This window comes from Anas acuta, chromosome 9 (genome assembly GCF_963932015.1).
Source record: "Anas acuta chromosome 9, bAnaAcu1.1, whole genome shotgun sequence".
NCBI classification, from domain to species: domain Eukaryota; kingdom Metazoa; phylum Chordata; class Aves; order Anseriformes; family Anatidae; genus Anas; species Anas acuta.
Genome location: NC_088987.1, coordinates 22,624,744 through 23,201,459, shown reverse-complemented (window position 1 = coordinate 23,201,459; position 576,716 = coordinate 22,624,744). Strand labels below are relative to the sequence as shown.

General features: G+C 39.7%; 12 protein-coding genes and 2 long non-coding RNA genes across 51 annotated transcripts in view; 5 read left to right on the top strand and 9 right to left on the bottom strand.

The window, feature by feature from the left end:
• LOC137860988 (uncharacterized) overlaps nucleotides 1-149,588 on the bottom strand; it is a 196,984-nt gene extending 47,396 nt beyond the window's left edge. The window contains exons 1-2 of one of the 2 annotated variants that reach the window (XR_011099299.1): nucleotides 149,040-149,588; nucleotides 15,982-16,051 (exon numbers count right to left, since the gene is read on the bottom strand). This is a non-coding gene — a long non-coding RNA (uncharacterized lncRNA). Of the gene's footprint in view, nucleotides 1-15,981; nucleotides 16,052-17,688; nucleotides 17,810-149,039 lie in introns of those variants that run through there. The other variant, XR_011099300.1, reaches the window with a different exon arrangement.
• On the top strand, nucleotides 47,506-145,571 carry SPHKAP (SPHK1 interactor, AKAP domain containing). Of its 10 annotated transcripts, XM_068691859.1 has the most exons (14): nucleotides 47,506-47,759; nucleotides 70,805-71,066; nucleotides 77,116-77,184; nucleotides 90,852-90,954; nucleotides 98,211-98,321; nucleotides 121,281-121,340; nucleotides 124,424-124,558; nucleotides 129,003-129,258; nucleotides 129,545-133,280; nucleotides 137,531-137,710; nucleotides 139,636-139,722; nucleotides 141,777-141,829; nucleotides 141,914-142,098; nucleotides 143,370-145,571. In XM_068691859.1, the coding sequence occupies exons 3-14, from the start codon at nucleotides 77,156-77,158 to the stop codon at nucleotides 143,511-143,513; spliced, it is 5,079 nt and encodes a 1,692-aa protein (XP_068547960.1). In that variant the 5' UTR covers nucleotides 47,506-47,759; nucleotides 70,805-71,066; nucleotides 77,116-77,155; the 3' UTR covers nucleotides 143,514-145,571. The 10 variants fall into 10 exon arrangements, with proteins under 10 accessions (XP_068547960.1, XP_068547964.1, XP_068547961.1 ...); XM_068691863.1 differs by lacking the exon at nucleotides 77,116-77,184; XM_068691857.1 differs by lacking the exons at nucleotides 47,506-47,759; nucleotides 70,805-71,066 and adding an exon at nucleotides 73,780-73,948 and having other exon boundaries at nucleotides 129,548-133,280.
• A 1-nt stretch (nucleotide 149,589) lies between the features above and the next one.
• On the bottom strand, nucleotides 149,590-170,498 carry DAW1 (dynein assembly factor with WD repeats 1). 2 transcript variants are annotated; one of them, XM_068691878.1, is made up of 13 exons: nucleotides 170,362-170,498; nucleotides 169,181-169,253; nucleotides 168,035-168,179; nucleotides 164,343-164,401; nucleotides 163,572-163,694; nucleotides 161,610-161,709; nucleotides 158,966-159,073; nucleotides 158,084-158,190; nucleotides 155,013-155,115; nucleotides 153,366-153,480; nucleotides 152,626-152,702; nucleotides 150,951-151,113; nucleotides 149,590-150,276 (listed from the first exon to the last, which is right to left on the bottom strand). In XM_068691878.1, exons 1-13 carry the CDS (start codon nucleotides 170,399-170,401, stop codon nucleotides 150,242-150,244), a joined length of 1,248 nt encoding a protein of 415 aa, XP_068547979.1. In that variant the 5' UTR covers nucleotides 170,402-170,498; the 3' UTR covers nucleotides 149,590-150,241. The 2 variants fall into 2 exon arrangements, with proteins under 2 accessions (XP_068547979.1, XP_068547980.1); XM_068691879.1 differs by lacking the exon at nucleotides 163,572-163,694.
• Nucleotides 170,499-172,037: 1,539 nt separating this feature from the next.
• Nucleotides 172,038-180,462, bottom strand: LOC137860990 (uncharacterized). Its single transcript, XR_011099301.1, has 4 exons — nucleotides 180,283-180,462; nucleotides 179,680-179,713; nucleotides 174,165-174,369; nucleotides 172,038-172,189 (listed from the first exon to the last, which is right to left on the bottom strand). It is a non-coding gene; the product is annotated as an uncharacterized lncRNA (long non-coding RNA).
• Nucleotides 180,463-180,657: 195 nt separating this feature from the next.
• On the bottom strand, nucleotides 180,658-182,955 carry CCL20 (C-C motif chemokine ligand 20). Its single transcript, XM_068692404.1, has 4 exons — nucleotides 182,696-182,955; nucleotides 182,333-182,447; nucleotides 181,464-181,541; nucleotides 180,658-181,176 (listed from the first exon to the last, which is right to left on the bottom strand). The coding sequence occupies exons 1-4, from the start codon at nucleotides 182,769-182,771 to the stop codon at nucleotides 181,149-181,151; spliced, it is 297 nt and encodes a 98-aa protein (XP_068548505.1). The 5' UTR covers nucleotides 182,772-182,955; the 3' UTR covers nucleotides 180,658-181,148.
• A 10,744-nt stretch (nucleotides 182,956-193,699) lies between these two features.
• Nucleotides 193,700-204,290, top strand: LOC137860982 (thiamine transporter 2-like). Its single transcript, XM_068691875.1, has 6 exons — nucleotides 193,700-194,697; nucleotides 197,324-197,486; nucleotides 197,834-198,653; nucleotides 200,090-200,282; nucleotides 202,010-202,151; nucleotides 203,039-204,290. The coding sequence occupies exons 1-6, from the start codon at nucleotides 194,663-194,665 to the stop codon at nucleotides 203,216-203,218; spliced, it is 1,533 nt and encodes a 510-aa protein (XP_068547976.1). The 5' UTR covers nucleotides 193,700-194,662; the 3' UTR covers nucleotides 203,219-204,290.
• Nucleotides 204,291-204,506: 216 nt separating this feature from the next.
• LOC137860983 (thiamine transporter 2-like) lies at nucleotides 204,507-214,884 on the top strand. Of its 2 annotated transcripts, none has more exons than XM_068691877.1 (6): nucleotides 204,507-206,704; nucleotides 207,620-207,911; nucleotides 210,057-210,768; nucleotides 212,390-212,582; nucleotides 213,100-213,241; nucleotides 214,031-214,884. In XM_068691877.1, the coding sequence occupies exons 2-6, from the start codon at nucleotides 207,762-207,764 to the stop codon at nucleotides 214,151-214,153; spliced, it is 1,320 nt and encodes a 439-aa protein (XP_068547978.1). In that variant the 5' UTR covers nucleotides 204,507-206,704; nucleotides 207,620-207,761; the 3' UTR covers nucleotides 214,154-214,884. The 2 variants fall into 2 exon arrangements, with proteins under 2 accessions (XP_068547978.1, XP_068547977.1); XM_068691876.1 differs by having other exon boundaries at nucleotides 204,510-206,704; nucleotides 209,949-210,768.
• Nucleotides 214,885-217,337: 2,453 nt separating this feature from the next.
• On the bottom strand, nucleotides 217,338-253,824 carry AGFG1 (ArfGAP with FG repeats 1). Of its 9 annotated transcripts, none has more exons than XM_068691866.1 (15): nucleotides 253,104-253,822; nucleotides 244,716-244,809; nucleotides 234,399-234,514; nucleotides 233,706-233,868; nucleotides 233,071-233,227; nucleotides 228,188-228,307; nucleotides 227,491-227,562; nucleotides 226,350-226,559; nucleotides 224,805-224,988; nucleotides 224,054-224,133; nucleotides 223,665-223,757; nucleotides 221,534-221,581; nucleotides 219,981-220,139; nucleotides 218,472-218,563; nucleotides 217,338-218,116 (listed from the first exon to the last, which is right to left on the bottom strand). In XM_068691866.1, exons 1-15 carry the CDS (start codon nucleotides 253,676-253,678, stop codon nucleotides 218,057-218,059), a joined length of 2,223 nt encoding a protein of 740 aa, XP_068547967.1. In that variant the 5' UTR covers nucleotides 253,679-253,822; the 3' UTR covers nucleotides 217,338-218,056. The 9 variants fall into 9 exon arrangements, with proteins under 9 accessions (XP_068547967.1, XP_068547968.1, XP_068547973.1 ...); XM_068691867.1 differs by having other exon boundaries at nucleotides 219,981-220,136; XM_068691872.1 differs by lacking the exon at nucleotides 228,188-228,307 and having other exon boundaries at nucleotides 253,104-253,824.
• Nucleotides 253,825-270,551: 16,727 nt separating this feature from the next.
• MRPL44 (mitochondrial ribosomal protein L44) lies at nucleotides 270,552-274,439 on the bottom strand. The gene is made up of 4 exons (XM_068691880.1): nucleotides 274,232-274,439; nucleotides 273,623-274,091; nucleotides 272,345-272,523; nucleotides 270,552-271,232 (listed from the first exon to the last, which is right to left on the bottom strand). Exons 1-4 carry the CDS (start codon nucleotides 274,402-274,404, stop codon nucleotides 271,061-271,063), a joined length of 993 nt encoding a protein of 330 aa, XP_068547981.1. The 5' UTR covers nucleotides 274,405-274,439; the 3' UTR covers nucleotides 270,552-271,060.
• Nucleotides 274,440-274,639: 200 nt separating this feature from the next.
• MFF (mitochondrial fission factor) lies at nucleotides 274,640-298,889 on the bottom strand. 8 transcript variants are annotated; one of them, XM_068691881.1, is made up of 9 exons: nucleotides 298,480-298,889; nucleotides 295,008-295,225; nucleotides 293,972-294,144; nucleotides 293,036-293,124; nucleotides 288,989-289,063; nucleotides 285,912-286,070; nucleotides 280,006-280,068; nucleotides 277,303-277,387; nucleotides 274,640-276,932 (listed from the first exon to the last, which is right to left on the bottom strand). In XM_068691881.1, exons 2-9 carry the CDS (start codon nucleotides 295,222-295,224, stop codon nucleotides 276,801-276,803), a joined length of 993 nt encoding a protein of 330 aa, XP_068547982.1. In that variant the 5' UTR covers nucleotide 295,225; nucleotides 298,480-298,889; the 3' UTR covers nucleotides 274,640-276,800. The 8 variants fall into 8 exon arrangements, with proteins under 8 accessions (XP_068547982.1, XP_068547983.1, XP_068547984.1 ...); XM_068691882.1 differs by lacking the exon at nucleotides 280,006-280,068 and having other exon boundaries at nucleotides 298,480-298,888; XM_068691883.1 differs by lacking the exon at nucleotides 288,989-289,063 and having other exon boundaries at nucleotides 298,480-298,882.
• Nucleotides 298,890-301,688: 2,799 nt separating this feature from the next.
• On the bottom strand, nucleotides 301,689-363,660 carry COL4A3 (collagen type IV alpha 3 chain). 2 transcript variants are annotated; one of them, XR_011099228.1, is made up of 53 exons: nucleotides 363,526-363,660; nucleotides 350,452-350,508; nucleotides 347,497-347,586; nucleotides 345,656-345,700; nucleotides 345,094-345,138; nucleotides 344,736-344,798; nucleotides 343,974-344,027; nucleotides 343,091-343,117; nucleotides 342,442-342,519; nucleotides 341,480-341,542; nucleotides 340,976-341,011; nucleotides 340,845-340,886; nucleotides 339,472-339,549; nucleotides 338,549-338,611; nucleotides 338,216-338,272; nucleotides 336,250-336,294; nucleotides 334,747-334,800; nucleotides 334,305-334,346; nucleotides 332,891-332,978; nucleotides 331,258-331,293; nucleotides 330,700-330,864; nucleotides 329,481-329,573; nucleotides 328,274-328,369; nucleotides 327,836-327,906; nucleotides 326,543-326,731; nucleotides 325,416-325,584; nucleotides 324,174-324,266; nucleotides 323,726-323,830; nucleotides 323,152-323,249; nucleotides 321,758-321,908; nucleotides 321,505-321,618; nucleotides 320,868-321,035; nucleotides 319,723-319,812; nucleotides 319,015-319,149; nucleotides 317,781-317,879; nucleotides 316,768-316,857; nucleotides 316,038-316,177; nucleotides 314,934-315,060; nucleotides 314,563-314,643; nucleotides 313,393-313,491; nucleotides 312,393-312,443; nucleotides 311,197-311,382; nucleotides 310,500-310,630; nucleotides 310,047-310,119; nucleotides 309,017-309,088; nucleotides 308,769-308,888; nucleotides 308,367-308,465; nucleotides 307,571-307,783; nucleotides 306,727-306,904; nucleotides 305,632-305,746; nucleotides 303,942-304,114; nucleotides 303,459-303,681; nucleotides 301,689-302,092 (listed from the first exon to the last, which is right to left on the bottom strand). XR_011099228.1 is itself a non-coding variant. In XM_068691581.1 (52 exons), exons 1-52 carry the CDS (start codon nucleotides 363,640-363,642, stop codon nucleotides 303,597-303,599), a joined length of 5,049 nt encoding a protein of 1,682 aa, XP_068547682.1. In that variant the 5' UTR covers nucleotides 363,643-363,660; the 3' UTR covers nucleotides 301,689-303,596. The 2 variants fall into 2 exon arrangements, 1 of the variants encoding a protein (XP_068547682.1); XM_068691581.1 differs by having other exon boundaries at nucleotides 301,689-303,681.
• On the top strand, nucleotides 363,592-433,209 carry COL4A4 (collagen type IV alpha 4 chain). 5 transcript variants are annotated; one of them, XM_068691582.1, is made up of 47 exons: nucleotides 363,592-363,895; nucleotides 367,423-367,604; nucleotides 369,887-369,926; nucleotides 371,887-371,964; nucleotides 380,305-380,439; nucleotides 381,346-381,390; nucleotides 383,027-383,143; nucleotides 385,916-385,984; nucleotides 386,224-386,259; nucleotides 387,060-387,122; nucleotides 387,589-387,624; nucleotides 387,834-387,875; nucleotides 388,562-388,642; nucleotides 389,752-389,805; nucleotides 391,014-391,073; nucleotides 391,736-391,780; nucleotides 392,808-392,861; nucleotides 394,970-395,039; nucleotides 397,260-397,364; nucleotides 397,964-398,128; nucleotides 398,711-398,803; nucleotides 399,144-399,307; nucleotides 401,377-401,449; nucleotides 402,721-402,827; nucleotides 403,264-403,447; nucleotides 404,233-404,301; nucleotides 405,334-405,438; nucleotides 405,937-406,155; nucleotides 406,874-407,035; nucleotides 407,672-407,842; nucleotides 408,824-408,967; nucleotides 409,651-409,758; nucleotides 410,010-410,188; nucleotides 411,195-411,258; nucleotides 412,593-412,667; nucleotides 413,080-413,187; nucleotides 413,521-413,628; nucleotides 417,727-417,798; nucleotides 418,589-418,717; nucleotides 420,141-420,248; nucleotides 421,089-421,244; nucleotides 421,926-422,024; nucleotides 423,239-423,370; nucleotides 424,780-424,896; nucleotides 428,953-429,141; nucleotides 430,810-431,096; nucleotides 431,682-433,209. In XM_068691582.1, the coding sequence occupies exons 2-47, from the start codon at nucleotides 367,549-367,551 to the stop codon at nucleotides 431,943-431,945; spliced, it is 5,037 nt and encodes a 1,678-aa protein (XP_068547683.1). In that variant the 5' UTR covers nucleotides 363,592-363,895; nucleotides 367,423-367,548; the 3' UTR covers nucleotides 431,946-433,209. The 5 variants fall into 5 exon arrangements, with proteins under 5 accessions (XP_068547683.1, XP_068547687.1, XP_068547685.1 ...); XM_068691584.1 differs by having other exon boundaries at nucleotides 363,717-363,895; nucleotides 367,401-367,604; nucleotides 380,305-380,395; XM_068691583.1 differs by having other exon boundaries at nucleotides 363,717-363,895; nucleotides 367,401-367,604.
• A 7,830-nt stretch (nucleotides 433,210-441,039) lies between these two features.
• On the bottom strand, nucleotides 441,040-476,954 carry RHBDD1 (rhomboid domain containing 1). 4 transcript variants are annotated; one of them, XM_068691590.1, is made up of 7 exons: nucleotides 476,854-476,954; nucleotides 470,460-470,974; nucleotides 468,066-468,198; nucleotides 460,902-460,990; nucleotides 459,455-459,514; nucleotides 456,087-456,209; nucleotides 441,040-443,584 (listed from the first exon to the last, which is right to left on the bottom strand). In XM_068691590.1, the coding sequence occupies exons 2-7, from the start codon at nucleotides 470,890-470,892 to the stop codon at nucleotides 443,466-443,468; spliced, it is 957 nt and encodes a 318-aa protein (XP_068547691.1). In that variant the 5' UTR covers nucleotides 470,893-470,974; nucleotides 476,854-476,954; the 3' UTR covers nucleotides 441,040-443,465. The 4 variants fall into 4 exon arrangements, with proteins under 4 accessions (XP_068547691.1, XP_068547689.1, XP_068547688.1 ...); XM_068691588.1 differs by lacking the exon at nucleotides 476,854-476,954 and adding an exon at nucleotides 472,705-473,092; XM_068691587.1 differs by lacking the exon at nucleotides 476,854-476,954 and adding an exon at nucleotides 472,245-472,696.
• Nucleotides 476,955-500,117: 23,163 nt separating this feature from the next.
• IRS1 (insulin receptor substrate 1) lies at nucleotides 500,118-550,896 on the top strand. Of its 3 annotated transcripts, XR_011099237.1 has the most exons (3): nucleotides 500,118-504,680; nucleotides 521,275-522,178; nucleotides 549,822-550,896. XR_011099237.1 is itself a non-coding variant. In XM_068691654.1 (2 exons), exon 1 carries the CDS (start codon nucleotides 501,172-501,174, stop codon nucleotides 504,655-504,657), a length of 3,486 nt encoding a protein of 1,161 aa, XP_068547755.1. In that variant the 5' UTR covers nucleotides 500,119-501,171; the 3' UTR covers nucleotides 504,658-504,680; nucleotides 549,822-550,896. The 3 variants fall into 3 exon arrangements, 1 of the variants encoding a protein (XP_068547755.1); XR_011099238.1 differs by lacking the exon at nucleotides 521,275-522,178 and having other exon boundaries at nucleotides 500,118-504,731; XM_068691654.1 differs by lacking the exon at nucleotides 521,275-522,178 and having other exon boundaries at nucleotides 500,119-504,680.
• The last annotated feature ends 25,820 nt before the right edge of the window (nucleotides 550,897-576,716 follow it).

Genomic DNA, 576,716 nt, shown 5'->3' with positions numbered 1-576,716 from the left:
TGTTTTCTCTTAATTTACATGACTTGAGATTTCTCATCTAACCTCATAAAACCTAGCTTGTTGGACAAGTTACGTGATACTTTTGTTCTCAGACTAGAGGACATACAACTATTTCTAAATTCTAAGTTTAAAAAACAAACAAACAAACAAAACCCACTAATATTTCATTTCACCACACTGAACTTTTCTGAAACTCTTCCGAATTACTCACCTGACACTACACATTATTTTTTTCATTAGAAGCTTTAAAATATCATAACAGATAGGACTACAAGAGAAAAGCTATCAAAAGAAGCAATACAGAGCATTCTGCAGAACCAGGTGAAATCAGACTGCAACTCACGATGCAGGTAGCAGCAATAATTGAACACAAATGCAGTTTCTGTAGACTTGCGTACATGTATATCTGACTCAATTTTTAACAGTTCTGCTACTTGTGTACATGTATATTTGACTCAATTTTCAACAGTTTTGCTATTTTATTGTTCTAAGCCAAAATTATTGTTAATTTTTTTTCAGAACAACCTTTTTTCCTTAAGATTGTTCTAACCCCCTAGAACTTTACATTTACCTAATGCTTTGCAGAGCCTATAGATAATTAATTCAATGTTATTAATAAGAAAACCATTAGAGTCTCAGACATTACTTTCCAGAGCAACTTGATACAGAACACTGTAATTATTAGGGCCTGAGGTGAAGCCTTCTTTCTAAAAATAGTATTGTTTTTGCATACCTGAGTAATTATTTAATTTGTTTAGTGACATTTGCATGTCACTATGCCTTGCAGTATTATAGCATAATTTGGAACATTATGAACTTTGTAGTTAATTGTTTCCAGCTCAATAGATGATGTATTCTGGACCATTGACTGTTGCACTGATACAAAAAATTATATCCCCTTCATGGCTACCAGTGGTAGTCATTGTCAGTTTGGGTTTTTTGTTTGCCTTTTATTTTTTTAATGCCAAAGATCATCTGTGAGGTTTACAAGATAACCATTTCTTGAGTAAGCATGTTTAGAAATTGTGCTTATTAGAAATTAGAAAAGTGCTTATTCTTTAAAGCGCTTTTTCAATTTTCACCATATAGTGTTTGGATTTTTTTTTTTTATTCTCATTTTTTGTAAAAAATTCCCTTATCATAAGTTGATAAGCTTATAAATCCTTATATATTAATTACTGTTATTCACAGAAAAATTTCAAGTGACTGACATAGAACGTCCTTACAGAATTTCTGGAGTGAAATACTGGTTCTCTTACCAATCTGATTCATGACTAGAAAGAATGATGTGATATTAAATCAGTGATAATCTTTACTTACAGCTTATTTTTAGAACACAAGAGTGGCTAAGTATTTACTGTGAACAGACATGAAAAACTACTGTGAAGTCAGGTAGATGGCAAAAGCTCAGGAATGTCTGTTTAGGTGACACAGAGATTTATCCCTTTTCAAATACATTTTATTCTTATTTTTCCACTAAATTAAGGTTTACCACATTGCTTTGTTTTACTAAGCCAATTTAAAGACAGTTGACAGGATTCTGTTTTGTCATCAATTAAAAGCATTAAAAAAAAAGAAGCCATTATCACATGTACATTCAAATTTCATATAAAAACTAACATAAACAACACTACTTTTCCAGTGATATCATTCATCAAACATAAGCAGGGAGAATATCAGTATATACACTGTGCTTTTTATAAAGAAGAAAAGCATGTCCTACCATGAAAAACTAAAAATAAGAATGCCTTCAAAGTACAGTAGACCCTTTGTCAGCACATCAGTAAGCATGAACAGCAACAGTTCTGCACTAGATCTGGCAAGAAAGTGGAATCACTTGCTGTGTTGAAAAGTTGCGGCGGTCTCTTTTGAGGCCTATTATTACAAAGCCTTAACCCTCAATAAGGCCAAAAAAGAACACTGCAGCGCAGCTAGCAGGTGTTATGCTTCTGAATTATTCCTACAATCAAAATGCTTGCAAAGCTACTGAAGAATGACAGCACAACATTTTGATCTATTTTCCCTTGTAGTCACTCTGTGAGGTAGCAAAAGACAATTATTTCTATTGCCAAGCAACAAGAAATAGAATGGGCAACCAAGTGAGCAAGGGCCTGACTTGGAGAGATGTAGAGGTGTATAAATGCTATGTAACCGGCTAAGCAGTTCAGGTATCTTGCAACCATCACAATTATAGGTGTATAGTATAGGTCCTTAGTAGTTTTATACTTAAGGGTTTTATTTGGTTGTTGTTGTCATTTTCTTTTTAATGTAAATAGTTCTGCATCTGCAACTGAAGGCAACTGTGTACATGGGAGGAAGAAGTGCCTTGTATAATATAAACCATATTTATTTTATATGACTGGTAGGGAAGACTTCCTAAGCCTCTGGTGCTGAGGCTTGTCTGCCTGGATGATCCAATGTATTCATTTATTACCAAGGAAATGACATTCTGTGACAGTCCTGAACCCTTCCTGATGTTAGCCAGGCTGCAGACAGACTGCAGCCTTGCTGTTAAAATGGATGGGACATTCTGAGTGACGTTCTCTGTGAACACAGGAGCTCTTTGCATATGGTTGCAAGGTTTATCTGCATACTAAGCCATGTCTTTCTTAATCAGATTCCTAGGTTTTGTAATGGATGCAGCAACATGAATTCCAGTGGACCTGTCCCATGAATGTATGGTAACCATACCTGTGTGTCTTCTCAACCCTCCTCACCTATGTAGCGCACAAAATAGACTGTGGGCATAAACATTAATAAAATGAGACTTCTAAATATCAAAAGACAGAGCTTTCTAAAAGGAAAGAAAAAAAGGCTATTTTACAGAAGCATATCATTATTCTCCTGGCTAAATCTGCACTAGTCAGATAAGGGAGTTATACTTCACTGTGCATAAACAGAGTTGAGGATTTCCATAGCATAAGGCAGGTCAGTGCTAATAACTCAACACAACTGAGCATCTGTTATCAGAAAAAAAAACCAGCCCATTTATTTACCCAAGGTTCTGGTTACAAATTACCTGCAAAATGACACTACACCAGAACTGTACAAAAATGTCAGTACGTACTGAGGAGGGGTATTAATGACATTAACACATATAGTACCACAGAATTTAAGATAACATATATCCATATCACTTAGGGATCCAAACAATTTCCATGGGAAGTCATAATCTCATTTTCTTTTTACATATGTGTATATTCAAAAATTTTGTACTAAAAGGCTGTCAGAAAAGATTTGTTTCTACATCTTCCCAACAATCTTTCTTAAAGGATTTTAATCAAAAAGAGAATTCCTTGGTTGCAAGTTGCTACCCAGAGATTAACACCTGACTTACTAATCAGAATAATGTCCCAAACCAACAAAAAGTTTAAATACAGCCAACCTGAGTCAGAATTTCTAAATTCTATCCCTGGTTCTGTCACTCTCTTAATGTTCAGTCATTATTAAGCCACTAAATTTCCCCACTCTACTGTATCTATATTTGTTCAGCACTCTCATCAAAGTCTGCAAATACCTTCCAGAAACACAATAAATGTTTGATTACCAACTGCAACACACACTTCCTCTCCTTGCTCTAATTTCAGCCTACAGTAATAAAACAGGAATACTAATCCCTTGTTAACAGTTTCAGGGTTATGGAGTTTAATTTATTAATGCCCATGAGGTTGCCTCAGATAGTCAAATAGAGAGAATGGAGAAATGCAAATATATTAGATCAGCAGGGTTACTTAAATAAACTACAGTCCCAATACCTAACTCAATAAATCTAATCAAAAAACTACTTAGTGGGAAAATGGTACAGCAGCCAAAGAACATTTATAAAAGCTTTTATTTTCACATGTCATTTTAGAAAAAGAATTGCACTGGCATTTACCTGTGCATATACAATGACAGTTATTTTCTTAATAATACTGCATACCCATGTTGCTGAATGCTTTGTGCATTTTCAAACTTACTCTCTCTTATCTAAATCAATTTGAAATACCTGTGATGATTATCTTTATCTTTCAGTACTCAGCACAAATGTTATTGCATTTTACAAAGTCATTAAGAGATGTTGCTAACTTAGATCAGCCAACTCTGTTTTTGAGGGTATTGGCAGGACTGCTCATAAATATAGAAAGGTTATTGTAACATCTGTCTGTATTTACCTATAAGAAAAAGATGGAGAAGATTGCAACATCCCAGAGTCATTGAAATTAATGATTGCTATGTAGCTAGTTAAATTACAATTACCTCAAAAACATGGCAGAAGAAAAGTTACGAAATAATAAGAGTGCTTTCTAAACTGATGCTTCTTCCTTAAAGCACACAGACACACACACGCCACAGAAACAGTAGAAAGACAGTTACAGGTACAGAAACTATACAGTGAGATATCCACATTCTTAATAAATAAATAAATAAATAAAATTTATCTCGAGAAGCATATGTGATAGAAAATATGAATCCTTTGTTAGTACAAGTGCTGTATACAAAATCAGCTGTGTGGTGGACAACGAATTCCCACCCTTCTCTCCACATGTAATTGTAGTGACGTTTGACTTGTTTAAGTAGCAACAGTAATTAAGGCTCAGCCTACCCTTCCACACACACAGCTGAGTTTTGGGTATACCACCAGATACACTGGGATGTACTTTAACTGACGAACACCTCCAGGAGCAACAGGGAACTCCCTCATGGCCAGGTCCTGACCGTGGCCTCGGACACCTCCTCCAGCCCCCAGCCGCTGCTGCTGCTCTGGGCTGCAGCCCCACACAGGTGAGGCCTGCAGCAAGGCTCCACTCCATGTTAGGGACGCTCTTCCTCGCTCCTCTTTGTGTTTGGAAAATATCCCATCAGTCATCTCTTTAAAAAGCGTTTACAGAACTAATTAAGTGGAAGCCACTACCAACCTTTGAATCCTAATTATTTGTGACAGCGTTCTAGAAACTTTTAACCAAGAAGACTGGAAAAGGGGGCTGTTAACAGAAACAGCCATGGTGCACTCCAGTGTTGCTTGCACCATTGGCTGCCTCTCCTGCCCACAGCAGACCCAGGAGTCTCTGTGCGGTGAAGATTCACCATGGTGCTTTCTCCTGCCACCTCCTCATAGCTCAGCCCAGGAAACAAGTTCAGGGGCCCTCTGCCCTGCTGACAGCCCTGCTGCAAGTAATGCTCCAACTGGGTTGTGCCTCATGCCAAGGACGGGCTGATCTTGCAACACAGGCACCAAAGAGCTAGATTTCCTCTCTGCTGTGGAAAACAAGATATTCCAGCAGCATCCCTGTTCTACCAAGCTCAGCATCCAGCCTGCTGTACAGCTGCATCAGGGAAATGAGCTCTAAAGCTGAGCAACCCAACAAAGAAGTGAAACCTCATTTTTGTAATTATGTACAGCAATTACACAGGAACCAAAATTTCTTTATGTCAGTGGACTGAGTAAAAGCCAGAAGGCTCCTTTATTCATTACTGCTTTCCAGTCGTTTCATACTTTGGTGAACAACTTGAAAGCTTTGAGAGAACAAACAACTGCAATTTCACTTTGAAAGGCTAAGCCCAAAGGGAACTGATGGCTGAGGCAAGAACTTTATTTTCTGAAAAATATACATTCCGTGAACTGTAATTAGAGCTGTGGGAATAATTGATTTGTCGGCCCACTAGCCAGAAGAAAAAAAGGGAAAAGAAATCATTTTTTGGTCATCGTTTCCTTTCTGTAACAGCATGTCAGCACAGAAATGACCAGAGTCAGGGACAACAGTTCCATTTGCACGGGGGGGCATTGCGAGACCTGCAGTGCCAGCTCACAGAAATGTTCTACTTGTGCCAAGCAAGGTGCAGAGAGGTGGCTTAGTTCTTATTGTTGACAGGCATTTGCAACTGAATTGAAGCCAAATCCGCCTCATGCTCAGTTACTAATAGTTTCTCAAGCGGTGTTAATGCATGGAGAACTGCATGTCCCAAATCTTCTCCTGCCCTTATTCCCCATGCTTCCCCCTGCACTGCCTGACTGCAGCTAGGATATTGCATGCTGCAGTCGATCAGAAGACAGTGGGCACCTCTACAAATCAAACTGTACCTCCCTCAGAAGAGAGGCAAAAAAGCCTATAAAATGAAAATACCAGATGTCATAGAAAAAGACAAAATGCAAGTGGCCATGACTTCTGTATGTGTCAATATCATCCCCAAATGTTCTCACTCTGCTCTCAATGCAACCAATTTCTTTCCAATGTTTAAATGTCAAACACAGCCAAAAGATGTGACAGACAATTTTCCTCAGTGTGAAGGAGGAGACTTTCAGGATAGTAACTAAATAAATACAAAGATCTCGGTCCTTGTCTCATTGCTTTTGTTATCAATATAACATGTAAACAGCAGACTATATAATCTTATAGATACTCTATACTAAACAATATTGATAATATAGACTACTGAAGCATATACTACTAATTGCAGTTAAATATCATAATAACAAAACACTCTGTGCTGAATTACATTAGAAGCAGGAGTTCTGGCACCCCTTCAGCCTTCCATAAAATTCTCTGTTCATCTTTTGACACCACCAGACACAGAAAGTCTTCTGGCTTAGCTTACATATAGCTTTAACTGTGCTTTACAGAAATGCAGAGGGAAAGAATCTTCAACTAAGTTCATATACTGTACAAGAAATAAAAGCATCGTTCTTAAATGCATTAGTACAATACAATACAATAGTACAAAAAAAAAAAAAAAAAAAAAAAAAAAAAAAAGCAAGCTCTGCAGAGGGCCAAACAAAAAGATTGTACAAAATGTCTTAGCACAACATTCAGTTATATCCTCTATCTTCAACATGGATTAAAAGCAGATAATGGACTTTTTTTGAGGTTGGAATAATTATTGCCAGGGTCACTTAAAACAAGGTAGGTAATTTATCCTAATCTTACAGAAGCCTGATGTTCAAAGTAATTTGAATTAGACATGGAAAATTTAAGTTTACTACCTAAATGTATTTTTCTAGTAGTTCTAGTCATCAAAGCATATAGATTATTGAAGATTATGGGTGTAGTTTTGTGGTCATATTAAAGGAAAGGATATCCAGGTATTTTGCAGAAATAATACAAAATCCTATTGCTTTTTGTTTGCTTGCTTTCTAATAAGGAGCTGGGGATTCACCCAGACCTGTAACAGAGGAATACAGGTAATAAGTTATAAAATGGCAAAACACTAGAAATAACACAGTGGGAAATTCCTAGAGCAAATGTAAGGGTTTGCCCAAAATATAGGAATTTTATCATAGCCTTTTCTGATCTCATTATATGCTTCATTGATTTTTCTTTATCTTGTGGAGGGAAGAGACTTTACAGGCAGCATCAAATCTAGAAAATATTTAGTAAAGATTTCTAGCATACACTCACTGGCAAAAAGGCAGCTTGTTCTAATCATGTCAGATATGAAGGTACTTATTCATTAAGCATGAGGTAAAAACAAAGTTTAAAAAAATCCATTTATTGGGTTCTTTATGCAAACATGTTCCCTTTTAAGTCATTTTATATTTTTAATTATATATAGCCCATGAATATAAAGAAATTCAATACTATTGTGAGTCTCTTACACCCAAAAATAACTCACCATATTGCCTAAATAAGTTTTTACTGAGTAAAATGTTAATAGGATATACTAACATATGCAAAAGTGCTGATACACATACTGCATCTGAACACAGTCCATGTCCATTTAATCCTACAGTTCACAAACAGAATCTGTTGAGATTTACCCAGCTCCACCTGGGGAAGGGTGATGGACAAGTGAAGAGCTTGTGGGTGAGAATTAAGGGGTGGGCTAGTATGGGGGACTGTTGTGAGGGTATACTACAGGTCACCAAATCAGGAGGAGGAGGTCAATGAGGCCTTCTACAAGCAGCTGGTAGTAGCCTCAGGATCATGGGCACTGGTTCTCACGGGGGACTTCAATTTTCCAGACATCTGTTGGGTAAGCAACTTGGCCAGGCACGCCCAGTCCAAAGGGTTCCTACAATGCATTGAAGACTAAGTTGACGAGGAGGGGGGTGCTCCTGGACCTTGTCCTTACCAACAGGGATGGGCTTTTTAGGGGTGTGAAGGTTGGGGGCAGCTTGGGATGCAGCAACCTTGAGATGGTGGAGTTCAAGATGGAACTTGGTGGAAGAAGTAAGGCTAAAAGCAGGATTGCAACCCTGGACTTTCAGACAGCCAACTTTGACCTCTTCTGGGACCTGCTTGGGAGTATATCTCATGGGCTAGGTTGATAGAAGGCAAGGGTGCATGTGAGAGCTGGGCTACATTTAAACAGCACTTCTTCCAAGCTCAGGATCGGTGCATCCCTAAGAGTAGGAAATTGGGAAAGGGGGACAGGAAACCTGTGTGGATGAGCAAGGAGCTCATCAATAAGATCAAAAGGAAGAAGAAGGTTTATGAAATGTGGAAAAAGGGCCTGTCCTCTTGGGAGGAGTATAGAAGTGTTGTCAGGGCCTGCAGGGATGCGACAAGGAAGGCTAAAGCCCACCTAGAGATGAGGCTTGCAAAAGAGATAAAAGATAATAAGTTGTTTTTTTTTTGTTTTTTTTTTTTTTGTTTTTTTGTTAAGTATATAAACAGTAAAAGGAAGACTAGGGATAATGTGGGTCCCTTGCTGAACGAGGGGGGTGTCCTGGTAATGGGAGACGCTGAGAAGGCAGATATACTGAATGCTTTCTTTGCTTCAGTCTTTGCTTCAAGGACTCCCTCCTGGGACTCCTCAACCCTGCAGGGAGGAGAAAGAGTCTGGGAAGTGGAGATCTCCCCCCTTGTTGACAAGGAAGTGGTTCGGGAACGTCTGAGTGGGCTCAACACACACAAATCCATGGGTCCCGATGGGATGCATCCACATGTGCTAAGGGAGTTGGCAAAGGTGATTGCTGAACTGCTCTCTATCATCTTTGAAAGGTCCTGGAGAAGAGGAGAGGTGTCTGAAGATTGGAGGATAGCCAATGTCCCTCCAGTCTTCAAGAAGGGCAAGAAGGAGGATCTGGGAAACTACGGGACAGTCAGTCTCACCTCTGTCACTGGAAAGGTGTTGGAACAGCTTTATCTGGATGCCATCTCCAAGCAATTAGAAGAGAAGGAGGTTATGAGGAGTAGTTAGCATGGATTCACCAAGGGGAAGATGTGCTCGACCAACCTCATTGCCTTCTATGATGGCATCACCAGCTGGATAGATGAGGAGAGAGCAGTGGATCTACTTTGACTTTAGCAAGGCTTCAATACTGTCTCCCATGACATCTTGATAGCAAAGCTGAGAAAGTGTGGGATAGAGGAGTGGACAGTAAGGTGGGTTGAGAACTGGCTGACTGGCCGAGCTCAGAGGGTGGTGATCGGAGGTGCAGAGTCTGGCTGGAGACCTATAACTAGCGGTGTTCCCCAGGCATCGGTGCTGGGTTCAGTCTTGTTCAACATCTTCATCAATGACCTTGATGAGGGAATAGTGTCTGCCCTCAGCAAGTACGCTGATGACACTAAGCTGGGAGGAGTGGCTGACACACCAGAAGGCTGTGCTGCCATTCAGTGAGACCTGGACAGGCTAGAGAGATGGGTAGAAAGAAACCAAATGAGGTTTAACAAGAGCAAGTGTAGAGTCCTGCACCTGGGAAGGAAAAACCACATGTATCTGTACAGGCTGGGGGATGACCTGCGGGAGAGGAGCTCTGAGGAGAAGGACCTGGGGATCCTGGTGGTCGTCAGGTTGACCATGAGCGAGCAGTGTGCCCTGGTGGCCAAGAGGGCCAATGGGATCCTGGCGTGCATTAAAAGGAGCATGGCCAGCAGGTCAAGGGAGGTGATCCTCCTCCTCTACTCTGCCCTGGTCAGGCCTCACCTGGAGTAATGTGTCCAGTTCTGGGCTCCCCAGTACAAAAAAGACAAGGACCTCCTGGAAAGAGTCCAGTGGAGGGCCACAAAGATGATACAGCGCCTGGAACATCTTCCTTATGAGGAAAGGCTGAGAGACCTGGGTCTGTTCAGTCTGGAGAAAAGAATACTGAGAGGGGATCTCATCAATGTGTATAAATACCTGAGGTGTGGGAGACAGAGGGATTTGGCCAACCTCTTTTCAGTGGTTTGTGGGGACAGGACAAGGGGCAATGGCCAAAAAACATATCACAGGAAGCTCTGCACCAACATGCAAAAGAACTTCTTCACGGTGAAGGTGATGGAACACTGGGACAGGCTGCCCAGGGAGGTTGTGGAGTCTCCTTCTCTGGAGATATTTAAGGCCCGTCTGGATGCCTGCCTGGGCAGCCTGCTGTAATGCAGCGGGGTTGGACCCCATGATCTTTCGAGGTCTCTTCCAACCCCTTAAATTCTGTGATTCTGTGAGATTAAAAAATGAATGGCATCTAAAATTTTGCATGAACTCTTCTTGCAGTACAGAGGTAATATTTCCACTGATTGGTCTGGTAGGACCCCATTAATCTCACATAACCATTTAATGGCACAGGAGGCTGCAGGGAATTTGGCCCAAACAATGATGAATTGCTCTGATCCAGGGGGACTAAGCTCCCTGCCCACAACACAGTAAAACAGATCTCACTATTACATTGGCCCTTGGGTTTTAATAGTATTTGTGCTGATCCCCCATACTTTGTGGGAAGGAGCACGCCTCCTCATCCAAGGACTATTTACTCTATTTTTGAGCACAGGGACTCTGGAGACTGCCCACAGAGCTACAGATTGGGTAATTCTTACATGGAACAGGAAATAATGTCAGTCTTCAGTCAGATGCTGTGTTAAACCATCACATGCACTAGATTTCCACCTAGCAGTATTAAAAAAAAATAAAAAAGAAAAAAAGTGACTGAATCTATCTGCAGACCCTAGATAATAGTAGGTGGCTAGGAAACGCTATAAATATAGGAAAGATCTCCTAAATTATGAATTAAAGACATTGTTTTCAGGTGTGACAAGTTAAGACAGGAAAGTATCAAGAAGTGTCCTAGAAAAAATAGTCTGTATTTGATGCCATTCAAAGGACGGAAAGTGTTACAGAAGGGGTGACTTGTTGAAGAAGATGTCTCTTACTGCTTTGTCTATCATGGGCCACCACTAGCTGAGGATGAAGAGGAAAGAGAAGACTGTGGGAGGGTTAAACAATGAAGAATTGCACTAACCTGGTAGAGTTCAGTGTTTCCCAAGCTTTTCTCATGCTAATGTATGTTGCAGACAAAAGTCTAAGCAGTATTCTAACGTGTTCCGACTGTCTCCCTAGAGCTCAAGCTCTTACCGAGCTACTCCCACTGTGCAACGTCTTCTCCTTGAGGTAAGACTGGTGCAACATCATCTTTGCTCTATGTGTTCAAACTGCCGATACTGACCTTCATACTACATTTACTTTGACAATACTGACTGCATACATACGCTGGGTCTGCCACCTCTTGTGACATGAAGCGTAAGTTGCTTGTTTACACTTACACCGCAAGACTAACCTGCATCCAACTCCATTTATGTCTGAAGGACTGACTCCTCTTCTGTGATGCCATCCCCATTCCCACTTTTTTTTTTTCCAAGGAAAGATAAAAACAAAGCTTGTAAATATGCTGATTTATTCACAGAAATATATGCTGTCTTACACAGTGAACCTGTCCTATATGGCACCATAACTTCAGATGAGTGTCTGAACATATTGCCATACCTGTGAATGACATTGATTCATGCAAGTCCATAATCACATGGTGACTGAGAGTAAAAATGCAATGTGTTTTGAACTACAAAGATCTTTTATTACTTCTACCTCACAATATCCATCTATTAGCATGGAAGTGTACAGGGAATTCAAGATGTTTTAAGTCTCTGACACTAGTATAAAAATAGATAAAATCAATCAGACCTGTCTCAGATAACTTTTCATTTCTAACTTCAGTGACTTGAAAGTGTCACAGAAAGGCAACAGCATTTAAAGACTGGAATAAAGACTGGCTAAAAAATATTTAAGCTGCTTCTTAGGTGAAACAATGGCAATTGTATGGAAAACTCAATAGAGTTGAAAATGGCCCAGTAAAATACTACATTTTATAATTTAGCAAAGAAGACTTTCTGAGATCTAGTTTTTGTCAGTTGATCCATCATTTTCTGCTGTTCAGAAAACACACAGGTTCTTGAGAACCATGTCTAAAAATAATTTAAAAATGCATACAATTTTTTTTCACTTTCGTTTGCTGTCTTCTGATTTCTCCAACTTTTCTTCTTAAAACAGCAACTGCTCCCCAGTCAACTGCTTGGGTTTCATGCAGCTTACCTTCTAATTAATATACATTGCAGCTTGAAAGCTGGTATGAGATGCACACTCTTCTGTGTGTTGAACATACACTAAGAGACATTGATAGAAAAAGCACTTGGGCCAATAACTTCCACAGTGTTTAAAAATATAAAATGGCCATTATGATTAAATGATTTTATTTCACTTCAAGTTTTTTTCTTTTGCTTTTGTCTTGCTGCTGATCCAGCAAGTTTATCTCATTTTATTATTTTTAACAGATCAGTCTCAAAACTTTCCTGAGTGTTAATGTCCATACCATTAAACAGAAATCTGCTTTTTCCCAGGTATTCAGCTCTACTGTTTAAATGACAATATAATTCAAAGCCTGTAACAGGGTGGAAAGTGTGCACAAGAAAATTTACAAGAATAGTGTCTATACATGAGTATTGTCCAAAACTGTGGACTCTTTTTCACCTACCTGTTTCTTCACTTAATCCAAACAGTTGTTACTGGAAAAGTCCCTGAAACCCTGTCTTTAAATACCGCAGTAGGTCTTCTAAAATATTTGAAGTTTTGTCTTGCTCGTGACATACATTTTCTGTTTCCTTCTCTCCACTAGGGCATAATACAGGTGCCATTCATTCTTTACACTTGCTTTTCTATTGTGAGGAAATGCTCTACTGAAAAGATTTATCCTGATCAGTATTTGAGCAGAATGAGAGAGAAAAACATTGAAGAGTCATGTAACTCATGGTAGGAACACCGTACCTAAGCTAAGAACCAGGTTTGCTTACCTACAGAAAAAGCAGTAGAAGTTTGATCATACTACAGGTATGAAACAATTTCATACAGACATCTGAAATTTGAAACTCATTACATTTTTGTTCCCTTTCAAGTTCAAGTTCTGACTTGTTTTAATGCTGTTTTCTTTTTTTTTTTTTTAATTTTCTTTTATTTATTTATTTTTAACCCAAAGTTTGTAGAGCCAAGTGTCATTTCTATACACTGCAATATCCTCTCAGACAGCAGTAGTTCTTTAGCCTCCAGCACTCTGAGGGTGGATGACCTCCTCCATAATATAAAGATAGCTTCTGCAAGCCATTACTTTTTAGTAGAGAATAAAGTTACTTGGTGGTTGAGAAAGAATTACTGTCTGCCATGGAGATGGCTGCTGGGTGGTTAAAGTTCTTTGACACTAAAGAACATACGTTTTAAATAGAATTCACTATGCAGTAAGTAATTTGTGGATATTTGATCAGGCTTTTACAGAAAATACTGTATAAAATATTTCTATTCTTGTGATATAGACTGACTGTTGTACACCTTTCAATCAATTTTGCATAATGCTAATCTTAAGGGTAGCTCAGTATGAACTAAGCATGGCAATTTTACTCCAAACCCCTGATCTCTATTATTCTAAGAAGCTGAAAAATCAAAATGACCAAGAAGAATTTGCCTTGTGTGTCTATTTATGCACTGACAACATTTGCTTACTGAGATAAGAAAACATTGCTGATCTCCAACAGCTTTCCATTTGTTCACAGGTTAAAGATTAAACAGGATATGCATTTGAACAAATGTGTCATATGGTTTCCTTAAACACGCATCCATGAGTAGAAAGCTCTTGCACCATTTACTTCAATTATAGCAATCTCTTGAATGTACTTCTAGAGCAAAATCAAGGGGGATATAGGGACAACAATCAAACATTTAGTTGTTGCTACATACAGATCATTAAGCTTTAAAGGTTTATTTATATATGTTTATAAATTTATGTATATATGTATATATATGAGTGATTGCTTCAGGAATTTTAGCAGGCCTTACTTTCTTTGCAACTGATGCATTTTTATGACATATTTTGTTATAAATAAAGTTTCAGTATGAGGTACACTAACTTGTTTGTATTTTAAATTTTTGTTCCAAAGTAGCTCAAATAATCTTGGATAGCAAGATGGATACCCCTGGCAGCAGGCTCCTGTAGCTTGGACAAATTGCAGAATACTGCAGTCAAGTCCAGGAATTATTTACACCAATATTCCTGATACATGGTATATTCCTTGTCTATCCAAGTTAAGCCATTAATTCTGGTAGGCATTCTGAGGAACAAACTCAATTGCAGCATCTCATCTGATCTGAGGGGTTGTATTCTCTTCAGAAAAACTGCTACAGATCAGTGCTATGTGTAAATCAGAACTCCGTACAGGAATATATCACAACACGAGGCAGCTATTCCCTGTGGGGGAGATCTTTAAAAGTTCTAAATTTATCTAAGCAGCAAAAGATGACAAAAAAGATAATAGGTGTGAGTTGGCAAGGACAAGATCAAAAGTCAAACACAGCAATAAAGTTTATCTATGGTATGGAGACATATTAAAGCAGCATGCGATGAATCCTGTATGGTCTCTTGCTGTGATTCAGTAATGACTGTATAAACTACTACTAACAGATTATTTTAATTTAAAAGATAATTAAGCAAGCAAAGAGTTTCAAAAGAAAGAAAGAAAAAAGAAATATGTTTTGAGGAGAAAAGTACTTTGATGTTACACGTTCTCCTAGCACATCTCACAAAACCTCTAAAACCTTAAATTAAATAAGAAAAATATACTTATTTCAACAAGGAATAAAAATGTCTTTTCTCCAGCATCATTAAAAAAAAAAAAAATCCCCTCCATTTCAATCAGACAACTTTTTCACCTCTGTGACAAAGACCACTATAGCTTGTGCTGTCCTTTAATATAGCTGAAATAGAAACAAAATTTTGTCCCAGATGAAACTTTATCAAATTTAAGAACTGTGATTTTGGTTTAAACCTAGACTCTAATACATGCTTACAAGCAATTACCCTGATATGAAGAGGAAAACAGCAAGTATCCCAAAGTGATGGGATTTCCTTCCTTAATCTTTGAGAGTAGTGAGGCAAGAAAAATTCTATCCTGCAGTGCCTCCAGGTATAACAATCCCCCTGCTAAATCTTCTAAACCTGTCACAGCCAGAACTAATCTCACATCTTCCTGCCAATAATTTCCTATGATTTCAATCTAGTAGACATTTTAACACTTTCAGTTAAAGGAATGAAAAGTTAGGAGAGTTTAAAAAATGTGGAAGGTGATGAAAACAAATTAAAGACTAACAATTCATAAAAACTTTGCTTATTTATCATTTGCCTGAATTAAGTTTTTATTTTTATTTATTTTTATTTTTTTTAGTTATTTTACTTGATCCACTTACTTCACCTTTGACACAAACAGAACACTTCTTGCCACCTGAAAATACACTAGGAATAGCTGATGGAAAGAGCCCTGTCATCCCAGACAGTCATTCTGCTACTGAGAAAAGTACTGCAGGCCACAAGTATGGAACAAAATCTTCTGAGATGTCATGTATCTTATGAACAGTTTTAATTCACTTTAACATGACAATAAACACAGTTGAAATATGTGCATATGTAAATATTCTTACTAACAAGGCCTTAACTTTGCATTTTTACCTCAGGTTCTGCCTGATAAACTCTGAAAGCTGATTTGCATAAACTCACTGTTGGAATGCTTGAACATCCTTTTTTCATTTTTTATTCATATTTGCTGACAACCCCTCTTATTTTAAGGACAAAAAAATTATGTAAAAGATAACCTCAAACAAGGTAAACGTAATTAATGAAGCACTTGGTTATTTGGGAGTTGGTTTTGTAATCATAAGGTTCAACATTAAAGTAGATCTATAACGTTGCATGTGATCAAAACAGCGATAGCTTACCTTGTTTGGGCTTGAGTTTCACTTCTGCTCTGCCTTGGCTGAAGCACAGTGCACATAGCCTCATGGGTATCTGCAATATCCATTTAACAGATTCGGTTAGCGGAACAGAGAATGAACGTGCCCCCTTATTTTTTAAATATTTTGATGAAATGTGAATTGATTATCACATTTGCAGAAGTTCAAAGTCACATCCATAAGTTACGGAGTAAAATTCTGCTTTTACCATATGTGCCCAACTGAACAGCCCTTCTTACTCTTGGGTGTGAGGACAGGCAATAGTGTGCTAGCAGCTTACATAAATACCAAAATCACATGCAGAATTTCCTAGGCGGTGGAAGTTAGCCACTTCCCAGGAAGAACGGCTGTGCTGGTACACATTGCTGTCTCCAGCACTGAAAAGAAAGTGCAGAGACAAGAGGAGACAAACTTTCATTTCTTTGCTGCATCAGGAGCAGGCAGCAAACAGCTCTCTCCACGTATAAACTGAGACCTATGAGTTGGGGCAGCAGCAGGTTGCTTAAGCCTAAGCCTGCTCAGCATTTTGTTACTTGGCAGCACAACTGACCTGTCCTGCCTCAAGGATGCTCTGCAGAACAGGCTGTGATGGGGAGCAGTGGGAAGCCTGGAGAGACCAGCAGTACCCCAGGAAATAAATAACACTGCTAGGAAATAGAACAGCAGTGGAGTACTGCAGGGGTAGAAGGGGTGTCTTGCTTTCTTTCTTTCACTTTCCCTTCCAAGGGCTGACCTCTCTACATCTGCCATTTTTGTCCCCCTTTAAAAGAACCAGGGCATCCCCTGCAACATCCAACTCCTGCAAAAAAACTCATCCTCATTCCTTCCCTCCTATCTTCTGTCCCTCTTTACACCTACAATTTCTCCTATGCCTCTGTCTTTCTGATCATATAAACTAGAAACAGATCAGGATCTTGGGACCCTGCAGTGAAATTCATGCCATGTACCTTTCTTCTGCTATTCCTACCCTTCTGAGTTACATTTAAGCTGAAGGCTATTTAGTACTGTCATTTCCTTTTTCATGCATCTACGGTCGAACAGTATAGTGGTAAACACTAGGAAGCTTAAATTTCATACATACCTCCCTCTAGCTGCTATTTAAAAAAGTACTTCCTGAATCTAACAGGAGCTTAATTTTTAAAGTAGTACAATGAGAAAACTCTTTGCTTGTCTTCAACATTTTAATGGCAAAATTCATCAACAGACACATATTGCATGCCCTGGGAGTCACAGACAGTATGCTACAAGAGATGAACGTAACAATCCTTCCCACTTCTAGATATATTAATAACAATTTAAACCAAGATCAAAACATTTACAAGCCAGCCTCTCCATCGACATACTTGAGTACAGAAATATTTCTAAAAGTTGTACAAGTTTGTCTGTGAGATGCCATAGCTTGGTCTTCAGAGAGAACACCAGGCCATGTACCTTCTCTGTAGCTACCGTTGTTTGAAGACTATCTCAAGTCCTAATCATTCCCTCCCATACTGCCTGTTGTTTTTTGTTGTTGTTGTTTTTTTTTCTTTTGATTCTTTTTTTTTTTCTTTACTTGTTTGTTTTGGTATTTGTTTGTTTGTTTTGTCATCTGCCTTTCTCTTATCCTACTGTAACTGGTTAGACTTTTTTATTTATTTGTTTGATTAAAAAAAAAAAAAGAAGAAGAAGAAGAAGTGAACCCAAGTTGTATACCATATCCCTGCCTTCAGCTCTGGGACAGCTTTGGATGGTGATGATAGGAGGGGCTTTTCTTGTATGCTCATACAAGAGCATATAGCCGATAGCTGCAGGTGTTGTTATTCAGCTACTTAATTTTAGGTTGCCCTGGATCCTGCAAATGCCCTGTGAATTGGAGGTTTAGACAGCTGAGTTACCCAAATTTACCCTGCAATTAACAAATGAGAAAGTGGAGGTCTAATTAACGCTAGGATAGTCAGTTGGTCTTATGCATGTTCATTAGCAAACTCTCTCTGTTCAGGACCTCACGTAGCATGTTGTAAAACCTGCAGCACTGTATTCCAACAGGAAAGAAAGCAAAGGAAAACAAAACACAAGAAAATCCACCCATGCAGGCATTTTTGTTTTTCCCATCAAGCTACACAGTGGTAACTAAAAGCATTGATGTGTGTGCATGACTAACATTGCAGAGAAGCAAAATGGTGATTGAAAGAACTGGCACCAGTTAATGCCACTTGGTTAGCCTCTCAGAGCAGGTGTGATACTGCACAAACATCAGACCTGCTTGCTGTAGCTTTGGAGGAAGAATAACACCAGAAGAGGCTGCTGCTTAGTTCACATACACAGACAGAATCCCTGTGACCTGCCTTAACTTTACAAATGCAGTTTAACTTTTCACTACCATTTTACGTGCTATAGAAGCTAACAAAAATATAGATATGCTGGCTTCAGACACCCAAAACCCCTTTTCCTAGAAAAGATCACTTGAACTACTGCCCGTTGCAGCACTACCACCAGTATGCCAAACGCACCCTGGATCTTCTTAGAGAAGCCCCAGTCCAGCAGGCAGCATCTCAGTTGTTCTGACCTGATTTATCTGATCAGGTGCCAAAAAGGTGAATATCAGACCTAGGCTTCTTCCCCAGCCAACTAGGATGACAGCATTGCTCATTCCTCTAGCCAAAACACTGAGGCATCACTGGGGAAACACACATTCAGAGCATGCGAGTCCCAGAGCATGGGAAGGATGTCTTCATAGCTGGAAATGACCAAGTCCTAATGAGGAGCAGAACAATTCCCAGGGAATACATCTATTGGCAGGATCAGAAAGCCAAATTAATGTTGCAGGATGTAAGGATAGCTGTAGCGATCCCTTAGTCCCTGGGTGATTTATCAGTCAGAATATGACAAAGTCCTGTGCTAGGATTCTGCCACATTCCCATGGAATCACAGGCTGTATTTCAATGAAGGGCTGAAAATAAAACAAGTGAATTTATGGCACATATGACTTGAGTATCTTAATTGTCTGTTATTTTTTGATTACACAAAACTAAAAGGGAAAACATCAGTGCCCTCATGTGTCTCTGTTCTGGAGTTCTATCACAGCCCCCCTCCTGGGCTATTACCACACTTTCAGGAATTGCCTGGTTTACAGGAATAGAGAGCACTCCTTTAGTACTGGAAGTGCAAAGAGTTGGGAGGTAATTGTAATACCTAGTCATCTATTGCTTCTACTTTGAATGTTCTTTAATGCAACAATTGGGAGAAACTAGACAAACATGTGGTTGTTTAGTTTTTTTTAATACACATCTCTCTGAAACTAAAGGAATCTTTTAGTGACAGAGGGTAAGAGAAGGTGAACATCTTCCTGAGCACTGCCAATCATCGGAAGTAAAGAAACAGGGAGAAAAACTGAGCAATCGAGAGGTGTCACAAGTAAAGGCAATGAAAGAGCCAAGCTCTTCACCAGCACAGCCCCTTCAGATGACTGCTGCTCTAAGATCAGCAGCCAGCAATGGGAGTATTGAATAGCAAGGGGGGTAGGAGAAATGAAGTATCAGTGTCTGAAGCAAGGAAGGACCTTTGATGAAACAGGTATATTCTACATAAAGTCTGAAAATATTTTAAATGATCAAGACTGCCAAAAATCAGTGGCCTTAACCAGGGTTAAAAAAATCCCAGGAAAGCTAAGTGAATATAGAAAGGCTTTGTCCTCCTGTTCACCTACATAATACAGCTACATTGTAATGAATAGTTAAAAAAGATTAAAAAGGCATCTGTCTTCTCCAAAGACTAAGATAGCTGAAAGGCGATGTTGAAGCTTGCCTCTCTACATGTCAGCTTTCCACACAACATATGCAAACCATCCCTGTAGCAACAGGACTCATGAAAGCTGAATGTCAGCCTCCCAGCTAAAAACAAACCTTGCTGGGAAATTAGCTACAAGGGACACCACAGTTGCTACCACTGTCTTTATCATGTGCCACTCTATTAATTCATTAGAGGAGAGCTGCCATACTGAAGCAGAGTAATGTTAGAAGTACATGTTTATATATATCTGCAATGAAAACAAACACATATGTTAAAATCTTTTGTTTTAATAGACCCAGACAACTGATAGCTTGGAAGATGCCATCCGACAGCACTTTTTCTTTAGAGCTGACCCTTTCAAATCCTAGTGAAATATCATCTTGCATGTACAGGGCAGGGACAGCACAGGCAGCAATACTTCAGCCTTCCAAATACCAGCCGATGTTAAGATATAAAGAAATTACCTAAAATATTTCTCAGAAATCTCTCTTCTTAACCTCCCCAACAGAAAAAGACAGAACATCTCGTGAGCTGAAATGCCTGCTGTGCAAGTTAAGCCATCGAAGCTGGACATATTTACATCCTATTTGACAGCAAATCTGGAGCCTTGTGGAGATGCTGTGGACTGCACCGACACAGTACCAGTCTCTAGGTGTTATGGTGAGAGCTTAGTGACAGCACAAATCAGAGTGAAACAATAACCCATCCTTCTGATCTTTGGAAAAGATCATTTTTCATTTTTGAAAAAATAACAATTTTAATTTTTGCATTCCTATTTAGAATTACAAAGAAAATAATAGCAAGCTATTCAGACATGCTGTGCTGAATTTTAGCTTTCCACCTGAGGAACAAACCAAACATTCTCCTGCATCCCTTTATTTCTGTAAGCTTATAAACCATCCAATTCTCAGCTGGGGGATTCCCAGCAAACACGCAAATTGTTCCATAAGGACTCCGCTATTTTCCTTGATGGCAACTAAAAATTTATCAGGAGTATATGATGCATTACAAACATGCTAACTGTAAGCAGCCTTCTGGATTCTTAACAGAGTTTACTAAAAAAAAAAAAAAAGTAAAAAAAAATAATAACAACAAAAAGAAACTACTCTCAGATCTGTAAGCCGGCCAAGAGTGACTGTGCAGCATGCTGCTAACAGAACGATAATGTCACTTGACGCCAGGCATTCTTGTCTATTCTAGTGCTACTCCATTTCATGCTTTTTGAGCTTGGTACACAATGTTCCTTTTGGTAAAATTAATTGCACTGTTCCTCTAAACGTTAAAAATATGGTGAACGCTACTGTGCAATTTATTGTGAAATACAATAAAATAAAATTGTCTACAATTTTTATATTTAAATGGCATGTAACATTGAATTTAACCATTCACTTGTTAAACAAACAATTTTAAGAATTGCCTTTATATTATAAGTTTGGGCTTTTACATTTGTTCTAAATTTAGCTATTGCTAGGTATAAGAATATGCCAGAAATCTGGACTTTTTCCTTTGTTAAGTTAGATCAGATGATTGAAAAATTTGTTTTCTTTTGAATGAAATTGAAGGGCTATTTTCACTTTCTCACATGAGAGGAAGATCCTCTTTTTTTTTTTTTTTTTTAATCATACACCAATTTCATGTTGGTTAAAGCCAAATAAATCCTACAAATTTGAATTAAAATATCACCAGGCTTCAGGCTTCACCACCTTTTCCTTCTTATAAGAATAATATTCATTCTTAACAGCTAGACTTAACCCGATTTATTCTTTTGCTTACAGTTGTGGGTTAGCTTATGCAGTTTGTATCTAATGTGAAATATTTAAGCATACATGTAACAAACTTAAAATACTATATACTCCTAAGATACAGCATCACAACTAAGAACATAAATACGCATAACCATTTAGTACATCTGTATTTACTATCTAAGCTAAAGACATATGACTTGCAGTGTTGCTGTGATGTTATCATGTTCAAACACATGCCTACACATCGCAAATGACCCTGTCTTTCTGCCAGTGTTTTTTTTTTCAGTTCTCAGGAATTCAGCCAGTTGGTCTGGATAAGTTGCTTTCTAGTCCATTCTTAAAATATGGATATCCAATTAAACAATAGGGAGTTAAAAAAAAAAATCAGCATCAAGGAATTAAAAAACAAACAAACAAAAACATTAAAGATAAAGGATAAATTGGATGTAGCTAGTTAGTGAGTTTGAAGCAAGTCAGCTTTTTTAAAAGTGAACATGATGTCCTTGCAAAAGATGTAAAAAATGCAAGGAGGCAGAAGGGGAAAGAAATGGCCTCCTATTAGCCAATGAACAGTAGAAATAAATGCAATTGCAACTCTGCTGTTACAGATGGTGGAAGGATTTTCTCAGTGTTACATCCTCCACTTTGTGTAAAAGTCAGAAATAAATATTTCAAGGACCCTACACAGCATTCACATTTCTTGTTTAGCCCACTCACTTTTCATCCTGGCCTCTGTTTTAGGGAAAAATTATGCATGCACAAAAACTGCAATCAACTGTAGGGTCTATGTTGCCTTCATTTCATCAATCAAACAAACAAACAAAAATCACACTTATCAGAGCTGTGTAAAATATTTATCTCCAACCTAATGACTTATAAACTGACCCTTTTAAAAGTTACTGTTGACCCCCCCCTTTTTTTTTTCCTCCACAGAAAATAAATAAATAAATAAATAGATGCGAGAGGCATTCTGTAACTAATAACAGATCAGCAGATTTCCACCCTGTTCATGGGGTTTGGGATGGGGGTGGTTTGGGGGCTGGGATGAATTTGCAGGAGCCAAGGTACCAGGCTGAGGAAAGGCAATGGGAGCTGTGGAATGCTCTTTCCATAGGACACCTCTGCATGGCAGAGAAAAAATACAGGGCTCTTTCCTATTTTCCATATTGTTTCCATTCCTGCCTTTTACTGGTACAAGTGACAGCATACACAGGATCACTCTGTGTTGGACTTTTCATAAATATCCAAGATATATCCAAGATATTGAAGAAGCTTTTCTTTCGATGTACTATATCATGGCACATGGACCATAATCACAGTCATCAGAGAAAGATGTGAGCTTTCTCCAGAGCTGCATCCAGCAAGGCGCTCTTTGGGAAAAGAAGCGCTTGCACTGCCATGTAAGCCCTCTCCCAGTGTAACCCACCACTCAATCTCAGTTTAATTAAAAAAAAATAAACAGTCCTGCCTCTTCTAGCAAATATAAACGTCTGTTTAGAGGAAGTGGCTTCCATGCATAATGTCAGGAAGCATCAAAAGGAATAAAGGGACCAGAGCAGACCAAACATCTAGCTCTGTCTTGCTGAGAGTTATATATACTTCAGAGAGGGGTATGACTTAACAGGGCCAGTCAGGGGAGCAACAGAAGGCAACACAGGGTAGGTCAGGACACAGGTTAGGCTTTCCAGCATGTGGCCTAAAGACTTCTCTGAGCATCTCTGGCAGCCTCTAGAAAGCAGTTCCTACTAACCCTGTTCAATAGGCAAAATAATAAAACTGAGTAAATGAAACAATTATGGGAGTTTTAATTCTTTATCCTGACCTTGTGTAAGGTGTAAGTTGGGAGTTACAGCTTCCACCTTGCACAGTGCTCTCTCTTCCCTCCCCACACCATTTTTAAAGTACAGATGCTCTCCCAGCAGTATGTTGTTCTGCTGCCAGCCCGTTTGTCTTTCTTGCACTGTCACCAACTGTAATCTTATGGGGGTAGCTTTTCCTGCTGCTAACAAGATGTGTTTCACAAATCCACAATAAAAACACTGTAACAAGTCAGCTGGCATGCATGGGAAAAATTTTGTTTGCTAGAGTATAAGCAGAAAGGTGGAAGATAGACTTAATTTAGGTTAGCCTCACTTTGGAAACACACTATTCCAATTTCAGGAAGAAACAGTCATTTTCACAATTTTGTTTTACAGGAAACACTAAAAGTGTCTTGAAAAGATTTTGGTCTTGTCTCCTTTTCTGGATTTTTCTAGTGAAATATTTTGAAAATATCTGCCTTCTGACACTCATTAAAAAATACCTTCAGCCAGTGACGAACTCCAAGAAAAGGCTCATGCATTCTTGTCTCTATTTCGTCCCTTTGGCACCCCTTTTCTTTCTTTGGCAGCAATGGGCAGTAAAGGCCAGGCTAGCCAAGTGTTCAGCTTTGCAGACAATGAGGGTCTGCAGTGGGCAGGGCATAAATGCTGCTTCACGTCACTGTGCAACCAGATGGATCTCTAAGCTGGCTGTGGCCAGCTTTATCACAATAATTTGGAACACTTAGAAGTCACCTACAAAGCCCCAGATCAGCATAGGAAATAGGTGACATTGCAAAAGGTTCATATTTTCAGATAATTTTATCTTTCAGAAAATTTAACATCTGCTCCTAGTAAGAGAGATGGCCTCATTTCACTTATATTGCCCTCTTCTACAAATAAATGGTCACAAGTTTAAAACACCCCAGACTCCTGTTAAATGGGAATTACTGTTCTAAGCATTCAAGCTACTCTTGAAAATGAGAAGATTGACATATTCCCACCTAAGGCGTTAACACCAGATTAACCTCCAGCTAGAGTATTTTTAAATTACTCGGTTTATTGAATGTAAATCTAAAAGAACCACAGTGTTCATATTTATTCAATGCAAATAATATTTTGAAGCATGTATGTTGGGATTATGTTAACTATTCAAACCATATTGTGACAGTTTCCTTATTAGCATATTTAAGTGAAGCATTATTACCTTTCATCAGAAGATCCTTCCCCATGACACCATTTCCAATATGATATAAAGTTTGTCATTCATAAATATTCATACACCTAGAAAAACACTGCAAGACCAAAGCCAAAAGAAAACAAAACTGAAAAAAATAAATTCATTAAAATTCCTCTTAGTAAGAGAACAAGAGGATAAACAGAAGTAGTTCTACAACAATATTAGTTTAAGCACGTGATAATTAACAATACAATGCCTGTGATTTCATGTTCTACAATCATTTATTCTTGTTAGAGAAGTAATTGAAGGAGCTTTGTTAATATTATTGCAGACAGACATGCAGTGCTATAGATGAACATTTGTTTACTGCCTGAGATAAGTCAACCTATAAGGTAACACTCAGGGTTGCTGAAAGCTGTCTGGGACCCAGCCATGAAGCAAAAACAACTTACACATATATATATGCAAACATTTTTTTAGCACCTTTACCATTACCAGATCCCCTAACTGGCTCCATTACTCTTGATGGCACTTAATGTCCTTGAATATAACTTTCTGCAGATAATATCAGTTCCTTTCAGGTTCCCTAATACAGACTTCTCTCAATATTAAGAACTTGAGCTAGTAGACACACTCCTTGCACTTTCTACTGCTATGTTCTGACTATCATCAGTAGTGATGAAGCACCCAGAAATACCTGTATACAGTTATTTTATCTAAAACATGGGACCCAGGCATCTCTTCACAGTCTTTTGGAAACACCACCTTTCTGAACAAATTCTGACAGCCCCTGATACTGATAGTCCCCATTTCAGTCTTTGGGAGAAGCAGAGGTGTTGTTCCCGGTTTTGAGTATGAGTTAGATTGTTCTATTAGGTTGCTGATACTCTTGTGACAGTTGTGACAAGATAGGACATTTCCCCTCATTTTTAATCCTCAGCTTGCTGCACGCAACACACTGGCACTGTTGTTTTCATACAGGCAGGATGGCCTTTGTAGGTGAGGTTCCATAAATTACACTATTCAAATAACTTCATCTTTACAATATACACTGACAAATTTAACTAGTCTTAAGATTGAACAGCACTGTCTGTCTCCCAGTTTGCCTTATTATCTCTTTCTACTTCATTTCTACATGTGCATGTGACTCTGTATTTTAATTGTCTTATAATATAAATATCAGGAGGGAAGAGGTCTGTTGCATATATCGGTTAAATGAGATCCATGAGACAAGTCCAGTGACAGCACATTTAATTAAACACAGAACTTCTTCGTAAGACTTAGATTTCTCAGTTTCATCCCTTTTGGAAAAAATCACTTACTGTCTCCGTATCTGGTGTGTGCATTTTTTCCAGCTATATTTTGAGTTTTCTTGATGACTGTGCAACAGACACCAGTGGTACTACACAGATTTATTTAAAGCCTAACTGAATGATAGGAGCAAAGAGTATTCCCTAAAATTAGAGTGGCTGTTTCCATGGAGACATGAGAGTGCAAACAGAATTGTAGTATCTTTACCTCATAAAAAGTCAAAAGAAAGGACATTTTTGTATATTTTGTAGACCAAGGGACAGGGTCTAGCAGTTTTCTATTTATGGAATTTCACCTTTGGGCTTGTCTCTGAACCTTATTTTGTTCAGACAGATATAAGATGCTGGTTTGAGGACAGAGGGAAGGCAAAACAAATGTATATTTGTTAATATACAAAGTAGAGGGTACCACTATTGATGCATAGGTTGTTTTTCCAAATAATACAAATCAGAGTTAGAGTATAGAAACATGGTTTGAAGATGGTTAGGCTAATGTTCAAACAGAATTTAATGTTCAACTACAGGAAAAACACCGACCCACCCACTGGTCCTTAGTTCAAGATTGCTAGTGATGAAAGATCAATCTCAACCCACACATTGTTCCAGTTATACATTATCTTCTCTATTAAAGGACAAAAGAAAATAAAAGGAAAAAAAAAAAAGAAATAAAAGAAATAATAAAAAAAAAAAGACTGTTAGGAAAAAGTTTACATGTGATTTGCTAAACTAAATACTCAATTTCCTGAAACCACCCTTAAGACCTATTTTTTAATCCTCATTAAAGGAACGCTCCCTATTAAGATTCTCCTGAAATTATTGCCCCAGGATTTGACATGGTGCAAGGATACCACTGCTAACCATGAGGGCCAACCTTTGCTGGAAATGCCCTCAGTTTCTACAACTAATGACCTTATTAGTCCTTCTCATCATTGCAGCCTACTAAGAACTTTTCAGTCCTTAAAATATGACTTCACATTGTCTGATTTCTCACTTGCCTGTTGCATGTAAGCTTTAACAGCTATTTTCTGTTAACCCCTTCAAAATAACACCTATGACAAATATCGCTGACTGAAAGAACCAACAAGGTACCTCCCTGAAAGTCACTGTTACTTGACGGACATCTGAAAATCACTTCATTACGTACCAGGTGGATTTTATATCATTCTAATATCATAGTTAAAATTCTGACCAGTATCAGGTCAGATTTTCTATAAAAATATCAACAGTATTGCCTTCATTGGCCAAACTTGTAACTTTACTAAAAAAGACAGATCCTTTCAACTAACTAGTTTCTAGTTGTTTAGTAATATAAATTGTTTCTTCTTTTACTGTGATCTTCTTTTAATACTTTATTATTGAATCTTGTACCAGATATTCAAAAACTGTGTCAGGAAATGATGACTGTTCCTCTCTCCCTTTAACCACCACACAAAAAGCATAGCTTTAGCTTTCCTCACTTTTAGGCAATTCTTTCAGTGTTCCAAAATGAGCTAAACTAATCAAGACTCAGAAGGCTTCATAGTTCCTCAGGCAGCCCTCAAAAACTTTTTGATGCAAGTTTTTTACTGAACTCTAACTCATTATACAATGTCAATTCTTGTACTTTTAGGATCTATATTGATAGAATACCTTTTATGTTTGTTTGTTTAGCCCCAGACAAGGAAAAAAAAATCAACACACCTTCCTTTACAACAAGCTGAAAGCACAGCTAGAATTATTTTTGTTCCCATATTCTTACATTCCCTATCATCTACTGTTTGGCCATGTGTTTCTTCTTATGTCTTTTGGCATATCTAATCAATCATCTACATTTCTGAGATTCTAATTTTAGTTTTGATTGCTTGCTTTCTTCTTTCCGTTTATCTTATATTCTTATATATTTTTATAGCTGCCTTTACTCTTTCCTTAAGTGAAATTGCACAGTTGCAAGCTAGTGGCTTATGGAGCATCTAATAAAATATTCTGATTTCTCAATTTGATTTCACATCTGGTTAATTTTTTTTTCAGAAAATTCACTTCTATCTCTCTGAAAATATTATTGTTGTGTATCCTTCTGTGATGTGTATATATGCACTGTAACTCATGGGAACTACTGGTTTTGGAATTCTGTGCACAGAAAGAATAAATTCATAATTATCTGTCCTTTTCAAAGATAAGGCATAAATATCATTTTTCCTACATTTGAGGCAATCCATGGCATGTATTGCAAGGATACCATAATTTCAGCACATAAGAATTCTATCACTCTTCTCTCATTTGACATACCCTAGATAACAGCTTTTTATTCTTCAGCACATATTACAAAGGCACTTGATAAGCCTGTTATTCGAACTTCACATGTGATTTGATAACCTGTAACAGTATCAAAGTTCACGTTGGTCAATTTGGATATCAAGTCACAGGCATTCAAGGTTCGATGACTTGGATAAAGTAGATTTAACATTTATTCAAGCACCATTCCCTCCACCCCATTCCCCAGCACCTACATCCTCTAAGGCTATAACCACTTAATATTTCATTCATACTATCTCCATCAGGTATCAGTAATAAGAAAAGTAAAACTCTTGCTGATACATACTGCTGGTTTTTCTCAGCATCACTATACATGCAAAAGAATGGTTTTCTCTTGGGGGAGTTTCTCAACCTTAATTAGGAGAAGAAAAAAAAAAAGAAAGAAAAAAAGGGGGGGGGAAGGAAAGGAAAGGAAAGGAAAGGAAAGGAAAGGAAAGGAAAGGAAAGGAAAGGAAAGGAAAGGAAAGGAAAGGAAAGGAAAGGAAAGGAAAGGAAAGGAAAGGAAAGGAAAGGAAAGGAAAGGAAAGGAAAGGAAAGGAAAGGAAAGGAAAGGAAAGGAAAGGAAAGGAAAGGAAAGGAAAGGAAAGGAAAGGAAAGGAAAGGAAAGGAAAGGAAAGGAAAGGAAAGGAAAGGAAAGGAAAGGAAAGGAAAGGAAAGGAAAGGAAAGGAAAGGAAAGGAAAGGAAAGGAAAGGAAAGGAAAGGAAAGGAAAGGAAAGGAAAGGAAAGGAAAGGAAACTTCTTTTGAACACTTAAAAATGAAATCATACGCAGGTCTTGGAAGGGTAAAATTGACCTATTGACAGAATACAGACTGCAATTCCCAGCCCAGAAAGAATAGCCGCTATTACCTTCACTCGTTAACGAAAAGAAATGTGGCCTGGACAATAGCAATTTTCCTACTTCAACTAAGGCTGTCCCGAGTAAAGGGGCTCTGAATAATGCCTATTTGGATTCATCTCCCTTATCTCTAGGATCCAACATCAGCACAGATACAGACTAGAGGGGAGCACCAACATCAGAAATTCCTGATAGCTTTGCTTTCACTGTATCTGGATTTTCCACAGGGAAGAACACTCCTGATTGGGCAGCTACTGAATATTTTACTTTCAAATTCTAGAGAAGTCTGAAATGAAAGACACTAGCTTTATTTTAGTACAGAAAAGTGGCATTAACTTGATTGTAGCATAGGAAGGATACTAACAAAAGATAAAAAGAAAAAAGCAAAATCCCTGAAAATACTCTCAGCTCATTTCCCATAGAGTATGACTGTAAATTTATGCATGATTTCTTACCAACTCATAAAATACATAATGGAAATTTTTTTTCTGTATAACATTCTTATTTTTTCAGTATCCACATTACATAGTTCATTCTCTGCTACAGCTACTCATCTGTCAACACTACACAAGACTGTCTGGACTGTGCGGAGTCCATCTATCTTTTGTTAGTTTTAGAAGTTCAACTTATTACACCAGAGTATATCCAGAGAAGTATAGAAAGCTGAGCAACAAATTGATTCTGTTGCTGAATCTCAAAAGCACTTCATCTCAAATTGCCTAAGAATGTTTGTCATGCTTTGAAAATTGTCTGCAATGACAAAGCACTGGAGTAATGAAGAACAAGAGTTTAGGTTAAAAAAAAAAGAAAAGATGGAAAGACAAAGACCAACTAAATAACCAGAGTAAGATACCATACAGCTGTAATACTCAATAGTCTATTGCACTTCACATCTTCACTAAAGGTTACCAACATAAATTTTCACAGTACTCCTGCCTGATAGTAATGCAGTTGTGGTAATTTATAGAAAGAACTAGGAAGCAGAGGAATCACGTGATTTTTGAAGATCGTACAAAAATAGAGCAGCAGAGCCAGTATTAGGACAGGCATATACTTACCACACTGGTGTAATAGCAGTGATTTTCAATTCTCCTACATGGAAGAAAGCCAGCTGGTAGCTAACATTTGCTAGCTAACTACAGGGGACAGGGAGGTTGGAAACCAGCACCTTGGAACCTTCAGTAGACAGCAACATTAGAAACAAGTTACTCTAAAATCCCCTTGTGCCTTCTTTCACGATCTATTCTCATTTCCAATTTGGCAAAGTGCAACTGGCCCATGGCCCACATTTTTGTCTGTTTTCAGCAGGTCTGATAATGCTGCTAACACAAGCTCCAGCCTGTCACTGTCATGGCTGCTTCTGTGATGGGACATGCTCTGGACCTGGGCTCCTCTCCCTTGCATGTCAAAGAGGTTTTTAGAGGCATCTGGTGGTCTGTGGTACACACACAGTCCAGAATTAGCAGTACAAAACGTGTTCTCTGTGCATAAAGCACAGCACATATATAAGAGATGAAGTAGCCATAGGTCACCAGCAATGAGTGGTAAACTGGAATGGAGCAGTCAATACAGGGTAGTGGTTTTGGTGGACACGAATGCTTCCAGCAATCCCCAGCTAATTTCAGCCTTCCTTTTTCAGAACAACTCTGAAAGCTACTATACGAATTTTGAGGGAAGACATCTGAACTCATAAAACCAGCAACGTTCAGGAACAGAATGCATTATTGAAATAATTGTTCTGAATGTTTAAGTTACAAGCAAGCTGTCAAACACCTGTTATTTTGGATGTACATGCATGCATACACACATACACAAGTTCTACTCCCACCTTTTTCTCTCTCACAGAACTTATAAATTCTTTCTCTGAACTAAAAGGGAAGCACACCATCTTGTCACTGGCTTCCCACTACATTCTGTTCAAGCCTTTTCCACCTCAACTGAAACCTGCTTCCAACAATGCATTTCTGTGTTACATGGAATATATTTATTCCAGGGTGCATTTGGAATCAAGATGGTTTTATAACAAATGGCATATACTGTAAGATAAAAAGCAGCCAGGTTTTTAAGAGTCCCTACATTGCATCAGCTAGGTTTTCTGTTTTTCAAAGCATAAATACTCAATGTTCCATCACTCTAAGAGTGGCCTGATCGATGCACTGGACTTTCTCACAGAAGAATTCTTCAAATATATAATGCTTGAATACTGAATGCTGACAGAAAGCACAGCATAGGGAAAAGCAATGTCAGAGAGACCATATGAATAAGGGGGGTTGTACTGGTGAACAGATGTAACAATTCATAATGAAGTACTTCTAGCCGTGCAAAAAAATATTGGGGTTGCAAGGCTTCTACCGGGATTTCCATGTGTATGAGCTTGTGGTACTTTATATGCCTTCCAGATAAATCAGCTTGTTCCTCCAGGCGTCAGTATCCTTCATGCAGAGAGGTCAATTGCACTGAATTCTGGGCTGATAGACTGGCGTAAATTTGTTGAAGTCACCTGAAACACTGCAGTTATTTAAGGTTGCCATAGAGTTATTTCAACCCGATTAAGTTACATACAGTTTTATTTACTTTGAAAAGCAAAATTCTTAGTCTGCTTTATTATTTGTTTATTCTTAACTGGGGAGATAAATTCTTCTGTAAATTAATTCATAAATATATTGGCAGCTAGTGGTACTAATACAAGAATTTGTACAGTAGCTTCTCCCTATAAAACCCCATCTGCTGTGACATTTCCATTTTAAGTCTGTCATTAAACTTTACAGCTGTATAAACAAAACCTGTACGTTTAATTCCTTTCCATACTTCCCTGTAGAGTATCCAAATAGACCAATAAATTAACACCTTTTGAATGAGCACTTTAAGGCCTACTTTCTGTTAGGATTGATTTTTCTCTTTCCCATTATCACTGTCTTAGTACTTCATGGGTTTTCAATGTTATTTTCACTGGCAAAGATTATACTCTGTGCAAAGATGAGGAAAGGAACCAAAAAGAAAAAAATAACTGTGAAACTAAAGCTGTGAAAAGAAGAATTTAACATAGATCTACTAATATCAGAGTGAGAATACTGAAATGCAAAGCAGGTGCCCATTGCTCTTCCATGCAATGTGCAACAGCGAGGAATGTAAGAGTTGGAGACGTTTAACTGAGGCAGTCTTCAGAGAAAGCCACAATTCAGGATACAAGATTACAGGACACAAGATTAGAGATCTTTCACAAGACACGGGATGGGGCCTTGGACATAGTTTACTTGTGTGTATCTAAGAATCTAATGTCACAGCAAAATTGCAATACTACCTGTAATGGGGCTTTAAATACCTTCCTCTCAATATCTGGTATTTATAATTTCGCTTAGCAATACACAGCATTTTTGTATGTGGTCAAACACACTTCTGTGACCATCCTGCATGCTCACACAGCACAAGTAGGATAAGAAATGTGACCTGAGCAAATATTCAATGCTTGAATTTAGAGAGAGAGAGAGATTTCTAATGACTCCATAAAGGTTTGCACATCTGTTAATACATAAATACAACTAAAAGATGAAGATTACTGTTATCTGTAACAAATGATTAATAGACTTTAAATTACAGGTTTAGGCCATGAAGTCTTACAATTCCCTAGCTTTTTGTCACTAGTAAGCTTGCTGGCACAGGCTATTAAGTCAAGAAGCATGGTACAGAGCCTGAAAACATCCCTCCTACTTCAGGGCTCCAAGATAATGGGATCAGGCAGCGCTGGAATTAGAAATGACGCAGGGATGCTCTTTTACAAATGTAGATGTGAATTTGCCATTCCGTTTTGTGGTCTGCAGGGAACCAGGGGAACCGAATGTGACAGAGCACTGCAGAAGGGTAATTTTACTTCACAGTATTTTAAAGGAAGAGAAGCAGATAATGCTGAGGCTTTACAAATGTAGACACATTTTTCCACAAATAAGCTCTATGTAATAAGTAGTCAAATGTACTTAGACTTCATTTCAGGATGGGAGAAGCAGAATGAAGCATGTAGTACAGAAATACACTCCTACCCATTCTTCTTCAACAGAAAGAAATACCTTTGCACATGTCTTAGTCTTCAACATTGACCTTACCATTAATATACCTAATTATATACCTAATACAGCAGATTTCTCCTAGCAGTTCAGGTTTGCCACATCTTGCAGAACACCAGCCCTTCCACCTACACATTCTGACATTTTGAGAAAATGAAATGACTGTCTTACATTAGTAGGAAGGTTAGTAGGCAGCTGTCTATATTAAAATTGGCTGTAAAACCAGACCTCCACTTGGCACATTTGTGACATTTGTATTTCATTTGCATCAAAAAAAAACTACTCTTCCACATTTCTTTCCCCCAAAGATCAGAGAAAACACAGATCTCAGAATAATTAAAGGATTCCAGCACTTTTCAGGGATATGGAAAATGGTTTTGAATTCAAAATGCAAAGTGAAAACTGCAAATTTTAGAGCAATATAGAGACTATTCAGGGATCAGGAAGAGGGAGGAATGGGTAGGAGTTCCACATTAAAAGATACTTTTGATAAAAGCTTAGCCAAAACAGACCAATTGCCACACAAAGATTTGTTTATTTGAATTTGTCTGTATGTGAATGGAGGGGAAAAATGCTGAAAACTCACAAAGCCACTGCCCACCTTACAGCAGTAATCCTGAAAGGATCATGGATTTTCTTTTACTAGCATTGTATACTGTGGGAAAAGAGAATTAAAGGTAAAGCATAAACTCAGATGCCAATAATTTTGAATTTATTACAACTTGGCTATTAAATGCAAGATCCTGTGATTTTTTGTACAGGGACAGTTTCCTGGGGATAAGCCGCTTCAAAAAGAAAGGCATATTTTATGTTCTCCCTGAGGGAGCTTCCTTGGGTTTGGGTTGTTTGTTTGTTGTTTTTTAATATAGAAGTAATACCAACTGGAAGCCTAATCTTCCTTGTGTATTAAAACCAGGGATTTGAGAGGCTATTATCAGACAGAGATATTATCAGTCTAACTTGAAAGAGAAAGTTACAGTGATAAGACGGAATAAAGTAGAAAACAAAAACTTTTCTCTCAGGATGTTTTGCAGACATAAATGCCTGTCACCTATAACAGTTTCTGAGGTGAATTTAGCATAACCTCATTAGCAATGAGATTTAAATTTGCTGTCTTATGTCTGTGGTTTCCAGGAGGCAAAAGTAAGGAGTTAAATTTCAGGAAGATGGAAGTAGAAACTGCTATATTCCATCACGTAAATATTCACAAACAGCCAGGAATATGCCACACAAGGTTAGAATAATTATGCTCCAATATTTCTGACCCACAGAAACCCTTTAACAACATCTATGTACACTGCAGAAGCAGCAACTAAATCATGCCAGGAAGATGGCTCTCTACCTTCCTTATGTGCAAGAGAAAAACTGCATAATTCACCAGCTAGTTGTTCTGCTGTTTACAATTCAAGCAATGCAATATGACAAGCAAATTAATTAAGCTGGCACTATATATGCTCATTCCCAGTGTTCATTTGCTGTGCACATTTCCCTTTACACTTCGTGAGGTGCATGTCAGCCTTGCCCAGACAAAGTGAAAAATGGATTGGCAGGAAAATCCCATCCCACAGCCTTGCTGCAGGTAAGAAAGCAGATCAATCACCCAGAACCAATTTTCTTCCCTCCACCTCCTTGCTTGATTTTCTCCCACACCTGTAAACCTCAGCTATCATTCCCTGGAAAAATGCCTCAGTGTCCTCAAATCTGACTACATACAGTGAGGATAAAGCAGTCACGATACCACAGCCAGGGGCCCTCAGGCTCTCATTCTGCTGTGCTGTCCTCCATCCCAAAACACTTTTTGTGTCTGGTCCAGCTTGCAGCACTGCTGTGACCTCACACAGAAAAGCCCCTAGGTCCCTAGCATGGCTTGTGACAAAAAGCTGTTGACCAGTCTCTGCAATTCAGTTAATCCCATCCCTGGCCTAAGAAGTCCCAATGAGCTTGGGAATGCAGAAGAGTAAAGATGTCAGCACAGCATTTCTCCATGTTTAGTTTTAAGCTACCCTGAGGGCCTCAAGAAAACTATTCACGTGTTGAAGTGAAAAGGAGATTTAAATGTTTTCTTCAGCTAGAGCACAGCTCCCCAGTACATTACAACCAGCATTAAGAACCAGGCAGATTAGCATAGTCCAAATCCTCTAGAGCCGCGAGTTCCTGAAAGCATTGTGCATTGTGTTGTTTTATCATTTTTAAAGCAAGGACAGAAGCCCTTAAGTGCCAGTTTACTCATCCCAGAGCTGGAATTGCTTCATTTACTCTTTTACTGAATTATTTTGGAGCACTTTGTGACATTGATATTGTGATGCACAGGCTCACATCACCAAGCCTGGGTACCACTGTTAATTGGCAGGACTCAAATACTTCAAAGCAATCAAAATGATGCCAGCAGAAGACCAAGCCAGAATTTCTGTACTGACCTCCTTGCATTTGCCAGAACTTGCCCCAGAAAGGGCTGGGTTGGTATGTGCAAACAGGGCAGGACCCTCTGGGATTCATGTATTTGTTTGTGTGTGATGTTTACAAACAATATTAATTTCAGATCTTGTTGGAGGTACAAGCTAAAAATAAATTCTTAAATTAGTGTTATTAATTTGCACCATGCTTTCTGTTTCTCATTTTGGGCAGTGTTGCCACACATTTTGGTCAGTGGACCAATCTGGCACTTGATCCACAAGACAGATGAAGAAGTTGTGGAAGATGCAGGGAGAGGAGAACAAAATGCTGGCATAGGCTCCCTTCTTTCTCTGTCAAAGCCCCTCCTCCCACAGCAGACTTCTCTTTACTACCAGAGGACTCCCTCTGTAGCAGAATTACAAATGAGAAAAGTTGGATGATGGAAAAAACAAGCCGCATCTTACAAACAATTTTTGCATTATTTTCCTCATGCATTTCCATCCCTCATACACCTGCTAACAAACTGTGTTAGTTGTGCCTTCACTAATAACCACGTTGTACAGCATCTTGCCTCATGAAGATCTGTGTGGAATTCATTACTGCTCTATAAAAGTAGCGGAGTTTAGTGAGCAAATATGCATTTTGAAGTTTGAAATATGCATTTCAAAATACTTTCAAGTTTTATCCAGCTGTTACTACATAAACCTTAATTTTAAACTGTTACGATAAATGTTTTGTTTTGGGGGTATTTTTTATTACACTTATTTTATATAAGTCTGACAAGTCAAATGTATCTTTTTTTCCACTTGTCAAATATTATTTTTTTTCACAAGCCAATGCTTTCACTGTTGGTTCTCTATCAAAAATATTTTTAATGAGAGAATTTTCAGTCTAATAATTTCACATCTAACACCTTACCAAAAGGCAGAAGAAAATGGCAGTTAAACAATAACTCATGCACACAAAAGGCCTATGATATTTTATTTCCTGATAATTTGCAATCAGCCACAGATAAAGGATATGCCCAGCTTGCTCACAGATTGTTCACCAACATAAAAAACATCCTGCAAACTCAGCTTCCATCAGAAATCTAGGGAAGAAAAGAGTCTAAATTTTCCAAATGGAAAAGCATCACATCACCAGAGGGGCAAGAAGTTATAATTTCAAGCTTCTGAAAGGATACAGCAGAGAAGCAATTTTCTGGAATTCGCAGCTTGCAAAAGCTTCAATTACTTGTTGAGTCAATAGCATTTGTTTTAATTATCCCCCTTTGAGGTCCTGTTCCTAGTCCTACTGTGGTCAGTAACAGCACCACTAATGACCTCGGTGAGTACGGGTTCAGAGCTGAACTGCAGTTATAGTCAGAAAATAGTGCTTAATGCAGAACCACGTTAAGTTACTTTATCAAGCTTATGTTTATTGCCTCTTGATGAATTTCATATCACACTTGCTGTATTTACAACTCAAGTATTCTTCTCACAGCTAGCTACAGGAGAAATAAAAGGCAGGAGTTCAAGAATGATGCTGCTCTTGAAAATAGAAGCATCCAAATTTAATAAGGAGACTGCAGTCAGCCCTTGCAGACAGTCATGGCTGTCAAAGCAATCCAGCAGCACAGCAGCGTGTGCTCAGGAGGATTCCCAACAAGGAATGCAGCAGCGTCTGCCTGCACTGGCTTCACCCACAGGACCAAGGGAACCCAGTGCTCAGTGGCAGAGCAGGCACAAAAGGAGGTCACTTTGCATAGCTCCCACTTTGCTTTAATCAAAATCTAACACCACTGAAGTTAGTGTCGTGTTTAAAGCACAGCTTCCCACAGTTGCATTTAATTTTTGTTTAAAAGCTGGACTATCCACAAGTATCACACTGTGGTGCACCGAGGCAAATCTTTGCCAGAAGGCGCTCGCAGCCACAACACATTGCTCCTTCCAGACCCGTCTGGGAGCAAGCGTGTGCTGTAGACACGGTTTGCTAGAAAAAACAATTAACTACTTTGCATTAATAGTAGTATTATTTTAAGATTTAGATAGACCAATAGATAACTAAATTGATGTTACAAGTTCTTCCCCCCTTTGCCTGCAAGGTAACAACACATGTAGGAACTGAAAAACCACAAGGGCTTAAAGCTAGCATAGAAAGTCTCTCTCATAACAGAGAGAGGCTTTCATCTCCTCTATTCAATGAGTAGATGCCGGTGTGCTGCATCCATTGTGTGCTACATCCATTGAAAAATATAAAGCTTTTCTGCTGAAATCTATGTTTCCTATACAGATAAGCCCACAGTTTGGTGGGGAGCAAAGTGCCTACCCAGAAAACTGCAGTCAAGATGAGACCTCTGACATTTTTAATGAGAGAAAGTTAGTGGCAGCACTCCATTCTCAGGTCACAAAATCATTTTAGAAATGTCTTATTTGGCTTGTAGCTAAAAAAAAAAAAAAAAAAAATCAAATTAAAATATGCCAAAGTTGTATGCACTGTTTTCTCAGTTTTCTCAGTCTTCGCCATTAGTGTTGAGCCCGAATTCTCCAGAATTTGGTTATATTTAACATCAAAGTTGTTTTAGTAAATACTTGAGTCTGTGTTTGGACTACTTATTTTTACTTCATTATTCACATCATAGGATTGTTTCTTTGAAAACAATATTTATTTGTTCCCTTTTGCCAAAAGAATAAGGCAGTATTTCTATATTTCTATAGAATATTGTTTTTTTTTGTTGTTTTAATATATAACAACTGTAAGACCCCTTAATTCTCTTGGCCATTGTAGCAAATTGTGGTTTTGTTTGTTTGTTTGTTTGTTTGTCTTTGTTTGTTTGTTTAAATAAAAAATTAAGGGATAAAAGGACACTGAGTACCAAATACAGACAATGAGAGATATCCAAGTGTCTGGGGAATATTGGCAACAGTCCTGTGAGGTGATGAGCATATTCAAATCCTTTCCATTGAGAGCTCTAAATGACTTAAAAGTGAATAGATTTACATAAATTACATTTTTTTTCCTCCTTTCCAGGCTTAAATTAACACAAACACACAATATACTCAACAGTATCATCTTTGAGCACCTACTAGAATACTGTGACAGTGTTCAAGCAATGAAGTTAAGCAACAGAAATCATGACTCTTAATTCTATTGTCAGGGAAGAAGAAAAACAATTTTGTTTAATGTAAAAAGGGCAATCTCTTCCATTTTTAAAAGAGGTGAGCTTACCAGAAAAATATGCTAGCTTTCTGGTATTGCAAAACCACAAACCCAATACAAAATATCCTCTTATAAATAAAATAATAAATAAATAAATAAATAAATAAAAATGCAAACTTCATAAAAAGACTTTAAAGGCTTAAATACAAATACTTTTTGGGTTGTACTCTTCAGCATTTCATTTCCTAGCACTTTAGGCTGTAATAAAAGTGTTTCTAATGTTTCACCTCTTTTCTCATTTTGCAGCGAAACAATTCCCAGTCTAATGTTTGTGTATGATAGCAGTAAGCATGGGAAATTAGAATTCATTCAACGTGATGTCTGAAAAAATCTGTTTCCCTCATAAAAGCAAGCATACATTTCTGTGCTGGTCTTCCTCTCGGGGTAGGTGTTCTGGAAAGCTGTGTGGTAAACTTTTCTTTAATGTTTCAAAGGAATCGATAGAAGGCCCCAGGCTGCTGCTCCTTCTGTCCCATCCTCCACAAGCGCTGTGCTGGGAAGGGAGCCCCCAGGCAGCGCCCACCTGGGGGTGAGGGCCAGGAGCACGGTGGCACAGGCAGCCGCAGACCAAACTGCATGAAGAGGAGTCAAGCGAAGACACAGCACAGGTTCAGCAAGTTGGTGTTATTTGAACAGCTTCTGTTTAACTTCCTGAGTCCTCCTTGACAGAGCGAGGGCTAAAAATCTATCTCCCCATGCTGCATTCCTGCCTAGTCCAGATGGGCTGTGGAGCTCTGAGGGGGAGCTGAACGGAATAAAATCCTAATTGTCACAGCTATCCTGGTGCAATGCAGGGAAGCAAAGTTAACAGGAAAATAGTAACAAATAGTTTTTCTTCTCCTCATACTGGGGAAAACTGAACTGTTCCTTCAAAGTCCTTACTGAACCCAAGTCAACCAAATGAAAAAGTTGTGCTCTTTCAGACCAGCTGATACTGCTGTGGGCTGACCAGATTCACTTCTGCCACACACCCTCCTACCGCATGAGCAGGAGAGGGGAATGAAAGGATGTGCAGCCCATTTTTGCCCCCCTCTCTGGCTGTGCAGGAGCACCAGGGTCTGGCTGCTCCTGCCTGGAACCACACTTAGCAAATGAAGCCCATCTGCAGACTCATTAAAGTCAAAACCAAATGTATAGAATGTCAAGACATGCATATACCAGACAGAAAAAGGCAGAATTTCCTATGACAATTTTTTTAGGGCACAAAATACGAAAGTGCATTTTTAACATCATGTTTAGAACTACTTTGCAGAAGACTATTTTTTCCTCCCAGACTTCTGATGTGGATTAACCTATCTCATGAACTCCTCTTCATTAGCACAATAAATAACAATAGAAAATCTTAAGAAAATGTGAGAAATAAAAAAAAAAAAAAAAGGATTTTTTTAACTGTTGATAAACATATACACGGGTTTGCTGTGATTTCAGACATTTTACATCTAGCCACTGTGATAAAACAAGAAAAAATAACAAAGTGTATTTCCAGGTTTCACCAGGAAGACTCACTCTGTGTACTTATTTGCACAAGTGCCCACAAGTGCTTCATCCTTCATCATTAGAAACCAAACCCAAACAATCTGGCCTGACCTGTCTGGCAATCAGGTATTTGCAATCAATCTCTCCATGGGGCAGATGGGTGGGCACACCCACAGGCACTTCAGAAGTGCTTAGCCTGGCAATCAAACACTGTAGTTACACACTAGCATGGACTAATGGGCACAGGGGACATGCTGGTTTTGCTGCTGCTGCTACTGCTAGCCAAATCTTATTAGCAAAGGAAATCTAAAGGCTGCTTTTCTTCCATTTCAGTAACTTGTGATAATGGTGGCATTAGGATCCCGGTTCTGAGCACATTATTTTTAAGCTGCGTGTGCATACACTTTCATGAGCACAAACAGGCTTGTCCAATCTACTACTCTAAGCATTCTGTCTCTGATGAATTACTTATGCAGCCAATATTAAGTAAATTATGCTTTACACATAAATGTTTCATATCAACTTAATAAAAAGTTCTCAGTCGCTCGCTACCAGCCTAAGTAACTTACCTAATTTCTGTCTTCAGAGGTTTCTGTTGTGATTAATCTAACTACAGCAAACCTGTTCTAAATGAGCAGTTTATTGAAGTGATACATGATTTCTTCCCCCTGCCAACTGCATTTTGGTGACTGAATTGTGAATCTTCATTGTAGGCTGGATGAAATGAGCCTCTTGTTGAGCAAGACAAATAGAGTAACTGCACCTGAAAGGTGAGTTAATAGAGTGTGGAAATAAAAGAACTGTGCCAAAGCTTCCACATGAAATGGGAACACTTCTATGCTACTAAGTGATGTGAGGTCCCAGCCCATGTGGAGCAGCGGTGTATGTTGTCAAGGAATGGACTTGGATGAGTTAAGGTTTGTCAATAAAGTGTGGATGGGTGGATGACCTTTTTAATATGTTCCAAACCTGGGAAGGTGGGGGAAGGTGGTTGTTTTTTATTCCAGCGGTGAAGAAATGAACTTGCATGGTGAAAACACATTGCATTTACCAGTTTAAGATGGCATTTTAGATAAATTCAACACTATTATTCTGTTCAGATGATACATTACTACTGTTAAATCTGTTTTGGGGGTAATTGTTCAAGGGCACAATAATACTACTGTCCCAAACTTCTATTTAGAAGAATAAAATGACAGTGGAATTAATTGTCAAATGCTATGAAAAGGATCCCAGTTATATGCCTGTGCCCATGTGAGGTATTTGGTAGTGATGAAAGTTAGTGCTGAGACAAGAAATAGTTAGCTATTCCTATATGCAATATTTACTGATATGTAAAAAAAAAAAAAAAGTTTCAAATTTAGTAATAGAATAGAGATAAGTGTGTGTCACCTCTGGTCTTTTTGTTTGTTTGTTTTGTTTTGTTTTTGTCAGTAAACTGAGTCTGAAATCCATAGCAGTAATTTTAAGACAAGTAAGTATTTATTAATAAGTAATAGCTAAAACACTATTTCACTTTTGTTTTTCCCCAAAACCCTATTAATTATGCTCTCGAAAAATAATGCTCTCAAAAATATATATATATATATGCTCTTGTCTGACTCAAAGAAACTCATAAATAAGTTAATAGCCACTGTACATCTACTTTGAAGCATTACCACTGCTCTCTTCACATATTCTGCCTGATATTTGTTAGTGAAATTTGTGCTTCATCTTGAAATTACTATCTGATTTATTTAGGAGAAAATTAACCCCTAACCTTACTTTAAGTACTGATTGCAGAAAGACTATATAGTGTTTTAATTCCTTTTAGAGTAGCTCATTTATATTGTCTATACTGCCAAAGCCTCAAGATCTGTTATTCATGGATTTGCTTTGAAAATTATAACTACAAGTTTAAAACTACCTGGGAAAATCTTTCATAGTAATTCAGAACAAGAGGATATTTCTTACTATATATTAGAGCTTTTAAAACTACATTTCCTCTACATACAATACAACATAAAGTCCCAATTTCTTTAAAACAACAAACAAACAAACACATACCTCATCCTCCTCACTGGAAGTAATTTGTGTTATTACAGAAGGCAAATAAACAAATTTTGAATGAAGGGTCAGAATGAACAGATGTCAGTCAATGGGCATTTCTAAGGTAGAGAAAATAAACTTACTAGAGGCATTTTAAAATAAATAAATAAATACACCTTGTGCTAAGCTTAAGTGGGACCACAAGCCAAAAACAGTCAAGAAAAATGGATACCTCCTCGCTTCCCACTCTATGGAGAAGGTGGAACCATTTGTTCTCCTTCCAGTGTGAGAAGTAGGGTACATCAAACAAAGCCAGTTGGTATTTCCACATTGGTATTTCCTCTCTACCCACGTGCACACTAATTTTCACATAACTTCTCTTTCACAAAAGCCAGTGCTAAACCTTTCTAGCAGAAGACTTGTGAAACCACTGGCTCCAAAGGACTTACTCACGTTGCCGAGACGTTTACCAGGGCAGAGGCAGCATGACGGGCAGGCACTTTCCTCTTGGGTGCCTTGGTGGGCACACCCTGCCACGCACCTACCAACAGGCTCACAGACAAACTGGACATATGTGTCTAATTTCATCACATAATGACTCTGTGTCTCAGCACAAATTCCTCCCTGTTCCCACTTCCCCAAGATACACAGTAGCAGTTCTCCTGAAGAGTAATAAAAAGTGTATGTTTTCCTTCAGATTTAATTAGGAGCCTAATTTTTGTAAGGATATATTGGGCTTTATAGGGGAGAAATGCAAGTAAACAGTTTCCAGAAGTCCAGACACTTGCTTTAGTTGTATGATATCTTTTAGTGAATCTGAGTACAGCTTTGAAACTTCTCTTCAATTCTTCCTCTTGGTACACATACCGCTTCCAACTTTTACTCCTATGAGAGCACTCTAAGGAAGGACATAGTCCCACATCAGTCTCTCACTACATTCACTGCCCTTTGGAGTGCAGTAGAAAAAATAGTAGTGTCATATCTAGAAACTGAGCTGTTTGATTTATTCATAATTTCTATTTTCTCAGAGTTTTTGGATTTATGTCCTCATCATCTTATACTTGTTCCTACTAATGATGTGCTCTCAAGCTATTTCCCATTACACACTTACTCCCTTTATTGTTTTCAATATTGAACTATAGTGACTTAATTCCCCCCCCACTACACAATATCTCCAAGGCCCCATCTTTGTTATGACCAGTATATACTAGCTCCTAGCTCTAGGAAGTTAGTATTTTACAAGCTTAAAAACAAATTAAAGAAGATTTTATAACATTATGCAGGTTCTTTGGAGAAAAGAAAAACAATTCAGGGGCTTGCAACCTACTTAATCTTCCAAGGTATCTCTTTGAAGATAGTGACAGTTCTTGGAAACCAGCCATCTGTATCAAAACATCACAAAGAGATGGCAACATCCTGAGTTCAAATTATGAAAGCTCTTTGTAACAGACATTGCCATGGTCACAAACATATGACCAAACATGACATGGCAGGGACAAGCTGCTAGGAATCTTACTGAGCAACCAGTTTCCTGAGGCACTACCACAACCCTTCCCAGTCTGTCAGGCAGGAAGGCTCTGTCTTGGTATTGAAAAGGCTTCCCAGTGGCAGAGCTGTGCAGGACATGTCCTATCTCCTCCTGCACCGCTTTCCAGCTGAGCAGCAGTGATGCCATATGTACCACCGTGATGTTGGACTGAGTAGTCCTGCTATATAGAGAGCACAGAGGGGAAGCAGAACAAAGAAATGAAATCAAATGAGTTCTGCTAAGCTTGCTTGCACTGCTCAGGATCCAAGTACCAAGAGGTGAATCCTCATCTCTGTGGTATCAGCCTGTCCTATTTCCATTTCCTTGCTAGCCAGATTCTTCACAAATCCTTTCAATATTTCTCTCCACTGACATACTCTGGAGGTATTCCAATGTAAATGAAAATCATATTTTCACATTACTCCTGTATTATTTTTTTCTAATTATTGAAGATCTAGGGAACTGTGAGAGTCACCTCAGAGCAATTACAAAGCTATGTAGAGACCAGAGAAAAGGTTCCTGAAAATAAATATGATAGAAAAGCTATTACACCCGAAACAGCAACACACTGCTTTAAATGACATATGGCTACCATACAGAATGTAATGTAGAACTTTAAAAGGCTAGAAGCTGGGAAATTGACTCTGTGCATTTAACATACAGATTGCTGCAGTTGCTGCATTTATTTAGGTGCTTTTTAAAAAGAGGAATGAACCAAGATTGATGCCACAGTTATACAGAGTTTTATAACTAATACAGGTAAGCCATTTACAAGGAGCGCAGACAGACACTGCATTTTAACTTCAGAAGAAGGCGTGTTTATAAAACCAGAAACATCTAAGTGGGGTCAAGACACTATAGTTTACAGCAAGTGCACAGTCACATAAAATGAATATCAGAACTCTTAACAGCAGTTTTTCTTCTGGATTTAATGCAAACTAATAACTTGACTGTGGCTCAGTTTTCTTCATTCGCTTTGGCTTTTATCTAAATGACAAGACTTGTCCACGTGCCATGGTTAAGTATAGGATGGTGTCAGGGAAATGACAGAAGCATTCTACATTCTGCCAGACAGATCTCAGTAGATGGGACATTATTTTTTTGGTTATTTGACAGTGCCATCTGCCAATTTTCATGAGTTTCTAAGGGCAACTGCTTTCCATTTGTTGAAAAGAAAAGAAGGGTGTGAAAGAGCTAACCATCAGGAAGTTAACAGTTGGGGCATCCATTTTTGTGCAACTTTTAGAGTACTCCTACCTGCAACATGGAAGAGAAAAAATGCCAAACATAATATGCATGAGGGAGTCAACAGACTGAGAAATACAAATGCAAACTCAGAAAAAGATTTGTTCTCATTTTTTTGCATTAACCATGACCTACTTTGTTCTTGACAGCTAGAATGGGTGCTAGATTGGAACATGAGCACAGGAAAAAAAAGGTTCATGTGGCTGGATGTACAATATGATCTAGACCAGAAACAGACTTTTATGTTAGATATGACTGAAGACATTTACTCTTTTTGGAAAAATTATACTTCAAGTTTTGGAAAAATTTCACTCCAAGTTCCTCCATGCCATCTGCCTGATATTGAGGAACAAGGCTACTGCAGTCAAGTAAACTGGAGAAACTTAGGAAGGAAATAGGTGTGTGTGTTCATCTTCATACTGTTCACTGGAATGGTTAGAGACTACCTGAGGAATTCGAGGTCCTTGGATGTTTCAGAAAAAGGGGAGAACAGAGGGAATCTTCTGTAGCAATAACACTGTCTACATATAAAAGATTGTCTTCTCTACTAATGGAGAGGAGAGGAGAGGAGAGGAGAGGAGAGGAGAGGAGAGGAGAGGAGAGGAGAGGAGAGGAGAGGAGAGGAGAGGAGAGGAGAGGAGAGGAGAGGAGAGGAGAGGAGAGGAGAGGGGCTTGCAGCCCTCAGAATTGCAAAACACATTAATAAGGTTTATGTTGTATGTGCGAGATCATTGTTGAAGGTTCTGAAGCATTAAACCATTCCAGACATAAGCAGCCACATGCAGCATTTCTACCTGACTTTTCCTGTGATGCTGACTAAATCAGAGCAGCCTTTGTTCACAGGTCTCTCCCACAGTTGAGTTTAGATTACTACATGCCAATATCTTCTGCAACTTCTCTACCTCTCCCCACTCAAATAGGGTATTAGATGCGAAAATAAATTTGCAATGGTTCAGAACAGCAATACATTTTTTGTCTCAATGGTGGTGGGACATGGCACCATATCCCACCAAATCCATCAGTGTTTCTGTGAGACTGGCTCTACAGCTAGCTTTCTGCATGAATTTGAGTACATTTTTTCAAACTGGATGCTTAAAATCAGTTGGGCATGTATCTAGAGCCAGTATTACTTGCAAATGTTTAAAAATTCTAAGAGAAACAGTGGACTTACGTACCTAAAAACTGTTTAGTACCAGATTACAAGGACATCCGCAGAAGGCTGAATAGCTTCTAAAAATAAAACTGAAGAACTGCAGTCTAAATTTGAGGTTGTGATTAGGTTTAAACGTGCATGTGGAACAACTTAGCCTTATTCATTTTCTTTTTTTTTTTTCTTTTTTTTTTTTCCTTGGCAAAAAGGGATAAAAAACAGCATAAGTCTTTGTCTCTTTATCATGCAAGGTCTTGTAGATGGTATCACTTTGGTTTATCTCTTTCTCCCCTGCAGAAAGATTCAGCATTTAGGTTTATGTGGCAAGACTTCAGTAGCTGGCAGGGACTGCAGTGGTATCACTCTGCTGCAGAAAATTCGTTACAAAAAGTTAGACATCTACATGGAAGAAGTGGAAGAGGTGGGCTTTCTTAAGAATCTTGTGTATTAAAAATTGAACTTAAAGGAAAAGAGGTTTCTAAGAATTTCACTCAAAATGCCAGAATATATTTCTAGATGTCTGTACAGAGCATGTCATATTCCTGTCTTTGAGCTGGGAATAATATATAAAATACTGCAGGAAATCTAACCTGTTCCTTTCTGTCCTAATGCCAAAGATGGAATCACCCCTGTCAGAAATGTAATTGTGTCATACAAGAAAATTTGATAATATTAAAATACCAGAGCAGCAATTTGATATTAAAGACATTCTTCATGATATTACTTCCTTCATATTGACAAAATCTGGAAGCCCTGTGGGCTTGCTCCTTTAAAATGATACAACCAATTCTGACACAAAGAAATTTAAAGAAATTATATCAGACTAATTTCCAGGTAATAGCAGAAACACAAATCACACTTAAAAACAAAAATCCAAGTCCTGCAATACTCATAGCCTGCGAGGATTATATCGAACATGCTGATAAATGAAGTGTGAGTAGGTGAAATTCCCTGTATGAAGAAATAAATGCAGTGATTACAGAAGTCACAGCAAATTTTGCCCAGGCAACTCTCTGGTGCATTAATATTTTCATTTAAACCAACTTGTAACATCTTGTTTCTTTGAAGCTGTAACAAGAACTGTATAAATTCTCCTGAACCATTATGCACAGAGAGATACTAAGATGCACCTGTAAGTTCAGCTGAACCAGAAGTTAACATGTAAATTATGTCAAACAAATTAGGAAAAAAAAAAAAAAAAAAAAAACCTTAGCATGGAGAAGAAAGTGATTCTTGATGATGACTAAACAGCAGCCATGAGCTAAACATACTTTCTTTCTGATGCAGTTCTTCAAAAACTGGGATAGCGTAGCAAGCTGGAAGAAGCTTAGCAGGTCACCTCCCTCTGCACAGCAATCTTAGAGTGCAAAATTAGAATAGAAATAGAAAGACTGAGAGAAGCATCATAAAACATAGGTTGTCCTCCTCCTCATGTCACAAACCAGCTTCCATATCAGGAACCTTCTACAGAAGTACTAAGCATTTTCTCTTGGTCTCCTTTCATCACACTACTGCTTTGAAGAGAAGAGGTACATGTTTGAATTAATCCTCTCTAAGCCTGCTTGTCAGATTCTTTAAACCACTGTCTCCATTTCATGTCAGAGGTCTTAGCAACCTTCCTGACAAAGGACCAAATTGATCACATCTGGTCAAAGTAAGAAAAATACAGGATGCCTGACTGCCATGAAGAGTTCAGAATCCATATTCCTTCCCATCTTGCCAGGATGACCCAAGACCATGGCTTCAGCCTGTTGGTAAGAGATTTTTCCCCAGTCTTCCTTTTCTGCTCTTCTATTAGAACTTCTTGAATATATGAAAATCGTTTTTGTACCACTAAAGCATGAAAAATTGGGCTAATGTTTTTGACTTAAGTTTCTTTTTGGTATTGCTAATCCCATTTCTCTAGTGCATGCATAATCTGACTCTCATTTAATGAAGCAACAAGATATGTATTAATCTTACCATCATGCACTGCATAAAGCAAATGAGTTTTGTATTAGGTTTATTCCTCCCATTATGTTAGAAATCACTCATCCCCATCACTGTACCCATTTCCCAAATCAATAGCTGTCCAACCTCTGATAAAAAATGTGTTCTTTTTTTTTTTTTTTTATTTTCTGCAAGAACCTTGCATTAGTGACATATTACTGTATTTTAATCCATTGTTATGGACTCTGATAAAGCACTACCTTGCTAAAGAACATGAGAAATCTTCAGCCTATCTGATGTCCCCTTCATTTCCTTATAGAAGATCATCCTGTGCACCTAGCAGAACTGTGATGAGAACTCAATACAAAAGTGACAAACATTGTTGGAGATACTGTCCCAAAATAAGTACTAAATCTGGAAGAAATACTTTTAGATTATTGCAGAATATAATTAGCTTTTTCCATGAAAAGTGTGAGTGACATCAAAAATAAAGAACTAGGGTTTTTATCTAGATGAGTTTGAAGGGCAGAGATTCTTAGAGCAGCTGACTGGGAACATTCCAGCTAGGACGTATGAACACAGAGACAGGTCTATCATTTACAGTAATGAAAAGTCATAAATGTCTTTATTAAAGAGTAATTTCCTGCATAAAGAGGAACAGGGTACTGAGGGGTTTCTTAGCTGAAAGCAGACATAGTAGGTAAGCTACTTTTTTCATAAAATAATTCCAGACAAAATTGAACAAGATGTCAGGTATCAAATCCCTAACCATTGGTCATACTTTCCACCCCTCCCCAATCACTATTAAAAAGACTATGGTGGAATAACATGGCACCTAGGTTAAGAATGACAATTTAATCCTTCACTTTTATTTCAGAAGAAACCTTTTTTTCCTTTTTTTTTTTTTTTTTCTTCATTAGTATGACAACATTGATCCAGATGCCAGGTTGAGGCCATGCATTGGATAAATATAGTACTGCACTTTGTATTGAACACAACAAATTCAACTACCACAGCAACAGCAAAACTGAATTTAAAAAAAAAAAAAAAAAAAAAAAAAAAAAAATTAAAGGCAGCCCGCTGAGCTCTTCTGAGGCTGTAAAATCATGCAACTTTGTGCCAATACCTCCCATTAAAAAAAAAAAAAAAAGCCAAATTATTTTGTCTTTAAGATTATTTCCTCTGATAAGACTCCAGTGCACTTAACAAACAGCATCCTCGGGGAAGACAGTATTTTATAGATCTAAAAGATCATCATAGCACAGCAGCACTGCTGTAAGCACTGAAGCCAATGGCTGATGGGCCTGAAGGCCATTTTAGAGTATGACCCATAAAGTCATTTCTGCCTCCACATGTAAAACTTCCAGTAAACATATTCACTGATGAGGGGACTTGTATGAAATATAAATTCACAGAAGCATAAAATCTCCCTTAACCTTTAAGGAAGGAGAGTGCACCATGGATTTCAGATCATGTTCAGACTTCTCAGAGTTAGCATTAAAGTCATAAGCTCAGTATTGCCACCTGCTAGGTGGGTCTCTGGGATCTTCTGTAGTAGAAAAGCAGAACTTTTAGCTCACAGCAAACACCCAATCTGCATTCCAGGCCCTAGAAATTATCTGAGAGAAGTTTTGCACAAGCTTCTGCCTTTGGTGGCTGTTCTTTACTCTGGGATGTAGTTTGTGAATCAAAGTCATTCAGCTGCGTGCCATGTCACCTGCTCATTGATTGCAGTCGCACCGACTGCTGAGTAACTTGTCACGGCTGCTGCCTTGCCAGTACATAGCTGCCCACTGTTTGTGAGTTTTATACAAAAATGGAGAAAAGCAAAATTTAATATTTCCTTAATGAAAGGCATTTTAGTGCCCTTTCTGTCACTATGTTTAGGCATATGCCTTTAAATAATTAGCTACATTAAAATCTCACAGATTTTAAGCCTTTTCCAATAATGTTATGTTACACATTTGTGCTTTTGGTTGTTTACAAAAGAAACACACATGGCTTTTCCCCTCATAACTAAAAGAGGGAATCATTTATTTACCTAAATAATGCCATTCGCCCACACACCAAACTTGCTTGTGACTCAGGGAAAGCACATTTCCTTCCAAGTTTCCAGTGGAACTGTAATGGCAACTTTAGTTTGTGAGCGAGCTTTTTTTTTTTTTTTTTTAGAAAAAAAAAAAGATTTTTTTTTTTTAAAAAGTTAAAAAAAAAAAAGATTTTTGAAAGAAAACAACAGCAACAAAAAAAAGCAAGGACTCGCTCCTAGGTAAGATAAAGCCATTGCTAGAATATCCAAGTCTTTCTAAGTACGATTTATGAGGCACAGGTACGATTTATGAGGCCCGTTTGCCAGTACAAACGGGCAGTGGGGGAGCCGGTAGGCAGAGAGGTTCCGTCTCCCTTCCAGAAGGCTCCATTCCCCACTGCCATTTCTCTCCTCTCTCAAGATGAGGGCACAACCAGGTGGATTTGAGGCTCTAATGCTCGATTATCACATGGTGCTCTACTCACAACCCATTTTCTGCTGCCACAGGTCAACAGACACTGAATGGGAATTCTTCTGTAGCATCCATTTTTGCCCACCACGTTTTGATTATCAGGCAAGTGTGAATATCAGGTCTCAAAACACCAGGAATATAGGATCCCTTTTCAGGTCCCTGAAGCAAAGCCATGGGACACACAGGGAATATGCAAGTTGTAGCCTCACCACTGAGAAGGAGACAAGGACTTTGTAAATTAGTAAATTGTCATCTGTTAACTACACATACATACATTTCTTTAATAAAGGCTGCATTTCTGAGCCTTTATTAAAGGCAGTAGGAACTTTTGGGAAGAGGGTTTGTGGGCATGGAAGGAAAGGGCATGCAAATATTTTTAAATTCTGTTTTCTGACCCTGCTATCATGAAAATGTGTTATTAAGTCTTCTGTTCACTTAGATAAGAACTGGATCAGATGTATTTTATATAGTCATTCGTATTAGAAATTGCTGAGAAACTGAGATATAGATAATGTTTTTATTTTTATTCACTTGTTTGTTTTTAATGCTGAATAGGGCCATTTGTGTTTCTCCTGTTAGAGAGTACACTGTATTTTATATTAATTTATTTTAGAATGTATTTAACATAACGTAGGTTAGACCAATCACTGACTGCAGACCATGGGTTTCCTCCACTGGATGTGAAAGCTCTTCCAGTAGTTAGTTCATCTTTAGCACTATAGAGCTCCAGCAAGCAGGAGGCTCTAAAACAAATCATATTAATTATATCTCTTTTTATAGCTCGTCCATGCCAGGAAAATGCTTCACAGTAGGGTGGTCATCAGACTACAGTGCAAGCATGATGAATACCCCAAGCATGTTTCAGACATCTTAATGTTTCAGACATCTTAATGTTGGGGTGGGGGGAAGTAGTATTTTTGTTTACCAAAGTTAGCCTTAATTTCTACAAGAAGACCATTTCTGAGCATCTTCCACACCCTAGAACTCAGAACAAGGTCACAGAAAAAAAAAAAAAAAATCTAAATATCTAGAAGTACCAAGTTAATTTATGACCAAGCACTGAGACCAGACAATGGCTATTGAGGTTCAAGTAACATATGAAGTCTATTTCAACATTTCCTTTGGAAATGTTCCATAAAGCTGAAGGAGACTGGAGCTCAGCCTGACAGGATTTGTGTCTTTGTAAAACCAAACTGAATAGCAAAATAAATATGGACTGTGAGAGCCATATGAGGAGGAGGCTGGATCTTTAGAGATAAAGCTTTGAATTCTGCACCGACACAAGCAAGCCTTGACTGAGGAGAACAAAAAAAAAAAAAAAAAAAAAAAAAAAAAGAACCTTTGTTTGCTAAAGAGATCTTTCACATCTCATCTGGCAAATTCATAACTTCCTGAATTCATAATTCAGGAAATTTAATGCAAGATTGTTCTGTTTCAGTAACAGGTAAATAACATGTACAGCTGAACTGCTAAGAAACTGCAATCTTGAACATTGGAATTCAGGAGTGTAGAGCAAGGCTGGAAGCATGATATTGATGGAGTTGTTTAATAAACACTCCTGTGCAATGTCATGACAGTATTCCTCATTCTCTGTTCTGCTTCAAGTTTTGTGCTATTTGGTTTGTTTCTGAAAGACTTGGCTTCTGACATGAAGCATTAACTGAGAACCTTAGCTTTCATTAGAAACAAATAACAATATAATTATCATGAAAGAGAAAAAGTAAATACCAAAGACCAAAAAAATCCAGTGGTGAATACAGGAAGAAAAACACTTTTTTTTTTTTTTTTTTTTTAAGCTCCTGGTTGATGAAACAGTCTGGTGGATTTGTTTGTTTTCCCAAGACCTTAGAGTAGCTCATACTGAAATTTATACTTGGCAATTTTATTACAGATCTTTTTCAACAGAACTGGTATGAATATAATTCAATTCACTTGTTAGTGTGGATGACCATATCACAAAAATTAGTCTTGAAGAGTTTTGTTATTTTGCACTGCTCTTCACATTGCAAATACATTAGACTCCAACAGCTATCCAAAGAAAGGTTCATAGAGTAGTTTAAGTCATCAAAAACAACAGCTTTCCTCTAAAATCAAACAAAACAACATTTTACATGTAGTTTATAGTAGTCACATATCGGTTATTTTTATATTTTTGGTCATGAGAATGTTAGCATTCAAACCTTACTTTCCTTCAGCATGTTTGATATACAGTTGTAGTTACATAGAAATCTCTGTCCTTAAATCACCCCCCCCCCCAAAAAAAAAAAGACGAAAGATGACTGTGTTCACTTTCTGATGCCAAAATTCATTATTACAAGCAAATCAGTAAACAGCAGTAAGCAAACAGTTCATAATAAGCATATATTTAATTTATTCTAAGGTCTTATTTGTGGTACTGTACTACACAGTGTTTTTAAGCAATGCACAAGCAAACTGCAAAATATAGATTTCCATCAGTAAGAATTTAATGAGGAAAAAAACAGGGCAGCATAGGAATATGTGAAACCAGAGCTATTCATGCAGCTGAAAAAAAATCTTTGGGAAAGCCCATGAGCTAAATCATACGGAGGAATGCAAATGAAAATAGTGATCAGAGCAAGCAATGCTGCCTACAAATAACATTATATCAAGCACTATAATGTACAACTATTATAATGAAGTATCAGTCAATTTTATAACTTATTTCAGAAAACAGAGATGAAGTTTTCTAACATTATCTTCTAATCTCAACCATTCTGTGATATGCACAATGGCAAATTTTATTTTTAAATATATAATCTATATTTTAAATGCTAAATCAGAAGTAATTCAGTCATTTATAAATATTGACATTATTAAAAACTTCTCTTTTGCCCCATTAACAATATTCACTACACAACTATTTTCTTCAGTAGCTCACTTTGTATAGGTGCTTCTTTGTCATCAGCCACTTATGTTTCAACCATTTCTGCAAAAAATACTCCTTAGCAGTTACCCTCCAGCTCATGAACATGCAGTCTCCTGGCACCAAGCAGATACAGCCTAGGCAGTTGAGGCAACAGGCACAGAACTGCAAGCAGAAATGTGCAGCAGCCTCCTGGTTGTCAATGCTTCTGCTCCTATCACTTAGACAAGCTAGCAGGTGGGATGTGAGCCAGGATGAGAGGGTGGAAGGAAGCACAGAATGAAACCAGGAAGCTGCAGGTGGAAGTTTAAAAGCACAATGCAACTTTTTTTTTTTTCCTACCTTCTTTTGCTATCCTCCTACGGAGCTTTTATGTTACGAAGGCAAATGCTTTACCAGTTTTCTGTTCTTGGTCTATATTAATCTGTGCATTGTCTAACCTAAAGACCAAGACAACCATTTAAATAATCATGCCTTCATCTGCCAATGTGAACATGCAAAAAACTCCACATAAGGAGGAATTCATATCTGCAGTGTTCTAGTAAAAGATCAGGTCCAAGTCTATACTCAATTTCTCAGTACAGAGTAATATATTAAGCCATTATATTTTCAAGAGTAGAACTAGATACCTCTATAAGCTCTTCCCTTTAGTTGTAAATATCTTTTATGTGAGAGCTGTGCTATTAACAGATGTGCAATAGCTTCTCATTGAAATGGTACTTCTGCATGAAAATTCTTTTAAGACCTTTGCATCAATAACCCATTGGAAATGCACATGAACCCTAGATACCTGTTTGACTAATGTGACTGACGTTCATGATATTGAAGCAGGAGATTGTTAACCCCTGTTATAACTAGATTTAGCCTGTAATAGAAACCAATTTTTCCCTTTGAACGCAGGACTAGATTTAAAGTGGTGTATACCAACATGGATAACTATGAGCACATCATGTAAAATTGGTTTTGGCATAGCTCAGCTCATTTCTCTGAATGCTGCAGAGCCACTCTTCACTACCCTTCACTCACTGTAACTTTGTTTTGGGTCCAACAGTCATCCTAACAACGAGTCTCAGATTGATTTTTTATATCAACATCATGCATTTGGGAGGAAAATGCAGTTATATAAATGACTAACAGCACTATCTCATCGTCCCATACCCTCACCCCCTAAAATATGAAAATCCAAAAGCATTCCCTGCAATGTTTTTCTTGGTAAGGATTAGCTATCTATCTCTTCATTTATCCTTCCCTCTGTGATCGTTTTTAATAATAATGGCCTAGAAAAAAGCATATTAGCTTGAATATGAAATCTAGTAACTTCTTGCTGTTAGACAAATGATATTCCAACACATTTTCTATATATTCAAATTTTGTTTCCAACATCTCTATACAAGCAGATACTCTTGCTATCTGAGCCATATCATCATCCCATGCCCCAGGCCATCCTTAAGCACCTGGGATCTGCTGCTAGGGACTCACCTGGTACTGCTGCAGCTCACCCAGAGCTTCTAGGAAGCAGCTCTCTTTGTGAACCCTTAGCACTCGCATTTTCAAAGTCCTGGTTCGTTTACAAGTTTTTACTTCTGTTTCTGCAGCTTGTAGAGCCATGATGACCTACTAAGTGACTGCTCAAATTCAGAATCTGTAGTCTGGGGATTCAATGGAGTAAAGTCAGGGGAGAAACCTGTAGTTACTTTATCACTTTGGTCCCAGTTATGCACAGACGTGTGCAGTCCACACAGCAGTTGTACCAGCTTCAGTGAGGTTGGCATTTTGACACAGCTACTTAGCACCAAAACATGCCCAATCAGGGCCTCTGCTACATCACCAGTGAAGTTCTTATTGACAGAACAATTAAAATGTTTGTAGTCAGCTTATGCTATAACTAGTCATGTGAACACAATAGCCTCTGCATGCTTTGCATGGTGATTATGTTACAATTAGGACAGCAGCTACACATCTGTCAAGAATTTGACATTTTTTACATAGGCTCTCTGCAGAAAGATCACCAGATACAATCCTTTGGGAGATGCCTGTTCATTTTAATCACAGAAGCAAATAAGAACTGATTAACTGCACCATGAAGTCACTGCGCTCACCTCATGCCCATCACGGAGAGAAGTGAACAGTGCTTTGCCTGCCTGAAGCAACACCAACCATGCTGCTGCAAGAGCAGCCTCCGCAGCCTTGTCCTGGCAGCCCTGTGGGCACTGCAGGCAGCTGATCATTCCAGCACACCTTTCCTGAATGAAACATTACTATACTTAAAAAGCTAATTGAACTGACCCATCTTTTTGTCAGCTCTTCAGTCTGGCTTCAAAAAATCCCATAATGGGATTTACCCTTCTGCAGCAGTTTGCATAGGAGCCCTGTAAATTCAGCCCAGAGGGCTTTTGCTAAGAGAAAGTAAGCTGCTATATCATTTCTCTGCAGTACATTTCAAATACTGCAAAAGCACGAAAGTATCCAGGTTCAGCACTGATTTGCATGAGGTCATATGAACATTATTATTGCTATAAAACGCACTTTGTTTCAGCAAATTCAAACTGCATTGCAGGAACACGCTAGAAGAGGAAGAGCACAGGAACCCTCTCAATGGCTTCCTCACCCAGTGAACAAAAAAGATCAACCAAGCAGTTAGAAAAAGTAAGCAGGAGGCCTATATTTGGCAGCTCATCTCTACATGCAGCTCCTTTTCAGCACAGCAAATAAAGTGCCTCTGGTAGCACGTTTCAATCCACAACCTTCATTCAGCTTCGCTCACACACGCATTTGCTGGATTTAGCACATGGCTGAAATTTTCCATTTTCTATTTCAACCACTCTTGACAATTTTCCTAAGATGAAACACATGTAATAACTATTAAAAAGCAAATAATAAAAAAAAAAAAAAAAACACCACGACCATATGCACACACACACACTCAAGACAATGCCGACAACCTGTCTTTGTCACTCTTCAGTGCTTCCAGGCTCCAGACCAGGAACCTGAGATTTGGAAGAATAGCATGCTTGTGAATGTGCTTTTTGTTGTTCCAAGTTTGCACAAATGTTAAACCTCTGAAAAATGTCATGTAAATAAAGCCTGAAACCTGCCGGGAAAGGTAAAGAGAGGAAGGGGATAAAGAAAAGGTATTGCATGCAGTTCTGGTCACCTCCTCTCAAAATGCAGAGCTAATCAAAATTTACAGAGGGAAAGCAAGATCGCTTAAAAGTTTGGGAATACCATTTGTAAGTGACTAAGACTTTGAAATCTTTAAAAGCAAATGACAGACATATGAGATAGGTCTTCAAAATTATGAATAGCAAGGAGAACAAGATGGCCCATTCACCTTCTTTTAGTACAAGAACCACAACGTTAGCAATAGTCAGACTCAAAACAAACAAAAGTTTGTTGTAGGCTTTGTTTGTTTTTTCATAGAAAAGTGGTACAGCTGTGGATCTCTTTGTCTCCTTGATGAAAGTATATACAGATTAAAGAGAAATGGAACAAAATTATGGAAGAGTTACCCACTGGCAATTCCTATCAATGCAGACACCATATCACCTCAGGATGTCTCTGTCTGAAAAATAGAGAGGATGAGAGGATGCAAGTCATGTTTGTCTTGTTCTCATGTCTATTCTAGACACCCGTTTTTGAATTCTGTTGGAGGCAAGATCTTGGGCTACAATGTTTTATTATTAAAAATCAAAATAAAAAATAATAACAAAAAAAAAAAAAAACACACCTCTTTTCAAATATTTCTATGCTGCTACCTTCAGTGATTGCAAGCTGTAAAGAAGAGGCAATGGGTGTGTTGCTGAAGTTCTACAGATTGAGAGGTGGCCTGAAGTAGATCGGTCCCAGAGGACTTTGAATGGAGTCCTGATCTATATTACCTTCTATCTATATTTTTCCCCAAAGGCTGGTCTGTTCAGACCCTACTCCTTGAATGCATACCCTAGTACCAAGGACAATAAGGAGGAAAAGAGAAAAGTGACCTGAAGTTTGTCAGCATCCAGAGGGACCCCATTATACCAAATGGAAAAGTCACACTGCCTCATCTTCAAGCGCTACATAAAGGAAGTAACTTGCCTAACAAGACAGGGGAAAAAAGGCTTCAGCAGGCTCTCCAGGCAGTGGTTCAAGGCACCAAAGTTCAACACCTACTCAAAAGTCTTTTGAAGGTGCTTCCATCTCTCCTAGGCAGTCTAAGAGAAAGCCAGTAAACACAGAAATCCAAGTAAATTTGAAAAAATTCAGCAGCTAAATACCCCTTCTTGTGAAGACTGGAAATAAAGACTGAGCTTAAAAAAAAAAAAAAAAAAAACTATCAAATAAATTGCTAGTGATTGCTCTTAGACAGCCCAGGAATTAAAGTATTTCATCATATCATCGCATCTAATAAACAGAAAATGCAAGAGTTACTCAGTGGGCAGTTTGACTTTTCATTTCTCTTTGATGCTTATAATCCTGTCTAATGTTAACAGCAGAGAGGGCTGGGCTGTGACAGCACAATAAATGATCTTGCAGTGCATATTTTTGCCCACAATGTCATGAAAGTACACAAACAAGACCTAAAGATGAGACTTTCACATGGAGGTTTTTACAGCATTACTGGCATTATTAGGCTTCCAGTCTGTAGAAATCAGATGGCGTTTTTTAGAATAATGGAGCAACCTTTCTTCAGCAAAATGCTGGCAGTAGCTAGAACTACCTTGGCACTCTGGAAAGCTTAGAGGGTTTAATATACTTAGGGGTTAGTGGGCTGAATTCTGCACTGCTATTGCCAAAATCCAAGCCCATATGCAGAATTTTTCTATTTTTAACATCACGAGTCAGCCTTTGCCTTCAGTCCTTCTCAATAAATATGAATTGCATGAATTACTGGATTAGCTGTTTTCACAGCCATATGAACTACTTCAGCTAACAGTTACGTAACTTTCACAAGCATAACAGTACTGGCAAAACCGTCCAGGCAAACACCTTGCACAATTCCACTCAATTCCTCTGCTAGAAGTCCTTGGATTAATGTTATGTTTGTAAATGTATGTTTTCTAATCACTCTTCTTGTCATCATTTTTTCCATTATATCTTGGTAAGGCTCTGTTTAAATGTTTCCAGCTGAAACATCCTAAAAGATAAATACTCTACTTTGACAACAGACAGTTCAAAGCACAGTATAAATATAGCAGAATTTACCTGTTCGGGAGCACAGAAGTAAGAATACCTTGAACTTGCTAGTTAGATAAATTAACCTATATGCCTATTTGTCCCCTGCTGTTTTAATTCCATGAGTACTCTGCGCTTCTGAATTGTGGTACAAAGGCATCTTAACTGCTATAATGCTAAAGTACATTGCCTATCCAATGCTCTAAAGCACAAAAATAGATTACTTGCAGCAGTTACGGAAATATCTGGCAATGAGAGTTTTTAAGAATATGTTGGAGAAACTGCTTCTGAGAGTTGCTTAAGTAGAGCCGACGTTACCTTCAGACAAGGGCATTATCTTTCATGGTTTTTCCCAGACCTGTTTTAAAGAATTTCACAGCACTGAAACATTTAAACTACATTATACATTTATAAAACTGCAGCTGTTTAGATACTCTGGGATTTTGCGTGACTATAAGAACTTCTGAAGTCCAATCCAGCCTGAATTATCCTGTGATTCTCTGTATAGCTATATAGATTGCTATATATCAAACTGCTCCCATCTGTACATCGCTGCGATTTTAAAGGGCAAAGCAAATTTGGAGAGCTATAGAGGAGACTGGTAACAGGCATGCCTATATATAAACATAGGTCTTCTCCTGAACTTTCATACCCTTGATCTCAGTGTGTATAGCCCCAATCTGTTTCTTTCTCTAGTGCTGTCTGCTTGTACTCCCCGTTTCTCTCAAATGTTCTCTTTTCCTCTGGAAAACAATGACAGAATTTCAGTGGCTTCCCTGATGCATTTAGAATTCGTGCACAAACATGTTATCATTCTGAAAGATCTCCACATCTAACCAAACCATACTTACAGATGAACATTCAGAACAAAGAAAAAAATACTTGTCTGTGTTTTAATTTGCAGTTACAGTAACAACTTGGCTGCTAGAACAATAAAGCTTTTAATAAATAAGTAGCTTTTTGAGGCAGTAAATATTTTTCCCTATTTATGATCGATTATGTGGACTTGATATATTGTGTTGGCTCTGAGATCTCAATGCAGAAAATAAGAAAATGCGAAGAAGTGATTAGTTTAGAAAAAATGCCACATTCTAGAGTTCAGCCCTCAGCATAACTAGCTTTATAATCTGCCTAGTATAAATGAGCTTTTGATAAATGCTGTAATTTACATGTACTTACAGCATGTTATAAACCCACACAATTTTTATTTTTTTCTCTAGAATGTGCTTCTTACCAAGTGTTTTCTGACAAGAAAAACAGGCTTCATGACTCCATGAAAAATAGAACATTTACAGATTGTTTCTGATGATAGACGTGATTTAGCTATGCCCAAAGCATCGTTAAAACTGTAATGATAGCCCATTTTTTTTTCCTAAAACTTAAAGAACTTCACAGCTGATATCCCAAGACAAAAAGTTGTGGGTGGTTGTGTTTGTTTGTTTTTGTTGTTGTTTCTTTTTTTTTTTTTTTGGGGGGGGGGGGGGAGTGAGGTGCTGAGAACTGAATTGTGGTGTGAAAACCACGCAAAACACCATACTGCATACAAAACAGAACTCAGTCAAATTTAAGAAGTGTTTCATGTGAACCTGTCTGTGTTTGTAACAGGGCAGGGAGCAGAGCAGGAGCTCCCTCTGAACCATGCGGCCTTTGTATTCCAGCTACAAGTCAACCACCTCTGAACAGCACACACCTTAGTACAAACTTGGGATTATTTCCTGCTGTTCTCCCTTAAATCAACCATAAATTAAGAATGAAGTCACATCTTTCCTCTATATTTGTAAAAACTAACAAGCCAACATTCCAGTATGGCACAGAGCAGAGCTCTCTCCTGACCCCCATGCCAGGAACGATGCATCTGTACATCGAGTCCACTTAGTCACTCAGGGAAAACAGGCTGTAGGTACCTGTGCAATTGTGTGAAATTACATGTATCTAAGTTATTCAGAACTGAAAACATAGTTACTGAATGAAAGAATTTTAATGCAAAAGCTCTATTGTCATTTTTCTGTATAATGTGGTTTTAAAGAAATATGTCTGAACAATTATTTTCTGAGTTGTCCTACAAGATTGAATAAGAACCAATTGATAAAGAATAACTATTTTCAGTGCAGGTGTCTTGACAATAAATAATAAATTAAATACCTTTAATGTGAGTGTCTTGACAAGCTTTAAATGATTTTATTAAAGCTGAATAGCACAGCTTGTCAGAGTTCATAAAAAGAAATTATTTCTGTTTAAACTCACAGCCATATTTGAAAGGAAAAAATAGCCGAATTTTTAGGTGAAAGCAGCAAAAAGAATTGTTAAGAACCAATTGAATTAGAAGCACAAACCATGAAACAGCCATTTCCACTGCTTCAATAACTGACTTAGAGGTTTACATCCATTCCTGGATAATTCCACCCAGCAAGCTATTCTAATCCTTCAGAAAACCTTTACTGACATCAGATAACCATATTGAGTAGGCTTGCAGAGCATCATTCCCAACCGCTAGTCAATCCAACCCAACAGGACTCAATTATGACCGTATCACTTGAGTCTATAACATTTGTATAGAATGTTGCAAGAATAAAAATTAGGGTTGTGCCTAGAGAAACTAAAATTAAGAATAGATGTTCATTTTGTGCCATGAGGAGCATAATTTAAAAACTGTGTTATAGTACGATGATTCCTGATGAAACTCCAATTAAAGGCAAATTTAGAGCCCGGTGAGAGGTTTGCCCTGCTCTGTGGACATGCAGGTTGCCTGGATTGCACCCAGAAGTACACTGAGCTGCTAACATGGCAGATGTTAGAGCTGTACAAGTGCAATCTTGGGTGCATTTGACTGGAAAATTTAAGTTTAAAATTAGCTCTAAATTTTAGGAATCTGAAAGCAGGTGGTATACTGATCTGAACAGAAACTCATGAAACTGCCATTGACTTTAGTGAGGAGAGAAGGCCATCAGTCAGAGATCAGACACCAGTATAGGTCCAGCCTTCCAGCCTGCGTTCAGATCAGTACTCATTCTGCATTTATCAGACTGCTGCCCAGGCTTCTTGCCTTTTGCTCTCTTACCAGTAATCAATAGTGAATTGAGAACTGCATCCCTGGAAAGGTGCAGTGAAGTAGCCCCCTTATTTCTGAAGTATAAAAGCTTTGGCAAGCCAAAAGTGAAACAGAAGCTCTGTACTATTTTATATGCAGCTCTCTAGCAGGAGCTGTGAACAGCACTAAAAATTCAAAGAAAGAAGCAAGCATTGTAGAGGTGCCCTGTCCTGACAGCCAACCCCAGCAAGAAATGCATTTGGAAAGACAGTACAGAAGCCTCTGAGACTTGCAGGTTGAGATGCTAGTGCAAAATTTCAGACAATCCCATCACAATTTAAAGCTCGTTAAAGTTATGCATGATATTACTGCCAGGAACTATACACGTGACTGAATATTATTTGCCAAAAAATACCAAGCAGGTGGCATGGACACTGAGCACCATAAGTCCAAAATTAGTGTTAGCATGCATATGCACACATGCTCAAACCCAGAACATAGATGCCATGCCATATGGATGGGTTTAAAGTGCAATGAGAAATCAATGCAAAAGGAGTCTCATTGCCATTTACTCTTTTTTGGGGGGACATCTCAAGAGCACTTAGGGAGAAAGATGCAGACTGTTGGTATTATTATGTTGGTAACATCTGCATACTCCCCAAAAGCCTCTTTCCTAGGGCAAATCCATAGTGCAAAAGGATTTACTGGCATCAAAGTGTGGCAGAATGCATAGGGAACAAATTCAAAAGTTGCAAAGAATGAATATTTTTCATGCATGCGTTGTACTTTTGTGCAGATACAGAGCAAGCATATGTACAACCAGCAGTTGTGTGGTGCAATAAATGCACTTAAGAGGGACAAGATGTGTCCTTTATGAATTAAAAAAAAAAAAATTGTTTCAGTCCCCTGCAAGAATATCAGCCTGCTCTGCCTTTGAAACCACTTACATAGAACAAAGCATTTGCAGATTCCAGACCAACTGGTAAGTCCAACTCCAAAGGTTATAATGCAAGTCCAACCTCACTCTGCAAAAGAGAGTGGAACTGGCATTGTATTTTTCATGCCTGAGATAATAAGGAGTGCAAATATGACAGAATGACAAAGAGAAGAAAATCCATTGAGAAAGTGAAAGATGAGACACTTTAAGATTACTGAATTATCAATTCCAGCTGACAGCTGAAGGCAACTTTTTGGAAACTTCACTAAGCAGCAATACTGCAACACTGAGTTTAAACTAATTCTTAAAGACTAAGAAAACTTTTGCTGATTTTAATAGAGTTAAAATTAGATGTGCATGACAGATATTTTTGCAAATTTACTCTATTAACATTTGCAGTTTTGATTTCTATCAATTCTGAAAAAAGTGTTCTCTTCCTATTCTGATATAAAACAAGTAACTTGCCATTACTTATCTACTTGAAAATAAATACAGTTCAGCTTTGGAAAATTGAAAGCTTACTGGCAGGTGCCATGAAATGTAGTCCTCAGATGAAATCTCTCTCTGTATAATAAAACATTTCATTTTGTCAGGCCCTTTGCCATATCAAGTACTTTCACCATTTGAATATCAACATGCAAGGATAAGCTTCTTTATAATAATCTTTGTATTATCTGCACTTTCTCAAACAGAGACAGTCTCCATTTTTGCAGACTGAAAACTTCTTACCTTAACACACATCTTTGTTGTCACTGAATTTCTGTGGCCTGATTAAAGATTAACGACAGGACTACTCTGGTGATGAGTCTCTAGAGACTGTCAGATCTGCCAACAGAAATGAAAACCCACCATGCTTTTCACATTTGTGTGAGAGAGAAAAAACAGCTTTATTAGCATTACTGTAGCCTTAAAACACTAGAAAAGAAATCGAATTCCTCAATATGCATGTAAATTAAAGTAATCAAAACAAGTAGTTTATAAACACAAGTCAAGCCTTTGAAATTCATTTTCTATTGGAGGTTTTTGATATTAAAAATATGTGAATCTACAAAGAATTATTCTTTTTTTGTAGTAAAAATGAAAACTTACTCTGGACAGCACCCAAAAAGCATTAGCTCTTGAAAAACAAAGTTTCATACAAAGCAAATTTTCTTGTTGCAGAACAACAGTCCTTTTTCCAGCTCTATAATATTTTCTTCATGGTTAGGGCCAGAGACACTATTTCTTGGCCACAGCACTTTAGAAATGCATTGGTACAATGGTGAGCACAATCCAATCAAAAATATTAATACAGATTTAAAGCCGCTTCCCAGATGCAATAATCACCTTGCATGGACAACCAATACACAGCTAATAGTAGTCTGCAAATAATTGGTAACAATACCTTCAGCAATTAGAAAGACACTGCCCGTAAGCCAGAGGATATATTCTGCTACTTTTAACATCGCCACTCCTCTTCAAGAACAAAAACAATGCTAAATATAAGCCTTAAGATCCTGCAATTGCCATTTCTCAAGCAGGAGGACCTGCATAGGTATGTGCTCAGAGCACGCAATTCTCTCTTAGTAGCCTGCTGGAACCGAAAGCCAGCTGGATGAGGCATGCCCTGATTTGAACTCAGATTTCTCAGTGCAGGCAGGGTAAATGCAAGGCTTCCAGCAGGAACCTGACACACTGTGCACGTGCCGTGCATGTTGTCCAGGCACACAATAATTATGACATTTTCACACATTAACATGCTCTGCATGTGGAGATCAACTGTGCAGCACATTTCTGATAAACTGTTTCCACACACTGTGCAGTTTCTCAGCATGTGCACCACAGGAATACGTGGGATTTCCAGCAGACAGCAGCCCAGGGGAAGCTCAGCACAGCAGTTCCCATCGGACTGCCAAGCACGCAGTAATACTAGACAAACAGTGAATCGACCTAGACAAACAGCAGCCCGAGGAGAGTCCAAGGAAAGATCAATGTGCATACAGTTGGAAAGCACTGACAATTCTCTGAAGGAACTACCTATTAGACTAGTTTTGTGTTCACCTCATTTATGCACTTTTTATGCTTCTCTGACAAAGGACTCGGGAGCAGCTGCTTGCTTGGCTACATACCTAGCGGATGAAGTTCCTCAAAAGACAGCGTGTTCCTTAAATATATTCCAGCCTACTAATTAGGCATTGTGATCCAAAAATGAAAGCTCTGGATCTAATTTCCAGAGCATCAAAAGGTTCATAGCCATATAAGCAGCTTGTCAGGGGGATGCTCTAATCACCCCCAAACAGCCGAAGGTAGCACAAACCAACTTTCCTGAAATTCCATCATTATATAGAAAAGATTTTGAGATTCAGTGGGGTAAACAAATACCAGGAAGGGAGTAGAATTCACTGGGAAGGTGGATTCCATTCCATGCTTCCAAGCTAATTACGTATTTTGTTCAAAGAACATCTTCCTTAATATGTTGTCTTTCTGAGCCTACAGTCACAAGCCCGAGGCCAAGTAATGAAGCAATACTTCCTAATTTTGAAGATAGTTGAAAATAGTTGAGTGCTACAAAAAATTACATACAAAAACACCCCAAAGCCAAAACAACCTGTAGATGTTTTAGAGCTTTGCAGAATAGTTTTCTCTCAAAAGTCATCTACTTTCTAGATTACATTTTACTACACCACAAAAAAAGTCAAGATGTAGAATACATCAGAAAATGCTACCTGTAACTGCATTTCTTCATTTTCACATCAGAATATCATAATCTTGATTTTAAAAGTCTCTGCATTATAATTGCATAACTTAATAGTTTAGTTCCACAGATCCTTTTGCCAGAATGAAAATTAAAAGCACTATTCAGCTGGACCAATTTTTAATACAACACCTACACGTTAAGGGTCTGATCCTTACCACATGCTAGTGTGCTGTGCATTAACTCACTTTATGTCAGATGCATAACTCAGTATTCATAGCAGCATGAGAGGAAAATCACACAAGAAAGGTTATTCAAATGAATTCGTGATTCCTTCTCTTATTATGTTTACATGGACTTTTAAAAATTATTTTACAATCTATTACACATTTTCCAAAGAAAATAGGACTGGAAAGAAACTAAAGCCATCCACTACGGAGTGGATATGAGTGTAACATCAGTGTAACACCTATCTTATTCTTACTGATGGCTTCCCCCCACTTCAAAGAATATCCTGTAATGCTAAAGTCACAGATCCTACAATAATTTACTCCATTGATTGACCATGCTTAGGCTCTTAGGCTGAGAACCCCCAAATACAGTTACCTGCCAGAACAGCAGATCTTGACGATGCCTCAATGTAACATCTGTAAACTCAGGAGAAAACTAAAGAAAACAAAACAGAAAGGAGGAAAGAAAGGAGGAAAGAAAGGAGGAAAAAGAAAAAACAAGGCCTTTCAAAATTTCACATAGAAGTTCCTGAAATAAAACCTTTTTTATTTTTGTTAAAAATATATAAATAAATAAATGAAAAAGTATTCCACTCATTCCTCTCCCAGTCACTAACAATTCATCCAATTCAAGTGAAGTTGCACTGAGCTTCCGCATGAATCACTCTCTGAAATATACCATTCCCTAGGTAGGTCTTCAATTATATTTTTAATGGGATACCTCTGGTTCCAGCTATTTGCATATTCAGCAATTAGAAGTCAGACACATATCAAAAGCACATGTGCGTCACTTCATTTTTATTATTGCTTCCTATGTCAAAATGTAAGTAACCAAAACATTGAAATATAAGCTTACTGATAGAACTCAAAAATCATGTCCAAAAGCAGAGATTTCTGAAGTGAAATGCCCACCTGCACATATAGTTATGAGATCCTAACTCAAATTTTTCCTCATAAACCAGAAAATTATTTCAGGATCTCAGGCCCCAAACACTTCCCTCTCTCCCCTAAACCTAAATAAACTGTGTCCTTTCAGAGCTATAAATTTACTCTCTTTGCCTTCTTAAAACTTTCCCCAAGTGTGTTTTATTATTAAATTTATGCACCTGTCTTAGATTGCCCTACAGACAAGTAGAAATGCATGATATTACATGATATTATACATTCAGAAGTGTTTAGGCTCTTGCAAGTTTAGGCAACTTTTTCAGCCCTGATGCAGTCCATGTCTACAAGCGTCCTGAGAAGACATGGAGGATTGCTGGTGAGGGACTGCACTGCTTGAATTTCCTTAGAAATCAGAGTAGGACTGAAGTACGTTAAAGATGCTGTGCAGAGAGGCTTTTATACCAATGCCAAAGCTGTACCTGTTACAGTGGAAATGCACATTTCAGTTTAACAGTTGGTATTTATCACTGAAAATGCCATTAGCTACTATGGTGATACAAATTGATTTCATAGTCATTCAAACAAATCTTTAACTCCATAGGATTTTGTACATGACTGTAGGCATCCATTTACAATCTCCCCTCCTGCAGCTATTTAAACAACTGTACATGGTAATTTAACAGCAAAAAGTACCAAAACCATGAAAGGTCAGTGTTTTTATGTTTATTTAAGTCCTTCAGGCTTGCAATTAAGGTTGTTAGCTTTTAGTTGTTCTTGAGAGTTCAGCCAGAGATGTCCAAAATGAGATTGAAGGACAGTGTACAATCAATGATTTTTTTTTTTAGTTGTAATAGCTTCTCTGCTCTTTCCATACACCTGCATTTTATTGTCAGCATGTGTCATTTATCCAACTAGATTGCATGAGCAGTTTTTTACATTTCATCTCATGAGTATATAATGCATCCAGGAAATAAACACTCAGCAGTTGGTGTATGCTTACATGAAAAATCTATCAAAAAAAAAGTAAGCCATTTCCCTCACGTTTTAATTGTATGGTCTTACAACCTATGCAATTTTAATTCTTCAATGGCCACCTTTGAAAGCACAGAATACAATAGCTACTGAGAAACCTTTCAAACCAGACTTCCTGCATCATCATTTACATTAGTTTTTGAATTTCCTTTTCCTGATTTTTTTTTCCCCTTCTTGCCTGTCTACATAAGGAAAAGTAGATACTACTTCTTCATATTTGCCATGAGGTCTTTTTGACTTGACCTCCCCTTCTGGGGAAATACAAATTAATTCCTGTTTAAAAAACTAACTGCTTCTAGCATTCAAAAATTTCACCCAAGAGAATGGCCAAAAATATGAAGCCTGAGGAAAGCAGAATTTTGGAGGATTGTAGCTAGACTTAGACAGTCTAGAGATGAAAAATATAATCCAGTGATTCTCATAAAAACTCGGAATTCCAGACCCAATTCCAGACCAATAGTTTTCAATAATTACTCAGAAGAATTTAAAAATTCTATATGAATTCTCAAAATTTAGCTGGGTCAAGTAGTCACAGTCTTTTGAGTAAGTAGCAGCATTTTAACTCTGGAGTCATAGGAAGGAGCAGTAAGCACACAGCAGTTGTGCAGTATATTCTCACAGCTCATACAACTAGGTTTGGAGGTGGAGAGAACAAGGTGAAGCCAAAAATGTTTTTTGAAAACTCAGGACAGCACAGATGGAGCCAAAGAGTATATTTGTGAATATCTGTCCTGCCTACTCTATATGCATTACCACCTTTATATTCCTAAATACTTCCCTGAATGCTACAGATGATGGCTCATTGCCTACCAGCTGATTACTGTTGTCAGCTTCTAGTCCAATTCTGAATCACAGAATTTCTAGGTTGGAAGAGACCTGAGTGTATTATGTTTGACCTAACAGGAACTAAGTAGCCCAGTCTGAGTTTGTTGCAAACATCAGCTTCTTTACCTGTGGAATAAAACAGCTCAGATCAGCTGAAATACTCAATACTCTCTAGTTTACTGAAATGAACCTGACAAACAATTTTCAGCAGCGTATCTTCAAAAATCAGGGAAAAACTTTATTCTGTAAGATAAATTAAGAATATTTAGATTTAACTCTATCTTCCCTTCTTTTCCCCCCATCTTTTCTGGGAATGCACGTAGGCTGAAAATACCACATGAGTATGGAAATATGAGAGATTGAATGAGAAGGTTTAATATTTATATTTGTAGATTAACTCAAAGATTTTGAGGTTATTTTAGCCAAAAATTCTCTTTGTAGTTACAGATACATATATAGATGAAAAATCAATACAGGTACCACTCACTTTCTATGGTAATGATCTGCACTTATTAAATGGGGAGGCATGTCATCCAGTCTGGAGCCAAGTGGCCAACTGTACTGATTATTCTCTTTTCACAATGTCAACCAGCTACTTTTGTTAGACCATCTTCCTCTAAAGTTTCTAGCCATTGCCAGTGAGAAGCTTATGAGCTAGATCTAATACAAATTAAAGTCATTCATGGTACTTATTTGTTGCAACCCATTATGACACCTCTTCAACACTGGCTTGTTAACAAAGAGTGCTTTAACCATGGCCCCAATACCTGTCTTGACAAAGGTATAAAGGACTTTGATCTAACAAGATTGTATAGTTAAATGACCAAAATTGTATAAATAAATAAATAAATAAATAAATAAATAAATAAATAAATAAATAAAATTGTTATTGTAAAAAATGCCTTAATCCAAAACATTTCCATATAAAAGCTAACTACCCAACCTTCAATGCTAACAGTTTAACTTATAGGAGTAACTACACATCCACCAAAATAGTAAACTGTGTACACACCACCTGCACAGCAAACATGGACAAAGAGAGATATAGAGGTGCACCAAAAATATAAATTAATTAATATAGAGCCAAAAGGCCGTTATTAGGATCTTGTGGTAACTGGATGAATTTTATTTTTTTCTTTGTTATGCAAGAAAGATGGTCCATCTGTTGGGGATCAGACAGTGTCAAATTTATTCTGGAATGATTATTCCTCTGTCCCGAAAATGCTAAGATGTTGCAAGCTTTTTCAATACTGATTTTCTAAGCACGTACCACATGCTAAACTTCCAACATCCCTACTTTTAATTAGGACAATTCAGTAAAAAGCAGCTCATAGGACAAGCAAAGGGAAGTGGAAAACAGAAATCTAATTTCCCCAGTCCCCTACAAAACTGATGTATTCCTGAAAATATCATCGAGTTACATCATCAGTTTAGACTGGATAGGTTTCCTGGGAAAAACCAAGTCATGCATAAGCAGAGTTTTCAAGGACGGCTTTTTACTGAAAGTGAAAAAAACTTCAAACCCACCTCAGTGCCTTAGTGTAAGGTTGGCTCCCTCTGCCTTTTCAGGAATGATTGACATATTTTCTCATGTGATAGTCAGCTCTGTTTGGTACCATTGTTTCTGTTAGTGCAAACTGACAACTCTGCAGCAGTTAATTCTGCCTGTCTTCCCAACAGAAAGGATAATTAATTATTTTTAAATAGCTGCTTGGAATTTTTATTAAAGTCTAAACCAGCAAAAACTGAAGGCAAACAGCTGGCACAGTCTGTATCCTGCGAAGGCACTTCTATTCTCTGGCCATGACTTTCTGTTACCCAGTGTGGGAACGCTGTCCTGGGCTGACACAGAAAGACAGGCAGAGCTAACTGAACTGCCACAGTAGTCTCTTCCTGTTGCCAACACATATCTAAAAGCTGAGGAGAAGATACACTTCCACTGACGGCTCTGAAATAAGTCAATGTGTGACAGTAATCAGTTCTGTTCTGTCAAGGCAGGTTGCAGGCAAGAGAACAGTTTTTTTAGGCAATGTACCCACACTGCCAAGCAATAAGAACAACTGCACAAAGCCAGACAGGGCCAGTTCCTCAGAAACAAAGGCTATGGGCTTTCACAGGAGGGGAGAGCAAGTACCTGAAATGAGGGCATTTCTGGTGGATTGCGAGGAAATTCAGAAGATAACTACTGGCTCCAAGAGGGGCTATAAAGTGGGTAGAATTAATAGCAGAATCCATGTCCTCTGTACAAGATGGGTTTGTGGGTTTTGCAGGATGATCAAGCCAGACAACAAAGAGCAACCAAGGGAAAAATAAAAATAAATAAATAAGTAAATAAATAAAGACAGAGAAGGGATCAGTCTTTCTTACCAAACTAAGAACCAGTATGTGCGTTAACTCAGTGCTATCTGCAGGAGTAAAGGACAGATGAGCAGCAGTGTTTATGATGAAAAATAATGGTTCAGAGCCATATCACATCAGGGAACAAATACAAAACATACGGGAAAGCATGAGCAACAAATATCCATGCTTCTAATTAGGGACAAACTTTTCTCTGGCACAGAGCTCTTCCCCTGACCATACACAAGGGCAAGCAATCAGAAAGAAGTAGAGACTGGAAAAGCTTTTAAGAACTTCTGGAGTGCAAACATCAGTGAGAGAAAATTGGTATTTCCTTTCTCGAAACTGTCCCTTGCTGAAGATCTGTCTGTCCTTTTCTTTCACAGCAGGAGCACAGAATCCAGCAGTACTGAAGAAGCTGTTCTGAAACCCAAATGCAGGAATGTGAAAACTGTAGCCTAGAAAGTTAAAGGACTTACAGCAGAATTGTTGGGAATGAAAAAGCAAAGAGAGTAAAAGTAGAAGAAGCAAGAGAGAGAACAGCAAAGACACAGAGAGAAAGGAATTGCATGCTGCTAGGGAAAAGGAGAGTAACTGAAGAGCTAAAGATGGGAAATGGCATGAGACAGTCAAATAGAACATCTGTAGGTAAGTAATGTCTGAGCTTCTCCAGAATTCATGAAGAATTCAGATAAGTACAAGATCAGGGGATGAGCTAACATTAAAGGCCTTACCCTTGGCAGTGACAAGAAGGTTCAAATAACTACTGTACATAAATCCAAGAATCAAGGCTACCGGAACAAAGAGAGGCTGAAATGCTCCGGATGTGTCCAAGACCTCAGAGAGGTTAGACAACAAAATACTGACCATATCGATGGCTGAAATAGATGACCATGTTCCACGACTGGTAACATCAGCTATGTCTATGTGTCAACAGAGCAGGCACAGCCCCACGATTGGTTATACTCTCTAATTGTTAGTGTTTTTCAAATAGAGGAAAAAAAAATGGCAGTACAGAAAAATAATAAAAAAAAACTACACACACACACACCACCACCACCTGTCTGTATGAGGTCAAACTGTCAAACTGCTTTGCAAACAAAGGGAGTTAGACACAAGCCATGCTCTGCTCTGTGCCCATGGGGCAGAGAACAGGCCTTTCTCTAAAGCCTAGCTTTAATTACTAGCCTAAACACAGCCTAAAGAGACACCTAGGTAGAGTCACGTCTGGTCTGGACTCAATCTGAAGTAATAGTAGACATCTGTGATAGAAGAAATGTTTAAACACAGATAGATAAAGGGTAAGATAATGACAGTGAAGAAGGAGCAGACAAGCTACTAAATGAAGAAGTGTGGGAGATTAGAAGGCAGGTGGCAACAGGATTGAATGTATCCAAATGGGAGTGCCGTGACAAGGAAGAGAAAATAGGACACTTAAATCCAAAACTGGAGATTTGATGCAAAGTCATGTACAAATTGTTTAGAGAGGATTGGTGAAATTAAAGTAACCAATCAAGTGAAAGCTGATAGAAAATGTTCGGCACTGCTTGGGTTGGGCAATGATGTCTATTATAGAAGAGCTGAAGGGAGACAGAGCCAACAGGGTCGAGGGACACAACAGACCTGGGAATCTGAATGACCCCAAAAGATGAGGTGTGTATGGGGAGAACTGAGGAGGAGGAAAGGGCATTTAAGCCTCTTTCCAGGAAGGAGGGATGCAAGAGCAATTGGAGAGTGAGAAAGGCAGGACACAGTGCCACGGGGGCTGTGTCAAAGGAGGATGTAAGCAGTGCGAGTAAATTGGCATATTCACAGGTAACATTTCATTCAGTTTCAGGAGCGAGCAGGGCTCGTATTTCCACTCACTCAGAGTCAGTCAGAGCCTGGAAAGATTCCTTAGGTCTCTGTGCTGTCAGATGGGCTGGCATTAGGCCAGCATGCTTCAAGTGCTCCCCTAAGAGGCTGTGTTGTCTTAGATTTCTCAGCTTCTCCACTTTCCATTTGAAACCCAGCACTTTCAGCTGCTTTGATTCCCATTTACCCATAGCCACCACAATGTAGCTATCAGTCCTGCCACCCTCGTTTGTCACTTCACAAGTTGACAGATCGACTGCTACAACAGCAAGGATAATCCATACCCTAAGTGCAAAGTCTTAAGAGGTGTTTTAAAATTAACTTGAAACTTTTTCCTCTGGTTTAAGCAAAGTCACCAAGAGCAAACCCTTCAGGTAGCCTTTCTTACACTTCCAGAGTAGTCAAATGATACCACGGCTCCAAAGTTGGTTTACAAAATGTCTGCACTGTAAATTGGAACAGAGAACAAAACCTGACATCATATATAAAATTATTCCCTCGACATGTCTCAGACCCTTCCAGACTTTGCTAAGCTTCATGACTTCATAATAGCAAGGTGTAGACAGGACACAGGAACAACGCATTTAAAGGACAAAAACACCAAGTCTCTGCTGCACAAAGAAAAGATTGCTGTCAAAGCAGGGCTTTAGCTGCCCTGGCCACCTGCCCTCCCTCTAAGTCTTTGAATTCGTTCAGTAAATCTCTGAACACAGCAATGACTAAAGAGCAGGGCTCACTGTACATCAGCTGCATTTCCAGCAGTGTTCGGGGATATTTACAAGTCCTTGCCACGGCCTTACTGCTGAACTCTGCTGAACACAGAGTTTCCCACATAACTAACAGAAGCAAAGTTCCTGTGTCACCCCAGTGGACAGAGCAGAGCAGGGGCTGTGACCTAGAGCATAAACGTACTGAAAACTAATCTCAGGAAAAGGTGGATGGTGGCCGTGGCTGGCGGTGATGCCGGTAACCTCCAGCCCTGAGAGCCTCACAGCTGAGCCGGAGGTCTCCTCCCGACCACAGCTCAGCACAGCGCTCCCCATCACGCTGCCTGCACCACGCCTCACCTTGCAAGGATGCCTTTAACTTCACCTCTTTGTAAATTTATGGTCAGAAACCGATTCTAATCGTTCCCACAGTGCAGGTTCAGCCCAGGCACAAGATGTTTAGTACTGTCTTGGGGGGTAGGGAGGGTAAGACTGCTGCAAGTAGCAAGCCGCTAAATAAAATATCCTGAAAGCGGTCAAAACAAGACCGAGGCGTTTCGCCAGAGCCCTTTCCCTCTTCTAAATTCTCCAGGCTCGCATCTGAGGCAGACGGGCTGACAGACACACGGACAGACACAACCCTCGGGGCACTTAAGCCGCCCGGGTGCTGGGGCCGGGTCCCGCTCCCCACTGGGCGAGCCCTGCGGCCCCCCGGCACGGCTCCGCGGGCACCGCTTGGGGAAAGCCCCGGGGCCGGGAGGGAGCCGTGAGGGCGGGCGGGGAGGAGGCGGGCCGGGGAGGAGTGAGGCGGGGCGGGCGGGGCTGCCAGGAGCCGCAGCGGCACCGGCAGCAGCGCCGGGGCCGCGCTCCCGCTGCCCCGCCGCCGCCGGAGGAGCGGAGCGGAGCGGAGCGGAGGTGCCGCCGCCACCGGAGTCCCGTCACGGCCATGGCCGGCCGCCCCCCGCCCAGGTAGGGCCCGCACCGCGCCCCTCCCCGGGGGAGGAACGGCCCCGCCGGGCGCCCCCTTACCCCGACACGGGGGGCGACAGCGGGCCCCGCTCCGTACCGGGGCTCCCCGCCCTACCGCGGGGCTCGGAGGGGGAGCGGCGCCCGGCCCGGGGCTGCCGGGGGGTCCCGCTGCCGCACCGAGGGAACCCGAGGGTGTTTGCGAGGGGACCGGCGGTGTAGTCCTTGGGTTTTCCTCTAACTGCTGTTTTTTCCCCTGCTCTAGCGTCCTAAGAGAGCCGGTGAGTTAATCTTAACGAAGCGCCGGTAGGGTGCCGCGCTTAAGCCGGTTCCGTGCGCGGGCAGCAGCCGCCGGGCAGGGGCCGGGGCTCGGGCAGGGGCCGGCACCGCGCTCCTGGCATCGAGCCGCCGCTTACGGGGAGCAGATTAGAGCAAAACTTCCTGCGAGAGGGAAATTGAAGCACAGACAGGAGCAGCGTGCTGGAGATGCGAGATGCAGTTAAGCGTCATCTTCAGCGATCGCAAGGAAATCGCATTTTGATGACAGCGGGCAGGCAGGAGCATAGAAATTGTGCCCGTTAGGTGCATCACGGGCTGGCAGAGATGCAGAGCGTGTGCTGCAGGTGATTACGATTGGTTTTGTTTGGGTCATGCAGCGTCCCAAAGAGAAAGCTGAAATATTAGAAATTTAGGCTGTGTTCTCTCAAAAGGAAGGCAGTGAAACGATACAGAGCTACCTGAACAGTCAGCAGCGGTGGGAGGGGGGCACGCATTCAACGAGCGATAATCACTTGCATGAAAAATTGCTTTTATTTGTTTAAAAGAAAAAACTTAAAACACCCTTTAGAAGAGAATAGGCTTTCAAATCAATAATTATTTTCTGACAAAATCTTAATAATGCTTTTGCACTTTGTTCTGAATTGCCTAACCAAGGAGGAATAGCCCTTTCCCTTGGCATTTAAGGGTGAAGTTAAGAGGATTTAGCTTTTTTTTTTTTTTAAGTTAAAAAAATAATCACCATTAGTATTTCCTGTATAAAGCTTCCCTACACACACACCAAGGTGATTTTATAAACTAGTGTTTTATGGGAAACTGCAGTCTGGGGGTAGAAAGGACTCAGAATTTAAGGACAAAGACTGCCAGCTTGTCTGATCTGACATCCCGTATTTCACTCACTAGAAGGAAAAAATGGGTAAAACACAATCTTGAACCCAGTAGCCCAGGTCAGGATAAAACAGACATTCCACAGAGATAGACTTAAAGCTACCAAGCTGGCGTGCTGTTTTCCTTGCTTATGGTCTTGCTTTCACTGTTAAATGCTTGCTTCCTCGTAGGGATACAACTGTCTTCCAACCCCACACAATTGTTGCTAAGCTTTTCATCATCATAGAGAATATCTCTTGAAAAACCAGTCCTGCTCTAGAGCTCTGCTAGCTGGTCAGCTCTTCACCCTAGCTAGGCCTATATTACCTGGAAATACTGTCTATTTCTGTAGCAAGGCCAAGACTTAGCTCACTCCTGTGAGCAATGTACCTTTTTCTTCATACTGAAGGATGATTTCCTTTCTTCAGCCTAAGCAAGTCAGCCTTCCTTGCTCCTAGAACTGCAGTTCTCTTTTCCACCCCTTTTATCTCCTGTAGCTAGCATGTTGACAGCTGCTTGTTATTTTTTAATCAAGGTAACCCTCTCTTTGCTGAGCTACATAAACTTCATATTTTCTGTCTGCAAATAAGGGTCAGAGGATCCCAGAAAAGCTGATAATTAGAACTGCCTAGTCCTGTTTTCACCAGCAAACTTTGGGGAAAAAAAGCACATTGGGACAAATAGCTACTCTTCATACACCTTCAGCTCATCATACCCACCCACCAGCCCTTAGAATATTTGGGGGATTTTATCTGGAAGCTACTTACAGCAGCTGCCCAGAAGCACAAACAATTAATGTTAGCATTTGGGAGTTAGCTTTATAGACCTTACCAAAGAAGGAAGTTTTACTGCCAAAATGTTAAAGAACAAACAGATTTTTGCATCTTCCCTGCAGAATCACTTTAGACATGGGCATGTTTCTGTGGCTGGTCTTAGTCACATACACCCAGCTTGCTACACCAGGGCCAAAGCTCTGCCTTCCTTGCTGACTCCGCCATCACACGCTGTGATCACTACGTAAATTTGGGCTGCATGTTGATTCCTGCTCAGTACCCTTGCTTTGGCTTCCATAGCTGAACGTAAAAGCAAAAGGCTGTATCTGGATGCCTTCAGCAACCATGGAGCACAGCAGAGCAGAGCCTTTGGGCATCTACTGATAAATTAATTCTCCAGCAGTAGCTCTGGGAGTGAATGCTTACCCTGGGGATCACATGAGCAGTTGCAGAGAACTGCACAGAACTGATAGCTGTCACTTCTTCTTCAAGCAGCTAAAAGACATTTTTGGTAGACGTCACAGTTAGGAACCTGCAACTGTGGTCCATAATGATTTTTAATTTATGGTGAATGAACAAAACTGCATTAAGTCCTTAAACCCACCAGCTTGCATTTTGCTTTTTCAGGAGAAAGGCAGGAAGAAAAACATGTGCATTATTTACATAGAAGCCAGGAACTGCTCTGCTTCTGTCCCCTGTATAAGCTATTGACTACCTGGAATGCTGTTGCACAGTTACCGTTTTTGGTAAAATTGCAGCTTTTCTGCTTAAGCTTATGAAACAAAACCTATAGACATACACAATTTTTTGGCCAAGCCTGTTTATCTGAAAGTCATCTTAGCTGACATAGAAATAAGAGTCTTCAGACGCTCGTCTTTTGGACTGGCACATGTTTTCAACTCATTTTTTGCATGAAAACTGGAAAGAAAAGGAGGAATAATGTGTTCTTCAACTGAGAATTAGAAGCATCACTGAGGCTTAGAAGCAACATTAGACTGAATTCAAAAGAATAAAAATGCATTCCCATGAAACACAGATGAGAAATACCAGCTTTTATATTTTAAACAAGAAAAGAGAAGCCCAAAGGATGTTTGCTATCTTTTATAAACTCACTCTTCATGTACTACAAAAAGTTTTGTATCACCTATATGAAATAAAATATCTTTGCTACATCCCAGTAATACTTGGTATTGCAGAAGACTTAAGCCCGCAGAGCACAGATAAAAGCTAAGAAAAGCCTTTCTGATTTTATAGGTCCCTGTTGGAAACCAAGCACTTTTCATATTTGATCAATATGCTAGGCCTGATCAAAGATGCAGAGAGGTAAGTTAAGATATTCAAAACTAAGAACAGATGCAAAAGCTGTGTTTTTATGAGACGTTTCTTACAGACAGTAGGCATGTTGCCCTTGCTCATTTCAGACAGTAGCACTAATGTCCCAGACTTCAGCTGGCAGCTGCTCCTGCAGTCCTGCAAAGCTGCCCAGATTTTGTATAGGAGAGAGAACAGATCTGGTGGCTTTGTGCTAAAATGGGAAAAGATGCTTTTAAGAATGAGTGAAATAAAACTTTGATCCTGTAAGGAGACAAAATTGCAGGCAATGACCCAAATTATGAAGTACTACAATCAAGGAACTAAGCTAGATCTAACCGTTTCTTTGAAGGAATCGGTAACAAATTGAAAGCAACAAAAACAGAACACCAGGAAGCAGTACTCTGAATTAATTTGGAGCCATTGTCAGTGATGAGTGGAATGATGGTTCCACTCATGGTTCATCATGTATGACCCATGTATGAAGTAGGCAAAGACTGAGCTACTCGAGGTAGTGACGGGTAGTGTTCGGTGAGACTGCCTAGGTTGCAGATCCATTCTCTGTATTTGTCCACCTTTGTGAACAAAAAGAGAAACAAATATATTACAAATCCTACTGAAATGAAAGAGAATAACTGAAGAAATCTCCTGAACTGTGTATTGCCAAAACTTTAATTATCAGGATAACTGCATGCGTTAGAGCAGTAGATGGTGTCACAAGTTTAATACTCTATGGATATGCTTTTCATTTGCAAATTAGCATGTGAATTAACCAAATGTTTTCATTGGAGTGGCCAGAAAATATATCTAACGTGATCATTTGTGAGATTCACCACCTTCTTAAAATGTCAGCTTGTATTGTCAATTTGATTGTCAGTGGTGGGAATTCTTGAAATGACACTCTCTGTTATATTTTCAAGGGGAAATACTTTGAACAGTTCATTAACCTGGCTAACCTATGTTGTCAAACAGGCAATAATTCTCAGAGGGATGTTTTTCTTCGGTGAGGTCAAGGGAGAAAAATTCCTCTAAAAGCAGAAGCAACTTAGTATCAATGTTTGTAAGTCTGTGGATGAGAAATCTGCTGCCTCCAGCAGTGGGGTTGCGGGTGACAGGAGGAGGGAGGCTTGCAGAAGCAGTAAAGAACTGAACAGCATAAATTCTGTGTTTTGTTTCGCTAACCCAATATGCACTCTAGTGACAAAACCCTAGTGCTTAGCTTCCAGACTTGCATCTACACTTTCTGCTTTATTTTACCAATCTTACCTAATTTGAATTATTTAATCCAGGCTAGCCTAGCCTCCCGCATGAACTTCATACTTGCATCCATTACTCTCCTCTTTTAGTTTCCAGTCTGCTGCTGTGCATCACCTCTCCCCTTCTTACTGCACTGCCTGTAATGGTACCAGTCATAGCATTTGCAGTGCTGCCTATGCTTACCAGTCTTTCTTCTGTATCACCCAGTCCTCTCCTCCTTCAAAACATCTCTCCCCCAGGATAGGCTTCAGAAAACTTCCATGGTAATTTGATTGGTGTCATACTTTGTTCCTGTGCTGTGCATTTTATATATGTTTTAGGCTATGAGTTCTTTCCAATAATGATTGTAAGCACACTTATTAAGTTAGCAGGGTTTTGCCATTTCCTTCCTCAGCCTTAGGTTAATTACTTTATTATTTCTCATCAAATGTAATTTGTTAAGCTATAGTCTGAGCAGGAGTGAGGCAGAGTTAGGCTGATGGGAGCCTTCATCCGCACATGGATAAGGAACCGCAGCACTAAAACTGCCTTCAAGTCACTCCCTGATGCAGCTGTCATTCATCAGCCACTTCGGGCTATGAACATCATAAACTGGAGCATGCACGGAAGCTGTATTTTAAGGCATGGTTGGCACGTGCACAGCCAGAAGTCAGGACAGCAAGTCCCATGTTCAGACAGCAGAGTGCTCTGTGTGCCTGAGGTGCTGCAGGGCCAGGGGCAGGCTGCCAGGAGAGGCTGAGAGAGCTCAGCCAGGTGAGGATAGCGGTCCAGGATTGCATAATTCATATGGAGTATTGCTGTTTTTCTCTTAAAAACTAGTACAAATTTAGTCTATGCTGATTAGCATTATGATTGCTGGCACTTATTTGGTGCTCAGTATAAATTTTAAATCTTCTTTTTTAGGATTTGCTTAGTCCTGTCAACCTTGGATTATTTTCATTAATCTCTTTAGTTTCCCTCATTAATTTTCTTCACTTCAACACTTGAGTGATTATTATTAAATATCTGGCTGCTGCCAATGTCCGTGACACATAGTAGATAGTCAGCATTTTTTATCAAAGCTGTTTTCTGCTGGTTGTGGCATCACAATTTATTGTGTACCTAATAAATTCTGCTTGACTGCTACCTAAGAAAAATTCTGTTCTAGATCTCAATGAAGTTTTATCTACAGCTGAAATAAAAGACTTATAAAGAAATCTAACACAGAACCTGATGCAGTGCATGTTTCCTAGTTAGTGAAATGTGGTCATCGAGTCTTGCATAACCCTAGCAGGTCCATTTTAAGACCGGGTCCTACCCTCTACACTCTGTTTCTGAGCTAGCTCCATGCACTGGCTGTAACCAGCTTCCAAGAATTACGGGAGTCATTTCTTTTCTGGAAGAGCTTTGGTTTATTACATGAATTGCTGAAAAACTGGAATTCATTGAACTAAGGAGTTTTGTGTTACAGTTAAAACATCTTAAAAAGAAAGATGCACAGAATTTAGGATGCCCAGACTTGGATAATGGTTTACTGCCTTCGCAAAAATACCCTGGGCACCCATGTGGTGGAATGTTACATAGAATTAGTGACTTTGTAGCATTAACTAATCAGTTAGATGATGTGTAGGCTGCTTTTTTTTTTTTTTTTTTTTTTTTTTTTTTTTTTTTTCCTCTGCACAGAGGCTAATTTTCTTACTGGAGTGGCAGCACAGGATGTATGGGATAGGTAAATTCAGGAAGCTTGAGTGCAACCGTTCAGCCAAATGCCAGAACAGTTGTACAAGGAAATGCATTCAGCAGCCCTAAGGGGGCAGCAGTGCTGCCTTGTGTGCTGACCTTAAGTTACTTGGGTTCTTTCAGCAAGAAAAACTTAAGGGGTCCTCGAGTAGCCTCCAGGACACTGCATACTTCTAAATATGCCTCAGAATTTTGTATACCAGCTACAGTGCATCTCTGCCAGCAGTGGAGCTGTTCATTACATGCAGTGGCTTTTAAGGGGATTAAAAAATAAATAAATAAATAAATAAAAGATGTATCTTAGTTTGCAGAACTGTATTTAAATTAGGTCCTTATCCTGTTCCCCCAAGATTCATTTATAGCTGTCTATGCTATTTCAGTCTGAAAAGGGAAGAGATCAAATCAGCAGGATAACAGTCCAACAACATGCTTATAGATCGCTATTCTATGTTGTCAAGGCAATTTCTTCCCTCTCAGACGAAGATGTGTATTACCATTGTAGATATCCAATAAAAATGAACAGTTCATTTATTTTTAAAAGGAAGAAAATTGCATGCTGTGATAGTGAAATGAAAAACCCATTGTCCTCCCACAAGTCTGGAATGAAACTCTCCCCTCAACTAGAAAAAAATACTTTTTTTTTTCTGGAATATGTAAAAATATAGAAGTAATAGCATGGCTGTTGAGGGGTGTATTAAATGGTCATGTAATTTTGGCTTCATATTGTACCTGTCAATAAATTGTGTACAATATATGCCATAAATCCACTGAAATCCAATGGCCACATGATTGGAATGTCTCAGTGGTTTGCATGCTATAATTTAAATGTTAGTGTAGTTTCCTAACGCAAAGCCTTGATGCTGCTTAAAGTGCAGCCATATTTCTAAGGTTATGGAAATCAATACTGTACATTGTGCAATGGGCATCTGAGCGTAACACGGATATGTCATGTACAGAAAAATGATTGAATAACTACTGAAAAAAAAACAGAGATGCACCATAAACAAATAACACAAGTGTAAATAATAATCCAAGTCCATCTAAAAAAAAAATAATAAAAAAAAAAAAAAGAAAAGATGATCTCTTGCCTTTTTTTTTTTTTTTTTTAAGAGCAAGAGATCATAGGACCATGTTTATTTTGGAATGGACTTCTTTTGGGTGCACAGAACATGACCTGTATATTATACTGTATCTTTCTCTAGCTGAACTCGCTACAGTGATCTCCCACTAGTAAAACAACAGTAATTTTGCAAAACCTGGATTTATGTGTGTACCGTTTTCTTTGTTCCTTTGAATTAGAGGATTAAGACTTTGCAGTGGTGAGCAGAGTAAAATCTAAATGCTCCCAAAGACCCAAGTCAAGAATCCACCTCTGCGCCCAGTGAAGGTCAGAGGAAGAGCACGGCTGCTGCTGGGCTCTGCTCAAGTAGTTTAATGCCTCTGCCCCAGAAACAATGAACACCTTCGGTTTACTTTGTACTGTTTGTTGTGGTCATTTGACACTTTAGGGTTCATTACAGAATACAAAATTGTCACAGTACCATGTTATTTTTATTTTTTAAAAAAGCCTGGACAAGCTAACAGTTGTGATATAGGAAGTGGGTTTAGTTCATCATGTATGACCCAACTAATTGGTCAGTTTCACTGCATTTACTGTAGGATCATTCCTAGACTAAGGTGTAAGTGAATGTGTCTGCATCCGAACTAAAATCGTTCTAACAGAAACACTTATCCTCCTGTCTTCAAGGACCAAACATAAAAAAAGAGCAAGTGGCATCAAAGAGCAATTTCTTCTTTCTCACATTCTCTGCAACCAAATCTTCTCTTGGTTTCTGAGTTGATAACTGAAAAGCCCTGTCTACACATAGTCTGGTTTATATTCTTGTGTTAGGTGTAAATACAAGAATACTCAATTAGCAAATACACACTCAATCACACTGCACATAATGGCAAGGTTATCTGTGAGCTTATCCTGAGCTCAGTCAACAGTGTGTAGTCCTGCCGGATCCTGGGCATCCCAGGAAAAAGTCAGCAAGTATTTCAGGCCCAGTTATCACAATTTCGTAGTTATTCTGAAGTTGATTGCAGAGCAGTGGCTGAAGAAGCTCTGGAGTTGCCACCAAGGAAAAAAAAAATGATTAATTAAAATAAATAGCTCAGCGATCTGTTTCATCTCTAGACTCTCAGAGATAAGTTCCTTATACAGTTAGAAAGGCAGAAGATTTTAGGGGACAGAAAGGAGGAGTATTGATCTTGCCAAAAAAAAGAAAAAAAAAAAAAACAGGAAGGCAGCTTCATTTTTGTCACTTCTCTGGTAATGTTATTGTGTTGTTAAAAAAAAAACAAACCAAAACAAAACAAAACAAAAAAAAACAAACAAGAAAAAAACTCACACTTTTCAAACAGTGGTATTGAGCTCTTGTTGTCTCTATGTTAACACAAATTGCTGTTTATTGACATATTAACTTAGCATCAAAATTGATAAAATTTGTGTTTCTTTGGGATATTAATAGGAATTCAGAACAGAATTGTTCAGGAATGTTTCAGACATGTAAATTATGTAAAAATAAGTGTTTTGGATGAGCAATGACAGAATGTATTCTTTGGCATTAAAATAACTTCAGAATGTACCCTGACATTTTAACTAGATAGTTTATGAATATAACTGCAGGTGGTCATAGAAACAATACTGGGTTGAAGAGAATAGGACATTTCTGAGATTAATTTAGATGAAGACACTTATTTTTAGAGTACTGTATTATATTTCTGGAGTCATTAGTTAAGGTAAAATCACTGGTTTGTGAACACTACTATAATCCTAAACAATGTTATGAAAGATTCAGCTCAAATCTGCACAGTTTGACTTTATTTCAAATAAAAAGGACTGGAAACAAGAACGTTTTCAATAGAAAATTTCCAAGCTTCTCCTTTAAATATTGGGGGGCAAATCAGCCCCTTCATACTGTCATGTTTCCAAAGCCAGATTTATTATTCCTGAGTAGAAGTGAGTAGGTACAAAGAATTTCCAAAAGTCTTCCTACCATTAGAAACACCCCATTCAGAACATGAAGCGGTGTTCCCCTTCCTATCACACACATAATCCTGAGTACCTACCACATTGCACTCATGCTTTTACAGTCTATTTGTTTTGCAATCAATCTAAAAAGGAAAACACTGAAACATCTAGCAAGTTTTGATTAGCTACCTGCATTTTCTATTCAAATAAAATCATGACATACTCATTAGCTTTTAAGTTACAAACCTTGTCACCCCTCTCTTCCTTTCAAAAATATTTAATATCTGTCTTGATTTTAATTAATGAAAGGCTTCTATAGAGTACAACTAAGATCTTTAAAAGGTAACTTTCAAGAGAGATGTCAGGTAGTGAAATACTTGATAGCACATTTTGCACTCTGACACCCGTTTTGTCAATATTTGATTTGTGCTGCTCTAATGCTCCTAATCAGAAACATACTGCATGGCTCTATGGCAAAAGCTAGTTTAGAATCTTGACAGTGAATTTCAGCTATATGATATAAACAAGATGCCAAAAATATTTAACAAGCTAGTTAAGCAAAGATTAACATCCTGCACATGAAATCACCAGGTTCTTCCTGTCTTATGCTCCTCTGGTTCTCCTGAAATGCCCACCTGACAGTGTGTGCATAACAAGATGAGCAGACAGAGAAATCAAATTGTTTATTAAATGCAAGAAACATTTAAACCAGGCTTCTAAAAATTACCCAGTGTTTTTTGGCTTGAAAGCCTAATTTGCAGCATCTTGGACTTCATCTTGAAAAATGCTAAGAATTTCCAATTCTAGTTGAAATCTGCGGGAGCTGCACACACATTTGCTGTGTGTTTAATTTGGACTAAGTTTCACCAGATTCCAGCTGTGTCACCATGTTTTTTCCATTATTTTAAAAGAAGTAAGGTCAGATAACATCACATCCTCAGAATATTACACTGTGCTACACTAACAACGTAATCCGTATTCATTTCTCAAAGAATAGGCATTGCCTTCAAAAGTGCAGTAGTAAGGTAAGTTGCTTAATAAATACACAGTTGTTAATATTCTTGAGAGGAAACCCAAGTGTTTTTTCTTTGTCCTTTCTACAGCACAAGAACATGTGCTATTGTACAGTGTACCTACAAAAGCTAAGTAAATAAGGAATTTTTGTTGGGAATGTTTCTGATTTTATATTGCTGCTCACTGGCTTAGTAGTAGCAAACCTATTACTTTGCTGTAGAGGAAATGAAACTGACTTATTCTGTTCTTTTTGTAGTATCTGGATACAGCGGGTTCAGTCTGTATCTCTCTAAAATCATCTTCTTGGTCAGTGCTGCCCACTTAGGTACACATAAACAATTCAGTTTTTAGAATCCTTCCTTTAACAAGATTTATCTTTCCTGCAGTCAAACTCTCAGCTGTGCATTAAGTTTCCCACTTAGCTGGCATGCCAGTGCTCTGTATGATCTCCTCACTTGTAGGGTAGTAAAGGAGTCTCAGCTGATCTGTCAGTCCATGTGAATTTAAGCCTCGGTTCCTTAGTCTTTCCCTACATCAGTCAGCCTTTTTCCTCATCAGACTTTGTCAGGTCCTTACTTGTTGATCCAGGACTTCTTTTTATATCTTCTTGTAATTTTTCCTTAAAGGATTCAGTCACTAAATAAAGGAAGGGAGGAATATTTCGCAGTAGATCACACAAAATTTTGTTAATTCATTTTACAGTTATTCTTCCATTAAACTTGTCTCTTCTTTTGTAATATTTTTAAAATGTGTTTTGAAAGGAGTCCGAGCATTGCTAATGCTTGCAAAAGCTTCTAGATTTTTATTTTTTGAATTGAAACACAATAAAGGGCACTCAGGGCTCTGGAAACATGGAAGGTAAAGGCATCGTATAATTATGGGTTGTATAACCCATACAATACTATGTGTTGTCTTTGTTCTTGTTTTTCGTTACTACACAGCAAAAGACCTGGCATTTTTGCAGCTATATCACTGATAAAAAATGAAATGTAAATCAAGATTACCCAATAAGCATGGTGAAATGAGCAATCTCAATATAAAGGCTTAAACTTCTACTCTTTTGAGTGAGCTAGTTTTACTAGCAACCTGATCCTGTACCTGTTAGACTGCATAGACACTCAGGTCTGATAACGAGGGGAGCTATTCAGTATTTTCCATTCCCAGTGAAGTCAGTAGCAGCCAAGGGAGACTGAAACAAGTCTATGAATACCTTAGAAGATCAGCCCCTGGTATTGCCACTGATTACATTCTGCACATGGGTTCCAAATCCATAACAAAATCAGAAAGACATTTGTTTGAGGTATTTATAGAGCATCTGTTTGACTAACCATCTGTGCTCTGATTGAAGTATACACATGGTCCAGACTGAATCAAAACCAATTTTGTGGATTAAAATAGTAACTTTGACAGTGTTACATCTAAAGATTTTACTGCTAGTGACTTTATTGACCTGTTTACATAAAAAGGTAAATTTTAAAACTGCAAAATATGAAAGGTAGCATGAGGAGCAATGTGACTAGTATGTCCACTTCAAAAAGGCTTTGGACTTTGAAGTTAAGGGATTCTGCTTGAACACTGCATGCCTTTCAAAAAACCTGTTTGCTTAGGGTCTGGATTAGGCTAGCTGCCTTCCTCAATTTCTGAGTAGCTTTTTGGTTTATTTCTGAGTACAAAGTGAAGAATATGCTGAAGAATTGTGCCGTGCTTTCACTTGTCTCATATTTCTATTTCAAAATAAGATTCATACAGTTTTTGGTGGCAGTAACATTCAGTACAGATATTACCAGAACATAAGAAATGTGGCCAACTGTAGCTTGGAGTTAATTGCACTGAGAAACCTCACTTTGTAAAATTTGGTTCACTTACTTCATCAAGATTATCTTTTCCATGGATCAGTATGTTTTGTATGTTCCAAATGCTGAGATGAGGGATCATAATGAAAAGATGAAAAGTACTAGGCTATAATAGGATTAGTTCAAAAAAAATTGTAGTGGTCACTTATTATTTATTGAACTTGTTCCTTAGGACCAATTACTAAACAGCAAGGTTTTCTGAAGCAGGTTATGATTGTTCAAGATGGTAGGAAATTGAAGTTTCTGATATTGTTTCACAAGATTAATTTTCTTTAGTGATAACCTGGGGAATTCTATAAATTACCTCTTCGTAGTTGATGTAGCACCATCTGCCACATCTGCAAAGAAGGTAATTATTTTTAGGAGCAGCTGTGGTTTTTTGATTAAGTCTTGAGTCATCAAGGTCAGTATTTCTGAATTATTCAATGTAGGAAAATAGAAGCAATTGCTTTGCATTTTGTTCAATAGCAAAGGATGGGTTTCTATTACAGTTAATGCCATAAACCTCATAGCTCTTTGCTGCAGTCCTCCCATTTCCAAGAATCTGTTTGCATTCTTAGTGAGACAATTTAGCTTTGTAGGAAAGAAGTATCAATCATAATTCATGTATCAGTAAAACAGCATCTGGTGGCAAATAAATGACTCTGGTAACTCTTCTATTAATGGATGTATTAAACTGAAAATAGCATGCTTCTTAGCATCGGGCCACTGGTTCGGGTTACCAGCTTCAGTTTCAAAAGGCGAATTGTAAATTTGGATCTCTGACACCAAAGGAAAAGTCATTCTCTCACAAGATCCAGAACATTTTTGGTAGCTATTACAGAAGATGTGCACCCTCTGCTGAGCACTGTACTGACTGAAGCCCTACAATAAGCCTTCCTCCTACAAAGATTCCTCACAGAATCACAGAATCACACAGAATCACAGAATTTCTAGGTTGGAAGAGACCTCAAGATCATCGAGTCCAACCTCTGACCTAACGCTAACAGTCCCCACTAAACCATATCCCTAAGCTCTACATCTAAACGTCTTTTAAAGACTTCCAGGGATGGTGACTCCACCACCTCCCTGGGCAGCCTATTCCTCATTAAGCCTTCCATGATAGCTCTAAATCCGATGAGCAAGTCCAAGTCAGATCAGCATTCTTCATCAGGTGCTAAACAAGGGGAGCCTAGGAAAGGTGAGAATTAGGACCTGAAGCCTTCAACAGCTTGCTTTATCTTGCAGTGAAAAGGCGTTGATCTGTGCCTGATGCCTCGAAGGACTAGTGCTTTGTGTAGACTCCTGATGTGCTTCAGTACTGAGCATAGGACATGAATGCAGACTTACCATTTGATGATGACACGACCACATCTCTGCAGCAGTTTCTTTCAGCTTTCTGCTGTTGAGAAACTAATGAGAGCAGGCAACTTCTCAGAAAGACAGAATAGTTTTTCTCTAGGGAGTTGATGAAAAGTTGGCCTATCTGACTGGCTTTGCTACAGAGCAAAAGGTGGCACAGCAGAATGGCCTGAGGAGGCTCTCTTAAGAAATCACATAACATGTTGAAAATTGAAGCTTAGAGAGGAGTCTATTAAGAAAGGAAACTGATCTAACGGAAAGAAGAGGTAATTGTAAAAGAGGTGTTGAAAAGACAAACCTGTGTTCTGTGTTGAATGAAAGACCCATGAAAGTAGCTAGACGGAACCTGATACTGTGCATCTGCTTGTGTTGTGAAAGATTTCATTTTGTGATATTGGATGGCCATCCTGAAGAAACTCAGCTGGGTGCTCGTTTTCCCATCAATTAGTATGTGCTGCTGCGTATCTGCTTTGCATGATACCTATGGTGTTCACGTAACTGACTAGCAGTGGTGGCAAAGATGTGGGTGTATGTGTTTCTCTGTACTTCATTTAGAAAGTGTACATCCATAAACTCTCTGAAAAACAGCTGAGGAGTCTAGGACTGTTCCCAAATGTAACTCTTATAATTTTGCATTTATGCATGAAAATTTTTCCCCTTTTCAGTGTCTGTGAACCCTGACAGGGTGAACTGCTTTGCAAACAGTGAAAAGCTAGAGTTTGTTCTACTAGCACAGCTCCAGACCTGAACTGCAATGCAGCACAAGGATAAAGGTTTAGCTCTACAGCTACAGCACAGGAAACATGAACCTTTAGACAAAAAAAAAGAGCTCCAAAGTTTTATAGATCCTCCTGAATGTGTTGCCCCTTGTTCTGGGAAGCAGTTACTGGTTTTACCTATGCACAGAGTAATCAGATAGACGTGAAATACATCTCTGACTACTGGGATAGCTGGCATGAGAATTTAGGTTTATGAAATTTCAGTAATTTCAAAGGCAGTTGCTTTTGCCTTTCTGAACTTCAGTCTGAGACGAAGCTGTTTCTCATTCAAAACATATAATAACATTCTACATTTATTTCACTCATCACATAACTTTAACAAAATTTTCTATATTTACAAATGAAAAGTCATTTATTTTGGAAAGTAAGCAGATTTTAAAGAATCAAGAAGACGCTATAGATCTTTTTGCTTTCCACATGACTGGGAAGACTGCTTTACTGCTGTATGGAAGTTGCAATGCGTTACCCCTAACTGGAGTACCATCCAGAAATAGCACAGATTTGCCGGTAATCCAGAGCATGACTCCTTAACTTTATTTTCTAGCTATACTTTAATATATTACTCCATTTGTACTGTTTAATTGAGGTCCAAAAAGGCCAGCAGTTAGCAGCTACACCATCATCTTTGTTCTTTTAGACTCGTTGACACTCTGCCATGTGAGTTCAGTTACCTGCACCCAGTACAATTGAGAGCAACACTCATTTTCAACATACCAGCTCCCTGCAGGGCAAAGCCATTCAGTCTTTCTGTAAGGGAAGAGCATGAGAAAACAGTGGCCATTGTTCTTCAAGATGCAGGTCAGGCTTGATTATAACTTACTATTAGATTGCACAAGTGATGCATCTTATAAAAGGAGGCCATGCACAGCCTGTGCTGGGAAGTCCTGAGCTGTACAGAGTACAGAGGAAGCCGCTAGTCTAAATGTGGAGCTGTCAAGGAGGGCACTTCACTTATACGGTATTTGACCTTTGAATATGATGTTCTTATTTTTAATGAAGATATAAACCTGGGTGACTTCATATGTTTAATGTCCTTCATTCTGCTAAAGAACAGCATATAAGGCTTACAAAGTGCTATTTTGTTCTTTCAAACCCCAGAGAAATATTTTTATCTATACAATCTCAGCAACAGAGTGGTATTTTGTAAACACCCAAAACTCTTCCTTCTAAATACAAATGGTACTGGTATTTTAGAGAGCACTGGGAGTACTGGGGGTATTGCACCTTTCAAGTAAAGTCAGGTAACATACAGGTCTCCTTTATGTTTGTGTGTGTTCAGTCCTCCCTTCATGAATCTTCCCCTTAGTTAGCAATTAATAAGTGCTAAATTAGTTTTATATTTTTCATTCAATGTTCTAATTCCAGTGTATAAATTTTGTGTTCTGTGTTTGTTTGTTTTTTTCCAAAATGTATGGAATAGTACCTCACATATCAACAAAGTTACCTATCCGTGGAAGTGGGAATATCCATATCTGGTCCTAAACAGATTATCAAGGATTATTAAATAAAATATCTGTACATGAACCTTTGAGAGAAATGTAGCCTTACTGATGTTTGACTGTGGATTTGGGCAAAAAGCTGAAAGTAGCTTCCTCGTAACACATTAACTTAAGCTCTAGTGAAGGTGACTTAATGAATATTCATTTTAGTTTTCAGTTGAGAAAACTAGGAGATTTCATGTGGTCTGTTATCCTGTCAGAACTGATGACAGATTATTAAACCATGGAAACCTGTTTGCTTACTATGGTCTATCACCATGTGTTCCATATCTTCTCATAGGTAAATTGCAGTGAATTAAAAGCACCCTACAGACCCAATTTGGAAGGCAGAACATGATGCTGTTGGATACTCTAGGAAATTTCTGGAGAAAGAGGCCTTTAGCTCTGTGTGGCTTCTAATAGCTGTCACACTATGTCCAGAGAGAAAAGTTTCACTAAGCTTGTGACAAGTCAGTTATGATGTAGAGGAAGATCTTACCAGGCTGGCCTGAATGATTCCAAACGTACTGTTCGAGGGGTGATACCAGCTCTGCATGGAAATAATTTGTTGAACTTACTTATCTTTATGGCTGTGTCTTTCACATCAACATCATCCCAAAGCGAGTGTGGCTTTGCAGTATACAACTGGCTCACAAAACAGACTGTGCATGGCTTACCTTTGCTCTAAACCAGCAGTATAGCAAGCTGTTCTGCCTGGGTTACAGAATTCAACCACTCTTGTTGTGTGGGTGTTTGTTTGTTTGTTTGTTTACATTTTAGTCACTACACCTTAACTTTTTCAGCAAATGTTTCTTTTTATAATGTCCACCCGGGTGAATTAATCCAGGAAGTATTTCATTTGCTGTTCCAAGCTGTTTACTTATAAAAATGAGCTAGTTCCATGTTTTACAGTATGATTCAGGAGAGATGGATGTGATTACAGGCAACTATGTGTTATTCTCTAGTCTTCAAAAAGCAATGGTCTGCTATTTCATATTCATGTAACATTGCTCCAGAGAGTTGTCCAAGAAAGGAAAATTAAGCTAATAGATAGGACAGTAATGTCAGCAAGGAGACTATAGACAGCTTCTTGTAATCGAGGTTTAAGTTACATCTCTTTAATCCATTGTAGTTTTGGCATCATTTGAGTTATCTACGTAACTGAGTCACTGGAAAGGTTTTTGGGGGTTTCTTTTGTGTGTTTTTTTCTTTTGTTCTTCAGCAACTTTGAATCTCCACTGATGCAAGAAGTCCCAGAGCACCAAGGCAACAGCACAGACAGTTCGGGAAGCAGTTTGGGAAGCTCTGTCACAGCATGTAAAAAGGTAACTTCTAAGTTTATGTTATTTTCAAAGGCATATATATCCTGGCTTATAGCTCTTCTTTTTAGCTTTTACTTTTATTGAGGAATACAAAATTTAACTGATGCCTAAAGAAGAAAAGGACTGATACAGAAAAATAAATTCTGGACGCTGTTATGGTATCTTGCAATTTTGCATACATAATCTATACTTGTCTTGCTGCAAAATATATTATATACATGTGGGAGGTAAGTTTACTAAGTATTTCTTGTTTTCCTTGATATCTGGCAATGTGAAATAAAAGTCATAAAGAACATGGATAATTTCAGAACTGCTCTGTGATAGGTTGCAAGTTTCTGGGTCCCAGCCTGAGGATCCAGAGCTTTGCTTCTCTCAGGTCAAAATGATGCAGGGTCTTTCATGGAAAGGAACTGTTCTGCCTTCCCTAGTATCTTGCTAGAAGAGTTTCAGCAACTGAGAAAGCAGTATAGATATGACCATTGCTGCTTTTGTTGTCTCAAAATGGCTTTATATGTATTTATGTAATTTGGAGGATAGGGAAAAACGAAAGCAGTGCCTTTATGTGTGTCATTAGGAAGAATCATGTATGACTGGCAGTGGTTCATGCATGTAAGTGATTTCAGTACAACTCAGAATACCTGGATGCAGACCTTGGATGCTTCCATCCACTCCTGCTCCCCAGGGTCAGGCTGTGGCCATGCAGCCCAAGGGAAGACAACTACCAAAGACCTGTTGTGGATGGCAAGCCCTCTTTTGTCTCTCACTTTGCAATAACCCTCTGAGCTCTATTATTTCCCACGTAATAGATTAATTCTACTTCTATTCATATTCTATTCATAATAGATTAATTCACATAATTCTAGAGCTAATAAGGAAGCATCTGTTTTACCAAAAAAATATTATAAAACTTCACAGTTCAATCCATTTCCCCATATTTCTTAATAAGTTTTTCTTTCCTTCACACTGTAATAATTATGCTTTTTCTTTTACTTTTTTTTTTTTTAAAATAAATGACAACAATTTATATGCATAAACAGAGATGGAAAGGCAAAACATGTAGAAGATAAACATTTATTTCCCTTATACTTCTGAAAATTCCACTGTGTTGTGTGGATGTGAGGGTTGAGTATTGGCTGTCTACTAAGATTTCAATAACTGTAAAATCACTGAAATAAAAAAGAAACTCACTAGACTAATAATCTGTACGATGGGATTGGGCATCTCCAGCTCATCCCAGCCTGACTAAAAGACAAAGTGTCAGTATTCCATTTGTTCAAAAAGCTTGCTTATTTGCAAAAGAATACCTGAGTTTTTTGTTTGTTTGTTTGTTTGTTTGTATATACATGCTGCTGACTGTAACTAGAATCTGTAGAAATAAGCAGAAAATCCTTAATATGGCTGAACATCTTAGATTTTTGTCTAATCTCAGAGCTGGTCATTTTAAGTAAGGCTGAAGGACAGTGGCACAGCACAGAAAAGTGCTTATAAATGTGTTTATAAATGTTCCCAGCATGGTCACCTCCAGAAGCATGACTTACAGACTTGCCTTTACCTCCCAATTTAGAGCTGCTTCACCTGTCTGATCCCTTATATTTGAACTTTTCACTGTAATTCGAGTCAATTTTATGATTGTAGGCACGCTAAGAAAAGTGATTCACTTCTGACAAACAGCAGGATATTTTGGGCTTCTTTAGAGCATTGTCACAGAATGTGTTAGCATTCCTTATTTGGGGAAAAAGGATACAGAATTATCAAAGTAGGACATTACTTTCTTTTTTATCCTAGATTAGTTTCGGTGATTTATTTTTTTTTAAAGTTAGATGTGTAATTGGTGCTGGAGTGAAACCCTATGGGTTGCTGCTGCAAGGGAAGAGTTTAAACAGTTCACTTGTGGGTTCAAGCATTTGGCATGAATGGCTCCTGTTAGGAACCATATGAGATGTGGCCTTTTACCACACAGACCAATCTGAATAAATGCAGAAAATGTGCCCCTTGAAAACTCATTCTGTATGTTCCACTCTAATATCTTTTTTGATGAGTAGTAATTAACCAAAGCAATTAAGATGATCTGCCATGAAGACGCAGATGTTTCATTTGTGGAGCAGGGCCATTTTAATGTTGTCTCAGTTATAGATATTTACTGTATTTTAATGCCTTGCGATCTAAATCAGGGAGCAGGAAGCTGTTACACTAAACTGGTATGCAGTATTTTCCTCTGGGAAAGAGTGACTTTTCTAATCCTCACTCTGCTAGAGGCTGATTTAGTTCATTGATTCACAGCACACTGAGTAATGCTGACGGCTGAGTCTCCAGATGAGAGTGGAAAACTTTTTTTTTAGAACCATGAATTACTGCTGATTTCACATTTTGTGCATGATGCAAATTCATCCTGAATTATTTTCTGAGTGTGATGATCCTGCTCTGAACCAGATATACAGCAGTATAGTGTGTGCAGCTGTTACACATAAGTATGGTCAATGAATAAAGTTCTGTTTTCAGTTGTACCATTGCAGATCAGAAGCAACCTCACTGAATTCAGAAAAACTGCTAACAATATATGCCAGTGGGATTGGCCCAGAACTCGTCTCAATTAGATAAGAATATAGAAAACTACAAGATAGGAGCAGGAAATTTTCTCAATTTCTACATTAAAATTGTAGGCTATGAAAAAGAAGGATGCTGACTGACAGCTGAAGTAGTACAAGTTTAGGTTTCTTACCTTTGGGACAGAGCCGCTCAGTATATTTTTGAAAAGATCACTAAAAGCAAAAATGGCAATCAGAACATAGAGTTACATCTCTGAGTAATAATTCTGCTGGCATTTCTTTTCATTCGTTAGCCCTGACAGTTTAGGCCAACTCCTTCATGCTTACATACTTTTGACCATTGCAGTCATACATTACTGTAGTAGAAGGACTTCAGTATATTCCTTAAAAGCACAACTATCCTGGCACGTTTGAATACATATGCAAATTCCCACTTATATAAATACAGTAGTAGAATTGTCCTACAATAGTTAGATCCTAGGAGTATTAAGCTTACTCCTATACACGCATGTCTTTGACCATGATAACATTGCTGTCTGCTACCACAGAAATATGCTCAAAAGTTCACATGGATACTTGAATTTTTTCATAGCAGGAGCATGTAAACCAACAGTGATCAAGATTGTGGAGTGGTCCAAATTATCCTTCCTGCATACAAGTATTAGTGGGAGGGTTCTTAACAATAACGTCTGTAACAGTCATAATGCAGAAACCTGCATTTCAGAAGGTAGAATTTAAACATCCAAAGTTTACTTCTCCTTCCTGCCACTGCTTATTCAAAAGTCACCTTCTGTCTCCTGAACACCATTCAGATGTTAAAACCAGAGGAAGAAGGCTTCTCCCACACGTTCCTGCATGCCTCCCTTTCCCACAGTGGTCTTTTTTGAGTAATTTCCAGAGGCTTTCCAGATAACTTCAGGCCTTCTTGTATTCCTTAAATTTCTGACCTGCTGCATGGGCTCAAGTATATCTTATTTTGCTTTTCTCACCTATCTTCTTCAAATCTTAATTGCTGGAAAATATTTTCTCAGACCTCCAATGGTAAAAAAATGGCATGCCTGTTGCACTCTTCTTCAAATTTCTGGCTGCATGCTCAATGCATGTGCAGCATTCTTTGTGCACACGTGAGAGCAGAATATGGGCCAGGGAGAACACCACTCTACTAATGCCATTCATCTCCTCAGGGTTACTGAAAATCACATACTGTCCAAATCTTCCATGTAATAATCTCTACTCTTGACTTCAAAGTCTATAATGAAAAGCTGCATACAAAAATGACATCCATTGTAAAGCCCTGAAACATATAAATCATCCTGGAGTGATCCCCAGGCTTGACAACGGTGACCTGACCTGACTAAAATAATTTTTCGGGAGAGTTATTTCTTCTGCTAATATGTTACCTGTATTTGCTTCCTGATTAGAACATCCCCTGAAAGCAAGATAGAGATACCAAGAATGATTTAATATCTCATAGGAAGAAAACTAGCTGAAGTTTGGAATGCCCATCTCATTTTGTGGGTTAGTCATCTACAGTGTACATCTGCTGTGATCTAGCTGTTCTGAAGAGAAAGGATGTGTGCACACCAAGTCCTTAGGAGAAAAAGAAGAGTACCACCAAGGTTTTTGGAAGCTTGTTTCTGCATGATAATTTCTGCCTGTTCTGATTTCTCTGAAACTGTCAGATTTGGGAAAGATCTGAAGCCATTAAAGCAGAAGACAATTTCACTATGATTTTTAAGGAAATGATACAAGACCTCATGCTGCTGAAAAAGCTATTTGAACTAAAGAGGATTGTTTCCTACCTATGGAAATCATGTCTAAAAAGTAATTAGAACTTCAATGCTTGAGCATGATAATATCTCGAACCAGATGAAATCTGAAACCATGTATATATGTGAAAATGTGTATGTGTGTCCGTGTATGTATATGTTGAATTCTTTATCTTCATAAAAGCCACAGAAGATAGACTTTTGTTTTGTTGGATTTTTTTTTTTTTGAAAATACGCTAGATTCTAGATTTTACCAACCAGCGTATAATGTTTCAGTATTTCACCATTTGAAAACACTTCTTAAAAAATAAGAATAAAAAGGCTAAATTTATGACAGTAACAGGAAATTGTTTCTTTGGGATATGAAATATATTATTTTTCCCATCTAGTCCCAGAGTTAGTTATGGTGGCAGGAATCCATTCACCCTGGGACAAGAAGCTATAAAATCTATTGAGTGCAGAGTCATTGAGCTGGTACATGAGATTAGCTAGCAGTCCCCAAGAAGAAACTGGTGGTGATGTGAAGCATTCACAAGTTTTTGTCATTCTCAGAAGAGTCTTTGGGCACGCTGTTTTTTTCGGAGTATTTTGAGAGCCCCACATTTGTATTCAGAAGAAATCCCATAGCAGGGCTAGAGTACTGAGAGTCTTTGCATAAAAACTTATCTTCTTTTGGCATGATGAAGAAAGAAGCACAAAGGTGCATAACCTTTTAGAGGGCACTGAAGGAGGGCACCAAAGCAAGCCCCAGTTTATGGGCTGTGGTGTTCCCTATTGCTTCCTCGTCCATCCTCCACTGACTTTGATTCAGTGATCAATAGAGAATATTACAGTGAGAACAGTAATAACTATCTGACTTTCTTCCAGAAAGGTAAAAATTAGAGTGGCTGTTAGTCTGTATGTGTTAATAAGCTTACTTCTGGATTGCCCACGAGTGTTAGAAAATTGTGTCAGCTGGCCATATGAGCTTTCCACAGTCATTCATCTTCCCTGAGAAGTGAAGAGGCCTCACTAGTTCTCACTTCTTAAGGAATGGGACTAGGCTCAAAAGCAAGTGTTCCTGAAGTAGGACAAACATGTCAATGTAAAATATGCAGTAAGGTAACAGAAGATACTGTGGATAGATTTTTTTCCGGGACAGGAGGACAAATGCGTATTTTAAAATATCATTATTAAAGTAAAAGGCTAAAAGATAGAGTACAGCCTATTTTCATGTAACTGTCCCCCCAAAAAGTGCAAATAAAACATACATCTATTTCCCAAACATGCTTCTTAATATTACTGCCAGGGGATGATAGGCCATATAAAATATTCTGTAAGTATCATCGCTGTTGTTGCTATTCTTTTTCTCCTGTTACTTAGTTGTTTCAAAAATACTTAGCATCCCTCTTTTTCATGCAAGAATGTTGCAGGGTGTAAAAAACATGACAAATCGTTAACCTGTAGATCATTTTCTCCAGACGGAGTTTTTATCCTTTGCTTCCCTACTTGTAGACTATCACAGTACCTGGAATACATGCCTTAAACTGAATTAAGAGCTGAGTCAGCTAGGCTGACAGGCTTTTTGTACAGCCAGAGAGCACACTTCGTCTAGGAAGGGGGTCAGTGTACCTCTTCGTTGGCTAGTAAAATTCCTCAAGTTGTGCATATGAGTACCTCCTCTTTCATGCTTCCCCATTCTCAATTATTTGTCCTTTGTACCATATTAGAGAATAAACTCAGCTAGAAACAACCTTTTTTGTTTTTAATACAGTCTTGACACCATAGGAATTCAACCCCTGGTACCTCTCAGCTCCACTTCCATCCCTACTGGAAGTTAGGATAAACTGATCCAGGCTTCATGCTCTCAATAAAAAGGCAAACATGAACTAATGATTCCTAATGTTGTCAGCTGTCTCCCCAGCTTGCTATGGATGTTGCAGTGGCCATGTAAATTTAATAACTCACAAGCCTGCCTGTTTTCAGATGTGATTCTTTAGCCCCCTTAAATTGTGCAGAGACTGGCTGTGTAGTCACTGCAGTACTGTTCTGGTTGTGGCTGGGCACCACCAGCCCAGGGCCATGACTCATTTCCAGACTTGATGGCATTTCAAAGAAATCTCATGCCGTGCTCAAAAAGACAGTCCTTTCTGAGCATAATTTTCTACAGATACGTTGCAGGAACATATTGGAGGTCTATTTATTTAAAGGGCAATTTGACCCCCCTGAACACTGTGCATATTAGTACAGGGGTACCAAATAAGGAATTCACTTCAATCTGAAGCATCAGACTTGCAAAACTAGCTTTGGTTCTTTATAGCCTACAGATTAGCTGTAGTCCCACTTTGTTTTTGTTAGATTAAAGCTTGAGGCATATGTTGTAGGACTGAGTCAACACAGAGAGATTAAACTCAAAGTTTTGGTCTCAGTGTGCTGACTAAGCTCAGTATTCATTATGACAGGTCTTAAGTACTTTAGCTTCTCAAAAAGCAGAAAAATATATTTAAGAAGAAAGGATCTGTAGCTTAGGCAGTCCCTGAAATCATAAAAGCTGCAAGTTTATACACACTGGTAGAATTAAATAATTAGTTTTTCTAACATCTCTGTTGCCACTTTAACATAGAACAGAACTCCCTAGCAATATTTTCACATACTATATATAATATATATATATATATATATATATATATATATATATATTATATATACATATATAAGGCATTTCCTTCAAGGACTTTCAGTTCATAGAGAAAATTGGCTAGTACTTTAGAGGATATGTGTTACTTGAATCTTAGGTACAAGGACAGGTCCAGATGAAATGGAAACAGGGGTCCCAGTCTTACCTTCCAAAAATATTTGTAGGCAATATTTTCTTTGAGCTCAAACAATAGAGTTCAAACCCCAAAGCAGAGTAGGACTAATTTTTTTTTTTAATTATTTTAACTATTTTTAACTATTTTAACAGATTCTCTGCAGTAACAGTCTGCTAGAATCAACAGACTACTGGCTGCAGAATCAGAGGACACCATGCCAAATTGGCTTTCTGGAAGACAAGTCAGAAAGCAACTGTGCCTCAGTAAGTACTCACTATGATCTCCTCTGGGGAAAAGTCCATTGAGAGCTATTTGGGTAAGGTGCGGGGGCAATCACAGTACATGTTAGATTAAAAAAAGACAGTGACTAACTGACTCCAAAATTATAGCAATCTATCTATAGTTTCTGTAGTTTCCATCTTTCTGTTAAAAGCAAACATCCAAAGCAAAAATTTGCATACAGATTTCTATACAGAATACGTTAATAAAGATTGCTTCAGAGGTTTCCCCACATTTGGCTTCAGACTTTGGTCCTCCTCTTTCAAGTATGCTTGTAGCCTGCAACTAACAACAGATAAAAATAAACCAAGAAGAAAATTATTCTAAACTGTAACTTGTTAAGGGGCAGGTAGGAATGAGCAAATGTTTAAAAAGCTGCTCCATGTTCTGGAGGGCATAGAGGTCCAATTAGAGAGAAAACTCCATCTTAGATGAGGAGAAGCTACTAAAGAACTCAAATGGAATTTTTCTACATTTGAAATGAAATTTAAGTTTCCCCAAGTATTGTTATAATGCAATTAAATTAAGAACAGCTTTTGGCTGAGCTTGTATTTGAAAGAATAGAAGCTTTTAACATATATGTACCATCTACATAAATGTGGATGGCAGTACATCTCTATAGTTGTAATTGTTTTTCATTTGAGAAAGGACTTGAAGAGCAGATCCTTACCAAGGAATCCTGTTTGCTTGCTCCTCTCTGACTCCAGGAGTAGTTACTGACTACTACTACTGCTATTAGCAAAACTACTAGTAGTGAAAGTTTTCTCAGGTGAAAGGTTTCCAGCACTGCTCATGCTGCACGATCTAATGACCAGATGAGGACTCTTGCAGATTGTGCTGGGATTGCCTCAAGGACATGCATGTGTCAGCTCTGGCTGACAAAAACCAGATGCCTTCTGTCAAGGAACTGAATTTCCATCCCATGGTGGTGATGACTGGAGGCATTGTGTCTTGCCAGGGGGTAAAATAGGAGGCTAAGAACAGTAGTGATACTACACTGTAACTTCAGCCCTCACCTCCCCACTGACATTGGCAGAACAGGGAGCAGAGAAGTCATGTCTCCTTCTGAAAAAAAAAAAAAATCTCAACAAACCAAGGACCAAAACCAAACAAGGAACCAGAATTACTTAGAAAACATGCTTTTAGAGCATGTAAAAGTTGGGAACAGGGTCAAAGGTTTTAGGACTCAATGTCATGCTGTCCATTCAACTATCAGCTCCAAAAAGACAGGGTGATCAAAACGCATAACCTAATTAGTGCGTGCTAGTAAGCAACCACATAGGTATAAGGTGAGAAACAGACTTCTGCATCGCTACTTTGGATGATTCTGGGTGAAACAAGGAAGGGGGTATTAAAGAGGAATGGTTAGTTGGATGGAATGGTACTAATTTCCAAGACTCCCAAAACTAAACAGAGCTCAGTTTCCTCTTTATCATTCTCCCAAGCAGAAAAGTCACAGTATTAGAAAGTACACAACATTGTTCAACTACAGCTGAAATGAGCAGTATGTTGATTGAGCAGTATCCTTGAATATATTCTTAACCAGAACAGGGTAATCAGGCAGGTAATCAGTGGTATCCTTGTTTCTTGATACAGAAAAGGATTGCTTTTAACACAAGAGACATTTACCACAGTTACTTGGTTTTACTGTTCAGTATTTCACATCCTTAAAAAAAAAAAAAAGGCTTATTTTTTCAGAGGAAATGAATACCCCTAATAATATAAAAATGAAATGTGCCTTGCTTTTTGGTATGTTAAGCTTTGACGCTACTGAGAAATATAGATCATTAAAGCAAGACTATTCTCAGACGTGGTTGGAAAATAACCAGTACAGCTTCTCGATACACACAACCCCCCACATTACTGCCACTAAACCTTTTCCCCTCGAAAGCACAAATCAGGTTTTATCTAGCCTTGGTCAGTCCCCCTGTAGGGAAAATAAGCATTACTCTTACCATTTTACAGATGTGATAGAAGAGTCAGAAGTACTGAAATGACTTTCATTATAATATCAAAAGGAGTTTCATAGATAAGGTGTTTCAATAAGTCTCAGACCCAAATCTCGCACGTGCTAAAGGTCCACAGCTTTCCCTGACAAAGTCATGCGGGGTGATAACTTTCTTTTAATCCCCTTTGTCAAAGAGAAGGTAAAAAAGACAAAACTCTTTCCTAATAAAACAGCTTTTGTTACGACAGTATGATGGTATAGTTCTGCATGGAGGCAGTGGGGTGGACAGAGATGTACCATGAGGCTTCTGCCTGACAGTTCCTAATTCCACCCGAAACTACAAGCTCTTGGCGGACCCCTTTCTTACATAAAAGGATAACTAGAATCTGCTTTCAGACAAGGTCTGCTAAGTTGTCTTCCCCCATTGCCTGCTCACTTGCATAGCGTGCTCAGAAGACAGCCAAATTTCCCTATGCAGCTTTCTGCACACAATGCCAGCTCTATGCACACACATACACACAAATGTTCTGTAATTTTCAAAGAGAAAGTTTAGTACCTAGTTGATTTTGGAATTTACAATTATAACTATGGAAGAGATTGTGCTGAAATAGAGATATTGAAATACATGATATTGTATTCACCGGATAGAAATAGAATTCACAATAATATATTAATTGAAATTAAAATATATAGAAAGAGCATTCATTTAGAAACTAAGTTGTTAAATGTTCTTTTGGAACATCACTGTTCATATCAAGATGGAAGGTGTTTAGTGGTGTGGAAACAGTTTTTGATCTGTCCCTGAAAAGTTATTCTTTTGAATTAAATAGTCACTCAAACTGTTATTAGCAGAACGGAAGCTTTGTTCATGCTCCTGATTGATTTAATCTCAGAGGTAGTGCAGGACAGAATTTTAACTCGAGTACCTAAAATATTACAGAACTAATGTAAGTGCAAGCAGTAGACTAGGAAACTTTGATGTTAATCATCAAACCCGACATGGAGACCAGAGTGTAAACACGCTACTTTTTACTGTTGTCCCCCCCCCAAATTGCTCTCCCCACCTTAGGTACATGTATATCCGGCTGTGCACAGAACATGAGCAAACTCAGGAACAGGGAGCACTTAACCACTGTTCGAGCATGAAGTTCAGCATCATATGCAGAACCTGCAAAGCATTTCGTTCTGAGTTCTTTCCAGTGTCTGACTCTAAACAAGTGATGACAGCAGCAATGAGGAGGAATATGACCATGGAGTAGTTTCCCCAGCTACTCAGTTAGACAGCAAACCAGACTGCCCTTTGTGGAAAATATGCTTTAATTTCTCTTTTATGGAGACTTTATAAGCTGCTGTTGCCAATAGTGCCAGAGATGTTTTAATCAAAGTTGTCATTAGGTTTGCAGAAGGAAAAAATAAATCTAAAATGTACTAGATCATTAATGGTTGCTTTTCTCAAAGATAGTTTTTAATACATTTAGCTATAATGTTCAGTTTTCACTTGGAAGAGTTCACGTTTAGTTATAAGAGGCCTAATCTTACTGTAACTATAAATGCAACAAGACCATATGAACATAAATTTCAGAAATGTTGTATTCATTATCTCCCATTACAGATTAGCACATTTAGTACAAGTAAAAATAGAGTGATGGCTGTCCTACATATGCTCACCAAGTATACTAAAATCAGTTTATTAAAACACTAAACATGTAACTCAGTTATAACAGATTTCTTTTCCAAAGAGAATTTTTTAACAGAATGGGCATTTTGGTACATGTAATAGTCCATTAAACTCCAAACTGGTTAATGAAAAGATAGACATTTTGATATAAAAATAATAAATTGTGTTAGAGGAATGGTACTGCATATTTGTCTAAGTTGGAGATATTTTCCTGGGCTCTGAAAATAGAACAGTGTTTGTGGAATATATTTTTTTCATTACTTCAAGTTCTGGTAACCCATCATAATAGAAGAAATACTAGCGTGTCCATATTTAATCCAAGGACTGTGGTCATCTGCAAGGATGAACAATAGAAACCACAGGGAGAAATAATAACTAGATGTGATACCTGTTCTCTGTTTTTATGCCAACTTTGTGGTATGTTGGTCAGCTGTCTATCAAAAGTGTTATATGTATTATGAGTATGATGTAAACAGAGTTTGAAAGGTTGTCTTGTCCTGTCTTCTTCTAATTTCTGTAGAAGACTAAGAACTATTTTTTGTCCAATTCTCTGTGTTTACACTTAGGAAATTAGATGAGGTACCCTGGAATTTAGCCCAGGTGGACAGGGCTAAATATTAGTTATTAGGGCTTTCTATGAAGACTTCTTGCAGAGGCTACCAGGAAGGGGCTGCTGAAAGAGATTTATGTGAACAAGAAGTGACATTTTGATGGGAGAGCGTGAAGGTCCTAGGCCGTAGTGCTGTTTTCTTCCATTTCTGTGTTGAAATGAAACTTCTTAACAGATCTCTTTAAAATGTCCCTGCACTGAAGTGTGCTACCCTCCCTGTTTCAGATGACCCCTTTCAGATTTTGCCATGCTGTCTGCTTAAAAATGTTAAACTCCTGCAAAGAACTTCTACACTGGTCTTATGAGTATATGTGGTAGAATGCTCTAGCACCTGACTTTTTTCCTCCTAAAAGAATGAGTAATTGCTAAACATTAAATTAAATGATGATTAAAAATAATACTGTTTTGCAACAGTTTACTGCTGCAAAATTAAATACATAGTTTTGTGATATTATAATTAGAGAGTATAAATTATAAGTGTAGTTTAATTACACAAGTCTTGCTTTGTTTACACTGGATGAGAACAGTCAAAATCCACCTAATAGAATAAAATATTCATAAAACACGATGTTGTACAGAATGACTTATAAACATGGTTAAAATATCTATGATGCGACATTCTTATAACCCCTGCAGAGATGCCATCAAATGTATGTGGCTTCACATTATATATATCTTTGTCCACTACATTGTCACCAACTATTTTTCATTGGACCTACATCAAATGTTCGCTGCTTTGGACGTGGTTTTAAGCAAACCTTATTTAAAAAGAAAAACCTGGTAGGTACTTTGTCCCTGCTTTCCCTCCATAGAGCTAGAGTATTTAATTACAAGTGCTAATCGTGTATGGTTGGCCTATGTTAGTATGGGTTAAGAAACTGAAATTCTTCCTTAGATGATTTGCAGTTTTGTCTTTTAGCCAGAAACTCACCTAAAGCACAAAGTCTTAATAATGCATACAAAAAAGTCATTTATGATTCCACAGATCTTAAGATTTGATGTTTTTCTTTTCACTGCCTGTGCAGTAAGCATCAGTATGATTAAGGTGGCATTGCCATGATACTGAAGCTGAATCTTAATTGTCTTTTAGGAATTCTTCATGGAAAGATTTATTTAGAAAATAAGCACAGCAAAACAAAACAAAATGATAGAATTATAGTCCTGCAAGACACTTGCCATTCATTTAACTTGAGATGTGTAACTCACAGCAGTAAGTTTTCCAGAAGTCCCCTGGACTTTTATGTTCCAGTCCAGTAAAAAATAGAAAAGCCTTTAGAACTGACATTTGCACTGAAAAAAAATATCTATATCTATATCTATATATAGATATATTCTTTCAAAATGGCCCTAGGCTCCAGTAATATCCCCATAAAATGCAGCATCATGCCCTCACTTCACGCAATCATCTTGTCCCCCCATGGAGGCTGGGAAGCAGGCCTTCCTACACCATGCCAGCCTGCAAAGAATTGATCTTGAAAACCAATAAAATACACCCTTCCCTTCCCAAACAGTGCACTTCCGTGTCAGGGGTAATGGGATTTCCAGAATTTGGCAGAAATGCTGTCTATGATATAAATACTGCAATTTTTAATGCAAGGTATCTTGGAGTAATAAAAACACAAACTTAACACTATTAGGTAGCAGTGATGGATATAGATGACCGAAAATCCCTGCTCTTCACTTGGAACAAAAGAAACCAATAAAAAGCAGTGCTCATTTCTTACCTTGGCATAACAAGATACCAGTTTTTAAAGTATCAGGATTTGTCAAGATTACTAAAGGTCATTTTTAAATCTTTTTATGGCTCCTTATAACTGAAAAAAAGTCTGGCTTTGCAGGCAGATGGGTGAGAGAAGTTTCAATAAAGAGCTTAAAGATTTGAAACATTCTTGAAATAGTCCAGCAACTTTCCCTCTTGCAAGCACTCCTACTCTGTAACAATACTTCCAAATGCTCACACCAGAGTACTCCATACAAGTACATGTACAGTACAGGGTATATGCATAGACACAGAGTTGTATACTGGTTAGCTCCAGCCCAAGGGAGCAGCAGGAGCTCATGGACAGAGTGGAGGGAGAGGAAAAGGACGTATTCAGCCCCAATTTAGGCCAAATTCAGTGCTGCTATAGTGCCCTCTTAACTAGATTTTTGTTGCTTCTGCCTGACCCCCTGCCCATGTGCAGTGGTCCTACAAGTGGCCTGATGAATGCTGGGAGCATAGTGGAGAGGGGAAGATGACATGACTAGGGAAGCAGGGATGGTAGGCTGTAACCAGCAACTGGATGGGATTATGCTGCATGGAAGAACCCTAATCCATCATCAGCACAGGGGGAGGAAGAATTGCAGCATGGGGTTGTTAGCTGGTCAGTCAAGTGTAGAATATACTTGGTCTAGAATACAGACATCAGCATATCAAGGAAAGGGAGTAATAGTTATTTTAATCAAAGGTGGCAAGACTGTTGGTTGGTGAGAAAGGAAGCAGACTGTTAAGAAAACAAACAGGTGATGTATTATAGATCATGTTTTCTGTGATCTCTATTTACTGAGACAATGAAGAATGTCATTTTGCCATCGTAACAGCTGGACTTTCAGAACTGATCGCTCACCTTGATACTGCATAGCATGGCTACCCTAAGTGGATGCTTAGGTGTTGTCAATTTTGTGGCAGTTTAGCCATCAAGTTTTTAAAGAGATTCAGGGGGAGGTTAAGGCCATTACACACTAATTTGAGCTGGTTGAATAGGAGCTTCTGTGGTCTCATCTCCCCCATCCCCTTCTTTGACTTTTTTACTGCCCCTGCATATGAACATGCAGTAAGTCAAACCACATAGAAAAGCAATTGTGAAATGAAGAAATTAGTTTTTCTGGCCAATTCTGTGAGTCATCTCTCAGTATTGTCAGACAAATGCCAGTACTTACTCAAGTGATAGAACAGAAACATCCAGGAAACAGCTCTCACAAATTAATTCAAACTGAATGATAACATATGCAGAAAGGGAGAATCCTTGGCAAGGTGTACTTCGAGGAAAAGAGCATGTGTGCTTTTTAGTCAAATTAAAGTATATTATGAGTGGTTTTCATCTGTTTCTTCACCGAAGGGTTTTTGAAGATTTGACACTATGTCTTTAGAAGTTTAGGTACAGATATACCTATTTATGTTTTACATCAACCTCTTTCATATGAGAATAACTTCCAAGTAACTTCTTAGTGCAGTTACCAAGTGGTCAGGGTGTGAAAATCTGTGCACTGGGGCATTTTGTTATCTTTTAATCAAGGCCCATATGTTCTCCAAAGATTCCAGAGGAGGGGAGCATGCCCTTACTGAAGGGTAGAAATAAATCTTAAAAGGTTCAAAAAAGAGGATGTTTCTTCCCAGGTTTGATTCAGCAGGGCTTTTACACAGCCAAGTATGGAAGTGCACTCGAATTCCAAAGAAGGTTTTCTGTTTGTTTTAAATCAAAAACACATTCAGAAAAATTCTTAAATACAGCTTCCTGAATAGTGACCATACGTGGCTGAAACAACTTCATATTTTATCGTGTTTGAATGAACGTTTCCTAGTAAGCATAGTGAAGGCCTATTTCTCCACAGAAAATAGATAAACCTACACATGAAGATGCATATCCTCCCTACATACACACACTCATCAATCTGTTACATGGACAGAGACTTACAAGAGTGTTTATTTTGCCTTTCAGTCAGTAGTTACTCAGGCTTCTTCCAGAACAGCATTGTCTCTTTCAGAAATCAAAATCCAGCCATTGCTTTCCAGATCTAAGCCATAATTACTAGAGGTATTTTTAGTTTTAAGTCCCATCTTCCTATTCAGCCCGACGATACCTTAATTATATCCTGACAAGGAGCAGGAGTCAGCAGCTGCAGGCTAGATTGTGGCATTGAGTCTTAGCCCTTTCTCAGGCTTGTGTGGGTGTTGTGCTCTGGTAAGGATTAGCACCTTTCAGAGAACCACTCTCTAGCTCACACAGAGGAACAAGAAACACTCCTCTTGTTGTTCTCTGCCTTATAGAGCCCAGAGCAGGCAGACTGATTACCTTTTCGGAAAACCACTGACCTCTGTGTTGAAAGGATTATTTGTAGTCTGTAAAATATATTTCTCTTTTTACTCTTGTACATATTTGTCTGAGAAAAAGCTATATATATATGAGCTAATGTTCAGGCAGAAATTAAATATTCCTATAAAAAGTTGCATTTCCACATTTTCAGTGTCACACACGTTTTATACAGCAAACAAGTTTCCTTACATGTTGGAGGGGGGAGGACTGACAACAGCCTTTCCTCTCTTTCCTCCGTAACTTTAGACTTGAATGCTCATTAATCTTCTGCCTGGATCTGCCATCTTCTCTTCTGTCCCTCTGTGATATTCTTATACAGCAGTGGTTTCCTACCTTTGTTTAAGAGCATTGGATGCTTAGCCTCACTCTGATAAAGCTGTAAGTAGGGTTGCCCAAAACTGGGAGGATCAAGTGCCATAGTGTAGTGTACTAGCACTGTATCCCCATCAGCATGTCAAAAAATGTCCTATTCTTAGTGCCTCCATGGTCTGATGTCTCAAGAAATGGGATTCTTGTGCTGTCTCCAGAGTGGACTTCTATAACTGCCTGCTGCTATCATAACCACAGTCTCCCTCTAACATAAACTGCAGCATGAGGCATACAGAAATCTGTTAAACGTCGAGTGTACAGGGCACTAGAGAAAACAGATGGGGCATGTGGCATAAATATTTATTGGCATATTTTCTTTAAGTCATAAGTGACAATTAATTACATCAAACCCAAAGGAATGACTCTTAATGGGAAGAAAATATTCACAGCTGGTTTTGAGGCAATAAATTACGAGGAGATGGCTGTGGATGATTCATTACAGCAGTCCAGCCGTTAAAACAGGGATAGTCTCTAAAATATCAAGACTCATAAATCCACCAAGTCGCTTGAGATATGCACCTTGTAAAGAGTAATTGGGACTAAATTTCAGGTCCCGTCAGGTCACATCAGGACCTAATTCATGTGAATTTAAGTGACTCACAAAAGACAGTATATACTGGGTTGTCTCCTTTTGGAAAGAATATTAGGGCTTGCAGGAAGAGAAGTTTGAAACCCTATCTGCACATCAGATAGCAGTTGTGCAGCTCATGGGGCAGATTTTTACATAAGTGAGCCTCTTGAACCCTATGTACAAGGTAGTGAAGGATGTAGGGGATTAAAGCAAATCAAGAGAAGATGTGTTCAGGCACTTTCATTTCCGCAGTGCTGTTTCCCAATCCCATTTTCCTCCTCCCCTTACAGAAAAGGCAGAGATTTTTAAAAGGCTTATCTTACCTTTTTGCCATGTTCTCAAAGACTTCCGCTATTTTGTTTCCGCCTTTGAGCTGCTGCTTGATGCTAGACACAATACAGTAGGCATGGAATAACCCCACTTAACTGACACTAAATTACTTAAGTTGTTTAGCCTTTCAAGTCAACACAGTCTTTCTGTACCCAAATCCGTGTCTGCACACACTCTCTGTCTCAGTTATAGGGGTTCTGACCCATTAAACTCCACAGAAGTGTCCATGGAGGGATGCCATCACTAGGAACATTTTAAGGAGCAAAAGTAGAAATGAGCACACATAGTTTACAGGTGTCCTGCATCTCTACAGGAGTTACAAGATCTCTGACAGAAGACAAATTGACAAACTGAACTAATCATGTAATACTTACCTGGCTTTAACAGGTATGCAGTTCAGTCTGTTATTTTTATTTTAGCTAAAAAGGCCACTCACATCTCTTCCTTCATGCACATCCTAGAAGTCTATCTCAAATTCACAGCAATTCAGTTTTCTAAGTATGACAGAGAAATAAGATGGCTGTTTCTGTAGTATATATACATTGGCCAGAGAGAGGCCCTCGGATTTTAGAATATGAAGAGAGTAATGTGATGTTTTGGCTATCCTAATGAAGATAGAAAGGAAGAAGGGAGAAAAATACTTTTTCCACTGGCAGCTGAAGTGGGAAACTGTCATCCTCTATTCATGTAAAGGACTGTATGATAAAAGGAACTTCTGGACAAACTATGAGCAGAGAGTGCCATTGTCCTATTTTTTGCTGGTTTGCAGCAGTCTGATCTCACTTCTGTGAGGTCAGGAAGGTACCGCTGTGTAGCTGAGGGATCCTCATCATAAAGCCTTTTGAGTTATTGAGGTTATGGTGCAGAAGGTGTACCTGAGCTTCTTTGTATTCTGGGGTTACCACTTGTAATTCCTCCCACATGTATTATACCACTGCCTCTGCTTCCAACTGTGTGGCGTATCTAGTACTTCCAAACCAATATTTTTTTAATTTCTACATTTTACAGCTGGTTCCTCTGCCAGAACCATTTTGGCAAGCATGGAAATTAACGTGAGACAAGCATTGCATCCAAATGTTAATGGATAATTAGCTCTGTCTTCCAGAGGGTGTTGGTTTTTTTTTTTCCCTGAATCACTATCGTATTATTCCAAACATCTCATATAAGACATTCAACTCAAGATCCTCTTTAACCATTTAAGTATTGTAGATCAAATTCTACTGTGTGTGGAGGAGAACTACATCCCTTATACCATTTCCAGTCTCCTATCTACCAAGAGGTTGAGCTGTACTCATTAGTTATAACCATTAGTGACTCCAAAAAGAAGAAATGAAAGCCAATGGAGAGAAACCAATATTTAATGAGGGGAAAAATGTAATCTTAAAGCAAATACTCGCAAAAAAAAAAAAAAAAAAAAAAAGCAACCACTGGTAATTTTTAGTTTCTTGATGATTTGCAAAATATCTCAGATCCCTACAGAAAGGACATGTGAACCCTTGTAACACATCCTTCTTCAGTAGGTATTTCTCACTTTGCTCAGGAAAAGGAAACACTTGGGTATTAACTAATTGCCTTCTTCCCTCCCAAGACAACACACCAATTCAATAGCAAGGTGGGAAACAAAAAACACCCTCCTTCCCAAAGCTACTCAGAGGTGGCGTGATAGGAGGCAAAATAACAGTGATGACAGAAAAAAAAAAAAAAAAAAAAAAAAGTGGGGGAACACTACAGAATATTAGCTGACACTTAGCAAATTTCAGTTGGCAGTTTGTTAACAGTTGGGATCTCCTTCTCCCAGAAACTATAGGACAATGCCTTTTCCTGTACATGCATTATAATGTGGGTGTCACAAATCTGACTGCTCTGCTTAGAGATATTTTAAAGAAGCACAATATAGAAGCTGAATGAAGATCACATGCTAAACATTATGAAATTGTATGCACAAGAAAGCCACGAACACACTCCTACTTAAAATAATTCTCATTTCCTCTTCATTAGGGAGCATGTGACTGCACAGTTATGTCTTAAAACAGCTGAGAAATTAGTGAGCAGGCCTGGGTGAATGCAAGCCCATCTGCCCCCAGGCAGCTATGCTAACTGTTTCCTTGCCAGCTCAGTCTGCTGCTGGCTGCAGCAAACTCCCTTAAAGTAAAATGAGCAGTTCTTTATAACAGATAATCACACATACCCAAGGACAGAGCAAGAGGGAACATGAGAACATACTAGGGTTGGAATTCCTTCCCAATGGCTTTGTGCCCCTTGTTGTATTGGTCCCCAGCTCTCAGCATACAGAATTTAAAGCTTATCTTCAATGGAAGTTACACCTAGTTGCCATGACTGTTTTCTTCTGCAGAATTCAGAACCTTGTCCATACAAAGTGCATATTCACATGTCCTTTGAACTGAGTGATCAACTACATCCATACAGCATCCATTATATCATCATAGTATCAGCACATGACTTTTTTTCCTACAATAATTAAGAACAACTTACCACCAGCTATGAGAAGCAGAGATGGGGGTTCTGTTTTGTAGAGAGATTTCCTTTCCTGAAGTATCAGCATAAGTCAGAAAACAATCAGGAACCACACCACACAGTGCTTCTGAAATTACCTAAATTTCTGTTCCTGGCAGTGTTGCAGCAAACTAGCTCAGGCTGAGAGGTTTTCTTGCTCCTTTTCCAGAAAGATCCAGTCAAATCCTTAACTAGATGTCAGGATTTCTCATCTCTTTGCTCTTCTACAGATACACTGGGAGCTACAAAAGCCCTGACTTTAATCATCACTGTAGGATCTTGCAGACCTCTGTCACACTGCAACGGGAGCCCAAATTAGGGGATGAGCCGGAATTAGGTGACTAGCCACAGAAAGTATGGCAGGGAGCCTCACAGTCCTGTTCACATAGGAGCTAGAGGTTTAAGAAGCTTACACGGAAGGAAGTAGTTTTTCTGGTAGAAGCTTGTTTAGCACTAGAAGAAAGCTTAGACCAGAAACATCCTTTTAATTTTCAGCCTTGTCATTTCAGATATGATAAATTGGAAGCTACAAAACTCTTGTTTTGTTTAAGGAGCTTGTTCTAAAATACCCCAGTCTTTTCAGACATTTTTTTCTCCTGACAGTTATATAAATGCAATTCTTATATATATGTAGAATGAACATCTCAGGTTTTCTGAGCTTCAGAGCTTAAAAATGGGAATGGTAAAGCTAAGAATCTAACTGACTCACAAGCAGAAAGATCTTTATTTCTGTTTCCTTCTGTTTAACTTAGTAGAAGAACATCCACAATTTCAGCAGATGTGTGGTCTAGCTTGGAAAATACTTGCAAATAGGTGAGCGCAGAACAGCTACTTGGCCTGACACACAGGGGCTGGGGATGGTATCGACAGTTCTGATGTGGTAGCCCTCTCCTCCAGATTCCAGCAGAATATGTTTAGCTGAGACCTTTTATGTTCTCTTCAACTGATGCTATACAAACGTGGGTAGAATCATGCTTTTCTAAGTAATTTTTCCAAGCGTTTAGAAAGAATCAATGTCAAATTCACCAAAATAAGGCTTTCCAGTTAAAATCACTTTATGCACTATAAATAGTTAAGAGAATTTCCCATCTTGCTTCTTAAACAGTGCATTTGGGAAAGATAACTTCTTCCAGATCCCCTTTCCCACATCCCTCCTTTTTTTCCCCCCTCTCCTGAAAGATGTTTAAAGAACTCCGTGAGAGGAAATGATTTATCTTTGCTATTTAATACTAGATTCTGGAAATCAATAAATCATACTTCAACTGGGTCAAGACCTATATCTCTCAAAAACTACATGTAATTAGGCAAAACATTGTCCCAAATTAGCTGTAGATTTGTGTGCATAAAAATATTTTGACAAAGTAGTCAAATTAGAGTTAATTTAGTTAAAATATTGTTTTTAAGAATAAAGAGAATACCTAGGATTACAGCGACAGTAAAGAAGCCTAATTGCAGTTTCTGTTTGCCTGTTTACCAATACTAATAATTTCAGGCTCAACTGAGAACAATGAAAGAGCAAATCCAAGCTGAGGGGGGAGCAAATGAATAAAGGAGAAGGGGGAAAAAAAGGAAATCTCAAAGTTCAGTCAAGCCTTTCTTTCTAATTATGCAGTGGCATTTAGGGTTTTGAGAGCATGTATTTAAGATGTCAAATTAACTGACTTGATGGATCTTTTTAATGTGACTGAACAACACATTCTCCAAGCATGGTAGGCATGGTGATTCATGATTTCATTTAAAAAAAAAAAAAAATTAAAATGTGGGATCAGAGATGGTGATATCTTAGATAATTTTTATGGATGCTTACACAAAACAGTCCTCTAAAAATAGGCAGAGAGCAAGAGAGGGCAGCACCAAAGTGAACCTGCACTTATGCAGAAGCAGACAGACCTGCGGGCCCACTCCTTTCAGGGACACATTTGGCAACAGAGCCTCCCCTGATGTCTCTGAGAGCCCCAAATAGAAAAACAGAGGGGACCAATGTCTTCACAGAGCCATGTCAAACAATCTCCTACAGAAACAGACACCAACAACAGAAATTAAGCATTGGGCTTCAGCTTTTTCCAAGTCAAACTTAAAGCCCTGATGGTATGTGGGAGGTGGGTGAGAAGAAGGAAGAAGGCAAGAGGGTGAGTAGCCTTGATCAGGAGACAGACTGTGTCACCACCAGTGCTGACAGTGGGAGGAACTGGTGCTTCTGCCCCACCAGCGTTGTTCTTGCGACTCCTCCACGGTTTGTAGGATCCAGTATGCTATGCAGAGCTACCATTCTGCGTGCTGGAGATTAGATCTTAATTTCCAGTCATGACATAGCTTGTGAGGACACGCAGTCTAGGTGAGCCCAGGTGACAACCTGCAGTAGCTTTTGAAGTTGTTGGATAACATCTGTTTAAGTACATAATAGAGTTCAGGGGTCCCAGAGACAGAAGTTTGTACTGGCCTCATGAGTGCAGGTGGCACTGGGAGACTGTAAGCACACTGGCTGTGTGTGAAGCCTGCGCCTTCCTGCACAGCACAGAATCCAGACAAGGCCGCACCTTCACAAATGTTCTTCTGAGGGGAAAGTGCCCATCAGAGCTTACATCTCAAGATGCTAAAAAAGTTAACCTTGAAACATTACTACATGGGTGAGAGAGCCTTTTGAATTCCAGCACTCATGTATCCCATCAGAAATTCAGCTTGTTTCTGCACCATTTCACAAGCACAACAACATGTAATACTACTACTTTTTCTAACAATCTTGCTGCTTCAGAGCTCAGTTTATAACCTGTCTAACTGCTGGGGCAGAGCTGCCCTGGAATTTATAAAGTGTGTGTGAGCAGACAGATGCTGTGCAAGTCTCCTTCAGTGGAAACAGAGGTCAGGCCGTCCAGACCTACATGTAGTTTGACATGACAGAAGCTGTTGGCAAACCATACGCTATCTTTATTATAGAACTTCAGTCAGAAATGCTGAAAATAGAGACTGGTGAGCCACAGCAGGAGCAAAGGCCATAGCAAAAGACTGAGCTAGAGAAGCTGGGGAATTGGCCCTTGGTTTGAAACACACTGTTAAGAGAGGACCCACAAAGCAGAGGGCATTTTGTGTAACTGAACTCCTGTAAGTTAGTAGATTTAAGGCTCTATTTAGAGATTGTGAATTGATGAATTTAGAGACCATGTCATGTGTTGTCAACTCAGTGCTGAGAACAGGACATGTTATCTTCTGAATTGCAGTGGAAACCACTAGCTGTGTTGATAAGAGTTTGTTTTCTGTGAGAAAGTCTCTAAAACAATCAATTGGTTCATTTACAGAATAAGAGATTTATTTATTTTTATTTGTACTTCAACTTCACCTAGAGATACCTAGAGTGACTATGTTAGTTCCACACACCTTATTGGTAACATCTAAGAACACTTTCACCAAACTGTTTCCATTATAAAACTAATTTCTGCTTGTTGTAACACTGGTCATCTGTAGCTGGTCTTTTGTAGGCTGAATGCCAGTGCTGTTAAGGATAAGATGAAGTACTCATTGTCGCAGGAGAGAAAAATATGAGTATTGGCTAAAAAAATTAATCATGATCCAGGAAGCAAGAAAAGCACTGGAGGAGGACTTGAGGAGGAGAGGAAAGAGTTTAGGGCATTGGCCTAATCATATGTTATAAACTTGATTTTTATTCCTAATATGTATATTGATGTATATTTATCATATAGTTGAGTTCAGTAAAAGTCCACCAGCAAATGTCCATGTTTCCTTCCTTAATTAGTTCACACTTCATCTTCTCAAAAGCAGGGAAAAGTTACAGTATGCTGTGCCTGTGCTACAGAAGGATCACACTAAGTAGCAAAGTGGATTGTTTTTCATCTAGAGACAATTTCTGATCCACAGGACCCAGTCCTGAAATCCTTTCTGCAGAAGGCTTTGAGCTAATATTTATCAGGAGACTTGTTTCAGAAACTGTGACAACCTTGGTGCTGCTGAATTTGACTGCAGCCCTGCAAAGTACCACTCCTCTAGCCCTTCCCCTCTGCTGCAGCCCAGAGGAGAGGCACCTATGCTCAGGGGACACTAGTCTGTAGCACAACTTCCCCACAGTGCAAATGACAGCACAAATATGAAAAATACAGGCTAAACCATTATGCACATTAACATTGTACTACAAAAGGGAAAAAAATATCATACTAGGTACCATCATGACATGATAAACATTTCTGAATGTAAGAGCTATCTCACTCAGTTAAATATATATTTTCCAGATATTTCTATCTTAACTTCTGATCTAACAGCTTACATCTAGATTTTAACACAATTCACTCCTTCCATCCAGCTGATGGATATACTTATGCTTTGGTACTACCTGCTGATCATACACCCCAGAGACTTGGAACAGCTGGAACTTGCAGCTAATCATTCCCCTATAGACACTCCTATAGAATGTTTTCGCTTGATATCTCTGTTTAGCAAAAACATTTGCATTTTTATATTAGGCTTCACAGCATTTACTTCACTGTCTCTCACAAGCACTGAAAATGCCTGCTCTTTTGTGCACAATAGAACCGACATGGACAGATAAGGAGAATGGATTTATGCACTTATTCTTTTTACTTACCTTTCTTGATTCTTGAAAAACAAATGACTTTCATAGTACTTTAGAGCAACATTTTACCAAATGAGACTATCTAGATGTGTTAAGAAATAGTAGACAAATATTCAACTGTCCCAGAAATATGAACATTCATTTGATGCACCATCAGTGTTTTCCATATATCCAAGATTGTGTTAATTCCTCACTTCAGTTACCTATAAGATTAAAGAATGCATCTGTTTGACTTTGTAGACTATGGGCAGTTATATTTCTTGGCGTACCAAGACTGGCCTAAGCAGAGACTGCCAAAGAATTGGAAATTCAAGGCTGCAGGGAGTCTCTTTCATTTTGCTTTCATTGTTAAAGAGATCATTTTTCCAAACCATTAAATAATTTATATCCTTTAGTGCATTTATTTAACAGAGCCTGCCCTTTAGTTAGCTGCAACAGTTAAAACTTCATGGCATTTTGACAACTGAAAGTTTCAACAATTTCCATGCAATCTTTTCCCTTAAAGTGTCTAAAATTTGGTAGTACTGTTTTATGAAGTTTAGTCTTTGGCTTCCTGAAGCGGTCCTGTAACTGACATACTGTTCGAGGCTGCACTGAGATTTAGTTAAGTCACTGGCCTGCCCTACTGAGCAGGAGATCAAAGGAAGCAGGAGGAGGAGAAGAAGCAGGACTTGCTTCTGTGCCACCCACAAACTGATCTCAGATCTATACTCATTATTTTGCTCAGGAAAAAATCCTAATTGAAAATAACATCCCCTGCCATGGTCTAATGGAACCATAATTTTTCCGTGTCAACAATCTTAACACATAGGAAATGGAGAAAGACAAGATTAACTACAATGAAGCTAAATTATGGTATAAATTAGGGCTTATTGGTTTAGATGTATCACTGTTTTATTCAAGCTAGCCTTAAAATCGGAGTTCTCAGCTTTGTTAACTGTCACGCTTACATTATCTAGTTCTCTAAGACTGTACATGACATTTAAATGCATATAGAAAGAAAGAAAATAAGCAAGCATAAGGCCTAGCAAAAATGTAATTCAAGAAGACTAACGTGAATGTAGGGTTTTATGGAAATATACATTAACTTGGTGGTCTTACATGAGCCATAATAGTTTTTATTCCTTCTGCAGCAAGGACTATTTTTGACCCCAATCTGCAAATTAAAATGGTGATGTAGAAACACAAAACTTAATGTTCATGGGAGACAAGCAAAGAATAGAAATATTGGGTAGGATGTTGCTTTTGGCCTTGATGGATGCAGGGTCATTCCTGTGAAGTTCTGCACCCAACACACGCATATTTGCTGGGGAGGTCACTGTGTCATCAGTAACAAGACTCCCATTAAACTCGGAGTTGCTCCAAGACCTCTGATTTCTGAAGCTGCAGTGTAGGAAGACTTCTACTCTCTCAAGTCTCACTGAGTCACAGTGCAACCCTTATAGAAGCTTTTCATTATCCAAACACATCTCAAGCATCAGTTAGTTTTTTCTTTAAATGATTGTTTTGAAATGACCAAAGACACATACTTCCCAAAAACTTGTGCAAGCAGACTTCTTTCGAGTAAAAAAGACTTATTTGTACAAAGCCAAGATGTGAAAAAACTCATAGGATCCCCAAAATTATAAGATTAATTATTAATGAAAGGGTAATCTTGTGACATTTTAGAACATTTATTAAGAAATCATCGTTTTGCAGATATTTGGTTTGACCTTGTAAGAAAAAATATTAAATGGCAGTTGAAATTCTATTGGAATTATAAGATTCAAAAAGCTGCAAGTTCAAAGAAGAACAGTCAGATCAATAATTAGGGGCCCTTACAGATCAGAAGAGGTCCCAGTGTTTTTATTTAAACTTTACATTGGCATAAATAATTCAAGTGAAAATAAAGTGCAAGCTCTTTTAGGGAGTCTTGCAGACCAGCATTTTGATAACCATCAGAACCAGTGATCTTAAAAAGAAAAAAAAAATTAAGCTATAATTGCATTGCCAGAACTAATATAAGCCATCCTAATATAAGTCAAAAATGTGTAAATGTTGCTGGTCACTTTCAAAGAGAAAAAGATTACTGAACATTTCTGGACAAAACATGGCACACTGCCACTTCTCTTTCCTGTGGGTTACAGTTTACTTTGATTCAGATGCATGAAGTAAAACAATATTTTTATCTTGAGCTTTTGCTGACTTCAGCTCCTAAGGGAGCCCAACATGCAGCTGTATGTTGTACAAAACAGACACCATTCTGGTGAGCGAGGACTTGGAGTCACTATATTTGGTTACTGTGCTATGGGGAAATTATGGTGGTTTAAACTATCTTTCTAGAAACCAGGAGACTCTGACTTGGCTCTAATAGTTTAGAGCATATTGTTTGTATTTGTTATAAGTTTGGAGCAACTGTATTGTTTTCCTACTTTTGTACCAATGAAATTAAGATGAGAAGAGAGCTCAGTATTGCAAAACTGCCATCACACTGCAGAGCTACTGCTGAGAGCAGAAATGAGTGAGGTCAGACACTCCATTAAATCCTTAAAGACAACTGTCAAAGCAATCATAGTTGCTGTAAAATTTCACAACCCTCTTCGCAAACAGTACCTTCATAACTGCAAATTAAAACTAAAAAAAAATGATAATAATTAAAAAAAAAAAAAAAAAGATAAAGCGTTCCAGTAGGATGTTAGCATATAAAAAACAATCCACATCCTGAGAACAGACAACACCAGCCCATCACAGAGATGGGAAACAAGGTGGTCATAAACTCCAGGTCTTCAGTTTCTCAAAGGATAATGTTTTAAAAAAAATCAGAAAAACATCACAGCATTAATGTGAGATGAATGTTTCTCACATAGGGCAGAAGGAGCAAGGGCACTAGCAGAGTCAGGTTAATACTAATTTAAAAGCTGTATTGTGAGAGCATCTTACCCATGTTACGCAGACAGGGACAGGAGGAGAGGCGGCTGACTGCCCTGCCATACAGCCCTTTTCCTCCTCCCACCATTGGACTCTTAAGTTGCTAATTTGTAAAGAGAATTAAATCACTACTGAATGTCACTGGGGAGAGCTTAAGGTGCAAGGAACACAATTTGAACTTGCCTTCTTTGCTATGGAGGTACAGTCACTGCTCAAACTCTTTGCCCTTGAGGACTGCATTCTCTCAGGCTGGTTTTGTATACAGAACTGCTACCAGCCTCCATCTCAGCAGTTACTCAGCCTTCCTAGGACATGCTTTTTTATCCCACATGTCCTCAGGCTTTGGCATTTAAACCATATTTTACTTTGCACCCAGGAACTGCCTGCTCAGATTTTTTTTCTCCCATAATCTCTCCTGGGGCTAATGATCTTTTTCACTTCTGTTAGTAGGAAGCTAAATGTGAGTCTTACAATCTTATAGGCACACTGAAGTGCAGTCCCAAACTGGTTATCTCCTCTAACTCTCTCCTGGGCTGTCTGAATTGGAACCTTGCACATCTAAATAGACTTGGTCCTATGAGAGAAGACAGGAGAGAGGATGGAAGAAGCAGAGCAGCACAGACCTGGGACAAGAAGTCCCTGTAAGCTTAGTTTCTGGACAGCATTTACATGGATATAGCAACCAGCACAGCAGTGAGTTCTGCACAGTTCCACCACAAATCCGTGCACATATGTAGAAGTTGAGCCTATGCTGGGGTGTATGGCACCAAATCCAGCCTGCTAGTGACCCTGGATGAGCTACCCCAAAGCTGATGGCAATCAGCTGTTATATATACAGCATCAGAGTGGCCTGAATGAAGTGGTTTGTGCCACCTGAATTTTCTCATCGCCACTTCAGCATTTTGATACTGTCTTTACATGGTCATACTCCACCTACTGACAGAGATTCTTCAGACTGGTGGTGTTCTCTTCAAGCACCCCCAATGAAGCATCTCCAAGAACTAATATCCTCACAATGAATTTTCTAGACTGTAGCAGCAGTGCAGAGCCTGCTAGGATGGAGCTGAAGAGTTCTTTTATGATGAGGCGGTTATCTAGTCCCACTACCTACTCAAAGCAGAGTTAATCTCAAAGCAAACAGCAAAAGGATAGGAAAAAGTAAACCAGTTCTTCAGTGCCTTTCACTGGTCTGAAACTATTTTTGTGTGAAAATTGCCTACAATTAAAACTGTAAAATGCACAGAACCGGAAAGCGCTAAGAGACTACAGTGACAAGACAGTGTAATAAATCAATGTCAATGGAATTGATGAGTGTATTTGGAAACTGCATTCAGTACTGCTGCACGAGTTACATAATCAGTTCATTGAGGTCTGAAAATAAAATGTAGATGAAAGAAACAGGATATGACTTTAACAGATAGTCCTGCATATACTGTTATTTCTTCTCCCAGGGCATTAGTGAGTTACATGCAATCCACAGCACATGAAACAGATGATGATTTATCTGGCTGCTTGGAACAGGCATGTTTTTAGGATGGCAGTCAGTGTCCCTGTTGGAAGTGCCAGTGTATATATAGCACACCATCCTACCAATGGCTAGGTAGCAAATGCCTATGCACAGACAAAACTGCTCCAACATAGCTTTTTCATAAAGCCTTTACACCTAATCCAGTGCAAAATTAGACCTTACATTTCTGAGGGCTTGAAAACAAAGGTCCTAAGCAAGAGCCCTGACTTCGGTACAGTAGTAAGCCTGCTTGAGAGGACCAGAAACCAGCCATATGCCTTCCAGTATTCCTACTCCAGCTGCCAAATGAACGTGTCTTTGAGCACACACACTGCCGTGCACCTGTGGACTCAGGTATCACTTTTGTGAACACCAAAGTGTGTGTGGAACAGCGTAGTTTCCTAATGCTTTGTAATAAGCACCTATTGCCAGTGTGCGAAATGACTGCATGTAAAATCCCAGTGAAAAGTTAAGAGAGATTTTTGTCTATGTGATAAACTGTCATGTGTTCAGGACATTATGCAACTACCAAGCTGTATTGCTATAGGGTATTTTTAATATTCCATAATTTCAACATTTTAATAACTATCTTAAAACTCTGCCAGCCATGAAACACAGATGACTGTTGCACATCCTGATTGTTGACATTGTCAGGCAGAGAAATATATTTTCTTTAAATTGGAGAAGCGTTGGAAAATATGTTTTTAAGTTCATATAAAGATGCATTAAGCCATTAAAACATTCTAAAGGGCTAAAGCTTTCTTACTGAGGTTGGGGTTTTTTTGGTTCATAATGGGAGGTCTGGCTGGATCTTTCCATCTGCTGTGCTGGCTGTTGCTGCAGATGGTCATAATCTGTACATATGGTATGTGCATATATAAGCTGAAATCAATGTTGTCTTGGGTTAAAAGCAGGCACACAAGATAAGCTTGGATGCCTAACACAAGAATATTGGTAAAGGACATAATTCAGAGCATTTTACTTTTCGAGGGGAATTTTACATGGAGTTAGGGAAAGAAATATTTACAGCTTACTGAAAAAAAAATAAAAAATCTCAACTCAGAGAATGTAAAGTCTGGATCTGCAATTTGTTTGGAATACATTTTTGGCATTAGCTCAACCCTGAATCTGTGCCAGACTTTGGTTTAAACTGTAACAGACCTGAAGATGCTGTTTAAGCCAGTCTCACTGCCACTAAAAGGTTGCTGAAACTGATGGTGACTAGAGAAGGGGTAAAAGACCTCATAGTTAAAAATAGTATCTAACAATGAATCACACATAAACCTAGCAAATATTAAGCTGTTCTCTGCTACCTACTGTAGTACCTGGTTAGCACTGAAAACTTCTGCTTGCAAATTGGCTTATGAACTTCTTGTTTGGAAAAAACACTACAGTATTTCTTTGACATGGAGAAAACTCTAGAAGAAACTCACAATTTGTACAGATACCCATACTTGCACTTAGAAAAGATTTAGTAGCAAGTGGCTGAAAAGAGGAATTCATTGGAAAAGCAAGACATGAATAATTTCTGACACGTGATCAAATGCATTTTTAATATTTCCTGTATCTTTTCCTCTAACCTCTGTATTACAATTTATCAGCAACATTTGCCCATTCATGAGATGAAATAATTGTCAGAGCAGGTGAAGCCATGAATCTTCTTCTGTCCCTTTTTTGTACTTTTTATTTTATTTTATTTTTAAGAGTTTTGCTGTTCTCCTTGCTAACTTTTCTTGCACTGGGAAAACACTGCACATATTCAGCTACAAGAGTAGAAAAGGAACATAAATTGGCTTAAAAAGAGTTGCTACCATTCTAGCGTGACTTTGTAAGCTACTGTTTTCTTTCTTATTTCAGGTTTGCTTTGTGAATTTAGATGCAAATAGAGATGATTGCAGCGATGAGCAAGTGCAACAGGTAACAATTTCTGTCCTAATAACATGTACAATGAATGTAGATACACCAGGACTTTCCAAAACAAACCCAGATCAAAATTCTATGGACAATTCAAAGACAGAATTTAGCTCTTACAGAACGGAATGCACCATGAAATGAATGCATTTCAACGCCTGTCCCTATTTTGTAGCTTTTCTTATTCCCATCCCCGAAATGCCTACTTTATTACTGCAACCTGTGAATTAACAGCATTTATCCTGTCAGTGGACTTCTTGCTCAGCCATGGTTTTGTCAGAGACTTGGATGTGTCATACATCCAGGTATTTAATTTGACACGATAATACATCAAAATCATTTCTGAAGTCACTCTTTGCTATTGTCAAAAAGCCTTTGAAACTTTAGTCATTTGACCCATCTCACTCAAACTGCAGGTGGTTTGAATGTGTGGTCTTGAGGAAAAGATTAGATAAAACAGAACTAGATGTGTGTTTGACCTGCTTAACTGAAAGTTTAGAGGGGTAGGAAAAAAGGGGGGATTTAAATATATATAGAAAAAAAAAAGAAAAAAATCTTGGTTACTTTACAAAAAACTAAGACAAACTATGTCATGATATTCTATTTAAAATATGTATGCTCATTCCAAAACATTCTCAAATCTGAGGAACTCACATTTTAAAGGTATGGCCCAATAACCAATTTTGAGCTTACATCTTCCTTTACCGGTTCACTTCCATCATCCTGGCTTGGTGCCTATGCCTGACACGTAACTGCTCGCAGCAGTATGTGGTAAGTGCTCAAAGGCAGGGTCTCCTGGCCATTCAGGGGGTTCCTCAGTAAAGCATTTAGGTTAGTTTGCTGGAACCATTTTAGCTCATGGGAGGACAACCGATGTAGGGAACTAGTTGCCTTCTGCAAGTTGTAAATTAGCTGTTTCTCTATGCCGTTTTCTACGTCTTGGATCTGTGAAAATTCAGGTGACAAAAATAAATACAGTTTCTTGCAGAAAAATTATTTTTCTGTTGAATCAGCAGGTTAACTGTGCAGAACAGATTGAGAGGTTTAACTTCACTGATCCCACAAAAGTACCAGTTGTTTTCTAATAAACAATCATTTTGCTAGCTAATCCTTAAACTGGTTTAATGCAGCCACTGTTTACAATAGCTGGAGGTGAGTTTATTCTTTCACAAGCACAAATCACCTCTGAAAGCAGCAGAAGCATGATTTTTACCTCAGCCCTACAGCAGCAGTGCACACAGCACTGGCACGCTTCATGTGGCCACCAGTAGCTTTGTTCCCAGCAGAGTCAGCAGCCCCCAAGCACTGCCCCCCGGGGCGCCCACCCCTGCCACCTCCCGTGACTCGTGACTTGTACCAGCACAACCACACTTTTTGGGCTCGTTTTACAAATGCACTTTCTGGTGCAGAGTCAACACATTCATTAGGTGTGACTAGGGCTGATATTTTAATTTTCAGTGTAGATAATAAAACACTCGATGCTAGCACAGGCATTGTGTATTCTTCCTATAGTACTGCATTTAATGTAAATTGGCTTTGAGTGAGGTGGGGTTTTAATACCCACTAATGCAGTGAAAGTGTGTAACATAAGAAAATATGTTAGCATAGCTGTCATTCATATGAAATATATAATTATTTACTAATAGATACTGTTGGGGTTTTGCATTATCCTCTGGACCTTGAAACAGGTTACACTGTTGGAGGGCTTTTTATTGTTTTTTTTAAAGGCGTAATCATCTTTCCATTATTTTTTATTCTGAACAAAAAGCAAATTCAAAAGTCATAATTTTGTACCTAAAAAATCTGATAGAATGTGGCAATTTAAGCAGTAAAAGATAGAGATATGTAAAGAAATGTGTGTGATAACAGAAAGGTTATAATTTAAAAAAAAAAAAAAAAGATGAGAACTTTTTTGAGCTATACTGAAATGTCAAACTGAAGTGCTGAATTTAGTTATGTCAAATATAAATACTTAGCCCCATCTGAAGATCAGTCTACTGAAAAGTAAATTGTTCCCCAAAACCGAATTAGATTTGCTAAGCCAGAAAGTTTTATTATATCTAATTTAATTCACTCTGAGGAAAAATAACAGTACTGCAAGATTATCATTCTAAAGATGAAAAGGAAAAAGTAAAGTGTCATTGAATTGCATAGTAACTAAAGCATGGGGCTGGGTACAGGAGATCTGCATTCCCTTAATGGCTTTGCCATTTGATGAGTTCTGTTCGTGTATAAAATGGAAGTGGTATTTACTTCCTCTGGAACGGGTTGTCCTTGATTTCCTGTTCATAACGCACACTGAGATCCTCGGCAAGAAAGGACTGCAAGCACTCTTAGAGCAGGTATTGTCCTCCTTGTCTGGCCTTCGTGCACAAATGAGCCCAGATACTTACTGGCACACCACTGGGACTGTAGCAGTATTGCAGTACAAATTTCCTGTGTTACTAAGCATGATTGATGTTATTGTTATTGCCATCTTTGGCTCTAGCAAATACATGACAGCCAGAAAGCGACTGCATCATTACAAATGAAAGGTCATGAAAGTGTCCAGTGGAGCAGCAAAGAAGCGTATATTCCATCTGTGTATTAATACTTTTGTTATGCCAGACTTAGAAATGCATTAATTTGATCAGCAATTTAAAGCTAACTTTCCCTTTGGGTCCTTGCCTATCATATGCCTGAAAGCTTTGCCCTATTCTCATTACCATACTTATTGTCTAAACCAGAAAAGATTCAGCAACAAACACAGTGTTCTCAGTCTCTTAGGAACTCTCTTGTAATAGGAAAGCCAAGCATTTAGATGTGCAAAGGCAGTCAAGCTCTTTAGCACATACCAGTGTAAGGGATGACAGATTGTCCTACTGCAGTGCTGTGCAGGAGCTCACACTGTCACCATAGTCATGGCCTGGGGGCTCAAAAGGAAGAACATGCATTTTAATGCTGCCAGTTCCACTTTTGATGAACTCGAAATAGTAAGTTTAAGCTTTCTAAAGGAATGCCTACGTTGTATTTCATTTTGTTATTTATGAATATAACTGCACAACTCAGACTTCATTACCTGAGAGCAAAATCTGTCTTTCAAACTACAGAAACTGATCAGCGTCTCTCCAAATCTCCCCAAACTCATCAGTTCTATGAATGTACAACCACCGAAGGAAAACGAAATAGTCCTGCTGAGTGGATTAACGTCAGGAAACCTTCAAGCTGATTATGAAGTTCCCCAGGTAGGAATCATAAACTCTTCTTTAGAACCACATCACAGCTGTGAAGGAATTTGGAAACTGGAAAAAGGAAGGTGAAAACAGGGACCGTATACCAGTTTAAGAACTGAGTAGCAGTTTGCAAACATAAAAATATATAGAGAGACTTTTTTTTGAGAGGTTAAGTGTAAGAGAGGGGAGGACAAAGACAGAGGAGAGATGCCTCTATTCCCATAGATCCTGCAGATATCTGGGTTACAGATGATCATAGAATCATAGAATATCCTGAGTTGGAAGGGACCCTTAAGGATCATCAAGTCCAACTCTTGACACCGCACAGGTCTACCCAAAAGTTCAGACCATGTGACTAAGTGCACAGTCCAATCTCTTCTTAAATTCAGTCAGGCTCGTTGCAGTGACCACTTCCCTGGGGAGCCTGTTCCAGTGTGCAACCACTCTCTCTGTGAAGAACCCCCTCCTGATGTCAAGCCTAAACTTCCCCTGCCTCAGCTTAACCCCGTTCCCGCGGGTCCTGTCGCTGGTGTTAATGGAGAAAAGGTCTCCTGCCTCTCGACACCCCCTTACGAGGAAGTTGTAGACTGCAATGAGGTCTCCCCTCAGCCTCCTCTTCTCCAGGCTGAACAGGCCCAGTGCCCTCAGCCGTTCCTCATACGTCTTCCCCTCCAGGCCTTTCACCATCTTCGTAGCCCTCCTCTGGACACTCTCCAACAGTTTCATGTCCTTTTTATACTGTGGTGCCCAGAACTGCACACAGTACTCGAGGTGAGGCCGCACCAGCGCAGAGTAGAGCGGGACAATCACCTCCCTTGACCTACTAGCGATGCCGTGCTTGATGCACCCCAGGACACGGTTGGCCCTCCTGGCTGCCAGGGCACACTGCCGGCTCATATTCAACTTGCTGTCTACCACGACCCCCAGATCCCTCTCTTCTAGGCTGCTCTCCAGCGTCTCATCGCCCAGTCTGTACGTGCAGCCAGGGTTTCCCCGTCCCAGGTGCAGGACCCGGCACTTGCTCTTATTGAACTTCATGCGGTTGGCGATCGCCCAGCTCTCCAACCTATCCAGATCCCTCTGCAAGGCCTTTCCACCCTCAACACAGTCCACAACTCCTCCAAGTTTGGTGTCATCAGCAAACTTGCTCAAAATACCTTCTATTCCTACATCCAGATCGTTTATAAAAATATTGAAAAGTACCGGCCCTAAAATGGAGCCTTGAGGGACCCCACTGGTGACCGCCCGCCAGCCTGACGCAGCCCCATTCACCATAACCCTTTGGGCCCTGCCCGTTAGCCAATTGCTCACCCATCGTATGATGTTTTTATTTAGCTATATGCTGGACATTTTGTCCAGTAGGATCCTATGGGAAACCGTGTCAAAAGCCTTGCTGAAGTCCAAAAAAATCACATCAGCTGGTTTCCCTTGGTCCACCATACGGGTGATCTTATCATAAAAGGAAATCAGGTTAGTTAGGCAGGACCTACCCTTCACAAACCCATGCTGGCTGGGACCAAGGACTGCTTTGTCCCCCAGGTGCGCCTCAATACGTTCGAGAACCATCTTCTCCATGATTTTACCAGGCACTGATGTGAGACTGACAGGCCTGTAATTGCTAGGGTCTTCTTTCTGACCCTTCTTGAAAATCGGCACAACATTTGCCAGCTTCCAGTCTACCAGGACCTCTCCAGACTCCCAGGATTGTTGAAAAATAATTGAGAGAGGTTGATAATGCTGTAAGCCACATTAACAGTTGATACTCCAGGAAAGGCAGGCAGTGGTGGCAGAGATGATTCACAATCCCAGATTTCAAGAGTAGAGTAGCAGGAGTCAGAAGGACAGCACAGAGGGGGAAAAGGAACGAAATAACATTTTCTGTACACACAGCTACAACAGGGCACAACTCCTACAGACTCCCTTCCAAGTGAAGTCTTTCTTACTACTGAAGTCTACTTCCTACTTTTGTTCCCAGTCCATCTGGTCCCACACATCCACCTCAGAAAAAAGCTGACAATAGGGCTTGAAAATCCTAGAGGCTACCCTAAGCCTGAATATGACAACTGAAAATACCAGGACACATTAACCATATCAGAGCTGATACTTCATTTAGCTTCTGTCAATGTAAAAAGTAATTAACGCATAAATTAAAACTTAGCATTTAAAAGAGCTAAAGGCAAAGTTCTCACACAAACTCCTTCATTCCTGTTATTGCCAATGAAATGTGCCATAATCAGAAACTGCAGGCCAAAAATTCCTCCTACTGGCACCACATTGAGAAAGGAAACAAATGATAACATTTGCTTAAAGGCATTTCAACACACAAGTTCCAGGAACTTAACTCCTTATTATAATAAAAAGGTGGCTTGCGGGGAGTGGGGGTGTTTTGTTTTGTTTGTTTTTTTTCAAAAAAAAAAAAAAATATTACTCCTTTCCACTTTTATCTTGTTATTTCTTTCTCTTCATGTCTGTGCAAAGAAAAATAACAAAAAATACTTTGGTATTTCCGGTCCGATTATGATCTCATTTGCCTAAGCATGAATTGGAAACCACTTCATTAAAACTGCAGATGTGTCCTGCAGTACAAAACTGTCCAACTGGCTCTAAAATGAACAGGTAACTGCAGGAAGGAAAAAAAAAAAAAAAAAAAAGAAAACTTTCTTCCACTGATACTGCTGATTTGTGTACATAAATCTTCATGAAGCAGGCACTAGCTATTTTATTTTATACCAATGAGATGCTCATTAAAGAGAGAAATTACCTGATTATAGAGCTTCCTTGCCACTTGTGACTAGTGGCTGAATTGAGAAAGATTTAGAAAGAAAAGCATACAAGCCTTGGGTGGGGGTGCCAAGCCAGGCATCCCTGGGGGGAAGCCTCTGTGGTACACACAGCGATAACACTGCTTCCCAAATAAAGAGTCAGCCCAGTGCTAAAAGAACACGGCCATTGGGACTAGCAGCTTTTACAGACGGTAGGTAACAGAGAAATAAAAACTAACCTACATTTCTGTAAGATGAGTAGAGCTTTTGCATTGAGATAGAGAGATTTATTGAATAGATAAGCAAATGCTATGTTGGCCCTTATATTTGCTAGGCTTTCCAGAGAACTTTATTTGTAAGGAGATTTGCATCATCCTTACACCCTTTCACAAGCATGGCCCTGCAAACCAAGGACTGGAGAAACAGCATGGGAATGTTTGCTCTAAGACTGCATCTGTTATTAATAACAGTTCTCACAACACAGCATATGCTTAGGTCTGATTCAGTAACAATTCCTGAGGGGCTATTATCAAAAAAAAAAAAAAAAAATTAAATCTTTCTTTCTTTTGTATTTTACTTTTAACAGGCTAACATATCTGGTTTTCTGTTCAGACACATTTTTCAGTTGTAAAGGAATAGTAGGCTAATAAAACAGGCAGTTCCAACAAAATAATCATCCCACTGTTATTACTGAGTTTCTACTTTGCTTTCACACCCATTCCTAGGATGGGGTTGCGTTATGTTAGGTATTCTGCAAATGCACAGGGAGTCCAGGGTGTCTTTTACATAGCTGAAAATCTTGATCCAGAGTTGGTTACACTTAGGCTGTCTCCTTCCTGGGGGTCTCGAGTTAAAGCTCACAAGCTGCAAAAATTTGGCTTTGCTTCAGAGTATATCTGTACCACAAACACAGTCCCATGCAGAGATATCAACTTAGCTTTGAGGGAGTATAAACATCCAACAGGTTTAATATCAATCAAGTGAGGATAACAAGAGTTCTTTTTTCTCAGTTTCTGCCCAACTTCCTGCTTAACTATACAGCCTCTCTGGCTAAGACATCTTTTATGTAAAGGTTCACCACATTGCACGTTTGCAATTGGAGGTTATGCTGGTCTGAAATAACAGGGCTTTGGGCAAATAAGGAGTGAGAGAGATAACAAAGAAAATAAAACTATCTTAAAATAGTTTGCAAGAACATCTAAAGGTGACCTGCTCTTCATCTCACCAGCCAGTATGTACAGGGCTGCCTTCAAAACAAGCGTTTCAGCAGAAATTATCCTGAAACGGAATTCATGCCCACAAACAATTCCCTCCAGAGACAGGTAATACTGGGTGGCGTGAGGGCTGTAATAACGGTGTGTCAGGTGGCTAACTCTGACATAGTTTAAAGCCAGTAACACTGTCATTAAGACAAGAAATTGATTGGAAAAAAAATAATGGTTATTTCAACAAAATAAAGACACCCCTGTGATGCAACTGGGTTCTCTATTAAAATGCTTCTTTAACAGATGTTGATCCAAGCGGTCTTATTTTGGCATATATCTGACTGCACACTGTGTTACAAATTTCTAAATGACAAACTGTATCTTCACAACAGAACATTCCTGAGATTTTGATGGAGGGATGCTTAAAACAAGCTTGTTTGTTTGTTTGCTTTTAATTAAATAACTCTTTGAGATTCTTTTCCCCTCTAGTGTCCTTGGCTAGCAGATGTCTGCTTGGTTCAGTGTGCAAGGGGGAACAGGAAGAACAGTGCAAGCTGCATCATCTTTGAAATAAACAAGTTTCTGATTGGGCTTGAGCTTGTTCAGGAGAGACAGCTGCAGATAGAAGCTCATGTCTCAAAGCCTGAGGATGACACAAACTGCTCAGTGTCCTCAATAGAAGAAGATTTCCTCACAGCATCTGAGCACCTCGAGGAGGAAAACGAGGCTGATGAGTATAAAACTGGTAAAAGCAATGAGACTGAGCATAATTCTGCTATTGCATAATTCTGTATTACAGAACAGCCATAGCAGTGCTTACAGAAATTGTACTCAGTGTTAATCTATGCATATATTTGTTTGTAATTTAGAAAACGGATGGCTATTCATACTTTAAATTTTTCTTCAAAGACAAGGATACGTGGTTGTACAGCAGTTTTACAGAGCAGTAATGCATTAGACAGTTATACAACCATTTTCTTTTTAAAGTTCCAGAGTATTCTGCAAAGATTAATACCTTACTTTTCTTTTAGTAGGCCATGAAAAAATAAGTGTTTCAGAATCATCTTCAGATATCAAAAAAAATAAAGGAAAAGGATTTGAAAATCTCCACTACAGGAAAGCCAGGTTGCCATTCATTTTGGAAGGAAATTCCATTAATAAAGAAAATACAGCTACTAGAGTCTCTGAAGCTGTGAATGCTGCGGCTGAAGATGGCATCTCACAACCTGAAGATAAACCAGACCAGGAAATCCCATGGCAGAAGGAATTAGTGGAAACAGCTACACCATCTGTCAGTACCAGTAATTTGACTAGTGGGGTTGAACACTCCTGCTCAGTTAATGTATTAGAAGATGTATCTTTAACCAAAATGGCTAAAGAGGAGCTGGGGCCTCTTCATGACCCCATAGCAAAACACATCAGTAAGGTAGACATAGAGGAATGTGCAGGTGGTAGGAAAAGTGATCCCCCCTGGCAACATGAGCAAGCATCTACAGGTCAGTATGCCACAAATTTAGCAGAATCTGTTCTGCAAGATGCATTCATCAGACTGTCACAGTCTCAACCCACTTTTAATGAGGAGGCTGCGGTCAGCATCTCTGTGGGGAGCTCCTGCAAGTCAGAAGATGTGTCTGCTGCCCGATCATGGAATGAACTTCCAAAGATCGTCATAGTGCAAAGTCCAGACAGCTGTGAGAATGTGTCTGACTGGCCAGGGTCTGCCTTCCCAAATGTGTGCCACTGGACTGAATCAGAAAGCTCTGCTGAAGTTTCAGATTACTTCGAGGAAGAACATGCAAATGGGCAAAGCCAGAGTGCACTGGAGATGGCCTTGGCGTGTGCAGCGACTGTCATTGGAACCATCTCAAGTCCGCAGGCTGCAGAAAAGTTCAGACAGGACCAAGAAACCACAGACTCCAAAAATGGAGCAGTAGATAATGAAGAGACACAGACGGCATCTTCACAGCTACTTGAGGATTGTGCTGGTACAGAATATTCATTTCCATCTGCGCTGTGTGGCATGACTCAGGTAGCAAGTGCTGTAGCAGTCTGTGGACTGGGGGAAGCAAAGGAAGAGAAGTACCCTGCAACTTCGGGTGGTCTGCTGCCTGCAGCTCAGACTTCTGCAGCCATCACTCTTCATTGCAGCATAGCTATAGGAAGCAGCATGGAGAAGCTGAATGATAGCATTGCAGAGGCACTTCTCAAAGAGGCATCAACAATTTTGACAAAACCCAATACATACAAAAATGTAGGGCATTTTATGGAATCCATGAATGGAAGAATTATTGAAACAGCAGCAAGGCCACAGATTCCACACTCTGATGGAGTAATCAGGGATGAACTTGCACAAAACTTATCTAATATTATTCTACGTCATTCTATCGAAGAGGTTAGGAAGAAGAGACAGCTACAGCCCCCTTCAGAAAACAGCTCGAGTACACAAGACATTTTCATGGAGACTGCAAATGAGTTGCTTTTTAATGTGATATATTTCACTTGCAAGAAGATGAATGACATAAGACAAGTTGAAGAGTGTTCTCCTCTGTTTTCTGACAGCCCAAAAGCCAAGAAAGTAACAAGAGTGGAAGGATGGCCTACACAGGCAACCACACATGAAACATCACACAGACCCCTTGATCATTCTGCTGTTAAGTCATTTGGTACATGTTACAGTGCTACCAAAGAACTTGGAAATGGTACAGGCACTAGGAAAACTAACATGAGAGATATAAATAGCAAGGAAAGTGCCACACTGAATTCAGAACTAAGCAGAGCCACTGGGCATAATGGGCTTGTTGCAAAAACATCTCCCAAGAAAAGATACCTGAAAAGAACCACACGAGACTGTTACAAATCCCCAAATCAGGGTAGCAATCAGAAGAAGAAAGACTACAGATCATTTTCAGACAGAGAAAACATCTTTGCAAACAATGAATGCAGGCATGGTGTTCAAGAACAACAGTCTTCCAATGCCGCTGTGAATGCAGATAACCAGCTGAAGCATAAGTGTGATGCTGTGCTAAAAGATGAAGTCCAAGTTAGCTTATCTTTGTTAGGAAGTCATGTCTTGCTTCCTTCTCAGCCTGTGCTCCAGGTGAAACATTCAAGGGATAAATATTGCATAACAGATTTTGCAGAAGAATTGGCAGAAACAGTGGTCTCTATGGCAACAGAAATAGCTGCCATTTGTCTTGAAAACTCAAATGGAAAGCAACCCTGGTTCTGTGCATGGAAGAGAGGCAACGAGTATCTGGTGACCCAGAGTTTGTCATGCAGAACCATGAAGAGGAAAAAGGAAACCCATGCTAATAGCTCAGTTGTTCGGAAGCACAGGGCACCTAGGCTCAGCGAGATCAAAAGGAAGACAGATGAGCATCCTGAGCTAAAGGAAAAGTTGATGAATCGGGTAGTAGATGAATCTATAAACCTTGAGGATGCACCAGATTCTGTCAATATCTTTGCAAATGAAGTGGCTGCAAAGATCATGAACCTCACTGAACTCTCCATGGTTGATAGCATCTGGCAAGGTCCAAACCATCCCAGGAACAGGCTGCACTGTGACAGATGGAGCCGAGCCAAGGCCTCAAGCTGTGAGAGCATCCCAGAGGAGGATGCAGATTCCAAAGCCTCTGTCAATACCTTAGGCCTAATGAACACCTTTGGTCAATCGGTGAGCCAGACAAGTTCTGTCTCAAAGCAATCTAGCTGCGAAAGCATTACAGATGAATTTTCAAGATTTATGGTGAACCAGATGGAAAATGAAGGAAGAGGCTTTGATTTATTACTGGATTACTATGCAGGAAAAAATGCAAACAACATCTTAACTTCTGCTTTGCAACAAGTAGCCAAGAAAAATGGTCACCTTAACGTAAGACCAAGTTGCCCATCCAAACAGTCCAGTACAGAAAGCATAACAGAAGAATTTTATAGGTATATGCTAAGAGAAATAGAGAAGGAAAACAAAGATAACTTATCTTCCCCTCGAAATTCAAAGGACTGGTGTGGCAGTTTGCTACCACCCTCTCTACGATCACCTTTTTGCTTCAGACAATCCTCTATGCCTGACACCAGGTCATCCAGCTCTAGACTAACAGTTAACATCCCAGTCAAGGCAAATTCATTAGATGGATTTGCCCAGCATCACCGGGATTCCCTAAGCGTACAGCCAGTCAGTACTGTGGCTTCTTCAGGTCTTTGCAAGTCTGATTCCTGCCTGTACCAAAGATGCAAGACTGACCAGATCACTGATATGTTGATTCACGAGACGTGGGCGAGTTCTATTGAATCTCTAATGCGCAAGAACAAAATCATAGCAGATGAGGCAGAGGTTGCAGAGGCAGATCGCTTTCACAGTGATTCCCCACCACATGTGGAACAATATGCAAACAGACTGGCTGCAAATATTGTTGAAAGTGGTAAAAGTTTAATAGTTGTCCAGCAGGATTCCTTTGATTCTATGAGCCAAGATCATATGTTGGAAAGCAAATATCCCCAAAGCACAACTCAGATTCAAACAAAACCCAAAAGAGATGAAATAAATTTGGATGAGAAAAAAGAGAAGATGAAGAGCCCTGGATGCCTCCCTGCAGGTCAGCACAGGGAAGTGCCTTTAATTCAGATAGAAACTGATCAACGAGATGAGCCAGATAAAGACTCTGAGTCCTTAACTTCACATGACTCTTCTGGAAAGGAGCATCAAAGCAATGAAAAACCTCCAGAAGCTTATGCTGGGAAGCACACAGTTTCTGGTTCCTTACTGAATAGGTAGGTGATAAACAGAAAATCAGCTTATTGCTTCGCTGTTCAATTTCCCAGTAAACATTGTGATGAAGGGAGAAGATGAAGAGGATTTTTTTTGGAGAAATAGACAGGATAGATTATCACTGCAGGTTTCTAACTACATAAAACTACCAAATTATACATCACGGTGCTGGTATGTGGAACAAACTTTTGTTAAATATTACAGTATTATGGTTCTAAGTTTCAAATCCAATACCACACAGACAAGTAAAATTTTCCTTTCACACTAGGTCTTCCATAGTCAAGAAAGGAGAGATGGACGAAGTCTGATTTTTCATTTAACACTGGCTGAGATCTCAATCCAAAACTAAAAATCAGAATTAGTATAAAACAGAAGATAGAATTTGAGCTGTAGTTCTCTCCTGTGCTTGCTTATGTACCCAACGTTTTGCGTACCTGGAAACAAGACCAGGCTTCCAAAAGCTTGAGGTTCAGCTTTGTGTTTACAGTCTGGAAGAATAAGTAATAAAAGTTTTTTACTGGAAGGGGAGAATAAATTAAAAGCACCCCTCAACTACTTGAGTTCAACCTCTCGGTAGAATTCAGATAGAGAAGAGAATAAAATTTCATTTGGTGGAGTTTGTAGCACAGCCCAACACCCTCTCCTTGCATCTATACTCCTTTTGTTGAGGAATCTAAACTTTGATTAAGGCAAAGGGTAAGCCCTGTTGTGTGAGAGTGTCATGCAAGCACAAAGGATTACTGTGGATGTTAGGAGGTTAAGAGCAAAGCTGTCTCTCAAGGTATTGCCTATTTTTAACTATACTTCTTAATCATATTTGTTATTTTAACGGTGTCTAAGCTGCCAATCACTCAGAGGATCGCAGCACTCTGTTATCTCAGAGTGCTAGAAAGAGTGCAGAAACTAGTGTTCAAAACCATTTTGTAGCTCATTTTATGCTAGGCAGTGCTGTGTTTTGGCTTTTGACAAAGCTCTGCTGGAAGTGAGAAAGCATGCACTTCCCTGTGTATGGTAGCAATTAGGTGGGTAATTACTATAGTCTCTCTATTTTGTGCTGACTCTCCCCCACTAACCTTCATCTTCCTTGGAACACAACCTGCTTTTAATAAGATACATTTAGAAATCTGCCTATTTGGAATCTTGACTGTTTGGAAATAAAGTTATTTTCTGCACAGTTTATGAGCCCTTTAATAACAGCTTTTCCTCTATGTTTGATGCAGAGTTCTCAAAGTGCCTATTGAAAGTTTAAAGTCATAGGACTGGTAGAGCAGAATTAGTACCCAGAGGCTACACCTATATTAGCACTTTTCTTTGGCAATGCCTTGCAGTTCTGAACCAACTCATTCCCATTTCTATGCATCAGCTCTGTGTGCAGCATGCAAAGCAGATTCCCTTGGGAGGAATGTCAATGAGAAGCTGTGCTGCAAGTGGGAACCAGGTGTGCTCGTCCCCCAACTAGCAAGGGGAAGCTTCTGGTGATTCTTCACATGGATTTGAACCACTTGTGGCAGGGCCATCTGGACCAAGCAGAGGCTGAAGTAAAAACCCTGAAACATGTAACAGATAAACAGGCGTCAGAACCACTTGCTTTGATCCACTGAACTACTCCTATTGCGTGCAATTACTTGGAAGAATAGGTACAGGCACACAGGACTCCAGGCAAAATACCAAGCAGACATATAGTTGTTATCAAAAAGCATCACTGGTCTGTCACATAAGTGCATAATTAATCAAACGAACCCAAAGTGCTCCCATAAGGTTGCTACCCCCCAAAAAAATCTCATATTTTGGGCTTTATATTGGATGCTACCTGCCTTGTATTAAAATACCCTCTGGACAGAACCACTACCCTGCTACCCTGCTCAGGATGATGAGTTTTGTACCCAAGAGGTCAGAGATGACAGTTTGGGATATTTGACAGATGTTGACTGCCTTGTAGTTCAAAGGCCCTCGGGCAAATACATCGCCTTTCTCTCTGTATAGGAGGCTGCCTCTCTCTCTAACATTCAGCATTAGCACAGCAACTTCTCAGTTGTCTCCAGAGTGAGAGCACAGCACATGGAGATATCCATAGTGATTTTATCTTAGTATATTCTTAATTGAGTTAATTACTTGGGGACAATAGAATTTTGGGGTTGATCTCTTGCTCTAACCAAATTCAGGACGCCTTAGACATACCTACAGATAAAAGCCTGGAGAAATTCTCACTTTCAGAGGGGTCCTCCAGCGAGTTGCAAGTACGACTTTTTTTTTTTTTTTTAAATCACAGAGTTGCAAAAACAGACCATCCAGTAAATATTAACAAAACTAGTTTTGCTTTAACTGTTACACTGTTGCAGCAGCAATTAATTCTTTCTGATCACCCAGAAAGAGGTGGCATTTTTTATTATATACTTTTCTGCCTGCATAGCAAAAATCCTTTGGTAAATCTCACAATGCACAGTTTGCCTGTGAAAAATTACCTTAACTATAGCTTTTATTCTTCATTTGTGTATATATACAACAAATATATACACATGCATGCATGCATGGCATACATCAAGTATGAAGATTTATAAACCATTTTTTCCTAACCCTGTATTCTTCAAAATCAATCTGGTTTCTACCTATTGCAAACTTACCAAGAGAAAAAATTATTTTATCCATCCACAACCAAAGCAACAAAGCTCCTAAGAAATACAGCAGGCAAAAAGTCATTAGCGATTCACAACCCACAATGCTTTCCTACTTTCAGACCTTTCTTGAATCTACACTGTTCACAGGGTAGAAGAGCTGGAGGCTTGCTTGTATGATAGGGTGATCCGTGCAAGGGTATGTGAATGTGGATATCTGTAGGAGTCAGTTCTGCTAAGAAAAAAAAAAGCGTGAAATGTCATAGACTTGCTACAGAATGCACAGCTATACTTGTAGGAAAAGCTCTAAGTATATCACCTCACAAAAATTTTCTTCCTGCAACATGCAGTTAAGGAAGTGGGTATGGTTTAAGTGTGTCTGTGTAGCCAGTGGAGCACGTTGTGGTCTCATGTGATGGAAGGTGTTGTTTGTTTGTTTATTTTTTTACTTGCTAACTTGCTATAAATGATATATCTGAATGTTGTAGATCTTTTCTGTGTTGCTTTAAAATAGGTGGCTTTATTTGAAATGCATTCAGTAAAACTTTTCTGAAAATTTCCGCTGCATTTAAATAAAGCAAAGTGTGTTTCAAGCAAATCAGAAAAACGTACACAAAACAGAAATGAGAGACCTTTAGAAAGTAGCATTGTCAGTGAAGATGCCGTGCAATGTGTTGGTATTTTTCATGTCAGGTTGAGTCAGGTTTACAACAAAAAATACCATAGTAGAGAATGCACTCATTCTCCAATCTGGGATCCTGCACAGCTCAGACAGGAACTAGATATATCTGATTTCATCTTATTATTTCACTTCTAGATAGGATAATACTGTCTTCTGTTCTTATACTCTATTATAACAATTTTGACCTTCTTATATATATATATATATATATATATACACACCATGCATTTCTACTTCTTGATTAACATATTTTGTGAAGTTTAACACTACTGTCATACACCAGAAACTGGAGAAATCTGAACATACAGATAAAAATCTGAACAGAACTCAACATGCTCCATCTCTTCACTGTTAAGAATTACCACTGGCATTAGAAGAGCAGGCAAGGATAATTTTTGATCCAGATTTTATTCTCGATTACCTCCCCTAGCTAGAAAACGTTCACATACACATGTAACATACTTAACTATAATCAATGGTCCAATAAAAATAAAAGATCACATCAAGCAGGCAGAAAACCTTGTCAAGAAACTTTTTCACCCACCATCAGGACAGAAATTTAGTGCCTATATGTAGTTCGAGCTACGCTGTCATCCTGCACTAATATTTATCCCATATTTCCACCACTCATTGACCAAAGTACATTAAGCAATAAATTTATTCAGCAAGCGGCTCTTTTTGTACAAGTTAAGCCTTTTCTGTGCATATATCCACATATGGCTTATTTTGCTTTGTATTTGTTTATAGCACCGACAAGAAGACCATTTTTAAAGAGCATCCCAGACCATATGTTGAACTAGTCTCCTCATATGAATTTATAAGTTTGTCCAGTCTCTTGCATCTGTACAGTTTGTGCAGCTCAGTTAACTTTAATGAGTAGCATTGCCTGAAGATTTGCAGTAGTAGTTTGTTTGCCTATATTACAATTATCAATATGCCTTCCTTATCATCCTACCAGCAAGAACGCTCAGAGCAGACTGGATGCTGAAGTACCAGGAGAGACAAAAACAGCTGAAGAATTTCCAAACCATCTCAGCAGCAGTGAAGAAAGCACTGGTAGCTGGTCCCAGCTGGCCAACGATGAGGACAATCCAGATGACACAAGTAGCTACTTACAACTCAGTGAACGATCCCTGAGGTACCGTTATTATCTGTTCTCAGTATACATAATGGTTTGGTCAACTAAGCATATGATTTGATAACCATATGTTGGAAATGAGGGGCAATAACTCAATATTGAGAACATTGTAAAGAAAGCCTAGTGACAGTTCATCTCATTTAAAAATAAAAAATAAAAAAAAATAAGAGCCACATCCTCATTTTCTGCCAGATCTTTGTTTGGTGAGCAGTTACATTCAGACCATGAAAGCACTTCCTTGCCCCATGCAAGTGCACCATCCTACAGTGAAAGGGCTGTCAAGGCAAGCTAATTGCTATGATCTTTGCTTTATTTGCTACTGTTTCCAAAACAATGACATCTTTTTAGCCAAAACTGATAAGACTGCTATTCCCACCAGGTATCCGTATAATGAGAGCACAGATAGCACCCTGATCTGCTTAGACTAGCACAGGGAACTGGATCAAAAAAGGATAGCTGAGTTTGCCCCTAGTATGCATAAGTTCCAGTGTTCCCACTGCACTGTGCCACTTTGTTTTCCTACTCTAGCCAGGACATGTTTAAAGGTGTTACCTAGCCCTTAGAGTATGCACAAACAAATGTTAGTTTGACTTCAGCCCTTTCACAACATCAAATTGAGCAAGGTTTTTTCTTACCTTTTTCCAAGTTTTTTTTTTTCCTCCTTAAATCTGATCTTAAATCAGATTTTAAAAAATATTGTCAAGTAATTACTTCTTTCTCTTGGGTATTAAGACAGGAAGGGAAGACTACGGTAACAAAGCAGGTAGAAGAGTCTGTCAGAGAGCACTGTTGGCTCATTGAAAAAAATGGGTGAACATTCATCTCATTGTAGTATCAACCCTTGAAGTCTTTGGTATAAGAGAGCTAATGCATTGTGCCATTTGGTTCTGCATTGAAACTGAAATTGTCTCTGAAGTCTGAATGCATGGCAGACTGACCTTGATTCAGGAAAAAAAAAAATGATGGAGAAAAGAACTGTCTAGACAATACCTCAGATGTAAGGAATAATACTATTATCTGCATTTCTAGTGTAAATTAATTGGTTCAAGTTTACTTAACGCACAGCATTCATTGATGCTAACTGACTAGCAGCCAGCAAATTCACAACCTGTTCATCAGACTATTACAGCTGTGTAAACGTTCACTGTCAAACATGTAGTACCTGTTCACTTTATAACATTGCTATTTTTTCCAAGTATTCTTAGGTTTTATACTTCATCCTTTTGAAGCAGCCAAAGAATACTTCAAGGTATTAATGGTCCCAACGAGCATTGGCTTTTTAATTGAAGTCTCAGTCTTTCAGAGTAGCCAGAAGCATCAGGGACCATCACTCTACCTGAGGCAGCCTCAGATCCCTGACAGTACATAGGGTAGGATGTAATATGCTGAAACTGCTGCTGGTTACAGGCATGGAGTCAGCCAACAGGTAAGTAGTATAATAGGCAACCTCAGTGTGTGTGTATATATACATACATCTACACGTACCTATATCTATATACACATACACACAAACAAACCTTGGTTTAACTCAACACATTCTGAATCTGTATCTGAGTCTCTGCAAGTTTTTCCAGGACATCTCTATGCTTGGTAATCTTTCTTTTCAAGGACACACGCAGACTGTTTTTCTGTTTGAAACTGAATGTTCATTGCATAAGCTATTCACAAGAAGACAGTCTATGATTTTTTTCAGTTCACAGCATCACTTGATACACGATCTGCCTAGAATTATTTTAATAAAAAATTCATTATTTTGAGCAGATTAGTGTGCTGCATTCTGGGAAACACTTGCTGAGCACAGTTGATTTTGTGGAACTCTGTATAACAGGGGACTGCCTCCTCACTTTACTTGTACAGAAAAAAAAAATGTATAGAGATGTGTTCAGTGCAGCTTGGCACTAATATTTAAACTTTTGCTTTGTCAGCAATGGCAACAGCAGTACAACTAGCAGTCTTGGCATTATGGACCTGGAAATTTATCAGGAGAACATGTCACCTTCTCCTATAATTAAGTAAGTAGTCACTGAAGTGAGATTTGATGTTTAGTCTAATTTTAACTGCAAATCATTTACACCATCTAAAATGCGCCAAGCCCTGCTTTGCACCTGCTGCTTAGCCTGCCCTTAGTTTCAGAAAAGCTCACAAGTAGGTATCTGTGCAGTGTGGAAGCATTAGACAGTGAAAAGTTACAGGAAAGCCCACCCAGGTGAACCTCTTGAGAATATGGATCCAACTGTTTTGCCTAGAAGACAGCCTTCTGAGCATCCATTTCACACTGTGTGAACTTTCTTCTCTGAGAAATTTCAAATATTACCAACACTTTAATGTAAGAGCAAGTAAGATCAAGCAAATAAAGATCAATTAAAGTAATATATATATATATGGCATTATTATTGTAATTTGGCTTAAGTTATGTCTTAAGTATTGTTTCAGGGTGTTTTTCTATCGAGCATACGAAGTAATTGTCAAGAGATGTGTAAGAATTTGCCTGAAGATGCTGGTACCCTGAAACATGATATGTACCAGTCAGCTGGTGAATGCCACGATGAAGACAGGGCATGGCCACTGCAGAAGAGTACATACAGACTGTAGATCACATATTGAACACAGAAACTTTGTGAAGTCAGTTATATCAGAAGACCTTTATAGCTCATTACCAGGCTATTCTACAACAAACCATCCTGCTTTTGAGAAGCTTTTTTTTTTTTTTTTTTTGTCAGAAACCCAGACATTTGTATTTCTGTAGAGTTGCATGCATGCTCTCTGGATCAGGACACTAACCTCGTTAAAACATTTCCATCTTAACAGTAGGCAGCGATACCTCCTACACACATTCCTTAAGGTCACCCCTCTCCCTGACATTTCCAAAGATTAAAGTGATACACTTCCAACTCCTCATTAGCTTTCAGTGGCTGTTCACAGGTGTTAGCCAACAGGCACGAGATCCTGGCAGGACAGATGTTGGGGAACACAGCACCACCACTCAGGGCAGTTCGTCCTTCCACAAATCAAAGTCAAGGCCCAGAATACATCTGCTGATCAAACAGAACACTGGTAAAATAAAATCTGATGGAAGGGACATTATTAGGCACCTATGATTCTGTCGTGACAAACCATAGACTGCATACTGCCATTTTATTCTTCCACATCTTGCAGTAACCACTACACGAGTGTGTGTATATGCTTGGTCCTTTGAAGCCTTGGGGGAGATTCTGAAAGCCTGTGAAAGAGCGTGGTAAGGGTAGCATCCTCCCATGTGGGAAACGATGTCTTGCTGTCCTTCGCTGAGGACAGAACAGGACAGTCCAGGAACACCTAAGTGCTAACTCTGCAGTACTGACGAAGTGACTGCCAGAACTAACATCAGACATGAATTTACAGGTTCCTGCCACATGTACAGGAGCGTGGACATTATGTTCAGAAATGGAAGCTGAAGCAGTGAAAATGTAGCCAGGGTTTGTAGTTTAACAGGAAAAATGGAACATAAGAAGAGAAGTCTTGAAATTTTTGCAATGTGTAAGCAGAATTTGTTTATCCAAACAGCTAATATATTTGAGAAGAGCAGTAGTTGAAGACATTGATAGCTATGTTTGTGTTTAGCTATGAAAAATAGTTAAACTGTTAAAAAATAATAGTTAATATAAATTAATAAAACTAGTAAGCAAAACTGAAAACAATTCACCCAACAACTATAGCACTGCAAAACGCAGACACTGGAAATTCAGTATTTCCCCCTAGGTTACAAGACCTGCTGCATCTTACCATAATGCCATTCTCTTTGTCATTACATAAACCGCAAAGATACGCAGATAAAATGTAACACGTAGTGCAACTGGTATAAGTACTTCATCATATCACAGGAATAACACTGCAATTCCCATGGCTTTTCCTGATTTACAGATTAAATTACTGTAATATATTCAGCCTTTTATTATTTTATCCTGTTTAGCATTTTTCTTGCAGTTTTCTAGGTCTTACATTGGGGGAGAAGTTTGTCCATCATGACGCAGTGTTGTAGACTGTTCCTAAATATCACTAACAAGCTTTGTTGTTGTTTGTTTCTAAGTGAATTAGTAGAAGAAAAGGTTTTCCTTAAAGAACAGACAGAAAATACAGAGGGTAAGTTGAACCTTATCAATCACAGCATACAATTTGAAGTTAATACATACAATTCCACAATAACTGTTGGAATTATTTTTCCAGAAAGTACTTCAGGGCTCTCAGTGGGAACAGCCAATTGTCAGAAGGACCTCTTGGTGATAAATTTTGATCTGGAACCAGAATGCCCTGACGCAGAGCTTCGAGCCACCCTGCAGTGGATAGCTGCTTCTGAACTTGGAATCCCAACCATCTATTTTAAAAAATCTCAGGAAAACAGAATTGAAAAGGTAGTGTTCACAGAATTGGGCACAATATTAATTCACTTTAATCGCAGTAACAGTTATGATGTATTGAAGTTACTGAGCCTAAAAGCAATTTTACTGAGCCTAAAAGCAATTTTATTCCAGTTCACAATCTGCTGGAGACACCACTAAATGCTATCTACAACATTTCAGAAATAACCAGAATGACCTTTTCCAAGGTCAGAAAGATTGGTTCAAGCCTTAAAGCTAATGAGATGTGTCACAGTATTCAAATCAATTAATGAAAAAAAGTATTACAAATCAGTATTTTCATCTGTTAAAATAATGTCTATGGGAAGATCATTTTGAGTAGCAGGGATATTGTTTGATTTTCTTGAGTACACGCATTTGGGAATCACAAACATAATTTAAAATGCATTCAGCATCAACAGTCCAAATTGCATCTAATTAAAGAAACAGCTGTCAGCTTCACCCATGTGCTTTGGCAAACAGTTAATTCAATTGCAAAAATACACTAGAGAATAATGAAGCACATCCTGCCTACAACAGTGCTCTTGGAAATCGTGCGCCTATTAAGTATCGTTAAAATACATATTAAAAGTTTAGGCTTCAGTATGTAAATAGCAAACAGCTACACGAACTAGAGACACAATATTTTCTTGTGTCGTTTAAAACTGGAAATGTAGAAGGAGCAAGCTAATTAGATATTGATTGTGAAATTCAAGGAAATGAAAAGCTTTGATTTTCATTTATATGCTGCTGAAAAAAAGTGGGACCAGATGCGTGACACTGTGAAGCCCATTATTAAGTACAAAGTGGACAAAATTCAGGATTTTTTACAGCTGTTTAAGAATGTATATTTAACCCTTGATTTATACGGAGACTAAACAAAACAGGCAAATATAGACCCTAATCGTGATTCAACCACAACTGTGGCAAAAGTCTTCGTGTGACAGTTTACCCAGAAACACTCACCAGTACTGTTTGAATATTTGAAACACTGGGTGGAAATACAGAAACATAAATGTAAGTTAAAATATAACTGATGGTAACGAAGGAGGATATATTTCTGTGAAATGGATAGCCACATTTTCATTATTTTAAGAGTGAGTTGTTGATAGGTTTTGATTCTGTAGCAAGCTCACTTTCACTGTTCTCGCTTTCGCTGATAGAGCACTGTACATAAGGATGGTCTCACAGCTGTTTGCATGTAATTCATTTAACAAAACCTTAGCAAAGTGCTAATCAAATCCTAAGTGCTATCGCTTTTTTTTGTTTGTTTTCCTCTAATTTAGTTTTTAGATGTTGTGCAATTAGTGCAACGGAAGTCCTGGAAGGTTGGCGATATCTTTCACGCTGTGGTGCAGTACTGCAAGCTCAGTGAGGAAGGCAGAGAGATGACACCAAGCCTGTTTGATTGGCTCCTTGAATTGGGTTAAGAAAGTTCACCTGTTGGCATTTTTGTTTTAATCCAGTTTAAATAAGCAGTGATTTGTGTAACGCTCTGACTTTCAAACATCACTGAGTACAACGAGCAAAGACAGACAAACTCTACAGAAACAGCACACGTCTGTTCCACAGCTGAGCACTGAGCAAAGTGAAACCAAGGCGTATTGTATCTTTCTGTATCCTGAGGGACTCTTGACATATTGTGCTATAGGATGTACTGTACTAGGATGGGATGGATTTTTAGCCTTCTGAATTAATGGACTACACAGTAAAGACTTAAATCTCCAATCAGATCCATTTTCATCAATTTGATTAAATCAAGCAGCTGAAATGGGATAGTATGCTAACATTCAGTTCTAAAACAACACCGATGTTTGTACAGTTTACCTATTAGAACCTGAGTGTGTTCCAGGATGCACAGAGAAACCCATGTCCCTAGATAAATAAAGCCAAACCAAACCTCCAAGGTCTTCTAAGGGGTAAAAACTTTTGAACACACCAGATCTTTACAGCTAGATGGCACAATAAAAGCCTACTGAAAACACATTTCAGTTTCTTTCCATGCAGTTATTTCTCTCCCATAGCTGTTTGCCATCCCTGTATTCTTCTCAAGGAAATGAGATCTAGAATCTCAGTTAGTACCCTTAAAAGAAATTTCTTTTCCCTCAGAGGCAGTGCAGTTTGGGATCTCTATGCCTGGTATGTCCCCGAGCACAGCTCTGGGAGTCATGGGAGTCACGGCAGCGGGTTTCTGAAGCCCTGTCCCACCGCAGGCCTGCCAGGTGACCTCAGGCGAGTCATTTCACCTCTGTGCCTCAGTGTCCCTACCTGGTTAAAGGGAGTGATGATAGTAAATGTGTTACACAAAGTGCTTTTATTTAAAGCACCATGTAACATGCTACACGTGAGTTAAAAGTAGTGAAAAAAAATACTATTTTAGTTCTAGCTTAATCAAGTAAATTGTTAATAAAGTAAAAAAAAAAAAACACATCTGAAAAGAGTGCTGCCTCGACAGAAAGTTATGAAAATTAAGATTTTTAAGAAATCAAAATGATTGTTAAAATCTCAGCACACGTGCTTGTTCATTTTGGATGCAAGTGTTTGGACTATGTATGATAGTTCACATTGCTATAACATTTATATAACTTTGATAAGATATACTACAGCATCTTCTTGCTGAGATGATCTGTTAGTATCATGCGCTCAGTGATACTCTCGACTCTGCCAAAGAGATTGGTTTTGAATTTAAAGGTAAATATAACCTATCACATCAAAGCTCTTCTGAGATTTATTTCTTTGAAAATCTTTATCTTTTGCCTCTCCCTTCCCAAATAGCATAATAGAAAACCAGCCTTTCCCAATAAAATATTTAAGAGATTTTATTTTCCATATAACAATATATGCTTCTGTACTATTACTTGGGAGGGGGGGAAGAGAAAACTATCCTTTTGCACTAACTATTTTTGAAGATTTTGAAGTAGTTTTAAATAATTTATGAAAAAGAGCCATATTATTCTCAATTTTATCTTTAAAACCATTCATGAAGTTGAATGATTTTCACTCATTTGTTGAGAGAAACAAATTGTCAGTGAAACCTAATACAGAACATTAAATAACATGAGAAATTCTACATCTCTGCAACATATACAGAACAGTGGGGGTCTCTTTACTGTTGAGATAAAGGTCAGTTTGTTGCACACACTAAACTTAATTGTGCAGTCACTGGGCTTATTCCTACAAACTGCTGAACATCCACAACTCACACCAACACGCGTGGTAACACTGAATGCTCAGCATTTCCGAGGCTGAAAGTCAGTAAAAAGCACCAAGTATTATATAAAAGTGCTTTGAGTTAATAAATGGGAAAGTGTATTTATTTTAAGCCAAATACAGTTAGTTGTCAGTATATCAATTTTTTGCTGTGATAGAATTAATGTTTACTTATCCTACAAAGCACAAATATCATGACTAAGTTGTAAGCGTGATGCAGTTTCTCTGTATAGTTCTTAATGTTGCAGTTTGTTCAGAAATAAATTTATGTTATAACATGTCGTCTTTGTCTTCCTAAAAATAATGTTTGACCAATTAAATAATATTTGCATGTCATCCCTGTAGCATCCATTATTTGCTTCTCAAAGCAATGCTTCTGAATGAAACATCTGACCCACAGCCCTAACTAAAGCAGCACTGGGTTTTACCTCATTCCCAGAGCAGTGACTTTCCTCACATTCCACAATTCATTCAGGTGACATAAGGCTAATCAGAACATTCTTGCTATCACAGAAAATAAATTACACATTCATTGCAAAGAATTAACCCCAGAATAATGCCGACATAACAAAACCCTGTTAGTGCTTACTAATATGTTTACAGTTTATATGCTTACAGACATTAAGGAGTTTCTTCTGTCAAAGTCTGCACAAATATTTACTTCCCTACTGCCTAGATGGAAAGGTATTTCTACTGCTGAACAAAAAAAGGAAAACAACATTTAACATAGCTGTGTAAATTAGAACAGGAGTTGTTGTTCACTATTAAAAAAATATATCCTGAAAAAAAAATTCAAGTCGACTTTAAATACATAAGAACTTCATACTATGTACGGATTTCAGTAAAAGCCTTAGAGTAAATTATGTGTGGTTTAGCCTGTTTACCTGAGTGGGATGCACGTTGTTAATACCATGAGGATGCAGTGAGTGACTGCTCACTGTCTCTTGCAACATAAAAGCTAGAACCCATCAAATTAAACCCATAAAATAAACAAAAAGAGGTGACTCTTAATCAGATGAAAGGATGCAAAACTTGGGCATAGGTTCAAGTGGAGCCTGATTAAGTACTTGAAAGTAATGCACCATGATTTTGTAAAGAGAGAAGCTCTTATACTCAGGGAATCCCTGGCTATCTAAAGCAGCCCATCAGATTTGCTTCTGCAGCAGGTGCAGTGCAGGTCCCAGTAGCGGCTGTACAACCCAGCTAACAAAGTGCAGAATGTGGCCTGTAAATACCTGAATTACACAGGAGAACTACCTATTGAAAAAACAAGCATTTAAAAAAGATTTTGCATTTAGTTTGGTTTAGCTTAGGGTGCTTTCGATAGTGGAATTATTGGAATCTGAAAAACAATCTTCCTCCATTTTGTGAGAAATCTTCAGTGTCATGGCTTCAGTGTTACAGTCTTCAGTAGCTTACTCATTGTATTGCGGTCAATAATGAAAACTGTTGCCTATTTACATTTAGCCTATTAAATTCCACAAATAACTTTCTGGAGAGGCTGATTTAACTTTCTCTTGTCTGGTTTCACACAGAGATGCATAACATCAGTATAGGGATGTCACAATGAATCCTACACTCTGATGTTCAAAATGCCTTTAAAAAACAGCAAAAACCACCCCACTGAAATCAAGAGCCCACATAAGTCACTTAATAAAATATAAAAAATAAAAGTCCAACTGAGAAGGAAATTTTAATTCAAGCCAGAGCCATTCCTAAGTAACATTTAAGCAAACTCACAATGCCACTGCATTAACGTTTAAAATCCACTCTAAGGCCGTTGCCATCACTAGGAATAGGCCCTCAGAAAATACCTTGTAGTTGCCAAGCATTTAGCAGGATAGACCGTTAAATTAGACAGCTGGATTGTCAAACTAATTAAAACAACTTGTAGGACAGGTCTGGCTGAGGGGTACTGTGCCCTCCTCCAACCTTCAGCTGAAAATCCCACAGTACAGCACAGCAAACTGGAACATCCAACCACGCAGGGCATGTCCCATATCCTTTCACTGACTACCCAGGAAATACAAGTGACCACACAGGAGGAGCACAAAAACAAGTTCTTGCAAAATGCCATTTTTAAAACCTGAGTGGGTATGAGTATTAACATTATCCTCACATATTCAGAAAAGGATCTGAATCTCAAGAGACACAAAAAGCATATGTCAAGACTAGGTACACCTCATACATTTACATGGAAATCTTTGTCCTTGTCTTGCAAAATGTATGTACTGTCCTGGGAAAACAACATGACACAAGCTAAGGGCTTCTTTCTCCATAAAAAGAAACTTGTATATTTACAGAGGTAAATGCTAGAAGGATTCAGAGATCTAAAGGACAGAAACAGAAACAATAAAGCAAATCTGATTTCCACTGTGACAGTCCTTACTGCAGCAAACTCCAGGAGCCTCCTGCAGTAATGCTTGTCAATAATATGGCAGGGGGTGAAGCTGACAGAGTTTCAATAAGATGCTGAAAACCTCACTCCACTCCATCTGCCCTGTGATTACAAGTGGGAATCACTCAAGTGGTAGCTTGGAGAGCACAAGGTACGTAGAAGCCAAATGTTTTGGTAAGACTAAAAATGTACCAGACAACAGAGTTAGAGCACACACATAAGAAATTTTGGTTGTGGAGGCTGAAGTGGTCTCAAGCTGGTTTCATTCATAGACAGAATGGTTTTAGAATGATAAATCTATAGAATGCATTCCTGATAAGTCTCTGTATAATGTATTAAATCTACGGGTGGGTAAATCAAGGTGTAGAGAGCCTACCATCGAAGCATACACGAGTATACACCTAGCATATACACAAGCATATACCTGGTGTACCATTTAAGTTTTTTGAAGTACCAAGTCAGTACATTTTTCCACAGTGCTGTGAATCGGAGCAGATATATTAAACATTTGAGCAAGAAACCTGGATAACATAACCTGAAAAGTAATTCTATTCCCTCAGGAAACCTAAAGAGAAACAGAAATAAAGTCCATGTGGCCTCCCAGTCCAATGCTTTGTCTGTGAAACCTCAACTCAGTCAGAATTTTGTCATTAAAAATAGGACAAGGCCCAAAAGCTAGAAGATACTAGAGGTGTTTGATTCATTGAACTGCTAGCATAGTACAGGAGAAAATTTATAATGGAATAGAAAATAGAAAAGAACACAAAGATTAAGCAAAAATCTATTTCCTTTTCACAGTCCAAAGATTTTTTTGTGTGATCATTTTACAGCAGGTCAAATTTCAGTTTTTAACTATCGAGCAGTATTTGCACACGTTTCATTATACTCCCTTTCCTCCACTTTTGTTAACCAGAATTCACCATTTCACATCTCCTATTAAAGTTGCAAATTGATTTAGGGGTTTTGGTCAGTTCTAAAATAAAACAGAAATGTATTGTCCTTCCTGACCCTTTTAATTCTAGATTAGGGAGACACTCTGATACCACAAGTCTTTGCACAAGACAGAAGGAAACACCACAAGCATTACTGCAACATTAATACTAGCCACCTTGTCTCCTGCTACAGGTTTAACTCTAAATGAGACACAGCACATTGCTTAGTTCTCCCACTGATGACATTTCTTCAAACAACCAGGGTGTTTTCCAGGGCACTTTTGTTTCTTCATTTATGCTTAAAGATACTGGCAAGCATTCAGCAAGAGCCAGACCGTACCAGCACTACTACTTCGTGTTACACTTAACATTTTTAAGTCTACAACCACCCTTAGATACACAATATAAACACATACCTTCAAGTGCATTCTCTGCTACGTGCTTCCTTTCTTCCTTGTCTCTCTTACTCAATACCTCATCACTTATTTTCTTCTATCCTACCCTCTTTGCTTCTTCATCCCTTCTTCCAAGCCTGACAGAGGTCACCACTCAGCTCTGCTACTTTGCTACTCACCTGAAAAGAGCAGCTGCAGCTTCAGGTGCTCTGGTAGGAGGTGGGAGAGCTGAGCACAGGTGAAGCGTGTTGGCAATTGGTGGAGAGAGCTCATTGTATGATGGCAAATAACTTGCAGGAGTTCATTATCCACTTCGCAGCTCATGCTATGATCCTTAGCTACAAATCTTAGATGGGCAGTGTTTCACGTTGCTACTAAAATTATTATTATTTTTTTTTTTTTTACCTTAGGTAAGAATGGAAGAACTAGGGATGACCAAATTGGAATGGAAAGGTGTGGGCAAATATGGAAGGGTATGAGTAGAAGTTTAACTGCAGTATGCATGCAAAAGTTAGTAGCAATACAGTTCATAAATGATTTTTAATGTTTTTCACTGGAAATATCAAGTGAGGTATTAACTCAATACTTTATTATTACACAAAAAAATACAAAATTACTCAAAGCAGGTGCATAACAACACACCTTTCACTCTTGAGAGTATACTAATGCTGTATTTTTTGTTTTTATTTATTTATTTTTATTAGGAGAGCTACAAGAAAACAAAGACACAAAGAAATGGGGGTGTCCCAGGTTCATTCATGCTAATCATGATTTCTCTCAGGTAACAGAGATGACAGAGCCAGACTCTTTTCAGTAGTATTTAGTGAGGAGGCAACAAGCACAAATTGAAATACAAAAAAGCATTCCACTTCAGCATGACGGTGATCAAACACTGGAGCAGACTGCCTAGAAAAACTGTGGAGTCTCCATCCTTGCAGATATTCATAACCCACTTGACTGGGCCCTGGGCAGCCTGCTGAGCTGACATGCTCTGAGCAGGGATATTGTACTAGACAATCTCCAGAGGTCACTTCTGCTACTCTGTGATTCTCCATCTACTAGACATCAGTAAGTCTAACCTTTCAAAATCTAGGTAACTTGGTTACTTCAGCAAAGCTGAAACAACAAACGGGTTAATAGAAAAATGATCTGAAGACTGAGTTTATTGACTACAAAACTCATGATGCAGGCACATACTATACTGGATCTTTCCTTGTCTTCAGTCAGTGCCATATTCTGCAGGTGTTATCCTTGCTCCCTAGTAATAAACACACATTGTGAGGGAAAGTTTAGGACAACATACTCATTTTTGTTAACTATATCAACAGACTGCTTTGAAAGTAGAGAAGACAGAAAGATAACATTTTTTCTTTCCACAACCAGCAAAAGACAGCAGGACCTGCAGCAGTATCTTTCACTGAGATCATCCTGCACCCCCATATTTTGGTAGTTCAATACAAAGGTCAAAGCAATCACAAATACTCTTTACATGTTTTCCCACTCCCAGGACTTTTTGGCTGAAATGAAAGAAACCTGAACAGAGTGCTGCATCAAGTACCCAATAGGTATGCTCCCATTCAAAAAGCTTTGCATTTTTCTCACCCAGAACTTCCTCACTGCAATGCATTACAAGAGCATGGCTTCCTCGCTGGCCTGGGGCCAGTACATGCCCATAGGACAGACAGTAAGGTATGTTCATGTCTCTACACAAATTTCTTCATGGCCATAGTTATATATTAAATATTTACATACTTAATATATATTAAAAATATTTAAAGGTTATAGCTTTTCTGTATTTTAAGTCACTGCTAAGTTATTTTTGGCGTGTCACCACAGGACTCTTCAGACTCCTTAATTTTTTAGCATAACAAGATTTAAAATGTATTACAAAAACAGAGAAAAAAAAAAGATAATTTGGAATAAGTTAGTTACCTGTAATGATTATATCGCCTTTGTAATTGAAAGCACAGGAGAATATCTCATCACTGTGACCCTCTAATATCTGAAGGCAGTGTCCAGTAGCAGCATCCCAGAGTCGAGCTGTTTTATCGGAGCTGGCTGTTAGTATACGATTGCCTTTAGGGTTGAAACATATCTTTTAAAAAGATAGAAAAGAATTATATTACTTAACATATTACTTTGTCTAGAAAAGGAAGCATATCTAGAAATTAAAAGATGAAAACAGAGGCCAGCAACTCCTGCATTCTTTTTTTTATTTTTTTCCTGCTAAAATTAAGGAAAGTATTGCGCTAGCATCATCCTGGCAAACTTCTGTGGCTGGAAATTTTGTGCATGTACCAAGGTCCATAGACAATGACCACACTGGGATCAAGACTTTAGAATATTATCTGCCAAGATCACAATTGCTCTACAATGGTAACAACTTTATTTAAACATTATAATTATTCCAATGTAGCAGATACACATATTTTATAGAGTTCTACTTTAAATACCATATGTCTGTATAATATCCAAACTCCCACTGAATGTAACTTATTATGCAGTATGTTTTCATATTTTGTTAAACATTCATTCCCTAAATTGCATGCATTTCCAGATAATCAGATTTTTTTAAGCACTAACCAGACACTACCTGGTTTATCATGTAATGCAATTTTATTTAATTTCTGAGGGCAAAATGCCCATTCTCCAGAAATCAGATTCTAAGTAATAACCTTCCCAATTGATCACAGCTACACAGAACATCTGCAGAAATAGATTGACTTCTCAGAATGCTCCCAGATCAGCAGATTCTCACTTCCAGCAGAGAAATCATGCCAGAACTGTGGACCCTGATGAGTAGTGTCCCTAACCCTCCCACATCAGCAAGTATTCAGACTACGTTCCTCAGTGCACCTACACTGTGTGTCAAATATTGTACTGCGTATATTAAGTGAGGAAGGACTAGCACTGCTGAACTTAATATTCTCAGTAGAGTGATTATACTAGCCAAATCAACACAATTTTGTTCATAGAGAACCATCCTAGTTTCAAAATATGAACAATTCAATTACAAAATGCATCCAAAAAAAGCAACACAAGTATATCACACTAGCATGGAAGCTAATGAAAATTACCTATTTGAAAATGAAATTTGAAAACTTGCAAGCGTTAAATAACAAAGTTTTTAAAATATGCAAAATTTTGGAAGTAACTAAATGCATTTGACATTGAACTTTGGCATTCAAAATTGAGTTTGAGAAGATTTTCAGTGAAGCACATGAGTAAACTTCTCAAAACCAAGTGATTTTTAAAATGGGCTTTGAGCTTCCAGGTACTTTAAGCACTTTTGAAAATTAGACCTTTTATGTATTTTCCCACAGAAATGTTCTTTCTCTTCCATTTCATAAATCAGGTGTGCATAGAAATGAAAAAGAGTGAAGAGCAGGAGGTCCAACAGAAGCAAGGAGTACGGGTGATGGCAGAAGTCTCAGAAGGCAGTGTTCTTAACATTTCACCAAAATACTAAAAAACATGTGCTTATTCTTTAACAGTATTCCTGTGTCACAGAATAATTATGGCGGATAATAATTATATATAATAATTATGGCAGATTGAATGTCATGCATAATTAAATAAGAAAAGGTGCAAATCACATACAACTTACTTTCGAAATCTCACATCCATGCCCTTCTAGTTTTGCAATGCACTTTCTTGTTTCTGCATTATAGACTCTTCCTGATCCTGTTAATAGATTAGGAGCCATTTGCAATTCTTCTGTTTAAGTATGCTTTTCAATAAGAGCATCTTAATAAGGCCGGAAGGGCCTCATCCTCAAGTTTGATTTCTAATGATATAGATTTTAACTCATTTTCCCCCCAAGGATAAAGTACATTTAAAGGAGCTATGATCTGGCTGGGAAAGGTTGTCTTCTTAATGGTTTCTGCTGGTGAATACAGAAAACTATTTATTGTGATTCTTAAAAAATAATAATAAGCATGCAAAATTGCTGCATACCAATAACAAACAAATTTGCTTATTTCACCAACTCTTCATTGTGTATTATCCTGCTGTGCTTAAATCTGTGCTACCCAAAGCAAAATTCACTCAAAAGCCACTTATCTAAATATTTAAAATACATTTCCAGCCACAAACAAGTTATATTCTAACAGGCTTGATGTTAAAGGTGAATAAAATATGAAAAATACAAAAATTTTCACTGGGGAAAAGATCCAAAGTTTAATGCAAAACTTTCTATAATGCAACAAATATAGCTCAATCTATAGTTTCAACTAATAATACTCCATTTTGATCAAGCTGAGTTCAGAACAGAAACAAAGGAAATGGACGAAGATGCTTTTATGCAAATATTGGAATCTTTACAGTAGTCCAAGTCACTTCACTTACCATCAGCGGAGGCTGTTGCGATACGCTGGCCAGCATAATCAAAGCAGACATCCAGTATCTCATCACTGTGACCTGTTAAAGTTGCTATATGTGCCCCAGTCATAGCATTCCACAGCTGCATAGGTAAACAAAGGTATTTTTTGGCTTATTTTGGCGAATTTACTTGAAAGGTAACTAGCTGATCAATGAAGTGACATGTATAGGTCTTTTCTGATGCCTGAATGAATGTGTTAAAGTGAAAACTGGATATCAATCAATAGAATCACTGCATTTTCAGCCTAGTAAGTACTACATATTTTGTATTTCAGCATCTTGATTAAATGAAACTTACAATATACATCATTATTTAACTGAACTTCATTGAAATGAACAAGCTCATATAAGAAGCTCATGGGCTTTGCATTTACTTACAAATTTGTTAATGAATAATGTGTATTAGTTTAAATTAATGCTCTCACGTTTACAAAAGACATAGTTTTACATATCAAGGAGCTGACAAGAAGGCTTCCGTAAGAGCTAAACAGAACAGAATTCCAAAAATACAGTAAACAAGATACAAGAGAGAGAGAATTCAGGAAACGAACCAGTATCTGTCTAAATTGTTACAATCTGCTTATGCTGCCTAAAATTAAGGAAGAGCGGGGTTTGGTTTGCTGGTGTGTTTTTTTTTTGTTTGTTTGTTTGTTTTGTTTTGTTTGTTTTGTTTTTTAAATATAGGCATTTTGAATTCCCAAGGTGGGGAGGTGTCTGCAACACACAAAAATATTCATAAGAGCTTATCTTCTGAAATATCTTTCGAGGTATTCAGCTATTACACACGGCATGGTGGGCTTGGACCTTCAGAGTCAGACACTTAATTCCTCCATTCTGTGATTCTGCTTTGATTCTGATAAGCAAAACTCCACCTTTCTGGTAAAAACCTTTTGTATGATAAACTGTGAAGAGGTGGATTTGGGAAATAAAAAGCTGTAAAGCTTTGTCTGTTCCGTAGCGAGCAAAACAAGAATGCTATGAATGTGACTGCTTTTGTTTGTTTTGTTTGGTTGGTTTTGTTTTGTTGTTGTTGTTTTTTGTTTTTTGTTTTTTTTTTTAAGTGTTGGCATACCAAAGTTGCCAAACTGCTGAGCACCTCAGTCTCAATTTTATTTCAGTTGTGTGTGCAGTATCAGTGCAGATGAAATAAGGACAATTTCTCACCACTGAAATGTAATCCTTTTGCAGTTTAACACTAACAATCACAGGCATTCATCAGAAGCAATCCAACTGAAAATCTATCTCCTAGTGACCTGCCAAAAGTACATGTGATGCTTGTGACACAAGTATTAAGGGGGAAAAAAGAAGAAAGAAAAAAAAGAATTAGACTCCAGGACATGTAAAAATAGTCCTTTATTTTCCATACTAACAATATTAATTACTTTTAACAGCCCAGGTCTGCCTTTTAGTTCAGCTGTACTGGGTGACATTTTAAACCACACAGTTAACTAACTTATAGAAAAGTTTTTAAAATAGTCTACAGTGCTTTTCTGAATGAAAACAGGAATTCACGATATTCTATATAAAATCTGACAATTAATTGCTTGCTACATTATAACGAATATCAAGAGAGCTTATGTACAGGAGCGTCCAGTGCATATTCAAGTTCCTTACCATGCACGTTTTGTCCATTGATCCAGTGACAATGAGAGAACAGTCCCAGTTGAACTGTGCACTGCTAATCTCTCCTCGGTGCCCTATTAAAGTATGTAACATCCTACAAAAAAAAAAAAAAAAAGAGAGAGAGAGAGAATTTAGATTTTTAGTGTGTATATAACAATATAAATTAAAAGCAGCCTTATAAAACGGTATATTATATATATATAAAAAGGTGTCAAATCTTCACTACTTTATCCATCAAAGCAATTAAACAGTGAGGTACAGCTCATTTAGCATTCCAGCACTACATCAATTCCATTGTTTCTCTTTGAGACAAAGAGGCAGTGAAGAATAAAATGAAAGAGTCCTCCCTTCTGTTTCAAAAATATGTTAATGACTGTATTTCCAGTGAAATGTGATGACTTCAGTGTGAGACCGATTTCTTCTTTTCATCTAGATATAAATCATATGCAGCAAGTTTTCCCACATTACTCTCCCATTATCCTACTTCAATGAGCTGTAAACAGTGTATTTTTAAAACTCCATATCACCAGAGTATTTAATCTAAATCTTTTCTAAAATCCACTGAATATCAAATGGAACTTAATCAGGTACTTAAAGTAAGCATGTACCCAAGTAACAAGCAAATGACAGCCAAATTGGAATATGATTTCTAATCCTCATTAATCCTAAACTTGCTGCACAAGGACTGACAAATACTAGTTCCATTAAAATCTTCAATCAGCTTTAGCTGAATAAAGACGGGTACAATTAGCCATTATTGCTTACTATGAATTAATGGCCTATAAAGCAATGAACCCTAAAAAAGATTAATTGATATACATATTAAAGGATAAGTAAATTAGGATATTATCACAATGCTAATATAATAGAATCATTAATAGAAAACAGCTTTAACTAATGGATAAACTAATGACTAGAAAAACAACTAAATGAGTTTAAGTAACTGAAATGTTTTTATTTGTCACATAAGATTTGGAATGGTAAATAAATTAATATATATGCTAAATGAACACATCACAAAGCAAGTCTCCTGAGCAATTGAATTCTTTGTTTATGATAATAAAAACTTGATGCTACTCATGTTGTTTTATAGAATGACTACTTTTCCTTTCTAACAATGTGAGGCCTGCATTGTTGCAATGGAGCAGAGCTTCTTACAGTAAATACAAAAATTAACAAACAGAAAAGTTATCTTTGTTATTTTTTGAATGTATTATTTGGCCATCAAGAATGTTATTATTCTAATAACTAATACCCAAAAAATCTAATCATGAAAGAGGTTGATAAAGCTTTGATTCCCATATTTTGAAAAGACAGCCCAGGCTTCAGACCTCAGTGTAAATCTCTGGTAATTAAGCAGAATAAATATGAACGTGTGGAACACATCTCACAGAAACCATGAGCTAATCAGGAAGAACCAAGAAAACAGGCTGGTGAAATGCCATATAAAATTTTCAATTTAAATGAAAAACTTGAGTCTTCTTGAGGTTTCTTTCTTGTCTACTATGTCTGCTTCCCTCAAGACATTTCTGGGTATCTACCCTGAAAAGAACTGAGGAATGCAGGTACTCTATCAGAGTCAGCCAACATACTCAAAAACTAAATTAATATATTCCATATAATCCATATTTCAAAAAAACTTCAACTACACCCACATTTGGAAAGCAGTGTTTCTCTGTGATTTCATGTGGTGAAGGAAGGGCACACCACCTCACATACAAGCTTTTTGCAAATCTACCTGACATTGTGTGCAGACAAGCATGATTTGCTCACAAGTCTTTCTAACCATACCTCCTCTTTATTACTAAAGGCATCCATGCCCCACTGACATTTAGAAGGCTGAATGCTGGCCCTGGCACAATTGTATTGCCCACTTGCTAATTACCAGAATTACCAGTGTTTAAAGAATTTCTTCCTTCATATTCCACTTCCTGCTATTGCCACTGATGTGAAGCCCACACTCATTTTGTAGAAAAAAGAATGCAACAATAAATCCCAAGACTTTGACTTCAGTGCAGCCTTAGACAAGAAGCTGGAAGAAGCTGTTTTCAAACAAAAATATTTGCAAGAACACCAGGCTGAATTAAGTTGAAACCAAACATCCTATTTGCTGAATGAGTGACTCCAAGGTGCTACCAAACATTAAACTGCTAAAGTTGAGTAAGCTCAAAGCTTACAGAATCAAGCCTTAAATGTACACACTAATGTGTGTATGTTACTTTTTAAAATCATGATAACTCTTATTTTGAAGCTATACAACATTGTTTTTTTATTCCAAAATATTATTATGCTCCCATTCTCATTTTATTTATTAATTTCAGTGGTATTTTTCTTGCTCTTGCAAAAAAAAAAAAAAAAAAAAAATCACCTCTGAAGACACAGTATCTTTATCTTCATAAATTACTTTGTCAGTAATCAGAGCAATCATTTTATTATCCTACTTGTACTGAGTTTCCAGTTGAAAAAAAAAACAAGAGGATTTTTCAGGATAATACAAGATCATACTTAGCTATTACGTTATTATTTGGTGGCATAATAAAGACATTTTGTTCTCTACAGTCAGAGGGACCAAATTTTCTCCTCTTCATAAATATACATTAACATAAAGTAGTGTGAGGAGGAAAATGGACACTGTGTTTTTTTTAAAGTCAATGTGACCAGACTAATTTTCTATGAAATAACAGTCTTTATTTTACTTGAACAGTCGGTTCCATCTAGAAATTCTAGACACTTTCAAAACCACAAGTTTCCATGCTAATAAAATATTTTCCTGTTTGGAGCATTCTCCAGTAACAAGTGTAGGATATAACCATTCTGTCTATCTCCTCCAATCCCGTGAATAAATGGGAATTTAGAACAAAAACCTAAACCCGTTGTATACAAAAGCATTTGGTGAGTGGCACTTCTTTTTAGAAGAATAAAACTAGATAAGAGATGAATAGATGAAAGAATACAGAATCTAAAAGAAAGAAAAAAAAGTCTGTAATTTGTAGCTCAACATTGTCTCTTTCGTTTGTCATTAAATATGTAATGCAAAATGATATTAATTAGTACTTTAGTACCTGCCAGTGACAACTTCCCACACTGCTACTGTATTGTCAAAGGAGCCAGTGATAATCCTATCTCCGGTGGTGTTAAAAGACAATGTAATAATTTCTGCGGAATGCCCCTGAGAAAATTTTAAGAAAGGACTGTGAGAATGCAAATAGGACTTTTCCATTACCTTAGTTCAATATGTAGCTTTTTCAGCAGCATAATCTGTCTACAACAATTTAGTATCTTATTTACTGCCTTGTCCAATATATCACAAGTTTAACAAAAAGACCTACTGGACTGTAGAACAGTCGATATCCCAACAACTGCAAAAAATCAGGCACATCACTTAAGCAGTGAGTACACTGAGCCAGTGATAGATAATGAATCAGATACATGACTGGTATTTTTCCATATTTGATTTTAGCAGAATCACATTTGTTCATCAATGCATACCAAAATCAGATGATTCATTTATCCCAGCAAACCATGTAGAGCAAAACAAAATCACAATCTAGAGGTAACTGGATGGCTTTCCTCCGCCAGTATTTACAGGAAGAAGATCCATGTAGATGACACTGATTTCTCAGAGTTACTTTAGGCAGATGAGGTGATAAATTACAGTATTAACAACATGATTTGTCCAATGCAATGGAAGACATTCTAACCTGTAACAGTAACATCACTAAAATGAGAAAATCTGCCTTTTTATAAACAGGACTCCTTATAAAACATCATAATCTTATCATTCTCTTCACGCTTTCTTAATGTTTTGTAATTGCAGCTTCTGTGGGACCATCTAGTAACAGAAATTCTGTGCAAGTTTTAAAACTGTAGTATTAGTTATACTGTTAGTCAGAAAACTAGGAAAGGAAGGAACACCTTTAAAAACATAAAGAAAGAAAACATACACTTAAAGTAACTACTTCTTCTCCTTTCTCTATATCCCATAACTTGGCAGTGGTATCCATGCTTCCAGTTGCCACCAATGTGCTTTGAAGATTAAATGATAAACATACCTGTAGCAAGAAACATTGGAGAGAAAAATGTGGGAAAGATTAGTTGCATACCCTTTCTCAAAACAAAGAAAGAGGCTCACAATATTTCTAAACAAGACAACAGTCTGATTTAATAGTTTATGACTTACAGAAAAATTATAAGGCTGACAGTTCATTAGGAGAGCAACAAATCCTTGTCCCATGGCTCCTGATGACTACTCAAATCTAGAAGACTAATTGGCTGCTTTACAATGACATTGTGTTAAAAAGACTTACTGGAACTTTCCCTGTATTGTTTTCTGAGCCTGGATTATAATTCACTATTTAGGTGCTTCATTTTGCATCACAGGGAGAAATCTAGTTCACAAAGTTTTAAACAGAATTGAAGCAGTTTATTAATGCATTGACAGTGCATACATATCTGGCAGAGAGCTATATATTCAGCATCAATATATGTAAATAAACCACAGCATCAGAATCTTAGGAAATCTTAACAGCAACAAATTTCTAAACACTCTTCTACAGCTCCAAGAAGTTTCAGTCACACCCAAACTGCCACACTCCTGCATGCTCACGTCGCCTCTCCCAGGATGTGTGGGTTACAAACACACCACCTTCTACGAGTATGTGTTCCCCTACTTGCACGCACCTTCCACAGGAGACACAAGTGCTCTAGCTGTAGGTAAATCTATGTCACTTCATGTAATCTGCTGATCCCCATGCCATTGAGCAGGCATCCAAATTCACATACTCACACCTTATGGGGCGGGAAGGAAGCCTGCTTGTCAGCCATGCTGACAATCCACCAGCCAGACTCCACCTGGTCTCTCCAAAAATAAGGCTACACTGTCTGATCTATCTACTCTGAGATCATGATGGTCAAGGTGACTTCTGACCATGTCAGAGCAGCTTTTCCCAACTGCTGCTTCCAGTCTAATGTTTCCCCAACCTTGTTACAAATCATCTTGTTTCTCATATACTTCATTTCAGGGTCTTCCACTTCTTTATTTCAAAACTATCTTTGAAATTCCCCTGCTACTGTACAAGTTGGCTGAGAGTGCTCCCATTTAGCACTTGGGGGCTGATGGTAGCCTTCCTCTTTAACAAGATCAGTCTGGGGCAAAAGCATTCCAGTTTTGAATACACACACACTCTGTAAACTCACACTTTTAACAGGTGTCACTATCTAGGCCATTTGCCATAGGTGCCCCCACAACATCATATTTACTTATGAAAGAGCAAGAACAAAAGTTCAACAACTTCCATAATTCATTTTTTCACATAAAAAAAAAAAAAAGCATTCTCTGTAATTATTCAATATGACTGTTCTGCTAACAAGGAGCTGGAGGTGCCATATAAAAAAGAAAACAGTAGCTAAAGCCACTCATGCACTTCCATTCTGTCCATTTGTCTTTTTCTTTTTTAATACTGAATAGCCAAGGACATGCCCCTGCCAGGGGCATCCACAACAACAGCCTTCTTTTAGAAACAAGTCTCATTCAGAGAAACAGAATTTTCTGCTGGCTATAATCTTCTACTAATTATTTGCGAGCACACCTCATAACACTTTGGGTAGTAAACTCATTACACATCAGACTAAACCCCTACAGAAGTCAGAAATCGAAAGGGCCTTTAGCTAACTGATTTGTAGAAGCAAAATCATTACAAACTATCTCAATGAGCAATCATGTTCTTCATGGTAAGGGAGACCTGTCTCAGAAGTATACAGAGAATTAAAAACCTACTGAAACCAACACTGCCTTCCCCCATTGTAAAGCAGCATTTTCTCACACTAGTTATGGGTCTTGCAACTGACGATATACATGCAGACTGTTTCCAGAAACAGTTTCCAGAAATGCTTATTGAATAATGATTCTATAGTTAATTTTATTCAGAAATATATTCTGCACTGAAACAGAGCGTTTTAGTGGGTTTGCCCTGATCTTTTAAATTGAAGTGCTGTGCATCAAGACATTTGCTGTTGCTAATAGAGGAACCAGAACGGAAATCAAAGATCTTTAAGCTTAAACTGTTTCGTTGTCATAAATCATTAACATTTCATCATCCCACATACTCTCAGTTAACATACTAAAATGCTATTTTATTTTAGAAATTGATTCTTCTGTGGCTCCAGTTGGTCCTGGGCATGAAGCAAGCAATGATGTTCTTGTGTATTTAGCTCTGCAAATGAGAGGCAATACAACATATGTAGAAACATAACAGGACAATACATTAAAAAATCAAGGAATAATATGTGCAATAAATTGAAAATTCAGATTGTTGTGTTTTTCAAAAACATTTAAACATTTAGCAAAGAAAAATGTAGAAAAAAATAAAATAACTACTTCAACTGTATATAGTTTGTTCTATTTCATAAGAACTTTCAGAGTATCTTTTCTTTGTGCAGAGCAGGAAAACTCTCAGGATCTGAATGTGTGAACAGATGTTATGAAACGTCTGCCCCTTCCAATGTCAGCTCCCAGAGACACGGAACCCAAAGCTATTTATTATGTTGCACGGAAACAGAAAGGAGTAAGAAACATTCATCAGCACTCACAATTTCTGCAGTATGTCCTCTGAAAGTATAGTAACATTTTCCTGTTTCTGTACTCCACAGTTTGCAGGTATTGTCAAATGATCCAGTGGCAATCTTGTCACTAAATGGAAAAACACTGTCATTTTTATTTGGAAGAAAAATCTTTGACTTCAAAGACAGTAGAACTCACAGAAACAATACCCAGTCTTCAAAGCATAAGAGCAGCATATTTCTTCAGATTCCCGCTTGCATGACATTTTAGTTTAGCAATAAATTCTATTAATTAAGTACTGACTGCTCCTGTGCAGATTTGCAAAGAGAGTGGCAGCTGTGACCTTCTCTACCTCTGCTCCCGTGCACAGAATGAAGGGCACCAGCCATCACTTCAGCCAGCAGTCACTCCCTCTGCACAAGCTTGACACAAGACAGAGGTCAATGTATCTGGAGTTCCCTGCAGAAAGCTGCATGAAGGGGTTTCAGCTTTTGCATGCATTTTGGTGCATTCTGCTACACTACAAGATCCTAGAGCAGGATTTTACAAGCAGAAGTTACATTAATGGGAAAAATTAGCAGATAACTGATGAGGAACTTACATTAAGAATGAGGTTATCTGCTGTACTTCCAGAAGTATTTAATAGCTATGTCATTTCATCTGAGAGGGCTTGTTTGTTTATAAACTGTTCCAGTCTGGTTTTTGTAAGCAGTTTCCGCAAATTTCAGTGAGTGAACTCTCTTCCCACTTAAGTCAATGGAAGAGTTGTGACTAACTGCAGTTAGAGCAAGATTGAAGTGAGGTACCCAGAAAATATAGCAAGGGAATGGATATTGGAGCCTAAAAATTTGCGGAAAAATGGTCTTTTTAAATTGAAGTTTTGAATTAAAATAGCACAAGGTTTCCATCAGGTTTTCACTCTCTATATATTGCTTCTCCACTCCTATATTACAGTCTAGTTATTGACCTCTGCACAGTTTTTTGTTATATATTAGTTCACTTGAACTATATAAAACAATTTCATGAATTATTATTTTAAAGTAAAAAATAATATCAGAATATAAGACGTTGACATAGCGGGCTCTAGGCTGGAAAAAGTCTTTTCATTCAGAAGGAAATGATGATGCTCCAAGTAGTATAAGAACAAGTCTTTAACATTTAATTCCTGATGTTAACTGTGTATTGCTTAACTGGTAAATAGGGCATCTGACAGTGAAAGCAGTAATGTAATTCAATATAAACACAGGAATTATTTTCTATCTTATTTTGCAGAGAAGCAAAACGACTTACTTATACAAAAGCTTCCTCAGGAAGCAAACAACAATGAAAAGTCAGTGCCTAACATAATTTTCTTCATCTAACAGGTGGCAATTCTGACCTAGGGCAAACAGTTATTGCAGAAAACAAAAGATGCACAGATGCATATTTGACATTCATACAGCGGCACCCTGTGGATTTTATAAAAATTACTCAACATCTCTGACATTTTTATATCATGTCTTAAATAGTAATGACTATGTAATACACATGTAACAAAAAGTGGAGAAATCCATTTTTGTTATGACAGAAATATTTCTCTTTAACTGCAGCAACAGAAACTGTATTAAATACATATCTCACATACAATTACATGGAGGCAGTAAGGAATGATTATAATCTGATGATGTAGATATTATCAGAAATAAATCTGTGTTACAATACATTAAACTGGCATGTACATAGATTTATCAAGACACTGCATACCTAATGAAATTTAAGGTTTGAATTTCTAAATATCGTTTAAAAAATCAAAGCAGAAAATATGCTTATATGTATGGCTTATACAAACAATACACGGTGTCATCCTGGTGATTAGCTACAGTAGAACTTTTCCAATTCAGAATTTGAACTCTTTGAGATAGTGTATTTTACTTCAAAACTCTAGTACCAGTGTTGTATTTGCAAAAGAATGCAATTAGCAATTGTTATTTATTCAGCAAAAATATAATTACCCGTAAGGGTTATTGAAAGCTATTGCAAAAACAACATTTCTGTGTCCCTCCAGTGTACGTAGCTCTTCTCCTGATGCAGTATCCCATACTTTGCAGGTTCTATCATAGCTTCCAGTGATAAAGCTAAAACAAAGAAAATAATTTCTGAATACTGTGAATATGTTACTGCTCCTGGTACATCAGAAAATAAGTGACTTCCACAAATTTCAGTTAGCATTGTCTCAGACCCTAAATCTCTTCTTTCTAAAATATTAATGACCATGGAAGATCCCTTTTTATTATTTATTTAGAGATATAAAACACTTGTTTCTAATCTTTAGTGTATTTCAATTAAAATGCAAGCTGCTGCTTTCAAGACGTTAAAGAAAAACGATTTGGTATAGGTCCATAGTGAAATCAATCAACACAAAATTCCACAAGCGCGAAAAGTCCCAAATTAATTTATGTCAAAGACTCTTTCAGCTTTCAGTGGTGCTTGCTGTATTGCCATAAAGGCGCTTCTTTGTGAAATACGGTAATTGTCAACAAACTATCATCTTGCAAGAAGAAAATGACATTCACTGAATCTCACTCACTACTTCTTTGCATATCCCGTTGGTTCTCCTACAGAAGCCTAAAGTCTAATCCCTAGTCATGGCTAACATTGTTTATAAATAGCATGGCTGACTTTTTTTTCAGAAAGATAAGAGCAGTGAATTTGATTTGCAATGTAAATTACAAATACAAGATTTCAATTAGGGATTACGTTTCTAGAATTTAAAAACAACTTACCGAGAACCAGATTTATTGAATGCTACGTTAGTCAGTGGTAACATATGTGCCCTAAGGACCTGAAATAGAAGGGGGAAGAAAGGAGAAAACAGTTGACACGTGAAAAAAAAAAATAACATATATATATATATATATATACACACATGTATATACATATATTCAAAATATTCAATAGGTTAATATTTTTCCTATGTGACATGATCTAGGTGTCCCTGCTCCAGCACTAGATGATCTTTCAAGGTCCCTTCTGATCCCTAACATCTTGTGATTGTGCAATCTTCTCCTGTCAGATTAGCAGTTACAGCCGTAATATATCAATCTCTAACTTAAAAAACAAACGACCAAAAAAGTCATGCCTCAGCAAGTTATTGCTGCAGACATTACAAAGCATTGATTTAAAATTCTTATTTCACTTGAATGAACTGTGTTTTCCCGTTTGCTTTTCCTCCAATTTCTCTGAGACCAGTGAGGTAACCTAGGCCTTAGCTGACAGGGCAAAAACAAATGAGTGAAGGCGACATGCCTAGTGAGCTCCCTGATGAAGAAAATCCTAACCACTATTAAGCCTTAAATAGTGAAACATCAGATCCAGATGAATCAAGTATTCTGAATGTCTTATGTCATATGTGGGATGCTTTCAGCTAGTATATGATTTTGCTTTTAAAAACAGGAAGAACAAAAATAAGCCGCAGCTATATCCTATGAGGTCATGACAAAAAAGCATACAGAACAGTAACAAAGATATTTATCAAAACAAAATTCAATGAGGCGACTTCAGATTGGATTTCTGCCTGTGTTGTTTAGATTGTGGAGGATACTGTTTTTCTAATGTTTCATAGGCCCTTTAACCAGACAGTACATATGCTTAATGTAAACTACCTCATACCAATAATAACATATACTAAAGCCTATTAAACATATATAAAAATAGTTTCAGACACATAGGTAACCATAGTTTCAGATACTGGCCAATAAAAGTCAGTGTGCCAATATATAATCTGGCTACTGTATAATATGGTTTGCATTTGAACAACTTCCATCTACCACAAGCTGGACTCTCCTCTAAAGAATAACAATATAATGACCCGGGAAATCACAGCAACTGCGGAGAGTGAAGGGATGATAAAAATACAGCAGTGGTCCGCTGCTCTGTAGCATCACGAATGGAGAAGGAATGACTTACGAACAATGCCATTTAATCAGTGACATATTACCACGGCTTCAACTTTTTGTTCTCATCTCTAGCTTTCTCAGCTGCCTGTCTCAGAAAGGAAAATAATGGAAGCTCAGAGATCTTCAACTCAGAAGAGTATGAACTCATGGAAATGGAAGAGAAATAACAATGGTCAGGTAAGGGACAGAGAGAGAGAGAAATTTCTGTTCTCTAAAGAAAGTGAAACAAGTTGTCCTTTCAGCTGCAAGAATAGGAATGGGTAATCAAGATATGGAAATGACAAAAATACTTTGGTTCTGGTTTGTTGTTGTTTTTTGAAACACCCACTGTGTACAAATGTCTGCATATAAGTATGAAAAATTATGGAAATTAATGGAAATTTGATCCGTGACATCTTTAGGGCTCCATGCAGGCAAATCCGAACAACAAATATATTTAACAGTTATGAACAAAAAGGGAGGAAAATTAGATAGGTTTATGCTCAATTTCAGACCACAAGACTAACGCTATTCTTTCAATGCCTACTGCTGCAGTTGCTTCATCCACAGAACTCCAAGCCTGCAAGAATTTCTTGTGCAAATGATATAATAACCAAATTGTAGGGCAATATTAAAAAACATACCTCCATTCTGCGAGATCTGTTACAGAAGTCCCTAGGATAATATCTGCAAATCAGTGCAGAGTGCCTTTGCAATGCAGTAATTTAAAACCTGAGAACTCATTACAATGGCTCACTTCCCTGCGGGGTGCCTAACACTGCACTGTCACCACAATTACTGGAAATAACCAAAGGATGGATTTATCTCGCTGCCTATCTACTCACTTAAGATCATGCTCTTGAGCAATAGGAAAAAAATATTCATTTCCAAACAATGCAAGTACTGAACATTGTTTAAAAAAAATCATGCTCACACTCATATTTTATATTTTATTAGTATCTCAGAAAGTCAGATACCCGTTTCGTTTACATGCATTAAATGGAACTGAAAATTAAACCAAGTTTTTTTCCCCACACTTCTAACTACTCTTTTGTGAAAGAACTAAGCCAGCATCAATTGGATTTGCCCTCCTCAAGTATTTCTGAACTGATCAAACACGGCACTATACCCAACAAATGACAGTTAGGTTATTTACACTGAAATCTGGACATAAATTTTAGTATTTGTCAGTCTTGGTGAGGAACAAACAATTTTAGAAGATTGTGAAAAGCAAGTTATTATAACAGCTGAGAGCATACCTTAAATTTAAAAAGTCTTTGTTGTGTTTTAAGAAACTGTATTATAGAAAGCTCTGTTTTCAAGGTTAAACGTACAGATCTTTTGTATTATTCACTCAGATGTGCACTGTTGGTCAGAAGAATCCAAATTATATCTAACAACATTGCAAATTCTGTTTTTAACCAAACCAACCAACACAAAACTTCTCCCTTCTCTCTCTATGCTGAGGACAACGACCAATACCGTACTACTGACCAGCAATTTTTAACAGCTACACATCGCCATCTGCTGACACAATGAAGAAAGAACACTTAGTTGTTTCAGACTGCAACATGCCATCTCTAGAAGCAATTTCGTTTTTCTTTGCCTAATTAAATACAGTTAGGTCTGTTGTCTTCTGATAGACTGAATCCTGGATTTGAAGTCCCAAAAGGTCTCTCTAGTCGTTGCTCTTAAAAAGCTGTATTATTTCAAATACATTTACAAAATGCTGTCTGTAAACTGAAGATCAAACCATCCATATTTGCATATTGATGTGAATATTTACGTATTAATATTTACAACTTAAAAGAAGACAAATTAATTTAGAAAAAAAAAAAACACAGTATAAACACAGAAACTATGACTCCGTTACTCAAAGAAAAGAAGTGTGGGTACATGCCCATACACTACATTTTCATCAGCTTTCCAAGGAAAAAAGAATGAAGAATCTTTTTATTATCATTATTCCATTTATTATTCCAGTCCTATTGACAAAATTCACTATGGAAGGCTTATATGAACCCTAACCTTGAAAACTGCTCTTTATCCAGTTTAATGGCTTATGTCCTGGCTGGCAGAATATCTAAATCAAACTTAAGTTCCACAAAACAAAGAACAAGAAGACAATGGTATAAAAATACTCAGGGCCTTTCCCAGCAGCTAATTATTTAGGTTCTATTTGTAGTTTTTGTTTAAACTTAACTATGGGTGTTGCTTGTCCACAGAGTTACTTGAATAATAAGGTAGTTATTTGTTTCCATCCAAAACACACCCTTGTACATATGCCTGTGTAAATAGAATTTAGGAACAGTTATACCTCTGGCCTTTTGGGGGAATTCCTGACAGGCACAACCAGGCCATATTCAGTCTCTATAACAATGTGATCAAAAAGACACAAGACATGATCAAAAAGACACAAGAAATTAGTAATGAAGTCCAAATGTTGCTCTCAGGTACCAATACACAGCTCTAAAAACATAATCACAACATTCCAATGAAACCCCCCAAATCTCCAATATTATTTTAAAGATGACTCTGACCTTAAAAAGATAGAACTTGTGATCTTCTTGTTCCCCTAGCTTCTCCTGCAATCTTCGTACTAAATTTATGACATATTCCTTGCATGAAGCTGTGATGAGAGGTTCTCCTTTTTGAATTTCTTCTACTAAGGCTATGACATCTGTGCTAATTATGAGGAAAAAAAACAGATTTCATCCTCTGGCAATAGTTATGATTATAAATGCAAGCATATTATTTACTTGCAGAGAAATGAAAGCAAGAAGTTAAATGATATTCATTTATCTCATCCTGTAATGGCTTAAAAGAAATATGAATCAATCTTTCTTGGATTCTTCTTTCCCTCTTTAGTAAAGCAGTTCAGTCAGATTTAACTTTTTAGAATTTTAGCTTAGCAAGAGCTTTATGTTCTCAATGGGTTTCCACAGAGGGTCAGACATGGGAGATTTGCATCCAAACTTGGTTTTGGCATAAACATTTAAATTACAGTGGAGCTTCGTGAATTGCCCATGAAGTAGCAACAACAAAAATTAGATGTGGAAAGCATTAAAATGATCTCTGTGTGTGTCTTCACAGATATATGTATCTCATATATCTGTAACTCATAATTATGATAGGAATTACTAGAACATGGTCCACAGTCCACTGGTACTCATAAAGACCCCAGGAAGTAGTTCACAGCTAACCTGTAGAATCAGATCTTCATTTTCTACAATCAGATAAACTGCTGAATCCTACCCATCCATGAGATAAACTGAGGACTGACAATACGCAGCACTGAAAGTGCAAACATACACTTATAACTGATCCTACTGAGAAAGCCTAGCCTTCCTGCTAGCATGGAAATCATTGCAGTCTAAAAGGGATTTTCTATTTCAGTCGTCCAAACAGGAGCTACTAATATACCATAAATTAGTATCCTCTCAATGGTTATACTCCTGTTAAGTAATGCAAGACAACTTTCATCTTTCACACAGTGACTTGTTATACCAAGAATACTGAGCTGGACAGTTTCAGGTAGGCAAAAATAAATAGTTTTTATATTTGGATCTTTCAGTGTGCATTTTAGTGAAAGAAACATCATTCACCTCAATTATGTTTAAAATAATCAGAATTGTATATAAGCACGCTATAAAACAGCAGATACTGTTGTTGCCTGAAATACTTACTCAGGACTAAGATCAAGTAGATCTATAGGTCTGGTCTTCGGCTCACCACCTTGTACATATTCCAGAATAATTCCTTTAAAAATATATGATAAACAGGTTACAATTCGATGTTAGGGATTTTATAATGCATACTGTTAATGCTTCTGCTTGTGTTGCCCTACTGACTTAGCAGACCTACTTCCAGCTACTGAGACAAGGAGGAGGTTAGGAATTCTCAGTTAGCAGAACAACTCCGCTATGTTTATATGATAACAAATACTAAATCTTATTACTTAAATATTTATGATCCATTTTCAATTCTGGAAAATAACAAGTTGTTGGTGTTTGCTTTTCCCCAACCACTTTTCACATGATTTCATCAGCTCTGTTTTCAAATAAACTGTACTGAAGATACTTGCTGCAGTTTGTATTTCCAAGAAGCCCAGAAAATTTGTTTTACAAAAACTGTTACATTTATTTCACTGTTTGCAAGGGCCTATGTGCAGTGACACACAGAAAACCAGAGCACACTTCCTATTTCCAGGTGTGCTCCGTCACCTCCACAAGATGTACTTTGGGCTAACGCATTAAAATGTTTAACCTCACTGCTTAGTATTCCGCCGCTCCTTGCTTTTCTGTGGGAAAGGATAATTTGGATTAATTTTCACGTCACTGTATGTAAGGAAAACATTTAACTGGACAGAAAGATCTGTCATCACATCACACTCCCTGGGCTTGCCCTCTCCACCTCCTTCCAGTCCGTGAAAGCGGTCGCTCTCCTGAAGGAGCTGACGACGAGGCCAGCTCGCTGCCAATACCTCATCAAAGCACGGAGCTGCTCCGAGAAGCCACACAACAACCACACGAAAAATAAACAACGCGGCAACTTTCCACTAAACAGGCCGTTACACCACACGTACGCTTTTTGGGGCTAATTGCCGCGATTTTGGAATTTTAAACGCCCCGCGCCTCAGCAGGACGAGGTGATGCGCAAACACCTGCCTCGCCTACACGAGGTGCCAGCACCAGCACCATCCCCAGCACCCCCTCCGCAGCACGCCGCGGGCGGACAGGAGCCCTACAGCAGCTGCCCTGTGCCCCACAGCGCCCCACACGAGCAAGGTGCACACGCGAGGAAGGCCGTGGTTACCGACAGCCCCCACCCAGCCACCCAGCCGGCCCCAGGCCGCCAAGCCCCGCACCCGGCGGGTAGTAGCGCAGCAGCAGCCGCTTCAGCCCCATCGTGCGCCGCCAGCCCCGAGCCCCGAGCCCCGAGCCCCGAGCCCCGAGCCCCGAGCCCCGAGCCCCGAGCCCCGAGCCCCGAGCCCCGAGCCCCGTCCCGCTGCCACGGCAACGGCCAAACAGAGCCTGCGCGCGTGCGCCGCCACCCGCCGTGGCGGCCGCCATCTCCCGGCCCCGCCGCCTGCGGGGCAGGCAAATGGTGGTGGTGGTGGTGCCCTGCCCGGGGTCCCTCACAGCGAGGGCTGTGCCGTGTCTGCAACAGGCGGGCAGCAGGTTTCTTCCTTCCTCTGTTCTCCATCATCCAGGCTTTCCACCTGCATTTCAGCAGAACTAGCTGCTGTAACAGCAAGGTGTCACCTGGGAGCTCGTCAATATACAAAGTTAGGCTTGCTTTTTCCCAGGTGGACTGATTTGTACCTCTCCCTATTAATTTTACCTGTAACGATGTGTTGTGCATGGGCTCGGTATTTGAAGGCTTTTCTGCCATTCTTGCAGTCACCTCATGGTGCCCCCCTGAGCACCACCAGCTGGAAGGGCTGGCCCAAGGCTTTACCTGTGCACCACGGAAATCAAGGTGTCAGCCTGAAAGCCTGAGCTGGAGCGTGCTACAAGTGTAACCAACATGGAACCATTAGAAGATAATGTACCAAAGAGTCGATCTTTATGCAGAAATGGCTGTAGATCATCGACAGGGGGAAGCAGCCAACATCCTTTCATTTCATCAGTCTCACAGCCTGTATCATTGGTGAGGGGTCACTAGAACAAGGTTCCGGTCACTGTCTAACAGTACGTGACTTCTGTGAAACACTCACAGGGCTCCCTACAGCTTCACTTTGAAGACAGACCTTTGGTTCTGCAAAGCTAGGAAGTAAAATACAATGGCCAGTTCCAGGTTGTCTGTGAGACATGACTGGGGTTTGGTTTGATCTTTTGTCTCGTTCATATGTGGAAGGTTGGTTATCTTGAGGCAGATAGGAAATATTTTCATTGAAAACAATCTAAACAGCTTTACAACAGAACTGACTTATTTGGAATGACACTGTTCAAAAACAACTTTTTGAACAACCCCTAGTCTTGGCGTCTTCTAGTGTCTTAACAGTTTTTTATATTTGTTTAGCGTAACATGTAACCACCTCAATTATTCTTTCTAGGCATAAATATTTTTCTGTTCTTTTAGCTTAAATGATGCTAACAATGAACATGCCATGGGCACTGCTTCTATATTAACTCCTTCCTCTCTGTTCTTTGCAAACATTCATGCAGCCTCTCTGGTGTCTTCAGTATTAGTTAACACCATCTAGAAGTGTTATGTGTGATTTGTAAGTTAAATTTGAAGGCTTGGTACTTCTATACAGCATAAATGAGGAGTATCTGCTATTTTAATATATTTTCTACAATAAGCCTCCCTTCAGTCCTGTACTTCAGGATGGTATTTGCGTCATTGGATCAATTACTGTGGTATTCTTGAGAAATATTTTTTTTTCAAGGTTTTGCATACCATATACCAACAAGCTTGTTTTGTTTGTTTTTCATGAGGCATGGAAAGGACAAACTCAGCCCAGTCTGAACAGGGAAGAGGGAAGTGGAGCAGCCACAGAGCTCTGTAACAACAGCTCCTTCCATGTTCTTGCCTTACTTTCTCCCTGTAAATCTCCATTCAAACACTCATCTCACAGCTTGTCATCATCAGGAGTAAGAGGTAATGATGCTGATGACATTATCAGTCAAATCAGGCCTCGACTCTCATCCGCTTTCCTTGCTGGCATGATGGCATTGTTTACTCTATTCCTACATAAAAAATAGAAAAAATAAAATGCTGACTATCTGAGAAGGTGGCGAAGAGCTATGCTATTCTGGGATGAACTTTTTCCCAAAGTGCCACTGTGGATAGGCTTGCATGCAAAATAAATAGATAGTAACTAATGGTATGTGACAAAACAGAACTACAGCTCTGGTGCAGGTAGGATTATCCATGGAGACTTTTGGCAGCATAGGTAACAACTGTAGGGAAAGGAAGGACTTCAACACAGCTAATTGCTTAAGGGCTAGGCAAGCAATGATGCACAAAAGTAGGGTGCCTGAGCTGAAGTCCATACCACTAACCCTGCACTATTAAGCATAAATGCTAAGCTTTTTAGAGTTCATGAAAACAGGCAACAAGTGCATAATTTTAGAAAGATTTTTTTTTCAGCTGCTGGGGTAAAATTGTTTCCTGAGGATTTTCAGCATCCAAAAGGTACACGCAGCCTCTGAACAATGGAAGGCCAGCTTTGAAGACTCTATGCACACTGTAGAGAGTTCAAAAATATCTGCACTGCAAAGAAAAGACATGCTGAGACATCCACTCAGGATCTGCAGCAATGTAATCAGCTTTTATGTACAGAGATCAAAATTATTGATGTTATCAGCTTGGAGAGATAACATACATCAGTTGTGACCTGTGCATTTTTGCTTATGTCAGCAGTCTGCAGGAGTGGCTGAAAGTTAAGATACTATAAACCTCACTATCAGTCAGTATTCAAAAGCCTTTGAAAGGCTGCAGTATACATTTATGTAGAGTGCTGGAGACAACTGTGTTGAATAGTGTGAAGTAAAATTAATATGGTTACAACGAAGAGCTTCCTTTTGAGAACTGTGGGTTCTTTCTGCCAACACAGATTCTCCAAATCTCTTTTCTTGACCCAAAGTACCATCCTAAGAAGAGTAAGAAAGTGTTTCTGACTCAAACACACTCTTGCTTGCAGAGAAGAGCGGGTTTTAGGCTTCCTGATTTGAAGTTGTATCATGACCCACTTGTTCCGAAGTAGGTCAGTCTGTGGTAAGCTGAACTAAATCAGAAAGGCCAGCCCAAGAGTTTGAGTTAAGGGAAAGATGTAGAAAGCCACTTCCTATGTCTGTTATGTCAGTAATGGGTGCAGTGAATTTTTACTAAGGGGAGTTTTTTATTCTGTCCTTTCTCATAATTGTAAGGTCTGGCAGATGCAGAAAGACTGTACTGTGATATTTCCTTGTTTCTGCTTGGTGAATTAAATGGGTTTGGCTATTTTTTTTTTCAAGGTTGCTCTATTCTGGCATAGGGATCCTGCTTCCTCTTAGTGAAACACACACCTCTATACTCATACACTTCCTTCTGCAATGTTAGCACTCCTTCTCACTTCTGCTCTGTTATTTCCAATGCTAACCATGGCACCAGAGCCATGAAAATGTTAAAACTGTCATATTTGTATGTGGAAGATGATTTTCTAGGAGTTTTCAGTTTGCCAGGTAAGAGCCATTCTGGGAGAATGAAAGCATGTTATGCTGTAAACAGAACACTCTCTTTCCCAAAGATTCTGTTTTTCATCTTTGCCTGGCTGGTTTCATCAATTTAATATTATACCCAATAAAGAGAGAGAGTTGCTATTTGCCTAGGAAATATGTTGCAAGTTTCTGTTCACACGAATAGATACATATGTGGTTTACCTACAATGAGATAATAGCAAGCACTAGAAAGGAACATCAGTTCCGTTCTGTGCTCTTTTGTCCATCTACTTGTTCTCACACTGCTTACAATGTCACGTGCAGTCAGGCTCATTCCATATATTCTTACATCCTTCAGTCAAATTTTCACTTAGCTAAAATATAATTTCCTTTCCTTTCCTTCCCTTCCCTTCCCAAGGGAGAGCTTTCTTTCCTTTTAATCTTAACACACTGATAGGTAGACCTGGCAACAAAAAAAATCAAAGGAAAAAACCACACACACAGTAAAATGTGTTTGTCTTACCCCCCTCTGAGAAGAACTCAGAAATGCCTTTAATCTTTCTTTCCACAGTCCAGACTGTGGGGTGCTGAAGACCTTTGCAGTGGAGAAGAGTCCTGTACCAGTCAGTCAAGGCAGCAAAGCTGACAGCATCAGGTAATTACACAACTATTCTGTGGTCAGATTGTCTGAGCTGCAAGATGAAAGCCAGCGAGGTATCCGGATGCACCTAGTAAGGAAAACAGAGGAGTACTTCTACAGTTACCTAACACACAGTCGAGTCAAACTACTTTCAGTCAGGAGGAAGCAAAAACCTTCCTCAGGTTTTCTACCAAGTCTACAATAGAATTGATGAATATAAGTCAGGAAAGACACTTTGCTTTAGAAAACACAGCTTCATTAAAGTCAAACTGTGTTTATTTCACCACTGCTTTTAATTAAAAAAAAAAAAAAAAAAAAAGTCAAAATATCACATTTGGGCTTTTATATTTAATTTTTATGATTCCAAAATGCATTAAGCATTTCACATAAACTCTCATGTTTTCCACATTTCTGTAGTACTATTGCATTGTCTCTGTGTTTCTTGTTTTGTATGTTTTTTACCATCATTTTGATGTAATTCATATATAAGCATATATATGTGCGTATCATGTATTCGTTGATTGTAATTGGCATTAATACAGTACTACCCACTTTAAAATTAACCAAATATTTTTGCCTACTCCTGTAACAATTTGGAGCAATGCTATGGAGTGAGCATCTCTGAGATTTGTGTTATTTCAGACATCTTTGATATGCATTGTCACTGAAAGATATTTTAACCATTTATTCCTAGTCATAACAATCTGAAACACTCAAATGCCCACTGGAACACAATCATATTTTTCAAGCAGCTCTAGTAAATGTTCACTGAAAAAAGCAATCACTATAGTTGGCCAGTCTGCCAAAATACCATTATTTTTCACATTTGCATAACATTTTACATTAAGATTTGTTTTGTATTCCTTACATTCAGCTATATAACAAAGCTTATTCGTGTGTGAAATCCTATGACATTTGAGTGAATAGTTCTTACCAAACTGACCACTCTGCAGCTCTGATTTTAGCTGCCACATTGAATCTATCATTCTCAAATTCCCATTTGCCTACTTTTCTAGTTTATAGTTTTCTCACTAGCTTTCATACCTGATTAATGATGCTGCAAAGATATTAAACTGCTAGTTTAATCTTGACACTGTAATTGACGATTTCACTGTAAATTGAGCCAATTACTTGAACCCATCTCCACTGACACAATTCTAGTTAGACTGACCGTTTAGTGCATAATACCTTGCTATTTCCCTGAGTTATGAGTATAGAGCTATTTACAAATTTCTGATGTTCCTCTCTCCTTGATACCTAATGATGTTATCTACTGTCATTTCAGTGTTTGCTATATGAATTCTTGGTACAGAGTTCACCCCCTTGCAAGCAGTGTTCCTTCAAGAACAATCTAGGTTTTGATTACTGTTTATCATCTAGAAAACACAGGGGGAGGATGTAAAATTGAAAATTAAATTGTTCTAGTCTGTCCTACACATAAAATTGTTTTGCCTTGGCTCATGGCCACAGAAGACAACTTGCATCGCTAACATACCTAAATGTTGAATCAGAAATAAGAAATACTTTGTGCTCTGTTTCATACATTTCAGTACACACTTTCACTAAACATAGTACCCCCAACTCTTTGTCTAAGTGAAATATGAGTAAATTTATATGTGTAGAAATTAATGATCTATTTCGTGAATCCTAGTGATTACATCTCATACATTCCTTTGAAAGCTTTCTGATATTAACAATTGGGAAGGAATCAGTCTTAGCAGAACACAAGTAAGAGTCTACACAATAGGAAGCCACACAAGTTCAGCTCCCGTTTCCTTCAGTGACCTCTCCTGAGAGGAAGGTAGTGCTTTCTATTTGGATTTTCACATCCCTTTGATGGCACTATTAGTCTAGGGAAATCTGCCATGTGCAATGCCTCTCTTCCTCACTGCTGTGTGGCTGTGACAATAGGTAAAAATCCCTCCAATATAGGCCATACACTGTATACACATACATACAAGTATACCCAGCATAATTCCTTGTATGGCCACTCTATACAGCATCCCTGTTTCTTCAAGTGATCTCAATCCAGACTATCAATTTTCTCCTTGCAACAAAAAGAATATTAAAAATAATTTTTAAAAAGTTTTTAATTTAAAGTTACGAGTAGCAATATTTCTGGAATATGGAAATGTAGACATGAATGCTTACAAACAAAATTGTTATTTTATTTTGGGGAGTTAAACTGAATTCATATAAACAAAATTATGGATATGCTACTGTAAATTTGTTAACAGCAATTAATAATAGTGTTTTAGATACTACATTTCCTGTGATATATTTCCTTTTTAAGCATACAGTATTCTAAATTTCACCTGTAATTACATTAATTGCGTATTTAGGATCACATAATCTTTGAATAATGCTGTAAGAAGAACCTCTTTTTGACAAAAGATTATTAAGTGCCTGGCTTGACTTACAGTAGCTACATGATCTAATATGTATTAGCAGCCATAGTCTAATTAGCACCATGCCTAATACGTAATAGCAGCCACAGCATATCTGTTGTATACCATACTTTAATCTAATGCCAGCAACTCTTGGTTAACTTTGACTGGAAGTTATCTGCATTAATAACACACAAGAAACAAACAGCAGTTTAAAAACCTTTAGCAGAGTTAGGACTGATGCACTACCGAAACAGTGTAACCACAAAATCTTAGGGACAGAACTTAGTTTTGCATTTATGTAAATTTGTACGACTACAATTGATCAGTAAACTTGCCATACACGGTGACTGCTTTTAGTCCAAAGGCTAAAAAATGCTTTTATGAATTATATTTTGGGAAAGGATGTTGCTTATAGCACAGTATTTGGGATAACTCTGCCAGAGCCATAACATAGCTGTGATCAGCAAATGATCATCTGTTTTATTTTGGAGTTCATCCAGCTGGGTTAATGCCATTAAAATCAAGTGACAGTTTCATAAGTCTAAAGCCTTTCTAGGTTCACAGGTTCCCTGACTCACTTCCCAATAACATTACAGCTGAACAATGCATTCCTGTTTAGAAGTCAAGTTCAGTTAGCACACAGGCTCACTGGCATTGGTAACTGAAAATAACTGACCAATTATCAACAGTCCTACAAAAGAGCTAAAAGCATCACTGTCACTAAGCACACGCAGTAATGGTCAATTTTCAGTGAGACAATGTACTCGAAAGCATGCATAGCTCAGGCTGAGAAGGACTTCACCTATTTCTCTTGGACTTTTAAGTGCTTTTTGACCTGCACTTTGTGTAGAGGGTGGAGGAAAAAAAAAAAGAAAAAAAAAAAAAAGATGAGAAACAACAAAGTGTCTTCAACTGATGGTTAAAGGCTACAATCAATAGAATAGTAATTCAACAAGTAACTTCAAGTAACTTGTTAGTACTTGCCCAACACATGAGATATGACAGGTTTTATGTTTTAATGGCAAGATGAAGTCAGCATAGTGCTTACAACTCCTTAGAAAATCACTGTCCGTGCAATACTAAATTGTTTTTGTCATCAGCAGCTTTGCTACCTTTCACTAACACCCACTGTTTGTTTAAATGCGTAATGTGCAGTAGAAGATAAAAATGCATACTAAGAGCAATTCCTTGTTGCACACCATTTTTTATGTGTATTTTTTCCCTGAGATAAATTCACAGGACCATATGCAGATGTGACAGTATAATATTTAACTAAATTCCCACTAACCAAAAACAGATCCAAGTGCAGAACTGAAAGAGATCCCGTCAGTCACACATCAGACTATACTAACCAATAGTGGTAACTATTAGTGGTAATACTGCTAACTTCCTTTAAACTGATAATTTACACTATAGTAATTACAATTTCACAGTTATTCTGACAACTGCTCTGAGTAACAGGAGCCCTAGGAGGCATTTTCTTCTGTGTGTAAGGGCAGCAGTCACAGTTGGTTTGTGCTGGAGTAGGAGAAGAAATATTAGGAAATTAATAAATATGATTCCATACATGAAGAGAATGTTTTCTGACAAAGATCCCAAACTAACAAAATACCATTATGTACTGACTTGGAATGGCATGAGAGAAAAGGAAAAAAAGAGAATTAAGGAAAAACCACAGAATGTAAACACATGCACAGAGTCAATAATAATACACCAGCAGGTACAGGAATCACTGAAACATGGTCTCAACACAGCAAAAGCAGTTAAGTTTGGAACTGCAGTATGAAGTTGTGCTGAGGCTTTTATGGGAAAGCTCTCACACTTTTTCTCCAAATTATTTCCAAGCTCTAATAAAACTCTTTTTTTTAGCATTTTGCAAGAGAAAGTTTGTTTGTTTGTTTTTAATAAAGTGGAGGGAAAAATCTACGAATGACTGTCTAATGATGCACCTCAGATTGTTCGGCAGTGCAAACAAGCTGGGAGGCTGAAGATATAAAGCAAAAATAAACAGCTACACAAATGCAACAACCCTACCAAAGAAGCCTGTCTCAAGGTCTTCCTAGAAATGGTCACTATTTGCAAAGCTGTCAGAACTTTTACTGGTGATTTAAGGCTACTTACAAAAACATGCTTCCGACCTAATCATTTTGAAGATGCTTGCTTATAAAGCCTGCTCGCGTCCCCAGAAATTCATGACAGGACATGCTGTTTTTGCATAGAACTTCCTACCAGTTGCCTAACAACCTAATCAGTCAGTGTTATTGAACATATGAACCAATTTCCAGGTGATTTTTTTTATTCCTTCAATGAGATTGGTTATGCAACTATACATGTACAACTACAAAGAAAGGAACTTACAAAAAATCCCACTCGAAACAGATCTGTGGATAAAGCACCTGGGTTTTTGTGGAGAGAGAGCCATGGCTGACTCGATGGAAGGGGAGTAACAGAAGCAATACGAAACTCACGGCCCCAATTTGTGACTACAAAGAGCCACCCACAGAATTTCACATCAAACTTCACTTTATTTTGCTCTTCTGCTTTGAATTCCCCAGCGTGGACTCCAAGCTTTTCTGAACAAAATTCATACATAGCACTGGTTCTTAATATCTCCACAGCTCTCTGCAGCTTGTCTTTCACCACTGTGCTGCCCATTGCCATCTTCCTATCAATCCCACTCCACATCCCCTCTCCTTCACAGATCAACCTCAGCACCCATATTAGTGACAGACACAGCATTTACCTTTCTGTTAGCAGCTACCAAATAGTCTTTTTTCCTCTTATCCCACCACTCTTTCAAAACACCCTACACACCCATACCCAAGGTGGTCTTGAATATGAATCCATTCATTGTGTCCATACTGTTTTGCTGGTGCATGATTTAGCCCACGTGCTCCTTGAGCCCACCCAAGAGCTTTGGGGTTTACCCCAGTCCTGTCGAGAAGTTCTGGGAATTCCGAGGAAACGTGCTGATTAATTACTTCTCTGGGAGGGTGATAGGTTCTTACCTCATATCCTTAATGTAAGGGACATGGAATCCACCTGTTGGAAACTTAAGCAAATTAATCTCACACTTTCAGACCTTCACCACAGAGAATCGCTGGTTCCCAGATTTGCAGGACCAGAAGCAGATTGCATAAGTTCTGGCAAGTTTTAAAAGCAGAATCAACAGCCTTATCTCTCAGCTCCTCTCTCAAGGATGCTAAAAATAATTTTGAAATTAAATTTTAATTAATTTTTCTATCTCCATGACTAAAAGGTACCTAAAACCAAGGCATAGATTTATCTGCCAAATTCTGGTGCTGACACTGAGTACACCTACACAGCCTACTTGCTCACATCCCTGAAGTCTCCGAGCCATGTAATAGCAGCTACAGAGCCGAGTAGTCTTTCCTGATTCACCAGCACTCACATCCTACCTACTCCATGAAGACCTACTACTTTTATCATGCATCATTTGTACTGCATTAGTGGCTGCAGACCTCCACCAAGAGATCCTGCACCAGGAAAACCTCATTATGCTAAAAGCCACCCTGAGGAAACACATAAAGGGAAGGAAAGAACTGCAAATTCCTCCTCCAGAGATGAGTAAGTTGAGGGCAGACACTTACCATAATCATAAGCCTTGTCAGCAGATGAGCTAGAACCTTGCCCTGTGACAATGTGTTTAACACTTCTCCTGCACAAACAGAGAAACCAGTAAGAGAAATTCCCTCAAGTCTCATTAAATGAGATTGAGCTAAAAAACAGGTCTTCATGTTAAGCAAAAGCTTTGTATATAGCTGCCATCTGGGTAAGCGGAAGGAATTATATCCTATGGAGTTCACAGCTACCCACCTGGCAAACACAACCAGGTGGACACCGGCTTTATCAGGGGTTAATACACTTGAGTAGTCATTTCAGCTGGGGCTCATGAGCAAAGGAATTTATTTTGAGGGAAAGTCACCTTTTTCAATTACAAAAACAAACATACCACACAGAATGCAGTTTTTAACATTTATTTTCAACTCCAGTTTCCATTTTTTCCACAAGCAGACATGAACAGTTGTTCAAAAAGTATTATAATGCTAACTACAGTTAAAAGGAACCTTTTGGGACAAGAAAGTGCTAGAGAAGTAACAAAATAAAGAGAATAAATATCCTTTACAAAGGTTTACACATGCTGAGCAACACAAAAATACTGTGCAATAAACCTACTACAATTCATATTCTGTACAACAGCTTAAGGTACTCTTTACTAAATAGTACTCATGTCATATTAGGAATACATTAGTAAACATAGAAACTTTAACAAAATGCTTAATTCAAGCAAAACAGCGATGCAATATGAATCAACGAGAAGTTCAACGGTTCCAAAGAAGCCAGAGATGGTGGCGAGTAAGCACACAACAGTGTACAAGACGATGATCTCAACCAAGAGGTTGAACCTAGTGGTTCTTCAGCCACGACTGCGTTTAGTTCCCTGCTGGAAACCGTATCACATTGACATCTTCTTTAGCTTGTGGCTGTTGAAAAGAACAAGAGAACACAAATAATCACCTCAGACATAGATCAAATACATGTTACTCTTTCCAAGATATAGCACCTGCTGAGAGAATAGGTCAGGTAGAAAAAGGGACATGTGACATGACTGTCCCTGAGAGGACTCTTAAAAAGGAATAGGCACATCTGACAGGAGATGGAAAGAAAAATCAGTTCAGAATTGCCATCAGAAGCTGCCTTCAGGAGATGTAAGTGAAGAACTTTCATACATGCTCCATTTTCATCAACTTAGTAGTTTGTAGATTCTTACCTCAGGAAAAGAAGGTGCTTCTTCACCCAAACATCCTTAGGGTTTACGCAGGCTTTCAATCCACTGAAAGTGTGGAAACTGGAAAATAAACAATGATAAAGAGATCAATAAATAATCATTAGAAATCCCTGCCAGTAAGTACTGTGAAGCTGCATTTAATCAAAAGCATGCACCATAGTTACTCTACATAATGAAGAGCAAGAGCTTTTGTAAATGCCAGTTCAATATGGGATGCTACACAACCCCTTCAATACTATATGAAAATAATAATAATAACAACCACCACCACCACCCACTGAAGCTTAAATGTAATAGCTTCAGTCTCAGGAGCCATTTCTTGCACCATGAAATGTTAAATTTGTTCTAACTATTGAGACAAATAACTTTTCTAGGTGCAAGAAATAACATATAAGACTAAAGAAAACAGTTGCTGTTATGCTAAGGTGAGAGATCACTTGGGGGGGAAAAATTATGATCTCTGAATTCAGAAAAGTCTCATTTGCACGTTATGTGGTTCATGTGTGTCTGTTAACAAGTTTTGGCAAGGAAACACCCTGTATTGAGTAGGTACCCTCAGCTGTAGATTAAGCACATCCTTGTCTGCACAGGAGATTCCTAAACAAATCTAGATTGTACAGCTGTCCTATGAGTTAGTAGTCTCTATCAACTACTGGTTGGATATTTTCTATACTATCACTATATGCAATTTAATTAGTTAAATTGACTTTTGGGAAGAAAAAAAAAAGAGAGAGAGAAAGAACAAGAAAAATCACACTTCTAGCATTCAAATAATTGATCCTGCCCCAATAGGCATCCTAAGGTTAATACATGACAGTCAGAAAAACAGGATCATCTGAAAAGTAACCTACATGATCGCATCAATATCGCAGACTTCGCTGGAGAGCTGTTCAGTATAACCCTTAATGGCCCACCGAGGCAGACGGGCTTTGGTGTAAGACAGACAGCAGTCCTGGTTGCTTTGTGCTGGAATCAAGGGAAAAAAAAAAGTTAATAAAATCTATTTAGATCATATTTCCATGCTGTCTAGCACCCACCCACCCCCCAGCTATTCAGCTCCCCTTCAACAGAGAAGGAGGATTAGGCAGTATACTTTGCTGAATTAATGCCCTTCTCCATCATCCTGAAGCCAGTACGCACACCCTGGTGTGGCTGGCATAGTGCAAAGTAGCCCAAGAGCTGCATCCTAGGGCGGCGTGCCCAAGCGCACTCACCTTGGGAGGTACTGCACAGCAGCAGGAGCCCAAGCAGAGAAGCCAGGACCAAGCTCTTTGTGCTGAAGGCAGACATTTTCACTCTAAGCAGCAGCTGTGCTCCAGTGAGTGCTCTTTCACCACCTGCCTGTCCTGCCAAGCTTGCCTCTCCTCCACCTGCTTATAAAGCCGCAGCAGGAGCCACGGGAATTCACACGCGGGCGGGTTCCACTATCATCACTGGGTTTCCCCACGGCAAATTCCATCATGCCCAATACAACCTCAGCACTCCTTCCTGGTGCTATAACCGGAGATAGCGTACAGGGGAAATTTTTTTGTTGTTTTTTAAAGTAGGTTAGAAGATTCAGCCAAAAAGAAAAGGAAATAAAAGGCTGTGAGGTAATGGTTCTGTGGGTGAAACATGTATTTTTAGGGGTAAGAGTGTGGGTTGTGAAATGAGGAAAGTTAAATGTAGGTAACTGAATGTTACCTACCAAAACTGTGTCTTTGCTGTGTTCTATTTTAATAAGCACATTGTGGCGGTAGAGGGAGGTGGGCCTAGCCCAGACAGATTCATTTCACTATGGTATCGCCTCAGAAACTGGGTAACTATCTTTAATTATGCCAAAAGACTATATTAATATTTACAGGTTGGCCAACACAGTAACATCAGACTTTCCAGATGACTGCTTTGTGCGCTGTAGATTGTAATACTGGCAGGGCCCACATGGGCCAAGTATTCATGGAAATTAGTTTTGTTTAGTTTCTTCTCACTGTCATCACTTTTTGCCTGTTCATTACAAATCTGAACCATTTCATTAGAAACGGACTCTATACTGTTCCAAATGCATTGATGCTACCTCATAAGCCATGGTTGCATCTTGTTTGCTCCCCGTGCCATACGGCACCCAAATACTTTTAATTCTGAACATTCAGCTAAAACACGCACAGTCCTAACAGGGCCTCTCATGGCTCAGAAGAAACCCATGCAGAGAGATTATGTCATTGCACTAAGTGCACTGTTTGAGCTGCTGCTGAAAGCTGCTATTTCCAGTACCATTCAGTGACCCCCGTATAACGAATGTGACGGCTGCAGGCCACGTCCTGCTCTGCTGCTGCACAAAGGAGCTGTTACCAGCTCCAGGTGGTTATAGAGTAACCTGAGCTTTAAGTAGCTTCTCTTAAGTTAGAGCTCAAGGACGTGGTCAGAAACTGTTCAGAATGACATACCCTCTATTCTTTGTGTATTGCTGATAACTTTTTGCTTTCCACAAATGTAGCTTATTTATGGATCACTTATTTCTAGACTGACGGGTATTAAGCAATGGTTAGCAATGATCAATTCTCCATTTACCCCACTGTCACCATTTTTTCTTTTTCTTTTTTCGATTTTTACTGTTGTTCAGTGACAGCCTGGGATTTCTTTTTATTTATTTATTTTTAAGGGAGAAAGGCATGCCACCCAGTTTCTGCCAAGCAATAAGATATGAAACTTAGGCATTGGGTTATCAACCCTCATTCCTCCGCTTCCACCCTCCCATTTCACTCCAGCATTGATACTAGTAAGGTGTCCATCTACTTTGGAAAGAGAATTTTCTAAGATTGTTGAGACAGTAACCATACATTCTTATCCATAGACTAGCATCACAATCATCAAAAGCACTAGGGAAACAATGGTTTAAAAAATTGCTAGCAAAGCCTTCTAAAAAGGAAATCAGTTTGTCTCCTTTATTGATAACATACTTGTTATTCCTTAAGTCCAACTCTTCTCCTGTTAGATTGGATATTCAAGACATAATTGATCAGGACTATAACGTTTCTTTTTTAAGATGTCCTGCCTAATCAATAAAACTGACATTTTGTCTAATAAAACATTGCTATTAGACAATATTACTACACAATACTACATAATTGTATCACTAAGTAGTATTGAGTTGCAATTATATTATTTGTTAATGGTATTAATATATTAGCATTAATACATAATTCTTATTTTATTATTATAAAAAAGAATAACTAGTAAGTACTATTAAATTGCAGTTCTGCTGCCCTTCCTCCTGCACTGAGTGTTAAAGTATAAACCTATCCTTCTTTACAAGTTTCCAAGCAAGTCTTACAAGTTTTCTTCTTACTCCAGCCTGCCATGCCACCTTTCAGACAGTCCTGGTGGATTGTCCAGTGGGTTGTCCACAGGATCTGCCCCCAGTTTCTCTGGAGGCTTAGGGACCACAGGACAGCGTCACCACTGCCTTGAAGCAGCTGTACTCCTCCTGGCATAAGACCATCCCCGTTCCTTCTTCTATACCTCATTTCCTACCTTATTCACTGTTTGTTTTTTTGTTTGTTTGTTTTCTTTTAAATCTTTTCTTGAACCCACCTTTTCATCACTCCTACATCTCCTTCCTCTGCCTAAACTATTCCTAAGTAAACAAATCACCCCAAATTCCTTTTTTCTCATTTGTGCCAAATCTGTTCTCCCACCACCCCACCCAAATTCAGTGCTTCTGACACCATTATCTAGGCCGTTTCAGCTTAACATATTATTACTGAAACCATCACCTAGATGGAAGTAGCCTTGCACCTCAAGCCCCCCTTCTGACTCTATAGTTGTATTTCCTTTCTAAACAGTGCTTTTTGGACACAGTCTTTTCACCAGATCCTTGACACCCCTACCTAATCCTGATTAAGCACAAGCAGTTTGGACACCAGAGCAATGACATAACCCAGCTAACATTCTCCCCATGCTTCTTCCCTCAGGCAGTTTCCATCACACCTCTGGTTCCTGTCTGAGCCCTTCACGACTGTTGTGCCTGGTGTCACAGGCAACTGCTGCTCCTTCCAAGACAAAGTTTATTTGATTTAGGAAAATTCAATTAAGATTTAAAACAAATGCCATCGTAAGGGCCTCAGCTTCAGGAGAAAATTTCACTTTGCTTGTACTTAGTGTGTACAAAGTACCCTCAGTATATTTGCACATAGTTAAAAATCAGCAAAAGCCATAACGCAAATGGCTGGAGAAAGTTGCCTGGTAAGTCCTGACTTGGCTCTCAAGCATATCTTATCTGTTTTTACAACTTGATAATGCAAACAAAAAGGGGAGAAAAGGGGTGGGGAGGGTGCTTACATGTTCAAAGAAAGTGATGATTCCCAATGGATGAGGGGAGGGTGACTGCTGCCCACCCTGACCAAACAAGGCTTTCGGTCTCCCTCAGCACCTGCGTGACCAGAAGGGGCTATAGGAACCTGACAGGTGTCTGCAGAATGGCTGAAAACACAGGCCCTCAGGCTCCAAGGCAGCAATCAGTGGGCTAAAGGTCTGCTGGAGGCCTGGCTGCAGGTGGCTAGTGCTGGAACAAAACATTGTTTAACGTCCCAGTACTGGGATAGCTGGGGAGCTGCACAGGAGGCCCTACAGCAAAGGCTGTGTACTGAGTGCGGGCCAGCAGTGCTCCCTGAGCTCACTGCCCTCCTGGCTGCCCCAGCAAGGGTGGCTGTTCCCCCCCCAAGGCTGTGTGGGGAGGCCTTTACCCAAAGTCTCCTCAGCGAGGCACGGAAAAAAGCACAAGAAGCAACAGCCACAAGCTGCGAGAAGGAAAATTTGCATCAGACACTGAAAAATTCTCTTCATGGTGGTGAAGCACTGGGACAGGGCCCAGAGGGGATGTGAAAGCCCAGTTTGAATAGCCTTGGAGATGTTCCAACTTACTGGACACAATACTGCCCTGATCGTGATCTTTAAAAATTTTGGCTCTTCCCCAAGCCACAGTCAAGCCCATATTGTTATTATTAGTTTTCCCACTTGACATTTCTGTCATGACTAACTCTCTATTTCTTCTTTTAGTTTGTCTCTTCCTGACACTTCTTTGTTACAAGTTGAAAAGCTTCCCATCCTCTTCTTGCTCCCTTATTAGCCCCTATCACATCCCAGCTCTCCCTCCCTGTTGATATGCTTGTAGTAAGACAAAATACCAAAGCATGGATCCACAAAGTTTTCAGCCTCTCTTAAAACTCCCCTGCTTTTGTTCCAGAGGTCAAAGCTGGAGAACAGGCCTCACCCCTACTGAAAGTATTTTAAGAGATGAAGTAACACAGACTAGGTACTAATGCTGTACAGCAGTTCAGTTAGAGCCGTAAAAGAGGAGGACACATCCGGAGAAACTGCATATGAGAAGCTGTATACACACAACGAATTCAGAACTGTTCGTGATTTCGAAAACTGCTTGAAATTTTTTGAAAATGGGGGCCCACAATGGTGATATACTTCACTGTGTGGTTCAATGAGTACCCAGAAGAGCCATATAGATGCAAGGCTTAAAACATACTGCTAACTTCTGAAGAGAGACACAGAGGAGGGACTCTATAATCACTGATTGATAGACTGCAGTTTATAGTGACTTCTTTATGGGTTTAGGTCTAATAGTAAACAATTATTTAAATCTCTTGCCTACCTTGATGTTAGACACTGCCTATAGTATCTTTACCTATTGCCTACAGTAAGAATCACATTGCCAATTTTTGTTTAAATTGAAAATTACTTTTTTTTTTTATTGTTTTAAGCTGTCTTCACAAAGAGATGTTTTATTAATATTATTGCTCTTGGCCAGACTGCTGAAAATAAAGAATTATAGCAACACAGCTGATCTACTAGGGAAAAAGAGTACTAAAGGGAAATCCCCTTCTGTAATTTCCAATTGTTTAGGGCAGAGCAAAGGGCAGGAGAAGGCACCAGTTCAAAGGAACAGGGCCAAACCAGGGGATTTAGTCGTTGCATAATCCCCAGTGATGAGATGTACAATAAATCCCAAGCATAAAAGTTCCACACATAACTTGCTCAATATCTCTGGCATTACAGTGATGCAATACTGTGATTTCATTCACTTCAGCACTTGCATGACTGATTAACAAAAATCCCTCTCTGAAGGAGGAAATTAATTTTCACTAATTATATGTTGCACCTTGTGAGGAACAGATATAGAAATACTATTGAAAGACATTTGTTAGATGCAATTACTGATAAATTATATGCCTGGTGGGAGAAATGAACCTCTGACCTGAATCCACAGCCTGAACATCAAGTTGTTTCCGATATTAACAAATAAGTGATTGCACTTAAAAATATTTAACTCATAAAGTAGAAAAGCATATTATGCCTTGGCAATTATGAAAGAGAGAGAGAGACATTTTCCAGATTTTCGCAATCTGTAGAGAGGAATAGAGACAGACAAAAGAAAAGAAAATCATACCATGTAATTAGAAGTGAAGTTTTAGCTGGGCTGAAGGTTTCATAAATTCCAGTGAAACATGACAATAGTTTTGTCTAAAAATTAGAAAATATTTTAGAAAATGTGAAGCGTCTTTTCCTCAACTGTTCTGTGTTTTCTTCCTCAAGTTGACATTAGTAAAAAAAAAAAAAAAAAAAAAAAAGGAAAAAAAGACTAAAAATAAGAAGAACCAAGTAACATGAAGTGGTAAAGTTTGAGGCTGACCTAGAACTCAATGACTGATGGTTTTACTAAACCAGACTTGACATTTAGAGTGCTTGATCACTCTGGGCTACTTAGTACATGTTTGACAACTGGGATTTTGTCATGTATTACTGGAAGACTAGCTTAAAACTATCCAGTAACACCTGCTTGCTTTGGATTGCTAAACAGGGGAAATAAAAAAAAAAAGACAATCATGTTTGTGTTTAATAGATATTAGTTAACATATTGATTGTAATATGAGCATTGGCAGAGTAGCCACGAACACTGGCCTTCTCAAGTGCTGCAGTCACTGTAGCTTTACAGCAGTGCAGAGTTAAATTATGGAGGACTTTCCGGGGGTGTGTGTGTGTGGGGGGAGGGGTGTTAAACCGTAGTTGCCAAAAACAGCTGGTTTGGACTCATATCTGTCCAAGAGTCCTGCTCTTTCTTCAAGGAAACAACAGCTCTAGGCGCTTCCACCTTGACTCTTACAGATTATTTTGCATAACACAACTGCCTTGCTTATCCTCATATACCCTTAAAACTCCTTTTCTGAACCTTAGCTATTCACAGAGAAAATCTTGGACCACGTTAAAAAAAAAAATCACTTTTCAAAGGGACAAAAAATTAACATTTTGCTGGGAAAAAAATGCCTCCCTAATATGTTTCATTGCAAGTGTTTGGTGATTCTGTTATCCAAACCCTTCTGAACTGGCATGGAGTCAAATTTTTATAAGAATCCAGGACACTTGGAGTGAAAGAACTCTTACTTTCAATCAAACGCTAGCAGCCTGATGCATATGTGGTTTATGTTAAGTATCTCTCAAATATCATTAGGCATACAACATTAAACGAAGCATCCAGCTAGTTATGTGCACTTGTCTAGACATAACAAATGTTCTTCCTGCAGGACTTTACAACTCTTGGGCAGTTGCAACAGTTCAAACTCTCCCAGTGTCTGTAATGAGATTTACCTTGAGGGGAGGGGGAAGGAATAGATAGATTGGAGGTGAAATTTCTTACCCAAGTTGTGAAAATGCAAATTTTTACTCTGAAAAAAGATGTCCGTCCATGATGACAGGGCAAAACTGTCACTAGTAGGAGGTTCATAGGATAACCATGCCAAGTGTACAAAGGAACACTCCCCAAAGCAATATTTCAACATGGAAAGTTACTTAGAAATCCTCTCAGGTTTTTCCTCCCGTCTCTTTTTGGCAATCCACAGCAAGACACTATTAGTCACTAAAAGTATTAACCAACTTAATTGAGATTTGTTTGACCTATATATCATTTCCTTTTTGTTACTTAACTGGAAATGAAGAAAGCAAGCAAAGACTACAAGTTAAAAGTGCACTGAACTAAACTGTACAACAAAAATAGTGATGGCAAAGTTATGAGGTCCAGCCATCAAGCAGAGATCCACATGGGATTTTTTTTTGTTTTGTTTTGGTGTTTTTTCATTTGTTTGTTTAGTGCTGGGATTTGTATATTGGATACGTTCATGAGTGACTGAAGAGTCCTCCAAATTCTAAAAAGTGAAGCTTAATAAATACTATTATTCTCTCCCTGAACTCCTAAAAGTCTGATTTCCTCTTTATTACAACACTGAACAATTATTGAACTATTATCAAACTGAAGTAAAAATGAGGTTTTGCATTTCTGTCAAAATGAGTGAGAGTTAGCACAAGCCTCTATAGCCACAGACTACGTGCTTAATCAGCTTTTTTGGACCCAAATCATGCCATGGACCTTGGCTAGCTCATTGGTCATGTGGAGCTCACAGCTTCACAAGAGTGATCTGTGGTTGGCACTGTTAGGAAAAATAGGCCATAGCTATTAAAGCATCTAGTATTTTATGAAAATGATCTTCTCATTTTTAAGTGTAACATGTAGTTCATATCAAAGAAGTACTGAGCAAAATTCTCTTATTAGCCACAGAAAGATGTTTCTCTCAACCACATTTTTTTTTTTTTTTTGCAGAAGCAAAGAGCTCAAAGCCAACTTGTGAACCACACTGACAATCTTAACGTGATGGTGAAAGATAGCTTTGCAGTGACAACAAAAATTCAACTATCTTTTCTCACCAGGAGCATTTATCCTGTCTCATCCATGAATACCATTAAACCACTGTTTTTCCTTGAAACACTAATGGCTTCCAGCCATTGGAAGAGCTGAGACATACTGTGTGTGGGGCAGAGGAAAAAGAGCACAGTACACCCACCAACAGCCACCAAAGGTCAGCTTCAGACATACAGTAACCGCTATGTAAAATAAAGCCCCAGAGAATCCCACTGACAAAGTAGTTCTTGTCCTTCACTGATCTGGAAAGAAAGCATAAGGAAAACAAAACAAAAAAAAAACAAAACAAAAAAAAAAAAAAAAAAAAAAAACTCTTTGAGCCATAACTCACACTTCTGTAAGCCTTTCTACCCTACTGTAACATTCATTGAAGACAAGAGGTAGTCTTTCTCCAGATTCCAGTAGGCTTTAGATCACACTAGTTTTGGATTTGGGTTTTCTGTTCTAAGTGTTTCAAGATAGTATTTTGTTATTGGTATAACTGCAACAGAAATTAATGTTCTGTTGGGGCTATTAGTGCCTTATAGAAAGGTAGTTAACATACATGTAAGGGTTGTTTGTTTTTTTTTCTCAAGCCTGGAAGTTTTATCATCTATTAAACTTGCTTTTATTGTTCAAAAGTAGTTTTGAACCATAAAAATCAAGGCTGAAAGTATTAAAAATGAACTTTCCAACATTTTCAAGCCTATAAATCAGAAGAGGAAGATACCTCAAAGTTCACATAGAGCATCAATCTGAACAATTGGTTTTGCAGCAGAACAGTCTCAGCAGATATCTTCACAAGCTAGAACATTTTTCAGCTCTGTTCTGTGGCTCCTCTGGACTGGACTGCTTTTCACCCCTCAGCTGAGAGCTGCAGCAGACCAGAACATTTTGTGCCAGAGAACAAGCTGCTGTGCTGAGGAAACAAGAAAGTAAAAGGGGGATATTGACCAACTAACAAACCCAGTCCTCAGACAACATGAGATGCTGTTACCAGGAAACCTCAAGGTCTGACAGGCTTTCTCAAGAGATGGGGAGCAAACCCGAGAGCCACAGTGCAGGTCACCGCAATGTAAACAAGCATGCCATACACCTGTAAGGTCTCAGCAATGATCCCACGATGATACCCACTGTTATTTGGGTGCTACTTTCCCAGCCTCTCATATATAGGGATCAGACACCTGCATTTAATTCAACAATGAAAACGCAACAACAACAACAAAAAAAGGAAAAACAAAAAGAAAATATAACCAGTGACTTATTTTCCAGAAAACTGAAGATATTAAAGTTAACTTTCACTGGCCAATAACAATAAATTAATAGGATAGAGCCTCCTGACCCAGCACACCCATAAAAGGGAACTAAAGCATGGCTCTGTAAGCAAAGGTCAACCAACTCATCACAAAAGCTCTACATGCTCCAGGCTACATTGGTAGCACATTCTAGCAAGAGCTTCAGGCCTTCGTTACGCAAACATCTCGGTGTGCAACCACTAAAATGGTGCCTGTGAGAAGGAAAATGAACCTCCCAATGACCCAGAACAACAATGCTCTCCGTTCCAAGTACTGCACCGCTACCACCAGCCACTACCGCGTGGTGTAAACAGACGTGCACTGCGGTGACATGCACTGCGGTGACATGTGAATACGAAGCGTGACTACTCTGGTGCCATCTTTAACAGATAAAAAAGGAAGGGCATTGGCCTCTTAAGTAGCAGTGCAGTGAAAAATAATGTCACATCATTCCTTTTAGTAAGGAATTGCTCTACATTTGGACCACAAGTACCTGGAATGTTGGCTTGATTGAACGTATTTTCTGACTTACTCCTTGGGGCAAGTACTTTCTAGCTAAATAAAAGTGTCACTCAGTACTTTCTAGCTGAATATTCTAAACTGGACTTTGCATAAGCATTTAAATGTCTCAGATGAAAAGCATTTCAAGACCAGCATGAGACCACCTTCCCCATAGCAAGATGCTTCAACAGCTCAGCTGAGAGGTGAATCATGGAAACCCTCACCTGTGCACAGTGGGGCTCATACCCAGACTGAACAGCAGCCCCAAACAGGTACTGAGCATACAAGAACAGATGATCTGTGCGTTAATAAATCAAAAAGTGAACTTGCCCTGTAAATACTCCTGGGTCTGAGGAAACCAACAAAGAGGCAGTTTAATCTTCATAACTGACACCGTGGCCTTTCTGTGCATGGATGCTATTTGACCACCATGGATGCTATTTTCTTTTTTGAGAAAAAATTCTAGTATTGGCCACACTAAACTTTCTTTGCTATTACTCTTTAAAGGCAGCTCAATACACGTTTTCCAAAGGTATAAGCCTTCAGTTTGATTTGATTCAGTATGTCCTTCTGTGCTAGGCATGTGTCAAGAAACAGATGTGATTTGGGAGCTGGAAGTTTGTGCCTAAGCCAGCATTCAACCAGGTCTGAGAGACAGACCTGGCAGCCCCACCTTGAGAGATGTACCTCTCTCAGCTGAGGTGGGGCTCTCAATGCAACCCTGTGAAGCATCAGAGATAGCAGTGCCAAGATCAAGCCCATAGAGCAGGAGGAAGCCCTGGAGAGAGTTTTGCAGCCTTGTTCACTTACTGCCTTCTCTTCCCCTTCCCAGCATTTTCCCATCTCCTTGATACATTACAGCTCACATTACATAAACTCTAAGATATGCTGCTGCTACAAAACTCACTTTTTCTCTAGGCCTTCACGCCTTCCCTTTCCCAAGGAAAGGTAATTTGGATGCCAGCTATAAGCATATCCCCCAGCCTACCTGCCTAAGCAGAACACTTGCTTCCAACCAGACTGTGTTCAAACTCAGCATGAAGAGCACGGTCCCCTTCAAACCCAGTGATCAAGCTCTGCAGCAGGCAGCTTATAACACAGGGCATAAACTGATCAAATACTTACACAAGGCCATTGTATTTTAGCTATCTTCCATTTGGCATTCAGATATGAATCACTGAAGAAGGGTGACTTTTAGGTACAACAGACATGGACTATGGAGTGCTTAAAAAAAAAAAAAACTAATAGAGGATGAAAGAATCTGAAAGCAGAAAAAAAATAACTGGAAGGCACTGAAATCATTCTCTCATGATTACATTACAGGAAAAACAACTTTTTTGTTTGTTTCAAGAAATTTGAGTAAGATTCTTACCTCAGTTAAGTCAATACAAACCCTGAGAAACACTATGCACTTCAACAGTTTCTCTTCATTTTAGTGAGAGTCCCTGAGAACAAAATCAAATGCAGGTATACAGTCTCAAATGAGCTGTCATTTCCTATTGCTATAGATTCAATTAACCATGCAGAGAATTAGAGCAAGATAGCTCTAGAATAAGTGCCAGAGAGCGTCTGATGGCTGGGAAAGTGCCAAAAGGAATTATCGCACCCTTTTCACACATTAGTTTCACATATGATCGCTAAAGCTCATCCACAGCACACAGCAGTGTCCCAAGAGGAATTAGATGGATTTATGGTTCATGAATTTATGGTTGATAAAGGCAGTGCGCAGGGATCACTTTGTTAACATCACTAATCCCAAAACTTTGAGTGTTGAGAAGGCAAATATGTTGCAAAAACGTGGCCAGGCTGAAACCACAGCTAAAGGCATACTACTGACTTATAGGAAAATTCTTGCATTTTTCTTATTCATGCATATGTCTCCCATTCTGAAGTGATCAAGGTAGCTTAGCAGTAACTTTCCTATTGTACTGGGCACGTTCCTAAGAAATTATCATATCCCTTATTCCAGACTTACATGTTGGAAGCAGCAGGGTGGGGATGAGATCTGAGATCCCAGGTACATACTTTCCATGTGTATCTGTGCCTTCCAAATTGCACTCCTCACTGTTTCGTACCCCCACAGGAACTTCCACGGATGACTATAGGATCATCTCCATCATCAGTAGGGCTGTGAGACCTTTCCCTAAGCAAAAGATTTGAGAAGTCTGCTAATAACCAAGAGCAAAACAGAGGCAGAGCATTTTACTTTTTAAAGCTGACAGAATGTCACAAAACAAGGTATTTAGTGAGAAAACATTTAAGCCTTACAACACTGGCATTTGCTCTCCCTTATTTATGCCATTACTCAGGCATAGGGTACTGCTCCATCCTTAATATGGAGCAGTTTCCCAAGCCACACACCCTGCCAAATAGATCCAAAGATATTTGGAACAGGATTAGCCCTATTGCTTTTGTGCCAGTCAAGCATCAAATCACGGTATCAGTCTTGATTTACTGCTGCCTTTGGGCAAGAAGAGGCCAGGATCGTCTGGCTGTTCCTTTAAGGGTGCTGAAAGTGAGCCAGCTGGAAATGCTTTCAAAAGGTGTCATTAGAACAAGTCGGAATACCAGAAGAACAGGAAAAGCACAAAAAATAAATACAGTCCAGTAGCTGCCACACAGAGAGGACAGCCAGAAGAGACTGGAGATACTAAAAGAGGACATTATCCATGGAAGCGGGAAAGGAGGAGCTCAAGCAGACAAGGTATGGTTACATTCGAGCTTCAGAAATCCTGCAGCAACAGGGGAAAGAGGGAGGAGAGAAGAGAACAGTCCAGTGGGGAACTGGGGGCTAAATGATGCTTGTGGGAGAAGAGTGGGTGGCTCTGGCACTAAGTAAGAATTGATGGAGCATGCAGTGAAAACAAGAAACAGATTTTTCCACAGAGGGACAACAAGGCATCCCACCATCTCACCAAAGGAGAAGAAAAACCTAGTTATAAAAGAAAAAAATGATCCTAAGGGGTGAATGAAGGGGAAAAATTTGGCTGCTTTCCACTTCAGCACCGAGGTACAGATTTCACTGTTTGTGGTTGTAAATGCAGAAAGTGACAATGACAGCAGTGGCCAGCAGAGCTGAGCTAGGGCTGCAGCAGAGCCCTTTGATACCGCAGTGCTGGGGCGCAAGGTGGGCACGTACCCCGCTGTGGTTAGGTTATTGCCCACCTCCTGGCTCCCCAAAGGCAGAGCAGGCTGCCCCTGCACAACCTCACACCCTCAGCCCACTGCACCTCTTGGCTCAGCTGCTCAAATCAGGTGGGAAACTTCTCATCTAAAATATCTGCCAGTCTAGCACAGGTGCCTCCACTAGTAAATCTCCAGAACAGAGCTGTGTGTCTAACCCCAAGTAGCGCATGTGTTGGGAATTGAGGGATGCACTTACCAGGGTGCACCTGAAGTTTTTTTGTACGCAGTTTGAAGCAGATCACTGCAGCTGATGGCACAGCCCTGCCACCAAGGGCCAGTGCCGGGGTGTAGCACCCAGTGCTTTCCGAGTCCCTGGGCATGCAGTAGCCTCCAGCCTCCCTAGAAGTCTGTCCATGTCCCGCTTGCATCCCAAGACATGGGATATTTTGAAAGGGTCCCTGAAACCTGCCACTTTCACTCCACAGAGCCTGCCCGCTGTAGACTGAGCACAGCAAGACCTAAAAAGGTCAGGAGCAGATGTAAGCTGAGAATCTAATCTGGCAAGGGGCAAATGCAACCTGGTTAAATCACAGAGCCAGTATGGACCTCTGATGGATATTAAAGTGCTAGAGATGCACTTCACCCACCCTCTTCTTAGCGCCTGTCTCAGAGCCTTTCAGTATCACCTTAAGAGTTCATACGGCATTAGGGTGCTATAAGGCATTAATGATTATCCTATGAAAGGATAGCGAGAGGATGGTTTGGTGACTAAGCAAGAAGGATCCTAGGCAGGGCCAAAACTAGTCCTTGTCAACTCCTTATGTGCAGCAGAAACTATTGCAACAACAGGGAATGAAGGAGGGGCAGAAATGCCTTTCCTTGAGTGCTCTGAATGTGTCCCAGTCACATTTTTCCTTTGCTGAGGTCATCTTGCCCTCTAGTGGTTCAAGCCGCAGAGCTGACATACAGCTAGATTAATTTCTGCTGTAAATCCTGTAATGGCAGTAGTTTGAGGAGTTATAGCATAAAATGAAATAATTCAAGTTCCTTTTGATCTGAACCTTTTCTTTGAGTATCATTAGCAAAATGCATTCATGGTATGAACTTCTAAAAGGTACAGAAAAACTGCTACCTTATACTTCATATATCACATCCCAGGTAACCTTGCACCCTAACAAGAGGAGCCTCCACCCAACCTACAGGGAGCGATGCAGTCAACAGCTACATGAACGTTTATTTTGGGGGTAGATCTTAACTCATCTTTTAAAAAGTTGAGGAAAAATACTGCCTCCCAAAATACTACTTTAAAATTAGAACAATATTTTGCCTGAAAAGAGTTCCCAGAAATTAGGTGGACATCTGCAGAGTAACAGCAACACCAGCTGGCAACAGGAACAGTCCAGAGGGCTCCAGAAGATAAACCCTGCAAGTTTAGATTCCTGATATTGCCTACACCTACATGACTATGGAGTATAGCCTACACTGTTTCCTCTGCACGCCCCCGTCATACCCATTTTGATGTCTCTTGGGCTCTCTCCAGAAGAATTACACCAAGATTTAATTTATTTCATAAGTCTCAGCTAGAGAAAAGAGCCCAAATATCTGCTTCATTTCATTTTAATGTGAACTATTACTTTTAGTAACCACAAATGTGTTTTTTATAGACTGAATATAGAAGGCCTACATCCAAACTGGACTTCTGATGAATCTGAAGCAATAAATTCCAGCTGAGAATCTGGCTTGACATCCTTTCTGTTTTTATTAGTGAACCACATTTGCTAGGCTCTAGCTCTCTGTAACAGAAAAGCCACACACATCTAGGAGGCCATGGAGAAAAACAGTGATTGTGAACTAGATGCTTGTTAATCACCATGGTGCTTGGGGGGGGCATCTCAGTGCTCTGCAATCTCCAGGGAAAAAAAGCCTTCCTAGATGAAGGAAGGCTTCCCCAGTGTCTAGCTTGGCCAGCACAGAATGAATGATGGTGTAATTTGTCTCCCACTCAAAGATCTTTCAAGTCATTCTTTATATCCTGTCTACAAGGAGATGTATGTACAGAAAGCTTTCCACTTAAAGTGGAGAAAAATGCTTTCCAGTTGCCAACCTCTAAAGAACACTCCTTAGCATTAGAAACCACAAAACAGAACTTACAAAATATCTTTGTGTTTGCATGGGTAGTGTCATCTAACAGACTTCCTCCCCAGCTTTGCTGCACGAATCATGGGCTGCTGGAAGCAAGAAGGAAACACTTGGACTTTCCCCACCCTGGTCCTCTGCCTCTATGGATTCTTCAACATGATGAAGCCATCAGAACCTTTTCTAACCCCTTATCTAACAGGACCAGATAAAAATCTGACAATAGATGAGGTATGGTTTTATTCAACATTTTCTTTTAAACGGAGCACCAAAAATCAAAAGTAAAATTGTAAACAAAGCCTTTAAAGAAAAACAAAAGGTGGGGAAAAAAAAAAAAAAAAAAGCAAAACTTAACCAGCTTGGGAAGGTTACAATTTGCTGTAGGTAGCATAAGTAAAAGACTCAAAATATATAACAGGGTTTCTAAAATTTAAAATTCAGTAGCATGTTCAACACACTCATGGTGCTTCAGACCAGCATGGTTGTGGATGTTATGAACTCTTCCCTTCTGTAAAGCCATTTAAAATAAATCAGCTTATTTCCCCAAAGAGGAATTACATACATTTCTTCTCTTGTAGGTTACCAACCAGATTTTCCCCGTTTGGACATACTCCTACCTCGCACTCCTGCTCCCGGTCTTCCTGATCACAGACTACGTGCGCTACAAGCCCGTCCTCCTCCTCCAGGGCATCAGCTACATCGTCACCTGGCTCTTGCTGCTCTTCGCTCACGGCGTGGTGGCCATGCAGGTGATGGAATTCTTCTACGGGATGGTGACAGCCACCGAGGTCGCCTATTACGCCTACATCTACAGCGTCGTCAGCGCCGATCGCTATCAGCGAGTGACGAGCTATTGCAGGAGCATCACCCTTGTTGCGGCCACAGTTGCCGCAGTGCTGGGACAGCTGCTGGTTTCCTTGGCAGACGTGTCCTACTTCCATCTCAACGCCATTACTCTCGCTTCCGTCTCCCTGGCGTTCCTGTGCTCCTTTCTCCTGCCGATGCCCCAGAAGAGCATGTTCTTCCATAAAAAAGGGGTCTCGGAAACCCTCCCGCAACCACAGAAAGCTGTGGCTACGCTCGCTTCCAACGGGCCATCGAGCTGCCAGCAACAGGACGAGGACTGCAGAGCTGCTGACACGGGGCCAGCACCACAGCAGCAGGCTGAACAGCCCAAGCCCCAAAACCACATGCTCAGAGTACTGGTGCAGCTCAGCAGGGACTTGAGGGATTGCTACAGCTCTCGGAAGCTGCTTTACTGGTCCCTGTGGTGGGCTTTGGCTACGGCAGGCTTCAATCAGGTTGTGAATTACATCCAAGTGCTGTGGGATTTCAGAGCCCCCTCCCACAGCTCTGCAGTGTACAATGGAGCTGTTGAAGCAATAGCAACTTTCCTGAGTAAGTTCATGTCTAAGCATCAATCACAAAGGTAGTCTCCAAAGTTTTACTTTAGCACAGTTTTGCAGTTCCTTTCCATTGTAGATACCCCAAGGAAACAGTATGTGCGTTGTGCATTCAAGATACATTTTTTTGATGTACAAAACAGTTCAAACATGAGCTATGCTATATTTCTGTATGACTGGGGCACCAACCTTTATCCTGCCAGCACACAGAAGCGTACACATCACACAGACCTTCCATCCAGCTGCTTGATCCATTTGGAGGCACTCATGTTTCTTTTGCAAGGTTTTGCTTTTTTTTTTTTTTTTTTAATCTTGCCTCCCATCCCACCAGCAAGCATCACAACAGTTCCCATAGCAATAGTAGCAGCTTACAAAGATGAGCTTTTCCATAAATATTTTATACAAGAACTTAAACCTCTCATTACGATCTTTCTCTATTAAAATGCTCTTGCACAGCAGGAAGCAAATAATTTCAGCAATTCCAAGATACGGGGATTTGCAAGAAAAAATGCTTACTGAATTCACGATGTTACTGATGTTAACCATATTCTTTTGCAGTGGGAGCAGATGCCTGCTTCATATAAGCAAAGATATCCAAAGGCAAAACACTGCCTTACTTGGCAGTGTTCCACACTCTCATTGTGCTGCTGTGGAGGACTTGCACAAGACATTGGGGCGTGATCCACCAGGGAAAATAAGTATGTCTATGTTGCATCTGGCCATTCAAGTTACCATTCCCGTCATTAAGGAGAAACAGATACTTCTAAGTATTTGTTAAAAGTTACTCTGGTCTGGAGGTAGACAGCTAACACAGACCAAGTGACTCGTGCATTAGAAGGAACTCCTATAGTGCCTATTCCTCTTTCTCCTGGAATCACCTAGTTCTCACTGTAGAGGCTTTAAAATTGTACAAGACACATAAATGGATACTCTGACGGCTTACTTTCAAAGCAGATGTCTTTATAGCAGACCCACCAAAAGAAAATACTGCTTATCCTTTCATTTTCTTGAGTACATTCACAGAAGTTATCTCCCCACCCCCCCTTTTTTTTTGGCAGCTTAGTCCCTTTATGAGCTGCACAGAGCTAATCTATCAACCAAAAAGGTAACTGGCTTACTATACAACCAAGCTAGTAAGCAATAAAAGCTGGAAAGATTTGGAAGAATTGTTCCTTTTGAGCTTGCTGGGTACTACACAGATAACAATGAATCTTTCCACAAGACGGTTTATCCAAAAAGTGGAGTAAAATACTATGAAAGGAAATGCAGATAATTTATGCTGTTGTCTAAAAATGACCAGTCGTCTGCACAGTTTCTGAACTAGTCTTCTTCATTATTCAGTGTTGCCTTTTGGTATGTGAGGGTGGCACTTGGTGATGCAGGCTACAAAACAGATGCAACATTTACTTTTTTTTTTTCCTCCCTCTCTAGGCTCGGTAACGTCTTTCATGGTGGCATACGTGAAAGTGAACTGGGACCTTTTCGGAGAACTGGCATTAGGGATATTCTCCACAATAGATGCTGGTTCTCTCTTCCTCATGCACTTTACTACCAACATCTGGTCATGTTATGCTGGCTACCTCATTTTCAAGGCAAGCTATATGCTCCTTATAACAATAGCAACGTAAGTATAAACCCTCACAGTGCTACCATTATGTGTGTAATATTAACCCTACTTTACGCATACGTTGGGCATTCCTCTTTTTACTCAAGAGATAGCTGATCTAAAAGTAGACATAACTGTTTAGGTAAAGATAAGGACACTTAAATGCCCACTTATGTTGTTTTCTTCCTTCTAAACAGCCGTAAGTTATCAAAAGAACACTGAACAATTGCCTATGCAGAAGCTAAACATATAAAGTATCATTATTATTACAGGCAATGGTAACAGCAAAACATAAGTTACTTTCCTTGTGCAAAAACACTGGCATAGGAGATGTGGGGACAACACAACCATCTTTAAAAAGCAGATCAAGAACCATCTTTTAATATCCCCTTATGTCTTGACCACCTTGCTGATAGTTTTCAAGCTATGAGCTATGTGAAAGCAGGAAAAGATTTGCCATGAGCATTCCCCAGCACAACTTTATACATGCATCTTTAATGACATTATGGTGTAAACAAAATATAATAGCATAGCACATTTAAATGCAGATGACCTCAAATGAGATCAAGCTATTTTGTTGTCAGATATAGAAAAAATATAAACAATACATTTTCCCACTTATTGCATTGGTCAGAATGCCTTCAGACGAGCTCAAAGTTTTACTATACTATTTCATTAACAAAAATACTAGATGCATTTTTGTGTCAAAAACAAGATTACTCAGATAATTTAAAAACTGCTATAACTGCAGTTCATGACAAGATGAATCTTGAATGAAGTCAGTTGAATCCATCTTGAATGAAGTCAGTTGAATCCAGTTTATATTTTGGTGGATTTTCAGTGCATTATAATGGATAACACCTGAACTACTTCAATATATTCAATAGAAAAAGAATAAAAGTTTGCACAAATGAGCCCTGCTGAAAGTCAGTGCAAAGCATACTGAAGGAAGAGCAGATAGATTTGTTCAAATAGAAACTTGGGAGGTAAATATCGCTAAGATAGATGTTCCAATTACTGTCAAAAAAAGATATTGCAAGGACAAAAAATTGTGTGCTCTTGACAAGAAGAAACTGCATTCTACCTCCACTCTTAAGCCACAAGGCAGAAAGTGATTCACTTCATAAAAATTTTGATTAGAACGTACCCATGGTGACCACTGAAGTCCAACCTCCCAGCCAGGGCAGAGCTCCTGCCAATGCCAGATCAGGTGATGGTTTTGTCCATCCAAACCTTCAAAGCCTATAGCCATGGGAACTTCACAACCCGTCTGGAAAACTTAACCCAGCGCTCTATTTCCCTGTGAGGTATTCCCTCCCCTCTACCCCTTATGTCCAACTTGAACTCTTCAAGACAGTTATGGCACTGCTATAGTCTGGCACAAGACCACCAAGTGAAGAAGTGTTCGAGCACTCAGAAAAAGCCCTATTGATATTGCTAAGCTTTCTGAGGCCCAAAAGGGGAACCACAGGCCATCTGCCTGGGATCAGCACAGTCTGAAGGTAGAAAAGGAAGATCTGATCTTCTGATCACCTGATGTGGTTTGGAAAAGCAACACAGACAAGTACAAAGTCACTGAAATGCACTCCAGTAGTCAGGACCCTGCTGGGAGCAATCAAACAGATGAAGCACTGTTTAGCCCACCCTTTGGGTATCACCTCTATGATGTGTTTTTTTAATCAACCACATGGAGATCAACAGCTTCCCACCCAGTGTGAAGTACCTGACAGCCAGTCTCACCTTAGGTTCCAGATCGCCGTAAACCTGAGCATGGAGCGCTACGCTTTGATGTTTGGATTGAACAACTTCATCGCACTGGTGATTCAGACAATCCTTACAGTAGTCATAGTGGATTCAAGAGGCCTGGGACTGAACATAGTGACTCAGGTATGTACTGTTAATTTGCTTCCATTTCACTGACTAGCTGATTCATTTTCAAACGTTTACCAAGAAAAATCACTTCTAATTGCAGCCCAGGAACAAACCTGGTCTGTATCTCAAGGTGAGTAATAAAATTTTTCCACCCATGGTTTGGTCATATAAGGTAGCGAGGGATATCCTATCTCACATCAGTGCCAATAGCTTCAGTCAAGGCAATTCCACTCACATTGAAGTCAATTGAAATTTACTGACTTCTGCAATTTCTCAGACGGTGTCTGAGAAGCTGGGACAACTTCCTATGGATGTGAAAAAAACTAAACCTATTCAGATATTCTGCATGGAGACAACAAAAGATATTTTGAAAGATTTAACCTTTAATCTTTCAGATTAAGAACATAAACATGTACAGACATCATAAATAGGCTTGCCACTGTTGTCAGAAAGACTGATACAAATTCATGTTGTATTTACTGAAGCCAGTGTGGTGACACCAGTGAAATATGCAAGTAAGAGCAAAAAAAAAAATGAGGACTAACTCAATCTTCGCTTGCATTATTCATGACTATGTGAGTAATGGGCATGCTGGTAGTGAAACTACTTCTACATTTTGCAATAGAAAAAAATCCTGTTCCCATCCCTTCCCCCTCTGATGGTTATTAGGAAGCACAGGGAGTAGAAACAACATGGCAGTTCTTCGTACCTCAGAGACCTGCTGGTTGCTGGGAAAGCTAAGATTTTGCTTAAACACAAAGCAAGAACTTGAACAGTGAAATTGTGCTAGGATATAAGTAAACAAAGTAGTGTCTGTCTCCAGGAGAAACAGTGTTTCCCTACCATGTGTTTTTCATCACTTTTTTTTTTTTTTTTGCCTTTTTCTCCCACCTCATCTCCAGTTTTTAATTTATGGCAGCTACTTCGCAGTCATAGCTGGGATTTTCTTGATCAGAAGCATTTGCATGCTTCTTTCAAGCAAGTGCAGAAGGAAAATAGCAAGATCATGGAAAGAGCCGCTGAACCTTGCCGAACATGAACCAAAAGAGCAGACTGTGACTGGCTATACGACCCGGCTGTAGGAGTCAAGCAAAGGCTCACGTGGCCTGGCTCTCATGGGAGAAGAGCTCCTACTGCAGCATACAGAGAACAGCAATGCAAGAGGAACGTACAACACAGCCCTGAAAAGCTATGCTGAATCATCACAGCACTTCCTTACAACATATGCCAGCAAAGAATGATCATCAGAATGGCACCGAGCCAAGAATAAAGGATAAGTTGCTTTAGATTTTTCCTTATTTGCCTTTAAACAGCTTAACAGCAATACTTTATAATCAAAAAAGCACAGCAACCACCTTGGCATCCCACTGCGCACAAAAAAGATCCAAGTTCATTGCCTTGCTTGGTCTGGCTCTTGCAACCAGTGTCGCCAAGCTGCTTCCACACACACTTGCTCATACACGCGGGCCACAGGGCTACTGCCCACCTTGTGCGAACCTTGCTCTGAACACAGGAAGAAGGTATTGCATTTGCGTTGTGATGTTCCTTCCTGCCTAAATACAGGTGATTCAGAGGGTGAAAGCCCACCTCAGAAGCACACCTTTTGCACACAACAGTGCAAAGGCAGGGCTTGCACAACCTGTCTGAGAAGAAGGTTCAGCCACTGCTAGGCCACAGTTGCTGTTTGGCCCATGTTTGAAAACTGCAACCTAAACACTGCACTGAACCCATAGCAATGTCAGCCCAAAAGGGTACACATTTAAGAGTCAAAACAAAAATGAACCTTCCCCACTCATTTCTTTGTGCTTCCAGTAAAATTAATATTTTAAGACTGTCTTCCTGTTTCAACAGGAAGAGGAGAAAAAAACAAAAAGAGGTTGAGTAGTACGGACTAAATCCAGAAAAAGTATGTTGTTGAGGAATTTGAGCGACTCTGCATAGGAATCCAGATTAACAGGAAGATCTAAAATTGAAATGAGGAGAAAAAAAAAACAACTAGCGCCATGCAATTTTGCTCAGCAGATGAGGAGTTTCACTGATCTTGGCCAAGGATTTGTCAGGGTCAGCATCTCAGAATTTAGCAAGAGACTTTATGCTAAACTAAATTAGTTGTAAGACTTAAAGGACAGTCAGTCCAGGAAGAGAAAAAATTATAGAAAAGCTTGCATAGTGAATGCATAGTTCAATATAAAAACATACCCATATGTTAAAGTTATTTCTGTACTGCAGCTTGCTTCAAGCTTGCAATACCTACATATCACTAATAAAAATAGAAAATACTTTGCATTTGCAGAATAAATATGTTTCCTGTGGAGAAAAGTTATCTGTACAAACATTTGTGCTTTTCATACAATTGTCATATACTGGAAGTAGGCAAACTATCTAGAGGCAAGACTAAGCAGGAGAGAATTTGCTTTAAGTCACAAGAATCAGTAGGATTTGCCCAAATGAACCCAGCTCGTTTTCTAGTCATTTTATCTAGTATTGCGCACTGCATCAACATTCTCAGTTGTAAACTGTCTTTAAGCACAACAGTTTAATCAATGCAGATGTAAAAGCAGATGTACTTAGCCTCCACTAAGCACTACCTTGTATTACTACAGAACTACCTACATAACATTCCTGCCTGGGGGACAGAAGTCCAATAGAGCATGGACTACTTTGTATTACCTCATGAATAGAAAACCTCTTTTGAGGCTTTTACTTACAAACACAGATGCAAGTTCTGGACTGGCAGCTAACTAGAATTTGTGCTTAAATGAAAAAAAAAAAAACTTAGTATTTAAAATTGATAGAAAAAACAGTAAAAGTTCTGAACTGATCAAATCTCACTGTCTTCTCTGTATTGCCACTGAAGAGCAGAAGAACCAAGCAGACAATATATTCAGTTTTCAGCTATAGAGAACCCTGTCTTCAGAAAAGTCTCTAAACATGTATACGGTTTATATTTGGATACCTGTTCTCCCTCTACAAAAGATTATGGGGTTGGGATTTTGGAGGAGCATTCGGGAGCGGAGGAGGGATAGGGAAGCTCTGAGGAGTGTCAGGAAGGACGTGACGCAATGAAATTACAAACTACAGCAAAGGAAAGGTAAAGCCTCATGTTACCTTGAGTTTTCAGCTGCAAATCAATGTTAACCCAGTAATCAGATTTCATCCAAAATAGCAAGATGCACATCCACCTGTGCGTTCACACACAATGCACACATTTTGGAGAGGCCATAGTTTGGGTCTGGCAGGCTATTTGATCTGCAGAAGGATACTGAAGAAATCCACCTCCTCTTGCATGCAGTTGTGTTTAGTATTAAGAGCTCATCTTTCCTCCCAGGGTGACCAAAAATTCCACAGAACTACAAAAACCTGAAGTGGAACACATTGCTCCCCGTAGCTACAGCCCCATCTCAGTGCATCACTAACTACCTTTGAAACACCAGTGGTTTTGGAGACATGTCTTCACCATGATACCATCCAGCAAGCTGGGAAGGCCAGTTTTGGCCATGCCAGCAAGAAAACTGCATATTTCTATTCAAAGTCAGTAGACATCAACCAAGCACTGTGTGGGTTACCAGAGAAATGCCAGTCAGCAGCCACCTTGCAGTAGGCCAGTTGACTTACCCAGCAGCATTGTCTCCATGTTTTCATTTCTCAAAAACCATTTGTAAAGAGCGAGCATGAAACATGGAGACAGAACATGCCTCGGTTCCCTGAACACTTCTAGCACTACAGGCTAGAAGCAGAGTGAGAGGTTTCCGTAACTGTAAAACAAAACCTCACAAAACTCCAAATAGTGTGTGGGGCCACTCCTGCCAGGGCCATGGGGTTGGTCAATACCCATCCCACAGCCCACGTGTGGACTTCAGGGCCAGCTCCCTCTTCTGATGAGCCATGGGAGAAGTAGGAAGCCCAGTCAAAAATTGCTGAAGGAAAGCAAAACTACTTCTGAGGCTTTCTGCAGCTATGTTTTTTTTGTTTTGTTTTTTAGATACATTAGAAACTTTTTGTCATTAAGAAAAGTGACAGACTGGTCCTTTGATGTAATTTCTGGCCAAGTAACATTAGGAAGTTTTCTGTGTCCTACCTCCCCACACACCCACATTGAAGGCAGTCAGAAAACTGAGCCCAGAGGTCTCGGTGCTATGCCCAGGAAAAACCTATGTCAGCCCAAGCTTTAAAACATGTGCTGTTATATTCTTATCCACAAACTGAAGGATACACCTTTAAGAGGTACTCATTAACATAAAAAGGTAATCAAGTAATTGCTTTCTTGCCCTGTCATTTTCAATTAATCATTATTAAGAACTGTGAGTCTTAATCCTTTATCTTAGAGTCACTTGCTGACAAAACCTATAAAGTAGGTTTCCCCTGCACTCTTTATGAGGAAGTTCTGCAAGCAAGAAAAGTTGAGATGAATTATTATTTAGTTCTGTTAGCTTTTTATCAAGTTCATTTCCTAAGAGTCCTTACTAATACGACACAAGTCTTCTTATCTTCTACAGTACAGGAACCTATCCTAGGAGGAAACTGCACATGCATCCACAAACAACAGACCACAACCCCAGCTTTGACAGGTAATTTATGGCCCTAGAGGTTAGTTGGAAGAGTGCAAAAGCTACTCAACTCAGCACATTTGGAAGGGATGTAAGATTTATGCTGATGTCATTCATTAGGCTGAGTTTTAGTATATTTTTATTTGTAATTAACTTATCAAGAATTCAAATACAAATTTAAGGAGTTAAGGATAACACAGGCTACTTTGGTACAAATCATTGTATCTAAGTACAAAGTACAATGATTTACACAAGGAGGATAATCGGAGGTAGTCGTTTAAAATCAAGTTTTGATGTTAGGGTTGTTTTTTGTAACCTTCCTCTAAGGTCACAGCAATGCTGCCTTAACATCCTATTTATAGTACCTATGGTACCTTAGTGTTAAGTAAGTAAAATAAGCTTAAAAGACAAGTTTCTTTATTTTTGCTGCCAACTACAAAGAGGAAGTCTTTTTTTTTTTCCTATTAATCACCACTTTTAAAAGTGAAGCCAGGAGCCCTCTTTAAGACTGAGGAGGTAGATTCAAGAGGCTGCAAGTTTCTACATCTATGTACTCACTCAAACAACCAGAGTGTAAGAAAGATGAGTATTAAAGTGTTTTGAAGAAGCCAAGCTCACAACGGGTTGCAATCTGGCTGTTTTTTTTTTTTATTTTTTTATTTTTTTTACTGTCTGCAAAACGTCTTGCACTTCTGTTGTTCCACTTGGCTCCCAGATAGGAAATCATTAGAAAAATGCCTCCCTGAGCATTCTGAGAATGAGCTCTAATCTGACAGTTTGCCCTCTCATCTATTCAGAAATGAGACTGTAATGGATCTTTTTTCTTCCACTACATCTACTTAATTTTAAGTGAGTCAGTAAGAACAACCTTTGATAGACAAGACAGAGATCAGAGTTTGCCACCAATGTCCCTTGATCCGAGTTGTTCATTTACAGGCTCTCTGTGATTAGCAGCAAGTGTGGTGAAAGCAGCATTAGCTGAAGCAGCGTTGATTAAAAAGTAAACCTACAAATGAATTTTTAGCAACTGTGAACAGTATTTTTTAAACTTCTGGTGCACTACGTTTCTACATGGACTATGGATTGCTGGAAAGGAGCCATAGGCAGCAACTGGATTTATCCCACAGTCATCATTTGTGCGAATGGATTTTTTTCCACAATGAGGCCATCAGAATCTTTTCTCACTCCTTACTTAAGTGGACCAGATAAAAACCTAACAATTGAACAGGTAAGCAGCTGTTCTCTTACATAATAATTAGAAACCTTAAAGCAGTAAGCCTCACAGTAATAACTGAACGGGAGAAAAAGCATTCAGTAAGATAGGTGTATTTTATCGAGATACCCCTATGTAAGATTGTCCTGGAAAAGGACAAGGATTCTCCTCTTTTGCAAGTTTATGTTCTGAAATCCCCACATTCCTGGACTTTGAAATCATTTTGGTTGTTGTTTAAGAAATTGATACTTTCAACAAGATCAGGTCAGACAGTTCCTTCCCCCCAAGAAAAAAAGAAAGAGCAACAATGAGATTGATACTTATTGGGGAACTATACTAACAATAAATATGAAATAGTGATCAGACATAAGGCAACCAAGCACACTTCCGCTGATGACCTATTAAGATTATTACCTACGTTACTAAGGTGTTCTGTGCATCCATCAGTCTAGTCTGTGCAGGTCAGATTCACATAAAAGTTGTTTTTTAATTTTTAATTATTTTTTAAAAAGCATGTACTGTGATAGTCTGTGTTCTGCTCCTCTGTTCAGCACTGGTTGCTTCAGGTGCACGCTTCATAATAAAAAGAGGACACAAAAGAGAATCATGAATCTAATGGCATAATTAGACAACACAATCTATGTACACCCATATAACTGCGAGCATGAAATCACTCCTGATTTGCACTAGTAAAAGTTGAGGCAGAATCTGCCAGCATAGCGTGAACCCAGTTTTTCCTCTGAAAAAGGTGTATTTCGTTTTGTTTTTTGAAATCAGAAGTGAAAGCTTTCTTACGTTAAGTATGTAAGTAAGATGATGAAATATCTTAATTCTCTTCAGCAACAACCAGCTCAAAAATAAGAACAGTACAGATACTGGCTCTTTCAGCTACACTCTCCTGTCATGAGCTAAATCCCCAAGTTTCAGTCACTTAATTTAAAGTGCAGATAAACAAAAGCAACCCCCAGAAAGATGCAGCGATCCTGCTGCTCACCAATCATACTAGTTCATAAAACAATAAACAGCTATCGTTGTTCTCTCAGCACGTGAAACAATTCAAGTCTAACTGCTTAAGCCGAGAACAAGAAATCGTGACCTAATATCCAAGCAGGTCCAGCACTTACTAGGTAAGACCTCCCCAAAACAGACATCTTGCGGTCAGAGTTCACTTGGTGATGTGTATCCAGAAGAAACACACACCCCTGCTGCAGCTGTAGCCAAAGCTACCTGGGCAAACGCTGAGCTTTAGTGTAGAGCTCAGCACCTGCCAGCTTGGATGGAGATCAGTTTTAGAAAAATATAGGTGCTAGAACAAGTCCAGAGGAGGGCCACAATGATCAAGGGGCTAGAGCACCTCTGCGATGGTGACAGGCTGAGGGAGTTGGGGCTGTTCAGCCTGGAGAAGGCTCCGGGGAGCCCTTACAGCGGCCTGCCAGTGCCTAAAGGGGACCAACAGGAGAGCTGGGGAAGGACTCTGTCAGGGAGTGCAGTGACACCACAAGGGGGAAGGGCTTTAAACTAAAGGAGGGTAGGTTTAGGTGAGATACAAGGAGATTTTTTTTATTTTTTTTTCCTGTGGAGGTGGTGAGGCCATGGGTCAGAAGCTGTGGATGCCACATCCCTAGAAGCACTCAGGACCAGGCTGGATGGGGCAGGGTAGGGCTTTGGTATTAGATCACCTTTAAGGTCCCTTCCAACCCAAACCATTCTGATTCTAGGGAAAACAATTAATTTCTGGAGCATCTATGCAATTGAAGGCCAACTGAAACTTATTCAAATACTGTTTCATTAAGAACTTACTTTTCACTCAATATTTAAAGATAACACGTGAAGACAACATAGTAATAACTAGATACCAAGTCCAACTCCAGTTCCCCCACCATAAGAGCATCTTTTTTTTTTTCTAATCCAGCAGTGAGGAGAGGTAAACAGCAGTATGCAATGACTCATATGGAAAGTCAAACTAAACAGGCATTAATTTTCAGATACCACAGGGAATAGTATTTGATGCAAGATAATGCTTGTGTCAGAGCAAAGTCAATTTCCTTCTAGGTTACCAACCAGATTTTCCCTGTTTGGACATACTCCTACCTCGCACTCCTGCTCCCGGTCTTCCTGATCACAGACTACGTGCGCTACAAGCCCGTCCTCCTCCTCCAGGGCATCAGCTACATCGTCACCTGGCTCTTGTTGCTCTTCGCTCACGGCGTGGTGGCCATGCAGGTGATGGAATTCTTCTACGGGATGGTGACAGCCACCGAGGTCGCCTATTACGCCTACATCTACAGCGTCGTCAGCGCCGATCGCTATCAGCGAGTGACGAGCTATTGCAGGAGCATCACCCTTGTTGCGGCCACAGTTGCCGCAGTGCTGGGACAGCTGCTGGTTTCCTTGGCAGACGTGTCCTACTTCCATCTCAACGCCATTACCCTCGCTTCTGTCTCCCTGGCATTCCTGTGCTCCTTTCTCCTGCCGATGCCCCAGAAGAGCATGTTCTTCCATAAAAAAGGGGTCTCGGAAACCCTCCCGCAACCACAGAAAGCTGTGGCTACGCTCGCTTCCAACGGGCCGTCGAGCTGCCAACAACAGGACCAGGACTGTGCAGCTGCTGACACGGGACCAGCACCACAGCAGCAGGCTGAGCAGCCCAAGCCCCAAAACCACATGCTCAGAGTACTGGTGCAGCTCAGCAGGGACTTGAGGGATTGCTACAGCTCTCGGAAGCTGCTTTACTGGTCCCTGTGGTGGGCTTTGGCTACGGCAGGCTTCAATCAGGTTGTGAATTACATCCAAGTGCTGTGGGATTTCAGAGCCCCCTCCCACAGCTCTGCAGTGTACAATGGAGCTGTTGAAGCAATAGCAACTTTTTTAGGTACGTAAAAAACCACTAGCAGCTACTTCTAATCAGTCTTGGCTGATGGCATCCTTTCACAATGTCTTCAGCAACTATTTCTTGTAACGATTAAGGTCAATAGTAACAGCTTCCAACACATAACCCCCACATAAATAGCATGCAAAGCATCTCTTTACTATACGGCTTTATCCCTGGGGTCTTTAAAATACTCATATATACACACACACACAAAATATGTAGTTTTTTTCTTCTTGGGGCACTTTGTTTCACCAAGAAGTTTTAGAAGTTTTCATTCACAGCTCTGTTTAGTTCATACATTCAATGCAGAGTAAGCAGTTCAAAAAACTTGTGCAGTTCCACCTTGCCTACTCGTCTCCAAAATACATATAAATGAGTTGATACAAAAAGTAAAAAAAAATAAACTTAACTAGATATCTGCTCTAGACAGTCTGTTCTGACAGTGGATGAGTAGTCGTTTCAGGCTAAGTGATCCTGGATAAGCATGTTGTGACCCAACAAGATAATGATCCATTGACCCAATGATATCCCTCTTTACCTGTGTGCCACTTCAAAGTGCAACTTTGTTTAAAAAGCTATGCAGTACCAGCGCAGCCTCATTTCCAAGCTTCCACGTACCTCCTTCATACCAGCAGTCATCTCACAAGTAATACAGGGAATTGTCTGCCTACTCTCCCTCCCTGCACACAGCATGAAGTGCATTTTACTGAAATTACCCCAAAGCTTCAAGTCTACTGGTTTGAGCAGCATTCCCAAGAGCTTTCATGCTTTTGCACTGTCTGGAACTTGATACTATTCTGGAATGCAGAAAGCACTCACATTACCAGGAAGCTCTGCCTATTGTAGTTACAGACCAAGGAAGGAGGCCTACTGACTTCTGAATTCTGATGAGGAACACATGCAGCCAGCAAGTCCTGACCACTAGTGTACTACCCTGCCGAAAAGCTCAGGGGTACCCGGTACTCACTGCTGTATAACCTGCCTGGACCAGACTTCTTTTGCATTTGAGCTACTACCCTCAGCATAGTGTTTCAAAAAGCTTTCATAAACACACAGGAGGCCTCAGTGCTAGAGGAGCACAAAAACCATAGCTGGATAGCATTCTTACAAGTAGAAGGTATTTTTGCTATATGTCATTATCAATAAGGAGTATGACATTTTTCACCAGAAAAATTTTCACTGAAGCTATACTTTCATTAGGTGTAAAAAAAAAAAAAAAAGTATGAAGGAGTGCAACAGACTGTCATTTCATGAAGAGCTTTACATGAAAGAATTAAACTCCCCCAGGCATGAAGTGCTTGGTGGGGTTGTTCTCTTACTCATGGTTGTCAAAAATGGCACAACAACAATACGCCAGGCACTGCTGCCTCCAACCTTAGGCATTAGGCACTTTCTCAGAGTGCTTCATCCTGACAAAGCTCTGTAAGCAAGAAAAAAGCAAAAAACAGAAGACTCCCACAGCACTAATAGAAAATAGAAGCCACACTGTTATCAAAGTCTACTGTGGCCTTTAAAAAAAAAAAAAATGTACCAAGAGCTCCTGTAATGATCCATTTACAGAGTAATGCCACGTCTCTAGAAGGATAGTAATGTTTGAATTTAAATTATTTTTCATTTTTAGGTTCAGCAACATCCATGGCAGTTGGATACATCAAAGTAGACTGGGATCTTTCTGGAGAACTGGCTTTGGGAATGTTCTCTGCCATGGATGCTGGTTCTCTGTTTCTCATGTACTTTACAGACAACATCTGGGCATGTTATGCTGGTTACCTTGTATTTAAGGCATGCTACATGTTCCTTATAACAATAGCAACGTAAGTATAATGCACAACTCTTCCAGTTAAATTGATTTGAATCAGCAGAAATATCACTTTCACACTCACGAATTTTTACTAGAAATTTCCACAGAAATAAGATTTTTGAATAGGTCACTGTAGCAAAATATTATTTCTAGCCTATATAAAACTACACTTAAATGCATGACCTAACCATAAAAATAGCTTATTTCAAGTCAGTCATTACCTTATTCTACATTTAACTGTCCAATTATTTACGTATGAGACTTTTCTAAATAATCACATGAACATACACAGGTCCTTGTTTAGCAAAAATATCTGAAGTAAGAGAAGATACACAATAACAGGGCAAAAGTGAAATAACAAAAAATAGATCTCTGCCAAAATGAAGATATTAAAACTAACAAAAATAAAGAAGCTTTATCCTGTGAAGACTCCACTGTGAGAACGAAATCATTCCCAAACTTCCTCCCTTAAGTTGCAAGCACTCAAGTTCTCCAGAGCTCAGTTAACCTGGCTGTATATTCATTTTCAGGTTCCAGATTGCTGTCAATCTAAGTATGGAGCGTTATGCTTTGATGTTTGGCTTCAACAACTTTGTTGCACTGCTGATCCAGACAATTTTGACTGTTATTGTGGTAGATACAAGAGGTCTAGGACTGGATATCAGTACCCAGGTAAGCTACATTACTCATATCACTCTCATGTTCCCTGCTCTCCTCCAGAAGAGGGTTCTCTTCAAAGTTTAGCCTCTGGGGAGATATTAGGGGATGGATTAGCTTAGGGCACTTACTTGAAAACAGGTTCATTTGAAGTGAACTGATAGTAGTTACTAGAGCCCACTTGTCCTCTAATCCTGTCCATGTTGCATTTCTGTAGTAATCTTAAGAACATATTTCACAGAGCAGAAGGGAGAACCATCACCTGTTACCCAGTTTCTTCTTATTTAAAGGCTTACTATTGACAAGGTTATTGTAAAAACACACTAAACAGAAGCAAGAAGCAAGCTGAAAGGTAATCTGTAGGTCTTTATTACTACAGAAATTCAAAGTTATGTAGTTTCATTGGATGCACTTTGAAGTTACTTTAATTCTGAAAATTACCTAATCTCATGCTCCCAGACAGCTTTAGCGTGTAAGCACACATACTGAATACCACCCAAGTCTCTAGCTGTCATCTTTTCAGATAAGAGCCAGGAAGTGCTAGGCAGCTGTCCTCCTCCCTTACTGAGGTAGGGAGGGCACGCAAGTAACGGGATATTCTCTCCACCCCCCTTTTATGACTGCATTCTTTCTACTGGATGAAGTCAAGCAGCCCGACTTCGAGCCATTTCAAGAGGGGATTGTTCTGGGAACGTGGGTGGCAGGGAAGGGAAGAAGTCAGTGTAGGGACACCCCATATGTTATTTAACAGCAAATACAGTTCTTGATTCTTCCTCCCCTCTTCTCCCCACCCCCATCTCCCAGTTTCTCATTTATGGCAGCTACTTTGCATTCATAGCTGGAATTTTCCTGACCAGAAGCGTATACACCATTATCTCCATCAAATGCAGAAATGCCAGTGTGGCTGGTGAACCTATTGATCATTAAGGGAAAAGAGATGAAAAGAATGGTTGCAAGCAACAATGCAGAAGGCTGTATCACCCAAACAATTAATTAGCGGAAACAATGCTCAAACAAACAAGACTGGTCAATGATGGAAAAGGCTGTTTATGAAACTTCAGCACAAAATGCTTTGTAAACAGCATGATGCATTTTTTCCCCAGTTCTCTTCACCAACAATTCTAATCCCAGATAATCCTCAAAAAATCTTCTATTTCAACTCAAATTTAGTTATGCAGTCTTTACACCAAAACTTGCATTAATGCTCAACGAGCACAAGAGGAGGCAATTTCATACCGATGCCCGAACCTCACAACAGAAGAGCTTACAGAATAATACAACCTTTGAACTTTCACTTCTACTGAGTATTTTAATTAAAGGCAATTTGCCATTAAACATAAGACTTTCAAACATGCCTGTAGAACCAAAAGTAATTGCCCCATAGCAGCAAGATGATCTGTAGGAAAGGTTGCCACCAAAACTTTTTGGTGACTTGCACTTTTTCAACTGGAAGTTCACATGTATCTTTAAAGCAAGTTTATGCAAGTAGCATCTAACCACCCCCCTGTCCACAGAATGTTACCTCAGTAGGTTCAGAGGGATTACTACATTCTCATAAATGACCAAATGCAGTAACTTATCTGTGGAGGCAAAGTTTTTTTAAGCCAGCCACAGGGAGAATTCAATTTCTATACAAGGCAGTCATACTTAAATAAGAACACTTGAAATTCTAGATATAACTAAAGCTAATCAGACTTTCAACTGTGTTCAGTAATGGCCACTTTGGAGTCATTTATATCAGCAGCAATTTTCATTATGTTTCTCTACCACAAGGTACAGCTTAGTCAAGAGAGAATTGCTATTTTCCACTTTTCAGCTCACAAGAAAATAAAAGTCATGAATTCCTTTAAAAACATACTTTTTAAAACTTCTTAAGCTTACCTTTACGCCCCAGTAATTTCTCCCTCCAGCAGAGAAGAACATTTGCATCGTATTTATGGCTCTCTTTCAGGATTCAAACTGAATTTGGTCCTTTTCAAACTACGCTGTTTCAATATTTGTTTCAGTGCAGCACTTGGGAAGTATGCAACCATTAAATAAAGTAACTAAGCTGCAGTACCTGGGCATCCATCTGCAGAGTTCATGATGTACCTCTTCCAGCATCATCTTAAAACATATGAGAACTAATATATCAGGATTAAAAGTATTACTCTAGAAGCTCACCAAATTAATTTCTGTAAAACAGGGATAAAGTTATCAAGTAAAATGCTTTGACATTAAAGCAAAAGGAGATATCTAGAGGTTAATGGGAGTATAGCTTTTTGGCAACTATGACAGTCGTGTGAGCAACTGCATGAACAACTGTAGAAAATTTTAAGACAAGACACAATTTCTAATCATGGGAGAAATATTTATTCATTTTGTACTTATAGCTTTTATTAAAAAAAGTCAAGGCAGCTATGGTGTCAGTTTCTGTTCAATATGAAGGAGATTCAAGACAATACAAGATCTTCAGCCACTTGTCTGGAGTTTGATGAAGTTAGCAAGTGTACACTAAACTGGTGTGGTGATGTATAAAGTAAGAATTGGCAGCCTTTTACGCGTTCAAGCTAGTAATGGAAAAATAAGACATTTCTGCAGCATAATTTTAAATATGCAGCCTTGCATATTTAAATGAATTCCAGTATCTTTTAGCAGCAAACAGCTTCACTTAGGTCAGAATAATTTGTCCAAAGCCTAGTTTACATCAATTTAGAAATTCAGGGAGCACAGGATTGTTCCCCTTCCACAGCACGGTCTTCATCTCATTGATGAGACATTCAGCTCTCTGCAATAAGTATATTTAAGTGTTCCACAATTCCTTCTAAACCCTTGAAGATTCCCATTCTTTACTGCATTCCTGTTTCATTATTCCAAAACAGATGTCAGAGAAATACAGCTATTTATATTATACTGGTGAGGGCATCACTAACACTCTGAAAAAAAGTGTAGTTGCTGGGGGGTTTGCCTATGAATTCCCCAAAGGGTCTCAGGAATTAAAACACACACACTACTCCACATCCAGCCAGCTGTAGTTGGAAGAACAAGCAAGACTCCAAGTCTCTTTAACTTGAAATACATCAACAGGACAGAACAGACCTTTAAGTTTGGAATACTACTAGAAGCAATCTGTTATGTCTGCCTGTCCTTTGGGATCTCCAAAGCTTCAGAAGAAGTTAACATGGAAACCACCATTTTCCACAGGCAGACAAAATCAGTCTGCAGCCCTGGTATAAGAGTATTAAACAAGCAACGATCAAGCCTTTCAGTTCCCCTGGAAATAAGCATATCTAGCATTCAGGCAGGCAGTTACAAATAAAGTTTCTTACCTTCAGGAATTCTCCCACTTGTCTCAAACTGGCTTCCACACCATTTTCTCAAATATCTGTAATAAACTGATCCCATTTATTCCTGTTATTTTGAAAACTGTTAGATCTTTATTCTTCAACTGGCCAGAAGCTTGAAGTCCTTGTATTCACAATGTTCACATTAATTGCTTAGCTGTGGTATTACACTTGAACTTAAGCCAAATTAAGTGTTTAAAACCCACCACTGACTACTTTGATAAACGTACACTTGTTGCAACTTCCCTATTAAGGATTAGGCAAGCCACACATTCACTCCTCTACAGATGCTACTCTAGTATGACAGGAAATATTCCAGTAAATAAAAAAAAACGAACAATAAATTAACATTCCACAGGATATCTTACTAACATATGTGCATTTTTAATAAAATGAGCACTAGTCCATTTGTTGTACCTTGGCCTGCTATTACACATACCATTCTGCTCACAACTAAGTCATGTTCAAAGACTCCATCATTAGCTACCCACAATTGTATCTTTTAGTAGTTAACCTTTTTTCAAGTCACTATCAGTGACTTTGTGTCCTTCATTACACAGGTATCCTGTCAGAGTAACTCAAGTTTCCTGTTAGATAAGTCACTTCACTAGAGTTAGAACAGCAGGCTTAATCACAAGGTCAAAATGTAGCTAAAACTGAGGGATGTGAAAATTAAGCTTAAATCACCTTTGAGCATATCACTTTTGGTAACTCATTTGTGTATGAGATTCACAGTATGAACATTCTAACCCAATAAAATGTTATTGCACAGAAATAAAGCTACACAATCTTTTTCCTAATATTTATTTTTTTCACCTGCAAACTGTAGCAAAACATGATCAGCTTTATTATGCAGACAGGTATCCCTCTAACATTAGAGATTTAGGCATGTATAAATAGAAGAGCTCTTAGGAAAGGAAACAAACCTTCAATTTAACTTCATGACTTCCAATACCAATGGTTAAAATGATGTAGCTCATTCATTCCAAGAGATACAACAGCACCTTAAAGTGGCTGATCTATTTCCCAGTAACATTTTCCACATAACAATGTGTTAAAGTTACAAATACTGATATGCACAAATAGCTATTTTCTAAGAAAAATATGTACAGTACTGCAGCATAATGAACGTGGTATCTGCAATAACTTATTAGCCAATTTTAATATACATGATACCGCTACTTTTTACCTGCCAGTTCACAGGTTCAAGGATGTTACCACAGCCCTCTGTTTTGCACATTATTACCTGGGGAGAGGTGTGTGTGTGTGTGGAGGGGAGGGGGTGTTGATTTTCTTTGTTTGGGGGGGCTTGGTTTTTTGTGTTTGTTTTTTCGTGTTTGTGTGTGTTTTCCCCCCCCAAAGGTACACAAAGCAGGCTTTTATTTTAACTTCTTAAAGACTTCTTTTTTGTTTAAAGCTAATATCAGTGAAACAAGACAACAGTGCAAGAGGCGCAGAGATGTTATGTGACCACATAAGAGTTCTTTTGGGTAAAGTGTCTATAAGGCTATAAGAAAGGGTTGGTTGATGAGCTTCCTGTTGGGAATTGTCCTGTTGGTGCACCAGCCTGGGAGAAAATGAAAAAAGACATATTTAAGACTTTTTTTTCTGTATCACAATTATAAATACAGTGTACATAAAATGGTAAACAACTTCTTAGGATATTTATTTTACATCGGAGTTTTTTGTGTGTTTTTCTTTGAAGTGATACTGTTGTAAGAGCATGGTATATAAATACCTCCGTTTAAATTTGAGAAGCCTTACAAATGCCATGTCATCATTATATTGAATTGCATTTAGGAGATTCACATGCTGCCTTCCCTTATTTGAAGCAAAAAAATATCATGCAGCTCTATAATTGTTACAGATTATGTGTCTTCAGACATACAGAAGTTATTAATATCATGCAACAACTCACTCACCATAAAAGGGTTACTAGATACTCCAACAGCTGCAACTTGTCCAAAAGGAGTTACTACAGGCTTTGCCTGTCCAAATGCAGCAAAACCTGCTCCTTCAAGAGATAACAGTGGAAAACATTAACACTAGTAACCAGTCTACATAGAGATCTTTGCTGCAGCTCCAAAACAAAAGCAAGTGGAAGCTTGGACTGCACCAATCAGCAGGACTCACAATACTACATTGTTTATGCAGGATAAGAGCTTTTAAGCACAAAGCTTTCACTTAACAGCTCAATCTATTTATACTAGGACTTCTTGCAGACACATATAGTCTCAGTTCAAGAAACATTATATGTATTAGCAAGATCAGTTCCCAATTCAATGCAGTCTGTCTCTCTCCTCCCCCTCCCAGCAAAGTAGCCTGAATGCAGAAAAAATCTGTAGACTAAAAGTCTGAAGTTCAGGAAGAACTTTGAATGTTCCAGATGAAAAGCAATGAAAACAATAAGAAAACCAGAACCAACTTTGGCTCAGAGCTTGCCTCTGTTCACAAATTTGGAAAACCAAGCTCTTAAAATCATTCTCATCTAGAAGCTACTGCCTCACACTTCAGCTGTACAACCACACAAACACTTTAATCTGCCTCAGTGCGCAGTCAAACAGACAGAATGAAGCAGATACATCACTTTATCTTCAGAGCTCTAAAAAGTTTAGTTAAATAACAGCCATGTAAGTTATACGTGTCTGCAACAAAGTTTACACTCGCCTAGGTAACAAGCCTAAAGTATAGCTGCCTATGTCTTCTCTACAACACTGCTTCAATAGATGACTGCTTTTCTGTTAATGTCATCATTAACAGTGCACTCTTAAGATGATACTTGACAACATGGCTACTTCAGATATATTAGTTATTGCATCTTAGAGCTAAAGTCCAGGAGCACTGTGCTGCAGAGCTCTGGAGAACTGATTATAAAAGCTTAACATGACACACATGAATATCAAAAAGCTAAGTTTCTTAATAGTAGAAAACTTGTAAAAATGTACAGTAAGAAACCATCACGTATGTAAGTGTAAAAACAACGTAGCTGATCTTTTTATTTTCAGCTGTTCATAACTACTCAATTCTCAACTTCTACATGTGCTTTTTTTCAATGTTTATTTTATCATATAAATTTTGGGAGAAAGTACATTCTGGTTTTCTTGTGTCTGCTTTCTGAAAGTTAGCGAAAGCATTATCTGATGCAGACACTCCCAAATGAAGACAAAACAATTCTTGCGACTAAACCTTTTAGGCCTTTGAACACTTATAGTTTTAGTATCAAACTATGGTGAAGTTTGTTACATCACTGCACACAATCAAGCCTGAAAGCTCAACTACAGAGCCAAAACTGTTGTGTGAGGGGAACCTCTCACCAATATAATTAGAAAGTTCATACAGAAATAAATATGCACCCCTTGTTGCTGACAGAGTCAAATCATTTTCTCCATGTTTCTGATTTAAACAAGATTATCTAAAGGATGTAGACCTACCATTTGGCTGCTGACCAAAAGCAGTCTGTTGGGGGAAAGCTGCCTGGGTCGGGAATGTGGGCTGCTGGAAGTTGCCACTAAAACTAGTAGGAAGACTGTAGGAGGCAGGAGTTCCAAATCCTGCAGGCATGCTCATGGATGCAGTACCAAATGTTGCTGCTGGTAGGCAAAAAACAGCATTAAGTTATTTATAGGAGATAACTTCTTTTCATAAGACATTACAATAAAGCCATGTTCAGGGTCTCTTAATGCCTCAGTGACCACACAAAAGTTATGTTTAAATCCTACAGCCACTGAACTGATTTGTTACCTTGGATCACCAGAAATGAGGTGCTTAACTTACTTCTGCACTTTAAAAAATAAAGAGTAATTTAAAACGTGCTTGATCCAGCACATTCAGATATACTTTCTGGAAAGACCTCTTCCATATTCTTGACATCAAATATTTCGCCTGAGGTTTTTCTGGTAAAAAAAGTCTGCACACATCAGAAGCAAGCACTTTCAGGCAGCGTAAGCCCCTCTTTTTCTCTACCGAGAAAAGCATGGCAATATCTTCCTACATTACAAGCTGCATTACAGGAAGTTACAAGTAAAAAGAAAATCTTAAGGGATACATGCATCCCTCTCACAATCCCATCCTATGTGTCACTTTAAAGGAAACGCTCATCATGCACATTAATTTGCACATAAAGTTCCTAGTGCAAACTCTCTTACTGTTGAAGTAAGACTTAAAAACAAACAAACCAAACAAAATCTTGTCATCTGATTCTCTGCTGAAACATTTCAAGTAAAAGAACATACAGCACATATGCAATTCTACATGCCTCCAGCAAAAACAGGAGCACATCGAGTGGTATGTATACTCTCAATGTACACAGGATGTAGTAACAAAACCATTATTCAGTGTTTTGGGAGTTATTGTTGTAGGGAGAAGACTATAGAAGGCTTTTTGGTACAAATACAAACACCAAGCATTTTCTTCTAGTCCAACTTAGACAGAACTGTTCTTTTGAACTGCCAGATGTTAGATTTTACGCAAACCCAACAATACAAAATCCTTGTTTTTAATGAATATAGTTTAAATCATCAGTTGAAAAGTTTACCCCCAAAGTACTCAAGGGCAAGACATTATACACACAAACCGCTGACAAAGTACACACAAAACTAATGTACTAACATTGTTTTAAGTTAAAATTAGCAAAGCAGCTACTCATCAGGAAGACTTGCTAGAACAAACAAAAGCACAACAAATTGAGTAACAACTTGGGATATCCCAAAAGGCAAACTACTAACACAAGCTACAGGAGTCACTCAACTTGTTAGCATTCTATTGTGTCCATGGAGGATGCCAATAATGGTTTTGTTTTAGTTGCTTAATACATTTGTAAGCTCCTCTCTCCCTTTGCCCAGTTGCCAGATACCCATACCCACTCCATTTTTAAAACATGGAAAGTCTGAAATTCTACGTGCAGAGAACCAGATAGCTGCCAATAAGCTTTTACAAGCAAGTACAATTAGCCACAAGAAACTTGATACCAAATGTGGCCACCTACCAAAGTGAGCGTGAGGAAATATGTGAGAGTGCATTGCTCCCGAGAGGCCTTATGGAAGCCACAAAGAGACCAGACAATGTCAAATCATTTATACGCATTTGAACAGTAATTTCTTAGATAACTTTATAAATATACTCACACACACAGCAAACCATTCAGCCATAGCACAACCAGTGATATATTACATTAAGAAAGCCATTAGAAATAAATGCTACGAACCAGACCTCCCTAGTAATAAATAGAGTCCATGCAGAAAGAAAGTTTAGCATAAAAGGACAAGCTACAAGTTTGTAACTTACATTGAAATCAGTTGGGTATTATCATTACCTACAGCCACATTCTCTTATCTAGTACAGAACGCTATAGCTGAAAGCGTTAGAAACTCTGCGAGCCAAAAAAAAGCAGCATAGAAGATGGAAGGACGGAGTTGCCACATTCAAATAAATTTATCTGAAGAGCATTAATCCAGTTATCTTTTGTATGTTGCCATTGGGAGGAGGGACATATTGAAGTAACTTCCTCCATAGTCCGAGAATGCTGCTTCTAAAGGCTACAAGTTCTTAAAGATGATCCAAGATAGCACAGTTAGCAATAAGTGATAAAGTGAGGTAAACTATTATGTAGCTTAACTTATTTCCCTCATTAAATAGCTGAATATCTCAAAAGGGACTTAAAACCAAATTCATTTTAGCAGAGGATGTGAATCAGATCAATTCAATTTTAACTCAGTTTCATTCAGCCTACCTAGAGCTCTGAACAAAGCACAACTCTGTTAAAATGCATACATAAGCAGATTTAAGCCTGTGGAAGCCCAATTAGCAGATAAAAGCGGCCAAGTTTAGCAGTGTATTCTACTAGTTTTCCCGTTTAAAGACAGGATTAATTAAAATCCAAAGACCAATGCTTTAAAGAGTTTTTTTTAAATAAGGAAGTGATTGAGTTTTGTGAATGAATTATAATTCCATAGAATCCTGCCCCAGAAAATTAATATAAGTCATGAGCGTAAAGATTGTATTTAAATGTACATTTTCTTATTTATGCAAGGGAATAATATAAAGGACATCAATTCACCTGCTGTTTCAACCTATGCATTCATTTCAATCCATTACCGATTCTGTCAACGTGACCATTTTCATATTAGCCTGAATGAAGTGTCTTCCTGTGCTTCTTGAAACCAAGTTTTATTTCTAATACAGTTTAGCCTCAGCATATAGGCTTTGTATGGCTTACATAAATTTCAGGTAAAGTGGAGTTAGATCTTCCAGTTTGTTGCAAAGTTCAAGTTTAAAGTCTGTTTAAAACAGACTTTAATGAAGTATACTCCAGGATGTTTTTTTTTCCCAAACCCACCCCAAAAATTTCTATAAAATATGCAACATTAACTTGACATTCTTTCATGTATTAATTTTAACCGGATCCTAAATAATTCTAAATTAAAGATTGTAATCTAAAGCTTCATTTTTTTTCTGCTCTACTGTATAGTTATTTGTCCCAATCTAGGCACATTTTGAAACATTCCACTGTCCCTTCCATGTTAATCAGCTTCATGTTCTTTAGATAAGGCACTGAATAAGAGACCTTGCAAAAAGCTAACAGTCCAGAACTTCACCTTTCCTGGTTTTAACTCCAGCTCTGACAACCTCAGTTTTGAGGGCTTTCAGGATTTGGAACAAAAGAAAGAAAAAAATCAAGTGTATCAGCTTGGCAGCAAGGCTTTCAAGATCCCTGACTTCAGGGCAACCTACTGTGAAGCATGCTTCAAAGCTAAAAAGTAATAATCTTGCACATTACTAAGCTATTCAATAGCCTATGTATTACCAGATAGGTAGTATTAAAACATCTTAACGGATCATTTTGACTTTTTTCATGGCCACACAGTCTGTAATTCTAGGACTGGACCAGAAACAGAAAACTAGTGTCCTCAACCCAACAAAAATATCATATAACACCACACAAAGAAAGCAAAGGTAAGCTATTCATAAATATCATACTCTACATTGAACACACACACACCTCTAAAGACAGGTAACACAAAAAGCCTTTAAGAAAAATTACACAGCCATGAACAAAGAATCAGTGCAAGCCCTGAAGAGTTTCACAAGCACAGGGTTGCTTTTTCTTTTTTCCTAACCTGTTGTTCCTCGGCTATTGGTCTGGAATGGATTTGTTGAAGGTGCCACTGGGGCAACAGGGGCAGCTACAAATGGATTTGTGGACGGTGTTGCTGAAAGATTAAAAACATTGTATTTAATAAAGCCTTTTAAAAATAGCCAGTCTTACTCATATTAGGTTTATAATACCTTTAGATAAAGATATGTAAGTATCTATACAATTTCTTGGAAACTTAGTAATCAATAATGAAATACTTAATTTGAAATGCAACACATGCACAGACAACAGTACTTTTTGGTGTCCCTTGGTAACTTCATTATCCATAGTGTCACAGTACAGCACTATCAATTAAAAACTAATAAGCTGCTTGCTTAGAGTCCATGAAAGGTGTTAGTAACACTTACATACCTCCAAATGGAGCAGGCACGCTTGAAGATACAGGTTGTGTCTGTGCAGTAGCAGCCACAGGTACTGTTCCAAAAGCATTGCTGAAAATAATTCATACATTCAGGACAGTCAGAATTGCTTGTTTAACAATTAAATACAACTTACATTTATTGTCAGCATATAAAAAAAGAAAAAGGAATGCTTACACACAGTTTGCAATGTGCATTATAATTCAATGACGCCAGCATCAGAGATAACTACTGCTGAGCAATGAAAAATCCTCTCCACCAACAGCAAGAGAAAGAATATTGAACAGAGGTCATAAGTATAAGGTTGCAAATCAAAATCTTTAGGGGGGCACTTGCAATACCAGGAAGTGTTATAAGAGACATTTAGTGTTTAGTACCCTAATGATCTAGAAAGAAGCCACTGCTAATCTTTACATCAAAAATATTAGATTAACATTTTGCTAGGGATGATGCTATGATTTTTGGTATGTATGCAAATAATCTGTACATAAGTGTTACCATCTAACAGGTTCAGCATATAACAACTAGAAAGGTGCACAGAGCATTCTGCTGACTGCTTTATATCATCATACAGTATTGGTATTTAAAACACAGGATGCAGTTTCAATAGTGCTTCTAAACATCTAACATTTCCTCAGTTTTTGATAAAATTGGAAACAAGTTTAAGAAACAACTTTGAGCTACTTTTCCGCATATTGTTTAAGTCTATGAAGAAAGTCACAATTATGTCTAACAAAAAGTACCTGCTGACATTACTGGTGGAAGTATATGCATTACTAGAGGTTGCTGTGGAGCTGAACACGCTGTCTAATTCTGCTAGAGCTGCATACTTGTCTGAAGATGCACTTGATTGATTTGGGGCCGACAAAGCAGGACCTCCTGATGCTGACACTACTGTACTGAAGCCACTTCCTTGCTCACTACCACCTAGAAAGAGAGAATACAGATTAAAAGAGATTAAGGTTTCACTTTCTGCCCTACTGATGTTGAGTACTAACATACAGATTTCATTTTCAGACTTATACTCAATACAAACTATGGCATGCAGAAGTGACACGCTTCTCTAGATACTCTGCAGTTCCAAAGAGTGTCCAGTTTCCCTGAGAAGACTCAATACTACTGTCATTTTCAATCAGAAGATAAAACAGATTTGAAGGTGTGTTTTTTTGTTACAGAACAAAGCTCTACATTATACACCAACACAAGTTCTCAGATACCACTTGCAAAGATAAGTTAGAATTTCTTCTCATGATTAATACAACTTCACATCTCCTGAATATACATTTCCAAACACTGAAAGAGATGCTGATGCTACTTCACTTTCTACAGAGAAAATGGACTCAAAGGACTATTCTTACAGCACCAAGTGATTCCACAAGATCTCACAAAGCCAGTGGAGCTTTCTACTAGAAGAGGTGACCTTTATTTGATCCCTACACCTTATCTGTAGTCCTTCAAAAAGATTGCTAAACCATGGAGGCAGTGTCTTGACTGAATGCAGTCTTGGGTAGGCTAGCACTGAATTGAGAGTGAAGTTTAATTTTGTGTCTGTGCTGAAAATAACTTAAACTCTAGTTTTGTCAGAACTGGTGTTCACTGCCAATGAACTTTGATCAAAACCAAGCAGAAACCTTGAGGTGCCTATACATTTGTGAACAAGACCAACAAAGCCACATATCGTATTAGGCCACACTGTTTGGCAGCTGATGCAACTTTACTGTTCCAGCAACATACAGAGTAAAACTGATCTGAACACTAGTGAAATTCAAGCTAGTTTTTAGACAGCACTTCTTTAGCGCACACATACAAAAAAAAAATTTATTGTAAGAATATCAATGCTCCTAGCTTATAAAATAGTAAAGCAAAACCTTTTTGTGGCAGAGAGGTACGACAGTTACTCTGGCAATTCTTTGCAACAACTGCAGCTCTCCACTTGAGAGCCTTCACCATAGCTTTTTATATAAATATATTTGAGCTAAGTTTTTTTTATATTTATAGGTATTTGAATGTGTATATATGTGCGTTGCTGTATGACTCATTTAGACAGTTATTCATCTTGATATCAATTAGATTCCTAACAAGCAGCCTTCTGATGACATCCTTTTGGAGTAAGGCCTTAAAAAAAATCTCAAGCTTTAATTTCTTACACATTAAGGATATATTGAAGTGAAATTCAACTCATAATTTAAAGAAAGGACATTTTTAAGTAGTTACTAACTTGACAGGCACAGCCATCCTCGTGGTAAGTACACACACATTATAAGCATGTCAAAAATAAAATTAGTTACCTTGCCCTGCACTGAAGATATTATCTAAATTAGCCAGAGCTGCATATTTGTCTGCTGACTGAAGATTTGGTTTATTCACTGCAGCTTTACTGGCTCCAGTTGCTGTTGCGTTGCTCTGAGAAGCATTGAAGGCTCCAAAGTCAGCACTGGAGGATTTGGGGAAGTTATCAAAGTGAGCAAAGTTAGCATTCACTGATCCAGCACTTCCACCTGTAACAGAAGTTAGATGTGATCGATACTTTATTTAGCTCTGAAGCATCTCCAACATTAACTGCTGGTACAATAATCCCACCTCTCTGCAGTTACCTGAGGCAACAAGTTCCCCCTGCCCCATCCCACAGGTATAAGACCCTTTCCCTTATACTTCAAATTTAAGTTTGGCCAACAGGAAAAAAAAAATGTCTTTTTCAGTCTGCAGATCAGGGACAAAAGCTTCACCAGATTAAATCACTCATAATTTGATCTTCCATGTCTTTCAGATCTACGTGTTACCCATCAGCTGTTAAAGCAATTTTAGGAATATTTCGTTAGACTAACAAATATTTGTCTGAACCTTTAATATTCAGAATATCGGAGCTTTGTTTTCTGTTATGTATCTAATGAACTACTTGAATTTACTTAATGGTATGATATGCTTGACCATTTCAGATATCAGTCATCATTCCAGCCTAGAAGTCCAGAAGTAGAATGATTCTACATTAAAGTTTAGAGAGTTTTGTTCTCTTTTCTCAGATTCTTAGACTAAATCCAATCAGAAAAAGGGTTGAGATAGAGAATATGCAAAACAGCTGTTTTTATACTGGGTTTCTACTTACATCAGATATACGTAAATCAACTGGAAAAATCCACATTAACTAAACTTATGTTTAAATACAAAACCATGAGCTTCCATCTCTCCACCATCCAAAAATTTTATTGATACAGACAGGTCACGTACTTAAATTTAAATGAATTACTCCATTACATGTATCACACTCTACAACAACTGGTTGAAGACTCCACTCATACTCATACTCTAAAACCGAAACATTTTAATAGCTTAATCAATGAAGTTAAAACATACGCAACAGTAGAAATGACGATGCTATACTACAATGGCATAAAATGAAGCAAGCTGAGTTTTCCACTGTGTGGAACTTACTGTGTACAGCCTGAAGAGGAAAAGCTGAAGTAAATTCACCAAAACTGCAGCTAGATGAAAGCGTTCTGAACGCTGGACAGCCAGAAATTGTGTGAGGGTTAAAGTTAACATAAGAGGGGAGAAAGAAAATTTGAAAAAAAGTTTAAAACGACACCACACTCAAAAGAAAAAAAAAGGAAAAGAAAGTCAGTCAGCCAAAGATCTAGACAAACAGCAAGTGTAAACTCAAGCAAAAGTTTTAAAGCATGATCAAATTAAAGGAAAGCAAAAATAAATCTTAGCAATAGGCTCTACACATGAAGTCACAAGAACATACACAAAGTATGTACACCTATTACACATTTGCACAGATGCCCTTGTTTTGGTACTGTGATGTGATTTTGGGTCTACCAAAACCCCTCACTTACAAGAGTGACAAGTGATTCAGTATTTACCAAAAGCAGTACTTTTTTTATTATTTATTTCAGGTGTAGAGCTAATAAACACATGGCGCCATAAAAAGACTTCTTAGTAGCATTAGGAAAAAAAGGAAATTAACAACAAACAAAGAATTCATTTTGAGTTTCCCCAGAGCTTCAGATGGCTTGATTGCATTAAAGCAGGCAGATGCAAGAAACAACCTCAGCTTAAGTACCTTCCAACATAAAGGTAAGAAGTATTTCAATTAAGTATTAATCAAAAGTGCTAGGAGTTCTACCTGTATTTTGGGGCTGAAAAGAAGACTGACTTGCTGTGGGGAAACCTCCAAAACTACTCGAGCCACTAGACTGTCCAAATGCATCAAAGTTTGCAAAACCTGCATTTGCAGAGTTCTGCGCTGTAAATTGCAAAGGAACAAAACATGTTAATGGATATGGGAAACAAACAGAAACAGATGTATTAACTGAATTAATGGTCATGACAGCCACCAAGGGTTGTGTCCTACCTTGCAATTGCTTTTTACATGAAAGCTATATATGATATTCTACAAATAAAAGCTGTCTTTGGAACAAGCTTTCATGACTCATCTTCACAGACCTATATCAGTTAATGCTGTTTCCTCCTCACACACGCTACTACTCACAACTGCATGACTTGATTCAATACAGTTCACCTTAACCCTAAAAGGTCTGAAGAGGTGCTTGGTCAGGGAGAAACAACCCAAAACGTACAGAATACCAGATGTTTACCTGCAGAACCCAAACTAGTTTTTAAATGCTACTTTTCAAAACAGTTTTTAGATTAACTGAATTTTTTTTTTTTTTAGGAATAAAGTTACAAGGTAATTCCTGTAACATACTGACAATTTGAATTCCTAATATACAAAGTGCCACTTAGAAAAAAATAGTTTGGTACCACCTGAATAGTTTTGACTAGGTTTATAAGTTCATATTACTGGAAAATTCAGTTTAAAACAAAAAAGTAAAGTCAGAGTACAGAAATCAATACCAATGTCAAGAAGATTGCATTCATAGACTGTATCCACAAAATAAAATCCAAGGAAAGTTCAAATAGCATTTCAGTTTGTGCCTTCCTTTTGTGCCATACTACAGAAGGAAATAAAAGTTAAAAACCATCTAACTTCAAACAGCTGGATATCCAAGCATCAACAGATTCAACAAGAATTAAAAGCCAAACTCGTAAGCTCCACAGAAAGTCTTAACCACTTACAAGCAAGGAATAAGCAGAAAAATGTTCTTAATCAAATGCAAACCAAAACCTCGTATATATGTGTGTGTACGTATGTATATATGTGTATATATATATGTATATATATACACACATGCATATCTATAGAGAGAGAGATAGATTGAGTTGCTTTTTAAAGCTCACAAAATGCCTTCTAGCATAATAGATTGCAATATATTATTAGGTCACAATTTGTTTATTCTAGAGGGACTCTGTAGATTAAATATACACAAAAACAGTAAGTTAAGCCAATTAAGTACTTTTACTTAACAGCCAGGTAATGCTGACTACTAATATGTTACATTATTTCACTTCATTTCTATTTTAAAAGCATCTGTACCTCAGGTTTATAAACTAAAAGAACATTCATACACAAACACAATGCTGCTAAAAAATGAAAGTGCAATTTTTTCCTTCATAAAGGATACTGGGAGAGAGGGTAAGGTACTTAACATTACTTTTCATTGGAAGCAAGCACAAGAGTCAACAAGCAAGAAAACTAATGAGAAAGCAAGGCCTTGAGAAAGTTCTGTCCTAAAGCTTTCGCCTTTGAGGTATGCAAGGACAAAACACTGACACAAACAGGGGGAAAAAAAACTTTAGTTGTACTGTCTGTATTGGTTCAAACAGTATCTCTTCAAACTTTATCTCCAAATTCCACAGCTTTAAGCCAGTAGCTTTTTAAGAAGAATAAATGAAGAATTCAATTGTAAGTTGCTTATGAAAGTGGTGCTTTAAATACTGATACATCCTTTGGATAGAGGCTCCTCAGACTCCAGTTTAAATGACCAAACAGGATTAAACACAAACGTCACTCCTAGAATTGTCACAGGTTTTTGTTTTTTTAAAACCACTCAGACTTATGTCAAGCATCTGATATCAAATACCTATGAGTCTAGATCAAAGAATTAGAATGTATTATGTTATGGTCCACTTAATTTTATTGCATCAGCTGACACAAAATTATGATTTGCAAGTGGATCCATGTTAAAGCATTAGTGCTCTAAAAGCTTCTGCAGAGTATTCAGATGTTAATCTTGCTTTATTTCATGTGGTAAAGTTTAAATCTGTATAGAAGTGGCACAAAGGTAAAGACCAGGTAAGACTTGTATTTTCCTGTCCCTGAATGATTTGTATATCATGTTTTTAAGTTCTGGCATTGACAGTCCACCTTGAGTTTTCCTCCCAGAAACCCAAGAACAACATTAATTTAGGCAACCTGTGGGGAGTGCAAATTGACACAGATTTGCAACTGTTGTTGTGACTGCAGATGAATGAGGTAGTATAAAAGCTGGCTGGCTAAACCTAGCTTGAGTTTGACAGCACCAGTCACAGAAATGAAAGCTGTGCCCAGTCTTCACTCAGTTTCATCTGTGAGATTTGCTCTACTCAGCGTGCAATAAAATGTATGAAACGTTAAAAAAATCAAGAGAAAACGTTCAACTACAAAATCGAAAATAATTCTCTAGAAGACAATGCCTGTGTCATACTACTTTACTTTTTCCAAGTAAATTCTCTTCTCCATCACTACATGTGACAGCTGTCCTGCGTCACCACACTTCTTTAAAATCTTTTTGTACACATTCTCTTAGTTTATAGGAAGTCCACAGGCCAAAAAAGGTTTTTTTAATCCTTTTTGTCACTATTACCAGTATGTGAGCTACAAGGAACAGCCACCTATAGTCATCTTCAAAATCTAGTTTTGCAGAAGCTATGGAACTTTAAATACAGAAAGTAAATGTAAAATCAGTAAGGTTTTTCCTCAACATGCAGCAGTGTCCCGAGCAAACACAGTACATAAGAAATAAACTTGGAGAAAAAAAGGAGCATATCAAAAGCTGTTCTTCATGTAAGATTTTCAAGGTTTACATCTAGACTTTATAGATCGCAGCACAAGTTTTATTATTTTCCTAAGAGCTGCTGCACTCACTTGTTCCTTAATTGCAGAGACAGTAACTTATACTAGAAGACCTTAAATTTACTGATGCTCTTCAGTGGTTTCTTTAGTTAGCCACAGTGTGCATGAAGGGAAAGAGACAAGTCCATCCCCTGCACGCATAGCAAAAGAGCTCTAAAACAAGAACACCAGACCATAAACTTTGATTAAATAGTGCCTGATCACATACAAGTTCTTCCATCCTCCACTGTAGGTATGTGACAGAAATGACAAATATGCCACTCAGTTTTGTGCCAAAGGTGGTGGGTGGGCTGACCAACCTTCTTTCTTGTGTTCCAAAGGGACAATGCTGTAACACTGCATTATTAGTTGTAGTTAACACTACCCCGTGGTTACTGCACACAGTAGAAGCCTTACAAATATTTTATCCTAGCAAATAAGAAAACTTCTGCTAAAACAGTTTAGCACACATATTCAGCTATTACATGCTCAGAACTTTTGTTTTCTAGAAATGAATTTACCTGAAACTGTTTTGGCTTCTAAAGGTTTTCCCTAAGAGCCATGGATATGATCACTATGTATAACTATTGAAGTAGAAAACTAGTCACTACATCTGGGCATTACTCATGCTTTGGATTTTCAGCACTTAAGAGATGCTGTTAATTTTTGGTTGAAATATTTTATTTATGCTGGAGCATTTATACTCTTTTTACCATTTTAAAAAGTAACCAGAAGAGATATGTAAGAATTTTTACCTAGTTTTGGAACACAGTATTGAAATATAGGTGTAACAGGACTTTCACCTTTTGAAATCAACAAATAGTAAGTATACTATTTAGACTCATTCAGCACAAATTTGACAAGTTACTGGAAAGAGTTAAACACCTGCAGTCTCTCCAGTAACAATTACACTATTGGCTAGTCACTACAAGTTCTCCCACTTAAATATACCTCCAAAACCAGGATTAACATGAAATCTTCCATTAAGGATTTTACAGGATACACTGCAATGTTATTCCATTTCACTGAGTTTAGCTAATTATTCAGCAACACTTTTTGAAAGTTAACTTTAAGCAAGCTTTGACACTTTGCTTAATTCTTCAGGTATACGATGGGAGTCCTCTCAATCACACTTCCTCTCAGCCATTAACAACTTCAGGATTTCTAAGAAACATCTCTTGTTGGCTTAGCAGCACTGCAGTTTCTCTCAGAAAAAAATAGATGAAAAGCTCATTCAGACTAGGCAGGCAAAGGTACTTTCCCACAATTGCAATGCAAGTTAACAACAACATACTTCAGTGACCACAGAATCAACCTCTTATTTAGAATGACTTCTATGGTTCAAGATCTTTGGCTGAAAATAAACCCCGAGGGCTCAATGTATTTTACTGAAGATGTTCTTAAAGAACTCAAGGCCTACCCCTATCCTTAGTCAAGACATATGTCTGAGGCTTGTTTGTTCTTCTCAAAACTAGAAAATACCACCCACTACAGGCTTCATTCAGTTTTCAAAGACACGCACACAAGGGGCAGGGTGGAACAGGTCATTCTTTAAACTAAGGATGCCTTTGTTTTTCCTCTAAAAACCTGATAGTCATTGTCAATGCATTTGAACTCAAAGTCTTTATATCTGCTTTCTTTTCCTGAATGCTCTTCCTAATAATTTTCAGAAAGAAAACGGAAAGTCTAATATCAGCTTCTCCCTATATTCGGTTACTCATCCTCTCACTCTCTCCCACAAAATTTAAAGTTCTAGTAGTGGGCAGAAAACATTCTATGCACACATATCATAGAAAATAGCTATAGCAACTCCCACTCCAAAAAAAAAAATCATGATTACCAGCATTTGTGTTCCACCTCTCTCTATAAAAAGAGGAAAGGAAATCTTGACTGATAAAGCATTCTAAAGGCACAGAAATCAGATATACCTTATGAATAAGTGTAGCCTAGTGACATAAAAAAACTAAATCTACTTTTTACACATATAAAGAGGATACATTGCTCTGAATACTCACCTGTATGACTGTTGAAGTGTGCAAAATTAGCAAAATTTGCTGTTGCAGTTGACTGAGGAGCAGGAGCAGCAAAGATATCTGAGCCAAGGTCACTGAGGAGGTCAAATTGTTTCTTTTCTTGTTGCTGCTGTCCTTGAGATCGAACTACAACAGGAGACTACAAACAACATTTCAATTAGATAAGACAAAAAAGACCCTGATATTTTTGCCAAAGTGGCTTTTGCAAAATGCTAAGCATATTTAACTGGTCATTTATTCCTCAAGTTTAAGATACTGTATGTGACACAGACCCCCCTCTAACAGTAGGAGGAAGATATTCTATTTTATGATATTGTGACAGCATTTAAGAAAATGCCACTGCAGCCTTTTGGATTAAAATGACCTAGAAGAATAAAGCAGCAGCACATAAACAAGCAAGTTCAAAATTATGCATGTAAAACTGCAAATATTGTACTAACACAAGCAAAAAAAGCTATTTTACAAGGTGGATAATAGTTATTCACTGCATTCTGAAGTCTTTAAAATTCAGTACAGGGAAAATAAGGAGTTTAATAAGAAGGCTGCAAGATGCAGATTTCTACTGTGAAAGGTCCACTTCAGAGCTGACAGCTCTTCAGCTGTCATTAGGTACTCACTTGGCTAGGTGTGCCCTTGTTTAAGTGCAGTGCAGGTGCAGCTTCTCCCAGGAGAGATTTGAGGGGCTTCACCTCAGGTGTGCTGCTTGTACTACTAGCAGAAGACCCCGATATGGACGCGTGGACTGACGCCACCACCTTTGCTTGCTCTGGAGGAACATACCTACATTCAAAAAAGCAATTTTTTTTGTTTTGTTTTTGTGTTTGTTTTTTGTTTTTTATAGGTTTAGCATGAAAAGCTCTGCCCAACACATACAAGACTCAAGTATGGATACTGGTAGATCTCAGCTTTGCTATTTTAACCACTAGGCCTGCAATAAATTATCAGTACTTCAGTTTGTAAAAATACCTAGGGTATAAATGACAGATTTTTAAATAGACTACAACGCCTTTTTTTTTTTTTTTTGATAAATACAAACCACCCATTGTCTTCTACATCCTAATAAAACCTGCAGGACTCATACTTCACATTGCTACTGAAACAGAAATTGCTTAAGGTGATGTCATCACTATGTCTTCTCTGCTTCCTGCAGGAAATATGAATGAAGTCCAAAAATCATTTTTACCTTAGAGAGCCATGCAATCAATCCAAAGAGCATACAAAAAGGAAAGCACACTCCAGAACAAGGATAAAGTCAGTCACTCTTTCCTTCTGGTCAGAAGCAAACTTTATGAATTGTAAAGCTGTCTTACCATCTTTTCTTCTCATATTTTTCCTGTAGAAATTCCTTTACTTTCTGTGGATCTCTGAAGTCTGGAATTGCTGATGATCTATCATCAAATAGGCCTAGCCAAATCTGTTTGCATACCTTGTACAAAAAAAGGACTGATTAATCACAGAAAATATCTTAATTCAAAAGATATTTAAGTTTACGATTGCTAATATATCAAAGGATTAAGAAGTGCATGAGTGCATATATTTTCTTCCAGGCTTAGCTTTCTGTAACAACTGACTGGTGCAGCATGTACTGGGTCTAAATACTTGAAGTTGAGAGACCATCTGTCACTGCAGTGAAAGTGAATCCTAACATCCATTCACTGGAAAACACTGCTTTTCAAAAAAATACTTGCAATATGCATTCATGAAGCGCCAAAGCACCTAATTGTTACTTGTGCTGATTTTCAGGACACTTCTTCACCTAATGTACACAAACTGTTAACCGCACTTCATGGTTTAAACTGCATTGACAGAGTCCATATGCCACATCATTAAGTACCAGATGCAAGCCTTAAACTATTTTAATATTTACAATAACTATTTGGATATAGAAACTTTTTTTAAACAGTCTTTCTTACTATGCTGCTGTCTCTGAACTTTAGCTATCATTTTGGTATCATATACTTTTAATTTTAGCGAGGGTGAGAGAAGAGGGAAAAGAACTACTCTCGCTCTGCTTTCATTTTCTCAACGCAGTTGTGAGTCAGCAAAAGTTGAATCAATTGCAAAACCCTTCATATCTTCAGTTTCAACTCCCAGCCAAAATGAGAGGAAAGGTGACAGTTCTGAAAATCAAACAAGACGCAAGAGTTCCAACACTGTTAAAATGAGGCTTTCCTTAAGCACTTCCGAGCACTCCATGCCTAACCTGCATATACATCCAGACAATGCACCAAACATTAGCTATCCTCTAAAAACAGATTCTGCCATTTTAGAACAGGTTTGCTCCAGAGAATCAGAGTCAAAAAGGTTCTGGTTTTATGATGCATGTGCTTTCTTCCCACAACCTTTCTGAAATAGTCCTGACCATCCCGCTCATCAGCCTCCTACAAGTGTTCTCCTCTACAGTATCAGGTTTTCAGCATTGTCTCCCATGACCTTCAAAGGAAGTACATGCTCTAACAGGCCTATGCATAAACTGAGTGCCCTGAAAGTTGGCAAATTGTGGTAGCAGCTGTGATACTTACACCTTCCCAAGACAGGCACTAACTCCGGGAGTGGACAATGCTGGGGGGGAACAAATAAATCTACCTGTAGGTTGCTACAAATTAGCTGGCTATCTTCAAACACAGTAGTCAAATTGCATAGATCTTAGCTGTCATTTCAAAGATTTCTTAGGATTATACAGATTGGACAGTGTAAGTATTTTTTTTATCCTTGGCATCTTGGTTTTATTTAGCCTGCTTGTATGTATCTCACACTCCGTAGTCTCATTGTTTACAGGACAGAGGCAAACAACGGAAAACATCTAACAATCAAAGGACAGCTCTAAATTATTTAAATACTCATCTAAAAAAAGTAACATTAGTAATTGAGGAGTTTAATTGAAGTACAAACTATGCAGCATTTGTTCAGCAGCTATGCTCCACAAAAGGGTTAACTTTCATACACCGAGTGGAGTTTGCAAAGTTAAACAGCCATAATTTGTTGTCTGTTAGTGGGTGGAATGAAATTGAAAGTAATTGTTTCATACTTCTTAGTGTGAAGAAGTTGCAAGCTACAGGCAGTCAAAAAGTCACACGCCTGTCCTAAACCACTCTAAATGAACAATACCAATCCTTCACTCTGTCCACCATAAGCCCTACCTTACCGACAAGGTGTTTAAGTCGCAATATCCACGGGATGCTCTGATGCGGGCTAGCAGTAGTATTTCTGTGTACAGCTTTGTAGGTGTAACTGTACCAACTATGTAACTGTACCAACTAGCATTCAGGTGATTGCTAGGAGCAGAAAAGCCTTGTTTATGGCTAAATTCAGAATATCTGTTAACAGGAGTTGGTATTTGAACTTACACAGCTGTGCCCTCCCCCCCACTGTAACATTGTGAGGAACATCAGGAAACACTGATGGAAAGGAAGAGCTGTACCTAATTTTGGACAAGCCCCAGCTTCATCCTGCACCCAGCAGAAAAACACCCAGGGCTGAACAGTGATGATCAGTTTACATCCAGCCTAAAATAAGCTAGCGTGTGAGAGAGGAGGTCCCATTCCCTACCCATTTCAGGTCATTAAATTCCTCCCCCCTTCTTGTACCACACAAGTCAGATCAAATAAACTTACCACAACTACCATGCCATTGGTAGCACTGAAACCCACCCTGAGACCAACTCGATCAAACCACAACCCACTTCTTCACCTTTCTCCCTGTCTTCTGCTTCACCTTCACCCTGAAGTGCCTAAACATTGAGAGGGTGGGCAAGAGAAGAAAAAAAACAAACTCCACCTCAGGTAAGGCTCAAGCCCTTCTGGCAATTCCTAGGAGAAACCAGAAAGTGAGATGTTGTGTGACTTGAGGTCACTACCAGCTGTAGAGCTAGAGCAGCATCAGCTCTGTGAGTGTGCAAACAGGCCATAAGGAAGATGTAAGGAGGACGTACTGCCCAAATCCATCGTTTTACAGCAGTACTTGATGCGAGTGTCTTAAGCGTGTGGGTTCTTGCATATTTAACCTTCAGAAAGGAAGCTTCCAAAAACATTTCCTGGAGCAACTCATTTCTTCTAAATAGCTGAACACAAAAGCACTAACTGAAATGTGTCTTAAGTCACTGTAATAGCTTATTTAAACCTGACAGGCATTCTTTATTGGTTCTCTTACTGGAAGCAGAGAGCAAAGCATTACTAATGAGTAAGGGCGAAACTGCAAGATGCAGCCACCAGGCAGCAGAACCCACACTTAGCCTCACTCTCTTCAGCAAGCAGCGCTCACTTTAATGAGCAGCTTGACAGCAGTAGCCATACAAATACTGTCTAAAACATTTGCTTTTGCACACCAGAGATGCAAGTTACATTTTATACAAGTTCCTTTACATAAAGCATTCGTAGAAGAGTAAATGTAATTTCTTAGAAGTCTTATAAAGAAAACGTTCTTTAGAAAGCCAAGTTTTAGCAAGCTTTATTATCACACGAGGAACTAATAAAAGGCACAGTTTTGTCTATTTCTGTATGAAGTACCACCCAATGCTTTGAACATCAGCAGCCGTTCCAAGCAAGCATTCAGAACACAATAAAGGCCTCTTGTCTTTACTTGCTTGTTGGTGACCTGTACGCTCTTTCTGGCTATACTTTTGTTACTATCATCTGACTTGACAGGGATCCACAATACTGCATTGATTATGCTTCAAGCGAGCCCTAATACACAATATCCATCTATCTTCAAAAAAGGCAAATGGCAGTATGCTGTACAGTATTATAGGATGAAATCAAAATTGGAAGTTAAAATACAAGGAAATATTGTGGTCAGCATACTCATTCCATAGGTGTATTTTGAAATAGTGACACTAAGATTACAGAAAGACAGCTAACAGTACTAGGTAGATAGCTAACATACTAGGTAGATAACTAGATAATAGATAGCTAACTAGATGCTTACAGGTGGTACAAAGTAAGAAATGTGCATATTTTTACCTACCAGATCATGACGCTATTTCAAAGATATTTAAAAGACAGTCTTACAAGAAAGATCAAGGAACTGCCTTTTTTTTTTTTTAAATGCCATACAACTTACTGTTAAATTATGGTAGGGAATGATCATTCACCATCTACATCTTTGGTACCCTAGTTACTTACCACTAATCACAGCTTTTAAATCCACTACCTGAACATGATGATACCTGAGATAACACAAGATTAAATGTAAAAAAAAAAAAAAAAAAAAAGAAAAAAATCCAGTGGAAAAACAGAAAATCAGATCAGCAACTTCAGCTGACATTACTTCTGTGTGAGCTTCAGTTTCTTGCTCTATCTGGCCTGATAGCTGCATGGTCAAGGCACCTGAACAGATCAGCACACAGCCATTCCCAGCAGGTGCTGACTCATGCCCAGGCATTACCTCCAAGACATGGAACAAAGGTACAAAGAGCTGGTAAACGGCACATAAATCTGCACAAAGACAAACTTTAGGTGACCAGTTGCTCTATTAGTCACAAAGTTTCCTTAGCTTTTAAATATAAACTTAGTACAAGAGAAAAAACAAAGTAATTATAAACAAAAATTACATGCTTTGAAAAATTTGCATTTGATATTCCAAAAAGCGTGTATTTTAGAATACCTACTTCATACATTAACCAGACTCGTAGGGCTGATTAACAAAATGCTCCTGCCCAGCTTTCATGATGGAACTTACATTCCATGATAACAGAATTACTTACTCCTTTGCTTTTCTGGGTAGTACATAAAGAAACACCTGAACTCATCACAAAGTTGCAGAACGTTACTATAAAGGTAGCAGACCTAAAAATTCTACAGGTCTCTGAAATCCTTCTCCTCTACCCCATCTCCTTGGGCACACTAGTTCAGCCATTTAGTATTAGTATTCTTCTTCTCACAGCACCACAAGTAAGCCTCTGCTCAAAAGCTCTGTTCATTCACCGAACACCTGACTATACTTCTCCTTTTGATAACCAAAGCTCTATTAAACAAAATGCTCTGCTTAGAGGAGAAGAGCCTGGCCAGATGGAGCCAAGAGTAAACATTCACATTACATGGGAGCTCCTAGGAACAGTGGAACATATCCAACAATCCATAATCATTGCCCACTGTCCCTGAAAAGTATAATTAATTCGTGTCCTACTGGTTCACCAATGCAGCGAGAAGAAAAAAGACAGCATTGAAGTCACAATGATCAAGCGTATGCAGTATTTGAACATCTACTTCTGTTGAAGGGTTGACAGAAGCGAGACTGAAGTTTTGCTTGCCTCCACTATATCTCAGTGAATATCATGGGAGCTGCAAAATAAGATACAGCAAAGACAAACAGATATTGTCCCGTGACAATAAGAAGCAGAAATCAAGATGTAGAATAGCTGTCCTCATGCAATCTAAGAGTTCAGGAGGACTCTTTTACAACTGGTTTGGGAAGAACAACATCTGTTCTCTGCCAACAAGCTTCAAGCCTGCATGGAATGTCATTAGACATTTGGCAACTAGATACTGGGAAGTTCAGAATTAAATCAGTAAGTACAGCATGCAGCAACAAGGGAAGCAGAAGCACAACCAGCTTCAACCTACTCACCCTGACCTAGTTAAAAACCCAGGAGGTATTAAGGAATAGACTGAGTTGCCATAACTTAAATTTATGATAGAAAGGAGAAAGTGGGCCAAGTGCATGCAGTATGTTATGATAAAGTTTTCACCTATATTTCTCTTCATACCATCGGTTACACTGAGCCTATACTTCAGGAAAAACTCTTAAAAGTAACTGTATTTACCTACCATGATTTCCATAAATGTTTAAGTTTGCAGTCCTATGGTCTGAGCAATCACCTATTTTCAGCTTTGGCACAGAGAGCTACAGAACTCATCCTACTCGTTGTGTAGAACTCCGCCTATTCATTTGTTGACCAAACAAAGTTGACCTGAAAAGCTTCTGGTTTAAAAACTATCCTCCTAGCTGGACTCCATACTTACAGGAGTTCCAGAAGGGCTCAAAGGCTAAGAGCAATACAAATTTACCTGTCTGTAGGTTTATTGTTGTATTTGGTGGTAGGGTTGTAGATTTGTGAGGTGGGGAGGGAAAGGCACACTAAAAACTGCTAGTAAAGAAAAATCAGCAGCATCCATCTCATTTTGCAGAAAGCCTGAAAGAATCTGAGAGTTCAGTTACTTCTGTTCTGGTGCCATGTATTTCAACCACCAAACCTTTTACCGTGTCATAACTGCTTCACTGATACCGATCTCCAGTGTGTGGGAAGGCGGATATGGGAGAGACAAAAGGCCTTCTGCTTGCACAACACATCGAGCCACCACACTTCAGAAACTCCTGTTCGCGCGGTTGTGCTAGTCGGGAATAACACAGATTCAGCTGGGACAGCAAAACTGAGCTTTTAGTCATGCAGTACCCTGCTCTTCTATGCCGTGAAGGTAGCATAACAAGGCAACTCTGACAGAGCATCCTCTGCTAGGAGCAGCTGTCCTTCAGCTAGAAAAAGCCCGCTGTCAGACCTACTGCACTGCGAGTTTAGACCCAGACGCAGCACTGCATAGGAAGATTACAAATGTCAGTCTGGTTTAAACAGCTCTAATGAGATATTACCTCTCAGGCGCCCAGTAAGTGTCAAATTAGCTTTCTCCCTCCCCCCAAGAAGATATCCTCAGTTATGCACCAAATGTAATGCTGACAGTGCAAAGAGCTACAGATTACTACACACCAAAACTATGTTCCAAAACACAGCACTCACCACAGGAAGAAAGATTTGGAAACAGTTCCCTTCTGTAAGCAAGTTAGAGCTTTGTTTAGTAGTTCAGCACTTCTGATGTCAATATTATTCATTAATCTCTGTAGGTTTAAGGAATTTTATACTGCCAGGATACTGATTTCAAAGCCGGTTTGGGTCCAGCTGCTTTCATAAGCAGAGTCCAAGCTGGCAAATCCTGCTCACAACGACATCGCTCCACACACAATCAGCTCACATCTCTCTCTAGCGCATTAACAGAACCGGGGATGTACTACAAGGACACCTGACTGCACAGCTCCTGCTGTCAGGACTCATCAGCTCCAGCCTAGTACTATTCTTCCCACTCCCAGGTTTCTAGGCCACTTTCCTTAGCAAAGGAGATTCCAGGAAAGCACTCCAGTAGGGCCAGACACCAGCTCTGAACCAGTCCCACGCTGCTACTAGTTTGGGAGATGTAAATCTTCAGCAAGTTAGGGTGCAGGAACCCGATAAGAAACATTTGCACAGGTGGTGTGGTTTAAGCTGGGAAGCAGGCAGGCAGCACACAGCCATTCCCTCACTGCCCTCCAGGGGCACAGGGGACACACTTTGGGGAAAAAAAAACAACAGTAAAACTTGTAGGTGGAGGTGAAGACAGTTTAATAGGAAAGAAAATGGAATGGGGAAAAAAGAAACATAGAAAATAAGTCACGTACAACAACTGATGCTCAGCCAGTCCCCAGGCAGCAGTAGCTCCCAGCCAGCTCCCCCGGCCTTATTACAGAGCCCGATGTCATATGGCATGCCACCTCCCTTTGGCCCATTTGGGTCAGCTGTCCTGGCTGTGTCCCCTCCCAGCTCCTTGTGCATCCCCAGCCTCCTCGCTGGCAGGGCACTGAGAGGCTGCAAGGCCTTGGCTTTGGATAAGCGCTGCTCTGCAACAATGAACATGTCCGTGTGTTATCAGCACTGTTCTCATCCTAACCCCAAAACACAGCACTGCACAGCAAAGGAACCCTATCCCAGCTGAAACCAGGCCCACAGGTGCTATCAGGAGTCAGGAGGGTTGGCACTAAAACCCATTTAAGCACTGCTAAACTGATCCCAAGCAGCTGAGGTCTCCATTCTTGCTGCAGAAGTGAGCTAACCCCGACACCTGCAAAACCAGAGTCTAGATGTCTATTTACACCTGCAGATGACTAAGCAACACCAAAATACAGACCTTTCCAAACACAGCAAGAAGGTTTAAAACTGAACTTGAATTAAAAATGCACAGAGGTCACCTGTGCTAAGATGACATTCCTTGCAGATATACACACAGGGAAGGAAGTGGCACCTCCCATCTGAAGAAATCTGCTCTGAGCGTCATCTTCCCAAAGTAATCCCTTTGTGGAGGCCTTCTAGTAAGTAAAGGTTTTTAGCCATATGTGCCAGTAAAGCTGGCCATTTGGACAACCGGGGAAAAACTATTTCAGAAATGAAGAAAGTGTTACCATTTAATTTTTAAGGGAACTTCAGCCTCACACAACACATTGACCTTACAAATAACTCCCTGAAGGACAGTGGAAAAACTACTTCCTCCAAGAACCTTACTACCTACCTTATCTCAGGGAAGGTTTGCATAACATGCTTTCTTGCTATTCTCCTTTCTGTTGAGAACAAATTCCCTGCAGTATACCACGAGCTACTAATCCAGAAGCAGGAAAAAACTTACCACATAGGTCCTGGCCACACTGGAGAATGACTAGGTGGACAAAGTGGAAATGAAGTATTTTAACACACCACAGAAAAACAGAAGGTAAAAATACCAAATTGGAAAGAAAAAACAAACTTTTCAAATGGCACAGAACTAAACAACTGAATGTTACAACAGCATTTCATTGCTGTGCTTTGTTTCACATTGATCTCTAAAATGTTGGACAGGTCCGTGTCAGGCTGAACAAATTAATCGCACAAAGTTTTGTTGTTTAGCATATACACAACAGACACCTAGGCTGAAGAGCAAAGTAGACAAAGTTTTTTGTAAGGCAAGATGAACTTCATTTACCCAATACTTTATCTTATCTGCATAGAAGTATTCCAAAGTCCAATACCAACAAAAGAAAGCTACTATTTAACTACAGCAACATACAGCATGGCAAATTGAAATTGTGTTTTACTTAGGTTTTAAACTTCTAATGCTGTTTAAAATAGTATCACTCGAGTATTTCAACACCCATGAAGCCTACCACCTGCAAGTCCAGAAGTACATCTTATTTATGGGGTAGCTTATTTAAATCATTGCCACGCTTTTGTTAATGAGAGAAATAAGCACTACAACAAACACATTCCTGCACTTTTGAAGCATATTATACGATCACAGATGCCCGTTAAGTGGTTTTAGGATGATAATTTTATATAAACTAAATCATTATGATTGAAGGGCGGTCAGGTCTATTATAAGGACAATTACCCTGAGTACTGATCACTTAAGACTTCAGATCAGAGAAAGAAATGGTTACATTCTGTAGCATTTGCAGAGTCCAGAAATAAATCAAAACAGATGCAGGTGCGTGTATACACACACACACCTCTGCATATATATGTATGCATTTTCATGTTTTCCTATACACTTGTGAAATAAAGCAATGTTGGAGTTTACAGCCCAATCTTACAGGAAGGGATTCTTACATAAGGCATCTAAACCCACAAAAGATTCTTTATGGCCCTCCTTATGCAAAGCATCAATAACATACTCTATCATATACAACGTCACACAGCTTTACCATGCCAAAGAAATTTCAATAAACACTAGTCAATATCACTGACAAAAATTTGTAGTGTCTGGAAAAGTTTTGACCTTGTTCCAGCTTTGTCTAGAAGAATTGTCCACTAACAGTCATTTCAACAAATAACACATTTGCTAGGACAGAAAAAGAAACTGCTATTTCTATTTTCATTCTTAAAGCAGGCAGTTACAAACAGGGCTAAGTTTAAGAAAGTTAAGTATCAGTATTTTAACTAAGGATGGGCTTTACCCCCACAAAGCTTCACAACAACTTTTTAACAAGATACTCCATAGCCTACAATCAGTAATTCTACTAACCAAAATACAGATCCAATCAAAAATAAAAAAGAACCTTTTCTATATTTGGATTAGAAGAAAGAGTTGCCTCAAATAATTTTCATATACTGTAACTTCATGTTATAGCATATTAAAATACAAACTTCTTTCTCAAACTGAAGACATGAACAGCCACAACCAGGGTTTACACTCTCCACACATCTCCATAGAGGCAACTCAACATTCACCTCAGATTTAGTTTTCATCTATTACAAAGAAAAAAGAGCAGTACACTGGAACTTCCTCTCTTCAAAGCTGCCCAAGCCACTCTAAACATACAGTTGCCTCTTATCTAATCCTTAGAGGAAAAAGGATTTCTCCCTTTCCTTCCTCTCTTTAAGGACCTTCAAAATATTGATATATTTTCATTACAGAAGGAGGCTGTTGTAACTGCTGGAAGACTGACACCTACTCAATAGAAATACAACTATAGGCAACAAAATTATTTTCGTCACCATTGACTCTTTCAGGAAATACTGCTGCGTTCAGCCTAAAGGTCTAGGCTTCCAGAGGAAAAGCAGAGTCAGATGCATACTGCCTTCCACAAGAGCAAAAGAAAACCCCACTCAGAAGCACTGATCACGTGAACCGAGGTTGTCTGCATTGGGCAATAACACACAGTATTGATCAGCTACCTAAGTGAAATGAGTGTGTTTTTTTTTAAAAAAAAAAAAAAGATATGCAATCCAGTGAACTTGGCTTCAAAAGACTCTTGTCTACCTTTTGCTTAAAAAAAAAAAAAAAAGCTCAAGCTTTAAGTACTTAAAGTTGAATATTTAAAAAGTGTCCATCACTGGGTACTCTGTAATGAATACTTACTTCATTTCCATGTTTCTGCAGAAATTCTATTTCCTGTTGTGTGAAAGTAGTCATTGAAATTGACTTCACTCTGTGGGGAGGATTCAAGCCCCGTCTAAAAGAAGAAGCAAGCAGTATTTCGTCAGTATTCAGGAAGTCTGTCATCACACAATCACTTTTAACATAACAAGTCAGCCTACCCCCAACTAGCATTCAGAAAGCAAAAATCTAATACTGGGATTTCAGAGGAGACCAGTGCTGCACATGCTAACTGCCCCTTTTTATGCAACTTCATGAACACATTAGACTTGAACTCTTTGAAATCTTAACCTGCTTCCCCAAACTCGTTTGCCTTTTCTTCTTTCATCTCTCAACGATCAACGATGATCAACATCATTTTTCTTTCCCTCCAGCTCCCCTCTTGGTTCAACCTACTCCTACCAGTACTTCTACTTAACCACTACATTTCTGCCAACCAAACTCCCCAGCTCAGACTCTTTTCCTCCCACTTTAACCTTTGCTTCCTGTCTCCTCTCAGCATTTTTTTTTCTAGTTTATTTTTTGCTCCTCTGCACAGGTCTGTTGTCTTCCTCCCCCTGAACACTACGCAAGTAGCAGCAGCTGAAGAAAAAAGCTGCCATTTTTACTGTGCTTCAAACAAGAACAAACATTATTAGTGCAGTAGCTCAAAACTCAGTGGCTCTGCCTTAAGCAGAAACTGGCACCAGCCTCCCATCCACAGACTGCTGCAGCAGGACTAGTAGCAAGTCAAGTCAATTTTGTTGCCAAAGCCTAATATTGTCAAACCCACGTCAGTCAACAGCTACAAGCATAGAGAAAAGTCTTGCTGAGCAACTGTGCTAGTATAAGAAAAAGCTTGAGAAGAAAAAAACTTTTTCCTTAAGTACTGCTTTGGCCTGCAGATACTTGCGATTGAAATCACGCTGTGCTTTGCTCAGTGGCACCAAGGACATTACATCCCACATGCACCAAACAGCAGACACTAACATAGGCAGCACAGCTGTCAGCTTAACAGGCGGGTTCAACAAGTCTTGATGCTTGTCACATCACCTTAAAGAAAAGGTAACTATGAGATTTCAAAGAATGTGCTATGTATGTGAGAAGAAAGTTTCCAGAAGCAAAGCTTGGAGAAGCTTTCCAGGAACGTAGTACAGGGCTAACACGTTGCTACCAGATCAGCTGATACGAGCTAGCTTTATTGCTTCTCTCTGCTACTTAGCATTAATAATAAATTTGGTTCAGATTGCCTTTAGGAATAGAAATCACTGACTACTAAGTTAAGATTTAAATTTTCTTTAACTTGATGATTATTCCAGGAACACCGTAATTGTTATTTATCAAAGCAGCGCATTGCAAATCTGATGTTCCAAGTATTAAAAGATCCTAACCTTTGTACTCCAGTTTTAAAAAGAAAATTTTAGCTGAGGTTCTGTTTAAATGTGACAAAAAAAAAAAAAAAAAAGCAACAAACCACTACTGTGATTTTAGCTTGCAATTTCACCTTGATGCATAAATCCACAGTACCTGTAAAAGGACAACTCTGCCCCCATGTTTACAAAACACCTTTGTTTCCACATGTTCAGTTTAATTAAAGCTGGATACTGATAAGAACAATGAGCAGGACATTTCGTTTAAGCTTCATATTAAAAGAAACAAATTTAGGACACCCCATTTGAAATACCTGAATAAAAATGAACAATGAATTGTATCTTGCTAAGACATACAATGAACTTAAAAGTACCTTAAATGCAAAAGTCGTACGTGAATCTACTGATAGTATTCTGTAAAACTAATTCTCATCTCATGCTTAAGCAAATTCTTCAAACCTGACTGTCTAAAATTGGACTCCATGGTTTAGTACCTCAGCAAGAAGGCAGAGGAAGTTTTATTAAACTTTTTGGGAGCCTTCAGGCTGGTTTGTCTATTCGGATCAAGCATCACCAAATAAACTGCTTAAGATGTCTGAACTCCACATTAAATTGAAATCAATTTAACTTATTTACCAGATTTTAAGCCAAATCCACATTTATTTCACAAATAAACACCACATTAAAATACTGTAATGTTACCTAAAATTTAGGAAGTAAATATTCATTTTACGACGATGCTAATTTGAAAAAAATAATCTACAACTTCAACACAATTACACATCACATCACAGCTGCTGCTGGTATAATGATGTTTGCAGGTTTTGTTTGGCTTTTTCTTTAAATACACCTTGTTGCCCCACGCATGCAAGGGAAAAACTACTCACTACATCACACCGCAGAATCACGTTAAATGACAGGATAGAAATAAAGGTGGTATCTGATGTGTGCTTCACAGAAATATGCTCCTCAAATAATATACAACAACCAGTGTCTTGCTTTTACACCAAATAAAGTGGTTCTGTCTGCCTTAGTTTGGTCAATTTACTCTCCTCATTTTAAGGAAGATACCCATAAAAACGTTTAGAACTACTTTACAAGCTGTTCACTAACCAGTCCGCATTACTCAGCACAGGCAGGATATCTGAGCTTCCACACTACCTTCTGCTGGGAATTCACATTTACAACAGATATGGATTAAGTGCTATATTTTACCCATGCTTGCAATTTAAAAGCACTGCACACGTTATTTAACCAGGAAAAACACATGTACCTACATTGATTTATCAGGGCTCTTAACGGCTTTTTACACGAGCAAACACACACTGTCAGCTGTGTTAAGCAGCTGCACAGATGTATTTAAAGCCGTGACTAGCACAGCTTACCCTAACACGAGGCTTCCAGCAGTCCTCTCTTGCCAGTGCAAGATATAGTTTTCAAGTTCGGGTTGTAAAATTCCAGATCTGTATAATCTGTGTTTACAGATTACATCCATGACGTGTGGTTGAGGTGGATTCTCATTTCTTTTCCACTCTCCTGCTAAAGGAGGCAAACAGGCCCTGTCCCAAAAGGTCAGATCCCAGCCCAGCAGCACCAGATGCTCGCATGATGGCAGAGAGCACATCACTGTACCAGTGAGCCACCAAAGTGGGAAATCTTGAACCTTAATGGCCAGCAATGCAAAGCTAACTGGCTGACTATCAAGCTGCATTATTATACGCACAAGTAATTCTTACATATACGTGTAAGATGGCAAGGGGTGGGAGGAAGCCTACAAAAAGCCTCCTCTTACACTAAGCTGTGTATGAAATCAGACTGGAACAAAGGGTTCAATACAAGAGGCTGTATTGCTCAGCATGGAAATACAACCCAAAGCACATGCATAAACTTGCTTAGATAAATCACTTAGAGCCTACAATCAGAACAGCTTAAAAGCAGTTTTAGGATTTTCAACTAGGATGAGCCACTTTCAAGCACCCGACACTCATGAACTGACTAGAGCCTCCCTAACACAGCGCAGTTGTATTTACAAATTAGAGCTTAAAACAGAAAACCTAAGTACTGAAGCCCCTCTTGGTTCACAAATCCTACAAGATTTTACCCTTCCTCACATACAGAAATCATTTGATGACCCAGATGATTCACTAACAACTCATCTACATGCAGAGGAAGCTCACTGGTAGGCAGCCAAGTACAATTATGCTTTATGAAGAATTAAGGACCCCCCCCCCTTCTTATATGAAAAAAACATATCTAACACTTGCTTCACTATTCTGTGCATCTGACAAGTGCTTTGCACGGTTCTAATGCTCAGCAGTATTCCTTGTTTAACAGCAGAAAACATTGATTATAATCCTTTAGCAATGACTAAACTCTAACTGACCCTGAACAAATATTTGTGACCCGCAGGGGCGCAGCGGTACCAGTTACTCCTTGCTGTCACCGGGCTCCTGAGGACGCCAGGCAGCAGCTGCCACCGCACAGCACCCCTGGAGAAGCACTCAGGAAGGTGCCTGAGCCAGACGGCTCCTGTCACCGCTGCAGCATCCCACACCGAGAGCCCACTCACCAGCACAAGCTTCATACTCAAAATGGGGCATTTCTGGGGGACAATGCTTCCAGCTGGGAGAATCTCCTCCACCGATTCCATCTACGCTGCCGGTGACCCAGCCCGCCAGCCGGGAAGTCACAGAGACCACAGGCATGGCTCTTCTTCAGGGGTACTGTTAAAGCATGTGCTTTTACGGAGGAAGCTTCGAGGCTGCTGGCACAAGGTTGTGAGGTCCCACAGTTTAAACATTAAACATTCAAAACACCGTCAGTGAGCGTTTGTTCCTAACAATTCAGTGGCCAGTTATGGCTGAACTTGGGCTTGTTGGTGGAACAGCCTTTTCTGTGTTCATTGCAAACAAACGTTAGCAGAGGTTCAGAGAATACTGGCCAGGGCTGGACACGCACACAGTAAGTGGGCTTTGCTGGGGTAGAGGGTCACTCCCATGGGAGGACAGGGGACAGATGGCTACTCACCACCTTTAGTGTCACCCTGTGTCAGATCCTAACATGACCTCAAGTCTGAGCCAGCAAACTCCGACCCTCTAGGAAGCAGGAAGTTACTGAGAGATAGCAAACACCAAGCCAGCAGACAGCACCTACATCCCCAAGTGCCTGGACAGCAAGTTTTGGAAAGGCAGTGTCACCATTCATTGCTATTTCTGTGTTACGTTATTAGCAAAAAGCAGTAATGGCCTTTCCTGGTACCTGGGGACTTCCCTGCAAACCTTCCATCACCTCACAAGCTCACTTTATATTTTAACAGCCAAAGGCTTACGTACACAGTTAAGATTAATTTAACCCATTTCTTGGAAAATAAATCCTTTCTGGACTGCATAGTATTTACTGTGGCATAGACATTTCCTTAGCTTTCCAGCCATGACACTGAAGAAAAAAAATGAAATATACATACACATACATATAACCCAGAGCTTTTTTCTGAGCACGTCCCCAAGAAAAAAAAAGTCCTGTAAAACAATGCTAACACAGACAGCATCACCTTCACTCTAACACCACTTATTTAGGCAATTTTAACTTCTGCAGAAATTCTTCTGGGGAAAGGGACAGTAAATCACAGCCATTACACCAAGATTTATTGTTGAGTTTGTTCCTGGTATTGGCCAAACACACTAATCTGGCTGATACAGAAGTCCCTTAGCCAGGAAAATGTAAGATTTCAACTAGGAATACTATAGGCAGCCAACAGAAGGCCACATCATCCAGTAATTGTAAGAAGTTACATAAAAAAAGCTTTATCATTCCCCACAGTAACAATATGCTCTGAGTATTCTTGGTTGCTCCTTCCTAACAGAAGCCCAAAGTGCAACCACCTGAATGGGAAAGATCCCGGAGGGCTGGAGGGGAAGGGGTGAGGAGGGGTACTGGGGGGAGGAAGGGGGGCAGGGGAGCCCTGGTTATCACATCAGCAGGCAGTACACACGCCTCCTGCCAGGCAGTGTTACATCAGGTGTTTGTACACTACAAAATTTGGAGAAGTAAGCTCATAATCAAACCAAGGGACCTCTGTCAAATGAGAAGAACCTTTCTGCCAACCCTGACATCACGAGGAGAAGCCTTCTGACCTGGCACTATCATCATCCTTGACCTGATGAGATGGCTCCGGCACAGCACTTCCTCCCACTTGGGGGAAAAAAACATGACGTGCGTATTTCTACACATCCTACATTCTTGTCCAACACCAGAAGGCAGGATTCGGCACAGCTTCCATGACGTAGCATGCTTTCTTTCCACATAAAGAGAGCTTGAACACAGGGCACAAGCAGAGCCGCTATCCACACCACTATGCATGACCATGCATGCTCCATTTTGCACAGCCCGGCCTTTGTTCTGGTAAACCCAATCCGTAGGAAATATCCAAGCCCTACATATTATAGGAAACAAGTTAGTTATTCATAACAGAGGAGGTTGACAAGACTCACTTTCAACATTTAAATCAGAAACAGATCATCTTCAAGTCACTAGTTTTTCATCATTTTCAGCAGCATCTGAACAAGCCAGTCAGACTATTTTGGGAGCAGTGGGGAAAGCGGTGGTTTTCTTAAAGCTCTATCTAGTAATAAGGCATCACTCTCTTTCTATACATAGAATTGTCAGTAGAAATAAATGATGGATCCCAAATGAATATTTGGGGTTTTAACAGATCATCCTTACCAGAACGATGAATAAACACCTCAAAAAACCTGCAAAAAAACCTCGTCAGACATCAGATCTCGAAAGTTTAGAGCTGACTGTACCGATGTCTACCCAAGATCATATGATGTTAGCAGCTGTTTGATATAGCTAACTGAGCACCTTTCTGAAGGAAACTTGTTAATGTATGAGCATTAGTCTGGCACCGCACCTTACGCTTGAAAGACAGGCTACTTGACTCTAAGAATACTTCCTGCACCAGGATAGAAAAAAAAAATAATTGAAAGAGGAAGCAGTGCAAGTCATTCACATAGCATACGAACAGGGCAAAGTAATAATAATATTAAAGCCTTACAGTAAAACAAGTGCTATGAGGTGGAATGCAAACAGCCATTAAGGACTATGGAGGCAGCAGTACTTCCACACATTTACCAACATGTGGTTCCTCCACTGTGGAAATCTACATTAGGCAATTGCAAATAAGTTGTACGAATGGCTATTCTGACAGAAGTGTTACAAATATCAGTTTCTGATAGTAAAGCAGACCTCACCTGTCTCTAAGTCTCATTATTAAGAAAATATCCCATCACCTAGGGTCTGACACTTTAACCACTACGTGAGATCTCACATGCACCATTTATGAAAGCATTACTGAATCAATATGAAAGAATGAGCCCAATTTTACTTCAGAAGAAAGTTTTAAGTCCTCTTCATAGTCATTTACATCAACTTCAAGCATAGATTTTTTTTTATATATACAGAAACACTGTATATTTATAATAAGAGATGCGTTATATTAGAATAACATATTAAGAAATGTCTTTCAGAAAAAAGTCCTGCTTTCTTTAAGCACAGTAGCATCCAAATGGTGGCCAACCCAACAGCAAGTGACAGCTGTTCCTTGCTCACTACCTGTTTCACTGCACGTGCATCCTTTACATTACTGTAAATTGGACTATGGACTTCCGTAGGCCGTACATCCCAGCTAACAGATAAGAGTTTTTTTTTCCTCCTGAACCTGTGTTAAACATCTCAGCAACACACACAATATATTTGTGTATTAAGATTAGGACACCTGCCTGAAAAATAAAGGAGAACACTCTCATATGGCAGTTTTGTCATGCTATTAGTTTAACTAGTAAGAACACGTGCAACCATTAAATAAGCTCTGTGCAGTAGCTTAAAATAGTTTCACATGCCAGCACAAATAACAGTTTGCTAACATAGCAAACAATAGCCAGGGCTGGCTGATTAAGTGCCATGTACATGTCAAAAACGGGAGACTCTTCAGCTCCACAACCTGAATGCAGTTTCTGTATTTGCGTCAAGCCTGTTCAAAAGTCTACACAAAGTAGAAGAAAAAAAAACAAGTCTAATTAGCTGCCTAGCATAAAAGGCGGCTTGTTCCATGTAAATTCAGCACAGAACGAACATGGTTGCTTTGTTTCAAGCCTCATTGTAATTAGCAACTTTGTTCCAAAAGAGCAGGCTATGGCAGACCTGTGTGGGGCAGGGCACACAGTCAGCCCTTCTTAGTAAGGGACAGAAATTAGTTTGGGCTCTCTCGTGGGCGTTTTATGAACTGAAACCTTTACAAACAATCGGGATCCTTTGACACACTGCTTATTACTTGGGCCACTTCTTTGACTGCTCCATTCCACACACACAATGCCACAGAAACACCAACATGCGGCCGGGCTGAGCTGAGCACGCAGTACCGCTGCTCACAGCCGGCTTTTCCTCCGGTCACACACACACACCCGGCATCCCACAGACACACTGAGACCCTGACCCGCCTGGTCCCAGCTGCTCCTGCTCCAGCCCTGCTCCTCAGGGGAGGAAGGGTGGAAAAGGGAGGAGTGGGGGGAGGCCCGTGCAGGAATGAGGAACAGGAAAAATGCGATCTGCTTTATCAGAGCCAACCCCTTTCTAAGGCTCATACGTAAAGTTTGTATGAAGCAAGAGCAAGACTTCAGAAAGAAGTAGTGGATTTTTTTTTTTTTTTTGGATCACGTTAAACTGCTAAACCCGGAGATTATCCTTTGAGCTGGAGCGTGAAGAGCTGCCTCACAAACTTGTGGCGGGCACGATTTGGGACACGGCCGGCCACCCCCGGCACCCAGCACCACCGCCGGCGGGGGCAGCCCCCGGCCCCGGCACTGCCACGCCGCCAGCCGCCGGGCCCCCCGCCCCGCAGCCATCCCCCAGAGACCCCCCGGCGCCCCCCGGCAGGCTGCCCCCGCCGCCCCGTCCCTCCCCCCCCCGGCACGGAGCCGGGCGGCCCCCGGGGGGCGAGGCAGCGCCGCCCGCCGCGACTCACAGGATGCCGGAGCAGGAGGTGCAGACGAAGCTGCCCACCGTCATGTCGGTGTAGGTGGGGCCGCGCTGGTCGCAGTCGAAGCACTTGCGGTTGGGCGGCAGGCTGCTCATCTCCCGCAGCAGCTTCAGGTGCTTCTCCTCCTGCTTCCGCTTGGCGCTGGCGGCCATGGCCCCGCCGGCCCGGGGTCGGCCCGGCACGGCGCCGGGACCCGCTCGCACCCCGACGGCGCCGGCGCTGCGGGGCCCGGCCGGCGGGAGGAGAAGGGGAGCGGGGCGGGCAGCAGGGGGAGAAGGGCGAGGAGGAAGGGGCGGGCAGGGCAGGGCAGGGCAGGCGGCGGGCCGGGCAGGGAGCGGAGCGCGGCCCGGCGGGAGGGCGGGGAGGGGCGGAGGGGGAGGGCAGGGAGCAGCGGCGCGGAGGAGGCCGGCGGCGGCGGCGCCAGGCCCGGGGCGGCTGAATGACGAGCCCGGGCGGAACCTGCGCGACACCTTTATGAGATCAGACAAGGAGATGGCGGCGGCGGCGGAGCCGAGAGGGTTCTCCGGAGGCAGCGCCCTCTGCCGCCCGGGAGGACGCATCCCCTCCCTCCCCCCCTCCCTCCCTCCGCCCGCCCGCCCGCCGAGGAGGCGCTCCCGGAGCCACCGGGGCTGCGAGAGCCGTGCCGGGCAGCGGGCAGGCCGGCTCCGTGGCGAGCCTCGGTGCGGAAAGCTCCGCGAAATGGAGGCTTCGCCCCCCGCACCCGCCGCCCTCCTCCACACGCCCCGCGGCCCCGCGTGGGGAGGCCGGGCGGCGGGTTCCGCCCTGCATGGGGAAAATGTTACCTCGCCACACCGCCCCTGCTGCCCCCTGAGGCGCCCTCGTTTAGCCAAAGTGTGAAATTTCTGCCATGGAGGTGACCATGTGGGAGGCTCAAGGCCTTGGCGTCCGTCCTGGGCTGGAAATGCCCTGGGGGGGTGGCTTCCACTCCTGTGGTGGGACCCCAGGGACTGAGTGCCCTGTAGTGCTTCACAGGGGCTCGGGGAAAATTGGTGTGATTTTCACAAGACAAGTTTGGGAACTTTGATATCTACGTTGGTTTCTTTGTAACTGCCATCAGAGGTCCCCAGGTTCCACTTGTGAATATCACAGAATCACAGAATCATCTAGGCTGGAAGAGACCTCCAAGATCACCCAGTCCAACCTCTGACCTAACACTAACCAGTCCCCACTAAACCATATCACTAAGTTCAACATCTAAATGTCTTTTAAAGACCTCCAGGGATGGTGACTCCACCACTTCCCTGGGCAGCATGTTCCAGTGCCTAACAACCCTTTCAGTAAAGAAGTTCTTCCTAATATCCAACCTAAAACTCCCCTGGCGCAACTTTAGCCTGTTCCCCCTCGTCCTGTCACCAGGCATGTGGGAGAATAGGCCAACCCCCACCTCGCTACAGCCTCCTTTGAGGTACCTGTAGAGAGCAATAAGGTCGCCCCTGAGCCTCCTTTTCTCCAGGCTGAACAAACCCAGCCCCTCAGCCACTCCTCATAAGACTTGTTCTCCAGACCCTTTCCCCTTAAAAGAGAATAAAATGAGTTAAGTCACATATATTTACTGATATCCTTGAGGAATCCTGGGCTCTGGCTTGAGCTCAGACCTACCACTCATCTACAAAATAGTGTTTGTTATCTATAAAGGTGTCTAAAGGAATGCCCTTTCCAACAGAGTACAAAATACTTTCAAAGAAAAATATCCAATCTAATTTATTACACATGTATTATTTGGTGATTCAGTTTGCAGAACCACCTAGCAACACTGTAAGTGATTAAAATCTTGTAAGGTTTAATGATTCCCTGTACTGTTTATTTACGGTCAAATCTTGCACCCTTGACGTCAGTATCTGTTAGCACTGGCTTGTAGAAGCAAGATCTGATCTACTGTATTTTCCTCATAGTTTGTGTTTTCCTCATAGTTTGGTGGGGGTTTAGTTCAAAAACAAAACAAAACAAAACAAAAAACTAGGTTTTCAGCATCAGTAATTTGGCATTTCTCTGATTTCTCTGGACTTGCACATTTACATGAGCTGATCACAGAATCACAGAATGGCCGAGGTGGGACGGGACCTCTGAAGATCATCTGGTCCAACCCCCCTGCCAAGCAGCATCACCTAGAGCACATTGTGCAGGAGGGCTTCCAGGCGGATTTTGAGTATCTCCAGAGAAGGAGACCCCACAACCTCTCTGGGCAGCCTGTCCCAGCGCTCTGTCACCTGACAGTAACAAAGTGCCCCCTCGTATTCATTCGGAACCTCCTGTGCTTCAGTGTGTTCCCATTGCCTCTTGTCCTGTCACTGGGCACAACTGAAAAGAGACCGGCTCCATCCTCTCAACACCCTCCCCTCAGATATTTACACACATTGATGAGGTCTCCCCTCAGTCTTCTCTTTTCTGGGTTAAACAGGCCCAGCTCTCCCAGCCTGTCCTCGTGTGCTGGTGCTCCAGTCCTCTCATCACCAGCAGCTCCATGTCCATTGTCCTGGGGAGCCCAGCTCTGGACACAATGCTCCAGGTGCGGCCCCACCAGGGCTGAGCAGAGGGGCAGGATCACCTCCCTCGACCTGCTGGCAACACTTCCAAACACAGCCCAGGACACCGCTGGCCTGCTTGGCCCCAAGGGCACATTGCTGGCTCCTGGTCAGTCCACCGGGACTCTCAGGTCCCTCTCTGCAGATCTGCTCTCCAGCAGGTCAGCCCCCAGCCCGTACTGGTGCTTGGGGTTATTCCTCCCTAGGTGCAGGACTCTGCACTCGCCCTTGTTGAACTTCATGAGGTTCCTCTTGGCCCAACCCTCCAGCCTGTCCCTCTGAACGGCAGCACAGCCCCCTGGGGCATCAGCCACTCCTCTGATCAAGCAGGCCTAAATCTACAAGCCAGGTTACAATGTACTGATCTGAAATATTTCTAATGCAGATGGCAGGACCCTTTCACAATGAAACATAAGCATCACTAAATCACTAAATAGTCACAAATTCTTAAGAAGTATTTATTAAACACAGAATATTTCCAGTCTTATAAGGACCAAATTCTATCTTTTTTTTTTTGTCTAATTTCTAACTTTTCTCTGAAATGCTAATATTTTTGTTACTCAGAAGTTTAGTTTTTCTTTTTTCTTCTATGAAACATGCTAACATTGGAGGTTTTCCAGTGACCTAAATGACCTAAAGCAGATGAGCTAAATTTAGAAAAAAAAAAAAAAAAGTTTAAAGGTTAAAAGGAAAGTTTTGTTGTTGTCATTGGTTGTTGTTGTTTGTTTTTTTTTTCTTGGAAAATACTTTGTACAGAGAGTACTGGTATTGGGTAAAAGACCTGCTGTAGCAGAGAGTTGCTGCTACAACTTCATTTTGGTTTCAATGAGAGTCAAAGGTGCTTTTACCTCGCCTGAGTAAGATACTGTCCAACTCTGCTTGCTTCTATCATGAATATCACATAGGAACAGGTGTTAATAAAAATGATACCGTCATCATTGAAGTTTTCATCATCATTAAAAGGTAGAACTGAGCTTACAGGGAAAATCCTAGTACTATATAAGTCAATCACAAGGTTCAAGAGGAATTTTATGAATTTTGTATTACAGTGAACTCGAATTTGTTTCATTAAGAAAATGCTAAGATGCTATTCATGGACAGCACCAAGATGGGCCTATAGAATCATTTAGGTTGGAAAAAACATTCAAGATCATCAAGTCCACCCATCAACCTGACCTACTTACCAAGTCCCATCACTAAACAAAGAGTTTTAGGGCCACTTAAGGTCGTAGAATTCATAGAATCATTATGTTAGTAGAAAAATATTTTAAACATTAATTGGCTTTAGAAATCATTTTTTAAAAATATTGAGCCTCTTTGTTCTGTCTTCTAAAGCCGATTTAGACCAAGAAATTATGTAATGAGTTAATGAGACTTTGCAGGTTTGTGAAGATGCACCCTTTTATAAACACCCAAAAGGTCTATGAGTTTTGGATTCTCTTAAAGATTGTAAGTGATGTGCTCCAAATCTTGGGTGCCTACAAGCAAGCATCTAAATCTTGAGGTGTTGATTCTCGTAGGAACTGGTGCTTGAGAAATACAACTACCTATGCATAAATGTATGTGTTACACTGTTGACATATGTAGGGCTGAAAACTGGCTGAATCAGCCTCCAGCCCTGTTCTATCTCCCCACAAGCAGTAAGTAGCTGTGCTGTTCTTCCCTTTCTATTTTTTTCGCAGCTAGCATTACTTTCCTCAAGGCAGATGGCTCATTTTATTTCTTCTCCAAATTACTAAGGGCAAAAATGCAGAAATAATACACACAAATAAAAACTCTACTGTTCAGTGTCATTCTTTGATTTTCTTTTGCACTATGTATTTTTCAGTTTCTCAACCCTAGGACCTGAATTTCCTTTCCTACAGCTTCTCTGTCCAGATTTGTTCTGCGTTCTCTCCTCTAAATGACCATACTTACACTTCTATGAAAATATACTGGACATTTGTTTATTCCGAAAATGTTTAATCCCTACCACACCTGCTACAGCTTTTAGCATTAAAATTAACTTCTTAACAAAGGGCAAAAGAATGGTTTCTCATGTTTGCAACATTTCTCTTTATATAGATACATATACAAATTAAAAGTTCTCCCCAGTCACAGGCAACAATTTCTGAAAGACAGAGCTTCAGTAATCCTTTAAATCTGGGCTAATATGGTATAAATTATAATATACAAGCACATAATCTAGGGGACTTGTTGTCAGGACCAAAAGAAACAAGTGTCTAAGAATGTACATCTGGGAGATGAATAAGACATCCTCTGTTTGTCACTAGGATTGAGGTCAATAATATCCATTTTAAAGCAATTAACCCAGCAGGCTAAGTGATGTGGAAATTATCATGCTGAAAGACTAATGGGCTATTAAATCCATCTTGCTTCACTACTGATGGGCATACAAAATTAATCCTGGGATTAGGTGTATCACATCTGTGGTAAACCGCTTCTGCAAGATTTGTATATGAAGAGTTTTCTGAAAAATGCTAAGAAAGATCGCAGCAAGTTTATCTGACGGGAACGTTCGCTGGTATGCTCTACCAAAGATTTGGTCAACTGAGTACAAATTAACATGTCTTGTCCTGGCCTTAGTTGAGCAGTGTCTTTTTGTTAATGACTAGATACATTTCAGTAAGAGATCAAAACAAAAGTCATAGTAGTGTTCATACAAACCACTTTTTCTTGTTGACAGTTATTTAAATCAAGAAAATTTAACTGTGGGCAATGGTCAAACGAACATGATTGAATTACAGGAATGTTTTTATTTGAAATGCCATTTCCCTTTGACATTTCCCATCTACTGCTATACCATTAACATAGTCAGAAAAGTAAGAGATGGATAGCCCTGCCTTTACACACAACAGCAGTTGTAGGAAGCAGGCCTTACAGTGAAGGGAAAGGCACAATCACATCGGGTTGGTTGCATTTTCATAATGCACATTAGCAGTCTGTCATTTTTTTGGAGCAACATGTTCTGGTAGTGTGACGTACGCCTAAATCCTTTGGAGTAACGTAGGGTAGGAAGGGATTCTCAGACACCACAGGGATGGAAGCCTGAGATTCAGAGTAGAAGCACTGGCGGCTCTCAGGATGACACGGAGGAGCTGGAAGACATTGGCACAAAACCAAGTGCTAGCAGAAGAGCAAGAAGTATCAAAAAGACCAAAAAAATATGGACTGAAAAAGCAATTCTTCTTTAATTTCATCCCTTCATAGTGTATGACTTAGTGCATTATACCTGTATTAACAGAATGGCTTTTACACTTTTCTTGAGACACTGAAGCTGTGTAGGGTCAGGTATCAGGCATTAATGGCAAGACACACTCTTCTTTCTGCAAAGTAAGCTAGAATTTTCCTACTAACCTGAACAAACCAGACTAGTTTTAAGAAGAGGATCATAAAGATGCAGAACACCTTTCTAAAGTTAGCACAAGAGATCAATGCCAGAGGTAAAAAAAAGCCCAAAGTCTCATTGCTCTTATCTTGATGTTCTACTTTGGTGATGATTGCTAAGAATGAAGGCTGCACTGTAAACGATCATTTTGGTGAGCTTCTTGCAGCCATTAATTTCTCCAAATTATTTTTCTAAATTGTTTGAATGAAAATAGAAAAAAAAATAAAATGAACTTTTGCCTGATTTAAATCTGTTACTGTGTAGTTCAGTTGAACCTAATTGAAGCGTTGCAATGGGAAGGCCTGAGATTTCCCAGATGGACTCCCACCTAGCACTGTTATCCTGTATACTTCTCTCTCTTTTTCTCTTCATTGCCTCAAGTTAACTAAGCACGTTACTTCTCTCTCACAGAAATGCTTTCCTTATGCTTTCTTCATCTTCTACTTTTGTTTTCTTTTCATAAAGCTACTAGATTGTATATCCATCAATAAGGTAAAAAAGTAAGTTCTGTTTTAGCTTTTAAGCTATTTTATTTTATTTTTAAACTTTTTAGCTAATGTTACTCAGAAGAGTGACAAGCTTCTGTTTTATTTAATTTTTGTTGGCAGTCAGTAATTAAACTCTGTGCTCTCCTGGCTGGACTGGAGCTACGAGGGGACCTTCTGAGTCTGCCTCACCTAAGAGTCCAACCATTTAACTGCCTTTAGATTTGCAAGTTCCTTTAGGCATCGTGCTCACTGAAGAACAGATTTATTATTCTTTCTTTTTCCAGTAGGGATTTTTTGAGTGCAGGCTTGTCCGACCTCATAGTGCAATCTGGTCTGGTTCAGCAGGAGGTTTTCAAAGCCAGGGAGGCCGTTTCAGCTGACTGACCTGTTCCCTTTTCCATGGATTTTTCCATTTTCTTAATTTTAATGAGAAATGTTGTTAGCTCAGGAGGCCTTACTCTCTTCCTGCTTCCTACCTTGGTCAGTGATGTTGAAAGGTTATCAATATTTCAACCTTGCCCCTTTATTTGACACAGTTCTTGAATTTCCATCATGCCTTGAGAGTACAAGATCACATTCCAGTTTGTAATCACAGACTAGGTAGTGGAAAGAACGTGCCTATATACAGTTGCAGTGAAGGCAAAACATCTGTCACAGGGACATCTCGTATGTGAGGTGGATGTATTTTATTTTTAAATTCATCCTTACAGTAAATGTTCCTTATTTTTAGGGTGTAGTTGATACTTCTGTTGCTGATTCTGATTTGTATTTTTTTATCATTGTTCTGTAAGTTCCTGTAGTTGACCAATGCTTTATGAACTGCACTATAGGTCACAGGACTGCTTGAAAAAGGCTTTTTTTTTTCATGATGTGGCCTTTCAAAGAAAAATCCCAGAGGAGAGTGGAACCCTTTACACTGAAAGGGGAGTATATTCACACGTGACAATAGAAAATTCCTAAATGGCAACAGAAAAGTAATGGTGAGCCATAGCAGGGCTTCCATTTACTGGGGCTGCCCATGGGAATGTGAGCAGTACATGAGCCCGTAGGTAGGAGAGAGGTTGTGAAAATACTAGAAAGAGGCAAATGAATAAACTAGGAAAGAAAGAGCTGAAAGACAGGCCTAGGAGATGGAAAAATATTTGGTTCTAAATTAGAAGAGGAAGAGAGAGATTTATGTTCTGTCTAAACCACCACCAATTTCTTTGTTATTCAGCTACCTAAATTACTAAATCGGGAAACATTCTCCCAGCTCTCTGAACAGGAACAACTTAATTTTCACATTAATCTTTATATAACGTAGCTTATTTCTTGAGTTATGAATGATATTATATTTAAAGCCCAGTGTATTTTCAGACTCAGTTCTTTAGTACCTCCTCTACGTGATGATGGGCATTTCCTGCCTGTTTTCTGTAAAACCCCCACGGGAGTGAAGAGAGGCCTTTGTTCCTCTCCACTAATGAATCTAAATTATTGATTAGTCAGTCTAATTGGTGGAAACTTCTACCAGTTAGTGCCGTCTTAGAACTACCTTAGATTTGGTAAAAAGAATTAGAGGTAGTTTGACAAACATCTTCACAGAAGGACATGCACAGTTAGAACAGAGACAAGTAACATTTTCTACCGTTTTTCTCCCATTTCCCTACGCTTTACAAAATGCACATGTTCTGCTGCAGACTTCCCTAGAATTTCAGTTCTATTAATAAATATCATTTGAAGGTTAATTTGTAGAACAGAATTTACTGTTGTGAGCAGACATCCTTTGGTGCTTGTGTTAATGCTGAAACAGTTTTTACAACTGTAATCTACATGCAGAAAACAGGACAAAATTCTGTAATTCTCAGTCTTGCATTATTGTAGTGATATAGACCTGTGATGTCAAGAGAAAAGAGAGCACTAAGTCAATCTGAATATATAGAGAGAATGAGTCTGAAATTATCAAGTCAAGCCATGAAATACTAATCATGCACTGAGAAACACTAAGGAGGTAAATATGCGACTCCAGTGTAGCAGTGTTTTAATTTTTATAAAAATAGGTGAACAAATGCCGTGAACAAATCAATCAGCATAAATATCAGAAAGACTAAAAGTCCTGGAAATATCATTTTGGATTTGAAGTGAGACAAAAAAGAACAGTATCTTAGCGTAAAGTAATGAAAATGGACATGAAATAGGAAAATTTGGGAAACAGAGCTTTCAGATGCCAGATATTCAAATAGAAGAACAAAAGAAAATAAGCCACAAAACATGAATATGGGAAAGCTCAGTTCTTTGATCACACAGATTCTGAAAAAAAATATACTTAGAAGTGGACAGACAAAGGGAAACCTGATGCTTCAAATTTCGTTTATTTTTTCTCATTACTGTAATTTTTATGTCTGAGATACCATCAAGATTTTTTTTTCCAGGAATCCCTGAGAATCTGCCATGTGCAAACTGCAGTTCTGTTGTTCAAGGAGGACAAGAGAAAAGGGCTTTGTCACTGGCAGTATTAACATGTTAGAAGAGCACTACCAAGATGCACAACAAACAAAGATCCCCTGGAGAACATAGTAAAGGTTAATGCAGTTGGAGTGAATAGATGCGGATAATCCTTGGTAACTGCAAATATCCTCTTAAGGGAGGTTTTCTGGAGGAGAGACCTAATCTCAGCCCATACATGGGAAAAATACTGCTAAGACTAATAATATTTTAGCACTTTCTATGCTATTTAGTTTGGAAGTAAGGGGCAAACCCTCAAATTGTTGTTTAGAATAATTAACTGAACATGAAAAGGAGACACGTGGGTCTCCTGTACAGTCTGCTGTATGGCAAGAGCACCTTCAGTTCCTCTCCTTCAGCTGACTTTTCAACACTGCAAGTCATTGCTGCAGATACAAAGAGATAAAAAAAAAAAAAAGGTTTCTTTCAAGACTGTAGTCTCTGATTACACGGCAATGACAGGTATGCCTACTCACTGAAAAAACATACGTGAATTTCAATTAAGAAGGCCAATTTTGGGGTATTTGTAAGTATTTGACAAATAAGTCAAAAAATAAGTCAAATAAGTCAAAAAAAAAAAAGTATTTGACAAATAAAAAAACTCTTTCCTAACCAAAAGGAAAAAGAGAAATGCTTATCAGTGTATGGCTTAACTAAAAAGACTTCACATGAAAAAGAAGCTGTCTTGATGACATAACACAAGTATTTCAAATGTAATGCTTACCTGCTTAAATAAATTAAAAAACAAAACAAAGCACTTAAAGCATGGTGGGCACCATAGTAAATAGTATTCTTTTCCAATTTGGGACTGGAAAATAATAAGTGTTCAGAACAAAACCTTGGTGTTGTTTTTTTGTTTGTTTGTTTGTTTTTTCAGTTTGGTTTGTGGACAAGGTATTTAACTGAAGAGATTGAACAGATACCGTGAAACAGCACACTGAAAATTTGGGGACAATGTCCATTCGGACCAATAGTTATTAAAGAGCAGTGCCTTACTGACACAGACGCAGAAATTTTAGAAATACAACCACCGTTATACAGGAGATTTTTAAGCAAAAGAAAAAAATTCCTCCATGGATGAAGAAAATAGGCAGCAAGGAGGAACCTGACAGTTAAGAAATCATCACAAATATGGCAACAAAAGCATTTAAGCATTTCAGAAGCTATTAGCCAGTGTAGTATTCCTTACAGCCTAGCTCTTCTAATCAAGTATCTCCTAACTGTTAGAAGTTGTGGCACTGCCTGTACAGCTTCCCCAGAGCGAAGTTCATGTTGACCTTCTTAAGTTATCAAGATCCCCTTTCTGAATACCCAAGTTTTTTGCATCCTGCTCCTCTATGCATAGGGTTGTTTCTGACCTCTGTATTTGCTGCTTAAGTTCCAGCTGGCCACTTTTTCTGATTCAACGTATTCTTGAGCAGTTTATAAACACCACCGTGATAGCACAGCTGCCCTCCAGCTTAAATTTTCCCTCCCTGCATATAGTGGTGTGCAGGCAGATAAAGGCCTAGCTGAAACGTGCACACATGTGGGTGGAAGATAGAGCAGGCGTGTGCCCAGCGGGGCCGATCAGCTGGGGCTCAGCACCCTCAGCACAGGGCCCAGCCCGTCCCTTTCCCGATTCTGTGGGAACTATGAGCATAACCACGCTAGAAAAAAAGGAAAAACAAACAGAAAAAACACCACACCAAAACATTTTAAGCTCACTAATGATTAACAGCGAAAGGTTTCATACGAGTTATTGAAGTTTCAGGTTTTACAGCCCAAAAAATCAATATGAGCTGACCTAGACATTAGCCAGGGTAAAGTCTTGTTTTACACTCCTCTTTCCATCACTGGTGGCTGCACAAACCCACCTGTCACAGGGTCTAATTCTTCCTAGTTCACCCTCATTACAGACCAGCAGCCGATGGATGTTCAGAGCACTGTCCTCAGTCCCAGCCGTGCTGCAGAGCGCCCCGTGTTTTCTGCCTGCAGGGAGAGCCCCTCAGCACTGCAGGCAATGGCCATAACTGCCCTCAGTCGGAGTTTCATCCCCTTGTGCAGTGAAATCAGAGTAACTCCTTGTCAGCATAAACCCTTTGGAATGACATCTTCGTGTTGAAAGGATGTATTGATATGCTTCAGAAAAATCACCGTGCGTTGCAGTGTGAACAGTGTGCTTTGCAGGCTCCATAAGCAGCCTGGTAAGAGTCAGCAGAACGCAGCAGTAGATTCAGTCACTACAACCAAATCCCTTCTGTGATCGGGGGGATTCTTCTTTAAAGGGAAGTTTTGAAGCTTATCCCAAATTTTATCATACTTTAAAAAAATATATTTTTTCCTAGTTCCTGACCTAGTTTTGATTTACTAGAAAGTGATGATTAGAATAACCCAGTCAAGAAAAAAGCTCAAATTTATTTTAAATTGCCTGCTTCTTTCTCACTTGGAGTAAGGAGATCAACCAAATTCAGTCTGGCCCATGACCATCTCCTAATACGTGATCTTAAACCCAGGCCTGCAGCAGGGAGTTGAAATACCCAACCAAGAACCGACAAACTCAGCAAGAATCTTTCAGAGAAACAAACCATCAAACGGTTTGCCTGCCCCTGAAGCCAGGGAACAGCCAATGGTTTTGATACTGGTCCAGGCTTCCATGAAGTGTCTCAGGCTGCCTCTATTCGTGCTGCACGTGGGCTGTTGGGAGCCTTGTCCGCAGCCAGCGGGCAGCGCGTCGCCGTGCTGGCTCCCAGCGGCTGCGAGAACAAAACAGGCAGAGCCGAGGGCCTGAGCGTGAAACTATGGGTGGGAGCATCGCACGCGTGTTCTTCCTAAAGTAATAAAAGCAACAATGGGAGCAACAATGACTTCTCCTGACCTATGTGCAGATCCACTGGCTGTCAGTGGGAGTGTCATCGTCCCCCCAGCTGCTGTCTCCTTGGCCGGGCGATGCAGGGTGCTGAACAGGCCTGCCTGGTTGAAAACGTGCTGAAAAAACATCTCACAGTATCTGGGGGAAGACATGAAACATATAACAAATACTTCCATTGCAAAAGGAACATAAAAGCCAAACTGAACTGTACTCTGCTATAATAAATAGAAAATGATGCTTAAATCACTCCATTTGAGAGCCATCAGCCCCCTGGTGAGGGGAGGCCGAGGAAATGATCCCAGCGGCCGTGCTGAGCTCACTGCCGCAGCTGTGGCTTGAGGCAGGAGGTCTGCGAAATGGCACAAGCAGCCGTCAGCTACACAGATTTAGATTAGGCAACAGTTTTATTTCTGGTGGGACTATAAATAATGATATTTTGTAAACATTCTCAGCTCTCATCTCTTGAAATTAAAGAGAATAATCATCATTAGCATTCAACTAGCATTCAGCAAATGAAGCTATTTTCTCTAGACTTTTCATCCTTAAAAATTTCTGATGTTGGAGTTATTTCTACAAATTTTTCCCGTTACTTTGTCACCCTAAACGTTGATCTTTTTGCCCTCTAGTGGTGGGAATGCTTCTCCTGGTCCACCTTGCCACTAATCCCACACGAATTTTGCAACACCTGTTCAGTTTCATTAGGATTTTCTTAGTTACATAGGTAGTACTGCCTCCACGGGGGAGATGAACCACAAGAAGAGATTGCAGAATTATGTCTTTGAACCCTAAATCTCTGATATTTCACTGGAGGTTTAGGTCTAAGCTAGGACACTAGGGCTCCACTATTGTGCTTCCTTCAGCCTTAAAGGATGCGTAATGATTTTCACATATCTGGATTAATTACTTTTTTGATCTGGCAATATCCCCTGCTTTACTTCATAATCATGGATCTGGACATGTTTCCCCAAAACACCATCTCAGTGTCATGGTGGGGCTGCTGTCAGCTAATGGTACTATGGAAGTGGTGGCACCATTCTCTACAAGTAGGCTAGTGAGCACAACATTTTTTAAAGCTTCCAAACCTGGAATCTTTACACATGCATCTCCCACACTGGTCAAAAGTGCTTCTTTTCTCTACAACATGGAAATTTGCCAATGGCACTCTTTTCCCCTCCACCTAAGTATACCAGCCACAGGCTACAGAGCGAGACAAGTACACCACCAACCAAAGATGGGATTCAATGGGTATGTAAATGTGTGTGGATCATGAAACTACAGAATCTGCTGACAGAGCAAGGAATTATAGCTAACTACCATCTCTCTACTGAACCATCTTGTGTTAAATAGTGTTAAAAGGTTTTTTGAAGTTGGATATCAAAACATTCTTTCAGGATTTTTTTTTTTGGTGACACATGCAAGTTTTTAGGGTTAGAAATGCTACAAAAATTGGCCAAGTTATTTGAATGTCTACTGAGAATACCATTTTTTGAACACACACACACACACACCTACCTATTCATGCAATTAATTTTGGTGGCCTACATAGAGTACCAAAATTAAGTATTTTAAGCAGAAATCATGCCTTCAGGACAAAGAACAATAAACTGGGCATGTGAGGTAATCATTAATCTCAAACATGTTAGTCAAGTTACCATAAAATAAATGTTGTTCTCATTTACATAAGCATCCCAGTCTAATTAGGGGAAGACAGGACTGCAGAGCTACTGGGATGCCATGTAAGAGGAAACCTGCAAGCATGTCCAAAACTGTATGGAACTGTGATCTCACTGGAATTAAATACATATTCTGCCAACACCAATAAAAATCATGATTTCTTCTGATAAAAAACAGTGGTATCAGAACAAGTGAGCACAACTGGCAATGAATACTTACAGAGGTAAGGCCTCATTTTTAATTTCCATATCAGAACAGTCAGGTTCTGTAATTGTTTCCAGCTGAAGCAGTGGGAGCAAAAGACCTAACTACTTTTAATCTGGAGCACCATCTGTTTAGGAAAAGGATCATTAAACTTAGCTATGATGGCAGGAGGTTGTCTCGATGACCCAGGAGGTCCTTTATAATTGTACAACACCTGCGGATACCATACTTGAACATAAAAGTTCAGTGACCAAAAAAAAGGCGTAGTCAAAGCACAACTACAACAGACTGGCAGAAAGCATTATATTTATTACACAAAAGTAGAAAGGATGATCATGTTTTACTTTCTCCCAACAGCTACCTTTTTTCCAGGGAAGTGCAACCCATTTTTAGGTGCACCACAATGAGCTGCGTTGCTGCATCCTCTGGGATTTAGGAACAGCAGCCAGCCTTCAATGCTCGGATTCTGTCACACAGATTAACTTGTTCCCCCAACACAACTGTGCTCTACAACAGTTGGCTATTTACTGACCAACTGGTGACTATTTTATTTTCCTAATTTATCCGCAATTTCTTACACAAGCTGAAATGGTAAACACACAGAACCACTGCCATTGGATCACTGGAATCAATTTGAAAAGATAAAAACAATCTGTCCTTGGATGCTCCCTTCTCTACAGTTAACGCGTCTCTGAACATTAAACTTCAAAGCCCAGAAGTACTTTAGAAGAGCAACTGAATAGTTTTGAGCTTGTTTAAAGTTTACCACAGCACTTGGTGACGTTGAGGACAAGAAAATGTAGGGCTTTTCTAACATTTTTGCACTGCAGCATCCGCCCTCCCCAAAAAAGAAAGAACACATCTTTTGATGTTTTGAATTCTTTATAGCTTTTTATAGCACCAGAGTGCCAGAGCAACTTATCCTCATTTTTGATCTCTCATAAAAAGAGAAAGAGTTTGGTATTAATTTCAATAAAGCTTTAACTTTTCACTGACAATTTCAAACTTTAAGTTTAAATACAATCACTTTATAGGCATCTCTCCCTGTTGATGTCCGGTATTTCAGTCACTGTTAAAATACAAGAATTATTTCTGGATGTTTTTAGAGAAAATTACAGAAAAAACGTCTGGTTATTGTAACCAGCAGAAGCTGCAGCTGTGAACAAGGAGATGCACAGAGCATTCAGTTGTGCTACTGAACAGCTCAAAACAGCAGCAAAAGCACATTTTGAGAACACGAAGTAACTTAATAACAGAACATGAGTGCACATTAAGAAGTGTTTTTTTCTATTTGCTTAGCTGGCACCGATACAGTAGAACTTCTCTTAACTTTCTTTAAAGAAAGTCAGTTTTAAAACTCTTCAAAGAAAAAGACAGAATCTTGATGTTGGAGGGAGAAGAGCTACCTAAGGCCATTCACAAATGTAGTTTGTTCAGTATTTGGGTAAAACCAAGTCTAGACCAAACTCAGCAGCAAAACTGCCATCGCCTTTAATGAATTAACAACTAATGGCCCATTTATTATTTTTATTATTATTATTATTTTTAAGTCTACTTATGTGTAAGCATATTTGCATCCTTATGCTAATTACAAAGATCAAGAGAGAAATTAAAGAAAAATGAAAAAGGGTTAGCATTATAGAACTGTACTTTTGTTAAAACATAGCTGTTAGCACACCCGTGACTTTTATGTTAGCCCAGAAAGGCTGGTATTTGTCTTCCAGTTTACTTGCAGTTAAGAAAAGATCTTCATTAGGATATATGGTTTGAATGGGTTAAAGGATAAACGCAATGACAGTAACAAATACCTGTATCAGATAAAGTTAGTGTAGCACCCAGAAAGGCATAATCAGGGCTGACTCGAGATCACGTTAACCTATTACAAAATTCCGTAAATGCCAGAGAACACAGCCGTTTCTACTGTGAAGTCAGTTTAAGAATATAACCGTAACAATCATTGCTGAAACAAGTTGTTCAAAGGGTTGCAAGAATAAACTAACCTGATTCTTTTTAATCAGTTGATTATTGTCCTGATGCTTGGTTTAGTTTCCCTGAAAGATAAAACGGGATTTGAGGAAGGAAGGATCACTGGGAGATACAAATGCGCTTGGATCAGAACTCACTGCCTGGGTCAGAACTAACGCAAGTAGCTTTAAAAAGTACTCAGACCACAAAACTACCAGGGAATTCCATCAACAAACCTTGTAGCAGAAGAAAAGCTGCCACTTCCACTGTCTACTTTTGAAGATACTTAATTCTGTAAATCTAACCAATCTTTTAACATCAGTGAGTTAGTGATACACACTTAGAAGCCAGAACCTGAAGCACAGATACCGTATCAAATGCTTTTCTGACCTTTAGAAGATTGAAAATGGGACATGTTTTCTTGTATAAACTCCTTATTTTCTACTCACACCTCTATAAAAAAAAGTCAACCTTTCTTTCCATGTCCCCAAACTGTCTTTCTCTTTGAACTCAAAACATTCCATACATGTTACACAATACATCGATTTATCTTACATTAAGCCGTTTCCTTCCAGCAAGGAAGGACTCAGTAATCCACTTGTCCTAGGATTTATTCTCATATTCCAAACTGTGAAGCAACAGTAAGCAGACGCTAAATATTCTTTTAAGGTAAACTGACAGAATACTGTTTTTTCCTCTCTTAAAAGACATAAATTTAAATATTTTAAATTTATTTAAAATAGTAGGTAAATCAAACTTTGGATGAAAAAAAAATGAAACAAAATAACACTACTGTCCTTTTAAAATAGGTAAGGGTAAGGGAAATATCCCATCTGAAAAACTAAAAATAGCCTAAGTAATTTCAGAGTCAGCTATTATTCCCCTGGAATATCATGACCTTACTGGCTATGGTTATGTAAGTGATAATAGATCACCTAGATGTATTTTTTTTTTCACTTAAACACAAGCAATTTTATGCAAAATTTAAGTTAGACTGATCTTTCTGCTCTCCTTTTTACATTTTAACTCTCACCCGTGGAATTTACCACGCCAGAATCTAAACAACAGATTTCACTGTGACCTAGTCACACGAAGTGTTGTACACGTGTTTCAGATGTGTGGCACGACAAATAATAGCGAATGGTAGACAGGTGTTGGTTGGTTTTTGTCCCCCAGTCAAGTAGAAGAGAGCCAGATCTCATTCTCACTGCAGGGAATGCAGCACCTGCAGTGTGCCAGAGCTGCTCAGCAGCCACAACCGCAGCCTGGGACCTTTCACTGCTAGGCAGCCTTCACACAAACACAAAATAAAACGGGATATGGCAGGAAACACTTCTTTAACCACCGTCCTACATTCAACTTTTTTCTTTCCTCCTCTGAGGCCTCAGTTGCAATTTGCAATGTCATCTCACTAAATTTTAAAGGAAACAATTCCAAGAGAGCCACACGGTTCCCATGTATCTGTCTCTCTACATGCTGTTTTCTGGTACATGTACAGAGTTCCTATTTAATAGGAACATTATAAAGGTACCTGAGTTGTTCCTCAGCAGCTTTTCAATCACTTGAGTTACACTGGAACAGCTGCAGATGGTGCAAACAAACCAAACACCAATTTCACTGAATCCAATATACCTTAGTGTCATGACCACTTAAACTTAGATCATCTAGTAGCCTAATATTACACAATGTTCTCCAATTTCTTTGAGCACAAGCCTTCGTGATCCTTATTGTCCTTTTTACAAATTTTAAGATAAAAAATACATCCTCCCAGAGCATACTTGAACAACAGAAGCCAATGTGTATGGCAAATAAATGTTGCAAGCAGTAAGACCTCAAAAGTGCCATTTCCTTTTTTAATTGGACCACCAGTGTTAATACCACTGACATTGCATTTTACATTTTCACAAGGTCAAGGACAAATAAATCCAGATAGAACCCAAAGACCAATGCTGCATATCTAATTCAACTCATCTTATTAACGATACCCTCAATCAAAGCCCCAAGAGAGCTCACATAAAACCTTTCTCTACATAGCGAAGTTCCTCAAGAGCAAGGACTTTGTCACATTATTAAACATCCTTAAGAACAGTCTCCCATGTTGTATGGAAAAGCTTCTCAGACAGAATGCATACATTCAGAAAAAATGTACTTTTGTTGTTCAGGAAAATGACTGAATATTAAGCTTTATGTAAAAGGGAAAAATTACATTTATTTTAAAACCGTATTTAATTTGAAAGTTGCATACACTTAAGATCAGAAAATTGAACCGAATTTTGCTTTCTGAAATGCATCTATGTTTGCATGAAAGCCACTAATTCTTGAGAGAAACTAGAAGCGGCCTGTATTTTCTAGTTACTGCTGATAGCCTTTTCAGCTGTCCACCCTTCGTTGGGTTTTGAGTAATCCCAAGGTCTCCTGTTCTCCGTATACCCATACAGCTTCCGCAGCGCCACGCGGGCAGCTTCTTCCTCTGCCGCGAGCAGTGTTTCACCAGGGCCTTCAGCGATCATCTTCTTATCACTTGAAAAAAAACAAACAAAACGTTTTCACATTTTCATCAAAATCCTGAGCACTACTGTACATCATGAATAAGAGCTGTTAGATATTTTTTTCTCCACTGTCAGTGACTGCTGAAGGTAATTTCTACATACACACACGAGTGTCAACATTTCCGTTGGCCTTTCCTGCAAAGATAAGCGATCAGATATTCAGCAGTAGAAACTCCGATCAGAAAGACATCCTCTTTCTGGAAGAACACTGCTTTGTTCACTTGGACTCCTAACACATTACTGATTGTTCACAGTGTTCAATTTCTGCTAGCCCTGTTAAAAATATGCAAATTTGTTATTCTGGTCAGCTTAAACAAACATTCTTTTCTCCTCCCCTGGTAAGAAAGCATTTTAGGAATTCTTCTGAAGGATTCACAGAGAAGTTCTCTGTGTTAGGAGTTATGTATTCAGCTCTGTTTAATCAACATCTATAGGCACTGAATAGGGGCATTTCGTGGGGGGACACAAGAGATTCCAGGAAAAAAAATGCAAAGTTCTTTTTTTTTTTTTTTTTAAGCAGGGTAATTCAGAACAGGTTAAGGCAATCTTCCCAACTGCTCATCTGTAGCTCATGTAGCAAAGCAACACGGTGGGCTAGGAGGCAGGAGATCCCACCCTGCTCCAGAGGAGCGATGTTTCCACAGGGCAACACACCTGGGCAGACCCTGACCAAGCTCACCAGGGCCACCTGGCACGTACGTTTTGTCTGGGCAGAAACACTCCTCTTGCTTGGTTTCTAATGCCATGATTTGACCCCTATGTAGAAAGCTCTAGAACATAACATTAAAATCTGTTCAGCCCCTCTGCCCTTGGTATCTCTTAATCTTGACAGTTTTCTATCTTGACTCTCAGGTGCATCTTGTTTAGACTTTGAGGCCCTTTAGTCCAAGACTGTTTTGTTTTTTACTACAGCAAGGCACTAACAATGCGTAAGTGGTTGATTTTAGATGGAAGTCACTGCATGGTTTCTTTTCTCTAATAACTTGGCCAAAGAACACAAGTAAAAAAGTAGAAAGACCATCTTCCCTCCTTCCCTCTCCCCGAGCTTAACTCCATTTCACTTTGCGTTAGCATTGTACTAACCAGTACAGCCCAACGAAGTACAGAGGAAGAACTGTGTTGACTCCCAGCTGCCTCGTAATTCTTGGCTCTGGAGAAGAGATGTTCCTCTTGGTCAACTCTTCCACTAGTAAGCCCATGGGATTTACAACTTCCCAGATCTCAAACAGATCTTTTCCAATCAGATGGGGCATTAAAAAATCCTAAACAAAAAAAAAAAGAATTAGAAATTACAATCAGTGGGAAAGGGAACAAAGGCTTTAGCTTCTATGGTCTGCTAATAAAAATGCAATGTGAAGAGGCACTAACACACTCGACAGTGAAGAGCTGAAAGGAATGATCAGCTCCACACCACAGCCAGGCAGAGCCATCCATGTTACTGAGCTCAGCAGCACTGGTTCTGCTTCAGCCTTGCACTGGACTCACGAGGAGGTGCCCATTCACATGTAAGGAAGGAGCAGCATGGGCCTGGGGGAGGCTGACAACACCCCCGTGCAGCTCTGAGCACCAGACACACCATTCAGCATGTTTAGCACGAACAAACCCCAAGCTGTACTTCTGGAGGGCTCTGCAAAGAGGCTGGAGGCACCATACAGCCCCAGAGGATGTGCATTTGATCTGATCACTGCTCCTACACAGCCCCTGGACTCGTTTCAGAAATCAGGTTCTCGCAAACATTCCTCCACTGCAAAAACAGAAGTAAGTGAAAAGGACACCTGAAAGGGCAGCGGCTCCTAAAACTACCTTGTTACACTGCATTTTAGTTGGACTTTCTTGTATGAAAAGATGTTTAGGTGTTTGCAGCAGCAGCTTTATATTGAATATAAATACATACTGAAAGCTATACAATATTCTTTAAAACTGAAGAGGTGTGTGAGCTGAGGTGGAGTAGTTCCGTTATTTGGTAGGGCAGCATTGGTCTTTAAAAGACGTTTAGATGTTGAACTTAGCGATATGGTTTAGTGGAGGACTTGTTAGTGTTAGGTCAGAAGTTGGACTCGGTGATCTTGAGTTCTCTTCCAACCTAGAAATTCTGTGATTTTGTGACAACACTTTCCTCTAGCAAGTGGCAGCAAGTATTGTAACACCACCGCTATAAAGCACCCTAAGTACATCACTTCATGCATCTGACCAGCCTTTTTTTTTTTGAACAAACAATCAACAACCTCTCTGAATCCCTGCCATCACAGGATATGCCAACATACAATTTTTGCCCTTTTTCCTGTAACTTTCGTGGCCCACAGATGCTATGACGCCTTTTATCAGTGGAAAAAAACCAAATCCCCCCAGGCTCCGACTCACCCTGAGGAAGATGCCCGTTCTCTCGGGCCCGCTGCTGCCGAGCAGCGCTCCGACGACGGCGAAGAAGGTCCTGTGCAGCACGGGCGGCGGGACGGGGAACTGCGCGCACAGCGCCAGGTCCTGCAGCGCCAGGCCCCGGGACACCTCGGCGACCAGCTCCGGGCCCGTCAGGAAGGCGACGAGCGCCGCCGTGCCCGGGGCGGGCAGGGCCGGGTGGGCGGCCTGCAGGCAGCGCCCCAGCTGGGAGCGGGCGAAGGGCAGCCCCCGCGCACACAGCTCGCCGTTGTCCCGCAGGGCGAGGGCAGCCGCCCCCGCCTCCAGCCCCAGCTGCCGGCGCCTCGCCTCCTCGCTCTGCACGTAGCAGGGGTTGACGAAGGCGGTTTTGAGGAGGTCCAAGGAAAAATCCTCCTGGAGGCGGCGGCTGAAGGCTTGGATCTCCGCGTGGTAATCCCAGCCGGGCTGCTCGGACCTGCGGGCACCAGAGCACACGGTTAGGAGCCGGGGCGGCCGCCCAAAGGCGAGCCCGGCTCGTTCCCGCGGGCCGCGACCGCCGCTCAACGCCCCCGGGGCTCCCCTTCGCGAGCGGGCCCGGCCCCGGCCGCCCCTCACCGCCGCCGCGGGGGCGCCTCCAGGCGCTGCTGCTCCAGGTAGGCGCGGAGCCACCGCTTCTTGGCGCGGGGCGGAGCGGGGCCGTGCGCGGCACGAACGGCCCCGGGCCCGGCCCCGGCCGCAGCCAGCAGCCGCCGCGACGCCCTGAGGAGAGCCCCGAGCCCGGCCGCCATGGCGGGGCGGAGCAAGGAGGCGGCACGGCGGGGAAAGGCGCCCGGCCCTGCCCGCTGCCGGCCACAAACGGTCCGGGCGCGGCGGGAACGCTGAGGGGCGGCTGACAGGGCTGAGGGGGGAGAGCCGCCCCCCGCCCCCCGCCCCGTTAGGAACTCATTTACCACACAAAGTCTTTTTTTTTTTTTTTTTTTTAATTCTCGTAAAAGAAGCTTTATTTATTTATTTATTTATTCCCCTGCTACCCATACATCTCTTGGAAACACACAGTAGTTCCCATCCTCCTTTACAGCAGGCTTAAGGTAGCGCAGCTCTCGCTTACAGGCGGTGGTATAAAATCAATGAAAGTACCAAGAATGTGCACAGCAGGCCTTTCCTATTGTCTTTCACTAAAAGACAAAGGCATTCATGGTACGAAAAAGCACAGCAAAGCCAACGGAGGCATGTAATGCAAGATGAACAAAGCTAAAAAAAAAATAAATACAGGGAACAGCCAAATTTAGATGATACACAAGGAAGGAGGCATAGCAACCTACACAAAGCCAGTGCAAAAGCCGTGTAATAGCAGATAGCGTGCCCTGCTTTACTTGTGGTAGTACATGAAATGTGCGAGCGCAGCCTTCCTCAGCCAGGCCCTTACAGGCTACACCTGTGTCCAGCTCCTCTCATGCCCAACAACCTGTCCTGGTGGTCATCTCCCAGAGGAAGAAATCTCAGCGGCTTGTGCCATCCAAACATTTGTATCTTGGGCTCCCAGCTCATACACTCTCCCAGATAAATACTGTGCAAAACAGTACCCAGTCATAAGCAAAGTCAGATACTGCACAGCTGCATGAAGGATTTGGATATGCATTTACCGTCTTTGCAGTCTTCCAGGATGACGTCCCATTCACTACAGCAGAGAAGAGCAGGCGGGGGCTCCTCAGTCACTTTATGTCCCAGTGTGCTGCCACCCTAGTTCTGCCAGCTGCCATGTGGAAGGGGAGCGGTGCTGCCACACCAAACTGTACAGCTGGCAGCTGCACAGAGCTGCGGGGCACCTTCCCGGCCTGTGGGGCAGTGCCCCCTGCAGCTGCAGGATGAGCCAAGGCCAGTGCTCAAAGGGGCCCCGTGTCATCCACTTCTGCAGCTGCTGTGCATTGTTATCTCTCACCAGTCTGTATACTTGTAGAGCCCAGAAATGGTCCTGCAGAGTGGTCCCAGCTGTTCCCAGGAAAGGTCCCCTCTGAAGCATCTTTTTGATGTCACTGCACTTTCTGCCATGCAGCGGCGCTGTTAGGAGGCTTCACACACGCCCAGGAAAGGGGCTGTGGCTGCTACAGCATTGCACAGAAGTGGCAGCCATACATTGCCTGGCAACACCAACACACAGGTCCCCTTCAGCAGCACAGCACCACGCACCATCCTCCCTCAGAGTAGCCTGGCAGGTACCAAAATGGTGTGACTCAACCAGGGATGTTTGAACTGACGGGTACATGAGGACATCAGGCTAGCTTCTCATACCTATGTACTCACCACACACACCAAGAACAGGCTCTCAACACGCAGGGCCTGGTAGCACTGCAGCAGGCTGTATGGTGCCCTCCTGCTCCTTTTGAATTGTTCAGACCACCACAGCCACTTACTCCAATGCCTGCTAATTTAGATAACCCCTTAAATAAACTCTTAAAATAACAGTAAACAATGGTTTTTTTTTTTGTTTTATTAAATACACTACATTGGTATCTTGTACTCAATCTTTTGTTCACTCACAGACTGACTTGCTTAAAAATGTATTTTATAGAAAAACATCTGTAAAATTAAAGCTAAAATAAAAAAATACATATTACACACCTCTGGACAGTCTGCATGTTAGCAAAGACCACCTTTTATTATTTGACCTGAACATGTGCTTAAACAAGGAACACACTCATGAAACAGGACACACTCCTTGAATATGGCACACCTCTGAAACTAGGCAGACTAAAGGAAAACTAGTGCAGTGATGTTTAATTGCATCTAACAACAGAACAATAAAAACTACTTTTTATTCTTTTTTCCCCCCCCAAACCCATTCCATTTCTTCTCTTCCCACCACAAGAAAACATCCACTTATTACTCCTGTAGGTCACTGTCCTTACATTGCATGAAGCAAACTTCATCTCAAAATCAGCTGATCCGTATTTACATTGAAGCATGCAAAAGAGGATACTGCAAGTATCTGCAATGCAAATCTATTAAATACAGTATAACTGAACAACAAGGTGTCCCTTTAACACTGCAATTCTACAGCCTTTTTCTGTGGTGGTAGTTTCCAGTGTATGAATTATAAAACAGCATACAATTCAGAAACAGAAACAAAGAATTCTGCAAATTTTGTTTGTATTTTCAACTACTAAGTTTTCTGGGAGAGCTGTGTCTAGCGCCGAAACCAAAGCCAGCTATTGAGTAGCCAGAAAGCTACAGTAATTGAGTACATAATCATTTCCCTTTTAGCACGCTCTTTGTTTTCTTCTTCCAGAAGTTGTAGACGCCGATTAAGTTTGATTATCTAGAAATAAATAAAAGATTTTAATACTTTAAAGTTGCCAGACTTTCTAGAAGCTTCTGAATAAGCATCTTAGTATCATAGTGGGTTGGATTTTAAACAATCGACATTGTGACTTTATCTTCAACTACTAGTGAGCAGACCTTTCTATTCCTGATAAGTAGGGGGGTCAAAAGAATTGGGCTTTCCAGATAGCGAGACCGATACAGATTTCTGAAGGCAGTCCAGCAGGGCTACAGAGAGGATTCCTCACCATACTCGTTACATGGCTGCCCTACCTTTGCAGCCATACCATTATATTACAAAAGACAACCTGCTTCTCCATTTTACCATTACAGATTTTTCTTAATATCAACGCCTATGCTTTACTTACCTGTCTTCTTAAGGAAGCAGCATCTACAACAGTCATGTCATCTGGTGTTCCCTCAAGCGTTGTATCCATGTTGGAAAGACCGTATCTATCAGGTTAAAGAGATTGCTTAGTCCATAATAAGATTAGCAAGTACTGTATTTTATGAACATTCGAGTTGATATACTTTTTGCTGGTGATAGGCAGAAGAACTATAAAACTTTTTAGCTTTTACAGAGTTGTATAACTCAATTGGATCCTAAATGAATAAAGCACAAAGACATATGAAATGGGTACTTGACTGAACCTGAGTGTATCGTTCTCCATATTTAAATATTTTTTGAAGATTCTCCACATCAACAGACTTCATGCTGTCACTTGGTGTCTCAAAATACTACTTCTAGTTATTCAACTGAGTAGTGAATGCTGAAAATTGCCCAAGCTAAAATACTAAAATTGCAATGGATTTGAACCAACCAAATGAAGATTTGGCAAGAACTGGGTGTCTTATGCTCAGTACCTCTTCAAATATCCCACAAGAAAACCTATGGAGGTTAATGATCTCAGTCACAATAACCGTAGCATTTTAGGTGAGACAGAGAACCTTGCAAATGAAGAATTAGGTAGTCGGTGCTTGCTGAACTCAGCATACATCAGAAAGAAGGCTGCTCTCAGAACACCTCTCAATCTCCTTGATGCAGTGATTCAGAGAAAGCATCATTCTAACTTCATGGGCAAGTTATTTCAATACAGCACATTTATTAGTTGGGAGGGGGCAAAAAGTCTACATAAAGTATGTGATTTGATCATCCAAATACTACATCTTACCTAGATTTTTTTTCCAACAACCAACAGATAAACTCCTGATGCCATACCTACCACTGAGTTTCTCTCTTCCTATCTTAAAGTCTCAGTTTCCAACATTAATTCTCCTTGACTTAACCTGCTTTCTCATGAGGACACATGAACACCTGCTGCAAACAGCTGAGGATATCGAACAAAATACATGTCAAAGCTACCAAATTGAAAACACAATACACCTAAAAGAGTGTTTACCATTTCATGACATAGTTATTGGTTAACTTTGACTAACATTTGAATACAAGCAGAGTTCCTTAAGCTCACGGAATGCACTTAAATTCAGATCCTATTTTTGTACCACATGTTCTTCCATCATTTTTAGCAGGTGTCTATAGCATGAATGAGCTAAGGGCATTATCTCTCCCCACACCCCATACACCATTTGTTAAAAGTTTTCCTGCCCCATTGTTCAGTAATATATTGCTTCTAAGAGTTGTTGTTTCTAAATGACAATTGCATTAGTCTGGACTTAGGAAACAATGAGATCATTGAGCAACACTGCATAAAGGAAATTAGTTTTTAATCTGTGGTTTTGGGGGGTTGAAGGTTAAACAGGTAAAAGGAAACACTTCTCTAGGTAAGATCAGGGTAAAAACAGGTTTTAGTAAAGAAATATTTGATTAAGCAACTGTCTGTCAAAGTCAAAACTGTTTCAAAAACATGGTATGAGACAAAGTTTTGGTAACTATGTTAGCCTTAATGAGTTTTTTTTTTCTATTTTTTAATATTCTAAGGACACTAAGCATTCATTTCAATATAGTTTGTGTTTACACTACTTATTGTTCTTTCAGTTTAGGCACTATTAAAAAGATTGAAACTTGTTATTTGCTTAGTTCTGTGAAGCTCATATTGCCATTAACAAGTTATTTTAAAATAAACTTAAGTTCTTGATAAAACAATACAAACATTCCTACTCTTAAAAAAAGGCCTAAAGCTCTGCACAAAAAAATCAAGTTTCATTTTCTACCATGATTTCAAAGCCAAAGAAGTTTCTGAGGATGGTCTTTCGTAGCCTCTTTTTTTTTTAAACAAACAACAACAACAAAAAAAAAACACTTATAGAAGGTAAAAAAAAAAATAAATTAGAAGATCCCACCCACAGCATCTCTTGGGGAAAAAGAGAAGAGGCTCATAATTTCAACGGATAAGCATGTCACAAAAAATATTAAGTCACAGGACATCACTGCTGCTCTACCAATTTCCAAACAATTCCAAATATTAAATCAAGAGCATCACCAACAAGAAATCTCTTGGACCATGACAAAAACTGAATTCTCAAGTTAGAGCTCAAGAACCACCTCCAGTATTTACTGAACTATAAGCATTATCTCCACTTTGATGAAAACAGAAGTATAGTGCAAAACGGACACAACAGATGTGGAAATCCCTTAATCCTGACCACAACATAACACATCAAATTTACATCTAATTCCACTGAAGTGATATCAATCTGAAAGAATGGCTGTAAAAACGTATCTAGCTACAACAATCATAGGCATGTCTGAGAACACCTGAAAAAATAACATGGTTCAAGGCCAAATTTTCCAGCAATAAAATAATGAAACTCAACCACTACTAATTAGGAAATACCCAAAGTATCCTGCTAATGAAATTTAAAAGCCTCCAATTGCACATACATTTGAGTCTGAAATTCAGCAGCATGTTGTATCCACTATGTAAGTGAGGTCTTGCAAATAACTTGGATGGGTAAGGAACAAGGGCCTAAGATACCTCAAGAGATGAGGGGGGAGGATATGAATTAGCATCATTTATAAAACACAGGAACACTCAGAAATAGGGGAATGGAAATCTGAATTTTGAAATCTAAACTAGTGGGTCATGACTAACAAAAAAAACACTCTTTACCTGGTGTTGTCATGATGAGGGTTAGAGGAAGTGGTAGCAGCTGACCCACCACGTAACACTGGCCTACAGCAGGAGTTTGTAGATAGAAAGCACGAGATGGAAACAGGAAACGACAAACAGAGATAAGAGGTAAAACACAGAACAAAAGAACATCAAAATACTTCCACTTATATTGTATATTATTTCAACACAATATAATACCTGTATATTTTATTGTGAATTGCACTTTCATATTTTAATTAACACTATAAGTGTATGCAGCTAGGATCTGTAGGTAAGTTTTTGATGGTACAGCTTCATTTATGGAAGATTGGAACAGAGGTTTGGGAGGAGGTTATCAACCTTGTAAAAGTAACGATGGAAGACATTTTAAAGAGTCTCCCCAAAAACACAAAATCCCAGGAAAAAAAAAAGTTATCTCCACATTTACAGAACAGAATAGCTCAGTTGATTGGGACCTACAGATTTTGAGTTCAACTGCCTGACCACTTCAGGCTGACCAGGAGTTAAGGCATGTTACTGAGGGCACTATCCAAATGCCTCAAACACTGGCAGGCCTGGGGCATCAGCCACCTCGCTAGGAAGCCTGTTCCAGTGTTTGGCCACGCTCAGCAACCGCCTCTAGTGCCCACCTGAATGTCCCCTGATACAGCTTTGTGCATTGACATGTCCTGTCTGTGGTGACAGGGAGCAGAGACCCGCATGTCCCCCTCCTCAGGGGAAGGCAGAGAGCAGCAAGATGGCCTCTTGGCCTCCTTCTCTCAAACCCTGAAGAGCCTCTCCTCATAGCACAAGCCTTCCATGCTTATAAAAGCTTTTTTAGCCATCTTCTCCTCTCTTTAAGAGAAGTTTTTTGTCCTTTCTTTATTCATCTATGCTAAATATAATTCAGAAAACCTGGGCTAGTAGCCTAAGGACCATTTATAAAGGAGTGGCAGATCGCTCCAGGAAAAAGTGACTAAAAGCTTCAAGTAGATGCTATGACTTTCCTGAAAGCACCGCTCTTTCAGATTTCCCTCCCTCCTTTTCTTTTTTTTTTCTCTTCTTCAGCAGAGAATAAAAGGTTAGAGCTTTTTAAGTTGCTACAACTATATAAGCAGCAGCCTGTCAGGAAGCAGCTGCCATGTCCCAGAGCACAGGAACACCAGCAGTACCTTCTGACAAAGACAGCACTGTGCATTTCAGTGCCTCTTGTAAGGAGCCATTACTGTTCCACAGCTATGCTGGGTAACAAGCAGAAAAAAGATTTCAGGCTTTTGAACGATTTCTCCCATTTTCCCAATGCCAACAGCAGGTATTTGAACTGTGCACTGAACCAACGTATGCTCCAGCCCCTAAAATGAAAGAATCTGTGGACGAAGGCTGTTCTGGGTTGGAGGCAGAGGCTTGGTGCTGAGATGGCTGGGAGAACACTGTGGCCTGACCTGAAAACGAGCAAACACTGTGCAAAAATACCACAACCACTTGTTCCACTTAAAGATTCAGGGTCGAGGAACCTTAGCAAACTCTGCTACCCAAGTGCAAGACATACTGGGAGGAGGTCCTGCTCTAAAGAGCAAAGTGCTCCAGTTACAGAAGATGCATATACATCTGTAAAGTTAAAAACAAAGTCCCATTGCATACCATCATGTTTTCCTGTCTAGCACAGAAGCCAGCATGATATATTTCACAAAATCTCAATACACACAATAAATATTCTTACCCAAACAAATGAGGTCTTTCAAAAAAGTTATCAAAATTGGTATTCCTATTTTCTAATCAGAGAAATAACTCAGCTAGTTTGAAGTCCTGTCTGTCAGAGGCTGTAACTTAATACTTGGAGACAACACAAGGAATTCAGCAAAAAGCAGCTATGGAACAGGTCACAGAGTTTCTCAGTGACCATAGCTGCCTGTAACTGGCAGATAAGCCAACAGCAGCTTGTCAGCATTCAGCATGCATTTTCCATGCTATCTAACAAAGGACAGCAACATTTGAACTTTGTGTCATGAGAACAACAGATCTTAAATGTTCTCTCAGCTCTTGGCCTCTGTGGTAAACTTCAGGTTTCAGAGATGTTGTGGAACTAATCGATACTAACCAACCTACGCTGCCTTTACCAAAAAAAAAAAAAAAAAGCCACAGGTCTGGAGGTGGCTGAGTGCTGCAGCAAAGAACAAAACTAGGGTACTGTGGGTTCTGTCCAAATCGGAAACTTGATCTAAACTAAAGACAAGCCTTTAATTACACTTCCCAACACAGCCAGGCTTAGTTAAGCAGCTGCACATGGCTTCCTCCTTTTTTCTGCAGCTCACATTTTTATTTCTTTACAGGAGCACCCAAAAGGTTCATCAGAATATTCTCCTGCCTCACCCACCCTTCCTAGTTGCTCAGTTCCAAATATCAACAAAAAGTTTACTACCTAGATAACAGTGACCTCTTAACTGAGATCACCTTAGCCCAGAATCAGCAGCAAATTTTTAGGTAAATACAGTATGCACAACTATAATATAGTCAAACTATTAAATACATGACCTTCTGAAAAGGAATATATTAAAAACTTTGTTTTCTGGCTACTTCTGTCCACTCCAGCCTCAACATTACACATGATCAGAAGCAGCCTTAACCCATGTATACTAAGCACTTAACTATTTAACTGCAAATATAATTGCAGCCTAAAACATGAAGGGAATGAACAGTAATGCACTTTAATAACAGTGGCAAAACAGGCAATAACATAATGACCAAATTAATCTGGTCTGTCTTCCTCTGCTTAGAGCAGAGTATGTAGTGGAAATACCATGGAAATGATGCAATCGGAATTGGGTTTGGGAGGAAAACAAGAGGTGTGGATGATCTAGGTACCTGTGTCCAGCTTACATCACTTGCGCACCTGAGACTGAGGCCAGCACGTTCTTTGTTCAGTAGGGGCAGCAGCTATGTTGACTGCTCACTGTACTTTTCAACTTCTCTGGAAATCTCAGAATGACTGTAAGAACAGGCCCTAGGACTTTATGGATGTGATCCAGATGTGAACTGGGTAAGAAGCTCAGCTTCTAAAGTACAGAATGGATTTGGGCACAGAGCAATCAGTGCCTAGGTAAAACTGCTCTCCCTGCTTGCCTCAGCACTACAATTACCTATCAAAGCTGTAGGTTTGTGTTTCTCCCGGGCTCCTTCACGTTTGCAGACCATTTCATTTGCTTCTGAAATGCATTACTCTCATCCAAAGTCATGTGTAATAACTTCCATGGTCTTAACTCACATCTTATTTTACTTCTGCCACGAAAAACGTCATTAACACCCTCAATATAAAACATGATCTTGCAACACCTCAGGAAATGATTATGTGGGTGAAGATTAGCACTTAAGGAGGGCTGTGGTTTTTTAGGAAGGACTATCCTGAAGAAAGGGTACGGTGATGAACTTTCATACTTCTTTCTTCTTAATACAAAGTTACTGGTCTAAGAGGTAAAGAGTAGTTTAGATAAAGTACAGATATTAAGACAACTTTATTCTCATATGATAATGTCTTTTTACCTGCATTTAAGACATTACTAAAATCCCTAAATACAGTTTTTATTTATTGCTTAAAGGACTGATCTATGTAAGATCAGTCTTTTAAAGACCAGTGTTTGGCCCTACAGTCATTTCATAGAAATTGAAATGGAAAGAGGGTTAGAACTGGGAAGCAAAACTGACCTATTGTCCTTGTCCAAGCTGAAGGAAATGCAAGAGTAAACAGCATAAACAGCGATCATTAGGTTGTTGCCCATTTGATTAACCTATCATGCCAGCAATGCCAACCAAACCAGGCATAATTCATCTGCAGCAGATGAACCAGCACCTACTGTTAGCAGTTTTAGTAGATTGAGAGCTAATTTTGAGAGTTTTTTGAAAAAAGCAAGCCATGAAACAAGTGAAAACTATGTCTAGTGAATAGCACAAGTCAGATCTTGCTCATTTTAATAAGTGATCTCTTCTAGTCATAAGCATAATATTTAAAATAGATAACATTTTCAGATAGAAAGCACATTATATAGAGCAAAAGAACAGAGTGCAGTTTCAAACAATTTAAAATAAAGAATATTTTGCAACCATGCAAGTGGATCATCCAAATTTCACATTCCTACGCCAGCTGTAGAATAAGTGGGTATCTAAACACCCAACCACAAAGAATACACTTTTACCCTATTGATTAGTTCATTATTTTGGCAACATTCATTCATAGGTGAATAGCACCAGTTTCCTTTTCTTCTAAGAAGTTTAGTAAGTATAAATCAAAAATGACCCCAAACCAGGAAGAGTAATGCAGCTTTTGAAGTATTCAGAACCCTAGACTTTTTCTGGTAACTAAGGTAAGATGAAAAGCTATGTATGAATATGTGTATCCAAGAAAATGTGGGCAAGAACACGCCCAATGGAAGCCAGGAATAAATCCCACCAGCTTCACTGCAGACTGGGAAAAGGGCTAGAATTTCACTTAATTTTAACAAGGACTTTTGGCACAACACACAGTGCTGTTATTCAACAACAGCTGAATTCCTCCTTATCTAGGAGCTTTAATTTTGTAAAAAGAAAAAAAAATATTCCATTTGATCTTTTAATATTGACGACTGAAAAAAACTACAAAATTATCCAACTGTGGACAGTACCACAGTTTGCTCTTTCACAGAAATCAGTGGGGGTTAAGCACCCAACTCAAGTTCAAGGAGAACTAAGCATTTCTTTTTTTTTTTTTTTTTGGTGCTATATAGATATATTATTTTTAATTTCTTCAAGTCCCAGTTAAGGGTATAAAGGCCAGCAAGACTGGAGTTCTACATAACGTCAATATTGAAATTTATATACTGTCACGTCAGTAGGCGTGGTGAGCTACAGGAGGTGCCAGTTTGGAAAGCGACTGCTAAAACTTCTCAATAAGATTGGTTTGATAGTTACACTTTCTTACCAAAAGAACTGGAAAACAAACCCTTTGACTTCACACTAAAAAAATATTAGGAATGCTGCTGGTATGTTAGCAGCCAGAGGCAGACTGGGAATTGGAAAGAACTTCCTACCACAGGTCACACTGAAGGACTGCAGGAAGAATGAGCAGCTCCTTCCAACCCTCCTTCAAGTCCACCTCTCAGCAAGGACTACAGACCATGTGCAATTCTTTCCTGAATCTGTGTTAACATACTACTGAAATGAAAATTGCTTTTCATAAATTAACCTTGTTTTCACTCTTTATAAATGCTTCTTCAGTGATGAAAATGACATTCTCCCAATGCTCACAGCAAGGCTTGTTTTGGCTCATTACCTCTCAAAGTATCAGCTTACTCATTAGAACAAAGACAATTAATTAGAGGAGCAAGTATATATTGCCTTTTTGCTCACAATATTGGGTGAAGTGGTCACCATCAGTCACATATCAACAAGAGGTACTATTCACTAAACTGACAGTCTAACGTCTTGACACGTTATTACAAGCAGCATCTACAATGTCTTGCATAACATTCTACCTAGTTTCTGCACATTTCTTTTAACGATTTATGGCAACATCACCCCAATCTTATTGATTTGCACCATTACTCACCAACAGAAAAGCAGTAGGCAAGGCTAATAAACGTGCAGTTTTAGGATCAAGTCTTAATTGCAGCAAACGCTGACAATCTGGCAACTGCAAAATCTCTTGCACTCACAAATTAGCATTTCCTATTTTGATTTTTATGTGGAAGGAAATCTTAATGTTATATTTGACTGAAACAGAAGCATTTTGAAATGTGAATTTTGGACAATTAAATTGCTTATGAATAGTGAAAGCAAAGGAAAGCAAAAGCAAATAATTTCATCTCATTGTTTTATGAACAGAAACCACACTCCACTAAAAGGAAGGAAAAAAAAAGAAGCAGCAGAAGCTGGCAGAATCAGTGACAACCAATCACCTGCGATTTTCATCCAGCACATCCAAGACCTGCTGGTAAGCCCTACGAGTGGAAGACTGGATAAACGACAAAATGCCACGAGCAGAGTAAAGATTAGTTCCATCTTCAGGTAACATATTGGGAGGACAAACACGAGCCTGTTGCAGTGATGGTGTCACACTGTTCATACAAGCATAGTAAATGAAGAGAGAAATACTACAGTCAGATTTTTAATCAAAAAACTTTTCAGATAGTCCCCATTCCAAAATGTTTATCGCTTGTTTTCGGTTTACCCTTCTCCCGCCATTATAAGCTGACATCCCCAAATCCAGTAGCACAGGGATCATGAGCTATGTTTATATCAGCAGTTTAAAACTGTTATACAGGGTAGTTGTATGAAGTCCTTGCCCAGATAAGTCTGTACCTGTCAGAGTCTGTAGTGAAGTCCTTATTGACATCAATGAGAAAAGTGTTTTTAAAAGCACAGGCATTTTAAAAAAATCCTACCCATAATCTCTTTCAAAACACAACCTTTTTCAATAAGGAGAATCTCACACAGAATTCAACATTTCTTTTTCTTTGTGCTGTGAGTAAAGATAGAATTTTGATTTGCATGTGAACAAAGTTTAAAGGCAACTGCTAGAACTCAATAAAAAAGGGGCACAGAATTCATATCCCAGTGATAACAACTTACATGATCTGAGGTTTTGGCCATGATGCATAACAATACTTAAAAAAAATAAAAATACAAAGGATTGAAATACAAGCATGAGCATTTTGGTTTACAGGATTACACAAACCTAACAGAAAGAAATGAATAAACTGCATTTCATGTGCTCGTTTTACCTGCCATTATCCACACTGTCCTTCACACATCAAGGTTTTTCTTAAATCAGGAGTTTTTGATTTAAAATGAGATACTTTAAGAGGAAGTCATTTGTTAGCTAAATCATTAATATTAATATAAATGCAAGACAAAGTGTGAGTTCACTGTATCCTTTAAATCTTGGAATAGTTTTTATTCCAAGATTAGCATCTTTAATTCAACATAATCCCTTTAGCCTTGCCACTTGTACTTTGCCACAACAGTTTATAGAGTTATAATGCCAATCTTCCCACTCTTGTTGGCATTGTTATGAAATTAAGCATTACCAGCAGAGTACTTGGAAGTGGACTTGATATGTGGATAATTTCTAGATAGGTCATAGCTCTACAGACACTCTGTTTTGAATAGAACTGCTTTGCAACTGGCTGGCACCACAATCTGAACTGAGTAAGAAAGAAAATTCAATGGAAAAGACAGATTCAAAACATGTTACACAGATGTCACTTCAACCACAAAAGAGTTAGAGCTATCTTAAGCTTCAAGAGACATGCAAAGACAGAAGTGGCTGGTGCTTCACTAATATTGGTCGTTATTAATCAGTTGAAACACAAATATCTTTTCTTGTTGCTGTTGAGTAAGCTTGACCAAAAGAAAGGAAAAGGAAAAGAGGAGAGTGAGCAATCAGTAAGTATCTACTTCACTTCTTTATGTATTTTATTTTTCCCTGTAAGAACTGCAGATTATTATTTTTTTTATATTTATAATGACTTATTTTGCCATCAATAGTAGTGGTCACAGCGACAAGTTTTACTCTTCAATTGCATTGGAAATTCCAATATTCCCTAGAAAAATCTCCAGAAGCAGGAAAATTTTGTCACTAAAGAATTAATGAGACTTTCTATTCACGTATGGATTTGCTAGCTTGAGGAAAGAGCTGAAGGGTTGAGTTCATATTATGATTTTGTATTACAGTATTTTTTCTTATTCAGCCTAGTATTTGAGATGATGAACAACATCTTAAAAAATATTGCAAACTAAGATATTGTAGAATTCCTGTTGTCCAGAATGCTATTACTGTGAATAACCACAGCAATGGCATTCATAAAGTTTGTGTAGATATTGAAAAATAAACAAAAAACACCTACTAAACTAGAACTACACAAAATTCTCTACAAGAAAGTTACAGGTGGGAAACATTATTACAATAATCTCATAACTATAAGAATAATTCTATGAAGGGCTCAAACCTCAGGATTAGGGAAGGGGGGGGGAAGGCCAAATTCTTCTTCTAAGTTTCTTTTTCAGGATTCAAAATTGTTCATCTGTAAGCATGTGGTAGTCCCTTGAACTACAGTGGAGACCACGGAGAAGCAATGTTATGAAGCAAATACCCGATATACAAATCAGCCAAGATAACGTAAGAATTCTCTAACACTTAACGTGACTACTTATCATTAGAGATTGTAGCTATCCTCCTCCTCTCTTTCATTGATAGCAAAATGATCTTAGTCTTCAATATAATTTTGTTCAAATGTTCTGAAAAGAATTCTTATTTGCAGCTACAACCAGTTATTGTCTCAACGCTTTCTGGCTGAAGAAAAATAACAGAATTTGGAACTAAAACAAACACCTTAGAGTTATAGAAGTTACTATGGAGGAGCTCAGTAACATTCTACGACATGCAGAGTTTCTAGCTTCACAGGAATCTCCCCAAAGCCTTCTCAAAATATTTGAGGTATATGTAGGGCTTATTTCAGAATTTCTCAAACTATTAAATCCGACTCTCTAGGGAGAAAGAGAGTTTTCCCTTTCTCTAGGGGAACGGCAGGAGAAGAGAAAGAATTACCTGTTCTCCCTTTTTCAATGCAGTCTTGGTGCTTTGTCGACTTCTGATTCAAAGGAGAATCTTTACATCCAACATCAGCTAACAATGACCAACTAAAAGCTTAGTTTCTCCAGCTAATCATAAACAGCCAAAGAGCAAAGAATCAGACTAATATTTTTTTTTTTTTTTAAATAAATCAGTTGTTAATTGAAGCTCTCCCTTTCCTTCTAACGCCATTTACTTTTTCCTGTGTTTCTTAAACAAGGAAATGATTTGGCAAAGTTTGAGGAAGCCTGCAACAAAATTAGAAACCACACATTCAGTGTAGCAAAGCCTGTTTCACATTTTATATTCCAAATTAATCTTAGTCAGAAAATTAGTATTGCAGAGAACTACACAATTAAACACACTCTTCATTTTCTTATACCAGGTAACATGTAGGCTTACGTGCAATCCTTAGTCGAAAGAGGTGACTGGAACCGTGGCATTTTATTTCTTGGGACAGTATCTGATCTGTGACACCTTGAATAATAATTGTAATCTCTTAAGTAAGCATCCTTTATAAATAGAGGGAATAAAATGTAGAGAGACATTATTATTGCTACACACGTAGGTAGTTATTGTGCAAGCAGGTTCCTACTTGTTAGTCTCATTTTTTTTTTTTTTAAAAAAAGCATTTGAGAATTACTATCTCTAATTCCCAACAAATTCTTGGAAGAGTCTCTGCATGCAAATGGATGACAATAGGCAAAAAAAAAAAAACACAACAGAAAAACCTATCTGTACCATGTGGAGAACACAATGATAAGTAGCCCAGCCAACTTCTTGGCTTCAGTCTGACAAGCTAATATAGAACATTTTGTCACTTTTAAGGTCAGACACTGGAATTTCACAGAGTACACATCTGAACATTTTGTCTGAGGACAGCAACGTCCTAGATTAAAACTGGAGTATTATACTCCTATTCAGATAAAGGTTCTAAGTGACAGTACTCCATATGCCTTCTCAATGGGATCCTCACCACAGCATCTTCATAGCCTATCATGTCTATCAGAAATTTGAATCAAGGAGGTAAGAAAAACAAGCAATGTTTTTTTGTTTTTAATAGAAATTAAATATTTGAAGTAATTTGAAATTGGCTGTAAGATGTGGACTGTTCTTCCTATGAAGCTGTGAATCAGACTCAAACACTGGAATAAAGAGATAATCTTTCTCAAATTAGATCACCAAAATATTCGTTATTGTAGAAATAAACTACCTGGACATTACATGAACTTACAAGTCAAGCTGGTTTTGATGATGCAGCATTGTACCGCTAGGACAATTAGAACAAAGCTAATGCTTTCAGCCAACAGCACTCAAAATAAGAACTGCAGGAGCAGCTGGTTCCTTGCACATTTGTAAAACAGTTAAAAAAACATTTCTCAGGGATGTGACAGAAATTTTGAAGTGATATGAATGAGACATAATAGTTACACACTTCAGTTTTCTGCAGTGCAAACAATACATTTGTAGTGTAATTTCTCTATTTCAGTGGTCTGATTTATCAACAAGTGAATTCATCTTAGAATAAATGCATCATATTTACCAGGAACCTCTAGAAGAAATAGCAGTCTACAAACTAAGTGAAAATCAACACCATCTGACATAGCATAATTTGTACCAACCAGGTTGGTTTGCTTGTATTTCTTATTTGAACCACTCAGTAGCACTTCCATGCCAGCAGCTTCTCCAAGCAGCTACTACAGCTAAAACTGAATGCTACATTATTAGTTTTGTTTCTAGAGTCACCACTACTATTTTATTTCCATTAAGCTTGCTTTTTTTTTTTAATCTCAAATTTGCAATATATGCCTTCTGGACCTACATTGTGAAGAACCACTAGTCAAGAAATACCTTTCCCACCAAGTACAAAAGACTTGTATGGCTCACACAAATGCAGGAAAACCAAGTTTCACCTCGAGCGTTGTAGTTTCATAATAAGCATTCACAGAATGTTCTCCTGAGGATTAACCAGGTTCACAGGTATGTTCTCCATCCAGAGATTGACTCAACCCAGGTGAGACAGAAATATCAGACTCAGCATCACTGAGAACACCACAGCATGTTCACAGTGATTTCCTTTTCTGGATCACACTGCGTCAAAAGAAGCAATGATGACAGAAAAAGAAGCAATTGCTAGGAATCAGTGATTTCAGAGCAGATGATCTATGCAGGAGGCACAGCATAACTTCTGTCATAAGAAAACAAGTGCCTGAGAGGATGAGAGACAAATGAAGTTCTACTAATATAAGTTATCTGCAGGCTGGCAAGTGTGGAATTTCTTCACCACAGTGAAGAAATACAGATTCTTCCACATTGTCAGTAGAGAGCAGAGATACGGAAGGCTCAATATTAGTTGTTATTCTTCATACAAACAAATAGAAGAGATTCTGGATCAATCTCAAGTTTATATAATTTTCCTAAAAGAATGGAAATGCTTTCAGGACTTGTACTTGACAGATATTATGCAGGCACAAGTATGAGCATTGAAAGAGGGAAAACTCATCTCCGGATGTGTCAGGATTTCCTAGCTGTTGTATATGATAAACTGAGTCATGCCAAGTAGAAGTTACTTACTTCACTGATCACATCATTTTTATATTTACAGAATTCCAGGTTTGTATTGCCTTGCTAAGCCTCTTTGAAGGACTGCTAATAGATTAAGCAATTGTGACAGCAAATAGCATTTAGACAGTTTGAAACCAGCAATTCCACATACAGCAAAGCACACAGGTGAGCTCTGCAGGTTTAGAGAACTTTTGGATTTGAGAAACCCAGATGTGAGAAATCTCAGAGTGACTGGGTACAGCCATTCAGAGCTGATCCTGCCAGCTTTTCAGATCACAGCCCAGGACCTTCAGAAGAGTAAAAAAAAAAAAACAGAGCAAGAATAAAAGTGATTTCAAGAAACTGCAACAATTCATACACCATCTGTTTTTCCTTCAAGAGCAACACGTCAAAGACTGAAAAAGCAGAGCTGGTAACATCAAAGTGGTAAACCTTTTCACAAACAGCTTCCACCACACGAAGACCTGCCTGCATTGTGTGCAGACTATCACATAGGCATTCCTGCAGAGTAATTACAGGCACATCCAGCCCAACATATTTTAACCGGATGACCAATATCAAAGTGAAATTGGGCACTTAGTAGGCTGCTATAATATCTGCAGACTGAGATGATCAAGTAGCTTATGGATGTGGATTTAATTTTGCCAGTTCAGTGAACGTATATAATTCAGTAGACTTGAGCACCTAGATATGTGCAATAAGCTTGTATCAACTAAAAGCCTGATTAAGTAAGAGAAGAAAGATATGCAACAATATTTCCATGAAGATCTGGAGGAAGAAAAAGAAAGTTATAACCTCTGAAATAGGCATTAGAGTACATTTCACCAGTTTCAGACAAAATAACTCACAGGTAGATAGATATATGTACATTTAGTACTTCCTAGTAACCCTGCTGTAAATAGAAGAAAACAGGCATTTCTAGGACATAATTCACCTGATCTGTTTTACGCTAAAAATAAATAGATCCTAAGTAGGTCTTGCACTTACTTCCCTCAATTTACTGCAAATGAAATTTCAGGTGATTTAATAATACTGTGTTACACAGCCTACATTTGGTCTAGTGTTGATGAATCCCATTGTGTGGTCTCACTTCTCATATCCTTTCAACAAGGGAAAAGGTACTCTTTATGGTAGCTGTATTAGGAATTGTTCTGACCAATACATGAAGTTTAAGTGTTAAGTTGTGAAAACAATTACTGGCAGGTGGAAGAATGCCATCACTCAGAACACAGTGATTAGTCAAATGACTATCATGTCTAATCAGAATATACAGACATGTACGTCTTCAGAAAGCACCATAAGAACTGTTACCACTGATGGTATCAGAAGATGAAGCTTCCAACTTTAAATGCTACTTGCCATTTTGGTCTTAAAAGATTACGATACGAATTCACAGATTCCAATGCATTAAGTATATAGACACCAAAGAAAACTGACTTTTTCTAATACTTATGAGAAATACCGGAGATACCCATATTCCTTTGCCTATGAATTAAAACCATTATGTAATACCAGTGGGAAAAGAGAACACTTTACTGCACAAAGAACTCAATTTCTTTGAGCAGATAACCTGAAAATTCAGGAAAAAAAACCTGTACCACTTCAACTCAAGAAAAAACACCTCCTAAAGTAACAATTCAGAGTAACTGGTGAAACAGTGGTGAGCCCAGAAACACTCTCACCCATGCACTCTAGGAAGACATTTCCCAAATACCTTACTGAATGAAATGCAAAGAAATTAAGAAAAATGCTAGCCTACTACTGTTAAAAGTTAAGTTTGCTACTACATTTAAAATGTTAGGAAAACAAATACACAGAGATAAGGTATAAAAGAAATACGTAACAAAGCTGTAGTGCAGCCCAGCACCCCATTGCTCTACTCACAGGGAATCATTTCGGGCCAGCTGGCCGTTCTGCCGAGTGGCATTTTCGCTCATGGAGCGTTCTCTTTTCAGTCTTCCCACTGAACGAACCTGTGTACGAGCGAAGGAAGATGGAGATAAAAGACAGGGAATTCCAGCAGAGACTTAATAACTTAGCACTGGAAGATTAGCACTGGAGATTTAAGTTAGATCTGTTCTCAGATACAAAGCCATATTTTCACGGGTTCCCAGAGATCAGAAGAAAGACATCAGATGAGAGGATCTGATGCAGGTACATGTAAAACCAACTTCCAAACTTGTTGCCATCCTTTATATATGGATTTGAATTTGTAAGAAAGCAATCTGTTACACTTAATATTACTTCATTTCACCAGAGGCAAACACTTTTCTACTTTGTTTTCCAAGTAGACAGAATATGCAACTTCTTAAATATCTCTCAGTTATTCAGATGCCAATTACATGTCATCCACCTGGATGCCAATACCATACAATTCTTTGAAGTACTTTTTCAGAGTTTTAACAAAACTCACTACTTCTATGTGTTGCAATATCATATATCAATGAATACCAAAGATTAATAATACATGTCAAAACAATCTGTGTGTTTTCTGATAACCTGCAAATTAAACTCACAGCTTTCTCTTTAATCGAAAGGGTTATTTCGTTAAAAGTACTTTGAGCAGTTCTAATTATGACTTCATTTTATAAGTGCCGTGTAAGCTTACTGAGACTGCCAACCCCTAGTCATCTGTCAGTGAAATATGGAACTTAAAAGGCACAGTTTAGAACAACTGCAGTGCTTATAGAAACATTATGTATTTTCCCAGCTTATGTTTGTACCAGATACATCCACACTACTACGGAGAAATCACTGGTTCTTTCACTCTGCTTTAGAAGAAAGTTTCTCAACCAGGGAAAGAGCAAAATAAGTACTAGCCTCTTCATTCTGAGGTGTCTGTTGTGGAGGTTTTTCTAGGTCCAAAAAATCTAGTGGTCGATCACTAAGAGAAATAACACGGGGAGGAGTTTTCAATGCCAGTGGTTTGAATGGAGTAGACTGAAGAAGGTCAAGGTCTGGTGGTCTGGAAAGTGGAATGTCTTCACTGTTACCTGCAAGAACATCAGTTGTCAATAGAAAGATTTCTGTGGCCTAAGGGCTGATTTTCTCAGAATATGCCAAATAATGAGGAATATTTTTTTTAAAGATCCTTGTTTGTTAAATACCACGTTTAAAGCTTTCTTAGCTAGCACATTAACTGACACTTATTTGAGCAGTATGCCTGAGAAATCCTGAGCAACATCAACTGTTATTGAAGTGAGGGCACTTTTAATCTCTAGACATAGACCTATTAAAGCATATTTGTATACAAATACAACTAACTGGTGATTTGAACATTTCCTTCTTTCAAAGCATAAAATACACACTTCACACATTTAGCAAACTGTAAGGCCTTCAGCAGCTTCAGGTCTCTCGCTGTAAAGCCCACAGCCATAAATACTGGAGAACTCTTGAGAGAGTGCACCCCATACAAACAGAACCTTAACATGATGGGCGTTCCAATTATAATAAAAAAAACATTTTGAATAAGAAGTGTCTAATATATAGTACATGCCCCAAACTTCTAACAGGAATTTTTAGCTTATTAATTAAAAAAATCAGGTATAAATCAATAACCATTAAATCTTCTTGCCCATAATCCAGAAATGGATGTAAGATGAAAAGTCAGCAATTCAACTTTCTGTTCCTAATTCCTTCATTAACTATCTCTGCTACATTACACCAAAATTATTCATGAAGCATTTTCAGGGATTGAGATACTCATTGATTTAAGAAGTAACAACTGTCTGAAAACTGGAAAAGCATCACACATCTTTTTCTTTATAAAAATGTATAGAGATACATGACCTGTAAGAAATTTGGGGAATTAATTTAAATGTTTGCTTATTTTTCTTATATTGAGGTGCAGCCATACCTGCCACTACAATCCGCTCTGGAACCTGCATCGTTACACTGGCATTTGGGAATCCTTCTGGGACGTCCTTCTCAAGGTCAGCATTTGGAGGAGCAACTTTGAGTTTTTCTGGGACCCTCATGCGCTGGCTGATTCCCTCAGTGTACTCCATTTCGTACTGAAGGCGATTAATCTCTGCCATCTCGGCAGCTGGCGATGGGAACGCAGCCCCACTCATTCTGACAAAAGAAAACCAGAAGCTCTAACAGCAGTACATGAAACCAACAGAAAGCAACTAAAGGAATCTGTCTGCTGTGATTCCTGGGCATGTGTTAAAAGATCCCAAGTAGACTTCTTTAGAGAAACAAATTACACAAAATAACAACGAGCTGAGAACAAAGCAGTGCTGCATGCAGCACCCAAAGCTGCACAAGGGTCCTCAACTGGAGTTGTACACTGCATGCAGAACTCCTCCTGGGTCACGTTTGTTTGCTTTTCTAAATCGCTATTCCTGCACTAGCTGGCAGAAGGAGAAAAAACATTGGTAAGATCTTCAGGATTGGTAAGAAATGAAAACATCAGTCTGTATTTGCACAGATCCAGCGTACCAGTATTTGAGAAAGTGGATAAAGCCTCACAAAACCACACATTGAAAGAGGGGAAGAAAAGAGACCTAGGCCTCTGCTATCACTCATCCAGATCTCAGCCTTACAAGGACACGTTTTCTTATCAACAACCTGTTGAGTTGGCTTGAAGACCAAGCATGTTCATAAGCTGCTACCAATTACACGCAATCACGTAAACATTTCCCTTCTGAATTTTCTGTAAATGAAAATCTCACAAGGGTTTACCAATACTTTTATTTACGCAAACATTTTCTTAGAAAGCAAAGGGATTTCATAGGAAGCAGCAAAGGAATTTCCTAGAAACTGGGCTGTGATGGTTATTGACAGGGCAATTGCTGGAGAACTGTATTGAAGACACAGACAGAGATAACTTTTCTCTTGTTTCAAAGGTGTGCGGGGTATTCAGCTTAAGACTGGGAGGAAAATAAATCCTAGAGCTACACTTGAGGGGCTGGAAAGGGGCCACTGATGGAAACTAAAGGCTAGAAAGAAGATTCACATGGCTGAGAAAAATTTTTCTTTGAGGCAGTGGTTAGGAGACCTTGTCAATGGCCCATAGCCACTCAGATTATGGTGATGACTTCGGTTAAAACAATGAAAATCTGGAGCTGCAGTTAGAGCGAGGCTGGGAAGTGGCTCCAACAGAAGCTGAGCTGCAAGAAAGACTCAGATGTGAGAAGCTTTTAATCCAGTCAGTGGCAGGGGGGCCCTGTCCATAGCTCAGCCTGAGATAAGTTATTTTTACTGTTAGGGTTAAGAGAATTATGTATTTCTACACGTATAAGCACACATACAAGGCGCAAACACAGTTACCATGGGAAACCCACCCAAAGGAAACAAAACTTGCTGTACCAAGAAATCTTTCGCTGGTACTGCTTCAAGTAGCTCCTTAAATGAAGCAATCGATTCTGGCAAAAGAGCATTTTTTTGCCACTATAATTGCAATTGCATTCTTGTACTATTTTGGGCAGCAAGGCCATGTCTGTTGCTGTGCACACGCTCTAACAAGCCGAGCACACAGAACTTGGCCAACAAAACAGCAGGACCCACCCAAGGAAATTCAGCCCCTGCGACCCTATTTTTTGGTATCAGTGTTAAGGTTGCAATCATGACACACAAGCACAGATTTTGCTTCTTTTTCAACATGGGTAGTGTGCTTCCTACGGAACCAAACCAAGTCAGCTACGCTTAGTCCCATCAACCTTCCTGGGCACAGAACGAACAGAGCATCTCCAATTGTTTATAGTTTCATGGGTGTTTGTTGTGTGTAGTTTTAATTAAGACTAATGCTTGGCCACATCACACAGAAATGGTACCTTCCCTATTTATCAATCAAACCTCAAGTTAATAGTAACCTGCAGACAACAGAAATAAGCACACAGAAGGATATGGTCACTGTCAGACTGTATTAAATGCACAAATTCAATATATTTAAAGCATAATCCCTTTGGCAATCCATCCTGGGACCCTTGGTGCTGTTCTCAAGACTCCCAATCACCACGGATCAAACAAAATAATCTCACTCATCTGAAAGCCTGACTCACACCAGCACGCTAAGAACTGGGGCTCACAGAGGTCTCCATTCCACATAAACTTAAAAAAAACCACACCACCACAAAAACACATAAAGAAAATACCTGAAATTATGCACCGATTTAATCCATCTGTATTAACTCTTACTGTTTGTGTGTACCAAACGACAGGAATTTGAACAACCCTTTTGACTAGCAATAAACAGTTCAAAATACACCTGGCCTTTGTAGTAGCTCAGGAGGTGCACGAGCAGCTCTGTCACTTCACAGCTCTTAGATTTGAGATTTTTTTTTCTTGTTGTTTCTGCCCTTTGGTCTTGCAAGCTATGTTTATCTCTCTTGTGAGCTGTCAGCCCCACCAGCCAGTGACATGAAAAAAGACCACAGCCTTCAGCAATTCTGCTTCCCAAAATATGCTTGCCCTTTCCAACGAGGGTCTGTGATCAATAAAGCACTTCCAGACCAACAGTAGTAAAAAAAAAAAAAAAAAAAAAAAAAAAAAAAAAAAGTATTAAGGATCATAATGTCAGTATCAGTAACGAAGTTCAAGACCTTAAAGTCCCCAGGCTGTGTGCTGGCAGCAGCATACGAGGCAGTTACCGCTCCAGAGACTTGCTAAAGGTCCCTGCCAGCGTGTTTGCTGTGTGACTGCAACTCCCACACAGCCCTAACGCGGGCTCTCAAGCATCACCACAGCTTCCCTTACGTTGGGCATCGCCTCGGTGCGTCAGTCAGCACGGGAACTGCCTTCCAGCTGCAGGATAAAACACACACACACAGCAGCCGAGAATCGTCCCATGAAGGGCTCATGAATAAAATATTGCTGCTCAGGCTCGGCTGCACCCGCTGCTTGCCAAGGGCTGAGTAACAGCAGCCCCGGGGCTCGCTGCTCCTGAAAATCGTTTTCCTTCTGCCACATCGATCTCAGCTCCCAGCCCTCCCGGCAAGGGAAGGGCAAAGCAACGGGCACCGAGACTGCTGCGAGAAGAAGCTGCGGACACCCGAGCGGGGCTGGGTAATGAGAATGTGACTGTTTAAGGGGAGCAGGAGCAGCAGGCAGGCGGCTTGGCGGGACAGCGGCAGTTCCGCGTCCTGAAGGGAGGCTGCGGGGCTGGGCCGGTGCTCCCGGAACGCAGCGGCCCTGAGGGGCGAGCCCAGGGCAGCGCCCGGGGCCGGCACAGCGCGGAGACAGCACGGGAACAGGGGCCGGGGCAGCGCCTCACGGGCACGCAGCGCGCCGGGGGGCCCTGCCCCGCTCCCCCCGCACCCCCCCGCACCCCCGGGGCTGGCAGGAGCCGGGGAGGCCCCGTCGGGGCCGGGCGGGGCCGCACTCACCCACAGGCGGCCGGGCCGGGCCGGGGCCGGTCCCGCGGCGCGGCGTCAGGCGTTGCTCAGCCCGGCGGCACGGAGGACGCGAAGCCCGGCGGGACTGACCCCATCGGGCCGCCGTAAGGGCTGCGGGGCCGGGCACCGCGCGTCACGTGGGTAAAAGAGGGCGGAAGCGTTTCCCGCCCAGGCCTCACGCGCGGGACGGCGCGGCGGCTGCCATTTTGAGTGAGGGCAGCGGAGGCCCCGAGGGGAGCGGGGCCCGCGCGGCGCCTGCGGCGTTGTTAATTACGGCTAATTAATGTGCTGCCGGCATGTGAGGCGCTCTAATTAGCGCCTAGTTAGGTGCTCGGTGCTGGAACGTGTGGCTCAGAGCGCGGTGAGGCTGGAGGAGGCAGCAGGCGCCTCCCAGGCTCCAGCCCCGCAGCGCCGCGCCCGGGTCCCACCCCCACACAGAAAGATGAAGTGAAGAGCGCTGTCGTGCAAAGCAGATTCATTTATTCATTTATTGTTAAAAGGCATTAAAAAAAAAAAAAAAAAAAAAAAGCCTCTGCTTTTCGTTATATTTTGACTAACGGTCACAATTCTAGTGTAGAGGTCACCGCCGTGCCAGAAGGGCTGAAGCGCCCGTTGGTCCATGGCCTTCCACAGAGGCCAGCGACCTGAAATGCGATCTGTTTTTAGATAAAAATAAAAGTGGTGTGACACTGGAAGTTACATATTGTCTCCGGATATGTGGTTTAACACCTATCCTCCTTAAAACACAAATCATTGGCCTGAGCTGGTGTTAACAGAAAATCTACCTTTGTCCTTGCTTTTACCACTTCTCCCGGTCTTCATACGATTTACAGATTATCAATATGGATTTTGTCTTATAAAAAAGGAAATAAAAATAAAAAGCCTTGAAGCACACTTGAAAAGCAGTCCTGCAGCTGTGACCCTGCCTGTTAACCTGCAGGAGGGCTTGGTCAAGGCCCAGGGTCTTGGGCTGGGGTGAGGGCCCTACCAAGGCCTTCATTGTCCTAGCTTTCCCCTGATGTCCTCACAACCCCTTATCCCATACTGTTGTCAACATCAACCTGCTACCCATGTTCTGTGCTTCTTGAGTATGAGTCCATTAGAAAATAAGACTAGAACAGGCTCCCTGGGGACATCGTCATGGCACCAAGCCTGTTGGAGTTTAAGAAGCGATTGGACTGCACTTAGTCACAGGGTCTGAATTTTGGGTAGACCTGTGTGGAGCCAGGAGTTGGACTCGATGATCCTTATGGGCCCCTTCCAACTCAGGATATTCTAGGACTCTATGAACACGAGCAGTAGAAGAACATGGCTCAGATGTTCCAGATCAAAACCACTGTGACCAGCCCATCACCATACCCCTTGCAGAAATATGCCTAAGAGGAAAGGTTGGGCACGCAGCAAGACAGCTGCATATCTACACTAAAATGCTAGACGTCTAATAGCTACACTGAAGTGCTAGACGTCCAGGGTAGTCTACACAGGATAGAGAGAGGTGGTCTTCCTAGGACAAAAGCCATGTCTTTCATTCAGATGACACTAATATACTTAACATTATGCATTGGTATAGGAAAAGATCATTAGCACTGAGAAATTATAAAACAAACAAACAAAAAAACACCAAAACAAGTGAAATAGTTCTTTTGCGTAGTCAAAATATTTTTATTTGGTTGTATTTAGCAGAAGGTTTCTTTTCCTCCTTTTTCTTTTTCTTTTTTTTTCTCAATTGTTTTCTCATTATTTCTGATTTCTTATGCTTCCATTCTTTCAGTACAATATATTAACACTTTGCACCTCTTCAGCACTTTCCAGTTAAGGCTCTCAATTTATTTACAGACACAAGTTAAGTAATTCTCACAACAATCATTAACAATAGAGAAATAAAATGATCTGCACCTGCAGTGAGAAATAAAGATAAACTTTTTTTCAAGTTTTTCTTTGATTTTCTGTGTCCAGCTTGTATTATGCTGGGCTCGATATTTGTCCCTGCAGTTTGGAGTGTTTCATGTTTTGGAACGAAAGCCCAAGTATGAGCAGTCGAAATCTAAAGCTATTTACGGAAGTTTTTCTTTAGTAACTTGTTGAAGGCCACGCGATAAGTGAGCAGCAGAATTCAAAACTGGGAGCAAGATGTAACTGCCCATTATCTGGAGAACTGTGTTCAGTTCTGGGACTCCCACTGTAGGAAAGACATGGACCTGTTCAAGTGGGTCCAGAGGTGGGCCACAAAAATGCAGAGGGCTGGAGCACCATTCCTACAAAGTCATACAGATAGATTTGGGGTTGTTTAGCCCAACTGAAGAGAAGATAAGGCTTCCAGGAGACCTTGCAGTGGCCTTCCAGTACTTAAAGGAGGCCTAAAGGAAAAATGGGGAGGGAGTCTTTATAAAGGAGTGTAGCAAAAAGACAAGGGTTAATGGTTTTAAACTAGAAGAAAGCAACTTTTGATTAGGTATTAGGAAGAAATTAATTACTACAAGGGTGGTGAGGCACTGGAACAGGTTGCCCAGAGAAATTATGGATAACTCATTTCACAGAATTTCACAGAATTTTCTAGGTTGGAAGAGACCTCAAGATCATCGAGTCCAACCTCTGACCTAAAACTAACAGTCCCCACTAAACCATATCCCTAAGCTCTACATCTAAACGTCTTTTGAAGACTTCCAGGGATGGTGACTCCACCACCTCCCTGGGCAGCCCGTTCCAATGCCTCACAACCCTTTCAGTAAAGAAATTCTTCCTAACATCTAACCTAAAACTCCCCTGGCGTAACTTTAGCCCATTCCCCCTCGTCCTGTCACCAGGCACATGGGAGAACAGGCCAACCCCCACCTCGCTACAGCCTCCTTTAATGTACTTATACAGAGCAATAATTCATCTCTGGAAGTGTTCAAGGCCAGGCTGGATGGGGCTCTGAGCAACCTGCTCTCATGGGAGGTGTCCCTACCCATGGCAGGGGGCTTGGAACGAGATGATCTTCAAGGTCACTTCCAACACAAACCAGTCTATGATTCTGTGCTATGAGACATGGCTCTTGGTAACTTACCTTTGACTTTAAGGCCACAATCCATTCCCTTCTCCTCATACATTATCCTCTACTGAACATTTCTAGAAGGCTTCAATGTCAGTTACTTTCTGCATTTTAGTAAGTTTTGCATAAGCATCTCCACAGTCATTAATTGTATACAGTATACAATGCCTTTGTGTGACTGCAGTGAGCTTTAATGAAAAATTAAATCTTAACAAGCAACAGATATAGGTTTTATCTTTGAGTACTTAAATAAACTTCAGAGCTCATGGAAAAATCTATCAAGTGATTGTCTTATAAAAAACACCTCCATCTCCAAATCTTGTTTAAATGGAAGATTGAATATTAACTTGACATTAATACCTTCTTATCAATAGTGCATCTGCATAGAGATTCTTCATAAAAACCTGCAAATTCACAATTATACCTTGCAAACAGAAGTACTGTAATTGTTCAGGCTAACAATACTTTTAAAATATTCATTCAGTTCATGTAGTAAATGGTATCTTCAAGTTACCTCCATCAGAAGATACTGACATGAAACACAGATGAAACCGTTTCATAGTTAGGTTAACACTGAAAATTCAAACAGACAAACATAATGCAAGTATTTTAACAGAAACAATATAAAATATCAGTGACTTAAAAAAGATCTAAATGAGAAATCTTGGTTATTTCAATGAATTGCTAGACCCTACATTTAAAATGATAGATTTACAGAACTCTTCAGATGAATTAGGCTTCTTCTCTAACACTAAATACTGGAATTCTGATAATTTGTGCAAGTATTAAAAATATTAACATCTTAAATGTTAACATTACAATTTTAAATAGCCTTGCAAGTGCAATGTTACAAATATTAAAAACAAATCAGAGCTACAATTTTGCATAAGTTATATGAGTAAGTGAAAGTGCTTTTCAAGTATTTATGTTCATTTACAGTTGGATTCTCATGTTAAGTCAGTGCTCAGTGGTACAATTTAAATATCAGTCTTATTTCCATTTTGGATGCATGAATTTAACTGGATGGAATAGAAGAAATGTGAAGAAATGTTTGTGATACATATTTAAAAATGAAATACCATTTCTGATAAATATGTAAATGGAATTGTAATGGAATATTAAAAAAATGAATTACAGATTACCTCCTGGAGGTTGTGGGATAATCTGATAATGCCACAGGAGCTCTTTAACCATACAGTAATTGTAAATTACATCAATTTCTTAAATTATGATATGTTATATAGTTGCTCTTTAGTAGAGACAAAAACCACGTGATCATAATAAAGGCCAAATACTGTCAATTTCTGAGAACTTTAAAAGATCTCATAATCTGTGTCAAAAGCATGGATTCTAAAGAACATTTTCATATGCTTACAATTAGAGCTTAGCTGATGTCACCCTGGAGAACAGAGCTGGTGCATGTCAGCTCTCTAGTGTCTATCCAGTGCACAGTTTAGCTCCCTTTCTGGATAGTCAAAATCCATTATTATTGCAGTGATACAAAAAAGACTGCATTCCTGCTTCCCAGCCCAAGGAAGGGTGAGCTAAGTGGGGAAATACTTATTTATTAGACAAGAAACCCAAACCAAAACAACCCTAAATTAACCAATACGTAATTAAAAGTGCACTGAAAATATTTCCTATCCCACCCTATCTCTCATAAGTGCCAGACTTTTATCTTAAATTATACCTACTTTGAACACTGAACTGTAAGCTGATATTACAGCATTTTGTTTGTCTTGCGGTTTGAAAAGCACGTGACACAAGGCAGCATTAATGTCTTTCATTAAAGATCTGGCAACGGCACAGATTTTGTTGCGAAGATGCAGCATAGAGATGACACAGTTCTGGAGGAGACCCTGCAGACTGCCATTACACGCTTACTTCAACAAAGTGCTTTGTCATTTGCTAAAGACCAAAAGTCAAACTGTTGTCCTACCTCACCACAGTGCTGCACTGGCAATTTACAGTTTTCTTTCCAGATGCAGTTGGACTTTAATAAATTATAGCTCTTCAAAGTTAGGCAATTCTTTGTAATAAAAGCAGAGTTTCACATTCCACCAAGAGAGGCCCTTGTTTACACTGGTCTCTTCATGCAGACCTGACAACGACTGATGATGTTCTCTAGTTCTCCTGCTTTCAGTGTCTGTGGCAGAGGTTTCCTAAAAGAAACAAACATTACTTTTTTGTTAAAAAACAGGAAGGGGTGATGAAACTTTGGATATGACATTACTGACACTGACATTTAGATTCTTGGCTCACTGAAGGTCTCTTTGTGCTACAGAATGACCACAAACCTGACAAAGGGGGACATTAATCTGACAGGAGTTAGTAGGGGAGCCCCCACAGGTAGGGACTTCTCAGCCACCTGCAGCATGGATGCTGGAAACAGGAGTGGGACAGCTAAGAAAGTACAATTTACCTGAACATTCTTCGTGGATTTAGTGATGCCAGCCAGAAGCTGTAGGAGTTCGTGTAGTAGTTGCATGTGCCCCTGCCATGGCACTCTATGAACGGGATGGCTCGAAATTCTTCCAAGCAAGACCCAGGAGATGCCAGCGCTTGGCCAGAAGCTTCTGAGCCAGCACTCGTATACTGTAACCACCAATACATTTTTTTATGAGAACATATACATCGGTATTTAGCAATCTGCTAGCAAAAAAATAAATCTCTCAAACATACCATATTTTCTGTGCTGTTTCTTGAACAAAACAAAAATCAGCATAGATTGGTTTTGATCAGACTTATAATGAAGCACAGAAGCCTTATGAAAATTCAAGTACAGTTACGCTATTTCTGAGTTCTTGCAAAGGCCTTTTTCTGCTCTATGAGAAGGCATGAAAATGTAACCAGTTCAAAGACTAGAAAGTAGCTGGCTTCTGTCCATTTGAGGGCTACAGTAACTGAATTACAAATAAGCCAAATCCCATATTTTGTGGGTGTGTGCACATGTTTGTATTCATATTTTTTATTGCATTTATTGCTTTTCCAAACACAAACAGCAAAGAATGTATCTTCCATCTCTGATGTTGGTAAATGCTTGTAGAAATAGCTCTAAAATAATTTATGACAGAAGAAATTTCATTAGAAAAACACCATTTTAATTTGCTGATGTTTAAAAAGATAAAGATTTTAGCTCGATGATGAAAAAAAAAAAAAAAAAAAAAAAACCAAAAAACTCCTTTCCAAGATGTTTATTATTACTTAGGGCCAGATCCCAGGAGAGACAACAAATTTCACATTAGACCTAAAAGAACTTTCCATCAAGGAGAAGAAATGCAGACCTACAAGAGAGGTTTTTGGTTCTTTCATCCTCATTTGCTGGCATTCCTATGGCATGCCACAGGCACGGATAACAAAACTGGAGGGCCACATCCCCTTGTATGGACACACCCTTATTCCCATACTCAGTTCTCACTTTACAAGCACATTACGAAGTTTCTTCAGTCATATCGCATTGTGGCATCAGAATTGCTGAGGGAGTCCTCTACAGAGAATGTACTGCATCAGTTTTGATTTTAGCTTTGATTTTAGAGTTTGGTCCTAAAAGCTGATTTATAAAAGAACAGCTGGGTAGAGCAGTGGGTAGCGTATTTTTGCATATCTGTGGTCAGGACTGCTTTAATCACCTAGCTCCCCAAACCTGTGCTTCCTAGAGTTCAGTGTAATGCATAAGAGTATGCAGTTATTTTTGACACACTAAAATCCTGTGGTTTTCCTTTCATCTCCCCTTTTCCTTCTGCCACCTATTTTTGCAGACAGATCTGAATAGTTGTTCCTATTTTTGAACAGGCTGCCCAGGGAAGTAGTTTAGTCACCATCCCCGGAGGCATTCAAGACGTGGAGATGTGCTGTTTAGGGACATGGTTTAGTGGTAGATTGACAGTGTTAGATTAATGGTTGGACTTAATCTTAGAGGTCTTTTCCAATCTAAAATATTCCCTGCTTTTATGCTTTGACATTAAATAAGAGTTAATAGAATTATTGTCTAATTATAGGCAAAGAAAAAATAATTAATAATTGTTAATACACAAATGCACTAAAAGCAGATGAAAATGCCACTGAAAGTGAGAGGAGAGAAAATAAGTATTTCCAAGCTTTTTTACCCTTACCATAACAAAAGAAAAACCCTTCCAGAGAGATATCCAGCCTTCTGGACATGCAGGAACTACAGTTGTTTGGCTGTGAACTGCTATTACCATTGCAGGTCCTTCACAGACAATGCATCTGTAAGAAGTGCACATGCATTCAGTGCAAAGTTGAGGGAAAACATGTAAGCAGACAAAAAAAATAATCTGCTGGGATACTGGTTACCTAATGGCAGGGCTTACTACAGATGTCACCACTTGCATACATTCTGTCTGTTTAATAAGGAGATAAGTACATTGAAGGTAACCTAAACACCTGCTTTGACGTCTCTACTAAACAAAAAGTGGTGAAAGATGGGAATTGATCCCAGAACATTTGACCCTCCTAATACTGCCTTTACCAAAGTAACAAGCTAGATTCTGCCCTCTTCAGGTGTTCATTAATTATGTTGCTATGGTTTAGATCAAAGTTCTGTACTTTTATTTGCTAAAATTATTCTTCATTATTTCCAAAATGAAGAAATGATGAAGCTAGATTACAGTAACTGTGTACAGCAGGCTAGAAGGAAGAGTGCAAAGCTTGCCTTCCCATTTTTGATATTGCTACTCTTGGTCTTTTGTACTTTCAGAGCTTTCCCTCTTAAGAGGCTTTTCATCCTTCTCAGCTAACTTAAAGCAACTAGAAAGGCCCACATTTTCACAAGGGTGTTTCATAGTAGAGAACCTTTAGCCCCAATTTACAATATTCTTCATCAGCTACAGTAAATATATTACGTGTAATTGGAAGCAGAATTTAATTTGTACTATTTATCTAAATATTGAAGCTGTTATGTCATTTTAGCCTGCCTCTTCCATGTATGACAATAGTTTAAAAAAATCTATCGAGCATTGCAATCAGTAATGCGTGCCCTTTTCTATTGTCAGCTGTGCAGATTAAGCCTGTGGTGATACCTTAACATTTCTTAGGGTATCACTGAATATCTGACATATTCGGGTGAGAAAATCAGGCAATTAAAAGCAGTGCTTGTACTTACTGAGATGAACAGGTCTTGGTCTGTTTGCTGTTCAAAACAAATGCATGGTTTCAGGCCAGAAGAACTGAAGTTCTTATACTCTTACCTGCTTATATGGGGCTCTAGTGCTCTGCCAGAAATCGGTGCCATGTCTACTGGCATTGCTGTCACAGTTGACAGCCAGTATGAATAGTCGTTGCGAGAAGCAAAGCTACAAACATCATTGGTGTTACAGAATAAGAATGGCATGGTGGTAAATCTCTGCAAGCAGCTACCAGCTGTTCCTAAAAGACAAAAGAGGAAAACTTGTGACAAACGAGATTATATACAGCACAGTAAACAGAAGAGACTCATGATGTGATTGTCTACTACAGTAAGAATTAAAAAAAAAAGATAACTATAAAGAGAGAAGCATCTACACAGTGAAATTATAGGAAAACAAAATACTTATGGCATATATATATATAAATTTGTATTTAAAATATTAGGGCTAAGAATTAGATTTGTTAAAAGTATTATCTTATTGAGTGATATCAGTCCTTGGCGCAGTGGCAGGGAGTCAGCTACCTAAACACAAGCTTTTAATGCCATTTTTGACTCTCTAAGGCATTCAGTTTGGCCTCTAAAAATAAGATTCTCTCCCAGATACTGTAACATTACTAACAACCCTACATAGGTAGTGTGGACATTTATGTTAGACATCTATCCATAAGTGACTGAATTCCTCCTGAAAAATGTGTAGGGAGACCAAAAGGGAATATAAAAGTGCAGGAAGAAAAGATGTCTTTCAAACCACGATTACTGAATTGTCTCAGAGCAGCAGACTGCTCTGTAGACTGATGGTTGAAACCAACATTCATCTCAGACACAATGCCAGTTTGTTTTCATGGAAATAACTTGGATTATTGCACTCTACTGAAGGTGATACAAATATTTTACTAATACAGTACCAAGGTCTTGTCCATGCGCTCGTTCGTTTCCTTGAACAAAAAGCAGCGAAAAGCCAACATAGATCTGTGATGTCCCTGGCGGACATGAAGGAGTCTTTGTGGTTTGACTATGCCGGGTAAAGATAAAACCTCTTCTTGTTGGACCAGTGATGATAGTACCTGGTGATCCAGGTAACCCCTGTAGACCAGGAAAGCCAATCAGTCCAGGTTGTCCTGTGGAGGGGAAGAAAAACATGACTGCAACTATTGTCATTTTGTTTGAGTTCCTACTTTACTTAAATTAGGGGAACAACCTGAAAGTAAATCAAAAATTTGAAACTTCAAAATGGGTAGTATTTGTTGCTAGATATATCAATTCCTTCAGACCTAGCTCAGGCAGCTTTACTATTGCTCCAAAATGATGCAATGTGAGATATTTCAAAGAATCATAGCCATTTTTATGAAAAGAAGTTATAAAGTAAAATCGTTTTTATGGTGATTCACTTAAAATATTCAGTTCCATATTGATGCCACGTGAAGACACACTGGTACTTAGGGATTTGAATGAATTTTCAAGCAGATATGTAAATGTGATTAATAACAGAGGAGCACAGTCAAGGCACACTTTTGTAAATTATTATTTCAGTTGTGAAAATGCATCTGTTAAAAACTAAGCAACTGCTTGCATGTGTTGATGGCTGTAAAGCTGCTGCAAATGTTACAGAATTTCACTATATACAAAAGGAAGGCTTTTAATTGGGAATACAGCGTATCTATAGATTCAGCGGTAGCAGTCAGTGATGCCTGCTTTCTCTACCTCTTTCTCCTGGAAATCCCCGGTCTCCTTTTGGACCAGGCAGTCCTGGTTGACCTGGACGACCAAAGCTTCCTGGTAGACCTTTTACTCCTTTAGGTCCTAAAATGGAATCAAGAAAAAACAGATTAATATAGCAATATTTATTCTAGATACTAGTAACTGCCAATCAATAAAGTTAAAATCCCTCCATGAATGTAGCTGTGTTAGAATAAAAACACCAGCACAAATTTTGTAAATTTTGAGACTGTCTGTAGTGTTACTGTCTCCATATTTCACATCAAGAAGATGACAAGGAAGTACTGAATGTATTGCAGAAGAATATTATTCTTACAAAGAACATTTATATAAGTGTTCCATCAAGCAAGACACACAAACAACTACAGAAATAAAAATATAAACCACCTTGTAGCCCAGGAATCCCTTGAATTCCTCGATCTCCTGGTGTTCCTGGGACTCCTGGCAGTCCAGGAGGCCCCTTGCTTCCTGGGACAGAGAATATTCTCCCAGAGACTCCAGGTGGACCTAGTAGCAAAAATATAATGAAGAGCCAGATACTTTACATTAAAAAACAAACAAGCAAAATAAAGTAGTAACAAAAAAATCAAGATAAGTTTGTTGTTATTAGAATGAGAAGAGTTATAACAAGTTACCACGTTGTCCTTTTGGTCCCCTTGGCCCTTCTGCACCTTGTGGTCCAGGGGGTCCTTGATTACCCTTTTCTCCTAAAAAGGGAGATTGAAGACGTGTCTTTCTGGTTTGAAATGTTAAAACAATTGTCAGATGTTCAGAACTTTAAGTGTCTTGTGGTCAGCAGATTAATTTGAAATATGGGTGTGCACTTCTACATAGCTTTTGTTACTCTGTAGTTTATAGGCCAAATGCAGTCAGTTTACAAGAATTTGTTTCGATGTTTATCTCCCTATAGAGCAGTTCAACTCCCTTCAAACCCCATCAGTTATGTGGATGACTGTTAGGAAGGTTGTAAAGTTTTTCAAATGTTTGAAATCTGCTACGCAATTCTTTTTACAGTGTAAAATATAGTTATTCTCATCCAGGTTATTCTCTTGAAAGTACTGCTGGAAATAAATAAATAAAAAAAAAAAAAGAATTTTTATTAAGTCAGGAGATTTGACTATGTGAAGAAATGAGGGCTTTTGCTTAAGGAAATAGAATTTCTGTCTGTGCAGTGACTTTTCAGATTAGAACCACAAATTTAAAGTACACAATTTGCATGGAACTCAATGCACTGGGTTAAACCAGTAATGACAGTTTTGTATCACTGCAAATTACGTAACTGAAAATGAACATACTGGAGCAATGCAAACTTATATCAGATTTAAATCACTAAAAGAAAGTTTCAAAAGCATTTTTAGCCAGATAAAACTAAAATCCACTAAATCCAACTAACCCTTAGGAATATGAAATTTATAAAGCTAATACATTTTACAAATTGTCTACTGATAAGCTGGTGAATGAGAACATAATTGAGTCTATTCTTCTGGCAAGCAGATGACCCAGTGCTTTGTCTTTTAAATGCTCTTGAGTTCTATAACTAAGATGTTGCCAAAAATCGCATCTTCTAGTAGTCATGTGGCACTTCTAATTATCACACCATTACAACACAACATGCAAATTACTGTCTTTGGCACATAGAAGTGTACATAGTAAATACATGAATACCTTTTACACCTGGAAATCCAAGAAAACCAGGGTCCCCTCTAGCACCAGGATAACCTTGTCGACCTTCTATTCCCTGCAAATCATATAACATCAATAATAAACAAGAAAATAGGCACTCTATGAAGTATACTTCCTTTTTGTTTGGAATATCTAAAGCACTGTGTCCACAGAAAATGCTGCAACTAAAATTATTTGCTCCATTATGAGCATGTTAGATATAGTCATATTATTGTTAACATTGTTCGGTAATACAAAATGGCCAAGGAAACAACATATCAGAAAGACCCAATAATTTCTTTTTGGTACATTTAAGTCTAACAGAACTATATTTCTGTATCTGTTTTAATATCTTTCCCCTATTATGCATTTATTTGTTTTCCTCTGGGTGTTATTTTCATGGCAAGACTGAAGTTAACAGTTGAGTAAGAAACAAGTAGCATTTCTTTCACTGACTTTTGGACCTGGAGGACCAGTGTCGCCGTTTGGACCTGTTGGCCCTGGTATGCCATCTGCCCCTCTAGCACCTTTGTTTCCTTTCATGCTGGGAGTGGGAAGACCAGGCAACCCTTGAAAACCAGGAGCACCTGTATAGAAACAGAATACCTAAAGATCACTGCCAACAGCATTTCACATACATTACATAAAACACAGTACAACATTCAGCAAATCTGTAATGGTACTTCATGTTTACTGTCTCTGCAATTCTAAAGGACATAGATCAATTATAAATCAGCAACAACAACAACACTAATTTTTCTGTAGACTATTAATTTAGTCTGAGAACAGATCTGAGTTCTTGCAATCCTTAATAGCACTACATTTTTTAATATCTTTCCATTGCAGTTATGCTTGGAATCACACCCGATATTTCACTTCTTTAAGCTGGATTTCAGCTGTCCTACAGATTGCAGCAGAGGGCAGCAAAACTGGGTGAACTGAAAAAAATTAGCATTATTTTAATTTACATCATTCTGTACAGACCATCCTGCTGTTTGCAATGATAAGATTGCATCAGTTGGTAAAGGCACTACTTGCTCAATTATGAAGATGTCTGGGGAAGAACCCCCTTCAATTTTGAGTTTTAGACAGACTGAATTCAGCTTCCAATTATTGGTATACCTTTTCAGATAAAGAAGTTATAACAACACACCTGGTCTTCCATCTGCACCAGCAAGGCCTCTATTTCCTTTTGGGCCAGTAATTGCCATGCCTGTTGCACCTTGAAATCCAGGTAACCCCATTAAGCCAGGAGGTCCAATGGGTCCTTGATCACCCTGACGACCTTTCACACCTGGTGGTCCAGGAAAACCAGGCAGCCCCATGTCCCCTTTGATTCCTGCAGAGTATAAGTAATATATTTGAGGAGAGCTGTCATGATGGTGAGATACTATGATAGCTTTTAGAAACAGGACTACACAGAGTACGTGTGTCTACTCTAACACAAAGGCGGAATGCAGCCTTTGTTTTTAGCATGGCTAAATCCCCAAAGCCACCTTGCTACTCTAAAGCAAAATGGTTGTGAGAAGACGTGACTCACTGCAAGGAAGTGTACACACCACTTCTTTTAAAACTCCAGAGTTTGCTCATACAATGGAAGAAACTTGAAAGAAGGGCATAAAGACCAGAGCTGGGGATATTGTTTGATGCTACAGTCAAGAAATGCGAGTTCGAACATCAGAACTGGCAAATCCTATTAGACTAAATTCCAGATAAAAGCATCAGTATGAGTACAGGAAAATAAGAGACTATTCCAAACGGATTTTTTTAAGGTCAGTCTTAAGAGCACAGGGCCAAAATATGGAGGGAGAATTATTATTAATTTTTCTTTTTTAAGTAAAGCAGATCAATGGATTTGTATCAGTACTGTAAGTACAATGTGAAACCTAAAATACGGGAAGAGTGCCTCCTCTCCCCCCCAAGTCAACCATTCTCCTTGTGACTGCATCAACAAAAAAGAGGAAGTGAAGTAAATTAAAATGAACCATCATAGCTTTCCTACGGACTATGCTTGGTGTTCAGCAACATCATCTGTTTTCATAAAAATATACACTGTTAATCAAATATGTATTAAAGTTTCAAAAGCTCTATAATCTGTATATTGCCTTCGCAAAACCACAGAAGTTAGTTCCTTTATTTTCCCTTTACAATAGTCTTAACTTTGCAAGCACGAATTCTTGATATTTAACATATAATCCAAATAATTGATCATAAGCACAGAATCACTCTTTATTTCCTCTGACACTAAGTGCCAATTTAAATAGCCAAAAGCAGGAGGTGTTTTAAAGATGCAATTAATGATTCTGGTATTTAAAAACAAGGCTTCTGCTTTCTGAAAAGACAACTTACCTCTACGACCAGGAACACCTCGAAGTCCAGGGATACCTCTCCCTGGTGCCCCTACAAAATGTTAGGTCATATTATACTCAGTAGTCCTGAAAAATTGCTAGAAAACATCATAGTTATCTAATATTTCACACATTTCTTCAAAATTCACTAAAATTCTTCAAAATAACAATGGTTATTTTCCATTGGTTCTATCCAGAAATATGAATTATATTTGTAAGTTTTCCTTTAAAGTGGGAGCTCTTATTTACCAGTTGTATCTGAGGTACAACCTATAATAATATTTGCTTTTTTTTTTTTTTCCAGAGGAAAAAAGCAGAATAAAAATCTGTATTTCTGTTACTTAGAAAAATAAGAGAAAAACCATACATACCTATAACTTCAACAATGATTACTCAAAACTTAATATAGAAAGACTTATTAAATACTATAAATGCTTTTCCAGTATATTTTTTGTAAATACTAATATACAAAAACATTCTCACTGTAAAATATAAAAACATTTTGCCAGAATTCAGCAGAGGACTGTATGCACGGATACTGATGACATCATATTTAAGTGAAAGATTTTACAACTCAGAGGCCAGGTCATGTAAACATTCACAGTTCATGTGAGTAAACACTGATTTGTTTCATCCTATTTCCACATAAGAGCTGAGACATCTTTAAAAAGATTTTGGTTCTCTTAATTATTTTGAGATGGAACACAGAAGAACCACACGATATTTATGCTCTCGCAGACATTAATATTTTAAGGGGAAATTAGGACAAATCATATGCATAACAGAGGAGTGACATACATTTGTGTTGTTAACAGCATGTACGATTATGTAGAAAAACAGTGAATTATGTGCAATTTAAAAGCCTTCTACTTATTAACACATCTTTGGATCCACAAAAGCTTCTTATTAATACTTCCCAAAAAATCCTTATCAGTTCAGCTAGGGAAAAAAAAAAAAAAAAGTAATTTTAAAACAGAATGAAAATATTTCACTGTTGTTACCTGGTTCTCCCTTTACTCCTGGGGGACCAGGCATACCATCCCGACCCTGATTGCCTCTTTCACCAGCAAGTCCGTTTTCTCCAGGGTATCCAACAGCACCTGTGAATTATAAAGGACCACGGTATAATTTTCATTTTTTTTCTTATTTTACACAAAGAGAGAAGATATGAATCCCCTTTTTAAAGATTTTATTAGTGCAAGTGCAGCTACTTCAATGATAGAAGCAACTATAATCTTGGTACATAAGCATTTGTAAAGAGCAGAATATAATTATTGAGTCCTCTGACCTTCAAGAAACTTAGCACTCCCACTATTTCACAGGCATTAACTTCCTGCCTTTCAAAGACATCTTAGGACTCTGCCTTTGATTTAATCCATGCTGGTGGGAATCTATACAGGTAGTATGGTTCCTCTCCATAAAAATTCAACTTTCCTATAAACAGGGAGTAGATTCTGATCTTTTCTGACTCTCTCGCTACGTCTGTGTAAGTTCACTAATATGATCCACAGAACCGCAATGTAATTTATACGAGGATCTGCATAAGAGAACATTCAGTATGCTTTTTGAAGATAACGACTGTCACCAACATTAATGTAGTCTCCATATTGTTGCTGCATATTGACACAATCCCCCTTATGTTTTTTTTTTTTTTTTTTTAATGGTTTAGTCTTTTATTTTGTGAAAGAAACAAATGACTGCAATTCTGCCTTTCCCCTCTTTCAACTTTCACAGAATCACAGAATTTCTAGGTTGGAAGAGACCTCAAGATCATTGAGTCCAACCTCTAACTTTAATTTATTCTTCCTCCTTGTATAGCTACATCTTAGGTTATTATACTCTTTTAGGACGTAAAACAAGCCATTCCTATGATATATGTGGATATTTCATCTTGAGAACTCTGAACTGAAAAAAAGAAGAGCTGTAAGTTCTACAATAGTGAAACAAAATTAAAATTTCTTGCCTCAGCTGAATTAGTAACATTGAGAACAGGCTGTTAAAGACTTTAGCTGGAACTGGAGAAGGTAAACAGAGCCTCCTACCAACATAAACAGAGTCTGCAACTATATCAGGTAAATTCTAAAAAGCTCGGAAGAATATCAACTGTCTCATCACAGAGAAAATAATGAGTCAGAGGGTAGTGATTTGGGGGGAGATGCTATATACCATACCAGGAGGGCCTATAATGCCCTGTTGTCCTGGGCGACCCTGCTGTCCTTTAACACCAACATCTCCAGGAAGTCCAGGTTTCCCTGTAAGAAGAAAGAATTTGGGGGAGGAAAGCTGGTATTATCACTTGCAATTCAGTTCAGCACTAGGCCCAGGCACAATCTGAAAACCCTGCTATTGTTTCTACTTCAGCCAGCTGGGACAGATCTCTAGCTAAAATAAGCCAGCCTGGCTGTGCTGACTGAAAAGGAGCTGTTTGCATTTACAACATTTTAATGTAAATGTGCCACCCCACAGGCACCCTGCATAGTATTGAGAAATTCTCTTCTAGAAGCACATCAGCATCTCAACACTCCTCCAAAGCAAAACATACCTGGGATTCCTGCAACTCCTGTTTCCCCTCTGATCCCTTGTGGCCCTGGTATTCCTCTATGTCCTGGCTGACCTTGGGACCCTTTTTCTCCTTTGCTGCCCAGAAGTCCAGGAGCACCTGAATCTCCCTAAGAAACAGCAGTTGCACACGCAGGTAAAGAATCACATTGTATTAAATACATTACATGCATATGAACAATAGAAAAATATATAACTTTAATATTTAAGTTTAATCATGGTTCATTATGATTTTCAGATAAAAATCAAAGACTAATATGAAGTCTTCTCGTAACAGCACTGATCCTTTAGACATATCTAACAAGCAATGTCTATCTTTAATCTGTACAAACCAAGTTCAGTCTTAAAGTATTTTCATAGACTTTTCTCCAATTTTATTCTAATAACTCCTCTTTTGAACCAAAAATACATACCTTACATAATACACAGCTATACAAAATAGCAAAACATATATTTATTTGAATTCCTTCAAATTTGCTCAACAGCAACCCCTTTTTGGATACGCAGCTAATAAAGAAACTAATGGATAATTTGGACAAATTACAGGAGTTACAGTACAGTTTACAGCCAGCAACATATTTTAAATTATCTCATATGTAAAGATTCACAGTTGTTCAACAACCAGGGTATGTGGAGTAAAATTTTCTAACTTACTTTTTATATTATATATTCCTAAGACAAAAATGCTATTAATAGACTTTCAAAAACCAACAGAAAAATTTTAGATCACACCACTTTACTACTAAGATAATTTTTCTGAAATTCTTGATGTACAAATATTTCTACTATCGACTTTTTAGATACAAATCATTGTTCCTAGCAAGTAAGTAACTTTTACAGAAACAATGCTATTTCCAAGCCACTCCATTTTTACAAATAAATTCTTGCATTGCAAGAACAATGAAATGCAATGAACTCAACATGTTCTCCTAAATACTGACGTAACAGGATTTCCATATGTATCATCACTAAGCTATCATCTACCAATCTCCTGAAAACTGCAACTCTTGCTTACATGTTATTCTGTTTCTGTTGTCAAAGGCTCTGCTTATTGCTTAATATGACAATGTTTCCATGGCCTTTATACCTTTGGACCAGGTTCTCCTGGGGGCCCAGGAGATGGGTGCCCAGGGTCTCCTTTTTCACCTGGAAAGCCACCATAGCCTGTTGGACCAGGGTCACCTGATGGTCCTGGAAAGCCTGGAGATCCTTTCTGTCCTTTTGAACCTGGAGAAACACAGATAGCAACAGCATTCTTAAAAGGATCATCGTCAAATATTACATCTCTTACTTTGTTAACTACTGCTTGTATTTTCATATTCACTTTTTCCATCAGAGATAGAATAATTTTTGTGCACTCAGTGATTTTTACTCTAAACACATTCAAACTAGGTTCTTATAAGTATCAGTATATAAATTAATTATATGTAATTTATTACCTGTAATTTCAATAGTCAAAGCTTACAAAAATAAAGACGCATGATCACTGGGCAGACATTTGGTTACAAAGTCAGATAGAGCCACTATATGTCACCACATCCTAACTAATTAACACCCTGAAATTGTTATTTGGAAAGTTACTATAAGCTATATACTGAGATGGCCAGCTGCAATACATTGGTAATGTCATGCTCCAAAACTAGACAGAGGGAGAACTCCATTCTGCAATTCAAGCAAATGGTGGGGTGATGAGAAGTTTACAGGCACAGCAGAGAATAAATCCCAGTCTGAGTTAAGTATTGTGTAGTGTGCTTACAGAAACAGCTCAGACCTGTGTAAAGGCTCTACCAATTTGCAACATAACGAGAGAAAATAACCTGGAATTCCCATGTTCCCTTTGTCTCCTGGTGCACCTGGGAATCCTTGTCCTCCAGGAATACCTGGAAGACCCATAAATCCTTTGGCACCTGCAAGATGAAGAAATGAGCGTCATTTTCACATGTCCAGTTTAGACACTGGCTGGCTGACACAGTTGTGATGAATACAGAATCCTCTCTCTCACACACTGCCATGGTACTTTTTGATTTTATAAATCAACAAACAGTGGAGCATAATTCTTCCTCTTGCTCTAGAAGCACATAGAATTATCATTACTGTTGTCAGGAAATCAAGTTAAAAAACAAGTATCTTCTGTATGTATCAAAATATAGCATACAGAGAAGTAAAGATGTTTTAATTAATCTGAAAAAATAGGTTCATTTTCTCACTCAAGATCAGCATGTATCATTATGTATGTGGGCATAGTGATGGCAGAGCAAAACCTTGTGAAATGGCTTAGGTAGGTCTATAATTACATTGGTTCTTTTTAAGACTACTTTTAACTGAAGACCTGTTAACTTCCAAAATATAAGCCAAATATGAAGGCCTTCAACAGGGAAATAGAATCAATCTTAAATACAAAAAGCTTCTGAAATATTTTGTGCACACCTATGGTAAACTTTGAATTCCTGCTACTTCTCTATGATATTAGGAATCAAACTTCTCTTAAATTTTATAAATACCAAGTTTTATTCATTGGCCTCACCAGCTTTTAGATTTTAAGGTTATTATTATTTTATATTATTTAAAGTTAATATTATTTTCTATGTATCACCTCACATAATCATCCACATTTGGAAGGAAATAAAGAACCATTTAGTTGTAGCTAGTATGACTTTGAAATAGCAGCTTTTGAAATTGCTCCATTTCAGAATTCTCAGAGGAGCTTCAGAGTTAATATAGAAAATAGAGTGCTGCTGCTAGAGCTAAGTTTATGTGCTAGTGTTGAGGTAACTCTATCCTTGCTCTCCATTCTGTGATAACAGTAATTTTCAATATACATACTCCATACCTGGTATACCAGGTACTCCTTCAGATCCAGCAAGACCTGGGGGACCTTGTACACCTGCATATCCTTTTTCTCCTCTTAGACCCATGCTTCCTTGGACTCCTAAAACAATTTCATTAAACAAACACACACACAACAGCATTTTAGAAGATAAGTTTATATAAAGTTTAACATTTTATAACTCTTAAAACTAATGAAGCCAAAGTGGAGCACAGGACTTTTACTTTGCAAGAAACACAAGCAAGACACAAGCTCATGGTTAATGAGTTCTGTATTTCCTATATGGAGATGAAAGGAAATTTCTGAAACCTACCACACAGAATGTCTAAACAAAAAGCCAGATAGCATTAAATATGCGCAACTTGTATACAGAGAGTCTATATTAATATTACACATAAAATAATAATTCTGGCAGTCAAATATTTCTAAGCAGACTTCATTTCTTTGAAATCCAGCATCCAGTTGGTAAGCACAACCATTTCTGTGCTCATGGACTACTAAATCATAGAATCACTTAGGTTGAAAAAGGCCTCTAAATTATCAATTTTAACTTTGCACTGCCAAGTCTACCATTAAACCATGTCCCTAGGCACCACATCCACATGTCTTCTGAATACCTCCATGGATGGTGACTTAACTACTTTGCTGGGCAACCTGTTCTAATGCCTCACAACTTTTTCAGTGAAGAAAATTTTTCGTAATATCCAACCTAAACCTCTCCTAGCACAACTTGAGGCCATTTCCTCTTGTCCTATTTCTTGGTGCCTGGGAGAAGAGATTGATCCCAACCCCACTACAGCCTCCTTTGAGGTAGCTGTAGAAAGTGATAAGGTCTCCCCTGAGCCTCCTTTTCTTTAGGTTGAATAACCCCAGTTCCAATTAGGTACAAAGCTGGCCAGAGCCATGAGGTGCAGTAAGGAAGGTGGGTGAAGTGTGTAGAAACGTGATTATATAAGATGCATATATATAAACTTATTACCTGTGACACTTTATTACTAATTTGACATTACAATGAAAGGATTTTTAAGGAATATGGACTTGTTAAAATGGAAATAAATGTTTGGTGTAACATCCAACCACCCCATAAAAGGCATTTATGGTGTTTGGCAAAAATTATTTCAAAGCCATGTGAATACTTTAAGTAGTTAAGCCAGTTTCTTCCATTTGTTAGAGCCCACTGGAACTGCCACACAGATAACTCGACCTGGTTTTGAATGACAGAAAAATGAATAGGTACCTTTTGGGCCTTGCTCTCCTTTATTTCCAATGCTAACCAAGGTCTCAGAAGGTCCAGGAAAACCTTTATCACCTGGTTCACCTTTTGCTCCAAGAAACCCCTTTCTTCCTTTTAGACCTGGGAAGCCAAAAGAACCTGCAAGAAAATACAATGACATTTTCTGAAGTAGTGTGTCTAGGTGATAGCACGTAAGGGAAGCAATTAAACTCCATCTCTAAGGTCAACAACATATGTAAGTACACATGCCAAATCAACAACTTAAACCAGCTTCTTGATTACTCAAAACATCAATAAACGTTTATGACCATGGGTTATTATGAGAAATAGTTATGGTATCTTGGCATGAATATAAATATAATCTTATAGCTGTTAAACAGATATAATATGTTGAATATGAATGAGACTAAAAAAAAGGGGGGGGGGGGGAAAGCTCTCTTCTTTATTTAGAAAATCTCCAACCATTTTCACACATACCTGTGAAATGGAAAAGGTGGCAACTCAATATTGCTAAAAGAAAATGTAATTCAGCCTGTAGACGGCACAGGTACAGAAGTCAAATATTTACCAAAGCACAAAGAAGTTCTGGTCATTAATTGACCAGCACATACTCAGGAGTGATAACACATCAAGATTGATCACAAGTCTTCTTCAGCATGACAGTTCCTATATTCTTAAGGAATAACAAAACCAGATACTATAGTCACTTACCCCTGACACCTGGGTTGCCTGGACTTCCAATCATGCCTGGGGGTCCAGGAATTCCTAATGGGCCCATTATACCTGGCTCTCCCCTAGGGCCTGTGGAAAGGAAGCAATAGGAACTTATTTAATCAGTGAAACATCAGAAAGGCATGCATGTAGCTGTCAGATAGTTAATCAATTCTTTTAACATTTTCTCCATTTCTATAACATGTCATAGAAGCAAGTTTTCCAGCTTTTAACTACATGAACTGCATTTAAATACAGATTAATGTGGGTAGTCTGAGGGGTTACTAACAGCTGCAACAGCTTCAATCAATGAATGAAACAATTAAGAGTGATTAATGTATCTGAGATAGCCATCCTAGGCTGGGAGACCCATATCCGTCACAAGAAGAATGGGAAAGACATTCCTTTCTGGCTCAGGAGCTGGAGGCCAGCTGGGACATGACAGCTCATCTCAAATGGCATTAGAAGCCTAGGTTTGGCCTACAACTTCATCTTTAGTTTTACAGGTTGTATATATAAAAAGGTATCTAGCATCTCCTTGCAACAGGATAATACAGGATTTGAGAATAATGAAAAATCTTTTTTAGAGATAAGCAGCATTACATACCCAATTTTTTGTGCTCTACAAATCAAGTTTGAACACATTTCTAAAAGAAAAAAAAAACAAACCTATGGGGATTACTTACTTAAGTAAAGTCATCTCTGCTTAACATGACGGAGTCTGATCTGAGTCACAACTCTCATAGACTCAAGGTCTTCTTGTTAGTTTGTTTTTTCTGTTCCAAAAGGGATGCCGAGTAAGAGCTTACCTTACACTTTCATTATGCTGGGAAGCAGCTTTGAACTAGTTAGTGTCCTGTTGCAAGAATGTTGCAGTACAGAAAACAATGGGAAGTAGTTTCCTATTCTAAGTGGAGTGCTGTAGAATATTCAATACTCGGTCATCATAGCTTCACGATATGCTAGTCATTCAGGGAATGACGACTGACTTGTTTTCCATATAGATCATATAAACGTATATATGAAAGCTGCTAATGGAAAAATATTTTTGCATCCTCAATTTACAGTCGATGGCATGTTAGCATGACTTTTTGTAGAGACTGACTAATTTTCTATGTCAAAACAGGTATTTGGGGAATCCTTACCTGGCACACCATCGATTCCTGGTCTTCCAGACTGTCCCTTGAAACCAGGTAATCCTGCGTTTCCCTGAAGACCAACTAAGCCAGGTTCCCCTGGTTTTCCATAGATTCCTGGGATACCCAACCCAGGAGGACCAAGTTTTCCTTTTGAACCTAATGAACCTCTTCCTCCTAAGAAAAATGCATGACAGCATATGTAGGATACTTCTTGCTGGAAACCTTCATCTCTATCTTGCCATCATGAGTATCAAGCTCTTCTTGAGCCTGTTTGAGCGCTATACAGTAAATCTATACAAGACAATATACACATTAAGGAGATCTTGAAGAGATTTAAAAGAAAAAAAAAAGACAGTAGAGACAAAAATAAAACAAAACAAACACCCCACCAACTCCGCATTCATCCTCCAAACACTCTTGAGTATGCATTTTCATTCCCCCACAGGACGAAAAAATCTTAATCCATTTTAATTAGTACATGTGTTTTCCTCCAATCCATTGACAATGCATCTTTTAAATGTGATGTTGCATAGTAACCTATAACCAATATCCATAAACAACTTCACGTCCCGCATGATATTTGAAGGCATAAATATAACCCAGTCACGCAGCCAAATGGCACATTTGAGTTGGAAGGTCCTACCTGGTGGGCCTGTAGCTCCCTGGCCACCTGGCAAACCTGGCCGGCCAGTAAGACACTCAGCAGGTTTCCCTGGAAAACCTGGATCCCCTGGAATTCCAGGTGAGCCAGGATCTCCTAAAAGAAAGGAGATTGGTTTCATAATGATTTAGATAGTAGTTTGAGGCTTTGAGTGAGCATTGTTTGACTTGGTTTTTCTTTCCTTAACACAGGGAGGTAACTTGCTGTGTATCTGGTGCTTGTTTGACCACAGTACCTCTTAGGCCATCATCACCATCACGTCCAGCACGTCCTGGTAGGCCTGGAAGTCCTGGAAATCCTGTATCACCTTTTGGGCCAGGAATGCCACGACCTCCTGGTGAACCAGGTCTGCCTGGCTCTCCATGAATAATCATGCCTGGGTCCCCCTGCAACATAGAGATGTAAACAACACACTTGTACTACGTTTTGCAAGTCTGCCAAAATATTCTTTCCTCCCCACAATCAACTAGCTTCTTTAATTAGGATTATCACCTCCATTCCCTGGGGATTTTTCACATTTGTAATGGCTCTAGTTCAGTAGATCACTGAATGTTCCTTATTGACCACCTGCAGGTTCCACACCAGAAGATTAATTTGTCTATTTGTCAGCTTTTGAACTGTCTCATTGCTCTAAGAAATTGTTCCTGAGCATTACGAGACATCTCTCTCTCTTTGGCTGTTACTACATTATGATGCTTGCTGTAACTATGTATGGTGTTGGACCTGTATGTAAAAGTTTGTGCAAATACGATTTTTCCTTTATTTTACATGGTAGTTATATTTTCCTCATAATATTTATTGAAATAATCAAAGTCAGCACCCAGATATGTCTCAGAATACTTAGTTACTGCATTTTTACCCCTGTCATTTTTCTGAACGTTGTTTTCTATGAAGACTGTTTTTACGATAAATATCTGAAGTCTATTCCCTGAAAGGAAAAGTTGAAATGTTTTTTCTTATTGGCTGACCGAACTGCTTGTTGTTTTGGGTACTAGTTTTGAATATGAGCAAATCAATATGTTCTTAAAACAGGCCAGTAGAGCTGAGATTATACCAGTCATTGATTATATATTTGGACCAGAAAGGTCACTCCAAATCCAGCTGTTCTGGTTTCAAGCACAGAGTAAGTAATAATTAAACAAAACAAAAATTTCCATACTTTATCATATCAGAAAAACACATAAAAGAATGACATATGGGCATAAAAACAAAAAGTAATGGCACCTTTTCAAAACAGTTAAGTGTTATTATTTTGTTCACATTTGGATCCTAATTACGGAGTAGTCAAGAGTCCTACCTTTATATATTTCACCAGTAATTTCTGAATAGCCATCTCTTCAGAAACTGTGGCTTTAATTTTTTGCTGTAAGCAATGCAATAGTTTTCTTATGCTCTGAAAATTGAAGTATCAAAACATCCCAACAACTTGGGTGTTCTGAAATCCTGTATCTCTAGTTAAAATTTGACTTGACAACTTCTTTCATAAAATATTTCATTTTATAGTTTGTGCATCACTGGTTAGCAAATACAGGAACTCTTATTTTCCATGCACTTATTAATTTATTTGCTTAATGTCACAGTTAATGAATGGGACCTATGGAAAAGTCTGTGCTGTATTTCTAGTCAAACCTTTTCTCCTGGTTGTCCCAGATTTCCAGCTCGTCCTGGCTCTCCAATTTTTCCTTCACAACCTGGTGATCCTCTGCCTCCAGTAAGTCCCTTATCTCCTGCAAAAGGAATTATATGTCAGTATAAAAATACCCCTTATTTTAGAAAAGGGTATTTGTATGGCTGTGGTTATGGACTTCTGCCCTGTTGTAGGTTACAAGAGCTGAAAACAAAATCCTGATACATTTGACACATTGCATCTTCCCTCAACACTCACTGTAACACTGCTCAGTTATGTGCTTCAAAAACATACTGCATTAAGTAACTGATTTGGAGTGAACCTATTCTGATGCCAGTTCCTCACTGTTCTCTTCAAAAAACTACATTGTAGTAGTTTTGGTATTCTATTTCTCTCAAACACTTCAAAATATTTCAAAAACAAAATCAGAAAACCCCCTCAAAGGCAGTAAATTACATGAGAGCTAAAAACCATCTGATTAATGCTCATTCTTTTTTTTTTTTTTTTTTTTTTAAAAGATGAATGTTGTCAATCCAGATTAAAAGAATTTAAAGAATATCAAAAAGTGTATTTTACCTTTTGGACCTGGGTTTCCAGGAAACCCAAGCCCTGGAAAGCCTGTGTCACCTGTTGGCCCTGGATGTCCTGGATCACCTGGCTGGCCATTTGTTCCGACCCTTCCTGTTCACAGAAAGTAAGTAAATTGCAGTCTGTTTTACCACACAACACGTGATGACGGGGTGTTTTCCAGCTTATCATTATTAATTAGGACATGAGTGTAGATGGTATCATTAGAACTTAGACACTATTTTTCCTTCACAGTAGTTAAAATGCTAATTGTGATCTCTGTGTTCTCAGTATCAAAGCATGCATGAGTCTGTTAAATCTTTATGCAATCTGCCCTTGATACGAAATCCTTCATAGAGTTTTCCCAAAATAACCCAACAGTTTTATCTGGCCAGAGTTGGTAGACAAATCCCAATCAGGTCATCTCTAACTTTGTCCTTTGAGCAAACATACTCACCAGGCACCCCTGGGGGTCCAGGTAAACCATCTGGTCCTTGAGGTCCTGGCAATGCAGGCAATGGAGTTATCCTACTGGTCTCTCCTTTCAGACCTTCAGCAAATACATTATCAAAGTCTTACAGTTTGGAAATAGTTCAAAAATACATAATTTGTAATTTTAAAATATTAATGAGCAAGCTAGTTAGTTAAAAATCTGGTCTGCTATTGTTTCCATCTTTCTGAGGCTCCAACAGATTTTGAAAATCCTTCAAACCCTGACTTCATAAAGCAAAAGAATTTTATTGACACCCAGACCACCTCAAGCCCTTCTCTCAGCCCTCCTACAGTCTAACAGAAACCTGGAGAGCACAAAATGATTTTAAGTAGGGAATATGAGTTATTGTCAACATCAGGTCGAGGACCCTCAGAACAGATAAAACAAACAAACAAACAAAAAAACTCACAATTAGCAAAGTCTCCAACAGTGATTCATGTGCATTTCCTCATACAATGTGACAACCCCAGACAGAGTGACAAAGACTCAGATTGACACACTCTGAATGTTTCATCCCTTTGGATTATTATCCAAATAAGACTCACATCTTATATCAGTCAATAGCAAAAGCATGGGTATATTGTGCCCAACATATCACTGCAGTTATAAGCACTAATCCCCAGAATCCACTGGATTTAAAATTCAAAAATTCTCTTAAGGAGTGACTTGACTGTATCTCTCCTGCCCAGCTTCAAGTTCTTCCTGATTATACTTGTCTATAAATAAATACACTGGTATGTTTCTGGCACGCCAAAGTGATTAAGTCCTTCATATTTTCTTCTGATGACTTAGCTCACACTAATGATGAGAAATGGATCTATAGTCAAAGAATTTTTTTTCATGATGAGGACAGTCAAGCACTGAAACAGGTTGCCCAGAAATTCTGTGCAGTCTTTGTCCTTGAAGGTTTTCAAGTATTATTCAGTCAAGACTTGAAGTAAGCATTCTCTAATCTCATAGCTAACCCTGCTCTGAGCAGGAGTTTGGACTGAAAACCTCATAAGGTTCCTTCCAATCTCAATGATCTTATGACCCTAAGACTTTTGCTATTATCTCTAGTGAAACCAAAGATGGAACAACGCTTTGGAAATCTCATCCCAAGAAAAAACTTCCTACATTTCATAATTTATGTCTTTGTCTTCAATCTCTCTCTGTAGTTTAAAACTTTAACATGGGTAAAGAAAAGTAAAATAGTAAGTTACAAACCAGCTTCTCCAGGCAATCCAGGAGGACCAGGTACTCCTTTAGATCCTTTGAAACCTCTTATTCCTTGTGGTCCATATCCTGGTGGTCCAGGAAGCCCCATCTCTCCAGGGAGACCAGGATTACCAGGCAGTCCAGGTAGTCCTCTATCTCCTTTTGTACCAGGCAATCCCTATTAACGATATATATGTCTGTACACCAAGCATTACTTGCTCTCCGTGCCAGCTTTCACAACAAAATGCCTGATTCTCTGTATGACTGATCTCATACTATTTTAGCAGCAGAGTAGTTCTGCTGATTGAACAGGATTTTTTCAACCAATTTACTTGTGATGAAACAAATAAGAATTTTAATATCAATGATTGTAAACTGTAGGGCATTCATCCGTTCTTTCTATTAAAATTGAAAAAGTACAAAACCAGCTTGATTTTCAATTACCATGGCATTATGTTGTAGGACTTTTTTATTTTTCAAAACACATTAGGGAAAAAACCTATTTCGGCACTAATTTGCCTTAAGTACTAGGGGGTCAGGTTTAAAAATAGCAATATCTGAATCACTTTTACAGTTTCTCAGCCAACACAGTGCAACAACAATTGCTAGTTTTTTGTTTCTGCTGATCCAAGAGCTCTGCCCTAAGAAAGCTAGTCTTAAAGTAGTTCTCGCAGCTTTTGTGATTTCTCTCAGCCCTGACTGGAGATTAATTCCTGAAGACCAAACTGGTATTATTTGTACTATTATTTCACTTCAAGCATTATGACTAGACAGAAAAACTATTTTTATTTGTTTGGTTTTGGTCCGTGTCTTATTATTCAGAGCACTCAAAGATAACACTCCAATACAAATGTCCAAACTAACAGCACAATAAACTAATAAACTGCTGAGGCTTTGCAGCAGCATGCATCCACACTAGCCTCATTTCTCCCTGGTATTACATAAGAATATTTATTCTAATTCTTTTGTTTCCACTTACGTGTACTGTTTGCTATAGTTGAGCATAGCAGCTCTAAGTCAGGCAGATGATTCTCAGTTAAAATACTGGACTAGGTAGAACAGAGTGTCATACGAGATACAACCACTGACTTAGCTTTTCATGAATTCTATGTTAATTGCAAACAGTGCATACCTACCTCTTCACCTTTAGAACCCTTGTAGCCCTTTGGTCCAGATCTTCCTGGAAATCCACTTGAACCTTTTCTTCCTTTGTCTCCCCTGGACCCTGGATCTCCTTGCTCACCTTTTGGCCCTTCTGGATACACGTATCCTGGCTCACCTTTTGATCCTTTATGTCCTTGATCTCCTTTAAAACCTGGAGGTCCCTGGAACAAAGAAAATTTCAGTGCTAAACATGTCAACCATTTTCACGTTTTCTTTTTTAAATTAAATACCTAAGAACGGTTCTCCTTATTTGTATCTTATTCTCTGTAACTGCCCACTCCAACTACTGGCATAAGCAGAAGGACAAGAAAAAAAAAACACCTTAAAATCTGATTAGAGAGGACATTGTTCTCTACAAGGAAAGATCTCCCTAGGGATACCAGAGCCACCACAGCTGTCCGTCTGTAGCTAACTTCTATGCTTTTTTCTTAACCTCTCAGGGCACAATGTGGAACTGAAAGCACTCAAGCACACTGGGCTCTAGTGGGATCTTGGGCTCACAAATTCTTGGGAGTTTTCTGGAAAAACTTGCTAGCAGGCTCTTTCAATTATGTATCTATATGACAGCCACCACAATATATTCTTGTGGTAGCTCTCAAAACAGTTTTGTTTTGGGCAGTGTTTTCTGTAATCTCCCAAGAATTATTACTACTACAGGCACAAATTAGAACTACCAAGTAGTATGTCTGTGGAAGGTGCTTGCCTTCCCACTCCAGCAAGTTTCCCAAATGCCTCTTGAACACTTACAGACATGGGGAATCAACCACCTCACTGGGAAGACTGTCCCAGCATTTGATCACCCTCACAGTAAAGAGCTTCTTCCTAACATTCAGGCAGAACCCCTTCCCTGGCACAGCTCTGTGCTGTTCCCTTGTTCCCTCGCATCCTATCACTAGTTACCGGGGTGAAGAGATCAGCACCTCTCTCTCCATTTCCCCTACTCAAGAAGTTGTAGAGAGCAATGAGTGTGCTTCTTAGCCTTCTTTCATCCAAACTAGACAAACCAAGTGTCCTCCGTCTCTCCTCATAAGAAATGCCCTCCAGCCTTTTTAATACCAACTTTGTTGTCTTCCTCTGGAAGCTTTCAAGTTTCTTAATATCCTTTCTACATTGTGGAGCCCAAAACTGTACACAATACTCAAGGTGAGGCTGCAACAGAAAACTGTTGATATCACCTAATATGACACTTCATTTAATGTTGGCCATGACATTTCCATGAAATTCTTGTGGGATCTGAAAAATAATTTGGAAAATGCAAGTCTTACTTGAGCTCCTGGAAACCCTGGTGCTCCTGGAGAACCTGGAGCTCCTTTGGGACCTTGTATTCCTTCCCTACCTGCAAAAGAACAAACATATTTTGTAAATAAAATAGAAAATAAGGAAACAGATTTTGACAAGCTCTGATAATCACACACAGCACTGTATGTTACTCCCATTCACACTCACTGCATGAGCATAGACTGACCTGGCTTCAGGCTGCACCTAAGCCCATTACCATTTAGTCTTCAACTCTTTTACGGCTTGTGCTCACATCAGCAGATGGAGCTGCATTATGCTATCACACTCATCACAACCTCAGGGCTACTTCTGGGATCTGGAATATTGCACGATGCAGACATGCTCATACCTGTCCCGATTCTCATGCTAAAAGCAAAAGCAGTGGCATTTCCTACCATCCTGTTAGAAATACTGAGATAATTTACCTGGGATGCCATCCTGGCCGTGTGGCCCAGGCGAACCAGGAAGACCAGGTGTTCCCGGAACATAGCTACAATCAGTACACACGCAAGCTTCATCACCTAGAAGGAATACAATTCATTAGTTGTTCCACACAAAATAAGTCCCAAGCTGAACTAACGTGTTATTTTTTTTTTTTTCTATAGAGGGTGGTCAACACCTCTTGGTCAAAGAGCAGTAGGCATGTGACCTTAATTTTGATGGAAGATCACCTCCAACACAGTACAATATCACTTGTGGTCAGACAGTGAATCAGAACTGATTACATTTAATTGCAAACATAGGGACACACAATTTAAATCTCTCTCTCTCCTTTTTTTTTTTTTTTTTTTCCAAGTCTGGTTTCAGTAAGCTATTTGGATACAAACACTCTATCAATAGGCCAAATTCTCTCAAAAGAAGAAAGGCACACAGGCTTTGAACTAACATGGCTTCAAAGCAGCCTGAGTGACATCAAAGACTAGCAGGTGGCATTTAACCAACAAAAATTAGCAGCTCCTGTGGTTATATTCACAGAATGAACCTTCTTTCAAAGAACAACCATTAGTGCTGACATAACAACACAGAAATACAAAAACCCCACCAACCTGTAATAAGTACTGTCCAGAGAAGAACTACACCCTGGCTGCAGTGCTTTACAACTGGTGCTTGGCACTGGCACAGGCACTGTTCTCAGTCACTGTTTACAGGGAGGACATCTTGCTATCCCTAATGAATTTTTTAAAAATCTCTGAAGTCATCAAATAGCTTGAGAGGTCAATTAATTTCAAAATTTCATGAGGATCTATGAAGATAAATGGATTGTACCATCAACTTCTAAGCGGTAGCTTTCAGAAAGGAAGTAGAAATGGAAAAAATGATTTTTCAGCTCTGCATCTTAGTTGTCAGTTGAAAAGGCCAGTAACTGTCAATAATGATATGTTCCTGAGCTCATTCAGAGAAAACACTCCCACGCAAAAAATGTGGTACATGAAAGCAAAATGTACAGAACCCTGTACCAAGAATGAACATGAACTTTTTCCACTCTCTTTTAATTTCTCATAATTTATACACGCTCTCTTGAATATGGAAGGGCTTACTCCAAAACCGTAAGATTCCCTGACAGTTTTGTTATCCCCTGTTGAGTGAAGACTATGTCAGTCCTTCAAACAGTCTATAAACACAGTAACTGACCTTTCATGCCAACATCTCCTGGAGGTCCTGGAGGTCCTGCATACCCTGGCTCTCCAGGACGTCCTGGTGGGCCTGTTCTAAATATTACTCTACCTGTGAATGAAATGAGCATGGCACCATTACATTTACAGATTATTCAGACATTCTCTATTTGCTAAGGCAGAAAAAAGGTGCAAGGATGATCTGGAGACAGTATTCATTTAAAAGAGAACTACCTGGACAAATCCACAACTCCTTTAACTGGAATTACTTGAGGAAAAATATGGTGATTCTAAAGTAAATCTCAGCAGACTGCTAGATTTATCCATCTAGCTGGGGGGCTGCCTTTAAAAAGCACATTTCCTCCTTTGGGAAGTATTTACATTCTAACAGAAACATAATTCTTTCTTTTCCAGCTTTGGATGGAAAACTTTTATTTGTAAATTATTAATCCTGCTCAAGTATCTTTATCAGAATTATTCTGCTGTATTTACTATTACTCTGGAAAAAAAAAAGATGATATATTGAGCTCTTCCTAAGGCAATCATTTGGAGGACAGATTTTTTATTTTAAGAGAGGAAAGATAGGCATTACATCTGTATTATTTCTGAAAACAACTTGTTTTGGCCATACCACATGTAAAGGAAATACGATGCTATTTGTACTCCTAGTTTAAGAGGTACTCCTGGTTAATACACTTTCTAAAAGCTGTATGAACTGGAACTACTCAGCTGGTTCAAAGCTGCTACTGCTTTGTTTTCATGCTGCCAGTACTTCAAGTCTGCTCTAAGGCCCACTAAGACCTAGGAAGGCATGCAAGTGATTTCTCTAACTTTTAGATTAGCCCTTTCTGAATTTAGTTTTACAGATGAACTGCAATTTTTGGAACAGTTAATCTTAAGAACAGATTTTTTTTTTCTCATTAGTCCTTCCTGTTTTTAAGTAGTATTTCTAAGTAGTATATTTTTAGTCACAGTTAAAAAAAAAAAGCGAGAAATCTTTATATTGGAAAGTCATTGTACCTTCCCCACAGAATATCATTAGAAATGGAGCACAGAGAATTGCTACACATATTTTTTGTGAATATTCTAAAGTGAAATTTCAAAAAAAAAAAAATCTATTTAACCACTTTACTCAGGATATACTCCATAAATCATATATGTATATAATCTCATACATCAGCAATTGAGATAAGCTGGAGTTGTTGCTGTGCATTATATATACAATAATGAAATGTCACCTGGTTCTCCTGGAGGACCTGGTAATCCAACAGAACCAGGTCTGCCAGTAATCCCAGGCAGTCCTGGAGGGCCTACAATGCACAAGCCTGTTTGTCCTTTTTCTCCTTTTTTTCCTTTTGGGCCAGGAAATCCCGGGGGACCTCTCAGACCAGGTCTTGACACACCTAACCAAAGAGGAAAAAATACAAAAATGACGTTAAAGAAAAAAAAATGGAACTTCAAAGCAAAGTAAGCAAGTACTCACCAGAATGAGTGAGAGACAAACCCAGGGTTTCAAAGTTCATACCGTGAATCTGTTTTACATTGTGATATATTAAATAATCACAATGAGAATGTAAAGATATTTTAAAATGTTCTTTAATCTCTCTTGAAATGCTTGGCTCATCAAAACTTGTGGCTGACATTTTTTATTTTTATTTAATCACTATGTACACATGTACACATAGTGATTAAATAAAGTTGGTGTTCACAGACATCCAAAATTAAGATTTCAGAACAGTGATTTGCTATAACTGGCAGGAAGAACAATTTTTGTGCTACTGGAGCATTACACATACCTGGTCTACCAGCACCTCCAGGAGGACCCTGTGGCCCTGCAAAAGCAACATGTTTAGAACTTGAGTTAAACCATTCTCAGCAAAGTCACTACTCAGTAACATTGACTGCAATCTTTGCACTTTTGCATTCTATGCTTATTTTATCTTTTAAGAATTTGTTTTTTCCTCAGTAGTCATATAGCATTTATGCAACTGTTGCACACTGGCAATTCTCACTGAAATCTGGCAAGATATGGGTGTTTACAAGAGGTAGGAATAGGACCCACCACATTTATCCTCAGGTGGGGATGCACCAGTTACTTGAGAGGGGCTTACAGGCCTGCAAACTTCCTTCTTTTTTTGCCACTATTACTTGCTGTAATAGAGATACCACTTCTTAAAAATGCATTATCTTTTCAAGGCTCAACTCTCCTCTTGTCATCCCTTGGAAGCATGTAAGTAGATTTATTAAAACGAAAGATATTCACTGGATGCAACGTGATCACTTGCACACATGAATATTCATAAAAACAGAACACCAGAATACAGTAGGCAAGCATTTGCTGGCGAGTATGAGGTATAGCTCACAACATGCTGCCTTAGAGTTCAGCCCACAAATTATTACTACATTGTGACACAGCTTAAATAATAAATCAAGACATTTTAATTTTACAGCATGGCCAAACTAAACAAAAAACAACAACAAAAATATTATTTGGGGATGATAGGCAATAAAAATGGCATAAGAAACTCTGAAGGCTACAAAAAATAGTATGACCTTTATCAGGAAACTTAAAGCTCTGTCGTTTTGTCTATGGCATACATTAAGTAACACTGATGCAGTAATCCACTAAAGTCATTATATCGGATGTGAGTGAGCTTAGATGCTCAACTAAATTATGTGCACAAAGAAGTATGCCAGCTTCATTATTTTTACACAAATCTTACTACATATCTCAGGATAAATTTGATGGGAGTAATTTGGAAATACTCTCGGAAAGGCAGAAGCAGGTTGCTGTGTGCTCAGAAACCTAGCTTGGAACAACCCCTTTGAAAAAAACAGCCCCCATATCCTGGCTTCTGAGATAATTTTCTTCATAGAGGCTGGTACGTGCTGTGCTTTGGATTTAGGAGAAACTTAATACTGACAACACACCAATGTTTTAGTTGTTGTAGAGCAGTACTTACACAGAGCCAAGGCCTTTTCAGCTTCTCACATCACCCTGCCAGTGAGCAGGCTGGGAGTGCACAAGAAGCTGGGAGGGGACACAACAGGGAGAGCTGACCCAAAAGGGATATTCCATAGCAGCAATAAGAACTGGGGTGGTTGGCTGGGAGAGGGGCCACTGCTCAGGGACTGGCTGGGCATTGGTTGGCGCTTGGTGAGCAATTGCATTGGGCACCACTTTTTTTGTATATATCGTTATTATTATCATTACTCTTTTCCCTTCCTTTCTGTCCTATTAAACTGTCTTTATCTCAATCCACAAATTTTATCTTTTTATTTTTTATTTTTAATTTCATTTTCTCCCCCATCCTACTTGGCAAGGGAGTGAGTGAACGGCTGTTCACTCAGCTTCAGGGGTGCTTAGCTCCTTGTGGGGTTACACCACAATATCATGCTAAAAGATTGTAGTCGTGATATGCTACTCACCAGGCACACCACGTTGACCTTTTGGTCCTGGAGGTCCAGGAGGTCCTTCATCTCCCTTATCACCAACTACATTATCATAATACTCTGTCTTAATAGAAAGATTGTAAGAAAAGAATGAATAGTAAGAATAAAGAAAAAAGCACCGTGCCTCATACTGACCATTTGGTTAGTACAATGTTATGGCCTTATTCATCTTTCCAATGCTGTGACACCATGAGACCTTCCTAATCACATGCTAATTACTCACAAGTAGTCAGAAATTAAATCACAATTGTTACACACAGATAATGCCAAAAGACCTGTACAAATAGAGGGGGCTGGGATTTTCAGCCCAGTTCCTTAATTCCCAAAGAATTCTTCTGCCTGTGGATGCAATTATACAGGCAGATTGGGATTTAGAGACCCAATCAGGAATATTACAGTAGCATAAGATAGAAAATATTCTTGACAGAAACCTCTAGGAATTATAAAGTCTATTCTACTGCTTCAAATCAGATTCAGCTATACAGAAACTACTCTTTTAAGTAATCATACATGAAAACAGACACAAATCAACTAGTTAAATCACAAATGCACACAAAATTAATTCCTATTAAATTAATATTCTCAATTTATTATAGTTTAATATGATGACATTTTGAAATTTATATAAATGACAGGCAGAATCAAAATGCTATTAGCTATAGCTCTACTTTTTTCTAACTACAAATTTTTGCTCTTTTCTGGATTATTCTGAATGGGCACTTTTATCTGAAAATAAGATTATGGTAAGAGTTGTGCCTTGACACATAAACATGACACTAAAATTTAAATGGACTACTAAAACACCAATTTTAAAAGGCATAAAAAACTGTTTCAAATATACGATTTCTATTCTTCTTCTATTGATTTTTTGAAAAGCAGTGTTTTTTAGTACTCTGTCAATATCACAATCCATTCAGCTTATTTAAAGTTATTTCTTTTTGGACAACTTGAGCAGAAAGTTTCCATTAGATGCACACAGGGCCTTTAAGAAGGACACTGGAGAGACAGCATAACGAGACAAAGAAATTGTACTCATAGTATCTGTTAGTCTGATGTTTTTTGATTTTGTTTTTTAATAAAGAACCTTGGGATTTTCAAATTAAAAACACCTGTTTTGGAACTGATTAGTTTGGTTTTAAAAAAATCAGCTCCAGCAATGTTTGTAACTGTTCTGTGACAGTCCAGTCTCCTGCCAAAACTGCTGGAAATGAGTGAAATCTAACCAGGTGTTGATCTCCCAACCAGTTCTACATGAAGGGAGATGCTATGCCTTCGAGATGCCCAGCAATAACAGTACTTTGAGAATGACATTTATTATTGCTACATACAGTCAGTTTGACTTATTTTAATGGTTTACACAAATGACTTGGTGAATATAATTTACACTTACTCGACCACAAGCTCCAGGCGGACCAGTGTTGCCTTTTATCCCCTTCATTAGAGCACAGAAATTGGTTACATTTATTTATTAAAATGAATACATGACATGACATTTGATACCCACTGCCATCTCAGTACATAGCTTATAACATTAAAGGACTTCTACTCCTGAGCAGTCCTTCAGCACCCTGTCCTCTGTTCCTGCCACGACTGCTCAGCCACATGCTCCAAAAACTACAGGAGTACACCAGCAGGCAAAGATGGACACCAGTTCATGCACATCATCTATTTCAGCTGACCAATTCCCCATTCCACAATATCATTACTTGTCATCTCATCTGCATATTGTCTATGTAAAAACATCGTAGTGACAGTGATAAAAAAGAATATAAAATAACCCCCAAACATACCTTATCCTTATCCTCACAAACAACAAAAGCATTAGACAATACCTTGGCTCCTTGTCTGCCAGCCATTCCTGGTTTGCCCTGTTCACCCTTTTGTCCCTGCAGATGACATTATACAATTTTATGAGAAAAAATCTTTTAGCACTGTCATCAGTCAAATTTAATATTGAAAGCTTTAATCTTTCAGGGCAATGGCAACACAAATATGACTTGCTCAGAGGAAGAAATTCCAGGGTAAGACTCAGTACAGGGCAAAGTTCCATGTCTGCAGGCAATACCACAGGTCTCATATCCAAACCTGCCTTTACAATGGCACATTCTACCAATCCCAAGATGAAGCCACTCCAGATAACACAAGTGTAAGAGGCTCTGGTTTGTCCTCCCTCTGTAAACTGCTGTTCCTGAAAGGGGAGAAACTGAACACAATGTGATATTCTCATATTCATCAACTCCATCTTGCAGACCTTGTCCAGCTAGTGTCTACTGAAGGGTGTCAGCAAGACCAGGAGAGAAAGTAGCCTTAGCAGCGGTCTGCACTATCTGCAAGTGGACGTATGTGTCAAAAAGGATTTTGCAGAGCTTTATGGAGCTGAATGCACCCCTAGTTGGTAAAAGGTAGAAATAGGAACAGAACAATGACACGTCTTTATCATGACAGAAGGCTTTTTTTCTGTTAGCTGAGTAATAAGGCAGTAGAGTCTTGCAAACTGTCATTCCAAGTTTTTTTTTTTTTGTCAGACTGGAATGTGTTTAGATTGGGTGCTAAGGTTGTTTTGACACAATGAGGATGGCGTTTTAGTTAGATATTTATGAAATGGGTTATACCAACAATAAGAATTCTGCTAAGATTTTTGTAAGGTCACTGTGACCCTAGTGATATCATTAAAGTGGAAGTGAATTAAATAGAGAAGAACTGGTATTTAACCAACTAAATAAGCACTCCAAGGACAATTCAACAACTTGAGCTTTTGAACCAGTATACAACTAAGATCATTTTGGGTATGAAATGATATATTTTATGAACTATATTTTGGTACTTCCTCCAAAATGATGATTTTAATATCCATCAGTCATCTCATTTCAGGCCAAGATGGTTGTGACACTGACTATAGCTTCTCCTTTTAAAGGATGTCTTTGATTTTAGTGATTAAAATTATTCATTTTGCTTCTTGATTTCTGAAGTGAAGATATAACTCTTTTGCAAATATTTCAACGTGACTAACCAGAATGAAAATCAGTAATTTTGCATAACTAAGTGTTCATTTGACCTCCATCTCAAACTCACTTGATAGTCAGAAGCAAACAACAGGTCTTTTTGTTTTACACAGAAGGAACAAGATCTATGTAGCAAACCTCTCTCTCCTGCACACATCTATGGGTACATGGTATGTCCCTAGGCCAGTTTAATGAAAAGCAACGTTTCACCATGTATGCAAATCAACATCCCCAGACACATTCCACAATGCAAAAAAGCTGTGACAGAAAGATATGACCACCAAATAAAGATGACTGTTACTTAAAAGACCTTTTGAAGGCTTCCTTCATTACCGGTAAGCCAGGTGGACCTGGGGCACCTTCTTTTCCAGGTTTACCCTACAGAGGAAAATAATAATAAAAAAAAAAATCAAAAAGAACTAAAGAGGTTTCATCGCATTCTAAGAGCATAACAACTAAATGTTGTGCTTGTAACTGTACTTTAGGTTCTTACTAATTTTGAAAAGCTTTTAGGGTATTTACTAAATGCTCATTATTTCTAATCAGAATTAATGTTTAGAAAAACAGAGGAAGATATTCCCTGGACATTCATTCTCCCATGGAGAATTAACTAAGGCAGACACTTCAGCAGCACAAAGTGCCAGGGCAGTACACAAAGCTTGGTGCAAAATGACGTCCCTGCAGGAGCAAGACAAGCTATGACCAAACAATACAGTGGCTAATAGCCCTTCTAGTGATGAGCATGGAAAGATACCAAAGGGAAAAAGATATGAAAGACTTACAGGATTTGGGCTTAAGAGATGGCTTGAACAGAAACTATTTAATGAAGAAGAATAGGGACTGCACTTCAAAGGTAAAGGAAGTAGGGCAGCAAATGGAAAAGTGAGAACAGGAGAAGGCAGTGTGCCAGACATATCTGTTGTTTTCCACAGTGTACAGTACATTGTGGCAGCTTTCTGCTGGCATCCTGGCTTCTAGTGTGGCAACTATGCATGAAGTTAAACAACTTAAAAAAAAAAACAAACAAAAAACGAAAATGTTGTTTGTTAAAAGAAATTACAAGGGAAGGCAGAGGAGGGGGAAAAACGGAGAGCAAAACAGAAGTAAATGACAAAATAATTATGGATACCTTAACTTAACACCCTGAAGGCAGAAATCAGGAAAAGTTGGTTTGTTAAAATAGCAGGAAGGTAGTGACAAGTTAAAGGGGGGTGAAAGATTATGAGTTCAGAACAACAGGAAAGAAAGTACATTTCAGAGGTTTATTTTGCACAGAATAAGTCCAAGAAAATTAAAATAATTAAAAAAAAAAAGAAAAAAAAAAAAAAAGATCAGACCATGAATTACGATGTAAGCAACAGAAAAACCAGTAATACTGAAGAGATGGCAGAACTTAACCAAAGGTGATACTCTTTAAGAGAAGAGGGGGAGCTGGAAGTAGCAGTGATCTCACTAGTGACTCAAACTAATTTGCACAAAATGATCCTTTTTTCTAGAACATGAAATTCACACTTATTTGGTATATTGTAGTAATAATTTTTTTTTTAGAATGGCTGGTCAGTCAATGTCTTAACACAGTTTGTTAGAAAAGCAAGAGTGTTCTACTACTTTCTCCAGAAAAGAGGATGTGAAAGGACAGTTAAGACGAGTTCTAGTAAAGTTTTGCATACTGTTAACATAATACAGAATACAGAAGATAGAAAAATGACAATACATCCTGGATAGCAAGAACTTTTGGTACTTTAAATTTTTGTCTGAGTTACTACTTCAATTTTTCATAATGCATAAGAATAATAAAAATAAACATTGGGCTGGTCTACAGCATCATTGTTGTTAAAGCACCACACAAGTGAAGAAAGAGCAATCTATAGATAGTACAAGTCCTCCATTGTTACCCTTTCTTGCATGAAAAAATTTATTATAGCCACATTAAGCCCGGAAAAGTTTAAAAATGTGTTTATGTTAGACATTAAGATAAGTAAGACAGTAAGAGATATTTCTTAATATTGTTTTGAAAAATTGTTTGAAATTGAGGGATTAAAATGTTTTGTTCACAAAACATTATTATTTGCCACAAAACATTATTATTTGAGTATTTTAGGGTTATAAATTTTATATAGAGCTATAATTTTTTGATTATAAATTGGTACACTGTTAGAAATTCATACATGTTTAGTTACCATGAACAGGAACCTTTTGTTGGGAAGTTTTTATGTGAAACTTTGAAAGTCATTTCAATAACAAGTGGTACCTTTCTATTTAATTCTCTAATTTATATATAAGTGCTTTTTCCACATACCTGTGCTCCGGGTTCTCCTCGGTCACCCTTTTCACTTTGAGAATCACCAACTGGCCCCTGTAACAAAAACACAATCAGAATATTTTGATAATTGTGGTCACATTTTCCAAATTAAATACATATTTATCATTTTTTAATCTTTAAAAAAAGTACAAATTTACAAAAATTTAAAAAGTACAAAAATTTAAAAAAAGTACAAATATAATGTCATCAATAGGTATTTATATTTAAATGTCAGAATAAATAGCATAAATATGGGACTCTAAAGAGTAGCATTTAGTAGGTGATGCTGCCTGAATATCTGGGTTTAAGGGATTTATTCTGGTCACTTACTGTAAACCCCATTGGTCCTGGAAGTCCTCTTGATCCTTTTTCCCCTTTCTCTCCTTTCAAGTCCTATTACACAGAAAGTCAAAATCTAGCATGGTCTCTGGGATGTTTCTGTGCTTATGAAAACATTTATGTGTTACAAATAGGAAAGCCAAACCTTACTAACAAGCTTACTTAAGCATAGATAGTTCTACTTAAATGACTAAAAGAAACAGAAACCTTGCATCAGCAAAGTACCTCCCTGATATAATTTTGATGACAAAAATCAGTGGATTAGATGTAGCTTAAATAAGGAAAACATTCAAAACCAGGTTGAAGAGTTGTTTCAGTTAACATGTGAACATATAAAACCACTTATCAAGAACTGCTGTCTAAGTACTAAAAAAGGATAAAATGCAAATCTATTAATGCACAAAACATTATTTACAATGAAAGTTGATTCAGAGTATTTCCTTCCTCAAATACTCATTGTTTTTCCAACACTTTCTATGGTTACTCACATTCCAGTAAAAACATGAGAAAACAAACTTTGAAATGTATATGAACAACTTGTAAGCTTTGGTGAAACTCAGTAGCTCAGAATCCTGATATTTTCAGTGACGAGGCCCAGAGGTCATCACAGTTGTTGCTTTGATGGCCTATCAAAAAACGTGTGTTGATTTGGTGAAGCTATAAGTGATTTACTTTTCATGTACTCAGAGATCCCCAGCAGATGGGTTACTAATGAGCATTTGACATTCCACTGGAATTGTTCAGATGAGTGTGTGAATATACAGGGCCTCAGCTGAGCCGAATACACACGCTCTAAGAAGAGATTTGCATCTACCTAAATAAATCTGAAAAAAGTTGGGATGGATGAAAAGAAATGGATGGATGAAAAACAGTAAGATGGCTTATCTAAATGTCATCTTTGACAATGTTATTACCGTCATGTTGTCTGGACCACTTAATGTCACAATAACGGTTCCTGGTGGTCCAGGGGGTCCAGTTAATCCAGTGTCACCCTTAAAAGAAAGATAAAAATGAAGCAATTATAAGCTGTGTGTTTTTGTCTTTATTTCAAATTACTACTGCTATGCTTTTGACATTGTAAAAAAATTTTCAAGTCTTCTCCTAGGTAAGAAATCTAAAAATGCATATACTGACTTCTTTTAAAGTATCTAGAATTAGCTTAAAGAATGTTTTTAATACAATTTTATCTTTAAATTAATTACAATTTCTCTGATAGTTAAAACAATTATCAGTTTTCTCCCAATTTGATTAGAGTCAGTTAACAAAAATATATGAAGCACCTTCAGTGACATTCTCAGAAATGCAGTCTGTATACTGTAAGTAGATGATTGTCACATGTTGCTGTCAGGTAAAATTAGCTTTCCTGTACTCAGTGCACTTTTTCACTAAGGATCTTTTAGAACAGGGAAAGTCCTAAATATGATCTTTCCTGCAGAGCTTGGCAAAACATTAGCTATAATTTTAAGTGATTTTAAGCCAAGGGAATGTCTCTGCATGCACTTGCAGCATGACAGCAAAGAATGCATCACTCTTTTGTAAGAAAGCAAGATGTTACATGCTCACTTCAGCTAATGCTAATGAATATTAAGTTATGCTTCTAGAGATTTTGCCAGGAAACTTCTAGCATGTCTTTGGTAGTAAACAATTAAAATCAATCCCACTGTCAGACAGTGATATTTCAGCCCACAACTGAATCTGTGCAGGTCAATTAGCTGAACTGAGATGCTCCAAGTTCCTAAAAGGGTGCTATAAGGACACTCAGACTGACTACACTGGCCTTCCAACAGCACCTTGAGGTCCTGAGAGATAATGTATTTATTCATAGTTATTTCTGTGAATGTAAATTATATAGGATAAAAAGTAAAACAATGAAAGATAAGCCATTCAGTTTTTCCTCAAAATCTGGGACGCTTGCTAGCATCATGAGGGCTGACACCAAAGAGATATTGGCCACAGTAAGTCATGAGTCTATATGGCAAGTCATGATGTTATATATTTACCACCGTTTACGTGCTTGGATAACTATTTAGGAGTACACTGAAGATTATATATAAATGAATGTAATGCTATGTATTGGTAAATATTAACTGTTTCTACCCTTCTGTTAGGAAGTTTTTATCTTCAGCTCTTGTGTGAACACAGTTTGTCTTCAGACTGCCATGTTCCGATCTTCCAGTAAAATATTTTCATATATATATATTGAAAACTTTTATTTCACAGTACTTCTCCAGTGTTTCAACATAGTATATCAGAAACAAACAATGTTTTAAGCATTTTATACATGTACCTTTCTTCCTTTGGTTCCTATTACTTTTATTCCCATAAGACCCTGGAAAAAAAATGTTATTTTTATTTTAAATTGTATCCATAAAATGAGATAATAGCAAGCTTTCATTTTTATTACCAATCTGAGTCTACCTTAGGTCCAGGAGGTCCTGGTCTCCCTGGCATTCCCTACAAAAAAAAATAATAAAACCCATACTGTAAAAATTACAATCTTCAGCACCAATATAGGAGTTTCGGTACCCAGTTTTCACCAGAGTTATATTACTTTTTAAAATTTTGTCTTCCACCATTACAACTGCAAGTTATTGTCAGTGGAAGTGATAGCAGAATGTCTATATGGTCTGGTTGCAAACATATACTTTGTTATAGTTATTTACATTAGTATTTAATGTGAATTTATGGTTAATTATTTAAAAATGAAAATGTAGCTTCTGAAAACATGTAAATCATGTTTTCATGATCGTGCATAATAAATATCAAAAGAAAAAGAAAAAAACAGATGGGTGTAGAAAGGTATGGATTTCACATATCCATGTTTCTAAACATCAAGGAAGTCTGGGACAGTCAGGTAATTCTTTTGGTTACTTTGAAAATCAAAAGGTTAAAGTAACAAGTGGGACATAAATTCATACTCACTGAAGTTCCTGGAGGGCCCTGTGGCCCATTTTCCCCAGGATATCCTTGAACACCCTGTGCACCCTGCGTATTAACAAAATGAAAGAAACAAACCACAACAGGAATAAATATCCTGACAAGATGATGAGTAAACCACTATGCTAAGTTCAATGAACTGAATGAGGAGCAGCCCTGTCTCTTGATTTCCTTTTCATGTCTCAGGATAATACAGAAGTACAATTCTTCCCTGCTGCATCATCATTTGGTATATGTTTTGAAACACAACAATACGCACCTGTTCTAAAACTAAACTACTCTAAGGTGTAAGTCCTTTTTAATGCAACCGACATTTTAGTTATCCATTTAGCCCTATTGCTAGCCCTAGTGAGCCTACAATCTTCAGAATATTCTATGCAATAAATTCTATCCTTTAAATCTTCACTTTCAAATAAATGGAAAATGAAAAATGTTGACTATCAGCTTAATTCAACGTCTTCCATTTATTTTAACAGTCAAAATAAACATCTGTTCTGCCTCCTTCTATTAATCTCATTTAAAAAAAATATGGATCATATTGGTTTTTGTTAATGCTTCTCTAGAAGTTGAACCAATCTTACTTCCTGCGGTACTCCATTTCTTCTCCATTTCTGAAATATTTTTGCTCATCTGCAACCTGACTTCCTCATCCCACTTTACTAACTATTGACTATACTGACTATTGGTTCTGATGACAAAGTAATTACTATTGTCTTGGAGTACTTTGTCCTGAAAAGTCAGAAGAAAGACTTTTAATATATTGCATTAGTCATATTATAGATATTTTTCTGGTTTAGAAATGAGTAATTGTAAGAATACTAAGAATATATAATATATAATACATAAAGTTATGCATTGTGTGGATATATGTGTATACGTACACACACACACATATATATATGCATTTATATCTCTAATGAGATATAAATGAATTAATTCAGAATTACCTGAAGCCCAGGCATTCCTGGCAACCCAGGATCACCTTTTGCATCGTATCTTTGGTTATATCCATCTGCAGGGGACCCCTAGACAATTAGATAAAATGGAAGGGATTAGATAAAATAAAAGGGATATAATCAGTATCAAAACGGTATGATGAAGGCAACTGTCTACTACAGATAGCTCTACCTTCAAAAAAAAGATTTTATTAAACAGAATACACCATTTTCAGGCATTTTAGGCAGTTTTCTGTGTTAGAAGTAGTCTTCATTTCAGACCTACGTACTTCTCTTACACAGTCTTGACCTTTTTCAATTTTTCTGCACTTTTTTTCCCCTTTGACCTACTCTCTAGTGCATTTGCAGATTTCCATATGAATTCATAACCTGTTTGAGGAGAGGCTTAATTCTTTGTGTGTTTGAAAGAGTTAATTCTTTACATGCAACAATGGTAGTTAAGGGAAAGGAAATAAACAAATACACTTTTTTGACTTGGGGTGAGTTAACTCGTAGAGACCATGCATCAAAATCAGTTGTTGCTTCTTATGGAAAGTAAATCTTCTGTTTTCCCTGATATCAAGCATTCCTTTCCATCATCAAGTATAAGTACATAATATTACCAATACATACTTCACATAATATGGTGTAAATAACTGACCTTCTCTCCTTTGATGCCAGTGACACCCTAGGAAGAAGAACAATCATATTATTAAAAGAGAAAAGTAAGCAACAATGATGAAAGGACACTTTCTAAATACTTTCTAAGCTCAGTGCTCTTGAAGTGACTTATTTTCATGACCATGGTGTATAGCCAGGCACATGTTTGCTGTGCCAGACTTCAATTGAGGAAGAAAGAACATAATGTCAAAAAGTAGTCCAGTCTCACTGCTGCAATTCTACAAATGAATGTGGAACATTTTTGAGGCCTGATCTTAAAAAAAAATAAAAAATAATAATAATAAGAGAGCTGGTGCAATAAAGATCATGTTTAGAAATTATCAGATCTGAAGCCACAGGAACCTGACAGGTAGCATTCCTTTCCCCATTTGTTGTTTATAAGTTTCTTTTAAAATCACATTCCTACAGAGAAAAAAAAAAAACAACAAATCCTAGGGTTAAAACAATGCAGCCATAATCAGAAGTTCCAGGTTTAATTCCTGGTTCTGTCATTAACTTAACTGGGCCATGTCCTCAATGATATTTACACATGAACTGAAACTGGAATCTGTTTAATACATATTGGACACCTTTAAAGATGGAAGTTAAATGTTGACAAGTATGCTCTGAGACACTGAAGAGCTAACACCAGTCAATGAATGTGTGTGCATTCACACCTTAAGAAGTTGAGGCCTAACACTCAGCAGATTAAGCATCACTTTTAACTTTTTTCTCTTTACTCTACTGTTTTCATGCTAATAAAATGGGAGTATTTATATATTTCACCTGTTGTCAATATCAGCTTATCTGAGACTTTACACTCCTTCACTGAGTGGCTGTACGTGGTAGAAATTCATACAGTCACCAATTTCACAGACACTTACTGGAATGCCTGGAGCACCTCTTCTACCTGGAGGACCTGGAAAACCTTGATCGCCCTGCAAACAGTAAGAGCAACTGTTAATGCATATTATTGATTATTATTCTGAGTCTAGCAAATGCTACTACAAAAGAAGTTTTTTATATTATCATACTAAAATTATGAGTTGCATTACCACTATATTTACTAAAAGAGGCACAGCTTGACCTTAGGGACCTTTACTTCTATCACAAAGACCAGCCTCTATTAGTTATGTCAAACCAGTTTCCTGTTTCACTAGAAATGTATAATTTTCTGTAGTAGGCATTCTTCTAACTCCCTCTTTCAGATTGTTTGAAGCTATGAGCAAAGAAAAATGATTAAACCTGTAACATAATGTTAAACTTTTTCTATTAATTGCCTTCAGGATTTATGAATTGTCAGCTGCAAGCTATGTACTGGTAAAATTAAATTAACTAATTCTCTCAGATGTAACCCATTTCAACAGAGGGATTGGTAAGGAAAAACTTAGGTCTTCCAGATTTTAAATGAAGAAAAAGTTTTTTCAGTCAAACAGAATACATGTTCAACATGTATTTCATTATCAATCTTACACATAAAGGCAGCATTTATCCTTCCTCTGGTGACTGCCAAATTTTTCCTAGTCAATAAAGTCACAAACAAAAACAAATCAAAATGGTTGTTTATTGGGGGAAAAATGAATGCTTTTTCGTCATTCCCACTCACAGCCAAACATAATCCCCGTGATATTCAGCTTGGTTTGTACCTTTGTGCCGTTGCATCCTGGAACACCCGAGCGTCCAGGAGGGCCAGCAGCTCCTGGTTCACCCTAAAAGCAAGTGCAAAATTGACACAAGCTTTGTTTTTGCACATTCATATTACCCTACAGCAACACTGAAACAGTTTATGTTGGAGCAGTTTCCATAAGACTTGACAGATTACAATGTGTTCTGAAATCATTACAATGAGTAAGAATTGCTGATGCTATGATTGTTATCTCTAGGTTAACAGACAGTGACAATGCTGATGTTGACACTAGAGTGAGTACACTGGGTTGAGGGTAATTGTGTACTGAAGACTATATTAAGAGAGAAATCAGATAAATCAGTTTCAATTTTACTTACTGGAAGACCTGGGGGACCTGAAAATCCAGGTATTCCTGGAGCTCCCTAATGATTTAAAAACAGAGGAAGAGTATTGCAAGTATTAAGAAAGAGCTTGTGATGCAGTTTACCTTTTTATCACGTTCACAAGAATAATGAATGCAAGTATAGTTCTGTCAAAAAATCATGGTTTCATTACTTTATCTTCCTTAATCCTTCTGACTGTGCATCAAGTATAATGGTAGCTTATGAACTGTTAAAACAGGCAGGTTTCCCCTGCCAAGAGAAATTCAAAATCAACCCTTTGTGGAATTCAAGTCTGACTTCTTCATCGCGTATCCTAATACTAAATACATACAGCATTAAACTTGTGCAGAAGCTGTAGCAAAAAAGGTAAAATTCTAAAACATAGACAGCGTGTGTACATACTCCATGTCATGATTTTAAAAATATTTTAAAATCATCTGTAATGTTTTATTTTTCACAAATTGCTGATTGAACTATCGAACTACTGATTGAACTATTATTAGCTTTAAACAGAGTATTTAATACATAAAAGCTTCTTTAAAACAAAAACACTTACCCGTATACCTTTGGGTCCAACTAAGCCCGTAAGTCCTGGTGAACCCTGGACCAGAAATAGACAACAGCACATTGCAATATAATTGAGAAAACGCGCATATATATCAACAGGACATGCAATATTTTTAAATATCAGTACCAACATATGCACACAAAACTATATGAATAAATACCAGATTTGTCCATTACAGACACTAAAAGAAACAAGCTTTAAGTCCAACTTGTATAAATCTTGACATCTTGCCCTCCCTTTCAGTGTTTACAGGGGATAAATCTCATCAGAGGCTAAAAAATAACATTCAGGGTACGTTAAGAAAGCAGTTGCTATGGGTCTGTTCAAACTGTGAGACCTGAAAGGGTTTCTCCATGAGGAAATAGCTGGAAGCCTCTCATCAGTATTCTGGAGAGTTTTTCAGCTCTCAAGCATGAGTGATGTCCATGTAGCAATCAGATACATACAGGCACCACTCTACCCTGCATTGTCTTACTTGGAAAGGAAACCCAGGAGCAGGCTGACAGGGAGCTAAGCAGGATGGGAGAGCAGGGCTGAATGGATGGCAGCTGAACACGCCACAGCACTGTCTAGACAGAATCTGCTAGAATTATTTCAAGACACTTAGAGTTTTACTAAGAATAAGAAACAACTTTTGTTTTGCCCAGAAATGAAATGGGGAATGTACAGAAGTGCACAGCTCCTTAAATCCTGGGTGACGGTTGCTAATAATGCATAAGATAACGCATCAGATAATTGCAATAGGGAAAGCTAACTGGAATGTACTGCAACATAAGATATTCAAGCTAACAGTGATGTCCTTGCTAGGTAAATTATTCTTACTTTTCCCCATTCTTGCAGAAGTCACTATCAGTTATAACAGAGGAAATGCTCTACTGAACAGTTTTCAATGAGCTTACATAAACACCTCAACAAACATGTATGAGATCCACCATGAGTATCAGTTTAAAGAAATATTGTAATAATGAGACAGGAGAAAATAGTACAGCAACACCTAAACAAATTAAAACTGCAAAGAAACATTTATTTAAAGGTGTGGATAAAGGCTGGAGTCACATTAGTGCAGGTTCTAGATAATAATGTGACTGTGGCACTACTGTCACTCCTTTTTCCTGATTTATGTTGTAGCTGAGTTTAGACCATACTTACAGACAGTTCATTCATCAAAGAGTCATTTTATTAATGACAACAGGAATGCTGTTCCTCAAGACAAATATAAATGATTTATTTTTTTTTTTTAACGAGCAATACTTTATTTTTTTTCCAGCTCATTCAGGAGTTACTGAAAATTCATATTCTGCCTGAGTTTTAGCCATATGGGAAAGCCCAACTCGCCAAAGTCACTCTCCCCATACTGCAGGTAATTATGACATACAGTATTTCCTAGACAGAGCAAGATTTATCTTAAAAACCATCTCTCCCTTCAACTTTTCTTAAATCTATTTTTAATTATTTGTCTCAGAAGTAGCTTGTTTCCTCTCTTTCTAACAACAGAAGTCAGAGTATACTTAAGAAAAAATTGTGGTTATGTTACTAAAATCTATTTAGAGCCATGTTTCTTGCCTCTGGAAGGTCAGTCCAGGTGCTTTAGAACTCATTCCTTGACAACTGACCGCAAAAGCCCATGTTTGTATTAACTACTTTCACTTTGTCTAAAATGAACATTGCAGCTGTTGACCGCACATCCCTTACCAAACGGAAGACTCCGAAACAGAGTTCTGTTGTTGTTGCTTTTTGTTTTAAACAGAATTCTTTATCCAGTCATACCTCACTTCCACAGTCAAGCACAGATGTAGTGTTGCGACCCCCGTGCCTCCATGGGAACTTACCTTTGGTCCCTGTGGCCCTGGAGGCCCTTCGGGACCGGGAAAGCCTCTATGACCAGGTGGACCTGGGACACCAGGGAAGCCTTTTTCACCCTGTAAACATTAAGAGAAAGAAGTCCTGAGAAAATCCTTGATTCTTTTTTTGATAACTTACTTTTAAGACATTTATTATTTTCAGTACCTCTTAATACTGTGATGGATTATCCTTGCTCATACTGATCTGTTCTCCTGTGTGCTGCCTAGGCCACATGGTACCACTAACGTAACAAGCTAATTATGAAGGTATCAGAAGACATCAGTACACAAGTTTTCACAGAGCACTGAAGTTAACTGGCAGCATGAAAAGTTTAAGAAAGCAGCTGATACATATTTCTTCTTAATATTCTATACCATGCTTAGCCTCTACAAGAAACACAAATCCAAGTCCACTACAGTACTCCTAATTTGCAGCTCGCAAACTTAATAACTGCTGCTGTACAGTAAGGTCAGTTCCAAATCATCAGTACTTCTCTCTCTTCATGCAAGCCATGGAAAGAAACAGTGGGAGCCAAATATAGCAAAACTATTCAGATAGAAGAAAAGTAAGTTTGCTTTAAGTCACAACATTGTAACATTATTCTGAGTCTCAAAGATTAAGCCACCCAATTACTTTTATATATATTTATTTCAAGGTTGAATTCAAATAAGCAAACAATGTAAAGGAGACAGAAAAAATTAAAGTTACACAAATGGAATAAAGGAGACTATGTTACAGTAGGAGGGGCATTTTCTTTTCTTTTTTCTTTTTTTAATTAAATATAATGAACATGCAAGTGTTATCCTGGTTAAAATAAAGTGCTTCAAGCCTAAGAAACTCACGGAAAAGGTGTCTAACTCTTTAGATAGCAGCAGTTTAGCATGCTCAGTGTTACAGCAGTGAAGAGCTGTCCACTTAAGATAGTTTACAGGATGGCTTGAGATAGGAGAGAGAGGATGGGGTTATTGATTCTCTTGGAGTCAATTTTCCTATTTATCAGAGGAAAGTTATAGAAAAAAAGCAATTGAAATTCTGCCGTGCAGAAGTTATCTTGCTGGTATCTTAGTAGTCAATGTACAAGGTAGGATCCAAAAGAAATCTTGAGGAGCTAAAATATTTTGGTTTGTCCCACCGCCAATTCTCACCCCTCAAAATCTCCCAGCCTCACCAGATTTAAAATAATTTCTGAATTAAAAATAAAATAATAAACACAGAAGATAATCCCAGAACATCTGAACACAACTGCAAGATGAGGCATTATGAAGTGTCTATGAGATCTGTATCATAAAATGGCATAGCTTTTTACAACAAATTATTTTTTTCATCCGGAGCCATGCCAAGAAAGGCAAAAAGAATAATGCTGTACCGAGATGTGCCACTGGAGGGGGTGTGGAACTAACTCACCGAAGAACGCCACAAATCCTTGATTCCTACTGAGCTTGCTAACCCTCACTGCAGCAAGTGGGGGGACTCCCTCCCGCCGCAGAGCAGCCCCGCATTCTCCTGACTGCTTTGCTCATCGCCACACAGCACCGGCAGTTTTACCCACAGTGTCTTCTTGACAGGTCAACAAGATCAGATAATTCTCAGGTTGGCAATTTTCTCAGCATCGAACAGTTACGAAAACTTACTGATGAATATAATTGTCCTTACTTTCCACAGCTGCATGAAAAACTAGATCAGTGTAAACAATGCTTAACTATTACCTACACATTTCTCAGTTGATTTTACATGGAACTGAAGATGAAAAGTTTCAGGTTTTCACTCACTAATATTTTTCGTTTAGTGGGCATCTTAAGTTATGTTTTTCTTATTTTTCAGTTGGTGTCAATCTGTATGGGTTAGGACAAAGGTCAAACCGACTAAGAACATGAAAAACAAGCACTGAGATTTTTTTTAAAGACGTAGGTATCCTCCTTTACCACATTCAACTATGTTTTAGTAAAGAACGTTTACTTTGAGATTACTTTTCTACACCACTTTAGCTTTCTAAAGGCAAGACTAGTAGTGTTTACTGTGGTGCAATATGACATACTTTCTTGGCAATAAAAGTCCAGCAGGGAAGTCAAAAGTAATTCTTTACCAACCAGTTGCATCAAGCTGTGGGACTAATCATAACCGTCAGTCCATATAGACACTGTAGTGTGTGCAGATCTGAAATCTGTTGAAAAGGTTTAGTACAGCAATCACCGTGTCCACGGTTAGCCTGAACTACAACCGTGACTTCTCTAATAATGCCCCTTTCATTTGTGAACCGGTTGTTTTTCCAACTACAAGAAAGAGTTTGAAAGAATTTTTGGCATTTGTGTAATTCAGGTTTGTCTAAAAGCCACACTGAGCCTCTGCCAAGCTACTGCTGGCAACAGGCAGAGCTGCAGCTCTGTTGCTTTCGGTAGACTTGACACTGTTCCCCTGCTCCTGGCAAGGTGTTTGTGATTAGGACCCAGAATCTTGTCCTGTGTCTCGATCTGCGGGACATGCATTGTCTGTTGGATACCAGCGCTTTTACCTTTCCTCCAGGAACCAGAAAATGCACAGGGGTCCAGGGGTAGGAGGGAGATGGCAAGGTCCTAACACGGAAAGAGGGAGGCATTGAACATGGCTCTGTTGATGCCACTACGAAGTTTGTAACAGGAGAGCTGCTGATAGTGGTAACTGACAGCAATTGTTAGGAGTTTGTAAAAAGTTTGGTGGTTGTTCTGTTGGTATCCAAACATTATGAAACACTATAAACAAACTACTGCATTAAAAAATATTAGTTAAACAGTGCGTCCAGAGATACTTTAAAAGACTTTTTTGTAAGGTAATGCATTGCTTTTACAATTCTCCATAGACTTTGTTGACAGAATACCATCACACAAAATACTCACTCGCTAGTTCAACTCAATTATTAACAATTTCCCAGTATAAAATAATCTTAGGAAAAATGTATTTGCTCTTACCTTATTACCTTTCGTGCCATCACAGAAGCAAGGACTTTTACCTTTGCATACACAGCTCTGAAAAATAAAAAGACAAATTCTATAATAAAACAATTTTTCCCATCATGTTGCTTGGTGAAGGGCAAACGAAAGCCCAATGGTTTTAGTAAGGTAATTATTTTATAGATAGTACAATTTAAAAAAATTTTTACAAAGTGTGGTAATTCTCAACAGAAGAAAATAGCTCATTATTCCTCAGTGCTGTCTTTTGAGACAAGTAAGGTCATTGCTTCCATTTAAAAGTTGGGGTAAAGGCCAAGAAGCTGTGCTTGACAGCATCAGGGTTATAATTTCAGTATGATGTGTGAAATTTAAGAGTTTGGGATCACAGCAGTAAACACTGATGATTCATTTAAAAACTTAATATAAACTTAAGTTAAAAAAAAAACAACAAACAAAAACACAACAACAAGGATGTTCAGAGTGTAACTGGATAGAAAGCATGACTAAATTATCTAGCTCATGTACTCAACAGTGGTTTTAGCAGTGAGCTCAGAAAGGGCTGCAAATCACATCTGAGATACCCTGGTGAGTATGAGAAATGTTAACCCCCCCATGCCCTGATCCTGCTACAGCTACCATGCACTCCATACCCAAGCCAACCCAGTCGGGCTGGGTTAACTCTGCAAAGGACTTTTTTCTACACTCATGTTAGATACGTCCTATTTCAGTGGAGTGGAGGAGAAAAAGCATCAATATTAACATAAATATTGTACATACAAAAGTATTATTAAGGCTACTGAAGCAATACATTCCATACAGATACGGAGTAATGTGCATTTATTGTTCTCATTTGTGTATTTCATTTTTTTCCATTTATTTTTGAAGCTATTGCTGAATGACTTTTTCAACTGTACCCCTGTAGAAAGAAGGTTGTTCTTCAGTTTAACTTCTCATTTCAGTCTATTTGTTTATCACAATTACTTATATTATGGTACAGCTCCAGACAATAGGAAAGGGACAAATATCCTACATTGGCTATGATGGTATTTTCCAGAGTTTCATAAAACTCAGAGAAGAGGGAGGAACTATATTTCCTACAAGATTAAAGCCTTTAATATGGTATGGCATGAAATTTCTATTTAGATGCTGAAGACAGAATTAATTAACCCCTACAGCTGTTCATAATACAACGGCAGCACTGTTCCAAATTTGTAACTTTTCCAGTGGTGTTCTCAAAAAAGCAGAAAGCAAAAGATAGAGAAAATGTTCTCCGTGGCATTTTAAAAGGATGGTGTCAGATTGTCATTAAATTTGAATCTCTCTGTAGCAGTATGTTCAGGTAAAACATTTTACAGCATTGAAAAGCATCTTTTCTTCCCACAAGCTAGGATCGATTTCATCTATCTTTATCAGCCAAAACCAGGGTATCCGGTATCAGGTATCTGCCTTCCTTTCCTACACAGTTGATGGTGTCCATCTCCTTCCCTTGACTCCACACAGGAACCTGACAACTAGTTTGGAACAACTCATTCCGTCTTTTTAGGTGCCTCTTTTCAGATGAAGGAAGGATGCTGCAGGTATCTGCTGTTTTCTGGGGGCTAGACCATTGCTGGCGGAAGCGGTCTGCCTTTTAGGTGAGAACTCCACCTAGTAGTTTAAAAACAGATGCAGGAAATATTCCTCAAGTGAACAGCTATTTACAAAATAAAGCATAAATCAGAATCCATCAGCCATGAAAAGCAAATCCCCCAAGAAATCTCTGTGGCAATGTGTTCCATGGACAGATTAACAGGCAATTATGTGATGGTTCAGGCGAGGTTTTTAGTGTTGCAAACTTTAATTCTTTAGCAGATTTAAGAAGACTTTCTTCCCTAGATCTGACAGCTAGAGTTTATGTAGCACTGCATCAGAAATTTGGAAATCAATGTTGTCTTGTAAAACAGAAGAGATGTGACTATGCTATCTTTGATATTATTTTAATCAGTATAATTTAATAACCAGAGGCACAAGAATAAACAGGAGCTCAGAATTAACAACAAATATTATCCTGATTTCTTCTTGGTGAGGTCTGCAAGTTTGCCACTGGGTATTCTAAATTCACCAATTGAATTATATGACAGGTATCTTAAGCCTTTAAGTATCAGCATACAAGGATAAAGTGATAGACATCTCAAAATAAATTGGGGATGGATTGTTTCCTATTCAATAACATTACCTTCCATCCCAAATAATTCTCTACAAAATAGTACATTTTACTGACACATTTTTGGTACATGGCTGATAAACAGTATAAAAAGGGTACCTGCTCATGTTGAGGTGTTCATCACACAATATGATAAAAGCAGTCTTCGCCTGCAGACACCACACTGTACTGCTGGTGAGTTACTCAAGCTATCACGTTTTTAAGGCTTGCATATAAAAATTGTAAGTTAACTACAAGAGCTGTGAGACCCAGTTACTTTGCAAACTCAACTGCTAATACAAAGATTTAGCTTACAGATTTAGTAGCCACCTCAGCCCAGGAAAGGTGCCATTTAATAGGAAAAAATACTTGAAGCGGTCCAAATTCTCTGGATTTATTCAGAGTACCTGGGAGCACATCTTGCTGAGCAGAGTGAGCTTTTCTGATAAATACTTACAGGCTTCTACATTGCTAGTATTTGCCATCGTAATTCTACAGACCTTAATGGAGTTGTGCCTTATTTCTAACTACAAAAGAAAAAAGCAGATTCTTTAAAGTGTTTGTACGCAAAGCACAGTTTTCAGGACACGCAGAGAAATCACCAAGGGACATGACTCTTCCCTAGTAAGTATAATCTGCAGAAGCCCTGGTATGTACGGATACAGACAAAAATATTACTTTTAATTAATAATCACAGATTAATCCAACGTGAAGTTAAATGCATGAACATGTAAAAACTTATGATGCTACATAACTACTGAAGGTTACTAAGCCATTTGAAGAAAGAGAGCCTTTGTTCTTCAAGATGTCAGAATGCTTCAAATGTGTTTAATTTGCCATTAGTTAGCTTTCAAATCAATTTAGATCTTTTTGTGAACGCATCTCACTTTAAACTAAACTGAAAAGACCAAAGATGATTCTACATTACACAGACAGTTAGTTGGATAACACTAAATGTTTTGGCATATGATTTTTACATAAGATTAGACTATGCCTTCTGTAAAGGAGCTTTGAACCAAAAAGTCATTGCTCACTTACACTACTGATGCTGCCTGGATGTTTCCACAGCCTTGCAAGATGCCTGCAGCTTCTTTATCAAAGGGTCATAATAAAGCAATAGTTTACTGCCAAGTTGTAAGATAGGGAAATTTAATATTAGCTATTAACAGATTATTCAAAATACTCACAATAACAGCTCTGTAAGTGGCTGCGTGTTTTTCAGCTTTGTGAGTTTTCTAATAATCACCTCGTTTTATTTCAAATAACCAGACAGGGAGATGGAATTAGATTTCTGATCCAAAAATCTAGGCTAATGAACAAAGTCAAGCCCTTGTGTGGATAACAAATGAAATAAATTAACCAATGAAGCAAAATTAAAAACAAAAACCATCAAACAAACAAACAAAAAAACCCACAACACTTTCTTGGAGTAACCTAGAAGAGTTCTTTTCAGAGAAGTTTTGAGTGGCAGTGAAGTAGCATGTGCATTTTAAATAATTCCAGCAGTGTACACTGAAGCACCTATTCTGCAGCAGCACATCTTCTGCAGTTTTATTCACTGGGTGACTCCACTATGGGGCCCCTACGATGGTATGTGTAATGCCGAGGTGCCCTTCCCACACTATGGGATTGGGTTCTGTGAGGCTCTGACCTCTTCCTTCCCCCAATTCAGAGACTAATGTAAGTATCTGTTTAAAAAGTGAGTCCTCTCCCTTTACCGAATCCCTCAAAGAAACAACAATGAAAGAAGGAAGAAAAACCATACTAGGACTGCATTGTCACCTAAGCAAAGCTCGATGTGGGTTCAGGAGGGCACCACGACTCCCAGCACTGCAGTCGTGGTGAAGCATCAGGGAATGTGACCCAGCTCACGGCAATGTGCCCACAGACCTAGCTACACGGAGGATGTCGGGGAATGTATTTAGGGATATTACCAACCCCTAATGCCTCAAAGGAGATCACAAAGCATCAATGCAAGGAAAAAAAAAAAAGCAAACAATAGGCGTTTCTACCAAAAGCACAGGCTTTGAGTTCTGTCACTCACATTTGGAGGGTAGTACAGTTAAGGGCAAGAAGATGAGGAACATACAAAAGGAGCCAGAGAGGAGGATGTGCCAGTATTTCTCCACATGTCAGTCCATAAAGACATCTATGATGACAGAGGAGACAGAGCATTTGCTTATTTTTCTAAATCTGGAGAAGAGTATAGTAGGTCAGCCATAATGGTCAGCTACAATTTGAAAATACATTATTTATATATTAAAAGGCACAAACAAATAAACCTGCACAAGGACAGCAAAGATCAGGTATCGTATTCCTTAAGCAGGTTTCAGATGAAGCCTACATCAAAACCACCCAGGCTGAGTAACAAAGACATTCAGATGAAAGGTGAGCTGAAATTAAATGTGTGCTGTAGGAACAAAGTAACCTGGTTGAGTCGGTGCTTAAATTCACACATTTGGCCTGATTGGTCTTTAATTTCATGGGTGAATGCCACTGATTCCAGGGGTAAGTCCTGGTTAACATAAATGAAAGATGACTGTGCAACATGAGGAATTTTAACATGAATTAAGAGCAGTGCAAGTGATATTCATTAATTACAGCAGACAGTAAAAATAACCCAGGTGTCTTCTCTCAAGTGAGTGCTGAAGCTGTCACTTGCCTGCACTGCTGGTTCTGGACGCTGATCTGGCTCATTATTAAAAATGCAAGTCTGATTTTTCATTTAAAGTTCATTTTTATTGGCATCTCACCCATCCTGTAATTAGGTCTTTATCTTCTAACTTCAAAGATCACTGAAGTAGAACTCCACTAAAACATGAGACAACTTTTGTTAGACAAAATCTACTTTTCTGTGGTAACTCTTCTTTCCCCCCACCTTTCTGCTCAGTAATGGTATCCTGAGCAGCCTAAAATTATGCATGTCATGACAACAGTCCTTTTTAAGTAGCAATAAATTATCAGCTAATTTCCCATTTTCTGTAATTTCTCTTAAATTCCAACACTTATTAAAAATGATGTATCAGTGAGCAAATTCCTTTAAGAACCTTGTCTATGAATTTTCAGGGCTGCTGACACACGGAGATTTCTGAATTCTTCCTGAGCTGTCTCAGTGCAAAGCAATCACTTCACACATTCCAGCTGCATCTACAAACCACAGCTCAGACCAGAATAATATTGCTCAAATAGCTGATGTTCATATACTGTTTGAAACTACAGAAGATCCATTTCTCTAATGTTCTCTGCTACATGTTTTCTATTGCATCTAATAAAAATGGGTTTAAAATATTATAGCACCGTAGAACGTCCTGAGTTGGAAGGGACCCACAAGGACCATTGAGTCCAACCCCTGACTCCACACAGGACCACCCCAAAACCAGGCCACGTGTCTGAGAGCACTGCCCAAACGCTCCCTGAACTCCAGCAGCTCAGTGCTGCGACCACTGCCCTGAGGAGCCAGTTCAGTGCCCGACCACCTCTGGGTGCAGAACCTTTCCCTAACCCCCAGCCTGACCCTCCCCTGTCCCAGCTCCATGCCGTTCCCTCAGGTCCTGTCGCTGTCCCCAGAGAGCAGAGCTCAGCACCTGCCCCCCTGCTCCCCTCATGGGGCAGCTGCAGGCCGCCATGAAAAAAGTTAATCATAGAATATCCCGAGTTGGAAGGGACCCATAAGGATCATTGAGTCCAACTCCTGGCACCACACAGGTCTACTCCAAAATTCAAACTATGTAACTAAGAGCACACTATATACGCTTCTTAAACTCAGACAGGCTTGGTGCTGTGACTACATCCCTGAGGAGCCTGTCCCAGTGTGCAACCACCCTCTTGGTGAAGAACCTCTTCCTGATGTCCAGCCTGAACCTCCCCTGCCGCAGCCTGACACCATTCCCTTGGTCCTATTGCTGGTCACTAAAGAGAATAGATGGGCACCTGCCCCTCCACTCCCCCTCGAGGGAAGCTGTAGACCGTGATGAGGTCTCCACTCAGCCTCCTCCCTGCCAGGCTGAACAGGCCCAGTGCCCTCAGCCGCTCCTCACACATCATTCCCTCTAGGCCCTTTACCATCTTTGTATCCCCTGAAAAAAGTTCCTAGTGTGGAAAAAGTTATATAAAGAAAACCTTTTTTTCTGAGTCCAAGATGCACTTGCATTAGGATACTTAGCTAGACGAGCACTGTTAGTAATTCCACCTAGACTAGTAAATACGTGACCTTGGCAGCATTTTCCTCTTGTTGCACAACTGCAAGCCACCACGTAGCGTACAAGGTACTGGAGAATGAAGCTCCCTCACTCCAAAACATTGCTATCATAACAAAATACCACTCTCACAATCACAATCTGTATACTAAAAGTTTTTCATGCATTCTAAGCATCAAACATGAATTCATTAAAATTATCAAAGACTATGAAGAACTTTGTGTTTTTTTAGTGATTGCTGGACCAGTACAACAAAACCAAATTATTAAGCCTTCAATAAGTATAGACAACATAGAGCAGAAATAGGAGATGATGAGATGAAGGAAAATATGTCAGTTCCCAAACCCTGAAACATTGTGTAGTCACTTGTGAACTGGAAGGCAGCCAGACATTCCTACCTTAGAAGACTCCTGTTAACAGCAACGAATGCTATCAGAATTCACAGCATTTTGCCTATCAGATGCATACCTTGCACCTGACACAAATTATTTCATTTTTACTTTCCATTACCAGAAACACACCTGCAATTTTAACTAATAAATAACTCAGTCAATGTCTTATGCAGGGAGAACTGATCTCGGAGGCTGTGGAAGACAACTGTAATGCTCCAGCCACGGTTGTTGTTGAATAACCTCCATTAAACACGTGTAATGGGAACCTTGCTCAGGGAATAGCTACTGAATCACTACCCCTCCCTGGTAACATGGCCCTTATATTACTGGATATGTGCTGCTTTCAGCATGAGGCATGGAAGTGAAGTCCTAAGCATTTATGATCTTTGGAAAAAATCTTCAGAACCTTTTACAGCAGCAGTATTTTGTGTCTAATACAAATACACAATTTGCAATCAATGTGAACGTACAACATATACCTATCTGTATTTGATAAGAACTTCCTTGCTTTCTGTCCTTAATTTAAAGCCTAGAGTTACTTTGAAGAGGATTGTTTTTAATGTAATAGGAGGATGTATTTATAACTGCACTTGCAAATCAACCAAAAATCAATGGTAAATGACTGATATGGACAAATAGGAGAAGCTGCTGTAGATGAACAGTTACAGCCTTCCACTGTGTCACAGGTACATGAGTACAGAAACTCTTTTCACTTCATAAATTTAAACAGTTTCAAAATCCTGATCAGTTTTTAAATTAAAAAAATATTGCATAAGAACTTCGCTTGATGACAATTTTGTTGTTAGTCAAGTCTCTTCATTAGTAGTATTCACATTTGTTACAAGAAACAAACCAAGAACAAAAACCTGACACAGAACAGTGCAAAACCGAAACAAAATTTTCATAAAACTTTTGGTATCTCTCGCAGCCTCTGTTCAAATGAGTTATATTATGCACTTGAAAAAAAAAAGACTTAAAACACTCTGCAATTCTCCTTCTGTACAACACATAACTAAACAGTGTATCCCCTTTTGCTGTGAACGAACCCAGCTGTGTGCAAGTTCCAAGAAGCTCCCGTAGCATTGCTGTTTATACTGTGGTGATGAAAGCATACCGCTCTGCCATCTTCCTCATAGCTCCACGTCCAACTTCCACAGTGCCAGCCGCATTCTTGTCCAGGCAGATACAGTGCAATTAATTGCACGGTGCTACTCCCTTCTCCTCTCCAACTCACCAATGGTAAAGAATTAGGGAGTGTGAGAACAGTAGGGCTTAGCAATCTTCATTGTGCCTGCATGTTGTCATCCGTATGTTTGGATAAAACAAGTAAAATGTTGTCATTTAGAAGAAAAACACCCCTGAGTTTTCCCCAACTGAAATTTGCAAGCTCAGTGACAACCACCTTGGCCTGTGTTGTAGAAGCTGCCTAAAATTACTGTGTCTATGTAACTAAACCTGGCACGTTGTGGGCAGTTTTGGAAAACAATCAGTTGAAATTAAATTGAATCTGTTATTTTTTAAGATACAGAATTATACCCTCTTTAAGCAGAGGGAATGATGGCTTGCTTTCTTCTGCTGGAACTTGGGAGTTTTTGATGCAGTGACCACTGCCCTACTTTACAAGCTATCTCACTGGGGTGGAAGATGCTGTAACGAGGGCTATCAGAAACTGGACCTAAATGTTCACGATACATTCAAACTGGTTCAATCTCCAAGGGCAGTCCCATAAACACTATCTCTGTGTTTTCTTTTTTCTTTTTTTTTTTTTCTCCTGACCTTGAACAGGACATTGGGACAACACAAATAAATATTCTTCCTATCCACAGGGAAAAAACGATTAGGCAATTCAGGCCACAGAATTTTTTTGTGTAGCAAACTTAAGGGTGTTTAAGCAGCTTATTCATCCGTGCTCTTCCTTCCTAAGAGGAAGGCATCTTAAAAGAGCAACCCAATAGCACAGAACACATACAATTTAACTAGTGAATTTTTGCCATCCTACCATAATATGATTAGCATTAGATCACAGATTTCTTCCCAACTGTTGAGTGTGGGAATGGTATTTATTATAATTGTTGTCTCCTCAGGCCTGTATATTTGTATATTCATAAAATTCCTGGTGTGCATCTTCTGGTAAGTGGTGCAAATAGAAATGAAAGCAACAGTAGCTTGCTCAGAGTAAGCCTACTGGATATGCTTTGGTTTTTGCTTTTTGGAAAGGCTTTGTGATTTTACAGATTTTTAAAAAAGCAAAACAACAACAAAAAGGTTGTTTTTTTCTTGTGGCTTTCTCCACAAATGGGAAAATGCAGCTTCAAGTCCCAATTACAAAGCCTTCACTGAACCAGGCCAAATGGAAAACCTGTAAACCTGTGAGACTTGTATCCTATCAGAAGACTTCTAAGTTAAAAAACAAGACAAAGAATGAAAACAAAACTAGAAATAGACTGTGTGACAAAACAGAACTTCAGTGAGCAAGAGAGATTGAGACTGTAAACAGTTAAGAAAAAAGCCTTTTTGTATTTCACTGTCCTCCTAAGCTTCTGTAACTCATGCCAGAATACTGAGCCTTCTAGTATTACTGTGTTAGGCAGCGGGGTGAGAATGTGACAGTAAAATAGATGACCGGACATCCCATACTAGTTGCACTTAATAGCAAAGTATTTTGTTTCAAAGACATGTTATGATAAACCAGCGCTAGGTACTGCAGAAGAGAGTGCTTGCACAGATCTCAGAATAAAATGGTGTTATTTCTATATGAAATGCAAAGCAATGAAGAAAGAATCAATGTCTGCCAGCCTAGTTTGATCATTTCAATATTATTCAGTCAACAATATAACTTGAATTATATAGTTTTGGCTGAAAATATATTTACTTTGCAGATTTGTTAGAAAAAAACGCAACACATTAAGTGTTACCAGTTCAGCTTTCACAGGCGTTTTATGAAGATCACCCAAGGAGGTTTCAGTTGTGTGCTGCGGCCTGCAGCTCTAAACAGAGCACTTCACATTTCTGGGCAACCAGAGCAAGCTTACACATGGTGTAAGAGAGCTGAATTCCATCAGTTGTGTGATGCACCACCATTAGGGCAATTCCACGAATTCATAGTAACTCTGGTCAAGGCTCAGTGGGAAAAACATCTTTCTGCAGTGCTCTGACATTGGCCTGTTTATGAAAATGATGGCTGCAACTAATTGCAGAGGCAATCAGGATCAGAACAGTCTTGTATAAATTGGGGTCAATTATCAGAGTAACACCCGCACTGACTTCAGACTTGGGATCATATTAACCAAATCAAAGAGAGCACTTCACAAAGAATTCCTTCTATCATGCTCAGTGAACTCTTTTGTATGTTCAGGTGCACGTCGTCCCTTCTCAGTTGCCTCATGGGATGGAGCCTGGTGCTTCCAAAGGCCGGCAGAGAAGGCCTTACATTCTCACTGTACCACTGATTGGTCCCTCCAGCATTTTGATTCCTAGATCCACAAAGCCAGTTAGCCTGCATCCCATTCTTACCAGACCTGGAGGTGCTCATGGCTGAGCCAGAACACTGTGCTGTTCCCTTCCAGAGCCATGTGCTATGATCTATGTGACAGCAATATGGTTTGTATATAATTAGGGAAAAATATCAGTGTTGCATAAAGAAGAGACTAGCTTACAAGTATTTGCCTGTGAATTTTAAAATTCCTGACAAAAAATAAAAATTAATTGTGGAAAGTAAACACTTGCATCTAGTCATAGCCAGTAAACATAAGCAAGAGAGAGGATGGAAAAAAAGATCTCTAGTTTTGCAGTCATTGTTTTTGTACTTTTTGTATTTTAACTCCCCTCCTTTGCCATGATGAAAAAATGCAGAGTAATGATTGATGCAAATACAGGATACAGAGTATTTGACTTTATCCTGTGAGCTAATACAATATTGTAGTTGTATTACAATGAAAATCCAGCACTAGCAGTAATGTGAGGTGATGAACAACTAACTTGCAATTAAGTAATCTCGCTCAAGTAGAAGCCTTTTTAATCCTGAACACATCAACATGATGCTACCATAAAAGTGATCAATGCTACTAAGGAGCAGTTACCGATAAACTGACCCATGTCTTTTTCGTATTATTGCCACTTGATACAACAAACTTCAGGAAGCTTTTTTAGGTTCACATTTAATTTTAAGACATACATCACTGTAAACCAGAAAAGAAAAGCATGAATGATATTAAAGTCATAACACTTTCAGAATTGGCTTGTATGGGCACATCAAGATAGTACCAGCTCCAGATGCTGTTAAAGTGAATGAAAAGGAAAGCAAAATATTTTTTTTTTTCTGAGAGGAAAAAAAAAACAACCACATACATATATATATATATGTGAGGAATGAGAAAGACTTCATTCCCTGCGTGAAAAAAAAAAATATATATATATATATATATATATATATATATATATATATATATATATATATTATTTTGTATTATTCTAAGGTATTTAAATGAACAGTGGAAAAATCCAAAGGATTATAACATCAATATTCGGAGTGAAGGAATACATCAAGCAAGCTGAAAAGCCTTTGACATGGGAAGATGCTACTTCTGCTGAGTTTTCAGAAGATGTGATTAGAGCATGCCAGTGGCCAGGAATGCAGATAATAATACTCCCTAGCATGTGCCAGAAAGTTCAGGCTCCTAAGGACAGGGAAGTCACGACGGTGCAGGGCTGTGAGGACCAAAACTTGCTATATCAAACAGCAGCAGGAAAAAAATAATAGTTTTATTTCTTGTCTTTGGGAATAAACTGCTTATTGAGTGATTAAGAAACAAATAAAAAACTTTTCTATATTGAAACATCTTCTAATTTATTCATACAGCTGGCCAAATATAAATTAATTTTCATATGAAATGTAGCATGATTTTAAAATATAAACAATGACTATTTCCTTGCAATGGACAGTCCAGCTAAGATGCACTGACTTATTCAGTCAGTTATTATAATGAATCACTTCATGCCAGTTAACATTAACCACTAATTAGGATGTCAAATTAAACTTCCGGTTTTAAAGTTCCCATTTCCTCCATCATCTAGAAAACTTCCTTAGAATAGATTTTTTTCTGCAGAATATAGCAGAAGAGCAGAAACCGACACCTGAATCTCAAACTGACCTCAGTTATCTGTTGTAAATCCAGTTTAAAGTAATCTCAGACAACATTTGAAATCTGAATTTTCAGAGAACCACTGAATCGCTACCTTGCATTCAAGCTCTGCTTAAACAGCAAGATTTCAGTAGAAATCTTGTAGAAGTGCAAACACTTCTCACCATCCTACATCCTGTCTTTAAGACCTAAGCATACACAAGGCTCTAGTAATGACAACAATTTAGCAAACCGGTACCTTGGAACTTCGTGATTTACCCTTAGCAAACAGGCTGCTGATGAACTGAGGTACCCGAGTCTGCAGGACTGGCGAGTACTCCAGTATCCTACCGAGCATGCTAGAAAGTGCGTTACTGGGACGTATGTGGTCTCCTGTCAGCACACCTCTTTTTCCCTTCCCTTGTAGTTAAAAAACCAACACAGCACAAGACCAACACAGGCAGGACGGAAGGCTGGAGACAGCGTGTGTGTGCTGGGGGAGGCGCTCCTGGGGCACTGCCCGTGCCCGTGGGCAGCCCCCCAGCAGCGCACGGTGATGCCCGTGCCCTAGGAGCAACGAGGGCGATGAGGGTGCCCGCAGGGGAGGAACGGAATTAAGAACAACCAGGCAGAAGAGGGAGGCAGGACTTAGTGCAGGTTACTCGTCCGGCTTTCTACGCAGAGCCTGAAACAACTGCGCAGACAATTAGTGATTTACCGGAACGGCAGACGGGTCTGGTGCCTCTGCTCGAGTTAAGAACCGGGAGGTGCCGTAACTCCATAAATAAAGCAATTAGAGTTTTGTTACACGACTGGACGTGCCTGCGGGTTAGTCACAGCGCGCCAGGGAAGAACACGATGGGTGAGGTGCTGGGTCTGCTCCTGGACGCGGAACGAGACCATGAGAGAGGCGCGGTGTTTTACAAGACACGTTATTACTAATTAGCAATCGTTGTTTCAGACACCCTGTACGGCAGGAGCAGCGTGTGGCCGGTGCCCTCACTGCTGCCCGGCGCGGTGCTGGAACAGGCTGCGAAGCAACCGCGCGGCCGGAGCGCAGCCGGGGGGGGACGGCGCCCACCCGGCCCCGACGGGGCGGCGGCACCCGAGGGCGCGGCGCGGCTGGGGCAGGCGGGCGAGGCCTGAGGGCGGCCCCGCTCCCTCCTCGCGGCTCCGAGCGCGCTCCCGACCCCTGCACTCACCTCAGCCGCCGCGGCGCGGCCCGGCCGGAGCAGGGCGAGCAGCACCGGCAGCAGCAGCAGCAGCAGCAGCAGGGGCAGAGGCGGCAGCGGCCGGCCGGGACAGCCCCCGGCGGCCATCCCCGCGCTGCCCGCGGAGCTCGGCTCGGGCCGCTTCGACTCTGCCCCCCGGGGCTGCCGCCTCGCACCCTCCACAGCGCTCCCGGCCCCCCGGGGTGGGGACAGGGGACAGGGCTGGCCGGGGCGGGGCCACCCCTCTCCTCCCACACCCCCGCACACCCCGCGGCCCCTGCCCGGGGCAGCGCCGTCTGTCCGGCCGGCCGTCGGGCACGGGGTAGCGAGGAGCCGGGGGCTCTCCCACCTGGGAGCTGAGGTGAGCGGAGGGGCGGCCCCGGGCCGTGCTGGGACCGGGATGGGGACGGGGACGCGGCCCCAGAGGGGTCGGGGGGGCAGCGCTGAGGTGCGGCGGGACCGGGAGCTGGCGGCGGGGCTCGGTAATGAGGCGGCGGGCAGCGGGTGGCTGATTGCACGCTGCTGGCCGCTGGCAGCCCCCGGGCAGGTTTTCTGAATGGCAGCGCGATTTGCGAAGGGTTGGCAGTACGTGAACTTGATCGCATCGGTATTACTGACAGGCGTAACATCTCGCCAGAAAGGCTGCCGGGCAGACTGGGGGGGTACATTGGCCAGGCCAGCCCCACGTCGTTTGTGGTGTTCTGACTACGGGACATCCTGTGGTAGGGGGTTTGGCGAGCGCTACAGGCGATACAGGAGAAGCCTAACTGTACAACAATATAATATATGTATCTGAATTTAGTCTGGATTATTCATGAGATAGAAATCTAAAGTCTATCATGAGCATAAAGCTAACCACAGAGCTTTGTAAAACAGCCGCTCATACAGGCATGGGAGGGGAAGAGCTGGGTCTCCGTTCAGTACAGTGCACTGTCAGCCCCCTCTGAAATCTGCTGTGAAAGCGAGTTAGTAGAGGCTACTTTTCCCCACAGCTAAAACACGTCTCTGGAAGAGCAGAGTATCATGTTCAGTGCCAAAGATCTTGTACATCATGACAGACATGATCATCTTTACTCTAAAATCCCAAATATCGATGAGAGCAAGCTGGCAGGTACAGAAAGAGAAGGAAAAAAAATCCCGGGTTTTCAAACCAGATTGATGGTGACGATGTAGAGAAAATGATACCTCAGGGAGAAAATCACTAAATCCATCCAATTGTGAGATTCCCTAAACCAATTGACTGTATCCGTGCTATGACTGTTATGCAGGAATACTGCAATAAGGACAAAAATGTGGCCTACAGTTTATAAGCCATAGGCATCTGTACATTGTAAGCACCTCCATGTAAATCCATTGCTGAAATTCAACATTAGAAGAACTGCTGTAAGAGAGAAGGTAGCAGAGTGCCACACAAAAGTGAAAACAGGTGTGAGGTTCTCTGGGACAGCAGGGTCAGCGGAAGAGAACGGTCAGAAATGATGAAAGTTCAGACGCAGGATGAATGGTGTAACTCTCACTGAGTAAACAAGAAGATACTTAATTGGGGCTTTTGAATACAAGACCAAAGAAATATTGGATGAAACAGAAGAAGTTAGGAAAAACACTATGAGGGGAAAAGAATATATGCAGAGGACCTAGTGAATGAAATACTGCTATAATACAAAGCTATTAAGTCAGTTTTCAAATGATGAAAACCCATATGACAATTTCCAAAAAATAAATCAACAAGGCTAAAAGCAAAGATGGGAAAATACTGACAAGGGAGCAGTGGTCTTACTTCATCAGAGTCCCTAAGTGTGAAATGGTCTTCCTTCACGATTGTTGTCCAGAGACTAAACACTAGGTTATGTTACAGCATGAGCTTTCTCTGCACTTTAAGTGTTAGGTAAATATTCTATGTCGGTAACTTTTGTGATTATTTCAAAATGTAAAACATGAGATCAGATGGCTATATCTGCCTAAATAACACTTTATAATTCTTATATTCTTCCACTGGCTGCTAAACACTTTGAACTACATGAAGCTTGTTCAGAAAATGATGGGTTTTAGGTGGGCATGATGAAAAAGCAAACAGAGTTAAGTCTTCCACTCATGCTTTAAGTATGATTTCAAATTATGTCAATGGGTTGGATCAAAATGGAATTTAATTTGAAAATTAAAGCTTCTGTGCTAATACAAAGCAAGCATACCTAATTGAATTTCTTCATCGTTTTCAGAAGCTGTCTGGATAATGAAATAATGACATGGATAGCAGGCAACGAGAACAAATTTCTGTGAACTCTAACACTTTATTACTGGCTTGGAATTTCCATTTGAGGCAGTCCCTCCCTGTTGGATTTTAATGCCTCACAGTCTTGCTTATATTACTAATCTAAAAAAATCAGTGAGGTATCAAAGCATTTGTGCATCCTTCCTTTCTTGCTTGCTTCTTTCCATACAGATGAAAAACTGGGGCACAGAAATAGACTAAGAACTTGGCAGATGAAGGGAGTACTGCACAGTATATGTAGAGTGTGATCTTGCAGCATGGACTGGTTGTCTGTAGGCTGTTCATTCATTAGTCAGTGCATGGTAGTTTACAAAGTCTCTACCGTGGGATGTGGATATACTGTGCATACACATAGGAGTCAATATTATTCACAAGTTAGTTCTGGTTAGCAAGCCATTACAGTAAATTACAGAAAGCAAGACAGTAATGTTTCCAGAACTGCACGCTCATTTGTTTTACAAAAAAAATATATCTGTTTGTTGAACAGCTGAAAGAGAGCAGCCGGTTTGCTGCCGGTTCGTGTCCTTGCTCCCTTCTCAGTAGCTGATTGCCTTTGCTTACTCAGGGGACTTCTTCATCGGAAGTGAACCCCTGGCTGTTTACTCTAGGCAGTGTTCAGTCTCTCAAAATTAACCTCCCCAGATTTGGAAGACTACAGCACGGAAAAATAAAAGGTTGTAAAAACTTGAGCTATCCTAGGAAAAGCCAAGCCTCTAAGTCTTCACTTTGAGATAACCTCTGTGAATCCTTTGCCAGAGATACCTTATTCTAAAGGATTTCAGCTTTTGTCTTATTTGGGGTATGTGGAAGTCTGCACAGGACTTGGCCATTTTTCTAGATCTGTGAAGCTCGAGCTTACAAAAAAGTTGTTGCAGCACATTTTCACATAAAACTACATGTATTCTGCTGGACCCAAGTCAGAGGTCACAAATGCGTGGTATAGTTAATTTATTCCAGTTTCCTAAATCCTGGCAAAAGCTGTGGAAAAAATTGTCTAAAAATAAAGTTATAAAATCTAGGTAATGTTTGCTATGAGTGTTGCCTATCTATGCATGTGAATATAACTCTTTACCTGAAACTCTGTAATGCTTATGCTGCGCTCAAATACTCCTTTGCTCAGAAGCACATAGATGCCTACACACCAATTCAACTCAGTTTGCAGAAGATACTGCTAACTCTAGTCTTGATATTAATATCTATACTATATATATATGTATAGTCATCCAGATATTAATATCTAGACTATATATATATATATAAAGTTCATTAGGTCTTTACACTAGAAAGGTGTCATCTTTTTTAAATGCTCTTACCCAAAACAGTAGGTATGATAGCTTTTTAAGAAGTAATTATGCAAGTTGCTCTTTGTTCGTTATTTCAAACAGTGGGTGAAGACTACTTTTCTCGAGTAAAATCTTGTACTCTTCTCATGTTATCTGTAATTTCATATATAATCCTCTTGAAATAATTGTATAGATGATAAAAATGCTGCTTAATAGGGGTAATAGTGCCACTATAAAGTTGTGCAGTGTGATGTATTTCAATTGCTGACAAATTTTGGTTTTCCAGTAATTATTCTTGTAAAATTATACCTCAGATATATATTTTAATATAAACAGGTTCAGAGGGGAAAACAACAACAGAATGGAATGGTGTCTGTAAACCAAACACAAACAGAAGGAAACAGAAGACCTGCTGTTTTATTTAAAAAAGAAAAAAAAAGTGCAGATCATCAATCAATGTGAATGGCATTACCAAAGGATTCGTTTGAACAGATTAAGTGGCTTATCAGAGCTGCCTGGTGAGTTTTACAGATCACTAAAATTTTTTAACTAGAGTCACTGAGATACATTCTTAGCTATCAATTAAACAGTAATCACCAGTTAAATGATCTGCAGTCTGTCTTAAATTTTATAAGCATATAGTTTATATGATTTCTATTCGTCTGTAAGTTCATATCATTTAAACTTAGGGTACTACACCATTTAAATAGTAGAGAACAGGAACTATAATTCTGAATCTGTTTTAATAGAAAAGATGTTCTTCCACCTACATTCTCATGATGAGCACATTTGTAGAAGTAAAAGTAATGACTAAACCTTAATGCCTGTGCCAGAATAATTTTGCAGATGAGGGATAAATACTAAAAGGTATGAAGACAACTTTTAGAAACTATGATGAGAATACTTGCTAGTACTAGCTGTGGCAGGAGTTCTTTATAGAGGAAAATGATCCTAAGGAGAAGATGATGGCCAGTGTGACCAGGAATGTACAAAGAGCAATGTGTGAGATAAACAATTCCATTTCTATAATATCTTCCATAGAAAGTCAATGCAAACCCAAATATTCTCAAATTCGTAATAAACCCAAGTAACTGCTATGGCACACTGGTTCTTTTAAACTCATCTGTCACACAAATAACTCATTCTTTCTATTTTGGATAGTATTTCTGTCTTTATTATACCACCTGCACATGCGGTTTAAAAAAAGCCCACTGAACCAGTTCATCTTAAGAGTATTTCCTGTATTTCCTATGGTTTCTGCCAGCTAGATTTAATGCTGCCAGTAAGTCTTATGGATGTAAGGTCATTAGGAATAACGCACATCACCAAGCCCAGGAATTTCTGTCATACCCTCTCTTCCCTTGTTGTGTTGTGTGATTTCATCTACTAGATGAAACACTTAGATATAGGGCATCTTCACTGTCTTTTGACAGTGAACCATACTGAAAGACAGTGCTTTAAGGAGCTTTAATCTTTCTTGCAGCTCAGGTCTTCAGAGGCCCATGTCAGGGGACTAACCAGAGGCAGTGATAGTGATTCTAGTGAGAATGAAGCCTAACAGCAGAGAAAAGTTTTGAACTGCAGAGTTCTTTAGGTACAAAAAAGGGCTGTGTAATAATGTTGGTATGTATAAATATATTCCAAATCTGATTAAATTCCAGTAGACTTTCTCTCAGCTGTGTGTGGAGAGCAGTGTTATGCAAAATTCCACTGTTTACTACTATACAGCTGTTCATAGGACAGCCTCACCTTGTTTAACCAATCATTTATTTCACTTTTAGCAAGACAGAATATGAGTTTGTCTTCAGTCATCAGCAATCATTTTCATGAACATTTAATTTCCATAAAATCTGCACACTTGAAAAACAGTAGCAGACAATGTAAGTTTAAAAAGTGTATAGAGTAAATGTGCATAAATAGCTAAAATACATTATATTTGTCAGCATTCAATTTGTCAGTATGTATCAGTGCATACAGAGGTTTTATATTTGCAGTCTGAACTGTGAACAATTAATAGTCTGAAACGATAAGCCTAGGTTTGCTGGCACAGTTGTCAATGCTGCAAAGGGCTGGTCATATGAATAACATAAAAAATAAAGTTGGGTTAACTAAATAGGACTTTGGAAGATTTGCTAAATTTGCAGGGTTGGAGCGTTTTGTTACAGGCTTTACTGTAGCCTGTAGCCTAATACGCGGTATAGCCTGTACATTACAGCTGTATCTAATGTATGTTTCCATGTAAACAGTGGGCACCTATTTACTTGTCATTAATAGTAATGTTAATATTAATCATTAATAATAATGATTATTTCTTGTATTGCTGCAGAAATGTGTGACTGAGTGCACTTCTGCTCCCTGCCTTCTTTCTCTCTTGCTGTGTTTCTGAGCAAAAGAAAACAGTACCAGCTAATGCATTCGGGGGAAAAGGCAAATCACCCCCATCTCTGCTCCATCTTCACCCATGGTGTCTGGACCTGCAGAAGTCTGTCTGGAATGCTTTCTCTCTGGCTGTTTCTAATTGTGAGACTGGAAATAGGTTATCAGGAGGAAAAAGAACTTTTACATATTCTTGCACATCCCTATCTGTTTATACTCAGGATCACAAATCCAAAAAGATAAAATTATATAGCATATGCTGACCATTTTTTGATGACACATATTTCTTATATCCTTTAAGTAGTCACCTCAAACAGGACTTAATCATGTGTCTACACTTCTTTCTTCATAGAGGCTACATGTTTGTGAATGTTGAATATTGGAAGTTTAGTTTTAAATGAGTTTTCTCCTTCTTTTAAATCAGGTGGCTGCTGATTGTTTTTTCAGCACAGGAAATTGATGGGGTAAGTGACAATATTTATTTTTGACAGTTGATAAATAGGATGGTATAGTTCAAACAAAGAACAGGATATATGCCAGAATAACTGGTGGGAAAACTGTGATGTTTCTTTTAGTATTTCTTGCAGTTCTTACTTTCTTTTATGTTCCTGTTGCTCAGCTTGACTATTTTGTAATTTTCTTTGGATTCTTCTAGATTATAATTTCAGCATCTTTACACACTTTTGGAAACCTGCCTTTACAAAAGCACTTTCATGCACTGTATCTTTCCTCATGAAATCCCTTCAGTGGCTCTCCATTATCATATCATATCATGCTTATTCTAGCTTTCAAGCCCTTTTCTATATGTCAAAACTGCCTCTCTGTACATTCCCACCTTCTTGAAGTCAAAACATTCATTTAAAAATTTAATGTTCTCTCAATATCTACTTTACTTTCCTCTCTGTACTGTCCACTGTATTAATCTCATGTTTGCAGTGCCCTCAGTGAAACTTCTTTTGAGTCCATCTTCTTCGTTTCTTTCAAATATATATGAAAAGCTTTTTTATGTTTTTTTTTCCTGTCACTCCTTTTTAGTTAAAATATTAAAGATTGAAGTATTTTTTTAAATAAATGTGTTCTATTAGAACAAAAGGAAACAGCTTATGTGTTATTAGAAAGCTGCATTCCATTCACATTCCAGTAGAGCCAAGTTTTTAATAACTAGGTGAGAGTCTAGTGTGAAATAGATCAGGAATTTCATGGGAAGTCCAGTAGGGGAAAGAGAAGCAGTCTATGAGAGAGACTATCATACCCTCAATCTAGTTCTAAGGCTTGGGAGTACCAGATATTCTAAAAATATTGTAAATAGTACAGAAATTTTCTTCCTTATCTGATACTTGTCAATGCTTTCTCCTTGAAAAATTAAGTATGAACCTATTGTGTTCTGTTGATTATTAAAATGAATAACAAAACATTTTGACCTTGATATAAATGAAATCCATACTAAGCAAATATTTTCATGTTATCACTGTTTACTTGTTTACCTAAACTGCTTTTAAATCTTTTAAGTTCTTGTCATCCTATTCAGAGCCACTCTGATCATTTACACACGTAATTTTAGTGAAAATTTGTGACTGAATGGACATTCCAACAACATAAGCAAAGAGTTAGAAACTCTTTATGAAGGGTTAGAAATGATGAGATGCGGATCACATGCTTCTGGTACCAAGGTCCCTCAGAGGCCCTGACTTTGCCCAGTGACTTCTAAAATGTAGGAGAAGCTTGGCATACAAGAACACCTTTTGAGGCAAAACACTGCTTTTCTAGCAGTGTTTTGTGGTGACAGTCCATACCACAAACAAGCAAGTTGTGTCAGTGCTGTGTTTGCTATGGTCCTCAGCTAAGCAGTCTGGACACACCCCAGCTATGCTGGAAGAGCATGTCTTGAGACCTCAACAGCTTGAAAGTGTGGGCATCATTCCCCTAAAATACTGTATTTCCTGCAAAATCAAAACCATCTTTGCTTTTCTGCATCAAGTTGAAAATCTACACTGTATTCTGACATTTGGTGCTATGCAAGTTCCTTCCTCAGCAGCGAATTGCCCTGTGGGTATGCAAAGTAGCCAAATCTTTTGCCTTAAAAATCATCTAATTGACCAGTATGTGTACAAGTCAAAAAATTTAGTGCATATCTTAATTAAATAGGAATAAATAATATATTATTAATTTTGATAACATTTTAACAGAGAATTCACATTTTTTGTTCAGGTCTTCAATACTGGATAAGTTTGCTTTAACAGCAATTTCTTCCTATTGTACTGTTTCAGAAACAACCAAGAATTTAATAATAATAATAATAATAATAATAATAATAATAATAATAATAATAATAATAATAATAATAATAATAATAGTGCCATGCCGTATGATAAGCTGTTTGCTGTCTATTGTGTGTTATTAAATTCATAACCTGTCAATTTTTAGGGAGGATACGCATATATTGACCCATGTGGGGGACAGGATTGTTCAGTTTGTCGGTGCTTTCCAGAAAAAGGATCAAGAGTAAGTGATAAGCAGAACTACTGATAATTGCTGTTGCAAATACTGTTCATTTTGTGCACATTGCTATTCTTTAAAATCAGGATGGCTTGTGAGCATAAACAAGTCTGAATACAGCAAGCTAGCATAATTCTGTCGCTGCTATGAAGTGCACCTAACATTGAAGGAAGTTAAGATTGTAAACAGGTTTGCTTGTAAATTAGGTTTCTAATAATCCTGGTGCCATTTTTTTTGGGTAAGTATTCTTTGAGATCAATTTGGAAGTTAGACAAAGCCTAATCATATAATGTATTAAGTTTAGAAATCTATGCTTGTTTTCTCCTAAGAAGTTGTTTAAAAGAGAATGTCTATGCCATTTACTAGTTTCGTGGGAACTTAAGTGTTTCTTGTTCCCTGATGACCAAGCAACTGAAAAATTGTCAGTGATTGAAACAATTTTCTTTCAAAGCACTAATGTTAATGTTTTGGGCTTAAAACATAAAGTTTGGGGCATAGTGGATCAGTTTTTGGAAGAGCTGCAAGCCCCGTTTGTTTCTGTACAACCTGAGTGGCCACAAAAGCAAGGCACACCTTTCCCTTCCTCTGCTTCTGCAGTCATCAGCATGCTTTGCTGTGTCATGATCACTGCCCTGGTGTCCTTGGATCCTATCCTAATCCTCCAGGATTATGTCTATACAAGATTCCCCCATACTGTAGGGTTTTCATAATAGGGGCCTAGGATGTGTCTATCTCTGTAACACTGTTAACAAATTGGCATCCCAGGAAGAATATTTTGACTAGCAGCATTGCAGTGTCTCACAGTGCTACAGAGTAGACTGATTTGGATACCAAAAATATGATCTGAAGTACCATTTAAAAACAACTAACTGTGAAAGAAGAGGAAAAAGAAAGGATGATGAAATTTCCCCCTGGATCTGGTTCTCTCTCAGTAGTCTGGAAGTTCTGAATTACATGCCTGTAATCAGTCAGTAATCAATATTCACTGCAGTCAGTAAGGCTCTTTCTTCAGCTGTTGCCTCCACCAAGGGTAAACCAAACCATGACTCATGGATTTGCAATTAGTTTTCTAAATACTTACAAGGTCTAGACCTAAGTGCCTAACAGAAGTGTAGTATAAAAATAAACATTTCAAAATAATTCAATTATCATATGCTAATGTAAATTGAGAATTTACCCTTCTCTGAAACAGCTCTGAAATATATATGCACACTGACAAGTACAATCTCTCCAATGCAACAGGAATTTATATGCCATGCAATTATTACTGGTCATCAATAGACAAGGAGTTAAAGTTCTTAACAGCCATTGTATGAAATACAGTTTAAATAAACATCATTCAGATAGATTTTTGCAAACATTTTCTAATGTATGGTGTTGAATTATTCTATATAGTATTACTTAATCTTTTTTTTAAGCCTGCAATCCTGTTGCTTCTCTGCTGTGTTCTGCCTTTACACTCTGACACACTAATTTTGCTTTCCTAGCTTTTGTGGAGACTACTTATTAAAAAACAAAACCCTTACTTATCTTGTTGTTAGCTTCCTAGAATGCAAAACATCATGCTTCATCTACTTTCCAGTCTGAATTCTGCTCCCAGGCTGGTTCATCAGAGGTTTACATCTTCCTCAGTTTGGTCTTCAAAGTGCAAGATAGACGGACATTGAAAGACTGGAATTGTACAGTATCAAAGCATAAAATTTCAGAAGTGTGCAGTTTATTAAATAAACCTTCTTTGTAAAGGAGTGGAGATATGAGTAACAGTGTACATTTTGTTGCTTAGTGCTTCATTTTTTTCCCCTTTTTTTCTATTTAGAATAGGCTAGATGTCAAAAATAAGGATGAGCTAGTCCCCTCAGCAAACATTTGCTGAAAGCCCAAAAAGACTAGAAGATTCATGTACTTGCTGGGCAAAAGGCAGTGGGACAGTAATGTCATCCAGACCAGCTGGAAAGCCAGACTTAGAGCAACCACCTATGTTCAAGCAACTGCAATATGGGGGGCTTTTGCAAAGACTGAAAGAGAAAGGCAGCATCTGAGTGAGCTGCAACAGTGTATGTAATTGAATTACATTGGTATATGTAGCCCACGCCAACTTTTTTTCCCCTGTTGTGTATTTTTGAATTCTTTTGCCATGGGGATTCAGATGTATGGCATTCTCTTTATTCTCTTCAGTTGAACATGGTAGTCTAAGACTTATCCTTATCCTTAGAGGAGGAGCACCTCTCCTATGGAGGAAGGCTGAGAGAGCTGGGGATGTTCAGTAAGTGTTCTTCATGATTTTTGGTGCCAGCCCTGCACAATTCAGACTTTTTGCCTCTTCTCTCCCAGTAGACTTGGAGACTTTAAGAAGGCAGTAGCAATCAACGTAATTAGAGGCAAACAGCAAATTCATTGGTTTAGTTTATCTTCCTCTTTATTCTTTCATATGATATGTCAAAGAGATAGTGAAATCTTTCCTCCATTTTCCCCTCTTTCTCTAACATGGGAAGTTATACCCTTAATAATTTTTGAAGTGTTGAATCAGAGGCCTAAAAAGTGCTGGTTGCTCTAATAGTATTTAACAGATAATTAAAAAAATGTTTGCAGTTAGCACTGACCGATTGTAAACCTGTCCTGTGCCGACCCCGGAGTTTGATCCCATTCAATTCCTTTGGCTTTGTATATAGAGTTAAGTAGATTTAGAAAGCAAGCGTCTATTCATGACCCAACCTGATCAAGCTTTATGAGATCATGTGAAATGCCTGGAGCAAAGTGAATAACAAGTATAACTCAGCAAGACCAATGTTCATTCTTTTGCAGATGAAACGAGTGGCCTATTTTTATACTAGTGAGGAGAGAACATAGCAAAGAGGTACCTAAGAGGAACGTCTTGAATATGAGGTGTAAGGAGTAAGCATTTGTGAGGGATACTAAATGAGTTGGACAGTGGGATACTAATGGTGAAATTTAACACAGTGGTAGGTCTGTCTTCTGATATTGCTGTTCTCATCACATCTTTCTAATAGATCCTGTGGGTTATCATGTCTTCCTAGTGGGTTCTGTGGCTTAACCAAGTCCAATTTACAGCACAGTGTAAAGATTTTCTAACTGAGAAACAGGAAGTTGTCATTTTTTGTGCCTAAGAAGCGTTATTAAACCACACTTTTTTTGCCTGCCACTATGGTGTAGAAATACTGAACATAAATAACACAAACGAATTGCAACCTGTCATTCACATGGAATATCCAGCACTTGTAAAATACGCAAAATCCACGTATTTGATCTCAAAATGCATGTGCTTAGCTGAATCCTTTATCAGAGATGCATACTAGCATTTGAAAAAACCCAGATCTGTCCCACTTTCTGCCTTGTGCTTGACCATTTTTCTCAGTATGTTAGCTAAAATACAATTTAATTTCTTTAAAATATAAGACTCCTGACATAAGTTACACATTTCTGTAGCACTTCTATTATATTTCACTTACATTAGCTGAGAACCATAGAACAACAGACCTAGAGAAAGGAGGTCCCCAGACCTATATCTGAAGCAGATTTTTTTTTTTTTTGGTAGCTGAGCAGAACAGAAAGTGGTTCTCTGGTTTCAGAAATTAGGATTTAAATGATAGGGAATGGAACCTACTTTCCAGAATGTGAAGTAAGAACAGGATCACTCCATTCTCCTCACTGTAAGGTCTCTTTGAGACTGTTCTTCATACACAGTGTCCAACAACAGCATCTGTAAATTATCAATTTTCTTATTGGATATGTTTCCAAATTTTTCAAGAGTTTTGAATTTAATAAGTTATCTCTTCTTTTGTCCTTGAATGTTTTCTTTCCTTAATAATTTTGGTACTCCTGTCCCATCATACTATTAATAGTGTTTTTCTTAGTTGCTTCAGATTGGTAACCTTTTCCACATTGGGCAACAGAATTTGAAGGATTACGAAACCCTACAAAATCATTCTTCATAGATTTGAATCAACCAACTATCACCAATCAGTGACTTGTTTCAATAAAATGGATCACAAAATCAAAGAATGATTTGAGTAAAAAGGGACTTCAAGACCATCTAATTCCAACTCCCCTGCCATGGGCAGAGATATCTTCCAGTAGATCAGATTGCTCAAAGCCCCAGACAACCTGGACTTGAACACTTCAAGAGATGGAATAAGAGCAAAAGTTTATTTTATTTTATTAGCTAATCTGATGTTAGTCATTTGTGGTCCAAGACACTCTATTTGCAGCTCTCTGCTTTCAACCCTTGTCTTGGAGTGTCTGTGCCAAGATCGTTCTGGTTCAGTACTTCTTTGACACAATAGTGACACCCGCTGGTTTATTGGATACCTCTTTTCATGGTTCAGTGTTAACATTTTCCACAATTTTGTCATGTTTTGTTTTTTGTTTTTTTTTTTTTCAGCTCTTCACTGTGATTTGTTGTGATTCACTAAAATATCATGGTTAAGCTGCATCATCAGGTACTATGTTGTCTAGCATATTGTATCATTACAATGCTAAAAGAGCACAGAATTTCCTAGTAGGTTGTAGCATAATCTAGATGCTGAGACAAGTCAAACGTGAAGGGTTACTACTGCATTTAATCAGCTCAAAATCTGACTATAAAAAGAAGTTACCTAATACTTAAAAGGCGCTATGTGATCTGTTATTTCTGAACAAATTGACAATAAAGTACATCCCATATATTTGTTTGATCCTCAAAGAAAAAATTACTCTAATAATGAAAAGAGGGAGGATTTAAAGTCACTGAGTCATATGTTTTCCTATCCGTATCTCATCTTGATAATATTTAGAAGGTTGATTTTGAAGCCTTGACTTTGAGTGAAAAAGTTTTGGTCCCAGTCCTACACAGTTACATTGAAGGAGTGGAAACTTCCCAGAATGGACACCCCTACAAGTACTGGAAGCTGTGGCTTGGCTGTATAAAAGACCTGTTCTTCCAAAAGGGGAGAGCACAAGAGTGGAGCTTAGAGTAGCAGCAGATACTTCCACCTCACAAAGCAAATTACAAAAGAAAACATCTGTCTGCAAATGCCTTTGTGCACACTCTCTGTTGCCTCCAGACTACTCTTACTTCCCTCCCTTTCTCAATCCTGCCACTGGTAAAATGAAAAAGACTGGTTACGTGCCAGAGTCTAGTGTAGAATGAAAAGGAGCACTATAGTATTTGCCTACAATCTGATTCTGTGCAGTTGCTGAGAAGTTGTGCTTTTGTTTATGAGAACAGAAGGTATATCCATTTCCCGTATCATTGATTCATCCACATAGCATGTAACATAGGTACTATTCTAACTGAAGGCAATAACTGGACTTCTTTTAACTTTATTGATAACAAGAAGTGAAACGTAGAATTCACTCTGATAGCTTGAACTGTTGTTTGCTTTTCCAGTGAAGATGCCTCTAAAATGTCTGATTTTCATGCAGATAGTGCTCAGGGCAATCTAAAAATCAGGTGCTCTTCAGTGTCTCAGGCTACCAAAAAAAAGTAATTCCAAATAATCCTGGTGATTGTTTTTTCTACACAGTATTAAATGCTTTTCTGCATGATTGTGAAATATTTCAAGTCTTAGTCACAGGAAGCATACTTATTTTTAAAAGATATGGTCTTGTTTTGTCAAAAGTCAGTTTCTTACTGCAGGTCAAGTCCAGGACATGCTAAAATGACAGACCATAGTCTTGACATGGGCAGTTCCTGAGCTAGACAATTAACAGGGCAGTGAGGATCTAAATGAATTTATTGGCGTCAGATGGCAGAGAAGACATAATATTCTGTCCATTTTAACTGAGCTAATTTGTCATTTCCACATAAGCATGACTACCTTCATCCTCTTTATTTGTACAGCTGTCCTGAGACTGTAATGCTGTGGTAGTCACATTGGATGGGCACAAATAATAGATGTGATAATAGATGTTATGACATGGTATCAGTTTGGTCTTAACAAAGCTCCCAGTCATTATCAGTCTTTGAGCTGAAAGAAAGAGAGACAATCCACCAGCTTCACATGGCATGCTAAAGTTGTATCAGCTGTCAAACCTATTGTGAATTCTGGATTCAGTGACTGTGTTTTATGACTTCACTACCTCCTGCTGAAGACATAAACCATGGAGTCAATTAAATTCATAGCTTAGCAACTAGAGAAGGCATTTTGTCAGCCTAAAGGACCATATATTCTGGAAGTGTTTATTGCTTATGAGGGTTAGTTACCATCATAAGGTTTCTCACCTTTTTTCTGAGTACTCTGAAAATCATGTTTCTTCAACTGTCCAAAAGGATATATCATCTGAAAAATTTCTCAACTATTGGCTGCAGAGTGTACACATTAATTAAAAATATTAAAGTTGCTGCAGAAACACATTGTCAGCAAAATGCATTGTTAAGACCAAAGCATCAGAACATTAGCGAGAAATATCTTGTCCTTTTTTTTTTTCTCTAGTACTCAGAATTGTGCTATAATTAAAATGGTTGTCCAGTCTTTTTTATCAAGTATTAAGAGTCTGTCATAGCTGCTTTAAAAGGTACTTCAATGAATAAATTCAGTTTTAGAACAGAGGATGTGCAAGGCACTGCCAACAGACTGTCTGCAATTGCCCATACAAGCAAATATTCAAATAATACCCAGAGTCCTTACTGTCCATTCATTGTTAACAAAAATGGAGAATCAGCAGATTTTAATACTTGTAGCTCTTAATTGCCATAATATTGTATACTTCAAATTCTGCTATCAAAAAATTATAACAACTGTTGCTGAAGACAAAATGCTGGTTCTGCTCTGGAATTTTTGCAAGTGACTTCATTGGAAACAAAGTCATGGTTTAAGTGAGGGGTGCCAGTAATGACAAACGGAACACAAGGTGTATGAGGATACTCTTTCAGATAGTCCTCTGCTATCCTTGTAGGACTTATTTTCCTAGCCTCTAGACTAAATTCTTTTTCATAGTTTTAGTGCCCTGAGGTTTAGAGAAAAAAAAAAAAAAAAAAAAAAAAGGTTTAAGGCCCTGCTTGCAATTTGTGAGAAATATTATGTTCAGACAGATTCAGTCTACACTCAGCAGAATGGAATTTGGTTCTATCACTTCAACATAATTTGATGCCTGGAGCTAACATACATGTCTACAGCCACCTTTGATTTCTATGCTTTTGTTTTTCCTAAATCCATTCATAGAAATGAATATATGGTTTGTCGTTTCTGTGAATGGAGATTGTACTGAAACATCGTTTACTGCCCTCAAGTGGTCTTAGAGCCATAGCCTTTTTTTTTTTTTTTTTTTTTTTTTTTTTTTCTGGAAAGCATAGGGATCCATTTTGCTCTCTTTTTAAATGATGTGGTATAACTGATGGACTAACTCTGAAATAAAGCAAAACGCTCTTAAAACAACTTATAGCAAAACTGTTATGTTGATATATAATGAAAAACATGAATAACGTTATGATGAAAAAATGAGTAACGAAGAGCATTATGTAGGCTTTGTAGGATGAAAGTGCAGACAGCTCATATGTGAAATGTTTGACTAGAAACCTTATTTTACTTAGCACTGAGTCTGTGATTTAATAGTCGTTAAGTAGCACAGAACAAAAACCAAAACAACTCCATACCAATGCTATAGACTAAGAAATTCAGTTGTTTTGTAATGCGGAGTGTTTTTACTTGAAAATATGGATTACCTTGGAAAACTTCATAGAAACACGTAGAGATGATCTGTATGATACTGCAGGTGCAGATACTGAATTTAGAGCTGTGTATATATAAGTGACATTCTGCAGCCTCTTAAACATTTGTAACTCAATCTATTCAAATTTATTCTTTCTGTAAATGCATTTGCTAATAACTATCATTTTTTCCTATGGGAAACTTCACACCTATTATATAAGGCATTAAAATCTGAGAGTGATGATAAAAGATACGTGAGCTAGAAAAACTTAAGATAATGAATATATAACGTGGCTTGAAAGAGAGAGGGAACTCTCTTGATTTGTTCTAATGTCTACAAAGCCCTTTTGTCTAAAATGAGCCAACACTTATTAGCAAAAATATGATGCTCAGTAGATTCTTGTTCTTGCAGAAGGAGTTACACTGATAGACCCAGGAGAACTTGCAATTTATCCCAGATATCTTGGAGAGGTAGTGATGGACACCTGATGAAGATGAAAAGAAATTATCACGTTAACCAAATTGTTAAATTTGAAACTTCTGTTCCTGTAGCATCTAATGCGTGGAACAGATCTGCTGCCTGTACTGTAAGCTGGTTTGAATGATAACATTGTAAGTCTTTTTTATCCATACAGTCATCTCCAAAATGCTGTTGTGAGGTTTACAGTATTGTTCACTGGCTTATTTGGACTCTTTTCAGGGTCAGCCTGGTGAGTTGGGACCTCAAGGTCCAATTGGATCCTTGGGATCTACAGGACCAGCCGGTCTGCCAGGGGAAAAAGGACAGAGAGGTGAGAATGGGCAGCCTGGGCCAGCTGGAGAAAAAGGTGATAAGGTAGGAAACATCATAGACATATCTTTTGGATGTATACAATATATATTGTTAAATGCTAGCAAGTAAAACAGAACCTGAATGATTAGAAAGCATTTGCCAAACTACCCTCTTGCTCACCCAAAATTCTCACTGAAATCAATTACAGCTTTCTTTGGAAAAAGTATTTCAGGGATTATTTTTCCCTTTGGATTGAGAATTTAGAATTCTCAGAAGAAAAAAATGAAAAAGATCAAGTTTCTGATTAGTATATATCGTGTCATCCTCCTTAACCTCAGAGGACTGTGGGAGGAATGTAGAGGAATGGGGAATAGGGAGGAATGGAGGGAGGAGCAAGGTGGTTTTTAAAGCACGGTACACTAAATATAATTTTACTGCCATTTATGGAGTATAAACTGCAGTTCAGGTCTGTATCGTTCATAGCTGTGCAATCCCTGTACTTAGCTCTTTGTACTTTATATTAATTTTAATGGTCTAATTTCACATCTCAGTGGATGATTAAAATCACGAAGGCAAGTGTCTAATAGGTGAGATATAAGCCCTGTAAATAGAAATTGTGCTACAGTATACTGTATTATCAAAACAGGAGCAGGTCATGAAATTAAGTACAGAATAATGTTGTAAGTTATAGTCAACTTTCACTTTGTATATTTATAGTTGTTGGAGAAAGAATGAATATGAGAAATAGACATTTGTCCTGTTACATGAGTACCTATTGGCTAGTCTGATACTAAGCCTTTTGTGGGATATTTATTTCTGATAATAATTAAGGCTTTGATTCATATTTCAAACAAGCATTTATTGTTTTTCAATATATAATATTTATTTAGTTAGTAAGTTAGTTCTTCTAAAGAGTTAATGACCTCAGCAACTTTGTTTTTTTTTTTTTTTTATGTCACCTGTTTTTAGGGCCCAACTGGAGTCCCAGGATTTCCTGGTCTAGATGGTGTTCCTGTACGTATTGAATGAATATTGCTATAGAAAATCATGGTTTCTATAAAGTCAAAGCAAGTCTTCTGATAGAATAATACACTTAATAAATTGTTTGGTTTTATATCCATCCATTCTTATTGTACTACCTCAGAATTACATATGTTGCAAAAATGTTAAGTAGCCAGGATAACATTGACTGTGTTTACTACTTATATCAAATTGCACAAAATCTCAGTGAGGTAAGTAGATCATTTTCATGGGGGAGAGGGGCAGTGAAGATAGAGACTAACCCAAGTCTACCCGCATGTGGTAGGATTAAAAACAGTGAGTTTATTTTCTTAGGCTCTGTAATATGCTGTAGCCTGCTTGCTGCATTATTTACATCTCTGAAATCTCGGCAAGTTATCTCAAATTGTATATTGTTTTCTGTTCAAACTTTTTTTTTTCCCCATAGTTCTTTGGCAGGGAAATAAATAAATCAAAAAATCAATCACTGAATTTTACCTGAATAGAGACTGAAGTAGTAAAGTGAGTCCTACATATATAAGCATTTGATGATACATTTTTCTGAATGTGGTTTTCAGTATGGAAATGGGTGTGGTAAAAGAAAAATAGTCTCTCTTAGATGTAGTATTTTGAAAAATGTTTATTATAACTAAATTCTCATGCTGTTATTAGTTTCATATGGATCAAACAAAGTTAAAATGCTATATTTTTAAAGTGAAAACAGAACTAGAAACTGAGTGGGTATCTTAGCATCTGCTTGTCAGCTGTCCAAACTTGACAATGGGACTATTACCAGAATGTACAATGTAGAGTTCATGGGGCCAAAATCTAGCACTCCCAAGAAATGTATAACTTTTTGATGAAAAATGTTAATCGGAAAAAGTGTCCGCAAATTGGGTTGAAGTGCCTTAAAGATAAGAAGAAAGTAAAATTGGCAAGAACATTTCAGGTAAATGGCCAGGATACTTTCCTGATTATTTTTCAGAACCAAAAATACTCACTGCTTATATTGCCTACTATCTAACTTGAAGTAGAACTAAACTTTATCTTTACATTGGTTAAGTCTTGCTATGTTGGAAAATTACTTCCTCAATTCTGGAATATAGTCATTCTCTGTGATTACTTTATGCTTGAGTTAAGCTGGATCTTCTTTTTCATCATTTTATCCTATCAATTAAAAAATATGAGGCTGTTTCAGATGACCTTTGTGTATGCCCTTTAGAAATAGTAAAATTACATCATGTGTTCCTAGACAGGATGACTTTTCTTTACGGCCACAGGAAAGGTTATAGTTAGAGAGCTGGAGTCTGCCTTCCCTGAGAAAATAGCACATTACTTATTGATTCAAATGGGAGTTCAGTCTGGCCTTCTACTCAGTGCTGTCCATGTCATATTTGTGATGCATCAAAGAACAACATGTTAAAAAGGTGTGGATTCTTCACTTCTTATCACCCAAAAAAACATGTATATAGAGAGAGATCACAAAATCACTAGAAAACATTTCTAGTGTAAAGAGGATGAAGCTGGGAGCACTGTGAGATGTCCTCTGTTTCAGTTCTGTGATATTTGTTCCTGAATTGTTTTGTTAATTTAAAAACTAGTTTTCTGTGTATCATGGCATGTCTCTAATAAAAAGTAAACTGTCTTTCAGGGATTACCAGGAAGTGAAGGACCCAGGGGCAAACGTGGTGTAGATGGCTGCAATGGCTCAAGAGGCGATCCAGGATTTCCAGGCGAAAATGGATATATTGGACCTAGAGGTCCTTGTGTATGTTAAAGGCATTCCTATTGGCTGTTATTCTTGCATGTCTGAGTTTCCTTTGCAAGCTAATAGCTCTTTAAATGAAAGGATTTTACACTATGGCACTAGCTTTCCACTTGACAGTGAAGTTCCAGGCACCTTATATTCTTGCTAAGGTTAAAAGGAATGAAGAACACTTGATGCCTTGGTGGATTAAGTTTGAGCTTGAATGTGAAATAAGTTCCTATAGCCTTTAAGTATGTATGTCTAGCTTGAGAGTTAAATTCTACTTTGTTTCCCTGGTATATAACCACACCAAAGCTAGTACCATTTTATGGAAGCAAAACTGAGAAGGAGTACCCTGGAAACATACCATTTATTACTGCTTGAAACTTCATGAAAGCCTTAATAGTAGGAACACACCTGAGATGAGTTAGCAGTCAATCAGTGGAAGTTTCAACAAGTCCTGTAATACTTTAAGATTTTTTAGTGGTAGATCACAAAAACGTACTAGTAGGTCTCTTCCAAAATCACTCTCTTACAGTTTCACGTGTCTCTTTTTAGATATCTACTCACGATCACTCTGTGCACACCTAATCTTGCCTCGTTGTTTATCTGTATACATGGAGATAATTTCAGTTGAAATTGCCACTTTCATATTGTTCACTTTTCCTGTTAAAATTGAAAGCATTTTAAAATTTTTTATATAGTCAGATTAGCAGTGATTTTCTAATGAAGATAAAACACAGATTCATATCAGTAAGGGATATAAGTTATTGTAGCTCCAGAGAAGTTCTGCTGAACAGATGTAGTCACCAGTTTTTGAGTTTTTGTGGAAACAATTTTTACTTGTCAGTAATTAATAATATGTCCTTAGTTGGTCTGAGTGCTTCCCTTTCTAAATAAAACAGTAAAAAGCAGTGCAATTTACATGAAAAGTTGAATGTGTTTAGTAGGAGTTAAATAAGATGCTGATTCAGACATATGCAAACAATGAGAGGGGGTGTAAAGACATTACCAAATTTTATCAATTAGAAAAAACATACAGTTCAAGTGTTGGACCTGTAGTAAATACTGTCAAACACACAATCTGATAAAAAACCTGCTAATAACCTCATTTTTTAAACCTCTCAAGGTAACCCATTACACTCCAAATGGTAAAATGGTTTCAGCTGTATTACATTTACCTGTGTTTTCCTACTTATGGCTTTCAAAATGGAGTTTTGCCTTTAATAATTAGACAAATGACATAAGAGAAAAATGAGACATGGGACAAACTGCAGCATAAACCCTCCCAGTTCCAGGAGCATGCTTTTTGTTAGGCCTAGAAAAGTATTTGCAACCTACAAAGAAAAGGAAACACAACAGGCATGTAGCCTTGGATATCCACACTAAAATCCAATGCAAATTAATTTGGCTATCCAGAAAAACAAGACATAGTAACCATATTTGCTTGAGTGCAAGAATGCTACTCCAACCTCAGTGTGGATTGCCTGTTTTTAAATCAATTTTCTTGCACCAAGTACCAACTTGACTATATATTACAGCTAATATTGTTATGTTACTTGTTATTTATAACATAATCTTGTATAATTTTATATAAATATAAATGAAGCTTTACTTCATTTACCTTACCAATAAATTAAAAAAATAGATTCATTTCTATTTGCAAGTTCTTACTTAAGTCAGTTAATAAACTGAATCTAATAAAGATTTTTTATTACACATGTTTTTATTACACATTTATTACATGACATGTAAAATAAGGAAAGACAAGCATAACTTCTGAGATGTTTAATGTGCTCCCTAGCAGCTGTTGTGTGACCTGTAAATGTCATCCCACCTACTGTAGGTATATCCAGCTGCAGGCAGCTGTAACTCTTATTCTACCATTCTAGGGATAACTACTTTCCCTGTTTCATTCTGACTTCAGGATTTGAACAGCCAGTGGATAATATCAGGAAACCAGTAAAGTTTTAAAGTGGTTAAACTCCATGGAAAACAGTAACCCAGTTTATTGAAATCAATAGTTAAGTGGTTATGGGCTTCAGTTAAATTGTACCTGGTATGTCAGGATTTCAAAGGAGAAAATATCGGAAATAATGTCTTAATATATTTGTTCTTCAGATATATACGTATTATGCTGTTAACAGTCAATTGAACGTTACAGTTAAATTTTGAAAAAGTGGTCATCTGCTCTTGCTAACTCATACTGAGGTTTTGAGGGCGTTATGATATGCCAAGTTATACAAAGGACTTCACAGCAAGAACCACAAGAACTTTATTTTTAAAAATAAATATGACCTATAGGTGTGTGTGTGTGTGTATTTTTTTTTTGTAGACTGTGAAACATATTTGCTAATAGGTGGAAATGTTGAATATTGTGCATGTAACACAGTCCATACTCCCAGCTTTTTAACTGTATGCAGAATCACACTAGATCCTTCTAAATCACAGCATGGACTTTTGGACAAGGCAGTGTATGTAATACTTAAAGCCACTGACTCACTGAAAGAAAACATAATGTTGATATACTTCATTCTAAAGGCAAAATCTGTGAAAATTGTAGAATATTGAAGTAGCCAAGAGCTAAGGAGATACTCAGAGCAGGAGTCAGAATCTATGAGGAATTGTTTTGCTCAGCTTTCCAGAAGAAAACTTCACATTTAAGGGTCTTGTAAGGCAAAAGAGCTGCAACATGCTAAAACAGTTATAGTGGTTCTAGTGGATTACCTAGTGACATATGGACAACAAGAAAGTACAGCCTAACATAAAAGATTTTTTTTTTCTTCATTATAGGGAAATCCAGGGCAAAAAGGAGAAAAAGGAAATTCAGTGTTTGTATCACATTTTGGAAAAGGACCCCCAGTAAGTATCTGATTGTGAAAAAAAACATACCTCGTAGGAAAAAATGTATGGCAAATTTAATTGTTTGAAAACATATCTCCTCATTGTTTGTGAAGCTTGTTGCAAACACAAATTAAAAGCAAATATACAACTGGAACAGATAGATTGAAATCTTAAAAGCTATAAAATTTAGAGAACTCTGATAACAATTTGAAGTCAACACTTGTGATACTTCCTTTGCTAAATGATTGTCATTACAGGGAGAGAGGGGTGATCCTGGACCCCCTGGCATTCCTGTAAGTACAGTTGGTGGATTCTATACATGCTTTTTGCCTTGAAGATCTTTCAAATTTTCCTTCTTAATAAAATAAAGCAATACCGGGGTTTCTCCTTGTCTGCCTTAAATAGCAAAATTCCAGAATAAGGTCTAACAAACATCGATCCCCTGTTGTCAGCCTCCACGACCGGTTCATGGTGGCTGCATTGTACCCACCTGCATTGTGGTTTGTGTGCAGGCAATCACTGTGCATCAAGCAGTTGTCACTTGTCATGTATTCAGTTTGCAAAACATTTTTTCCTTGAAATTCAAGACTTCACAGGAGAGATGTAGAAATGTGACACCTTCTTCAGTGGTATCTGGTGGGCCTGCCAAGAAATATGTAGCACATGACCACATTTTTTTTGCCATTAAAACATGTAAGAAGAAGAGTTTAACTTCATTGTTGAGCTCTTACAGACTTTCACTCGTTTGACTTTGGTTCCTCTTCTTATGCTTGTCAACAAAGTATGCACTGATGAGTTGTTTCAAATCCCCATACTATATGTAGCACAGTTACTAGCAAGAGTATTCTTTTAACTATTAATAATATATCATTGTATCGACATGTGCCTGTACAGTATTATCCGGAAACTGGTGCTGAGCTTCCCTAGTGACAGTGAGGTTTCAGGTATGGTAAACCTTCAAGCAAGGAATACCTGGGTGGAGCACCGCTAGTCTGAGTCCAAGTGATGTAGGCATTTTGGAGAAACTAGTTTTGTGAAGAAAATGGTAAACTCTTGGTATTTTCACCAACAGGCCTTTTGCCATCTTTTTCAGGGTCCTAGAGGGTCAAGAGGTTCAACAGGCCCACCTGGATACCCAGGCCAACCAGGCTTGCCTGTAAGATCACCGTGGTTTTACAGCCTTGCATTTTCAAATTTGTGTAAATTCTTGTTTACGTGTTTTAGAACTTGCCTTAGAGAGAATCAAAGCCTAGAGGTAATTTTTGAGGCAGCTGATAAAAAGAGAGATGTTTGCTGTACCTTACCGGTTTTGAAGTATAGCATATGTTGTTTCATTCCATGCTTGTGTTAACCTGAAGCATCCTGGCAGTCTGTGGTCATGGGGGAATGCTGCTAGTGTTCCCTCCTTATTTCCCATATTTCCCTTGTGAAACAGAAAAGTGGGGAGCCAGAGTTGAGCCCTCCTGAAAGCAGTGACTAAGATAAGTAAATTGCACTTTGGGATAGGAACATCCCAAGAGGAAATTCTGCCTTTAGGTGATACTGGCAAGTAGAGGTAATTTTCAAAGCAAAGTTCTTTCTCTAAATCAGACATATTAACTTGTCTTCACTCTCTTTTATAGGGTATTCCAGGTTACCCTGGTTTGCCAGGTGAACAGGTAGGCAATGACTTTTCCTGAAGTTCTTAGTGAACCAATAGATTAATTAATAGATTAATAGAACCAATAGATTAATTAATTAATATTTGAAATGTCCTTCATGACTATTTGTTACCAAATTTTTCAGAAGAGTTACTTGATTAAATTATCATGTCAACGTTTTCTACTTACTTTCAAACTATGCACTTCTTTTTTTCTTTGTCATCTAGGGAAATCCAGGTATTGGAGTAGATGGACAAAAGGGGGAGCCGGTAAGAAAAAAACATACTATTAAATATGTTATTACTATTGTAGAATTAGAAGTATACCCTAAGAACCACAGTTATACCTTTGCAGTAATAGTGTCTGTACTAGGTCAGTTCCTGAATGTAATCTCTTGCTGTGTTCAGTAGCAGATGCCAGGGAAAGGGTGTAAGAAAAGAACAAGAACAATGTGTCCTCTCCCAGTCTCTCCCTGGTAGCATACCAAGGATTTACAGAATCAAAGTGGAATATTTGATTTTTCTTCTGTGAATGTTTCCAGTCACTTTTTAGAATTGGTGTAAGTTTCTAACATGCACAAGGTGTTGGTCTGGAGCACGACAGACTGTATGTGCACACAAGATTAAACAACCATCCTGTAACCATCTCCACAGCAGACTCGGAGCAGGAGCCATGAGTACAGGGTTCTCACTTATTTCCTTACTTGTAACATTATCTTTAATGAGTGATGAGAATAGAATGGTTATTAAGATTGTGAGCCATACTTATCAGCGCAGACTGTGGAGAGGCTTACAGATCTCAGTACAAACCCTTCTTTACCTGTAGGCATTAGTACGAGTATGTGCTCCATAAGTACAAAAATACGTAGTGCTGTAGTACAACAGGAAAACATGCTGAGTCTCACTGAAAGCTGCATGGAACAGAACATCTTTCTGTATACCTTTCACTTCCACAGGGCGATGTTGGACTTCCTGGACCACCTGGGTCACCATTGTTAGTTGGACCTCCTGGAGCTCAGCTGTTTAAAGGAGAAAAGGTGTTAATTGTCTTCACATTTAACCGTAATCAACTTGGCAAGTACAATCCTGTGATGTAATTTTTGTAAGGATGGCATAAACAGCCTGTCTTGGTGAAAAAAGGAGCTACTGCCCTTGCTTTGGTTTTCATTACTTCGCATCATTAGTAAAGCATATTTCAGGCAAATCTTTGCATTTCAAGCAAAGATTATTACTTCACTCTTTTGTGGCTCTTCAGTAAGGCTTTTATTTTTCAGATCTTTGGCATATTCTCTTTGAGATTTATCCAGTGTAATGTTTTGAGTTGTCAATCCTTCTAGGGTGCTCTGTTGATATGAAAATAAGGGTGATTTTGTTTATTTTTAATACAAAATCCTTTTATTGTATTTCTCCAGTGATACACCTACTGTAGCTACAACTGTATACCTTAAAGCATTAGAATGCATGTTAAAAAAGGAGTTGCAAATCTTGCATTTTGGAGAACTCTGTGTTGTCGTCTCTGTGTTTCTCAAGTCTGATTTGCAGGAATACAGAAATGAAAATGTGAATTTCAACATTGCCAGCCCCGCAGCCTCAACTCAGGGAGCTGATAGATTTCATGTACTGGATCTTAGGCTTTCATTATGGAAAGGGCTCCTATGTAGAGCTGTATGGGAAAGAAGCACAAGAATCTGTATAAACTCCACGTTACTGCTGAGTGTGACTTAGGACATTGTGCAACACGACGTGATTGTGACCATGTAATGCACCACGTATCCCATTCAGACTGGAGCTGTGTGCAAAGGCATAGCTTTATATATGTGAAAACTTGCATCAAACTAGTAGAGACACAGACAAAAAAGAACTACTCATACATGTTTGTAGGAACAAAGTCCCAATTAGCATGTCTCTGCAAATGAAAAGATACATCTATCTCAGTCCATAGTCATTGTGCTGGTTTGACAATGTGTTAACAAATAAAAATCAGTAACTAATTATTTTTCTTGTTTCCTTCTGCCTGGTACACCTAGGAGAACAGGCCCAGTAGCATTTTAACAGTTGTAATTCAAAACAGGACTTTAAAATGTTAAATGACACATAAGTATGTCCTCTGTAGTAACATATACAAAAACTTTTCCTGCATACACAGGGCCAAAAAGGACTACCCGGAATAACAGGATACCGAGGACCACGTGGACCCAAAGTAAGTAATGCAATTTTTTTTTTGAATGATGCTGGTGAAGTCCTGTTATTTTTAAGTTAATATTTTAAAGCACAAGATCATAGAAGAAATAACAGCACTGAATCACCACCTATATCAGTGTGAAAGCAAAAATATTTCAAAACCCTTTCAAAATCATTTCAAAAACCTCTCCCAGTCTGTTTTATACCTACCTATCAGATGTTGTCTGGCTGTGAAAGGTCAGTGTTGTTTCCAGTTGGACTACTGACACAAGTGACTGGGACTGTGAAGAAAACAGAAGCACGTATTATTTTTTCTCAAGGAGAGAAATTGAGAAGATATGTTTGTGTTCTTTATGGGGCATATGTCTCTTTCCCTAAGTTTGTAAGGGAAAGACTTTACCTTCAGATTCTGGGTGTCCTCGAGAGTAGACAAAGCAGAGACACCTGTCTGAAGAGAGAGTTGCTGTTTGTAGTCTCCTCCAGCTTTGCTTTTCTTTCTGTCAGTATAATTTGCTTAAACGCTGATATGCCAGTAAGGAGTTCCTGAATGCTGAGCAGAAACAGTCACAGAAAGGATAGATTTGGAGGGGAGAAATCCACAGACAGGAAACTACCAGATCTCAGAAAAAATAGAAGATAACAGAAGATAACAAAAGAATGAAGCTAGTTTATGTTACACACTTATTTAACTTCGTAGGCAGAAGAGAAGAAGCAAGAGGTCTGAACATCACATTTCTGAGTTCAAAGTCTAGCACATTTTCAATTCAATTCAAGACTACTGTTACTTAGCACCGGAAAAGGAGACAACCCCCCCTTATCCTTTTATATAAGATTTACTTTGAAAAATGTGGGATTTACATGGTTGTTCTACTATTGTACGACCTATAGAGCTGTACTTGTTGGTAATTGTACACTTGTTAGTTACAAGCAGGAACTGAGGAATTGTGTGATGGTGCCCAAGTGGTGCCCACAGCCCCAAAAAATTCAAACTGCTGAAAGCACTTTAAGGTTGGAGAAGAGATCATGCAGGGTTCTTGAATAACTGAAGCTATGAAGACACTACTATGGTAGTACTGTATGAACTAAGTCCCAATGGTTGACCCTAGCAAGCGAAACAAGATGCATTAATCTAATATATACATAAACAAATAAACATGCACTTAAAATAAATTTTATGCCTAATTTAACCAAGCAGTTTGTTTAAACTGAGTGTTTTGAATGCTCCAGGGCATACTTGGGAGAGGAGAAAAGGGTGAAAAAGGCATTGCTGGATTCCCCGGATTGCGGGTAAGGAAGTTCCGGAATAAATTATTTTGCAAATTCACTATTATTCGATTCATAAAATATTTGTTGGTTTAAGTATGTATTTCCAAACAAGATTTCCCTTTTCTTTTTTTTTTTTTTTCTTTTTTTTTTTTTTTTGTTTATAAATAATTTGTCATACTTTCTGTATGGAATATTTAGGAGTCCGGGGAGTCACCCTGTTCCACACTTAAACATAAGCTCATAGAGACTTCCCTTCCTTGGAAAGAAAGCAAATCTCTATGGTTTTGCTTTAAATATTCAGTGCTGCATAAAGCTTCTCTAGAATAGCACAATACTAACACACCGGTTTAAATGTATTCCATACCTGCCAATGGCAGGTTTTTTACAGCAGCTTGTTCTTGATTTGCCTAACAGTACTCACATGGAGCAACATACCTATTACTATACTTACTGCGATACGATAAAAATAAATGAAGACCTGTCTGGTTTACTCTGAGCTATAGTTCAAATTCATGACCATCTCTCATAAACTGTTTGCAAAAACTTTGCAAGTGCTAGCTACTGGGAAATATTAACCCAGGTAATAATTGTCTGAGGAATATTAACTGCTTAGCAATTCTTCTCAAGTGTGATTTTGATTAAGTTTTTACCATTTTATCTTGTATTCTATTTACTTTTATCAGGGTAGTCCTGGTTCTTACGGACCTGCAGGCTTTCCTGGAATAAAGGTAAGAAGACAAAGCACAAGCAGCTCTCTGAACAGTAGCATCAGTGAGGTTTGATTTTCGATTGGTTTGTGCAGATATAGAATTTCCTCATACTTGATAGCTTGACAGCCTTATGTCCTTGTGTTACCTGTTGTCACAAAAGTTGTATGAACTGTGTCTTTGAATTTCTGCCACTCTTTGAAATTTGTCTGGAATTGGCTAATGGGATATGAAGTTGTAAGCAGAAGGGAAAGCAGTGGGACATGCAGATATCACAATAGAAAAGACACACAGCATGGTACACTTGCCATGGTCACATTCTTTTTGTGATTTTGTGTTATACACATTTTTTAATACTTCTGGCTCAAAAAAATCCAGTAGTAGTTATGAACTTAGAACATGGATTAAAAAATAACAGATGTACATACATAGATCTATGTCTCATCCTTTTTCTTCTTCCCTGTTCATTTCTAAATCTAATGAAGGTAATGATGATGCTATTCACAAAGCACATTAATGTACAGGTATTTGTGTGTAGAGTTATGTTCCAGATGACTTCTATCTGCAGAATTACATTTTACTCTGTTTTTTTTTTTTTTTAAACCACTGCCTACCTAAGGGGATGGATAAGTATATCATAAAAGATCATAAAAGGCGAGGAGGAACTGATAAGCAGCTGTTTCCCATGCAATAATATTTTAGGAGGATCATTCACCAGGCAGCAAGCCAGTTTCAGTTGTGTTAAACAGTCTGTTAAAGTCTTCTGGTATGTATTCCAAGTAGTTCTGTGCCCCAGCTACATTGAATCCACTGACAACTATCTAAATAACCTGGAGAAACACTTGTTTTTATTACTAATTTTTATGGAAAGGATTCTATGTAACATGTCATCTCATACAAACCCAGTGAATTTCTCTGAAAAAAACAACTGTGGATGCAATTATAAGGTGACAGTCTCATTGTATGACTGTCTCATTGTCTTTTGTACAGTTAATTATATTAACGTTGCAACAGATTTACCAAATGGTACATATGTGATCCTTTACAGGGAGAAACAGGAACTGCTGGTTTTCCTGGGCAACCTGGCTATCCAGGCATAAAGGTAAAAAAAAACAAAAAACAAAACAAAACTCAAGCATGCGCACACACACAGACACACACTCCCTTATATCAATGCTAATGATTCTTCCCAAATGTACCTGTTTATCAGATCCTTGCCTTTTCTACAGTCATAATTGCTTTTAAGATTTACTGTTTTCATTACAGTCATGCTTACTCAGTACAGTGGTAGTAACCAGCAGTGTAAGTAAGCATTCGTGCTTGGTGTGTGGGAGGGTGGAAATTCCACTTTGTATACCATAAGGATTCGTAAATTCCATTTGCCAATAGTTACCCTTACCTGTACCAGTGTGGAAAATCTAATCCATGAGTTGTACTCTGCAAGTTATTCATTGTTGAGTTGCGTTCCCAAGAGTGGTATGGATACTTCCTTTACCATAGGTAGCCTGCTACGGTAGTTAATTTGGCCCATGAACTAGTATAATAATTGTCATCAAAGGAGGTGGAAAAATTTGAGTCAGATGGGCTTGTTTGCATGACTTACCAAAGTCTCTTTGCATGCATTCATCCTGCATTCATAAATAGCTTTTTCAAGGTGGTTACCAGAGTAGAAACTGCACTACTTCACACTGGCTTTGTTTAAACATTTATTGCTTTTGCTCACATAGATGATGCTGGCATTTTATAATGGATGCTGCTTTCTATTAGGGGCTAGAAGTATCAGTGTCATGTCTGGGGAGCTAAGGAGTGAAAGAGAAGAACATTCTTCTGAAAAGCATGCTTAATCCAATTCCAGAAGATCCAGATGCCAGTCTAGTGATATTTCACATTAAAAATTCTTTGAATTCTTTTCTGAAGGCTGCAAAAGGGAGATGATCAGTCATATTCTGTTTTTCAAAAACCACCAAGACCAGACACTGTCGACCTTGGCTTGAAAATTCTTCAGTTCTTTCTTATCTTACACTAGTGTTAAACATACAAATCATAAAAGACTTGGGCCATATGCATCTATTCCACAAATCTTTTTTAGTTTTTATCATCATTACATTAATTTTTAAAATCTCAAAATATTTAAGTTCATCAGAGGAGGAAAAATGTTAGGTTTATTTTTTTATTTCCTGCTACACAGAAAACTCTCCTATAATCATTAGGGAAGACAAGTTTACATTATTAATTAAAATAGAGAGTACACAATTATGTTACTTCATTCAGCAAGTTACAGTCAAAGGGAAAAGACCATTCAAAAGCTAAAGATTAAGGGGCCAGCAATCAGTGGTAGCTCCAGTACTGTTTAAATGTCGTAGAAATATCAGTTTTAAAAAGGGAAACCCCATAAAGAGGCATGTACTCCTTGTTTTTACTAGTGTAAAGATAGGCATCCAGTTTTGCAGTCTCAGTTCTCCTTGTCTGTGTCCTAAAAGGCCCTGAACTCCAACCTGAGGAATGCTACAGAACTATGCAGTTCCCAGATTCACATTCTTGTTTCCTCTGTTCCCATTTGCTGAAGAGAGCAGGGTTGATTCCTAATCTACACCAAAGCAAAAAGTCTAATACAATTTGCCACATAAAAGACTTCCCTAAAGTTCACTTCACTTGCAATTCTAAATATCAGAATCCAAGCTAATTTAGAAATCCTCCAAGCAAAAGTGATTTTCCTTGCTATTAGTAGGCACTTTTATGTTTCCCTAACGCAGATGATTTCAATTTATTATAAGAATTTTGAGTATCTCTTCTCATTGATATCTGTCAAACTGAAATTTGTTTTCTTAATCCTCATCTGTTATCGCAGAAGTAATTTCCAAATTCTTGTATGGAATTCTAAGGCAAATAATTACAACTTGGTTGCTAATTTGAAACATCTCATTGGTACTGGTACTGATTTGGTACTGATTTTACTGTAATTGACTCAACTTTAAAATACGTGAAAGAAATCAGATGCAACAGTTACAAGTTCTGAAAACCCAAACAGATATATGTGATAGTTACATTATTAAGTCACAGTTATTCTGAAAGATCATTATTTTAAGTCTTGCCCAGGTGATATGAATAGGTCACATCCCTGTATACCCCATCATTTTGGAATTTTTAGTTGCATGCTAAGGCATTGCATATTTGTATCTATCAGTGAAATCTACTGTTGGATTCTTACAGGGGGATCCTGGAGAAAAAGGGCCCCCAGGTCCTCCTGGAGCTGTTGGAACTCCATTGCTTCCCATGAAAGGTTAAAGCTAATTTTAACTACTCTTTCTGCTGTGTGAAGTGTGTACGACCTATTTTGCTAAGGTGTTTTTAGAAAGTGATCATTAGGAACAAGATACTAAAACATTATACTTCTGGTGGCCACATTCTGAGTTTGTGTCTCACTGATCTTACTGGAACTACAGTAAACATACATGTTTCAGATTAAATGTTTACTTGAAAGATCTTTATGCACACAGTCACAGCTAGGTCTGCCAGACTATCCCTTGTTATTGGACCTAGGCATATTTAGGAAACAGCTCTGAAAAATAAGCCTGTGCTGGGTAATGGATGGTAAATAAAACAATCAGACTTCATATTGTAATTTAGAAATCCTGATTTCAGAATTGCCACAACGCACAGATCTTAGATAGCAATTAAACCTCTCATTCACAGCAGGGATGAAATCCTGCTTCTTAAGTTTGTGGTAAGCTAATTCAGACAGGATTTCATCACTGAGGTCCACTGCTTTTAATAGCCGTGTTAACTCAAGTTCCAGGCTATTATCATTCTACGTCAGTGTTTCACTGAGTACTGCAAACATAAAAAATGAAAGATTTCAGAATTTCATAAGCCATTATTTCCCCCTCTATTCCCTGAACATGCTGTTTTGTTTTGTTTTCCCCTGAAGAAATCTAATCTGGGCAGATAGAGATAAATCACTTTTATCTAAAATTTCTTGAGCTAAATAGTACATTTGTGGTAGTGTGAGATGATCTGCTCAAACTTACCTCTAGATTTTCTGAACAGACAAAGCATGTGTTCTGTGGTTGTACATCCAGAACTACCAAAGTATTTGGAAAGTGCTGATCTTGCTGTGTACGTTACCTAATCTGAACATGTACTGAGGTCCTAGAGGTCCTAGAAGCATTCAGTTTACATTCCTTATATAAAAAGGCACAGGTAAATCATGGTTGCCTGCAAAAAAAGATTGATCGTCATATATTAATTCTACCTTAGTATCGCATTATCACTCATTAATTCAGTCTATAACTTTAATGCTTTAGAATAGACATTTCCGAGCATTGTTTGCCTGGCTGTGCCTGAGAGCTGCAACAGTGTCTGCTGGTACCATCAATAAACACCTCTTGGTGTTTATTTCATGTACATTTATAGAAGGGAACATGTGTACCCTCTTTTCCTTCCTCCCTCAACTTTCTGTCATCTTTTCCCTATCTGTCTGGAACTTGTACTCCTAACAGAATACCTGTCGGTTTCACTGCCTTCCTATCAAAACCTCAGGCATTTGTTTTATATCCTATCTCCCTTATCCGTATTTTTATTATCTAGTTGGTGATAATGTGTGGAAGTTCTTACTTCTTACGCAGCAGGAGGCAGTGGGGAGCAGCCAAGCATGCTGCCTTTAAGGGATTTGTTTTGGCATCTCACAGTTAGGGAACTGTATTGTAGGAACATTTTAACAAAGAATTTCCCATAAATTGCATTTCTAGTGCAGGAAATGCTGATAGTAGCCTAATCAAAAATCAATTAAAATTGTTTCCCATTGGCTTCTGAGGGTTTCCAGCTCATGTGGCAAAAGATTTAAGCCCATGCTTAATTTTAATATCTCAAGTAACATTTAAAGTTAATCATGTGCATGCTGCGTGAGTAGATACTGAAATACTCTTACATTCTTAAGAGAAAATGTCCTTTTGCAGAGCTGTTTGACAACAGAATTAGTTCCAATATTTTGCTTTTCCAGTTTAATGAAGCCCTTTATATCTGATTTAAATTTTCTTTATCACTCAAAAATAACAAAAAATTATTTACTATAGAAATTTTGAAGATATACTTTTAAAAATTTGGATAACTTCAAGTAGGATGATCCTGAAATGACCTTCTGTGAACACTGTCAGATATGCATACAATGTGCATTTATTTTAATTCCTACATGTGTTTATTTTGGGCAAACACTTTTCTCAGTATTCTGAAATATATACCATGAAGATACTACTACTGAGTGACAAAGTTTTAAAACTGTGTCCGTGAAATGGGCAGGAATCCATAGAAAAGCAACCAAATCCTCCTACCTTAAAATTTGTCACACATTTAAAACTGTTTCATAAAGCCAAAAAAAAAAAAAAAGGTCACTGTATTTTACTTTTATGTAGTTTCTGAATTATAATTTCAGTTGCAGTCTAATTTAGATATAAACTGTCAATTGCATACATTGTTCAATTCACATTTTTAAAATTTTGTGTAGGTCCACAAGGAGATCCTGGATTTCCAGGTCCTGCTGGTGATGTGGGGTCAGTTGGGCCATCTGGTCCTGCAGGCGCACTGGGGAGACCAGGAGATGATGGAGCAAGTAAGAGATTTGGGGGATAAAACATGAACTATATACCAGTAGGAGATAAGACAGCCAAAATAAAATTATTTTTTTCTTGTTTCATGTAAGTCACCAACAGTAAGGATTAGGGCTCTGCAAACAGTTCACTAAAAATACTAACTCAGCACTTGCTAGTAGCCAAAAAGGAACTAAAATATTCCAAATAAGCCTTAGGAATTACTAGAAAAGGAACAAAAAACAAAGCAGAATGCTGCTATGCACTGTAAATCTATGGTATGCCTGTATCTGGAGTGTTGTGCTCAAAATTTTGTTCCCCATCACAAAAAGATACTAAGAGGAGTGATGTGGCTGACTTTGTTTTCTATAAGAAACAACTACCTTAATTGGGATGTCTGGAAAGGAGATAATGGGGAGGAGAAGGGGCATTTGTATGTACAAAGCAGAAAGCACTTTTTTCCTGGGAATCCTGAAATATCTGAAGACTTAGATTTAAGTGCTTATTGTACAGAAGCTCTTCTGCATGGCAGTTCTGAATGGTCTGTAGTTTTGTTCTTGACACCTGGTATTAATCCTTACTGTGAAGTTGTTTGGGCCTTATATCATTACTTTCTTTACAGGTCTGCCTGGCCTGCCAGGACTAAGTGGGGCACCAGGACCTCAAGGTTTCCATGGTGATCCTGGTTTGCCAGGAACAGGTGAACCACTTCCAGGAAGACCTGGATATCCTGGACCACCAGGACTACCGGGACAGCCAGGAAGGCAAGGGTTACCTGGACTACCTAGTATGTGCAACAGCAATTTATTCCATGAAAATATCATTCTACATATTAAGGTTAGGGTTAAGGTTAGGTTAGCAAACCCATTGCTTTTGTTGGTTCTACAAACAAAAAAGTGAGAATTGCCTTTTACAGATATATCAAATTTTATATGTGATATAGAAAACATGTGTTTCCCATTCACTGTCAATCACCAAGATACCAAGATTTTCTTTGTTTTTTGGCCAATTTAAACCCACAAAATAACATGTGAAAAAAGTCCTTAAATACATATCACCTGAAGTTAAAAACATAGTACACTGGGGAGGAAACCCAAATCAGCATCCTTTATAAAAGAAATGAGCTGTAAAATTCTGCAGCAGAAAAATGAAGAAATAGTAGCAATGAAAAAACACTTGTGTCAACATCAACTCTAGCCAGACTGACTCTTGTAGTATGATCTGTAAGCAACAACGTTTAAAGCATTTCTTAAGATCTCTAGATTTTTTCACACGAGATTAACAAGGTAAGAGAGAGGAGAACGCGTGACCTAAGCTTTGGAAAAAGTCAACCTGATATATAGTAGCTGTACAATTTGTTTTTTCAAAGGTGTAATTTGTACTGACAGAGGGATCCCTGGGGAACCTGGAGCAAAAGGTCAGATAGGCCTTCCAGGAAGAAAAGGTGAAAAAGGAGAAAAAGGTAGGTATGTATGCCTGGCTAGCAATAATTTGAATATGTGACCTTTGTCAGATCAGCACCTCAGGCCTATATTTGCAAGCAGAAGTTTATGGTAGCTTGTAGGATCAGGACCATCAAAATGTATAGTTAAATGTCTGTTCACATTGCAGCAGCTTCTAAATCAGCAGTCATATCATACAACACTTACTCAACACTGTGAAAAAGTACTGATACGTTTCACTCCTTTGAAGGCCATAATGAGATAAAATAGTTTGTGCACTACACATACAGAAAAGAAAAAGGGAAGTATTTTTTATGTATTGTGCAACTGTTTCAATGTAATTTTAATACATTTACATAGGAAACCAAGGCCTCTGCTCATGTAGTGCTGGTCCTCCTGGTCCCCGTGGTATACAAGGACCTCCGGGTACTCAAGGAAGGAAAGGACAAATGGGTTACCCTGGAAGACACGGAGAAAAGGGTGATCCAGGCTTATCTGGTGCAATGGGATCACCAGGGCTCCCTGTGAGTAGTTCGTATGAGCTTCAGTAAATAAGTAACATCAACTGGTCACGCACAGAGGAGGCGTTTAAGATGAGTGGTGGAGGAACTGACTTGGAAAATCATGTAAAAGTTTTATCTACTTTTGCTTATTACAGTCTTGTGGGAGGATGCACTTAGCTTTTGTCAGATTGTGGCAGTGGGAAGAGTTTTACGGTGGGGGACAGAATCCTGTGCTGTGTAGATGGGTTCGTCAGGAGGTTTAGGAAAGATTGTGTTTGTTAATCCTGTTTTGTTTTTGACTTGTTTTTACTTTTATTTTCAAATACCTATTTTTTTCTTGAAAACAATGCACAAATTCCTCGACAGGAGATGATTTTTCAGTGAGTTCAAATGAAAGTGTTTCCAACAAAATGTTATCGAGACAAAGAATTGCATGGTGTCTTCCAATCGAGATGTATTTTAAGTCAACAACTATGTCTCTCTGTTATGCGTGTGTACAAACCTTAGGTTTTATTCTGACATTTCAAGTCATTTTCTTTATTCTTTTTTTTCTCTCTTTTTCTTTTTCCTTTTTTTTTTTTTATCGATTTAATTGAAATGCTTCATTTATTTGATGAGGTGGTCTGAACAAAATACAGTCTTCACTCCCAAAGAGCCTAAAAGGCAGTGCTACAGTTTTAGTTTTGTTTATCCTTTTACTGTTCTGTATTACTTTATAATCTCCCATTTTTAGTCACTACTCAGTCAAAGTTTGTTCTTCATATGGATCAGCTGCTATAGGCAATGCCTTTATAACACATGTATTAGCAATGAAGCTGAAGTGGAATCAAGATTTTGCCCTTCATTTAATAATCCTTAGAAGAAAACTTTCCATGAATACAAAGACTTTTCATTTGCTTGAGTAGGTTCCTAGCAATATAATAATTTCATTTCAAGTTCCTCAAGAAAAGAAACTGAATTAACTTTTAGGTGGTAAAGATTTTGTGTACTAAATCATTTGATATCAGCATATAATGTTCATTTTTCCATTCTAGTGTTAACAAATCTGAAACGCAGTTTTTCATGAAAAAACATACGTTTTTAAAAATGTCCATCTAAGATGCTGCATAGCAAAGTGATGCCAAGTAGAGATTTTTTTTAAATAGCTGCTTGTGTGCATGAGATCACTTTCTTCAAAAATATATTTGGATATGCTTAGCTTTATAGCATCTGCTTTTTTTGGGGGGGGGTTGGTGGGAGGGCAAGGGGGAGTTGTTTGGGATTTTTAGATGGCAGAACTCTTTTTCATACATTTAGAGGAATGGCTAAACAATAACCCATTTTTACAACCTTAGTGGCCTTTTACTTGTGTGAACTAAACAAGGTAAAATGTATTTACCCACATATCCTGTTGCACAATCGGACTCTCACAGCAAGGTGATATGCAATCCAGACTGTTCGGAGAGCCGAGGGCACAAATCAGCAGAAGAGTGAAGAAAAGCATTTTTTCCATTCTCTAAACCTGGCAAGTAATAGACTATTCTGACAACACCAAGTACTAAACTAGATGCAGATGATATTTTATACTGGCAGCGTTGTGGGCTTTCACTTAGCAAAAAAGCAGCACTTAACCAACTGCCACGTTCAGTAGCACGAGGGCAGCCTCATCCAGCAGTCACAACACTCCAGAGAGATTTCCTTCTTCCTTAGCCTTGGTGAATCATGGGTCAAAATCTGCAGTGGGAAGTTTATGAATTGTTAATTGTTTGCATCTTAATATTCTTGCATTTTCAGTCACAGCTGAATGAGGCCATGGACCCAATTCTTCCAGTGTTACTTGGTTTCACACAGTTGCATCTGTTTGCATTTGGTGGCAGTCAGGCTGAAAATGTCAGGTGCCATTCCCACAACTCTTTATAGATATCAAAAGAGATAAAACAGTGAGTTTTTTGCTTTGTTGGCTTGTTACCTTAATTAGTCTGGTTTGGGAAACAATGCAAGAGCAAGAGACAAGTAATGTTCCCCTCAATTCCCGTACTGCTTCTTTTCTGGAGATTAAATGACTTTTTTTTTTTTTTTTTTTTGGTGGTGCTGGTGTTGTCAATGGTAAGGGGACACCTGGTTCTGCTGGACAACATGGTGAAAAAGGAGAAAAGGGTGACCTAGGAAGAGTTAGAATAAAAGGTAAATACATTTTTTATCCTTTATCCTTTTTGTTTCCTACCCAGTGCCTTATATAGTGTGAGACAGACACATTCATCTGCTCTTTAAGTCATTATTTAGCAAGTTACTGAAACCTAGAGGTCACATATAACCAAGACTGCTTGCTTGATACAATCTCTCATTTTCTTTTTGCTCAACACAAGGTCAACACAATTTTTTGTGCTTTTTACTTAATAGTTCAGCCATAAACTAGTTGTAACAGATTGATATTAATGCTAACAAATGACTTTGTATCATTCAACGGATAATCAGGGTTTTACAGAGGTCTGTGTAGCAAAGACTAAGCAGAATACAATCACTGTGAAAGTATGAAGAAATATTATCATATAAAAAGGCACCTCCTGAAGTGTCATATGTCAGTATCCCAGCTGTTATTTCCACTTAAACAACCAAAATTCTTGGGAAAAACTCACAATCTCAGTGGCCGTTTGAATTCCTACTCCTCTTTCTGAAAAATTGCTTTTGAGCAGGCATTGAAAAGAAACAATAGGCCACCAGTTGCACAACTGAAATTCTTGTAACTAAATAGATCAAAAACTCTCCACAGTTATGGTTATAATTTGCAAAACCAAAAGAGAAAGAGCACAGCAAATTACAGTAATGTGATGGGAAAGCTTAGTTACAAATGCTACATTAATTATTGAAACAAAAAAAAAGTCTGTCTTATTGTTTGTGAAAAGTTAGTTTAGCTTTGGATGCCTGTGTTTATTTACAGGCATTGGAGAAGGGCAAAGCATTTGCTGTTTATTTATAAAGAATTTCTTGACACAGCAAAATGAATTTTTGGGTTAGAATAGTACTATTGTCCTTTATGCAAAAATTACATTTTAATAAATATCAGTCCAAGAGAAATCTGGAGAGAAAAGAAAGAAAAAAATAAAACAATTAAAACCTTTTGGGAATATTTGTGCATACTGATTTCACTGAAATTAAGGATCAAACTCTGTCGATTTCAATAGCACAATGTTTTCACTCTGTATATAACATGAACAGAAGCCACATTCTTCCAATGCCTGTAAACACATCTTTTACAGAGACCAAGTTGTTCCACGAGGTGTCCAACTACGTACTGCCTTCCTAAACCTAAATTACCTCATTTAGGAAACCAGAATTCAAGAACTGAAAATTGCCATACAGATCCAGATATGATGAATGATTACCCTGTGTTTATTTAAGCAGAAAATAAATAAGAAAACATGCTGTAAATATTATACCTTTTAAATTGTTTTAAGGAATAAAAGGTGAAAGAGGTCCTACTGGGGTTCCAGGATTTCCAGGCCAAAGAGGTAATGACGGCAGAGATGGGGATTTAGGATTGCCTGGGGAGAAAGGAGCTGAGGTAAGTTTGACTTTCTCAAGATTTTTATTTTTTTTTTATGTCAGTTAATATAGTGTCTTAAGAAAGGCTAGCTCTTAATGAAAACTGTCATCGTATTCCAAATTTGTAGCAGATTAATCAGTTTCAACATTTTCTGTTAGCCTAGATCAAAAATCTTAGTATCCATTGATAAAAAAGATTTTCTTGGAAATACTACTGTTTATTTTGTTATTTCTAGACATAACTTCTGCATGTACTGTGTCAATATTATGGGATCAGGAAGAAACAAAATCTGCCCTCTGTTCCTATTGCCTTTGAATGTTTAAAACTAATAATGTCATATAGTTACATGAAGACCAGAGTTTCTCCAGTTAATTTTCTAATGTGGCTTTTGATAATCAAAGAGAGGAAAGGAATCAGGTTATGCTATTTCTTATTAACAGTTTATTACTTTTAGGGTGATTCTGGAATACCAGTGCCAGGTGATAAAGGAATCCCTGGAGTCCCAGGACTCCCTGGAGTAAAAGGACCAATAGGATTGCCAGGTTTGGGGATTCCTGGCCCTCCTGGAGTCAGAGGTACCCCTGGAGACTTTGGTGATACTGGTAGCGTTGGGCCACCTGGTCTAAAGGGTCAGAAAGGTAATTTTGAATATTTACTTTAAAAGCCAAGCAATGAAAAAGCATGTTTGATAGCATCCATTACAGCTTCATATGTATTCTATACAGTGTTATTCATTTATAGTAAAAATCAATTTTGGCAAGCTCAGTGGTCCCATGAAGCATGGCTACTGAAAGGTACAAAACTGTCAGCATTTAGCAGCGCACACTGGTGACTATATGAATCTCAAGGGGCCTTGAACCTGAATTGTGTTACTTGCACACTACCAGAGGAATTAATTGCTGGAGTGAAGGCTACTCCTGTGTATAAGGATTTGCAGGGCAATGCTTTTTTGCTGAAGGAGCAGGAAAAGACAACTAATACTTAAGGCATGGTGTTTTTGTTTGTTTGTTTACAAAAATTCCCTACCAAAGAAAGATATTTTCACTGATTGTCAATATGTATAAATCAGAAATGTACATAGAACTGAGATGAAAATACCATTTCTTTTTCTTTTTTTTTTTTAACAGACTCTATTGTAAAGACAAATTTCTGCCAACACAGACAAAAAATCTTTGTCTTTATAGAATGCAACTGTATTGCATCAACTTAAGTCATTACCAAAATTCTGTACAAAATAAGTGGCAAGAGAAATACATTTTAAGTTTCTCATCAAACCTTAAATAATGTGGAAATAACTATAGACGTAAACAGACCTTTCTCTTTACGTATCTGGCTGGTTATTTCCACAGAAATATTAGAGTAAATGTTCAGACTATTTATTCTAAAATCAAATAGACCTATTTCTTTGTCCCTCTTGCTTCAGGTGAGACTGTCTGTATTGTATCACCATCCCCTGGAAACCCAGGTCCCCCAGGTTTTAAAGGTGTTCAAGGTATGTTTACAAATGAGGGAATTTTTGTTTTTATTAAAAATAGAGTTTTAATTGCTAATTAAAAAAAGAAGCTATACTAAAAAGATACACTAAGCATTCTGTTTTTTCAACAGATAGATGTCTCAAAATGTAAAACAGCAAATGCACAGGAATTTAATAATCTTTTACAACCAAGAGCTAGACAGCTGCAATTTGCGTGATCAAAATGTGTGCAGATTGCCTCCATAGAAATGGCTACATGATGGTATGATAAGGAGGAAAAAAGGGTGTGCTTGGCAAAAGATATGGCAAGTCTGTAATTTCTAAGATAATATTGTACATGGCAAGTTGCAAGTGAGCCCTAAAATCTCAATACTTATTACTTCCCTTGTTCAACTTAAATTCAAAGAACTCATTCAGAAACTGTCCAGATATTGCTTTGATCACCTCTGAAACATGTGAAATACCACAGAAAATCATGATCAGAACAAATGGATTTTCAAGTTGTCCCTTCAATGTGGTATTACACAGCTCCTTGATATCAGCATTGTGAGTGGTAGCTAAATTCCATACAGACATGAGAGAACAGAGATTAGTGTATTGAGTTCAACTGCATGATTCCAGAAGCAGATAGCACAGAAGAATGTGACTTGACAACTGTAATTTTGTCAAATTACTAGGTTACTAATTTTGCAAATTTGTAAATTTACAAATTACTAGGTTACTAATATTTGACAAATTACCAGTAATTTGTCAATAACTAGGTTGCTATCCTCTAACGTTAAAATGTTACAGATGTTTTTTTCCTAATTTACTCTGGTGATTTGCAGTCTGCTGTTTATGGATTAGGGTACAACTCCATTTAGAAAAAACAGCAGCCATAGATTTGGTTGTGACTTGGGTGTTGGATCTTGTCTAAAATGATAGAAGTGTATGAGTTTACTTGTCTTCAGAGTACATGAATCTGCAGGGAATAAAGATGAAATGTTGTTTCCTTAGGTCACAAATTTTAGAGCTCTATTGGGTTTTGACTTCTTTTCTTTCTGTTTCCAGGACCAAAGGGTTTAAAAGGACTGCCTGGTCGTCCTGGACCAAATGGCTTTGATGGGCAAAAAGGCCAGCGAGGCAGACCAGGAGCTGGAATCCCTGGGCCAGAAGGTGAATTTGCTTTTCTCAGTCCAGGGGACATGCTGGTCAAGCTGTAATGCATATATACAGGGTAAAGTAGCTACTGTGGTGGAATAGAATTATATTTCAACCAAACCTAATAGAAGAGGAATCTTTACCAGCGTCTGTCCTTTCTTCTAGCAGGTACTGCAGTGACCTGAAGTTCATTGTATAGGGAGGAAATAAATTTGGTGTTATAAATTTTCTCAGAAAACTGAGAGTAACTAGTATAATTTTAATAAAGGAATTGAACAAAAATGATAACACACAAGATAGGTGCTGCCCTAGAAAAAATCACGGTCACTTCCCACAGGAATAATTATCTTCTTCTTTCTTCACGTATTATTAGCTGTAAATGAAAAGTCTGAAATTTTCTGTATAATATTTTTCTTTGCGAACTGATAATGTAATTCTAGTTAAATTTGCATTTTAATATTCCACAGTTTTTGAAAAAAAAACAAAAAACAACTTTTGATATCATACCAACAGGCTTCCGAGGCAAAGCTGGTGATCCTGGTGAGGAAGGTGAAAGAGGATCCACCATTAATGGTAAAAATGGTGCTCCAGGTCCACCTGGCCCAGACGGTCAGAAAGGTGTTCCAGGTGATACTACATATGGTCCTCCAGGAATCCCAGGCAATAGGGGACTGCCAGGACCACCTGGTGCACAAGGAGCAAGGGGTGATCCAGGCATTCCTGGGCTTCAAGGTACGAAAGATTTTATGAAGCATTTCTACATAGTCAAAGGAGAAAGTCTGAGTGAGGTTATTGGTGATAACATTTAAACCTACTCTTGTCTGCATCCTGTCTGCATAATGGTGACTATGTAGGGTATTCGATATTTTTACATTCACGTTGTCACAGTTAAGGTTGATCAGCCACTGAGGAGATCTGAACTGCAGGAGGAGGAAGATGCCTTTCCCCAGTCTGTGCAGTAACAGCGTAGCTTCCTATTGTTACTGCTGTTACTTTCTGCCTACAGGCCATCTGTGCTTAGGGTCTCTTACTTTGGTCTACAGACACAAAGATAGTCCCTGCCTCAAATTGCTTACTCAAATCTAGAAAGACAGGCTAAAGGTGGGAGAACATGCAGGGAAAGAGAGGTGAAATTCTTTGCCCAGAATTATGCAATATAATCCTGAACAATATTATATTGTACAATATAAGCCCTCCTCACCTATAGGTTAGAGCTGAATAATTGTTCTTTAAAGAAGGAAGCTCTCCACAACAGCCAATTCTAAATTGCAAAAAAGATCAGTTTTCACAAAGTATGTAAAAGTTGTAGGACAAGTGAGATATTCCAATTACTGAACATATAATTTCAAAATTGGAGTTAGGAATTCTGAATGATAGTGAGAAATTTAAGGGGAAGATTTTACAATGTTTTTTTTTTTGCTTGTTTGTTTGTTTGTTTGTTTGTTTCCAGGGCAGCCTGGTACTCCAGGATTTCCAGGTGCTAAAGGTTTTAGAGGCCCAGAAGGCGATATAGGAGCACCCGGCTGTCCAGGCTTCCCTGGTCCACTGTGTGACATGGGATTACCAGGGCCACCAGGACTCAGAGGTGTCATAGGCCTGCCAGGCCCTCAAGGTACGTAGCATCCCTCACAGGTCTAAGCTTTGCACGTCTTTTCTAGCAGATTTAACCATGTGGTTTTTGTGGCTAGTATGACAAATACTTCCATGGGGGTTGCTCGTTAGTAGAGGTGTGTTTTGTACATTTCCTATAACTTGGGGAATGTATAATATGTTCAACTCAGATTTCATCCAACTCTCCATCCCTTCCCATAAATACTGATCCTTAACGGACCAAATCATAATGTGTTTACTGTAAAGTAATAAAGAGAAGAGTTAATTACCTTATACTCTGTTGTCCTGTGTAACTTAATTGAATTCCTGGTATTGCTGTGATAATTTTATCTTCCTTATTCTTAAGCTGAAATGTTACTTCAGGAGAGTTAGTAGACATGTATATTAAAAGTACTTAGCAATGAAAAGTTGGGATTTTTCACAGGGAACTTCTACTGATACGTCTCTGACTAAAGAAATATAAGAAAACAAAATATTCCAAACGAGAATCTAGACAGAGGCAGGACTTAGCATGGTGGCAAAGTTTCCGAGTCATTTTGCTATGTTTGATGATATTTATCCCTTTCTACTTTTTAGATACAATTGCTGAATCCTTTTCCAACGTTTATATACATAGAATAAAAACTGTTCTTTTCAGGCTTACCAGGCTTTAAAGGTCAGAAGGGAGATAGGGGCCTAGCTGGGCCACCTGGAATCAAAGGTCTCAAGGGCTCTCCTGGCTCACGGGGCCCCCCAGGTCCTCCAGGCTCCCGAGGACTTCCAGGACTTCCAGGTGATAATGGACCACCTGGCTTCCCAGGACAAACAGGTATGTTAAACATCCCGCAAAACATCTCGTCTGTAGCATCTCTTGTACAGGGAGCTATTTTTACTGTTTTTAAAGCTAGGAAATACTTTGCACTCTCCTCCCTTTCCAGCTTCTAGAATAAGATCCTGCAGCAAGGCAGAATCAGGAACAATAGAATCCTTTGTTCTTTCTCTTATAATAAAAGCAAAGGGATGGAAAGAGGTTGATACACCTTGATGCATGCTGGTGCACTGGTTGTTTTACAACACTGACACTTTTCAGTGTATTATTTACTAACTATTTGTAATAGTTTGTTGTTATAAGAGCAAGATACTTTTTATTACCTGCAGGCTATTTCCTTTGCTGATGCAGTCTGTAATTGTATTCTGTATCTAGAATGTATGCTGATGAGTAAGTGGAGAAATGGATTCACATTGTGTCTAGTACTTCTGAAAATGTGAGAAATTGTGCCACAAAACTTAAAAAAGTACTTAGGTATGAAAATAGCATTGGAAGTGGGCATTTACATTCATTTTAGATCATATGTCCTTTACCGTTCACAGGAAAATGGCTGGTCCAAAAGTTGAGGTGCACTAAGGCTGGAGTAACCTAGTTAGCTGGGTGTAGATTACAGGGTTTGCTTAGATTTAAACTAAAGCTAAATGTCACTGAAAATTAAAAGAAAGGGAAAAAAACATAAAACTTCCAACTTGCAACATCAATTATCTTGAGAGTTAGCTGCTTTAGTAATAAGAATAGCGTTAATTTATGGGGGAGAGGGGGTGGTACAGGAGGAGTAGATGTTTGCTTCAAGGCAATCTAGATTTCAAGACAAGTTTGACCTTGGCATGAAGCCATGCTTCAAGTATTGGCTCTCTAGCTATGATGATTTCCTTACGAGTCCTTGTAAGCCTCCTACCTTTTGCTTTATACTCTTCTTTAGAATTTGACAGCAACAGCATAGCAGACTGAGTGTGTCAATAAAGCATTTAATATTATCAGGAAGCAAAGGGATCCAAGGACCCCAAGGATTCCTAGGACTCCCAGGAACACAAGGCCCAATGGGAATCTCTGGTGTTAAAGGTGAAGAAGGAAAAATGGGTCCATCTGGGCCTAGTGGAGAATGTGGGGATATGGGAATGAAAGGTTTGTAAAAATCTGCTTCACTCTGTACTTTTATTTATTTCTATGATTAGTTTTGTTAAGACTATGTTTGGTATAGATTTACATTTTCTGCTTGGTATAAGTGTATATTCACTTGTTTTCAGAGATACTAAATCCAGCTCTTGTCCTTTATGAATGCATAACGAAAACTAAAGAAAAATTAATGGCATAGAAATCAGTGGATACATTTACCACTGTAAATCAAAACACACATAAGAATCACTCATTCAAACAAACCCTGAATTTTGTCCTGTACATATGAGAAACCAGATTTTAAAAGTTTTCTGTCATATTGTCTGTGTTCAATCTATCTAAAACATACAAGAAGTCATCTTTATGAACATTAGTATGGAAAAGAGAATAACCATTTCCAAGGTGTATTCAGTCACAGACAATACAGTGTAGACTGGAAAGTAAAATTGCTAACTTCCTTATTCCAGACAACCAGGAAGTAATTCTGATTTAATATCAGCTGAGTTACTCCTGAATTAACTAAAAAGCAAGCAAAAGAAAATGAATTTTGCTAGCAGTGAGTCTTCTCAAACAACTGGTATCTGTATTAGTATTTCAAGGCTTCCTCTGGTAGAGAAGTCCTCAGTAAAAATTAATTTTCAGGATGTGTCATTTATAAGGATTTACTTACATTCCATATGTTTGGTTCAAAGGTGAAAGAGGACCTCCAGGAGACAGTGGCTCCATTAACATTCGGCTTGAGAAAGGACAAAAGGGAGAGCCAGGCTTTCCTGGTGAGAATGGATTTAGAGGTGAAAGAGGTACGTTCATAACATAAAGCTGTGCACACACACATTCATCTGATTTCATAATAAATGGTGTGTTTGGATTGATAGTTGCAGTAATATCCAGCTACCTTACTGTGTTTATAGATTCTTAAGGTAGCAAACTAGTTTCTTTGAGCAATTACTAAGGCAATACATGAAGTGTGAAAGCATAGCCATATTCAAGATAAGGGTCAAATAATTGTTTGACCATATTGGTCATTATCTTGTTCTGCAATTAACTTCAGGTGAAAAAGGCAATACTGGTTTCAGAGGTGCCCCAGGATTTCCAGGGAAGAGTGGTGTCCCAGGACTGCCAGGTGACCATGGTGACACTGGACTGATGGGGTTTCCAGGATTACAGGGTTTCCCAGGACCAAAGGGCTTCAAAGGAATGACAGGGTTCCAAGGACAACCAGGTGACCAGGTAAATTGGAAGTAACAGTGCCACAGAAATTACAGTTACATCTTTACCAACTCCAAGAAATACGATGGATGCCTGTATTGTACTTACCCAATAGATGCTCCTCCTGAGAGGAGATTGTCGATGCTTCAATTACATTTTGGCAGAAGCTATAGTCAGGGTCAACAAAGGGCGTCTCTCCCAGCAGCATGTTGTGATTTTGTTATGCTGCCACTTGGTGGAAGTTCAGGCTATACTTCACTAATTAGAACAGCACAGGACTGAAGTTAATATGGCTTCTTCTTTATATCATGCTATGAGGAGCTGCCAAACCAACAGACAAGGAAAAAAAAAAAAGACCTGTGCCCATACAGACAGCTTGCACCAAACAGAAACCAGAGAAGCCATATTGCTCCAGAACAAATATACAAAAACACATGTCCTATATGGGTATGAGGTTACATTCTTCACTAGCTTGTGCATTAGGTAGATAGGCAATGAGATTACATGAAACAAATCACAGTTCATTTTTGGTGTAGGGACATATCTTTGCTTAGCTTGTTTTGTGTTATATTTCTTTGAAGAAAGAATCTTCTTTGCTGATCATAGGTCATTATTTAAAAGAAAAATAGAGAAATCTTTACATTTTTACTGTAATGTCACAACATATTTCTCATTAATATTTATAGTAAAATTGGGGGTAAAACTCAGTAATATTTGGTATGCTGTTGTGGTACCTTTTATATCAAATAACTCAAGCCATCTGTGAGGAATTCAAGATGTTCAAGCCAAGTGTTAGCATAAACACATTCAAAATTATTAGCAATTCTAATCTAGAGTTTCTTGGAAGTATTAATGGTCAGTGTTTGATGTAGCAAACAAAATGCTTTTCTGTTGAGCTAAAGATACAGTTTTGCTATTTGTATTGATTTCTGGTCTGTTTACTAGCATATGAGAACCAAATGTTCTTACAGATCATTCCTATTATGAATATCATAAATCAATATATATATTTTTTGCTGTTTATCAGGGTGATGTCGGCTTACCAGGAATGCCTGGAAACCCAGGACTGACTGGCCCAAAAGGATCTAAAGGTTCATATAAACATGCTTTTGTAAAGATCCATAGCGTTATGTTATATATGCTTTCATATATGGAGAGTACTCACTAGACATTAGAAAACAGGACAGAAGTGAACATAATTCAAACATGAATAGCATTACAAACAAGTCTGACATGAAGGCAAAATTTGCATTTTAATACATTTATAACAAAATTTTTATTAATTTAGAAGATAAAACTATCAGAATTCATGGAGTTTCAAAACTCCAAAAAAAAAAAAAGTACAAACTTACATATCTGTAAAAACAGTTAAACAAAATGAGAGAAAATACAATTATTTATGGTATTATGCAGATAGATAGTTTTTAAAATAGTACAGCAGGATTTATCATTACTTTTACATCACTTATTTTCCAACAATTTAGGCTATGATTGTTAATTCCTGTAACATCTGAAAGTAACAAAAATCAGGCAAAGGTTGTACCCATGTAAGCAAAGTTACTCTGCTCACAAGATGAAGTTTTGTATCTGTATTTTTTGTGTAGGTAGAGATTACTCTGACAAATTTATAATACTTAGATTTTTTTTTAATATTTCAACAAAATACAAAATGGTGTCGTCCATGATATTTCAAATTTCCTTGGAGCGTGGTTTCATTACTAATAAATAACATAATAAAATCATTGCCAGGAAAAAAAAAATGTCAAGGGGACGGGATAAGCTCTTTTTCTCAGCTACAGTTTGCATTTCTTCAAATATTCAACACCTTCTCAGCCAGGGAATATATTCCCCACCCCCCACCACCCCACCCCCCCAAAAAAAAAGCAAAGAATAAAGGTCTGTACAGAGAATATAAGACAAAATCACTTGCAATTATCGACTCTCTGATAAAAAAGACTTTCAGGGCAAACAGAAGTTGCTGTGCTGGCTTAAAGTCCCCAGTTAGTCCCTAAAAGGTCTTTACTGAGTAAATGGACTCATGCTGTACGGATTGTGCAAATTCTAACAAACCTATGTAAGGAGCTCTTTGTGTTTAATAAAGTATCATAGGGAATTTATGCTATCTTTCATATTCAGTATATGCTGTCAGTATTGGAAAAATTCCCCCCCCCCCTTTTTTTCTCCTTAGTGGGAAATTTACATGAATATTGACTGGAGTCATATTAAATACAAGCTGAGTTAGTACTTCATGATAGGATGAGCTGTCTGCTAATTTCCATGTGCCAAAGTATTTTTGTGTTCTCTCATTCCCTTTTATAGTTGTTATATCTATGACTAAATTATCAGATATTAAAAAACTGTCCAGCTTTGTATTCATGGATGAAAATAATACTTGTATCAAATGAAAGTCACTGTACCTTAACAGGCAAGAGAGGTGACCCAACTCTTCTGCTTGGTATACGTGGTCAAAAAGGGCCTCCTGGAGACCCAGGATTAACAGGTAATTCCGTCTGATTAAAGAAAAAAATGGACCTAAGGAATTTTCTGTAAGCTTTGTTAGTGGAGAGGGAGCTCTATTTTCTGTAGGCATTGAGTTGTATTTTGCACAGTTAGAAGCCCTGGGCTTGGAGTGGCATCACAGTGTGCAATATGGCTAGCACAAACATAAGAGACAGAGACTGGTATTGTCTAGTACAGCACTGGAGAATACCCCAAGACCTCCCAGAATACCTGTCTTGTCTATCTCTTGCTAGCCATTTCTGCTCTTTCAGATATCATCAGAGATATCACTGTAATTCATTGCTAATAAATAGATGCAAGGGCCTGCAGGATTTGAAAACAAAACAAAACAAAAACAAAAACAAACACAGAAAAATCTTACTGAACTTTTATATTTTATATATTTTTTAAAGGATTCTGTGGGTTACCTGGAGAGAAGGGTTCAGCAGGTATCCAAGGACAACCTGGAAGACTAGGATCCAAGGGCGAGTCTGGATACCCAGGAATACCTGGATTTCCAGGTAATGTCAAAGTTTTAAAATTAGTGTGATCTAATAGCTCAAAAGGGGTAGGCATCAGGAAAACACAGCTGAGGAGGCACCTCTGTTGAGAAGGCTATAGAAAGGAGAGGTTGTATAAGGCTTGTACTGAAAGTTATTTCAGTATTTGTAGACAGCAGCAGTAGAGCTAGCTCAGAGTTTGACAGCAGATACATCAGTTCTTCAGGCAGTCCCATATGCTTCCAGGTACCTCTGAATAATATAGTGTGCTAAATTGTGTAGGGAAAAAAAATAAATAAATAACTGTTCAATGGATGTGCATAGTCAAGGATTTTTTTTTTCCTCCATTCTCAGGAGCTCCAGGTCCTCCAGGATTGCCAGGAGAACCTGGAGAAAAAGGGAAACAAGGACTTTTGGGACCTCCAGGATTGCGAGGATTAGCTGGATCGCAGGGCAGGAAAGGTAAACAGCATACGGTGTAGTTCTACTGGTAATGTGACATCACCATATGTTAATACCATATAAAAAATAACAAATGCTACCTCACAAAATTGGACTATGATCCAAAATGAGTCAAGAAGAAGAAAGAAACAGATTCTGGCTCTCCTAATGTAACTGATAGCAGAAGTTAAGGAAAGGAGAAGGAGTTTGCATTAATTCAGATGTTTCACTTTAACTTCAATTACACTGTGTTCTACCTTTTCACCATGGAGTGCCACTGTTCCTCTACAAAAACAACAGAATGCTGTGGACAGTTTCATCCACAACAAACTGTGATCATAAGATAACTTGTTTTGTTTTGATTTTCTAAAAATAAATAAATATATATATATATATGGTGGATTTTATGTAGGAATATTTCACCAAAATCTGAAATTGTAGTTTTAATAACGATTGTTACATTTGGGTTGAACAGCAGCTCATCTGTATAGTTGTTGGAAGCCAGTATGCCATTCTGAGTATAGTAAAAGTTAATATTGAAATCATAAGCTACAATAATGTTTTATAAAGAAAGATAATCAACTACAAAATTTGTATGCCCTCTCTGCAATAATGAGCTTCCTAACCAGATCCTGGGCAAAGAAGAATATTAATGATAGATATACAGATACCATAGTAAAGTAATAAATGTGACCATGAAAAATGGCTAGGGAGGACAACAGATTCACTTCAAATTCAGACTAAGGATAAATTGAGAAGGTTTCTTAAAAACTACTGAAAATTTAAATGAAAAATGGAAGTTTCAGATTACTTGCAGAAAGTAAAGGGTGTTGCTTTAAGCTGTTGTGACAGACTGCTTGCTGGTGCATAATTTGCAAGAGAACATTTCATTGTTGCAAACAGTATTTGCTGTAACAAAGGCAGAAATCTGCAATGACAGGGATGTCTAAATTGAGAGAGAAAAATTTGTCTGCTGAAAACTTCTTAGTAAAAAGATGGACTCGTTCCATCTTGCCATGAGTGGTCAGACACTTCTCTATTACACAGAAGTTATCCCAAGTCCCGCGAAGGAAACATAACAAATTAACACATGTGCTGCAGAGGGAAAAGTTCTGTTCCAAATAGAAATTCATTAGAGACCAAGTGGCTTGCCTGCCTTAGGATCCTATATATTACCAGCCAAGTTGAAAAGAAGGTTAACAGCCTTGAAATTATACTCAGTAATGAAAACTGAATGGAATTAGTATTCCAGTTCTACTGGAGAATATATCATATGCTGTTTTTAATAAATAATGTAGCTACCATTAGATGTGAAATGGTTAATTGGCCGTTCCTTGTTAAGGACACAGCCTTGTTAGTCTAATTGCTTCTCATTTACATTAAATGTCTCGTGCCTGAAGAACTTTTAGATTAAAAAATGTAGTTAAAGGGCTTTTAACCAAAGCATAATCACATTTTCTTTGTTACAGAGGCAGTTTTACTAGTTAAGGGCTCAGTCTGGCAAGTCTTACTTGTGTGAGTAATCCCTCATGAAGCAAGTAATATTGAGAACATCGGCATAATTACTTGTGTGAGTAAAAGCTGAATTGGGCTGTAAAATGCAGAATAGTGGTTCATACGTAGGTCAGCCAATTCAGCTGTACCTAGAAGTATGGGACTAGAGCAATCCAAAAATCTAGAAATACAAGTGCTGATATTATAATGGATTGTTGGCAAAGGTGTCAGAAATTCCCTGGAAAGCAAGTAAACCAAGCCATCAATCTTGACTGAATAAGCTAAAGATCAAAAAAGTTTTAAATGGTGGACAGGATGCCAAATGTTGTTAGTATTTCATAATCATTTTAAAATACCACCGTTAAGTTCCCTGGATTGGCATGCAGCTCTCACATAAATTTGAAAATGGGAATATTTTCAAGACAAGCTGGCTACAGAAAGCAGGACTGAAACTTAAGAAACTTAAGAGCAGTGAATTAAGGGCACAGAAGATACTACAGGTTGGGTTAGGAGTATCCCATACTATAAAAGGGTATTACAGAGTATATCATCAATGTGTTATGGGTTTCCAAACAACCTTTTGGATTTAAATTTTCCCAGACCAGTGTTTGCTGTTGGCTGTTTTTGTTTGTTTAGTTTGTTGTTGTTGTTTTTTGGCTGATTTGGATGCCATTCCTTTGTTATATTTTAACAACAATAATTTGGCACTTTTTCTGAGAATAAAGCTCCAAGATTTATATTTATTATTTATTAAAGAACCTTAGTGAACTTTTATTTGTCCTTTCTCAGGAGACCCCATCTTTGAACTAAGGATGTTTAAATTTGGCAGGTGAACCATATGATGAAGGGCATTCCTGTTAGTGTTCCTATGGCAGTTCATCCCTGCCAAATTTGACCGGTTTAGAAACAAATGAAAAAAATATTTCCATTCATATGTGCACAGTACAGCAATAAATTCGTCTATGATTTATGCTCTGGATAAACAGCAGACTTTGATGCTGCCGACATGCTGGGATCGAGCACAGGAACTGAAACAGAGAACCTACATCTTCTATTCTAGGAAATGGCTAGACAGGGAAAAAGAGAAATAATTCCGAACTGTGGAGAAAAATGCTGGAAATGGACTGGGAAACCTACATCATAGGGAGAGGAACTGGCAGAAGAAGGAAATTAGAGATAAGCAGCAAAGGTAGAAAAAGAACAAGAGCAAGTTGTCAGTGTTGTTCCATTTCTTGCAGATCACTATCCGCTCTAGTCTGTCCCACTCTGGCAGGAGAAATGTCACAATGCCACAACTCTATTCCTCTGTCTGAAATCTTTGTAACCTGTTGCCAAGTGACCCATCAGTTTTGTCAAATCTGGTCCTATCACCAGGTGCAGCCTTAGCATGAGTAACAGATCCAAATATTGCATTCTCATTTCCCTGGCAAACATCCAACTGATAGGGCCCCCATCTTGCCTTCCCAGTTTTATACAAAAAGCAAAGTATGAGAAAACACTAAAAAAGATTGCAGCATTCAGCACTTTTAAGATAGAAACCATAAAAATACAATTGATTTCACCCTGCATTTTGTAATTTGTGATTGCTCCAGTTTTAAATTGTAGCTGAATGCTGAATTCTGGTTTTGCCTGGACAGGAGCACCATAACATAATTCATTTATTTCTCAAGAAACAAAACCATAATAATCAGGCTGAGAGAGGATTTTTAATCGGACTTTTTGACTCAGTTCTGGAATATTTGTAATAAACCAGGCAAATAACTACTGCAAAAAAAATAATCTCAGATTAGTTCCAAAAGATAAGGAAAAATTGAGGTAGATTTTCGAAAATTGAAAAAAAAAATTAAAAAAAAGCTCAGATGATAAAGCAAAAATTATTTTCAACTAGCACAAACAGTAGTTTATGATCTGGTCATCTAAGTGAACATTGCTAGCAACAAAGCTGCTATATGCTATAACATGTCAAGATCAACCTTACAGATGTCTAATTCTGTATTTTCAAAGACTTTCTGCTGTTGAGCTGAAGAATTTTTGTAGCAGTATGATGTAAAACAGCATGGTTTCCTTCATGAAATCTGCAGGACCAGGAAAAATAAGAAGACAGGTGAAAAATTTGCTTCTTTCTAGTGCAGCTAGATTAAATTGCATTTACATTTATCTTCATGTAAAGAAAATGTAACGAAGTTCTGTTTTTCCAGTAATTTTATGTAGATCTTCATTCTAGTCTGTAGGTTATTACAGGGCTATGCAGTGATAAGATGACTAATGTTGGTAATCACAGGCAGCAGTAGTACTCTAGCCACAACCACGAGGTTCAGCATAGAGTAAATCAGCCCACAGTGAGCTTCCTGCTGCTAGCTGCAATGTAGAAGTACCTAAAGGTTTAAAGTGTGCGTTTTCTGGTTACTTTGAAACAAAACTGTATTATGATTGCCATTTTCAGGTTTTCCTTTTCACATTGCACCTGGGTGCTGCCATCTTGATCTCTTCAGTTACCAATAGGAATCAAACTCAGCAAATGTCCTGCCTTGATCCACAGTGCATTGTCAACAAAAAATGCGTAATTTTTAATTGCAGCTTTAAAGAATTATTTTGGCACTCATTCATGCCTGCAATACCTCTTAGGTCTTCCTGGACTGCCTGGACTGGATGGCTTGGATGGACTAAAAGGTCAAAAAGGTTCTGCAGGAGCTCCAGGTAAAGAATAGAAACTGCCTTGAGGAACAGAAAATACATTCTTGAATGACTAAATGCACAAGGAATAATGCATATTATTTTGATATTTGCCTTGCCCAGAAGAGATCATTAAGGCTCAAACTAACCTTTCAAACAGAATCTAGTGTGCCTAATGACAAACCTGTAGTTATTTGTGAAGAAACCTTTAAAACTTCCATTACTCATATAGTTTTGCTGGAACATTTCAAGGCTATTTATACAATGAAAATGTTCGGTGCAGGAGGTGGTTTTTTTTGTTTGTTTGTTTGTTTTTTACATGTAAAAGGTAAACTAACAAATTGAAAGGAGATATGAAATCCCAGCCCCATTAAAGTCAATGGGATTTGTAGTGCAAACTTCAGAGGAACCAGCTTTTCACTTACGCTGATCTATTTGCAGCTTTCAAAAGGTGCTTTTGAAGCAGTATTTAAAAAACAGAGTGCTCACCATCTATCAAGAAATTACAGATTTGTACTGATAGAAAAGTAAATTTATGACCCTGCAATCAGTTTACATTTCAAATTATAGGTAATAATGACACTGTATAAAATAAACCCTGAAGAACAGCCTTAAAGCAGAGATAACTTTCTTCAAAAGAGATGACTAAGGGCTGTACTCAACAAAACTGTATCCAGCTCCCAAGGGAAATCCAAAAGAAAACAGTGATAGGCAACCCTTGTAAGGAGGAACATCTACAGCTGGCATTTCTATCCTGCAAATCTGTATTTGTACTCACTCTAGACATTATGTACATAATTGTTTTCCTATAAAGGTCAAAGTGAAACAGGGCGCCCAGGATACTCAGGAGAACTTGGACCGAAAGGTGACAGAGGTGAACCTGGATGGCCCGGTATTTCCATTCCAGGCGCCCCTGGAGAAAGGGGATTTCCAGGATTCCCAGGTAAGAAAGGGTTTTCTCCTCGGTGATGCTCTGCAGAACTGAAGTAAAGTTCATAAAGGCTCTTCCCCAGGTTAGTATCAACATGAATATATGCACAGGAGATTCGTTCACTGACATCATTCCTATTGCAAACATTTATGTTACCAGAGAAGAAAGAATGGGAATAGAAAATGACTTGGACACTCAGGGAACTGCTAGGTGGAGTTGCCTCTTGGGAAAAAAGTACCTAAAGAAAGAGTACAGTGAAGCTGGTAATCGCAGAAATACAGTATATCAACTATTCCAATGTAAATGCAAGATGGAACTATATCACAAGACTGCTAAGATTAATCAAGAGCCTTGGTGATGTAGGAATTGCACAGAAATAGGAAAAAATTGTGAGAGACGTATTCAAACCCAGCTGGATGCAGTCTGTGCAAGCTGTTCTAGCTGACCCTGCTCTAAGGAGGGAGTTGGACTAGAAAGTTTCCAGAAGCCTATTCCAGCCCCAGCAATTCTGTGATTAGAAACAACATTAGTTTTACTCTATCAAACCTTGCTACAGAGTCACATAACAGGGAAAAAAAAAATCTAGCTGAGATGAACTCTGGTGAAGTGAATTATTTTAAGATGAACACAGTTTTCTCAATTCAGTCAGCTACTCGTTTGTGAACTGAATGATGTGGTTGAGAAAAAAGAAGTTTTATTCCAAGATGTACTAACATTGCTTGAGATTAGATGGTCAAGACCTCCCATGGCATACCGTGTGTCCAGCTGTGACAGTTTAGGGAGAACTCACTAGAGAGTAAATGGATGGGTGGAGTTGGAACAAGCTGAAAGCAACTAGATTTGTTTTCTTTAGAAAAGAGAAGGCAGCAGAGTGCAACACATGCTAAATGCCTTCCAGTATTCAGAAATGTTACCCAGAGGATGGTAACCGATAACTTTTCTTGCCTGACACATGTAAGACATTTTGCAAATGTCTTAATTTGCAAAAATCCAGATTACACGTCAAAAAATACATTTAATGCTATAAAGTTCATCTTGTTCACTAAGGTTTTTAGGAAATGACTGAACTCACTTTTCTTAGGAATAGTCTGTGGCTACTTATCCTGCCTCAGGCTAAATAATTTTCTAGACCTCTATTGCCTTAAATTTTTACCATTTATTTGATTGCTAGAACTCAAGAGTTTATTTGTGGCAATGTGTCGATGTATAATGATGCATTCTTTAGTTTAAGTAGATTTAAGAGAAAGTTTTGAGAAGATAAATATTTTCACATATATATTGTCTTCCCAATCACTGGTACATTCAGTAGACAAGTGAGAGCGTACATTATCCTCTGTCCATGACACTATGTCATCATTCTTTTGGTTAGTAACTTATCTTTAAGAAAAACACACTTACTGTTTTTGCTTATGTTTATTTTAATGTGATCCCTTAGGTATAAGAGGGCCTGTTGGACCTGCTGGACCTATGGGAAGATCTCCCAGTAGTGCCCCTCCCGGTCTTCCAGGGGATCAAGGACCACCTGGTTTAGATGGCATCAGAGGTATATAAAAAGAAAAAAAATCAATTTTGTTCATTTAAAAAATCCCTGAGGCTGTTAGAAGTCAGGTAGGTTTGCTGCCTGTGGAGCAACATTTAAAAGCAGATGGGAAACAAACCAATCAGTCCTGCAGTAAATAAACAGAAGTGAACACTGGATAGATAGATCACCAGAACAAGGATAAATTCATGTATCTCCAGATACACTTTTCTGGCCTATATGGTAATTCTGTACAAGTCCTGTTGCTACAGCAGGTCTTTGATTTCCACAAAAAACAAACAAACAAAAAAAAGATTACTGACTTTTCTAGCTAGCAAAAAGCATAAAACACATTGTCCATAGACCTGCCATTGTTTGTAAACCCACAAAAAGCTTTCCAATCAAAACATAGCCCTGAGAAAGCTAAAACTGGCAACCCTTTTGTAAAGATTTATATAGACCTTAGTTCCTCTTTCTGTAGACACTGGTCCTCAAATGGAGTTTTTTTTTTTTATTTTTTCTGACCCATTCCTTACCCAGACCAAAGACTAATAATAGGGGTGGAGATAATAGGGGTGGAAGGATAAGCAACACTATAATAAACAGAGAAACACTGTCTCAGTGCAGGCAACAGCTTGCCACCTTTTGTTTGCACAGAATCTATACATTTTGGGAGCTATTCATATTATGCTTTCTTTACAGTGCCTTAGAGAAAAGCTAATGGTAATATATCCAAAAACATGCAAGGGTTGTCCTATGTCCCAGCAGAAAAAACTGATAGATTTTAATGGAACGTTACTATTTTTAGATGTTTATTATTTGTGCATTAAGAGCTTTTTTAAAAATTATTATTTTTTACTGTAGGTCAGCCTGGTCCTCCTGGTCCTCCTGGAGAAACCATCTTTGTGCAAGGAGATCCAGGCGACATTGGTATTCAAGGGGCACCAGGCATTTCTGGGCAGCGAGGGCAACAAGGAGCCAGAGGTCCTCCAGGGAACCAAGGACGAGAAGGCCCAAAGGGTATGATCAGAGATGTTTTTAACTAGTACATGCACTTAGGCCCAGCCTTGTGCAACTGAGCCTCATGCACAGGGGATTGCTGTTGGACAGTCTGCTGTGGCCTGATGGAAAGGGTACAATAGATATTTCTTAGCTCTGTCTTCTTACTTACAGATACAACAGGGCTGCAGAAGACTGTCAGAGTAGCCAGGTTTGTACGTACTTCTTCCAACAAATATTGGAAGAGTACCAGACCAACCTGAGATTCTGAAGTAAAATTATAATGTGATTATTCTAGATAAAGTAAACCTCGTCCTGTCTACAGTGGTCTTGGGGAACCATGGAAGCTGCAGATGTATTTGAAGTAGGTGTCTCATATCTGCCCCATATCAGCAGTTTGCAGCTTTCAACAGATTCCTCAGTTTGAAAGCAGGGATCTGAATGCTGCTTCCTCCACACTGTACAGTAGCCCTGCCTAAACAAATCGATTCTGATCTCTGCAAAAAGAAAAGTCAAATTTTAATTCAGTTCAAGACTAAGAAGAGATGTGAAAAAGATGCATTTCTTTTTGCAAGACAACAGAGTTTAGCTGTCTCAAGCATATTTTTTTTTTTTGTTACTCAAGCAGTCAGACTTCATCTTATTTATGTGTTCACCTTCTTGGAATGCAACTGTGCAATTGTATAATTGTTTTCTTTCCAGGTCCTATGGGAATCCATGGCCCACAGGGTCCACCTGGTGCTGTAGGACACCCAGGAGACCAAGGTTTTCAAGGGAAACCTGGTCCTAAAGGTCCCACAGGTACTTATGAATTTGTTGCTCATTATCATTCAACTGTAATGATGATATTTGTGTATACATGTAAATCAATCTTACTAATGTTTACTTGCATACAAACAATTCAAGCAAACTTAGAAAAAATCTAAATTGATTTCTCATTTGAGCCGCGTAAGGATTTGTGAACTATGTATTTATATACTCACATATGTAGTTTATATATTTATCACCTCACATAATTGATTTTGTTCTCATTTGATTCTTTACTCTAATTTCTGTGTCTGAAACTTGTTTCCTCTTACACCACAATGGCTGCAATCTACTGTCCATTTTTCACATCAGGTTTCATTGGTAAGTTGATGACTATTGATTATTCATCTGGTCTTCCTTATGTATAGATGTATTATGCTCTTATTAGAAGGTAGTCTTGGCTTGGCTGTTAGGAATGATAGATAATGCCACAACAACATAGTGCTAAGCGATTTTTCACATAAATAGCTAGTGCTTCCAAGCAGACCAATATCATAATAATGCTACACTGATATGAAGTCTTGTGCTAAGACGTCAGTTAAGACATGCAAAATATCTTTATTTCAATTTATCACTTCTATTGCTGTTGCCACACCAGATAATTTCTAACCAAAAAGTTGATAAAAGCTTTAATCCTACCCTGGGTTAGTACAGACACTGAGCTCTTAATCTGACTGACGTGATTCTGATTTTTCTCAAAAAATATAAATAGCCAATAGCTCCTGGTAACTTTCAGCATGAGTGGCAATTCTTCATTATCGTTTTAAATGGGCATTGTGGGTTAGAAGAGTTAGCTCTTTTCCTTTGGCCTGCTTGTTGAGGTTTTACAGCCACAGCAGAGGCAAAGTACTGTAAATCTTCACATCTGCTAAGGTGTTGGAGCTAAAGTTGGGTAGACTTTATGCTTTAACTTAAATCAATTTGGGGCACATTAAAACAGAAACTGTACACCAAATATTTGAAACATGCCAGCTAGCATATGCTTGCTAACACATGCTTGCCATGCTGTTAAATGCTGTTCTTAAAGACGAAGAGTAAAATTAAAAGCAGTGAAACTCAATAACTCGAGGGTTTAAAATATTAAAGTATACGCTTGAATACCAGAAACAACTAACATATATGTTTAGTTTTCACATGGGAGCTATTACCCATTTTTGTTGTTGTTGTTACTATTTTAATCTAATTTACTTTCCTATTACATACAACAGGTGACCCTGGTGAACCAGGAAGAATAGATGACTCATGCCCTACAATTCCAGGACCTCCCGGGGAAGCGGGACAAAGAGGAGATGATGGCTCTATAGGATTATCAGGGCCAATAGGTCATCCTGGACCCCAAGGTAAGCTTGCTTTTGAAGTCTTGGATGTCTATTTTGGCCATTTAGACAAGGAACTGCAAAGGGTTGGTGTCTGTTTCTTCTCTGTCTTTTACCCTGTCGTCTCTTCCCCTTAAATTAATGGTCCCCAGAAGTATGTAGTATGCTGGTTAATGCTGAGGGTAATAGACCAATATGGCTAAACCAGGCTACCTGAGCCTGCCTGCACTACATTCTCTTTTCCTAGGCCAGGGAGGGCAAAAGCATCACGCACAGTTCAGAAAAATAACTTCTTCAGATGGTGTTTTTCCTTTTGCCAACAAATGAAAAGTAACACTTCAAACGCTCTCCATATTTTAGTATTAACAGGTGGTTTGGCCCAGACAGGTTATATTTGGAAGATTGGTTAGCATAGCTTTATGAAAGTCCTAAAAAGATACCAAAGTCAGAAGCTGCTATGTCTCTGTTAGAATATGAAAAATTGTAGCAAAATAAAACTGTCCAAAGATCTCAGAAAGAAGTAATGAAAGACTGACAACTGAAAAATCCTTCTGATAGATGAAAACAAGGGTAATGCAGGTGCTGATGAATCCAAAAAAGTCACCATCTTCAGAAAAACAGCGTAGCATATCATCAAAGTGTCGTCAGTTCAGACAGTGAAACCCTTCTCTGGTTTTAGACGTTTCTTACTCAGTAAAGTTTATTAAGTTTATTGTGTTGACCATACTTTGTATAACAGTAATCTGGCAAGTGTAATTCAGATTGTGTTTAAAGTAGCCAGTGAGCAGAACCATCCCTATCTGTGCACTGTGTAATGAGATATCTGTTACTGTCATGACCACACTTCATTAGCATTACCTGCTAATGTATATAAATGTTTGGATATGTGAGGAATATAAAGGTGAGGCTATAAAGAACCTAAAATGCCTTTATCCTTTCCCATGGGATGTAGTCCAAATCAGCTGTCCCTCTCTGTTCTGTAAATACTTTAATACATGCAGTGCTTCACTGTAAGTTCAGTAAATTTAAAGACTTAGTGGAATTGAGTCCTAAAAGATGAAGGCCTGCCACAGGATGAGTTGTAGCACATTACATGGTACAGATACTGCAGTTCTGCAAGAGGCTTGTCATTATAATGTTTGTCAATGGCTTGATTTCAACTGTAAATCACACAAAATTTCAGAGAGAACAAAAAACCTTATCAGCAGTTGCTGTTATTGAACACCCACCTCCAAGCTACTGCTGCATTCACCAGGAGAGTCAGCTGTAAAGAGAATTCCACCACAAGGCAGTTCTGCTCCGCTCTGTTCCTTGAGTGTTGTTTCTTGGTGGTGTCGGTTCTGCTGACGGGCCCTTTGCATGCCTGTGTGTGCTTAGACAATATGTGAACATTAAATACAGGCATATGAAGTGCATATTTTACATTTATCTAGGAAGAAAAGGTGAAGAAGGGTCCTGTGGACTGCCAGGTCAAGATGGTTTACCTGGGGCACCTGGACCACCAGGTGACCAAGGGCATGTAGGAGAGCAAGGATACACTGGACCGCAAGGTAGGAATGGTTGCTTTTTCCTTCCCGTTTACCACCCTGGGATGGAGTAAGCAGAAACTTCTTCATTTTGAAAATAACTTCCCTGATGTTTTTGGGTAGTGATGGCTCCAATTCAGAAAACTGTTGCAGGAAGCACGGCCGAAAGCACGACAGACACCAGTAGAGTCAGATCATGCTCCATTTTATTGCCCAAATAGCCTAACTTTTATAGTGAACTTAACAGGGGCGGACAGTGTTTCACACAAGATTATTGGTCAAAAGCACTCAGACAAACAACTACAAGAAAACAACCCCACCTGCAAGAAAACAACCCCCTTGTGATTAGCAGTCACATAGACATTGTCTGTCGGTTCGCGGCTGAAGGAACAAATGCAGCCAACTCAAAGTGAGTGATAAACCACAGTTCAACGTTATTGTCCGGATAGCACATATTTATACAGATGATTATAATTATGCCTACTAGTCACTCGCTGATTCGCTAAGCCTAAAAGTTGCATTTTACAAATCCCTCCTACTTGCAGTTACAGCTTCCTCACTGTTCCTTAGCTACTTCCCTGTACACAGTTCCTCTTTATCTCAAGGACACTCTGACCTTGTTGCTCGGTACTTTTCCACTCCTCTTGGTACTTTCCCCCACTTCAGTTAGCATAACTGAGGCCTACTCCTGGTTGCTTAAAACAAGCTCTGGTCGAACAATTGTTCCGCAGACTCGTGTCCATGCCCTTTGTGCCATTTCCCAACAATTCCCCCTTTTTCTTTTTGTACGAGCAGTACTTGGCTGAAGGTTTTTTCCATCAGACGTCGAATACATGACATAACACAGCTTAAACATAATAACACTACAACTACTGTAATCAAGAGTATGAAAACACTTAGCAATAGACCCTTAAGCCACACAATGGTGGAAATAGCGTCTGCACCACTATCGATATTGTCCCTTTGTAATCAGCATCAATAACTCCAGATAATATAAAGAGTCCCTTAATTCCACTTGACGAACGTCCTATTAATAAAGCACCGTGGGGTCTCTTATTAATCATTAAGGGTCCCATAGCAGTAGAGGGAATTTTAACAGGCTTCTGATCTATTATGGTCACGTCTATTGCTGTTGCCAAGTCCAAGCCGAGGTTCCCTCTTGTGGCTGGCTGCAGGGCACTGTCTGGAACGGGTTGTTGCGGGACACTGCTGCTGGTGCCCGTTGTCCTGTCGGAGCCGAAGCATTCCCCTCCACTTGGGCTGGAGCCGCCACTGTTGCCGTAACGCGGCAACTCGGTGCACTCGGTCTGCCGTTTCCCGAGCGGTTGCATGCCACGGTATTGTGGTTTGCCGACTTGCAGTTTTCACACCACACCTGTCCTGCTCAACAGTCACGGCAATGGTGTCCCTCCTTTCCACACCGGAAGCATTGATTTCCTCATCGAGATGGAGCTCGAGGTCGCCTTTCTTCTGTCCGCAGCGGGGCTAGAGCTGCAAAGGCTTGCTGCTGTGCTTGTATAAGATCTTTCCCTAACTCGCGTACCGCCTCTACTAACATAGCTTGGGGCCCTACCGGAATCCTGCTCATTCTTTCTAATATTTGTTCAATAGTGGCATCCCCAGGCAGTGTCAATATAATAGCCTTTGTAGCCGAATTTGTATTTTCCATAACACACTGTCGCAATAAAGCAGCCTTCATCCACTCCAGGACATCTGCTTGATCTATGGCAGCAGTTACCCGATCAATAAACCCTGCAAAGGGCTCGTCCCTGCCTTGCTTCATAGCCGTGTAAGAGGGGGCCGTTGGAGTGGTTTTAACATTATCCACGGCTGCTCAAGCTGTTCTCATGGACTCAAGGCGACACTCCGGACCTAACTCGAGCTGAGCAGTGATGGTAACAAACATGCCATCCCCCATAAGCTGTTCTACAGTAACTCCACATAACGGATCGTTAGGGTCCCTCGGTCGCTGCGCTGAGATTTCGCAATGCCTCTGCCAATGGGCTTGCCATAACAACAACTGCGACTGGGTCATTATCTTTCTCATTATCACCTTAATATCTTCGGGGCATAGTAGCGTCCCTCCCCAGATATAATTCAACATTTGCTTCGTAGGTTCGCGATGCAATCCTGACTCATTGACTGTACTACGTAATTGAGACAACAGCTTCCAATTAAGCATACTATGACTCCCTTGCATGTTTCCCTGGTACGCCATGGGATCCTGACATACGTCTGTAAATGCTCCTAATTGTTTATCCTCCACAGCTTCGCCCATGATCCTCCGCCAATTAACTCTCCCCACTATCCTTCTCGCCCCTCTTTCATCTTCCTTATCCCTAACCTTACTATGTTCTTGCCCACTGACACGTTCTTCCTTCCCTTCGCTTAATTCTTCCGTAGCTCAATCTCCCTCTGGCGAAATGGCCTCTTTCCCTCACGTAACCGCTACGGAGCCCCAGCACGGAGGACCAGGAACCTTACTAGTACTAAAAAGCAAGGTGCTGTCTTCCCCGGCGCCTGCTGCCGCTGCCTCCATGGTTCCGTCAGACAGGCTGCAGGGTCCTGATCTCGGCCCCTCTGCTCTGTGCTGACTTGCCACACGGTGAGGGTCGGCTGCTGGTGTCTACTGACGCCTCTGGGCTCCCGTAGCAACTCGATCTCGGATGTCCCGCGTCACACCACAATTCAATTCCCCTCGTTTTCCTTTGTCCGGGTCGGTGCTTGGAGTTTCTCAACGTCTCTCAATGTTCCGGCGTCCGCCAGGTCTGTCCTTGTCTCTCGCAGTTGGCCATAGCCCTGCAGTGTCAGTGCTGTCTCCGTGCGGCGGTAGGCTTGCCACGTGCCTCGGGTCTCCCAGCGCCGCTGCGATCCCTCTGCCTGTGTGGGTCTCAGCCTGTTCGGGCACCATATGTTGCAGGAAGCACGGCCGAAAGCACGACAGACACCAGCAGAGTCAGATCATGCTCCATTTTATTGCCCGAATAGCCTAACTTTTATAGTGAACTTAAAGGGGCGGACAGTGTTTCACACAAGATTATTGGTCAAGAGCACTCAGACAAACAACTAGAAGAAAACAACCCCACCTGCAAGAAAACAACCCCCTTGTGATTAGCAGTCACATAGACCTTGTCCTTGAAGCCAGCTGCTGGTAACAATATTTTTCTGAATTCCTCAATTGGGCGATGTGGGAACACTGTCATGGGAACTTCTCATAGTTGCCCTGGTAGCTTGGTTTGCCATGGGATTTTTGCTGTTTCAAAAAATCCCTCAACAGAAAACCTTCAAAGAACTCAACAAGAGTGGCGAATCAGCAGGAGTTTGATTTCCTGTCAGTGCTATTCCTACAGCTACCTACCTAATCACAGGACTTTTCTGAGGGGAGTTGTGCAAGGTGCATAGACCAAGTTCTCCCTGCTCCCTCAATTGGATGCATTCACCTCTAGCCTGAGATACCATGACACTTCTTTCCTCTCTCAGTTCAAGCACTGATTCTGACATTTGTGACTGATACCATGACACAAAAATGCCTCTGAAAGAAAATTTCTCTCTGCAGCCACAATCAATCAGAAAAGCAATTAATCACACATCAACTTAAATGCCATATATCAACAGGAAGGCAATTCTGAGTCAAGACTAAAGGTGCAATTGTCCGAGTAATTAAAACTGTATTTCAGCTGTGGCTGCCATTGAATAATCTATTGGTTTACCGTGAAAAAGGCATTGACTGTTACTGCAGGGATTCAAATTCAGTCCAAAGTCATCCCTGTAAGTCTGGGAAATCATTGCCCACCTCAGATTATTTCTTAATGGATGAATATCCATGCAGCACAGGACAGAGGCACAATAGAAAAGCCAGCTGTGAAGCATTCAGTGGCAATTTAATTAATTTCTCTCCAATAAGAAAGATAACATGAGTCTATCAGTGTCTTTATCGCCAACGACAACCTCCAAAGTTGCATTAGATTCAGTCAGGACCCCCCTTGTTGAACGCTGAAAAACAGTAAAAGATAAATGTTCCCACCAGCTATGTGTTCATACAAGCAAATTTATTTTACCTTTTTTCCTATGTACTCTAAGGTCCACCTGGCCAGACTGGTATCCCAGGACCACCAGGCCCTCATGTTAGATCTTCAAGTGGATTCTTGCTTGTCCTTCACAGTCAGTCAGACAGAGAACCACTCTGTCCACAGGGAATGCCAAAGTTATGGACAGGTTATAGCCTGCTGTACCTGGAAGGACAAGAAAAAGCTCACAATCAAGATCTTGGTATGTATTGCAGTATAATTGTAATTGTCCTCTGGTCAAGGTCTAATGTGGTGTGATCTACACAATTAAAGACAAGTCAAATGTAGCATGGTAAGTAATCACTTATTTGCTATAGACTCAAAACTGATTTCCAAAATTAGCGTTCGTTTGCTTCACACACCATGGCTAGTCATGTGGGGCTGTCTTTGAACTCATTGGAGATTCTCTTTGATCAGGAATCCCATTTGGCACTTTGAAATAACTCCATGGAGCATCTTGCTCCCCTTTACTGTAAAAAATAGCTGCATAGGTTAGATGGCTGGATGGCAGAAATAAGCTTTACAAATAAAATTTTGCATCATATACAGCAGAATGATGTGCTTTTGAGTGTAAAAATCTATTTTTTTCTTCCTTTGCTTTTGGAAAAAGAGTTTTTCCCAAAGATAACTCCTCCTGGTGTCTTGGATTATTTCTTCTACATATACAATTCTGACTAGAGTTAACAGTCTGTAAGTGGCCTGGCTTGCAGCCTGAAAAACTGATTGGCTTCGGTTTGCATAGAAGTGATTTCCTAAATTGTCATCTTATGCAAGAGGCAGAGAAATCTACTAGGAGGAAAGATCAAGGACCTAATTAGCTTGACAATAAAAGTTTTCAAAAGAATAAGAAAAAACATTTTTAGTACAGCAGTGTCATTCTGAAATATTTTCACTAGCATGTGTTTGGCATTCCCCAGGATAACCACACTTGGTAATGGAATGCCTTATAACAACAGTGAAACTAAGAGCCAAATAAAATAGAAGTCCATGATCTCTGTGACCATTGTATTGTTTTTGCAGGCATTTTCCTTATTCAGGCTACTCAAAATCCCATATTATTACTGGTATGGAATATTATCAGTGATAAAAAAAATAAAAAATTGACTTCTCTTTGTTACCTGTCCTTAAAGATCACTTCAAGGTTTGGGAGCATTGCAGAAATAATGCATCATGCCCAAAGTTCAGGGCAGATCATACATGAAATGATTATTGTTGTTAACAAAATAGGTCATTATGAAACTTCTCTTAATTCAATTTTGGAGGAAGAAGTTCACTTCTGAAGTACACAGGAGTCACTTCTCAGTTCCCACTGATGTCTCTCTGATGAGGAGTGCAGGAGTGGCTCTCAGTCCGTTTCTTTTACTCAGGGTCTGTGAAACCTTTCTGGAATGCAGTGGGAACAGCTGCTGAGATTTCAGCTTCATGCACTGGTAGCAGGAGTTTGCCATACTTTACAAAACCTTCTATTTATTGGAGTTGCCATGTGTTTTTTCACTGCTTCTAATGAGCTTGTAAATAGATAATCTTTTAAACCAGCCACCACCTCGTGCCTAATTTATTTTTCAGCATTGGCATAGCTAGGATATTCGTTATGATAACTGTTTCCCATAGTGACAAGCTGCATCATGCTTAAATACTGCATTGTGACACCACTAAACATTATTGGTCAAATTAAGGCATTGATTGGTTAAAAAATAAATAAATTGCTTACAATATAGCTAGCCATTTGTGTAAGGAACCTGGGAGCTTTAAGATACAGGAATTAGGTAACTCTTGTCAAGGCCTGTAGTTCTGTAGCAACATAAGCTACAAGATTATTTTCAACTTGACCTGGAAAGAAGTGAAGTAATTTTGTTATTATTATTTTCAGGTCTAGCAGGATCTTGTCTTCCTGTATTTAATACTATGCCCTTCGCCTACTGTAATATCAACCAAGTTTGTTACTATGCCAGCCGAAATGATAAGTCTTACTGGTTGTCAAGTGCTGCTCCTTTACCAATGATGCCACTCTCTGAAGAAGAAATAGAACCCTACATAAGCAGGTGTGCTGTGTGTGAGGCCCCAGCCCAAGCAGTAGCAGTTCACAGCCAAGATCAGTCAATTCCTCCCTGCCCCATGAACTGGAGAAGTCTTTGGATAGGATACTCTTTTTTGATGGTAAGTCTGGGCACATGAGCATATATACACTAAAGTCATAGTCTTCAGCTACGTGTTTCTTAACGTTGCAAAGAAATTGAAATCCTTTACCATGAGGACTGTAAGGCCCTGGCCCAGGCTGCCCAGATGCCCCATCCCTGGCAGTGCCCAAGGCCAGGCTGGATGGGATTTGGGCAGCCACGGCTGGTGGGAGGCATCCCTGCTTGTGGCAGGGGGGCTGGGACAGGGTGGGCTTTAAGGTCCCTTCTAACCCAAACCATTCTGTGGTTCTATGCATTAGAGGTCCAGGTCTTTTCAGTGCTGTCCTCTAGTCATGTTAGAGGCAGTTCAGATTGAACCGCACCGTTTGGAATCCACCTGGGATTACTGTTTTCTTCAGCTTGATAAATACCAGGAAAATAAGAGAGCTGGTGCCAGACTTTTGAAATTAAGATTTGCTCTGGCAAAGGAAGTTTACTCCAACTTGAGATCACCAAAGATAGTGTAATTAAAAGCAATTAAAGAAAAAAAAAGGACATAAAATGATTTAACATCATTTACCTACTTTTCATGCACAGTTACCAAGTTCTTTCATTGTTCTTTCAGCACACTGGATCGGGTGATCAGGGTGGTGGACAGTCCCTTATGTCACCTGGAAGTTGCTTAGAAGACTTCAGATCAGCACCATTCATTGAATGCCAGGGTCAGCGGGGAACTTGTCAGTTTTTTGCTAATGAGTACAGTTTTTGGCTAACAACAGTGATGCCTGAACTGCAGTTTGCATCAGCCCCCTTGTCAGGAACTCTTAAAGAGGGACAAGAGCAGAGGAAAAAAATCAGTAGATGTCAAGTCTGCCTGAAGCATGGTTAACAAGTGAAACAAATTAACAGCTAGAGCGAGATGCAGAAGGAAAAGCATGCTAAAGAGTTAAGCAGTATTTAATATGTGAATATATTTTAAGCTGCAGCTCTGTTCTTTTTGCTTGAATGGACATCCAAGATGGAAAGATGCATCTATTGAGTCTCATCCACCCTGTGCACACATCAACAGAAAGTGAAATCCAGTGTAAAGAGCGCAATTTAAAAAAAAAAAAAAGGAAAAAAAAGCTGTATTACACTGGAGTCCAGTACCATAATATTCATGCAACAAGGTGAACTCGAAAGGCTGAATTAAGTCTGGAATAGCAACGAGACGTACATGATTGTGCAAGACAATGGATTTTCTGTTAGAATTGGCATTTAGAACAGAAGGAGTATAGGTATTTATGTGGCTTAGTATAAATAATTATCCCTTAAAAGATGAATAAATACAGATGTGCAAACACGTAAATGTCTTAAAGCCCTGTAGCTGAATCTCCCAAGCTAAAGAAGCTTGCACAAGCTTTTTCTGAGGGAAGGGGAAAAAGTAATTGTTAAAATACATTCTTACACATAATAAAAACAATGAAGATCAAAGTCTCACTGTTGCAGTATCGAACAAAACTGAAAGAACTGTTAATTGATCTTTCATAAGCAACAAAGTTGCAAATCCGTTTGACAGCAGATTATGTAAGAAAACAAAATTAGCTGAGATAATGAAACCTTAACAAGCAATATTTATATTTGCGATTAATTTCTAAGAGCAGTTGCATTAAATTAAGCTCCAATCCACGAAGCTTAAGAAAACAAAGCAGTTTCTAATAGTAATTGAAAGGAAATTTCAGTGTGGTGATAAAATGAGTGAACTCGTGTGATGAATATAAGTCTTTGGACAGTTGTCTAAACCTGAAGATAATTTTTTGCCTTTTTTTTTTCTTTTGGTAAATATACTACTGAAAATAACAGTAATGTCACCTTTCAGAGTCTTATGGAATCATAGCTCTAAATGTTTTTTATTATTGGAAACAGTGACTGTTAGAAATTTTATGAGTTAAAGCACTGATCACCTTATGAAATAAATAAATTCCTCTTTACCTTCTAGATTCTGCTATAAAACCATAAAAATGCACATTTAAATTATAGCGAAACTACTGAAAACTCACTGATTAAAGACTGAAAATTCACTTTGTGCAGAAGGGCCACAAATGCTGCTGTTATTTAAACAAGCCTTCTTTAAAAAAAGAAAAAAATAGATGGAATAAAATGCTTTTTCAGTACTTTTCATTTCACTGTGTTTATTAAAAGAACACAAGCAGAAGGATTTTCAAACAGATTAAGATCATCCAGAAATCCTTATTCCAGGAAAACTCCCTCCAAAGCCATCACAATTTCCTGAGCAGCCAGCTTCAACTTTGGATACACAAACCCAAAAAGTGGGAAAAACAGACATTCCTGTCTCAGCCAGAGAAAAACAAACCAGAGTAATTCCATTCAAGTGTAAACACTTCAGGCTGCAATTCCTTTCCAACAAAGCCACCCAAACCACATTGATCTTCTGTGCTGCTGTGGTGGTCAACTCTCCTGCTCTTTCACCTGGGAAAGGGTGAAGAACCTTCTTGGGACACATTCCTATATCCACCTGGCTAGGGAAACATTGCACTTTGGGGTCCTGGATGCCCACTAGCACAGGGCACGCCTCTCAGTTCACAGCTCAGTAATCATAGCTGCATGCCCTTCCTTTCAAATCTGGCATGTTACTTTTTTTTTTTTTTTTTTTTTTTTTTTTTTTTTGAGGGACCAATCTGCAAAAGAATTTGATCCCCTCCTGCTTCAGACAGCATCCCACAGACACAAGACCAGCTTTCTGGTTTAGAAGTGAAAACCAAGGCTGCGACTCTCCAAGGTGCTGAGAAACTTCAGAGCTTATTCCTGAGAAGAAAGCAGTATGTGAAGGGTGGCTCTGTGCCCTAGTCACCTACCCCATAAGGTGTGCAAACTGGATTTCTAAAAAGGTCACCTCTAAAACCACGTTGAGCTAGTGGCTTCAGCATACAATTGGTAGCAGCTGAACATACCATTTTCCTCAGGTGATACCATTTTTTTCCATGGATAAAGAGAATTCCACATCTATGTCTCAGGAGATTTTCCTGGCAGTACTCACCAACTTCTCTGTTACTTCTTTGCAGCCCCTTTTCAGGTCAGAGGCACTGGAAAAGGGCACTCGTTTTGCTAGAAGTATTTACAGTGTGGTTTATGGCACTAACTGCATTTAGGTAAATAACGAAGAAATTCTTACACGCTACATTATTGAAAGCTTTGAGTTAATAAGACGAAGACGTAAAATGGAATGAAATTGGATTGGATGGACTTGAATGTAGTTCCAACTTGAAGTAGTACAAAGAAGTCTTAAAAACATCAGCAAGAATCAAAGACCCAATAATCTTGAACCATAGAATCATTTTTGTTGGGAAAGACCCTGAAGATAATCAAATCCAGCCATCAACCTAGCACAGCCAAATCCACCACTGACCATGGCTGTAAGCACAACATCCATGTCTCTTAAATACCTCTGGAGATGGCAACCCCAGCACATCGTTGGGCAGCCTGTTCCAATGCCTAACCACCCTTTCCATTAACAAATTCTTCCCAATATCAAATCTCAACTTCCCCTTGCTGCTTCCTCACGTTCTATCACTTGTCACCCAAGACGAGAGACCAACACCCTTCTCGCTGCAACTTATTCCAGGTGTAGAGTGATGGTGTCTCCCCTCAGCCTCCTCTTCTCTGATGAAAACATGGCAATTCCCTCGCGGCTCCTCTCTGAACACGTTGCAGTAACTCAGCACCCTCCCCTAGCCAGGGCCCACAGCCCAGCACAGGACTCGAGGTGCAGCCTCACCTGTGCCAAGCCCAGGGGGACACCACCTCCCTCAGCCTGCTGCCACACCACTCCTGGTACCGGCCAGGATGCCACCGGCCTTCTTGGCCACCTGGGCACACCACTGGCTTGCGTTCATCTGGTTGTCAGCCAGCACCCCAGGCCCTTCCAGGTAACTTTCTAGCCCCTCTTCGCCAAGCCTACACCACTGCAAGAGGTCGTTATGGCCCAAGCATGGTGCCTGGCACCCAAATAAGCCGTCTCTCTGCCATCTTGTTAGATTTTAAACATGACGTAAAACAATCATGTTTTTCTATGATTTTGATGCAGTTTTTGCATGTGCTAGTTACGTGTTACGATTTTCTACAGAAGCACACTATATCAGAGATGTATTTCAAGCTACTACCGACACCTTAGAATACCCAATAGCTGCCGAAGCTCCTGTGTTGTGCTTAGCTAAGGCATTTGTCAAATGTGATACTAATTCCAAATGAAGTTGCAAATAAATTGCTTAATATTATAAAGCAAATAAGACAGACCAAATTATAAAGCAGCATGTACTCCTGCAATCATTTGTCCAGTGACTGTACACAGAAAATAATTAGGTAAATTACTCATGTGGGATCTAATTATAAAATTATACGTAAAAGCGTATAGTTGAAACTATTTGTAACACTTCTAAGGGAACACCCTTGTTCTAGTCCTTATAATCCACATAATACTCACTGTTGCATTCAAGTGCTTTGGATCTTGTGTAGGCCCCATAGAGAAGCAAATATTTTCCTCCAGAGCACACGATCATTAATAGCACTACAGAACGCGATGCTGGCAATGCGCTGAGCATTACAGCCAGTCAGGATGAACCGCCCTGGAGTGAAGCCATTCACAACCCCTGAGTGACAATGAGAGTTTTCCTTCCTGCTGCCCTCACAAACCACGACACCCATTTGCCCATGTGGCAGAGAAAAACCTGTTAACATGTGGCCATTTCTGCTTCATTTGCTGTTTTTCACTAGAAAGGGAAAGAAATGCACAGGCCTAGTACTGAAGACGTCTTTTCAAGTGAATTTCTTCTTTTGGTGTACAGAAAGCATGCAGGCATGGGGAAACTAAAGCAAAACCGAAATCAGCTATCGCTCATTTTATCACAACTGTGCCATATCGTAAAAATTATGTTCTCTAAAGCATACTTTAAATTCATTCCATGAAGTAAAGTCTCTGTAGTGAAAGTCCAGAATTGACATGCCAAAACCAGGTATCAGAATGAGGTAACAGGGGACACTTAAACTCCACACAGAGCCCACCTGGGGCTGTTACCTCCACGAGCAGACCCCAAGGTGCAGCCTCCTGCTACGTGCAGCTCCATGGGCCTGACTGAGCTCCCTGGTAATCAGGTGCCCTAGTGCCAGGACCACCTCGATGCCTGGGGGAGCTCATCGCAGACACACTGCCCGTGTGGGACAGGAGAAAACGGGAGGAAGAGGAGTTAGAAAACTCATGGATCCCAGTGAAGACGGAAATCCCTTGGTGAGTACTGCTGCAGGCTAAACAGACTCAGCTTGGGCAGCGTAAATAATTCATCACCGATCAGCTTAAAAATGTAATTACTGATTTGTGTATCGGGAAACAAGATGGCAAACTTTGGAACACCTTTCCTCCCATTTTCCCAGGCCTAACTTAATTCCAGACTCCTCTCCTGCATCCCTGCTAGTGCTGCAGGTGGCATTTGGGCCTGTCAGTGAGGCAACGGGCGGCACAAAGCACGGGCTCCTGGCACACAGCTGGCAGCTCCTCTCCAGCGCTTCTCCTCTCTCTTCTGTGCTCTGACACTGCACCTCCATGGGCCGTGGTCCTCTGGCACTGTACCTGCTCTGGCATGGGTTCCTCTGCACACCACAGCCTCTTCTGGGGCACCTGCGCTCGGTGTGGGTGCTCTGTGGGCTGCAGAGCCGGCTCTTCAGGGCTGTGCCCCACGGAGCGCCGCCTCCTCTTCCTCTGACCTTGGTGTTCCCTCTGCTGGTTTTCACTTCTACTCCCTCCTCTTCAAGTTAACAGATGTCTATAGGCAGATACCTGTCAAGTTACAGATATCTATATTGCTAGGAAGCTTTCTGAGCCCTTTGATTTTATTCCTTTGACCAGGCAAAATTACAATGCTGAAATCTTCAGAAAAATAAAGGATGTGGAAAACAAAGTCAGATGAAAGTTGGCACAAGGAGTAGGGAACCGGCTTCCTGTTCCCTTTGGACTGTGCTGTCCCCCAGTGCCGGTAAGATAAAAACTAGATGCATGTTTATGTGAAGTCCCATTGAATTCAGTAGTTTAACTACGGCTGTGTGGAAGGGCCAACGAGGTTATCTTTACAGAACCTGCTCTTGGGGACAAGGCTGCTCTGGGTCTGGGTCAGCAGGGCCAGCAGCACAGCTGTTCTCCCTCCTGAAAAGCTCACCGGGAGTTTACTGGCACATGGCCGCGGCAGCAGATAAAGCTTTGTCAGGCTACCAGAGGAGAGGAACAGGAGCAGCAGCAGTCTGTCTATTCCTAGATCAGAAAAAATGCTTAAAGACTCATTCCCAGAACTGCACTGCTACATGAAACAAATTTAGGCAAAACTGTTCCAGGAATTCTTCCAGTGTAAACTCTTAACCAAAACAACTCTTTCCTACATCGGCTGGTTCGTAAGCACCAGTGAAATAGTCAAAAAAATATGTAAGTCTTGTAGTCTAAATGGGTTTTGCCTGTGTTTGGGGTAAATTTAAAAAACATGAGTGGTGCAAGTTGATGGGTATGTCTCTTACCTGTCAACCCGAGTCTTGTTTCCTTTATTAAAAAGATGTCCCTAAAGCTTTAAAGTACACTATTTGAGGAAAAACTGATTCCGATCTGATTTCATGCCAACTCTTCCCAACACACAGCTGGAGACAGCCAGCTTACAATGACCACGCGAGCCCTCCAGCACAGCACGAGACCACAATGTTCACCCTCACCAATTCTTTAAGCATCACCAAGATCCAAACTCAGGAAACAAACCACGTCCACCTGGGGAACTCTCCAGTGTGCCAGACAGACTGCTGAAAATGACATCACTTCACAGACTGAAGCCTGGCCTTGTAAGGTCTTACGCAAACAACCCCTAAATAACCTTTAATTGAATTCAGCCTGCCATACTTAGAGAAGGGCTGCAAATGAGGACTTATGTGCCAATGCTCTACATGCCCTCTGGTGTCAACTGTCTGGGCAAGAAAGAAAAAAGCATTCAAGACCACAGGGAAGATTAGTCAATTAAAAGAGTAATGGGTGGGGAGCAGCGGTCTGAAAAAAAAAAAATAAAATAAATCACTCAAAAACCAGTTGTGAAGACAAGCAGTCAGACAGGGACAGAGTGGATTTGATTCAACTCTGAAATGATAAAAACTTTCTGATAATGGCTGTGGTAAAAACTTTTTTGGCAAGTGAAGCAATTGTTTCATCAAAATGGGAATCTGTTTCACAACTGGATACTATTTCAGAAGTCAGCATTTAAAAAGTCAACCTTTGAAGTTTTGCCCAACTTAACCAGCTGGAAAACTAGCCAGGTGGGGGGAAAAATCATCATCGTTCAAATAAATACTGCGCTGTTCATACTTAGACTTTCCCCTTTCTAGTCACTTCATCTAGATGTTCCAGAAGGTAGTGGAAGTTCAATTAAAGGTGATACAAGTTTAAAGTGGAAGAACAACTCCATGGTTCCTCAGTATTACATAGATGGCCTTCAGCATCTAAAACCACCTCATAGAAAAACTCACCTTTTCAACCACTACGGGGTGTTTCTTGGCTGCTTCTCAAAAGGAGACAGGTTTGAGCTCACAGTATTTAACTTACACATTTTGGTAGTTTATAGAAAGACTTGGAATAAAGGATTTGAGCCCCAAAACTACATCATGTTCAGCTTGGTAAAACAAAGTATCACTACACAAAAAAGCAAGATCTTTTGCAGGATTTACAGAATCACAGAATCATCTAGGTTGGAAGAGACCTCCAAGATCACCCAGTCCAACCTCTGACCTAACACTAACCAGGCCTCCATTAAACCATGTCACTAAGCTCTACATCTAAACGTCTTTTGAAGACCTCCAGGGATGGTGACTCCACCACTTCCCTGGGCAGCCCATCCCAATGCCTCACAACCCTTTTGGTAAAGAAGTTCTTCCTGATACCCAACCTAAACCTCCCCTGGTGCAACTTTAACCCGTTCTCCCTCATCCTGTCTTTCATGCACTGATTACAAATATCACTGGTTTAGATGCTCATTCTCAGGCAATTTTTCCAGGAAGGTGGCTCTGACCTAAGCTCTCTTTTTTTTTTCTTCCCCCAAAACACTGATCAGAATGAAAGTGGGAAGCTTGACCCTTGCACACCAGCTATTTCAAAGATTTTATCAATTGTTACCGAATTACACTTCGTACTAACACAAGTGAAAGAAACGTTGCCAAAAACAATTGAGCTACATCATTAACAGTATAGCTGAATTTAGCTAATTAGGAACAATACAATCCATCCATTAATTAGGCAAAATAATATACAATACACACTTCAGCATCTGAGAAGGCTATGCATACATCTGAACTAATTTTAAGGAGTCAGCAAAAAAGTCATTCCACGCTCAACATTGTAGAGATTTTGGGACCATTCCTTAACTTGCTACATGGGAAGGGAAGTACTACCCACCATGCTGATTCACAGAAGCAACCTTCGCACCAATAGCTTTTAAAGGATCCCTGTGATTAATTATTTGTTGAAGGACCTAACACAAACCATTGCTCTCCTACTGTTTACTTCCTCTTGTCTTAGTGATGTTTAACACTCCTGAAGAGATATTTGTCTAACCTGCTCCTAGAAGACTACAAAAGGAAACTGCAGAGTATCCCTAGCTCATTACAAAGCTTCACTGTCAACATGGTTAGAAATTCTTTGCTTACGTTTCATTTTGCTGCAAATTAGGAAGTTTCTAGTAGCCAGTGAACAACAGAGATGAACTTCTCTGTTCTCATGCGGCAGAAGACTGCTGCCACATGGATACTCACTCTTGTCTTTCACTAACCCAGTTGCTTTACCATTTGTGAGTATAAACAAAATACCTAAACCATACAAAATTGTGTGGAAAACTGTCCTTCTCTAATTGTCTCAGCTTGCAATTAATGGATATGAGTATCACTAAATTTAGACTTTCAGAAAGAGTAATTTTCCTTTAGAAAGGGTTCAAGAATTGAAAGCTGAAGATTGTCAGTATTTACTTACCCTGATTTTCAGCGATGACAATTTAAGGGAAGTAGGGCAGATTTTGATCTCACTTACAGCCTGTACTGAGAACAACATTACCATTGACACTCATCAAGCACAACCTCCCCTGCTGTGGTGTGGGACATGTATGAATGCCATTTTGTTAGTATTTTTTAGGGCACTTTACCCCTTAGGAGAAGCGGTGCTGCCAGGAAAAAAGTATTACATACGTGAATACGTTATTTGCTTTTGCTTAAAGATAAAACAGAAGTGGGAAAAAAACTTTAAAAGTTAAACACATTTAACCACATCTTAATTCTGGACTGAAAAAAAAAAAACATTTATAAGCAGTAAAATGTTTGGTCATTTAATCATTAAGTTTCAGGAACAGACCTGTTAACAAGTCTGCTGATTAGGATTAATTAAAGGGGTGGAATTTCTTACATGGTACTTGATCAGAGTTTAGATGAAGCATAAAATATTCACAAGAAATCTCAGCTCCTGAAACAAAGGAACCAAACTTCAGGTGTTAAAGGTTTTTTTGTTTGTTTGTTTTTAAACCAAACTACTCTTTCTTTAAAGATCCATATTTTATATATAGTTAGTCAGCCTCTAAACAGCCAGAAAATATCCGAGGTGGAGGACCCATTTATGTACACTGCCCTGAATTTTTGTCAGCATACATTAGGGATTCATCTGTGACTTGCATCTGCCATCATCAGGGCTCCCAACCTGAACAGATGGTAAGGCCCAACTGAAGAATCATTCTGGTACAATTTCCAGAACACCAAGTGTATTGGAACTGCCCAATAATCCAATCCTAAAACTTCCACCGAATTCAAAAGAAGAAAAATTAGTCCTGATGTCAATCATCTGCCCCCCTCTGCATCCAGCCTTCATTTCTAACAATATTGTGGCAGCTCTGCTATTTTAAAATATATGCACTATCATTGAAAAGAAAAACAGACAATTTGAAGTATACAAAAATTTATTTCAAATTTTTATATGAAAAAGTGAAAACAACTATTAGTACTGACAGTTTTTATAGGCATTTAGTTGCATGTGCTTGACAAAACAAGAACAGGGGGACTGAAACAGATCCTTCATGAGACATACTTATGGTAATAAAAATGAGAGCTCTTGTTAGTATGAGGAACTTCCTGTGTTACTCCTCATGTGGTTGGTATCAATCCTTCCTTTACAAAAGCATGCAAGTGCTTTTAAATTTGTAATCACGTTTTTGATTTTACTTCCCCCCCCTTTCAACTGACTAGTGATATCCAGTGTTTTAAAATAATTTCTTGTCTGCTAAACTGTCGTTTTAGTTTCACAAACTTTTGACCAGAGCATTAAGTTCAGTTTGGGGAAACAATGCTACGTCCTTCTTCACACACAATTTTTGCACCCTGAGCAAAATATGCAAACTCTATGCATTTTTTTGATATTTAATTTTAGAAGGCATAGAAAAGTTAGTCTGCAGTAAGGTACAAGTATCTGCTTTTTTTTTTTTCCAGGACATTCAGTAGCCACAGAATAACAAACAAGACACACATATATTGAAAAACAACCAAAACCAAGGATACAGAAATTCATCACTTATCTATTGACTTCAAATCTGCCAGAGAACATTATGTTAACACCAGTGTTTTAGTATTACCTTAACAAGGACATCCAAAGTCGCATTGCAGCCATGTCTGTTGTCTCTCAGAGCCTTGAACATACCCTGCCTAATTTTTTTGTTTTGCTGCTTCTTGGCATACAATCAGCAATAGATATAAGTAAGATAGATGGTGAAAGTGAGAATGGCACAGGTGGAGAACAGTTTTTGAATTTTTCAACTAACAAAAGTTTCCCCTACATACATTAATTAAAACCAGAAGGTGCACTCTACTTACACAACATAATCACAAATTCAGTTTCAGTATCTTTCTTTTCTGTATGAAAAATACAACAGTGCTTTACACTCTAACTCCATAGAGAGGTAGACTTCATAAAGCACAGACTGGTGATCACCATTAAATTGCTCATCATTAAAAACATTAAATTGCTCATCCTAACACTTTACTAAAGGAGCGTTGGTGAGATTCAAAGAATTATGTGCCTAAAGACAATAATGGAATCATTCCTGTGCAAGCACATCTCTTCAGGACTGAAAAGAGTTACAGGATCGTTCCCAGATTCAGACAGATTTCCTCCATTACAAGGTAAAAAACATCTAGGCAATGAGTATTTTTCCTGAATGTTAGATACTCAAAAAACCTTCAGGTTTGCTAATTTACATCATCGAACAGGCAGATGTGCCACAAGCAGGACAGGCACTGCGCGCCAAGCAGCCAACAGAGGTCCCGTCCAAAGCGACAACCGAGCTCTCCGGTCTGCTGCCAGCTACTCTGGAGTTGCGTCAAGAAATGCTCTCTAGAAAATGAGAAACTCAAGGTAAACTATATTAAGGTATGATCTCCACAAGTCTGCAGACGGCATGGGAACTGGACCTCAGATGAGATACATACAGAGAAATAGTAGAATTTCTATAGCTCCATGAACAGCATACACATGATACAGTTTCTAAGCCTTTTTAAAAAGGAAAAATAGTTATTCCAAAACAGTAAGTTAACAAATAAATATATTTTCATGACATATCCACCTTCCTTTCCATAAAGCTCCTAACAACAAGTTATTTCAACTCTGTAAAAGCAAGTTTTTTTTTTTTGTTTGTTTGTTTGTTTTAATTAAAAAGGTAAACATTAGGATTGGTTCTAGGGAATAAGTAGTTAGAACTCAGTTTTGTCACACTCAAGCTCTACACTAAATGGCACATTTTAAGGAAGACTCCAACACTAAAAGTTCTATTACGTAACTCCTTAGGATAACAATAGCTCCAACTATTTTTCACAGTTTGTAAAACTGTGGAAAAGCTTAAGCCCAACTCTTATGAGCTACCTGTTGTCATCAAAGCAGTCGTTTCAAGTGACAATTCACATGCCAATCCCAAGAGTTATTCATCATAGAAAAATGGGAAATATGTAGGAAAGAATTGCATAGTTTTAAAATTACATTTCAAAAGTATTATCCATCACAGAAAAGAATAAAGAAACCCTGCCGTCTGAGAATACCAGCAGCCAAAAAGCCAATGAATTCTTGAAGCTACAAAGAAGAACTTTGAAGAGAAAAAGGTTGGTGAAACCATCAGTCTTCTTCCAGATTTAACATACATCAGAATGGAGATTGGCAAAGATCACATTTTGATTCCCAACTCATTTTTTATGCAAGTTCAAATTTGGAGCCTGAACTCACAAAATCTTCTGCAGTTTTGCAATGAATAGTAAAAATAAAATAAATCTGCAAATATTTTAACTCTGAAGAGCACTTTACAATTTACATCAACACCTGCCAACTTCATCTTCTGTCAAACCTACGAAGTCTTTGCCTTCTTACTTCCTCTTCTGAATTCTGCTCAGGTGGAAACCAAAAACCATAGGGTCGCCGCTCATTATTGTATGTTGCTCCACCAAAATCTACAAGACAATGAAACACAACTGTTATTTTGTTCTGTAATTTGAAAAAATGCACATATATCCTGTAATCCAAAGCACTGCAACACAAAGAAAATGGGGAATTATTTCCAGGTCAAATGGTTCGAGGACTGTTAGTTTCCAACAACTGCTCTTAAAACACCGAAATGAAGAACACCACCAGAAGATCTCCCAAACCCAAAGCCTAGCATGTATTAACCTGGGAGCAAACATTTTCCTCAATCCTTACTTTATACAGTAAACTCCAGATTGTTAGAATATTTAAACATCCTCAATAGCTACTTCTGGCAAAACAAGCTTTTGTATTTGCTTTTAGTGTAGCAGTCCAACATGTGCTGACCCATACCAGATGCGCACACAACTCCCATCCTGTTGGCAGCAAGCAATTTCATAAATCAACTCCACGTGGCAGCTCAGCTAGAGAGAATTGTAAGTTAATGTGAGCAGAAATATCACACCAAGACTGAAGAAAGGTTCTCTGCCCTGGCACTGCAAGAGAAAACAAAGGAAAGCAACTGCTCACAATTCACATTAAGTTACAGAGCAAAGAAAAGATTGAAAGGTTGTGGTTACACACAACTGAGGGGCCTTGGGAAACAAAAATGAGAAACTGAGCTCACTTACAGAGGTAAGGATAAACAAAGTAGCTTTAAAGGTAACACAACAGTCTTTGTAATACTCGGTATTTCTTAAACATCCACCTCAGAACTTCATTTATATTAGCAATGTGGAAAACCAAAGGCAAATACTGTATTAAGCTAATTTTCAAAATGGATTTTGACTGCAGCTGTATCCTGTATCCAGAATTGTTTGTAGTGAACACATAATATTGTTTATATTGCATAATAGCAGGAAGTCCAATTCACAAAGTGGTTCTGTTAGTTTCTTATTCACTTACAAGAGTATTTTAATTTGTAGGGTGCTAACCAAACGTAGGATTTTGAAAACACGTTCAGGATTTCTTCTGTGCTTGCCAAGCAGTCAAGCTCTTGGAAAGTACTTCCAGAGATAACTATAGCTGCTCAAGTTTTTGCTGCTTAGCACTGTTTAAGTGTTTATAAAATTAGAGGCAATGGTCAGAAGTATTTTTCTAATTAATTAATGTACAGACAACTTAATTCATATTTTTGTATTTTATCTTCAGTTTGTCCCTCTGTTTCAATTTACCAGAGACAATCCTCAAAATAATTTAAGGTGTTACTCTGCTTCTGAAAATGCTATGTCGCTGACAAACATTACATGAACTCCTTGGGACCCACCATCGCTTACCCTACCTAGGTGCATACTTCTCCCTTGCAAAATAGCATGCCATGCTAGCAAGTTCATCAAGTTTAAGTGATGAAATGATGCCACCTCTTTTATAATGTGCTCCAACAGTTTATCTTTATACCGTGGAAATCATAAATATACATGCATGGCAGCAACAGCAAATGAACATTAGAAGAAATTGTTCAGAATGCTACTAAAAGCTAATGTGTATTGGAAATTGCAGGCCTTAGCACAAGGCAAATTGCTTCTCAATTTTTTACTTAAAATCCAAGAACAATCTCACTGTCTGGAAAAAAACAAACAAACAAAAAAACACCAGTTCATATGCAGCATGGCAGAATGGTTTTCATTAACAAAAAGATTCAGCTGAGCTAAGTGTTCATTTACTACATTTATTTATTTCCCCTCATTTTACTTTCTGATACAAGGTGTGTTCAAAAAGCAAAGAACAAGCAGTTGTTTTACTGTGTTCCACTGACCACAAGCTGAGATACACATGGGCTTACAATATTTCATAACCCAATGAACATCCTTTCCAAAGCAACAGTAACTTCAAACTGGAAGGCACAAAGCAAGGTCAGTAAAGATCTGCGGAAGGGAAGCCTATGAACCGCGTGTGCTGTGCTGTGGAAGGGCTGGCAACTCAAAGACCAAACTAGTGGGAAGACAGGTGTGGCTAGTGAAGTCAGGAAGAAAAGTAGCATACAATGAGACCAGATTCAACTGGATTGTTAGAAGAGCAGGTCAGGTCAATGCTGACCACACGGTTTCTTCTAAGACAGATGATAGCAGTGAGAAATGTAAAACCTTCCCTCCAGAAGGGCTGAGAGCCTGTTCTGGGTAACACAAATACCTTAATGCCTTCATATGTGAACTTAATTATTTATTTTAATCATGCCTCAGAGCCTAATCTTTGCTGTATTCATATCCTCCAGACAGACCTTTTAAAGTAACAGAAGTTGTTAGCAGCACACACTTAGAGACCAGACTGTCAGTCAGTGCCTTGGGGTAGCTTCCTCTAGCTACTGCATAGATACTACAGGAGAGATGATATAAAACAATCTCACTGCATTCTCCAATGATCTAATAAGTCTCAAGATGTTTAATCTACTAAACAAGGAGACATGCATTAAGCAAAATAGTCGATACACAAATTCAAACGTATCTTTCATTCCCAAGTATTGAACAGGAGTTGCTAACCAACTCAAGAGGAACCTTGACCTATTCTAGATATGCTACTTAATCTACCTTAGGTTAAGACAGAAAGATATCTATTTCTCTTTAGAGCAATAAGGAAAACATAGATTAACTTCAGCTACAAGAAGAATTTCAGGTAGATTGCATATTCAGCATAATCAAATAGAAGTCTTCAGCTGCAAATAGGAAGTTACTGCTTTACTCATTTCTTCAGTGTTTCAAGCATCCACAGTACAACCTCAAAAAAAAGTTGAAGACCTTACATTATTCCATGCAGATTCTTGCCTTCTGGTTCATTAGTGCATATCCACTAGTGTTTATGTGTATTTTCCAATTCATTCTTTTGAATGATACTAAGACATTCGTCACTTTATAAAATTACTTCAGTGACTTATTTTGCTATTCACATGACCTGTATTTTATTCTCCTGAGCTGTTTTTCCAGTAAGTTGCACAAATCAAGTAATGAACAATGTTAAAGAATTAAAGGAAGTAAAGCCCTAAAAATGAGGTCTAAGACAGGAGTACAGCACGAACAAAATAAATCATACAAAGAGTCTGACAAAAATCAAATTCAAAGGTCTGAACGTTTCTTCTGGCAAAAAGGAATAAACACAAGTAAAATTTCATCACCCTTACACATTTGCTTAGAATCAGGAAGTTACTCAGGTTCTGTCCTCAGCAGTGTAAGACAACAGGCCTGTTCTTGGAAAGCATTTCTGTGATGCTATGGAACTTGGTTCAACGCTTCTGAATTGTAAAGCTCACGGGGAATTTCTGGTCATTTCTGTACCAAACCCACAATTTAAATTTACTTTTGTTTTAACAGAGCCGATGTGAAACTATTAATCCTTAATACAATCTGTATTTTTTATCCATTAAAAACTAAAATAGCAACAGTTAGGAAACACACATACTGCCACAGGTAAACCAGAGAGGTACAGATATCCTAAAAGCAGAAGACATTGCCAGGCTCTGATCTAACATACTATTTTTTTTTGTTCAACTCATGCTGTGTAAAAGATTTTGCATTTCTGTTTGTTTAGCTAAGGAAATAAAAGTAGACATTGAAAAGGCAATCTTCATTTTTACCTTCAAATAACTGAAAATGAAGACAGTGCTACATAATGAGAGTTTTACTATCTCAAAAATCCTGAATACCAACAGGAACAGAAATAATTCTGGCAAATTCTTTAATTACATGCAGAAACTCCTTTCTTTAATAAGGCAAATAGGCTTGTATTTCTGTTTAAAACGGTTAAAAATCTCCAGAAATCTAACTGGATACGTTTTTTCAACTAGATTCTATTTTTCAACCAAACATTGCTTCACATAAGGTTGATTTTTAAAAGTACTAAATAAATGCATTATTCTTCCTTTATGTATCATGTCATAGTAACATAGCAAAAACTGCCTAGCTGAACACTTAAGCTGTGTGATCAATTGGATAAATACAGGCAAAGAGTCCCAAGTAATGCTCACCTGAACCACCATTTCTCCCTCTTGAAAAACACATCGAAAGATTAAAACTTTATCAGGTTCATCAAACACAGATGCCAGCCACACCTCTCCATGTACGACATGGTATGAATGGTGCTACACAGCCGCTGCTGGGTTACCAAAGAACTGGACAAGTGCAGGCTTCACACTCACTGCCACCTTACAACACTTTGCCTGGGAACCACATCCAAAACATGTAACTGAGGTGATTCTAATTAATCCTTTCCAGAATGGATCGGTTCTCTCTGTACTTAAGCTTGCTAAATATAACTGAATTCATTAGCAAAAAAACCTGCTTGAGCTAATGACAGTAAGACTTTCTGATCACATCCAGCCAGCTTTCAGGGCCAGCTGAGCTGCTTGCTCATTGATGTCTACACAACTGCACATACCACATTAAAGATGTGGTACAGAAGTGTCCCATATATTCCTTTTAAGCATAATTGTAAAACCTACCTGCACACTGACAACAGCAGGGAACATATGTAATTATTATGTATGTATAAAATCATTATATATATATTTTAATGCAAGCTACAGACTATCAGTAGAAAAAAAATAAAAAAGTATAGAAGGGACACAACACAGTTGGCCTTAGGACCCTAAGGATGTAGATGTGACTTTGGCCAACGAGACACAGCATGGAGATTTATAGTTTTCTTGAAACTACTAGAATATGGTAATTTATTTAGTCAGACATCGAGAAAAGGTCCAGAACATTATTTTTAAGTCTCAATAAACAAAGTGCAAGTTATACCCAGTCTATAAAATTAATCCAGTGATAAAACAACAAGAGAAAAAATAGTAAATCAATGGGTAAATCCAACGTTAGGATTATTCACTGACCTTAGTCTGGAGCTGCTTTTAACTGTAAATTAAATTTGTTATATATAGTTACATGTTATATAAATAAATGTTATATATTTATATATTATATATATTTAAAGTCACATTTGAAAAAAAAAAAAAAGCTTTGTCTTTCTTTTAGGGCATTTCTGCATGCCTAACAAAGACACAACAAAGCAATTCTAAACAATATCCATTTTCCAATGCCAAGACCAAGAAACCCAGATGAATGGAAACACCAATGCAGACTGAAGCCACTCCACAGCAACTACCACTTTCTCCAACGTGGAAGAGTGTTTTTTTGTAGCCCACACACAGCTTCTTCTAATTATGCCCACAGCTGTTACGCAGAACTGCTTGTTCTCCAGCAAGGTGACCCTGCCAAACCCACTGTGGAAGGAACAACATTTGTTCCTTTACAAAAACATCCAAGTTACTAAGAAAAAAAAATGTCGAGAGACCACTGAAGTCGATATAAAAACTCCCACTTGTATCACTGTGTCTTGGGTCAAAGCACCAAGAACAGAGTTACTCCATATGCAGACCATGCATTTATAAATAGATGCAGCATGAATGTAAGCAAAACATTGCTAACTACGATTGAAGATTTAACTATTTCTTTATTGTTTTCTTGCTATTTTTACTTTTCTTTGGCAGTTGACACTTTTGCATGAAGAAAAGCATCCAAAAGAAAGCTGTATTGGTGATACTTTCCAAAATGTTCTTGCAAACTTAGGAAGTCAGAGAAAAAAGCAGCATTCTGTATAGCTTTCAGCATGAAGTTCTAAATGTATCACTATCATATACTTTTTTTAATGCAAATAACATTAATGGTTATTGAGACATACGATAAAATCTTTTGTATCGATAATCAGAACGTAGGAACTACTGTGTCACTGTGACTTGTTGCTAAAAGACCAAAGGAAGTTAACCCTTCAAGGCAAGGTTTCCAGAAATACAGGATATAGTACCAAGCATTTGATGGAAGGAATGAAACGTGCTGCACAGCAAAATGAATACCATCATCTCCAGGTATTAAATACTGAGTATAGTAAACTCACCACAGTGCTACATCCAGGGCAAACTAGAGAAAAGCAAATACCAGGGCAAAACTTGGAGCAGAACAGCCTTGAAAGGCATACTGTATTAGGGTATGAAACACAATCTAAAGTTATGTTCTAAACTATTGAGGTGTACTAGCATCACAATGCTTCAATAATCTATTTATTTTTTCCCCACTTTCATAAGTGCAAACGCTTCATCATTCAAGTAGGATAAGTCCTACTTTTAACTTACTGGCATCTTTTTAATCCCCTGAATACACAACTCAAGAGTACTGCACCCAAGCAAGCCCCAAACCTGAGGCAATCCTGTACGAACAACTAGGCAGAACTTTTTCAGGAAAGACAGAATACAAATTGTTCCCAATCCCATTCATCTGCATCGACAACTTTATAATTGGACTTCGCATCAAGAAGTTTCTGGTAATGATCACTTAACAGAACACAGCTCTGCTCTTCCAGTTCACTAAGCTGTTGAACTAACGAGTTCATGTGTGTAAACAGATTTCAGAACAGAACCACTTCCCTGCTTTCCAGAACGATTTGTCAAGAACGGTAACTCATGGGTGCCAAATGGTCACGGGTCTATGGTTCACACCACGCCTGTTGGGAAAGGCTTAGTGGTGCTGCTTCTTACATATCTGGTAAGCATTTATCTCCACTACCAAGAGAATCAGAACTTTTATTCTCAAAAATATTTTTTTTGTTGTTTTGTTTTAATACTACGCATCACTACTCTTCTTTCAGAAATTGAGCTCTGTTGCTGGAAAATTCTAGCTATGATTCTTGCTACAATTCTATTGCTAGAAAAAGAGCGACAGTATTAGCTTTTCACTGGGAGATCCTGCTAAAGAACTCCCTAATTTATTAGTTTCCAGTGCAATTTCATCACTTACTAAGAGATTCTAATTTGTTTAAAATACAAGTGCAGCACATGAAACAGAAAATTAAATGGGACAAGGGTCCCTTCAAGGAATGAGATATTCCTGAGACAAACCAAATACTTCCCTTGTGACAGACTTGTATCTGAAACTTGGTATCTATCTACTTAACTATGGGAGTCCGAGAAGCAGAAGTAATACTGCAAATGAAACTGGAATGCTGTCTGAATACAACTACCCAAGACAAAAATCAAGCAGTCTGCAGTTTTGAAAAAAATGACAGGATTTTGCTTATCTGCGTCTCATAAATACTGAAAGAGAACTGCTCGATGAAATCAGGAAGATATTTTAATCAGCGGTTATCAATTATGAACATTTCTACTCCTACGCATGTTGGTTGGGATTTTTATTTATTTTTAACTTAAATGATATTTATCTTTTAGATTATATATTAACAAGGAAATAAGAAAGCTCCAATGGTAAACTTGCTTATTAGCCTCAGGAAAATTTTGAAGTTCAAAAATGTTCGGAAACCAGGAGTCCGTAAGTATTTATAACAGACTTCTGGCTACTGTGGTCTGCTACTAACACCAAGCACACACCAAAACTTTACGTGAAAATGCTGAATATCTACCAATTAAACTTCCTGGAAATTTGCCTGAACAAGGTGCTAGCAATCAGGATCTTAGACCACATATGCAATGTTATAAAAAGTTATTTCCAAAGATATTTAGAGCAGGAACTTCACTTGAAGGAGAGAGCTTTTCTCCCAGAACATGTTTCTGGGTACTTGAGACCAACTAAAAGAAAAGTTGGCCTTTCAGAATCAGATGCCAATCATTACACGTGACTTTATGAAAGGTACTTTAATCTGATATCATGCACTGCGTATCGAAGCATATAATTTACGACATTTCTACAGAAAACCATTTCAATGCAATGACTGGCATTCCTACCGTAGCAAAAGGGGAAAGACAACCCTGCTTGGAGAGAAATGGAATCATACAGCATTTCTGTTTCATACTACTCACAATCTTCAATGGATTTAGCAAGCTTCATAGCCTAAATAGAACAAAGAATCCCAGTCTCAATAAAAGAAAGCAGAAATGGGAAGTAAAGTTAAAGTCAGAGAACTGCTAAGCCAGATGACTAAATATTTCATAACCACATTGCAGATGTACCTATGATTAGTACATACTGGGACATCTAAACATTTCTTTTTTTCCTTTAATTTAAATCAGATTAGAATTAAAGAAATGCATATTTGCACTGAAACCTATGAGGACTTTCTATATACACATATTTCACTTTAACCACAAAATACAAAAACTACATGCTTAAAAACTTTATTCTTAAGAGAAAAATGCTTTTGTGCAGAGACACAAGCACGCAGGGGGATTCTTAACATTATTGAGACTGAAAGACATAAACTTAGAATTCCGGCTCAAAAAAAAAACCCCACCACCCACCACCACAAAAATCCCCATCCCACACTAATCCAGATATTTCTTCTGAGCAAAAGAGCAAGGAAAAAACAGATAAGAACAAGAGAGATGGTATACCGGGGTTACCATATACAGCTGCTAATATGAGGATTAAACCAAAAAAAAAAAAAAGTAAAGCCATATATTTTTAATTTCATAGTGAAACCATATAATTTAAATATCATAAATAAATGTTAATTAAAACAATAATTGTCCTTATCTGACTTAACTGAAGGAGAAGTTATTTTAATTTGTGAGTAATATGAAATTACTTTATGAGAATCAGAATGAAAATAAAAAGTAAACTAATGCTGTTTACATTGGTTCTTGTTTGACAATATCTAAAACTAGTGATAGAAAGAATATAGAAGTTCTTTTTAGTAAATGAGCATAGGTCATTATGACAATTTGACAGACTGCCAAAACCAGTGCCTACATAAATCTCACATAAACAGCCCTAGCAATTACTTTTTCTTGCATTAGATACCTATTACTATTATTAAAGAATTTCTCAGGATAGGGCACCAAAATAAAATTGCAGTTCTGGAATGTGTGAATGCAGATTAAGTAGGAAGACAGTACCTTTATGCTGAGTTTAGATAAATTCATGTATGGGATTATATAAAAATAATTACTTAGATTAAACTTGTTGCCTGTCTTAATACAAATTAGTTTTCAGTTGTGGACAACGACTGATACCAGGAAATTCTGGACTATGCCGCTGAGCATCTTAAAAGCTCAGCGGGATATAAACACAGCAGTTTGTAAGACTGGATCAACATTCCAAACCTAATGGTACATTTTGTGGCCTAAAACCCCTAATAAATACATTTGTCTAAGAAAAAAAATATGTTTATTTTCAGCAAAGCTACAGAGCAAGTGCGATAGTATAAATTTCCGTATCTTTTTGTTTCCAACTGTGAAAGACTGCCTTGAATTTTGGTTCTGGTACCTGTTTTTACATCCATTTAGCTGCCTGTTTCAAATTATGCTAGGCAATTTTTAGTCATGTTAAGTACCTGTTTCATCCATACAACTGCAAGCTACAGCAAATGCCATGCTTCATGGAAAAACACGTCCTGCTCAAAGGACAGTACTCACTCAAGCTTTGTTTTTCAGACTGACACGGGAGAATACCCTATTTGCTCATTAGCACAATACATTTCGTTTCATCCTTTCTGTCACTCTGAAGCAGGTATGATCAATTACAAACTCTATGCTACTTTCTTTTGGAAATAAGATGTGCCCATAGGTAACTTTAACCTTTGAGTAGCTTGTTTTATGAAATATTTTTCAAAGTTGAGCTCTGAAGTCTTACTTTTCCAAACTAAAGTACTGTGACAAACAGGAAAAGCCGCAAAATTAAAGCACTGCTGTGAAACCATAATAAAAATACCACCTATATAAATTTAATTGCACCAAACTATATTGGAAACAACAATATATTTCCCACTTCGCTTATCCATGAGGTTTAACAACTTTAACTAGCACTGAAAACAGACACAAGCATAGACATAAGAAATGCTGTTGTCTCAAACCGAAGTTAAAAATGTGACTTGGTATGCCAGTTATCTGCTAGCGAGACATACTTAGCTAGAGAGGCTATTTGAACTCTTTCTCGGGTTTCAAAGGGCATTCTCCAAGTAAGATTTTCAACTATAAGAGGAAATGTATTCTATCTTTGTCCAAATACAGCACAGTACTTCAAAAAGCAAACAGAAACAAACACTTACCTATAGTGATGTAGGTTATTTAAGGCTACAGACAGAAAGCTGCAGGTGTTCCATACTGATGGATGACAGACTAAAATGTATGCTGTCCAGTTTTATTATCATAATCTTGTCATTGGTATTACAAACTGACTTCATTTTATGGCATTGAAAATAAAAGCATTTTCTTTTATTGTAATACCAACTCCTACATGCACATATTTTCTATAGAGAGCTAAGAATTTGACATCTTTGTCAAAGATGTCTTGAGATTTGAGTAATAATTTATGTTTTTTCCTTCTGCAGTGTGACTTAAGGCCTCAAAAGAATATCAAATGGCTTTAAAACTACACCTAAAATCATCATTCATCCAAAGACATGAGGCATCCATTAGATGCCTAGGCTCCAATGACTTAAAAGCCGTCGGCACTCAGCTGTTACAGACAAAGCTCACAAGAGCAGTAATCTTATACAGAGTGTTTTGAAAAACAAGTAAACAAAAAAAAACAACACAGTTTTACTGTGTTCATAGTATAAAAACACAAACAAACAGATACAAACAAGGTTCATGCTCTTGCAAGACAACACATCCCAAAACACTTAAAAGCTTTGAAAGATTTTTCTCAAAATCGATCTGTAAAAAATAATGTAAAACATCAAGTAAAAATGTCAGTAAAGTAAAAAATGTCCCTTCCATTAAAGCTCACTTTAGACCCAGTCCTTCCCAAAACCTTATTTAGGACAAATGTATATAGGACAAAATATTGATATTACCTGTTGTGGTGGTTTTGTTGGTTTTCGTTTTGTTTTAAAACGTCTAAAACAGCATGAACAATATCTGATTTGCCAACTTTTGCCAGCAGACCAGACAGACTCATACATTATTAATTTGCTTGAAAGCTAAGACCCTCACCAGCTTCTAAGTTTTTCGGAAAAGTTTGATTTAAAAGGAACTGCTCAGATTATCATCATTTCTAAAACTTCTTACACTATTGATTTTGCTGCAGAAAATAGTTTTTTGTTTGAAAAACAGTTTTTTTGTTTGTTTTTTGTTTTTAAGTTTATAGTTTCACAATATTTATGGACAGTTAGAAGCCTAAGTATGTAACACCATGACAAAAACCACTTTTTTAAAAACTAGTTTTCCCAAAAAACTGCACTTCAGCCTCAAAAGTGACTTCTCACAATAGATATAAAGCAAAAAGCTGTATTTACATTAAAAAACACGTTAATCAATTTTTCAAACTGAAGAAACCTTTTCATACACAACATTGCCTCATCTGCTGCCTTTTTAAAATTATCTTCCAGATAACACATCCTTCATAATATATATGATCACAGACGGTGTGAAAGAAAGTGATGACGACGTGTCAAGATATTTACTTTCATATTTTGCCTGATATTTCTAACAGCCATAAACCAGTGATGTAAATTATTTTTCCGAGCAAAGATTAATGAATAGTGCATCGTGTTTTAACAGTTGCAGCGACAAGTATGAGTTTCTGTTATCTTTTTCCTAATTAAGGCTTCCTTGCACCCAGGAAGTTAGAATAACAAGACTATGAACAAAAGAAGAAAAATTACATTGATAAGTGGCAGTCAGGTTATTTTTATTAAGATTTAATGTTAGAGCTTCATCAAATTTAAAAGAAACCTTTCAGCTTTGTTAACTTAAGGAGAACATAAAGCCTTTGGTTGAAGTCATATATTGACATACAATATACAGGATTAAAGAGCAGTATTTGATATTAAAAATCTCAATACCAGACAACATATGTAGTAATTTATGTCCTTTGTATAATCACTTATTAAAATGTTGCAAAACTACTAACGCATCAGGTTTAACATTTACATTAATATACTGTTAGCCTAGTATATTTTCGCTCAAGTTTTCAGAATGAGAAATATATTGTTCTAAGATTTTTTTCTCTTGACTTTACTTGCATTATAGAAAAATAAAGTATATCCCAGTTAATATATTTTATACCAATTCAACTAATAACTTGCAATTAAAAACAAATACTATATTTATTCCTAAACTGCTTTTATTTTTTCTTTTGGTCTTTCCACTAGCCAGCACAAACTTTCTTTAGAGTGAAAGAGGAAAATGTGAGGAGTAAGACATCAGTACATTTCTCCTCAAATACAAATAAAAAGCAAAAAATACACAAAAAGTTTAAATATTGGCAGCATCGATTCCTCTGTTATACTACTCCCTACTACTCTTTAGAATGTGAGGGGTTTATTTGGCACAGTAACTTAATTTACTTTGGTTTTGTTTGTTATAAAAGCAGTTCTTTTACTCCAGAAGCAGCAGGTAAATCAAACAGTAAGCAATTTTTAATAAATGCAGTTACACTAAGAATGGTACTCCATCCTCACACGTCATTCTCTGAAAATTCTACCAGAAAACTTTTGTCCATTTCTGAATGGATGTCAAAAGACTGGAAATAAATCATGAACAATACATCTTCCCTGTGTTCCTCCCACCTCAATATGAATCATAATTTGATATATGAAACACAATAGAAGCCTTACCTCTTTCATTAAGACTGTTTAGCACTGCTCTTTCAAGCTGTTCTTCCTCTGTAAGCCCACCCGTATAATCATAGTAGTTCCTTGGTGTTGTGTATTGATACTCTGGATATCTATAATAATAATCTGTAAAATGAAAAGGAAAATAAACTGATGATATTCAGTGGAAGGGGAGGAAGCCAGACATCATCTTTGTTATCTTTCTTCCACAAATTTGTTTAATTCGGGAGAGAAAAAAAATAGGATTTTTATGATATGCTATGAATCAAAATATATTTTTGTAATTTGCAAAGCCAGACTACAGTAACAGGAGAACAATAATAACAAGCAAGATGCATCAAACACCTCCATCTTTTATCAGTTATAAATAAGTAACATACAACTACCATTATTTTAAATTTCAAACAAATTGAAAGATGTTTTTCATCATCTCCTTTTAACATTTAAATGTCATTACTAGGACACCTTATCTATGTCACTGAAACAGCAACCACACCACCGGTTTGCTTCAGGCTTTTTTCCACCTGTGTCTCGTTTCACCCTAGTGGCCATAAACAGTATGTACCACTGTCATCCTAAATTCAAGTAATGTTTGAAACTAGAATACACATGGATGAAGACTGCATTTTTTGTAGGAAAATATGCAATTGGTTTGTGCTACGTCTGCTCTAACCAAACTAACAAAACCCAAACACACTGCAGATCTCATCTAATGCCACAGCCACTGTACGTTGCCTCTGCTAATGACCACCAAGCATTTCTGACCACTTACAAAGTCTGTCAAAACAAGCATGAACAAGCCATCATCCACCCAAATCCTTTTGGGATTTAAAAGAAAAGAAAACAACTTGGCAAGAGACTTGAACGAGAATCTCTTCCTTTAACACAACCTAAACCTGAACACAGAAAATCTCTGCTGAGTTAAATTAAGAGGAGAAGTGTCATTTCTATTCCTCTTTCGTATTATCAGTATATAAAACTTTGGATATTTAACTTCTCTTCTAGACATCTGGACAGTAGATTTTGAAGAATCAAAGTACAGAAACACGGCCAGTTTCTCCAAGTGATAGAAAACTTATACAAGATTTTCCAAATGAAAAAAATAATGAAGATATTTGTGTGACAAGTACAGCATGCCATTCTTTTTATCTTCAGATTAACACAAGATTATTATTGATCTTGATATCTCAATAGTTATATAGATTTAATGTATAGCTTTCCTGTGGAGTTTCTGTGATTAATACCAAGCACACACTACAAAGTGAGGGCATACATAATTTTATATCCGTGTGTGTGTATGGATGCAAATGCACATTATACATGGGCACACAAAAAAGTAATTTTACCCATTTAAAAATTTTTCCTTTTTGGAACATACAACAACTAACATTGGCAGAAATTTTCATACAACTGCAGTGAAGACTTGGTATTATCATCCTTTAACTTGAACTTCTGCCATTTCTCAAGCTATTTGCTATTCCTCTGGCTAGAAAGAGATAGATACATAATTTCAAATCTGTATGAATTAGTCATATTGTTAACAACCTTTAAAAGCCTTTCAGTCATACTGGCTATATTTAAGAGACAGTTCTGCAGAAAAAAATAAAATCAACTGCAGGATACCTTTTAGCTGATATAGATACATATTCCAGATGAGATCCTTATATATTCCTCTCATTCCCCTCTGCATTATGCTTATCTGAAGGAACGTTGGTTTAGCTACAAATCTATTTTCTGAAGGCTTCAAAACAGCATGCATGAAGACTATAAAAATCATGGTGCTATCTGATGAAAAAGGATGTCATTAAGTTTGCTCTATTGTAAATTTTGTGTGTGATGTTTTACATTGTCATCAAGATGTAAGTGCTGACAAAGCTGCAATCTTTTATTTTACAAAGAGAAACAATTTAGTAATATTGAAGTGTTAAAGGTGTTCCTATTAATCAAAATAAGCGTCCCTATACTTTATTCATGAACTGCATTTAGAGAAAACCTAATTCAGTCACCAAACGCTAAATGTGTTAAAAATCACACTTGAAATCTTCATTTTCCTTGTAAAGCTGTTTCTCTGTACCGTTTTATAAAATCTGTTATTATCTATTTATTATTTAGTTAATTGGTATTTGAAGTCAGAAAGTAATAAATCACCAATACCAGAAAATGAAAAATTAATCAAGGTAAGAATATACTGCACATGCATAATTAGCATACAATTCTAGAAAGTTTTCTTAATTCACAGACAGCAAAATCCATTACTATATCATACAAAAAGCAAAAGGTTAACCCTTCCATGAAGACTCCTATGAATAGGTGAAAGAAAATTATGATACATATTTAATACGTTCATTCCCTGTGTATATATACATCTTTTATAATTACAATTATAAATCAATTCAGAGTATTGAATTTACTACAAAAAATGATTTACATCTAAAGCCAAGCATGCAAGATAGGATAATTTGTGTTAACCCTGCTCCCTTTCATCCACACCAACCCAAAGCAACACCATGGTTTCTTTGGGGACTGCCCTAGACACGCAACACAAAACAAGTTTATTTTTCATCAGTGTACCAGATCTTTTTCTCTGGTGCTGTGTCATTATTAATCATTCTAAATATACTACATGAAATATCTTCACTTCTCCATGATTAGAGAGACCTGGAAAAGAAGTAAAGGGCAGTTTGGAATCTGCTCCTATTCCACAAAAGTTGTCTTTGACACCCACCCACACGCTGAGCAGCTGGTGTTTATAGAGTGGATGCAACAGATTACAGAGTTTAAATGTCAAGTGCAAATTCTTATTCTCATTAGCAAATCAAATTCCTTTTTCTGATACAATTTCTTAATTTCCACATACTACTGTATTGGCATACTGAAGGAAGATTTGGTTGTTACAAACGTGGAACAGAGCAATGCAACAGAACAGTAACTGCAGCTCAGCAAACATCTGTAACTGGCCCGAGACTGCCAGCTGGAAACAGGTAGCTCACACTCCCTTTGTGGTCTAGATCCTAGAAAGGAATAGGTAAGTTTGCCAAATCAGGGCAGATCTACCAATGTTTAAAAGGATGCTTCTGGTAGACAATTTCCTCCTTGCTGCAGGCTCTGTGAAAAGGATGGTATTGGCCCAGGGTAGCATTTTATGAAGTCATACCCTTAATTTAAGGCTTAAAGATTCTTGTATAAAACACATCCAACATGGTTCCCCAAGTAGGAAAAGACAAGGCCAGAAAAATTGTTTTTAATTAGCAAGTGCACAAATAGGCAGAATACTTGGTAGGTTTTCTATTACTAGCAAAAATGATATCCATATTTGTAAAGCTGAAAATGAGCTGAAATAAGCTTTTAGGAAAGTGGGTGACAGCATTTACCTGAATAACCTGAGTAGTAGTCTCTTGGCCTGTCAGGATCAGTGAATGAAGTAACAGCACCTAAATATAAGAATAATGCATGCTCTATTAGAATAAAATAATCATAGTCTCTCTTTAAAACACAGAATCAAATTTAAGCAACATAGCCAAGTAGACTAGAAAAATGCAAACCAACCTATGTTCTCCAGAACTTATAATGAATAATTTTTGCACTGTGATTGTACAGTGGTAAAAATGGGTTAATGCACAGAGACCTTAGAATTGGAAGAACACTGCATTGTTTGTGCTCTGCTGACAAAAATCACCTGTTTAATGGAAAATCCCTTCTTCCACTCTTTAGTCACACAGCAACCTTCACAGAAGCAGGATCTCCACAGCATGTGTCACTAAGAGTACCATGGCTCTTATCCCGGAATCACAGAACAATTCTGTTTGGAAGGGACCTCAGGAGGCCCAAAGCCCACTCAAAGCAGGGTCAGCTATGATATCGGACCAGTTTATTTAGTCAGGGTTTTAATTCTGCCAGGTCTTGAAAACATCCAAGGATGGAGACTGCAGAATTTCCCTCTGCAACCTAATCCAATGCTCAACAGTCCTAATGGTCATGATGCCACAGAACGAGAAAATATTAACTTTTAAGTAAGTGAGTTTACTCAAGTAGGGTAGGAACTCTGATGCTTCGGTCTTTATTTTTCCAGGCTAACACCAAAATGGGATAAAACCTCCCATGAGAATGCAAACATCTGACCAAGTAATTTTTCACTGTACAAACACCACATCCATGGTCAACTTAATGGCACAGTCATAAATAAGGTGCCCAACTTATTAAGTAATCGGACAAAAAGTATTCTGACAACCACGCCCAGCACAACTGTCGTAACAGGGCTTAGGTTTCTAATTAACACACTGAAGTTTAAGGGCATGTTCATATGAAAGTTTGTAGGGCTATATTGAAAATTGTTTGTCTGAAGATGTCTAAAGATTCTAATTTAAAAAATTACTTCTAAAATACGAAAAGCCATATCAACTCACTACTAGAAAGGCTGAGGAATCTTGCAACAGTTTCTCAAGCATCCCACAATCTTTTTTTGAAATTTAGCAGCTTCCACATGAATGGATATAAGCAACAGAAACCTGCCATAGAAACACACTGTGTTCTGACATACATCTACAGCTTCACAACTCCATTTAAAATGACATTTCCATTGGCATCTTACATGAAAGATTTTACTTTAAATATCTATTTTAAAAAAATGACACCTGAAAGGCACCTTTAACACAGGTAAGAACAAGTAAAGACAAAGTGCTTCTGCATTCAGTTTATCAGTGTATCTTTAATCCCCTAAAAAATGCTGGAATTGCCTCCATGTCTGCAAATACAAAAGTTTACTGAATTTTACAACAAAGTGGCTCATGCAGATTTTACAAACCAAACTGAATTATATACCTGCACAGACTTTCATGATCTTTTTCAGAGGTCCCATGGTGTACATCAGTCCAACAAGAATCCCTGCCAGATGCCCAGCAAAAGAAGTCCTAAAAAAAATGATAATAATCTTGTGAGTGATGGAAAGAAAGATTTTTTTTTTCCCCGGTAGGAATCATTTAGGAGAAGTGCAAAGTTTGCTGTAACCCAGGAAGTCCCTGAGTAACTAAGCACAGAAGAGTGACTTGCCTGCAAAGACCCAGGACAATACAAACATGTATTAATTTCTGCTCTGACCTACTCAGTCTGATTTCTAGTATTAGTTATTAGTGTTAACTACTTATTAAACCCACATGTGCAGTTTGCAAAAAAATTTTTTAAACCTTATTCATTTTGAGGAAAAGCTCCAAGCAAACCTCACTCCCAGCTGTGCCTGAGAAGTGTGGCCCCAACAAATTAAAGACTAAGCTATAAAGTTAATCATGTAGTTTAATACAGTGCTCCTTACAAGAGTTATTTATTTTACTCATTTCATGATTTATAGAAGTATCCTACACAATCAATTTGAACTAAGCAACATCAATTTGAACGAAAGTGCCAAGTTTTCTTTCTTCATGAATACCCTAGAAGTGGTGGGTATATACAGTTAAAGAAAAGCATGTAACAAATATCCTGAAAAAGCCAGAAGCTAATTGGAGAGATCCCTTGAGTTGCTTGTTTAGCAGATAGAATATTGGTTCCCTAAAAGCACTTAAACTTAAGTCTTATTGAGGTAGTAAACTAGTTTTAATTCACATGGAACTTAAATCCACAGAATTGCACCAAAACGTCCTGGTAGGATCTACCAAAATTATTTCAAGTGAAAGCATGAATACAGTACTTTACTACTGTACTATCAATACAACCCCACCGTGAGTTTATCTTAACCATAACTGCATACCTGTTGCAACATGTTTGTAAAACAGTGCTTTCAAAAGTAAAAGAACAATGAGTGAAATACTGAAACCCAATTTTTTTTTCCTAAATGTATCAACAATTGCTTTTAAAAACTTATCACTGCCTATTTTTATATGGAATGAAAAGACTTGAGAAATGAATGAAAAATCTTGAGAAATCACCAACATGGAAGCATAAATGCAGGATAAATGAGGAAATTTGCTCCAAGTATCACCATGAATACTGTGATTTGATAAATTCATAAATAATTTTCAGCACTCAAATTAAGAGTTTAGTGAAAAATTCATAACTTATCTGTTTTGAATTTTCCAAAGCCACTTTTTTTTTTTTTTTAAGAGAAAACATTTCCTGAAATACGCGATTATAAATAAATCAGCCCACTATATTTATAGCGGCTGTCCAAACAACAAATACCACTGTATCTTTTTTTTCCCCCCTTTCCCTTTATAAAGCAGAAAAGGAACTTCTGTCTGAAGTAAAAATAGATTTAAACATACATTTTACATTCTGGTCAAAAATCCAAAACAGATATCGCAATGATACCATATGCACTCATGATGGTAAAACTTCCAGACACCACTAGTAGAAGCGAGAGAAAGCATGTGTCACTAGAGGGAGATAAAGATCAGATTTAAATTCACTCCTTTGCCACCTACTAAACCACAAACTTGAGTTCTGCTACACAGAGTTGCAACTCTCCCAAGTAGCATAAATGTTGCTGTAAAAATGTATAGGTAAGAGGTAGTTAGCAAAATTAGGGATTTATAAATGAACTTATTTTCCAAACATTTTTTTCTGGAACAGATTTTCCAAATTAGCACACATATATCCCTGATGTGGAGAATGCCTGTATGCAAAAAACGTTACAGACTTCAAGATGCCTTACACCAGAAATTACCAACATGCAATCGATTCACCTATATTACTGGCAGTGTTTTAAACAAATTTTATGCTTATCTAAGCACAACACTGTTCCACCAAGCCCAAAATCGAAGCCTTTGCTTGCAACACAGTGAAGCTGTGTATTTATACAATATGTACAATCAGAAACCTTCAACTTTCAAAACTCTTTCGGGGGATAAATTCCACTTCATGTCTACTGAACAGTGTTTAGGCACCTAGTACACTAACCTAATACTTGTTTTATTATATTCAAGGAGAATGCACTAATAATGAAGATGTTTAAACAGCTTGTCCTAAAGCAAAAATGATATCACACATACACGCTACCACTGAAATCACAAAATAAGTATATTTGGTAAACCAAACTTTCATATATCTTGTTGTATAATTTGTGTGGCAAACACAAATACACGACTTGTAATTAGTTAGGAAAAGCAATTATGTACCATAAAGACAGAAACCCTTATATTAGGGAAATGCTTAATGGTTCATCCACGTTAAGCAAACATCACTTCTTACAACAATATCTCAGAACATATTATATTCTAATTTACTCTAATGATGACTTAATATTTTTTTTGTTTTGTTTTCTAATGTGTAATCTATAGTATGGAAAAGATCTGTATAGGCATTTCCTAAATGTAACAACTAAAAAACACAGACACTATGCAATTTTACAAAGAAAACCAGTTTTTCTATTAAAAACTTCAAGCTCATGGTAGACATTTTTTTTTTTTTTTAAATTTTTATTAAAAGCTCATAATAGAAAGTGATAGGACAATGGGAATGGTTTTAAACTAAAAGAGGGGAGATTTAGATTAGATGTTAGGAGGAAACTCTTCACTCAGAGGGTGGTGAGGCACTGGCACAGGTTGCCCAGAGGAGCTGCGGGTGCCCCATCCTTGGAGGTGCCCAAGGCCAGGCTGGATGGGGCTGGGGGCAGCCTGGGCTGGTGGGCCACGGGCACAGGGGTTGGATCCAGGTGATCTTTAAGGTCGCTTCGCAACACAAGCCACTCTGTGCAAACAAATGAAATAACAACCATACAGCTAAATCCTGAAGTAGTCAGACTGTCTTTTGCAGATGTTTTGAGGATAGGTTAGGTTTTGGAAGACTGGAAGGGTATTTCTATACTCAAGTAAGTAACATGAAAAGCAGAAAACAGCTATGTCACGAACAAGTCAGTCAAATCCCCCACGTTCCCTCCTTTGACAGGGCACCAAGGCTCCCAAGGAAGGGAGAAACATCAGACGCCAGGCTGTAAGAATGAAGCACTGCCTCATGGCATTTCTCTCCAGGAGGGTTTCTCATACACTTTGAGCAGTAAGACTACACTAAGCAGATACATATCTGGCCAAAAAGCCTGGCTTAATGCTTATCAGTGATTCATTATCAAACTAAGGATATGAACCAAGTGGATTTCCACAAGAGTCTATACCAAGTATTGCTTGCAAATGACAACAAGCTGAGAGAAGCTACATGAGTGACAGGAGATGGCATTATAATTTAAAGCAACCTTGACACAGTGACAAAGCATTAGGATGTAATTCAAAGACAGGCATGAAGGTCTGAACACGTCACAGGAATCAGCTATCCGAGCAGGCTGGAGGGGACTGGCTAGTGGGAGAGCTGCAGGAGAGCAGCCGGCACATGCAGCGAGCCACGCAACAAAGCAGGGCTCAGCAGGCCACACCGCTACGGGAAACAAGGATTTCACTGCGAACACACAGACAGGAGCGCTGCCTGAAAGCAAAATGAAGTAAAACTTTCCACTCTATTCAACAGTGGTAGGTCTCAGCTGGAAAATTAAGCCAAACGCAACAGAACCAAGGAGCCTACGGCTTCTGGGAAAAGACTGAAGGAACCACTATTACTTAGCCCGTTGACTAAACCTCTCATGGATACAACATACTTAAATAATGCAAAAGAGCCAGAAATAGGAATGAACAAACTCTGCACCTTCCCAACCCATAAAGTAACAAACACGTTGCAGCAAGAGGCTTGAGGACACTGGAGCAGCAGAGCCTGGAGGGACTGGTCCCCGCACCCAGAGGGGCAGAGGCCTCCCAAACCCCGCTGGGTTCGGGCCCACCTGCCCAGGCTTAGCAAGGGAAAATGTGAGGCTGCTAAGCCCCTGCAAAGATCTGTTTGGTATAGTAGTGATCTCGGGAAGCACATTATACTAAATGCTGATGAGTATTAACATTTATGGTTATAGAAGTATGTGTGTATAGAGATATATGCTTGTCCTTTCGCAGTTATTGCTCAAAGCATTCATTCTGATATCAGATTCATTCAGATCCCCTATAATGTTTCTTATTTAATGAAAATATGTAGACTGGAATTATTCAATATAAGTAAACTGGATAAAATAACTTTCACACATGCAATTAATGTTCTTCTAACCACATGCCTTACCCAAAGTGGATATTCCTGTTTCCAATGAACTCAAATATAATTGAACCATTAATTCCTGATAATACTTCAGTGTCAATGTCAACCTTCTTGACATTTTACAGTGAATTTTAATTTCCAGTAGACTGGCTTTTCAAAAAATTTGCATAATGGATTTCTGGCCTACGAGGCTGTATGAGTTTTATCTGCTGACATTAAAGCTACTAGCAAAACTACAACTGTTCCTACAAAGCAGGACAACATACAAGTTTTTGAATTAAATGTCATTTTAGCTGAAGTGAACAAATATAGCTTATAAAACAGCACAAAAGTTGTGTGAAACTCTTGTCCAATCACATTACTAAGGCTCCTTTCACTTGTATGATAAACTCCACTCAAATCTAATCCAGAAAATTGAGGTTACTTCTATTTTCTGCTTTTTGTATATTGTGAAATAATCCTGTATACAGTTAAAAACCCTAGAAGCCATAGAGCAACTTCCATTATCAAATTCCAAAATAGTATTTTTACATTATTTGTAATAATAGCAATATCTTGACTTGAATGTATATTTTTCTAAGTTGACTGTTATTAGACTGTTGGACTAATAAATGTTCTTCTGATTGCAACAAGATAAACTACTGCCTTTTCTCCTGCTGAAAAACTGACAGAATTATTGCTTATGGTATAACTTATAGTTTGTATAATGCAAACTGAACTTTGAGTGGGAATAAAAACAGGATTCTTGACTTTTTAAATTGCATGCTTTTTTCCTAAATGTCAATGAGCTTTATCAATATTAAATAATGTTCTCTCTGGTATAAAGAAATTCAAATGATGTCTCATCTAATTTTTGTTTGAAAATGTAGATCTCCCCAGAGATCTTATTTCAACCATTCACTTCATACCAATGATAATTATGCAATATGTCTAAATACCGTTTCCTGAAGAAATCTGCCATCAAGCTGATGCACACATTACTTGAACAAAATCTTCTAAACAGAATTAACTAGACTTTTCATTTGACTGTGTAGTTTCCATGAAAATTGCTATCATTACAGGAAAGCCATTTGAACAAGATTTACGCTTCATCTATCTTATTCTGATCAGATGTTTACAAGCATCTCGCGGTATTATTTTTATATGAATAATGTTCCAGTATTCTTATACTGAATTCAAATCAACTCCTTGCTGCTACTGCATTTGTCCCGACTTATTTCAATTCTGTGGTGACAGGCACCCAGCAGCACACATGAAAGCAGAGAACAAAAACCTACACCTGTATTACTTCATTTCTCCAATTTCCACCTAACAACAAACCCAAAAGGCTGGTAGGAATCACCATTTAAGTACCCTAGTCTATCACAGGACAAAGCCATTTATTTAGCAACAAAAGTTTGTCTTTAGTTTAGCCACTGTCACAGTATTCCATGACAAGAACTTACTTCCATCATCTCCTCCACTGATGCTCTGCTAGGAGGCATATAATCACTAAACAAATAAACAAGTAAGGTAAGTGACATAGTACAAGAATCTAGGCTGGCTTTATCTTTGAAAAATAATGAATTTCTTGAAACAATAGGATGAAATCCATGTGTTTATACACACAATTCATTTCCGTATTAACTCAACCACATAGTCACATGCACATTACAATTTATTGCCTCTGCTTCTAAATTTAATCTTGCTTAGAAAGAAGGGCATGTAGTCAATTTACCAGTGCTAAGCAACCTATCTGAATGCAAATTAAACCAAATTAAATGATTGCATAAGTATAAGACAACTTGTTTTACACAACCATGTACAGGAAAACACTGCTGCTTCTTTAACTGGAAGTTGGGAATTTGTTACTAATTTTGTAATAAATTGGGAACATAATATAGGAAAGTAAAAGCTGTTTGACAAACCAGAACAACAGAAAATGGTTTTCACCATATAATGCCATTCCCACCAAACCCTCTTTTTTTTTTTTTGTAAGCCCTCTTATTCCAGAGGAACAGTTCTCATCAATAAAAAAGTTCAACAGTAAATCTAACTGATAACCGGTGAAGACTCAGTGATATCCTTAGGCATTAAACAAGCAATTAAAAAGGCAGACTAAACAGGAAAATAAATACATTGAGAAGATTTCATGAGGTTAAAAATGTCAAAGCAATGCAAGATATTTTTACTGACAAGAGAGGCCACACCAGGGGTAAAGCTGAGAGGTATACAAGTGAAATAAAAAAAGCAGAATTCAAAACCAGATTTTTCAGAATGTTCCTCTACTTTCAAATATACGTAGATGTTTTGGTTTTTAATGCAAAGCTCATTATTCCTATTATGTTTACCTCTTTTGACTGTGATTTGCTTTGAGACTGAGCTCTTTTGGATCCTTGAACCCATACAAATTAAGCAACTAATATTCACTGCTGATTCATAATGCGTTACAACTGATTTCAATTGTCAGCCATGAATGTTTGTGACAGCAATCTGCATCTCTGTTCGCAGGATGAAGACTTGCCCCTGTGCTATTGGTCTTTAACTGGGGTAGTTGGGTAGTTCTCAGTTTGCTAGGTCACCTAGTTTTTTGAGCATCTTAAGTTGCCAAAAACAACCTGTAAAACTAGCTCAGATCAACACTGTCAATATAGATTATTCAGAAATAGTCACGTATCCCATGGTTAGGTTATTTTACTGAATGTGCACGTACCTTTTCCTTGACCATCAACTTTTCATATCTTCCCTCCAATAGTTCACAATACCTTCCAAACACGGTACTCCAGTTTCTCATTTTGAAACGTGGTCAAAAGGTGTTACAGAAAAAAGCATAGTGTAGCCCCAGTGCACAATTTGGGTATCAGATAACTACTCTTACTTCATAAAACATTTCAAACTACTTCAGAAAACCCAAATCTCTTCTACTAACTTCAAAGAATTAAATGCACTTACCCTGGGGAAATTAAATGAATAGCCACCAGCTCCACCCAACAGGCGTATTTGCTGGATATCTGCAATCCAAGGACACTGCTGACTCTTCCTGGATTGTAATGGTTGTTAAGAACTTTCAAAGCAAACAAGACTCCTGCGAACAAGAAAAATCACATCAAGAGAGAAGTATGCGTGCCCAAAAAAAAGGAATAGTGACTTAACTACCAAAATGAATTAATTACTGAAACTGCAGTACCATGCAGGTTCACAGCACCAGGAAGCAATACTGTTGCATGCCAGAACCACAGCTCTAAGCTGTTTTGTCAGTGATAATTTTCAGTCACTTAAGAAAAAAAGTATTAAAAATTTACATATGACAGCCAATTTGAAGTTGTTTTTGTTTTTTAAATGCACCTATTTACTGTAGTTATTAAAGTAATCAAAACAATAGAAACAAAAAGTTCTAGTTATAATAATGGACAAAATTATTGAACTCAAACTGTTCTGTGTGTTGAGAAAAGCCATGACTGAAAACAAGACAAATGCATTTGTGAAGCTCAACAGTAAGCTCAAAAATTCAGAATTAATGGAAAAAAATCTTACATATGCTCCAGATCACTTGTTTCTGAAAAGAAAAATTAGATAAATCACCTTTAAACACAACAATTTCTAATTGACTCCCACTGTTCTATCATGCAAGTAAGAGCTGATGTGATCGAATTAATTCACATAATTTATCAGAACATCCAACATTTTTTTGAAAAAGTTACTCTGGAGAGAAATCTAACACAATTGCCTTAAAAATCCACAGAATTGACAAGTAAAATACTTTAATATGGAAAAGATAGCCGAGTTGGACACGAATTCAGATACGCTAAATAAAGAAAACATGACAAAGGTTCTCCCCCTTCTAAAACCACAGAAAACATGAAATGGCAAAACTCCTCTATCCAGTGATGTAAATATTCTTATTTTAGGAACAAATTTAAAAAGAAATGCTTTTATGCACGCACGCACACACACCCTATTTGCTGCTGATAAAACTGGACCTGGTTCAGAAACTATAAATTTACTCAAGGGGAGAAATATTCGATAGCAGTACATAGTTCAGGAGTTGCCTCTATCCAATTCACCCTTGACTCACCAGAATCCTCTATGCACAGCTTCAATTCATTTTATTTTATTTAAGGCTTAAGCACCTATTGGAAGGGCCTATGCCTGCTGTATTGTCATGTTCCTATGAGGGGGACAAGGGCCTGGCCTATTTTATCCAGCTGCAAAAGAAGTAAATAAATAATCCAGTCATCTTAAAACTCCAAGAGCCCAGATTGCCAGGCCAACCCTTTTGACAAGCAGGGCCCAAGGAATTCAGGACACCCAGCTGGAGGTCCAGGTCAGCGAGGCACATGGCCAGACACATGCATGGATGCAGCATCGCTATGCCAGGGACAAGGCCGAGAGTCTAAGCTTAAAAGCAACTGCCAGGCAAAAGCTTCTCAGCTCTTTTCCCACCAGCTTGAGATGGCTCGCAGTGTCCCATATCAAAGCCGTCCTTGAGCAAGGCAGCCAGATCCCCTAGACAGAGGAAGAGGTTGTGCTCAGGGCCGTTACAGCCATGACAGAGGCCAGTACTAGAACCGGGCCTGCCTTGTTACCAAAAGGTGGGTGACCAGGGAGTACTGAAGCTCCAAATGAGCAACTACCAGGATGTTTCAGCCTAGTGCCGCCCTGAGTACCACAGGGAAACCTAAAAAGCATCAACACCTTCCTCAGAGATAGAATTAAATGGCAAATCCCCTTTTCTAAGTCCCAATGGCATCACGGAAAAACCCTCTATGTACCTAGGAGAGCAGTGCTACTACTCCACTTCAGACTTTTTAAAGGAATTCATCAACTTGAAACTCTGACTTCCTAAATAAGAAGATGTGACCATTACTGGAAGATGACTACAAGCAGCTGCTTGATTGTTTCATTTTTCTGCTAGAAGACAGGCATGAACTGTTTACAATTTGAAGCTAAAGGCCTGACTTACAGTGCACAGCTCACACCAGCAAAGATGCTCAGAAATAACAGTCAAGCAATGGGCTTTTCTAGAGCCTACTAACAAGCATCATGAACATCAGCAAACAAGAAGTTCCAGACTTCGGCTAGTCAGTGACACTGAACACCAGCTGGAACCATGATTCTGCAGAGGTCATCATATTTGTCATGTTTTTGGGTAAAGACTGTGTTGATCATACAAGCATGTACTCACACTGTGTACATCCCCAGAGAACACGCTTTAAATAAGAAAGGATTACTTCAGTGACGTAACATATGTGCATACGGCTGGACACGTGTCCATCTGCTACATTCAAAAATATTGCTAGTAGCTATAAATGTTCATTTTCACATATTTACATTGGACCAACTTACCTGAGAAACCCACGGCACAATTCATTTCATACGAAGGATCATTCAGAATTTTCACAAGCATGAATTCCAGCGCCATATAAACAACTCCAATCAGCACTGAAAACACGGCAATTATATAAGCAAACCACACACTCTTAAGCTTTCTTTCCAACATTATCCCCTTCCAGAGCATGGAAATCATGTTATAATACAAATGCCAATCATCTGCATGGTGGACAGGAGAAAGCAGTAAGCGCTGCCAATTCTGTCTGTAGAAGCCTTCGTTGACACTGATACATACTTCATGCAGCGGTCTCACAGGATTCAGAAAGAGAAAAATATTCAGTACAAGCACTGCAAGGGTAACAGAAGGAATGTTCTGAAGTCCAACTTGAGAAATTTGATAAAGCAGCAAAAGCAGTCCAGCATTGACTCTTCCTTGTCTTCGTTGCATTATCACTTCTTACTCAAACGCAAAGTTGATTCTGATTTCTAGACTTTTGTTCAAATCCAAGACCATACACGTTTGGGAAATTCTGAAAGAGAAAAACAACTGTATTATAATACAGAAACAGGGGCGTTTTCAAGCTCAATGCAGTTAAGAAAACATAAATTCTTCAATTTCATCAGCTGAGACACCTCTTAATCAGAAAAAAAATCAAGTGAGAAAAAAAAAGTCACAATTTTTAAACCAGTGTAAGACAAATAAAATGGATTTATACAGTTAATCCAGACAAGCATTATGACAAAAAGGAATCTGCAACCTCCCTCCAGTGGCACTGGACAGACTATTTCATCTACAAAATTCCTGGGTGTGCTAGACATCTTTTCACTACTACCCTGATTCACTTATAATCTCTAAACTTTCAGGCAGGAAACTGGTAATAAATAAATAAATAAATAAATCTCTAGAGAGCCTCAATTTTCAGGCCTCCCATCTTTGCTACATGTGTAATTTTTTTCATGACTTAATCCCAACTTTTATAAATATTCAGCACAAGCTCTGAATGAAAATTAAAAGTTACTATTTCAAAGAGTAACACAGACACGGCTACATATCCTAACAGTGAGTTCTGAAAATTGTTCTTGTTTTTGTAGTCTAGAATTCCAACTAGGGGGTACTTGTGCTGGGAGAACACAGAACAAATGGGCACAGAGACGGTGCTGTGGACCTGCCTACAGATGAAAGGAATGACAAGAAATTTTGAGTAGGTTCTCAGGGCTGGCCAAACTTAGCCAGCACTATTTTTACTTTTCAAAACTCTCCAGAAGGGCACAACAATGTGGCCACACTTCTCCACTTATAGGATGCCAGTTCTTTGCTCAACTATTAAAGACTCATAATTCATTACTCAAAATAAGCAGAGCCAGCAAAATACAGTTATTCTTCCAAACTTCCCCATCAGGTTTCCGCTGAAACTTCCTGAATATCCTGATACACACACAATTCTCATCTTAGCATCCCATTCACTTCCTTCTCCATTAGATGCTAAAACAGTTCAAATAAACTATCAATATACTTATTTATTTTGGTTAAATTCCTTTCCAGCTCATCAAATCAAACACTCCCTCTGTAAGGATTTTTATTTTGAATAAGCAACCACCTCATTCTTCCGGAGAACAGCAGGAAAAAACAACACCTGTATAAAGGGGAAAGGCCAACAGCTCCTGATACAAAGTTTAACATCCCACATTATTCCTAGCACGGTTTACTAAATTTGGCTTTTTTTACAGACAGCTGCTACGTCTGCAAACATTTTTCTTTAGGCATTCAGAGCATCATTAATAAACTGAGAGGGAAATCACCTCTGATTTCTGTCATCCTATAACAGCAAAAGGAATAAAGAGCCTGCACAGGGTTGAACATCTGAAAAGATTGTCTCCAGCCCAGCCTATCTCCTCTACCTAAACGTAAGCAAAAGCAGTACACGCTTCCACAGCAGTTCACCCAGTACAGTAACATCAAATAATTGATCAAATTAAGTTTAAGTCACTCCAGCCTCTGGATTTCTCCTCAAATTGCATTTGTGTGTAGTATAGCACTTTAAGAGAAGAAAAAAATGCTGGCATTCTCAAAGCCAGCGCAGTAGAACAGAATGCAAATAAACTTATTTGTTACAATGAGAGGAAATTCACTGCATTTTTTCCCATGGTCTAATCTGCGAGATGCTCCACAATGCCTCAGCCCTGTCCAAAGCAGAGTGGAAACAGCAGAAACCCGCTCCGGGCCAGGCTTCCCGAGCACATAACCAAACCACACTGGTACCTTCAGAAACTGGTTTCAAATCCTCCTCGTTTAACTACAGAGACCACAGCTGCAGTCCCTACAAAGTCCAAATGAGCTAAGGCCTCTTAAAATGTAAATCAGTTGTTGTAGAGGATAATCAACATTGTCAGCTGTTGTTTTTTAATGTCAATGTTGTAAGCAAAGCCCTTAGCTAATCAGAAACTTTAATTAATGTCATCCTCTCTTCCGTATGACATGCCAGGTGTACCAACCCTCCAAAATCTTCTTGCACTCATCTGCCCAACCCTCTGACTTCTCTTTTACCACTGCCACAGCGGCATTTTCCCCACCCCAGAACGGCTGACAAAAACTGTTGAATATAAAAGTCAACATGGCTTGGGCACAAGTTCTATGGAAGCCCCGGAGCGCTGCCGTCCCGCATTGTTCACACTGCCAAATAATTCACCCTCTTGCTTTTTAAAGGCTTTCCCCCCTTTTGATGGTCTGCGATTCCCAGCATTCACACTTCCAACACACGTGCACCCAGGAAGAGCAGCCTGCACGCAGCACAGCTCAGGGCACGCGCTGCTCCACGCTGACAGCTGTGCTGGGTATTACAAATCGCTCCTGTTACTGGGGGCACAAACATAAGCCAAGACACACCATGCATTTGATTATAAAGGACAAATACATAAAGAAAGAAAAACTAGTTATTTCAGAGCCTTCTGGAATGCAACTCACTTCAAATCTATAGAGCTTTCAACTGCTTGAACATTCTTCCTCAGCCTCTACTTTGTTTATTAAAAGCCTAATGAGACTCAAAACAATGAAGCATTTATTCCTTTTCTTTTGAAAACATGCCACCCACTTCAAAATGTACAAATTTCCAGAACAGACTTGAAATGGACATTTGTCTTGCATTGAGACTGCCACGTGTCTGCATTTTTGTCACCTACTCAAGATAAATGTCCGAACTAAACATTCTTGGAATGTATTTGTTTGTTTTGTACTAACCAAGTGCAATGCATTTCAGCTTTTATTTTTACTGTGACAAACCCCCTTGCTTGCTTGGCACCCCTACAATATTACGACCTCATATTACTGAAAAATCATGTAATAAAATAAATATTTTAGTAAATACCAGTTAAAATGAAATGTTACACGGTCTCTTCCTTCAACTATAGTTTGAAGTTAGAGGAAAAGAATCTCCTTACACCCTTGTTCCCCCCAAAATGGACAGAACTGTAGATGATCTAGCCTGAAGTTTTCATTTGTATTTCTGTGAAACAAAACCCAGCCCACTGTGCTTCTCCTCCAAAATCACAATGTGATATAGGCCTAGGTTTTATGAATTGACAAAAAAGTGTGACCTGTCTTTTCATACAGAGGGTGGACACAGCTGTGACCTACAGATTTTGCTTTTACCTGCATGGCACATCCTGACCTCAAGAAGCCCTGCCAGCTTCTCTCCAGAACCACTGGGCTCTTCTTGCCTTCCAAAACTGATTTGTAAGGAGGAACCTCAGCACTGTAGAACCTCCACTGACAGAAAAAATGCCAGTGTTAATGTTTTTGTTTGGCTTGGGAGTCTGATTTTGAAGTGAACCTCTCCATTGCTCCCCCTGGTTTCACTTGTTCTCTGCAGTGGGCACAAACTGTTTGGTCTCTTTTCAGGTTGAGACAAACTGGAAGATGTGCTCCAGGAAGGAACCCAGGGCATTCCAGAAAAAAGTGGGCCTTCTGCTCCCAGGTACAGACTGCAGCTTGTCCAAAGTAACAAAACAGAACAAAACAAAACAACATCAAAAACATACACATACACATCAGGGTGAAAGGGGCAAAGGTCAGATCCTGAGCAGAACCTGTAAGAACGCTACCTGTAAGCTCAACAGACCCATAGTACTTGCCTATGAAGATGCAGTCTCTCTGAAGATGCAAGCAAAGAACAAAACAGAAGTAGCAGCAGAGGTTTTAAGGCAAAAGGAGAGTCCTACAATGGAAGCACAAGCAAACTGCGAACACTTACTATTGTCCTCAAATTTTGACAGGAACAGAAGGCAGAATAAACAGAAAAACAAATCAGTGCAAGCAAAACCTCAACAATCTGAAACACAAAGAACCAGCCTGATGATATCTAATATGTATGCAAGCAGAAGGACAACCATGGTCGGTCAGTTACAATAAACTTTCAAATATATAGTCAATTACATAGTTCACGGCAAAAAACAAGCTTCTGATGTAGATATAGAGGTAACTAATTTATAGAGAGTAACTTCTAGATTAATAAAATGGTCCTTTAAAGGCCATAAGGGGCTTCCATTCACAAAATACTGAACTTGAAACTGAAAAACAGGCAGCATGACAGATCAGAAAACGTCAAAATAAATCAGGAACTACCTTGCTGATAGGAAATAACACGAAGTGAAATATTAACATAAAATGACTGCATTAAAGGCTGTGTCTACCACTAAGCTCATTCCTTCTTGATCTTTCAGTCTCTCCATTACCTTTCAAAGGCAGGCACTGCAGAAATGGATACTTTGCTCATGTGCCTCAAAACTAAGGTGTTATCTGTGGTGAAAAGGATTTACCGGTGATACACATACTGGTCATATTCACTGCCTCCTCCTCTGGAGACAAAGGTCACATCACTTTTCAGAATGCAATATAAATAATCTCCCCAAACGGAACAACCTAATGCTGTCTTAGGTCTATCCCTCTCATGAGTCTCTCCCTCTGGATATATACACATACACACATGCACACCCTCTTTTCACGGATGTAGCTTAGTTTAGTCACTAAGTGTAGCTTTAGCTTTCCATCAAAAAGAGTAGTTTGGGCTTATCTAAGTTTATATAACAGGAATTCTGCTGCCATTTCAGTGTAAAGCAGACATAAAAGCAGGATCCTTTATAGATTTTTAAAGCTTACATTTTGTGAGTCTACATTTTAGTAACTCTCCTTAGAAATTAAGTTCATTAGCAATTACTGTTTTCTTTTATTGGAAAAAGCCTGTTCAAGATTCAGACAGAGGCCACACAACAGCCATGAGCCACCACTGGTTTCATTGCTTGGAATCCTAAAATGGAGACAGCCCTGTACCTCTAGATTTATATGACACATATAATCAAACAGATAAAAAAGAAGAAAGAAGTCAATAGAGTGTTTCTTTCTTTGAAAGGTCAGCTCTTTTTGAACCTCTGTGGTCAGTTGGTCAGAGTTACTTGCTATTATAATGCCATCTTGCGGGGGAGACAATGGACACATTAAGCTCCTTCCCAGTTTTGTGGGAACAAAGTGACACTAAAAGATTTGACAAACATGCTTACTACCCCCATCTCATAACAGATAACAAATAACTACTTCTCAAGATGCTAGGATACACCTGAACATATATAAATTAAGCTAGAGAAGTAACATCACCATTTACAGCTGTATCACTGCTGGTGGTGAGGGGGTGTCAGCTGTGACAGATACACACTCATCAAAACAAAGGGGATTCAGATTAGGGCACAGCCAAATTTTTAACTTCGTGGATGTTTAATTACTTTAAATAGGGACAGGACTTTTTTGGGATTTTCTGTAATCTTTATACAGGTATAATAAAAAAACTGGTGCAGTTGGAGCAGAAGCGCAGCCTCCCCTGCTCAGCTCAGGAACTTGGAAACGACCCGTGCTTCCCTGACTGCTCCGGAAGGCCCTCAGGAGCTTCGTGCTTTGTTTTTATCGCTTCAGGAGCCGCCTGCCCGCAGTTCGGAGCAGCAGAGCACGAAGCCGGCCTCGCCATAGCAGCGCCGCAGCCCAGCGCCCACTGCCCGCCCCTGCGCCCCTCAGCACACGCGCCCATCGCTCGGCAGGCTCTTTGTTGTTGTTGTTGAGCGCTTTCAGAGCAGAGGCACCTCGTTCTGGTTAAAAAATATAGGAAAAATGCAAACAACGCCCCTGGTTGCTTTCCCGCAGCCCGTAAAGGCGCTGCCCGAGGGGGCGAGCTAACACCCCCGCTCCATGAGGCTCCTCGCACGGCCCCCGAGCGGGCGCTGAGGAAGAGGAGAAGGAAGAAGAAGGATAAGAAGAGGAAGAGGAGGAAGAAGAGGGGACAAGGGAGGAAGAGGAGGAGGGAGAGGAGGAAGAGCCGCGCCCCCCACCCCCGGCCCGGCCCCGCCCCCCCGTCGCCTCCCCTCCACTCACGCTCCCCGCGCAGCCCCGGCCCCGCTCCCGGCCCCGCCGCCGCCCCACGTGACCCGGCCGCCACTCGGCGCGCAGGGATCCGGGTTCGAGGCCCGCCCCCGCCGCTCCCCCTCAGCCGCGCCTGCGCGTTGGGGGCGGGGCGGGGCGCGGCGCCTCAGAGCGGGGGTGGGAAGATGGCGGCCGCGCGCTGCTGGCGGCGCTCGGGGCAGGCACAGCGCGCTGAGGGCGGCGGCTGGCTGAGGCGGGGGGGCGTAGGGCCCGTGGGCCCCGCATTTCGCCTCTGAATTGTGTCAGTACAATAAATCGTGCGAAAATACCGCCTACTGGTACTTCATCCAATTAAAACGCATAATTAGGATCTTTCTGAAAACCTCCTATATGCTCAAGCGCTGGTTCAATAAGTTTAATACTTCAGCGGCTTTGTTAAGTACTAAAGGTGCTTGGATGAACACATCAGTTTTATTTGTGTGGAGAACTGGTCACCGGTGTTTAGTGACTCCCCAAATTTGATGCAGATACCTAGGCTGTGAGCTTTGTTACTAGCATTCAGCAGGGAATACACTGAGCAAATGATAAATGTCTAAAATAATGGGTTATCACAGAAATGTTGGCAAGCTGGTGGTGCAAATATGTGACTAGAAATGAATCATGCAAAATCCATAGCCAAAGCTACTTGTAAATGGCCCTATTTTGCTGTCATTTATGTGGCACTTAGGTTTCAGAGAACATTTTGGCAATTCATACAAGTATGTCATAGAATTTATATGAAAATTGTATTCTGCCCTTCCAAAAACAGCACACAGCTCAGCAGACTGGCAGGCATGAAAGAGGCTGAATTCCTAGAAATAGGGTGGAGATCAAGTTAAAGGAGCAGACTGTGCCAAAACAAGCAACTTCAGCATAGTCTTCTCTTCCAAGAATGAACAGAAGCCAAAAGAGGAGGGCAGATTCTGTGTGCCACCATTTAGACACGTTATCTTAAACTCTTTAGTTTTGGCACATTTAGATCTGTTACCACAATTAACGCTAATCATAATAATTCATAGAAATCACAGGGTGTGGGAGTTACAAATGCCTAGACTGATAGATTTTTTAACATACACCAGGTTTTCTATAATTGGCACCATTTTCTGTAATAGTGTACTCCATTTTCATGCAATCATAATTCCAGTCTATAATTCTTAACGATGCAGTATTTATTGCCTGTGTGCAGGTCCAGATCTTATTACTGGATGTACAAGTCTTGAGGTTGTGGTTCTCTTCTGGGACCTAGAAGATCCTGACTTCATTCCTAATTCACATCCTGTGTTATCCCAAGCAATCTTACGTTTTCTATCTTTTTGGGCCCTTACTGATAAGTCAGGAAGAACAGAAGTCACAGGAACAATGGTAGGTGAAGTAAATGAATGATGCTGTGATCATTTGGCCCCATATGTAGAAAACCACTGTTCTTGTATTTACCCAAGTATGAGATTTGACACTGCATTAAGAACTGAAATACAGATTTTCCTCCTCTTCTACAAAAACTGTTTGCTAAACAAGACAATCAAACAAAACCAAACATCTTCTGTATTATTTTACTTACATAAATATCTTTAATTATTTTTTCTTTAAGAAAAAAAATCTGCTTTCTATCCTTAATCTCATGCCACCGTCCACCTCATGGATTTCTTTTACCTTTTTGTCTGAAGGTTTATTTTTCTTATAATAAAATGGCGTAAAATGTAAAATGTTGTTTTACAAACTACAACTTTTTAATGGAGAATTTCAATAAATGATGAAATTTATTTCTTTAGCCATGCTTATATATTTCGTGTACATGAGATTACCCAGATGCCCTTAACATGGAAGATGTTTTTGAGTAAGAACAGCAGTTTGGTTAGGCTGAAGAGTTGGCACCTAGAAAGTTACCTGAGTACCTGTAAGACAATGTCCCTTTCAATTTAAGCAGCTTTTTACAGTATAGCTTCTGTTTCCTATTTTTGTCTGAGCTGACTGAAAGAAAAATCAGTAGTTTGAAAGAAAATAAGGGAAAAATAAACAAAAACATCATTTTCATAGCCACGTACAGTTAGCACAGCAGTGACGCATATGGTTTAGTACTGCTTACGCCTTACTGCTAACTATATAATCCATGAAAATATTTATATTACAGCTATTATCACTGTAAACATTCAACTTAGTCATATGTTGACCAATAATGAAAAAGTGACATTGAGATTTTTCCCTTGCTTAATAGCACAAGGTTTAAACGGGTTTTAGGAGCAGTAGAGTATTTTTCTGATAGTTATACTGAGTCTTTTTTATCATAAAATAATTGGGAAGGAACAGCTTGCTATGGAATGCGTGGATGCAGATTAAATGCATATCCGAAGGATATTTTTTTAATTAATGCTTTGAATCCAATAGCAGCATGTTTGAAACACTGTTTATGTTAATCTCAAAGAACTGGTTAGGACTAGCCTACAAACATCAGAAGAATGTCTAAGCACGGCTAGAATAAAGGAACTGTGTGACTTTCTTATGACAGTATTTACAAACAGTAGAAGGAGAAGTAGTAGCCCAAAATTTGATACACAGGATATCATGCATCTGTCAGAAAATTAATTAAATACAGATGATTAAAGGACTGGTTTAAATACGTAATTAGTTTATATACAGCTATTTTACCTCTGCTACCATTCTGGTTCTGAAAACAAAATGATGCTTTGGAAACTGTGGAGCCAAGCCCTTCTGAGAGATACATACGGAAATATGATCTGATAACAAATGTTTTGTGTGAATTCAGGGCTTAATCTTTTGGAGTCTTTGATCTGATAATAACTTTGTCTTTGTCACGTAGCCCACCCATACTAGCTTTTCTTTAGCTGGTAGTGTACTTTCTCCAGTTCAGCTGTCACCATCACTAATGCTACCACTTTATAATATAGTGTGGTCAAATGGTGTGAAAAATGTAGATGCTTTGTCTCCAGCCTGTAGAGATAAAAAGGAATATATCCTGGAGGTTCTTGATCTGCACATACAGTCTGCCGGAAGGAAAAGAAGAAACATCTGTTGAAAAATAAAAGAGTCTATTGGTCTGAATATGGGCCGGAAGAAATGGACTAACATCAAAAAGGTTTCATAATGCTTACATTCAAAGGGCCTTTGATCATCTAGTCACCTCCTGCTTATCCAGATACTTCTACATTACATTGGGAGACTTCAGTTAAACCAAAGCATTTTCATCCTTAAAATCCTAAGCTGTTGTATGTCACCAGTGGAGAACAGAATAGAGCAAAAGACAATGTTAAGGAAATGAATGTGTGAAATATGCCAGGAAGATGGTACCAGACAATCTCTCTACTCAACTAAAGGGCTTTATAAAAATAAAATAAAATGAATAACTCAAGGTCACTGGTGAAAACAAGCTATAATACAAAAGTTTATTGACTGTGAGATAATAAGACGGTAACCTGCAATCACCTAAAATTGATTTAAAAACATGTAATGAATATGCAAACATATTTGCTTGACCACAGGAATCTTAATAATCATTACTGAAACAGTCTGAAAAGTTGTTAACTGTAATAATTCTATAGGCAGAAAGTATTCTGTTGAATACAGTTCTTTTTTCAGTGGCAACATAATTTACATCTCATCATTCACAGTTCATACAAAATGCAAAGCTAAATTATATTCTGCTGCTGGCAGAGTTTTTGTTAATACTGTAGCTGTGAAAATTTTGTGATTATTTCCCATTTCTATAAAGCATTCACATAATGTTTTCTTTTGTGGAAACATGGGTTTTGATCCAATTTTGTACAAAATTTTAACTGCTTTGTAGCAAGGCTGTGTCAGTAATCTGGTGACATTTTTGTGCATGCCGTTGGCCTGTGCAGTGCCAGGGCAATTGAAGCAATGTGCTCGCCTGGAGTGATGAAACATCAGTTTTTAGTACTCTCAGGTTCCCAGCTCTTAGTTGGGCTAATCCAGAGGCAATAGTGAAGGGCTTTATCTGGCACTCCTTACAAATAAGGATTTGTCAAAGATAGTAAAGGAATTTCTCCAGAAATTATAGTAAGCCCCTTTTTGGAAGTCTTTTCTTGTTCTGTATTTGTTACAGATGTAGGAGTAGAATTTGTGTTCTTCACGTTTTTGTCTTTTTAATCTAACCTTGGATGTACAACATATACACTCATCAACTCAATCCATATAGCATGTGCTTTGCAGAGAGGCTGAGAGGCCGGGCCGTGGGGAAGCATTTGGAAGTGGGGCTGCTGCCTTTTGTCCGTGAAAGACTGGTCCTGAAATTTTACTTCACGATTCTGTCTTTTTTTATTTCTGATTTTATACAATGAAAGAAGCTGAATTTCCCTTGGAAGTTTGAATCCCCAAAATATTACATTCATAGCTGAAATGAGAATTGCTAGCTTGTTTGCTTGTTTTCCTGTTTCAAGCAGTCTTTAAGTTATGTTCAACAAAATTAAGCCTAACCAAGGCATCTGTCCTGGGGAGTGCACTGACAGGCCTTAATTCCCCTGATCGGCCTCACCTGGGTTCCCCCACCCACAGGCACCACCCATGGGCCCAGGAGCCCCATTTCAGGACAGCCCCAGGCCTTGGGTTCCCCCCACTGTCCTCAGCTCTACCCCAGCCCTGCCTGGGGGCCCTGCTGGCTTAGGCTGGGCCTGGCATGGCCTGGACTGAGCCCGCCTTGTGGGCACACAGCTCAGCCTGGCCATCCTGGGGCTGTGCCTGTCCTGTGTGCCCTCGGCAGGACTGATCCTGGCCATGTCCCGCAGATTTTGTAATCAAAGCTTGGCTTCTGGCCTGCCTCGTCACTGTGGGCATCCCCTGTCATCTGGGCTCTTGTCTGAACCTGGCTGCCACCCCTGGGCCTTCCCCGCTCCTTCCAGTGTGACCAAGGGGTGAATGTGATACTTGAGGCAGTGCATCTGAAAGTGATGATTCAGAATTGGTAAACTCTTTTTAAAGCATCTATTTAATTTCCTTTGTTGGTGCTTCTGCTTTTAAAGCATTCAATAGAAATGATAAAGCGTCCTCAGAAAGGAGAAAAGCAAATTGAATGAAGACCAAACTGGCTTTATGGCACATCTAAGTATTTTTAACGTAAGCTACACTGCAAGCATTATAATGAAATGTTGTAACACTATTGACTTTCACCAAACCTGGGAGTTGCATTGTATTCATAGGTTGTAGCTAGGTCTGAATGAGGCTCTGACCAAGAGAAATTTCATTTCTACCCCGTGGTGGTGTGTGTAAGGAATTTTCTGGCAAGTGTAATATATTCTAATTAATCAGCTAATATAGATAGAGATGCTTTCAGGCACACGAGGCCTTAAGTTAGCTCTGAAAGAGAAGCAGGAGACTTCAAAATTAATACAAATTGGGGGCAATTCTTGATTCTCTTCAGAGCATACTGGAAGTTGTACATAGCAGCTGAGGGGCAATGGCTTTCTCTCATATCCCCATATGAAACGGGCATCAGTGTTTAGGCTGGTTTCAAACAGTAAGTTGCACACCTGTTCTTGTGGTAGTGCTGTTGGTGTCCAAAGGACAAAGACAGGGGCATGTAGTACCTCTTGTTGTTGGAACCAGCACGTACAGATGGAAGTTCTGCTTCAGACTTGAAACAGCAGTGGGAGATGCTTTGGTGTTGCATTTTTGTGCCTGCCTCTCGTGATGCCCAGCAGAGGCTGAGAAGTGATGTGCTATGGTGCAGTCACTGTGCCAACAACTGCAACACCCAAAGAGGCTGCTGTCTGCCTTCTGTAGCTTATTTTCCCCTTTGCTGGAGGTGATTGCCTGTCACTTGTCTACTGATAGAGCTTTCTAGTCTTCCTTAAACAAAAAACACAAGGGGAAGGGCTTTGGGACCTGGCTGGGGCTGTCTCCAGGGCCTGGGTGGGGCTGACGGTGGTAGGACTCCATCATCCTGCTGAGAGGAGGCAATACAGCTCTGAGCAAGAACAAGTAGTGCAGCCTGGAGCTGTATTACCTGTCCCACAGACCGTCCTGAGAGCAGGGATCTCACACTTCAAAGGCCATCTCTGGAACAAAGCAGAGTCCGGGGCAGGGAACATGCAATTGGTGTGGAATGAGCTCCAGCTAGGGCATAAAGATAGTGCTGAGCCTCCTGCGTGGTTATTGATGTGAACTTTCTAGGACTTGTTGAGGTTTCTGGGGATCTTCCAGCTTTCTAGGTAGAAGGGCAGGTTTTTCAGCAGTTCCAAGGAGGCAAAGCCTCCTACTTCCCAAAGAGCCGAAGAATTTCCTTGGGGATTTCCCTGGGGACTTCTTCCTCCTCTACCAAAATACATGTAAGAGCATATTTACAGCTTTTTCTTTCAGCAGCTGTATAATCTGTATTTTTCTGCTACCTGTCACATTTACTTCAGTTATTCATTGTTTTTTAATCTTGATTTCTATCCAATAAGCTTGAGAAATAAATTTTTAATTACTTTTCTTATTCTCCTTACTGGCTTTCCATCTGTAGAATAATGGTCTCTGGCAGTTCGTTGGCTTTTGGCATTGCAGAGTACCTAGATCAGTTGCAACAAGGTGACTCAGCGTTCTGCACAGCCGCCTGCGAAGACTTCAGCCAGGCCTTTGCTTGATTAATGAGCTTTGGCCTGCTCTTGAGATAAATTCATGCTGGATTTTGCCCAAGGCCTACAGAGTGGGCACTCTGGGGAATTTAGTGGAAGAAATCTGTACTTGAAATGACTTTTCTTTTAGATATATTTACTTAATGATTGCTTGAAGGTAATACCCATGATAAGGGGGAAAGGTCAGTCAAAAATGTAAAGAGAAGTGTGTTCATTAGAATTTTCCACCATTCATGTATTAAAGCCAGTCCTCTCTGAGGGAAAACTTTGTCGTACTCCCTACCGGGCCAAGCCCCCGAACTAGGTGGGAGCTCAAAAGGCATCAGCTTGTACAGGCATGGTGCCTTTTTGAGGTGGCATTTGTGACACCAGGGACTTGGCAGCAAGCGAGAGTACCTCTTCTGCCCCTGCCAGAGTTTCTCTCCTCAGGGATGACTGACATAGCCACGTTTATGTTGATCACAAGCCACTTATTAACGTGCATTTAATTTGATTTCCTGAAAAAAAAAAAAAAAGAATGTGTGGCAAGTTTTACCTACATGGTAGCCTCTGCCACGAACATCTGAATCAATTAACCTGATTCAGTCGTATCTGCCAGAAGCCTGCATTGCTCATGGGCTGCAGCTCCAGCACCTCCTGCAGCTCACTGAGGCTCCCACTTTTTGGTGAGGGGAGCTGCTCTGTGCCACGTAACAAGAATGGGGCCAATGCAAATCCAGGGGCTGAGCTCAAGTATGAGAGACCTAGCTAGAGAGGCCGATTAGACAAAGGTGGGCTGCCCAGCACTGATCACTTTTTGCCCTCTCGGTTGCTGAGGGGCAGTGCATCAGTGGCTTTGTGAGTAAGGACACAGCTTTACACGGCTTTAGGTTAGAAGTGAGAAGCAGAGAGGAAGAGGGGTAGCTGAGCAGCGTGTTGGGTGAGCTGAGTACTGTGGATGAACTGTGGAACGGGAGATCAGGGTTAATTTTTCTGCTATTCACAACGTCTACTTTTTTATAAGAAGTTGAACGCCTACCTGTTTTGATGCAGCATTAGGTTGGGGGAGGTGAAATAGTGTGCCAAAAATCCCGCCTTATGAAGTGCATAATTTATGCAGTATTTGAGAGCATGTATTGGCATATGAGAGAGAAGTTTCTCTGAAGGAATCATATGATTCTGCGTATCCCAGGCTCATTTGCAGAAGAAATCAGTGGATGTGCACACAAAGTCAGTACAGTGAAATGAAGCAAGCACCAGAATACAACCCAGTATGTGTGTTTTTAGAGTATCTGTCAATCTAATGTAATAATAAATAAGTAAACAGAACCTTTTTAATTTGTGCAAGTTACTCTGTTTCAGGGATGAATTAACTAAAGCATATCCCTATGAAATAACCTTCATTATATAAATCAGTGTGCTGATGGATTACTGAGTTTGCAGCCAAAAAACTGCTCCACCATAGGTGTGAAGTTTCCTGATCATCTAATAAATTGATAACTTTGAAGCCTAGTTGTGACAATTTAAATGTCATCACTATTAAACAAGTTGCCAAAATGCAAACAACCGTCCTAAGTCATTAAAATGTAATTATAAAGGACAGCTGGGTCTACTATCAATCTGGGCTATGGGGACTCATAATAGGGAAAAATATGAAAGTTCCACATGAACAAAATGAGGCTGCTGTACGTGCCAAAGACAGCCTGCATGGAATCAAGTGAAATGTCTACTTTGTGCATACCCAGTCACTAATGCTAATAGAAGGCTTGCATTGTGGATATGGACATAGGAGATGGTGATGGCATGACACCCAACAAACGTCTTTGCCATATCTGAGAAGTCCTTTTGCTTATAAATAGGGTAGGTTTTGCGAACAAGAGGTGGATAGACTGGATAGCAGTGGCAATCTAGCAGAAATGATTATGAAGTGGGATGAAATTTGCTCTGTTGTAGAATGCCAGAACAGGTGTTGAGCCCTGCTTTGAGAACCAGGTGGACTTTAAATTTGCCTTTTTTGGCTGAGAATATTAATAAAGAAAAAAGGGGCCGTCAGGCTTTGCAGGATTGTACCAGGTATGTTTGACTCCTGCTTTTCTCTTTACTGGACAGAAAAAGATGAGCGAGAATTGATGGGATAAATGGGTGAGAGTCAGGCTGGAGCATTGTGGGGCTCTTTGAGGACAAGGGGTGCTTGGGCAAGGACTGCAGGCACCCCAGGGATTGGGGTGTGCTCAGCCTGGGGCAGCTGCTAAGTGCCATTTGTCACCTCTGGCTGCAAGCCGTGCCAGTCCCTGGGATACCTGCCCTGTTCTGCCTTAGCAGCCTGTCACTGTCCTCACTGTCTCTTGCTGGAAGCTACTCCTTGCACCTGCGGGGTATTTCCCCAGCCTGTTCCAATCTGGATGGAGGCATGATAGAGAAGATTGGTAATTCTAGCTGCATGTGCCAGCAGGGTTTACAGAGCAGTTGCACAGAGCTGGTAGAGCTGAGCTGTCCTCCAGCGGGGATGGGGAGCAATGTGTTCCTCAGGGGGCCCAACTGTGGCTGGAAGAGCACTTATGAATGGCCTCCAAACAAAGCATTCAGACTCCAGGAAATGAATAAAACCTCTCCGAGATGTTCTTGGTGTGAACAACAAACCCAGTCCTTGCTCAGAACTCGCAGCTCCCGCTGAATATGGCGTAGCTCTGGGTTCATCCCAGTTTCAGCTGTGTCCCAGGAGGTTTTGTTTATTATTCAGTAATGCAGCATGTAGCTGATACCAGATTTACTACTGATACAGACAGTGCAAATGGTGTAACGTGCTATAACTGCTATCCTGCTTCCTTGAAATAGGAACACAAAATGGGTCCACAGTCTCTTGGTGTTGTGTGTATTATGGGGCTACAACAGTTGCCAACTTCCATAACTAAGCCCCATTTTCCCTCTGTGTGGCAGGAGAGGTGGAAGAAGCGGGAGGTGATGATAATTGTTAATATTCTAAAAGAAACGTATTAAGTGCATTGATGCACAACATAAAATAAGTAATTCAGGCATTGGATAGATACTTTTTGAGGCTTTTACAATTCTAAATACAGAAAAAACCCTATGTACGAATGCTACTGTGCTATTTGAAATAGGATTTTTCCCCCCTGTAAATCAGCCTATAGCACATCGTTCTCAAGACAAAAGAACCGAGTATTATGCAAACGATCCCAATGTGTATTCTAACTGATCAGTATTCCTAAGATATTAAGGCTCTGAATTCTTCGTATATCTTTTTCTAATATGAAGTAAACCCTTGTGGTGCCTTGGGGTGTTCATTGTGCTGAAGAACTTGTACATTTATCTGAAGAAAAGTGTGCTGTTGCATATGGCTGTTTGAACCATTCATTTACTTCCTTTTGTGTTCTTGGAAATGATATAATAATGCGGTGTGCTAGTGCAATTATCTACCTTTCACTTTTGTAAATTGTAATTTTTTGTTTGTTTTGTAAAGAGAATCAGTTGGTGTGGAGCTTAGAGAACCATGGAAGTTTAGGAACTGTTTCTAATGAGCAGCATTTTCTGATGCAAATGAAAAGCCAAGTTGGGAGATTTTATTTTATTATTTTTTTAATGCAGCAATGATGCAGCTCGACGTCTCAACAGACATTGGCCTTTTTTGGCAGGTTCGGACTGCCCTACTCAAGGGCATAAAGGAGCTCCAGCCTATCAAGAACAGAAACGGGATGCAGACCTGCCAAATGTAGGGAAATGAATAAGTGGGAGAACAATAAAAGCCAGTAAAGCAGGAAATCTCATGCAGTGTGAATGATTTCCTATATAGCATAAGCAAGATTTTCTGCTGTTTGTTTCACACAGCTACACTAAGGGAGAATAAATTTTAGTCACCAGTGCTTGTATGAAAAGCATGCAAATTCCACCAATCACACTGGCTAATGGATGGGTTAGTTATTTTGGAAAAGGAAAATGAAGCTTTCCTCTAATTTCCATTCATGTCCTCCCAACGTGAGATGACAATTTACTGCTGTTTTAGGAAATTAAAATGAAATGTTAGTTTTCCAGGTACACCAAAGTGGTTTTGAAATTAACTTGTTAAAGGTGAAGCTACGTGGTATTTCTCACTGCATAGAGTCAGCAGGATGACATTGTAAAATATCCATGGTAATAGTCAGTTAGAAAGTCTGCAGGGGATAAGGTCAAAGAAAGGTTAGCAGCTGACATCAAATCAGAAGCCAGATGTGCTGACCCTTAATCATAGGCTTTGTGGACTGCAATTCAGCATAACATTATTGAATTCACCTTTAGATTAAGCTGGCCTGCATTGACATGTACAAACCCATATGCAAGTTAATGGCTGTGGCATCCACTTAATTATGCAAGCTTTGATAACAGATCAGTGAGGTGACCTCTGCAACCACCATTTTCAAGGTCCTTAACTATTTGCATTTTCAACGAATGGAAAGTGGCATTCCTCGTTTAGGTCACGTTGGATCATTAGCTTTGTGTATACAAATTGCTACCTGGGAATAGTAATCTGCAGAGAAGTTTCTTTTTTTTTTTTTTTTTTTTTTGCATGATTATAATAGAGCCGTCAAGCTCTGCATTCTTACGTTTAGTCATCTATTCATGTACTGATGCAAAATTTTCCAAAACCTTTGGGATTGTGGAGGACCCATTCATAGGGACAGTAGTTCCAGTACAGCCATCGGTAACTGAGCTCACTAAGCTAAAGTTAAGCATGGGTGTAAACTTTTGGAAGATTGAAACCTCTTGAAAAAAAAAAGTTTCAGAAATGTCAGAAGATAACAAAAATGTATGCAAACCCTGACTGTTCCTTGTTGCTTGTATGAGTTTGAAGTCTTCAGTTGTGAGATCACACGGTAGAGATGCTTTGTATTGAAGCTGAAGTGAGAGGGCTTTGCATGGTGCAAAGTGAGATTCCTTCTAGTTTAACAAATATTTTTGGATTAATGTAAGCTTAACATAATGATATATTGATGTGGTGTTATCTTTATTCAGTGGCTATGCTTCTGACTTGCTCGCTTACACAGTGCTTACTCAACAAACTGCATAGTAATCAGTAGTATTAAGGTCACCGGCAACAGATCTGCCTGTCACTCTGCACTAAAGACATGTAGTGAATATTGCACTGCTACAGAATCAAACTCATTGCTGAGTCCACTGAGATCGCGCCCTTTTCTTGCAGGTGAAGGGGTTTAGCCAGGAGCTGGACAGGGGTTCGATGCTCTTTGCAGTGTGTAGCCGGACCCACAGAATAAGGTACCTGTGCTAAAGAGGTGGCGTATCTCTTAGACTGTACACCTGACCCTCCTCTCAGTGAGGCCACTGCAGTGGGAGTTGTGTATTCCTGCAGTGAAACACCTCGACAGCATCCATAATGACCTGGAAACCCACATCAAATGTTGTAATCACAGCTATTAGCATAGTGCCCTTGTTCTCAGATGCAGAAACCACAGAACTCAGTGGCCTCATCTCTCCACAAGGCAAGGGGAGGTGTATCTATGGGCCAAGCTTTTTCCCTGCCTGACTCTAGCGTGTTTTCTGTATTTCTCAGTTCCTACTTTATTCTTTTGCATTCTATCTTTTGTTCCCATCAGCTGTTGCTGTGGGAAAGCACAGTTGAAGAAAAGTTATTTTAACACTGAAACCTGAATTTGTGGTCATTGTGATTTCATTTGGACGAGCAGTTTCAAGCCAACAGGCTTTGGTGGTGTTCTCTGCTCACAGGAGCTTCACCCAGGAGATCAGTTGCTGCAGGTCTGAGGAATGAAGCTGTCAAGGAAGACTGTCCCCACAGATTTCAGAAAATTATCTTGGCTGTATGAGCCAACTGCAGCCCTCCAGTTCCCCTAATAAGTAAGTGTCTGCTCCTGGGGAAGGCTTTGTACTTCTAACCAGGTAACCTCACTTGCAAGTCTTAAGGCTTCGCAGTGTGCACCTTCTTCTTACATTCACGCTTCCTTTTGGATGCCTGATGCGCGTGTGCCTAGGACGCTACACGCTGTCTAGCAAGTTGGGCCTGCATTTTATACCAAGTTTGTTCAGCACCCCAACGTAACAGAAGAAACTGGATATTCTACGGTAGCTTAACTGAAGTTAAAAGGAGACATTCGAAGTTAGTTAAATATGAATGTTTCATAATAAGAATGAATTCCTCTGGGATAATATTTTTATTAATTTCTCCACCACACGGACAGCTTTGGACGGGAGGTTAAGAACAAAAGCTGGATGCTTCTGCTGAAATTATTCATATAGGAATAATTACTGAGGGCAACATTTCAACTTATCTTCCAGTTCCAGACTTGACAGCCCTTTGAGACGATTAGGGTGAAGCAGACTGCTCCATTAACTTTTTTTCAGGTTGTTCTGCAGACTCAGGAAGGCATTATTTATACTCTGCTCATGTATTTAAGTTGATCTTTGTCATTGTGTGGCCAGAAACATCTGTTTGAAACACCAGAAGCTGAGATTGTTAATCAGCATTCTGTTGGAGGGAATTAATTCTGTAACAAACTCCGTGGCTATAGAATCATGCAATAACTGGAGCCTTGCTGATAGCATGGGTAAAGTGAGGATTTCATTGTATTGAGATGTCAGTCTCGCATCTGTCTTTGCTGCTAAATAATTTTTAAAGGATTAAAAAGCCCAAGAGGTATCCTGTCCCTGTATAAATTCACAGTTCCTTTGCTATCTCCTGGGTGCTATTTTTAGAAATAGCGGAAGAAACAGACAAATCAGTTGAGCGACTGTGTTCATGCTTACAGCTTAATCCTATGAAAGAGGGAACAAGTAAAGCAATTGTACTCATCTGCATAAATCAGAAAATCCTCAGTACCATGTTCAGGTTTTATTTTTGGTAAAAATATTCAAATTGGAAACTCGTGTGATCCCTAAAGATTTCGGCCTGAGAAAGCAAGCAGAGGAACTACAAATGGACGCAGAAGGGGTGTCTGAAGGAAGCCTCTATGAATGCTGGCAGTAACAGCCAGGAAATGTTAGGGTGCAAAACATACAAATATTATTCCCAGTGTTTGCACTAGCTTTGTGATTGTAACACGAGGCAATAAATACAGAAGAGATCAAAACAGCCAGGTAAATCCAAGCAGTGCAGACCTGGGGAGATACTGGGTGAGGTAGTAGGTGAAACTGACCTATGGCTATTTGAGGTCTGGTCCTGGAAGTCAGAGCTCTCATCCAGAGGCAAAAACGGAGATAATATTTCCTTTGAGACCCTTCCCTCCTTAGCTGGTCTTGTGCTGGGTGACAAACAGGTGCTCCCTGTCCCTTCAGTGTAAATGCAAGCATGTAAATCTGTGTAAGTAGGGAGGCCACGGGAGGAGGGTGCTCACAGACTCTCCTGTCTGGTTTCTGTGGGCAGATGATATGTTCTGTGTATATTTATATCTCCTGTATATCTGTTGGCTACTAATGATCCCCAGAAATGCTTTGTAGAAAAAAAAATAATCTAGTGAATGTAATAGCATAATAGGAGGGCAGGATATATTTATGTAAATGAACTCAAACATCCCCAAGAATTAATTTATTAAAGTGGTTAGAAAAACTAGCAGAGGATAATAGGCATGGAGACCTTCTGCTTGTCAGCAGAGGCTGTTAATTGCTGGGACTTGCTGGAGTGCTGTGCGTGCCAAAGAGGTGCAAAATCATTTTCAGCACTAGAAAATCACCTAATAGCAATAACTCTAGAGTAACATGTGTTCATGTATTTATCTTGTTATATGTATTAAATGCTTAATACTTGTGTGTGTGGTGTGTGTGAATGCATAGTGAAATAATCAAATCAGAAAAGCCCAAGTTACTTATCAGTGTTCTTATGGGCACTTTATTGTGAAAAACCTTCTCTCGATTCAGTCACCTGAATTTCTTAAGATGTCTTTTGGTTCCCCAAACTAACAAAGTTATTTTACAAAAAAATAGACTTGTCAGACTTTTTTATTTTATTTTATTTTTAATTTTTAGGAGCAATTAGTGAAAGAGGTGGAAATTCTGCTCCATTTGTATTAGCTATGTCATGCTGAATACAGTATTAGCGCAACAAGTAGTTCTCTCTAATGTTGGTAGACATGCGAAGGAGACCCAAGTGTATTTAATACCATTCCATTTAGACAACTTGGCTTAATTTTTGCTAAAACTGGTGTTGACCACAACAGTGCCTCATCGGAATTTGTCATTTATAATTACGTTGGTGTTTGTGGAGCTGCAGCTCCTGGGGTGAGTACAGACCGTGGCTGCAAAACAGGAAAGAATGCAAGAACCAGAGAACTCCGGTACAGTAATAGTAGAGCCGGTTTATTCTAATTCTGTAACTTCAGAGGGACTCTGTAAACTGCACATGATGTGGTTTAGGTCTTCTAAAACAACTGTCAGAATTGAACAAAAAAATTAAACTCAGGTCAATGTTTGATTTGTAATGTTTGGCTTTTGGTTAATTGTCCTTATCTTTGTGTCTCATTCTACTCCTAAGAGAGTTTAATTCAGCTAATAAAAATGTTTATCTGGAAAAGATGTGCATAAATTACTATTTCCTTTTCTTTCTGTATATACTACATTTTCCTTTCTGCTGGAATATTTTCACTGCAAACAAACTGAGTTTACCTTGGCCCTGGAGTTAACAGTAACTTGGATCTCCACAGTTTACTAATGAAACAGGGTTAGAACTGATATACAAGAAATATTTTCTTAATATAAAATGAGCTCAATAATTGTTTTATGGCTGGGTCAACACTCAATTGGATGACAGGCTATTTCCTATTTTTGTGTTTCTGGTAATCAGAAAGAAGAGCCTATTTCTCTATTATTAAGCTCCCAGAAATCTCAAAAGACATTTTTTTGGAAGAAAGTTCTGCTATCTGTTACACAGCAGTTCTTCACAGTACTTGCTGGAAACAAATGATGTAACAGCACTGTTGAACAGATTTATTTAGGGCTAAACATACATACTGTGGTGTGGTAAATACCTTTTTGTTGCATATATTCAGGGTGCCTGCTTTGCTCATGAGATGAAAATTGGACCTTTTTATGGCTTACGTTTAGTCATCTTTATGCTTAGTCATCTCTGATTCGAACCATCTCAGATGCAGAATTAAAGATGAAAACCACAGCCCATTATTTTAGCACAATCCTTTCCAAACCTGCCTGGTTCTTTAGATCTCAGACAAATAATAAACAAATACTAAGACTTTCAGTAATGTAATATATGTACAGTTCTTCAATAATTTAAAAAATATCTTAATTTTAACCTACAAGGCAAAACTGGCTTTCACAGACCAGTGTCTGCTTTTCTTGCTCACTTCTAAAGCATTAGACGTAGGAAAATATAAATAAAGAGAAATGACATTTTAAGAAGGCAGATAAACTTAAGTTTTCTTCCCATTTGATTTCCTTGCTCATTTGCATTTTTAAAAAAGTTGCTCTTCCTGTTACTAAATATCCCATCCATGTGGTTTCCGTGGATTGGAGTCCCACTCACATGCCTGTACCCATATTGTTGGCATTCCTGAACTTCAGAGGCCCCAAGCTCATTGCTTTACAGCCAAGTAGCGGTTCTATCCATTTGAACTAGGTCAGTGTTCCTAATCTGAGCCCTGTCTTTTTGGGGTGATCATGGCAATTAAACACTTGGAGCCAGGTGCCTGGTCCCAAGTGAGCCATGCACTCAGTGTATCCCCGGTGCTCTCCCAGGACTGGCAGATATCGTCCAAGGTCCATGCAGGACCTCGGCCCTTCCAGAGAACCTGCAGTGGTTCCTCTCTGTGCCTTCAGCTGAGTCTGAGATATTTGCAGGAACCAGGATTAGCAGGCGTTTCTGAGAGTACCCTTGCTTCAGACCTGTTAATTACGCTTGACCTTACTGAAGCAATGATGGTAATGATGTCCGACTAGCAGCTCTTCAACTTCCATTAGTCTGAAATCAGTTTTTTTCAGAGATGTCCCCCAAAATGACTGTTCTAATTTGGCATGTATTGTCTAAGTAGCAATTACTGAGGCAGCATGTTAAAGGCATTTTGTGCTACGCAGCAAACCTGTGCCTAGAAGTAGGAGCTGAGAGAATCTAATGGATTTTGACTAGACTGCTCAGAACAGGCTAAAAGGAAACATTTGAATAGTGGTAATAAAGAACAAATGTAGTTTGGGTTTCTTTGTGCAGGCAGAAGACAAAACTATTGATTGGGTTTTGTCTAAGAGATTTTTGTCTGAGATCAGTCAAAATCTTGAGTTCTCAAAGCATGTGAAAATGGAATGAAGTTCTTCCACTGCCCTCCTTTGCATAATAAAATGTGTGAAGTTGCAGCTATACTTGCTTGGCATGGAGCAGATATGAAAATAAATACTTTTCAGTGCTTGATACACCCCCATTCACCCTGCAAACTCCACCAAATGCGAATAAAAGCTTTTGGAAACCAGGTCAGACTAATACATAAAGCATTCTAATTACCGTGCTTAAGTCTGGTTAAACTGTAGTTTTATGCTTAAAGCTTAAAAAGAGATCTTTGAAAAACTGCAGCGAATACACTTGCATCAGCTGCAGGTGCATCTTTGCACCTCTGGGTGATACCTTCTGCCTGAGCATTTTCTACACAACTCTTGCTTGCTGATGTAATGCTGTGGTGGGAATGATTAGAAACATTTAGCAGAAATAAGCAAGCAGGGAGAGGTAATAGATGATGACCAATAACTACATCCAGGTGAGGTGATTCCATGCTGAGTTCAGTTCAGGTCTGCCTGGAAAGGCCGCTTGCTATGGAAGGCAGCATGGTTACAGTGTCTGGGGTGTTATTCAGAAGGACAAAGTCTTTTTGCATGACAGGTGTAACAAAAAACAGTGTGTTAATAGTAAAATTAGTATATTACTGCTGCTTGCATCATACACAAGCACATGGATATTTTCTGGGTCTCATCCCAGAAACTGCTCAGATAGTATGGTTTAGGAGAGGTATGGGATTCTCAGCAACTCATTTAATTTCTACTTTGAATCATTCTCTGTCCAATACATCTTTTAAAAAGCCATTGGATTCCCCACTGCAGTAACTTAAAAGAATACTTGGCAGATTCATAAATGTTCCCGTTTAAACAATGTAGAATTAATACCACTGTTTACAAATGTATGTTTCCTGAAATGTAGAGAACTTTATTTTACAAATAGGCATATGAATTTCTCTAGAAGTGGGAAACTTTTTGCCTTTGTACTTTGTTACATTAAGAGTAATGTGCAGTAACTGTTGAGAGATGGAAGGGGATATCTGCATCTGCATTGCTTCCTAATTTGTTGCAGTCTCACTCAAGAGGCTACTCAGAGTCTGCCCTTAACACTACCCCTCCTATGCTGTGCCATACTGTGTCCAGAGGGTTGTGGAAATGCATCCTGCCAAGCTTGTGCTTAGTAATCTAAACTTTGCTTTAGTTTGACAAAACCTTCTCAAAGTTCGGCTCCACTGACCATCTTTCATAATTAAAAAAAAAAAAAAAAAAGCATAAGCATGTCTGCTGAATAATCCCAAGGCTGGTCTAGGCTGCTACTTGACAGTAGCCAACAAAGGATGTGTAGAGCCATGTGCACGTGGCACCCACAAATGGTGACGCTTATCCAGAGCTCCCAGCTTTTGCAGATCTGTACTTCATGCGGCTCCAGAGCTGGATATGGTATCTTTGTATTGCATGGATGGTATTTAAGTATTTATCTGCTGATTTTTCAAGTCACAGCATCTTTTGGCAATGATTTCACAGGTTCACTGATGTTGTCTGAAGAAGTGGCTTCATACTTGTTTTGAACCTTCTGCTTCTGAGTCCTTTATCTTTTGCATTGGAACAATCACTCCTCTTTCACTTCCTCCGTGCCAGTAATGATATTTGCAGATGTCACATCTCATCTCAGGCACTCTTTTTCCAGCCTGAAAAATCTTAGTCTGTTAGCTCAGTTTGGGCTATCTTTGATCACACATCCTTATCTTTTCCAATTCCTTAATAGTGTTTTTAAGACCAGAAGGATTTTCCCACAGTAGGCCAAGGCAAAGTGCACAATAGATTTATACATTTACAAAATTGTTCTCTATTTTGTTTTCTATCCTTTACATGATAATTCCTAATCTTTTTATTATTATTATTATTTTTTTTTATTATTTTACAAGAGCACCGAGCTGATATTTTCATAGTGCTACCTCTTACAGTTCCCAGAGCTTGTTCACATGTACCCGTAATTAGCTGTCTCTCACTGGATATGAAAAGTCAGTTGCTTTTTCCTTTGTATATATAAGTGTATCAAAAAGCCAGCATAGTATAGTGTCATGAGATTTTTTTTGGCAGCTCTTTGAATCTGAAAGCATGTTCCATTTATGATCAGCATGCCACAATTAAGTTTGATCCTATCGCATAAGTGAAAGCTCAAGGAAGCCAGAATCAGAGCTGGAGTCTGTGAAAGAAGTCCATACCTTCCTAGATCAATAAAAATCAATAAACTTTGTCAACTATCACTGGACGTAAGCTGGGTCTTTAGATAAGCTCTATTTCTAAACTCTTTGAAAAACACAGTAGTGCTCCTTTTTCTCTAGAAACCATTCCTGGTTAATATAACTGAGAAATCAGTAATGATCAAAGACCAGCAGCACTTCCTGCTAGGAAGTAATTGGCACTGAGACTAGACTGCAGTGTGAGGACTAGCAGAAAGACAATCGGTCACAGGCAGCTTCTTTATGGTCAAAAGAAGGTCTCTGACTTCACACTGACATGTTTTCCATGCATCTTCTGACACAATGGACCTCAAAGTATAGTAAGGCCACCTCCATTTGCTCCTTTCCCGCAGAGCAAGCAGACAGGTAGCTGATTCTCGTATCTCACCCATGGGATCCTGTAGGGATTGACACTTCCTCCTTTTCTTCTGTGTTTGCTAAAAAAAAAACCACTGCTGGCAGCAAGAGGCACATTACCTTCTGCTTTATCTATCCTTCATGGTTAAACAATGTGATAACTTAAAGACGAAATAAAGCTGACTGAGCAAGGCCAAGATGCTGCTATCATCAAGCAACCATGGGCAAAACTTTGCATTTGGCTTTCATTTTCATACCTCTGTGGACTTTGCTACTGGGGTTAAAAAAAAAAAGGCAGACTTATGCAATTCCCTTCCTCAGTCAAAAGCTGCTTGAGACCATTGCTTTAAGACATGCACAGACAAAAATTATTATAAATTGGATAAAAGATCCTGTAACTTCACTTTTGAAATTCATGCTCCAGGCAATTTTGTCTGTGGAGAAGGAAACAGAATTGAAGCAAAGACAAAAAGCCTGTGAAGCACTGACACCTTTTCTGAACATATTACAAGATGGAAATCTAAAGATAATAGATGCAGAGCTGAAGGTTGATCAATGTAGTCTGGGAATTATCCAAAAGTATTGCTTAGCTTCCTGTTAGTTTAGTGATACTTCAGTGGGATAGCCACTTACACTTCAGTGGAAAGCATCAGAATGATATTTTAGCTTTCCTTGCTTCTTTAAACAGAGACATACAAAGGTACTTTAAAAAAATCTATATGAATTATATATATATTTTAAGATAAGACCTGGTAAATCAATGCATAAAATATAATTTAAATATTTGATGTAATTAGTGTATGTACTCTGTCTATATGTTGGTATCAGTAAAACTGTTTTACACGTGTACTGGCCGATCCACAGAGAATACACTGTAGAAACAATCCTAATAAGTGACAGATGGAAAAGATGACTTACACATTTTTAGTTCTCATTACCATGATACGCTTAAGTACAACTGCTATCAGATAAGCTTACTGTTTGTAATGTAATACATTTGAAGATTGTCGTTAGCCATTCCATTAGCGCGCTTGATTTGCCTCAAAGAGATGACAGTAGAAGCTGGGGATGTAAGATCTGTTTCCACTGTAGTCATGGTATTGCCACCACTCCTTTAACAGAAATTAAACAGCTTGTTTACTTAAGTAATGATTTAACTAGCTTACAGTCAACTATGCTATTTTTGAAGGAGTTATGCAAGTTTCATCCTTACTGTTGAATGCAGAGAAAAGTAAATAATACAAATGAGCTTAAACAAATAAAATATGCAATCAAGTCAACCTTGGAACAAGGGCCAGAACGTAACCATGTCAATGCGTAAAAATGCCTGGTGGAAGGGACACAGAGCCGGACTCCTCTCAGTGATGCCCCGTGGCAGGACAAAAGGCAACAGGCACAGACTGAAATAGAGGGAATTCTGCTCAAACATGAGCCTTTCTTACAGTGAGGGTGGTCAAACACTGGAGCAGGTCACCAGAGAGGCTCTGGGATCTCCATCCTTGGAGATATTCAAAACCCAGCTGGACAAAGACCTGAGTAACTTGCTGTGTTTTATGCTGTATTGATTTACTGCTGGGATATTCTACAATGTGAGGCCCTTTGCAATTAATTATGCAGCCCTAACTCTCAATGGTCCCCTGTCAAAGCAGGGGGAATATTTAATAGAAAAAGCCAGGGAATAGTCTTCTCTTTAATCTACTGGTGTGTGTGCTTATGTACCTTACATAAAAGTGTTGTGTTTCAGATCTTTGGAATGCAAGGAGAGAAAAAACAAAAACAGAAAAACAATTCCAAGATGTCCTGTGGTATGATGTAAGATATCTTCGAAAAATAGGCTTGAAAATATGCTAGAAGTATTAGTTACTGCCTGTTAGTTCTGCTGGACATGAATCTTCATGAAGTTTGAAAACACTTATGGGACACTCAGAGAATCCCACTGAAAACCAGACAACAACCAAAAGTCATTGCATCTGTCAGATCAGCTTTGTTATTAAAAGGAATGTTCCCATGACAGATGGAACAAGTTAAATATACTGTCTACCCACATGTTGTAGACAGGACCATCTCCTGCTTTTACCCTCAGATCTATGTTCCCTTGTGCAACACAGTGCACATCAGGTGTTTTTTGTCCTCCATCAGGAGCTCATTCCTCTTGCATGCTGTATCACTTGCCAAGGACATCAGGATCCTTTGGAAGGGAAAGAACAGGGCAGAGTAAATGCCAGCTATTACTTAATATTAATGACATTACCTACTACATGTAAAATATTTGATTAATGAATAGTCTGTATTCTGTGCACAAACATGCATTCCCACATCTGTGGGGGGACAGGGAGAGGAAGCTCAGGAGCTATTCTCTTGCCACAGGAGCCACTACCTTTATAGTGTGTGCAGCTCAACGCGGGTACGGTGGCAGTGCCCTCTGCCAATACAGTGTACATGGCGTTAGTGACACCACGATAGATGATCACGATACTGCCCCACAGCTGGAATTCTGTCCCACAACTCCGTGACATGGGCTGGGGAAGCAATTTCCTGACATCCTATTTCAGGATGTAGCAAGCTTCATCTCAAGGTACATACAATGGATTTATTTTCAATACAAACATATGTTTTTTCGTTTGGTCTATTCTCCCATGTGCCTGGTGACAGGATGAGGGGGAACAGGCTAAAGTTGCGCCAGGGGTGTTTTAGGTTGGATCTTAGGAAGAACTTCTTTACTGAGAGGGTTGTGAGGCTTTGGAATGGGCTGCCCAGGGAGGTGGTGGAGTCACCATCCCTGGAGGTCTTCAAAAGACGTTTAGATGTTGAACTTAGCGATATGGTTTAGTGGAGGACTGGTTAGTGTTAGGTCAGAGGTTGGACTCGATGATCTTGAGGTCTCTTCCAACCTGGACAATTCTGTGATTCTGTCAGGGTGCACTGCAGCACGAAGGGGAGGAAAGAACACGATGACAATACGGGTGGTTATGGTATAGGCTATTCTCTGCTCAGTCCTCGTGTCTTACCAAGTAGATTCTGCTCTTACATTGCAAATTGTTACCATGTGCTTGGTAAATGCCTTTAAGCAGAGCTATGGTTTGTATGGTTTGTGTTATCTGTAAGACATCAAGAGACGGGCTCTGCAGTGCTGCCTGTTGTCCTCTCCGAGTTCTCCGCGTCTCTGCAAATATTCCAGGGGAATTTTTCCCATTTTGAGCAGCAAAGCCGTGCCCTCAGATAGCTGCACAGCCACGGCCTCCGGACAACAAAGCTGGCCACGCACTGGCCTTTAGCTTGTGGGCCTCCGCTGAGGGGCAGCTCCAGCCCCGGGGCAGGCGGGGAAATGGCGGCGGGGCGCGGGCACGGGCAGCGGGCTGGGCGCGGGGCCCCCGCCTGCCTGCGGGGACGGGGCCGAGCCCGGAGCGCTGCGGGGCGGCCTGGAGATGGCAGCATTGAGCAATGGATTGCTCCGAGCCGCCTCGCAGCGCTGCGCTTCCCCCTCGGAGCTGGAAGGCGTGCGCGCAGCACGGTTCGGCCCTGCTGCGGGGCGCCCTGAGCGCTCGCTGTAACCCAGCCCAACGCCCCGCAGCACCCCCGGCCGCCGGCACCGCGCCGAGCCCCGCGCTGCGGTTCGGGGACCCTGCCCCGGCTGCCCCGGGGGGCTGGGGGGGGGAGCTCGGGGGCTGCCCCGGCGGCGGCTCCCAGCGCCCGCCCGCCGCCAAATGGCGTCGCCGCCTCCTCCTCGCTCCCCGCCTCGCCTCAGCGCGGCCCGGGCGCCGCCTCCCTGACTGACGGGCGGCGGCACCAATGCGGGCCGCGGCCCCCGGCGGGCGGAGCCGGGGCTGGAGCCGGGGCCGGGCCCGGCGGTGGCGGCGGCGGCGGCGGCCCCCGCGGCCGCGCTGAATGAGGGCAGGGAGGGAGGGAGCGCAGCGCTGGCCGGGAGCCTGGCGGCGGCAGCGGCGGCGGCTCCGGGGATGCTCCACGCAGCGGCGCCGTCCCGCGTCGTTGTGCTCGCAGCGAGCCTGAGCCGCGGCGGCGGCGGCGGGCGGAGGGGGTCCCCGCCGCCGGGCTGGGTGCGGGGCGCCGGGAAAGTGCTTGGAGCCGCCGCCGGGCTGGGGCGCGGGAGGGGGCTGCGCCGCCGGGCGCCGAGGCGCTGCCGCCTGGAATGAGGAGGAGGAGGAAGAGGGGATGCGCCCGCCCGCCCGCCCGCCTGGAGATGGCTCTGGGAGCGCCTAACGCGATGGGACTGAATGGGGTCGGCAGCCGCCGCACGGCCGAGCGGGAGCAGCAGCAGCAGCAGCAGCAGCCGCAGCGCTGAGCCTCGGAGGGCGGCTGCCGCGTGGTTCTTCGCTATTTTTTTTGGGTTTTTTATTTCGGGGGGGGACACGACGAAGAGTGCTTTTTTTTTTTTTTTTTTTTTTTTTTTTTCGGGTGCAAAGCCCGGACTTTGCAAAACAATCCCCGCCCCCAGGAGGATATTTAATCTGCAGCAGGAATCGCCGCTCGCCGAGGCAAACTTGCGAAGGGGAGCGGGGCGCTGGGCCAGGCGGGCGCCCCCGGCCCGCAGGATGCGTGTCCCCTCCCCGGCCGCCGCTCCTGGGACGAGGCTTTCGGCTGCACCGAGCGGGGCTGGACTTTTTATGGACACGCTCACCCACCGGAGGGCGATTCGGGCATAAACAGCGACACAAACTCTGCTTCGGGGCTGGAAGCTGCCCCTGCCGCTGAACAGCTGCTCGCCCCCTGCTTCTGTCCTGGTTTCGGAAGGGGATCCTGAGCTCTTTTGCCTTTTTTTTTGTTGTTGTTGTTGTTGTAAATTGTTGCATGAATTTTGTTTTAGGTGGTTGTCTTTTCCGGCTGGCTTGGCTGTTTTGGGGTCTTGTGGACTACTGACTGCCGTAACAGCACCGCCACCTCTCGCCATGGCCAGCCCCACAGATAATAACGAGGGCTTCTTCTCGGATGTCAGAAAGGTGGGTTACTTGCGCAAACCCAAGAGCATGCATAAACGCTTTTTCGTGCTGAGGGCAGCCAGCGAGTCTGGACCCGCCCGGCTGGAGTATTACGAGAATGAGAAGAAATGGAGACACAAGTCAGGGGCCCCCAAGCGCTCCATCCCACTGGAAAGCTGCTTCAACATCAACAAACGGGCTGACTCCAAGAACAAGCACCTGGTGGCCCTCTACACCAAGGACGAGCACTTTGCCATTGCGGCTGACAACGAGCCCGAGCAGGAGAGCTGGTACCAAGCGCTGCTGCAGTTGCACAACCGGGCCAAGGGCCACCACCACCTCCACCACCATCACCACCACCACCACAGCGATGTCACCTTTGGAGGCAGCAGCGTGGGGCTGGGGGAGGCGGGAGAGGACAGCTATGGCGAGGTAGCCCCTGGCCCGGCTTTTAAGGAGGTTTGGCAAGTAATCCTGAAGCCGAAGGGGCTAGGCCAGACAAAGAACCTGATTGGCATCTACCGCCTGTGCCTGACTAACAAGACCATCAGCTTTGTGAAGCTGAACTCCGATGCGGCTGCTGTGGTGCTGCAGCTGCTCAATATCCGCCGCTGCGGTCACTCCGAGAACTTCTTCTTCATTGAGGTGGGGCGCTCGGCTGTGACCGGGCCCGGCGAGTTCTGGATGCAAGTGGATGACTCGGTGGTGGCGCAGAACATGCACGAAACCATCCTGGAGGCCATGCGAGCCATGAGTGAGGAATTCCGGCCCCGCAGCAAGAGCCAGTCCTCCTCCAACTGTTCCAACCCCATTTCTGTGCCCCTCCGTAGTAGGCACCACATCAACAACCCTCCGCCCAGCCAAGTGGGGCTCAGTCGCCGCTCCAGGACTGAGAGTGTCACGGCCACCTCTCCTGCCGGCGGAGGGGGTGGAGGCACGGGTGGCAAACCCAGCTCTTTCCGGGTTCGCGCATCAAGCGACGGGGAAGGCACGATGTCAAGGCCTGCCTCCGTGGATGGCAGCCCAGTTAGTCCCAGCGCCAACCGGACACACTCGCATAGACATCGTGGCAACTCCAGGCTCCATCCTCCGCTCAACCACAGCCGTTCCATCCCGATGCCTTCCTCGCGCTGCTCTCCTTCAGCCACCAGCCCCGTCAGCCTGTCATCCAGTAGCACCAGTGGCCATGGCTCCACATCAGACTGCCTATTTCCACGGAGGTCTAGTGCTTCTGTTTCTGGCTCCCCGAGCGATGGCGGATTTATTTCTTCTGATGAGTATGGTTCTAGCCCGTGTGACTTTCGCAGCTCTTTTCGCAGTGTCACCCCAGATTCGTTGGGGCACACCCCGCCAGCTAGGGGTGATGAAGAGCTCAACTACATCTGCATGGGGGGGAAGGCCACCTCATCTTGCTGCAGCCTGGCAGCTCCCAATGGCCACTTCATCCCACGCACCTGCCACCCGCAGCAGCAGCCCCGCTACCCTGGTACGCCGTGCTGTCCCCGAGGTGGCAGTGAGGACGTTGCCGACTTGGAGAAGGCCTTCAGAAAGCGGACTCACTCTGCAGGTACTTCACCCACCATCTCCCACCAGAAGACCCCCTCGCAGTCTTCAGTGGCCTCCATTGAGGAGTACACAGAGATGTTGCCTTCGTACCCCTGTGGCGGTGGCCGGCTGCCCTCCTACCGGCACTCTGCCTTTGTGCCCACTCACTCCTACCCAGAGGAGTGTCTGGAGATGCACCACCTGGATGGCGGCCACCATCGGACCAACTCCGCCCCTCACACAGACGACGGCTACATGCCCATGTCACCTGGCGTGGCCCCCGTCCCCAGCGGTGGGGCGCCCCCCAAGGGCGGTGACTACATGCCCATGAGTCCTAAGAGTGTGTCGGCCCCACAGCAGATCATCAACCCCGGCAGGGGGGGCCGCCACCCTCCAGCCACGGTGGACTCCAACGGCTACATGATGATGTCCCCCAGCGGCAGCTACTCCCCGGACAGTGGCTCCGCAGGCTACGGCAAGATCTGGACGAATGGCGCTGGCCACCACCCGAAGCTCTCGGTGGAGAGCAATGAGGGAAAGCTCCCTTGTGGCGGCAGCGACTACATCAACATGTCCCCGGCCAGCGGCTCCACCACCAGCACACCACCTGACTGCTACTTTGGGGGTGCAGGGCAGCCGGGCGTCGAGGAGGCTGCTGCTGCGGCCCACCACAAGCCCATCTACTCCTACTTCTCGCTGCCACGCTCCTTCAAGCACGTGCACCGGCGCGGTGGCGGGGCAGCGGGTGAGGAGGGCAGCCCCCAGCCCCGCGTTGCCCTTGGTTCCAGCCGCCTCCTGTACGCTGCCGAGGACTCGTCCTCCTCTACCAGCAGCGACAGCCTGGGCGGCGGTGGTGGTGGCCCTGATGGTGTCCCCTTGTCCCACCCGCAGCCGCCGCGCAAGGTGGACACGGCCGTGCAGACCAAGGGCCGCCTGGCGCGACCCACGCGCCTGTCACTCGGCGGCCCCAAGGCCAGCACCCTGCCGCGGGCCCGGGAGCAGCCCCCGCTGCTGCTGCCCCCGGAGCCCAAGAGCCCGGGCGAGTACGTCAACATCGAGTTCATCGCCGGTGACAAGCCACCCTTCCCCGCGGCCGCCCTGGGCCTGCCACGGCCGCCGGGGAGCGAGGCCGCTGAGGAGTACATGAACATGGAGCTGGGCCCGCGGGCGGCCCCCGCGGCCCCCTCTGGCCGGGACTACGTGACCATGCGGCTGGGGGGCTCCTGCTCCGACAGCCCCTCGCCCTCCTCGCCAGCCCTGCTGCTGGGTTACGCCGATAAACCCCCGGCGGTGGCTTCCCCGGAGCTGGCGGCGGCGGCGCCTCCGCGCTCCTCGTCCTCCTCCTTGCTCGGGGGGCCTGGCGCGGGCAGCGCCTTCACCCGCGTCAGCCTCAGCCCCGGCCGCACGCCCAGCGCCAAAGTGATCCGTGCTGACCCGCAGGGCGGCCGCCGGCGGCACAGCTCGGAGACCTTCTCCTCCACGCCAACTGCTGCCCGAGGGGCGCCGGGGGGCTGCCCCGGGGCACCGTTCCCCTGTGGGGGCGCGGGGGGAGCCGAGGAGGTGAAGCGCCACAGCTCAGCCTCCTTTGACAACGTGTGGCTGCGGCCCGCCGCTGGGGAGGCGGCCGGAGCCCCCGCTGCCCGCAGGGAGCCCGGGGCTGCCCCCGCCTTGGAGAACGGGCTCAATTACATTGACCTGGACCTGGTGAAGGATTTTGGGCACCGCCGCCACCACCACCACCACCACCACCACCACCTGCACCCCGCCGCTGAGGGCGCCTCCCTGTCGGGGGGGAAGCCCCCGCCACCGCCGCAGCCCAAGTCCCCGAGCCAGCCTCGTGGGAGCGGCCACCCCAGCGATGACTCGAGCGCATACGCCAGCATCAGCTTCCAGAAGCGGGAGGAGATGTAGGAGCCAGGCGCCAGCCAGGGAAGGTGAGCCCCGCCGCCGGCACCGGGCTCCCTGGGGGCACCGGGACCCTCACAGTGGGCATCAGGGAAGGGTGGGTGGCTCTGAGTCCCTTTGGGGTGGCTCTGTGTCCCTTTGGGGTGGCTCTGCCGCCCGTCTGCACCCGGGTTGCTGCTGCCTGGCCTTGTTGCAGGCTGCCTGAGGGTGCAGCACCCTGGAGGTGGGGGCCAGAGTCCCCTCTGGTGAGGGTGCTCCTGCTGAGACAGAGATGGGACTTGGTTGTGGCACTGCCTCGTCTCCTCAGCGTTTAGGATTGGGTGTATTTCAGAAGTGGGTGTAGGAAATGAGCAAGTGAAGTAGCTGGGGGCGTAGGGCTGGAAATGGGAAGCTCCCATTTTAATCCCTGTTTGGTCAGTGATCAGTCTTGTGGCCGGGGTAAGGCAGTGACCCACACCAACTCTTGTTATCCCGCACATGAAGCACGGCTAATGGCACCTACCTCACAGGGCTGTGATGAGTGCCAATTCAGCTTTGCTTGGAAAGGGCTGTGAATTTGAGAAAGATTTGAAAGTCTTCAAAGCCCTGCATCCATCCCTCGTGCTTCAGCTGATAGGAAGCGTGGCTGTCTGGGGCTTGCAGCAGGGTTACAGGTTCCATGAGAAAACAGGCCCTCAGAACGGTGCCTTTGCCATTGGCTGCATTGCTGTGCTTTATTTTCCCTTACAGCTTTCCTCTTTTAATTGTGGCCAGGCTGCCACACCTTGGTTCCCGGCGCGAAGTGAGCAGCATCACAAGCACTGTGATGCCCCTGCCGCGTAGCAGCACGGAGCTGGGGGCCCGGGAGGCACGTTAGGGTGCGTGCAGGTGGGTCCTCATGAGAGGGTCCTCGAGCACTGGCAGCTAGCTGCACTGTGTTTGAGCAGCAGCAGGTATCACTATGAGTGTGTACAAGGAGATATGAGGGGCTGGATCCCATACGGCTGTTTATTATTTTACTGGAAGCACAATAATGTTTGTACTGTGCGTTCACTCGGTGTGCAGGAGTGCTGGGAGCCGGTGTTGGAAAGGTGCCTGGGATCATCACTTCCGTGTCACTGCGGGACACGTTTATATACCTGAACAAAGGTGAAATAAGCTCTCCATATTTGCTGCTTAGCACTCCCACCGTTGCCTGTCAGAGCAGTGCGGTGCGAGGTACTGCTCTTAGGTGGCCTGTGAACGGCAGATTCATTGCAGCGTTCACGGTGAGGCTTCACCTGAGCACGGGTACTGCAGCTCTGCTTCGAGTGGTGCCTGTAGGAAACAATCGTTTCCGTGGCTGTGTGACAGGAGCGTGCTGGCTGTCACAATCCTTGGTGAGCAGCCCTACCCGCCACGCCTTTCCTCTCTTCTGGAGGTGCTTTCAGGCGGCTGTCTGGGCTGGCCGTGTTGTGCTGCCCTGACCTGTGAGCGCCGAGCTCCTGGTGTGGGGATGTGCACCGGAGGATGCAGCGTGTTGTGCTCACGTCGGTGGGTGTGTTGCTATTTTCTCCTGTTGTGTGCTAAGATGGGGGGGGCAAGCACGAGAGAAAATCCACTGCTGAGATGTGGATGAATGATAAATGTGTGAGAGGAAGAGAACGCAGGTCTGAGGAGGAGCAGTGCTGCAGCTGGTTACTTGCACAGATTTTTGCACCTGCGCTGCTTACGTTGCTGCAGACACCTTGCCTTAATCGATCCAGTGTGTCACTGCTAGTGTAAAAGCTGCAGCAGATTTTCCACCCCGGAGGCAGGGAGATCCCCGCTGTGCTGTGGGATCAGGACAGGAGCGAGCCGGCACCAGGAGGTGCGGGAAGGCACCGCGCAGCTGCTCGCAGAGAAGCGTGGTGAAAGGTAGTGCCTAGTGGAGTCCTTGCCATCTGAAGTTGGTTCTTATTTCCCCGAATTAGGATTGGACTAAGTGAGCATGGCTTCTGGGAGGCCGGGAAGAGTTGGTTTGTAATTATGCGGGGAGTCAGCAGCCGAGCCTGTTCCCGTGCCCTCCCCTTTATGCAGCTCGGCTGCTCGCAGCTTGCTCAGACGTTAACTCGTTGGGCTCCTGTTTCCCACGCTGCGTTTCTTACCATCAGCTGCAGCTTTCCTCAGAGTTCAGCCCGACTAGCTCATCTTCTTGAGTGTGTTAAGGAAAAAAACTGTGTTACACCACATTGACATCTGTTTTTAGACCCGTCCTCAGACCTTTTCGGCTTTGCGGGTGGAACTGGGGTTAGGCAGGGGAATCGGCCCGTGTAGGGCACACCTTATGCCATCCTTAAGAAAAGCTGCCCGGAGGTGAGTGATTTATAGGCCTGCACACAGTCTGCTTGCACATGCCTGCAGAAGCTGCTGAGCACCTCAAGCTATACCGTTCTCCTGTGAGTGGGGAGCGCTGCAGGTCCCAGGGCTCTGCGTGCCCTCCCCAGGGAGCTGCTGAGCATCGCCACGGGCTGCGAGGGCAGGGGGGCTGCTCCTGCTGCTGCTTCTCCTCATGCTGCCTGAGCAGCGGGGAGTAGCAAGGGGAAGCCACCTGGGCCGTTTGCGGGTACAGCAGAGAAGGGAGAACATCAGGACCTGGGGAGGGAGAGGCAAAGCTGCAGGTGTTGGAATCAGGGATGGGGAAGGCTGCTTTAAGTGCCCTTTCTTTGTTCTCCATGTCTGTTGTAGCTGTGGGCTGTTACTTAACGCTTGTAGTCTCAGAAGTGGCAGAAGGACTGCACGTGCTATTTCTTTACTTTCTTTTTTCTCCCTTTCCACAAAGCAGTCTTCCTTCCCTCCTCCACGGCAAAGGCCAAAACTATCTGGATAACTCTTGCTTTACCCATTCGGGAATTTTCTGTTGTTCCAGACTACAAAGCAAGGACCTCACACGTTTGCCATTCAGCTCCCAGTGGGTAAAATGATTGCTGTTGCTTTGCTGCAAGCCAGCTTGCTCCTCTCTTCCTTGCTGCCCTGTCCTTTCCCCCACCCCTGCCACTTCCAGGCTGCTGAGGCATTATGTTCTGCAGGGGTTTTGTCCTCGTTCAAGTGGTACTTATTTCTCCTAACATTAAAGATAGTAGGTGAAATAATCATTGATTTGCAAATTAAAAAATAAAATATAAGAATCTCTCCCATCCATAGCACTTCTCTGCACTCCCCCTCAAATCCCATTGCTTTCCTTGTCCTGTGTTCCTGGCTGCGTTGTAACGTGTGGCCCTGCCCTAGCTGCCTTTCTTCTCTCATCCTTTTAAAAGTTCAGTGGTTGACAAGCTGCCCTGCAAGCTCCTCTGCCCACACATTTCCCTCTACTTGTGAGAAGTGGATATTGCTACGTGTGCCGAGCCCAGCCGGTGGCTCCTTGGTGCCTGGATCCCATGACAGGTGGACTTCCATGCATCAGTGGCCAAATCCTGCTGGAAAACACCGGCCTGTGAGGCGAGGAAGCTGAGGCTGTAGCTGGGGGGAGTGGTGTTGCTGTAGGGCATTTTCCTCCTGCTCAGGATTTTGCATGCACAGATGAGCAGATAGCGCGGATGTGCTTCTTACCTGCTTTTGGAGTTGCTGTGAGAAGAGAAACCTCCTAGAATTAGCAGGGGTATGAAGATGAGCTGCTGAGAGCTTGTGTTCAGAGAATACAGTCAAAAAATATTCCAGAAAGGAAACCATTAGACGTTGGCTCTTGAGAAACAGGAAAGGCTGAAGCAGGATGGCAGAATGAATCCAGGTACGTGGCTTTGATCTCCAGAGCTTCAAAGCAAAGACATTATTCCCCCGCCTCATTTCCATTTCGTTGATGAGTCTGAGAACTTGTGAAAGTGAGCACTAATAACACTGCATGGAATATGTGCAGCCCGAGCAAGTGGTAACTTGGCTCCCTCGCAGCCTTAATGATGCCTCTCTGCCCGGCGCGTGGTGGGCGTTTGGGTGCTGGAGGAAACCAGCACGCAGGGCGAGGACGTCTGGAAGGTGCCCCTGCCTCGTGTCCGCCTCCAGTGAAAGCAAAGCGCTGCTGCGGCGAAAAGCTCGAACGTATGTTTTGCTTCTGAAAATACACATAATGGTAAACAGAGAATACCTCGGGTGATTCGTGGCTGGTGTATCTGGAATGGTTTGTTGGCGCGTTGCTTGCTTTTTTCGCTTTATTTATTTTTTAATAGTTTTCAATAGTTGGTTTTGCTTCCTCGAGCTAGAAGCTTAAGGTGGAACAACTTAAACACAGCAATTGCCAAAACAAGACGTGTACCATTAAAATAAGTTTTGGGGGGAGGTTGTTTCCAGAACTGAAAGAACAGAAGTTTCCCTCGTTTTGGGTCAGCACCAACACAAATACCAGTACATTATGAAACTTTTCCATGCTCTATGGGTGTGCTGTAGACAAAACAGTCGATTTCTTACTGTATGCACACACCAGTTTTCCCCATACCTAATTATTTGCCAAAATTGAGCCTCTGTCTCCACATACTTGCATATTTGCAGTTCTCCTGCATAACAAGACCACAAGCTTATTATTAATGCCTTTCTTTTTTTTTTTTTTCTTTTCATTCTTTCATAATTGAGGCTGTAGATCAGTTCCTTTAATACAGCTACATTGCGTTTTAGTATTGATTTATTCCCTCCCTCCCTTGATTTTAATGACAGGCTTCTTAAGAGTTTTCTTTTTTGTTTTCCTGGCTTAAAAATTGCAGCCGTATGATTTATAAACCAACGCAGTAGATAATGAAGTACTATCTGGAATTCTCCAGCCCATAGGTTTCCTACTTACTCAATATTTTCAAATTTAAACCACGTTCAGAAACCAGTTCAAATGAAACAGGGCATTGCAGGGCCAGGAGGATGCTCGTTTTTAGCCAGCAGCTGCGGCGAGTCGTGTGTTTCCTTAGATAACACTGGCAAATGGGGAATCACAACCCCTGAACAAAACGCAGCAAGCAGCTCGGGAGGAGGAATGCCGACCGACTGACACCCCTCGTGTGTTGTGTTGTTTCAGGGATGCTTCATGTTAGCTGCAATTTTGCTATTCATTAGGACTATCCAGTCCTTCGTGACTCTATAGATACGTAAGTGCAAGTACCTAACTAAAGAGTGCTTGAATATTCTTTCGGACAAGTTGCAGTCAGTTTGCGATTGCTTGCTTGTGAATAAATTTTTTGTTTATATACAAAAATCACTTGTACAATACTCAGAAGAGAACACATCCACTTTCAGAGATTCAGTAAAGTCACCAGAGAAAGTAAACTTAAAAAAAAAACATGTTTTAGTGTCCAGTGATCTGGCAGAAATACAGATAGGCTTTTCCAAAACTAATCAGACACCAGATTTAATCTCTGTTCCAAGTAGCACTGGAAACTAGTTACTGCGTTTGATTGACAGTTTTGACATACATTAGGTAAAAGGTAGGAGGGAAAAATGGGGGAGATGCTGTTGCTGGGCCCCCTGCTGTGGCTGGAAGAGAAACTTTGGGATGCTGACATGAGATAATGGGAGCTGGAGGCACTGACCGGGGAGCAGCTGTAGAAACTGGGAGGGCAGGGAGCTGGGAGTGGGGCACAGAAAGGCCTTGGGGGGGCACAGAAAAGCTGTGACGACAGGGTGCTTTTGATCCGATGGGAGTTGGGGTGTTGGTGAGGGAAAGTTTGAGGTATCATAGAGAGAAAGGCAGAAAGCCTACACACAAAGAGCTTATTCCAGAGGTGCTCATTTAGCATGGTGCTGCAGTTTCTTGGAGGTATTTTTACTTCTATATTTTTCTTTTCGCCTTTATAACCAGTAGACATTATTTAGAAAGCATATGTACCCCTTACTTGTGATGAGATTTGAGTTTTATGTATTATTTGGTCGCTTTGCTGGCCTTAACAGGATGATGTGCACTGGTAAGGTAAGCCGAGTTTGCCTCAGGCTCTTCTTTCCCGAGTTCTTTGTCTTCTAGCATCCCTGTCACAACCACAACAGTAAACCACAGCTAGGGATATGAGTTGAGTACAAAGCAAATAAGAATGAGTGACTTTTAGCATGGGAAATAATCTTGTTATTGTAAAACGTGTAGTGAAAGGAGAACTGTGTTCACACAGACTTTATTTCACGGCAGCGTCTTCTTTACACTGTACTGCTCGGACAGTTAGGATAAATTGATTTAAAATGAGGTTCACTAGTGTTTTGTGATTTGTCTTCTGGATTAGTAAGTATAGATTCCCTTAAAACTCTTCAGTGTAAAGAATATCTTGTAAAAGAAGATTTAAAATGGCAAAAATGTTACGGCTTGTTACAGCAGATCTTGAGGTTTTCATTTTGTGGTGAAAACAGCAATGCATATATGTTAATATTAACAAATGTATCTAAATTCCCAATTTGTCAGAGCGCTAAGAGCTGGCTTTTGGCCTTCCATGTGTAATAAGACATATCAGAGTACCTATTTGTGAAAGCGAGTAGCGGCATTCTGTTTCTACATCATTCTGTGGTTTAGATAAACGGGGATCATGATGGTTGTTATTCTGACTTCATGAGATAAAGGTAACGAAGGAGAGATGTCAGTAACTTAAAAAAGATTCTGAAGCTTAACAGCTTTATTCTCCACTTACAGAAATATTGAGAAATGTAACAAAAGCCAAGGTGTGAACAGATAAAGGAGATTTAAATAAGTCTGGCGCTCGTAACTAACTAAAAGATGTCTTGATATATATCTCTCTGATCATGTTTGACACATCTAGGTCATGTTCTCTGAAGACTATTATTAGAGATTTAACCTTGGGTAATTGCAAACTGTATTTTCTTCAGAGGAGGTTTTGATCAGGTAGGTGGGACAGCGAAAGTTTGTTTGTGTTCAGCTGCTTGTAGGAATTCGGGAGCCTAGTTAAAAGACCTGCTGTCAGCCGCCTGAGCCGTGTGACGAGGGGCACTGCTCCTGTGCCGCGGCACAGAAGATTTGCCTGTGTATGTTTTGACAACTGTTGTAAAATTCCATTTATTTGGGAGCTGGGGATGTGCAAAAAATACCCTATTAAATTTCCAAGTAAGATGCACTTCAGGGGGAAAGGAATCAGGTTGTAAGTGTTTCACTCCTTACAGCTAGTAGGACTATTGAAGTGTGTTTGTGCATCTGAACTGTCTGCTGATACAGGGTGCAAATGCAGGAAGGCAGTAGTGTGGGAGCATCTAGGGGTTGCTTGTAATTTACTGTGTATTTTTTGTTTGTTTGTTTTCCAGTCTGCGGAGGTCGGATAGTTGTAAGTTGCTAGGGCGCCTAAGCATGGGACGAGTTTTCTTTGAAATACAGAATCTGAAGGAAAACGTGACATATCCATCAGCCTTGATTCTTGTCAGCTTCCAGTGATCTGGCGTTTGGTGTGGTGCACGGTGCTTGCTAAAGCACACCTGTGGGGCAGCAGCTCCTTAGGCTGGCTTTGCCACTCAATAAGTCGGCTCTGCAGGGGCTGCCCTACAGCCGAGCAGTTCCCTGAAGAGGGGGGGGGGGGGGGGAAAGCTGGAGTGAAGGAGATTAAGCCAAACCAGAAAAATCTTCAACAAACAACAACCAAGCCAACCCCAAGCCGCCTTCATCCTCCTCACGAGCTGATGGGCACATGGACATCAGCAGTAACATGGTTGTTGAGCAGTGTCTAGGCACGTGTCTTCGTCAAGAGAATGGAAGAAGCTCCTGGAGCACAGATGGAGGTAGCAGGTTGGCTGAGTTCATTGCTGCTCTTGCAGCATTTATTAGTTTGAGTCCCGCTGCTTATCAGCTGTAAGTGACCGTGGAGGAGGGGGGCAGGGAGCTGGAGCTGTGACTTCCTTGCTTCAGGTCAGACCCCAGCTTCCCGTTCCCTGCGCTGCTGCGAGATGCAGAAAGACGTGCTGACAGCACATCGTGGCAGGGAGGGTATCTAGATTAAAGCACTGGATGGTGATTCATCTTCAGCATAGCTGGCCTGCTTTTGGAGAACAGGTTACGTGTTAGAAAAGATATTTTTTACCCCTAGAGAACAGGAACAAGCAACCTTCTAGTTTGGAATATATCCTTGAGGATATTTCCTTCCATAGTATTGTTGCATTTCATGGAAGAGACCAGTGCGGGTAGCACAGCTGCGTGGCTGTAGGAAGAGGTGGGGTCTGTGCTCCTTGGGGACAGCGACAGGACCCGAGGGAACGGCATGGAGCTGGGACAGGGGAGGGTCAGGCTGGGGGTTAGGGAAAGGTTCTGCACCCAGAGGTGGCTGGGCACTGAACTGGCTCCTCAGTGGTCACAGCACTGAGCTGCTGGAGCTCAAGGAGTGTTTGGGCAGTGCTCTCAGACACACGGCCTGGTTTTGGGGTGGTCCTAGGTAGCTAATGGCTTGATCACATACGTGATCCATATGAACCAGAGGTAAGGAAACCCTAGCATTTTACAGCTTAGGTGTGCCAAAGCAACCAGAACCAGAGGGAACTCCCCCTCTGCCTTGGCTGAGGAATCTCAACAAGCAGGCTGGCTGCTGCAGCTGGGGTGTGGGCCTGCGAGGCGTTGGGGCAGATGTAAGCAGCACGCTGTGCTGAGAAGGGTGGGCTCACCTTGGCCTTTGCTCCTGCTGCTCCTTTTGTTCTGCCTTCGGGGGAGGCAGGCGGCGTGCAGGGATGCCTGCGTTGTTCTGCCTTATTTTTCGGCTGGTGTGGGGAGCAGAGCGAGCCTGTGACAGGTCAGGGAGCTGCACCAGCCACGGAGATGTGGCCAGGACCAGGGGCATCTGCAGCAGTTGTGCCTTGACTCATTCTGTACAAGTAACAGTGACTGTAGTTAGGTCGGTGTATTATTTAGTAACTTGTTTATATTTTCTCATTTTGCACATAACAGCATGCAGTTTTCTGAGAAAGGGCAAAATAAAAAGTATAAAGAGGAATTTAGTTTGTTTAGGAAGCTGTAGGTTGAAAGCTGTAAATATTTTTCTTATTGAAAGTTAATATTTGTCCTAGCATCAATATTTTGGAAATAATCTTGTATTTTGTTGACTTTACATAATCATCTGGCGAACATGAGCTGAGTGTGCTGGCAGTCCTTGGACGTCCTGATTGGGGTGTGTAGCCCTGTGCCATTTCCACCGATCTCAGTTTGGGGGCCCAGAGGCCGACGATGCTGAGCAGAAGAAGGGAGCGGTGGTGGAAGCGGGACGGGTCCCGGCCAGCTCCCCTCCCCTCCCAGCACCCTGCTAGGAATCGCCGTAGGTCGAACACGTAAATGGTGAAACTTCATTCTTACATGGGCCATCGTAGCTGAGGAGCTTGTACGCAGCTCAGCCTCGAATGCTTTAAACAATGTTCAGGAACAAAACTTTCGTATAGGTTTCATTCTTCTTGGTGTGAAACTTCTTTTCCTCGCGAGCTGTGGTGCAAGGGAAAAGCCCTTCTGGAGGTGTGCAGGCATGTAGCTAGGGCATGTTTTTTCAGGCCTTTGAACTAGGTTAGGAATGTGTCTCAAGATGGAAGAATGAATAGTTATTTGGTGCTTTTAGCCTCCGGGCTCGAAGCCAGCGAGAGGAATGTTATTGTGTCTTCGGAGCCTGGTGCACGCCAGCCTGTGTTGAGCAGGGGCTGGCACGGCTCGGCGTCACCCGCGCCCGGCCACCCGGGGGTGTTTCTTTGGGTGGGAAGCTCTGGGAAACGGGGTGCATCTTTTCAGTGAGGGACTACCCCTCAGAGCAGAGGGATTGCCTGCAGGGAAAGGTACCGGCGTAGCAAAGCTCTCGGGTTACCCCGATGCGATTCCCTGGGCGTGCATCCCCTTTTTTCCCTCCGCTCCGTGGAGTGCTTTTCCGGGAAGAGAATAAATATTTACATTTCTCTCAGATTCTGTTTTGACCCTGAGGTGGTGGTAGCACGTCCCTGGAGAGAAAGGCAAGCTGAGGCTGAGAAAGTAGGGTGGTTCGGGTTGGAATAACTTCTGGAATGTTTTCTGAAAAATAAACCTGGGTTTGGAACTAAATGTGCTTTAATATACCAATTTTAGCTAAACTAAGACGGACCTGTTCAGTCACTGTAACTATCGAATATATAGGGAAATAAAAGCTAATGCTGTAGCGAGCATGATTGAAGAAGTATCCAGAATCGGGGTTTCAAATGCTAAAAACTCATTTTTGAGAACAGCAGCTGCTATGGTAGATACTCAGAGAACTTCGTTTTGATTTTAATAGACAGCTAGTGTGATTATGTGAGTAGTATATTCAGAGTTGAGTGAGATCAGCTGAAATTGAATAGATGGGAAAAAAGATTTCTTTTCTGCAGTTGTTCAGTTTAAAACAACCAAAAAAACCCATTTACTAAATCTGAAGTTTGGGAGTCCATAATAACCTAGCCCATTCAGTTTCATCTACTAAATGTGGAATCAGCTTTAAAAACATAAATTGTAATTAAATGCAAGGTTTATTTTGTTAAGCAACTTCTTTATGTATCCAGGATGTTTTGTTAGTTTCTACTTGACTGATAACTAAGCACAGAGCATGCTATCAACGTTTCATCCTCGTTTTCATTCACGTACAGCTTGAGGAGTCATAAATACGAAATTTAACCAACGAGCAAATGGTGACTTGCATTGGCCGTTAATTTTTATTGATCGAGAATCTGCATAAATATACACTAATGGCATTGTCTAACTGGAGACTACACCAAATGCTAAATTAAAAGGTTGTATTGCAAATCAGCATGATTTACTGGTTATCGCCCTTTGAGAATGACCATTAAGAACATAAAAAAGATAAGTTTCCTCATTTGCTAATCTGAATTTGATTATTTTAATCACTTTAATTTGAATTAATCCACCGTGAAGTCAAGTGTCAGTACATACATGATAATTAAATATATTTGAACTGATATGATCAAGCAGAAATAGAGCGTAGCCACAGAAGAGACCTGGTTACAGGACCTCGTGTGATCTGAGGGAGGAGAGCAGACAGCACATGGCATGGTGAGAGGTCGTGATGGCGCGAGGAGAGGACAAACCACAAGGACAGAGAAATGGAGCTTCGGTGTGATGAAGGATAAGAGCGTAGAGGCGTTTCACGAAGTTATAGAAGGCAAAGTTGTGTAGGCAGGGGTACAGGGAAAGAGTGAACAAAAGGAGAAACCGGAATGGGGCTGGGAGCTCACATTTCAGTCAGTGTAATTGGGCTTTAATGGCTTGGATGAATCATAATCTCTTAGCTTGATAGGCTGTTATAAAATTTTAAACATAGGTATGAATGAAGTTACGCTGATTTCATTGTGTGCTTGCAGTAGTAGGAAGCGTTGACGTGCCAAGGATTGTTAGAGGAAAAAAAATGGTGTAAGATATTGGTAACATTTGTGTAAACATATTTTGGAGGAATGTTTGCACGATGATCCTTGTGCATGAGTGCTATGAAATATTTCTCATCTTGGTGGGAAAGGGGAGGAATCTGCAGCTGATATAAATTGCTGTAGCCCGCTTGTAGCTGAGGGGGCTGGGGCATCATATACCTCCTTTTAGGATGCGTCCCTTTAAACTTTTTTTCTTCTGTAAGCTGTTACTACACTGTTCTTGTTTGAATTTATAGCAAGTCTCCATTAATTTTAATTAGCTCTACTAATGAGTTAGTTCTAAAGTGCTACAAAATGATCTGTAATTCACTGTCTAATTTATCTCCTACCTTGGGTATTTCATCTTTTCCAAAAATTCTTCTGCAGATTGGTGCAGACATTTGATCTGTCTCGATTCAAGCTTGTTTACTTCTATGTTTGTTAGAGTAGCTCATCAGCTTTTATTCCTTTAGCAAATGTCTCTTGTGATGTTAATGGTGCCGTATGGATCTGGGTCACGTTTTAGCATTTGCATTTAGGCAGAGGAAACAGGTAAAGGAGAAGGACTTGTACAAGACACAGGAGTGCTGTATGGTGAGTGTTCAGAACAAACGAGACTGCAGAACACTGAATTGTAGCCTTTGCTTTACAGGACTCAAACGTGGTATATCTGTGTTTATGCTATGGAGAAAACACTTTTCCATTATGGCCTGTTTTGGTCCAGGTAAAAAGATAGTGAGCTGTATATAAGAAAAGGCATCTTTCACCAGCAGTACTGCTGCTTTGAGCATCCATACTGGTGGAGCTGTCTGTGCTTGTCATCAGTTCAGACAAACCTTTCCTCCAAAACCAAAAGCCTCTCTGACGAATCAGGCTTTCTAGTTTAGATAAGGCCATGTGTACATGGAAATCATTTTCAGATGAAAGTGATACGTACGTGTAATGGCTTTAGACAGCGGTTGTTCGGAGCTGCTGGGTTACTCCAGACATCACATGAGAAACAGGCAGGGACCCTCTTCTGCCCCCAGACCCCAGTTCATTATAGGAGGCTTGGCAAGTCACTGACAGACACGAGGAAGCATCAGTCTCCCTGAAACATTCCCTGCTCAGATGAGCCTGGGGAAGAAAATTGTTGTTCATTCATTAAAAGTCTTTTGCGTGTTGTCCCCTGTGGTGTGATATAAAAGCTGAATGCACGTTGTCCAGCAGATGCGTGATTGCAAGAACAAAACTGGCTTTTAACTATGTGATGAGCTTCTAACGCTATGATTCGTGTTGGGAAGCAAGCTCTGAAAGATAGCTCTGCCTTCCTGCCGCTCCACGGAGCGGTTCCAGATGTAGTTTGAGTACAGCTGGAGGATTAACATGATTCAAGAACTACCAGAATCATCTCTAGCTTGACTTTTTTTTTTCATTCACCTCCGTTCTCTAGCTTTCTGTTTTAAGCCTTATTTATTAAGAAGTGTTATTGCATTCTGTTTGTTTTTTCAAACTACTGTGTCATTTATTTGGCAGGATAGGGGGAAGGTTAAAGTTCTTCCTTACCTCCTCCCCCTCTCTCCAGTGAAATTTTTGATTGTTCTCTTTAATGAGTCATTTTCTCTACAGCTGAAGTTAATTTAGTGGCTTATCCAAACAATGAATGTTTTCTGAGCAAGGAAGTGAGGGAACTTTAGTTCTTTCCCCTTTTCTTTATATAAAGGTGTGTCTTGGGTGTTTCCAAAACACATGCAAAAGCACATAGGCACAGGTTTCCTACAACTTTGCAGAAAGAAATTCTAATTTTGCTTTCATGATCTTGCCGTATTGTGTTTAAGTTATGTTCCTCCTCTTCACAGCCTCACGGAAATCCAGCAGTCCAGACAGATGAGTAGTTTTCCTCCACCTTAAGAGGCTCTGGCAGTGCAAGCATTTTGGCACCTCCTAGGCGATGTGCTTGCCTGTCAGTGACAGGATTCCCCCAAGTTCATTCTGCTTCAGCAACTGAAGGTCACACAGCACACTCTTTTCATTTGCCATCTGGCAGCTCATTATTAGCAATGGTATGGAAACCAGAAATAAGAAAAGCAGAACCAAGATGCTGAGCGTATTGTTTCAGAGGCACAGCACAGGCTGGGTTCGCGGGCGCTGTGCAGCGGCAGCTCCCTCGGAGGGGCATCCCGCCCCGCCGGCTGGAGGGGAGGCACTTTGCTCTCTGCTGGAGAGGCTGATCTCCATGGGGCTTCTTCCTCACTTCCACAGCTGCTTTCTGGATCCTTTTGCTGTTGGAATAGCACTGCCTTAGAAAAAATGGGCTCGTTTTGGTTTCTTGGTACTGCTAGCATGTTTTAACGTCAGGTTGTGCTTTGCGCCGTTACCCTGAGGGTGGCAGGAGGAGATGGCTTGGCTCATGTGTGTGCACACTATGGAGGAATTCTGTCCTTCAAGGGTTTGGGAGCAAAACTGCCATCCACTTCAGTGGAGTGGCACGTCCTCACTGCTACAGAGAGAGCAGATAGGGCTTGCTGTGCCGCAGTGCTGCTCATGTCCACAAATGCTCTTTTCCATGGGTTCCTTATCAGCGTTTAAAAGTTGATAGCGGATGTGATTGAACTCCTATTTTCTCTGGTTCTTACTTCCCTACTGACATGTATGTGAGCGTTAGACTGAGGGTTGTATGCTCAGTGCTGCTGAAGCCAATCTGCTCAAGAGCATTGTTTTCTGGAGAAAAAAGGGTCATCAAAGATTGGAAATGAAAATCACTTGTGAAATATTTCTGACATGTATGTCATGGATTTGTAAAATCTGTTTCATACGTCTGTTTGTTGAACGTGGGGTGTTCTGATTTGGCTGAATAGCACCAAGTTATTGTGTGTCAGTGTCCTCACACAAGGCTTTGATTAAGCAAGAAGAAATGCTGTGATTTTAAAGGCTGGCCTATGTACATGCTTGCACAGAGAAACAAGAAGTGTGAATTAGAAGAAGTTAGCGTTTTTATGTAAGTGTTTCAATACCATGCATAATAGTGGCTGGTCTGGACAAAAAGAAAGCCGTAAAATAAAACAAAATATTCATTTTGACCTTTGGGGAAGACACAAAGACATTCCATAGCAGATGAGATTTTTGTTTTTTTTTTTTCTTTTTTTACAGCAGGGTATAATTTTAACCAGGGTAGGTTCAGTGACTTTGTTTACTTATGTGGGCTGCAGGTATGAGCAGCTATTCAAGGTTCAGTCATCAGCTCAAGTTCCATGTGGCTAAACCAGAAACCCCCAGCCCCCCGTAAGTCCTTTGTGTTTTTGATCACAGCATATGACATTATATTCCTGTGCTGAATCAGGCCGCTGATGTGAACATGCTGTCATTGATTCGGACCTCCTTCTCCAGCTGTATATCTCAATTCTGTGGACTGTAAAATTTTAGAGCTGGCTTTTTCTTGCTAGTTTCCCAGTTCAGCTTTTGTCCAGAGTTCCGTCATTTGAAGTCAGTACTTTCTGCTTTCCTTTTTTCAGCTCTGGCTTGTTTAGTTTTTCCCCATCTAATCCACACATCTACTGTGTGTGGCTGGAAATACAATTTTCCTAGGTTGTTAGGTCAACTATATTTGTTCTCCTTTTACAACCTTATGATAGCTTTTGCTTTCTCCACTCTGCCAAAAATAAATGCCTTGTATGCTTGTGGAGCCTTGATAAAACCCCTCCTTTGTCCAGATGGCAGACAAGAGGTCACATTCCCTACCCTGTTCCAAACTTGGTTGTTTTCCACTTCATTTCTACCTTTGTCCCCCAGTGCCTCTGATCTCCATTGTTTGGAGGAGCCTCCTTCTCTTGAGTGCTGCTTCCTTTTTGATTTTTTTTTTGTTAGATACCATGTTAGGAGGAAGAAGGGGTTATTGGAGCTTCAGCACAGGCTGCAAGTAGGTATGAAACCATGACTGTCATCTCCTTGCAACATTTTCATTTGGTTTTCAGAGTGCTGATTTCATCTGTGCAGGATGATAGGAGGGTCCTGAGGCATTATACTGGTGGTGTGAAGCAGAAGGGACGAGGTCTCTTCCTGCTTTAGGATGAGGGAAAATTTTTCAGTCTAATATGTGGAAGTGAGCCTTATGCACAAAATTGATTTTTTTGTTTGTTTGTTTTGTTTTGTTTTTCTGGTTTTCATAGTGTATTTTTTTTCATGTTGTTTTGTTTTGTTTTGCTTTGTTTTGTTTTCTCTTGAGTTAGCTATCCTGAAAGGCGCTCTCTCTGTTTTCCCTGGGCTTGCTGGAAGCATACAGTCTCTTGCTGCTTGGGAAATGTGTCACACAAAACTTTTTGTAACACTTAGCTGGTAGAAAAATACAATGAGGTTTGTTCTATAAACATGTCATTATCAACAAAATGTGAGCTGGTTGTTTATGGTGCCCAATGCAGGACTTTGACATACAGAGAAGGGATGAGTAATTCACTTTGCCATGAAGCCCTAAAAGGTGGTTCTTCTTTACACCACAAGGCATATTCTAGATTGTGTTTCTAAGATCTACATACAAATGTTTTAGTTTAGGCTTTTTACCGTTTTATTACTTGTTTGAAAGTTAAGAACAGATGTGTGTTTCCTTGTTTTTGTAACATGGATGAAATACTAATAACTCAAGGCATTCTTTCAAGCAGGGAAATAAAGATTTTTCCTTGTGTTTGAGGCCTAGGAAGCTAGACAGAGGAGGGGAGAAAAATAATGAACTTCAAAGAAAAACTGTAGGGATCTTTTCAGGAAATGCCAAGTAAGGAGTAAGTCCCTAAGACCAAAAGTGAGTTAATGAAATTTTTTACTTCAAAAGAAGAAGCCTTGAGATTTGTGGGTGGCGTAACCGATGGGTGGTGCGGTGACCTCTGCAGCAGGCCGCGTTTGGAGGCAGCACCCACGTCATCCAAGGCCTCTGGCCATGAAGGAGTTAATGGAGGCTCTGCCTCTGTAACCCATCACTTATCTTTTGACCATGCAAATGTTACCTGGTGTTTGGTAATAGTGAAGAGGTGTTTCTAAAGCTTTACTCTGTGCAGGACGATAGTCACCTGAGGCAGGAGAATGAAAATGCCCAAGCCCAGCCTGCAGCGCTCAGCCTCTTGGAGTGGTGTGAGCTGTGCTGGTGTGCTAAGCACAGTTAAAGGTAAGAGTCCTCACCGTTTGGATGGAAGTCCTCTGATGTGGACACAGGCAGGAGGCTGGGTGGTTGCACCACTGCAGCTGTACGTTCATTAATCGATGAGAAATAGCCCAGCTGCGTCCCTTGGCAAGTCGCACTGTAGCTCGCGACACGTTGACAAATATTACGCTGTTATTTCCCTGTGCTCCGATGTATCTGCTTGTCTTTTTTCTCTCTCCCTATAGGTCTGCTGAGGCAGGGCCTGTCATTTTATTCTGTTTGCTCAGCAGCCAGCAAAGCGAGGCCTTCACCTGCGGCTGAGGCTGCCGCGCGCTTGCAGTGCAAGCAATACAGATAGCCACTATCACGGGTTATTGCACCCGCTCCGGTGCCACGCTGGGTCTGGTCCAAGCCTGCAACTTGCTGCCGAGATTCAAAGTCTTCATAAGGCTTAGATTGGTGAGCCTCACCGTGCTTATAAACCTCGAGTGAAGCCGTCAGGCCTTCTCCCTCTCCTCTGTCCCGGTAGCTGTTTCTGCCGAAACATGCCCAGAAGTGCTGGCTGTAGGATTTTTTCAAGCCTGCATCATAAAGGTTATAACCAGGAATACGATGGATGTACCAGCTTCCTTTCCTGTGTTAACTTTGAATCACACGTGTAATTTCTGTCATTACCTTGTAATCTGTCTTGCTGTCTCTACTTGCTGATTGGAATTTAAGAATAACAGAGAGCTTTTTAAGAAGCCCATCTTTCATTATTCTGTAAGAACTGGATCTTTTGTAACATCAAGTGATACTTGCTTAAAAAGCCAATGACAGATGATCTGCCTCTTTTTTTTTTTCCTTTTTTCTTTTCCATCCTCTGCAATGGTTGCAGGGGTGTGCAACGTGCTTTGTGTGCCGTGTGAGCTGCGGACTTGGCTTCTCGGTGCAGTGGAGCAGACAGACGTGGTCACTGCCCTGAAAACTACCTGAAACTTAAGCATTTTGAAGAGGGAGGAAGAGCTCCCAACTCTTTCTGACCCGGGTCATTTAACTTTGAATCCTCAGTGATTTCAGCAATGATGAAACTGGATAGCCTGGGAGGCTCTTCTTTTGAGGGCACCTGAGAGAACACCAGGCCAGGCAACTGACGCAGACAAGTGAAAGGTATCAAAATGCACAGCATGATCACTTGAGCAGTGCAAGAGGGAGAGCTGAATTTAACAAATAGACCTGCTAATAACAAGACTTCAAAGAGAGCACGCCCTTCCCTTCCACAGCTGTGCTTTGCCACGGAGAAGAAGCAGGGAGTTTTCCAGTGGAAGTTTGCTTCATATCTTTGCCTTGGGGAAGAAGTTCAGAAAGCTCTGAAATTAACTTAGAATTTTAGAGAGGTGAAAGGAAGGGAGAAGATAATTATGAATTTTGATGCCAAACCCATCATTCTGTAACAAGTTTTGTGTTTTTTTTTTTTTTATTCCATCTTGCACTTCAGGGGATAAAAAGGTATGGGTTCCTCTCCCTCCTCTCCTCCCCACCATGTTTTCCTTTACTTTATTCTTTCTCAGTGTGAGTTTGTACTTGCTTTTTTACCTACTGCCATCTAAAGATCTCCCCCTGTGTTTATTGCTGGAAGCTGTTTGCTTAGCTTTATCAAAGCACAGATAGACGCTTGGGATATCTTTTTGGACGAATCGTTCACAGTCCTTCCATAACTGAAGTCCTTTCCATAAGGTAGGGTATAGCATTTGATTCTGTTTATTTTTGATTTTTTTTCCACTCGCATATGAAGCCGTAAACTGTAAAGGGAACTTGATATACTTGTACTGTATTTGCAATTTAGATTGCAGAGTGTTTTGGAGTGCACATGTTTGGCTGCCAGTGAAACCACTGGCTGTGAGTCAGAAGGCATCGAACGCTGTTTTCTAAAGTGTCCTTAAGGGTGAGGTCACGTAAAGGATGGAAAAATGTTTCAGAGTGTTCTGGGAAGCGGGAGAAGGGTATTTTGGATCTTGTGAGCAGGTGACCTGGGGGGGCTGCAGGGCTGAAAAGCCATTTCAGGTGAACTAACAGGGAACCTGGGGGCAGGGGGGGGCAATTTGAGGGTGGGAATTAGCAGAGACTTAGCAAGGCACAAACGGAACCGCAGCTGAAGTGAAAGAAAAAGGAAAGCTGCACAGAAACTAAGTTCTTGGAAAAACAGAATAACCTTTCAACTTCTTTTGTGATTTAGAAATAGTCAGATATTTACTTCGGGATGTGCGGATTTTTCTGTAGAGGCTTTAGGTGCGGTGTCCAGCACCCCAGGTCACGAAGTGCAGTGCCACAGGTGCCGCGGGGTGCAGGGGAGCTGCTGGTGGCCCGGCCTGTTCGCAGCTGGGCCTCCCTGTCCATTCCCCGCTCAGCGTGGTGGGAGGCTGAGGCAGCTTGGTGGAGAGGCAGGACACAAACCTTCTCTTTGGAAGGTGCTGCTACCTACTCAGCTGCTTCGGGCCCGGAGCTGGCAGCGTGTTGCTGACAAACCTGAAGAAAACAGCCCTGTGGACTGCGAGCGCTGGGGCTGCTGCTCACAGGCAGGAGCCACGGGACGGGAATTCGGGAAATGGGGCAAAGTTCAGCGCTCGCCTCCAGCTCGCGGGTGCGCACTCGGCCGCGCCAGCTGCCGGCCAGCTGCTTGCTCGCCGCTTCCCAGAGCCGCATCACCGCTTTTCCTCCTCAACTTCTCTTATTAAAGTGCGTGCTGCTAACATGTTAAGTTGTTATTATTTTTAAAACATTGGGCCATGCTAAACCTGGCAGCCAGGACAGCTTCTCTTTTGCTGGAGAGGTCAGAGGGAGTTTCAAGCAAGCAGGAGGGATCGGCAGCGCAAGGAAAACCTGTTCTGGGGACACGCAGGGGATTGCACGCCCTGGAGTCGGCACGGACAGGAGCAAGCGTGGCGCTTGCAAGCACTGAATTAACTTTTCTTCTTGGAAAAGTGCATGTGCAATATTTCCTTTAATTATCACTGGCAATACGCATACTGTTTCTTTTGCAACTTGACATTGTGTTTTGTACTTTAATTCTGTTTTCCTCAGGCCTTTTAATTAGTGCTGAAATTCTTATCCCTTGCTACAAAATGCCACTTCCTTAGACCATCAAACCTGTATTAATTTTGTGTGAATCATTCAGATTATTTCAGTAGAGCAAGCGACAAGGTTATCTATAGTAGGAACCTGTAGTGCTCCACCTCTGTGAACATAATTCCTGCCGGGATCACTGCCGCTCTCATGCGCAGGCCAAGTTACACGTGACTGACAGAATGCTACAGTTTGGTCTTGCTGAAAAAATCTCGGATGAAACTGTTTACTCTTCTTTACTGTGTCCATTATCCTTGTGGTCAAGCATGAACAATTCATAAAAGACGTAGGATAATAGATAATCATCTTAGATTCACTAACCTGTCATCATCATGTGCCTCACCTCCCTTAATAGCTTAATGCCTTAACAGATGAAAGTCCTAGTAGAGGGAACCTCAAATTAATAATTCATTCAAATGGAACAAGACAGATATAAATGAACACATGTAAACGGTGCTAGTCAACTGAGGGTGACTGCATCTTCCCTTCGGTGCGTCAGTCTGGGGTGTGAGGCGAGGCTGAGCGCTAAGAAGTGACCCCTGCAGACACGGGCAGCGCTCAGCTTGGACATCCCTGGGGCAGTCCTGCAGCACCTTGGAAATGAAAGTGAATGTTTCTTCACTGCTGTGGATAGATATAAAAAGACAAATATCGAGGTTGTAAGTGCATCTTTCAGGCATTGTCTTCATTTCATGTGTCAGCTCTTCTGTTTCCTTTTAGAAAGTACCACATGTTTTACAGGGAGCCTTTTCCAATCTAATGTGTTTTTAAATAGCAAATGCAGATTAAAGAAACCAGAAGATTTGATCTGGGACATAGAGCAGAGAAGTTGAGAGAGGAGAGGGATGAGTTACAGTGTTAGAGATACGGTCATTGCCTGTCCTAAGGAGATTATAAATGATGTTACTCATTGCCTCTGACTTATGTGGGGCCAAGTGCTTTTTTGTGGAGGATTGAGTATATGTGCCAAGGTAAATGTGATAGTAATAGTCCTTTTCTGTTTCACTGAGTTAAACAAACTTGGAATGCCCGAGTAAGGTACTTACAACTCAAAACCTGATTTAGCACATGCTAATATCTCAAGTGTGTGTATTCTGGCAGCTTACTCGCTAACAAGTTGTTGCACACGCAGGTTTCAAAATGTTGTGAAAACAGATTCTGCGTACAAAGGCTGTAAGGAAAGTAAAACAGAGATAAGTACGGTTTCAGAGCAGCAGACTTGTTACTTAGGACACTTCACAAGGAAAAGACAGCAGATGTAACATTGAGTGGAAAGTTGTCTTTAGGTTATGAAATTGTATCTTTCTGATGTCTTGTGGGATTGAAGTAGGCAGAACATCTGGAGCTGGACAAGGGAGGAAATAATTTTTAGGATGAAAGGAAGAACGTTTGAGAATGGCTTCATTTTAATGAACTATTTGCATCTTTGTTTAAAAGTGTAAACAGACTGTCCTGAGTGAAAGAAAATATTTAAATCATAAGGAAAGGAGAAGATAAAAATCTATATAAGTAAGAAAGGTGTTTATTTTTTTTCTTTCAAGAGAAATTTATTCTTTTAATAATGTGAAAATCTGTTTTTACTTGAATGTTGAGGCAAACACCATTCCCTGTGTAGAATCAGAAAGTCAGCACGTTACGTGAGGGAATGGTGATGCATGATAATTAGGAGCCAAATTGCTCTCTCCTGATAGTCCCCAGAGGAATTTGGAGCTGCTGGTTGTGTGGTCAAGACTGAGAGGCCGCAACACGTAGCGCCATGCAGCTTAATGCTTCCAGCTATTTTCCCTTCACTGCAACAACACTAATGTCTACTTGGTAACATTTCTTACTACACAAATCCTTCCTTTAATTTATTTATTTTTTCTTTCCTGAACTTCTTGATGCCTCCCACATTTGCTAGTGTTTAATTTGCTGTCTGGTCTGAAATCTTGCACTCGTTCTGCCGGCTGGTTTGCCATTTTCACCTGCTTGGGAGCCTGGGGGCCAGCTCCTGCTCCTTCAGAGAAGCCCTCTGGCAGAGGAGGAGATGAAACGTGCCTCCTGCTTCAGCTTCCAGCAGAGTAGCACTGCAAAGAGATCTCTCTTGTTCGGTGGCAGTAGGTAACTGATAACAAAGTCACTTAATAATTTTCTTTCCATTTAGGAATGGAAGTGCTTTTTATTTTGTTTTTAGCATCCAGCTATTTGGGGACAGATGTGCAGAGGGGATGCCAGTGGTGTGTCCAGCAGAGCAGTGGGTGCCTGGCTGAGAAAAGCAGGGAAGGAAAAGCGACCTCTGCCTCGGGGTGCCCATGGCCCCGCGTTCTGCCCTGGGGGCTAGGAGGGGGTGTGCTGTCTGTCCTGTTTGCTGAGTGGGTTCAAAAAGTTCTCTGCATGGCTTTGCCACTATGGTACCATAGTGCAGCGTGCTTCTGACTGGCTGGCCTGTAGGGAAACAGAAAGAAGCAAAAAAAAAAGACTTCTATTTAAGAGACAGCACGCAGAATCATGAGGTTAGTGGAGTTCTTGGGGGGGGGGAATGCCTTTTTCCATTAAATAGGATAGATCTTTGTTTTTACATGCAATGGATACACTTTTTTTTTTTCTTTTTTTTTTTTTAAGATGAAAAACACAAAAGGAATGTGGTACTTATATTTGGTTGGAAGCAGACTCCCAGCAAGTTACTACTGCTTTGCTCTCATTGAGAGTGCACGCTTAGCTGCCGTGTTACCTAAATCTACTACCAGCTATGGCTGACAACAGTAGCTTTCAGAGTCTGATGAAACTCTCAGTTTCAAAATTAGCGTTGTTTTTTTTTTCTGTCTTAATTTTTTTTTTTTTTTGATTTCCAGTGTTGTACTTATGCGACGTGATGTTTGTGTGCTGTCTTTTAGGGGACGGCTCCTGGCAGAGCTGTGCGTGATAGATGACAGTTCCTACGGTGGTACGACAGCTAGTGCTCAGGAGGCAGCCGAGCCAAAATACTTGTTTTCTTAAGGTCTTGCATTAATCACAGATGTTCTTAAGGCTTTTGTTTACCATTGTTGGTCAATTATTCTTCTGTGATAAGCTGTCGCAACCCTCTAATTTGAATAAGTTTTTGTTTCATTTCTGTCCGTATTGTGGTGATTCAGTTTTGTTCTAATACAGAATTCTTTAGCAGAAAAATCCTGCTTCAAGCTTCACTATGATAGTAAATTTTTTTCCCTCTAATGTTATTTGGATTTTCCTTTAACTTTGTAAAAGGTAGTTTTGAAGACTGTCTTCACAGTCATTTCTCATTGCAAAGTAGGAGTGAGGACTGATGGTTGATGGATCTGAAAGTGCCCTAGGGACCTTGCTTTCTGGTCATTGTGCCAGAGCGTTACCAGAGTTAGTGTTGCAGGAGATCTGATTTCCTCCATAGAAATGATCAAGTAGCTGCCTCCATGAACTGTCTGAAATGCTGTGAACAATCCATTACAGTCTGGTATATTATTTATATGTAAATGCAGGGAATGGTCCGTTGGTATTACGGATACATGTAACAGCTAAACTTCAAACAGGTAAGAAGAAAGAAGTGAATTGGACTTGAGAAGTCAAATCCAAGCAAAAGTCAAGTAGGAAATAAAAGACAAAAAAGAGATTAACCCCCCTCCACTGCGTTACAAATACCAAAGTTTCAATTAATTTATTCAATACATTTAAAAATATTTGGTGCACTTCTTTGTTCCAAATACTACCGACTCACATCATGCAGTAAGACCCAAAGTGTGTCGTGTCCAAAGACAGTGCCACCTGTTGAGTGAGCAGCAGTGCCTGCTGGCACATCCCAGCCCACACAAGGCATGCTGAGCTCCTGGGGATTGCTCAGTCTGTTTTCCAAGCTCAGTTGAAGGCATTGGGATTGGGCAAGTTGTTTGTGAAACTCGGGCAGAATCAGTCCTCTGACTTTAAGGACTGTAAGGGAATGTTTGCCTGGTAAGGGAGAAATGAATGGAAGTGCACTGAAAAACGCGTTACCCTATACTTCTATTTTTTTTCTTCAAGCACCACCACTTTCACAGGTGGGAGGGCTAGCTGTAGACTAAACAAGGGCTGGTATTAATGCCAATAAACAGAGCTGCAGAGAATGTCCAAAAAATCCCTTTAAGATCAAAATTCAGGTCTTTAATGTCTCAAAAGCCCTTTGGGTACTCTTCCCAAATCTGATCAGGTGATAGGAAAAGAGATTGTTTGCTATCCTCATCCATCAGTCATGGAGGTGTGGTCATTCTTTTTTATTTTCTTTAGTTTTAGAACATTCTAAAATTTTGCCTATGATTTCTGCCCTGCTTAATAAATCTTCTGTCTTTAGTAATCTTCCCACAATGATAGAAGTAGCTGTAGTGGTCTTGACTGATCTCAGTTGCCTTCCCTGTGGCTTCCAGACATTACTCAACTCAGCAGCCCGATTTGTTAACTTGTACCAGCCTCAGAATAATTCCAGTTCTGATGAAAACCAACATTACTGTTCCTGACGGGTAGGCAGATGCTTCGTCAGTGCTGAGGAATTCCAGAAGGCCGTCGTTGTAACTGAGTGGGCAGGAACGTGGTAGAGGAACGTCAGCATAGGTAAACACAAGTCTTCAAGCAGAAGTTTTTTTCCAGTAAGCAAAAAATGTGTCTAAACCATGCCTGTGTGACGCTGACCTCAGACCTGAGGGTTGTAACTTGTTAGAGGCCTTGTCGTTGTCACTCACAGCTCCCCTCTGTCCTTGTTGCAAGCGTGGAGCAGCAGCAGCTGGAAAACCACAGGCAGTGCTTTTTGGCATCATAAGAGAAAGGTACTGAGAATCAGAAAAAGGCATCATTTTGCCAATGTTTAAAACATTGGTGTGCCCGCATGTTGAGCACTGGGCGCAGCTTTGGTGTCTGCATCTTAAGACAGATGTAGTTTAGGGAAGGTACAGAGAAAGGCAACTCAAGGTCAAAGGGATGGTACCGCTGCCCTGCGTGCAGCAGCACTTCTTGTCTTTTGCAAGGCTCCAGCTAGGAGAGGAGAAGCCGAGAGGGGCAAGGTGATAAAGATTTACAAAATCCTGAAGGTGGTGGGTAAGGTGAATGCAGAACTTGACAGAAATCCTGCAGTACCAGAATTACAGGACACTTGATGAAACTGGTTGGGAATCAGTTTAAAACAGATTAAAGAAAGTATTTGTTTACACAGCAGCTAGTGAATTTATGCAGCTTGCAGCCAGAGGATGTTTTGAAAACAGGCAGTCAGAGCAGGTTCAAGACAGGGTCAGGAGAAGTCCTGGTCAGCAGGTAGTGGTTGCACAGACCATGGTTTATAGGTTCTCTCGAAACAGCACCTTCTGCTGCCCTGCTGGAGACGCCTTCTGGACAAGGGGAGCTGTGGGTCTGACCCAGCTGGGCACTTTGTACACTGGGCTCTGTGGCTCTGTGGTGTCTTTCTGTCACTCGCTCAAAATTATATTCTCGTTTGTAGCAGGGTTAGGTGGAGGCATGAAGGCTCCTCTCTGTTTTTTCATGTTCAGTAAGCTGTACCTCCCAGGGAGACTTTTGATCTACTTATTCAAATTTATCAGTATTGCAAGCTGACATGATTATTGCTTCATAGGAAACTGGAAAAAATTTCCTTCTTTCTAGCCAGGAAAAAAAGACTGGGAAGTCCATCTGGGAATGTGATTCATCTGGGTCACACTCATCATTTTCCTTTCGGATTGCAAGGAGAGGTTCAGGACAGTGCTCAGCTAGAAGTGATAAGATTTTATTTAGATATAGCTCCCTTTAGTGTTTGTGGTGGGGAGCAGGTACACTGTTGTTTATGCAACAAGACTCCAAACACCTTCTATCACTTGATCAGCACGACATACTCCTTGGTGTTTGGTTATGTCCTGCTGCACTTTGAGAAGTGTGAGTTCTTCAGCCTCTGCCTAAGTTGCCAGTGCTGCGTATTGATGCAAGGACTTGGGTGGACCTTGCTCCTGAGGGGGAGTAAAACCTCAGTTAAAAGAAATTGAATCTTAATCTGAAGAATGTGAGTAGCTCTTTTGTTAGAGTCTGAGAGTGCATTACACCATTTTCAAGTAAATGTGGTTTTGTGAAAATCTCTTAAAGTTAACTTCAGTGTAGCAGTGGCTTGTAGGGTGGTAACCACTAGTAACTGGAAGACAGTATGCCTAGTGCTGTTAGTGGTTTTCTTCGCTATATTTTTAGCTGGGTGGAAATCTTCTAAAAGTCATAGTAATAAAGACAACTTGGAGCCTATGCATAATTTTAAGACCGGAGAGGTTGCAAGGCTAAAAACATCCAATTTGAACAAATGCTAATAGTGGCATAACAGGAAAAAGAGAAAAAAGAGTGAGGACATTCCTTTCAAAGACATTTGTTTTAAACTTGACCCATTTTTAATCTGTTGTTCTGCACTGTATTTATTCTGCAGGAAAGCTTTCTTAATAAAAGTGCTAGGTTATGTCCAAATCTGAACATAGTCAGCCTTCACCTTAGTCTAGTGTCAAACTGCTCTAGCATTTGTCACTATGAAGGCTGTGCTAGCAATAGTTGGTTATTCACGTGGATATATCCATCTGAATTTCTCTTGCTGGGGCATAGTTGTCTTGGAAGAAGGCCGAGCATGAGCCCTGTGAGAGCTTCTCTCGCTCTCTTCCTGCCCTCTGTCCCTTCTTTCTCTTTCCACAACTCAGAAGTAAAATTTGATAGCTCAGAATGTAAATTAATCCTAAGTTATATGAAAGTCTTTCCTTGAAAGAGACCATAAATCTCATCTGTAGACGTTGACTTCTTAGAATACAGAAAAGGAGCCTCTGATTTATTTATTTATTTTTAATGCTGAGTGCAAGTGTATAAAGTGAAGCCTGCTCAGTAACTTCAGAACTGAAGAACAACAAAAAAGGCTGCTTCTTCAGACCAGGGAATAGTTTCTTAAATTATGAAATACGTACATACAAATGTTGATATTTACTACTCTGTGAACTGTTTTTCATATTTGCTGTTTGAAGCAGCTCTGTACCTTTTTTGGTTTGATTTTGAGTATCTACTGTTTCCATCCAGTCCAATGAAAATGCTGCTAAATGTCGATGCTGTATTTACCAATGAAAATAGTGTTTTAATTTGCATTAGATGAGTATGATGAGCCTATCTAAAAGCCACTCTTGGTGGGTGGGGAGGAAGGCACTAAAAGAGTATGACCAGAGTGGTTGGTAACATGATGAGCACTGACATCGGAGACATGACCTTAGGAGGCTTAGGATTTCAGTTGGTTTGGTGCCAGCCATGGCATGCAACACTGAAAAACAAGTGGATGGAGAAAGCCTCCTTTGCTTTTTGTCACCTTCTAGGATGCGCCTGCCTGAAAAACTCAGGAGAAATTCAGCGCCCCGCTGCCTTACGGTGTTACTGCTCTGGTGGCTGGGGAGAAAGGTGGTGAGGCCATTGTGCCTTCTTCCTGTTTCCTAGAAATGATCAGCTGTGAGGATGAAGGAAGTGTGTGGGGAAATCAAGACCTTCTCCAACCTGGCCTTTTAGGGAAGGGCAAGGTATAACATAAAACACTGCCGGGATGCTTTTTGCATCCATAGGCAGCCCTACCGCTCCTCCAAACAGTACAGGGCTCCGGGTGGGCCTAGGCCCAAGGTGAGCGCTGGCCCAACTCTGTGAAGTTTGGGGGCGACGCGGAGCCCCCCTTGCAGCACAGAGGTGTGCAGAGGGCCATCAGACCCTGTGTGTCGCATACCAGTGCTCAGGGGTGAGTTTCAACACGAGGGGAGGAATAAAAAAAATGGCAGCTGAAAGCACGTCTGAGTACGCTTTTGAGGGAGAGAGGATTTGACAAACGCAGCATAAAGAGGAATGTAAGATGCTGAGATTCTCTCTGTGGCTAAGTAAAGCTGTAAACTGCATACCGAGAGTGATGAATTCGGAGCACTCGATACCCATTCAAGTGGCCTTGCTGCTTAAAGCATGGGCATTATTCTTCTGCAGATGGATGCTTACAGATAACGTTACAGCCTGCTCGCTGCTGAAGGCAGAGAGCTCTCAGCCTGTACAACTGGAGCAATTCTATTTCTCTGTTTCTATGGAAGCTGTTTGTTGTGGTCTTCGTGGTGTGTTTTTTTTTTTTTTTTTTTTTTTTCAACTATATTTGTAGAGCAGAAACTGAAACCCAATCCAACTTCCTAATATATGTGTATTCCTATTGGCAGTTGGATTTGAAGCTTTGCTTGGTTATTTAGCTGTGAGAGGTTGGCAGAAGCAGTCCAAAATACTCTTCTCTAATAATGAAGTAATTGACCATAACATAGCATGTCAGGGAGGGCTTCTTGGGCAGCTGCATCCTCCCAGCAGCTCGAGGCATAGGAGAGGCGGTGGAAGACATGCAGCTCCAAGCCGGCTGGGAAGTGGGGACAATCAGAGCTACTGTCCCCAGCTGCTGCTGCAGGCTGCAGGACATTACCGCAGATAGAAAAGATGCAGCTTGGTTGGATCAAATACAAAAGGAGCTTGTTAGAAGGAGGAAAAAACATCTGATAAGTTGTCGAATGAGCTGTATCCAGAATTCTGTTTGTACCTCTGGCTAGCGTGGGGCTGGCAGCCCGTCTGTCACATTTGCCATTAGAATGGAAGAATTATTGTAACGAGAAGATTAAATACTGAAGGCTGTGAACCTCTGCCTGGACTCCTGTCCTCTCCCTGTCTCAGGTTCCTGGTGCTGCAGAACATCAGACCTTGCAGGAGTCGATTCCCATGGCAGCCCCCTGAATCCAGCTGCCCCAGGCAGCAGTGACCCAGCCCGGCCACAGGCAGAGATGGCCGAAGCTATGAGCTGAGTGAGGTTTTGCCTTTGGTGTTTCCTACCCTTCAGTTTCTTGTGGAGCAATACATAAAGTATCCATACAACCTCTTCAGCCTTTCTGCTCCCACAAATGGCAGAGCATTGCTTGGTTGCCCTTTTCTGGCTGTTCTAAAACAACCTATTTGTTATGAGAAGGGAGAAGTCATGTTGTATGGTTTGAAAGGTAATTTCAGCACCTCCATGGAAGTTATCTCAGTATGTGAAATTTGTGACTTTTTATATTTAGCCCAAACTGTCTGCTGTAAATGGCATTTAGACGGTTATAAAAAGGTAGCTAGCTCTCCATGACGTGCACTTGTATTTCATTGTACTTAAAAATACACATCTTTTTGTCCTCTCAAAATCTCTGCTCGGGGTAACATTTGTTGGCAGAACATGAATTTACTTCCTTCACTTCCTTACTTGAGTAAGGATGAGATCAGGCTCCCTGTGCATCAGCTTTCTTGGCTGCACACTTGTCTTGATTCCCCCGATGGTGCTCAGCTTGCCTTCTAACTTTAGTTTCACGTAAACAGCCAGCAGTGAAACCCAGAGGTATTGGTTTTCATTGAAGCAGATAGGAAAGCTCCAGCAAATGTTGAAGCTCTGCTGCAGAGTACGCTGTTATGCTGGGCTGTGGCAGTGCGGTGACTTGATGTCATTTCCCAGCCTATCTTATCGTCTAATTGCAGAAGAAAGCAGTGCAGTTACACAGTTGCTTGATTTTGGCTTTTTAGGAAAAACGATGTATGACCATGATGATATTGATAGCTGTTCTCGATGCCTTCTTGCAGCCTTGGGGTGATACTGCAAGAGAAATTAAGTTGATGAATTCCTTCAAAACATTTGGTGAATGGTGTGAGAACAAAATACGGGGGAGATCTGACATTTCAGTGCTGTTGTTTTTTTATCTGCAATAAACATTTTCCGTTGACTTACAGCTCAGCTGCACTATCTAAAGGTTCGTCGTACTCAGTTTTGTAGCTGTGGAAAGACTGCACCTAGCGTGGTGGTTCCCAGCTGATGTGCAGAGGCATGCAGGAGAGCTAGCAGGCTGTTAGACGTGCTTGGAAATGTGAGGTAATTATAGCTGCCTCTCGAACTGTTGTGCTTGGTTTCTCAGCATGTCTACAGGCAGGGTAGCAGCAGGCAGGTGGAGGTGTGTGGTGCAGCAGGGAAGGAGCAGGCGATGGGTGGGTGGAGTGGGACGCTGGGGAGCCGTGGGGAAGGTTTGGCTGCGGGGGTGTCGGGACACATCGAGTGTGAACCTAATGGTAGAGGAGTGTTCCCGTGAGCTCACCTTGTTTCTTCTTTGTGTACACGTTGGAGCTCTCACCTGCTGCCTGCAGATGTTCCTGTGTTTGTGGTAACTACCGAGATTGCGACCTCGTGGCTGTGTTAGTGACACCTCCGACACTCCTGCTTGTTTTGTTTTTTCTATGTGGTTACTATAAGCATCTTGCTACACGTCAAACAGAGCTAACCCCGTCTTTTCACTAGTTTAAAAAAACTTCCCTCACTTGGTGGCCATCAGTGATCAGGAAAACTTGGTGCAGCTGCCGTGCAGGGGTTGGTACCCGGGGATGCTCAGCGGCCGCTGCGGCGTGCGCAGGCCTGGGGCTCGGTGCTTGCCCTGCCACTCGAACCACTCAGGCACTTTTTCCAAAAAGAGGTAGGAATGGGATGACAGAAGAAAAACATAAAGCAGACCACTTGTTTTGCACTGTGTTTAGTTAATGGCCTTTCAAATTTGTAAACAGCATTTCTCGCAAACGCTAACGTAACCAGCGATTTGGTAATCAGGCTGGGCGTTTGTGACTTCCCACCGCCCGGCCGATCAGCCTGCGAGTGAAGTCAGCTGCAGGAGGAGCTGCGGGTTTGGGGCAGGAGCACGGGCAGCTTCCCCACCTGGAAAGGGGCCAGATCCAGCAACGTGCGGAGGGGCGGCTGGGCCCCGCTGAAACTCAATCCGGGGACAGATAAATTCTTCTCAAAGTCAAAGCAAGCAGTGCCGTCCTGCAGGTCTCCTGTCTTCTTCACAGCCCGCGAGATGGAAGGGTGAGCTGGCCTGTGTGTCAGCACGTGCTGCTGCTATCACAGGATTTGGTCTTCACTGAAACAATGGCCACCAGTGCAGAAAATATTTTATCGCTATAGGAAGGCTGGGTGTCGCTTGGTAACCCAGCTTGGGTTGTTTTGGTATTGTAGGTACCAGGGGCTCTTAAAAGCTTTAATTTTTCTTTTCCTTTTTCTTTCTGATAAGGGTTAAAATGACAGAAAGTAAACACCAGGTTCTTTTCTCACAAGAGCCTCTCTACAAGCTTTTTGGTGAGCTAAAAAAAGAGCAATACTTACTAACTAAAATCAGCAAAACCACTAAAAACTTTGTTTGCAAGGGAGTTGCCTGCTGAACTAGTTCCTGATGGTGCCTCATTCGTGACATGGTAGCCAAGCTGTCGCTTGGCATCTGCAGGTCATTTGGGGATGAGCAGGAAAGGAGATGCTTGTGCTCAACTTGTGCTCACTTCAGGTAGCTCTGTCAGCAGCGAACTGATGTTCCTTGGGAAGTGGCTGAAATCTGGGTTGTGGGTTCTGTGCAGATGTGCTTGTGAGACAATGCAGATACCTGCAGGTTTGCAACCAAATCTCATCCCCAAAAGCCTGAGCCAGCTGCTTTTGGGCACTGCTGCAGTGCAGGTACAGGGCTCTGTTTGAATGCTGCTTTGCTGGAAATGAAGGCAGAAGGTAAGGTAGCCTGATGTTCATCACACGTTTCAAAGCGATGTTGATGATCACACAATGTGCCACAGCTGCTAAGTTTAAAAGTGATTTCAGTGTCTGTTTTCTCCCTCAGTTAGCCTATAAGCTGCTTCAAACATGTGTCACAAGAGCTTTGAAAGCTTCTGGATCATTTGTTTTGGGTTGGTTATTTTCTAGTAGTGGATAAATCCGTGCACGTGGTTTGTACCTATAGCTAATACCAGTGGGAAACGTAACACATACTGTAGACATTTGAAGGAAATTGTAAGAAAAATCTTGCTTCCCGCTAACCCATACCAGCAAAGTATGAGTGTCTGTATGTTTTGAGTTACATATATCAATGTATATTGATATCTATATTCTATGTAATCAATCTCTGTACAGATGTATAGAGACATAATAGCACAGTTTCGTGGCAAAGGAAGGCAAAGAGAAGGCACCCTCACCTAAAAACACCTGTGTGTACCTTACAGCAGTCTCAGAGGTGCTGGGAGGTGCTGGGGGTGAGCTGTGCAGAGCCAGGCGTGCCTCTTGTCCCTCCCCACCTCGGGCTTCTCCCTCCTTTGAAGCAGGCGAGCTCTCAGGCTGCAGCCTGGAGTGGGATTTGCGTAATATTGCAGGAAGTGCAGTGTTTTAAAACTACTGTTGTTGTTGTTTTGTCCTTCGTTTAGGCACAGCATGTTTTGATTTGCATGGACAATATTTTAAAGAGCGGATGCTTTAGAAATATAAACAATCAGGAAGGAGAAGGCAGCTGTTTTCTGTACTATTTAATATTATGCACATCTACGGCCTCTAAGTAATGGGTACTTGTTTACATATTACAGAATATGGATTATAATGTTATAAACATATTGTTCAGGGTTGCATGCTGGTTTCCTAAGTCAGAAGAAAGACAAGCGGCGCTGCCTTTCCCAAGCCTCGTGATGAGGCAGTGAGTGCGGACGGAGGCAGCAGCCGGGCTGTTCGGGGCCGCTGCTCCGTGGCGCAGGTACTGGCCCCGCTATGTTGAAATCTGCTCGTTGCTAGCAAGGAACTTGGCTTTCTTAGGGCTTCTTATAAATGAAGATTGTAGCAGGTTTTTTTTGTAACCAGATCTGATTTGTAAACCATTAAGTGAAGGGGAAGGTCGTCTTCAAGTCTTCTAAAGTAAAATATCAGCAGACATCTGTGTTCTTATCTGGCTCAACCATTTTTTTTTCAATGGGAACTGTGGGGTGTTTCCAAAACCCTGTTATTTTTTCTTGTATTTCCATTAATTTTGTGATCTGACTTTCAATGAAGCATAACTCTGCTTAGTGAAGTCATATTTTATGTGTTTGAAGTGGCCGGTTCAACATTGGAAATATACAGCTTTGAAATCTTGCACGTGTCTGAATATGTTACTATTTTTTGCTGTCCTAAGATGGCTCTGACTGAAAGAACAGCGCAAAAAAAATGCGTTGTTTACTTCATTCTTGAAAGCTTAAGATGAGAAATAATATAGCAGCAAGTAATTGTCTGCACATGGAGAAGGACTTAAGAGGATGGAAGCATGTGTGGGCATACTCTTAAGCACACCTGGAAAATAGATGCCAAATAAAAACAGTAGCAAAGGAGTATTTATTTAATAAAAGTTACATTTACAGTTATGCAAAGACTGTGCTAGCAATAATCTTGACTGTGTAAATCATCACAGAATCACAGAATGGGTTGGGTTGGAAGGGACCCTAAAGCCCACCCAGGGCCACCACCAGGGCCACCACCTCCCATGAGCTGTGAACGCATAATTTGCTAATATTTTTGACAACTTTCAGAGTTTAAGGATGAATTTTACCATGCTTTGTACCAGTGTCCCTCAGTCTAAATTTATTGGAAAGCTTTATCTGGTCATCCTGAGGAGCACGGCTGAACATTGTACCTGCCAGCCCTTCCAGGCAATACTCTGAGCAGCTCTGATGTGTTGCTGGTGTCAAATGGTGACCTTGAAGGTTGGAAGGAAGTCCTCTCTAAATTTCAGGTGCTGTATTTGTTTGAAAGCCATGCTTTGTTATGTCAATACTCAAATAACTGAAATTGCGGAGTTGTATTTACAGTAGAACTTGTTACACCTTTCAGTTATTATTTCTGAAAGCTGTGGCTCCCGCTATGCTGCACGTGCCAGCCTCTGCACACCTTGATGCATCTTCTCCTACCAGCTGTGACTTGTAGCTAGAAGAGAATCACAGACAAAAAGTTGGAAAGCTTGTTTGGCCTTGCTGAAACACCAGGACAGTGACCCATGGAAAGGAAAGTTTCTTGTGTTTGTATTTCATCGTGGTTTCTTTGAAGAACAAGATATCTACAGGTGCTGCAGGAGCTCTGACTTCTAATTGTCCTAATTCTTAGTTGACATTAAACATTTCAGTAAGCATCCTACCTAGTTGGTAACTAGAAATGAAGCACATTTGAGAAGTGAAGCACATTTGAGAAGTTGAAAGGAATGCTTTTAAGTAGATGTTGATGCAGTTATTGGGACTGTGGATAAAATGTAATAGAAAGCTATCATTACCCATACTGGAAGTAGTTATCTGGAGAAATAACTGTTCCTTGCTTTTCCTCCTCCTTCTTCCAAGAGAGTTCTTATTTCCGAGACCACTCGGAGTTTGTGTTAGGTGTCAGAAATGAACTGAAATAATTTTTTTTCATGCAATTATAGCCTCCTTTAGCTCATCTTTGTATCTATGTATACTTGTAGGCAAGGTTCTTTACACCCCTTTAATTTATATGACGCACATGATAAGTAGCAATTCATGTTGCAGAAGTGTGATGCGCACTATACTGATGAAATTCTGAACTGCATGGTATGTGTATTTTATATATGAAATAGTTGCAAGGGTGTTTTCTTTTGTTTCCTATGTGATTTAAAAAGATGAAATGTCCCCTCAAAAAACCTTTCTAATAATATGAAAAATTGACTGTTACTGAAAATTGACTGAAAACAGATGGAAAAATAATGTAGACTGGCCTCTCTTTGGTTGTTGTGCTGGGCATTTGTTGTTTGTTTTCTTCCCCCAAAGCCCATGAAAAAACAAAGATAAAACTAGCATTTTTATTATAAAACTTAATTAAAGCTTTTATATAAGAGAAATGGACCTAAAATTAGACTTAAATGATTTTTGATGCAGGCATGAATAGGCAGCTAGCAAGTAGAAGTCTAGATGCTTTCTGCCATTCTTCATCTGTTCTAACTGTAGCAAGGACATCTGCAGTCCCTACCACTAGGTGTGCAGAGAGTTTCCAAGCACATGAAGATCTTAAAAAATAAAAAATAAAATGAGTGCAGTAGTTTGTTGGATAAGGAAAGGGATGCAGGGAGAATTTTAAAAAGATACCTTCTGAAAGTGGAAAAGGTTTTGGAAGGGACAGGGAGAGAAACTCGGCTCAATGAGATGGATGGTTCGCTTAGAATACCATTTCTTCAACTTGTTACATTCAAGCTTATTTATCGATCATATTAGTTTTTTGCTTTTTTCTCTCAAAGTTGGAAGTATTTCAAATCTGCTTATGTTGCCTGTATTAACAAAAATATTTTTATTTTCATTTTCCCTTGGATAATTAAGGAATTATGCCAGGGAATTTAATAGCTTTTTGGTGAGAATTTTTTATCTACCACTTCTCTGTTGTCCCTGGCAGCACACTACCTTCATTTTTTGATACTAGTTGCATAAAGGATGTCTCATGAGCAACTTCGGGGGTATTTTAGTTCCTATCTTGTAGAAAGTTTTCTTAGAACATGCTTAATTGTTATTATCTGCTACTATTCCCCCAGGTATATGGATTTTCAGGATAGATACAGGTAGACAGGACCTTTGGAAGTGACTTCCCACGAGACACACCGAATCACATAGCTGCTTGGCTGTGGTCTTGCTGTGGTTTGGGTTACCTTTGTAACTAAGATCCAAGCTGCAAGAGTTTCTCTAAAAACTGCACTGTTGCTTGTTATAACCACTGATATTTTTGCTCTGCACATCAGGGTGCCTCCATTTCAGGCATTCGTTGTGACTGCACTTGCTCCTTGACGTATACTGCAGGCTTCTGGTTTTTAAATGATATGGTGAGGCTGAGCAGAATGTTACTCACCTTGTTTGACCTCCCACATACGATACACGAGCCGTGAAATCTCGTGTAATATTTAAGAATTTAATATACTTTGTATAATGTAACAGTGACGGTAGTGACAAAACACTGCTCTGAGCAAAACTGCAAATCCCAACAGATGATCTGTGAGCAGTGGGACTAATGAGGCCCTGCTTCCCATAGATTTCTCTTCCATGTGTTGTATGACGGGTCCTTTCTTGCCCCCAGCACACCTCTGCCCTCTTCTGCCAGACACGGTGCTGGGGTGGATGCTGATCCCCTTGGTCTCTGCTGCCTCTTGAGCCACGCTGGCTGGAGCTGTGCCTCAGAAACGGAGTCCTTTACTCGGCCGGAGATTTTTACAAATCATCAGGCAACTTGGTATCTCTGAAATCAGTCGCATGAGCTCCAGTTACTCAGGAAGCCAGACCAAAGAAACCAGTGCAAGCTGAGGTTTCTTGAGTATGGCTGGACATACTTTCCGCTTTTGGCAACCAGCCATGCTGCTCGTGCTGTCTGTTTTTGTGCTAACTGCCCGTATTTCTGCTTCTCTCCAGATGAATGTCTTTGCCCCTTAACTGGCCTGTTTAGCTGCCATTTGGGCAGTCTGCTGAGCAATTGTCCTGAAGGAAAAGAAAAAGCTTAAGTGCCTAGAAATGCTCTTTTCAGGCTATTTTAATCAGTGGATTATTTGAGGTGTGGCTGAGCGTTAACAAAGATTTCAGTAGTGGGGTACACAGTTGTTAAAACACCTGATGGCAAAAGGAAGCATAGGGTAATATCAAACTCAGGAGTCTGAGTAACATTTCGTATTAAGTGAATACAAAAGAGTGAGTAATGTAGTTTATTTTTTGTGGGGGTTTAGCTGTAGCATCAATTGTACTTGTAGCCACTGAGACTGTCAGCAGCCCAAGGTAGTTAAAAGTTCCTCTCTTGGTTAAAAAGACCGGGTGGCAGATGGTGTAAGTTCATGTCCTAGGTTATAAGAACACGGAGAACTTTTTATTTTATGAGCTTGTATAGTGTAGTCATACTGTGTCATAAAGCTGATTTTATATATATTTTGTCAAGGTTAATGTTTAGTGGATGTTTTTAATCATTGATTAACCAAGACATCTTAATGATGTTTTAATGAGATGTAATATCATGTACAGATCCTTTTGTGTGTGTGCTAAGCCTCTAATCCGTATTACTATATGCTTTTAATTTTCTGTTGACTTACACTAATAGCTTCTACGGGGTTATCCGTAATACTGGATGTGACAACTGATGGAAGATTTATGTGTCACAATAACACGGTACCTATCATCCGGCAAGATACTTGCTGATACTGTTGTGAACAACTTCCATTATATGGGGAAATTTTCTCCTTGGCACGCCTTAAAAAAGTTTAAGAATCACTGAATTAAAATGCCTGGCTGCAAATTCTGCGATGAGAACAACTTTTACCTACTTTGACTTTTGCTTGTGAAACCATACGGTCTAATAATGCTAGATGGGTGTTGAAATGAGGTTATTAATGTGAGTGTTGATTGGTTTCCCTTTTGAAATCATAGCAACTGAGCAAGTGAAGACTAGTCTGTTGAAGCTGTTCGTATCTTTAAAATACAATATTGGCAGGCATTCAGGCTTTTAGGATTTCACAGAGTGGAGCTCTAAAGAAACAGCAGTAAAGGACTTCCTTGATTTCTCTGATCGGTGTTTGTCCTTTGGATTTAACTCACAGCTGTATCCAAACAGGTGCCTGGAGAGCCTGCCAGGTGCTGCTTCCTCTGCCCATGGACTTCCAGCTTGAGGTAGCCCCTTGTCTGGAATCCATGACGTTGCCTTTGTGCCCTCTCATCGCCTTCTGTTTCCTCCTTTCTTGTTACCATGGTTTCTGAAAATAAGCTGGATAACAATCGTTTCGAAAACCTCATCTATGTCCAAACAACCATTTCAGTGTTCAAATGGTACAGTGAGCCACAGGCTACCTCAGACCTCACTGAAGTGCTCAGCATTATTTTTAAGGTTAATCCCATCGCAGCTCAGAATATCTTCATCGCAAAATCGGTGCGAGTAGAAGGGTGCAACTCATGTCCTATGAATAAAAAAAACCCACATTCCTATGTTGGAATTCTGTTTCCTTTTCCATTTAGAAATTCTATCTGCTTGTAGAGTTTTCTTAATTTTACAAATCTGATCTAATGTAGAATAATGCTTGGCAATATACAGTCAGAAAAATCTCAAATGCTATGTCATTTTTAAGCACTGATAACTTTGTCCCTGCCCTGTGCACATGCGTTCTTGTTGTTTAAGGCCATGTAGTATGAACAGGGTAGAACTGGCTGGTGCCTTGGATTTCAGTTGTCAGTTTAAGTGCCAAAGGATCCTGAACACCAGGTTTGAAGTTCTGAGAAGGGGAAAATACTGCATGGATGCACCACTACAGCCGTGTGCGGCAGTGGGAGAGGGGGTAGGTCTCTGGCGACCCTTGCCTGATCTAACCAGAAGGCTGCCCTCATGTTGTCCTGAAGCCCAGGTTTGTTGTATATGTGCCGTTCACCTTGCAAGATGAAGCCATCAAGTCCACAGACGGCAGCTATTTGTGATCCAGCTGTCACCAACACTGCTGGAAGCATCTTAGGGCTGGAAACTGGGGTGGTGAGCAGCTGATGGAGGGGGAGCAGGGGTCCCACAGCCTCCTGAGCACGGCTGCGCCCGCTCACGAGGCACTGGGGAGGTCAGCTCGGATGAGTACAGATTACTGTGGTTCAATAATCTCCTAGTGCAGCCTCAAGTTATAACAAACTTGACTGGGGCTTTTTGCCACTTACCGAAGGCCTTCTCCTTGTCTTAACAAAGCACTATCTCTATTTGTTTTTAACTGCTATTATTAAGTCATGGAAAATGGTGTCAAAATAACGTGTGCTTTGCATCTACTTCAGCTTTTTGAACTTCTGGTTACATTTTGTCTACTTCATCGCATTTCGTTTCTGCAAATCCCCTCCTGTGCGCTCTTGGCTTGTTTTTGAGAATGTGTTCTCCAGCACTTCCTTATTACCGTTATTATCCTTTCTGATATTTAATGTGCTGTTGTTGGGAATTGAGGAAGTGTTTCATCCAAAATCACTGCCGAACTTCCTTCCCACACTGCTGCCAGAAGTGCTGCAGACTAGCTACTTAATTTGCACTGGCAGAATTTCAAAGGGAAGGTCAGCTGGCCAGGTTGTCCCCCATGGGGCTTCTGTATGTCTTCCTTTTAAATGCCATTTTTCTTCCGTCTTGTTCCCCTTACTGTCCATTGGGAGGAAATGGCTCCAGCTAAACCAAATGGTGCAAAACCTTGCTTTAAGGTGGAACTCTTACAATTTAGTGCATGTCACAGAAATAATTTCAAGGTAGATGCGACTAATTATGCAGGGTCTTGTTGTCACTTTATTCTTTTAATAAGATAGGGTGAGAAAAGCAGGGAGGAGAAGTGGTAATGCTGGCTGCAGGAGTGGGGAGATAGACCACAGCACAGAAAGGCAGGTGAAATACAGGTTCACAGGAAGATAACGAACACGATTCAGTGGCTGAGTTGTATTTTGATGCTCTGGAAGCTACACGGGGTGTTAGGAGTTGCTCAGCTCTGCTGCTGATGTAGTTTCTTTGATATAGTATGAGCACAGCTTCCATGCACTCAAGTTGGTCAAATTTAATTGTGTGTATTTAAATCAGTAGCAAGTTGAGGGTGTGTGAGCGCATCGAAAAGTGCATTGATCATCTGCTTCCCCATAGGGATGGAGCAGTTGCAATGGTTCCCAGCGTTGCTGAGTTTTACTGAATTCCAAATTACTATTAAAGTAATAAGTAAAATAAAAAAATCTCCACTAAGAACGCTCCTTTGAGAAGCCAAGTGCAGAATGAAGATGTGTTTTTGAATGCTACTTGTTAACGTGGTTGATATATAGTTACATTTTTTAATAAAGATAAACACTGAGCAGGGGTTTTCTCTTTCAAGGATACAGCCATAAACACTGCACTAGTAACATTATTATTTTCAGTCCTGAAACAGAAGGAATTTCTCTGTGTAAGCTGGGCTCAGCCTTGAGGTGATTACTCAGCCTGGACTATTAGCAAAGGCAGGGGAAAGATCCAGACCTTCTGTCCTTAGAAAGCTGGAAGAAAAACGATGATAATCCCACTTACAATGTAGCGCTTTTTCATGACAGATACTCTTCTCATGTTTTCCATTTCATCATAAAGAAGAAAAAAAAACCCAACCTGAATCTAGGACTACATCTGTTTGGTTTGTAACTGCAGGGCGGTCCTCTTGTTCTAATGCTCAGCTGCATCACAGCAAGGAAAGTTGCAGCATTTATTTATTAAACAGAGTCTATTGATAGAATTAAAGGTCTTTCTTTTTAAACCCAGTCGTATCTTGTTTCTTTTAAGAAAAACAAAAGCTCAGTACATTTTTCCCTATAATTGAAAAGATATTTAATCAGAAATTCAATTAAATCAGTTTTGTTCAACCTTGTAAGTGCTGCTGATTTGGCATAAAAGAGCAGGGGATGCATTAAACAATTTTTCTGTGGTGAAGGACTATTTCCAGTATCAACATAGCAGGGCAGACAGTTGGCTTGTTTCCTGCTCCTTACAGGTGGCAAAGGACAAACCTGACCTCTAATGATGTCGCTCTCCCTGTGCTAGATGTTTGCTGGCAGTCGCTCCTTGGTTTCCTGCCTGTGCCTTTCCTTTCTTGCTGACTTCAGTGAAGACTTTAGTTTTGTCTTGAGTGAGTGTAAGTCAGGTTGACGTGCTGTAAAGTTGAAATTAGATGTACAAGCTCTTCGCTGGGCAGAAGCTCGCTCAAAGAATGTCCATGGCTTAGTTCCCATTACACTCACAACACAGGAAACAGGAGTGTGAGCTTCAGAAGTGTGAGGATGTTGTTCTGCTCTTCATCTTATTTTAAAAGTCATTTAGTTTTGTTTATTCCTGTCATCTCTTTCTGGGTAATAGAGAAGACTCTTCCCTTGAGGGGAAGATGGCTTTTTCCCCATGCTGTATGTGATAGGTGGAAATTTTGTCTGAGTTCATAGCAGAAAGACTGTACAACCTATTACTAGTCTTGATGTGCCTCCATCAGTAAATGTTTACCTATACGAAGAAGAAAAAGGGGATGAAAACACCAAATCCAATTACTGGTCTGGTAGGAAAGGACTTGGTGAAACCAAATCATCAGTAATTCCCTATTTATGATGTTCACAAGAAAGCTGAAATAGGCATTTTGGGGTACAATGAAGAAAAGCTTGTCTAGGCTTATTAAATGTAGATTATAGCCTGTCAAGTTAAATAGCAACGTTGTAATTACCTTGTTTAGTTCTATTTTGAATTCCTTTTGTTAGTACTCAGACTGCAATTAACATACTAGAGCAACCATTGTTTCTTCTTGCATTCCTTTACTCTTTCAAGGTCTGTGTGAGATTGGGAAAATTGTACCGTATGTATGCATCGCTTTGAAAAGAAGCTATTTGAGCTAGTTTAAGTTTTGGTTGATGTTTTTAATTTATCCGAATGGGATACTTCCCATATCTGTGTGCACGTTAGTAATGCCAAGAAAAACGTAAACAGACACTACTTATGGTCATGAGTGTGGCGAACACAAAGACATGGACAAATTCAGCTTTTAAGTAGACCTGTGGCAATTCATTATAATTAGACAATGGCTCATGCAAAAGTCACTGAGAGCTGTAACCGAGTTTTTCAGCACTATTTAACATGTTTACCTCGTGTCAGACTTCTAAAGACACTTGTTACCTGGGCAGATCACAGGTGCCCAGGTCAGGTGCTGACTGGGACTTGTGAAGCTCTGCACAAGTCTTCTGGTGTGTTTTCATGATGGCTGTCTATTTAATTTCGACCTTTTGTTCATGACCTTTTAATTTTGTAACTTTTTAGTTTTGTATCAGGTAGATGGGTTCATTTTGTACTAAAGCCCTCTTTAATCTACACAGAATAAGATGCATTGTACAATCCTGAAGTAAACAACAAATGCATTTGTTCCTTGTTCGTTGTTTCAAATAAGATGCTGGTGGGAGAGAAACAGTTCTGGAGAATCTGTTTGGTTAGCAGGACTGGGACATGATCTTCCTGCAGCAGATGTAGAAAAATCTACTGTTTCTTCAGTCAATGGTGATCTTTTAATTCCCCTGGCTCTGTTGCCTTTAGGGATACCTTCCTTTAGGGATGCCTTCAGAGCTGTTTCCCGTTGCTGTCAGCATTGTGTCCCACGGATGTCCAGCTGTCGCAGGGTATTGAGCAGCTCTGGCATTTGGGAGCTGTGCTTTGCCCCACTATGTTCATCCCTGATGAAGTAGGTGCATTTATTTGCCACATTGATCACAGAAATTCAACAGCTACTGCACATCATCTTTTGCAGTGGAATGACCCTTTGGGAGGACATCTCTCTCAGTGTTTTTGGGGCAGGACACGCTGTTGGCCCTCAGCAATACACAGGAGCTTTAACTGCTGACTGAAGTCTTTTACTTGAGGGTCACTGCAGTTTTTGCATTTGCTGAAACATTTGGTCTTTGGGTACCTTTTAACAAGGGCGGATTGTAAGGAGGGAGTAAGGATTGCACCGTGAGTATATTTTAACAGTGCACCTCCTTTATGTATGAAAATGCAGTTAACTTCAGGAAAGATATATTGGTAGCTTGTCTAGACACTCTGCTCTTTGAGAATTTGAACTTTAGGTATGCCTCTCCAGCTCCCCCATAATGGAAATAAAATGCGGTATCCACTTATTTTTAGTTACTGGATTTAAGAATGGGCCTTGTGCTGTAATAGGAACTGCAGTTGGTTGTGTTGTATCCTGCCTGGACTAATAGATTGGAGCAGAAATTGCTGCCAGCTGGAACGTGCATTAGTGTTATCTGCGTGTGTGCTGTAACAGATGTTGAGCAGAGACTACTTGTCAGAGGTACCTTACAGTAACTTTTAAAGATGCTTGTTTGTTTCAGTACATTTTTCTTGCATCGCTAATCTTTTCCATAAAGGCAACCACAAAGTGCATTATTGGGGACTCCAGCTAAAGCCTGTGGTGAATAGGAAATAGATTAAACACAGGTTTTCCCTTCTCTGTGCTTGCCAACGGTGATGTCAGTGGTTTTAATGATCCTTACCTCAGCTCACTGTAGCCGTCGTGCTCTCTATTAAAACACTTGTCTTCCGCACTGTTTTCATATGTTGTTAAGGAAATGCTGATGGCTGTTGATAAGAAACAATGGGGTATCCAGCTGATGACTTCAGCGCTGTAGAAGGTGCTTTCTCCTTGAAACATACTGTACTCGTTCACTGAGGAGAGAAGATTATGCCAAAAAATTAAGAACTGCTCCTTTGAGTCTAACAAAGAGCTTTTGTACTCTAAAAGTGAGGACGGGGCTTTTTGCTAGAAGTTGTGCACAGATGAGAATTGCCTGGATCAAAGCCCTACAGGTTGGCAGTTTCCAGTGACTCTCCATCTCCATCATCTCCAGAGTTTTCCGTCGCTCTCAGGGCTGCTTTCTGGGCACTTGGGGCGTTTAGACAAATCGTGGTAGTAGCAGGCATTGTTCTCGCGTGCACAGTCCTTGTTTTGGGGAAGAGATTTGTAAAAGGAATTGGGGAGTTGAAAGCAAATCATTGCAATCAGCAGTCTCGGAGGGTCCATAACATACAGTCTCATTCTTTCCTCTCACAAAATCAGAATTTATCCTCCTCCAGTATAGCTTGTTGTTCTGAAATCATAGAAAACGTGTAGCAGGTTTTAAACATGTGCGTTGACACCCCAAGAACTGGAATAGCTTTGGATTGTTTTTTGTTTGTTTAATTGAAGTTCTAAAGGTGGGGGGTGTTTGGCTTAGGCCAAAGCAATGAGCAGTTTTTAAATGGACTTCTAGACCGTGGGAAGCGATAGGAATTCTTTAAAACAACTTCTAAACAGAACTCCTTGATGATGCTAGTTCTCTTACAAGATCGCTGACACTTGTGCACTGGAATATCATTACGGACTGAAACAACTGAGTTTTGATCTGGTAATGCTTTCCAATTAACTTGCATCAGTTTCTTTTTCCTGCTTGATACTTCACCACCACCACCCAACATATTTTGTAGAGGGGGTACCAAGTAGGTTTCCGTGTTGTACTGAAGATGCCGGATGGAGGTGCAATGACAAGGTTGAAGACAGGGTCCGTGCCCCTGGCACACCTGCAGCTGAAGTTGGGCTGAAACACAGCGCTCTCCTGTTCACACCCTGCATGGCTCAGTTCCGTCATCCCCAGTCTCAAACTCCCAGATATTTCAGCCTGCTGGGTTTTGGGTTATTTATTTATTTTTTTCTATTCCTTTGACACGTGCTCAGGAGTTCAGTATGCGAGTGTCTGGGTTGCTGTAACTGTGATTATCCCCAGAACTATTTTCTTAGTGAATTCCTCTAGGAAGTGCTTTCTTTTTCGGATAGACTTGTTGTTCTTTCTTCCTTTGCTTTTCGGACTTCTCAATCCAGCAATGCTACTCACTCGCCTGTGAGTCGTGCTTGGAATACATTGACTGAAAGGGTGAGGAATTGAACTGGATGAACCATTTTGTTTTCTAGATTATATATTTCAGTTGAGATTACCTGAATGCTAGTTAAGAGATCTGATAGCTAACTGTGACACTGCAAATTATTACTTATATATATATATATATACAATTCCTTTAATACAATAAGCTCTGACGAGGTGGGCACCTGTCTTCTCTATCGTGCCCTGTCCAAGCAGGGTCAGGCTGGGGCCCTGCTGGTGGTCACCGAACTCTTCCTGCAGCCCTGCTGGGCCCCAGCTGGGTGTGAAACGCACCCTTCCATGCACGCATCACTCCTCAATTTAATTTAAGCCATTTCTTCTTGGTCGTTAGTCTTTATTAATGCAGTACGGCATTGCTGGCTAATTTTAGGTGCAGCATAGCTGAACACTGCAAGGCTCTGCGACGGTGTACATAGATATCCTGGGAGGAACATTCCAGTAGATCGCAACATGAGTGCAGAAGAAAGTTGAAAGTAAATAAGAGATCTGTGAGATAATTCTCTGGGGAGTTTTCACAGCATACCACACATCACTCGCAAGGATAGGCTTTCCTTTCACTTGAAGGACCACACAAAGTAAATTCTGTTTCTTGGGCAATTAAAGAATATAGGACAGGAGGTCTTTTCAGTTTCATACTTCATTCAGTGTGTCTATGGGAAGCCTTTATTTGTACTGAGGAAAATACGCTATTTACATATCTTTTCAGGAGTAGTTAATATTAAATATAGAAATAGACACACGTTTATGTAAAATCTAAGTCTTGCTTCATCAGTTTTGGTGTGAAACTCCCCAGATGTAAGTGGCGGCAGTCCTCTAACCCCCGCTCAAACAAAACCAGTATTCATTTCACGGGGGTGTTACACAGGCCCCAGTGGGAACCGCGTCCTGCCGGGGGCTGAAGGCTCTGCCCTGGGGTTCCCAGCGGGATGCCAGACCGAAGGGCACCGGGAGCCCCGCTCCATCATGTGGATGCAAAACGTGGCATTTGGGGGTGGCCAGGAAGCCCTACAAGGAGGCCCAGATCTTGGAGTGGGTGAAAATGCCAGCAGCAGGCTAACGGTTTGAGCTTTGCTTTTTTTTATTTTTTTTTTAGTCACAGGAGTTTGTCAGGGTTAATCATTATAGACATTAAATTGTTTCTGCTTAGGTGAATCTCTTACAAATTCTACGTGTATTTCTGACTGCTTGGAGTTTTCTCGCCAACATCTGTTTGAAATGCTTTTGGGGATTCAGATGCTCCAGTACAGTTCAAATGTGAATGCCATCATTTTTCAAGGTGCTAATGTTTTCAGTTTGGATGATAATGCTTTAAACAAAACAGACAAAACCAAAACAAAATGGCAACATTAAAAAAAAAGGAGGATGGCGCAGGTAGTGTGATGATTGCAGCAACATGTTTTAAGTGCCCATGATGATAATTTTCTTTCTCTTTCCATTTCAGATTGATGACCTATACAACCTCAGCAAATCCTTCTTTTAACTCATGGGTATCAAGACTCTAAATGTTTCATGTTATCACAACTAGGACCTCACCTCCTCCTCCTCCTCTTCCTCTGTAAATGGGTACGATGCATCCAGTTCAGTTTGTTTACTTTACACAAACCTCAGGAGTTAGTTGACTGAGCTGCACATCCTGTGTTGTGCCAAGCAGAAGCACTGTGACACCTGGACAATGAGTCTCTCTTACTTCATCCTCTACCATAAGGACTTAGCTGGCCACAAAGAACTGATGTGCCCACCACTATGTCATGGTGAGAATGGGTATTTTACTAGCACATTTACACAACTTCATTTGCTGCTGAAAACCTGTATGACAAATCATCATTGTAAATTATTACATACAAAACTTAATGTTGGTTGAAGAGTATTAAATATTTAACATAGGTTTTGATTTATACATGTACTTTTTTAATTAAAATGTAACTTTTCCTACAGCACATCTTTTTTGATGTGGAACTGAGGTATACTATATTCTGTTGTAAACAGAGTGGGAAACCTGCTTAAAACAAGGCTTCTAAGAATAGAGTTAGGGTACTATTCTTGTTTTAAGATTGTAATTCAGAAAATAATATAATACGAGTCATTGGTCCCTGGGCCTTGATTGTACAGTCATATTTACTGATACTATCAGTTGTAAGATAACCCTGATGTTGAGTTGAGTTCTTTCCAAAAGAAAAGTAATTTTGTACTCCTTGTAAAATAATAGTCTGTATTAACTACAATGAAGACAAAATTTACTGTACATGGTATTTACAAGTGTCAACTTGAATTCATCAATTGCACAGGAACTGACAAAAAAATCAGAAAAAAAAAAGAAATCAAAGTCTTCCATTGTATATATTGTAAAGAAAAGAAAAAAGAAAAAAAAACAACCAACAGGAAACCACAAAACAAAATGAACACGAAAAAAGGGTGAACTTTTCAAATTAACTCTTTCCCTGGAATGAAAATGTGGGTGTTTGTAAATTCTGGAAATCTCTTTCTATATGTAATAAACTAGATACTGTTTTATCTGCTGTAGTTTGTTTGTTTGTTTTTCTTGGTAAGCTGTCTCACATGTTTCAGATTCGCCCACCAACTTTCTTTGACGTTGCCACTGTGTTTTTAAGAACATCTGTGGATCACCACAGTTTAAGAATAATAAAAAAAGAATATTGTAATTAGGTGTAGCAGGGAGTATGCTTCCTTGAATATTTCACTAAAATTCTTATTCAGTTTTCTGGGGAATCTTCAGGATACAGTCCTCCTTCCACTTAAGTCAGTAGGAGAATTCGCAGCAAGTGAAACCATTGGAAGCCACAGCAAGACTTCAGCGTGAGATTTTTGAAGAACAGCCTAGATGATTGTCTGGAATTCGGTGCAAGAGGAAGAATTCTTCTGCAACTTCTCCTGTGCTTTACTCTGAGTCTATGCATATGAAATTCTTTTGTGTGTAACATTTGCAGAGCTGTAATGCTTCTGGGGACTGGAGAAACACTGAGATCCTGGATATCAAAGCAAAATGTTGTTGAAGTGATAACTGACCATGAAGCCATGTCAGGTCCCTGTTGGTTTCCCTCTTGCTTCTGCGAAGCAGCTCTATGGATCAGGGCACGTTCAACAGGATTTTTGTTACCACAAAAAGTCAGGCACTCAGTGCACCAGCCCTCTCTGCACGATGGCTGTCAAACCCTCAAAGAAAGGATTTCTTTCCCCTGAGGTGTTTATGATGTCTGGGGTTAGGCTGAGGTTAATGCAGTGTCCTCTTCTGCCTGCAGTCTAGATGAAGGGGACATTGCACAGCTGTTTTTCACCTCGCCTTTTGCTTGGAGGCTGATCATTCCCTTAGATTTGCTGGTTATCATTGCACATATATAACCCCTTTTTGACCTTGCCAAGTTAAAATATTCAGTTAAGAAGGATCTTACAGCTTAAAAATATTTAAAATATTTGAATCATTCCAGATCACTAGCAAAAATTGCATGAATAGTGATTCTGGCAGACCTGAGAGTGTTGTTGAATGGTTGAGGCTGCAGCCTGAGATGGACCTGTGGCTACCAAGGTGCTGCCTTTGGAATTTGGCCTTTGCTGCCAGGACAGTCTCCACCAAAACAGGCTGATACTGATTGGTAAAATGTGAGGCATTGCTCCTTGTTTATATAGGAAGGGGCAAGTTGATCCACAGGAGCTTGTCCGTTGCTCATGAAGAGCATTAATATGTGTTTTTCTGAAGAACCATGAATATGTAAGAAGGTAGCATTTGCTTCAAAAAGAAAGCCACATGCCTCAGACGAGTGCTTAAATTTGTAAGTTCCTCATTTTCATTTTATCTTATGATCCTTTTTAATGGGGTTTAGTTGCAATGTCAATCTGCATATGTTCAGAAGTAAAGTGAATAAATAATCACCCCTGTCAAACACTTTCCCCACAGCCTTCTCCATCCTAACATAAATTCTCACAGTGTTTGATTTGGTTGCTAAATATTAGCATGTGTTGATGTTAAAGTGCCTTGGATAAAGCAGTGTTTTATGGCCATTGTTCTTCGCATTGTTTCAGATAACTTGCATGCTCCAGCAATAACAAAAACATTTGTTGGTACTGGAAGCTACTGTTAAATGCTAAGAGGCATTAGTGAGCACATTTAATTGAGGCGGAACTATTTTGCAATGATAGACCTATGAACACATTTTATTTATGTAGTCTATATATTTTTTAAATGTAGATATTGGCAATGGTGATTATATTGGTTGGAGAAGTGGGTGGAGGATAGTGCTGCTGTGATGGGCCCATTCATGTCATTAGTACATACTGCCACAAAAAAGTCCTTATTAATGATGTTAACATGTTGGTTTAGTGGTTATCTTTTTCTTCAGTAAAATTAAACCTGCCTGTTTAGCAAATACATTTTGATAATATTTTTAAACAAAAATAATCTGTAACCAAATGATAGTCTTGATGTTTTTTTCATAATTATTCTTACAAATTCCAGACTTTAATAAATACAATGTTATAAAGCAAACCCTTTTAAATTAAAGTACAAATTTGTCAACAGTATGGTACTACCCTACCTTATCCCTTTATGTATTCTGTTGTTTTGTCTGACACAGAAGAGATCATTTTGTTAAGTTGGAAAATGAAGAAATGGGATCTATCCTGCATCAGCTTGTCAAACTCAGATGCTCAGGAGTTGGTTGTTTTTTTGGTTTCAGCTGGAAGTTGCTGGTTATTATTTGTTTCTTCCTGCTTCCGTTACTGGGGCAGCTTCAATCCACCCCCACCCCCAAAAAAAATCAATGCCGAATGCATTTATTAGTGCTATAGGTTGAAAATGAATGGGGTTGGAAAAATGGTTTGAAGCAGTCTGCAGGAGTGCTGGCAATGCTTATAGATGGTTTTTGTTTGTTTTGCAAGGATTGCTGTGTTAAAGCTAAATTTATTGCTGAGTTGGCACATATGTTGTCAAGCTCCAGATACATTTTCATTCTTCTAGCCTTTGATATTAACCTATTTAATTAGCATTTAAAATGTCAAGTCTTCTTTATTTTTCTTTCCTAGCAGACGTACAAGTTCAGAAAGGAAAAAGGAAACTCAGGCCACGTTTGTAGGTATATTCTAGTGCTGTTGCCTTACTTTATGCATATTTAAGAACTAAGCATCCGTGTCCATCTTTATACCAGCTGACTTTTAGCTGATGCTTTTATTCATGCCCTCTATAACACTCAAGGGCTGTGTAATGAGTAGTATGTGCTTAAATGGGTTCTATCAATTCAATATATCTTGTACTTTAGTTACGTAAGTCTACTGTGCAATAACGGAGAGTAATGCTGCAATACGAACAGCTTTCACGTTTGCTTTTGAAATGATTAGCCAAAGCTGGTACTTGGTAGGAGCTTAGTATAGCACATCAACTGTTAATTGAATCAGTCTGGATAGATGTGTAAGTGCTTTGTTCTGCAGCTTAATTCGCCTAAGCTAGTTTACCTTGAAGAAGTGATACTGAAAATAACTAATAACTTATCCTCTTAAAGTGAGAGTGAATCCTTTGCCCATCTCTTGTGTGACCTCCCACCCATCTTTGGGTGAAGCCTATGTTTTTGGCCTGCAAGCCTTGAGGCTAGTTCACTGGTATAAAGTTACAGTATTCACACTTGTCCAGTTCACCTTGTATTTATCTGTTTATTAGTAATTTCATTTTGCTACGACTCCGAAGATACCATAAATAAGCTGTTTATGAACATACTGGATGCCCATACAAAACTATCCCATCTGTAGGATGGTGAATGGAAAAAAGAGTGGAAATTGGAAAAAAAAAATAACTTTGTAGAAAAGCTTTTTTTTTTTTTTCTTCCCTCTCTCTCTCTCTCTCCCCTTTGGGGGCCTCTAATATGACACTATTGTCATAAAGGATGAAATGAGAAATCTAGCTGAAATCGGGAGGACCTTGATCTGCCCCACACACTTCTTTCCAAATACATGTTCTGAAAAAGCATATATGAGAGGAAAAGGTGGAGGCTGATAAAAAAGCAGACATTATTAGAACTTCTTCATTTAAATACATTCACGTTCTACATTTGGGATTGCAGTAACGGGATAATCAAATGTTTGTCTATGCTTGTAATGGATGGGCCTCTGGGAGGGAGAGGGAGCTTGGACACCTTGTGCCTCATAAATTGTACCAGGAGTATGTTTTCTGTAAGAAGCTCTGTGCTGTTCTGATCTCCTGATCTGAATTAGTAGATGGTTTGAAAATCAGTGCTTTGCATTACCAAAATGCATGGAAGAAAAAACAAACGAACAAAAAAAGCATGGAAAAGTAACTGCTGGGAAATACCCCCAACACTGCACAACCTATGAAAAGGTTCTGTTCAGTAGGCACCTCTGGCTGCTGGGACCCCCAGCCTCCTATTTCTGCTGTATTAGGATACTTGACAGTTATATTTGGAGACTGGCAGCAAACAAATGAAATAAAACTTAGGTGCACTCTGTGGGTTAAACAAAAGGAATTCATCTTTTTGGAGAAATCAAGTTAATCTGTAGGCAGATAAATGATAATGAATCAGAATGACATAATGTGTTGTGACTGGAAAAAAAAATATATATATATATTTACACTTTTTCAGCTGCTCTCAGGCCCTGCTTGTATTTATGGAAGCACAGAGTATTTGGAGGAATGAGACCTGACTGGAGAACTTGCCTCCTGTGTTTGTAGAGGGTAGAATGTCAGAGGGAAAAACTATTACAGCAGCAGTGATGGCACGGAATTTATAAAAATACAGGATAATTCCTGTGACAATTTGCCAGAAACTTTTGAAAAGTTCCTCCTTACAGCTCTGTTCCTGTTTGAGAAGTCAAAGGTTTGTGGCATTTTAAGTATATTGTATGTGGTAGTCACAAAGTCAGTCTTTCTTGTATACTTTTATTTTTTTTTATTTTTAATTTAATGTCATGAAGCAATGTTCCTGATGCAGAAGAAGGCCTAGAAATCCTGTCCTGCTGCTTAAAGCTGGCCTCTACAGGGACAGTAGTGGGAGAAGGCCTCAGGGCCCACCACCCCGTTTAACTAGGAAATGATAGCCTCTATCTCTCATTTTCTTGTTTGCTTGTTTGTTTGTTTTTTAAATAACCTATTATCAATTAGACTGTGTAAAATGTCAGTTATTCTGTGAATCTTTTATTGTCAACAAAATGTTGAAATGTCAGGGTGTTCTCAGTTTTTCCTGAACAGTGAGATTCTGCCCCTTCAGATTTATTCAGAGCAACATAGTGCTGGTTTTCCAATTCTTTGAACATTGACTGAAAAAGAAAGGATTCAGTTCTTTCTAGACTGTTTGGAAATTTGAGGAATGCAAGAGCTTGAGGACAACAGAATTTCTCACAGCCTGATTCTTTCTGCAGTCAGCTCAGGTGAGTGCAAGGCAAACTCATCTCTTTTTGTCCTCTGGCCATATTGTCTGAAATCAACAACGAGAGGTTGCTTTTTTTTTAAAAAAAAAGTTTACAGAAATGAGGTGACCATGGTCACAGTCTCAATCCCAAACACTACAGCCCGTGGAAGGCCAAAAAGTGGATAATATGGATGTAAGTGGATATATAAGTTTAAATATGGATATGACTGACCTGAGAGGAAAAGGGTGTCTTCCAGCAACCTTTATGTACTCCCAAATTTTCAATAACTTCCAGCAACCTTTATATACTCCCAAGTTTTCAGTAACTAGAATTTGATTATATTTTCTTCAGTGCAGCCTGAAGGCCCTGTGCACTGAATCTGAATGCCTTTCAGCTCCTCACAGGAGGAAGCCATCGATGTCCTGCCTAGCCTGCCATTTTACCTCATCATCTGGCTTCCCTCAGCTACATGGCAGAGTAATCTCACTCATACTGCCAGTGTGCCTTTATCAGCAGCATGCTTTGCATTAATTTCAGCTGCTTCTCAGTGGGCCTGTGATGGCCATAATGCAGCCTGTTGCTGGAGCTTGCTGGCTTCCCTCAGTAACACAGCCCTCCTCCCGTCCCAGCCCTCAGTGCCACCTCAGGGGCACCCCCCAGGAAAAGGTGAGCTGAAACTCTGCTCTTTCCCAAACCTGCCAGAAAAGAGTTTGTCTGGGCTAATTTTTTTTCAGCTTTCTCTGTGTGAAGAGGTGTGGTAATCTGTTGGCTCATCACCAGCCTCTCAGTCATGTGGCTAATCCAGAGGGTTGTCATCTGAGGCGAAAGATGAGGGGAAGGATCTGAACATGACACATGTATGTGAAAGATCAAGACACTTCTGTCCGCTGTGTTATTTTTAAAATTAGAGCTAACAATGAGGCGTGAGCGAGCTGTTTGTTCTTACCTCCTCCTAAACACTGTATGAGTGTGGATAAACCAGTTAATTTTGTTGTCTTACTTTTTCATGTGCAAAATGAAGATGATTGTTACCTTCTTCACTGAGCTGCTAGGAGGATTAAATATAGAATAAGAACTACTCAGCTCCTGCAGTGTTGAGTAACACAAATGTACTTGTAAAGAGAATACGTGAGCTTCATTGTTGCAGAACAGTAGTAGTATCCAGCCCTTCATCTCTCTCCAGATTTCCGCTTTAATGCTTCGTCTGTTCTTTTTAGTGTTATCTTGTTCAGTCACTTGGTTGCTGGAAGGTCTCATTCTCTATCCCAGCAGTCTCCTTCGATCTTGTGGTTTTTTTTAGCTGTTGCTCAGTCAATGTGTTCCCACCAGAACCTAAGTGTTTTGAGCCAGGTCTGCAGTTCTGCTCAAAAACCTTCTTTGTAATCTATTAATGGAAGTCACACTTCTCCCTGATCGAGGAGAACGTACCAGCAAAGCTTTCTGGAGACATACTGTGAGTAATATCACTGAATTGACTTGGACTTAAATGACCCAGGAATTAGGAATTAGGAAAAGTGCGAAACTCTTAACTTGAAATTGGTCTGCTGCCACTGGGTCCTGCAACTACAGCCTCTGTGATTTTTATGAAGAGTACATGAGCTTGTAGCATTAATTTGGGGGGGGGGGGGGGAGGGGGGGACAAGACTGTTTCTCCACAGTCAAGAATTTGGTTTAAAAAGGCTCTGTCCTCTCTGTTATCTTTGGTTGAAAATGATGGTTGGATGGAATACCAGGTGGTTTTGTCTGGCTGGGTAATTTTGTTCCTGACTAGCTAGATGCCGTGATTTCATTGGAAATAAGACCTATGAAATAACAAGTGGACTAACATGTTTATTCTTTTCCTCTCTTTTTCCTTTCTAAACATTATTTCATGAGTACAACTTCAAACACTGTCGCACAGGACACAATAGGTCACAATAGTACTCAAAAATTGTCAACTTCCAGTGTGGATCATAGCAACCTATTAAGCTTATTCTGGCTCTAGAAGAGAAGTAACAAGAAACTAGAAGACTAATAGCTAGGTGAATTTGCTACTTTCTTTTGATGAGATCCAGAATGAACTTTGTGTTAGGAGCAGTTGTGTTCGTTCACCCAACGTGTTTGTTAACACCTCGCTAGCTGGCACAGCAGTGAAATTGTTTCCTAATGAAACTTCCAGCCCTGTAAAATCATCACATATCCTTGATAAGCAAATAACACAGTGATAACAGTAATGTGGGTGTGTCCATCCATTTTCGTAGCAGTGTTGTTATTTACGCAAAATGGTTGTCAGGTATAACAGCAATATAAACTGATGCCAAATAGGTTAGCTCTTTCAAGCAGAGCTGTGATGAACATCACAGCTTTAAGAGTTCACTGTTTTGTTTGGTTGTTGTTTGCTTAGTGTATTTTTGCTACTTAGTACCTTTGTGTGTGTGTGTGCAGGGTTGAAAGCACTTTCAGATGCTTGTCAGTGAAGAATCTATGATTGATCACATCACAGTAGACATTCAGATAGGTGTTCTCTAATAAATTCATACTTGATCTTTATGTAGACACTTAATGTGTCACTTTGCAGAAATCAGCAGCTCTTCTAGCTCCAGGGATGGCCAGAAGTTATTTTGGGAAATTACTGGAAGTACACTCTCAGTCTGAAAATAGTTCAAGCCAATTCTCAAAGAGTTGAGACATGAATGACATACAATTCACATAGGTAACTGTCATTAGATATAATACTGCCCTAAAAAAAAATACTTCAATAGCTATAATGAGAAGGAAACCAGAAAGAAAACTCAATAAAGGAAATAAATTACAGGTCCAATGTACTCAAATTCCTCCGTTGTCATCTTTGCCTATTTTGTTGCTTTCAGTATGTCTGCACGTTTATTTATTTATTTATTTAAGGTAAATTTACCCAACAAACAAGTCAGGTTTCTTATGTCTATCACTTACATTCTTGATTTGTAATGTTGACAAACCAAATTTAGATTTATGACTATCTTTGATTTAACGGCCTTAGTGTTCTTCTGTAATTCCATTTTTAACATACCGATTTGGTGCTATAGCTGTACTACAATACTCTTAGTTAAATTGTTACCTCTCAACTAAATTCTCTCTCCAAGTGTAAGACTGTGCACATTTTCATTGATCATGTAGGGTTCATGATCAAAATATTCAAAAACAAAGCCCTCCAGAAACAGGTTTTGCACAGAACTCTCCCGTGCTTCTGCAGAGGAGAAAGGTCATGAGGGTTAAACTGTCAATGCTGATTTTGCTGCAGTAAATACAGAGCTTCCATGTGATCACAACTTTAAACTCCTTCTACAACTTTGTCACTGCCAAAATTAATCAGGGTAATGTACGGCAGTGAACTGAAATATGTGAACATGATACGGTATCCTGACTTCTTAAAGCAGGAAAAAAGCATTCATTTTTTCAGAGTAAGCTGAGTTAAAAGAAGATAATTCTCTAGACCAGCAGCTTATATTGAAAATAATTATACCATATGAAGTAATCTAAGACACTGGTGTTTGTATGTTGTTTAAATAGAGTAGCTAGCAGTGAGGCTGCTTAAACAATGGAGGGAGTTTGGTGTTGATATAGTGGGTTTACGTGGCAAAGTTTTGGTAGCAGGGGGCCATAGGGGTGGTTTCTGTGCGAAAGATCTAGAAGCTGCCTCATGTTTGGGAAGGGCCCCATTGTTTTCCAGAGCTGAGCCAATAAGCGATGTTGTAAACCCACTACAGTTGTGAGGGTTCTTTGTTTGGGGGCGAGGGGAAAGGAGCGGTTCCCTGCCGGTGTTTTAGGTAACGGGAACTGCGTGTGGGCTTGTGTGGGAGAACATCACGCTCTGCTCCATAAACCAGTGCCACGGGGCACAAAGCAAATAGGGACTCCTGGTATTATTATTGGTCACTCAATCCCCTGGTTTAGAGCCAGTTTAGGGAGTGGAGAGTAGAGGCAACAGTTCCTCAAATCAGCAGAATTCAGCTGAGCTGGAAGTTAGGCAGTAGTCTCAAGATCACAGCCGTGATCTTTGCCCACAGACACTGCACGACCAGCACGAAGCTTGGCTGCTGACCTGAAGCCGCTTGGCACCAGACGTTGCTCCTCTCTGCACCGGCCTTGCCTGACCCCGCGCAGCACTCGAGGCCTGCGGAGCAAGGTGCACCTCGCTGGCAGGGGGCTCAGCCCGTGGTCACCAGTGTCTGCAGCCCTCCCTGTGGAGCATCTCCAGCGCTGTGAGGGCTCTGCCACCCCAGGGTGCAGCTGCACCCAGCCCATCTCCAGCAGTGGGAAGCCACGCGTGTGCTAGCAACCACTCACCCCAATGGGGGAAGTTTTGGGGCCATTGTTCAGGTGTACAGTGGCAACATACCTGACTAAAACAAATGAGCCTTTGGCTGCGAGCACCTGAATGCCTGCCTTGGCCACAGTAGCAGACAGAACATGTCATGACTAAGTAAATTCCTGCAGCCCACACAGTCAAAGTGGTCCTCTTCTGGTTTTATAATTTATGAATATGTCGCTGGGAATAAACACAGGGCTTGTGTGCTCCAGGCAGTGTTTAAGGCTGTATATTGCTCTTGTTTCACTGCATAACAAAATCCCCGCCACAGATGGCAGCAAGGCCAGAGACAAAGCTTATAATGAATTGGTGTTAATCTTTTTTTTCCCCACATACAGTTAGGGTTTTGTAAACATTTTTGTGTTCGTATCTTCTCGTCTATACAGAATCCCTGCATCCTCTGCACCTGTGTGGAAAATCTACAGCTGCTCTTCGAGTGACGTGACCTAGATTTTAAAACAAAAACTGCCCAGGAGGCTTTCAGCTGTAGCCTTACATTTTCACTGGAACTGAACTTTCCAAAAGTACGTTGGCCTTGATAAAGTTCTGGAACGGGTGAGCTGAGGAGGGAATTCTTGCAATTCAACCCTGGCTTTCAAATCCAGCTAGTGTAATTACAGTTTTGCTACTGGCCAGTAGCGCTGCTCTGGATAGCATCAAAGCATTCTTGTAAAACATTTTGAACTACTCCCAGTGACCACTTCTGTGGTCAGTATATAGTAACTTCTGAGCACATATTAAACTGTGCCTTGTCCAAAGAGTTGTGCAGTTGCTATAGGCAGCCACCAGCACAGATCTGCGTGAATTAGCCACGTACCAAAACGACCAGGTAATTGTGAAGAACAAATAATTTGAATAGCTGGGCATCGAGGCGTTCATTGCATAACTGCACTTCAAACACTGTCTGGAGTCAGTGGCAGCTTCCCAGGCAAGATCTATCATATCGGCTCCTGCATCTGGAACAGGCTATATCAAAAGCTTTAGCAAATCTATGCCTACAGAAATGCAATTTGACTTTAATCAATTGTATTATTAAAGAGGAAAATGTAAATAAAAGCTTTAAGACTGCAGAAAGGAAAAATGTAATTTGTAGGAAGCTAATTAATTTATTTATAAAGTGCTTTTTTTCCAGTCTCTTGGCAGAGGGCAGCTTATTTAGAGAACCTGACTGGCCAGTAGTAGAAGACAGCATCCATAGCAGCGGTGTTTCTCTGTGTGAAGGTTAGTGAAAATTGCTTGTATTTATTTTCTTCTTTCTCAAAGGAAATACACTAAGGCCATCCAAAGGAAAATAAAAAGAAGAAAAAAATGAACTATATAGTTGTGTAGTAGATAAGGAAGGACACACTGGGAGAAGAATCAGAAAGTGACTGTCTATCAAAGTGTGTGTGTATCAATCTGTGTGTAAAAACAACAAATGTACAAACAGCACCTATTGCAAGCTAACCAACAGTCACAAATCATCCTTGAAAAATCTATTTTTGTCCCCCAACAGCCTTAACATCTGTATTAAGTAGGCATTTATTCATTATTGGATTACATAGTGAATTACAAGTCGTGTTTTTTGTATGGGATTCAGGTTATGGCTTGCTTTGTATTGCAGTTGTGATGCACATGTTGTAGCAGATGTTTTTAAAGAGGAGTATCTGTTGGAGGAAACGTTGAATTATTTGTGTTTTAAATGTGTAAAATATTCACTCAGGACTCAATTTCATTAACAGACACATTTCTATGAGATTGGTGTATGGCTCAGCAGTTTCTGTTGAAGCAAGGGAAGTTTGGAATTGTTTTCCTGAAGGTGATAGTCATCCTGGATCTCTGTCAGTGTAAATGCAGTCAGTATATGATTCAGGCTACTCAGTAAATTAGACAATCCTTTTGTATTGCTGCTAGGTTTGAGGGCTCTCTCTTCTGGAAGAAGACAAATACACAGATAAATCTACCTACCTATTTAGATGATACCTGAAGAATTTCTCTGAAATGCTTGTGTAATATTTTGGGTATATGTGCAATACAAATGACTGGCATAGAGAAGGAGATAAATTGAGGCCAAATGTTTATGTTACCTGTTGTCATTGCATATTAATTGCAGTTCATACTTATAATACTGTATGCAATGAAAGAAATGAAATAATGAAATTTCCCATAAAGTATGTAAGGTTACCATAGTCGTCAGTCAGCCTATTCTGATAATGCTGTGGAGCTAAGCATCAATTTTCAAATGCTCTCCTCTTCCTACTTTTCCTATCAGCTTGCTGCTGCTATTCCTAACTCCTAAGCAGACAGCATTTGGGTTGGAGGAAGCTGAAAAGGCGGTATTTCATGTCTGTGTTTCTCATTGAGGACAGTTTAAAAGCTGGAGAGATACATCTGAACATTTGTGCAAAAATGCAACTAATACAAACCTATGAGTTTTCCAATGAAGTATTATTTTTAAAACAGGTGAATTTTTTACAAGGTCATTAGCAATTGCTTCAATGTGACAGACATAGAAAGAGTCTTTATTATTTATTTCCAGATGTTAGAATTGGCCTGATTTCCCCAAGTGTGAGGCAGTGACAGATAGTCTTCTCCATTGGGAACAGAGGTTGTGCAGCATTTCTGAGAACCAAGCCACTTGCTGCTACTTCTGCACTCCTGAAATTAACTTCTTAAGGCATTCAGAACTATAAAAAGTGATTTATATCATTCTCTGATATTGTGAATTATTTGTAAAACCTTTGTATTTTCGGGAAAAATAGAGCCATTCTTATGACATCATTAAAGAGCAACAGACCTAAAACTAAACAAAACAAAAAATCACACTTGGGTAAGCTATCATGCATCATTTTGGGGTTTAAATCTTTCTTCTTTGCATTTTATTAGGATTTGCACTGCTTTTTCTGTTCTTTTCTGTTCAAAGGAGATAGTGCTGATAAAGAAATAGCTCTCTTTTCCTGCTTGGTATGAACTCTAGCCTTTACGTTGATAAACTACATAACATACACGTGTATGCATGCACATAAATAAGTTTTTAGAAAGAGAGAGAGGTGAATGCTGTGAGAACCACCTCAACAACTTTATGAACTTCAGTGCTGACTGCTCCGAAGAGTTATGATCCTTCTGTTTAATGGTGAGCATTGCTGTAGGGTCATATTACTATTCTTTCTGCTGTATATATTTGCTTTCCTTCTTGCAATAAAAAGAACCCTTGCTTTTATTGTAGGCATTTCCAATTTGCAACAGATCAGCAACCCAGTGTATTTTCTTTGTCAAGGCAAGGCCCTCAGTACCTGTCCTTTATGGGGCTTTCCAGGTGATTTACTAGCTACGACTTTCCCTTCGCACAACATCTGAAATTTCATCAAAATAATTTGGAACATACTGGGATCAAATAAACAGCATAGCTTGAAATATTTATTTTCCAAGATAACCACACTAAAACTTGCCAAACCAAACATTATCATTAAAAATGTGGCTCAACAATAATGCCTACATCTGAACTGGAGTGGAAGGGGTTTTATGGGAAAAAGTTTTCTCAACGATATACTCTCTGCTTGGAATAGAGAAAGCATACCTAATTTAACTAAGTTTAAACTGAAGCCAGTACTGTGGCTGATCTTTATTACCTGCTATCTTTTCAGAGACTATTTCCTTATTTTTAAAATGCTAGCTCAAGAAAATTCCCCCCTCACTTTTTTTTGTTTTGTTTTGTTTTTGAGGAGTAATAGGGAAAGTAAACTATATTTCCATCGAAATCTCTTCTTCTGCTCTGCCTTTGGATTTTGTGACATTGGGACCCCTAACAGAACATTGAGCTGATTCTTGGCTACGCAGTGCTTGGGGAGTTCAGCTTGAAGCATAATTTGTAGCATTTGAAACTTGGAAAAAATAAAGGTTACATGACGAGATTATTGGAAAGGAAGTGGGAAGAGAGAAACTGGATGTTGGGCTTATCAGCTTTGCATTCAGTACTGGAGACAGATTCCCAAATTTAGTAGTGTCATCTAAGAACAGCTCATGCCTTTTAAGTGGCTTAAAGGCTGAGGCTCTGAGAGGCAGTTTCCACACTTTTCATAATCTACCTGAAGTTTGTTAATAGAGTAATGTCTGTCACAGATGGGAATGACAGAGCAGGGCATATTCTTCAACATCCTCACCTCGTCCAGCTCCACAGATGAAGACCAACGTGAGTTGATAAAGCCAGCTGCTAATTTGGTTGAAACATCTTTTCCCTTCATTTCTTGTGAATGAAACAGGTGAGTTAAGTGCTCTGAGGAGGACGGTGGCAGAGGGCGAGCCATGTGAACAGTTTGTTGCCCAGGGACTGGATAGCAGTAGTACAGATGCAAAGCACCAGATCAAGAGGATAAGGGGATTAAGTAATCAGGGTAAATTCCTCTTCCTGATAAACTCAGTGGAAACTTTCCTATTGTCTCCTCTGATTCTTTAGCAATGAGAGCTATGGTTAATCAGCAGTGTGGAGTTTGTCTTCTTTTCTGTGTGCAGTTTGTTCCAGGAGGCTCCTAGGAGGAGGGAGAGGGGATGGTGAAGCATTAGACTGCCGTGCTTTCAGCTGGCCTTTCCTCTCCTTTTCACGTAAACTTTTCTATCAAGTATCATACAAGTACATGCCATCCTGCCTCCTGAATGAATCTAGTGTTTCATTTTGTCCTTGCTTGGAATTCTCAAGTTGTTTCTTTTTCCTAAACATCAGCGCAACTAACATTTTGTCCTTCCTACAGCTCCCGTTGCACTTTGATAAATGTTGACTATCCTTTCACCAGCTTTATTGTCACTGATCGGTGTATTACTGTTTCCTATCTTGTCATTTAATAACTGAAATACTAGGACATATAAGAACATGGGAAATGACACGTGTCACCCAGTTGTCATGTTTGGAATTGTAACAGCTCTGTTACACATGATACAGTTGTAAATCAAAATTTTCCATTGACCTGCAGCTTAGAAGGTTACTCTCAGTATAGTATTTGCTTAGTCAGTTTTGCTGCTCTTGATAGAAATAACTGTTTTTCTTTTTTCTTTTTTTTTTAATTATTATTATTATTCCTATTTCTTATTTCAATTTGCTATTCCTAGTAAACATGTGTTTTATGTAAACATATGCCTGCTCTTGTCTTTATGGGAAAAGACATTTGCAACCATTCTTGAGATTGGGTAGAAGGTTTTGATTGTAAATTGATTGGTAAAGAGTGTATAAAATCTTGCATCTTTTCTGTAGGCAAGAAGTTATGAAAGTGTAGAGAGTTCCTACAGTATCAAAGGAGAAAACGATGTTTGCTTAAAAAATGGCTATTGGCTATCTGAAATAATTCAGGATAGGAAGGTTTTATGAAGCGTTATAAATTCAGGGCTGAATGTATTTGTCTCTAAAATTTATCTAAAGTCAAGAGAAAAATTAAAGATGATTTAGTTCTGACAGTGTAAAACTGAGCCACATAACTGAGTAACTAAAAAAACCTGTCAAAAACACCTGCTTTCCACCAGGACTAGCACATGGAAGCAAATTTAGGATTCTGAATTCACCCTATTTTTGAGATGCAGCCTGCCAAGATCACATAATCTCTCTAAAAACTTTGAGATCTCAAACACTGATTTGCTTCAGTATTTTCAGGTAGTTTTTGCCTTGCCCTAAGGTCTTGCTTGTGAATTTCAGACGTGGTGGTGTTATTTTACTGAAGTTGAGACTGCGTGTGTCAAAATCAGCTTTCGAACGGAAGGATTGTTGCAGCCTTAGCTACGGAGAGGCCATTGTCTCTCCAGAATAAAGTAGTAGATATTTCAGAAGTGCTTTGAAGTTGTTCCAGCCTCTTCACAGAGCTGTGAAATCTGATAGCTCAGCTTTTAAGCTGTTTGTGAAAGCACAAACTGTAGTACTTGTGGAATTCATTCAGTGACTTCCAAACTGGAGCCTGGCCTGGGAGTGGGAAGAAAGAGTTTAAGAAAAAGGGAGGAAAAAAAAAAAAAGGCTTCAGTAGTATGTGGCAGTTAACTGTCAACTTTGGCATCTTTTCAGATTTGCGGCTTCATGCTTTCTAGAGATAAACTGTGACTTTTCCCCAAGGACTGGAGGATTTTATTTTCTTTTCCACTGAAACTCTTAGAGCTGTATGACTGCAGGAGCTAAACGAAGCACAGAACTACCAGCATCATTCCTGCTGTGCTCTTAGATGGTAAATCTATGGGTGCAGGACATTTTTGGGAGCTTGTTCCCATTTACATTTGTCTCTCAATATTTTCCATTTGTAAAACAGATAAATAGGACCCCCATCTATCCTATTTATTTACAGTACTTGCTGTGTAGTGCTTCATCTGGGTTTGCTAGAAGCCTTTTGTTTCATTAGCAGGTGTATTGAGGATGTTCTGTGGGCTCAGAGCATTCCTGTGCACCCTCTGGGACAGGCGAGCTAGTGCGAAAGCAGAGAAGGAGCAACCCCGGGAGTAACCGCATCCTGAAAACATCAAACTTTCTTATCCTTTTCATTGTCACCAGAGCTGAAATATGAGTGGGCAGCGAGGCCTCTGTTCCTGCTGTGCAGCCTGTTGCTTTTGTTTTATATCAGTAGAGATGAAGGAATGTATTCACTTAATATCTCTTCCTAGCGTTCTCTGGTCTTGCCTTGACTATGCAGTACGCTGGAGTCAGGACTTCAGTTTTGCCCCAGCTCAAGTTTTGTCCAAATGCAGAAATTTTGAGATGAGGACGGTGGCAGTTTTGCTTGAATTGCCTGGCTTGTCTGGTCAAATGGGCTACAGCTCGAGTTAACACAGTTTGACAGCTGCTAACACAGTTATTCTGTGCAGTAATCCAATCCCTCTGTGCAATGCAAGTGTTATTTTGCAGCGCGGCCGCTCTCAGCTAATGATCCCAAAGAGTGAGAGATGAGCATTCAGCTAACAATCCCCAAAAGTGAGAGATGAGCATGACTTACAGCAGTGGGGGGGAGAATGTGCATTTCTACTTGCCAAGGACTGACAGGACAGATCCATGAACGTGTAGGTAAAAGTCAGAAAGCTCAGGCTAAAATGAAATTGCAGCTACTAAGGCAGGAAGGATAGCAAGGACATACCTGAGTAATCAAGTAGAGGAAAGTAGACGTTTATTACCTAATGAGGAAATGAGCAAATAATAGGTGACCTAGGCAAAGGTGTTGGATGTCTTTCTCCCTTCAGCTACCAAAGAAAAGATGAATTGTGACCAGATGCTTAATGCAGTTAATTTTAACAAAAAACAGGCAGAAATAAAAAGGAACAGGTCAGGTGTACTTGACAGATAAGACAGATTATGCAAGTCAGCAGGACCTGATACTATATCCTAGAATATGAAAAAAATTGCAAATGCTAAGCTATCTGCCATTATCTTTAAGAAACCTGGAAGATGAGTGACTCTCCTGATGATGTCAAGAAGCCAAATGTATTATCTGTGCTTGAAAATGCAGGGGAATCTGAGAGGAGGGATGTCATGGAGAATTTACAGAAAGCTAATGCTTATTCACTATCAAAAATGAATAATGGTCTAAATTATTTGCTGATACTTTAAAATCTGTACTGTTCTCACAAATGTGTTAGATAACTATCATGGTGCCACTGTGTGTGACGGGTCTAGTGGATTTGGAGGAACCTTTTTTTCAAAGACAGCTAGGATACAGTCCTACATGATGTTCTCGTGCACAAAAGATGTTTTTATCTATCATGAGAACACGGTATGGTGAGCACGCAACCAACCGAAACATCCCTGGGATGAACCAGCAAACGGGGATTTAAAACTTCTAATCTAAAGACTGCCAAGGGAGGTCATGAAGACTTTGTTGCTGGAGTCTTTTAAAAGCAGTGTAGATATATGGCACTTGATTGCACCTCAGAGGTGGGGTTTGGACGAGATGATTTCCTGAGATTCCTTCCACTTCTCTGTTCTTGTGACTGTGACGTGAGGCTGACTGGGGAGATATTAACTCAAGCACAAATAACTCAAGTTAACTGTGCACTGAAGACGCAACCCTCAGCTTAATAGAGGTCGTTTTAAAACCTGAATGGGAAAACGTGGTTTCATACGTGGTAATAATGTCCCAGGAGGACATCCCAAGATGAATGGTAGCTTTGAGAGTGATAGGGATTGATTGGAGAGGCTCCAAAGAGTAAATGATCAAACAACTAGAAAACAAGCCTAGAAGGGGGACTGAAACTACCTGGCTTGTTTAAAGAAGAAAGGACCAGAGGAAACATTGCAAGACTCTTCAAATACAGAAAAGGCTGCTCTAAGGAAGAGCAGTGTGTTGTTTGCAGAGAGTAAAAGCTCTGTGGTAGATGGAACAAGAATTATTAAATTGCAGCAGAAGAGATTCAAAGAAGACAGGAAAAAAAAAAAGAAAAGTAGAAGAAGACAAGGGGAAAAAAAGCCTGTCCAAAGCAGGGGCAGCAATGCACTGGAAAGGAGAGCTAGGGGTGATTATGAAATCCCCGATGGTCAATCAAGAATAGGTTAGAGGAATATCTCTCAAGAATGACATGGAGAAACTTGTTCCTACTTCGGGACCTGGGACGGACTAGATGTCCTTTCAGTGTCCCTATCTGATTTCTTTTTCAAAGATCTTTTTTCTCCTGAGAAGGAATATTTTGTTTTAATACTCGAGGTATGTGGGGATTAAATTTATTCATTTACTTTTCAAAATAGAGTTGTTACTCCCTGTTCCTAACAATCCTCTTGGCTTGGCAAGTCGGGAAAGCAGCCAGGACTGCATCTAAGATTTTCACATTTCTATTCCTTGTTTGTCTGTGTCAAGGAATATCTGGAGGATAAGCTGTCCCCTAGCCCACTGCAGCCAGCATTGCAGCTTGTGTACAGGAAGTCAGAGATGTGTTTCTTTGCATGGGAGACTGCAAGCTGTGAGCAGCTAGGCCATATTTAATATCCAGACATTGCAAATGAAGCTGTTTTATGCAGTTGCTGTGTATGTGGATTCCTAATTAGCATTTGCAACAGTTCTTCAAATAACACCTTGGCTTTGGCTAATTGCATATATTCAGATTCTTTTGCAATTAAAATCCTCCCCAGCTAGAGCTTATGTTTAAATTTTCATTGTCTTTTTGGTGCTATGCTGTTTGGTGCTGTGATGTAAATTAAAGAATAAAATAAAATTGGATGCAGAATGTAGTTCAAATGTAGGCCACGTCAGATAAGATTTCTGAGTGTAGATCTGTTAAAAACTACAAAATGATCTGTCATTTCTGTTTAAGAGTTCAGAAGGAAGCAGACAGTTTGGATCAGGCAACAGTCTGCAGCGATGTGTCCAAAACAAGAGCTTTTGTTCCACGCTGGGCTGATGCATGCCATCAAATATGCCAAGAATGCAGGGCCGTTTGTGGTGCTACTACAGATACCATCACAGGGAAGCTAAGCACCCAAATTCCTGTTGAAATAACATCAGTTAAGATGAAGGCAGTCAAAATAAGGCAAATTCAAAGCAGGAGGACGCCATAGCCTGCAAGCATGCTAGTGTTTGATATAAAATGATCTCTGTTTTCCTTTGAAATCCATCATTTGAGAACCTTTCCCTCAAGCAAGTGCCTGGCTCAGGCAATTAGTCAGGAAACCTTTCAGGGTTGAAGGGCCAAGGTTAGTTACAAGAAGGGGTTTAAGAATTTTGAATCAGCTTGTGTGATTTCAGTGAAAATCTATGAAGACAACATCCCTTACATCAGGAAATGATGTATTTCCAATTGGCTTCATTTCCAAAATCAAACATATCCATATATTTGAAAGCTCTGTGTGTAAATATGTATGGATTGGAGAAGTTGCACTGGTTTGTGAAATGTTTTGTCAATTGCTCTGAGCGGTTTTCTTACCCATTTCAGTGGGGTTTGTTTGTTTGTTTTTAACAGCACCACAATTAATGGTTAAGATTGCATTCATACTTTAAAGTGAAGTGGGATTTATTATTGTTTTTGTGCACGAAAACAGTGGTTGAACATAACCAAAACTAACAGTGTTTTTCAGGGAAAAAAATATCTTTCCAGAGAATTGTATGGAAAAGTATTTGTTTGTTTGGGAATTCAAGCAAATTAAGAGTAACTCTCTTTAAATTTTGCATCTGTAACACTTAAACTGTCAAGGATGTTTTAGAGCTTGAAATTCTAGGCAGGCATAGACAGAAATTCACTCCAATAGGTTGACTACCTTGGTAATAATTGAAGTGAACAAAATTTCTAACATACAACATCATTAGTAGTAGATGAAGACTTAAAAAAACAAACACAGCAATCACCAAGTCTGTTAAATGGCACATCTGAACTCCAATACTTGTCATTTTTGGAATTAGCTCCTTTGGGCAGCTGGTAGGGTTCATCTTCAGTAAAGCAAATATTTTACAGAAGTGAATTTATCTTTTACGCCAGAATTTGAGGCAAAATAAGGAGCTACATTTCTCAGGACCATGGCTCAAGAGGTTACTCTTTGTCGGGACCACCATCTGCTGGTGCTTGTCAGTGTACTGGGGTGGGAGGCATTTTTCATCAGCCCTAGGGTAGAGCTAAAGTAAATCTCTTCTGCTTGCTGTGTGCAACTTTAAGACATCATAAGCACAAGTAAGCGCATCTGAAGAACTGGAGTTCATGGCTATTAAACGCCTCTCAGCTGGTTACAAGATCTCCTGTTGGAGCGAGGCTAAGGGGACCCTTGGTCTGACCCAAGCTGGCGCTTCTGGTGCTGGAAATCAGAGTGCTAGAAGTCAGGGTGCCTGGAGGTTACCTGTACGGTGTCACAGAAGAAACAGCCTGGAAAATACTGATTAATATGGAAAAGCAGGCAGGTGGATTGCAGCAGCAGGGGCTGGACCAGCAGTGAAATGGGAAACGAAGCAGATTAAACTCCTTCTGGAAAGCTCGGCTGGTAGAAGCATTGGTTCGGATGCCAGGCCCCTGTTAACCCATCTCTTCTGGAGGAGTCACTGTGGAGAATCCCCCCTGCCTTTGTGTCAAAAAAGTAGTTGGGTGATATGAAACCACAAATTCAAGACAACTGGTATTTTACTATTTTTAATTCAACCTCATTTTAAATTATGCTTCTTTTTCTTAAGCTCTTAATTCATGTATCAGATTAACAGATTTTCCTGCCTTTTTAAATGGAAACTGTGTGCTAACCGAAGAGGTAGGGGAAAGGGGAAATTTATTTCCAGCGTCCTTATCTTCCATCGATGAAAAGATGGCCAGGAACCTTTGCAGAACTGAGTTTGAGTTCTAATGGACAGGTCTAGTCAGAGCTAAAAGGAAATTTCACAATATATTTTTTGTAGAGAAGGCTCCCAATGCTAATGAGCAGCCGAATCTGTCTCAGGGAAACAGCGTGTTACTAAAAATAGGTTGCAGCCTAACTGTAACTAAAATCAGACTGCAGAAACCAAGCTATTTGGGGTCCTGATTTCTACTGCAGGAGATGAATCTATTACAACCAGCTCTGATTATTGTGTATTTTAAAATGTGCTGCCTGAGCCCTGTTCTGAAATTAATGCACTTGTGAGCGTCTATCAAATACGGTTGTAGCATTCTCTGCAGATTTTCTTCAGGCTCCTCAAAGCCAGTGAAGATCCAGTTCATGGTTATGAGGCCAAAAGGAACAGCACTGCATGCAATCTATTTATAGAAGATGAAGCAAAACAGTGTGATAAAGGGCAAATGAGAGCCTACGAGAGGCGTCTCTCCGTTTCCAGTCACGTGTTTTTTACATGCATTTTATTTTTTACTATACGATGTTCTGGGGAAATGAAATCACTTGACAACAGCCTTAATTCTGGGTAGACAAGAGCCATTCAGGGTTTCTTTACTGTTTATAATACACCCACTTGTGGGTGTTGCAGTCTGAGAGGCTCTGTTTGCAGGAGTTTCTGCAGGGGCCAGGACTTGTGCAGGTGCCTGCAGAGAGGTGACCACAGGCTGCCCCAGGGACATTCAGGATGCAGCATTCAAAGCCACCGTCAGAGACAAACACAGCTCTCACTCATGAGCCTCAGACGTTTGGTACAACAGGACAATCAGCCACCTGCTCTGACACATTGATGTTTAAAGGCAGCAGTATAAGCACAGAAAGTGGAAACCACCTCTTCCGAGTTTTTGTGTGCCAATACCCTCTGAACACACAAGTTGCTGTTCCCTGGTCCTGTCCTTTTGTTCTCAACACAAGGAGCAAAGGACTTCTCTGTCCCAGGAGAGTGTCTACATTCACTTTAATTAGATACTTTATGTCTTAGGTGTGATGTCTCCAGGAAGGGGAATGGTGCTGAAGAAACACTGGGTGAATTATATTCATGAGGTCCAGGCAGATGAAAATAAATGGCTTCTCAGGTAGCTTGCTTTCTTGTTCCCTTTCCCTTTCCTTTGTGTTTGTGATAAAGTTTGAAGGAGGCTGAAGAAGCTGAAGTTTGTCTCCCAAATACAGAGAATGGTACTGTCATTTCAGAGTATTTTCCTAGACAAGGTGATCTGTGGCAGCAGGCTTTTTCCCTGGACCTTAAACAACACGTTTGCAGGTTTGCAGCGTGTGCGCTTCCTGAGCTCCTCACCAGCATTGGTGGGTCAGCCATCACCCAGGCCATCGTGTCTCACCTTTGCCAAACTACTTTTCCCTCCTGTGAGCTCACGAGTTTGTTTAAAAATATTAAGACCCGTTCTGCGTTGTGACAAGTGTAAGAATGGATGAAATATCTAGGCTTTAATGCTTAGTGATGCTGCATGAGAGCTAAGCGCCACAGCCAGGAAGCTGGGTAGCAAGGATCAGCGAATGTGATGCATCTATCTGTATTCCCATATGTCAGTCTCTCAGACAATTTCACAGATTTGCTAATGGGAACAAGGCTTTTCAGTAAAGCTTCTTCAGGGCCCTTACCGAGATGTGAATGTACTCCAGAACCTTGATGAGTGATAAGAGGAAACACTGAAAGACAAATTTCCACTGCTGTTTCTTAGACACATGACCTCCTTCAGAAGTCAGGAGTCACTCAGAGTTTAAAGAAATCAATGCTGGCTTCCTCCCAGGATGCGAACTCTCGAGAGCTCTGTTTTATGTGCGTGTATGAATGTATACACACACATATAATGCTGTTTTCAAGTACTCAGTGGGAACTGAATGGAGCTGCAGGAGCAGCAGAATGGAGGGCTAATTCTGCATCCAGTGCATAACCCAAACACCGAGCTGATGGCAGGGAGGCAGAGCAGGAAAGCCAGCCCTGAAGCGAGGCTGGGGGATGCCCTACAGAGCTTAGCCCAGTGTAATGGCTAGAAAAATCCCCACCTGCTCTGATCCTGGGGTGTCCTTGCCGAATGCTAGAACTGGCATAGACAAAGAAAAAAAGGAAGAAAAAAATAACTTGCGAAGTGTGGAAGAGAGGAAGGGTTATTTTTCAGCAATGCACGCTGTGGAGGACTTACTGGGTACAAGAGAAAATGGTGATTTTGCAACGCCCTGATGGTTCATAGCGGTAGTTGTGCAGATGCATCGTGCTTTGCTTCCCCTCCATGCCTTGGCCATCCCAGCTAGACCAAGCCTGTCTCGTGTGGAGCCCTGCCCTTCCAGCCAGCAGGCAGGCAGACGAAGCAGGGGAGCAGATGGGGTTGTCAGTGCCCTGCTGCCTTGGCGAGGAGGGACCTGCCAGAGCAGCAGGACGGGTGCCCCGGCCACCCAAGGTGCTGCTGGTGGGTTGGGCACGGGTGGTTGGAGCTGCCCGGGCTTGGCTTTGCCTCCCCCCATAGGTGTTTCTGAGCACTCTGTGAAGTCTCAGCTCATCTGTTCCTGTCTGTTGTGGCATCGCTGGTATGTTTTCACTTGTAGTCATCTGTGCCTGCAGCCGGCACGGCTCTCCCTCGGAGCTGGGATACAAGCAGAGCTCGTCAGTGCGTTATGGATGGAGGAGCAAAACAAATCCTCAAATGCTGGTTCCCTTAGCAACAACCTGGAGCGAGGGGGAGTCCAAGAGAAGGGCTTTAAAGCTGCAGTGCTGGAGCCCAAATGGACACAAATCTGCCTCAGCGCCCTGCCTGTCTCAGCCTGAGCCTCGCCTCTTGCTAACACGGAACAGGCTGATCCCATTCATTACTGTCACCTTCAAATATAAACCTGCTGGAACAGATAGCTCTTCACAAAGCCATTCTGTACTCCCACTAAGTGCTGACAAACAAGACTGTGCTTGTAAGAGCACCATAAAGTGGCAGTGTGTTCTTTCCTTTTTTTTTTTTCCTTTTTTTTTTTTCCTTTTTTTTTTTTTTTTTAAAGATGATCAAGAGGGCCCAGACACAGGACACCGGCTTAGGGATGTTCAGATTACCAGACTTTGTGATGGAGAGAATGTGCAGCTGACTGCATATGCTATTCCAGAAAAATAAACACCCCTCTTAAATATCTAGCCCTCTTTCCATCTCTGAAGGATTTCTGCCGGGTGATGTAAGCATCTGAGGGGAGAGCTTGGAGCCTGTGGGGCTGCCACCCTGGTGCTTTGGCGGGCTGGAACAGCACAGCCTGCAAACTCCAAGGCATCTACATGCTCTTGTGTGCTCTCGGCTGACTATAGCTGGCTTTTGTCCTGAGGCTCCAGCTGTGGGGTAGTCCTTCGGCACAGAAGTGCCTCCCCTGGCATAGCAGGGGGCTGAGTGCCTGGCAGAGCAGGGGCTGGCTGCGAGGGCACCCACTGCCTGGGTTTTAGCTGAGCTTTCACTTTGAGGCGCTTTTTGGACTCAGTGTAAAGTAAAGCAGCCTTTACTCAGAGAGACTTCTCTGGCACGGAGGAAGCGCTTGGACTGGGAGACTGCCAGATCTGCAAGTCTTGCTGTTAATAGACATGTTTTGAAGCAAGCATTGATTTGTAAAGTATTATGTAAAGTGATAGGTCTCTTTCCTGAAGAGTGGCTGAAGCTTCAGAACAAAGCACTAAGCCTTTTATGTATTTCTTTTTCCTTTGCTGTTACTGTGATAAAGTCTCCCGCATGAATACTTTTAACTACGTTGTGAGAATTCATCTGTGTCTGCTCCTCGTTTTTCCTCTGAAGGCAGTGATGTGAAAGTTCAGGTAGATATCCAGGTGTGCTTACCCAACTTCAGGATTAAGAGTTTCCAAAATATACCCAGATTGCTGGCTTTGGACTCCAGCCCACAGACACATGCAATTCTGATGCAACATGTCTGATTCCCTGTGTTTTTACCTCCCTTTTCAGTGCTTTGCTTATACTGCAGTAAGATCAAATGGGCTTCACTCTATCACGAGTCATATGCGAGCACGCATGCAGGTCTGTATGTATATAGAAACAGGGAGATAGGAAATACACCGTGATACTTTGAGTGCTTAATGTGTATGTGTTTGCATAACAAAATCCAGCCTATTCTGTTTCCATTTTTACAGGGACTTGTCTGATTACTTAATCCAGACCTCATCCTACGCTCGCTTACTGCCAAGGCTAACAGGCAGGCAGGAGGTGAGCCGAGTGGTGTGTGGTTAGTCCCCATACACGGTCTCTCCTCCTTCTCTTCCCCTGCTCTGCATTTTGCTTTCTCTCTTTCTCTCCTTCCCTCTTTCCCTCTTTCTCTTTTTCTCTCTTTCTCTCCTGTGTTTTGTTGTTGTTGTCATTTTAGATTATGCCTTGCTTAGGTCGGGAGGCTCTTCACCTACGTGTTTACATTACACCCAGTAGTACTGGGCTCTGATCCCAAATTTGGATCTGTGTGCTAGTGCAATATAAATAATAATAAGCGTAGCTGCTTTGGCATGCAATCAGGTTGGAATCGCGGCAGCTCTTCTGTGCTTGTGGGCACTACCCGTTGCAAGAGCGTTTTCTTATTTTTCTGCCTGAAAGTTACGCTGTGTACAGTGCAAATAACCCCCCAGCACAACAAAACCATAAACAGCAACAGCATGGCAAAAACTTTAAGCTGTGCCAATGGTGAATGTATTTTCTTGCAAGACTGCAAATGTGCTGTGAGCATTTCTTGGTTTGTTAGCCGTCCTGGGATGTGTAAATATAACTAATCCAATCTAGGCTTTCATAGCGGAGTTTGTTGGTGAGGCTGAGGTCAGAAACCCCCTGAGGCTCAAAGGATAAGAGAAACAGGTGCTTTCCTGGAGCCTTAGAAGTCATGCTACAATTAGTTTCTTCCTTTCCTTTGGGCTTAATAACGTACTCAAGTTGGTACATTATAACTATGGTAACATTTATAATAAGAAAATATGCAAATACAGCAACAACATAATTTTTCCAGGCTGCTTAGCAAGTAAATGGTTGTGTACAGAATGGCCTTCAATGCTAGGAATATCTTCCTGTCAGAGACAGCTCCTGTTATTTACGATGGCAATAAAACTCCTGATTATTATTGGACAAATTTCCCAAACAGAAAAAAATCAGATGTTTTACTTTCAGATCCTTCAGTACGGAACAAAAGGCATGGGTTTTCAGAAGTTTAGTCCCTGAGGATAAACAAATAAAGTTGTACAGAGCACACCTTGCTAATATGATTGCTCCTTATTAGCATAATAGTTTTCAAATAAACAACCTGCTAATGTCTCTAATAAGCAATTACTCTGTGATGAAAACTGCAAATGGAGCCCACTGGTGGATAACAGATAACAGTAAAATCTGTCAATAAAACAAATACTGTTCTGCCTGAGCAGCTCT

Coding starts and splice junctions, on each gene's coding strand:
- SPHKAP (XM_068691857.1), top strand. CDS start 73,926: ATGGCCGGCCGCCCCCCGCCCAG. Junction 77,185..90,851: donor CTGATCAAAGATGCAGAGAG/GTAAGTTAAGAT, acceptor TTTGTTCTTCAG/CAACTTTGAATCTCCACTGA. Junction 129,259..129,547: donor GGCTGATGAGTATAAAACTG/GTAAAAGCAATG, acceptor TTCTTTTAGTAG/GCCATGAAAAAATAAGTGTT.
- DAW1 (XM_068691878.1), bottom strand. CDS start 170,401: ATGGGGCTGAAGCGGCTGCTGCTGCGCTACTACCCGCCGG. Junction 163,695..164,342: donor TTCAATAAATCTGGTTCTCG/GTAAGTTGTTTT, acceptor TCTTTGTTTTAG/CTTTATCACTGGAAGCTATG. Junction 150,277..150,950: donor AGGCGATATAATCATTACAG/GTAACTAACTTA, acceptor GTTTATTACTAG/GGAGCAAGGATAACACCTGC.
- CCL20 (XM_068692404.1), bottom strand. CDS start 182,771: ATGTCTGCCTTCAGCACAAAGAGCTTGGTCCTGGCTTCTCTGCTTGGG. Junction 182,448..182,695: donor GCTGTGCAGTACCTCCCAAG/GTGAGTGCGCTT, acceptor CCTTGATTCCAG/CACAAAGCAACCAGGACTGC. Junction 181,177..181,463: donor AAGCACCTTCTTTTCCTGAG/GTAAGAATCTAC, acceptor TCTTTTCAACAG/CCACAAGCTAAAGAAGATGT.
- LOC137860982 (XM_068691875.1), top strand. CDS start 194,663: ATGGAAGCGGGAAAGGAGGAGCTCAAGCAGACAAG. Junction 194,698..197,323: donor GAGGAGCTCAAGCAGACAAG/GTATGGTTACAT, acceptor CTTCCTCCCCAG/CTTTGCTGCACGAATCATGG. Junction 202,152..203,038: donor GACTGAACATAGTGACTCAG/GTATGTACTGTT, acceptor CCTCATCTCCAG/TTTTTAATTTATGGCAGCTA.
- LOC137860983 (XM_068691876.1), top strand. CDS start 207,762: ATGGATTGCTGGAAAGGAGCCATAGGCAGCAACTGGATTTATCCCACA. Junction 210,769..212,389: donor AGCAATAGCAACTTTTTTAG/GTACGTAAAAAA, acceptor TTTCATTTTTAG/GTTCAGCAACATCCATGGCA. Junction 213,242..214,030: donor GACTGGATATCAGTACCCAG/GTAAGCTACATT, acceptor CCCATCTCCCAG/TTTCTCATTTATGGCAGCTA.
- AGFG1 (XM_068691866.1), bottom strand. CDS start 253,678: ATGCGTCCTCCCGGGCGGCAGAGGGCGCTGCCTCCGGAGAACCCTCTC. Junction 233,228..233,705: donor ACAAGGGCACACCTAGCCAA/GTGAGTACCTAA, acceptor TGTTGTTTGTAG/TCTCCTGTTGTAGTTCGATC. Junction 218,564..219,980: donor TTTTGGTCAGCAGCCAAATG/GTAGGTCTACAT, acceptor TATCTCTTGAAG/GAGCAGGTTTTGCTGCATTT.
- MRPL44 (XM_068691880.1), bottom strand. CDS start 274,404: ATGGCGGCCGGGCTCGGGGCTCTCCTCAGGGCGTCGCGGCGGCTGCTG. Junction 274,092..274,231: donor GAGGCGCCCCCGCGGCGGCG/GTGAGGGGCGGC, acceptor TGGTGCCCGCAG/GTCCGAGCAGCCCGGCTGGG. Junction 272,524..273,622: donor GAACGGGCATCTTCCTCAGG/GTGAGTCGGAGC, acceptor TTTTTTGTTTAG/GATTTTTTAATGCCCCATCT.
- MFF (XM_068691881.1), bottom strand. CDS start 295,224: ATGAGTGGGGCTGCGTTCCCATCGCCAGCTGCCGAGATGGCAGAGATT. Junction 294,145..295,007: donor AGAGCGGATTGTAGTGGCAG/GTATGGCTGCAC, acceptor ATGTTCTTGCAG/GTAACAGTGAAGACATTCCA. Junction 286,071..288,988: donor CTTTCGACTAAGGATTGCAC/GTAAGCCTACAT, acceptor TTGTATGAACAG/TGTGACACCATCACTGCAAC.
- COL4A3 (XM_068691581.1), bottom strand. CDS start 363,642: ATGGCCGCCGGGGGCTGTCCCGGCCGGCCGCTGCCGCCTCTGCCCCTG. Junction 338,612..339,471: donor GTGGTCCAGACAACATGACG/GTAATAACATTG, acceptor TCTGTGTAATAG/GACTTGAAAGGAGAGAAAGG. Junction 315,061..316,037: donor CAGGAGAACCTGGTCCAAAG/GTATAAAGGCCA, acceptor GCTGTTTCTTAG/GGAGATTCAGGTGCTCCTGG.
- COL4A4 (XM_068691582.1), top strand. CDS start 367,549: ATGGCATTACCAAAGGATTCGTTTGAACAGATTAAGTGGCTTATCAGA. Junction 387,876..388,561: donor ATGGACAAAAGGGGGAGCCG/GTAAGAAAAAAA, acceptor TCACTTCCACAG/GGCGATGTTGGACTTCCTGG. Junction 422,025..423,238: donor TGGTCCTAAAGGTCCCACAG/GTACTTATGAAT, acceptor TACATACAACAG/GTGACCCTGGTGAACCAGGA.
- RHBDD1 (XM_068691590.1), bottom strand. CDS start 470,892: ATGCAACGAAGACAAGGAAGAGTCAATGCTGGACTGCTTTTGCTGCTT. Junction 456,210..459,454: donor CTACTACTCAGGTTATTCAG/GTAAATGCTGTC, acceptor TTCATTTTACAG/ATTATTATTATAGATATCCA. Junction 443,585..456,086: donor AAACAGTCTTAATGAAAGAG/GTAAGGCTTCTA, acceptor ATTGTCTTGTAG/ATTTTGGTGGAGCAACATAC.
- IRS1 (XM_068691654.1), top strand. CDS start 501,172: ATGGCCAGCCCCACAGATAATAACGAGGGCTTCTTCTCGGATGTCAGA.